This window comes from Trachinotus anak, unplaced genomic scaffold (genome assembly GCF_046630095.1).
Source record: "Trachinotus anak isolate AG129_WGS33_773 ecotype Australia unplaced genomic scaffold, CSIRO_AGI_Tana_v1 ptg000018l, whole genome shotgun sequence".
In the NCBI taxonomy this organism is placed as follows: Eukaryota; Metazoa; Chordata; class Actinopteri; order Carangiformes; family Carangidae; genus Trachinotus; species Trachinotus anak.
Genome location: NW_027273869.1, coordinates 12,820,153 through 13,368,535, shown reverse-complemented (window position 1 = coordinate 13,368,535; position 548,383 = coordinate 12,820,153). Strand labels below are relative to the sequence as shown.

The following is a 548,383-nucleotide window of genomic DNA, read 5'->3' as shown; positions in this document are numbered from 1 at the left end:
CACTCTTTGCTAAGCTAACCTCCTGGCTATAGCTTCACATCTAAGAGACCGACATGAGAGAGGTGCAAATCTTATCATCTAACACTCAACTGGAACGTCAATAAGAGTATTTTCCAAAATGTCAAACTATTCTTTAATACTGTAGCAGGGGGAAATGCTCATATCGGGGGGAAGACACTGTTGACCTTGGTGGTTGTTGCACCCACAGGGTTCATGCGCCAGCTGTAGCTCTTGCCTCACTGGAGCCTTGACTGATTCCTTTCATGCCATTATCCCACCCAACTTTGTCTGCACATCTATAATAATATTTTCTCATCTCATTGGCTTTCCTGTGTGTAAAAAATGCCTTTTTAAAATAGCTTTCTCTTTCCTTGGCTGTTTTCCTTTTCTGATTCCAATGTCTCCTCCTTCTGACCTTAGTGTATGTATATGTGCCTGTATAGGCAGAGGTCAGTTTTGGTTTCTGTCTTAAGTGATAAATGATGGTAGTATAGCGATTGCTCCGCTCCTCCCCTTCTTCCCACTGATCACTGAGGCATGGCCTGATTGTCTCTACGCTGTGAAGCGGAAGCAGCTCGTACATGCATGCGCTCTCTCTCTCTCTCTCTCTCTCTCGCTCTTTATCTCACCCACATAGTCATATAAACACACTGACTAAAGCATCCAGTCATGCAGAGCAAACATATTCGCCCAGACGGACAGACAGACAGTCATACAAACACACACAGGTGTAAATGCGCAATATCAAACACAGGCCTGGGGACAAGCACTCTCTGAAGCATGTGCAAACCCAGAAATTTACAAGCAAGCAAACACACACACACACACACACACACACACACACACCTGCATACAGTCTACACAAGTACTGAGTCATTTAAGCATATTTCTGTTTGTAAAAGAGTTATGATATTACAGGCAAAAGACCTGTAGTAACTGGATGTACAGAGGTATTATCTGCAAAATGTACTTGTTCCCAAAATAGGGGTCAGGACCCCTCCAAAGAGTCACAAGATAATTCTGTGGAGTAGGAAAGAAGAAAAAACAACGTTCTGCTATACAAATGTTTATTCATTTTTTGAACCTTGCTCTGAACTCTGCTTTTTTTGTTAAAATACTGAAGAGTTTTACCTCTTTGGGGATTTGATAAGATTTAAATGAGTTATTTAAATGAAACCTCTGAAAGGTTCAGAGGAGACATCAGCTAAATATAAAGTTAATTGGGGATAGGGGTGGGGTTAGGAGCATATAATGGGAATACTCAACTAAAATAGAAGTACCTTAAAATGACATTTAATTACATGACTTTTACTTATTTTCTACCACTGAATTCATATTTTTGATCAACTCCTCTTCTGGACATTTACAGTGCGTGTTTGCGTTGTACAGCCTCGCCAATGTAACTTGAGTCTTGTAACCAGATAACACACACGGTGCTATGTTCATTAAATTTGAATACTCAGTTGGGGTATGAGTGCAAAGACACTAACAAGGGCTATTTCTTATGCTCTAGAGATCAGTGGCACTGCAAAAACTCAAGTTGAAGGCACTAACAACAGCTTCCAAACACAACAAGTTGCAGGTCTACCTTATAAGACAATTCACCAAAGACACCCCTATAGATGTAAGATACCTTTGAGACTGTAGCTTTGTTTCCTCAGTGGTATGGTTGTGTAAACAAACTACTAGAAACTACCCTAGAGAGCTTTAACTCCATAATCCCATCCTCTTTCCAGAGAGAAGTGCAAAGAGCAAACAAGAGTCACATACCTTGACTTTAGTAGATCGTATGTGTGCAGGAGTGTGTATCTGGTGATCTCAGTGTGTGATGAGGTGCTACGGCTCCCAAGTGGTGGTGTACTTCCAAGTGACGTTTAATTTCTGGTATATCAGGACAGGACTGAGCCTTTCTCATCCTTATTAGCAACCTTGCACGCGCCTAATTCCACCCTCAACGCCAATTTCTCCTCACCAGCGAGATACCGTCAACTAAAAATACCTTTAAAGTCACAGAGGCTCCCTTCCTTTCCTCACTCAATCTTACTATCAGGTAATCACACATGCACACGCACAGAGTTGCGGGTAGGTGTGCACCTGCTGCCAACACACATACACAGCGTTAACACAGACAAAGACACACTCATGCACAGACGTAAGAGGTCCCTCTAATCCTCTTTTCTTCTGAGAGATGGGCCAATCACACACTGCTCTGTGCTGTAAGCTGTTTTCTTGTACACACAGTGCATGAAGTCCTGCTGTAACTCTCTGCCATAGCTGAGGGTCAAGTTAACTTACTGGCAATCAACTGCAGCAGCAAAACAAACAAGCAGAAAAAAGGCTCCGAAATCAATTATTCATCCCTCACCAAACTACATTTCACCTTCACCCTCAGAAATCTTTTCTTTCCCTCGCAGCAGCCACAAATGCCTCCACAGCTGTGCTTAGAAGCCACGACGTGACCATCTGTTGAGTCCAGTAAACACAAACAAGGGAAGTGGGTGATATAACTGCAACATTAACAGAAAACATATATGATTGCTCTGCATTATTTGAGAAATAGGCCATATTTCTTTCTCGCAGCACACAGAGGCAGTTTCCTCCCAGCCAAATTCTCTGTGAATAATGTTCCTTGCTCCCTGAAGACACACAAAGGCGCCTGATTCAGAGACTCAACGCGGTGTCAGAGTTACATAAGTCGCTTTGTTTCATACGAATACACAGCAGCACAAATACAAAGGCACGAGTATAAAGAGTCCAGAGGATGTGCATGTGTTAAAAACTAAATTAAACTAAACTAATTAATGTCTGTCTTTGGGATTTTATGACATGACAAATGTGTAAAACACAACCAACATATGATGAAAGCTAAATCATGATTTATATGCTTCAGTTGTCTGGAGGCTTAACAGTCACCTGCCCTCGTCTTCAGCTCCTCATCATGACTAAAGTGGATTTAAAAGGTGCGAGGAGTCACTGAGAGATCCCAGTGCTAACTTTCCTTTCTCCTGAGGGTCTGTCCTCACATTTCACTGATCAAGATTATACAAGACAGAAATCTGAAATCAGTGTCTGTGGGGTTTATTTCCAGGAGGTTGTCATGGTGCTTGGGTGAAGGGCGTGGGAAGGAAACCTCAACTGCTAACAGGACTGTTAATAGGATTTACTGATCATTGTCTGGAGGCCAGTCTCCAAAGCCACTATTCCAGTGGCTGCTTGCTGTAACAGCAACATGACCTTTTTGCCTTTCCAGTGAAAGGTACAAGGAGAACTTTGGAGATTAACCAAAAAAAAAAAACTCACTGAGTTGGCTCTTGGCACTCATTTTTTTCATGTTTTTGCTGTGCACACTCAGACAATGTGACAGCACTCTGATGTCTTGTTCCTTGGAAGTTTGAATTCCTGTGAGTATACTGCTCATTTTCTTTGCCTATCCAATGGCGGCTGCTCAGGCTAATTAGCTAGTTTTTTATGACGCATTCCCCACAAGCTGCTGTCAGCGCAGCTGTCTGTCAACACGCCACTGGAGAACCTAAAACTGGGTTTTAAAACAACAGAAAGCTTTTGTGAATTGACAATGTAAATTTACAGATTACAAACTTAGAGGAGTAGAAATACATTTGTTCTGACTTTCCTGCCAGGATAGCACTGTCATGTCTGTCTGTTAAATAATGTAGAGTGGAAACAAAGGGAAACAGCTGGCCTGGCTGTGTCCCAAGTTAACAAAATCTGCCTTCTAGCACTTCTAAACTATAGTCAGATCATTTTACTATATTTCTCACGAAGGTACAATAACCGCCTCAACATAACCCCACTTAAAACCATTACACTGTTTTTCCTGTCTCTGCAGCTCATTTTTACAGTGTTAAAGTTTGTTCAATCTATACAAAAGTTTTTTAAAGTGCTTCTGTGATGGACTATTTCTTGCCAGTGGAGTCTCCAAGACCTCACTGCTCCAAGAAATAGTTACATTCACACCTCCCTGTGGACCTGAAATTTGTCTTTTTTTACCAGATTTAACAAACAACATCTAGTGAGCTGTAGAAGTGCTGGTGAGTGGACTTTCCGGCCGTCAGATGGAGCTGAGTTAACCATTTTTCTCATTTACAGTCTTTGTGCTAAGCTAAGCTATCTTGGAAAGACAGCAAATAAACATATTTCCCAAAATGTCTATGAATTCCTTTAATGTTAAATCAATGAAAATAATCTCATATTGTTTTTTAAACCAGGAAATATACTGAACAGAAACTAAACACTGTATGTTGCCCTCACAAGCATGGTCCACCAGTATAGTGGATATGTTGTTCTCCTCATCCCCCACTCTCACTCCGCGCTCCACTTTCATTTTATCTTCGTGAATTGACAGCAGCTGACATCTTAACTGATGCTGCTCCCGGATCTAATGGGCTGAGGTCCAGGATGGAAAAAAAAAACAGTCATTTTAGAAAGAAAGGGATGAGAGATAATGTCAAAGTAATGTGGGTGTCAGGGCCAATTAAGTCATACACACCCCCGCACTTCATAAATCATTAACACACACCTGTTGTCAAGGTAGTGCGTCACAGCCGGTGACGTCACCACTTTGCAACAAGGGGGTAAGTCCCTTGTGTTTAGCTTGACTGAACATAGATGAGTCATACTGAAGGCAAATTTAAATGTGTATCTATATACAAATACACAAAGACATCACTTTATGGAGCTAACAATGTTGTGGGGTTAAAATATTCCAAAGCCAAAGATCTCTTTGAGCCCTGGGAAAATGTCTTTTTCCTTGTCTTGTCCGTAATGTGTCTGAGGTGATGTTTGGACCAGAAGGCTGTAGCAGTCCTTGTTCATTTACAGAGTCCTTGAACATAACCCTGCAGCCCACTGTGAATCACAATTCTCTCCAGAGACGGACAGGAATAGGTCATTGATCACCTCATCAATCCCAAGCAATCAGTGAATGGAGCGTGTATGAGGTCAAACTGGTGTGTGTGAGTGAGTTCATATCTCTCCCCGCACACACGCCTGGCTGTGCAGCTGTTGTAAGGTGTCTCTGTTTATGATTTCCCAACCTCATAGCTCAGTGTTGAGGAGGCGGGATCACAGCCATAAATCATGGCTTCTTAACAACAGACATGAAAACAGCACTCCCACAGGGCACAGCATATACAGTGAAACCCTGAGGAATATATGTGCAGAGAGACGATGCTTGTTGTAAACATGGCTGAGCAGCTTTTAATTTAGTCTAAATAAATGTGTGTTGAAATATAATGGATCTGCCAGTTATTTCCTTGATTAATCAGTTAATTATTTGGTAACATAGTCATAATAGTCCAAATGCTCATCTCAAGTCCCTAAAGTCCAGTGTGATGTCATCAGAATATTCAAAGATATTGAATGGGACAAGGGAACATTTGGCATTTTTGCTTGAAAAAAACAACTAAAATGATTCAATTATCAAAATAGTTGCCTTTTATTTTTCCGTCAGTCAACTAATCAGTTAATCAACTAATCATTTTAGCTCTAGCTAATATTTCATGTAGACCTTCCCCTTATTTTGAAAAAAATGCAACAGTCTCAGCCCCTTTAGCTCAGAATGGAGCCCCCCCCCCCCCCCATGATTTTACAAATGAAGTTCAGTTTATTTGTCATGGGAATTACATAACATATACTGACGTATAATGCGACTCTGGCAGAGCTTTCTAAACTCTGAGGAAATGACCCTGATGACATCATCAGATGACATCACCAGGGTTATTTCAGCTTGGACCTGGAGACTACAATTTTTATGTGAAAGAAAAGGTTAGACTGTTTAGCACTGGGTTTATCAGAGACACAAGGTTTAGATTCCAGTCAGGAAGAAAATTCACTAGAAGCAACACGTCTTCATACCAGCTGAATGAGGACAGGCAGAGGGGTAGGGAGACATGAGATAACTGCAGGTTTTCATGTGTGTTTGCTCATGAGCATGTGAAGAGAGATGCGTTTGCAAGGTGTGAGTGCTTTGAGATGTATGCTCAGGATTTGTGTGAGTGAGTTAACAGTGAATGGTTTTGTGACTAATTTGGTTACTTAAACTAGTTATCTTAAACTAGCATTTGCATGTGTGCTTTGATTGTATGTTCTTATTTAATGTTTTATTGCAATGTTTGGATTTTCTCCTGTGGAAGACGATAAAAAATGTTAAACAGAAAAAAAAAGAATATTTTTCTCAAGAAAAACCTACTAAAATGAGGAGGGGGCAGCAGATCCGACTGAAGGTTGTGTCTCTGATGAATACTGAGAGTGTGCAGTTTGAAAGAAGTGGGCAATTACCAGGCAAAGGAAGTCATTATGGGAAATGTAGTTGTCAATTCAGTGTTTTGGGGCTTGGCTTATACTAGGGGCCAAAAGTGAAGATATTTTGGGCTGTGCTTCTTCTTTTTAATGTGGCTCTTGCAAATCTTTCAACCTTGTATAGGTGCAATACAAAATATGTTAAAATTACTATGCCAACATATAAAGCACTTCTGACTCCAGTAATTGCCATCAGTGAGGAGGTAAGAAAAGAAAGCTGCACCTGGAGACCACACTGGGATTCAGTCTTGATGGAAAATGTCATCTATCATCCAGGAGAGCTGCTCTGTATCGGATCCCTCCCCGGTTGCCATGGTTTCTGCGGCAGCTGCCACTCACCTGCAGGGTTCCTAATTATGGGATCACTTGAAGATTAGTGCAATGCACAGTACAGTTCACTGCAGTTCACTGTAGCACATCTACGAAGCCTGTATCTGAACACGTGCGATACAGAATGTGTGACAGCTTCTCAAAGCGGTCCACACTGCTGAAGTGCAGGAGAATGCATCAGAGTTCAGAGCTTTACAGATGTTTCAACATCAGCCAGAGGGAGAGAGATGAGCAGGTGCTGGCGGGGGGAAACAAGAGAAGCCTGCTGGTGTGCTGTCCTGCCACTGACCTAAATCTTCCCCCTCCTTGCCCACAGACTTTGTTTCCCACAATCCCTCGGGTTTGCTCCTGGGCAAGAAAGAATGAGTCACAGCTTCTGAATTCTGAAGAGGCTACTTTCAAGAGTCATGAGAAGCCTTGGATATGCATACACACTTATTGCGTGCATACACACACATATTCAAATGATGTATGTTTAGCCTAAGGCAACATGAAAATATATTAGATATCAAGATAAAAAAAATGTTGGACTGATGTCCTCTGATCAGGTTTGAAATGTGAACTGGCTTCCTCCAAATGTAGTTAAAACAATGTCTTCAGCTTCATTAAAAATGCATCAGAGCTTTACAGTTGAAGTACAGTGAAAACTGAATATTTCCTTTCCTTTTTTTTCATAGTCATGGTTTTTCAACCAAGAAAATTAGAAATGAAACTGGATTTTGGAAACTCTACATCATGCACCGATACATATTACACTGCAAATTGCACATACTTGTCACTGCAACACCCACTGTCTAGTCATGTATGTCCACAAAAAAAACTGAGATTTAAGAATCAAGTCTAAAAAGTAAAAAAAAAAAAAAAAAAAAAAAAGTTATAAATTTTACAAACAAAAAATATGAGAAATACAACATTATGAGAACAGTTTTGGGATATTCTCCTAATATTCTTGTGTTAAAACTGTGTCCTCATTTCTCTGTAAATATTACAACACAAAAGAGAAATCCAATGAGAACATGAATAAATAATGACAATAAATTTCATAGGGCTCGCTTGAATACTGTTTACTGTGATCGATAGAGTCTTAATGAATGTTGCTTCTATTCTGTAGCAGCTAATGGCTGGTTGCTGAGATGAGTCTGCTAGAGGAGACAAAATGTTGCTCCAACCAGAAATGTAGCTCTGAGGAGACACGAAGAGGAGAGCACTTCAGACAGCGGAGAAGCTCGCCTGAAGCAAAGCACACAGTAATAAAACCCTCCAACATAATGGTCAAGACATCTGCTTTCTACAGCTGAGAATGTGTATTTCTAAGACTCGGACACACAGACACACAGGACATTCAAGGACAGTCGCCATGGTAACAGAACTAGCCAGGAAACAAGGCCGTGTTGCTTTAAGAGGTGATTGTGTCTGACTGTGAAGGTAAGGGGTTTCTGTGAAAATATTGCGACGTGTCTTGAGGTCACAGCACCCACTGGGACCTCACTCCGAGGCCTCAGACTGGCTTTGACAAGCAGGCTGCAAAGGCAGCGATGCAACAGCACCCTCTAGTGGTTTGTCATTAGAATCACCACATTCTCTGTAGACATGATCCCACTTTTTGTTTGGGGTTTAAGGTGCTTTTTTTTTCAAAACTGAAGAGATATTGACATGTCGCAGTAGGAAAGGCCTGCATAGATAATAAAAATCAACAATAGCTAAATTCCTTTTCATTGTGATACTCAAACTACAACCGAGTTATTGTTAGTGTTAGTATTAACACTTATGCTCTTCCTGCTCAAACAGGTCAAAATGTCTGCTGCGAAGAAAAAAAACCTGTTGTGAATTATATTGAATGTTTATGAGCAGCAGCGGAGAGCTGCCAGTACATTTCAACAGTTACTTCTTCGTTTATTCTAAGGGGTGTAGTGGTTTGCTCGCTGTGAATCATCATCATTTATTTACTTATTTTTAATAAAAAAAAGTCCAGAGAGAAAAACAGGAATCTCACTTACCTCTAATTTCCCCAGGTTTCGAAATATCCATATCTGGGGTTTCTGTCTCCATTGCAACACAATGGTCATGAAATTAACCTTGCAGTACTATAAAAATTAATGATCTCGAGTCCTTCCAGCTTTCCAGAACACACCTCTTTCATGGCAGACATTTTGACTTGTCAGAGCAGGAAAAGCACAGATGAAACTAGTTTTGTTAACGATGGCCGAGTCACATCAAGCGTGGCGCTAAGCTGTGACAGTGGGTGCACAGTAACAGGAGCCTGAAACATTCATTTTACAGTCACAGGCGGTGTTTTCTTTTATTGCAGACTGTCTCCTCTGTGTGGCTGTGTTCTGCTATTGAACTCGCCAACACAGGTAGGTAGAACAGAATGAGGCTGAGTACATCATGTGCAGAAATGAGAACAAAGAAACTTTTTTTTTTTTTTTTGTAACGGAGATGTTTATTTAGACAACTGAATGCATGCCAGAAAGAACTGTGTTACAGCGGGGGTAACTTTCAGCTCTCTCGCTTTTCTAACTCTGAGGGAGAGACCCAAATTAGGGACACACCAAACTTTTTGAAGTGTTGGTACAGGACACTATCTGCTCTAATTTATTGCAATGACACATTACTCTTGTCATGTATTAAGGGGACAGGGAAGACAGGGGGTACCATTGTTGAACCAGAGATTAAGGAGCTTGGATCTCAAACAGCTTTGGCCAGAGTATCATGAGTTGTTAATATCACTGTTTTGGCAAAAGGACAAAAAGTAATTCACACCTTGGTTTAAGGGAACTTTACCTCTCACACAAAACACATAAAGAGACAATAAAAAAGATGCACTTACTGTAGGTAGCATTCACATGCAGTATAACGTGTCTTCTCCTCAGACTAGATTTAACATTTTTCTTACAGAGATTCACAGCTAAGGTTTTTCAGTTGGGGGAATTATCTTACACATAATGGCTACTCGATGAATAAAAGACATGTTGGATGGATCTGGGAGAAAGGAAAACGTAATAAAATGATCGGTCATGAAAGGCAAAAGAGACAAAATTGTGCTTATCGTTGGTGGGATCTCTGTCAAAAATTTGATTAATGACACAAACCCCTGTACTTAATTCACTTTCAAACCTTAAATCCCCAAAAAGCGACTCCATGATACAATTTCAGTCAGTTGGTCCATCAAAGTTTTCTTAGTTGCTGTTGCCATTGTTTCTCCAATATATTGATGAGCCAAAAATACCATAATATCAAAAATAAATGCAACCCTTTCACAAAACAATGAGCAATAAATAATAATCAAGTGGTGTTCTTGTACTGTATATGTACTGTATATACACAGAGAGTTAAGTTTGTTGTATATATGTACACAAAACAACTGGCAGTCTATTTCAGACTGGGTTTTTAGTATAGTCTACAACTGGAATTCGTGCCCAGATTCTATAAATCCCAGAAAAAGCAACAACATAATAACTTACACAGAATCCTCGGGAGCAGAAGGGATAATGCACAATCAGACTACGATGTTGCTTGTAATTTTTGCCCCAAAAATAGAACCACTGGTTTGGAAAGAAAATATAAAAGAAATATGTAACATTTTTTTTAGGTAGGGTGTAAAAAAAAAAAAAAAAAAAAAAAGCCTGTAGAATTCCATAAAAATAACTAGCTTATTAAAACATTGATTGACAACAACATGCACAATGCTTTCCCAGCCTCAGGGTTGCGATGAAGCACTTTCTCAGCATGACTTTGCAGTTTTTGCATGTAATAATGCTTCTATTTGTTTTTAAACAACGTGAGGGCCACTGGTGCAAGCTGTGCACGCCTTGAGGTGAATTGCGACCCCTCCCTTTCCTCCTTACAGGGTGCTATTGTTTGTATTGACTTGAAAGACTAGATGGAGGGTTCTGTTGTCCTCAACCAGTTCTTCAAAATAAGAGTTTTTTTTTTGTTTGTAATCTATTTCCATGTACACTATCTTGCAGTTCACATGCTCAGGTCAAAGAGGGCAGCAGGTTGCAATGAATGCATAATTTCTGCGTCCATAAATGTCCGTGTATCTATTAATGTCTCCACAACTGTCCTGTCAGTATATTAAGTCCATCTGCTTACCAACGAACAACTCACTCAATGTTTTTGTCCCAGTCTTATTCTAGTAGCTTATGTACAGGAGGTTGAAGTGTCTGCCAGGCAGTATCCCAGGCAACCAGCCATATCCTCACACATTTACAGTATGCTTTCCAGTTTGTCTGTCCTCTGTTTGTCCTCTTCACAGGTTATGTGCATTTGTGTATGAGTCTTTGAATGAGAGCTTTATTGTTGTTACATGTGTGCAGTTCATGTACTTCTACCTAAAAAGTGTTGATGTTTTTATTATTTTATTTTTTTTGTTCTGGCTGCTGTTACGAAGAGGTCACTGAATCATACATTGGATACACAATCTATAGAATGTGTTTGTGTGTATACAGTATGTGTGGATGCATGGGTTTGTGCTTGTGTGTAGATCTGGTTGCATGTGTGCATCTCTGTGCTTCTTTTCAAACACTGCGTGGAGGTCTTTGAAGCTCATGGGTCCTCCTGTTACGTCCCTTCTTATTTTCCTGCATCCGTCTCCACTTGGCTGTGTGCTGGCTGCTTGCCCGAGATCCCCCCACAGCTTGAGAACCAGCCAGGCTGCCCTGCCCCTTCTGGCTGTTTTGCGTCTTCGGGTTGTTGTTAGGTGCCTGGCCACTCAACATACCCATATTTGATTGCCCTCTCTGTGTGTTCTGGCTCCGCGCTGCCCCTTCCACTGTTGGAGCTCCAGCCTGGAGCCATGACCTGCTCTGGGGTGGACTGGCTTGCTGCTTCTGAGCATTGGGAGCCAAAGCTTTAGGCCGTAATGCCGGGTTGGAACCGCCAGTGCTTTCAGTTTTACCCTGACCATTGCCATTGGGTGTCTTCACCCTCTTCTGTTTGCGCTCTTTCTTCCAAACTCGATCACAAAACTCCTCCACACTGTTGAGGTCCGGGTGGTCCAACAGAGACAGGAAATCTCGGTACCACAGCCTGTGCTTGGCAGAGTGACCTACACCGCCTCCTGCACCAGGAATTCCTGGAAGGATGTCACCTAGTCTCTGCGTGGGGATGACCTGGAGGTTGAGGCGCAGAAGGGGCTGAATAAAGCCATGCTCAACAGCCTGGCAGTGGTAGATACCCGTGTCAGACTGTGTTAGACTGCGTATGAGCAGACCCTGGTCCGTACGAAGCACTCTGTCATCTAGTTTGATCTGAAAAAGAAACACAACAAAATAAAAAATTAGAACAATTAGAAAAAGGCTAGCAGACAAGTTGGCCTTACAGACAAATGGACATGTTCTGTGACTGCAGTTTATTTTTTTAACCGTCCAGTTGTATAGCTCATCACTTAAAGGTACTTTGAGGTTTTGACTTAGTGGTGCTATGGTACAATGTTTCTGTAAATGTGCACACAAGCAAAAAAGCAAACCAATCTGCCAAGAGAGGCAGGGAAGAAGACTACAAGCTGGTAAACATTCAATGATTTTTAAAAAATGGCTGTTTCCTCAGCTGTTTCACGAGGAAAGAAACGCATTGAACGTGTTTTTTCAGGTCTCAAGGATATACACGATGTGTTATGGTGAGAAACACTGAATGTAAAAATAATTCTCTTAGTTTAAGAAAAACTCCAGAGGGCATCTTTAAGTTTCCGTTGACCCAGCCCACAAATCTAGAGGGTTGAAATTTCCTACCCTGTAATATTATAAACTGCTCTGCAGAGTTGTGGAGTTTTGGTGTTGGATAAACTTTCAAACTCATGGATCCATTCTCAAACTTGTATTTCTTCTCCCCTTTACTTAAACCAACACCTTTTGAACACCCAGTTATAAATAGAGCTGCAGGACAGCCTTGGGCAAAAATACTCTTACATCATAGGGTCAAAAGTCAATCTAAACATCCACAACCCAAGGTTTACACCCTGTCTAAGTCACAAAGGTTAAAGGTCAATACGGTCATGGGTTATAACATGATAACCAAGCAGGAAAGGCATAGCCCTTAGCAGAAAGATTTATGTTTTGTCTACAGAATTGTAATTAGTGTAAGATAGACAGATATTATAGTTTAAATTGGGCTATGTGAGTTTTATGCACATTTTCTAACATTTTCTAACATGTTGCCTGCTTTTAAGAAGCAAGTCAGGAGTAACAACCTCATGTTTTCGATCGTCGTTGGGCTTCTGCAGCTGCCAGTAGATGAGTGCCCTCTGAGACTTGGGGCTGCACTCCAGAAACATGCTGCTGTTCTCCACACCGAACACACTCCTGTCCTCCACGCTGCTGCCTAAGCCGTCCATGTCGTCTACTCAAACCGAAACACACAGAAGGAGATTTAGATGTCTGTGAAAGAAGAGGCGAGAGTGCTCGTGTGTTGTGTGAAGTCATTAAGGTACCATGATGCTGAAGGTCTGAGCACTGGGACAGAGGGTCTCCGTTTCTGATGTCCTGTCGCCTGGTTCGCCTGGGAAGAAATGTTGAAACTAAATTTAACCACACACACTTAGATGTACTAGCAATTTAAACAACTCATGTTCTACAAATATAGAACAGAAGTGATCACTGATCACGTCCTGTTCTCTGTACTGTTTAATTTCAACCACTAGGGGGCAATGTAACCCAATGCTATTCCACATTTAGCTTTACTAACATTTAAGGACTAGAAAATCTGTATTTATTCAACCTTCACTCTAGTGTTAAATCACATGTGGAAAAAAACTAAACCCTGGCACAATGTAAGAAACATAAACCTGCCGAGCAATGAAACAGTGTGCTTCATTTCCTTCTGATGAGCCGTTTTTATGAAACACATACAGTATTGTTTTGCCCTTGAAATGCCTTGCAAAAGCGGGCCCACTCTTTGTCCTCTCAATGTGTAAGTCCACTATGTCATTCAGCTTTTTTACTGCGGATGTGAGGAGTTTCCACAGCCTGGCTTCACTGGCTAACTGCGAATGTGTCTCCCCTGTTCCTAGTTGTCATGGTTTAAAATCTCTCACGGACGCTGTAAAAATCAAGCAGGAAGAGGTGGGGTAAGCCAAAGGTGAGGAAAGAAATAAAGTATGTAGAGGAAAAAAGTGGAACCATTATAGAAAAAAAAAAAAGAAAAAAAAAAGAAAGGATGAAGTGAAATTCTGCAGGCACAATATGGCTACTTCTATCCTCCCTTCCTTACTTATATATGCCATAGATATTTAGACACTCATCTCTCTGTCTGTTTCTCACACATGTCTCTGTGCATTCTTGTCTTTTTGGTCGTCTGAGCACGTGCAGGGCCTGGTGTCTGGTTCCCTTTCTGGGAGAGGGAAAATATTTGCAGTGTAAAGGAGAGCAGAGAGGAGCCGGTCCTGGCCTTAACCACGGGGTGTGCCACCTCGTCTGCAGCCCTGCCAAGCTGGAGTATACCCACTGGCCTACTTCTGCTGGTGTGAGAAGTTCTGGATGAATGAGATGCAGGGGTGTAGTGCCGTGTGTGTGTGTGTGTGTGTGTGTGTGTGTGTGTGTGTGTGTGTGTGTGTGTGTGTGTGTGTATGTGTAAATGCGTGTGTGAAGGCTGTAGTGGTCAGCTTAATCCCGCTGGATACAGCAGAGGGTAATTTGAGGGTGTGTATGTTCATACCTCCTGGCTGCAGGGTGAAGCGGTCAGACAGCTCCTGTTGACTATAATTTAGTATGTATGTGTGCTTGTGTTCAAGCTGTATGTCTCTCTCAGAACAACTGTTACTGGCAGGAGTTATGACCCAGGTTGTTGGATTGTACCTCTTGGAGCCTCTTGCATACTTAGCCTGTGCGTATTTAATGACTGTATTTTGTGCCTGTGTAATATTCCTACTCCAGATTACTTCCATGTTTAGATGTTTTGGCTTGTACCGTTTATTCATGTACATTTTTTCGACTGGCTGCCCAAGCTAATAGGCCAGTGGAGGTCTGAGGTTGGATTAACAAGGTTGCATGATGAAAAGCCCTTGAGCAAAGTCTTTAAAGCCAGTTTCGACAGCAGAGCGCAGGTGTACTGATAACTCCCAGGTGTGACTGCATGTGACGACATTGATACAAAGCCAGAATGTTGCTGAGAAGAGTCATACAAGCTTAGCTAACCCTAAATAAACCCAGAAAAACAGGTTACAGAACAGTGTTCAATGTGTGTCAGCTCCTACCTCTTGGCAGTAGGAAAGTATCTTGAGCATTCGGTGCCGTCCCAGGCGCAATAAGGGTCTCTGGCCAGGCAGCACTCAGCGCAAGCTTTCCCATACACCTCACAACGGTGTAAAGACATCTGTGATACACCAAGGGCCGAGCCAAGGTACAGCTGTTGCTGTGGGAGCCAAAGAAACAGCAAGGACTTAAAAACTGAAGAGTCCTGTGTGGTTCAGTTAGAAAGGTTGTGAAAAGACGGTGGTTGTGGGTTTGGTTCTCAGTAGGCACATTAGATATCTTTGATTTTTATGTTACCCTTGGACTTGTAGCCTTGTCAACAACTTTTGGATGAATTATTACGTGTGAAAACAAGTTTTTACCTGCTTGGTTGAGAGCTCCATAGCAGTAATGGGAGTGGGCTCCTGTACAAAACACATACAGCCTGTTTAACACCACATCTATAGACACCATGCTATTTTTATAATGTATATTGGATGTCAGCATCATAAATAGATGTTAACACTCAATTTTCAAAGGCATACCCTGAAGACAGTCATCTCTTCCAGTACCACCTCTTCCAGGTCATGCCAGCTCTCTCTGGGGATTGTCACCACCTTCAGCACTGTTCCCATATCTGAAAGACAACACACACACAGGAAATGTATATATGAGCCTATTTTCATAACATATGAACACAGTTGTTTCTTAGTGATGCCATTCCCCCAATCTGTCCAAATCTGTGGCTGCTGCCCTCTCTTGAAATATATATATATGTGTATATTGTTAGAGCTTTTCGCTATCTAGATCCTACAGTAAAAGTTGTTGTTTGCCATTGTTTATAAAATTGAATTAGAAAATATTCCATAAAATAAAGGAAAATTGTAATAAATCTGTGCTTATTTTTTAAAAGAAAAAAAAGGTGAAAATGAGATTTTGAAAAAAAGAAATAATAGTTTCTAGTGAATTATCAAATCAAATTTTCTCTCTGTTTTTCTCTTTCTGAACTGCTCTCATATAAAGAGAATCTCATTTACTGTTAAGTATGGTGACAACAGAAAACAGCTACTTTTGCATGGGAACATAAGATCCTGATTAAAGCTACTTTAAACTGACTATATTTGACAAAAAATTGCTAAGCATTTAAATACCTTGCACGTGTGACTGATCTCAGTAATTTGTCAGAAATGTTATTCCAAGAAAGAAAGAAAACCAGCCTGATTGAAACACAAAGCTAACGACAAACTCTGTTAAGTTGTGTACCTGTGCCGATGAACATGACATCATACTGTCCGTCTTCTGCCTCCACTCTGTCCACCACTAGCTGGGAGAACTGGTAGTCAACATCTGTCCTCACCATAATGGGACGCCCCCCTATCGGGTGCACTGGGTTGTACATGGCCGGGTGCCCTCTAGCGAAAGTGATGACATCATCAGGAAGGTCCTTGGTTGAGTCAAAACCTCCAAATGTCTTACTGGGACACTGAGAATGACACCAAAATGACAGACAGGTGAGATTTAGAAAAGCTGCACAAATGTGAACCTGTGTTATGCGTATTTGGCATTATGGAGATGTGCACTGGTTGTATATTTACTGGTTTTGTAGAAAACGATTTATCTGAAAACTCACAGTGCCAGGGCGGGGGTAGGGCACCCTCCCTTGGAAGGGCACCCACTGGTAGTTGGGTCCATCTCTGTGGGCGTAGGGACCCAGGAAAACTCTCCTGATGTCAGCCATGTTGTACATACACACCGCTGAGCCTTTAAAGATGTTACTGTGGAGGAAAAGAGAAATAGAGAAGGGGTGAGATACAAGAAGAGTTTAAGTAAAAAGAGAGGGAGGGAGAGGGAAGGCAGTGAAATAAAGAATGAAGGGATTTATTAATGATCAGCCACAAGACAGGGATTAGGAGCTTGTGAAATGCTGAAGAAAGACAACAAAATGACCTCTCATCGTAAAAAGACAGAGGGGAGCTAGGTTGTCATTACCTAAGTACAGGAATGACAGATTGGAACTCCTCTCTGATTGCTTCCAGCCTCTTGAGAACAGACAGGAATTTGGGCAAAGCACCAACAAAACAGGAGACCTGGTTCAGAGCATATTTGAAATCTCCTCCAATATTTTGTGAGCGTTTGCTCCAGCCAGATGGGTGGGTTTTGCTTTCACTAGCCAGACAAGGTCCAACTCAGGGCAAGGTGAATCAATCATGCAAAAATAAGGAAAATGATGTGGATTTTATTTCAATTCATGCTCTGTCCTGGGTCGTCCAAAAGACAGCAGTTTGAGCTATGACTCATTTCGGTGGAGAATCTGGGTGTTCCACGTAAATAATCCAAGATATATATTCCGCAAGAGTTATTGAAATATTCATGTGGAGATTAGGACAAAGTAAGATAGCCATTTGCTCTGAATAAAATCCTGTATCGTTATGCCCTGAGAAGATTTAATAGATTAGATTGATTATAGATGTTCAAAACTAATCACAACTTCAGTCACTTTCCAAGTGTCACATTTTACAGATGGCAGATTTTCATTTGGACAGCAAATCTCTTGCATTTGCACGAACCAAATGCTTTACTAAGATTGGGGACGTCCTTTGTCTCCATGACTGCAATGGGAAGTTGTATCAGACTAATTAGGGATGTGGCTGGCATACACACAGCCGACAGTACTCACCAAAGCATGGAAGATGAATGGATTAGCATTTGAAAATGTTAATTACAGAGAAATTCAATTAACTCCCGGGGCAAAAAAACACACTCCTATATCTGTGCTTATGAAGAAGGGTGAACATGTGTTTGTGCAGATTTCACACAATTTGAGAGAGAGCATGGCACGCAAATTCAGTCAACCCCGCAAAAATGCACATACATACACACGCACACACAACACACACAAACAGGGGCACAATCAAACATTGATCTGTCAGTGGCAGCTTCTTTGTGCCTCATTAAGCAGTGATATTAAAAGCTGGTCCCTCTGAATCTCTGCTCTATTCATCTCTGGAAACCGACCACTTAGAAAACCAATTAAACCACTCTAATTCCTCAATGCCCTATAATTGAATTTTAAAGCATGTATGTGCGTGTGTGTCTGAGTGTGTGTGTGTGTGTGTGTGTGTGGGTACATAGGTGTACGCCTACAACTGTGCACCGACCTCTTGGTTTGAATACGCTCCGGAGAGCTGAGAGAGGCCATACGGGTCTGGTGATGCGAGGCGCCCGTCAGTACGCGTTAGGTTGCGCCGCCGGTCTATTCAGCCTGTCTTATCATTAGCGGTGATTGATGGTGCTTGTCCTCCTTTCAAAGGCGGTTGAGAGACACCACTGGACACAAAATACCCCCCTCCTCCTTCCCAAATGCAAATTCATCATCATCACGATAAGTGCCACCATCTGTGCCATTTCAACTCACTTATCTGCCTTGGCCCGCTCCTTCACCTCTCCGCATGCTTCAATAGAGCCACACCCGGCTTCTGAAAACCCCATTCAGTGCTGGGGCAGCGGCAAGGGGAGAGACGCGCGTCTTGCTGAGAGAATATCGTGTTTCTCTCGCTCCCTCTTGCTCCATAATCTGATTTCCCTACAAGCCTCGGCCAGGGTTTCAATGAAAAAAGGGGGACAGGTAGGGAGGGGATGGGGAATTGGCTAAAAAGCAATCTCCAACCTGAGTGGAGTGGAGGGGAGCCATATGAAGGAAAAAAGCAACCATAAGACACCTGTAAGTGGATTATGGGACTGTCTGGGAATTTGGCAGGGGCCACGCTTGGTTGCTTGCATTTTGCCATGTCATTTTAAATGGTAAGGAAATTACAGATAAAGGGATGGAAGGAAAGATGTGAAAGGGAGGAATTCTTGAAAGGAAATTTGAAGCGTGTGTGTTTTTCAAATACAGAGGAAATAACTTGTGCGGGGCGGTTGCCCATTGAATATATATCAGCTCCTTCTAGTCTCCTAGCAACAAATCAACAAAACAAACATGATACTACCAGTGTCTGTCGAGCTACTTGAGAATATGAGCCCCTGCACACACATTTTGAAGGTCATCGTGAAAAGATCTGTATGAGATTGTACCTGGATGTGGTGAATACAGCGTAGATAACTGGATTCTTTGGGTCCTTGGAGCTCATGAGAAACACATCCTCTGAAAATACAGAACAGGAGTGGGTGAAGGTGAAGCTTTGGAACAGCATTTTGAAGAGGCGCTGAGTGTGTGAGGTTATCTTTTCCCCGCACACAAATAAGGAATACACACTCACGTAGTTCGTCAAAGTGTGTATCAATGCCGTTGACCCCTGGGACTGAACACATTAGCCGGGCCTTGAGGAAAGTGGTCCACTTGTTCACCAGACTCCTGTGACCTCCCATATCATTCTGTAAAAACATCAACACATTTCTGTGAGCTTTTACATCAATATCTTTCTGACAGAGAAAGTTCATAGATAAGAAATTAAGAGTCTATAAATTGCTTAAGAGTAACTTTGTTGTGTGTGTGTTGTTACCTTACACAGTTGTCCAATCCTGGCGATGGTAGCCTTCCCAGTGTGCTCTCCATCCATGGCATTCTCTTTGAAAAACAGGAAGATCTTGTCGTCTTCAGGGTTGTCACTCTCTGGGATCAAGTGCACACCGACGAACCTGGGGTCTAAAGGGGAAAAAAAGGAAATAAATAAAGCAGAATAACTTTTGTACACAGTAAGTACAGTGAATCACACACACACTTCTATACAAACATAATTTTACGATCCAACCTCTGTCCCAATGACAAGCCTTTCACCCCTATTTTACAGCTCCGAAACCAATCCCCCATCATATTCTCCAGTCACGGCTCAGTAATAACAGCCATTCACTTTACACCCTGGTGTTATAATATCTGACTTTACCCCAAGCGAGCGCTCCAAGTCCAAATCCCACATAACCCCCTTCTCTAGACCACATCCTCACAAACACACATGGCTCTGATTGTCCCCGGTAACACATGAATAAATTTATCTTGACTTTAAGCGTGAGAGGAAATCAAAGCTAAACGGGCAGGCCGAGGCCTTAAGGCTGAGATATCTCTTGACTGGAAGGGGCACAAGGACCAGGGAAAAGTGGCCGCGGTCACTGAGGCGTCGCCATGCGTAAAACGAGCCTGTGTCTGAAAGCTCGGGGGTTAGCTGGAGAGAAACAAGCAGTGCCATGTTACGCCTCTGTGACTGTTTAGGATATAGAGTAGCTGTGAAAAGGGAGAGTGTGGCCAAAGTGGGAAGCAGATTTATAAGCGCTGTGTGGGTGCGAGACCTCTGGCATGAATCATGTACCCCACACATGCTTCGTACCTTTATTGTGAATACGCTCCATTAAATCTATACGTGAATAAATCCAACTGTGCACACATTGTAAATTCTACTCTTATTTTACCCTAAGTCTATTTATGTTACTGTTTGCACCAACCACCAGCACAAATTCCTTGTATGTGGAAACATACTTGGTAATAAAACTGATTCTGATTCTGATTCACATTCAAAACGGGCGGCCGCCAGTATTGCCAACCACTGAGGTCACACAATTCATTACATTTAATTCCCAACAAAAGGCCACTTTATTCAGAGGAGGCTTAATCCAACCTCCATGAGAGTGAGAGGGCATTAAAGGTGAAGAGATGCGTAAATAAAATGCATGAATCTGGGCTAGCAAAGCCATTTAACCCGAAATCCCTTTAGAATCAGCCGCTATTAAGTATTCATTCCCAAGTTTCTTTCTTTTTACATTTGAGTACCATGTAACCTTGTTGATAAAGGCTCAACAGAATATCCCCATCCCAGTAATCCATGCAATTACAATCCCCCTTTTGTGGAGAAGGAGTTGGATTTTGCCGAATGGATACAATCCCCAGGGTATTTGTTTGAACAAGGTGAAAGATCGATGGGGATTAATGCAGTAACAATGACTTCTCCCATTTACATCGCTCTTTATTAATATGTCACAGTAATCAGCGCTGCAGAGACCAGTGTTTGTGATTTTTGATGGTGCTTAGGGAGGAGGAGGAGGGGATGGTGGTTGAGGGGAACTAAGGGAAATTTGACTCCACTACAGGAAAACAGCTGAGAGCGGATTAGTTCTGTGGGAAAGAGGGGGAAAAAGGGATGGCACAGCTTGAGGGAAAGGTTCAAACTGACCTTTGGTGGCTCCCTAAGTCCTCGGCGGTGCCGAAAGATAGCCAGACAGACTGAATAGTCAATAACCCTCACTGCCGCTCTAATCTTACTAGCACAGGCAAATCCAGTGACTTTGTGAATGGGCTCTGATATCTGATGTCTGCACATGAATGGAAATGATTGGAGACTTGAGGCTTGTGATAGAATTTAATGCTTCAAAGTCTCACTGATGACAAAGGTTTACTTCCACCTTGCACTGAATAGTTTAGGTATATTGTATGGAGGCCACAATCATCCAATTTTACTTCAATGGTGAAGTTTTTTGTAAAGTTTGAAAATGTCTGTTATCTACTTCCTGCTGTCTGAACGCTATTAGCTTCCAGAGTTAGATTGGAGATGCAAATAGCCTCTTAAAAACTCAGGAAAGGCAACATATTTGAGACTCCAGCAACAACACCCAGTCATTTACTAATACCAAATTAAACATGAAACTAGATTATACAAAACGTAGATAAACGTTCACTAGAAATTTGAATTCTTCCAGAGTAAAATCCAGCTTTTTTGGGGTTTTTTTTTACCATTCAGCCATCTTGAATCATGCTGTTCTGTTCTGATTGGATGATGATCTCCCAGGGTACGGAAAATAGCAAAGTCCCTTCCCATGAAATCAGCAGATGTGCCAGAGTACAGTTCTCCATCTGCCAGTGAGAAAATACAGTTAGGAACAAATGACCAGTTCTAAAGTGAAAGCACATTTCCTGGAACCAATCGAGGCAGAGATCAAACTCACCGATCAGGAGTGAGGCTGAGAGCATTTTGGGGTCATAGGGGCTTTTCCCGCGGCCATTCTCGAAATGTGAGGCCAGTCGAAAGATGTTGTCCTGTGGTGGAATGGGTCAGAGTTCAAAATGAGGCCAGTGAAAGCCACATTAAGCCTTGCTAAAGGTACATTTATAGACTGCGTTTCAAATTACAACATATTCTAGCTATAGCATGCTACTTTTGGAATGGGATGCACCACAGCTTCAGCTTGATATGACCAATAAAATTTTGATTACAGAACAATAACAGAGTCTGCAACTGTGCAACTAACGGAAACAAAAGGGAAAAAGTAGCATCAAGCAGCAAAAGTATAAATCACCCTCAGATTCTTTAAATAAATTAAAAGAAACGTTACAGCAGAGAGATCTAAAAACTCACTCACTTTTCTTTAAATCAGTGACTGACAACACTAGTTTAAACTCAAGAGAATGCCTGCAGGGTCGTCTGTACTAAAAACATGCATGGTGCAAACACTCAGACTCCTCCCCATTGTCGCGCTGCTGAGCCCATGCTGGTACATTGATTAACCTGTAGACCTTTATCAGGATGACTGATTAAACTTTTATGTAGGGGAGAGGTTGTTTAATTTCCATTGGCTTAAGTCCAACCATGTAGAGACCATTTTTTTGCACAAAGGAAAACACTGATGAGAAGATAGTCAATGAAGGGGACAAATTCTGCTATGCTTGACAGAAAAATGTGTGCGTGTGTGTGTGAGAAAGAGAGAGAGAGAGAGAGAGAGAGAGAGAGAGAGAGAGAGAGAGTGATTATACTCAATGCAGCTAGTGCAGTTGAAGTGTACAAATTCTTTTAAGGTGAAACAATATTACATTTTCTCTCTCATTAGTTTACAACAGCACTGCAGTCACATTTCATGACTTCTTAATGCATGCTCCATTGAAATCTAAATTGCCTTTTGCATATATATAACTGATTAAAACCCCACAACATTTGATTAACTAACATTAATGCACCAAGTGCATTACCTCCGCCCTCTTGCCCATTTCCAGATAAGCACAGATGGGGTGGAAGGCTCCTGTGCCGCAGATGTACAGGTGGGTCTGGTTGTACGACTGGAGGACCCGGATGAAGTTAGAACACTCTTTCTGAAAAAGAAATGAGACAAGGAACATTAAAAACCCCAACTTCTGGATAATTTTATACAGTCACACACACAGCTGGTAGAGACATTTACATACATTTTGTGTGTGTGATACCCGTCCCTACCTGTCACAGTATATTACATTGTCTTGCAAAGCATATGAAACTTCTATGAAAGAATGTGCATATGTTAGCAGGAGTCTCCACACTGCCAATTCTCTCCATATCATAAAATTTAAATTAAGTTTTATTAAAATAAAGCAGACCATTATAATAGAGAAAAGCGCTGATGTGATTCAATTCAAAATAGAGACTAATAGAAAGCAGAGAATAATCGTGAATAGAGAAAAGCTTTGTTGGAATTGCATTTAAAGCAGGGACTTTCCCGTTGGTTTGGAAAAAAACGTATGAAACCGAGCCTCCTTCAAGGAAATCCCACCTGTAAGTCAAATCAGGCAAATCAACCTCACATCTTTAATGATCCATATGTTTGAATTTACTGAGGTTATTTGGGTTGGCTCTCCAGCACATGTTGATAGTCCCAGTGGTGTGAGACTGTTTATTAGAGTGCTAATCAAGGGGATTGGTTAATGTGGGAGGGTTATTAGCAGCCTCGAGGAGTTGATTTGGGCACATGTGTTTAAGAGATTAGGCTGGGGTTTGCCTAATTATAAATACATGCTGAATATCTACCTAACAAATAAGTACACATTGGCTTGGGGACTTGGAAAGGCAGCACACACATCACATCACATGCAGACAGCCAAATTATCCTCTTTTCTTCCTCCCTTGAACACATGTATCTCTTCAGGCTTCTAAACCTCACAGACGCTTCAGTTTGATGGTTTAATGATGTCCCTCAAATGAGACATCAATGCATACAAGGCTTCAAGTTGGAGTGATGACATTTTACGGTGCAATACCAAATTAGCTCTGGGATCAGACACTGAGAACTTTTTCCAAAAAACAGAATTTCCTGCTATTATGCAAAAAGGTAGAAACTCTTGTTTCAGGGCTGACTGTTTTTCATCCACGGTAATCTGAAAGTTGCGCAATTTGGAAATTACACTCATTTGCTCTGAGAATAAGGCATGAAAATGGATACCGCTCAGTAGACTCAATTTGAACTTCAGCCATTTTAGCTAGTTAGCTTGTTAGCTGAGGGTTTGATCCAGACATAAAACAAAATGTAAAAATGAGAATTTGTCGTTTTCTTAGCTGGGCAAAGGAAGTGTCCCCCACACTGTAAAACCACAAACTGTTTTTGCCTTTTGTACAGATTAAACAAATAAGATACAACATGGTAATTAGCAAGCTGTAGAAGTCCTAGCAGACAGATTTGTGTTTTTGTTTTTTTAACTTTTGAGAGAACCAGGTTAGCTGTTTTCTCTCTCCCCAGCCTTTGTGCAAAGGTAAACTAACTTACTGCTGGAGGTAGATTCATATCTACTCTACAGACACAAGATTGGTATCATTTTCTTCCTCTAACTCTCATTTAGAAAGTGAATAAGCATATTTTTTTGTTTTAATACACATCATGTTTAGGATGTGTGTAGTTTCTCTCTGACTGGGTTCAATGAAGAATTTAACACCTGTCATCTGCACACTTGCACACACTGCTTTAGCTGAATTCACAGAAAACTAAACTTGTATGATGTCTGGTGGCTGACCTCAGCCCTGCACGTCTTTGAGTCTATGTGACTGTGCAACTTAATGACTTTACCCCCTGTGTTTCCTACTGTCAAACAGCAGGAGCACATGTCCTCCACCACATCATTCTCACGGCCTTATTATAAGCGTTTCACAAGCTCTTGTAACCCCACTATGTCAGCTCTGTTTAGGATTTTACATGGCTGTCTTCAAGTTAGACTCATTAGCTATGTGGGAGGTAGGTTGTACCTAAACACTGACAGACTGTTAGTTATGCAAGTCACTCAAACATGCAGCTCTGTCCTGCCCACAGGTGAAAAATAGTTTCCCTGTTCACAAACCATGTCATTATGTGAAAACCACAACACCCACAGAGGATAAATGAGTCATTATTGGATAAAATTAACAACTCTCATTGCACTGAGTATTGATGATGACTTTCCATGGGAGAGATGAGTGGACGGGTTTGTATATATTTGGATGAGTTGAGTTGAGTGAATTTTGAGATTATGCTGAGGCCTCTAATTGAATATGGAAAACGAATAGGAAGTGTAGGATAAGTTAAGACCATTATTGTTTTTCTTTAATATCTGTAAAAGCTGAGTGAATAATCGGAAATGACATCAGGCAGTTTTATGAAATTGTGAAGCCACGCTCCAGTATCTGAACCTTTTGTTCACTGAATCAAATGCAACAAAACCTGGGCCATGTTACACACTCATCCTGCCAAGGAGAATGATACAGCCATCAGGCATTTTGGAGGGGGGCAGCTGTTACATTTGTTCTGCGGCTGTAAATTGTGGCTTGGAGAAATGCATCACTTTGGGAGCTCTGAATGCTTCAGTAATGTCCTAATCAAGGCCTCCCTGTGCTGTACTCCGTCTCTGCTCTTGCCGCCTCATTTTCAAGGGTAAACATTTTCACAGCACGCAAATACCTCATCATTGTGTTCTGGCCGATTTTGTGCTGCCAGAGCACACACTCTTTTTTTCCACTGTTTGAAGGAGTGAAGGTGTAGTGTTGCTTGTGCGGCTGTGACTTTGTGTTTGTGTGTGAAACCTAAAAAACTGGTGGTGAGTTAGATGCAAGTGGAACCTCTGTGATTTAAAAGGACTATGTAATTCTGGATAATCCTAAAACTCTGCAGCCACTGCTCTCGAGACCCATCCAGCCATGAAATTAAGATCAGATACTACACAGTGAGGGCCTATCCAAACAGCAACACAAAGATAATGCGCACTAACACCGTCGTGCACACAAACAAAGCTGGCAGCATATAGTATGAGTTCAGCAAACTTGCGCAGAATTGCACATGTGAGCTAACACATCATGCCAGATAACGGGAACTCAAACAATACACTCCCACATAAGTATGCACACGTGCACACACTCTCAGGCACATACATAAACATACTCCCAACATTAAACAGTACATCACAGAAGCAAATAACCTCTGAGGTAATGCGTCACAGTGCCATCGAGACACTGTGTACACTTGACTGTGACTGAACATCTGTTGTACAGTGTTTCTGTGTGTTCAATTGAGGGTGCCTGTGGGGGAAGGTCTGTAGAGAGTACACTGTGCCAGAGGTGAGATGGGACACGGCCAATATCACTTTTATCTGATGTAATTTCCTACTTCTCTACATTGCTCTTTGGTGCTGGATCCAGACAGTTACTTCTAAGATGTATTATTTGCATATTTAATGTGAGATGTCAGGTGACCAAAACACAAATCCCAGAGAAATTTGAAGAATTACATGGAAGCACAAAGAACCGCCACACAAATTGGGCAACAACAGAGGCATAAATTCTAGGGAAGAGCTCAAATCATGATGCTACCATGAGTGTGGACTTACCCCAAGGTCTTTCCCTGCCCACTTGCATTCATCCCTCTTAGAGGGGGTGGCAGGCCACGCAATCTGTGCAAAAATGAGAAAAAGACAAAGTCACATTGAGCTGGAGGTGGAGAGGAGAGAATCACATGTTGTTTCATGAAACAGGAAGGCAGTGAGTCAATGCAGTGAATCAGAAGAAACCAGGACATTTGTGTAATTCCAGGAGAATGACTTCTGATTTGTCATGTTTCATACTGACAAGGTCCGGTTTACTCACTTCTTTATTTCAGTATTGCATGTACATATAATAAATAAGCCATGGCCTTTTAAATGATAAAATAACAGACTGCTTCAAAGTGGTGAAGAAAATGAGTTTAGGTGATAGACCAATGAAAATGAATAGAGATAAGCTGAGTTAAATAAAATGTAACATATTTGTGTGAAACAAAAAATATGCAGGAATATTACACTCTATATGGCACAAATTTATATTTGTCTAATTATTGGTTCTGGCTCAAATTATGGGATTTAAAAAGTTAAAGTCCTTTCAACAGTTCAAACCCTGAGCATATGGTTGTAGTTTTCACTTCAAATATGAAGAGAAAGCAAGCTTTTGATACTTTGTTATGGAAGAGATAGGACTCATCGTCAAATAAGTAATAGCTTTGTACTGTCCTTACAGCAAATCCATCTGTGGCCCCTAGTGTCACATGAATTATAAACACACATGGAGCATGAGTGTGCATGTGTGAGCAGTAATGAGTAAGGGAATGATTATATACTCAAAAACTGGGTGCAATTGGGCTGACATTTTTTACTGGTGGCCACACAGATGTGGAAAAAGCAATGTAAATGTATGCCCGTGCATGTGTATGCATTATTATGTCCATACAATACACATACACGCACACATTCCTCATTCTGTTCTTAAACTTTATCTCCTCTCTAGATCAGCTGAGGCTTCCACTCTTGGGAAGCTGCGTTGCACATTTCAGGGCAATTACATTAGATTTGCTTAATCACTGCTTTTTGGCCTTTATCTTCTAATGATGCAAAGATCAGAACAAAAGAGCGAAAAGGAAAAGAAAAAATACACATCCGAGCCAAGGGCAAAAAGATTTCAGAGACACACTCTCCCTCTCTGCATTGACTATGTATTTTTCAGCTCTTTAATTCCCCTGCTCAGCTCTATGCAGCCTGCAGGCAACTCTGTGTCAGTCTTGTGCATCTATGATAGCTGCCTGAATCAGATAAAAAGACTGTTAACCTAGTCCAGGTGGAGTAATGGAATTATGGACAGCCCTGTCTGGACCGAGACAGAAGGGAGCGGAGAAAGACATGAGAGTAATGGACTCCAGAGAGAGGGGAGGGGAGAGGAGGGGAGGCGAGGAGAGGAGAGGAGAGGAGAGGAGAGGAGAGGAGAGGAGAGGAGAGGAGAGGAGAGAACAGAAGATCTTTCAACCTGGACCAAAAGACATGACTGCATTCAACTCTCACACAAACCTATTAAAAACAAACAAAATAAAATTCACCAAAATAAAGTTGAGCACATTTGAATCTTACCTGTTTGTGGTCTCTGTTGATGTTGATGAGGTCGAAGGAGAAGATGTGGTCCTCAGCTCCAACCAGTAGTCTCCCTCGCTCCTCATCCAATAGGAAAGTGTCGTAGCTGGAGCTGTTGGCTAAGCCATTGAAGGTGACGAGGTTACTGGACTCTAACATCTCTGAAAGAGAACGAGAAGAAAGAGTTGGTGTTGATAAATGAGTGTATGGAGCACAAAACAGTTACTACAATAGTTACTAAACCAAAAGTGTGGACTTAACACTTATGTTCCACTCTTTCTGACAGCAAACAATTCTCAATGGCTTTGCATTAAAAAAGAGAATCAATAGTTGAAAAGAATCAATAATTGATGATATGAGTGTAGAAAAATTGCGTTTGTCTTTGACTCTAAGAAAAACTATGAGTGCCTCTCCAGTCGAGATGCCCTGCTGTATGAAATGAGTTACTGACTTTCTTTTTTCCATGCGTCCTTAATTGCTTTTCCACACACATGCACATACGACACATGTCAGTCAGGTATAGCGTGAGACATTTAAAGTGAACACAGCATGTCCCAATCAGGGACACAGTTCAGACTGTTCAGCCGTGTGATTGGTTGAATAATTCATAGTGAGTCAGGGCCAGGGGAGACGCTGTGTGTAGGTAAGTATGTGTGGGTGTGTGTGGCATGTATCTGTAATTGGGTTATTATGTAAATTAAAATTAAAGCGATTCTGGCTGCTCATGTACTTCTACACTGTGTTCCACTCAGGTGTACAAAGTCCTGAAGTATTAATACCAAAAACATGCGGCTACGCTAAATGAAAACAGCACAAGACTTTAGATATGGGCTAAAGTCTAGCCAGACTGCTGAGAGTCAGTTAACGTTTAATTACCAAAGAGAAACTCCACCGACTCTGAAGAGTCAGCTTCACGAAGCGGCTACAGTGTTATATTAACAAACAACACTCCCTTCCTGAGAGCAAGTTAACCTAAGATTATACGTCCTGTAAATGCTAAGATGAACATCTTTTGTGTCATTAAATCACATATGCTGTAACTCAACAGAATATTGTTCGTTTTTACGTGTATGTTCAGTGTTCAAGGTAATAATCTGCGAAATCTTTGCAGTATTTTACAGACTAAGAAATGAATGAAAAATAACCCACAGATTAAACTATAATCAAAATTGTTTGTTGTAGCCCTAATTAAAAGTGTAATAAAATCAGTACAACACACTTTTTTTTTTTACACTTTTTATAGGTACTTTAACTTCCCTTCACATCATTAAATTGAATAGATGTGTATTATGATTTGGTGCTATATGAATAAAACGGAACTGAATTGAATTGAATTGAATAGATTATGAGAGACCAAGCTAAACAAATATATATATATATATATATATATATATATATACACACACACACACACACACACACACACACACGCACACACACATATATGTGTCTGTCTTGAATTATAATTAAGAGTAAAATAATGTTGGCAAATTGCATAGCATCTCACACAACAAAAATAATGTGCAGTATGTCAATCGGCAGTAGCCCATATTTGCTCGCACAGTATTGGCTGCTCTAAAATACAATAATTATAATAACAGCAGTAACATGATTTACAATTAAATAACATGAAATTGAATTAATCCATGAAACATATGCTTCTTGTTGGTCTACTGGACATGGAACATGTGGTCTATATATTTGCACCACAGGTACAGTCTTGTGATGCATCAGCCTCAGTCTGTCATCCATCATCATCAGTGTCACCACATAGCATGGACCCACACAGGAACACAATACAGAAACCAGCACAAGAACACACACACACACACACACACACACACAGACACACACATGAGCGTGCAGTCCAGTGGATTGTGATCTCCCTGCTCTCCCCACAAAGCTCTGATTGACGGGTTGCTATAGGAGCCATCTGCGCCCACTCACACTGTGTAAGATCTTGGACATCTGTGTCTACATAAAAGAAGGATCTGATGGAAGGGGAGATGGAGGAAGTGGTGTGTCAACCATCTCTGTGTATCGAGTACCGGTGGGGTGGATGAGGACCGTGAGAGGGAGTGGTCGTCACCTAATAAAGACGGTTGCAGCTCATCTGCGTCACTTGGATTTTGGTTTGAGGCGAGGTTTGAGGCTAAGGAAATGGAGTGGGTGGGTGTGGGCATGAATGGAGGTCTGTGGATGTGTGTCTGTGTGAGAATTTGTACTGTACCACAGATGGGTTGAGCGTATGTGTGTGGGTTTCAGTGTGTGTAGGTATTTTTTTTTTTCCTGCACTGGCCATGCAAACCAGCATCCTGGCATTCACATTTATACACACAAAAGAGAAAACAGCGCTGCAGTGATCAGATTAAGATGACAAGAAATTAAATAGAAGTTAAGAAGTGTCTTCAGAGCAATGCTGTGATCATGTGGTAGCCAATCAGATAGCCCTTTTTTACTCAGTTTACCAATCAGACATGACATCGCAGGGTCAGAAAATGAGATAGAGGAGGGATGTAAGGAAATGCGATTTCCAGTCAACAGACTGCCAGAGGAAGTCTTATGTTTCAACTATGAAGTCATGGAAAAGAGAATAGGATGTGGCAGAAAGCCAAGGTAGACATAAAAATGGGAATGAAATGGAAAAATAAATAGTTTAAGCTCTTGAAAGACCAGAGAAAATAAAAATGGAAGAAAAGAGATGATATCGTGGCACAAGGACAAACAGTGAATAGCAAATGAACAAGCCAGAGGACAAATAATATCCTCTATCTTCTCCCTGTTTCCACTTAGGGGAGATTTTTCTCAACTCGTCTTCAGTGCCATCTTGGCTCCACATGAGACGACCTGTATCAGCTGAAAGCGAGACTCTGGAGCTGAGCAGGAGCCAGGACTGCGCTCCAAAATGGCAGCGTCCGAGGGCCGTCACGAAAGGTTTCCCCCAGATGGGCCAAAGTAAAAAAACACACACGCATATTTCAACACATGGCGATCTCTGACAAAGACATGGTGGCCTGCGCACACAAAAACACACAAAGAGGCTTTATCTGCGCTGGGATCTACTGTGGTTTGGAGAATTGGAGGAACTGGGGCGTGAGCACCTAAGGACCTCCAACCTAAACACAGACACGCTCGTTTGGAACTGGGAGAGCGCACAGCACAGCTCATACAAAATATAGTAACTAGGCACAGGACAAGCACACACACAATCAGTGAACATACACGTAGAATAACACACACACACACACACACACACACACACACACACACACACACACACACACACACACACACACACACACACACACACACACACACACACACACACACACACACACACACAAAACAGGTTCAACATTAATTCAGTATGCTCTACTTTTAGAATGCAAACACCAACCACACCCTTAAACTGACATGCATATATTAATATTGACCTAAATGTTTACACTGCATTAATTCCCTGTGAACACACATATGAACACACACACGCGCGCACATACTTCCTCCCAGACTAAGTTGTAATCCAATAAGTATTTCTGCTTAGGCAGCATGAACTTGTGGAACAGGGAGCGCACTCAGCAGCTTCCACCTCTAACACACTCCCTGGCCCCGGACCCCCTCCCACCAATACAAACGCATACACAGACACACTTGAACACACCGCCTCTAATGTATGTGTGTGCATACACACGCCACGTGCCCCCTCCCCTCCTCACCACCCACAGTCTGCTTACACTAGCCACTAGAACACAGAGACATTTAAACACATATACTCATGTGTGCATATGCATTCCAGTCACTTCACACAGACACACGACTACACACACACACACACACACACACACACACACACACACACACACACACACACACACACACACACTCTCCGTTCGGTCTCTGCTGCCCAACTCCATCCCACTTTCTCTTGTTACACACAGCCTCTGTCTGCTCTCTTTCACTCACACATTCTGTCTTTCACACATAAAAACACGCACACCCAGTGGCCTATGCTAACGGCCACAGACATACATGCAAACACACACACACACAAACAGATGCAAATTTGTAGACACACCTGTGTACATGTAAGATTTTGCACAACCAGTGTGTTGGCCCAATTTGTAGTCTTTTGTTAATACATGACTGAAGTGTGCTGTTTTATCATATGTTGCAAGCTTATCTATATATTTACATAAGTACAGACTCAAGTTATATGTTTTCTTTTTCATATTCATTCCATGCACACACGCTGTATATTGAAGGACGTCTCTTGAAACTGGCAAATACAAGCAATTCATTCAAATAAATTATCATTTGTCCCTCTGTCATAATCCATTATGGAAAATAACCTGGCTCTTGTCTTAAAAAGCCCCAGAAAAAAAAAAAAAAGAGCTACATTCAAAATTCAAGTGCAATTGTCTGTGGAGTACTCTTCACTCCCCCATTCTCCAAACAGCCAGGCATTTTAGACGCCTACATGCCACGCAATAGCGGAATAATGAAACGGTATGAAAGAAAAGGCGACAGAGCATTAAATTATGTTTATCTGGATGTGTGTACGCGCGGCTGTGTGAGTGTGTGTTTGAGTGACATGAAACATAAAAGCCTGACAGAGGAAAACACTTGACTGAGATTCAACAGATGGTAATATTCCATTAAAATAATGTTGTTCATATATACGGTGCCTGCTCAACAAGGGGAGAGGAGTCTTCAGTATGTAAAAAGCTGCTCAAATGACACATTTTACTTGTTCATTTCCTGCTCATTGACATTGTTCTTTTTCTCCTGCAGTTGGCAGAGGGTGTGTGTCTTAGATACTGGACGTGTGGTTTGTTAAAGTGTGTAAGTCTATGTGTGTGTGTGTGTGTGTGTGTGTGTGTGTACTATGAAGGAGCTACTCCATTGACTTCTTCGTGGACAAAAAAAAAAAAAAAAAAAAAAACAGTCTGAAAATAAAATGGCAGCTCAAAAGGAATCGGAGCAGTGAATTACACATGTTTGTCTTTCAAATACAAGGCTAGCTTCAAGCAAAGACACACAGTACTGTAATATCTCCAGCGGTTTGGTTTGGCATGTCAATCTCTACTTCTGAATGCCTTCTTTTTTCTCTGTGTGTGGTGCGGTGTATGTTTCGCTGTTCTCATGATGGCCTCAGCCACAAAACACAGGTGTCGGAGAAAAAAAAGAAAAGAAAAAAAAAGACGAGACGGCCGCCCCATGGAAATTTGCTGAGAGCTTTGCTTAACAAAGTGTTCAAATATTATCCTGAGCTCAAGGATATCCACACATGCCTCAAAAGTTCACCTCCCCTCTCTGTCTTTCTCCCTCCCTTTTCTCTCTCTTTCTAAGCACAGTAGCAGGTGTGGGTTGGTTTCCATGGTGACCATCTGTATAATACAACCTGGGCCATTGGATTTCTCATTCAGGTGCAGCTGAGTGACTGCACTGACAGGAAATGTGCCACTTTACACACAGTGCCGTGAACTCTAAGATTAGAGAATGTGTGTATGAACCAAGTGTGTGTTGTTGATTAATCATTACAACCACACTGATTACCTCAGAAGTTTGCTAATGCAGAAAGAATGAGTGAGTGTTCTTTGTTTCCAGTTCTGAAAAAAAAACAGATTTAGTCAAAATAGTTCAACTTAATTTTCTATTTTTCAACCAAAGTGACTCATAGCTATAATTCATAGTCATTCATAGTCAAGAACTGTATCCTATGGGACGATTTAATACCATATTCTGTTCTGTGAATATGACTCAGAGTACCATAGGATATGTATCAGAGGGACTAACAAGGCAAACGTGACCACATCCCAAACCTCAGAGAATCTATATGGGTAGTCTAAGTATGTGTTGATTTCACCATGCAGCACCATTCATCTCTCTCAACCCAAATGCTAGACTTCCTCGTCACCGCACGGCATTCCTGTTCTCCCTCGAGAGAGAAAGACAGAGAGTGAGGAGCGATGCAGAATTACAAGAGCAGTGAATACTAGAAGAGTTGACAGGAGAAGAAAAGCAGAGAAAGCAACAGACTGAATGATAGACACACACAATAAAAAAAAAATCCAGCATAACGACAGTAAACTAAAGAAACATGAGCGCAGATGAAAAAAAATGCACACATACAACAAAAGTGGTTGAATATGGAACCATTTCATTAGTGTGTGTCTCCTCCTGTCATTGCATGGCTGGACCACAGAGAGCGGTTTTCCACCAGCACTGTGACCACAGACGGCAAGAGGCCTGGCCATGCCCGCCACAGAAAGCCCACTCACACACCACTAACTGCTCATGGTATAACCAGGCTGCTCAGTCGCTCTGGTTCATATTCATTTTTAAGGAAAACAAACAGAGACACAGACACACTTGCAAATACACGCTCACTTTCGCATGCAAATACAGCCACGAATGCAAACTTGTTTTTTGTGGACACACACACACACACAAAATCACAAATCACAAAATCGCTCCTTGGCAAAGCTGTGCAGAGAGAGGGAGATAGTGCTATCTATCGCGAGGCAGTTTGATGGATGGACGTTGAGAGGAACCAGGCTGTGGTTAGCGTGGTCATGTCTGGAGCCACTGCCTGTTAGTGCAGCCTGTCAGCTGCACAGTGGAGCTGAATGTCAGCTCTGCCATTTTATCAGAAATTAATGAGGCGAGGCTACGGATCTGAATGTGTCCCAGGCTAACTTGTGACAGTAAACACATCGATGCGACCGAGATGCTGGAGCACAAATCCTCATGCACAGATGCACATCTCAGCACTGTACAGTATTACAAAGTGAGGTTTCGTGCAATAGATGAGTAGTGTCTGCATTTCTTGAAATGGCTTTACACTGGAAAAATTATAATCAATAAAATCCCTGAGTTCTGCAATGTCCAATGTGGTGTTTTCAAAACCTTCCTCATTATATCTCATGCTGCTTGTGTTAGTCTGAAGGAAAGAAAGTCTTAAATTACTTAGATTTTAAAAGACTGTTTTTTTTTTTTACAGTTGACCTTGAAGTGTGACATTAAAAACAACAGCGCGTTAGATTTGGATTAAAACCACTAACAGTGTCTATAATTATTATACATCACTGTGCATCAATAGTAACATCAATCTGTGGAAAAAATCATTTCACACTCTGCTTTCTTTTCTTCTTCCCTTTCTTTGTTTGTGAGTCTGTCTGTTGTCTATCGGTCCTTCAGTCTGTCTTTCCACAGAGATGTCCCCCTCATTTGTAACTCGACTCTGTTCAGATTGAATGGTGCGCCCTCTTTCCATCTGACTGACAAGACTTAGCAGGTGGCGGGAACCATTCATACCCTCAGTTCAGCAATCTGCACTGCGCTGTAACCCAAGCCTATATCCCAAACACAGATGCAAAGACACTGGATATTTTTCCTGTGTGCATGTCCATACAGTGCTTATGTACACACAGACAAGAATGTACACCCAGCGTACACAATTGCTGTGTGCACACACATTAAGCTTTGAGCAAACACACACTGCGCTGACACTATCTCCTATCGTGTCCTCGGAGCACACATCCAGACCATTTTTAGTCATCAATTTCCTTTAAATAGAATTTTCTAAAGCAAATAGTCGTGTAATAACACAGCTATTTGCAACAGAGCATTTTATGAACACTGGGGAAATGCATCACAATCCAAAACACACACAAACTTGGAAAGTAAAGACACATGCGAATGAAAGGTCATAAAACTCACAAATTATACCTGCCTATATTTCAGCAGGGGGTAATGATAATACAATTTAATCACTCCTCCCGCATTAGTTTAAATCACATAAAATGGATCCAGTATGAAGCAATACATGACAAGGAACAAAGCTGACCTCTCCCTGTTTAAATATGCAAATGTGAAACTGCAACAAAAACAAGTGACATATTTTCCAGTGACTTGATGAATGGCTTTTTGTTTTGCAAGTGTGGTTGTGTCATTGCACAATTATCTGTGGGGCAATGAGTGTCAGTGCAAACACACACTTACGCACTCTATTATACCATCTTTCAGCTTGTGGATGAGGGTGGTGGGAGCTTACTAAACACTGCGGTCAGGTGAGTGAGTCAGCGTAAGGAAACTGAGGGTATTCGGATGTAACATAGGGGCATAGCTGACAAGCAAGCCACTTCAAAATATTGGTTTATACTATTGGAATGTGGCTGAGAGCAAAGTGTGTGTGTGTGTGTGTGTGTGTGTGTGTGTGTGTGTGTGTGTGTGTGTATCCAAATACAGTTGTAAGGAGGGATAGCCAAAGGATATGTATCAAGTGAGCTGCAATCAAAGAGACAGCAAGAGGCAACAAGTTTAAAAAATTACAAACAAACACACACACACACACACACACACACACTCACATACACACACAGCCTACTTGAAGATTGTACTTAGGGTCTGCGGTGCTGTGGTTCCTTGAGGAGGGACTGAGCCACAGGAGAGGGAGGAGGGGGTGGCAAGAAAAGAACGATGAGAGAGAGAGAGGGAGAAAGAGCGAGAGAGAGAGAGAGAGAGGGCGAGGGAGGCAGACATCTCCAAAGTTGGCGCGTTGGGAGCACACCTTATAATTATCTACATCCGCTCTGTCAGCCCCAGCCCACAGGATGGACAGATACAACAGAGTAGAGAAAGAGTGCGGCTCAGTCACATGCTCTTTCACATACAACAGAATGAATAGACAAAACACTCTGATAAACCAGCACACACGCAAACACCCACAAACGTATATACACACGGTACATATTTTCATAGGCAGGCACGCCCACACACAAACACACATGGACACGCTTGTACAGACGAGGCTTATTATGGGGCTGCGTCCAGACTGCGTTGAGTGCGGTTCCACACCAAGTGTCTATTTTGAAGGCAGTTCCAGATTCCCTGTCTCTTGCTCTATCTTTCCTCCACCCTTTCAGCCAGCGTGGGGCGGCTGCGGTGGCATTAAGAGGTCATACAGTAGGCTCCATAATTAGCCCCAGAGCTGAGGGTAATTATCAGGTTGTTTAACGAGGCCTTTTGGCTTTGAAGTGCCGCTCGCTGGCTCCTTTTTAGGGATCACAATAGGGTCAACTTTTGCAGTTCCACGGATCTGCCCTCCCCGTGAATTGACTCCATGCTGTATGTGCATCGATTGACCTTCAGGGGTCAGTGTTCCTCCTGATGGCTACCTACAGTGTGGGAGAGCTGTACACGGATTATGCTTAGGAATGCGATTGTGTGCAGGTATGTGTTGATCCACGGGAGTGTATCATTGTTACATACAGTACATATGGATGCTGTGTTGCAGCAGAGCCACAGCAGCACTGAAAAGTCTCAGCTATTAAAGATTAAAGCCCTACAATCTAAGATGATGATTATTGGTTATTCTAGGTGATGTTCGCTCACTTTTACTTGGAAATCCAGTTGCCATTTGATTCCCTCCAGTTACTACACAACATTGATGTCATATCAACATGTGCAATATCTCCGCTGAGCAAGATTATTTTAACTTGGACTTGAGTTTCACCTCATGTCTCCCTCTCCTTATGTTACTAGTGAAGGCGAGGAAAGTAAGAGCTATTTTAGTATCAAGGAGAGGAGAAAATCATTAACTCTTGTGATCATCGTTCTGTCCCCATGAAGCCAGATCCTCTTTGCTGAACGTCTAACTGACCCCACTGGGAAATCATTTACTCCACACTTGCTGCGCCAGCTGTCCCACGAGAGGTCATTTTATCTACCTGCCTCCATTGCTCAGACGTTCTGCCTCTCAAACTGCTCACTCTGCAGTCACTTGGCTGTCCTTTCCAGAGGAAGAAAATCACTCACTTCTGTCTGACTATCTGTCCCTGGAGGCCTGTCATCAACGCTCATTTGAGAGGGATTTCATGGGACCCTGCTCACGTGCTCGGTGTTTATTTGACCGCCTCAAATCACAGGCTGTGCTTGTTCCTGCGACCGTCCTACTTCTGGGCCTCTGTCTCTCTCCCACTCTGTGCTTGTGTGATCGTCCCACTCGAGGGCCTAGCCCACTCTTTTGCTCTGCGCTTCTTTGACTGTCCTTCCCAGGAGGATTCCTCCTTGTCGTTTATTTGACTTAATTACTATGCCGGCTTCATGGAGGGAGGGGGGGAGGATGAGTGACACTTCACTTAACGACCAGCCTCCCTTCCTTATGCGTTGTCTACTGTATGTCTGCCAGCTTTTCCTTCATTAAAAGCAAATCTCCTCCCCTCCACCCTCACTTCCACCATCCTCCCCTTCCTCCCCCCATCCACCACAGTGTGGGTGTTAACTGAGAAGCGTCCCCTGACAGGCATCAGGAGAGCCATCAAACACCTGTGGGCCCGAGACACAAGCGCAGACACCGGCGAGCGGTGACACACAAAGACGACGGCACATGATACGCTCTCATGCCTTTACACACCATATTCACTCACACAGTGACATGCATTTATACACAAACACACACACACACACACACACAAAACAGTGCAAGCCAGCAGCAGTTTGCAATCACACGCAATTACAGAAACAGGGATTCAACAGCACAATAAAAAAAAATACCAATTTGTGAGCTCATGCAGTCGTGCACGGTCACAAGCACAAAACCAGGTGTCTAATTATATGAGTGCACGCCAGACCTGACACTTTTTTTTGTCTCGCTAAAACACACACAAACTCACACACCGACACACCGCTTACAGTCTAAGAGGAGGAAATCACAAGAGAGGGTGTTGAGTCCTCACACCAAGACGTGGCAAGAACATTCACACACACACACACACACACACACACACACACACACACACACACACATAAACAATGAGGCTTTGATGTACTTTTAGTTAATATCTTTGCACATCCACAAAAGTACATCTATCATGACAGGCCACTCTTTCCCAGCAGACCTGCTCTCTCGGTTTGAAGATACACATCCATCACTCGCACAGTCACTCAAAGCACACTATGATGCTTGATGACATATCTCTTGTCTAGTATTGTTGTCAGCAACATGTTCACTTGTCAGACCGAACAGTGGAGAGGATCACAAAAAGGGGCAGGAGGGAACTGTATTCACATTCTTTTCTTTTAACAGATGACTGTGGAAAGAAGGGATGACATTTTCCCATCAGGCTCGGCTTCGTGTGAACTGACATAATGGAGCCCAGGGGATATACAGCTTGAACCAGGTAACTTTGTCTGTGATTCTTTCCAGATTTATTCTGTTCACACGGTAAATGCACGTCATCACCCTTAAAAATCTTTTATCATGACGGCAACCACAAAAAACCAGCGTCATCAGGAGACACGAGAAAAGTGTATTAAATGTTGAAGTAAAAAAGTCACGTGCATTTGGACTCGACTCAACAATAACCATACACAATTGGAGGCTGAAAGGGTGATAAAGGAAAATATACTATCCCAAAATTACAACTTGCACTCCCATCTAGAGAATAAAGCATGTCATATAGTAGGCCTCTAAACATAAGTTATACCAAACGTCTTGGCTAAAGATAGAAAATGAATTAGAGTGACAAACATTATATTCACCCTCTTCAAGACTGAAATTTGATTTTCCCTCAACATGGACTGAAATTATCGGAGGAACCAAAGCTTTGAGTGACAGTCAAACACACAGGGGGACTTTTAACCACACACTCATGTTTTCAGCTGCAAAATGATGGCAAATCAGCCTCGTTCATAAATTTTCAGAGGGCATGCTTTATGAGGGTAACGGGACTAAAATAAAGAATCGAGAGACCACACTCCCAGCTCTATACTTTCGGTCATGTTTTAGGACAAAGAACCACAATAGCCTCCCGCACTGACATTAAAAAGAAGAAGAAGAAGAAAAAAAACTTCCAAAAATATGCCAAAAATGTTGAAAGTTATTTCTAGCTTGAGATGAAAAGTCTGCTATTACAAAGAGCCTGATTTAGTGTAGGGTGTGAGAGAGGAGACGAGACGGAGAGAGAGAGAGAAAGAGAGAGAGAGAGAGAGAGAGAGAGAGAGAGAGGGAGGAGGAGAGGAAGAACCGGCGCTCCGCAGTCTCCCCTCAAAATAACACAGAAGGAGAGAGAATAACATGTTTGAAGTATACGTCAAAAAACTTACACGTGCACGATATAAAAAGACACAAAACGCCCTCTCATTCTCGAGCAATACATTCTGTTGCAGATATTTGATTTAATTCATAAGCATTAAATCAACATGTAAATGTAGTTTTCTATTTAAACGAAACTCAGCAACTCTTGGATCCATTTAGGATAGAGTGACAACAAGTCAGGAAACCTGCGTGGCCCCTTAAAGAAAAGCTCTGTGTCATGACTGAAGCAGAGTTTTTGGGACAGAAGCCATTGAAACAGAGGCTCTACTGCCTTTTTCAGAGCACTTAACAGGGCTGTACAGTACTAGCAGAAGGGGACAGCACAAGGGGAAAACTGGTACAGGGGCCAATATATACATTTAAGTTCAGGCGAGAGCCCTTCCTCAGCATATGGAACCAATCTGACTATTTGTAAGGAGAATAGTGGATTCTGAGAGACAAGCAGTGCGAGTAAGAAGGAAGGAGTGAGTTAATGGGAGACAGGAATACAGAAGCTTGAGCAGATAGTTAGATGCTGACCAAGAGGGAGAAAGAGTGAATGAGACAAACACAGAGGCAGAGTCACAGTAATAGAGTAGGAAAAAGGGATAGTCAACATAAAAAGAATGGATGAAAAGAAAAGCATGAAAGAGCACCCACAGGAAAAAAAAAAGAAAGAAAAAAAAAAACACATCAGACAAGCTTGTCTACGTTAAAAGCACCGGCAACCGCCGCGGCCCCATATATCCTGGAGTCAGGAGAGAAACGAGAATGGGCTTACCCTTGTATGACAGCTTTAGCCTGGGTACGTTGTGCTTGGGCTCAACTCCTCTCCCCAGCTGCACCGCCCCACACAGCAGCACTACAATCCCAAACAGGTAATCCATGGTGCTGGAGTGCTGCTGGCTGGCCTCCAGACCAGGGGGCACTCACACCCCGACCAGTTCCCCCGAGATGAGTGTCTCTCGCTTGGGAACGTGGAGCTTGGAGAGTCCCTCCACGCAAGCCCTGAAAGTGGAGGTTCCAGGGACGGGGGGTGGAAAAAAAAAAATCCTGGCTGTGCTCCCCAGCTCAGAGTGCAGACTGTGGGGGGACTTCTGTAGTGTGAAGTGGGTGGAGGGGTGCCGCTCACATGGCTCCCCGTGTGGAGGTCCAGGATATATAGTCCCTTGGTTTATCTGTCCTCCTCCAGGTGAAGGCTCAGCAAGGCTTCAGCTTGGCTTGAGTGAGGTGATAGATAGAGTAAAGGTAAACCAGATGACTTATCCACAGTAGTGAGGCTATCCTTTTCTAGAGATTTTTTTTTTTTTTATCTCTTTCTGTCTTCTGGCTTCTTCTCTTTGAGCAGACACTCACAGCAACCCTCTAATCCTTGTGTGCGGCTCCACCAGACTGCGAGAGAGAGAGAAAGAGAAAGAGAGCTTCACCATCCACGGGAAGAGAGGGGAGGGGAGGGAGAGCAGCTGAGAGAGAGAGAAGGGGAGTGCTGGTGAGAGAGAGAGGGAGAGGAGGAGGGAGGGCTGGATGACTTGAGAGCAACGATGAAACCAGTACAGTGGATAGGAAGTATAGTGGATTTAGGTTTTTATAGTGTTGTCTCTTCCCTCCCTGTTTCCTTTTTTGTTAGTCATCAATTCTCCATTTCCTACATTCTAATATCTTACACAAAAACTCTTTGCCCCCCTTTGTCAGTTCTTTTACCTTCCTCTCTCTTTTTCTGGTCAGGTTATTCTGAGTTGCATCTCTGAGTACATCTATCACCTTTTCCACCAGTTGATGGAAAAACATGCAGGCACTGGTGTTTAAAACTCTGCTGCATTTCAGGAATTAATGATTCAAATGATTATAAAAAAATAAATCTAATGGAAGAGCTTCCAATCAACTAACACAGGCACCAATAATGATGACACAGTGGTTTGTAGCTTTAAAAAGCCCCAAACAAAGCGTCCTCTGGGTTTAATGCCCCTGTTAGTGTATTTGTCTCTCTGTTGCTCCTTTGTTGCTCTTCCTGAGGCTTCTTCCATTTTTTCCTCATTTCACCCATTAAGGGTTTTGTCTGCTGTACAAACTCTAAAGCACCTTGAGGTAAATTAAGGTAAAAATTGAATTGTTAGATTTTGTTTAAGAGACGGCTTCTGAACAAATGTCTGGTCAGTAAAACAGCCTTTAGAGGCTGAAATCGTACGTCAGTTTTTTTACATTGTGTTATAGCTTTTTCATCATGTAACAGTCACTTTATATGTTGCAGCTGTTTCAGCACGGGGTCATGATGTATGATAATATGCTTCACAATATTTCAGGAAATATACTGTTTTTACAATCAAGAGTTAGATCACTACAGATGAGACAGATTGTCCATAGTATCTCTTTAAAGTTTAAATGCATTCTGGATCTCATTTATAGCTTTTGGGGTCTTTGTGTTAAAACTTGGGATTGAAGTGGGTTTGGGAGTTAGTAAGGATCAGACTGGATGACATGGATAAAGAAAAACAGTCACAGCCCTGGGAAAAGCTGAGAGAAATAAATCAGGTCCAGGCAAGGCAGACCAACAGTGTCTAATTTCTATAATGGCCATATCATGTACACTCTAAGCCCCGCCTTCTACAAAGTAGATTGTAAGATAAGGAAGGTCTTTATTTTTTAAAAATGGCTCTCAAATTAATTTCTAACATTTGTTTTCTTTTGAGTTTTTATTTATTTATTTACATTTTTCGGAGAGTTATGAGTGGTCACAGTCGCAGCGTTCCCACGGACAACAGTTTATATATTTGCCGTATCCAGATGAACCCTGTGGTTAAGGGAAACACATGCTGGTAGTTAACCTGTATAGTCTGAGACAGATCCTGTCTCTGGTAAAGTCATTCACATCAGCGAGGCAGGTCAAAACCCCCCCCCCCCCCCCCCCCCCCCCCCCCCCAACCCCTGCTAGCCCCTGCAGGTGTTTGTCTATGTGTGTGTGTGTGTGTGTGTGTGTGTGTGTGAGTGGGCACCTCCTGCTTCCTCTCAGGGGGTGACATAGCAATGGTGAGGTGATAAAAGCTTTGATAAACAGGGGTGCTGATGTGTCAACTCACACACCTTAAGACACTAAAAGAAAACATTGAGAAATGAGCTGCTGTAGTGAGCGTAGTGAGTGCGTGCTTGTGATATAAGGGCACCCTCATATCCCAGCAGTACCAGTACGGCTTTGTTTTGAAGCTATTGCTGCATTGTAAAGCGTATCTGATCTGGCATTTTGTGCATGTTTGTGTTTTATATGAATTGCAGCTTTTTTTTTTTTTGCCCTACAACATTTTTAGTATTCTACATAATTTCTGGATAAATCACAAGAAAAGTAAAGCATGTGGGACATCTGTCACCTTAAAGAAACATTGTCCTTAAAGCCTAATTGCAGTTTATTACAACTTGGATCTTATTTTTGTAGTTTTAGCCATCGTTCCTATTGGTAAAAACAACACTTTATTCTCCAAGTTAACTGCTGAGTTCTGGAAACACAGCGTCATTGCTGTAAAAATCAGACAGGGTAAGAAACCCCTGCTAAAGTCCTGGTTTAGCCAAAGTTATCAGGAAGAGAAAATTGAAGGCAAACATTAAAATTATAATCCAAACTGTCCATTAGAAATATCTATCACGGTTTAGGCGGCGATTTTCTTGTTTTGACTTTGACCACCAGTATCCTGTTTAATGAAGGATTATTGCCAACATTTCAGGTGTGTTTACTTTCAGTTTTACCTCCAAATAATCTGACTTGATGGTTGATTTGTTTACCTCCTGTCTGATCAGCTGAGTGCTCACATTTCCTGCCTCATCAAACATCTTTTCAGCCATGGCCTTGAGTTCATGGATCTCAGCAATTGACTCGGTACAATAATATAATAATATATAATACAACCATGGCTGGGAGTTATGGAAGTAAGACCTAAGTTGTTATATGTGTTTATGTGCATTCCTTTAAGTGATTTGACTCTGTGATTTCAATAGGATTGATTATTGGATTTAAATTTAAAATGATTTATTATTTGTGTGTTAGTAACTAAGTCCTTGCATCTGTTTAAAAAGGTCAGTCTGACTGAATCTTGTGCATCTCATGTCCTCCATTGTGTCTCCACTTCCACAACCATGACGTCCACCATCCTCGTATCTCATCACTCCTTGAGTCTAAACAGCCTTTTTAGCTGTTTACCCAAAACAAAAAGAGGTGTGGACAGACACATGAAAGTACCCTCTTCTGTCACTCAGCCTCGCTCCATCGACCTCTGCCTCTTTCCTCTGCCCTCATCAGCCACTTTCCATCCATTTATCTGTATTAGCCAAACTAATAGCAGCCTGGCTACCTGTATCGATCCCCACCGGTGGAGTGAGATGTGCTGGAACATGCCTTTATGGGTTGCCCTTTAGGGAGTGCAGCAACAGTCTGGGCCTATCCTTGCCGATCTATTTCAGACACCCCCCAGCACCACAGCACCCTGAGTAATGACGACTTAATAAATGGTGACACGCCGTTGGCGGTGGAATGAGATGCCCATTGACAAGGAGCTTCCAGAGGCTTTCAGCGCCTGCCGGTAAAAATAGAAGAGGACATGAGACGCCCTGCTTATGAGGACACAGTGGATCGGGGCTTGGCGTCAGACAGGTCTGTGTGTGTGGCGAGTGTCAATGTGCTGTTACTGATATGATGGTGTATCTTCATCTGGTGGTTATGGGAAGCGCTGTTAATGTTCTGTGTGTGCGTTAGAGAAAATGATTATGGTAAAATGACCTCAGATGTCTGTTTTACAGAGAACATCGGAAATGTCCCACCCTGTACTTCGCACACATTGCCCTTTGACCCAACCCCCCCTTCTTAAGCACACACCTACAAACCATGCTGCTCATATCCTAACAGACCTCATGTTCTGGAGGCCATTGCCACTGCTACAGTGGAATAACTAATTGCCGTTTCGATAAATGACATGTGAAGTTCAAGGTACGAACAACCATCACTTCCTAAATGTGACGGGAGTTCCTCCTTCTATTCACTTCCTTTTCACAAACACCGCCACACCACTCCATGATACAGGAGGTCACGCAGCAACCCCTTACTCAGCAAATGACACGTCCAGGAAATGTGGATGAGGAAAAGGTGGGAGATGGTCAGGAAAGATTGGAGGAGGGGCAGAGGAAGAACGGTAGCAACTAGTGGGTGTCATGACAAAGCAGTATTTCCGTTTGTGTGGTGGTGAACTGCTCGCCAAGGCCTCGAAGCTGCTTATTTAACAGGCTACGGCAAAGAGATTAGGGTGAGTGTGGTGCAGTTGTCATGTGCGAAGATATGCACATGCAGGCTGGGGGGTACCCACGATCATATGACGTCGTAAAAGGAGCAGTAACAAAAGACAAGTGAGGACAGTGAAACTGTAAAGCATCAGCACATGGGTGAGTTATACTGACAACGTTTATTGCAAAAGGGAGGCTAAGAGGTGCATTAAGTTAAGGAGATATCTGGGCAACTCTGGACTTTTTCATCACACACACTGGGCTGTAAAAAGGGAAGATCACCTAATATATCAGCCAGTTGCGCAAGCGGTATGTTGCGATTAAACATTTACCTGAATGTGTAGGCATGGAAAAAAGAAAAAAAAAAACCCAGCTGTGTAGGGAATCATTATTGTTACTCTGTAAACCCGTCTGTCTCTGTCAGAGCTATACAAGCAGCTATATATCACAGTATATGAAGCCTGAAAGTACGTCTCTGTTACCATGTGAAAGTGTCAACTCAGGGTTTCTAATATTTCTAAATCCATGTGAAGAGATCATTTTAACAGAGAAGACATCTGGAGTTTCACAGAAAGAAGGTCTGGAAGTTACATGATTAAAATCACACACTTTGACCTCATTCTAGTCAAGTCATTACAAACATTAAAAATCTAAAATCATCCCCCTATGCTATCATCGGCCCAGTCAAGTTCTGACACCTGTTTCTTTTTGCCTTTCTCTCTCTCTTCAAACAAAGCGGTGGTTTCATTAAAAATCCATTCTAGTGCTCATTAACAATGCTTCCCCTACATCAGAAGAGTCTCCAAACCCCGGCAGAGGGAAATGGGAGGTTTCCCTCCATTTCATTGCTTCTCAAAAGGTCAGAGGTCAGGCTCCAGGTTTACAATGGGGTCACGCAACCCCATCGTGTGCATGACGGAACTTGGGTAATCTCTTTTAGCTGGGCCATCCACCTACACATACATACACACTTCTATGCGTGCACATCCAGCTTCCGCATCCACTCAAGACAAGTACAGGAATGAGTGCATAAATAAACAAAAGTGGAACCACATTGCACCATGGGAGGGAAAACACTACCGAGCTGTAACATCTGTTGCAATGAGGGAGGGATGAAGGGAAGTTGTTGGGTGTATTTATTCATCGCTGATACATTTCCATCCATCTTCTGGTGACTGAAGTCTCCCGTGGAGCTTTTGCCTCACACAGATGTGTCCGCTCTGCACAGATGATGACGGTGGTACAAGGCAGATCAGGAACCGTTTACAGGAAGCGAGGAAATTTGACTGAAACGTAACACTGATTCATAAAATCGGATCATTTCCTGGCGACACTCGCTGCTGACGTTTGCGTGGAGGAGGAGGACGGGGGAGTTGTTTTTGTCTGACATCAGCTGGCCTGCACTTGTTGAGTAACAACCTAACCATGTCCAGAGCAGAGGTGTAATCTCTTCGTCTGAAGTGAATTACCATAACATACACTACATGTAAACCAACAGGGTTTGTAAATCAGAGCAGCTGAGCTACAAGTACCATGTTACAAATGAATGACTGAGTGACTTCCAATTCTCAGATGAAAGATTCCCGAGTCATTTGGGTCAATGAAAGCTCACCATGAAGCATCACTGATGCGGAAAGGACCAAGAAAAATCTTGTAGTGAGGGGGGCGTGGACTAATCCATGAGCTGAGGGATTTCTTTAAAGCGTATGTATATGTAAATGCAAAACACACCATTTGTGAATGGAGGTTTGTTGGGGGAGAACTTAAGCCTGGGGATGGGCTGAGACAACAGTGGAGAAGCTCATTATTCCGTCTATATGGCTGAATCAGGGAGCTTACAGGCCTCTGAGAAATCTGCTCTCCCTCACCCCTGCCTCCCATCTACACCCACAGTCGACGTGAATAGGGCCTGTGACAGATCTCTCAAAGAGCATTAGCTTCTGTGCCAGGTCGCTGGAATTAAAGTGTAACCTAATTGAGTGGCAAGGTTTGGTGGGATTGGTTAAGGTGAGGGTGTAATAATGAGACTGAAAGCATTACGGTGGGACCCAGCTTCGCCATGTCCATTCTGATCCCGATTAAGTTGGATAATGGCAATTAAGTTTCACTTTTTCAGAATGTTTTTTTTTTATTTGTCTACACTAAAATGTCAAAGCAGGAGTAAAAATACATTTAAATCTAATTTATTATATATATATATAATATACATAATCATTACAGCCCCCGTCAGTCCACGAGTATAGATGGATGGGCCTGACCCTTTTTATCTTTTTTTTGAGAATGCAGGTATTAATTTCGTAATAGCTTTCTGTTTCTAAAACCCACACTTATTCTTTCCTTTGGCACCAACTGAGGAAATACGAGTGCAGTACTAGTAATCAATTTCCCATCACTGCTAAAATACAAAATTTATCCACTTTAGAGCGACAACTGATGATTATTTTCAATATCGTTTTTTTTTTTTTAAGTTTTGTTGTATTGTTCATTATTTTCTTTATTTTTATTTAATTGCAATTACAGCAGGAAAATACGTCAAGAAATACCGACAATATTTCCATTATTTCCCATTATTCATTTAATGATTAATTAATGCAAAAAATAAATTAATTAATCAAAAGAATGAAATAATGAAGAGAGAAAGCAGAGACTCTCCCCTGGAAGGCAAATGTCTGTCTAAGAGTCCTCTGGTTACAGGGCTGGGAGCAACATGCAGCCTGAAATGCAATGTTTTGACCAAGCAAATTAATATTGGTCCATTCACCACAAGTTCCACAGGAAAATTTGACGTCAGTGTTTGTTAATACAGCTTTGATTATTTATTTTAGTCTTGCACAAATACTCAGCTGATTGGGATCTCAAGCTCATCATCTAAATAAGGAACTGAAATGTGTGCGAGGCTTGTGGGTTTCAAAAATGTGAATGGAAAATGCTGGGAGACCAGAAAATGTGACCTCCCACCAGCCTGCGTATGCAGCATATGGGTGTATGCAGCAACAAAATACCAAACACACATCCCAAGTTTGGAATGCTGTTAGTCGCCATCATATTTCATATATATCTGGCTAGGTATCAACATCTATACCAACTAACATCTTCTGCAACCATAAACAGCTTGTATATCCATGTCTGTGTCACAGGATCCGGGAATCTGACTGTGACGGCTAAGAATTAGACTTGTGTATGAATCTTCTATCTGCTCCATAAATTTCTCCTGTCAGGAAGAAATTCTCTTAGTATTTCTCCCTGTATGTGGGTATGGCTGACAGGGCAGGAACAGTGACACAGCACTCCAGCCCGCTCTTCTATTAAATATTTACACGCTTGTGAAACATATAAAACTAACCGCCGGCGCTCGCATTACCGCTCAGCAGAGGAGTCAGATTTAATATGGCTCACATTCGCTTCCAAGAATATGTGTGTTAAATAAGGCGAGCTGGAGAGAGACAGACAGATAGACAGATAGAGACACCAACCGCATTCATACTGCTGAATAAGTGTGTAATGGTCAATTGGGGGCTCTTTTTTTTTTGTTGTTTTTTGAGTCAAACCGAAGCCTAAAATCCCACATGAGGAAGCTGCACTTCCATCTTTCTGTAAAGCGTCTCAAATCAATTGTATTCAATACATATCTCACTGGTTTCACAGATTATATGCAGAAAAGTTAGCTTAGGGACCCCAGCTGCCAGTGTTTCCGCTATACAAGTGCTTTTTTAAATTTTTAAACAGAACCACTATTCAAAATGCAGGAGTGTGACTCAGTGGATGTAACGTCAGTCATGTCATCTTTTAGGGCTGGGAGATAAAGTATTACTCAATAATCTAATTACATCTCACTGGGATGAGCAGTTTGACAAATGACTATTTCATTTCCAGCAATAATATTATACTTACAAAGTTTCTTTTAGTTAGGTTAGTCTAACAGTTTTTAAGATAAATCGATGCATATGAATTATGCAAAAAGAGAGGTGACCCTCATTTTTTAGGAGTAGGGGAAGAAGCACTTGCCAATTTGGCATGTAGAAATATAAAAGGTGTGTAAAAAAGCACAATAAATCACTGCTTCCAGGGAATAATATGTAAAGTGATAATTTTCCTTCTGAAATGACGAAGGAGAACAATATCTTTTCTGAGAGGCGAGCCCATGCAGCGTTGATCACTACCATATGATTTCAGAGAAAGTTATCTGAAAGTAAAATTATGTATTTTAGCTTGGTTGCTGAATGTCTCCTTTTAATATAGTTGATGCGTTGTGGCATGTTGGTGACTCAGCTGTCACATATTTCTCCACGGTGATTTGCCCCAGCTGTGTGAACAGGCAAACACTTCCACACCAAGGGAAAACATTTCTGTGTTTTATCAGGAGAAGAAAACTCATCGCAGATACACGGCCGTCCCGGCTCGACTGGCACCAAACTTCATCACCTTTCATTACTTAAGCCTGTTTTTCCTACAGATAAAAGACCCTACTCCTTAACTGAGATATGGCCCCCATTTTTAACAACATAATTATCCTTTATTTATTGTCCTAGCCCGCTCTAAAAGCCATTAGCACAATATTATCAGTTCAACTTCATCAGGGCTCATAATGCAACTTTGGGGAACTTCACAACCTTTGAGCCCTGGTCTGTCTGGGGTTAGTGGCTCATGTCTGTCGCCTTTAACTTTTTTATAAGACCCCATGTCATGTAACCCTGAGAACAAAACTCTCATGTACTCTCTATTCATTACTCTATGTAGACAAAGTCCACATCGTCAGCTAGCTTTACAGCATTCATATAGGGCCTCGGGTGAATACAAACCATCTGTGTAAACACAGACTTCTGACAGGCCTGTATGGTGAGCGATGAGTCCCACCTGTACAAAAGCACAATACCTCGACAAAAGTCTCCTGGGAATCTGAGGTGGTTATGTACCTTCTTTTACAAGTCACACAAGCTCATGCACACTTATGTAGACTATAAGCATATACCTGGGAGAGACTGTTCCTCATAAGAGTAATGACTGAAATGACTCACTCCAATTCGACAAGGGATAATTGAAGGACATCCTGCCATGGTAATGCATGATATATTCTGCCATCTCCTCTCTCTCTAGTGCAATCACCCACTCACAAATTGATGCTTCACATTCGCTGTCCCTTAGACACCTTGTAAATCAAGTATAATTGACAGACAGAAGTGATGAAATGCAAAGCGGTGCAACTAAATGACTCCATCAAAGCAGCTCCATTAAAACCTCCTAGGTGACCAATTATCTTTCACACTTGCTTGGCAAATAACACAGGCAAGGCCGACAGTAAACAGCAAACTCTTAGCTGCACGCTATAATGCAAGGCAAGTTTTAAATGCAGCTATAAAAGTTCTGTTCGAGAAAGAGTAGATAATAAACAGCTACTAAATTAATGTGAGTTTTTGGGATCTAGCCAACATTGCTCTCACTATATTAACAGTCCCTTTGAGAAGTCTGTGTTCACCCTTCCTCTTCATTCATGTCGAGGAAATTCTTAATCCTTAAAGTTCTTCTCACACCAGAGTCCACGACAGAACTTGATGACGTGGGGACCTAGAGCTAGTTGGTCATTATAGCTTTTCAGGCTTCTTCCTATTTTGTCTACTGGTCCATTTACCTCAATATTTTGTTTTCAGGACTGTACACCATTTTATTCAATAAAGAGCACTGGAATGGGAAAAGAAACTCTTTGAGCTAGAGAGCTCTCTAAGTGTGACAACTCTCCATTAACAAACCGGTTTGCTCAGTTGCTAATGGGACAATAAGCACATAGTTTAATGAAAAATCATGAACCATCATCTCCTCTCTCCTGCAAACCACTCCACTTTTGCAGCAGGTTATACTCAACGCAAGAGAGTTAAATAAAAGTAAATGGTACAACACAGTTAATAAGCTATAATAGCTTCCTCCTTTTTTGATTCTCTAGCTCTTTGTTCCCTCAAAGCTCTGTCAAGCTTGCTATTGGTCAATGGTGCAAATTTGCAGGTCAAGGTTCACCAAAATTGAACTCTACACAAAAAAACAAAACATTTGACGAGTGAATCAGCTGATGATTCCATTTGAATGGACGGATTTCGTTGTAAAATGTTGCTGTTTTAAATTCTGATGCGAATTGGGCTTAAAACCATATACTGGACAGGGTTCACCAGCATCTGTTAGAATTCATCTAACAGAGGGGGGGGGTTGGACTTCCAACTACTCATCTCATCATCATCCATACACTTCAGTCCTTTAAGATGTAAAGGAATCCCTTCCTTCAACTACTCTCCCCGACAGCCTGCCGACTGAGAGCCACTCTGTTCCACGGCTCAACTTGGACTATTAAACCACTGGACAGATGGATTCAAAGCACTGTCCAAAGGGTGATTTGGTTTCATTATGGCAAATGAAACACCCCATTACTCTTTACTGCATTATAATAAATGTCTTTAAAGAATGTCTTCTTGAGTTAGAAAAAAAAGACTGTCCAGAGATCAGGACGATTCAGGCTGTGATGCTGACTTCTGAGGCCTCTTCTTTCGACCATGAGAGAACAAGAGACACAGAGCAGATGAGGGAGTGAGGAGGAAAAAAGGGATTTAATGGAATATAAATGTCAGCAGTTTGTGTCCATACAACAGGCCTAGTTAAAATAAATAAGTCAGTGTGTCATTTGTACGCTGTGTTCGACCGGCACGACACAGTCCATGTGGGGCCTGATGGCAAATATCACAAGCTCAAGCTTAAAGATGCAGCTTCAGCAGCCTCACATCTGGAGAATTAGGACAGAAGATAGAAACACAATCAATTTACAGGACAAAGATCGAGCTGTGGTTTGTTCCACTACTCAACGTCAGTGTCATTGTCTGTTGAAATGCTGACAATGAAGAGACAACCGATACCCATCTAATGGAGTAATCCCAATTTGCGCCATATCCAAAACTCAACACACAGTGCCCATTGCAACACAGGGCAGTCTGTTTGGACAGTTCCCCGGAAATTCTGTTATCGCTGCGTGTCCAGAAATGAATGTAGGGAGGGTGGACAGTGGGTGGAGGGTTTATGGAGGGTTTGTGGGGGCGGGGACTTGTTGGAAACATCAAGTGGATGGTGGCCCCCAGCTGAGGCTGTCTGGCAAAGGATCAGTCTCATTCCTCTTCAGTCGGAGGCTCCTTTTCTCTGACCCGTCAGTCCCGACGTCTCCGAGAACTGACGCAAGAGATGCAGCTTTAAAAAAAGCCTCTGGTCCTGCTGGTGAGAACTGGGCAAAGCTCGCTGAACACATTCTCAAACACACAATCACATCACGCAATGGCATACAGGCTCACTGTACTCTAGCCATCTTGCATTTCAATAGGGAGCGCCAACAAGATACTGTATGTTTGCGGGGGGCCTGTGTGTGGTTTATGATGAAAAGATAAAGATGATACCAATGTATTAAGTGTCTCAAACAGCTAAGCTGCATATGTTCTGACAACGAATCATGCCTTTGAACTACAGCCTTTGTGACGACTGTAAAATAAGTACTGACAGTGTAAGAAACCACATCAGTCACCTGCGCAGTGAATGGTGCATAAATGGTGTCCTGTTCAAATTAGCACTGAATTTTCTTCAGCTACAGTCAAAGAGTAAAAATGCCCTGAAGCCGTAAGTCTATTCAGAGCCTCATATCAATGCCCATAATTGATAAAGCTGCGCTTTGGCCAACTTTCCTACACGCTTGTCTGCTTCCAAATGCAGCAAAAGACAAAAAAATGTGAGCTTGAATAAGTGGAGCAACTGTTTGCTCCAATAAAATCAAAAGTTTCCCGGCTGGTGGCACAGTGGTTCACCAGTCACCTCAGGCATAGAAACTCATCACATCCTGTTTTTCCTGTGCCAGCGAGGTTGGACAATAGCAGCGCATCTCATCCCTGTGTTTTTCTTCGGGGTGGATTCTTGTTGGATGATGGATGAAGCACTGTCCTCCTGTTTCCCTCTGATGTTTGGGCTCTGCATTATCCCTCAGCTCAGTGTGGTTGTTTTGGGTGGATTCTGCTCTAATCTCATGTGCTTCTGTCTCACACTGTGATGAAAGACAGCCTGTTGGTATTGGCTCAATACTGAGTCTGACACACAGGTGTACCATGAGAGAGGAGAGGTCGCACTACGAGCTAAGCCTGGCAGTGCATTTGCATCTTCAACAAAATTCATCAGAAATGCACACAACACAAAATATGGTTTTCATCCAAGGAGCATTCCCAAAACAATTGAAACAAATTAGCTGACTAATTGGGATTTCTATCAATGAACATTTCATTCACTCTACAGCAGTTAACCACACTGGTTTGAACTTGTAAAACCTGAATTTAAAATGACTAACCTAGCAATTTACAGAATTCTTTTTCCTCCGCTAATCCTTTAAAAAGGGTGGAGGTTTTTAAAACAAGCCACTCACTGTGTTCTTTGTTGCAGGATTTTGCAGACTTGACAAGTTTAGCCTGCGAAGCTAAGCTATTTGTGATTAACATGTCTTCATCTTCTATATACAGGATTAACTTAAAGCAACAGTTGTCAGGGGAAATATGTAGGCAAAACCTACATCACAAAACACAGCATGTTCTTTAGCAAAATACCAACCTTTTGAATCATCTATTATTATCTGCACCAACACTGTATAATCACACTGTATATAGTCTACAGCAAGGACATGTCTACTTAAACTTGCATGTCACAGGTGTGTTTGAGTGCTTTACTGACATTTATATTCAGTCATTTACTAATTTCATTTGACAGAAATGTAACAGACATGCAGATTTTGTCCTAAATGCCAACCTGCTTGAGCAATTGAAGTTTGAAATAGGAAGAGTTTGCAGGTCTGCACTGATTTTATTTTTTTGAATGTAGGACCACTGTTCAGCGTTGCAAGTTTTTCCGTGGGTGTGCGAATTGATGTTTTGTTGCCATTGTCCTTTTTTTTCAGTTAAAATGGTTGAGATTGGCAGTTGGTTGATTATATAAATGAGACTGTGCTGGGTGCAACAAACAAAATCCCAGCGGACTAGGTGGGTTTCACAACCTGTTGCAACACAGCATGAAACCTCTAATCCTGCCCGACAACTCCTATACTCTGCGCTTCAGCAGGGTACAACACATTTTGATTACAGCCACTGACCACAACTCCTCAGTGTGGGGGTGTCTTTTTCTTTGGCCTTCTACCTGCCAGGGTGTAATAGGTAAACAGAGGCTCTGATGGCGGTTGGTGGTCTACAGTGTTCAGTGGTTTACTGGGGGATTTGCTCCACTGGGGAGCACTCCTGAAGAGGAGAGGATTACCTCAATCCTCTCTGCCTGCTTCACCCCTTCCAACTCGACACTTCAGATTCAAACAAAAGCTCAGGGACTGTGGGCCTCAGGCCCCTGGTGCACTGCTAATCCCATTCCAGCTGGACAACAATCCGTCTGGCCGGTGGGCCCTGCGGGGCTGTAAACCCCCGGTAAGAGGCTTGGAGGAGAAGTCAGACAGCTCGTCAAGGATGAGGACTTAATTAGCCATGCAAAGTCAACCTGGCTAATTGAAAAGATTCAACCTGAGTGCCGCCACAGGAGCAGAAGAGTGGAAGAGAGCATTTTTTGCGTTTTTTCCTGCATTGTTCAAGGTGTTCTGTTGCCAAGCAAAGAAAAATGCCAGGGATGAGGTACCCCTGCTGCTTCAGAGTTGGCATCGTGAAAAAAGGCCTGCTTGTAAGGTTAATTGGCCTGGACACAGTGCCAAGATTAAGTATGGGGGGACATGTCTTGAAGTGTTTTGCTGGATCTGATCTTAATCTTTCATGACAGGTTTTATCGGTGGGGCAGGAGTGTAGATCTGGGAGTGATTCTACAAGCTGGTTTTATTAGACGCCTCAAGTTAAAAAAAACAAAAAACAAAACAAATCAAATCAATAAAGACTGTGTGTACTTGTCAATTTGTGTCCATATCTATGTGCATGTATGTGCATATCTGAGTGAATGAGTGTGCCAATAAGCCCTCAAGTGTGTTTTAGGTGAGACAAATCACTCTGATAAGTTTGTGTACTCGTGTTGAGCTGATGTCAAAACTCAGTCAGCACTCAGTGGGAAGACAAAGCACACACACCCCGCCAAAATAAAACAGAAACTCTCTTGACCCCCTCTCTCTCTCCACTCTCCATCAACACTCTGTTTAAGCATGCCATCGCTGCTCCAGCATAATGTGTTTAGAAATGTTGCACTCCCTCAACCTCTCTGACTCTGTAATGCATTTTGCTACACGAACCCCATCTCTCTTATCCATAATGTGTTTAGATACGCCACCTCTCCCTAAACACAGTGTGTTTAAAGACTGCCACACTCTACCTCTCAAGCTCAATCACTGTAACGTGTCTGAGAGCACAGGCTGCCTCTTTCTTTGTGTAATTTGTTTGACGATGCTAGCCTCTCCGACGCCACTTACACCTAATGCGTTTGAGCATTCACAGAATCATATACACAGTAACACACATTCATTCATGCAGAGACAATTTTTACTTTGTGCAACTGATTAAAGTGAATGCAGAGAACATAACTGATTCCTGAGGTGAGGCAGCAGCCAATTGTGCCAGTAATGACAACCTTAATCATTATGACAACATGTAAATACTCAGGCCTCAATAGGAAATAAATATAAATAATTAACATTTAAAAGGCACTCGACACCGTTGTTACTTTTGGGCTGTTTCTTAATGTATCTAAGAGGTCTATCGGCTGGTCCACAACTTTGGTCCAGCCTGAAAAATCTCAACAGCTGCTGAATGGATTGCCATGCAGTTTTATACAAACCGTCATGGTTTAACCGTCATGCGATAAAGCTTTCTGACTGTGGTGACTTCTTCCTCTTACGTCACCATGAGGCTCATTTAGTTCTCAGATGCATTTTGTGTTTAGTGCTAATTAGCAAATGATAGGAAGCTAACTCACTGAACTAAGATGGTGAACATGGTAAACATTATACCTGCCAAACATCAGCATGTTAGCATTGTCACTGTAAGCATGTTGCAAGTGTAGCATTTAGCTCAAATGCTAAATGCCTACATGAAGCTGCACAGCCACAGTAGTGCATTCTTAAAGCAGTAGATCATGTTTTTATCGTATGTTCTTTCAGTAGTGATGAATTGGGATGCAGCATGGGAGATTTCAGTGATTAGCAAACCTTAAATCAGAGAGGAGAAACTAATTGGTGAATTAGTGACATCACCTGTCAGCGTTTTGTAGGTTGGTAGGTTCTGTCACAACATTTTTCCACCTTGTCAAGTTAAATGTTTCTTTCAGTTAATCCCCCTCTGTCTCTGTCTGTCTTCTTTCTTCTCCTCTCAAATCCTTACTTTGATCCACATCTTTCTTTCTTCCTGGCTCCTACAACCTCAAAGTAAACTCAGCGCTGACCCAGAGCTGTAGAAACCAATCATCCACAGCTATGATGCTAATGGTCTTCATGGGGTGACGATACTGTGCACAGTGTGGTCATAAGGGATTAGGTCGGCTCTCTGCACATGGACCCATCACTCATGGGTGAGGACAGCTGAGAGTAAAGGCAGATTCAACTGAAAATGATTTAACAACTTTAGAGCTGCTTAGAATTCTCTCTCTCTCTCTCTCTGTGAGTGTATGAGGTTTTACAGTACTGTAGCTGGCATATTACAAAAAAAAGGAACAAAACTAGAGGTTAAATGTATATTTTTATTTTTACTCTTTAGTAAAAGTCTCACAGTTATCACTGTAACATATCCCAAGAAAGAGAGCATATCCCGTTCACATGTGCAAATAATCCATTGGCACACAGTTTGTTATCGTCACAGTAATCTCTAGTCTGTTTAATATCAAATGCAGCGCTTCTGGAATCAGCTGAAATAACACCGCTGGTGTTTCAAGCAATTAACCTTTTCCACTGTGTAAATGGCTCAGGGGGAGAAAGAGGAACTCAAGTGGGAATGAATGTCTGCCTGTGCGCTTCATCCACTCTGGGAGAATACATGGCACGTTTCAGGGAGGCCCCAGCTGAGGCAGGTCGAGTAAGAACCTTGCACAGTGTGTGTGTGTTTGTGTGTGTGTGTGTGTGTTTTGAAGGGTGGGAGACAAATGCAATAGAAGTCAGTGTGGTTTCCAAAGCAACGTTTGGAGTTAATATAATGGGGGAAGGGGAGTGATGTGTGGATGGTAGTGGGGGAGTAGAGGAGGTAAGATATTAATAAAAACCAAATCAGTCAGGCTTGACATAAACACCCCTTTGTTCTTTGATGTGATGGCAGCGGCCACACAGTCAGCGACGTGATACATCATGCACAGGATCGCTCGAGGAACCCCCCCCAACACACACACACACCTTCACCACCCCTTCTCTATTGCTTCATCAAGACCACATATACTCATGTTCTCTTTGGCTGTCTCCAACTCTCTCTCTCACACACACATACACACACTTTGAGGCTTAATATCCCCTCCACCTCCATCCCCTACCTAGGAGCCTAATACCCAGGGCTTGATAATAGAGCACTGTGTCTGATTCGTGTCTGCAGGAAGGAGCCATGAAATTACCTTCCTATGCATCAAGGGCTATAGCATAAAGCCGCACCTCAATCACCAAGAGAATAAGGCCTATTGTTACAAGCTGGAGCTTTTAAGAAAGTAAGCGATCCTACTTAGGAAAAAAAAAGAAGATGATAAGACTTGATATCTCTGAATAGTACTACTGTCGCCCAGAGTTAGAGCTTTACAAAAATCCAGGTCAGGCTCCCTCTGTGTCTTTGAGATCTTGGAAGAAACTCTTGAGTGCATGATTATATATTAACCCCCAAGTGCAGGAGAAGCTCTGTCCTTATGCTGGGAGATGTTTAAAGGAGGGTGAGTGTTCATTTGGTTTCAGTTATCTTGCTTTTGTCTTCTTGGATGCCATAGTTTAAGTTGGGTTGAGGCTACGAAACTTGGCAACAGCAAACTGCCATTATCCTCCTTTCAAACCATATAATGGCATGTTGCATTGAAACAGTGGCGTTCGATGACCTCGAGCACTACAGGTAAAAAGGGTCACAGCTTTCTTTTTGCTTGAAAGGTCTCTAATGGCCAGAGGTCAGCGTGTCATGTTTGTCCTGCCTGGAGTGAATAACAATAGAGCGGGGTGGCGATGGACAGAGGCAGGCAGGTAGACAGATAATTAGATGGATGAGAAGACACAGAGCTGAATCTTATCAGCAAGAAACAACAGGGAGGCAGACAATACTGGCTGTCCTAGTCTCTTTGTTGGATCCACAGAGGCACGTGTTCATTAAAAGTTGTGTCCTACATTCACTCTAAACTGAATCTGGTATTTGAAAGGCTGCAAAAACAAATGTTTTATGTGCGCAAAATTAGTTTGGGATCGTTTTTGAAGTGTCATTGGAATCAATAGTTGAGTTAACCAAAGACACAGATTCTTATACTACTGTGCACACAAGTACACACAAATATATATAATATATACCAAATAGAAACAAACATACTTAAGGATTTAGGTATGATGATTTTTAGTTTTGTCTGATTTAATCCATAGAATTTTTCTTCTGCTTGTGAACCATCAAGACTGGCTCTGGTTCTTGATGAACATGATAATCTAGTCCAGAGAGGGCTGGGATGATTTTTTGATAAGATGAAATTCATTAATAGGGACAGTCCATCATTTATTTAATTTAAAGGAAGAGGATGAATGAAGAGAGTGACTCAGGGCCTCTGAGCAGAGGCTATTCTTGGTTCTGTAGAAAAAATAAAAATGTGTTCATTTTCAAAAATGCAAGTCCAGAACGCAACAGATCTAATTAAGGCATAAAGATTTGTTTTACTACAATAAATGTATAATAATTGGTCTTCAATCTCAAATGGAAATAATGATTTACAGATTTTAAGTGGTGAAGCTAAAACAAGTAATTTGAAAATCATAAATCAGTCATGCATCAATGGTGAAAAATGCTATTGCTATATAAATATGCTGCATGAATGCTAATGCTATACAGTTATACAGGCCTGACTCTAGCAAGAAATGGAATATCCATATGAACTGCTAGTCTGTCAGCAGTTTTAGTTATTTATCTTTGTCTTGATTAGGTCATACACAATTATGTCAGACTGTTAAAGATGTTTTTGAACCTCTGTGCTGAAAAACAAAACCACCAAAATGTGTTTATAGCATGGAAAAAGCTGGAGAGCAAAATTTATAATAGAATTAAGGCTCAGATATTCATCCTTGGATCGAAGCCTAGTGGAAAGAAAAGCTCAGACAAATGTTTACTTAATTACCAGAGCAACAACAATAACTCCATCAATGGCTGTTGTCGGTGGGTGACTTCGGCTGGGTTGATGAGTTCTGCTGTAATGACAGGATTGCACACACAGATCGATCAGGGACTTTCATTAACAATGACTGACGGGCGCCCAACATGGGTCGATCCCGAACCAGGACTGACATTGACCCAGTTCCCTCCCTGCATGAGTCCTGTGTCTACCCAAGTCCATCATGACTGTTATCAATAGCCAAAGCCCCTGAGGGCAGAATGTGTGTGAATTGATTGTGGAAAGCACATGCAGAGTATTACTTGTGGAGGCACTGGACCTCAGCCAAAAACCCACATCCATCACTGTGTTGCCTCTGTCATCAATTCCCCATTATGGTTAAATTAAAGCTCAGCAGATTTGCACTCAAACATTTCGCCTCATTAGTTACGTGGTTGTTCTGTGATTTGAGCAAAAACATGCTGAACTTTTATGTTACATAAAAGTGTGAACAGACTGACAGAAAAGTGGAAGCGCTTGTTGCTGTGTGAGTAAAAGTAAGGCGTCTCGGATGTTCGGATTGGACCTAGGGTGCTAATATCCTGCTTTCGTTTCCCTGTCTCAGCCTTTTCTATTTACTTATAGGCCTTGCCTGTCATCTACAAATGAAGTTAACATACAACTAATTTGCAACAGCAAATATGTTTTGATAGAAACTTAATGTCGCCCAGTTGTTTTTTTTTTTTTGTTGTTTTTTTACCATTTCAAGTAAAGTTTTTCAAGTTTTCAGAGCAATGGAAGAAATACTGTTCTCCTTGTTTAACAGGTGGTGTTTAAGAGGTTGAACCAATTCGCTTAAACTGTGAGATTTACTTTACTGAAACACTTATTTTTGCCAACTGAAAAAGGCAAACAAAAGAAGAGAATAGGCTGTTCTCCTATTGTGCAGACAGTTTCATTATGTGTATGAGAATGAGCTCCAAGTGTGGAAGCAGATCGTTTTCCCATGAATATCACATTTTTAGGTGCAGCCCACAATTTCTGCCACACATATTTTATATCTGTTTAACCTTTTACTCATTCTATCATCATTGCAAATATTTTTGCCTGTCAAATCAACATGGTTCACTGTTCCCACCATTTCTAGCTCACACAGTGTAATGTAACAATCTGTGCAGAGTTTACCTTCCTCTTTTTCTCTCAGCAACAGCCTCCACCGCCTCTCCCTCCTCCCAGGGGAGTCACTCCAACAGACAGGACCAATTTTCTGCTAATTGGGCCTCAGGAAATTGCTCCTCGTTTTAATTTACTGTTGGACAGCCATGAAGACATGTGATCTACCGCTGCTTCTATCCCTCCCTCCCTCCTGTTCCTCTCCATGGTGGGTGCAGGTGTGAGGATGAGAGAGGTGCACTACACTGCAGTTTCTCCCTCTCTCTCTTTGGAAAATGAAATAGTATGCAAAAGCGGGGAGACTGGAGACGAGTTAAAAGGTTAACGCACCGTGGCACCCAGGTGCATTGAATATGACACGGTCCTGGTTTGTAGGTCAAATACACACACACAGTGGGGACGTGACTTGAAGGAATTTAAAGTTTTCTAAGACAAAAGTGAGCTTGAAGAGAAAAATAAAGCAAAGCAGGATCAGACATTTCAACAAACACAGACTGTCATAACATTATCCATAATGCCAGTTCATGTTGTACATATCCAAACAGGATCTGTATTCACTGGAAAGAGTATTAACCTTTGCTATCAGGCACTGACAGCCCGGACTGTGAGATCACCAGGATCAAATGACGATATCCAGCAGAGCTGCGTCGTCTAGAGGATTGTCTAGATAAGATTAACTGCCATATAGTGACAAAACTAACACAATAACCGTAACATTAATGACAAAGATTACTCTGTTAGCAATTACTGAACAAATATCAAGGGGAAATCTACACCACACTCAAGATTTTCAAACCTTGATAGTGATGGATGGGTGAGGCAGGTGTTCCCTCCTATACCCCATTACATGGTTATAGCATTACATTCAAAACTGTTCATACTACACTAAATACAGACAATTCTGCACTGGTAAAGACATTTCAGTTTGGAGAGAAATCAGTCCCAGTAGTGATGACAAATGCATTTTATCTAGTTCACATTTGTGGTTTTGAAAATGTACTTGTGAACACCAAAAGTTACTCACAAATCACTGTGGACATTTGTAAATGATTTTTTTTGTTTTTGTTTTTTTTGTGTGGATAATGAAAAACATGCTTTTGGCACTGGATTTGAGGCTAATTATTCTTATATACCAGCAGTGAATTGTATATATCTTAATGCAATGCATTGACTTCAGTTTGACACATTTGTCTGTAGCAACAAGAGACATGTTCCTGAGCTAAACATACAACTATTTATTTTACCAAATGAAAGTGTCAACCCTCCTGCTGATAGAAGGCATGCCCATTTCAGCTTGAAGTAGTCATGAATCAGGGAACAATCCAAAGTGTCTGCAGAGGTGAAGGAGAAATGTCTCCACTCTCAACAGCACTTAATGGAAAATTCCCCTCTGGTCTTGTTTTTCCCCTCTTTTATTTAGTTTCTCTAACAGCACCTATCATTGCCAGTTCTATCTCCTGTTTTAAAGTGTTTTGCCAACATAAGCAAAGTCAGAAACGCTGGTTTGAAATTTGTGAAGCTTAGCACTCTACCGACAATTTATAAACTATGAGAATAATGCAACTTTACATGGATTTTAGTGGTTGAATTTAGATCAGATTTGAAATACAGTGAATTTCCTTCTGAAAAAATCCCTCCACAAATCCGTCTTGGTGTGGCTACATGACATAGCACTGAAAGCCATGCAATAACATTTCTTGCATTATGTTTACTGCACAAATTTGACACCATGACACAAAATGCAGTAGAAATGTTTTAGGAAATTGGTCAATTCTGTGCACAGCAGAAACACTTCAATATAAAGCATTTCAGTGTTTACAAGATGCAAAGACACACACCTAAGGGGCTAAACTCGACTCGAACAGCCTCCAGCAAATCCTAAAAACACGTGTTGCAGAGTCACTCGATCCAACCTTGGTTGACATTCACACCAACACATCCAACAGCCCCGGAGGGCCTGCTTTGACCCTGGCAACGGGTTCATCTGCATCAACTAATCAATACACACGCATGTTTTAGCACAGAATCCTTCCATCCCTGCCTATCAATACTGACATGTAACCCAGGCCAAACATCCATCAGGCAGCCTGACGTGTTCTGAGCCAAGCACCACCATCCATCAGTGCTGGACTTTTATAAACCTAATGACCGAATATGAATCAATAAATCATGTTTTCAAACATCCTCTGGTGTCAATATGCAAAGCAGAGCTCCAGCACTAACAGTGACCTCCATTCAAGGACCTCAAAAACGATCACAACAAAGAGCCACCTCTACAGAAAGATGGCCTTTCTGTTATTGATGTACTATGCAGTAGGCCACTGTAAACAAGCAGGAAATTCACCTCAGCGTGACTTGTAATAGTGTTCATTGATCCTGTATTTGCAGGGATTAGTGAGCTAACAAAGGCCCAGTAAAGTGGTCGGTCTTGATAAATCTGTAGTGTTTGTTAAGCTATTTTCTTCTCTTTTCATTAAAGTGGGTGTCAGAGTGAACTGTGCGACCATGTGTGTTTGTGTTAGGGACAGAGACGGAAAAAAAAAGAGGAAGGAAAAGAAATGACCACTCTGTAACACACACATACAAGCAAACACACACAATGAAAAATACCCCTTTCTTTCTTTCTCTCTCAAAACCACTCATAGAAACGCACACACACGCACACACACACTCTGAGCTCATTACATCCACCCTGCTGCCTGATGGCTGGTTGACAACTTAGCACCTTCAACTTACTTTCACACTTTCCAAACTTCCTAACTGCTCGGCCTCGGTGCACAGTGGAGCTCATTCATTCGAATCCTCAGCGGACGGAGAGGAAACAAATAACCCAGCGAAAACTGTCTTCCCCCGAATCTACAATATCTTATCGGCTCGATCTCCTGACTTTACACCCGCACTTTAATTGTTCACATACTGGCCGAATACTGCTGCTCAGGAATACTCCTCGGTAAAAGTGAAAAACTTTTTTTTTTTCCCCCCTAAAGCAACCAGGGGTTCTGTTGTGACTAAAAATCTCTATCCATCATGAAGATAGGTATGTGTCCCTTGAGGGGAATCCAGCACTTTGCCTGTTGTAATAAAGCGTGGCTATCAGTCAGGATAGAGTAGACTTATTACTGTGTATGTGGCCTCCTAATGCTTTACACTCTCTGTAAACCTCCTTGCTGCTCCTGCTCACTGTGCAATAACACCGCTGCTTAAAACATGGATTTAGAAACAGTGGGAGGGAAACCCCAGGGTTATAGCACAGAGTAGAGGTAAAGCATACGTATGGTTTATAAATGATTATAGTCAGTGGTGACAAATTTAATATTGCACTCAACAACAAACATTATCAAGAAAAGAGTCTCAGTATCACATTTAATATTTATAGGCATTAATAATGTAAATAATAATGAATTCCATGAAGCGCCTTTAAACTCAGGCAGTTTTTCACTTTGTTCTCATTTTGTTTTTATGTCAGAGGATTAATTAACTGAAGGACAATGGCCAAACACATTCTGCAACCAAAGGAAAACAAAACAATGTGCTGCACTGCGGTCACCACAGAAAGACAGTGGCTGCAGCAACAACGCAAGGACACTTACCAAGGATGAAGCAGCACTGCAAGGACGACTGCGACTTTTTTTTTTCTCCCACAAACACCCACACACCGCCACCACCTCCAACACCACTACCACCAAAACCATGGTCTCAGCACACCATGAATTGTTACATCCAAGCTACAGTGCAGTGAGACACTTTTCATATTAAGCCTTGGTTTCTGCTCTGCAGAGATGCGTCTATCTTTCAAATAATTCACAAGCGAGCCAAAGGTTAAGTCTTGGCAAATAACTGAATCATTTGAATGACACACTTAACGCCCCAAAAGCCAAACGCACCAGGACAGGCTACAGTAAATCATGGCGGGCACTTTCAAACAGCGCACCTGAACGTGGTGTTTGAAGGCTTGGTGAGTTTTATGGTGTGGCAGGTCATCTGCACTATGTTCAAACACCCCTGGGGCAAAGGAGAGTGAGAGCATTCATTCAAAGACCTCCAGTATGTACAGCTATATATTCCACATGGGTGGCGAGTAGTAAAGATACAGTGGGAAGGAATGTTCTGGATTTGTGCATGTCAGGTATCACCTGTCAAAAAGTGGTTGGAAGATATACAGGCTGAGATCCAAAATGAAGAGGCCAGGACTTGTAAATGAGGTTTCCACGTTTGTGGGTTATGGCTCTTTTTTCCACTTTGTCACACCTGTTTTTTCTCTTCCTCTATCAATGTCTCTGCTCAGGTCTTAAGAGGTGAGATGTTTCTATGAACCTTGTGACTCAGAGTTCACAAGTAAAATGTCTTATAATATTCTTTACACTTTTGTCTGAGACTCTCTTAATGCTATGTACTTCATTTACTTTGTAATGTTGTAATTCCATGGGATTCAATGGGATCAGACCAGCTGCAACATCCGCCAACATGCTGAACCCATGAGTACTCAGTACTTATTACTACATTATTACGTGAGAACTCAGAGTCATGGGTCAGATCAGACCCATCTTCAAACTCGGCCGTCATTTTGATCTCAACTACAGACCTGTAAAGATTCATGACAGCATCTTGCACAGTAGCTATCTTGCAGTTGTGACTCTATCATGTTGTCAAAACCGCCTCTGTGGTGGTTCCCACTACAGTAGATGTCTCCAGGACCACATTTTGCCATTAGGGCACAGACACACAGACACACAGACACACACAGACTCACAAGGTGAAAACAATACCAGCCCTGCTGTCACGGCTGGTAACTAGGCACAGCAGGCACTCTAGCTTTGCATTTTTCCAAATGCCGAGGTGGTGTGCCAAAGTCTGAAGTAAGAGTGAAACTATGTACATAAAGAGTTTGAAGCTTGATGTCTTTTTTTAAACCTTTCCAAAACTAAAATCACAAGACCAGAAGAGCAAGGAACAGATTAAACATTGTATTATCTGCTCTAACTTAAGCTGGAACAATAGCTCCAGCTAACTCCAGTTAACTATCTTACTTCTTACAGAGGTAATGCTAATGTTACTTAGCACTCAATACTTCATACATATAAATACATATAAAATTAACTTCACATGAATTTTTGGTGGTATCATTTTTATATGTTGAAATAAACTGTAAATGCTCTCTAAGTTCATCAAAAGAAGAGGAGAGGCTGTGCTGAGGCTGTAGCTGCTGGAGTAAGCCATTATCTCCCTTGTCCCCTGGGCCTCTCCAGTCCAGGCAGGGAACATGCTGCAATTCCAACCCCAGCCCGAAGCAAGTATTTCAGGTCATCTTTTGGAGGACGGCCCCTTTCCCCTTGCATCATCAAATACAGCCAGCCCTCTCTTACCTGAGAGCTTTGGGAGAGCAGAGCACCAGGGTTCAAGAAAACGCAACAGCTCCATCTTGATACCCATCACCTGTCATTATGTGACCCAGGTAATGCACTTAAGATGGCCTGCGGAGCCTTGAGGGTATTTCTTTGTTTTAAGTATCCACAATCAAAACTCCTTAAAATATCACCGTGTTCCCCTGAGGCTGGATGCACCGGTAGCCTTTGACCTAAAAGGTCAGGTGACTAATTAGCCAACACCTCTGTGGAACGCTGGAATGCTCTGTGCCGAGGGCGGGAAAAGCAGAAGTGGGATCTGTCAATTCCCTTCGCTGGGACTATAAACACACGCAGGAAGATACTTGGAAACAGGTGATTATTATGTGTGTACAGTCGCTCCTTCTGTGTACAATACGTCAAGGGGAGAATGACAGACAAGAACGAGGAGATGGTTTGGGAAGAGCTTGTTGTGGTTATGTTGGTCGCTGGCAAAGGTAAAAGTTATGTGTGTTTCTTTCCCTGCCTGAATGTGATGTCATTTGTTAACTTTACCCTTATTTTACATTTCATTCACTATGTTAGTTGCTAAAAGGGGTACAGTATAATTTAATGTGTTTAGATGGAGGGTAAGAGCTGAGTTCTAATGACATATAATGGTCTGTGTCCTACAGCAGTTTATTGGCTTCTCAAGGACGTAATGATAGTCAATGGCCATGCATTACATTTCAGACCATGGCCCCCATTAGGTCCAATAGGATCTTTCATCTTTTACCTTCCTGCTTGTAACCAGTAGAGGATCCTATGTCATTGTCAGAACGCTCTCCCCACGGTACAGGAATCAACTCCAGGCCACCTTGACACAGAATTCAACATGATTGATGGTAATTGCCTTTTGTGAAAATGCCACAGCCACTGAAGACTCTTTATTTTCCTCCCTGCCTTTCCTAAAGAGCAACTAAAATACTTCACCTGATCTATATGAGGAAATTGTAGGCATCCTATGAAATGCATGACACATTCAGCTCTCTGTGCTAAATGGCTTAATTATGCTGATGACATGTTGCGATTCATTGGCCCATTTGGACGCGGTGGCTGTGGTCGAGCATGGCCAGATTTAGAAGGGATAAAAAGACTATTGTGTGTGTGAGGATGAACGGGGAGAATATATAAGGAAAGGCATTTGAAACTGAAACCAGATGTGTGCGTGAGTGTGTTCCTGTGTGTGTGTGTGCGCAAATGCAGTGCTTGTTTCAAGTATGCCGGCCATGCCATTGCTTGGCCAGTGATTTTCTTTAAGAGGTTGTGGTGTGCAAAGAACTATGGCTGGAACAATTAAAGGAAAGAATAAAATGGGTGACACGGTGGGGTAAGGAACTTGTACGAAACTGCTTAAGGGTTTTGGGAACAGTGAAGGGACGAGGATAATGGGGACACAATATATCCAGAAATGCTCTCCTGACTCAGCAAAACAGGCCACATCGGAGGAAGAGACTATGTCAAACCCTGACATCCTGGATACACATCTCTGTAACAAAGGACGGGCAAATCATCTCACCCAGGGATGACCTGCATGAAACTGTCATCTTACATAAAAGACTGCCCCCAAAAAGAAATTTCTCCTATAGCAGCTAAACAATGTTCAGAGCTGCTCGCCCTGTCAGTGCAGCAACCAAACCGAGCGGCAGAAAATAATTTCTGTTTGGAGAAGTAATGAAAAAAGTGGTCTGGCATAGCTCAAGACAACATAAGCCAAGAGACTCATTCCACCACGGTTCCACAAATGTCCCCTTTCCTTATACCTTGAATATTTCCAGCCGAGCCAAATAAAATTGTTCCAGGTGCGCCAATGAAAAGGACGTGCCCGTTCTCCTAAAAGCGGGGCCAAGGGCTGTTAAAGCGAAGAGCAGTGAATTCAGGCAGGCTTTGTAATGGCTGAACTGAAGTAGTGGCCATCGGCCCCGGGAAGGCTGAGTGCCCTCTCGCACAATGGTGAGTGGTGTTTTACTGACAGGTGCCTGCTAACCATTATAACACATGGCAGATTAATTCAGTCTCATAACATTTGACCGAAATAAGGATACAGAGCCGAGGGTGGGTTTTTTTTCCATAAAAGATACTGTTATAATGTAAAAACAGATTTAATGATGTGATATTTGGTGGGGTTTTCAATTCATTTTAATTTCTACATCACCTTGGAAAAATATAACAGGCTTTCTTGACTTTTGTTTTATTTTGTTTTTCTTTTCTTTTTTTTTTTTTAGTTTTTTTCGACATATGAGCAAAACCATGAATTTACTAATCGAGAAAAGATGCCATACAGTTCAGAACTAATTTAATTTTACAAATGTAGTAACTCTTGAATGTAGTTACTAAAAAGTTTAGACTTCAAAGTATGTATGTTTTTGCATTTATGTGAACCATAAAGTAGACTAGTATCTGAGACTACAGAGAAGTCAGTGAGTAGAGCAGGCCAAGATTCATTACTTACTAACAGATCGCAACAACTTTCAACAGCTCCTACTTCTATCTTTGATTTTATTTCTAAGGCCCTAACAATCTCCAGGTCTAAAAGAGCGGAGTTTTCTGTTCGAGTTTCATCAGTGCCAGTAAGCTGAAACCTGAGCAGAGGAAAAAGGGCACCTCTACGTATGGAAAGGCTTAGGTGAGTAGTAAACTCCCTCTTACGGAACTGATGAGAAACACCTGGGTGTCTGAGCAGCAACATCAGCCAGACGAATCAAAGACAGAATAGATGATTGAGAGCGAGGCGGCACAAATCAAAACCTCTGATCACACAGTCAAGAGCTAAGAAAACGCACAGGAATGGCTGACCCTATAAGACTGGAATGAAACCTGAAACGGCCCTTCAAAGACACAACACAAACAAAATATGAAGACTGAACAGAAAACTGAACACATTAATCAAATACTCAGTCGTAAACATTCAACAAACTGCGGTCTGCATAAATAACCAAGATCCAAGTTATAAACCGCGAAGAACTTCACAATAACAAGCGCAACTGTACGCAACACACTGGGAGGTATTAAAAGAGGCCTGAGCAAAAACAAAATCAAGCCACTTTGAAAAGAAATACACAAACTGTTTGCACCATTTAATCTATGTGTGAGGCTCCAAGTGACAGTCTCTTCCCACTTTCTGTCTCTTAATTGATCCACAAATGATTAAAATGGGGCGCTGGGCTTATTCTGTGTTCTGGCGGTATAATATATGGTTGAAGTCATTAGAGGGACGCCTGCTGAAAACAATCAAATGAGGGCAGAGGAAACGCAAAAGAGCTGGAACTTGTCTAATTCTTGGCCAGTGCTGCCAAACACTTCTCCCTCAATGTGAAAAGAAGTGAGTTGGATAAAACCAAAGTAAGTGCCCGGGGCAATTTCAGCCCTAACTGCCCTGAGTTGCAAGCTCTTTTTGGATGGTGTAACCAGATATTTCTTAATTTAAACTCTCTTCATGAAACGCAATTACACCTCAACCAAGAGTGACCATGCTCTATGCTGTACATCAATTGGAAATAATTATATTTTGGATAATCGCAGGGGTTTGATGTTTCAATTTCCCCTTTCCTGGGAAGTGGTGGCCATTGGCAAATAGTACATGAACGGAAATGAAACACAAATGTCTCTAAATCTGTGGTCCAAGGTTTGTGATGGGTTCATGGAGGCAGTATATGAAATGTGCCCTTCGCTGCCCACTGGTGATGTGTGCACTACACCAACTTTGTGTATGTGTGCGTTAAGAGGAGAGGACACTTGTCAAAGTCTTTGCCTTTCCTTTTTTTTCAAAGCATGACGCCCCCCTACTGTACTCTATGTTTATACTGTTGTCTGTCTGCTGTTTTTGTGCCGTGTGTTGGCGTCAGTACTAATAGGTCTGTCAGATGAGATGCTGCTGAGAGCAGTTGTCATAGCCCCGATGTCCAACCTGGCAGCATTCACTTTCCACTTCCAGTCCCGGGAGACAGTTTGACCTGAGTGGAGTTACCACAATGCGCCTTCATGCTGCCCAGTCGGTCATCTAACCCTACATGTACACACACGCCCCCCCCCCCCCCCCCCCCCGACACACACACACACACACATTCACAGCTAATGTAACCAGCTGCTTTAAGAGTCCTGAGACCTTATTCATTATTCTGTATTAAACTGTTGTGATCAGTCATATAAACAGCTCAGTCACAATTTATGACTAAATGATCTGTTAAAATACATACAAGAAAGCCAAGTTTTCAGTGTGTGTGTGACATCAACATACATACAGTGGATGGTTTTGATGACATCATGCATTAACAAGGGTTTCACAAGTACATAGGCACATGTTCATTTTCAAGGACATGGCACATTTTCAAATGGTGAGGAAGCAGAGTAGATGTAGTAGTTTCTGGCACAACTTCACCTACTTCCAACTCTCTGCCTTGTCCTGCTTGGGTAAGGGAAAAAAAGTCTAAAGGGGTCAAAACTCGAGTAACACTTGCAGAATACAGAACAACTTTATTGTTAGACCAACGCGTTTCAGCTTGAGGCCTTCAGCAGGGTCGTAACATTTACAGATAACAGGCACAAAACACTGTACAGGCAAGTTTTAAATATAAGCATGTCCACAAAGTCATCTTCCCTCTCATTAATAATGTAGGAGCTAACAAAAATATCTCTTTGCAGCAACCGTACTGGCAGATAATGTCATTTAAAAGATAGAGTCAGATGGATTATTTGAACCAGACATAACTGATAAAAAGGCTCTGGATTTCTTCCCTTTTTAATTATAACTAAAACCTAAAGAAAAATTCAGCACACAAACCAACTCCTCAACATACCATTATTTTCATACAAAAAATGTCTAATGGTGAAGATATGCACCTCATTCACCAACAAAAACTTCCTCCACCAACTTTTAATGCTTTTGCCATATCCTGCTAGGAGATCAAATCACGTATCAAGACCAAAATCTATATAAACAGCTGAAATGAAAGTCGAAAGAATCAGCTGGTAACCTTAGATTTCTTTGTGTCAAAGTGTCAAGGGTGAGGGAAATGTCATTCTGGTTAAAATTAGTGTCAGACTCTTGGTAGGTTATCTCACTTCAAACTTTCTCTCATAAATTCCAATTTCCGCAGAAAATGTCAAAACAACAATGGTTCTTCCTGCACAGGGTCAGGTTTTGGCCTGCAACGCAACACAAATATGTAATTCTCCTTGCGCATGCAAATTTTTAAGGTCAGGCACTTGTGCACACACACGGAATCTCTGCAGCGCACACGCAGCTCATGAAAAACACCCACTGTGCCCACAGATGAGGCTGAGTACACAATGGAGCCAGAGGACACAGACCTCAACTGAGATTTAACAGGAAAACAGCATGGCAGCACGTTGGCCAGCCAGTAGCCATCTCAGAAAGAAAACAGCCCTGTATTATTCCAGCCAGAGGGGCCCGTATTGGCCATTTTGCCTGTTCTACAGTGAGACCTGTGCAGCCTTTGACTGATTTTACAGTAACTACTACTGTCTGTGGTCTACAATAACCACACCACCCATGCTTTCATTGGAAGTGAATGAAAGTAGTGACCTCACTGCATTCGACTGGACCACCCTAAAGTGAAAGCTCCCAGAGAAAATCAAAGTGTCGCAGTTTGGGGCCTTATATGAAACAAATCTCCCAGCCAGGCGCCTATGTTACATTTTCCATACAGCACTGAAACATCGCGTTTGCATCGAGGCAGGGAGGCGCAGCTGCAGAACATCCATGTGCTGATGTTTATATGTGAACCTGGAAATCCAGCTCTGACAACGCTTTTAACAAGCCTCTGTGGAATGCGGCGCAAATGCAAACACAAACACACACAGCAACACGCAAGTAGCATACAAACAAACACACATGCACACAACTGTTCCCACATGCGCACGCACTTAGGACAGAAATTACGACCTCGCACAACAGTTCAAATGACCTCAACCTGCAAATACCTCCATGTTTTTCTCCTTTACCAGCACTTCTATGAACACATATATATTTATGACAAAAAAGTATTTTCTTTTCCTGCTGTAGCAATTTTTCCTTTCAAATAAACTGCACTGAAATCAAAATGGAACTCATTCATCTCTGTCGCCGTGGCTCTTATTAATAAATACAGCCAGGCCATGTGAAGAAAGAGGAGTGTGTGCTGGCATTAGGGCATATGTGCGTGATGGAGATTAACTGTGGGAGAACTGCAATGCATGTAGTGCTGCTTGTAATGCTTGTCGCTCTGTTGTGTTTGCACGAGAGTGTTTGCTGCCCAGAGGACAAGTAGAAGGCACCAAGATCCAAATGACTCTCTCCCTGTGCATTGGTGCTGGCTCAGCAGGCTTTGAGCCCGCTTCATTCAGCTCACTGATTGCATTGGCCTTCTGTCCACCTAGCCATTGATTCCCATGCTCCCAGCCAAGCAGTTTTCAGTTTGCCTTGCCTTCAATAACTACAACCAAAGCTGCCTCAATACTGGTTTTACCACAGTGTTACCTGTATTAGTGCCGAGGTCAACGGGTTTGAGAGGGGACGGTTCGTGTGTACAGGAAGATGCATGGACCCCGGCTTAGGGAACCTGACATCATGACTTACACCCTGCTGCACTGGTAAAACAGAGAATGGCTTGAACAATCACAAAGGTCAGGAGGTGCTGTTTCATCATTCCGCTTAAGAGGTCTATCACTTTGACTTAAGTTCAATTATTGGTATTTGAAGTCCTGTGAGGAAACACTTCACAAAAGGTTACAGGGGTTAGAGGCAAAGTGCATAAAAGCCTTTATCCTTTAGCTCAAAACATCCTATCCAGGATGAAATCTTAGTTCCTGAACTATCTCTTTCACCAAAAAAAACATATATTCACAACCTTCAACTGCAACTGTCCCTTTAGCACTGGATCATAATCACACAAAGTGAACCTTGTGTGAAAATAACATTGCCCTTACAGGGGAGCTTTTCATGTTGTCGAAAACACAGAGGGCACATTGTATTTATTTATAATAGTGCTCTATCTTATGAGCATGTCTTTGATAATAATCTGTCCAATTGTACAATGAAGATATTGCAAGACTGTAATGTGTCTGTCTATGACATGGTGAGATTTGATCTGACTTGTCCACCTGAGTTCCAGTATGAGTAACTTTGCATTAGTTCCCGTCATTCATGCTCAGTTCCAATGGACGTTTCATAATGGATGGTAATATGAAACCGGACGCAGAGGTGGGAACCTTGGCAGACACAAAATATTCCCAAAAAAACACAAAGGCATGCAAGTCAAGCCTTTGAAGATTAGGAACCTAAGCAGCCAGTCTGATAACGTTCTCTGACAGGAGAGTTTTACAAAGAGGGGTTCTCTCAGAGGAGCACACTACTTTCACTCATATGGTTCTATTGTTTGTAGAGCACTGGCTATGGAAGTAAAAAAAAGCCATAATCATTAAAATTTTAGAGACAACTGAATTCCTAATGGTAAATTTAACCACTATATTTAATGGTGAAATTTAAATGTTACTGAAATTATAGCAATGAAATAAACCCATTAATATGAATTAGTTTTATTTGTATCCCCTTTTTTAAATTTCTGGTTTTAAATTCAAATTTTGCAATAAAATAAAATATGAGTGACAAATCATAACCTGTTAGGACAGAAGTTGACAGTTAAGTTTTTCATCTTGAATTTAGTCTGAATTTACCAATACACTTTGTGCAACCTGATTTTTTGACTTGACTTAATTTTATAGACCAGAATATGATCATTTCATCCATTTGAATATAGGTTGGGTGTTTTTGTTTTGAAAGGAAAGGAATTTCAAAAATATTGCTTTTAGAGTAAAATGTTTCAATGCTAGAAATTCAGTAGTATTTAAATTTCTAAATTAAGTTTACAGGAGTGATTGAATTTCACAATTAGTCATTCAGTTGCTTCCATTCAAATCCATTTGGCATTTATTTGCATCCATTGCGGAACTTTAAACCATGACAAAGGTACCATGAGAGAAACGGTCACAAATGCGAACAGAGACTGTGAGGACAGAAAGTGTAGACAGACTGACCTAAAGAATTCCTCTTAATGAATTCACTCTTACATGCGTCCAGGCACTTTAATGAAAATCAATAGTGTAATTTTCTACTTAGATAACCCAATCCCTCGAAACTGATTCCCTCATTTCCTCTTGGTGCATCTTCGATTATTCAATCAAGGAGACGACCCCAACAGCACTTTGGTACGAAGGTTATTGTTTTAAAGTCAGTCAACTTAAGCTCATGGCGCTTTCACCCGCCCACTACAAACACTCAAATTCAGTACCTGTTTGTTGTATAATCCCTCTTACTAAGACATGTTCCTTATTTATGACTTAATCAATGTAGACCCGTAGACCTGGAGGCCAATCGATGTGATTATAGGGCTGTTAAAAATCTGTCAAGACTTGCCAAGTCTTTGTTCAGTTGTGCTGATTGGGCACTTTCAGAAGGTGCCTATAGGTTATCGGTCATTGAAGTCTCACTCAACAGACGTCCAGGGATTTTGCAGAGTGCTAATCAGGGGGAACTTTTCATGTAAGTGCAAGTTAAACCACAATCACAAAATTTGTCTTATTGAGCTCCTTCCCATTCAAGCCTGACTCCCTGCTCTAAGTCTGCTCATGTTTTCCCCAGGGACATTTAAAGACCTTTAGCACTAAGCAACGCTGGGCCTACGGAGCACCTTCTGTCACATTGTTAAACTATTTAAATTTGGGTGGGCCTAGTTGTTCTGAGCTGATTTCATTGTGCTACACTGTTGAGTTGGCATTTTAACTCATGTTTTCCTGCCAGGAAAATGCTAATGCAAGTTGTAAATGGAAGGTACTGCAAACAATTATAAATGTGTCTAGACACATAAACTGTGTTGGTAAGGGTGAAACTGATAAGTGGTGGAAATAGTCAGTGTGAATTTAAACCTGATACATACATGAAAGCTGTTATGTTTTATTTAATGTCAAATCAATAGCAGCAGACACGATTTGTGTGTTTTAATAAGGATTAAATATCGTAAAAAGTAAATATATTTTTCTTCAAAAAATGTAGTACAACAGGCATGTCGTTACACGGTCTGTGTTACATGTAGATTTGATGGTGAGGAAAGACAATTAACAGACCAAATAATTCCTCATGATATTTTCTGAAATCAACCCAGGATTTGCATTTCACAAACTGTACCTGTCGAAGTTAATAAATCAACTTTTATCATGTGCTGGAACTTCATAAATCTCAATATGCACATGAAAGAGGGGCCTCTGCTGATGCCGTGCCAAAAGCAATTCAGAATCTCATGAAAAGGAATCAGCATCCAGATGCAGTTAGCATGGGGTTTCTGTTTTTTATTTAATCTGTGGTCCGATCTGGGACTGAGGTAAGTGTGAGCTGATCGCTACAAACAGCTGGTATGTGCTCATTTCCATTGTCTGGATCATCTTTCTCTTGTGGACATGCAGAAAAACGGGCCTTCATAAGGTGGACATGTAAAGTTTCTCATTGGGAGAAGACAGAAAGACAGAAGGTAGAACAGAAAAGTGTAGCAGGAGAGGAAAGTAAGAGGGAGAGAAGTGAAAGTGTGAGAAACAAAGAGTTATAAAGGCAGACAGAGACAGGTCTGGCCTTATGGTACCTGATCAAACAACTTGACAGTGTGTCAACACACATCTGGACGAGATATGCTGCCTCCTTCCCGTTATGAAACTAACTCCTCCCCTCCTCCACATTCCCTTGATGCATAGTGATCCTATTAAAATAAGAAAACACATTTGATATCAGCGTGGTCATACCTCATTACAATAAATACTGATCAAGAAGACGACTGACCAGGAAGACAGAAATAAAGCTATAATATGTTAATTACATCAGAATTTCACTCCTCAAACGACTCGTCACAGTCTGAGTACTTGGCACAGATTCCACTCCTTTCATTCCCTTGTTTGCTTTTGGCAGCCTCCTCTTGTTTTTATGAACTGGCCCTTTAATCCTATCCAACCACAATTGAGGCAAACAACACAGGGCATTGGAGTATATACCAAGCAATTGCACAAACACAAACATGTCCTAACATTTGCAGCAATGATTGAAGTCAAGGCCTGAAACCTTGAAAGAATGAGCCCATTTCCCAGGGGCAGACAGAGTGCATATGCACAGGGCTGAACAGTGACCATGCGTGATTCAAGACATGTTCTGAGCATTATTCTTGGGGTGTGGACACATGCATCTGATATTACTTCCGTACTGTAATAATAAACCGCTTCATTTCTTCGGAAAGGATGGATAGAGTGTTCTGGACGGCACGGCCCTTCCTGAAATTACATCCCAGATGCTGAGGGCATCTCTCCTGCCTGATATGTATGGAAATAAAAGCTTGAAGTAATGAAAGTGTGGCTGCAAATGCCTTCAGTAGCCCCCCTCACTCCTGTGGATACACTTCTTCAAAATGGTCTCAAAGGAGAATTGACATATAAAAGAGGAGGAAAAACAAATAAATCAAAAGAGTCATCAAAGAGAATGAAAATGCAGACAGTGGAGTAAATACCGTTTGCAGATTTAGTAACACACATGGTATGAACATTCAAAAAAAGAGAAACAGATATGATTATTCTATTGTACACATATATCCACATGTAAATAAACACACACAAACAAGCTGTCCTGAAAGCCTTGGTGACATAATCGTGTGTGTGTGGGTGTGTGTGTGTGCGCGCGTTCCTTATCATTAAGTGACTGTGGCAGGTTGTTTTTGCCCAGGTTGCCCTCTCTGCATCTGTTCCCTATAGTGCCTCATTAGTGAAATTCCTCTGGGAGCTGATGGGCAGGTCAGGAAGACGGTCGCAGACCTCTGCTGTCTGTGAAGCTGACAGAACTGATAATGTTGAGGTCTGGATGGAATTTGGGGGTCCACGGGGAGCGGGAGGCGAGGCTGGGTCTTGTGCCCATGATCTGATGAGAAGGTGAAGCTGAGGAGGCGTGTGAATAAGGCATCCCAGCATGAAACCTCAGCTCCTTGTTGCTTCTCATCAAAGGATTGCTGCTGTGCTCGAACCTATAGTTAATGCGGGCACACATGGCTGAACCAAGGTCAATTCACCCAAATAGCAAAAAGATTTGATTTGATTATAAGTCTGTTGGTTGAAGGTGTGGTGTCTACCACAAACTGATTACTTTGGGTTAAAGATAGAAAAAGATACTTTGGGTTTTCTGTGGAGACTTCGAGGTATCTGTCTCAGACATTTTTGTTACAAACCATAGACTGTAAACAAAGATTGAAGTAGCCTCTGTGACATCACCCACAGGTTTCTGTAGAGCAGATTTGAAGCTCAGAGTGGGCTGCTCCACCATCCCAATCTTGGCAGTGCCTGACTCCACCTAACTACTAGCTAATCCGAAAATGTGTGGAGCTGAGTCTGAGATGCATACCGGGTTTGTGACTCGGTGCAATCGCGCCCTCAATTATGCATAACTTTAAGCCTCAATAAAATTTGAACTGGTGATGTAAAAATTCACCCCCGGTACAGTTGTCATGAAGGGCAAATTAGCTATTGAGACCAAAACCTTTTGTTTTGTACCAGGCTGTCAAGTAGGGCATTTTAACATGGGAGTCTAAGGGGATTGACTCACTTTTGGAGACAGCCTCAAGTGGCCATTCAAGGAAGAGCAGTTTTTGGCACTAAAGTGTTGTCTTCATTTTTCATCCCCGGACATTGCTGCTTGATACAAATCCAATACGAAGGTGGTGAAAGGAATGTTTTGTACTTTATTGGTCATTCAAGAATAAAAATATTTTAGTTTTGATGGAGAGTCTACAGTCCACACTGTCAGCAGTTTTTACTGGATGAACTGTAAATCCTTTCAGCTCCACAAACACAATTCCATTGACTACCATTGTATTTGGGTTGTGACAGAAATCCCAGTGATGGATATCTTAAAATCTCAGCAGATAAGACAAGAACTATACAGATAATTTGGGTGAACTGACCCTTTAAGGTCTATCATCTCTCTCATCTGTCAAACTTATTCCTCCCCCGCATTCTCTGCTCCTCAAATTCCTTTTCCCTCACTGTTTGTTTCACCAAATCTTTCCCATCAAATATTTTTCTGTCACTGATGCGTTCTCCAACACTGCTCACCATTCCTTGATAGACTTGATACAATCAGTGCGAGTCACAGATAAATATCAGTAAACAGTGAGTGATGTCTCCCAGCTGGTTTTGATTTCTCTGCTGTCTTAGCAGGTCAGTCAGCGTCTTACACCGGATCAGAAAACCTGAACATGATACGTTGCAAATCCCAGTAGACCACTGGGGTTTGACCACTGCTGTCCCTGAATTATTCACATGCATGAGGGCACAACTATGCACACAAAAAAAACACACACAGATTCATGGTCAATACCAAAGTGAAACTAATGGTACGCATGTGTACTGAGACACATGCAGACTAAAACGCCCCCAGAGCAATCACAAACCATTTTTGAGAGACAGCCTCTGTGAATATATACATTTCTTATTCTTTGCTCAGCACTCAGTGTTACAGGACATGACAGGTGTCCGCATGTTTTTTTTTTTCACCATATGAGAGTGTATTATTTTCACCTTAAGTCAATACCTCTATTTGAAGTCAGTTGAAGTTGCATTCTTTAGCTCTCTGGTCCGAGGGTGAGAGGAAGTTCACAGCCCATCAATGCAAATGAACAGCTTTCACAAGCAATTTAACTCTGCCTGTGTGTGACGCGAACTGAGCAGCCATCAGCTTCTGTGAGACCTGGAGTCAAAGTAACTTGGCACCGAATTCAGTTTGACCTATTGGGAGCAGAAAAATAACCAGTTAATGAGATAATTCCAAATAAGTCTGACTGAGAATCAAGCCTGATTTACAATGAGGCAGGTCTTCAAAGAAAAATAGAGATGGGAAGTAAAGCAATGATGATATATTTGTAAAACAAAGTTAATTTAGTGAGATACTAGTAAGATTATCCTTTAGATCCTATTAAAATAGTGAGTCAGACTTCGGTATGCATTCCCATCAAATTTCAGACTTATGATAACTTTAACGAAGGCTCTGAGAGTGATAACTTCCAATGAGTGAAATTTAAATGAATATTATGTGTGTTGGTTTTACTCTAATACATGTTCCTTTTGTCCTTTTTTTGTACGCGTAAAATTACAGTTAAATTAGTAGCAATATATTCACCTTTTTCCTTAAAGTTCACATTGAAAACAGCCATTCATATGTTTGTATTTATACTTCATTAAGTTCAGTGAATGATATTTTGTAACTGACACAAACTCGTGCAAAGTATAAAATTTTATGAGAGTCTGTAAACCAGGATACAAGTAACCACTAACTTCATGGTGAATGGAGTGTTTCAGATTTTTAATGGTGAACACATTCCCATTTCTCAGCTCAGTGTTCCAACTATTGATCAAATGTGAAGCTAACAGCCTAATAGGTCGCGGCTGGCCTTGCAGTGACGTCAAGTGCAAAGCCTTCACTAAGGATCATACACTGCTTTTCTTGTAGCTGAGCCACAGTACTTTATAGAAAACTAGTCAACCTTCTCACGTTATTCTTTTTCTGTCATACATTTGGTGCCACATTTTCCTTGTCCTGTGCACGGTGTGTTTGCCCATTGCATCACTCACAAAGAGTATAGTTAACTATTGGCAGGTACTCCAAAATCTGGTTGGATTTAATCAAATGTGACTGCCCATTTTAAACAGGCCTAAAATTTGAAACTGCGCTCTCTCCGCCTAATCCCACAAGGCTACGAATATCCATATAAATGTGTCACATTTGTCTAAATCCACGGATTTGACAGGCTACAGTAAAAGCAGTCATTTAAGGCTGACAGACACCATGGTGCACTGAAAAAATAAATAAAGAAAGACTATAAAACAGCAGTCCCATTTTATAATTTCATCTTCCTTCCATTTTGGTTATATTAAAATCTCCCAGCTTCCCTGGGCCTGAGGAATTTCAGTAGGATTTTTCAGCGTCAGCTTCAAGTGGAATTACATCCAGATGTGGCCTGAGCCCAGCTCACGGTCAGTCAGGGGTGGAGATGCAGAATAGGTGAATGGGGTAAGGGGGACAAAGAGAAACCATGTGATTTCCGGCACACTCCAAGATGCACTGAATAAACATGACCCTGCTGTGACCCTTACTAGCCGGCCTCGCCCTCAGGGGGCTCCTGCAGGTCCATTAGACCTGTTCAGATACCTCAGGCTGACCTGCCCTATTTCAAACTCAATCAGTGTCCCAGAGGAGATCTGTTATATTGCTGTGCGACTACAACACAGCCACTTCACAACAGCAAGAGCCTCTATTACAAAAGAGAGTGAACCCATATACCTACAGGAGAGACCCTGGCTCTGCTGAAGGAAAACATTTCAAGCACTAAATTGGGTTTTGATTCCTTTTCTTAACAATATCCAGCACACACACAATGGAGGCGTGGAGTGGGTCCCAGAGGAAAACACGCATGGCTTCTAAAAGGTTATTTTTCATCTATGCATTGTAGAGCCATGTCTAAAATCGGCGTCTCCTTCTCTGTAATGGATTCCTGTGGCTGCACTTGGCCGTCATGCTCAAGTTGGTTGGGTTGCATCATGAGAACACTTGGAGGAATCAGACATGGGGTTAGCCGACGTCCTCTCATTCCGTCAAGTGTAAAACAAAACAGATACATGGCATTGATGTTGAGCAGCCTGATCACAAAATGGCCAATAACTGCATTCTTTAATACCACCCGTGGTTAGTTACACATGGGGGATTTTTGATGACTAATGGCACTTTGTTCAGTTCTGCCTCATCCCTCACCTTCGAATCACCCTTTCTGGAGGATGGAGAAACAAGGATGCACCAATTTTCCATTCAACCAAAGAGGAAACAGAAAAAAGCTTTCACTAACTTGGGCCAAAAGTGGATAAAACAAACAATTCTCTCTTGCATTTTAACCCCAGCACTTCAGAGTAAAATAAAAATGTGAACTTGAGACATGAAAAACAAGCTCTCAAAATAAAAGTGACTGAAGCAGCAGCAGAGCAGGAAAATTAATGAGTACAATTAAAACATTGTCTAAGTGTTACTTTCACTCCATAATGTGGTAAAATACAGTACCGTCACCTCAGCAGCTCTTCCTCACATTTTCAGTCTGTAACCTACTTTTGTGTCAGAGCTAGCGGTGACTCTGCAGGCATTATCAGCTCCTTTTAACACCAACACTCGCAGCACTAGAATCAGTACTGCAGGCACTTATTTTCACATGCTGGAGAGTAATTACCGAATGCTTGCAACTCATTGGCGTTCTCCCTGTGCCATAGTGACTGTAATTATCTATTCATGCATCACATTCCTTGGAAAAGTGTATCGATTCCAGCTGTGATGGGGGCTCTCTGCTGCTCAAAGCAATGAAGAACCAGCAGAAGAAAACATGTTTTTATATTTGATTAACAGAATCATCATCAACCATTAAACTCACAAAACAAATCCAGCTAAAGCATAGTGTCTTAAATCTGAATCAAACAGCAGCAGGTTTGCAGTCTGACAGTGTTCCTCTGATGTTGTTTAACACTTTCATATTCTGTGTTGGTTCATACAACTGATCATTTCTAGGTAATAATAAAAGCTCTCTTCATATTTTCCAGTTAAATATAGCAACAAGATGAACATGTTAAAGTTTAATTTTTCATCTAATTTTTCATGGAGCATAAATTAATCATAATGTCAAAATAATTTGCGCTTGGAATTGAATTAAAAACAACCTGACAGAGGGAAACCATCTGAAGGTTTGGCTCTTAGAAGTTACATTGCTGTATAGAAGAAAGTGTTTACTTTTCCCATGGCTCATCACTGACAGTGATTGGTTAATCACATGAGGGGCAAGAAATCAACCACTGGACGTCTCTGCTTCTACATACCAGATTTCACCAGGCAGACAAGTTATTCTGAGGTTGCCACAAGATTATTTGGATTCGTGTCAAGGCTTTAAATTGAAAGCCACAAGCATCCAGAGCACTTAACCCAAACCCTTGACTAATCAGAGCTAAGACTTAGGAGTACAGTGAGTGGTTTTCTCACAGGTAATGGAGCATCAGTGAACCCCCCCAAAACTGGGTTTGACTCATTCACAAGTGGCCCTTTGCTACAAAATCAGGGCATCTGCCAAGAAGTATTCCAGTCACTGGCTTTCTGATTTTTCCCATACCATTCTGTGCTGAAAATGAAGCCTTTATGTTCATTGTGGATGTGCTGCAAGTTTATACTGACCACTATGTGACTGCTGAACTATGTTGAGAGAGTGATAAAAAAGAACTGGCTGACTTTTCAAGAGCAGCTCTGCCCATACATAAAAACGTCCACAAAAATGTTATGAGGTTATTGGGTAGATAGATATCACAATAGCCTAGAAAAGACTATAGACTATGTATAAGAGCATATTATCATCTCTTCTGTTGCATCCTCAGATGCTCATAAAAACTAACCAATAACTTTCTGAAGGCAAACTATGTACATGTAATCCACCCTGCAGGATTGTTTGGTTTGGTTTATGCGTTTTAAGGAAGAAATATTTTACTTAAGCCAGCAAAAAGAAGCATCGTACTGAGAGATTATTTGTGAAAACCTTTAGTTTCAATATTTGCAACACCATCCAGTAAACATTCATCATATCCACAAATATGGTGGAACCACACAGACACAACAACAAAAGTGTAAACAGATTCTGGATATACACCGAAACATTTAATTGACTGAGCATTTGTGAAAATTTGCATTATCTAATTCATCTTTAATTATGGACTAAACAAAACTTAATAACACGTTAACCTTTTTGTGCTGTTTTACATATCTGCTTCAAAATTTTTCAATAATATACCTCTTTTTCTTCTTTAACTATATTCCAGTTTACAAGTAGATCATAAACTACTTTTTTTCTTGGTTTTCTTATAACTGAAATGTTAGAATGAGTAAAGACAGAGAGGTTCTCTATGCTCTTGACATGTAAGAACTGAATGGGCATTCTTGCATAATAACCATTGTCCCAAAAGGAAAGAGAGATTCACTGGGCCTCTCTTTACAAAATCTGGCGACATTACTAAAAAACAACATTAAACTCTCAAGCAACAGAAACTGGAAATCATAATGATAATATTTTCTACTCTCCATTTTTGGAAGAGATGAGACTAATCCTGTCTAAACAGGATCAGTGCATTGCTATACAGCCATATCAATTACTGGTTATTCAAGGGTCCTTGGTGGGATTGTTTTCCACATTTCAATTTCAACCCAAGTGCCTACTGCCCTTTATCATTTACGTTCTGTTTGAGTTGATTAAGGTACCCTTTAAGGAGTTCACATATGTTCCCAAAAGGGTGAGAAGTCCACATACAAAACCCACCATCGAAGATTACAACTGGAAAAACTAAACAGCATCTGCACAAGTGATTGATGCATGAACTCTGAGTTCTCAGTTGACTTCAGCTTCTCTGTTTCGGCTATTTGAGCAGGAGATTTTCATGGCATACAGCCTGCACATAGCCCGCTGGACACACTGTGTCTCTTCATAAAGTACAGTGAAAATAAGCACTAATTACATTTTAAAATGCGTCTTCATCTTTCACTGGTTATCTTGTATCTTCATAGATGTAGAAACATGAAGCAGATTATTGTGCTCTCCTAACTAACACTGATCCCCTGTCCCATCAGCCAAAACCACTAATTGGGCTACCACAGACACTCATGCCAGCTTCTCCAAAACTAGCAACAAGCTGAAACCCTGAGAGCCATTCTGCCAAACAAGCACTACAGTGAACAATGTGTAGTTGCTGTCAGAGGTCATTGAAATTATCTGTCTACAAATTACTTTGTGGGCTCATGGTAATGTGAGGCCTCAAGCAGAGGGGGTGGGGAGCGGCAAATTCAAGTCTCATGGATAATGTAGAGTTGGTCGAGGCCCAGGAAAGCATCATCACAGTTCAGATGATCTCTCTGCGATCCTAACCGCTGACATAGAGGAAAGACGCATCACTGCAAAACACCGGATACACAGCCACAGCTCTCATATCAGATTCCTTACATAGTTTGTGTTATTGAAACACGGCCAGATGGAAATGATACAGCTGGTCCTTTGTCATATGTTGTCATTTAGGATGGATTTACACAGAATTTCTGATTTATTTTCAGGCTGTGAACATACAGCAAGTATTGACATTAACATTTAATAGTCCTCCTACTGACAGAATTTTATCCTTGCAGGTCTGTTAAACTGACATAGTAAAATCTATCTGGACTAAATCTAAATCCAAAGCTATAGGCAAGTATTAATATAGAAATCTACACTGTGACATGTTTGCAGATATGTCAACACCTGTGTCATTGGCAAGTCGGCAGGTGTTTTCCCTGTCTGTTCTGAACTAAACTAGACCAGCACTATTCTCCCACCAAAGACACTGACCTACAGTGAAAGTTCAAACATCCTCTGCCCTTAAGGCAGTTAGGGTCATACAAGTGGAGCACAAGTGGCAAAGCAATCACTATAAAGTGAAGATGGAGTCAGAGCTTGGGGGAGGCAGACTCAAGAGAAGGAGAGCTGGTTTCTCCCCAGACAAACAGGGTCATTAGCACTTTCAGGGGGAGTCCCAGCAGGGGGTCGGGACTTTGGGAGTTTGATCTCAGTGAGAGTGTCTGAAGCCATGAAATGTGGGGGCAAACCTAAACCATGGGGAAGGGCACAAATGGTAGAGCGATCACAGGGCTGCAAGCGGAGTTCCGCTTTAAAAGAGGTCAGGTGGCTTTTTCATCTCCGCTAAAGGCGCTCGGCAAAAGTGACGTGATGCACAAAGGACAGGCACTGTGTTGATTGACAGACACTAGAGGACGGGGTTAACGCTATTCTGCATACATCCATACAGCCCAAACAAAAGGACAACAAAGCAGGAATAACAAGAGAAAGTCGAGCAGCCGGACTAGTCTCTGAGTTCTCCCTGAGACAGGAGGTTGAGAAATTGGACACATTAAGTGATGGATGCTAAACTGTCAGTTCTAATAGGCAGCAAGGCAGTAGCACTGTACTGCTGCTTCAGGAGTCCAGGAGAGAACAGTCCAATGATCAACACAAGGGAGCCAATTAAAAACCAGACTTTGGCAGCCAACTGCATTACACTGACCCTGATGTGACGCTGGAAATACATCAGAATCCATGGAGAGGGATTTTTTTTCCATTTTATTTTTATTTTCTGCAAAACCCTACCCAGCATTTTCAGTCTTCACACTACAGACTATTATCGATTTGTGGTCTCCTGTTAAATCACTGAGCCTCCGCTTTAATTATTTCTAACTGACTGGCTGCAGGAGAGTCTGGTTTCACCCCTTGTTATGGTGAAAAGGAATGAGCGCTGACATCATTCTCTCCTCTGATAAGATGGAGAGCCTAATGACAAGGTCATTTAGGTGGAGGAGGTGATGCTTCAGTCTATTCTGAAGATAACACGTTTCAGCGAAGGTTTCTGTATCCTGTTGCCTGCAGAGATCAAACACCGAGGCTGCCTTTTTTCACTCTGTGATTGAATTTGTCTCAGTTCTCTGAGTTAGGTTGTTTTTCTCTCACTAATTGGAGAGAAGACTCACAGACGGATGCAGGAGATAGCTGGAACTCAGGAAGGTCACTGATACGAAGTTCCTCTTCTTCTTTCAAATGCTTTCAAATAGTTTCAAAAGCTTTGTTTTGTTTAAATAAAAATCCCACGAGACAGCAAGGCATTATTGAACTAGAAGAAATCAGCCAGGTGACCATACGTAAGCAGTACATATGTTGGCAAAAGAGATGTGTTTGAAATACAGTGGAGTAATTTCTGTATGGGAACTTCAGCATTGACACTGAAGAGTAATTATGCAGCAGCTAATTGCATGTTGTGCAATCAATCTTCAGTCAATCAAAGCTAAATAAAAGCACACAAACAGAGCTTCTACAGAGCAAAGAGAGTTAATAAAATTCAAACAATTCAAAGCCTTCATTAATTTATGAGAGGATACCACACATGGAAAACACATCAGAGACAATCCAAAACATATGGAGGGCCCTTGCAAGAAAGTGCTTGTTGAACCTCAACAATCTACAAAGCTCCTCTGAAATAAACCCAAACGCTGTGTGAACAAAATCAAAAAATTCCTGAGATTGCAACTGGACTACATTGTAATGTCTCTAAATCCTTTCAGAAACATTAGCGGACTTGGTGACAGAGATAGTGAGTGCAGAGTGTCAAAGATGTTTGAGGGAGTCCATCCGACCCTGCGTCGTAACTGCCAGGGAAGGTGCGGCTGTCTGGAAATAGCATTTCCCAACAAGCCTTTGGTGTCTCCTCATTTTACACTCATATGACCAACGGTTCCACCTGACTGACATTCACAGAGTGTTAATATACACTCACTGAAAACAAATAAAAGCTCAGCGAGATATTCACTGTGGTACTTGTGTTTTTTACCCAAATGACTCGGTCAGTCATCCTTGTGTTCTAGTAGAGGTGATTCTCTACGTTACTGTGGTCCATCAGCCGGGGAATGCTGCCGGTTCATCTATCATCATCCTTCCCCAAGAGACTTCCACTGTCATGCTGTAACATCTGTCGAGCACCATGCCAGATATCCCAAAAAATGATAGTATGTCACATCTGCAGTGTTCACAATAACTATAACTCAGCCGTTTGAAGATCAGGATATGAAACACATGTCTGTCATTCATCCCTTAGAAACAAGGAGAGTTACAATCTGCTGCTGAGGAGCTAGGATAAGATATGCTAGGATGCTGCTTCAATGAATACTTCCTGCAACCAACACAAAAATACCTATGGGTCTCCTAAAAAGAGGGGGGGGGGGGGGGGGGGGGTGGCAATGCTACTAAACCTAGTGATATGGGAGAAGAAGGTCAGGGTTCAAAAGGTGAAAAGGCCACTGTCAATCGACACATCTGTCAGGAAATATTTTCTGTCTTTACATCTTCATCTGGTGTTTTGAGTTACAGGGGTTTCTGGTACAGTGGATATACAAATACAGCTCACATGCAACTCATTGGAATCCAAACAAAGATTTAACAGGTCGTCACACCATCAAAGAGCCTCTCAATCACCACTAATACAGATCAAATATTTGGAGAGGTTGATGTTTAGTAAACATACGTAAAATCTGCCCAACAGACCGTTTCAATTGCTGACCACAATGGAGTGAAATGTTGACCTAGTCTGAACTGAATTCCAACCATCCAGTGAAGCTAAATTAAAAACTGATATGAAGTCTTCCGGTTGGTGGACTTTCGCTTTTGGTCAAAATATAAGGACATTGTTTTAATCATGTAGATTAATTTAAGTCTAGTTAGGATTGGAGAATTATGGTCTGTGGGTGGCGGGAAACTTCTCACCATGCACTATTTTGGGATTGGTCTGAGACACTGTGCAGACAGAGTCATCTTTCCAGTTGGGGGAATGTCAGGCTGCCTGGGTGAATTCCTTTCCCCTAGTTTGGGGTTTGACCCCCATGGCCTTTGCCACAAATCTTCAGGTCCACAGGTCTTTTACTGTTGGTGTCCAAGATGTTCGTCCATAGGCGTCATGGCCTGTTTGAAGAGACGAAAGGGAGGCCTTCGTTCCCTCAATCACGTTCATGAGTGATTCTTTCAATCTTTCAACAGGAACCTGTTATGCTGCCAATGGGAGGACTGTTATATTGCCCCCTGCTGTTGGCATTTGAAACTGTCCACCACAATGAATTACAGGTTTTTTACATTTCAAATTTCACAACATGACAGAGCAAGCATCACCTACATTTTTTTTGAGAAACTAAGAGTCATCTTCAAAACTATAGACTGCATATAGCATATGTTTTCCAAAACCTACTCTAAAGCGAGCTCAACCAACTCAAGGTATTTCTCAAGCTGCTAACATTCTATTAGCTTTCTTCCCTTTGTGTCCTTCACATATGTCTAATATTTATATCAAATACATGGAAATAGCATTGCAACTAATTATAATTTTTGTAATTGCTTAATCAGTTATTTTCCTGATTTATCAGTTAACTGTTTAGTCTATAAAAAGTCAGAAAGTGCCCAGAGAAAGGTGAAATCATTTCGTACAACCAATGGTCCAAAGAAGCTGAAACCAGCAAATGTTTGGCACCTTTGGCATGACTGATTAACCTTCCGATGATCAAAAAAATGAACTGACCATTTCAGCCACTATGTAGAAGAAATATATCACATAATGGTGATATATTTCCCTCCCTCACTATATATATATATATATATTTCTCCTCTCACTATTGTATATGTACATTTATCAGCACACAATCTTTTGCTTTTTGCCTATAGCTCTCAATCAGATTAACTCCTCCCACTCCCACTCACTCATTCTATCACCTCTCACACAGTCCCTCACAGGCTGCTGCAGTCAAGAGGATGAAATCACTCCATCAGTGAGCGGTGCCTTTACTGTCACTGGCATCAGACAGCTCCAGAGAAGGCCATAATTAAACAACTCAAGCTCTGGTAATTACCCTACAGTGGCCCTAATTACCCCATTCTCAGGGTGATTACAGCCTATAGGGGGAGGGGACCAACTACAAAAAGCCCTCCCTGCCTGGGTAAATCGGGGTGGCAATGATAGAAGCGGGGAAATCGTGGGGCTTTAATCCAGTGTCACTGTGGAAATGGAGGAAATGAGCAGGTACACTGAGACAAAAGGGCTATCTTGTTCTCGAATGGGCTGAGGTGACAGAACAGTATGTGTCCAGGAAAAGAAGCTGTGATTCACCATGGAGAACAGGTAGTGTTAAAATAAGCCACAGAATCCTTCAGTGAGTAAAAAGGGCAGTAGGATGTAGCTGTTTGGACTGTCAGAATAAAGGCTTTGTGCCCTCCATACAAAGATTACATCTGCAACAAGAACCACAACAAGATGGAAAGATGTTCACACTGATGTATCTAAACACCTTGAAACTTTGCCAAAAGGTTACAGTTTATCGCATCTATCATGCAGTGTTCAAGAGTGTATCTTACACAGATCAGCGCATCTCCTCTCTGTCTCAGCATTTTTAGTACAAGGGGGGCTATGCTGCTCTAAGCATATCACTCTGTTCCCTCTCTCCTTCCCCCCCTGAGGATGTGCTGACTGGGGGAGGGATCGATGCTCCGCTCCAACAGTCACTGGTGTGTCGATTCAGCACCTGGCCAGAGGGACAAGGTAAAAGGGAAAGAATAAAGTGACATCTCTGCTAACTCTGAAGAACTTATGGCATCCTTTGTGAAGGTGAGTCCTTCAATTGCTTTGAGGGACCCTTGAGACCAACACAGACTGGGCCAGTCCTTTGAAGGAACAATGCAGTACGGTGAGCCACGGCAGGATACATGCTGCAACACAGAGACATGACCAGACCAGGAATGTAGATGATTATTATGTTTGTTCTTTACTATAAGCTATTTTGAAATAACTGGCAATAGTGATAATAACATATATATATATATTAAAAATTATTACCCAATAACTCCCGTCAGGAATTAGATAACATGAGTTGCACATTCTGATTTATCATAAGAGCTGTAATAACGCATGCTGCTGTTAAAAGGGGCCCCTGTGGAGATTCTGACCGGTAATAGCAGCATGGAGCAATGTTTCGGTGAGTGGGTCCCCATTTTGTTTGTATCACACTGGAATATTCCTGCCAATGGTTTCACATGATTCCAGTGATCTCCAGGTGGTGGTAATGTGCCAAGAAACCTAGCAATGTGCCAAAAAAGGCAGGGAAGAAAAAGACTGCAAGCTAGTTAACATGGATGTAAACAAAGCAGGTTTTCAAAACTTTGCAAATGTTTTGTGAAGAGGGAAATGCTATCTACACGTTAGTTTGACCTAGAGGATACACACAATGCATTTAGGTGAGTAACACTGAATGTGAACAGAAACTTTGTTTACAAGAAAACTACACAGGGCACCTTTAAGTTACTGTTAATACAAACACTTCCCGCTATTGCTTCTTATTAAAAGCCTTTCGCAGCCACACCACCAATGAAGATCTTTTCAGCAATTTTATGTGGGCATTTAAGATTTGAATACTGTAAGGGACCAATGGTAAATGGGGGGGGTCAAAGATCCCCACAGAAACACTGCACTGCACTGTGTTTCATGGTTGCCATCTTAAACACCAGGCCACCAAAGTTTAGGCTAACCTTTAACGTGTCATGCTATTCCCCTTGGTGAAAAACCATACGCAGTGGTCCCATATCACCCATATCTGACCATGGTTGTTCACGATACAGTTAGGTACAGGTAGCCCTGCCATACTCTGAACTCCTATTTACTGTAATAAAACATTTGACCTGTCACCAATATGACAAGGCCAATATGGCCCATTAAGATCAGAAATAGCTGTCAACTGCAGTCCAGCAGAGAGATTTATTGCAACAGGACGAATATTAAAAACTGTATAGGAAACACTGAAGTGTCATTAAACAGCACTGAACAGGATGCAAGAACACGCCCAACACCTTGCAGCCATTTGTAGCCATAATGGGGATTTGTTTTGCCAAAGCAACAGAACAACGTCATTAGCATGCATTTGGCATTATTTATATGTGTGCTGGAGGATCTGAGTGGGACATCTGCTATGTGTTGAGTGAGTGAGGAGGGCCATTTGAGTGAGTGTGCTGAGGACCCTGATTGATGTCGCACACAGCAGAAAGTCCCGGCGGTCCCATTAGCAGCTACAGTCTGCATTACTGTCACACCCGTCAGCCATGATGGAGGACTGCTCTGCCGCCACAGCCATCAGTAACCTGCCCTGTCTATGAAACGACACACAGGGACAAATGAATTGAATGCAACACTTCCCAAATGAACACTGGTGGAAACCAGAGACACACTGTGCTTTAATGCAGCCCTCAGCCCTTGTGAAATTGCTCCCATTTCCAGCAGCGTGCATTTGGCATTCATCAAAATCGATATCACCTTTCACGCTCATTGTTGCCTCTGTGGTTTGTTCTCAGTCATAACTCAGTCATAAATCCCTTGGGATGAATAAAAGAGGGATACTGTCGAATTACTTGAAAATATTTACATGACAACACAGGATGATATTATGTATGTGCTGCAGGATCAGTGCTTTGTTTTGGTGTGTCCAGATGTAGGATTTCATTACTTCCTTTTTCCCTCGGGTGAGTAATGATATTGGCCTTATTCACAGGTGCAGTACGGATAAGATATGAATCACCACACAAGTGGTGCTTCAAAGGTCACTCTCTTACATATATGTCTACTGCACAAGAGTGAAAAAAGAAAAAAGTTTAACAGAGAAAAGATATGTCAGTGTTGGACATTCCAAATTGGCAATTCCCATAGCCTCTGGCATGTCTGAATTACCCACAAAGCTCTAAGGACCATGCCATATGTCATTCTAGTGCTCTTAAACTCAAATCAAATGTCTCTGGTTGTTTAAACAGCTCCAAGTTGGACTACACAAGACAACACTGTAAAACAAAAGGCTTCTTGTACCCAAGTAGTAAGTCTCTTGCCCCCAAAACAATTAGCTCCGTACATGACAACAGCATTCAGATGTGTTTGTAGAAAAATAATTTACCCTTTCAATCTAATTACCCTGATCCCTCTTGCCCTCAAAGGCTTCCAACTCACAATGGAGCTGTTTGTAGAAAGCTGAGTGGGGATTTTCATTGACATAATTGAGATGAATATGTAACTCAACCAAGACAAACAAGCATGGATATTTAGAATTCTACAATAATTGAATTAAGACATGACAAGATGTATCTTGTGCTCTGGCATGTTCCCTCACAGAAGCTCCACTTATTAAGAATCAAAAGAGCAGCGTATGGAAGTGTGAGTACACGTGCACACGTGTGTGCAAACACTAGTGTCTTGTCTGCATTTGAACATCTGCAGGCTTAAGTGTTTGTATAACACACTGTATGTGCTCACTGTACAAAGCCCTTTGTGTTGTGAATGTATATTATTTCATTGCTGTTCTGTGCAGTTGTTTGTGCGTAGACACAAATGAAGAAATGTGTGTGCATGCATGCATGTGTACATCATAAGCAATTACTCACTATGTGACACAGATGACTTCGTGAAATGAAGGGAAACAGAATTTAATCAGTGGGACTCTGCTTACTTCAGACAGCTTCAAAGCAGAAGAAGGAATGTTTGTTATAGAAGGGCTGATGATAATCTGAACTCCACAGGACTTCACTGGGGAAGCACAAAAGGCCACTGAAGTCATGTCATTCATGCTCCTTGCATGTTTTGGATGGAATTGCATGCCCTCTCTTTCGTGCCTGCTCTAGTTTTCCAGCACGAAACAGTGTTGCAGACACTGTGCAACAGTAACACAAAGACTTTCAAAGATTTCAGATTATGAATATATACACAGCACTTAAGGATAGTACTTTGTGAAAATTATATATTTTGAAATGTATACATAAAGTGAATTTGTCCAAATTCTAGTGCAGCAAAAAGGAATCTAACCGATACTAAGTAAAAACAGCGAGACCACAGCAAATATAAGCAGGCAGGTTCATCACCACTTGCTGAAGACACATCGTAAGTTCAGCCAAAGGCCGCACACTAAAACCACAAATTCCATTGCATAGAACATGGCAACTTAAAACCTGCCACCATCACTACTGCAAATCCATTCTGACAATGCCTCCAACATTCATCCGACGCAGACAGTGTCTCAGCCTCTGGCGGACAACAAGGAGAAAGCAGCAACAGCAGCAGACAGCAGCATAAGTAATGAGAATGGATAGCAGCTTGGCTCCAGTGTCTCAGCCCCATTGATCACATGGCTATGAAGAGTGATGGCGCTTGGTGCAGGGAGAGAGCAGTGTGCATGTTCTAATTCTTCACAGATCCATTCTAATTTGGCTTTATATTGATAACTTCTTCCCTCGAACCCTTTGTAGCAAAGTGTAGCACATGTTAGAGGGCAGAAGAAAATATATTGCCTTTTGTAGCCATTGAGCAATATTCACCATTCTGAGAAAGGCCAATATAATTGGAGACATTTGGATGAATTCATGACTGCTGTGTGTGCATGTATGTTCGATTGCAGTGACCACTTCTAACTGAAGGCTATTTCGATACGTGTATTAATGTTTACTCTGGGCAAAGGGCTGAGAAATGAATTATTTGACTGAGTTACTTTAACACTTGGCTGGCTTCTGAATTTGTCACCATCAGTCAGTGACCACTAGCATGTCACTGAATGATGCTGAGGCGGCAAACACAAGGATGGCTCATCATGATGGTGGCTATAGCTTGGGGGAGGAGGACTTCATTTGATGCATAGATGAGGCCTCTTTCTCTCTTTTTCAGTCCTAACTGTGTCTCTCAAAACGTTTCCCTCTGAACTGGTGGTGTGCGTCCACAAAGGGTCACATCTGATCCAACACTGTTACCTTGTACTATTTCCCTTTCTTCTATCCTTTACTGTAGTCCATGCCTCATAAATGTCATCCCCGTCTGTCTAAGCATTAATCTCTATGAGGCTGGGGCCCAATGACCCTCCAAAACAAACCAGTCTTGTTGAACTGCTCCCCTGCTGAATAGTTGAAGCTTGGCAGAGCTAGAGGAAACAGAAGTATGGATTGGAGGGAGGGAGATGCAGGGGCGAGAAGCAGCAGCAGCAACAGTGGGGTCTCCAGTGGGAAAAATATGAGCAGCATTATGGAGTGGAGTTGAGCCTGCCATCACTTTCAATGAGAGGAAGAGGCCTGTCAGAGCACACAAAGGAGAAAAAAGACACAATACTAGACAAAGAATAACGTGAGGGACGGAGGGAAGGAGAGAGGAACAGAGGGAGAGAGGGAAACAACACATGAGGATGTAAGAGACAGACAAAGAGAGGGATTAAAAAGCATTCCAATTAGAAATGGAGGAGACAGTGCAGGAAGGCGCTAAAGAGCACTGATGAGAGACTTAGATAAACCCCCACAAACACACTTGCAAATTGAAAGAGATGGAGAAAAGATAGCAGGCTGGAAAGAGAAAGACAAAGAGAGAAAGACAAAGAATAAGCAAGAGTGAGCAAAAAAAAAAAAAAAAGGCACAGGCCAAAGAGAAATTAATTAATGACTCTGAGAAGAATGAGGCAAAGAGGAACAAAAGGGAAAAAATAGACAATAGGAGACAAAATTAGATGAAAGGGAGAAAAACGTCCTGTCACAATGGCACATCAGAGCCTGCATGTGGCACCACTTGATAAGACACGTCTTTGCCACCTTCCATGCTGGCACCCAAGTCCCCCCTCCTCTCCGTTCCCCAACCATCTGTGCCATACAAACACACCAAGCTGTCCGTCAGCGGCTGTAGCTCACGACAACGCCAGTTTTGTGACATCAGCCACGGAGACCGGCTCCCGCCGACAACGAGGGGCCCCCGGATCGGTGACATCACCAACCCACGAGTAGAAGGTGCCAAACAGTTAGCTCCCACAGAGGAGGATTTGAGTCATGTGAGCTGGGATTCCAACCACAGCAGCCAAATGGTTATTCTGGACAGGGCACAGAGGGGAAACAGAAAGACGGAGAGAGAGTTTACTGGAGCTTTTGAGAAGCTCATCAACTTCACGACCCTCAAATTCCGCTCTCCTCTGTCTTTCCTCTCCGCTTTCCCTACATCTTTCCATCTAAAATGGCTGTGACCAGCTGTGGGTATCCGAGTTTGGCTTACACACCACTCAGCAGGATAGCACCCGCTGGCCAGGAATGACTGACATCTGACAAAGAGCAGATAGGCGTGGAAGCCAGTGTGGCAAAGTTCAACACAAGGATGAATGATGAGTAGAAATCCACTCACCAAGAATAGAAACTTGGGACCTCAGTGTTACCTCAGTGTCACCTCATGACGCCCTCAACGAAAATGCTTGAAATTCTATTAAAGAACAGAATTGTGTTACATTCGTTCTGTCCAGTAATGTCATCTTGAACTGCAACTGACAATTATTTTCATTATCGGTTTTTGTTTTTTGTTGTTTTTGATTAACTGATCTTTCATTTAGTCTAGTTCAATCTAGTCTTTTCCACCACTCAACCATAAGACAAGAATGTTGCTGTTTTGTCTAACCAACAGTCAAAAACACAAAAATATTCAATTTGAAATCATATGAAACAGAGAAAAGCAGCAGATCAGCACATTTAATTATTATTTTTGCTGTTGTTAGCATTAGCCAGCATTAACTGTTTACTTACCAGTCTAAAAGAAACGTTAAAAGTTCAGCATCAAAGTTCAGTCCTTTACTCGCCAAGAGCTGTCTCCAGCAGTGAAAAGCAACGCCAATGTTGACTTGTTTTGCTTCAATTTGTATCACTTCTTTCTCCTGCTGAAGTTAGCTTGTTAACCAGCTCGCCTTGGACCAGCTGGATGGTCTCATTACTTTCCAATAGCGAGTCAATGTAGCATCCAGTCTGCCCTGAAGAAGTATTACCTTCTCTTGGCAAGTGACCATCACCACCACCGGCTCCAAGTTTGGCAGCAGAGAAAACTTACATATATCACTTTTAAGAATCAGTTCAATCTAAGGTCCATTTTTAATAAATCCATTATTTTAAGTATTTCTATTGTGAAGAAAAGTCTTGAAATAATAATTTAGCATAAATGGGGGACTACCAGGAATTCAGAGGGTAGCATCAAACATGTTATCTATGCTCTTCTTCTTTACCACCTCAGGTTGCAAAAGAAAAGACTTAATACTTCCACTCAATCAAATGTGAAATAACTTCTCCATCTCCCCTTCTGTTAATGAGTTATGTTAATGTGTTGAATAATGGCTAGAAAAGTGTTCTTGCAGAACATTATGATTTCACAGTGAAGTTGACCTTTGACCTTTTGGATACAAAATATCACCTCTTTATTTTATCCTGTTAGACATTTGTGTAAAATTTTGTTATAATTACCATATGAATTCTTGAGTTACGGACAAAAACATATTTTGTGAGGTCAAAACCAGCTTGACCTTTCACCAGCAAAATCTAGTCAATTCGTCTTTGAGTCCAAGTTCACGTTTCTGCCAAATTTGAAGAAATTCCCTCAAGGTGTTGCTGAGATATCGCATTCACAAGAATGGGGCGGACAGACGGATGGATCGACGGATGACCTGAAAACATACAGCATACAGCCAGAGCTTTCACAGAGGTATAAAAACACAGACTCAAGAAGTAAGAGGGGACAAAAAGAAACATCATGTCCATGGCAACAAATCAATTATCACAGACGAAGAGTGAAAGAGGTGAGAAGTAATAGAAAAAGATTAAACGTCTACAAGGTATCCTCAAATGGTCAGAGTTTTAAAAAAACAGCCTCACTTTGTCTTTCTCTTGAACACACACACGTATTACATGACCTATCACAAACTTGATATCCGGTGAAGCAGAGAGAGTTCCTGCACTGCCTAGCAGTATATAGGAGAAGCTATAACAGTTCTTCCTAAGCCTGGGCAGGTATCCAAACAGCCTCTGCAGGCTTTGATGAAGTGTCCTGTCATGATGTCAGCCTCCATTGGTCTCTAGCTCACCTGGGACCTCCCTCACTCTTAACAACTCCTGGCTGAGAGGAAAGAACAAAAAATAAGGAAGAAAAGGGGGGTGTAACTGGCCTCCTCATCTACAACCTTTGCTTCTCACTTCTTCACAGATCTTTTCCCAACTCTCCTCTATAGCCAAAAAAAAGAGAAAGAAAAAATGACAATAAAAACTCAGATGTGGATTCATTCTTATCTAATATCTCTCCACTGTTCTCTCCTTCATCTCTCTCTCCTTCCTCCTCCTCTCCTCCTCCTGCTTGCTGGCTGTCGGCAGGTTAAAAAATGGCTCTGTGCTAGCGAGGGAGAAACAATTACTCATGGCGCAGGCTGTATAGACATTAGAAGCTCTGTACTCCTCTGCGATCTCAGGGCCATGTGTTTCTAATTGAACGGTGCACTGGAGGAATTATCAAAGCTTAGGATTGCATAATGAGGACTGGCAGAAATCTGCAGCAGGCGGTGACACTCTTTGTCTCAAGAGGCACACAGTGGTTATACTGGATTAAAATGGAAGCATGTCAATAAGTGTCTGCGAGAAGCAATCATTTTTCTTGAAAGAGGATTTCCTGATTGTATCTTAGAAGCGTTTGTTACAGAATCATCACTTTGTGGAATCAATCCCTAACACTGCTCTGATGGTGGTCAAATACCAAGATTAAGGAATTCATTCAAATGAGCATTTGCAAGGCTGTTTCTATTCAAAAAGACAATTCTGCCTTCAGATCCCTTTTCTATGCTTGTGTGATGATCACTAACACCTACCCTGTTTTTCTCCACACCAGTGTTCTTCTAGCATCACACAACACCAGTTGGCCAGAGACGGACATGGCCGATTTAGCTCGCCAAATGGAGGCATGTTCATCCTTACACAGAGAGACACTTCTGTAATAGATGTCGGGCCAGCTTTTGTGAAACATCACACATGAGCCTGCGCACGCATGTGCTTACCACACATAGCACACGTGCACACACGAACACACTTAAATCCTGGTCTCCATGGTGATTATTTTAGTGGCTGTGTGAACTTGCCCCCTGCATCTGTTTCTGTGTTGTTCCTTGTGTAAAATGCCATAATTACTTATTCATAACCACATGACTATTTTCATTTTCTACACAGCATTCTCCAAGCACAATAAATGAGAACTATAAATACTCTGGCCAGAACACAACATTAAGAAATAAGCACAGAGAACAAACAGCTCCTAATTTCTTTAGGAGGCTCACAGTGTTTGGTTAAAGCCTGTTCTTGTTTTACTGAGGATTGTTGAAAGTATGATTCACATCTTTGCCATTGATGCACACCGTCATCACAGCCATCAGCACACAGTCCAAGTTGAAGGTTTACACCTCTTAGAAGGAGGGAGTCTAGAAAGGGATGCCTGCCTGATCAGTGCCAAAATGGCCATTTAGAGCACCGAGTCCATCTGGTGGAAAAACTGAGAATCACATGACAGTTACATTTGACTCTCCAGTGACATTTTACTTGACCTAATCCTGTTATTTTAATCTTTCATGCTGACTCTAAGCAGCACTTTAGTGTAAGTACAACTAAAGCAAATTCTCATGGGGTACATCTCTCATGCAAACATATGTAAATAGATAAGCCTGGAAACACACACATAAACGTATACAACTCACTATGAAAAGCAAAGAAGACGCCAGGAGTAATGCAAGGCATGTGTGTCAGAGACGGTCTATGTTATGTGTAACAAGGATCCTGTTCTGGCAGAGGAAAAGAAGTGTGTCTGTGTGTTTGAGTGTCTGTGTGATGGTATGCTAGAGTCATCCAAAGTTTCCCTTATACACAGACACAGACACACACACACACAGTTGTGGTCACAGTATTGGTGAAACTTTCCTTGCCACACAGAAGAAACAGCTTACCAATGTCTGCTGAACTGTCTGAACACCAAACCACACTCAAAGTTCAAACTGTCACCAATAAATCGTATGCCCAAATGGTCTAGAATTCAAGTCACCTGAGGGAGAAAACCAAAACGAAAAGTTCACTTTCAAATGTCTTTGCTTTCAAAGTTTTAAAGGTGAGAAGCATTAAGGCCCAAAACTTCAGATGATATTTTCATATTACAACGTTCACAAAAAAACTAAAACTACAGTGAGCTGTTTTATCTTATTTACAGTAATATAAAAAAAATAGCGGGGCACCCATGTGGCTTGACCATGAACCGCTACATCCCTGGTTGGAATCCAGCCAGGGACCTTTGTTGCATTTCTCTCGTCTTTGTTTCCTGTCATCTCTCTACTGACTGTAATAAAAGCATAAATATGCCAAAAATACTTCACTTCCTAGATCAGGTACATATTTTTCTTAAAGAAATTGAGACTCTTGGGACTATATGTGCACAGTAAGTACAGAGTTGATTTTCAGTGACTAAAGGCTCTGAGCTAGCTACTCCCCACAAACAGTTCAGTATTGCAGTGCAAGTGGAATGACAATAATAAACCTCTGGGAGCTTTTCATTCGTGGTTAGCAACTCTTGCACGGTTTATGCAAAGAGCTGCAAGCCCCTTTTTCACAGTTTGCTCTCCTGTAAGAGGGTCCTTCGGTATTTACAGTGGAGGTAAGTAAGCCTTTTCTTTGCCTCTGTCTTATATTTGTGTATTCTATGTACATTTTAAAAACTATCAAAAAAATGGAGAGTGAGGATTTAATGTTTTAAACTGAGGTGTTTTTAAATGACCAAACCAGCTTCGAGGCAATTTCTCAACAAAGAAACAGCTCTCTATATTTAATGCCAGAACAAAATCACTTGCAGGACAAATAATGTTGTTTTAGGATCACTAGCAGGGTGAGTGTAGATTTCACCCACATTTGCAAGATTTAATAGTGCATGCAATTGAAGGTAAGCTCACTTATTTTTTCTGGCCAAACTTCCAGGTGAGTAAACTCGAAGCTCTGCAGTTGTGCATCAGGGCTGAGTTTCTTCACACTGGTGTACTGGGAGGTTTTGTCCTACAGGAGAGCTCCTTTACATGACAAACCCTGACTCCATCTTTGTTTATAAATCACAGCTTGTATTCGTTTAATTTGCAGATATGTTTCACAGATGGGAAGCAGCAGCAACTACAACAATCAAAATCATGCTGACTGGATAAATCCTGATTTATTGAGACGTGCTTCATCCGAGGCCATGTTGAAAAGGATATCCAGATAGACTGTTAAGCTCCCACAGCTGCTACACCTTAAGGCCTGACATGCACCTTTCTGTCCACGAGAAAGAGAATTAAGGCTGACGCTTCAAGAGCTGCATGCATCAACAGTATCACACTCCCATGAAATACCATACACTGTTTATGTTTCCAAAACTGTATTACAGCTTCATAAATGTTAAAATTATATTCATATGAAGTTGAAGATTAAGATAAATACCTTCAATGCCCTGCTGCTGCAAGACTGCCATTTAGAATATTAGTTTTTGTAAACACATCATTTCCTGGTGAGCCACGGCACAAGGAAATTCATGTGCTTTGTGTTGTCTGTATCAGAGGTATTTAAGAGTTAAGGAAAAGCATGTAGCATACTTCAGGCAGTAAAGATTGATATGAGTGATAACAGATGTTGGAGAAGTAAGAGAAGAGAAATTAATTTGTTGGGAGGGATGTAACAACACTCTTGATTACTGTAATGCACATCTGAAATGGGGTTCACAATAGGGCTAAGAGTTTACATGTGAAACTAAGATGTGTCAGTAATTAAACCGGATGGATGGATGGATGATGGATGGATGGATGGATGGATGGATGGATGGATGGATGGATGGATGGATGGATGGGTGGACTGTGACTGTGTTTTGACATTTCAGGAAAAAAGTCTTGCCTCAGTAAAAAAGTTTTTAAGTGCTGTATACTTTGCAATGAAATCAGTAAACGGAGCAGGAATCTTGATTGTTTCACAAGTTGCCTACTGTTATGCAAAACTGCCATTAAATGCAAATGAGTCTGCTTTCTGAAACAAAGGATTGTGCATCACGCTATGATGCCTGTGCTCATTTCGCCTAAATTCCCTATTGAATTTTGTACATTTTCGAGGTCCAAATATCTTTCTTCTCCCTTTCAACCAATTTTCCATCTGTCTTTATTGCCTCCATCTTATCTCTCAAGGCTATGTTCTGTAATGGCACAGTGCCTCATATTCAAGTGTTTACTTCCTAAGGGGCACTCAAGAGCCTGTTTACTGATTACAAATTCTCCCTCTCTGTTTCTTTCTGTGAGCTCACGCCACTCTCATGACCAAGTCAAGGTCGCTCCCATGCTCTCCTCCATGCCATCACTCTCAGAAGGAAGTGCAGAATTTCCTCTCACGCTATTTTGTGTCTGTGCCCCCCCTCCCCACTCCTTTTTTGCAGATGATAAATGCACTCCCTCCAAATATCATATCCGCTTCTTCCTCTTCCATTCATCTTTGGAGCATAAACAAACACAGGTTGACAGACTAATCTGTTTTTATACAAAAGTCTTATCCTTTCCAGCTCACAGCTCCGTGTTTAAATCAACAGGGTTGCTCTTTATGTCGGAAAAACTGTTGGTCATGTTTTTCATTGACCAAATGGGTAGATATTATTGATATCACCTGGAAATCTCACAAAACCACATACATGCGTCACTTGTGCACATGCATGACCACAAACTAGAATTCCCACCTTGCAGTTGGATGTCTCTGCCAACCAGTCAAACTGCAGTTTACATCCATGTCTGTCCAGACTGTAACATGTGTAGTGAAGACTTATCATAATTAGTGTAGAGCTTCTTGAGTGACCTTGACTTTTGACTGTCAAAATCTAATCATTTCATCCGTGTCCAAGTCAATGTTTGTGTTGTGCCAAATTTGAAGAAATTCCCTCCCTTCCTGAGATATCGTGTTTACGAGAATGGGATGTATGGACAGACGGGCGGACAGACAACCTGAAAACAATGCCTCTAGCCATGGCTATCACCAGGATGGAGGCATAAAAACTGCAGATAACACATATATAGCTTGCATAGACACAAAATACTGTTTGTTTGTTTGTTTTGTTGTTTTTTGTTTTTGTAATAAGAGCATTACAAAAAAATATGCAGTTTATTCTGCATACTTGTAGCTTTTGCCTTCTTGTAGAATTTCCTTCTGCACAGAACATTACAAAGCTGAATATGTAGTTTTTGTTTGTGCACGCTAACCAACTGGGAGAAAAATCCATAGGGTGTAGACAGGCTACAGCCGGCTTGTAAAAGTTTACAGACTCCAACCCACTCACTTTAAACAGAAACACCACTCAGCCCATATAAATTACACTGTATAGACACCATCAGTGAATGCCAAAGAAGGCATGTTGAAGTGCAGCACCCCTGACATACTCGAAGCATGAAATTCCATCTTGTTGGGCCGCTTTACCACATATAAGCGACACAACATCCATCACTTTGAAACCCATTCTTTTGACCCAACAGACATGTCTCTTTGGCTGATGCTGGGAAACTAGTCTGTCAAGTACGAGCGTAATGTAAGCAAATCTGATCACATACCACAAATCACAACAATCTGTTCAATACAAAGAATGGGTGTTACACAAACACACTGATATACAAACCTAGATCATGTAAGCATGCTAATTTAACTGTCAGTATTTATCAAAATGGTTGATGCTGGTTAAGTATACAACGCAACATTTCTCTTACTCCAGTCTTCTATTTCCATTTCTAAAGAAGCTCCTGCTTCATCATTGTTTTACCAGGTGCCACTGTGGTACCTGTGCTGGGACCACAATACATCGCAATGTAGTTGTGAGACCTTGCTACCACCCCACAATCTGTTTGGCATCAATCAACGCCCCCATCAACATGACACTCATCATCATTATCAGACAGCAGGCTTTTGAAACGGCGTCTTGAAACACTTTCTGAGGTTTGTTTCCATCTAAACTCATTCTCCCATGGACAAAGACCCTCCCACACACACTGTGAAACACATACACACCTCAAAAACCACAGCTTTCTCAACTGTGGGGGTACTGGGAAGCAAGTGAGAAACATTAAGGGGTCTGGGGCATGAACTCATAGCCCCCATTTTAAATTAGCATGTGACATGTTATAGTTGCATGTAAATACTACTACATCATGTCTGTGATCCAGATTGGTAAAATGGTTTTAAACTGAATGTGAAAGTTGATAGACTGATTAAATGTCAGTGCATCAATTGTTATTGAAGAATGAGATCATTTTTCCTTTTTTTGCACATTTTTGTAAATAGTTTGCTTTACACTAGGCACTATCTTTGTCATTTACAACTACAAAATCCAAGTCTGGGCAACAAAGGCAGAGCTGAGATGAGCTGAGCACACCGCAGTCATCATAACCGAGAGTAAAAAGCATGGTTGCCATTCAGGGCAAACACATGCCAAAATATAGTCTGCCTCGAGACAGTGGTTCCCAAACATTTTGGCTTGTGTGAGAAATTAACCACTGAAACCTTAATGTATTGTGGAAAAGTAGTGCTGAGTTTGTATTTCCAGGGATTTGTATGAGGGATTTCCTATTGATTTAGTGCATTATGAGCTTGCTAAGGCCTTTTGAGGAAATGCAGCCTAAAGCACCTCTACAAAGAAAGCACATACATTCCTGAAAGTGGCGTACAGTACCTCTATGTTGGCACCTACGCTCATTTCTAAATGCCAAATGCAAGTATTTTTGACTCAATATGGACATTAGATTTCAATTTTTAATGCCATGCCTTTGGCTTCTAAGTCTTGACGTCCAGTGCTGAAGTTATCTTAACACGCCATCTCCTTCTCTATGGCTTTGATCCCTTCAGAAATCTGTCAAACACATTCATAGTCACAGCTAATGTGTTGCAGGCCAGGCGCAAACTCGTTCGGAGATGAGTATGAAGATCAATGTGGATCTAGAGACCAGATCTGAGACAGAACTGGTTCTGCTATGGACCAAACCAAGTCTGGACTTTTCATATTATAAACTCAATTAATCACAAATGTAGCTACTCTGGTGGATCTACTAGACAGTGAGGAGCTGAATACAGGTAATGCTGGACAGGTGCTTTGATAGCACTGGGGAGGAATTTGAAAAAAAAAATTTCTGTTGAGTTAGATTTTTATGCTGATTAAAACTAAAATTGGCATGCTGATTCCAAAATTGCAGTCAGTTTTTTTCTAGCACATCAAGTTTTTTCTCCACAGCTTACCCTTCAGATAAGCAAAATTCCACTGATTAGCTGTAGTAAGACTTGCCAGCTGATTACAATTGGACTCATCAACAGCTACGTGGCAACTTGTTTGTGCAGTCACAATTGAGACAGTGCAGCTCCCAATAGGTCAGTACTATCAATATCTGCAAACAGAAAGCTAGCATAGTAGGAATTAAGAGGATTTGTGCTGGCTTTTCTCTTAACCTTGTAACCATGGGCATACCGTTGTAAGTTCTATTTCGTTTTTATGCTGTTTTTTTAGTTTTCAAAGGTTGTAACTTTTCCATCTTAGTACAGTATTTTTCATATTTTTTAAGAAAACGGGGATCTTATAGTTAAAAAACTTGACGTGATAGAGAAAAACTGAGATCAGTTTTGGATTCCGCACCCAAAAATTAGTTTAAAACAGCTGTCAGACCTAACTCAACAAAAATTGTGTTCCCCAGCGTAGTGTATCAAGTAAATTCATATTCAACTGCTGCATAATCCAGCAATTGTGTTTTATTTTTGGTGGATGCACCTGTAGTTTGTTTACAGACGATTTAACCTCTTTGGAGCATGGTTGATTGTCACATTGCTTTGAAGTCCATTTGCAGACCCCCTTTAATAGCTGACAAATGCTAACTGACATTCAGCCTAATCTGACCCACCTTTGTAGCAGTGCCTGTAATTGTGATGGACTTAACTTCAAAGTCTTTTTCAATGAGCTGTTTACATTGTTTTGTCTGTATGTTGACATGGCTTCAGGCAGCTGTACTGAGCTACAAAAGCCAAACAAAGACCCAGTCCTTGGATAATGATGTAATCTTAATTTTGAGGACAAGACCCTTATTGTCTTCCTGATCTTAAGGCAGACAGAGGCAAATTTGAGAACCATGCTAGCACAATGAATCCTTAACCAGACTTTCCCCCTCAGGCGTGTTACATTTGACACAATGTGTTACTGAAGACTTTTCCCACACATCTATTATTCTAAAGGCACAGCAGCATTTGATCACAACTGAGGCCTAAAGTTTTACTGCACATATTGAACACAGGTGCACTTAGTGAAACAATAGTTGTGTTGTGCCAGAATATGTTTTATGAGATCAACAAACGCCTTATAGACATAAAAAAAAACCCATAACTCAAGCATGGGATCATGTGCTGACATGCAAGGAGACATATACAGAACTACATAAAATTAAATGCACTCATTTATAATTTAGAAATGACATCAGTTCATTTTGTTTTTGTTCATTGCTGGGATGCTTTGCTCTGCTTCAAGTAAATCTGCAGGTATTCATGTGTGTCACCTGTGCACATGCAAACACACGTTCATAGTCAACAGATAAATGATCCTACAACATATGTTCTCAGGTAACTTCTTGAGAGGTCCCATTGAAATATCATCCCTACGGCAACAATGTGATGAGGATGGAGGGTGTAAGTAGTGTCTTTTTGTGTGTGTGTTGCAAAGAGGCCTCGACACGTGGGAGTGGTGCATCTCCAGCTGCTCCCAATTCTCCCTCATGGGTTTCCTCTGGCAAAGGGTGTAGACCACATGCTAATGTGTACAGCTTCTAAGTTGTATGTTTTTATCTTGTCAGAATCAGTGTACCCTCACTCTGCATCACTGTGTGTGTGTGTGCGCGTGTGTGTGTGTGTGTGCGCGCGTGTGTGCGCGCGCACGACATCTGCAGGAAATGAGAGCCATCCTCCTATAGCTGATGAAGACAAAGGGACTGACAGACTCCATAGGCCAAATGAAGCCAAAATGTTGGAGAACATCCAAAATCTTAAAACTTTGTGCCCTTTTTCCTAAATGGGTGACAATGATAGATCGCTCTGAACTGACACAGTATCTTGTAAGTAATCTAGAGCTGAGGGAAAACAAAGAGAAAGGGAAAAGTCATGCTTCAAAGACAAATAGTTAGGTCATGTGGCAACAATAAAGCACAAACAGTAACGGGCAAACAATCTATGTGCATGGCAGTGTTTAATATATGGAGACTTCACCTCAACAAGATCCTGAAACCACACAGAACTGCACTAACAACGAATTCGGAATCAATGTGGTTTGAGCTGGAAACCCTACAAGATTTTCCAAAGCAGATTTGTGGGAGACCCCACACGTAACAAGTGTTTTCGCAATGTTCTCTTACCAAAGCCCACACATTACATGTTAAAGTGAACAACCTCGACCTGAGCTCTCACTCCAGCTCACATTATCTGGAAAGATTTATACAAGCTGCTTTTTCAGTGTACACAGAGGAACTACAACAAGACAGATTTAAAATGCTCTATGTCAAAGTGAGGAAGAGTGTAGTTTGGAACATTTCAAAGTGGACATGAAGTTTGTTTAGATACGCAGGCACGGTTCATGAAAAATAGACAAGTGACTCAGACAACATAAATCAAAGATCAGTGTTCGTTTTTTTTTTTTTTTTTTTTTTTTTTAAATTGCACTTCTCCAGCTTGTCTATTGCAGTAAGATTTGGTCCTATCCCATCCAGTCATAACTCTTAACACACAAGAATAAACATGCTGATTACTTCAAACATGCTGAGTTGAGCAAACAGTATTACATTAAAAAATAGTCCGGTAAGTGTTTCCTCCATCATTTGAGAAAACTACTGGAGTGGTGGGTGAGACCAAACTGGCCCAGTGGGGTCACCTTTATCAAAGTACCTCACATGATTAACTGGATAGAATGTGCCTCTGCAAAAGGAAAACCTTTGTCTCCCTCTAGTGGTTGATTACTCCAGCTGACATTGAGTTTAAACACTAAATGCATCTATAGAGAGATGTCATATGATGAACAGACTGTATATAGGCCTCTAGGACAAAGTTGTCACTCTGGCCTATGTAGATGAACCAACTCAACTTGATATGACATCATGATCATAATCTCATCAACTAGAGAGCAGAGGCAATGATGGGATTATAGATGTCTGTCTAAAACAACTCAAAATATTTCTTTCATTTACACAATGCAATTTCTTAATGCAACAATATTCAAACGTTTATTTATGAGGTTCATATCAATATTTTGAATAGCACAATCAGTAGTTGGAGCACGTGCCAGTGTTATATCATTATCTCATCATCAACCATCTGCATACATTAACAACCTTCATTTAGATGTCAATCAGGAAAAAACAAATCATACAAGGTCCTTTACAAAGAACTGAGTCATGGCAATTGCAACGAATTCTTGCAAGGGATCAAAATTAAAAAATGTCAAACAGATATTTCCCTTTTGATCTATGACACAGAAACAACTATATCCAGAGAGTACATATTACGACTTTATATTCCACAACAGCCAATCCAAGACCTTTCACTTCTTCAGTATAGTGGCAACACGGCTACTCATTGTTCCATATGTTGTAGTTATGGCAAAAGTAATAGAGGGAGAGATTAGGCAGTGAAAACAACATAGCCCTTGCTGTCTTTGGCTCACAGAAAGGTCAGCTTCTTCAGTGCAGGGAATGAAACCTGTGTGTTGAGGAAAGTGTGGAAATAGACCTTTGGTTCAGACAGTGAAATGTGTTTATGTTTAAAGTACTATCTGAAATGCATACAGTGGCATCTTGATAATATATTTCATAATATGGTAACAGAACTATGTGCAGTATATTATAATAATATAGCACTTAATTGAGTATGGGCTCATTGATGACCACTAGGTGGAGTTACAAATTCAGGAATCTAGAAACCAAAGTGACTTTCATTTTTTGTCAGTGAACTGTCTGAACATGTTCTAATGTTCATAACCATAAACTTAAGTATTAATTCTATTGCTCAGTTAATCTTAATAACCATGACACAATTCAAAATATAGAGCTTTTGTGAATAATACAGACATAACTACAAAAATAAAGATAGTAAACTATATTTCATTTGTTGTTTATCACAGTGGATTACCAACTCCCTTTAAAGATTTCAGGTACAGAATTAATACATTATCATTTATCAGCAGAACTGTTAAAGAGGCACATTGTGTTTACAAAATATAAAACTAAGTTATCCATCATCATTCAACAGTGACACCAGTGTACATGGTGTTCTCACTCAGCTTACCTATCCACTGGGATGGCCAGAAAACCCTATTAGGTAATTCTGCACAGTGAAAACATGATAAATCAATTTGCATCATTAGTTGAGGAGAATGCAATTTGAGTAAGGATTGGCCTTTCTTCAGTCCTGCTCAAACAAAAGCATGCATCCAAGCCAAGGCAATAATGCAACCAGACATGATGCTCGAGGAAGCCTACATCTCAGTCAGGTATCAGGAATGTATGAACCTGGATTGAAGTAAATTGTGACTTAAGTACAATGCTGTACAAAAGAAACCAAAGATCACCCTGGCTGCTCAGTGGCACAACTTGTTTCTGACTACAATGTAGGTGACCTGAAACATGTCTGAGCATTTGGCTTAAATCACCAGGTCACAGTTCAAAATACAGAGTTTGAAGTTAGGTTTGAGTAGGTCATTGCTCCAACTGCCTGTTGAAGGTGGTGTGTTGGGAGCCTGGTCTGCTCAGTAAGGGTCCATGTTGATCCTCCTGTACAAACAGCAGGTGAACACCATCCCACAGATCTGAAAACAGGAAGTGTTAAGTCAGGAGTGCTGCTCAGTCACCATGGAGGACTGCAGGAAGCTTGAATTGATAGAGAGGGGTTAAAGGTGATGGGGTTACAGACCTCTGGAAAGTATGTAGGTGGTTACTATGGGGATGTCAAGAGTCAAGCAGCCATTATTGCAGCAACACATGTGTGCACAAGCTTGTCCAAGCAAATTCAAAAATAAAGCACTTTGGATGGGGTCAAAAAGCAGATTCATGTATAAACATTCATTTCAGTATTCCGTTTCCCAAAACTAAATCCAAATAATCTGGTGACAATACTGTAATGTACATGAATGCTATTTCAATTAGAGATAAGAGTAAACATCATTCCAAGAAATATAAAGTAACGTTTTGGCAAAAAAAAGGAATTAATCCAATAATTTTCCAATTCCAATTTTGAAAAAGCAGAATTGCTGGACTGTGGATTCAACAAAGTTTCCAACCATGTAACTCAATGCTTCAGTTGGTGTTGCTGAAACAAAGTAGATTCTAAAAAATTAAAAGAAAAAAGACGTTTATCACCTCAATGGGATTCCAACACAAAGTCCTATTAAACAAAACTGTAGGGCACCAAGATTAGCACATGGATGCATGTAAAACCTTACAGAATTCATTAAACACAATTTACAGAAGCACTAAACTATTCACTACTATAGAGGAGGTTCAAAAATATAAGAGCAGCAGGAACAAATTTTGACTTAAGCCACTGGACCTGCCGAGCTTGACAGATAAATAGTCAAGTGCCCAGATTCAGTCTCTTAAAGCCCTCTGAGAAAGCCTTATCGAACGAGTCAGCGTTGTATATTGACTCATCACAATCTCTCTTCAGGCAAGTTTTTCTTGCCTTATCCACCAGTGATAGACACGTAGAAGAACAGAGTAAACTGACATTTTGGCTCTGAGGATGCTGGCATGAGAGCAAAATGTGAGAAAAACAGCCTCTCTGCTTTTTGTTTTTTTGAAGCCTTAACTGAGACTGAGGTAACTGATACTTGAGCAACTGTATATCTGGGTAGTCTATATTTAGATTGAAGATAACTATAGCAACAACACCAATGCTTTATCTGCATGATAATGTACTAGGAGATACCAAAATACGAAAAAAAAATGGTGCATAGAGGTAGGATAATTACTGCTGCTATCAAATGACACCAAATATCGGAATAAAAACAAAACTGTCTAAAAACTGCTTTCCATATTCATCTCGATCTCTATGCCTAGTTACCACCTTACTACAAAAATATGAAACCCAATGATAAGGTTTGAATTTAAAGTCAAATTCCCATTAGGAATATACCACAAAACCTTGGTATATACTGTAAATACACGTCACCATGTTTTTCTTTTCTTGTTGGCTCAGGTACTTTATAGAATGAGGTACTATTGTATAAATATACATAATATTAGCCTTGCTAACCACATCATTGAGCAGATGCAGTTAAGTTTTGATTAATCAAGACATTTTCATAATGCTTGTTGTTGACGTTTGACCTTTCTTAAGTAATTATGTACTTATCAGCCAAAACAGCTCATCATCACAACATGCAGAGCAACAATCTTCAATATACAGCCAAAGCCAGGCAGCTGCATGCTTCACAGTCAGGAAAGATCATCAAAGAAAATAAGTATGTTCATTTAGTGTACATGTAGCCCACAGATTTCACATTTAACACACAAACACAGCAAACAGTCACACAAGGACAAACATGCTGAAAGATATAAAATTTCCACAATGCCCTCCAACCTTGTCTTTCCAGTTGATTAAACCACAAACGATGCTCTAGAGCTAAATCACAATGTACCGAAGTCCTCTTCCTCTTCTTTATAGAGCAGATAGATAAAGCAGGCTGTCAGGGCTGCCCCAGCAAGCTACAGTGACAATAAGTACACATATATACACACACACACACACACACACACACACACACACACACAAAAAGACATACAGTACAACACACCTAAGGTTAATGTGGTACAAAAGACATACATGTAAGACAGATGAAAACCTCAGCTAGTCTGATTTAACATGAATCACAACAAATCAACATTGTTTCAGTGAGGGGAAAAGACAGCAAAGTATACCGACATTAAGACAGACTGGTTTAGTTGACAAAGACAAGACATACAGTAAGCCTGCGGTACAAAAGGAAAACAAACATATGATTGGACTGAAAAGTGTGAAATTACACTTAATCATACTCAGGTAAAATTCTGGATTTTATATGCATTTCTCCAGGTATGGTCTATATATTCAGAACCTCCTTTATATGTTTACCATTATCCCTTTAGGGGATAAGAAAACAATATTCACTGCAATACATAATGGAAAGCTATATTCCTAAGTTCCCTTGTCAACAATCTTAAGCATCACAGATATATGTTTTGTTATTGCAAGCCTTGGTTATTACGGCAGAGAAATTCTGGCCATGTTGGCAGGACATCTGGCATTAGTCTCATTTCCCTTGTATCTGGGTGCAAAATGGTGGGCATAAAGAACATATCAGTCTTATAAATACCACTGGAAAGAATCAAAACACAGGTTTGTTTGGTCTCAGGTTTCCCTCAAGTTAATTTACAAAGAGGTGGTGCACAGCTGTAAGAGGGCTGTCAGGCAGCATAAAATTGTAAAAAAGCACCCCTGTATGCCTCCTTAGGCTTAAAAGCTCAAGTCCATATCAATCTGGGACAAATCAAATAACAAGCATTAATAAAATCATATAATGGTGACTAAGAGACTAGGCTGAGATAAAAGAAATGACCATTTAGCTGTTGTTGACCTGCGATGGTAGATTTTCAGTAAAGGAAAGACAGAAACCCATCTGTCTGTTGAATATAACCTAACAAAACCCAAAGAGCAGAATTTCATTCAAAGGGTAAAGGCAGTGTCGCATTTTTAATAAAATAATAATTGGGCTTGATGAAAAACAGCAGAATTGTATTCAGCTTCTTCAAACACCGTCTGCATATATCATACTTCACTTACCTGCAGACACGCTACTCCTATTCCTACAGCACCAATGACCAACAGGTGGTCTGCCAGAAACTGCTCCAGCTTAGTGATGCATCCACCCTGCAGGATGAAAGATAAAAATAATTAGAGACAATACATATAACTGAATTGACACTAAACATACTCTTGAGCGATCAAGAACACATGGGTTGATAAAAGCAGCTTATTTATCTGGAGTACATTTTTTCATGCCAAATCTATGATACAAATACTATAAGGTTATGTGTGTTAGGTGTGATATCATGCTTTTATTTAATTCTGAGGGTTCAAATTTACACCCTAGCACATGATGCATGTTCTGTACTGTAAGCGATAAAAAGGAGGAACTGACTGGTTTGACAAGGTGGAAAGATTTCACCTGTACAGCATGGGTAAGCATTAAAACCGTTTGGTCCACTGACCTCCACCTTGTAGATGTTAGAGGGGTGGTCTCTCTTGCCACACTGCGGGGTGATGGTCTTACAGCAGCTATCAGGCACAACTCTGTCTTCTGCCTGCTTTGATGAAATGTACGCACTCACCATCCAGTCATGGGAGTTGTTGCTGCCACAGCACTTGAACTGCAGAAGAAGAGAGTGAAGAATTTGGTTTCATTATCTCACAGTGACAGAAAAGCATTCCCTTCTTTTTTCATTTAATCAGACAAATTTATTTGGCTCAGACCCCTTCTTCAAATCAGTATTCTGTAAACTCCATGCAACTGAAGAAAATGATGCCACCTTCCTTACAGGGACTTGGACAAAGTTACTGTAGCACTGGCTATTTCACTAGTCATTTCGAGAACAATACTTTATACAAACCTTGATGGATAACACAGAGCTATTAGCAATTCCTTCTACTGAGTATAAACATACTTTCAAATTACTTCACATATGGTATCTGCCAAATGAGTCATGGAAAATAGATTTATAACAAAGCATGAATATACCTGACAATGCTTGCTGAAGGAAAGTGCAGCATATAATCTTACATAAACTAAACAAAACCTCAGAGGCTTTTGTAAAAATAGTCCATACATCCTGTTGTAGTCTGTCCACAGCTAATGTAATGGCCTCCTTCCCTGGCTGGGCATAGTTCTCTGTCATAGTCTGGTTGAGATGCTGCTTCAGCTCCTCACTCAGCTGAAAATGAGCAAGACAGAGAGAGACAGAATAAAAGTAAGAAACAGTGTGCGTGAAGCCTCAATCATACCCCCCTGAGGATGCGCACATGGACGCATAATTGTTATTATACTTCTTTCTAGTCCGCACATGCGCAGTTGGTGCCCTTGCAGTAGTGGCCACACAGACAGTCTGGGCAGTCACACCAAACTGAGTACATGGACATTCGCACAGAGCCTCGTGTACATCTGAAGACAAAATTTACATCACGCAGACCCTAGTGGAGCCTCGCACACTTGCAGATGCGTTAATTGCAACACTACCTTGAGACAGAGAATGTGGGGGGGCAAATACTCAAGTCAAATATGTGGGAGCAATGACTAAGGTGTGAGAATGCTGAAGTGAGAAGCTTGACAAAAGTTTTAGAGTGGGAGGATAGGGCAAGATAGGCAGGTAACAACTCCCAGGCATCTACAAGTGCTGTTACTGAAAAAAAAAAACAGATGAGCAACACAATGCAAAAATAGACTTTAAATACAACCTTTGATGTGTGTATATGTTGATGTGCATCCACAGACACACACACACACACACACACACACACACACACACACACACACACACGAGAGCCAAGAAGAAACAGAGTATGAGAGCTCTTATCTTTAAAGTGATTCTACCCTGTGCTGAACCTTTTCCATTATAATAAATCTCTGAGCTGGCCCGTAGATAGCATGGTGCTCTTTGCAGTCCTAGGTGACTGACAGGCAGCTGTTCATAGGATAACAAGATCCAGAGACCTGTGTGTCAGATAAACTCCAGTCGCTGAAGATAACACTCAGATCAGGTGGCAAGCAGTGACAACCCACAGACACATAAAAGGGCAGCCAAAAAGCAAAGCTTAAAGATCTACTGTAGATTCTCCATGACTCATCATCACCCATGTCCTATGAGACAGAACAAAGACCTCTGGGAAACCATTTAAAAACAAGATAAAATGACAAAAAAGAGAAATAAAGCCAGATCATTGCACTAATTCACTAATATTCACTTAAGATAAGAAAAGAAACAGTGTTCATAAACATGATGATATGATATGATATCATGATCATATCACATGTTGCCCTTAGAGGTTCAAACTAAATGCAAGAGTTGGCTGCAGCACCAGACAATTATTCTTACTCAAATACTCAATCTTGAAAATTAAGTATGTTCAAAACTCAGTGCACAGCTTTAGCTGTTTTGCAGAAAGTGCTGCTTTTCTTCACACAGAGAGCCAACACAATCTGTTACACTCAAACCCAAAAAGCAATTAAAACATTGTCTCAGCAAATCACCCTCACTGCTACCTGTCTACATCCTTCATTCTGTCTGCAACCTCAAGTATAAAAATATTTTAGTATAAGACACATAACAGACTGGGCTGATGGAGGTCATCTAGACCAACAATCTTTCTTGTAATGGAAGAAAGAGTAAAAGTGAGAGAAAGAGTCTTTAACTCTTCCTTCCAATTAAGCGTGAATACAGCACAAGGCTAGCAGCCAGCACAGTAACTACTGAATTTGCTTTGGCAATATGGCTCTTCATTGTAGAGCACCATTTAACTACAAGTAAATGATAAGCAGTAATCACTTACCCTCTGGTAGTATACATAAGCCAGTACTCCAGCCACCAGTTCAATCAAGAAGATGAACAGCAGGCAGAAGAAATACTGTGGTAGAAAAAATGGACAGAGAGATAAAGGAAAAGAGTAATTCAATAAATTAGACACAAGACTTCAATTCATCAGACATTTCAGACATCAGCACAGTCGTCGCCTGTGCCAACTCATCTGAGGAAGTTGCTCACACTTGTGACGGCTCAATAAAAACTTCTATCAACTGTCATTGTGCTGCATCTGTCACTTCTAACACAGATGGCAATGCTGCACAAAAAGAGACAACCAGAAAGCAATCTGACAGACTGTAGAATCAGTTTTAATCTTTTAAGGAGCTCTCCATACTGCATGAAACCAGTTTCATTATGTACTGCAAAATGACATCTTGGCAAAAACTAAATTAAGGTGATTTAAAAATTAACCATCAACACAGCCCAAGTATTAATTTGTATTCCTCATGAATATAACAATTAACTAAACCTAAAAATCAAAACCTCAGCAGATAAGCACTGGTGGTTGTAATTGTGAGCTTCATCCTCAATGATAAGCACTATTGTACGTAGGGAAATGCAGAGCATAGTCATGTCAAGTATGTATCGAAGGGATCGCCCACACATTTAGAGTGCTCTGACAGACTGTTCCAGAATAGTGAGATCAAAACTACAGCTTTCCCGGACGCTAATAAAGCAGGCATAAACTTTTCATTGTTGGTCCATACAGTACTCTACACAAACATAATGTGGCATGGCCCACCTGACAGGCCCACCTGTCGCAAAGTAGGACACAACAGTTTGACAGCAGGACCAGCACTATTTCAATCAAGGCCATTACAGAGAGGCAGATGCTACTACATACCCAATAAAGCATACTACTAGTCAAGCAAACAGCTGCAGGGGAGAAATCATCACACTGAATTAATACTGAAGACACTTAAGCAAATGCTCTCTTCTGTTTTGCCGTTATCACAGTTATGTCACGCAGAAACACAGCCTGCTCTGTATCTCTTGGTTACGAGATTTCAAAAAACACTCTGTGTCTGCTGCCCACACAGAATGCTAACTTTACTCCTTCTACACACACATGCTGGCATCACTCATTAATCTCCCAAAACTAATCTATAAATAGCACATCAATAGCTGGTATCCAACCAAAATGCACCACAGACTCCAGATCCACTTCTTAACTCCTGCAAGACCCTTTCTCTCTCCTATTGCTCTATCCATCAACAGTAGATAGATAGACCTATAAATAGTCCTGCGGCAGTGAAAGTTCACCTCCGCCTGCTTCTCTCCCATTGGGGCCTGTCTCTGTAAAATAATGAGGACAGTACGGGCCCTGTCAGAGTCATTTGTCAGCATCCAGTGATAAACGTTAGACCTAGGAGAGCATGGATGATTTGCATATGATGTCGCTGCATAGTTGTTATGTAGTTGAGCAGAGAATACAAACCTTTGAATACATATGGGAAAGCATCTGACTTCTCAACGTAGACATGACAATCTGGAACCACTAACCGGTAGTCTGCATGATCATTCAAATTACATAACTTATGACAAAAAAAAAAAACACTGCACAATATCTCCAACATTGCACCTTGAGTTAAAAGCTTCTAACTTTGGAGAACAATGAAACAACAAACAAATGACATTTGTTTGTTTGTTGACCTTATTCCATTCAATATAATAATTCTATCCTGATTTGACTGACAGAGCATTTAGTATGTTCACACCAAAAAAGTGACAAAACTCTGGTCCACTGGTGCACATCTTGTATCATTTCTTGTTAGTACAAAACAGTAGATTCATTTTTTACCTTCTGGACCAAGGTATATGTCAACAATCCATTGATCATTACAGATAAAAGATAATGATAGATAGAATTTATATCATGACATATTATCTAAGTCATATTACCAAATGACAGGCTGGTATGATAATTCAGTCCCCAGCCTAAAACGCTCTAAACCAGGGCACAGTTGAGTTGATTTAGTTTCACTCAAACACTCACATCATCTGTTACCTGTTTAACAATCAAATTTGTGTGCAATCCAGATTTTTGTAAGGGACACTTGAAGATTTTTAATAAGCACTCTTGTGTAACATTTTGTCCTTCATCAGATACATACTATACCATATGCCCACATGTGTACAACTAGAAACCCACTCTGTGGGTCTCCCGTCTCACCGTGGACAGACAGCTTCTCTGCTCCCTGATGACAGCACAACAGCCCAAGAAGCCTGTAACCACCACCAGGCTGCCGGCCAGTATGAGGATGTATGCTGAGACAGCAAAAGTGCTGGAGGCCAGCAGACTTAAGTAGTCACTCTTCTCCACCAGTGTCCAGACTCCAACACCCAAAACAGCAGCTCCACCCACCTGGAAGAGAAGTGGAGAAGGGGTGAGGAGATGGTGGGGTTTGAAAGAAATTTGAATATAAAAAGGTAAAGAAAGAAATACTATAAAACTGATATTGGTGTAGCAAAAGGTTTCAGAGAAGAAAACGAGATGAGAAGACATAATAAAAGCATAGTGAAAAGCTATGAATCACAAAATAGGGAAAGAGGCGATATGGATGACTTGAACAGAGAAAGAAAATACTGTGAAAACACTGAGCATGCCATGTCAATTCAGTCTTAAAGAAAGACAAAAGACCAAAAAGTATAGTACTTTACAGGCCAGGAAGTAACAAATGGGAAGAGAGCTGATTGCCATTATGCAAGTCACAGATATGAAAAACTAACAACATGAGAGGACAGCGAAAGGGAGTGGAAAGGGGTATAAAAGAGGGTTGAAAGAAAAGAGAGGAAATACAAAGAGAAACAGAGAGAAGCAGCCAGGCATAAAGAATAACAGTCATAGGAGCAGTGGGACTTCAGAGGTCGAGCCAGGGCATAATGACCACTTCCTGACAAACAATCCTGGATAACAAACCCAGGGTGGCGTCCAGATCTGTTCCTCTCATCTCATCAGGTTCACAGGCGGGCGGATAGGAAATGCCTCAGAGAGTCTCTCCTCTTCATCCTCCCACAACTTTCCATCAAAAGCAAGATCCCCTTATTCAAAATAACACATGTCCAACCAGGGAGGCACCAATGGATACATACAGGGTCCGGTGGGAGATGACGCTTCCCAAACTATAGCACATTCAGGACTTTCCTTTTATGTTTAACCATTAAGATAAGTAAGTCCCACTGAATTATAATAAACTGATAATAAATTGGCTGGGACCTTTGTTGCTTGTCATTCCCCATTTCTCTCTACCAAAGCTTTCTGTAATGTCTCTAATAATGATATAAAACGACCCATCCATTCAGTCACAGCAGGCTCCTGACTCCGTCTTTAGTGACATGTTAGCTTATATAAAAATGTTGGACATCGCAGAATTGGTAGTTGGAGAAAAAAAATTAAGAGGTTTAAGAATTTTAGGTAAAAAAATAAGTCATAGTTATATTTAAGAACTACAACTCAAGCACTGACATTTAGCAAGTTGACTACTTAAATGTTATCAATATTGCACTTTGTTAAATAGAAATAAAGGAGAAGAAAGAAAACATTAAACTCTGACCTTATCATAGTAAGGGTCAAAGCCAGTATGCACTGACAAAATATGCCATGCTCCCAAGAGTGATGCATGTTATGATGGTGCAGTGGTGGACAAAAAAAAGAAGTCTAAAAAAGTGATGAGGAAAAATGTTGATGAGAGCCTGCCGTCAAATGAGGAGAGGGACACTATACGTTTCCTCAAGAGATGAGTTTTAAGTTGGTGACAGAGCATTAACCCTATCCTGAAGATAAAGCTTGATCCTTTTTCTTTCTTGAACCTCACCCCCACACAGATCTGTCTCTCTGCTCACAATCTTCTCTTTAACTCTGCCTCAGACTTTGAAAATGTTTGAAAGTGACCCCAGACACTCTGCGCAGTAGTTCTAAGAGTGTACCATTTTAGAAGCAAACTGCAGTATCATAAAGTGCGGTGCCAGGAGCAGGTTTGATACACTGTTCCCCATTGTACACTGACAAGCCCTAAATAATCTATGACTCACTTTGGGCCAAGTCCATAACTCAGCCTTTTCAGACTCAGAACTCTCCTTAATCCTCTCCCTGTTTCTGCATGGCTCCTTCTTGCTAATGTCTCTCTGCCTGCAGTTTTAAAAGGAGCATTAAAGTATTTTTACTCTGTGTCTTTAAGTACAAAATTATCATTTCCCATTCACTAAGCAGCTCAAATTACGCTCTCTGTACTTATCTCTGTTTTAAAAATGGAGATAAATACAGTAAATATATATGTCAGTGTTATCTCAATGGACAGGTTGTCAAAAGAGGTTGCATTGAAATCCTATTTAATGCTGTTTGAGCAGCAGATTGCAAGTAAATACAAGTGCATATATGACAAAGTGAAATCACTGTAAGGGTTTTTCCTGTAGGGCTTTTGTGAGTGCAGGTATCTTAAAAAGATGTTAACCTCTTTACTGCCACTTACCCAGAAGAGAAAGTTGAAAACAAAGAGCAGGTACTTGAGACACACTGTCAACCAGTCCTCCTGGTCATCTTTATAAACTGCTGACATCTTCCTTCCTCCAGTTCTCTTCTGTAAATACACATTTTTTTTCTCAATACAAAAAAGAGGATGATGGGAAATATATATTTTGCAGCAATATATGGGGTTTCAAGTTTAAAATGCTGCTACAATTAAGAAACTTAACTCTAAATAGTGCTCAATAAAAACACAGATAACATTTACTGAAAAATATAATCAAATTCAACTGTGGATGAATGACAAGCATCACACTTCCCTGACTTCCTAAGTTACCCCTTGATACCAAAATGTCATGACACCAGCAGCACAAAAAAGTAAATACATTGCAAAGGAAACTGTGGATCGCATACAAAAACTGGCTGGATACAAAGTAATCTAATAATCTAAAAAAGAGTGTGAAAAAATAAATGACAACTCTGTACTGCTCATCTGAGCCCAAATTAAAAGTTAGTATATATTTTAATTATTTTCCTTCTGAAACCCTCTGTACAACTGCAAATACCATTGTCTTTATCTGAGGAAGAGGAAAATGAAATGGAATAAAATAATCTCACAGATACTAGCAGGTATCTGAAGCTGTCCAAAATTAGTCTGGCAAAATAAACTCATTCATGTCCAAGCTCAACTGACATTTGACAGCTCTGCATAAAATGTGTGCCACAATAAACGAGACTGATACTGTTTACCAAAGGGATATAGCTGCCTATCAAATGTCACAACAAAAGCAACATCTCAGCAGCAACAGTAAGTCATTTTTGAGCATTTATAGTTTGCATCCTTTACCAAGTAAGCTATGAAATAAAATGGCACATTTTTCTTACATCTTTACTCCCAGCTGCACACAACTCCTAACTGATCACACAGTTGTGTCAAGTTGCATTCTCAAAAGGCCTTTTGGTATTACTGAGAAAACCTGACTCATCAACAATTAAAACTTAATGTCACATTTCTGTCACTACAGTGCAACTTCAAACACTATTGATTTACACTATTTTCTAACTGAATCTCCTTCTGCTGTACTTTTATTATCAAGGTCTCCACCGGGGTTCATCTTACTAGTTGTTTATTGATGCAGCATCCAAGTTCACAATATTATCTCCTCTTGTTATATCCACAAACCACATTTTAAATTATTCATAGCACTGAACAGACCATAAACCTCTGAGTCATTAATTGAGCTTGCAGTTTCAGTTCTGTAAATAAAAGGCCATGGGGTGAGAGGCACTTAGACCCATGACATTGATCTACACAGGATCCTTCAGTGGATAGCACCAGAGGAAACAGTGGAGGCACTGTAGCCAGGAAGTCATACACATGGCTATAACAGTAAGAACAGATAGCTTTTGTGAAAGTGTTGGTTTAAACATTTGTTTGGGAATAAAAGTTTTGATTGACATTACCACACTTTAAACAAGTTAGTCGGTTTGTTAGAAGGAATTTCTTCACTTGGTTCTAGTGGCCTCTTTTCATAAATTAACAATTTTCATTTTCCAAGTTTATAGATATTCTGTCTGTATGTGCCTTTATCTAGGTATAGTGGAAGTTAATGGAGTTTCATTTGCATCAGCATTAAGTCAAAAACAAATCAACAATGTTGTATCTTTCCATAAAGTATCCCTATTGCTCTAAACCCACAGGTACACTGTATATTCAAGATAAAGTAGTTCCTATTTTACTATTCTTTTCACTGAGCAAGATTATTTAGATTATTTTATTATGCTGTAGCATTGTACCTGGGTGAAAGCAGAAATCTTCATGGCTAAGCAGAACTACTTAGGTTTGTTTGTTTGTTTGTTGTGTATTGGCTGCACCATCCCTTTAAAGTCAGGACTTCGCACTAAGACATTATGGAGGTGTACATGTGAGAGCTACAGGGAAGTTCCCGCCCTGGCCTCAACTGATTAAAATCACCTGTGACAGCACTCCACGCCATTTAAAATATTAATGCGCCAAACTAAAGGTTTATCTTTCACTTAGACAGCAAACACGATTTACAACGAGCTCTCATCCGGACCGAGAAATGTCCTGCTGCTGTAAAAAATATAAGTATAGTTGTTTTAACACAATGGTCAACCTGGTTATTTACCTTAAAGCACCTGAGCAAGCGGTTTACTTTTCGTAACAAGGCCTCAAACTCTTCCTTTATGACCGTTTCCCGTCCGGATGCGGTGACTGGCGTGAGTTACCTGCTATCACCTGGTTTCTTCTACCAGTGACAGGACCTGCTTCGGATATTTTGGACTTTGACCACTGCAGGTTTCTTCAGCGTCACAAGAAACCCATAAATCAAGGGAGTATATGCCCCTTACGTTTAAAGACAAACTTTCTTGCGTCCTTTTTTCAGGACGGGGTGTGCTCTAGCATCCTGGAAAAAAAAAAAAAAAAATAAAAAAAAAAAATAAATATATATATATATATCCCTCCACCTGCGTCGTTGATGCGCAGGACAAAGTTTAACCTAATTACCTCAGCGTTACATCGATAAACTAACGTTTTCGTCTCATAGCTGAGGACGTACTCACCAGACCGGCGTTTCGTGAGGATAAAGCGCCTCGTTTTGTCGCTGTTCCCGTCAGAGTGCAGACTGCAGGGCGCTGCAGCAGAGGAGCGTCTGGTCCGGTCAAGCTTGTTGCTTTCAGGGTGTCCGACAGCACGTTTCTGCGGATGCTGCCTTTGCGTGAGGCTCGTATTTTCGAACTTAATAATAGGACCTTTACACTCAAGAAATAGTCTAACAGAAAGGGATCAAGTCATTGGACACAAGCAGTATTTTGTGGCTGTTTGTATTATTATTTTTTATTAGTTGTATTTGCCAGGGAGTAAGTAGGCTACAAATGAATCTCAAACAAAGAGATGAGGTGTTTTCTACCAGCTAACATTTCCATCTGCAATCCCCAGACGGGTAGATATAAATACTTCAAATTCCAATTAAATATTATCAGCAAAATACAATAAGTCTCATTTCAATCATTCACCAAAACAATACGCAACTGAAATATTCTGACGGCCATTGAAGGTAGCACCAGCGTGAACTTGGGAAAGAGTCACAATAGGGAGTGACAGAGAAGGAAGTGGAGCTGCAACCCTGCTCCACCACCACAGGCTGAATACCACCCTGCTGCTGACTCCTCAGCCTTGGTTACAATGTAACCACATACCCCCTGAAGAATTTTACGCCGAGGTGTGCATGAATAAACAGAGATAAAAGACAGAAAAAGAGCACAGACTGCAGTGGACATAGCCTCAAACTTACTGTGTAGACTTTTTTTGCAAGGCTGCAGTTTGTACATAAATGAATGTCTATTTATAAATGTAGTAGAGCCTTTATCGTTGACTTGGACACATCTCATTATGAATTCCAGTCAAGCCAGTAAGGCTAACAATTAATTTTCAAATTGCTCTTCATTATGTAAAATAGACTACAAAATGAATAAGCAGAGAGTGTGTGTGACCCCAGAGGGAGAGATGGTAATTTGGTATTCCAGCACCGAGCTGATGAACATTGATTTGATTGTCTAGACTTGTTTTTTTTTTTTTTTTTATTCAAGACCCATTTACTCATCAAGGAAATGTGATCATACACAAAACCAACAAACTTTATACAAGAAATGTGTAAAAGATAAGTTTAAAAAACAGCGAAGGGAACAAAGTACACCAAACTAATAAAACATAATTGTATTTCTTGTGGTATCTGTGTATAACCATGTTCACGCCATTAATATCTTCTAAATAAAGTAAAACAAAGGCCCTCACTGTGCTCAGTGATTTTTTTATGACATTTTTTTTATCACAGCAAGATGTCTTCCTTGAACAATACAGACTCTCCACTATGTATTTGCCTCTTTTTCCACTGTAGTAATTCAATAAGCAAGCAAGCCATTAGGAGTAGATGATGGCTGCTGGGGGAGGAACTCTACAGTGGTCACCTGCACTGACGACAGTCAGTCTACCAAAACAACATTACTTAGCAGAGGATGTCATCCATCGGGTCAAGTTTTCCTCAAATCAAATCCAACCAGAACATAAAAAAAAAAAATAGGAAAAAAGAAATGATCATTCTATGGTTAGGAATTTGGAGCATGTATGTTTTCCATTTCCCCATATTTGCATAAGTGACACAGGGTGGAACAAACAGAAATGTGGTTTACCCTATAGCCAGCTCATTTACCTTACTGGCGCTTATGTGCAAAGTCTCATTCTGCCAGTTATCATATCGCCTCTCATGCTTTGTGGCCCGCTAAGCCCTCTAATGCTTTCCCCCACTAGGGGATAGGAATAGGGCATGACTGAGCATGCATGTCAAATAAAAACTGGTTAAGGAGAAAGCAAATATGTGTATAACAAGTGTGGTTATATGAGTGACAAAGTGAAAAGAGTTCTGTGTATTAAAATAGTGACAAAAAAAACAAAGACTTCAAGAAATTGCACACTTCAGAGATTCAAATCAGCGATTTTTTCCTTTAAATGGAGACTGAGACTGAACTACACAGGGAAATAATACCGTTTTGTTTCCATAACAAAACCAGTAGTTTGGTACAAACCACAAGTTCAGCTCCCAGTAAAAGACTCAGCTCCTGCTTGTTGTGCCTGACCTCTTGTGGTCAGACACACCTGGAAGTTTCATGACACAATGGCCTATTCAAAGACTGCACATTGCTAGTCTGACACAGTTAAGCAGAGATGACATTACAGTAGCATAATTCAGGCGGGGGGCAGGGTGATAGGTGCAAAATCTCAAAAGAGATAACAAAAATTATAAAAATCTTATCAAGTTCTGATGGAAAATGGAGTCTGACTTTTGTGACCTAAGACTCAAACAGGTTTTTTCACACTAGCTTTGTGTTTTGGTGCTAATTAGTGAAAAAGCTACGATAGTGTATAGTAAGATAGAATATGTGGTAAACATTATATCTGCTAAACATAAGCATTAACTTTTTCATTGTGAAAACTGATGATGATGAACTGATGTTTGCATTTAGCTCAAAGCATGGCTGTGACTCACAGAGCTGGCTGCTAGAAACTTTTCGTCAAACTCCTCCTTCCATCTTATGAAATAACATGAATGTTGAGAGAAAATAGTCCTTTTGGATAAGCTACAGCTTCAAAGAGTGTAACTTTAATTTTACAAGTACTTTTGTCAAATGTGCAACCCTACAGTGTCCATCATTAAATGAATAAAAAAAGACATTATAAAAATAAATTATCATAAAAATGTATTGTTTTTGTGAAAATTTTGAAGAAATTATAACAACATAACTCAATTCCTGAGAAATGGTATCATCATTCATTTTCATAGTAACTAAATTTGATTGGATTTTTATTCCAAAATTTCTTTTTTTTTTTTGAAAGTCGTATGAAATAAAAACAATTAAAAACTCCAATAATTATGAAAATAAGAAGGATTAAATATCATTTCATAATTATGAAAAAAAAATCATAAACAGATATTTCATTCAATATATTTTACAAAATCATTATTTGTTTCATATTGAGCTCATTGGTGATACAGAGTGGGCGGAGTCTAAAGGGTTAAAATTTTACCCGAAGTGTATGATAAGAGAGTGGTGGGGGCGGGGCCTCAGTGACGTCAACGTGCGGAAACGAAACCTAATGTAGAAACTTAGGAACGATTTGCTTGTCTCTGTGTTACGCAGGTGCTTTTAAAATTTACAGGTAAATTAAATTCTTCTATGTGTTAAATAAAGTAAAAATATAACAGATTTTTTTTCCAATTCATTGAGTTCAATCATATGAGTTAATCTAATTGCACTTTTGCTTGGTTCCTGTGAAGAAATGGCAGCTGCCAGCAGCCTGTTGTCAGAGGAGAGGTTCCTGTGTTCTGTCTGTCTGGACGTCTTTACCGAGCCAGTCTCAACGCCATGTGGACACAACTTCTGCAGTGCATGTATCCACAAGTACTGGGACAGCAGTGACACTTGCCAGTGTCCATTTTGCAAAAGGACATTTAGCACAAGACCTGAACTCCAAGTCAACACAATCATGTCTGAGTTAGCAGGTGAGTTTAAGAAGTTAGCTCAAGTCAAAGCCTCAACTCCAGGCCCACAACTGGCAGCAGACGTTCCTTGTGACATCTGCTCTGAGATAAAGGAGAAGGCTGTTAAATCTTGCCTGATGTGTCTAACTTCTTTCTGCGAAGTGCACCTTGAGCCACATCAGAGAGTTGCTGGTCTCAAGAGCCACACGTTGTTAGACCCTGTGAAGAATCTTGACGACAAGATGTGCAAGACACACAACAAGGTAACAGAGCTGTACTGTAGGACTGACCAGGCCTGTGTTTGTGTCTTGTGTTTAAAGACTGATCACAAGAGTCACGATGTTGTCTCACTGGAAGAAGAATATGAAACGGTGATGGAAAAGAAAGATGAGGCGATGGCAAATATCCAAAAGCTGGTCCAATCAAGGTCAGAGAAGATAGCCGAGATTGAAAAGTCACTTGATGTCTGCCAGATAGAATCTGAGAAGGAGAAAGAAGCCAGCACGCAGGTGTTCACTGATGTGATCCGCTGCATTCAGAGAAGCCAGGCCGAGCTCATTGAGTTGATTGAGGAGAGGCACAGAGCAACGAAGCAAAAGGCGGAAGGTTTTCTCAAAGTACTGAGGATGGAAATTACTGAGCTTGAAAGCAGAAGCAGCCAGCTGGAGATGCTGTCACAGTCTGAGGATCACCATCATTTTCTCCAGAGCTTCCCAACCTTGAACTCACCTTTAAACAAGGACTGCACCATCACTGATGTTCACTGTGACCTGTCTTTTGAGGCAGTGAGAGGAGCTGTGACTCTGCTGAAACGAAAAGTGGATGACATAATGGAAGAGCTTCCTGAGATCAAAATGAAAAGGATGAGAGAACATGCAGTGGACCTGACTTTTGACCCTGACACAGCACATTGCTCACTTGTCATAAGTCAAGATGGAAAACAAGTCACAGCTGGAGACACCGAACAGGAACTTCCCAACAATCCAAAGAGATTTGAAAGGTTTACAAAGGTTTTAGCAAAGGAAGGATTCACAACAGGGAAGTTTTACTACGAGGTGCAAGTGGAAGGGAAGACTAGATGGGCTGTTGGAGTGGCCAGGGAGTCTGTTGAGAGAAAGGGAGACACAAAACTGTCAATTACAGCTGGTTTTTGGACCTTGGACTTTGGGTTCAAGGAGGGCGAATATGGAACATCTGAAGGCTGTCCTGCAATTACACTGGAAGAAAAGCTTCAGAAGGTGGGCGTCTTTGTAGACTATAATGAGGGAGTGGTGTCTTTCTATGATGTGGATTCAAAATCACATGTCTTTTCCTTCACTCGCTGCCATTTTACAGAGAAACTTTATCCATACTTCTACCCTCATTTTAATGAAAATGGACAAAACTCTGCCCCTCTCATCCTTACACCTGTACCTCAACCAGAGTAGATTTGTTCTTTTTTGGGTCCTCCTTTAGGGATCACAGGGAAATTAAAATTGGTCTGTTAGCCTGTTTAATATGGAAGCAAAATAGAATTAACCACTTCGTGGTTACTCAGACTAGTTTAAGGTTACATCCTTGTTTATTCAGAATCATATAGAATATTAACCGTTTGTGTGAATTGTTGTCATAATTGCTTTGTGAAGTCTTGAGTTATAGCTAAAAAGTGTTTTGTACTGTCACAGTGACCTTTGAACTTTGATGACCAAAATCCAATTCATCCTTGAGTACCAGTGGACATTTGTGCCAAATGTGAAGAGTTCCCAAGTTATTGCGTTCACAAGACCAAAACCATATTTTGTGATGTCACCATCACATTGACCTTTGACCTTTAACCACCCAAATCTAATTAGTTTTTCCTTAAGCCCCAGTGAACATTTGGACCAAATTTGAAGAACAACGGACAACCTGAAAACATAATGCCTCTGGCCCTGGCTGTCGCTGGTGCAGTGGCATACATATTGTCAAATGTATGCATGGATATTCAAAAGAAGTATGATATTACATCATCAATGGCATTCTGTTAAGTTACCTGATGTAAAATAAAGATGCTAATGTTGCACAATAATACTGTTAATCCTGTTAAATTATGATGGATAGATAGATAATATTGTTCTAATTTGTCAAGGTATTTTGTTTCCCTTTTTTATTTTTTATTTTAATTGTTGAAATATTTACTTGTAATTCATTGTGGTGTGAAATGAAGAGCAGTTGTGCTTTTGATAAGTGGGGCTGAATAAACTGCTCGTCTAGACTGATTTAGTTGTTTCATTCTTACCTGTCACACAATATTAACTTCATAGCATTTGAAAAAATCTTTATTATAAAATGTGGTTATAATTCACACAGATGTGATTTGGAAGAGAATTGGAAGATTCAGTCTTTTGCATAGAGACATAAATGTTGAGGGTCTTGAAATATATCTAAATATGAGGCCCCCATAGAAATCTGTCTCTGTGAGTCCTGGCTCCTTGAAGTTTTTAGCAATTGAAATTTTCAGTAGAATTAAACAGAGCTGTTTCTCATGTCTTTGTCATGGTATTAGCGACGTCAGTCAATAGTAGTCTGCCCACTTCTTTTACTTCTGACTCCTGCCTATGTGCTCCTGCCCCCACACTGATTTCTGTGTGCGTGCACGATAGAGCGGATGCACACATTATCCTTGGATGTGATGCGTGGGCTGACGATCTTAAGCACCACTATTGGAGCTCATCCATAACTGACTAAAACCTATATGTTTCATTATGTTTTGTCTTTCATTAATGGGACATGTGCCCATATTTTTCTTTAGTGACAAATATCTTGTGGTATTTGATACAGTGTGAAATAAGTGATTGTGTCACTAATGAAAGAGGTGCAGATGCAGACATCAACAGTACACTGTTAAGTATGGAAATCAGACATCCTGAAGTAGGAGATATTTTGACATATTTTCCAGGAAGGCAAGATGCAGTGCAGATATAAATGTGTTCTATAGTGGTGAATTTAAACTGAATTAATATATGTCTGAAAAGTGTTCCTCAATTAGACAAGTGCATCCCAGCAAAAATCTTCCATTGGGTCTTAGATGGAAGGTGGAAATAGAATGATTTCAGAGTTGGATGGATGAATGATGGATGTGCTCTGCAGCAGAAATGAAACGGAGAATCCGTGGCATGAAGGAACACCAGGAGAGGACAGTGAATGTTGGAATGAAAAGTGTGAAAGGGCCAATCATGCTGCCCTCTGTAGATTCAAAGTGCAAGTGTGTTGTGGTTGGAGCCACACCACAACCGGTGATGACCCTGCACCATCTGCCTTAAGCGGCCAATGAAAGCACCTGTTGACTGGAAAGAAGTAAGAGGGCAACATCCTGGAAAGTTTCACCCATAGACAACAATTTAAACCACAACCTAAATTGTTCTTTCATTATTGTGGAAATGTAGTCACGCTAAAGCTATTTTGTGAAACTGTTGGGGAGGTCAAGTTTATTTTTTTTCCTAGAAGGTTACATTAAGTGCATTGTTACAAGTAACAAGGACATTTACATAAAGTCATATATTGCAAAATTTACCAATGTGAATAAACAATAACAGAATGTAGGCCTATTTAAAGTGTCATAGGTAAAACACATTATGTAGACTATATCCCCCTTGTGAGTGTCATTATATTATTGGATCGTTTATTTTCATTGAACCAATGAACTTAAAGCAACAGGAGTTTGCTCTGTTTTTTGATTAGCCTATTGGGCTTATAACAGTGGACGATAGTCGTGGTTATATCGTCGCCTCAGTCCTGGATTAAAAAAAAAAAAACATTCTAAAATATTATATTATTATATATATTATTATATTCTGAAATAGCTATGGTACAAGCCAAACTAAAAGCTGTACATGTGTGCCTGCGCTGTGGTTCAGGAAAGTGTACCACCAGATGGATGAAGTATCATAGCCTTGTTTTTTTGTTCTGTGTTATTTTCACCTGCGTTATATAAGCGAGCGGCTGAGCAGCTCCGTGGCTGCCGGGGAGCCTGGGCTTCTGCTTCTGTGGGGACGCGTGGTGTGGGAGGCATCTTTCTTCTGCGGGGAACGGAGATTTCTTTTTTTTTAATGAATTTTTTTTTTTTTTTTTTTTTTTTTTGGTCACTATTTCGTGTGTAACTGCGGTGCATGCTCACAGTTTGAACCCCCCCCCCCCTCCCCCCTTTCAACTTTCTCGGTGGGGAAACCCCGTCGGGATTACGCGAAGGACTTTCCACGGCGCGCACGAAGCCGGGAGTCGCTCCAGTGTTCCCAGTGCTGAGCGACGTCAGGTGTTTCTGAACGCTGCGGTAGGCGAGAAGAAGAAGAGGTGGACTTTTGTTTCCAGCGCGCAACTGGGGGCCCTTTATTTTTTATTTTATTGATTGATTTTTTATTTTTGGCACTTCATGGTTTTCTTTAAGCCCAGAGATTTAAAATGTGCGGGCAGGTCGGGGCTGTTCATGGATGGATGGACTGACTCCTGCTGGGATCAAACCCGCGACCTTTCAGTGGCTGCACGGCCTCCCCAGCCAATAGACTGCTCTGCCTCCCACTGAAACAACCTGTATCACATCGGATGTGTGTTGTATGGATCACCGGACGTTTCGCCTGGCGCAAATCAATTTCACAACTTTTCTGAGGGGACGAATTGGATTCGATCGAAACTGTGAAACCTGCACGCGTTTCTTATTATGACTTTCCTCTCTACACGTATTCAAGCCATAAGTCCGGTGGCTTAGTGTATATATATATATATATTTTTTTTTTTTTGACACGTTTCTGTAAAGAATCCAGACCCCTCCGCACACTTGGAAGAGTTGTAGCCTAAATCTCGTCGGCTCTCATGGGACTGAGGCATTCGTCGCGTTGTTTGCTGCTACGGCGGAAGATGGCGGAGGCGGACAGCTCGGAGGTAGGGACCTTGTGGTGTCCTGCACCCGGTAACAGCGGGACCGGGACACTGCCAGTCTGCTTCTTTTTACGTTTGACAACACATTTGACTTGAATAGCATTGATATGTACGTTATCGCGATGCCAGCCACATGTAGGATCAACCTTGCACGGATGGCGTGCACACAAAGGAGAGCGCTTGTCCCGGTGTCCTGCAGATGTTGCGGGGGATCTGAGCAGACTCGTGTAACTGCAGTAATAGAGATGATGCATGCGAAAGATGTGCTGTGAGGTCAAATGACCGGTTTATGATGCATGGACGCATTGAAGGCAGCCGCGTCCGCTGTCCCTGGTGCTGAAACGGACCCGCACCTTTTGCCCGGCTTCCTGGAGTAGCCAACACTGTAGTAACACTGTAGCAAGTCTCCCGTCTGTGTAATTAAAAAAAAGACTGTGCTTTTATGGATTATTGACTGCTTCACTGTATGGTTCCCTTTACACTTGCATTTCATTCAGCCTCTGTAACGTAAACGAGGTTTACTCACTCAAAATAACCCCTGCAGTTCCGCAGCTTAATTTCCTCCCATGAAACCCAGTCTTTCCTAACTAATTCTCTTTGGAAGTCATTGTTGTGTGTAATTTCTTAATCCTGCTACAAACTCTTCCCTTATTCTGTCGTTTTCTTCCCAACAGCGGCAACAGCCTGTCACATCCCCCCTCTCTCAGTCTGCCCAGCCCTCCCCACTGCCGAAACCAGTGCCTACTACCCACCATGTGCCCTGCGTCCCTCATACGCCTCATGTAGCAGCCTTGTCCACCTGTCCTGGTCGAGGCAAGATTGCCAAGTTCCTCAGCCCGGAGGAAATGACATCACGGGACTACTACTTCGACTCTTATGCCCACTTTGGCATCCATGAGGTATGCATACCAGGCTGACAGGCAGCAGCTTGGTATGATTAGAGTAAAAATATGACACCAGATGCTTCCTGTTCTGTTTAACTTGATGTTCCTTAACTTTGCCAGGGTCTGGCTTTCTGTCAACAGGAGATGTGAAAAACTTCAGCTCATTTAACACGCACAGATTTCCCACAAACAGACAGGTTGTGATTTTGGTAGCGATCCAAATCTTCTATCTGGCAGAGATGATTTTTTTACCCTTAGCTGAGAAGTGAATGCACGCAGATACTTGATTCCAAATCCTCAGTTCGCTAGATCTGAAAATCGGTTCGTAAAGTAAGAGTACACAAGCCAAGTTAAATCCCAAACAAGTGCAGAAAAACAACGAAACAATCATCCAGGAGAAGCAAAAAAAAAAAAAAAAAATACAAGCTATGAGGAGTTGTCAGTCCTCCAGTGTTTTCAAATCTCCTGTCCAAACACGAGTTTTAACAAAGCATGAAATCAAACACCTTCAAAAACATAACTCAAACATCTCCCAGAAGTTTAAAGTTGTTTATAGTATCTCTCATTTTATTTAAACCTAACTAAAAAAAATCTGACTAAATTATTCCCTCAAATTAAAATCAGCCCCAAACATAAACCACAGAATGCTGCTGCCTGCTTAAGAACAACCAAACATCAAGTTTTAGGATTGATATCTTGTGAGGGAACATAAAGCTGCTGATGGAGAGGGTCTCCCAGCTGACAAACGAGGAGGCTTACTCATTACCAACTAGCACTACGGACATCAGATGTACTGTGGCAGTCCTCACAACGCTCCATAAATGAAAGTAATCTGCGTCTGTCTTTTACAGTCGTTTACAGTCAGCCGCTCAATAAGATTGTAGCGCTATAACCCAGCTAATGACCTTGATCTGCGAAAGGGTGGTGGTGGAAAAGTTTGGGGACGTATAGACCTTTTTAAGTAGAGTCCATATTTAGCATGTGGGTCAGGTTTTTGTCTGCTTGCAGACAAAGAGAGTGCCCTGATTAGAGGAGTGCAACGCAAGAAAGACGTGAAAGTGGGATGTGTGAAAGGGCTCGGGGAGATGGATATCAGGCGGTCCCCAAAGGCTTCAAAGGCTTTGCGTTGTACTCCTGTCTATTTCAAGAAGCTCTGTCACTGTCACACAGGCTTTTGGCCTAAATACTGCCTTTGCTACCTCACTATGCATGACAAAAATGTGTTTACATACTGAGGGAACTTTACAACTGCCCACTTTTTTGCATAATATATACAGATTTGTATGTTCGTTGTGTAACATTTTGTGTATTATATATTCCTTTGAGCATTTTTATGAGTCAGACTTTTCTTTGGGTAGTCTATACCAGTTCAGTATAGAATCTATAGAAGTTTGCATGTGAAAAATCGATGCATCATAATGCATCACAGTTGTGATATCTCAATTCTGCCTCCATTTTTGAACAGGAGATGCTGAAAGACGAGGTGCGGACGCTGACCTACCGGAATGCGATGTACCACAACAAGCATGTGTTCAAGGATAAAATTGTCCTGGACGTTGGGAGTGGAACGGGGATCCTGTCTATGTTTGCGGCCAATGCTGGCGCCAAACACGTGTACGGGGTGAGACAGAAAAATGCAGCCTTTTGACAGAAACAAATACTTCACCTTAATCATCTGTCAGTCTCTGCTTTTCTTTGAGTCATTATAAGAGCAAAAAGCCGCACACCCATTCAGTCTCCAATGATAATATCATATCTCTGTTGTCAGCGGCCTTTCCTTCCCTATGTCAGACACAAACTATGTTTTTTAAAATTTCTCCTAAGGGCCAATCACTAGTCTAGTCCAGAAATTGGTAATCTCTCTCAGACAATCTTAGACACAGAGGCAATAAGAGACATCTGGCTCCCCTTAGAGCAGGGCTGCAAGTCACAGGTTTTACATTACTGGCAGTGTCCCCCCCAGTTATGTATGATTCATATACTGTATTACACTTATGCATGGGAGAGCAAGATGATTTATTAGTTTTTATCTGGCACAGGGTGTGCAATGGGCGACCAGGGACATAAATGTTTAGATGGATTATCAGGGTTTGATTAAATTTTGTCCTCCAGTACCCTAAAGGTGAACCGATATATATATATATATATATATATATATATATATATATATATATATATACAGGGGGAGGGAGTATGGTAGATAACATCCTGCTGGTCACCCCTGTTGACAAGGAAATTTCTTTTTTTTTTTTCGCCTACAGATAGAATGTTCAAGTATATCTGAATACTCAGAGAAGATTATCAAGTCGAACCACCTACACAATGGTAAGTTTAAATGGTTTTCCATTACTACAATATATCTTATATCCATCTGTCTGAACGCCAAGCAGTGCAATGGCATCTGGATTAGAAGCAGCATGAAAAATCAGCATATTTCCATCATTACCGTCACACCCGACAACATTAGTCGCAGTTCTGATGGTTAACTGGCAGCTCGATGTCAAATAAGCATAATCTCTGCCATCAGTCAGAATCCCCCTCAGTGGGGCTGATTACCATTGTAAAATGCCACCCTGAACTTCACAGATGGAGGACTTGCAACAGATGGTTGGTTTCATAACCTGCAAATTTGCCATTAGACAGGTTTTTGTTTGATCATTTAAATTTTCAATTCAGGCATTTAGCTAATGAGCTCAGAAATACATACAAGAATTAAAACTCAAATGCCAAATCAGACCATGATTTATGCAATTATGACTGCAAATTATAATCAGCCATTGAAAATCCAAGCAAATTAGATGCAGTACTTGTTATTAATTAGCGATAAAGAAGTGAAAAACATGGTGATCTTTAAGTTGTTGAAGGTTGAGAATGAGCCAGTTTACAACAAACATGACTGCAAAATGTTCGCATGGGTTTTTCTTCCACATGGTGGTAAAACTGTGTGGCCACCTGTGCAGAGACAGTGTTTTTTAACTGCCTTAATATTAGCATCAAAGCTTATCAAATATATAATTCTTCAGTATGTATACATACATTTTTCACAAATAACATAACAGAAACCTGCAGAGCATATTAATGTGGAATGCAGTAGTTCCACAAATTCAGTGTGTTACATCTGTTTATTTCGACAGCCCTCCTTGTGTCTCCAGCTCATGGGTAAAAGAGACAAAACAGCAAACAAGACAAAGAAAATGCATACATAAATAAAACACTTAGACACAAGATAAGCGCAGTAATTGAGCTGTGCGAATTTACAGAAATCTCAAGGCACAAAAACACTGTGATCTGTGAATAGAGTCATTGTCCGGTCTCCATTAATGCGATGAAGATGCCGTGAAGTCATTTTTTGCGCTTGCTGTTTTGTGGCTCTCCACATTGCAGTCATTACCATCTTCAAGGGCAAGGTGGAGGAGGTGGAGCTTCCCGTGGAGAAGGTGGACATTATCATCTCAGAGTGGATGGGTTACTGCCTCTTCTACGAGTCCATGCTCAACACCGTCATTTTTGCCAGGGACAAATGGCTGGTATGATATTCCTGCTGGAGGCTTGGGGAGGGTGCTGGGCTCGGTGTGTATGTGTGTGTGTGTGTGTTCAGCTGGCTGGACAAATAAGGCTTTTGACACATAAACACACCAGACAGTGATCAAGTAGAGGATTTACTGTACTGCCTGCCTGCATGTGTCTGCTGCCCAGATGCTGAGGTCATACATGAATGATCTGGTTTCTGAGCCCAGTAGCTGCCTGCAGGCTTTAAACTCAGCACATGTGATCTTATATTACTCTCCAGGTGTGTGAACAGTAAAGATGATGGATGGCTTTTGTATAGTGTGGCATTGATATCTGAAACTTCTCTTGTGTTCAGAAACCTGGAGGCCTGATGTTCCCTGACAGGGCTGCTCTGTATGTTGTAGCCATTGAAGACAGGCAGTACAAGGACTTCAAGATTCATTGTGAGTGGTTATTGTAGATTTGTGGCTGTTTGCTTTCAGGTTTTTTGCAAAGTCATTGCCTTCCTCTGTCTCTGTCTCACTCTGTCCCCTCTTAGCTGTGGATAATTAATGATCATTGTGCGGATGAAGTGAAATCAACATACAGAGAAGAATGGCTCCACTTACTGATAAGTCATTCCTTATTAAGGGTTATATACACTGTAAGGAATAGATTTATTAAGGTTAACATATTTTAATTGGTTGATATCACTTTATAAAGTTGATATGGCAGATTTGCAGCAGACAGCATTTATTTTAAGTCGTGTTTCTGTCCACCTGATGAATCTAAGTCCAATATTCACTCTTCTATTAGCTCTATTTTGCTCTCCAACAACTGGGTAACCATTAATAAAGCCATTAATTCCAATATAAGCCCAGTGTAAAACATACCCTTGAGAAAGTAGCACAAAATGTGTTTAAACCAGTGGGGCGAGTTTATTCAACAGTACATTCTTTTCCTTAAACTCGCTCCATGTGTTCAAATAACTATCACGGCAGGAGCGCTGAGCTTAACCTTGCGATCCAGATCCAACCACCAAAATTAAAGGTGCGTGGACAGAGTATCTGGGTCAACAACTTCTACTGAGTTTCCTTTCACTGCACAGGTGGCCCTCCCCGTTCCATTACATCTAGACGTTCACACAAAGGTATATACTTTCACACCAATCCCAAACCCTCGCGCTCTTATTTTTAGTTTCTCTCTGCGTTGGTGGCATTTTCCACCTTCTCATCATAGGGACTTAGTGTTTGGCCCCCTGACAAAGCAAGGTGGAGTGGAGGGACAGAGGGAATGGGGGAGGGAAGGCTTGCTTGGTGTGTTTTCAGCCCAAATTATGATAAAAAAAAAAAAAGCCTGCCAGACATGGTGGAGGAGGTGGAGGAGGCCAGAGTCTATTTTCAGCAGGGCTTGTCTTTCTCCACGCAGGGCCTGGATAGACAGAAAGACAGCATGAGTGCGGGACTGCTCTTCTTGGCGGGGGTTAAGCGTTCTGTTTTATGTTCTCTGCTACCTTTTTTTGTGCTGACAGCTTGGCAGGAACAGAGAGAACAGAGCTTTGCAAATAAAAAAAGAAAAAAAAGAAAAATCAAAAAGAAAAAACCCCATAAAACCCATTCTGTTTGTATGTGTATTCTCATGAGTAGCTGTACTTCAGATGTTTTTGATTGTGTGTGTGTGTGTGTGTGTGTGTGTGTGTGTGCGCGCGCAGGGTGGGAGAACGTGTACGGCTTTGACATGAGCTGCATTCGCAACGTGGCCATCAAAGAGCCTCTGGTGGATGTGGTAGATCCCAAGCAGGTGGTGACCAACGCCTGCCTCCTAAAGGTCAGTCTGTGTGTACACGCATGATGGAGCAGATACAGTATACCTCAAGTATTTGTCTTTCGTGCCATCTGGTTTTAAACCTTGAAAAAAAAACAACATGCTAGAGGCACACATCCAAACAAGCAAAGTTTCTCATCTGTTGTGTTCTTCCACCAAGTACAAACCCCCCCCCCTTCAAAATAAAGTCAGAGACAGCTATCAATCCCCAAGCATCTGAGCATTCCCCATCTGCTGAGACTATTTCCTAGTACATAATAGAGGTCTCTGGAGAGCTGTAATAGTCTGTGGCTCTCCTTCCTTGCTTGAAGATACGACAGTGGCTTGTCTTTTATCTCCCAAATGAACAGAGGATAAGAGCATTCAGGGAGGTGATAGCTTTTTTGTTTGTCCCTTCCACCTTTTACCTCTCTTTTCATTGCTTTTCCTCCCCCACTGCTCCTTCCCTCTGCTTTATGCTTCATGCTGTCCTATTTCGAGGATCCGTTATCTTCATTTCCCCTTCTTCCTATTTCTTTCTCGCGTCATTTTGTCATCTCAGTTCTCACCATTTCCTTCTTAATCACTCACTTCTTCTTACCCTTCATCTTCTGTCACATTCTCTGATTTGAGCGATGTCATGCCTCACTGGTCCGCGCAGACGGGGAGGTCTCACTCTGTGTCTCCCTCCGCGCGATGTGATGGTGAAATGTCACGGGAGAGCAGGCGTTGAGTCACCAGCGAGAATGAAATGGGCTCTCCATCACTCGGATAAGCAGGAGGGTTCCTTTTGTGTTCAAAAAGGTGACTTATTTGCCAGGTCGCAGGGCGGGTTCCTTCTGAGTTAGTGACACGCACCGTCTGAAAATTAATTCTTGCTGCCTCCATTTCTTTCACATGCATGTATTCAGGGCTTATTTACCCTTTCCCCTCGCTGCCAGCCACTTCACCCCATCTTAAATCAAACTGCCACTCATTCCTATCACACTAAAATTACAAAGTCACTCCCAGGGACTTTTTTTTTCCTCCCCTCCCACAATTTGCTGTGTATGATGCTGGCCTGGTATCATTGGAAAGGACAGAGGTGTTAAATCACAATCTGTCATGCTGACGCCACATGGCCAAGCGATCCGCAGACCGATAGGCAAGGCATGATGAACAGGTTGCAGTAACAAGCCCCCCCACCCCCACCCCTCACATCTTCTTAAATACAACATCATCTACATGCAGAGCAGAGACACATCTGCTCCTCTCCTATTTGTACCCAGTGTGATGTTTGGCAGGTAACAAAATGTGATATTTAAATTCGTGGCCATAATCATGATGTAGACACGAGCAAATACACAGACGCTGTTCACTCACTCACTCACTCTCACACACACACACACACACACACACACACACACACAAAACCTCCCTCCCTTGTAGGCTTGAGGGAGGACACCCACACAGCATGTGTACTGTGAGCAGGCTTCATTTGCCAGCCGTGATTCAACCTGTGGGCTTTCACACACACACACACACACACACACACACATAGAATAATCATGATGAATAATCAAGAAGGACTGACATATACATGTACTGCCTGTGTGTGAGAGCTGGCAAATGGGGGTGACAACTTGTGTGTGTGTGTGGTTTTATGTTACATTGTTACTCCCACAGGGTTAATTAATGATTCTTTGTGAAATAAAATAACATAGCATTTTCTTCCCAGGAAGTGGACATCTACACTGTGAAGCCAGAGGACCTGTCCTTCACCTCAGCCTTCTGTCTGCAGATTCAACGCAACGATTATGTCCATGCCCTGGTCACCTATTTCAACATCGAGTTCACCAAGTGTCACAAGAAGACTGGCTTTTCCACTGGTGAGGCTAGACCACAGCCATAACTTCATTATATACCCACTGTTTCCTCAGCCACTCTTAAAGGTTTGGTTCACGCAAATTATAACAAAAACTTTTTTTTTTCACTAATCCCCACATGTAGTAAAAGTCACAGACTTTCTCACGTTCTGTCTCTGATATTTCTGTCACCACCCTCACACAATGGAGGTCTAACTTTGCATTGTACTATATAATGGACTAGGATCACACTTCCCAGGCTTGTCTTTCAGGACTTTACAGCAACAGCATAACCTCCTTGCAATTGTAGAGAAACACAACCACATTCACAGGGTCACTCTTACATAAATACTCTCTGTGCCCTCCCGGGAAAATGTCCAGAATGAAAAGAGGAAGCAAAGCAGAAGCAAAAGTTCAACACAGTCAGTTTAAATCTAAATGGAAAACACTGAAAAACACTGGACATTTCTTTTCATAGGAGAACATAAAACATCTACTGCCACAGTAACAATATATATATATATATATATATATATATATATATATATATATATATATATATATATATATATATATATATATACTGTGTATATTAATGATATTTTTATGAAATGTGGAAAAACAGAAAGTATAACACTGAAAACATGTAACTTTCAAAATAAGATAATTTTGATCGGAACTACTTTCTGTTCAATGAAACAGAAATATCAAAACCTGAGCAAATAAAACAAAAATACCTTCATGGCTGCCACTAAAGTAAGTGAGAAAATAGAATAAAATGTCTTTATTACTTCGGTTAACACTAAGCTTTGATGAGAGAAGACATAAGTAAATGCAGGCATTTATATAACACTACAGAAAAGTGCATGAAGGGAGCAACTGGTAAATTTAGTTTTCACATTCTGGCCCACTCTCATGTCCAGCAAGCTTCCAAATTTCTTGAGCACAAGTATTCTGAGCAGTAAATCAGCGTCTATGGAAAGGAGGTGCCTGCACTTCATTCTAGCTCTTGGCTACACTCTGCTGGTGTTACATGAGCCATCCCTGTGTTTGCACCGACGGAATCACCAAGCACTCCTGGTAACAAGGCGTCGAGGACGCCTATAATAGAGAAAGTAGCAAAGCTGTTATGTAAGCTTATGTTAATACATTCATACATCCAGTGCTTACATAATACAGTGTAGGGGAGGTTCTATGTTTGGCTGAGTCTGTTGGGCCTGAGGCTGAGCATCACTGAAGGAGTACTGTCCTGTAAGCCTGTGTTTCTCCCACTGGCTGAGTAAATTTCAGTTGCTTTGTTGTGAAATTTATTCCACGTTAACATGCCCACGGCACTTTAGTGCCTATCAGAACTGTTTTGTAAATCTTTCCCCCTTAATGCCTCTTTCCTACCTCTTTCCCCATTTCTGCACCTCTCTGCTTTACCTCTTTCCTGTTTAAACACCTTTCACCTTCTCTCCTCTCTATATCGTCATCTTTGTTATTCCTTTTCCTGTTTCTTTCTTCTTCCTGCACATACATTCCTCCTTTTTGCTTCTCTTCTTCTTCCTTCCACTATTTCCAACCTATCCTTAGCTCCAGACGCTCCCAGCACACACTGGAAGCAGACAGTGTTTTACTTAGAGGACTACTTAACTGTCAAGAAAGGAGAGGAGATCTTTGGCAGTATTACTGTCAGGCCCAATGAGAAGAATGTGGTAAGAATCACCAAAGACCGGCACAAAATTCTCAATGGTTTAGATTTAAATAATGTTATAGAAAGTACTCAGATATACTTAAATAAAAGTAGAAATACCACAATGTAGAAATGGAAATTACCTTTGGAAAGAGACAGGCTAGCTGTTTCCCTCTGTTTCCAGCCTTTGTGCTAAGCTAAGATAACTGACTGCTGGCTGTAGCCTTTTATTAAACAGAGATGAGAGTGGTATCAATCTAACTCTCTGCCTTAAAGAGAGTAAGTGTCAGTCAAAGTAGCATGAGCAAAAAGGGCTTTTTTATTTAAATGTTTCAAAATTAAAAGTACTCATGCAGGAAGTGGCTTCTAAAAGTATTATACTATTCTACATTATGTTACCAGATTATTATTACAGATACATTAATCTGTAAATAGCATTTTAGCTGTCAGTTGTTTTGTACCACTGCGGTATTGTATGTCTGTATGTTATCTTATGTCATGTTACGTTATGTCTCATGACATTATCATGTTACTTTATGTTACATTATTACATTATGTTATATTATTATATTACATTAAATTATTATATTATTATGTTACGTTACGTTATTATGTGATGTTACATTATTATGTTATGTTATGTAATATCACTCTTATTGTCTTTGTCTTGCTTCACCAAAAGAAAAATAGCATTTTAATTTTGCATTGAGTCGAATTGGGGCTAATTTTAACTATTTTTCATACTTGAGTTAAAAAGCATCATGTTTCATAAACTTATCATATGTTTTGCATGTTGAATCTTAATCTGCAGGGTAACTAGTAACTACAGGACTCAGATAAATGTAGTGGAGTACAATAATTGCCTCGGAAAATAAGTGGAGTAGAAGTATAAAGTAGTGGAGAAGAAGTACCTTATATTTATCTTAAAGTACAGTACTTGAGTGGATGTATTTAGTTACTTTCCTCCACTGGATTTAAATACCTTTGAAGTGCATCTGTAGTTGTGTGTGAAGGTGAATATTTCTGCCGTTCATTTCTTGGCCATTGTTTTATCTTTTGTAGCGTGACCTGGAGTTCACCCTGGAGCTCGACTTTAAAGGACAACTATGTGAGGCCGCAATTTCCCACGACTATAAAATGCGTTAGGAACAACAACAACAACAGCAGCGCCCTGGTGCGGACCTTCCCTCAGCCCCTCTGGACACATCCTAGAGAGGGGGGAGGGCACAGGCTCTCCAACAAGCATTCCAGTGGGCCAGCGAGGGCAACCCGACGCATCTGATTGGATGCCATTAAGCCAGCACCTGAGTGATGTCATCAGAGTAGGCAAGTATCTGTCAGCAATAGTGCCATCACGTGTACCAACTTGATCGACTCGGGCACATCGTTGAATGTAACCTCCTAAATGAACTTGATTTTTTTTCTCTCACTAGTTTCTGGGAATTTAATTATTTTGAGTATAAAATGGAAAGCATTTACCAGTCTTTATATTGTTAGTGCAGCTAATGGGGAAGCATTGATCTGTGTGATGTTGAGAGGGTTACAGCACAGTCATTAACTGTTTTTCCTTTAGTCATTTGTTAAGATTTATGATTTATGTACTGTATAATTGTATTGAAGGTACAGTAATCGATTGTGTTTTATTCCATTATTTATTTGCATGTGAATTTTTTTTTTTTTGCTTCATTGATTGCAGAAAGATGAAATGTAATTAATTTATTTCTTTAATTGAGGATAATTCAGAACAACTGTACTTTGGTGCCAGAGTAAAAACAGAACAATGCCTCAGAACAGTAACAAACACAGATGCAATATGTCATGAAATACTTTGTTTTCAGGACCAGACAAAGAATATGAAAAAAAGAACGTGATGATGAATAAAATGTCAGAGAATCAAGTTGGATTTGTTGTTACATGATTGTCATTTAAAACTACTATTTCAATGAATTCCAAATAATTTATTTTAGTGTAGTTCAACAAAAGGTAACTACATAACATACTCTACACCAGATACAGAGAAATTAAGACTTTAAAGCTAACATTCACTTATGAAAAGCCTGTAGCACATTTATGATTTTTCTCATGGGTGAAGGTTGTTATTGAAATATTTTGACTATAAATCTTTAAGACAGCACTACTGTGATTTGGCAACACAGCATTACTCACAGGAAATTGTCACGCACCGTATTTCCACTTTAGATAAGCTCGTCCTCTGAGCTTCATCATTTAAGCTTGACAGCAGTTTGTTCACATGCGCAGCACCAACCCTTCATGTCCACTTCAACGTGCACAGCATCTCCGGGCTTTGGTGCAGACTCGGTTTCAATACTGATTTCACTGTTGTCTTCAAACACTGCAAACCCACTGTCCAGGAGTCATCCAGAGTAGATTTCTTTCAAAGTTTTTAGCTTTTTCTCATTAGTCAGTGTGTCTTCACTTGCAGCAGGCTTTCTTCTTCACGGGCTGAGCGCTGAGGATGACTGTTGTTTCTCTCACCGTGTCTTCCTGCTCCATTAACACTCTGAGTAAAGACAGAGAAAGAGAGAGAGAGAGAGGACACTGCGTGAGCCAGCGGTGTTACCACCATATCTCAGTTTCCTGACAGAAGGTTGTAAATTCAAAAGACCATCTACCCCTCAGTAGTTTTATCATGTATTTGATGATCGTCTGAATGGTTTGTTTCTTGACATCTACTGTTATAATAGGCACTGACTGTGATCTTACCTGGCCAGGTGCGTCAGGGACTCTATCACATTCTTGCCTGTGTAGGCACTGACCTCAAAGAACATCACCTTGTTTTCCTGCACAGGATATGTAGACAAAGACCAGATAGAGCTGTCAATAATTACATCTTTGTGTTAGGATTACAAAAGAATTTGACAGGATGTCCTGAATCAACAACATAAGCGATGTCAGTGGTGTTGCAGTCATTTTCTCTTAGACTCAACAAGGTGGCGGTACTCCACTGCACTTGAAAGGATTTTATGTGAAAGCAGAAAGCAATAAAAATGCAGAAAAATCATTATAGGTCAATCATCCATGAGCTTTGAGGTAAACTCACATAAGCCAGTTGCTCAGCTTCTTTAAATGACACCTCTCTGTCTCCATCCATGTCCATTTTGTTGCCCAGAAGGAGGATGGGGATCCCTTCTCCTGCAGCTTCCTGAAAGAGCCATGTCCAAAATCACTGGATCCTACACTTCCCACAATACAACTCAGCAGCATGGCTTTGTCATGTAAACTCAGTGAAGTGCTCCTTTAAGATTTTGGTAAGAATTTGAACCTTTGTTGGCTCTATGGATAATTAAAATGTTCGATTAATGTTCAGCACTACAAGTTAAAAGTAAAATTAAAAACAGGTCCATGTTTGATAAATAAACCACAACAATCTCCCAGCTTGGGTCAAAGGTCAGACCTGAACATTGGTGAGCCAGGGTCGCACGGCCCCGAAGCTCTCCTCCACGGTGACGTCGTACATCACCACCACACCGTCTGCTTTGCGAAAGAACTGCTTGGTTATGCTGCGGTACCTGCATCAACGACAGGGTTCAAACATCAGCACCCGGAACGACTGGATACACAAACATTAAAAATACACTTAAAGTTCTGTCACCCATCGGTATACTGTACCTACACAATAGCAATTATACACTTAAAAGTAGTACAGTGAAAAATGTAAGTATAGTTAAAATATATAAGTCTATTTTTGAGGTACAGGATATTATGTTATTCATACTCTGTGTCCTTGTAGCAATTTTAACAATAGTTAAGGAGAATTTTAATGATTATTTTGAGTTTATTTTCTCAGTGAACTGTTGGGTTAAAAGGTCCAGTTGTTCTCCATCTAAAGAATAAGACACAACTCACCTCTCTTGACCTGCTGTGTCCCAAAGCTGCATGGCTACCTGCATATTGTCCAGGGTTAATGTCTTCACACTGTAGTCAATACCTGATCAAGACACAACAAAGATCATCATACCGCTGATAAAACCAGGCTTAATTGGTCATTTTTGAGTAGAGGGTTTTTTTTAAATATATGTGGCTACATTTCCTGTATTCAACTTAAATTTGATTACAGTAATTGTTTTTGACAGAGCAACCAAGACAAAAAATGTCCACAAGGGGCCCCAGCGAGGTGTGATACTGACTGGGCCCCATTTCAGATGAGAAAGGTTGAACAACGTGGAGATAACAAGGCGCGAGTGCGGCTTGGGAAAGATGAAAGCGAGGGGAAAAATTCATCAGAAGTGACATAAGCTGCTGTACAATGTGTGCCAGGGCTCTTAGACAAGGCATTGTGACTTTACAAGCCCTTTCATGTGATACTAAGTCGCCCTCTCCTGTGTTAGCTTCCACAAACACACACAGACAGACACACACACACACACATGGCATTCACATTTGTTCAAAACAGCCTCTGACACGTTCCTGTACAATGCAAAAATTACAGTGTCTTTCTTCTCACCCACAGTAGCAGTGGTGGAAGGGAGGAAACGGCCCTCACAGAAGGAGCGCAGCAGGGATGTCTTCCCCACGCTGGAGTTGCCCACCAGGACCACCTTAAACAGACGGTCCGGGGCAAACAGAGCTGCTTCTTTTGTCTTCTGATGATGATAAAACACAGGCGAGGGAGAGAGATCAACATTTTTGTTCAGATCACACTCTGTAAATGAATTGCTCTTTATCTGTACTCATAAATTCAAGATTGTTTTGTGTCACTTGAAAGCACCAAAGCTGTGGACCAACTTGCTGAGTCTCCTTCCCCAGAGGCTGTCCTCTTGGGGATGTGGGCGTCTTTTTTGCTCGGGCATGGTGGGATTTCCTCGCCGGAGATGCTTCCGCCAACACTGAAACATGACTGTAAGTTGGGGTGGCAGAGAGGTCTGCTGCCATGACAACACTAGATTCAACGTCGCTCTTTGCTTCTTCTTCCTCCTCATCGTCCTCCTCGTCTTCCTCCTCACTGAGTTGGTGCATTAAGGGCTGGGGCCCGCCTTGGAGAAGGTGAGGTAGGTGATCCTCCTCGATGGAGATGACTCGACGAAGGGGCCACCCATCTGGAGGGGCGTCCAACACCTCATCTTCTACCGCCGTCTTCTTCCCAATTTCCACTTTCTTCCCTCTTTCTCTGCCCGTCACTCTCTTGGCGGGAGCCATCTTGCTGGGTGACTTTTTGGCTCTTGCCTTCACATCGTGCGCTTTGGGAGCAGAGCTAGTGTAGCCGTTGGCTAAGCCGGAGTTCTTCTTTGCTGCAGGGCGTTGTTGACATGCAGGGGCGCTAACAGGGGTGGTGGTGGTGGTGGTGGAGGAGGGGGTAGTGTTGGTGGTGGTGTCATCCTCACTACAGGAGGAGGAAGCAACAAACACGATTTGAAGGTGCTCTATAGGCAAGGCCTCCAGAGACTGGTAGGACCCATCCACCAACAGTGGGGCTCTTTGGAAACAGGGGAGAAACAGAGGATATACTGGATCAATTCACTTCATCTGGAGGCTTAAGCGCTCAAATGTTTCCGATTTTAGTGTTATCTAAGCTATTGTGTTAATTTAGTAGATCTTTGGAAGTGTATAAAATCAGATATCCTCTGTTTTTCCTCCTTTGATACATAATTTTCACATCACACCGAAGAGGAAATTCTTCTTTGACACACAGGAAACAATGTGACAGGGCTGATTTGGGTTAAAAAGAGTGCAGGGATGATGAATGAGTCACCTTTTTGCCGGCTGGCTGGTGTCATCAAATATGTTGGAGAGGCCCGCTCTCTGCTTCTGCTTCTTTCTGAGTGATGTTCGAGGCTTGTTTAAACAAAAGGGGATGTGTTACACAGCTTTTTTTTTTTTTTAAATCAGTCATGTAATGCCATAATAGATAACCACTGTTACATAAAACAGCATCGACTTACCACACCGCAGCATATGTCCCGCTCATCTTTTAAATGTTTGTTCATCTCTCTGAAATAAAAGAGGGGAGAAGAAAGTTGGAATCTTTTTAATGAAAACACACACTGAGAAGGGTAAAAGGTGTCTTATACCTGCCCCACCTGAGTCTCTGAAAATCCTTTAACTTACTTTGGAATCTGATTTGTGAAGTTTGCCAATTAGAGACTCAACCAGACGCTAAAAAGACAGGCGCTCGCGGAATGACCTCATCATACCTGAGGAGATCAAGTTGCTTCATGAGACTCTGCTTTTCTCTCTGCAGTCCCTCAGTTACTCTGTACATTTCCCTGAAACCAGACAGAAACACCCAATTCTCAGTACGAATACAAGTGAGTGTGTGTTTCAGTGTTGAAAACCTGGTGGTCCCTTCTTTAAGGGTTTATTTAAAGTTAAAGCTTGGTGTAGGGTTACGGATAGGATTAGACGTAGTCAGGAATTAACTGCGGTGAGGAAACACTCTTAGATTAACGTTAATACAAACAATACTGGAGATAGATATGTGAAGTGAGTGTGTGTATACCCACATCTCTTTCTCCTGGTGCAGCCGGGCGGCCTGCTCCTGCAGCATGGTCAGCTGCTCCTGGGCCAGTGACAGCTCCTGGCTGGTGCTCTCCAGCGCCCGGGACAGCTCGTCGTTGGTCATCTTCAGCTTGACGTTCTCCACATGGCTCTCCTGCTTCTCGCTGCTCAGCTCGTGGCACTGGAGCTCTAACTGGAGAGGGGTGAAAATGCACTAAAGCTGAGTGAGTGTACTTAAGAGTCTGTCAGGAGAAAAGGAGCAGTTTCAATCCCGTCCCCACCACACATGATGAGGAGGTAAAGATTAATACCACAAATGTGGACTTTTTTTTATCGTAATGGATCTATCTGATCTTTCGAGCCATTTTCCAATTGAATATAGAATCTAAATCTTGTGTGAATGGATGTTGTTGTAATGGAACGTGAGTCAGGACGTGTTGCGCATGTCCACTCACCCTTTTCTGTTTCTGGAAAAGCTGCTCCAGCTCTCTCTCCTTTGAAAACAGCTGGTGCTCCAGGTCCTGGCTGCGCAGCTGAAGACGCTCAGAGTCCTGCATGACCCGGAGGTGAAGAGGTTAAAGATCACAAGGTTCAAAGAGCAGCTCGTGATCAGGGCTCAACATCTCGCCAAAACAGTGCAAACATCAAACAGGAAATGATTTGGCTTTGTTTTGAGTACCTGAAATAGCAGCCGGTCTTTCTCATTTTTAATCTGTGCCTCCATCTCTTCATATAAATGACGGATCTCACTGTCATGTGTTGCAGCCTTCCTGCAATTAGGGACCGTACTAGACATTAAGGATGTAACAAGTAGTAAACCACAGTGTGACATAATATCCTAACATGTAGGAACAGAATGGCATTGTTGTCTAGGCTGAGCTTACACCCTCTGACAAGGGTGTATTATTCCCTCTGTAACTGTAATTACAGGTAAATACTTTAACATGCACACACACACACACACACACACACACACACACACACACACACACACACACAGAGCTTCATTTTTTTTAAAAGAATACTGAGTGGTATTTACATTCCCTCTGACAATTGTTAAGACCCAAATCAGCCAATTAGTAGAGCCTAGAGGAATAACAAGCCGTTACACAGTACCACGCAGTGCCATGGGAAAACTACCATATGCATATTTTACATTACATTAACACATCCCGTGTACACACACAAACAAACACACACACACATCTGCAATCTGACACCATCTCAGTAATCATAAAGCACGTTGCTCTGCATATTATGGAAGTAAAGCTGTGAATATACAGTACAGAAGATATATCGGTGTGTTACTGGATGTATTACTGGGTTTCCACACCAGCAGAGGGTGGTCAGACGTCGAGAGTGTGCCTCCAGATTAGTGGTCATTTGACACGGACAAAAGAGTTGTTCTATAGAGAATTACAGGGAAATCCATGCAAACACTCCCAGGCTGCAGACCCGGCATGGAGCAGTAATATGAACACAAACACACACACAAAGCCACCATTAAGTCACTCGTTCTTTAGGTGGCTAATGAGAGAGAGGTTTTGCATTATATTACATAAAGTACAGCACTTTAGGAACCAATTGAGTAATCTGACCTTTTGTCACTGTGGCCGCAGTAAATAAACACCCAGTTCCTTTAATCCTTGCATTTCTATTTAATTCTCCCTCCTGTACACCATAGGTTAATGTTTTCTTTTGCTTATTCATTCCTTCTCTTCCTCTTGTCCCCCTGCGTGCACACGAGTGCATGTGTGTTCTGTCTAACTACCTCTGGAGGGCGCTCTCCATCTCCTTCTTCTCCTGGTGGGCCTCTTTTATTTGGTGGGTGACCCTGGCCAGGAACTCCTCGAAATTGGACAGGAGGTGCGGCTCATCTCGCCTGAGCTGGGCCCAAAGACTGCGCACCTCGCCTGGACTGAAGAACAGGAAGAGCAGAAACCCCAATGAGGGAGATTAAATGAGCCAGGTTAAATGACATCTCAGGTTTCCCCTTGTCACATTTGGATCACAGGAGTTACGCAGCATGTAATAGAAAATACAATAAATATACACTCAATAAGGGCTTGTAGTGATCACACTCACTCCTCAAACACATTACTGGCCCCCAGGCTCTCCAGCAGCATACAGAAGTGCCTCTCCTCCTCGTCCTCAACTCCTGACAGCTTGGCTTCCCATTGGCTCTGATAAAGGGCTTCCTTCGCTCTAAAGATGGGGCTGGGGGCCTGATTTTGGTCGTCAGTGACAGAGATCCTCCGGCCGTGCAGGAACTGACCTGAGGGAGACCAGCATGGGGAGGGAGACCAGCATGGGGAGGCAGAAACAACATTTTTAGAGAAACACACGTGTATAATTTCCCATGAAATTGCCTAATACACCATATCTGAATGTTGCTTGTTCCAGCTTTGATAGACATGCTGTTTGAAGTGTAGACCAAAATAAGCCGTATGAAGCCAGCTAAAGACCTTGGACAGCAGGAAACCTACTGAATCCAGAGGAGAATGCCTCCAGTGTGAGGTAACCAGTGCGATCTGTATCCAGAGAGTCAAACACATCCTCCAGCTCCTCTGCAGACAGAGGCAGCTCTCTGTGCAGCCTCTGCCAGGAAAACATAAACACACAGGATCTTTAAATGCTGTTGCACTGAGCTGACCTGCACACAAATGATCAGCAGCACAAAAAAAAAAGATACATAGTTGATCGACATGTTTCTCTGTGTGGTTATAACTCAAGCGCACCGTCCATAGAATAAACAGTAGCACAAAGTGGCTGTTTCATGTGTCTGTACAGAGCTTTTTTTTTTTTTGGAAGCCTTCAACACAAACAACAGCAACAAAAGGCACGAAGCTCAAAAGAGCCCTGTCCTCATTAACTGACAACACAGCTCGGACGTTGTTAGTGCTTTGAAGAGGGTCTGTGTGCATTGTTCCTGTTTGTGTTCCTCATTTCAGCCAGTGAAATGATATGTGTGAGAGTGGGCTGCACCTATACTCGTAAACATTTCCATCAATGGCGCTACTGTTTCAGTGCATGTGAGTGGGTGAAGTGCTTCTCCTACAACGGTGGCATAACATGAAAAAAAAACTCAGAATTGAAAGACAACCATGACACTAAGTGTCTCCTACTTGCCATTCATCGTCATTACAGCGCCACAGGTAAATGCACGTCCTCTTGACCTATTGTTCTTAGTGGAGGCTTAATGAATTCAAAGAGCATCCATGCATTTTTTTTCAGAGAAATAATGAGACATTAAAGAATGAGTTTGTCTACAAAGCTAAAAAAAAAAAAAGAAAATGTCTTATGCTTTTAAAAGAAATATATCATTTGGAGCTGAAACAATAAGTTGATATATATTCAACTATATATATATATATATATATATATATATATATATATATATATATATGTGTGTGTGTGTGTGTGTGTGTGTGTGTGTGTGTGTGTGTGTGTACACCTTACATATCTTTGCCGTCAGAGCTTGTTTGGACAAAATGAGCATTATGAAGACATAGCTTTGAGCTATCTGACCTTGTGACTGGCATTTCTTTTATGATCATCTATAAGCTTCATCTACAACCCAATGATCAATTGACAGCAGATTAAAGGGGAGATCAAACTCTTTTTTAGAGGTTAAATGTGTATGTAGCCTTCTGTGGCTCACATGAGCAGTGCAATATTACAATAAACTGCCTCAGGTGATGTCATTTGAGTCAGCATTGGTTGGGGCTCAGGGCTACAAGTTTGCAAATGACATAATAGATCCTTAGTTGCAGCCTTAAAATCAAACCATCAATAAGTCCCTCCTAATAAACTGGACAGCAGGAGCTTCAACAGTGCGCAGATTTTACATATGTCCTCTTAACCTTCGTCTCTCCATCCCCTCTCAAACCCAGGACACACACACTCCTTTTCTAACCCTCATATCAGTGCGGCTAATGAAGCCTTTGCCCTCCACGTCGCAGGTCTGGAAGAACTCCTTGGTCTTATCCAGCAGGGCGATGTGACCCCAGTCTGAACCCCTCCTCTCTGGGTTAAGTCCGAAGCCATTCACCCTGCTCTCCTCCTCCATGTCTGCGGCTCTTCTTTTTTTTTAAAGGACACCTGAGTGTGTAAGTCTCATGTACTTCAGTGGCAGTCAGGAGTGGAAACAGACATCAGGCCTCCTCACTGGCCCTGTATCCTGTGCTCCGAGGCTCTCAAAGTCGCCATGACAACAGAGACAAGAAGTAGCATCAGATGATGAGATCACTGATAATGTAAATACTCTTGAAACAGGTCGCAGGCCCCTGTGAAACAGAGAGAAATATAACAAAAACTTCAAACTTCTTACTGCAGCAGTGGGAAGGTTGAGAAAACTGGTGAGTTAACCACACAATGAGAACATGAGTGCAACAGTACCACACTTGTTAAAACTATACAGTACTTCCCTTTTCTAATAAGCCTGGAACAAGCAACTCACAAAGGTATGTAAACACAGTGTAAAAGATTATCTTAATACCCCGCCATACAGAACACATGATGGCATAATGCCTGCAAGACTGCAGGAGCTGAATTCCAGACTGTACAATGCATCTCCCTTTGTGCTTCTGCAGCGGCTCTTAGTTTCCATCACGACTGCATGACTCAAACAAGGTTTCTGAAGTACTTGTTTTGTTTGTTCTGTTCAGAGCTGGGGTGCAGTCTGTCTTGTCAGAGATTCTAAATATGTAGCAAACACTGCAGTCAGTGACTGACTGCAGTGACTGACTGCAGTGTCAATCATCTGAGAGGCAGATGAGTGATTTTCAACTAAACTCTTGAAATGGAAAAGTTTGTTTTAGTGGTGAGTGAGAGACTGGATGTCACAATTCAAACAAAAACTATTAAGAAATGACTATGGTTAAAAACACTCATATCTGTTTCCTCATGGGGCTTTTTTTTCTTTTTGAGTGCACATAAAATCCCTTTAGTATTATCACGTGTATTTGACCCTGTGCAGTAAAACACACTGTTCTCAATAAACAGTATGACAAATATGAAAAGTTTTGGCCCTTGCTTTATAACATGTAAAAGAAACTCATGGCTAATTCTTTCTTCTAGCAGAGTCAGCTCCTTTTAGCTTTAACATAAACCACATCTTTAAAGAAACCACAAACTGGAGGAAAGGTCTTACCTTTTCCAAATGATACGCCCCAGAAAGTAAAGCCTTTTTCCGCCCTCAGTATCAACACAGCAGTGACCGTGCTCTGTGTTTAGGAAGTCTTGCTTCACAGATGAATGTCAAGACAAGTCATTCTGCAACCATGTGATGTCATGAGGAAGCGGCCTGAGGCTTTTAAGCCTGGGTCCGCACACTGCTCCCACAGAGAGAGAGAGAGAGAGAGAGAGGGCTGCAGAGTGAGCTCTCTTTATGTGGGCTACATGTAAGCAACATGTTTACATCATCTGTAACTATGACGACAATGGGCTCAAAACCAGAGAGTCTTGAATGTTAATGTGTTATTGACAAAGGTTTCATTAAGATCTAAAGGAAAACTACAGCAATTTTTTTTTTTTTTACCAAAACTAAAACACTGATTAGTAAAGGATTTTTTTTCTGTTGTGGCAATTTACTGAAGCAGTATTTATTTCCCATTTCAAAATAATTTACAGGAAACTCAAACATTTATCGAGTAATAAATCTCCTACATGAGCACATTTTCCCACCTCTTCATGTGTTACAATGCCATCTGGTGGTCTGAGACTAACATGATCTGCAGCTTTTGCTTTTCTGGAACAAAATACTGCAAAAATCACAATATAAAAGTAAAAGCACTGATAAAATTAAACAACCACAAGCTTTCACTCTGAGTGTAGAGACAAACCGGTCTCACATAACATCTTTACATTTATCAGAACTGAAAAGACTGAGTGATCCCAATGCACCTCATCAGGTTTTGATAACATAGTGAAAAACAGGGAGGGTCCATTCTTTTGTTCATTCAGTCCACAGGATCAGCTGTGACCCTGCGTCATTTCTCAGTTCCTTGGATCTTCTGAAGCAAATACTCCATCTGGAGGTTCAGATTGGGCTGTCCTTTCTTGGTCTTTTTGCTCAGCATCTGGAACGTCTCCATCTTTTTCTGTTTGTACCTCTGAATGGCTTCTTCTCTCTGCTGCTTGTTCTTCAGGTACTCCTGAGGAAAAACAACACGACAACCTGTCAGTAGAACGAAAATCTGCAATTTGATTTTGAAAACAAGTAAAATAAACCAAACATTTTTGACAAAAACAGAGGCACCTTTATTTTTTCCCACTGGTATTAGTTAATAAATAACAGGCGAAACAGCTCACCTCTTTCTTTTTTCTTCGTTTTTCTGTGACACTCTCAAATTCCTCTTTTGTCCTCTGGAACGACGTCTTCTTCAGCATTTTTTTCCTCATGCGGTTGCTCATAGGAAGACTGGAAGGGAATGTCAGAAAGGCAATATTACTTTGTGTTTCCTAGTCAGCTTGAAAATGAACAGCTGAAGAAAAAACATGAATAATAGAACCAAACTCCAATTTAGGCAATTTTCATATTTCCACTTTAACAGAAGGAATTCTGAGTCTGTCTACAAATTGCAAACATTTCTGGAGTTCTTAGAGAATAATATTAGATGAGCTTTGTTCTGTGGGCCCTGACAAACTTTACATTTTGGATTTGAATTGTTTTTCCCTATAACAAATAATAAGCATCTAGCACTTCAACAATATATACAAAGCAGTAATCATTTGATAAATGCAGTGACTCTGATTTTGTAATGGTAGTCTTTTTTTTAAATTGATTTTAAAATAACTATCTTAAAATAACTTTTCTTTTAATGTAAGTCAGTGGACACTTCAAACACCTTACTTTTAGGTGGGTAGGTTTTCTCTATTTCTTTACATAGTAGTCTCACAAGTTTAGGAAAAAAGACCTCACAGTAATGGAAACAGTGCTTGTGTATCATTTTTTGAACTTCTGCTCTCACCTTTCTCTGCCTGAGGCTGCAGTCGGGTCAGGGTTTCCAGTCACAGAATCTGTCAGTTCAGATCCGCCAGTGACGTCTGGATCTGGATCAGCAGCCTCAGTCTGTTCAGCTGCAGCATCATTTTCAGCCGTCTCCTCTCCGATCTCCTTCCCTTTCCTTCTCAGCTTACTCCTATTCACTCTGTTCGTCCAGGCCTGTTGTTGCAGTTGTTCTGCCTCAGCCATGTATAGGTGCTTGAGGTGTTCTGGATACTCCTCCTTGTATAGCGCTTTGGACTCAGGATTCCTCCTCTTCTCCTTCCGCAGCAACTTGTTGTACTCATGTCTGACTTTCTGCTTCCTCTTGAAAGCAAACCCCTGACCTGGAGAGTAAAAATGCATACCACAATTTCAGTTTGATACTCTATTTAAATAGAGGCGAAATCACTGGTTGATAAAAAAATATATATATATGCCGAATTTACTAGAAGATCCAGATGTTTAAATAAATATGTTTTAAAACGTTTTAGAGGGTATCAAATGTTGACACGTAAAAAGGCTAAATTAAATTACGAGATTTCTTAGTTGAGTTTGGCGAAATGCGTATGTAGAGGTTAAATTACATACAAGTGTAGATAGGTTGTGCCTCACTGTTGGGCATCTGTCTTTAAATACAGCTGTGATTTTACAATCCTCTCATTTAGTATCTAACTACTTTAACGGAGAAGCTGTTGGCTGAGTTTAGAAAAAGCCAAACCTTACCTTCTTCAACGCTGCCTTCGAATACTTTCTGCTCCGGGGTCCACTTCCTCTTCTTCTTGACACCCTGCGCGTTGTTTTTTGAGATCTTCCAGTTGCCATCTTTCGCTGTAAACTTCTTACTCTTCATTTTCCGATCTGTCGGTGCCATTTGAGTTTGAGTTTCCCCAAGAAACGTGAAATGTTTACATGCGGTGCTCGGCCGACGCGGAGAGATGACGGAAAACAGCAGGCGCGACCAATCGATCACAGATCACCTGCTTCTTCTGATGCTGTTTTCATATGAAAGGTTGGACAACAGCTTTGCATTACCGCCGCCTTCTGAAAGGGAGGCCATAAATAAATATATAAATAAATAATGGATATATATATCACACTGAAATGTACACAACTTAAATGTTATGGGTAGATAAGTCAGCAATATGAATTTGATACATTTGTGATTTTCCCTTCCTATTAGACATTCCCAGCTGTCATAATAATGTGAGAACAATGCAAGGAGATTAAAAGGACAACAAAGGTGAAATGATGGAGGGATGCAGCTCAACTGAAGGGCACAGAATACAGAGCACTCAAGGCACCTGTATGAGCTGCTCAGTTAGCACACCTGTGCTCTTCAGACCAGAGGTCATGTGACCCCACTTCCCACAGTGTGCCTTATTTAAGTAAATATCAAAAAGAAAATGCAGAGATCTAATTTGCAGTTTCACAGTCATGTGGGCGTTCTGTCCCTGCATTAAAATGAAAATTGAAAAGCTTCTGACAATTGATTTTTAAAGACTTCACCTGTTCTTCAATGAACAATGTTCAGACACGATAAGCAAACAGCGCCCTAAATCCAGTCATTTAGGATTACATGTCAAATTTTCCGCATTGACTGACCTACATGTCTTAAAGTAATGATTCTGTTGTTTCTCTTTGCTTGGTTGAGCAGTTGTTGACATAATGTGGATTAGTAGTCATATTAAAATCCATTTTAATATGATATAGAATTTTTGAACTTGAGAAGAACATATAGTGGGATTGTGTTTGCAGCAATCCCACCTAATAATAAACTCCCACAGGAGCCTTTTTTATTTACTTTAGGTATGTACATTCTGCTTACACTAATTCTGTACTTTTTAAAAAGATTTTGAATGTAGGACTTCTGCTTGTAAACTACTTTTTTTTTTTTACATTATTGTACAGAAACATTTACTTCCAGTGTACCAGTGTAATTAAAGTGCTTTTAAGTGAGATATATGATCATGCTAGTAGGAGAATCAAAATCAATGGACCACTAAAATATGCACACAAATAAAGTAGGTCAGTCTGTCAAGTGAGGTAGTTTATTCTGAATAAAAGAAAAAAAATATGTTAAATCTAATCGTGCTGCAAATAATCGAACCAAAAAATAGATAAAATTAAATAAAATAAAGAACTTGAAAAGTAGCTGCCCCATTTTTAAGGAATAGGTTTCTCTCTCCGCGTATAGAACATTTTAAAATTGAAATGAATTAAAGGAGAGGACGACAAAGAGGTACAGGGGGCTCAGCAATGTGCTGTGGTGTAGGGTCTTACAAAGCGGAACCATTGGTCTTAGAGTTTATTTTCCGGGGGACGTCAGAGCCGATCATGGCGACTCTCAGCGGCAGTCGTGGGGATCGTCTCGGCAACTCTAATCAACAAAAGTCTTCTCTTGCTTCTCCGGAGAAAGTTCGTGAAATTCTCAATGAGGGAGTGTCATCGGCAAACATCGGACCCGTCAGGTGCAGTTTCCGAACAATCGTGCGCCAATTGTTTGATTTAAAGCGCAAGTTGACATTAGCTAGTTTGGTTAGCCGCTTAGCCTGGCAGCGCCGCTACTTTAGCCGCCTTCACTCAGTGCAGAAGGAGGAGGGACAAGCCTCCACAAATTCAGAGGCATGCAGGCCAGGAATGGGAGCTTGCACACTACTCTATTTATTTTTAATTTTTCTTTTTCATGGCGCTTGTCATTTTGTCCATTTTCCGCACAACTCTGCCGTGGTAGTCGTTGTATAATCGCTCCTGTGCACGGCCACAGATAAGGGGGGGTGGGGACCGAAAGTTGGGCTGGAACATGACATTGTATTAGTTTGCTGTTAATTTCTGGGGTATTGTTCACTTGTCGCACAGCCGTCACTGCCGGTTAAATAAATGGTGGTGGACTTTCTCCTGTGCATCAATCCGACAGGCAGACCTTGCTGCGGTCCATTTTCTCCCTGTTGTTACGCAAGTAATCACTGAGGTGACGCGTTGTACAGTTATATGTAACCGTGTTATAGTTTCCAGTTTGTTCTCTTAAAACTTCTCTTGTTCCATTAAGTTTTGGTAGCCCTGCACCATCCATTCCTGTCAAGCTGTGAAAGTTTATTAGGAGAAATTAGGAATCTTACAATGTAGGGTGCACATAAATTCATGGATTATTATATCATTCAAATAATGAGCAAGTGTGTGGAAACTAAAGATCTGTCCTGTGTATCTTACCTTCAGTGGACTAGGAGATTTGAATGTTCTGGAGGTAAAGAGCGACACCCAAGCACCCTGCGAGGCAACGAACAAAGAGGCATTTTTCTCAAGAGTGGAGTCCTATTCAATATCCTTTATTCACTTTGAACTTTTGAGCCAGTGTGAGGCATCTGTTTTTGTTTTTTCTCTGAATACACAACCATGTGATCACGAATAAGAAAAGCATTTGTTGATCTGTAATTTCGATATGTTTTTAGTATTTTAAAATTAAATTCATGTGGGAATTGCATGGGTGTCGACTTTGATTCAAAGTAATAATGAATGTGACAATATTTGGTTTCTGTCTGAGTGGATTGTCCTTAGCTGAGCACTGTTTGAAATGGGCAGGCAAACCCCGCACACTGTCCCCTCTGATGTGCGCCCGCTATGGCTGGATCAACGTCGGCTGCGATATGCTCAAGTGCTCCAGCTGCCAGGCTTTCCTTTGTGCATCACTACAACCAACTTTAGACTTTGAAAAATGTAAGTAAAACCTTTAAGCAACAGAAATAGACAGTGTCAGATTTATTTTGGCAAGGTAAGGCTGATGTCTGCCAGAAATGAAAGGTCAAGTAACTCTCTTCATTTGAATAGATGAATCCCGCATTGCAGAGATATCGAGGCAGCTTCAGACGCAGCATGAGAAGTTTTGCACTTGGCCTGACTTTCCTTGTCCAGGTAAGAGCAACCATATTTTTGCAGCATGTATATAATAACAAAAATAATCTTTAACATGACCGTGGCGTTGTTGCTGGGTTAAGCCTGAGTCTTTCACTTGTTGGTCATTGTGCATGTTGTTTTTATTTCAGAGAGGTTCTGGCTGGTTCCAGCCTGTGAACCATCGACACTTCTCTCTGCCTTCTTAGAGCGCTTCCAGAGCGCCTGTCTCCTCGCACAGCAGTTACCGGCCATGAAGCCAGAGCAGCTGAAATCTATGGTGAGGCAGGAGTCTTAGCCTTTTTCTATAGTGACCATTATGAACATTGTTTATATTTCAGAAAGCACTGATCCGATTATGGAAATGATGGTCAGATTATTGCAGAAAAATGTGAACTTTATTTGTAAATGTATTTAGCCGTCAGAAAGCAAATGGGTTTTGATCACATGTAATTAATGTCCACTGTTTCCTTGCAGTCTTTGACAGAGGATGTTATCAGTGTTATACTGCAGCTGATCGAGGAAGAACAAAAAAGAAAGGGAGGGACTCCATGTTCTGAACCATTGGCTGTCCAAGTGGCCGCATGCATTGTTTCTCTCTGTGGCTGGGCGGCAAGGTGAGATGAAACTCCAGACTCCTGCTACGCACAAAGTGATATTGCCGTAAACTTGAATAAGCATAGGAGCTAATTTCTTTAAAAAACATATCTTTAGAAAGAAAATACAAGGACAGGACAGGGGAGGCAGTATGTGGAGCTGAGAGAAACATGGCACAAAATTTGTTGGCACTCCTTCACCCGATAAAGATGTCTGAGCCGTGACTTTGTCTATCTTAGCCCAGCTCTGCACGCCATGAACCTGCCCATCCTCACCTGCTCCTACTGTATGCGCAAGGTGGGCTTGTGGAACTTCCACCAGATGGATGGTATGGGGGGTGATGGAGATGTCTCAATGAACACTGTGGGCCCTTCTGCACAAGCAGCAGGTCCTGTCTCAGCGGCCGCGCACGAGAGTCAGGGGGACCGTTCTACGTCTGCCTCACCCACCCCTCCTACTACTCCATGTCGCATGAAGCTACGGAGCCAGGACTCCACCCGCTCAGACCAGGCAAGTTTTACACAGAAGATGTTTGACCAGCTAAAAAAAGCTTGGAAATGCTGGTTCCACGAGCACTGATGGCAAATGAAATCTTCAAAACGTGCCTGGCTGCTTTTTCGCCATGTTCTGATATATGTTACAGGGTGAGGGAATCTCCTCCCCCGCAGCCTTGCGGGCCCGAAGCAGAGACTCACCAAGCCCCAGTGAAGAGCTACCAAGTCCCCTGACCAGGGGCAAGAGGCCTGCAACTCGCAGCAGGGGACAGGGGGACAACTCAGGGGCTGATGGCGCTCCCGGCCTGCACCATCCTCCCAAACGGCTGTGCCTCTCATCATTTGGCGGTCCTGTAAGAACTCCCATTACTGCTGATTTCATAGCTTGGTTTTTGCTATTTTATTGTGGCACAGGCTCCATGTGAGGAAGTGCCACCTGTTCATTAAGGCAGCTTTGTTAGAGTAATATATAACATTTTAACTCTTGCATTTCAGATGGAGCCACACAATTACAATTTCAGTTTGTACCTTTAAGCAATCTGTATTGCATGAGAGATTTTGCCATATTGTACATCTTCATCAAAATATTGCATCCCTGAAAACCTTGAGAGAAAATTGTAATCTCAATCAATTTTGAGTGACAGGAAAAATTACACTTCTTGGTATTTTATCCTTTGCCTAATTAAAGACAAGACAGCGAAACCTAGATACTAATCCGAATTTAATTTGAAAAGAGGCTTTTTCATTACTTGTTTTGGTTTCGCTATTGCAAACCACTTTTTTTCACCTACTTCCCTGTTATTTCAGGATGGGCTCCTGCACAGGAATGCATTCGACCCTCTCGCTCAGCACAGAGACTGGTGTCCCTGGATCTCTGCGGGAAAGGAGAATGTGGATCCGCGAGCCATCCCTGCTGTGGAGGGAGGCCCCACCTCTCATCAGCAGGGCTGGAAGGTCGCTCTCGACCTCCTCCTGCCCATGAAGAAGAGCTCCGATGCAGCGGGAGGCAGTCCAGCACAGGCAAGTCAGAGCTTCTGGTGCTTATATTTCACAATGAAGATTCATCACACATGAAAAATCACATTGTATCTTTCTAACTTAAAAATGCTGTGAACCAAATACATAATTCTAGCTTGTGTATTTAGACCTATTTAAAAACACTGATCCTCATCCTGCTTTCAGTTTTGTTGGCCTTACAGCTTTGCTTCAAATCTTCAAAAATAAACAATATCTGGCATTTCTCTTTTCTCTCAGGGCCCTCGCGACAAGTCCAAAAGGGTGTTTGCTATTTTCCGTCAGTGGCAGGTATCCTCCTCTCCATCTCAGCAGACTGTTTCCAACCAAACGACACTGCAGCACTGAAGCGATGAACTGACCTGCCCTCTTTTTGCGGTACAGAATCGGTAGTACCAGTGGCCGCAGTGTCATGTCACGTCAGCGTATGCCATCCCATAAAGTCGTGTTTACAGTCAAAGTGATACTGGGGGGAAAGAAAGTTGATTGTGTCTTTAGGCAAATGAATAAGTGTCTTCTCTGTGAACAGTAATATATGTGAAGGATGCCTATGTGTGGCTTTAAAAACATCTGAATTCTGCTACATAAAAATTGGGATGTGCAACGACTGAGGCTTGTGTAGGCCTTTCATCATGTCTATACAGAAGTAGTAATAGTAATAGAACATGTCTCAGTATGTAAATTGGCCACAAGCAAGGCATTGACAATTAACCTCACATGAAGTCTGCTTCATGGCATTGTGATGGTGTGGATTTCTGTGGAACCCTCATGAGAGAGGGCCAAATGGCTCGACACTGGAAGGGTAATGTTTACCTTCACTGTATGTTGGGTCGTTTATGTGAGCAGTAAACATTAACCTCAGATTAACAAAAAAAAAAAACTAAAACTGTGAGGAAGTCAGTTTTGTGTGTGTACTGTTTTGCTTGAAAAGCAATGTGGATATGAGTTCTCTTCGAAAAGAACAAAATCCTTTTTTTTTTGTGTGTGTGTGGTGAAATGTTTATTAGTCAATGATGAAATCCTGATTATTGCAGGCAGGTAGAACCACGTGCCATGAACATCAAACCTGTTTTAAAATAGATTCAGGATGCCTGTACTTTTTGCCTTCCTGTGACATCTCATTGCTAGTGCAGTTTTCACTATTCTGCATGTGCTTTTATCTTTGTAGAATTTCCTAAAAGGGTTTAATAAAAATGCTCTTCTGAAAGTTTGTATCACGTTGCATGCCGTTTCTCTGACGGAAAAAAACAAAACACAAAAAATAAAGCGTCATTAGCAATTCATTGAACTTTCACATTGTATATAGTATTTTAGTACCCACTGTTGCCTCTCAGTTTGTGACTAACCTCTGAAGGGTTTTTTTTCATTTTACATGAAAATGATTAGGAGTCGGCTCATATGTTCCATTTGCTGTGGTATGTTGTGTTTCAGCACTTACTGGCAGCCATTTTGTTGCTTGTGCACATCTGAACCTCTATGGCAGGTTTGACAGTTGAGCAAACAATGTAGAGTATGTTATAATTCTCTGTTTTATATAAATTATTATTACTGGTTGATATCATTGAAAGATAGCCTAATGACTTGATCATTTGTGAGGAGACAAGAAAAACCTTCCTGTTATCAAAGCAGGTATGAGGTGGTCCTTTGGGGGGCAATGGTGTATTTTTAGCCAAGGCTGTGCTCTTGAAAACAATCTCATGATTAGGTACCATTTGTATCCTGTGTAATTAAACCCAACTTCAGTCTTATTTGGCCTTTTAACAGGAATAAACTGAATAAGATGATTTTATGCTTGCCCCCACCCCCACAAAAGGGATATATGTTCAGCAAAACTCCCTGTACTGTTTGCCCAGCTGAGAGAATCTGTTCTTCAAAGGGTTGTAAGCTGATACCAGACATTTTGGGGTATATATCCTGACAATCAATATTAATATCACTTTTCTATACTGGAGAACATGGAAGACAAACAAAACCAAGACAGAGCCATTGCCACAGCAATGAGAGAGGCCTGAATTACAAAGACTGGCTTAATGTCAATGTCTCTTCTATGTTTTGATAATTCTTTATCATCTTAAAAAGCCTAAATGGAAAGCAACAACGTAAATGGTGTCACTGCACTTCAATGTGAAATCTAAGCTGGAAAGCCAAAGGTGTTCTGAACAAAACTACAAAGTTGACAGTTTGTGATGACGTGTCGTCGCACATGTATGCCGTTGTCCGCGGAGGGATCCCAGCTTGTCAGAACCATGGTCAGAACGCTGAGAGGCAGTGAACAGCAGAGGTCTAACGTTAGCTCAGCTACTCATTAGGACAGGGAGACATTGAACCGTGAAGACGTTTTGCTGTGAACATTTCTGAAAGCAAATGTTAACTTTCGGATAGTACCGTTTGCTAGGCTGTCTAGCGTTTCGGGGGGCTAGCGTTCAGTTTTCTCACTGGTGTTCTGCGGTGGAAATAGCAAAAATGTCGTCTCCAAGTCCGGGTAAAAGGCGAATGGATACCGATGTGGTGAAACTGTATCCTTTTCTGAACATAAACAACAGTCTCTCAGTCGCTGTCTATGTTCTGATGTATGCGGAAATATGATAGGAGCAAACCCTATTTATCGACGCTGCTTGTTTGTCTTGCTAACCCAAAGAAGATGGAGCTTTCATTGTGAATGACTGGTGTTTTTGTGTAAACAACATTTTGCTAGCAAAGCCAAGTGTTAGCTATTTCTGTCCTGCGAACCTCCAGTCGCTCATCGGGACAGCTGTATGAGCTAATCAGATCGGTCCAGTGTCCTTTCAGCATTTTTCCAGCGCAGTATTTCTGTAACATTAACGTTAGCTGTCTCTACTTGTTGTCTAAATTTGAAAACGACTGCAACAGCCGAACAGACGCTAACGTTGCTCTCCCTTTACAGGAATGTCTTTCATCTTGTTGCACCACCAGTAGATCTGGCAGCGGTAGACTATATAAAACACCTTGTGGCGATCTGGTTTCTTTGTCCAGCCTGTTGTTTGTCAGGGGGGAGAAGTAAAACTGCCCCCTTTACACGTTGACACAGGAGCTTGTTTACATAACGTAAGGCTACCGTCAAATGTAAATGCTGTTGTCTTTTGTTCTGCTCTCGTAAAAAAAAAAAAAAACAAACAAAACAAAAAACGTTGGCGTTATTTCTGCACGAATCGTTGTGGGTCTGATTGGCTTTGCTTTGTGAACCTAGCAAGGGTTTTGAAATTGTGTTGTTGCATCTGCCACTTGGAAATGTTACCTTGTAACGCTGCTGAGCTGCCTTGCTAGCCTGCTGGTTAATTTCAACATCAAAATGGCCACCTGATCTGTGCGTCTCACTGTACTTCAGTGTCTGCAGGCAAACATGTGGAAGGCTAACTTGTATGATTTTTTTTTTTTTTTTTTTTTTACAGTGGTTATAACTTGTTATTTTACAAACAGTGGAGTTGGAAGTGAGTGTGGCAGCTGTTTGTTAAGTGCTACAGCAGGTGTCAGGAGCCTGTGGTCGTTTTCACTGTGGAATGTTTGAACTTTTAGGCAAAATCCTGTGTGCTCTGATTTCCATTCGTTGTCAACATGTTTACTTTTATTCTGCTAATTTATATGTTCCGCCGACACGTTGGCTCTAAAAAATAAATCATAACAACACAGTCCTCGGGTCAAACGGTGTTCTAGAAAGAACAGTGTGAACAAGTAGTTTTGTTTTTGTCCCAGCACTGTGGAAACCAGCTTAATGATTGGGTAGGCTGTTACTAGCCGGAAACCACAAGAGGGAGGGACTTAGAACAGCTGATGGGATGGCAGTAAAGCTTAGTCAAATATGGGGCTAGAACTGGGCTGGTCAAAACAAACCAAATACAAGGGGAAGATGTCCCAGCAGTTTCAACATGATGGTTAAAAAGGGGAAAGTTTGAAAGTCTAGGTGGTTTGGTCTTTTTAAGTTTTTAATGAAATTGAAGAATTACTGTATTCAGGGTTATTTTTACTTATATAGACCTATCATATCTGGCTTATGCAATACTGATTCTGCATTTCATAATACATCCTGCCTCATACCACCTAATTAGAGTAAGAATGTCACTAGTCCATACATTTGAAACTGCATGTGGCCGCAATATGTGAATACACATCAACAAGGAGGCTTCAGCTCATTCTTTTCAAGCTACATTTGCCTTGTTATTTTGGCCCGTTGCCTAAGGCATTTTGTTACGTCTGCTAGCTAGCAACAGTGCTTGTTTGAGCAAGTTTCTGCCCCCCCCCGACTCGACTCCACTTATGTGTAGGCTATGAGGCATGAGTGTTGAGGCAGACAGAGCAAGAGTTTTTAAGCATTGCAGCACACACACACACCCAGCCTTGCAGTTGTAATACACCCCCCCTCCTCCTTCTCGAGCTACTTGACTGACAGGCAAGAGCAGGTTTGCTGTATGCCACCTGCTCAATTCCATACAATGACCTGTGTGTTTTAGGATAGCATGGGTGAGCAGTGGTCAGCAAGTGTTGAGGAGAACAGCCACGTGCGTTTAAAAGTAGGTCTACAGAACTGAGATTTACAGGGCTTACGTAGCACATAGGTTCACTGCTGACTAGGCCGTCTTGTTGAGCTGAAGCAGTGGAGGGCCCAGGTTACTGGTATGGGCGATATTTCCTTCCTTCTGTTTGTGTCCCCTGAGCAAAAACTACCAGCAACAACCTCCTCTCTGTGCTCCTTATCCCTGCGTCTCCCTCTGGTGTAACCAAAACCTGAAACTCACACTGCCTTTTAGACAGGAGCAACTTCTTTTTTATGCGCCGACACCGAGAGCCCTCACGCACTAATTTGCTGCGGCCACCGGAGAGCTGAGAATCTAGAGCGGAGGCCATTAGGGAATTCAGGAAAATGAATGTCAGAATGACCTCAGCATGTAGTATCACTGGGTTTAAGCTTTGTCCTAAGCCAGGCCGATGGATGGCAGCTTGCTTTTAGCGCCAAATGTACAGTCTTTGTGTTTGCGTGCCAGTGGCCTGAACTCTTTGTACTATTTAATGCAACTGTCATGGTGAAGGTACTAAGTGTTGGTTTACACTGACTTTGCACAGTATTTTTCTGTATTTCCTCTACTCCTCCACCCCCCCCACCCCCTACCCCCCTCTTTTGCAAACTTAATGCCTTAAGTGTGAACAGACAACTTGTTTATTGTCCAGTATTTGCCAGACTGTGTTCCTGAAACTTAAATTAGGGTTATTTTTTAATGACTTGCATAACTTCTGGCCACTGGCTATTCACTCTCCCTCCTGGACATGTTTTAGAACATGGTGCTCTTGAACAGGAGTCTTAGTAGAGTGTGTCATTTCAAAGAGCTTTACATTCAGCTTATTGTGTGGGGTTGACTGCACATACTGTGTAGGTAGATGTGCTGTTATTTGCATGTATTCATCATTGGTCTACTCGCTTTACAAATGCTTTCAAGCAGTAAGCTGCTGGAATTTGAGCACAGGTAGATTACAAAGGACTAAGCCTATTGTGAATGCCAACACAGGCTCTTGTGGTGTCTGGCCTATGGATTTTAATGCAGTGAACGGGACAAAGGAGGAAATGTGTAGGATAATTTGTACAAGAGTTTATATAAATCAAGAAGAACATGAGATGTGTTTTTACAGATGTGTATTTATATAATTTTTCCATATTCCATTGTGATCTTGAAATATTTGTCTTAACTGTGTTGTGTGCCTGAAGACTTGAGGTGTGTATTTATTCATAGGTGAAATCTTATTACGATAGACATTTTATGGAAACAAAAATGCATTTCAGCTGAACATGTCAACCTTTCAGTTGCTGCCGGAAGGTCTGAAAGTGATTGGATAGCAGTTCTGCGAAGCATGGCCACCAGTGAATTGTATTGGAGACTGGGGGGAGTTGTTGGGAGGGTCGCTGCATGCTTCATCGGCCCCAGTATCCATCATGATGCCTGGCGTTAATAGGACTGTGTATGGGTCTTTATCGTTTCTCCCAAAATCAGAGTTATCAAATGATGCGAGCATGTTACATGTCATGTTAGTGCTTCATCTTTCACCATTCAGAGTGAGCTTGCATTTTCTGTTTGTGTTTTTTTTTCCAGTGATCCCTTTTTACCTGAAGTGTCTGTTGAGGCAGTTGATTCATTTAGTTGTCCACAATCAGGATAGGCACGTAGGGGCAGTGTACACCTCTTCCCCCTTTTTATTTATTTATTTATTTAATGTCCTTCCCTGCCACATCCCTCCACCTTCCATGTGTGGAATACAAATCCTGAGCTTTTCCCCCCATTGTGCCCTTGTAACATGACATCCGGATGGCATCAGCAGCTGAGTCTTTTGTGTTTCCCGTTAACATGGAGCCCCTCTGACCTCCACCACCCGCTGCTGCTGTGTCAGACCATGTCACACAGTTACAGGCAGCTAATCTGTACCCAGCGCTATTATTGCGGGACTGAACCAACTAGGTGTGGTTTTCTGTGGGGAAGGAGCCAGCAGTTTTCTGCCTGTTCGTGACTGAGAGATTGATTGAATGAATAGGAGCATGATGAACCCATGACGAGAATGGGGAAAGCTCTGGTCGGGTGATGCAACTGCATAAACTAACAACATGCTTTGTTATAATTGTGTAATAGAGGTCACTATACAGCAGCACATAAAAAAAATCCAGAACAAGACATTAACAGAAAACTTGCAAGCCCCAGTGCCATTTTACGTCATACTGGCAGCAAACATATATTATAGGTTTAAATCCATATGGCCAACAAAAACACAAAACAGATGTTGTAATTTGAGTCAGTCAAATTATATGTTGTTTGGATGGGAGTCTACAGTATGTCTGGAAATGGGAGTTTACCTCTGCCATGTTCTCAAGTTTAATACTTAATCCATAGTAAGAAGCTCAAACACTGACTACGACAATGTAGGGAATGGCCCACCTACTATACTTACTAAACCACAGATGAAGCCTGAACTGAGATATGTGTGGTGTCTTTAGATCCTGGGAAAGCTGAACATACAATACCTAATTTTTGTTTTGTATTCAGTCGCATCCAGTGTATGTCTTAAGATTTACATGTTGTGGTTCTCGGGCTGTGCGCTTGTGGAAGGTATTCTTAGAAATGTGCTACATCATCCAGCCCCAAGGAACCCTTCTGCTCTTTTTCCTTTTTATTTCTTCATGATTGAACATGAGGTAACCTAGTAAATTGTGGATCATGCCCCTCCCAGTCGGGGGGGGAGGGCACCTTGATTGACAGTTGTGTTTTGGGGGTCCAGGAGCGAGGCATCTCTGACAGTAGGAGATTTTAGGGCCTCACTGTTAATCCCATAGTGCAAACAGTGAAGCTTCCTGCACGCATGGCTGGGTTCCCTTAGAAAAACAGATGGACTGAAGTTCCTCTCTTTGTTTCACATGATTTTTTTTTTTCTGGCAATGGGGAGCTCAGCCTGCTTCTGCCGCTCACGTCCACCACTGCTTTAATGTGGAAAATCAAAAGAGTGACGATAGCATGTTTGGTCAGATGAACCTTTGACACTGAATCCAGCTGCCTAAAGATATTTACTTTAAAATTGTATTATCCTTTTGTTTAGGTTGAAATAGCTTATTTATGAAGCAAATAAGCCTTATCAAAAAAGTGCAACCTACACTATCCACACCCTTTACTCGACTCTATCTGCCTCTGCGTGCCTCCCGTCTGTATCAAGTTGATAAAATTAGGTTTGTGTCTGCCCCTCACTGTGCTGAAATTCAGGTTTGTTAGCTGTTTCCTCAACATGTCACTGTTGAAATTCAGGTTTTTGGGTTTTTTTTTCTTCTTTACAACAGACAGCATATCTTGTCTGTTAGATTTGCTCATTAGACAGTTGCCTCAGATTCAGGTCATTGTCTCTCCTGCCCTGGCTCAGTTTTGCGATCATTAATGGCCATTTCGTTTGTGTGTATGTGCGCACAGCTCAGGCGCGTGCATACACACAGAGACTCGGTGCTCCTGCTGTAAATAGACTGTTGATTTAGTGAAGGGCTGAGAAGAGGAGCAGCTGAAGGATTCACATTTGATTGCAGTGGGTGGGCTCTCATCCCTCACCAGAGAAGACAAAGAACTTAGCCTGTGCAGTACAGTCCTGCCCCAGCTCTTGCACAGGGAGGTAGCCTTTAGCTAGCTTAGTGTACTGAGGCCTGTATATAATGGGAACCGAATCTGCATTGCACTGCATTGATTATGTTATTTTGAACTATTGGGCATTGAGATGGGTATTTTTTTCTCTTTTTTCAAGTAGGCCTTTATGTTGTTTTACTGCATATGCATTATGCAAAATGAAAATTGTGGTTTGGAAAGACAGCTTTTAGATTTATGCTAATTTTCAAAACTGCTGTTGTAATGCTGATTTAAAAGGTTCATCCGGTATGAGAGAAGAGGTAAAATCTACACAGGTTCAACATATTGGACTACCCCAAAAGTTTTACGCTGGCTTTTTTGTGTATTGTAAAAATAACTGTAGTAATTACAGTTGGAGATGTAATCCTTTGTCACAACATATATTAAATGTGTTAAAATTGCAGATGTCAACCTTTTAATTTTCACAGCAGAAATGAAACCAAGGTAGAAGTTCATTTACTTCCCATCCATCATCCTGTGAGTGTAACTCTTAACAGCTACCAGACATTTACATGTGGATTTCAGTGAGTCAGGCCTTTGGGGCCATATGTCCATTGATATGTAAAACCTGCTTGGAGTTTCTCTTTCGCACAGACCGCACACGCTGGCACCAAGTGCTCCATCAGTATTCAAACCCTTAACGTGTCAGAAGGAGCTGGATGCTTTCAGAACAGACAGTCTAAGCCCAGCTTGTGCGCGATAACGCCGCTCTTGAGATGTTGAAAGCATAGTTGGTTATTTAGATTCAACATTTTGGAGTAGATGTCAGCACAGTGAAGTATGCTGCTTTGTTTTTCTGAACCACAACCAAACCTGTGGCCTGTCCAAAGTACAGCCTGTTAACATTAAGCACACTGCATTCTTTTGCATGTTTTGGTCTTCGAACTTGAATGAATGTTTGGGAAAAACAGCAGATAAGCAGATGTGATAATAGCAGGAAACTAACCAGCTAGATTCCACAGTTGCTAGTAGTTACCTAAATGTAATCACAACCAAACAGACTGCAACCTGTCAAAGTGGCGAGTAGTGAGAAAAATGCATCATCACCAACCCAGTACCACAGCCTAAATATTTTTAAACTATAGCACAGGTTTCATTACGATTGTCCCTAACTGAGTCTTAGGTTTTATGACTGTGATCATAAGAATTTCTGACCCATCTGAGGATAATATGGGTTGTTTTTTTCAGGGGTAAAGTTTGTCAGACTTGTAAAGAATTTTCTGTCAGGGATCAGTAACGCTTATGTTGTGTTTTTAGTGATAAGCAGAGGTTAATGTAAGTTAATGTGTCCCATGTCATGTTTTTATCTTGACCTAAAGAGAGCTGCATATCCCAAAACCACCTGATCTCCTTATAAGCTTGCTTGTGGACAACTTTGTAGACATCAACAATGTAGTTTTATAATAATGTGTTCTATGTAGTTCTGCTTAAGTCTCAGTAAATGTGAGCTTTATCATGACTATTCTGTATTAGTCTTTTAAAAGTTAGATAATTGATTGTGGCTAATTTTTTTGTTTTTGTTCCAGCAATCACATTTGCTTAAGTATGTTGGAGTACAGGTTATTAGGACCCCCTGTCTTGTATCTCTTGTGAGATGTGGACAGGGAAAAAGGGGAAGTGAGAGCAGCCGGCATGACCGCAGGGCTGTTACTATCATGCTAGTACACCTCTTTTCACTTATCAGAGCCAGCCAGGACCCCATTGCCTCATAGGAGAGCTGAGAACAACCATACATTGACAGTCAGGGAACTGGGCTGAGGAGCGGTGGCTGTTACAGAGTGTGTCTAAATCAGATTTGGGACCATGAATAACTGGCAGTATGCATAGCATTAGCCTCCATGAGTGCAGTGCAGGGGACCGCGTCACCATCTCCAAATCAGTCAAGCAAACATACAGACACATTTAAACACCCTATTTGTGTTGTACTTCTGTTCCACCATTGACCAACACCTATATGTAAAGAACACTAAATACTGTTTGTGACATGTCTGATTGGTCACACTGGCCTGGTGATTAGCTACTCTGCAGCTGGAAATGTATCAAGACTTCCTCTTTATAAACTTTGGGAAAATGAGTAGCAAGGCTGCCATTGCTATAATTGCTATATTGCAGCTAAGTAAATCTAAAAGAAAATCTAAAAATCAGATTGGTAAAGGTACACACTGTACTTGCTGTCGTATTATCAATATTGTAAATGAAGAAAGCTGGATTGAGCCACATGTAGCCTGGATGAATGGGAGCTGTTGGCTTCTTGCCACTTCATTCTCATTTTCATCTCCCTTTAGCTCACCATGTAGTCACAGGATCCTCTGTGTGTGAGCTGGGGTTTTTAGGGGTTTTTTTTCTAAAGGTTGAAATGGTTCAGTCAGGCTCTAAATCTGCATTAAAATTATGTGGTGAGAGTCCGACTTAATGAGCAATAAAAGAAAGTAAACAGATGGGGGGAAAATGTTGGCCTCAGCAAGAGAGGGAGAGAGCCGAGGAGTGGGTCAGTGGGGTTGGCTGGTGACGGCTGCAGGGGAGAACGGTGTTTGTTTGGCGGTGAGCTGATTAAATCACACTCGCACAGCAACACCCTGCCTATCACTGGCTATGCCTGCTGTGGCAGGATGGTTGCTGTGCTACACTAGCTGCCTCTGTTTTCAGGCCGCAGAGAGTATTGGAGGTCACACAGTAATCCTGCTTGGCTCAGTGCAGTGCACTAATACATAGAGAGTTGAATACAAAAAACACAGGCACATTTACAAACGGGCAAGATAAAGGTGTGTTCTGGCAGAGACTGCAAATGAGCAAACCCTCTTACACCTGTGGTCACACACTTAAGCATGCAAAATTCATTTTGCTCTGGCTCTCTTTCTTAAGGCCCCATATTAGAAAGTGGGCACTGAGCCCATGTTGGGAAGAAGAAGGAGGAACAGCTTTGTTGTTGGTGTAATGTTGGTAGCGACGTTGTTGTTTGTTTTGTTACTGTTTTTCTGCTGTTCATGGCTCAATTCTTTGTACAAAATATAGCTTGCTGTCTAAGAAAATAATAAACATTCTTTCTCCATCTTTTGCGGGTCATGAATATTAGCCTGTGTGTTGCATTTGTTAGTCTATAGTTGGGTCTCTTTCGGTGGAGGAAGCCTACCCATTGCTTACACCCTGAGGACAGCTGCTATATTTCCTGCCTTTCATCTGCAAGGCCTTTGATTGTATATTGCCGTTACAATCTGTGTGTGAGGGCGAGAAAGCGAAAGAAAGGTTGCTGCTTCAGAGTTCCTCATCTTTGAACAAGGATGTGCTCTTAAACAAGTTACTCTGTGTGAAGAATATGGAGCTTATTCAGCCATTTAAAACAAATAAATGGACAAATTAACATAGTCAACTCTCTATGTACGTTATCTCTCAGCTGAAGCACTCATAACTTTCCCTGGGCAAATACAGAGTATTTGCTGTCAGTATGAAGTTCACCAAATGTGGGTATGCAGCAAGACGTATCACCTCCCTGAGACAGAGCTCAGAATGTGTTCACCAAAGGAAGGATATGACATAAGAATTTGGTTCATCTGTCTTTGTCACTTCAGTCCATTGACTATAATTAGTATATTTATAATGAGGGGGTTACTACATGTCAACATACACACCACACAGTCCAGCCTTTAGTAGGCTAAGCTATGTTGTCTTCTAGACTGCTTAACTGATGATATACCTTTTCTAGAAGAAACACCGTGATACAAACCTGTTTCCTTTCCTTGTCACAATCCCTTGTGCAGGTAACCTCATGTTGTTGGGTGCAGCCCAATATGTCAAAACCTCCATGAAAATTGTAAGTTGCAGTTTTGTAGCAAAGGTGTTCTCTGCTCTCTTCAGTAATATCCCTAGAGTATTTCTGTTGCATTGATGCATTTTTATACAGTTTTATGTTACTACTCTCAGTCTTATTTTATTACCATGTTCCAAACTAAATTGCAACATCAATCATCTGGATCGACTCTTAACTATTATCGTCGAATCCAGACATTGGTTTAGTCCGTTTATTTGTCTTTACTGTATACACCGGCAGTATCGTCATCATTTGCCTGCAGTCCACAGCAATGATGTCATCCACGTCCACAGATCTGCCCGCAAGGCTAGATCAGCAGTCACCCTTTCCTTTCATTATCTCTGCATCACTTTCTCTCTGCCCCTCCGGCATCACTCTGTCCATGTGTCTTTCACTTTATTCTTCACCAGCTCTCTCTGTCATCTTCTCATGCTCTTTCCTCCCCTGATGCAGCCCTGTGTTTGGTTGGCTGACCTTCTTCTGCCCTCTCGTTTCGTGTTCCTCTTCCCTGCTGTGTTTTGGGGGGATATGGACTATTAGCTTCTTTCAGGCAGACGTCTTAGTTTTGCTATCTCAGCCTGAAACACAAACACTGCTTCTTATGTCCAGTCAGAAGGAGTCTTCTTCACTGGTCGGTGCCATCAATGACTGGGAATTCTGCATTTTGTCCCTTCTGTTATTCAGAAACCGAGCTCTCTCCTCATGTCTGTGGGATTATTTGATTTGCTGCCTGTCTTGTTATTTCAGCCTAGTCTGTCCAGAAGATGTGTAACTTCCTTTTAAAAGGATTACTTGAATCTGGAGATGTCAGCAGATGGTCAGAGTATTGTATGCTAAGATGTAAATAGTCCAAACTGGCCTTCGGAGTCAGTTTTGGTCTTTCTAAATATGATTGTAAAAGCCAAAGACATTCAGGTGTACAATATTTGAAGATTTTTTGGTTCTGATATTCATATTGTTAAGCATGTTGGCTGTTCTTGATTTAAATTTTTTTTTATTTATTTATTACATCACCCTGTTGATGAAAAGATAATGTGGGCTTTTCTTTTCCCTTTTCCTCTCGACGGGGACGTGCTTACAAACTAGCCAGCGCTTCCTTTTTACCAAATCAACAGCTTCTGTCTCCAAAGAGAGAAATGTTCAAGCATAGTTGACACCACACTGTTTGACAGAGTGCTGTTTATCATTCTCCATCATGTTTGTTTTCCGTACTTAGAGAGCAGTTGGTCAGGATGGGATATTTTTGATCCTGGGTCAGGCAGGGATAGTGGCCTGAATGGACCAGAATGAAAACAAGACATGTCTAGACCTCAACCGTAAATGCTATTTACTGCATATTTTGCACTTTAAATGTGTTTTATAAAGTTCAAAATCAGGATAAGGTTGACTTTGGTCCTTGGATAAACTTTGGAGCATTTTCAAAGAGGCTAATTGGTAGGTCGGTAGGAACTTTTTTTTTCTCCTATACAGTGTTTTCAAGTGTGAGCGATTGTTTTCAAGCCAATATGTCAATGTATGAGGAAAGTCTGACAGTCAAACAATATTATCACAGGAGATTTTGTCGCTGTTCCAGTTCAGGGCTTTCAGGGTTGTCTGAGATGCCACGAAGAGAGGATGTGTGTGTATGTTCTGACCTGATTGGGCTTTGTGTATCAGATTATATATGTGTGTGAAAGGATATTGACCTGTCCACAGATTATGACGTATCTATACTAATCCAAGGTAGGGGGATGGACGGATAGTTGGCATCAGTAACTGTGTGGCAATGAGTGACTTAAAATTAGATATCCTATAGCGATATATGTGGATTCATCTGTAACAACTGATAGTTTGTGGCTTACAGAGACAGGAAATGTTGATGTGATTTTTCCACAAACTGTAACTAAGATGCAGTGTTTACATGCCATAACACCGCAATTACAGCAGATAATATCAGCTTTTCAGCTTACTATATTTATATTTTTCTCATTGATGAAATTAATTCAGGTCATTATTAAGTGGTTTGTTTACAATTTTTTTTTTGTATGTTACTGACTTCACTTCACTGGAATATACATGACGGCACATAAACACAACACCTCAAAGGTAAATGTAATATTATACCCAATTGTTGTCTTCCTTTCATGTCAGCTATGAAGCTGAAACCAATATACCTTCCCTTTCTCGAATGCAATGTGTCATCTCAATTTCATTCAAAAAGCCCCAAACTAAGAGGCAGTGCAACTCGCAGTATGTAGGCCCACTGTATGTCCTGCCAGTCCAGTGATTTTGACCATCCACGAACCTCCCTCTCCCTGTTTGACTGGCTGAGTGGCTGTTTGTAAAGTACACGCGCAGTCCATCTTCCACTCCATCAAACAACTGGGAATTTACAAGCTCTACCAGGAACTGTTTTAACAGACCTGCCAAACGCCTTGGTAGTAAAAGGGAACTGATGTTGACAGTGACTTGTAGATATTTACTGGGTGGAAGGAACGAGTGCTTGGGGCCTTGGGCCTCTCTGTATGTAAGAAAGGAGCAATGGGTTAGGCCACTGTGTCATGATTACATGGAAGATGGCCAGAAGCCCATCGAAGTCAATTCATATTTTTGGAGTTGACCTCACTAAAAACACAGAGGAGAGCATGAGGTGAGAGTATTGAAGGTGACGTCAAAGCCAGAGATTGTTCCTCAAGATTAACATTATGAGTAATGTGTGTGTTTGTTGCTGCCATGGTTTTAAACCAGACAAATCATCAGACAATCACACCCATATTAATGTGAATAATAATCTGCAGGTTTTGTAAGGGGGGTCAGCATCGTTGAGTGATTATATTTGTGATGGAAGGTGCTCAGTATAGCCACAGAAAATGGATGTGGTTATTTGTGAGTCTTGACTGCACTTGAATTTGCTTACAAGTGATTTTTTTTTTTGCATCTTTATGTGTGTGTGTCAGTGTGTGTGTAACTTGTGTTCTCATCATTATCATGTGTGTGTAACAGTATGTGAGAAGTCAGTTGGTGCAATACGAGCTACTCCCTTTCCCTACCCTCTCTGTCTCACACGTGATCTCTATGGTTACACGAATATTCATAGGTCACTACGACCCCGGCCTTTTCTGCTTGCTTGTTGTTTTGATGTCTTGTTAACTGTAAACTGACCTCCTTCTGCTATCACTGTATCCTGTAAACCTTTCCTCCTGAATATCAATTGAATGCATAAAAGGTAAATGTGAAAATCTCATTTTGCACAGCCAGATCGGTCCTTCTCTGGCTTCTCAGTCAGTATGGCCAATGTCAATTAGCCCGCAGCATAATCAGTGTTGATTCAACCCCATTAATAGCTTATACTCTCTCTGCCACACTACTGTCCTCCATAACATAACACACTCAGTCCACACCATCCCCCTCCCTCACCCACACTGCCCCCACTCATGTGGTCATACACACATTAACCCACACACCAGTGGTTTCACCACTGGTCAGGTGCATTTATAGATGTCCTCGCACGAAGGGCAGAACTGGGTGAGCTGCAGAATGTAAACATAACGCGTGTAGTCTGACTTTAAGATCTGGCCTAGTTGTTGTTTTGCTAGCATGCTGTAGACAAGTGTTGCCTGGTGGTTGTTCATTCTGCCTTGGACTTTGTATCAAATGGCCTCAGAATGTCTCCTTGACTCCAGCACGAGTCAGAACACAGAGGTTCCTCTTCTGTCTGACAATGACACATTTCCTTGCTGAAGCCAGGGATTCAGTCCGTTCTTGTAGACTCAACCAGAGCTTAAAATAACCTCCAGTTTGAGTTAACCCTTTGGGGGTCAGTGCTACTGCTAATGGGATACACACTCAATCAGGATTGACAAGCCAGCTGCTACTGCGCGGCACGGAAAACTGATTTTTATCCCATCTCTTGTACCTTCTGTTTGTAATGTGGTCTGTCGGTCCCTCGCTCTCATTTTGACATAATTTTTCTCTTTCTTTTACACTTGTTCATTTTCTCCCCGAGTCTCTCTCTCTCTATCTCTCTGCTTCAATTTTTATTTCCTGTGTTTCTTCCCTCTGCTCACATGAAAGGGAAATCATTTTTCTGTGATCATTTTGTGTGAGAGAGTGGGGATCAAGAATGATCAGAGCGAGCGTACATCATATCCACATGACACTAAATAGAAATAAGCTAACATTCTGTGGGGTTTGTTATTATTGTAATTATGTCTGCAGAGGAAAACACTGGGTTATTATTTCCTCCGCTAACCGTAATAAACTTCTCCTGGGTAAATACAGGTTTTCTAAATCTCAGCCATTTAATATGTCTGGAGGTAAACCACACCGAGATAGATAAACAGCAAAGCAATCTGATGTTATAAACAGAGCCCTGAGATTATTACAAGCTATCTTCTGCAGCTTGTTGCATAGAGATGGTCGGATCCAACTAATTTTGGCATCGTATGCTGTTACCAATTATAGAGCGCAGGTACACATGTGTAGATTGATTTGGTGTTCAGGACATTGGGGAAATCTATGCACTTGCCCTTTAAGTTATTGGAAAAGAAGGTCTGTAGCACAGATTGGATCAGAAGCCAACTGGTTGAATCTCAGACCTTCCTTGTAAGGAGACGGCCCTCTTTGCTGCGTTTCTTGGAGGGGACTTGTGTTTTATGTCCATGGGGGCTTTTAGAGGCTGACAGGTGGAGGGAGGCCTGCGTGGTTCTGAAGGATGGCTGAATATGATCTACTGGTCTCTCTCTCTCTCTCTCTCTCTCTCTCTCTCTCTGTGTGTGTGTGTGTGTCTGTGATTTTTTTTTTTTTGTTTTGGAATTGCTGGCCCTCATACTTCACATTCAGTCTAGGGCATTAATTCAGCGTGCAGCATGACAAATTGGCACAAAGCTATCAATTGTCATTGACAGTGTGTCTCCAGGACTAGGGGTCAGAGCAGAATCTAAGTGTAATTTTCCTGCATTGATTTGTTTTCACTATCTGTCAAAAGCCATCATTTCTCTCTTTAGTCTTCATAACTCTGTGATATGAACAAATGATGTGTCGAAGAGAAGAAAAAGGTCAGACTCCGCTCATGTCTTTGCCTTTCTCGTAACAAAATATGTGATAACTGCAGCTGAATTACCATTCTAGCGGAGCCAAATTGGTAGTGACCCTGATTATTACTCAAGAACTGTTCATGGTTGAAGTCACTCAGGTTGTATTTGTTTATTTGCATGCAGTCAAATGAAGCTGTTGTCCTTAACAGCCTTTACAGCATCGAGAGCAAGCATGAAGTCACCATCCTCAGCGGACTCAATGAATTTGTAGTGAAGTTTTTCGGACCACAAGGAAGTAAGTGTTTCTCTACTTTAAGATTGAAAAAATTTCCCTGATTCACTGCTGAATCCCCCCTCGGGATAGTGATTGTGTCCCAGAAATCTATTGCCTTGAATATGTTTTCATCCACGTTCCAAGAAATGTCAAATGAATCGTGAAACATTTGTTTGTGTGTCCTCCACTTGGATTCTTGAATGTTCTTCAGTTACCCCTCCCATCTCTCTCTCTCTCTCTCTCGCCAAACATGTAACATGTTCAGTCATTTCTCTGCTTGGAACATAGCGAGAGGTTCGTCACAGGCCAGGACTGAAGCCAGGCCTGAGGCCACAGAGTGTAAAACTTAAAAAAAAAAAAAAAGAGGAGCCAGGCTTGAGAGGGAGAGAGTGGCCTCACCAGCAGGAAACGCGTCTTTCGTATGCTGTTCGCAACATCTGTCACACTAAAACCGCTGCCACTTGCACATCAATAAAGAAAGGAAGTGGGTGTTTGACCCTGTTTATCATTCCTCAGAACTGTGCCAAATAAGGATACTGGTGTGTGTATACATATGATCACTGCCATTCATCCCCAGCAAGTGTGTTTTCACTCATCTATGTGCTGTTGAGTTTCAGCAGGGCACATGAGGGTGCTGTTACACACAGCTTTTCAGGGAGAGCATCACACACTCACAGTCTCATTCTCTTCCTCTTTGATGTCAGTGTATTTTGTGAAGTGATTTGCGAGTGAAGAATTCTCCCGGGCCGAAATACATTACCGCATAAAATAAAATGAAGTGGCAGAGAGAGGCGGAACGCGCGCCTCATTTCTCAAGTGGTGCCCTCTCTGCTGTGTTTCTGGGCAGGGGAGGAAGGAGTGCAGAAAATTGATATAACCCTGCAGTGGCTAAGTCTGTTGGAGCGCATGAAGGATGGAATATGATGTTCAGTGGAGTGTGAGTCTCGCCTCCTTCCTCAACAGTGTTCTCTCTCTCTTTTTTTGTGTGTGTGTGTCCTCTCTTCATGTACAGCGCCGTACGAGGGAGGTGTGTGGAAGGTGCGAGTAGATCTTCCTGACAAATACCCTTTTAAATCGCCATCAATAGGTAGGAACTCTAGTGTCGTATAAAGTGTTGTAAGATCCCATTTTTTAGGTTCCACTTCACTTTTTCATACTGTTCTCATTTCTATTGTATTTTTGTTTTTTTTGTTTTGTTTTGTTTTTTTTTTTTTTTTCAGGATTCATGAACAAGATTTTTCATCCCAACATTGACGAAGCGTAAGTTGATTATTGTCATGTATCTGAAGTGTCAGTATTTTCATAGGTGTCTGTTACTTTGAGACTATTGGGTTGTGAATTCTTTGTGTATTAAACCACATCAAAATGACATGTGCTTGTTGTAAACAGCCGGCCTCTCATTGTAAACTAAAAACACTTGAATTTACTAATATTTAATATAATTAATGTTTTATATATTGTGTTTTCAAGTTTAAGGCTATGAAAATGTTAAAAAAGTTGAACTTATATTGTGAGCTATACTTTTAATTTCATGAGCCACTAATTGTGGCACAGCGAGCAGCAAAACACACAAATATTCAACACGCCTGAACTCTTTGTGTCTCTGGGCAAATTAATCCACTACCTAGTGCTCAGATCCTCTGAAGGACACAGTCCATGAAGGTGGGTCCCTGGGAGGACCTGACTGACAGGCTGAACCTGTGCCTCCTCCCCAGATGAGACAGCATAGCCTCACAAATGCTAAAAAGAAATTCTCATCTGAAAGTATTGTATTTATTACCAGGAACTGACTGACAAAATGTAAATACCTGTAGTAAAGTAGAGCAAGTTCTGTGATGCTCATGTTTACAGTTTAACATTTCAGTTCAAAACAGATAGGACGACTATCTATAGTGTAAAAAGAGCATAGTAAATTTATGAATAAAGCTTCTGTTTCTCTGTAAAGATGTGGTCAAGATGTCAAGTGTCAGGCTTCTATTATTGAAGCTATGTGGTGACTTTTTTCATTGGTCGACTTAAAGTTATGTAATTAAAAGTGACTAATAACCACTTGAACCTAAATACCTGGTCACATGATATTTCACAACTGTCTAAGTTGACAAGAATTGTACATTTGACTGCCACACACTTTATTGTGGGGTACTGAGAGCAGGAAGGACTGAACCGGTTTTGTCTTCTAATTTCAAACACGTTCGAAATGGGACCGGCCTTATTAGACAGTTTATATATTCAGTTCAGAAAAATGGATGTTAGCGGATCCAGCCTCTGAGCAGGGACACAGCAACACAGAGCTTCCCTCTCACCTCCCTCTGGCCTTGCCCCTCTAATCCTGTTTTCTTCTTGTTTTCCCAGGTCAGGGACGGTGTGCTTAGATGTCATCAACCAGACATGGACAGCCCTTTATGGTGAGTGGCCCTGCTGCTTATGTGTTCATATTAGGTTTCCTCACTGGGGTCTGTGTGATTATGCGCGGAGAACTTGACCCAGTGCCACCAGCACCAAAAAGGTGCCTGCCAACCCCCTTGCTAGCAAGTGGCCCTAGTCTACTCACTGAGAGGAGAAGTGAACGCTAATGAGGTAATACCCTCACCCAACAAGGTCATAAAACATTCACCTTTGACAGGAATGATTTACTGTGGTGTCAGCTGTGAGCGACATGCTCACATACTCTTGGTGGCAGTGATTGTTTACTGTTTCTCACCCAGTTGCTCTTCTCACTGTCACTGTGTCTCTCTGCTACTCTCCATGTCCCTGTGCCCTTCTCCCTATATATTTCCCCATTCATTTCTCATTACAGTCAGTCCACAGGGATTAGATAGCTGTTGAGCAATATCATTGACTTTATAGTAATATCCCTAACAGATGTTTGAGCATCCTTCCCTGTTTGTTCTGGATATAAACAGAAAGTCAAAGGTCAATATGTTATTTAAGTAACTTGATTTAAAATGAATTAAGGTTCAAGAGGTGAGATATGAAAGAGAATAGTTTTAATAAGTCTAGATTATTAATGTTGAAAGGTCAGGTACTGTGCTCTGTTCTCCTTTTCTTTAAATTAAGTCTTTTTAAAGAATCACAATTTGGGACACAGATATGTTTTCCTTCTTTGAACAGATTTTGTTGTGTGGAGTGTTTAAAAAATGAAATCAGATTAGACAAACATGGAAAGAATAGGCCAATCAACCGAAGCATTGTGTGGATTGAGTCTCTGCAAAAAGAGAGGGAACAAAAGCAACTGATTGAATTGTCTAAACGTGATAACACTGTACAATAGACTATGGGGAAGTATTTGTTTTCCCAGCTTGAATGGACCCATCAGTGACACCTAGCAGATGAGACAGGGATTGCAGGTTTTCTGCCAGGCCTGAGAGAAAATTGAGGCCTGTGTGGAGAGAGCTACTGAAAGGGATTAGTCTTGTTCTAGCCTCTGATGATTTTATATTTGTGGTCTGCTAGCTAGTATATACACCATACACCTATGATCCTTTATTGTACGATCATCATACCTTCCTGCTGTTAATAAAAGAGGCAACAGTGTTCTTTTTTTTTTTTGGACATATTAACGGCTCCATAATGTTCCTTCAGATTAACAGTTAGAGTTGGGAGAAGTCTGATGGTATCCACTGGTAAAAATTCACTAGATTATAGACTGTCACTGTATGATCACTTATTTCTGTCAGTGGGTTAAATGACACTCTGCTCTCTCCTTCCCCAGATCTGACCAACATCTTTGAGTCGTTCCTGCCCCAGCTGCTGGCTTACCCAAACCCCATCGACCCCCTGAATGGAGATGCAGCTGCCATGTACCTTCACCGGCCAGAGGAGTACAAGCAGAAAATCAAAGGTTCAGCCTAATAAAGATCCACAGATTGTAGATTTTAGATGCCTTTAGATTCTTAGATTATGGCACACTTGTAAAAAGTTATTTTTTTCAACTTTGATATCCAACAAAATATTATAATTTCCAATAACTGTTGCTCAACTAAGAGCTATGGCTCACAGTTTTTTCTGTCTGACCATGTTCTCTTTCTGTCTCTTCTTTCCCTCCATAGAGTACATCCAGAAATATGCAACAGAGGAGGCTCTGAAGGAGCAAGAAGAGGGGGCAGGCGACTCTTCATCTGAAAGCTCCATGTCCGATTTCTCAGAAGACGAGGCCCAGGACATGGAGTTGTAGTGATAGGAGGGCTCCCCCATCCCGCCCCCTCCTTTAACCCCCACAGAGACTATATTTGATTTCCTAACCATGAGAAAGCAGACTTATAATATTCATATTTAAACAAGTTGATTTTTTTATTATTATTACTACTAAACAAGGATTTTTATGGATATCTAGCCTTTGGTGTGTTTGACAGACACCCTCCCATTCTGTAGCTGTTTCTCCCTACGCAGATGTCGCAAATGCTTTCCACATTCTCCCCCTGTCATCTCCACATTTTTAAGGTGTGTTATGTAGTCGTAGGCAGGAAGTCCCCCCGTGAACATCTCATTTCTGTACTCAAATTTCACTTTTTTAAATAGAACTTTCCAGATTGACCTGAATCCTAATTTCCTCTCTTTTTTTCCCCACAATGCTAATTGATTCTGACCAACATTTCTTTAGTTGCTCCACTACAGAGCTATGTAGGTCTTGCCTGCCTGGGTGTGCAGCACAACAATATTAACCTGTAGTCAAGGCAGTATTTTTAAAGCGCACAATCACACACCAGGTGTCTTGGTACACCTTCCGTAAAAGATGTGTAGTGCCAATAGTATAGACACTCACAAGTCAACCCTAAAGGCTGCCTAAGCATATCTTTTTCAACATATTGTTTGAGACATGTCGGTAGAATAAGATGCCTTTCTTTATCGTTCAGTTGGGATGCTACCTTGGCTGTTACTTCATTTTTGTTACTCTTTGTTGATCTGCTGCAGCTGCCTGTCTACATGTGCCGCTGTGCAGTGCAAAATAAATGCTTAACAAGGTCAGGTCTTGGAAAGCAAATTAATTAAATACATGTCTCATCACATTGTGAGTGACGACGTGGTGACAAAGACATGTGGCAGGTGCTTTTAGCGTTGACTGATGGGACGCACACTAGCTGCATAAACTGTTTGGAAGATTGGTGCACAAAGGCAATAAATATAGAAGTGTCTCTTCTCTGGTCAGACTCACTTTGCATTATGGGAACTGAAAGAAGACCAGAGCTACCCTTTAACCATCTGACCATATGAATTTTATATTTCCTGCAGATCCTACTTGTTTTCTGTTAAGAGGCACCTCAAACACACAAGCACCAAACATTCTCTTTGTGAAGGATACATCTGTCTGACAGTCACTTGTACTCCTGCTTTTAAAACAAATTTCTATTAGCATTATCGGTCAAGAGCAACTTTTCAGACAGAGAAAGAATGTAATTAGCACCTTTTCTGGTGAATTTAGAAAACCAGCACCAAAGTCAGTTTTAATTTAAGCGAAAAGCAACAAAAGTGGTCACATGGTTACTGAGCGGATCTGAGCAAAAATGAAGAGTGATTTATTGAAGATTCAGGTTCGTGTAGTATCGGTCCTCCTCACATTCCACTGTTACCTGGAGCTTGCTTCCATGCATGCCCTTTACATTGGTCTGACCTGTGGTATGTACCCTGACTGCATCGAATGGACTCCCACATTTTACGTCAGCCTGCCAGGATCTCTGTTTGGATCTCTAGTTTGAAGAAGATTACAAGATAATGACATTTAGGCTTGTGGCAGTTTCTGTTTAGGGGAATTAATTTAAGGTTAATTTCATATGTACAGATTTGATTTCTTATTTGGAAAAAAAAAAAATGTCATGTCATACATTCATGGTTGATTCATTGTGGCGGGTCGAGATGTAATCCATGATGTGTGGAAAGATATTGCAATCGCAGCTCTGAGTTTTGACTGTTTTTCTCCTACTTTCTTCCTACATTTTTCACCCAATGAAGGGGGGGGTCAACACGTTTAGATTTGTTTTTGTTGTTTTTTTCTTTCTTTTTTTTTTTTTTTGTGTACAGCATCTACCTTGTACAGTGATAAGACACCTCTCTGTAGCCTCATGAAAACTCAATGTTGAGCCCGAAACACTGACTGAGTGTTGCTTGTCGCGGCTAACATGGCAGTCAAACTACCTAGAAAACCTTGAAATGTATTCACTTCATAACTTGCAGTAAGAATCACTGGCTGCTTGGTGGCAGATTGTGGATCCCGAGTGGGAGATTCAAGGCTGAGTCATACTCCGGAGGTCACCTTATTACCTCTGATCTCAACTCCCTCTTCTGTGCCTCTCCTGTAACCTTGTGAAGAAGTCCCCAAAACAATGTTTCCAAAAAGCCATGAAGGTTAAAAAAAAAAAAAAAAAGAAAAGAAAAAAACAAAACTAGAGAAGCACATTGTTTTTATTCATCCCACTTTTCTTCTCGTCCTCCTGCAATCTGTCCTCTGCAAATTGTGATTTGACATCAAAATTTTCACTTTTTTGCAGATTAGGGGAATTGCCCAGGGCTGAGCGGCATTGGGTGTATTTGAGCTAATGTAGGCTTGTTAGACTTTTATGGCTCAGGTTTGAAATACAGTTTGGTTGTATCTTGCATAGTGATTAACATTTTTCACCCATAAGGTATTGAAAGGATGGAAATCATGCTAATATTTGTTGAACTGTGTTTTTAACATGTCAGGATAGTTAGTTTTGCTGGGTGGTGACTTCAACTAAACAACATATGCTATATGGTTGTATTACAGATAGAGTTAGCTAGTTTGGTACGCTTACCTGATAAAGCATTCATTGCTCATCTGACCTTTAGTTAGTGTCTGTTGTGTGGTTATATGTAAGATACTCCATAGACGTGCCTGCTTGTCGTCTTCTTGCAGATTCAGAGTTGTACAGATGAGTGTGAGTGTGATTTCAAACTCGGGTGACATTGAACCTGTAGTGAGCCTGATAGATCTAACTGTACAGAAATCAAAAGCGTGGTTCAGCCCCTTTTCGAGATATTAGATTTTCTCCAAAAACACGATTTAAAAACACAGTTCTGTGCCCAAAGTGATCACCGCATTTGAATGCACGTCTAGAACAGACATGCTTCCTTAGTGTCTTTTTAATTTCCAATATTTATCAGAAGAGTTTGACTGGTTGAAGTTATAGGATAATCATTTCTCTCATCCATCCTTGGGAAGTTTTGGATGTTAGCTCCACGTTAGCTTCCAGGAGGATGCAGCCATTTTAACCTTTGCAGGGCTGACTTTTCTTTTTCTTTTTTTTTTCTTTCTTTCTTTTATTTTTGGTTACATTCAACATGTTTCAAGGCAGTATAAAGCTATGTGAATGTTTTACATGTGCTGAGAGTGTTTGTGGTGAGGTTTGGGATCCACATCCACTCACACAGAACAAACCTTCAAAGCAGATTCACAGTTGGACAATTGGCTCGGATTTCCTGTCTAAGCTGCCTATAAATGTGTATTTATTCATTCAAGAGACCTCCTTTTTTTGTTTTTAATCTTGATCATTAAGTGCCACTGTTGTAAGTTATGGTTCAGTATAAATATCACACTGATGAGAACTTGAAATTTGAGTTTTTTGTTTTAAGTAATTCAGATTGGATTTCTTGTTTTACTTTACATTTGTGCAGTATTCTACTTGAGTGCTGAAAATACAGTGTATCCAAGTTGAGAATTGTAATAAAATAGCACATTATTATGCAGTGGTGCAACAGGGAACTAATGATATTTTGTCTTTTTCAGAAACAAGATTCTTGTGTTGGGGTAAAATCATAGGTTTGGATTTTCAGCATTATGGGCAATAAATTGATGATATACTCAGCTGTGGCCTGGTGTTGCTGTCGTAAACATGACAACCATCTGGTCTCTTCAGTGGCCTCCCTGGTCCCTTGTTTTAATCCCTACACTTTTACCCAGTGTCCAGAAATATTTACTGCCTTTGTGTTTCAGGTTGTCTTTAACTCAAGAACTAAAGACAATGTCCTCAAACCAGTGAATCAGTATGCTTCCCATTGCAACCTGAATTCTAACTTAATTTTGAAAACACATGGGAAAACATGTTTATTGTGCTTTTATTTTAATTTCCTTTTGGCTTTCTCCTCTCCACCTCTTCTGCTCTAAGAGCGCAGGCTTACATGTAACAATTTCATAACTACCCACAGTTTTAAACAGTGACTCCAGACAACTAGATTTCACATGGTGAGATTGATGGGGCCTCAAAATTCTAGCTGCAGAGCTGCAGAGAAATTCCAGTATAGAGCCATAGTCCTACAACCTTACTCACAGACTCCCCCACACCCTGCCAGATACAATATGGATGAAGGGCCTAAGCTTACTGAATGGACCGGTCTATCATTAATCCATAGACAGGACATCCAGGGCCCATTCTCCATTTTATCAGCACAGCTGCAGAGAGCCAGCACCCTGATCCTGTAATATCACCTCCCCCTGTGTGTTGATGGTCTCCTCGTGCACTTGCATGCTTCTGGTGTGGAGGCGAGGCTCGCTTTGGTGCACACCTCCCATTCTGTCTTGTGCTTGTGTGGATTTGTGCCCTGTGCTGGCCTACTGCTGCCATCAGGGGATTTAGCAGGCACAAACAGCATGGAAAATGGCAGATTTTTTATAAAAACTCTGTATTTGGTACCTAGTGTGTGATATTTGAGGGTTAAAAAGTAAAAAAGGTTTGTTTTTTTTTGTTTTAAGAAGTCCATCCTTGGTCTTATTTTTATCACCCTCTTTGCCCTCCTTCTCTTGTTTTTTTTTTTCTTTGCATTGTGAAGTGGGCATGCTTGTCAAAAAGACAAATGCTCTCTATTAATAGGCTTATAACCTCATAAATAGTTGTGTATAAAATAAACTGTTATAACTTCTTTTTTAATAAAACATTCAATGTGTATAAATGGTGTGTCCATGACTGATGATTCTCATCTATTTGTAGCCAAACCCTGTGTGCTTTAACCTCCTCGAATACTGTATCTGTATCTGTTCTTAAATGTTGTTGACAGATATTACATGAGTTCCACATGTATTCCTTGCCTTCCTTATTATTAAGGAAGAGAGTGTCTTCCTACATGATCTCCCTTCTGGTTTCTGTGGAGAATTTTCTCTCTCAGTTACTGAGCAGGTTAGCAGGTCCAAGAGTGGTGAGATAAATGATAAGCAAATTGTGAGGGATGCGTGCAAAGACACATTCAATTCTGTAAAATCTGTAAACACACTGTTGCTCGTGCTGGGTCAAAGGCTTCATTCGCACCCGGCCAGCTGCTCGTTCATTCATTTTCACACTCGGCCATTGGCGGGCAGGATTTTATGGCAGGTTAAAATTAAGTGACAGTAACATTAGCTGCTAACTCCTGCCATCATAAATTTAAAATTGACATGAAAGTAAACAGTGACAGTTTCATGACTTGCCAGGGGTGCCTACTGCAAAGACAGTAGTAAGATAAAAAGAGCTTTAGCTAATGGTAACTTTAGCTTCTCAATTGTCCATTAACTATAACATCTGCTTAAAATATATTTTTACTAACATGCTAACTGTGGACACCAGCAATCTAACGTTAAGATAAAGTAGAAAAATGTTATCACTATTAGCTGTTAATTTGGGGATCAAAGATCTAATTGGAAGATTGAAATGAAATAGTCAGTTTTACATTAGCTGCTAAGTTTGGCCATTAAACATCCATTTCCTATTTAAGTTTTCAATAACTGTCTGGTTGGAATGGAAAAGGAAAAAGTGACATAATTACCATAATTACCGATGTTGGTAATTGACAGCCAGTTGCTTGGAAAAATATCACAATATTTATGCAACATTGATTATTAAATTCTTGTACATCACTTTCCACACATTGAATCTAAATAAAAACATGTTGGCTCCTTAAAAAAAAAAAAAAAAAAAAAAAATCCTGTGACAGCAGCACTTCCACAAGGTGTCAGTATGTCTCTACACACTGTGTCATGTCTTCTCGCGGTCCCAGTCAGTTTGCACAATATGGGCTTCTGTCTGGCATGATCCCTGTGAGTGCTGCGAAACCTGAGATTCAGACTGGTACCCCAGACCTTTAATGCTGAAACGGTGGCGATGAGTGACTGCGGCCATCCAAAGACACAGTGACAACTAAAGCTTTTGGTGGCTTATAAATGCTGTTCATGGCAAAGAGTCTGTCAGTTGAGTAACTATGGAATCGGCCCCTGTTACATGCAGCGAGCGGTGCCTCAGTCCTTCATCACCACAGTGATGTGTGCCAAATCTGTTCAACATCTGAGTTATACTGACTGGGGTTTTATTTTAGGGGGACATTGGACTGTGTGAGATTAACCTTGCTGTGAGGGCAGCTTCCACATGTAAAGATGGCTGCAGTTTGGCAAAAGGGCCAGATGAGGGCGCCGCCTCATCCATCCTGCTCTATCCTAAGCTGAAACCTCCTCTGTATAATCACAGCAGGGGGAAATAAATGCTGTGACATAAGGCTGTTTAATCCTCTCTCCTCTGAAAAATGTATTCTGTCACGCAGCAATCTGCTCTCTCTGCCTGCCAGTCCTTATTTCTGTAGCAGTGCTGAGATATGAAATTACTCTCCGGTCTGATATTTGTAAAATGTGTGGGTGAACGATCACTGTGCTCACGGTACGTTTCGTTGCTTTTTGTTTTGTTGTATAATGATGAGCCATGAACACCCTCAAATATAATGCAATCACTACAGCAGCTCTAGATATAAAACAAACTTTGTGACTTGTGTTTAATCTTTCTCAACCGTGTCACCGAGGTATTGATTTAACTCCGTGGTCATTTTTTAGGCTGTGGTAACAAGTTCGATTCGATTGCCTTACAGTATATTATTACCCTGTTCTCTTCCTGTATTCACACCTCATTCTCTTTACTATAAATCCTGTGCAGGGCCACAAGCTCCAGCCTGTCCAGACCAGAGCCCTAGAGGGTCTTCATCCAGGCCAGGAATGTGATCGACATGTATTTGTGTGCCAACAAAAGGCCTGCGAAACAAGAAAATGATTCTGCAGAGAAGAAGGTGCCTGTTATGAGGGCAGATATGTTCAGAACTGCTGCATTGCCTCATACTGAACATACTGTGGGTGCACATTAAAGGAGCACTCCAGCAATTTAATATAGCACTTGCATAAAGTTATGAAATCTAAGGAAGACATAGACAGCTTTTTCGCAAGCCGTAGTACCAACCACGACAGGTAGACTGACTTTTTGTGTGAAAATTGGTCTGGTTCCCCTTTAACTGAGTATATGAGGGGTACAAATGCTTCTTGTGAGACCAGCTCTTATTAAACAGAAGCTTTGCATCCCTTATGCTGCATGTTCAGTTTAATAAATAGAATTTTAGGAGATACAATTCAATGATCGAGAACTATTGTTCATAATCAACTCTTTAAAAAGCCCAACCCTTTTATTTTCACCCTATCACCCCTCCTCCTGCCTCAGAGGAAGAGGATGGAGGGAAGAAAGGACGAGTCTCTGTGTCTCTCCCCAGTCCTGACCTCCAGAAGTCCAGCAACCTGAGATCCTCAATGAAATATTTAAAGCGTCTGTTTTATCCGCAGTGCGTTGGTCAAGACAAACTGCGGGCCTCCATGACGTAATGCCAGACCCATACGCCTGCTGTCTGATTGGTCCACGCAGAGCAGGGTGGTCAGGTGACCTGTGCCATTGTGGCCTTTTGAGGCATTACGATGCCCTGAGGCTCCACATTAGGCTCATGGACTGTCTGCTGCAAGTTATGATCAATCACTGTTGGCTGCGTTGTTTTCCGTAGCAAAGCTTTTAGCAGCAGATCCACCATATGCATACATTTATTTAATGAAAGCTCCAGTCTCACAGGTTATACTCTATATAAATCTGTGTTTATAGAAGTGTTGACATTTTCCATCATGCCTTGTTTTCTATCGCCTCTACAGATCTACAGAAAGTCCCTTTTTGGGTAACTCTGTTCATCAACTTAAAGGTGCAATCATATAAAATTTTTAAAAAGTATGCTAGGTTCTATATATGAAAAAGGACACCTGAAATATCCGATTCTTTTTTTTTTTCTGCTAATTCCCTTCTTTTCTAAGCTGACAGCCTGTCAAACAATTTGGGTGAACCATCACCAACACGCAGGCTGTGTGTTGGGTTTCTCAGGCTGGGGGCCGGGTGGCAGGCAGTGGGCTCTCTCAGGTTACAAGCTCTGTTTCAGTGGCACAGTGGGGGGGTGGATGAAGGGGTGGTGGTAGTGGTGGTGCAACTGCAACAGCAACAGCAATACAATGATCCCTGGTTCTTTACTAATAGATGACCCGCTGATTAACATGGCCCCCACCCACCACATCCACCAGAGGCCCAGAGCGGGAGTCGTAGGAGACACTGCAGAAAGGTTTCCTACGTGAATACTGGCCTGTTTTTGTTCAGGCTGCATTTGACCACTTCTGCTTTTTCTGCTCCTGGTCAGATGTGTATTATTTTTGGCCTTCTTTCATGACCTTATTTTTTTACTGTCATCTTTACAGTGCTTTATTTTCCTGAGTAATGATGCTGCATGTGCCGCAGCCAGTGAATAATCCCTTGTTCAGTAATCCTCTGCAGAACTAAGGAGCTAAAATGTAATTTCATATCAGGGGAGTTTTGAATTAGTATTTCCCCCATGGAAATGAGTGGCCACTGCTCTTATCCTGTTTGATTTAATATTGTTGAAAATGTCTTATTCTACAGTCTTGTCCTTTTAAAAAAAATATCTATAATCAATATTTAGAACAATAATAATTTTAATTACTGTATCAGATGTGAATGTATTTGAAGAGCTTTGATGAAACTATATCATCCAGGACCTAAATTATGTGCCTATAAAGTTCTGTGTTTTTTTTTTTTTTCCAGCCCTTTTTTTGAGCATTCATGATTAATGCTCTCTCCTTCATTCGCTCAGGAGCATTGCCTTTCATCCTCTCTGTTATTTCCATTTAGCTTTTTCTTTTGGAGCAGCAGACTAAATCTCGCCGCATTGTTATTTCATCACACCCAGCGTCCTAATCGTGTGGCCCGGATCCCTCCGCGGGAGACGGGTGGCGGCATCAGCGCACAGCGTCCACCTGATCTCTCCGCTGGCACCTGTCTCATCTGGCCCCGGCAAGATAACGCAGAACCAAATGAGTGTTTTAAATATTCATCGAGGGCTCCTCGTCTCCTGTCACACAGATGATCCCCGGCTCCGGTTTCAGCTTTTCCAGGTGGGGACCACGTCGAGGCCTGGAGAGCTTCGGCCTCCGGCTCCTCAACGCCGGGCGGCGGCGACGAGTCACCTCGGATCGATTTCACTGTCGCTATTCACTCTGAGTGTAACCGAACCCGGATCCACCGGCTCTAAATATTAGACGAGTTTGGTCCGACTAGTTATCTGCCTAATTATCAACAGCAGGTAAATGGACTCTGGCTGGTCATCGAAGAGGAGCATGGGTAGACCTCGGCCTCATATATTAGGCGTCCAAAAGTGACCTAGGGACATAGCTCCCTTGAGCTGGGGCCACTCTGGTGGTGCACGACCCTGCTTAGGGCCTGGGGAGACAATGAGAGCATGGAGGGCCACTCTGATCCAACCCTGGGGCCCGGGAAGATGCTGCAGCGGCCTGTCTGGGCGAGCCACATGCACCAGGCCTCCATCAGGCCCACACCAGGTTGTATGATTTGGATTTTTTATTGTGGAGTAATCAGCCAGGAATAAGAAACCAGCAAGGTGGGGACGGAATCAGAAAAGCTGTCTTATATCTGGCAGGCCTGCATTCAGGCCTCTATAGCAAAGGTATTTTTTTCCTGCTCTCCACGCACAGGAAATGTTATGCAATCTGGGCAGAGCAACTACTTGTGCAGGCTTTAAATGCAGTATTTGATAATCATTAGCCATCTGGACGTGGTCATTTGATCCTGCAGCATCTCGACCCAAGAACTGCAGCCTCAACAGCATCAGCCGACTCAAACTAATCCCGGGGTGGGGGCTGGGAAGATGAGGCCAGATAGTCTGATGTAGCCTGTGCTGGTTTAGTGTCTGAAGATACAGTGCGGGCTATGGCGTGTAGTTATACGGTCGTCTGTTTAATGGCCCAGCATGTTTGTGCTCATTGGCATCATAAAAGTGTGAAACAGGAAAATGACAGGCTCTCTCTCTCTGTCTCTCTCTCTCTCTGCAGGTGATGCAGGTGGGCTGCACTGTAAACCTCTACATACACCACAGGCCTGCGGGCCTCTCTCTTCCTGTAAAGGCCTTCCAGAAAAACCAGGCACCAGGCCTGTGAGGGACATTGTCATTTATAAATTTTCAAATTACATAAAGTAAAACTGAGATCACTGAAGTCCACCCAGCGTTGAATGTGTGTTTCAGCAGTGGCAGCATGAAATAACCCAGCTCTAAAAGATATCATTTAAAGGCGCAGTGCATCTTTTCTTGTTTAATGGGCCAAAAATAGATTTTATGTGAAAAATCGAAGTATATATAAAAATGAAGTTTAAAAAAAAAAATCCGTTTAGAAGCGCGTCTGTCTTTTCTCGGGTTAGGACGGTCTCAAAGAGGGGGTTGGTCCAAATTATTAGTCGGGAAATCGTTTAATCCGGAGAGACAAAACCAGCCCTCATCCGCTCAGACTGCAGCAGTCCCGGGGTTAGGGCTAAAAACAGCACCACTTTTAAGGTCTCCTCGCCTCCTTTTCCGAGAGATCCACCTTAAAGAGCCTAGACCCAGGTAGGCCACTAGAGGCCATGAACGCAGCGGGGCGGGAGAGACTCAGAGCGCTTGGATTACTGGTTTGATGCGCGGCAGAGCCCTGGACTGGCAGCCCGAGGCAGGCGGAGGGAGACTGGATGGCAGCTGCCTGACTCCCGCTTCTGCACGGCCGGAAAAACGCCCACTGTTAAGAACACAGGTACTCAGCAGGTGTGTTCAGTAGGATACCTCACTGAGGCTGCTTTTCAAAGAGAAACCTGTGACTGAGAGGCCGGCCTAGGCCTGCTATGCGTTTCTCATTGAAAAGGATAAATAATCCATTCATAGGCTTCTGGGCCTCATCTAAAAAAAAAATAAAAAATACACAGGCTTAGTTAAATCTATGGCCTTCCAATTTAAAACCAATTTTTTTTTTTTTTTTTTTTTGAAAGGTTAAATGCAGAGTATCTCAGATCGTGCACAGTTGTGAGGGGCTGTTTTCGCCGCACTGTGCTCCTCAGTGTGTCTGCGCCTTTAAAAAGGTGCCCGGAGCACCTTTCCCTCTGTCAGTGTGCAGCCGGGACGCGCAGGTAAGAGGGAGGAGGTTGAGTTTGGAGAGAGAGAGAGAGAGAGAGAGAGAGAGGGAACCGGCGGGAGAGAGGGGAGAGGAGAGGAGAGGAGAGGAGAGGAGCGCAGGGCTGAAATTGACATTTGATACTCAGGAAGTTCAGGACGCCGCTTGGATTTCTTTTGTTTCATTGTAATTCTGCAGTCCGGCCGCGGGCAACACGGAGCGGAGGCTTGTGTTGCTTCGACTTTAACAGTGGGAAACCCTTAAAATGATAATGGTAGGTTCAAATGCCCGATGGGTCCGACTTCAGTGCAGTTTGTAGCCTCAGATGTGACGCACAACGATGGACTCGGAGGAAGGTATGAGCCACATTTTACATGATGCAGTTTTACCTCAGTTAGACTGTTAATTATAATGTTTTATAGCTTATTTATAAAAAAAACAAAAAACAAAAGTGTTTGGAAGTCAGGGAAAGGGACGCATAAAAATGAGGAAAGGGCGATTACATTTCATAAAAAGAGGCCATGTTAGTCACCAAAATGAGGAGATGTTGATGTGATTAATACTCGATGCATTAAATGTCGATTTAAAATCAGAAAACACATTTAAGTGCAATTCAGCGAATAAAATCCAATGCGATGTTGCACTTTTTTTTTTTTTAAACCATCCTCTTGACTCATAAATAGTCCGAACGGGTTGAATGTGGTCGAAATAAAAAAAATAAATAAAAAGAATTAGTACAACAATTAGTACAAAGTTATTATTTAAATCAATGACCTGTTGTGGTGGCTATTTTGATAGATCCAGATAATGCTGGAGGTTTGAGGTGTGCAAGCTTGATCACGTTGCACCTGCTTTTATTTTGTACTTTACCAGCCTAATCCGGTGGATTAAAGCCGATGCATTTTTTATTTAGCCTACGTTAACAGAAGAAGTCACCAGACTTTACATTGGGAGGCGATAACTGACACAAAACCTCTTAAAATAAAGATATTACCATAGCCTACCTGAATTATAAACTCTGTAAATGCGCAGAGGAATAATATGGGAATAATGTTTTTTTTTTTAAATTCGCTGCTTTTAAAGGCCTCTTTCTCTATAAAGCGGCCACACAGTCACATATTTCAGGTTGCATGACTGATGGTGACTGGATCTCGCTGCGGGACTTAAAGGAGCGATAAATCCTCCTGCAATAACCGTGAAGTTGAGGACTTGTAGACTCCCTATTCAGACAAATGCGATTAACTGAAGGGACTTTGGAGCTGCTCTGAGGTTAAATTAACGACAGCAGCCACTAAAGGAAACCCGGGCCATGCAATGTCGCCATTCCTGTAGAATAAAGCGAGTTAGTAAATTCGCATGCAGCTTAATGATGGGGGGTAATAATTAGTACTTCCCTTCAGACCTGTGATATGTTTGCTGTAGTCAGTATATTAGCCTATCACTCAGTCTTTTATAATTTTACCGGTATATTTGCACAGAATCCTTTTAAAACCATAATGTTACTATTATTTAGCGAGGAGTAAAGTAGGAAATCAGGAGAAGCTACGTGATTACTGAAAGTATCCAGACCTAAAAAAAAAAAAAAGAAGCAATTTTCACGTAAATTAAATCAGTTTCTAAACGATCATCATGAAAAAAAGGGTGGTTCCTGTTTATACAGGATGATGCAGAGGCTTGGCCTTGATGACACATCAAAACAAGATGATTTTGTATGTCATACTGACCAGATGACTGAATAAACTAAATTCATATTTACAGAAGAATTAGTGAATAAACATGGTTTGACATAATATTAATATAATCTCTTAGGATAATTTAATAACAAAAACCTGTGAAGTAAGATGTTCCTGTGGTGTGCTACAAATTTTCATTCAGACATAATGCAGTTGTTTTTGCTCTGTGCTGCTGTCATGGGTCTTAGACCCTCATATGCAATTATATATTACAAAAATCTCATGAACCTCTACTCTTAACTAATTAAGGTATGGAAAAACAAGACACAGGCAAGCCTTTAAAGGACACAGGTTCTCTTCGACTTGGCTTTTTAGTGGTATTGATTTCCCCAGGAAATGGCAATGGGAGTCTTGCTCAGGGAGCCATTTGGGCGTCTGAGGAATCACTTAGTACATGGTTTTGATCGCTGGAATCAATGGGAGCTCCGTGCACTGCAGGGCCCAGGATGAGGGAGCTAATGGCTGAACCAAGGGTGGGGCGGCTGAGCCCTGGCAGGACAGAGCCGAGGACGTTAGCCTCTCCAGTTCAGATTATCTACAGCGCAAAGATGCTGTTGACAACACATCCAAGGTCAGGAGGAGCACCGAAGGTTATCCCCGAACTGCAGTGTTATGTCACAATTTCTGTGGACTTTTTATTCACATTGAGCCATTAATGTTGAGCCGAACTGAGACAGAACATGCTGGAATTATATTATTTATAGCTTTTGTCTGAAAGGCCTTCCTTGCTCATTAGAAAGGCATTTTGCAACAGTAGTCAAGTTGCAACAACGTCCACATCTGAGTCTGAGGGCAGCCATTTTCTGGGATTTGTGATTTAGATGAGTTTGAAATACCTGTGAACTTCAGGCTTGCAACCAGTCCAGAGACATCGTGCCAAATTTGAACCCACCTTCAAGTGAATATCTTGTGAATCAAACCGCAAAAATCTGCAACCTGGCGGCTGAATTTACTCGTGTAGAGGGACATTTAGCTGAAAAGCTAAATGTCAGCACGTCTCTGTCATGCAGCCATGAAGAACACTGACGGGTCAACGTAACAACGCTAATCTATGGAGTAACTTAAGAGGTCAAGTCTAGGGTGTCACCACTTTGGGCAAGTTTTCTTGGGTGCAGGCGGGGAGAGCAGAGCCAGGATTTAAAGAGATTACCTGTGAGAGCCACACTGGTAGGTTTAATAATTTAGCATGAAAGTTCAGTTGAATAATGTTCGTTTCCTCAGTGCATCTTCACGAAGTATCTCCACTTACATGTATTCTACGATTTGCATTTAGTGTTTGCCCAATGGAATCCATTTTAAACTACTATATATGAATGGAAATTGCATAATGGATTTATTCCTGTTATATTGTGTTTTACTGTGGACAGTTGTTTGTTCTTCCTGACTTATTTGTAATGCAAAGAGGACAAAGGAGCAGCCGTGTTATTTAAATCACCAAAATCTAAAAGATAGCTAAAATTTGCACAGTTCGCACAATAATTTTGTAAAATACCCCCTTGCTTGTGTCTTAAGATTTTCAAATGAAGCAAAAATATTCAATTGGGAGACTGGGTGCGTGGGCCAAAAAATAAAAACAATATTGCTGCATAACCTCCAATAATTGAACATTCATAACCATATCACATGCTCATTTACATGTAATCGCAGAACCTGCGATTACAGCTTTGTAGCTTCATCAGCTGTGCACCTTGACTTGCCTCTCCAAGAAATCTAAAGACGGCAGTGTGGGTGATTAGCAGTGAACAATTAGATGCGGATGTTTGTTCACTCATAGGATTGACTGGACCTATATTTACTTGCCCACATTTAGACACACTAGCCTTTGACCTGTTGCTCAGTGCATGGATCGCTCCACTGCAGTGCAGTGCATCTTGAGCTAAGCTGCGTCACTGCAACACTGTGGACATATTGAAGGCTGTTGATGCTTCTCTCACTGTTTCACATCATTTATTCACTTGCTGTCGTATCTCTGTCCCTCCTTCTCTCTTTCTCTCTCCAGGCTGTTCTTTCTGCTCTCCTCATGAGGGTCGCTGGTCTAGTTTGCATAGTTTTGCTTCTCTGGGCTGACTGTCCTCACAAGGCTGACTAGTTGGCCTAGGCGTTGGGGTGATAATGACTCCTGTTCTGTGTATGGCACTGGTAGAATTCACTGTGAGAGCTCACTATCAGTGAATTACCATAGGGCCATAAACAGAGCAGAGAAAGAACCACTTGATGATGCCCGTCCACAGCGGCTAACGCTCTGTGGCTGTCCTCTTCTGTGCTTGTGGGTGGAGTTAATGTGATGTAATGACTCTGGTGCGGTTGCATGAGCTGAGCTGTGCACGTCTCGCTGGGTGCTTCGACATCTCTCCGTGCTGATGTGTCTCTATAACAACAGCTGCTTGCGTTCGGATGACCCAGCCGCTCCTCTTCTTTGCCCATTTTGGCACTAGCACATTTTTGCTTCTGTATATATACTTTGAGCAATTATGTGTAGTGCCAATATAGGACAAGATAGACTTCCATCATTTTTGCATAATTGGGGATGGTAATCTTCTCTGTATTCGTATATGTTTTGGTATCTCTCAGTTAGAACCTGCTCATGATCGACCCCTGAATTGTCCTCACTGTCTCCTGTAAGTAATATTCTCCTCCCGTTTGTCCTTTCATGTAATTTGGTCTTCATTACCTGACTGTACAAGAACTTTGGACTCTTATGGTGTAACACCTTATATGCCAGACATCCCATTTTACTTTCTCTCCTTTTATTAAAGATAACTCCTCTTACTAAGCTGTTCTAATTAAGATTCATTCATACCATCTCATCTTCATCGGGTTCCTCGTATCGATCTCGATCACTCCACATCCCGAGAAAACATGTTCATGGCTCACGGGGGTCTGCGGAGGCCCAGCAGCTCCCTGGTGGTGTTTGGCAATGGTAGAACTCACACTGGTGAGGTAGATGGATCCGGTGGTTCTAGACTTGCCAACTACTGCTTGAGAGTGTCGACCAGCTAAAACTGATGCAGACGACAAAACCAGCCCCCGAGTCCCAAGTGGAGACACATCTTAAGGACATTTTAGTCAGTGAGTGAGTGGCTGATGGTGATGAAGGGTGGGGTGAGACTCTGTTCCTCCCCTGCGCACTCCAGCCTCAAAGCTCCAGTGACTCTTTGAGGGACTATTCAACAGTCAGACTGTAGACTGCACAGGACCTGGGACAAACACTGTTTTGAAATTTTGGGATATAAAGACGGACGCTGATGAGGGGAATCCATATTAAAGCTGCAAAGGAGGAGAGGTAGATGTTTTGGATGCAGAGTGGTTTTACCTGTGTAACAATTGTTGGAAAAAATGTGGAAAAGGGTCTGTAACTCAATTCCAAGGATATGTCTCCATTGGTATATATCAGGTGTCTGTTTGTAACATATTTAAAAACACCTATAGGATGTGGGGGATGGGTAACGTTCCCACAGATGAGAGCACAAAAATGAAATTTGGATCCAAAAATCAATACTCGTGTTTCTTGTTTCCAGTGCAATCAATGCAAAACAGTCTGTCAGCGCCTCCTAAAACACTTAGCCTGTACATCACTCGCTCAGACAATAGCGCTTGTTGACCATCTTGATTCTGTCCCCAACTAAGACAACTGAACCTGTTAACCTTCGATCTGGACTGATAATAGATAATTGATTAATTGCTTGTTCTTTATTGAGCAGAAATGCAGAACATTTGCTCTTTGCGGGTTCCCAAGTGTGGAGATTTGCTTTTGGAAAAACAAGCAATTTGAAGACGTCACCTTGGGCTTTAGGAACTTGTGATTGGCATTTTTCTGTAATGTCCTGGTGTAGACTTGGAAAATTAATGTTTTATTTGAAAAAATATATATCAACTATATCATCAATCAATAATAAAGATAATCATTGCTTGCATCCCTACATGCATTCAATCTGGTGGCCCTCAGTTTCGTCTGTGCTGATCCTCTGTTGACCAGTCAGTCTTCAAGTTTGACCAGCACTGTTGGATCATGTGAGTGCAGCTCTGCTGCATGAGCGAGTCTATGGTTGACTTCATGTACATAGGCTCAGCTATTCAGCCGTCAGCCAACCATCCGGGGGTTCCTCTGTTGGATCCGTGGCATAATTGGCAAACTGCGCGGTGTCATCTTACCCTTCTCTTTCAATGCAGCCTTTTTCCCTCCTCCCCTCCCTAAATAAAAAAGGGCGGAGAGCGAGATGTTGGTTTGGTTTGCTCTAACAGTCCATTGACAGTGTGGCTCAAAAAGCTGCTACAGACTGAGCTTCATATATCTGGGTCAGGGTCTGCTAATGTAGGTGACAGGGGGATCTGGGGATTTAAACCTCTTTATCTGCCTTTGTATAAATCCTGCTTTTAGCCTACACTTCAGCTTTAGCTAATATGATTTGTATTGTTACCCGTTTGCCTGCAGGCAAGCTATATTTGATCTACATGGACGTCGTCATCGGATCTATGTAGCGGCTCCTTTGCTTTTGTGCGGGTCGGCCATTAAAACAGGAAAAGGGGAGGTAAGTGCTGAGGTTGTGGCGATACGCAGACTAGTTGACATAAAAGAGCACAACTCAAGCTGTTATTCACTGGACAACTGATTCAGGTTAACTGTGGCTGTGTCTCATGTTACAGAGCATATCCCGCACTTATGACATAGTATAGTGTGTACATGTAACCACGCCGTCTGTGCTCGGATAATTCCCACATGAATGTAACAAGTGACTGCTGCCTTTTATCTCTCAAATGACATATTGTTTTTTTAATCATACAAATTCCCTAATCTGTGATGCAAATAAATACTTTCAAAAGACCGACCCATTGTGTCAAACTCCCTCTAACGATCTTCTCTGCAGCAAAGTGCATTGTGGGATAACCCTTGTCGGCGCGAGGCCTTCTCCAGATGGGCCGAGCAGCTCAGGTTACACCGCATTTTTCAGTTCCCCCTCTATCCCACAGCCCCCCTGGCCCCTTTCTCTCTCTCTCTCTCTCTCTCTCTCTCTCTCTCTCTCTCTCTCTCTCTCTCTCTCTCTCTCTCACACACACACATACACACACAATTTCCTGGGTGGGTAGAGTCAGGCTGAGACAGTGCTTTGCCTGTGTTCTAATGCAGGCCGCAGAGCATTAGTGAAATGAGATTATCATCGTTCTTACGCAGTGTCTGGGCCTCGAGGTGGACAGAGGTGTGAGTGGGGAAGGTGAGGATGCCATTATTAGACTATTAGACTACATGATGGGGGAAGACGCTCCATCAGCAGCATGTCTGCTGATGCTCAGGCTTCATGGGTAATTCCAGAAGCCCAGATGTAAAGTGAGACTGATTTTTATTTTAAGAAAGTGTTAATGTTGCAGTATATTCCTGCATTTCCACAGATGAGCGAACTGTCTCCATCTGAGGCAAGCGGGGCACACATGACTCAAAAGCAGTGGGAATTTATTTTTTTGAATACAGTATCAAAGAACATCATTTCGATTTGTTAGGTTGTTAGGAATCCATTTCCTTATACCGGAGGGATGGTTTCTCAAGTTTTGGTCCAACCCTGAGCTCAGGCTGAGGGGTAGGAGATTATCTCCTGTTACAGCAAGCAGGGTTCTGGACAGCAAGCAGTTTGTGCATATGTGTGCATGCCCATGTGGGTGTGTATGTGTGTGTGTATGTGTGTGTGTGTGTGCATGCGTGCGGGGGTGCAGGGCGTGGGATGCACGTATTAAGAAACGATTAGTGGAGATTAAAGCTCTGCTCTAGAGTCTGCCTGCACGACTCCAGGCAACAAGAATGACCCACCCCTCCCTGCTCACCCTGCAGTGCCCCCTGTGGAGAGAGGCCACTGAAGCCCTGGCTGCTGCCTCGTCCACCGGCTGCGGAGGATCAATAGCGCTGCCTCTCCTCTGCCCAGTGATCTTCCACCACTAAACCTATTGCCCCCGGCACGGAGTACAAGCACTCACTTTGTAGCCTGACTGCCTAGATTGGATGGTTTTAATGACATCCAATCAGGTTCAAAGTCAGCTGATGGATGTGATGATTGGAAGAGTGCACTGCGGTGAGGTGCACGATGATGTAACTTATAGCAGTGTCACATGCAATGCAGCACTGGCTCCTTCCTTGTAAAAGTGTGGCTCTGAGGCCTCGACAGGGGCCGATACAAGTGAAGTAATCACTTAACAAATATCTATTAAACAAAATCCTTCTATTTGTTTTATATGAAAGTCCTAAGCAATGTATTATAAAAGAGAAAATCTACAGTATATTCAGCAATTAAGCAATGATAAGAATGACCTTGATGAAGGTCATTTATGGTATGATGAGAATTTAAGTTGAAGTAATTTCAATATTAGTTGTGGATTTGGCCAAACTAAAGCAACTTTTATTCGGATAAAGACATTTGGGCTGAGATGTCCAGCACTGATAACAAGGCTGAGGGTGTCTGCAGAGCCATGTCAGTCATTTTTCTGATGTTGGATCTTTTAAAGATGTAGGAAATAGGTTCTACTGCACTTCAGTTTAATCTTGAACTGCTAAGAAAAAAGGAATGAGCCATCTGTCAGTGGCTCATTGTCAACCATGGAATTCTCTTTATTTTACCATTTTGCAAATGAGTCCACACTGTTATTGTGAAACTAAATTGAGTTTAATGTCTCAGTAGAAAAAAATGCACAATTTTATCACAAAAATTCAAATGAAAACATCAAACTGTAGAATTTAAGTTGACTTAAATTTAGCACGTTTAACTGAAGGGCTGGCATTTTGCAAGGAGACAGCAACTTCGCTTCTAGACCAGCTCTGTCCTTTTTTTGAACAAGTCGGGTTCAGATTTAAGGTCCGAGCACAGACAAGAGTCAGAGATAGAGGAGAGAGAGAGAGAGGCTTAGGTAGCATGAGGTGTAGGCCTTTTTCCAAGAAAGCACACTCTCTGTTGCCTACACAGACCGTCACCATGCATGGGGTCCAATCTAAAAATGACGAGGGAGAACAGGACATACACCAAGGAGGAAAAGGGGACTTTTTAAAATTTTTTTTTATCTGTGTGAATGCAACCTGGTTCAGCGTTAATCTGGAGGAAGAGCGGGATATACACTGACGCCTGATAGATTAAGGCCTGAACGCTTCTCTCGCTGTCCCTACTCTGCAACAGAAGGGCCCTGCTAGCAAATCCCAGGCTTTAAAGCAGAGGAGGTTCGGGCAGCTTATGATGTAATCATGGCCTTGTCTGTCACGGCAGGGAACGTGGGGGAGCTGCAGAGGAGAGTGTGGGGCTTATTGGATTCTGTGGCGACTCCATCACTGGAAAATGCAGAGAAGTGTAGCATTTCCCAAAAAAGGGGGAGAAAACATTGTTAAGATGTAGGAAGTTTAATTTCGGTAACAGAAAACATAAAGCTGTGTGTGTGTGTGTTGGTGTGTTTCCTTTACTGTAATGGAGGAGGGAAAAGGTCACAGGTAAGAGTTAAGTCAAGACTGACACATCATAAAGCCTGACGACTGAACACCATGTGCTCAAACTAAACTTTGATGCCACTAATATTTTTGACAACATAATATATACAATAATAAATTCATAGTTCAAATATTGGGCCCTGATGAATCCTTAGCAATTTTGACATATTAATGTGAACTGAAATGACATGGTGTGTGTCTTGCAACAATGCTGCAGTGTTATCTGCAGTGTTATCCCCTTCAAGTGCAAGGGAGCTAGTTAAAAGGAGGCGTTATTCAAGGGTTCACGTTAGCAAAGATACTTGACATTAACATCTGTGCAACATTAACTTGGTTACAATTGGAAGATGTTGCATCTTTTTGACTCCATCAGTTTGGTTTTACATAGATGTTATTGATGTTGATATATTGCAGCATAATTCATGATATTTATGCTTGGAGAGGGTATCTAGTCATTCAGATCAGAGGGCTCAAGTGCAAGTAAAGTCGAGGTGTTTTTGACTTTGTCATGCTTTTGTCATTATGAGAAATGTAAGCCCTAGATTCACTGTTGTTACTCGGTTTTGATCTCTACCAATGAGTAAAATTAGCTTTTTTGCTGTATAATAGGGGTTGATAAGAATTGGGGAGACCAAGCCATAAATTAAACATGCAGAGTTTGACACTAAAATTCACTAACATTCACTAAAAAACAATTCACACGCTCCTTGATGTTTAAGATTTCAGATCAAAAATGCTAAAAAACGAGAGAGAAACATGATGAATTGTGAAGAACGGCCAGTCTATTGGACTTTATTTTTTTAAATACACGTCTTGTGAGAGTTGAACCAACTGTAACAGCTGCACTGAACTCAGATGATTCTTGGCAAGCGATGTTTTTTTTTTGTTTTCAAGAAATGCTTTTTTTCTCTTTCTTTATTTGCATCCCAAATAATGCAGGTCCTGTCCAAGTATGACCAACTTCCTGTGATATACAAAGTGATGCAGACCACCAAATCCTAAGTGACATACAAAGGAGTTCATGTTAAAAAATAATATACCAAGGGGTGCTCCTGTCCATGCACTGTAAATAAATGGATTTGGTAGACAAAATGGCCGCTTCAGGAAGTCAGCTCAGCAATCCAGCAGTAAAAAACACCGTGATGTATATCCTGAGTCTTCACAAATCTTGGCATGTGCATGGGCAACAGTAAAACAGCACAGGGAAAAGCACACGACAAGACAGTATTTCAACATAATAATTCATCATCTACGTGAGAAAAATGTCAGGGAGTGTCCGCAGCTCAGACGTTTAGGTGAGCTGAGGTTGGAAACAGTGAAATTTTTAGAATGGTGATGGAGGATATGGGAAACACAGAGGAGTGGTTTCTGACTATGGCACCGGATCGTAAATGTATCCTAAAAATATAACAGTCAAGCACATAGACGATGCAGAAAAAATCCAAAACTGTGACAGTTAACACACTCTGGGTGAAGCAGTGGTGGCTTTTCCTTCCTGCGCTTTTTGGTTCATCTTTGTTTTAAGGTTAATTGTAAAGAAATAAATACTATACTCAACAACACCAAGCTAAAAAAAACAAACAAAAAAAAAAAACACAAGCTAAATGGGAAAAAAAATTACACCAACAAAAGCAATATTTTTACATAGTAAACACAATGCATTGATAACCCACTTTTACCTCCCCTGCAGATGTACATTTAAAAATATATTTGACATTGTACACAGCGTGATGTCTTGGAAAACAGTAGGATAGACAAATCTCCAAGGTGGCCATTCAGTGCCTTCTACTCCTTCCACGGTCCTAAGTGTCACTGCTCCAGGGTCACGACCTCCACCGCCTGGCCGTCCAGAGTGACAGTGTTGTCTATGCGCGTGGCGACAGGTGCCATGGCAACCTGGACGGGCCGGTTGCCTTGTGCGAGGCTGGTCACTACAGTCTGGTACATGCTGACCGGGATCTGGACCAGACCTGAGGAATAGAAGTGGGACATATGGGATTGAGACACAGCACCGGCGCCATTAATAAAGCCAAGCAAGGATCAATGTCACTGAACTTCTTTCTATTTTACCCATTTTTAGCTTTAATGGCTTTAATGGTGATTTTCTGTCAGATTAGACATGTTGAAAATTAATCGACTAAAACAACCTGTAGTTACAGTCCAAATTATGAGATTGTAATATATTATATATTCTATATTATATAGTCATGTCCAAAATCTGAGACCACTTTCCCATTCAAGTGACAATATTGACAATTTTTTGTGGAAATCTTATTGTCTGATTTAAATCCTATGGGCTGACCATGCAGACAAACTGTTGATAGGATCTGTTATTAATTAGAATTATTGACAGGCCACTGACAGAAAATTAATCGCCAACAATTCTGTTAATCATTGGGGTCATTAATCAGGGAGAAATGCAAAGCTTGGGTTTTGGATGATGGACAAAAAAAAAAAAAAAAGCATTCTGAAAACATCACCATAAGGGGGGAAATTTTAAGCAGCCTTCTTTGCTATTTGATCACAATTGATCAATTAAAAGAAAAAGTAATCAACGCATTAATCGATAATAAACCCTAGTACTAACAAACACTGCTCATTCTGTCTTTGGCCAGAGGACATCTCTGAAGTCAGTCCAGTCCAGGTAGCTGCCTGTGACAGGAGGCAGCCATGTTACAGAGATGGCATTTCTGAACAATGGTCCGATTGAGCGTCCTCAGCTTGCTCCCCCCATGCCCAGCTGTGAGTGCGTCTCTGCCTGTAGGGATTACTGCTGCAGTCACGTGGGCCTCTGCCCCACCCTGCAAGCTGTCACAGTGTCACACGCAGGCAAGAAGGTCAGTGGAGGGGATGGCGGTGGCTCGTGCCCGCTCCCATTACTGTGAGCTAAGAAGCTGGACATTGAACGCACCGGATACACATCACACGTGAATCCTTTCTGATTCACACGCGAGATGACGAGGGTCCTGCTTTCACATGTATTTCAGTCCCTATAATATTCTTTTAAGAGCCAAAAAAACAAAAAACCAAAAAACAAACTGTGCATCATTGTTATTGTTCATCTCAAGTTTCCCCAAAATAAAATAAGACCTCTTTTGTCAGGTTGGCAATTGTTGGTCCTCTAATGTGGGCTCTTGCTAAGCCCACTCACCGGTGATTTGTGACAGAGTTAAGTTGTGCCGATGCAGGTAATTGTGCTGGCAGTGATTACGGAGGAGAGCTTAGGGAGCGGGGCACTGGCCTGGCACTGTGACGTACGGACGCAGCACAGTTACTGAGTGAAGTGCCTCCCTCGGCCACTCGAACGTGGTTACTAAGACGTTGAAGGGCTGTGCCTGGTGTTGCCATGTGTATGTATTTGTATTTGTGTGTGTGTGTGCGCGCGCCTGCATGCCTGTGTCAGTGAAGGGTCGCTACACAAGCCAATCAGCGGCGTCTGGGCCAGTGCACTTCAAACGGTGCACTCCACTCCTGTGTAGCACTACTCTGATTAGCTGAGGTCAATAGTCGGGAGAAGGACTGGCTTTGGCAGCTCCATTAGTTGTTTAAGTGAGCTATTGCAGCCAAATGACCCCAAGATGTCGAGCAAGAAAGGCTGCAGATGTTAGGTTCAAATAACTTGTGCAAATATCCACTGTGCGTACGTTTTGCATGTGCTTTCTGTTATGACTTTATTTTGTTTTTTTTAAACATGGAGGTTTCCATCTTTTATTTGAGTATTTTATGACACATTCTATGAAGAAATCTAATTTCACTTGGACTTACCTGATTTTAAAGGAAAATTTTTCCATCAGCAGGAACGCACAAGGAGCTGGAGTCAATTTTTGGCCATCTTCACACTCTATTTGGCTTCTGTTCTTGCTATATTCTAACTATAACTATACTATAACTATAATATAACGATAATATACTACTACAGCATTTGAAACAAACAAAAAGCCAATTTGTTTTATTAAAACCATTAGGAAGAAGCTGCTTTGGCGGTAATGCAGGGTATGGACAGTAAGAGGAGGAGATGTATATATTGTCTGATTTTAGAGAAGGCTAACATTCATGTATATAGTGACAGTGTATGTGTGTGTGTGTGTGTGTGTGTGCGTGTGTGTGTGTGTGCGTGTGTGTGTGTGTGCGTGTGCATGTATGTATATGGACGAACGAGAGAACCAGGGGTTGTGTGCTGACAGCTGGCCCAGTGATTAGACCATGGACTGATAATAGAGTGGATCAAAGCTCTTTAGAAGGGCCCCTGAGGGACCTGCTGATGCCCCTGGAGCAGTGTCCTTTTGTACAAGTGTGTGTGTATTTATCCCACTGATGAATACTGATGGCAAGATTGACAGCTTGACAAGACGCGTGTGTAGCTAAACCTTTGAATTTGGATATTAGAATTAATTTATCGTATCATTGCACTGATTAGAAATAACCGTGACACAAAGCATCGGTTAAATTGATTTGGATTCAGCAACAAATCAAAATGAAAGGATTGAATTTAATTGCTATTAAGACAGCAATTGATACAACTAATTACGAAGGCATTAAGTCTGTCGACAATGAGAAAGCCAAGGGTAGAAAAGGATTCAACATGCAACGTGTGTCGTGCTTCGTTTCACCTTGTGTATCTGCATTCATGTGCAATGGGGCAGTGACATTTACAACGTCATCATCATTAGATCAGCACGGTGTCCCCCGAAGTTACTCATTGACAAGCAGTAGCTCTGCATCCCACCCTGAGGACACCGGCTGAACATATGCTTGAAAAGGTTGCTAATGCTCAGTGTGTGTGTGTGTGTGTGTGTGTGTGTGTGTGTGTGTGTGTGGCGGTCACTATTAACCGGTCCAGTCCCAGCCGACACACACTGCGCCAAGTATGCATGTGAGTGGGTTTACAACAGGGTCATTAAAAGAAAAGGAGCGCTCCTACAAGATGCACACACAAAAAACACACACAATCTGTCACATCAGCACCGGGTAGATTAGAGTGTAGGAGTTTGGAGGCCTCACCGCAGTGCTGCTGCAGGAAAGCTTACACGTAGGTGGACTAATTAGAAATGCCACTGGCTGGGGAACACACACAAGCACCAATCAGAAGAGATGTGATGCCGTGAATATGTTGTATTTGTAGCCTAAAATTTGAAGAAATAAATATTTGTCTTGAGGTTTGCGGCTGTGATTCTTTTGCCATTTTCATATTTATCAGCTGGCTAATTTCTACATGAGTTAAAAACCAGATATCATGAAGAAACTGAATGAATTTGAAGAGATTCCCAAGCTTTTTAATTGTCAAAAACTTCCACAGACCCCAATTAACTGATCATCTCACGCCACGGGGAACAAAACAAAACCGACCTCATACTGTGTATGACGCTACAGTGTGTAAATACTGTCACCGGAGGTGTGTTTTGCATGTTGTCTCAGTGTTTGCCGTCGTGCTGATGGTAACATTACGGATGAACATGTACCTGTGGCATCCTGGACCCCGGCTAGTGCCCCGACAGCAGCTGCTGTCTCCGCCAGGACAATCTGCCCTCCGCCTTGTAGAGTGGCCTCGGCCAACGTCGCGACTGCGTGGGCTGCTGCCTCACTGCAACACACACACAGAGACACACAATGATCAGATATAGTGTACAGTGTGTCAAAATATCACACACAAGGTGGATGTACTGTATACATTAGGCTCCCAGATACATTCCTTGGTACAAAGCTTTAAGGCTCGCACACACACACACACACACACACACACACACACACACACACACACACAGTCTTCTCACAAAGGCAAGGGTTATTAGAGTGATGTGGGGTGAAGAGGTAGGAGTGTATGAGCTCTAAGAGGCTTTTCTAGTCTGGACTTATGGAGAATCTGTCACATCTCCCTAAACGCCAGGTGCTGCAGGCCTAACAAAGCAGTTTTATTAACCAGATCCATCCAGTGGATTTACCACGAGCCTATTAACACACCAGCTTCGTTATGAACTAATGGAACTGTTCACAGCTTGGTTCATAATCACATCTGAGATACAAATGCAGACGGGCGGATAAGGAGAAGGAGGAGCTGAGGGAGCACAGACGGAGACAGTAGACAGTGATGTTGCATCCACACTGTGGCTGTTTGCGGATGACACCCAAGTGGATGCTGTTCAGTAAGACGGGCAACGTTGTCTTGATGACATGTACTGAATTTTGATTGCGTTTAGTGGAGAAAACATTTCAGCTTGATAATTTCTGCAAAATAAAACCTGTTCTGAAACGCAACTTTTATTAAATCGATGCATATTTGATAATCAGAGCAGCGGGATGGGAATGGAAGAGCAGCCTGATTAATTTTGTCACGCTGCATGGTTTCATTTTGGGTCCCAGTGTCAGTGCAGCAGAAAAGACAGCAAGAAAAAGAGGCTCTGGTCTCCCTGTGGAGCTGGAAAGCAGAGACAAAATGTTCCAGAGCCTGTGGAGCAGAGAGCCCAGAGTAGCTCAGCACAGGTAAACAGCAGGAGGGGAGGGGAGGGGAGAGGAGGGGGAGGGAAGAAGAAGGAGGACTCAGGTGGGTGCAGGTAACAAGCCCCAATGGGACATACCCATACACATCTGAAATTATTGCCTTGGCAGTACTGCAGGGAAAAAAAACAGCTCACATCTCAGTGAGTGATTCTGACTGATGATTTCAGCAAATTAAAAGATCCTCCGCCTGAAAATCATGGAAGTGAAAACTGCAGGTGGAGAAGTGCCCGTGACTGACCACATGTCTGCAGCCAGCCCGTCACATGAATACACAGCGATTTCATACATTCACTGAGATGTTTCAAGCTGCCGTATTCTCATGTTGTAATCAGATCCTGCAGACACTCGGCCCTCCATGGGACATATTTTAAGATCCTGTTGTAGGTCCCATCTGAATACAAGTGTGTGTGTGTGTGTGTGTGTGTGTGGCTGAATTCCCTTCAGGAAAACAGCCCAACAACAACCCCTGCACATGGTTCATTACAGTCCATGGCTAAGATATTCATGACAGACAGAGTCTACTGAAGCGTGGACTGTTTACTGTACAGTGCTCACACTATTTCATGACAAGTTATGAGTGATTGTATTTCAAACCATTACTGACTTTACTACCACCACTAACCAATAACCTATTTATCACCTCCTCTCATGTTCTTTAATAAACAAAATCATACCGAGTCATTAGCACATGGAAATATGTGGCTAACACCCAATTTAATGGCTGTGCACCTTGCTGCTGTAAAAGCTACAGGCTCATTAATTAGCTGCTGAACCGGGATCGGAGGTAGTTGACTCTTATCTCCAGGGGACACCAGTGACCTGCCCTGACAGTTGTCCCGTCCTCGTCCAGTTGTTAGAGCTGCCTGTGCAATTATGGACTCTCCTTAGACTCTGCAGTGTTAGCTACCTCCACCACCACCACCACCATCACCAGTGACTGAACACCCATGAGGGTTGTGTCAGTGAAAGCTAAACACAAACTCCTACCCTATATTTACGTATTTAAAAAAAAAAAAAAAAAAAAAAGTGGTGAAAGTTGCTGCCATCTCTGCTTTTCTGTTGCTGACAATCCCACGTCTGTGTCCACTGACACATCTTGAAGTGTGAAGTGGGTGACATTAATGACCTGAGGACAGCAGCCATAGATTTTAAGTAAGATCTGCTATAGGATTGATGTAGGTCCACTTTAATAAGGACTAGGATTCTTAAAATGAGAACAAACACTGAGTTCCTGAATATGAATATGATGAATATGAATTACTCTAAAAAGGTTTACCAATTATAGACCTACATTTGTCTCTAGAGGTCTCTTCTCTACCAAATCCCCCATGTAAGCTTGCCCTTCTGTTTGAACCCAGTGGCGTGCGGTGGCTTTTACAGAGCCGAATAACCAACAAAATACCTTTTCATGACAGTAGTAGTAGTAAATCTCTCTTACATTCAAGGCCTGTTCTGCCTGCCTGACTTTGTTGTGCTGAGAGTCTCTCTCCTGCATCTTGCTGCACTCAGCCTGGACATCTACAGTTTCCACATGCATCTGTGCATGTGTATAATAATGTGTGCAATATCAGAACTGAGTAAGGGGCAGCATGACAATCACATTTCTCTGTAGCTAGCTATAGCTAGTTATCCATCAAAGATCCCCGCATTATCCACAATACACATGTGCAAACATGCATAAAATGCTGCTCCCTCCTCTTTTTGGAAAGCCCCAGCCTTTGCCAATGGGACACGGCCATATGCACAATGATAACACAAATGATAGATGCAACAGCTGGCACACAAAAGACAATAGCTTGTCCTGACGCCACTGCTTTAACCCCCCCCCACCTGTTGAGAGCCATTGTGACGGTGGCTCCGGGTTGGATCTCCTGACTGGCAGCGACCGCAGCTTCAGCCAGAGATGCCACTGCCTGCGTGGCCTCTGACGCTTGAGTGGTTTGGATTGTCATCTCCCCGCCCTGGAGGGTGGCCCAGTTCTGCTCCACCTGGAGAGAAATAATACAGAGTCACGCAAAAAATATCTGAGCATCGGCGACAAGGACTGATAAGAACAAAATTACTATTATTTGATTGTTGGTCTTTAGACTTGAGTTTTGATTTTGTGGTGCTGAATGGACAGCTCCCATAAAATGCACTTCATCTCATTTGCTGCAGTATTTTTAGTTTTTATCATCGAGGCATTTGTGGAAACTTTCTTCTCGTTGATTTGGAGTTCATCACGACAATCAGGAGGTGAACACTCTGCAACATATTCATACCGTAGTTATGTATTAAAAAAGTGGGTGTTACCTCTCCATCAGTCACAGTGGAGTAGTTAACCTGTGCCACCGTCACACCGGGCAGCTCTGAGGCATCTGCCAGAGTGGCAACTGTGTGCCCTGTGCCAACCTGAGAGAGACAAAACAGCAAAGGAAGTGCATAAAACTTTAATAAAGTGCTACTCAACAGTATAAAGAACAACCATAAAAAAAAAAAAAAAAAGTACCTGAATGAGCGAGACTGTTCCATCAGGGTTGTTGATGGTCTGTACCACAGTTTGTGAGGGCACAAGGTGAGCGATGCTCTGCGCTGTGGCCAGGTGGTGCTGGGTGGTCGTTGCCGTGGTTACCTGCTGATCCTCAAAAGCATACAACAGATCCTCACGGCCATGCTGCTTGTAGCAGTTCTTCACGATGGTCCGCAGCGCCTGCGTCCAAGACACCTGGGGAATTCAAAAATATGGGTTCATGTGTTTAATTCTACAGATTATTTTTAACCCAGCTGACAATGAATACCACATTATAGATTTTTCTACTGTCCCACTGCCACCTTGGGACCTAATCTACAAAAAAAAAAAAACACAAAAAAAACATGGTACCTCTTGGAAAATGCTTAATAACTATTTTACCACAACTGTATAGTGTAGAAATTGTAGAAATTGAGACTTAACAAGAGTAAATGTCACTTGAGGCAGGACGTAAGAGAAATACAGTATTTCCCTGCAGGGACCAACAAAGTAAGACATCATTACAAAAGTTTTTTTCTCACCCTCTGTTTCTGCTCCTCTGTGCGGACGTCACTGCGGACGTTGGCCCAAGGGATGTCCTCAGGCCACCACACTGGCTTGCAGCTCTCCTTACCCCAGCCAGGCTTCCCTCGGCCTGTTGAGTACTTCAGCATCTCTGGGATGAACGCTCGCAGCTGGGCCTGAAGCAAAGGACAAAAGCACAGAGAAAAGACATGATACAGACACCGAAACTCCAGAGCGGAGCGCTGCAGTGTCCCACCCACCCACCCACACACCCACACACACACACACACACACACACACACGCCCTTGAGCAGGCAGCAGGAGGCGGGTATTGATCGGGTACCTGCTGCCGGGTGCTGAGGTGGTCATGGCTTGCAAATAGAAACAGGCGTTCTAAAAGGAGAACGATGCGCTCATGTTTATTAACAGACCAATCTATGGCTGTGGCTCCAGCCTGATGTGTCAGTCAGACACCATGAGAACCATCAGGGGTGAGCCAACACAGTTCAGCAGTCGACCTGTCCCAGCAAAGACTCCAGTCCACTCAGCACAGGTATTAATAAGTGGCAGCGGGTCAATATTGTTGAGAAGAAAATCAATGTCAAACAAAAACCTTATTATTAGATTACCTTTGATCACTTATTACGTGTGCTATTTTATGGACTTGTGCAGAGACTTGTGTTATTATTTCATTACTGTGGCTGCATCTGACTCTGTCAGTGAGTGCTTGTCCATTACATTTGAGTGTACCATTCACAAACAGTGAACTAAGGGAGCCAAGCCTCTTTAGCGCAGTGCGTTGGAACTAGAAAAGGTCCTCTAATTGTGGGCTGATTGCTTTGTCCAGGAGTTATGAAACCAGCACTCAAACAATATGCATCACAACCTGTCTTTATATTGCAGAGGTACAGTGGGGCTGTTATTTTCACTTATTGTAAAATAGGAAATTAATCAGTGGAGCTTGACTGATACTGGACTTTTAAGGCCATTTCCTAACAAAGATAGGTACAGGTACTTTATTTCTAATTTACCACAGTGAATTTAAGGTATTTCTCTGCTGCAGTTTCTTGTTACTTATCAAGACTAATATGCTAATATGTTATATAGGTGAAAAAAGACCAACATATTGGGCTTTCCAATTTATTCATATGACTCTATTAATCATTGTCTTGACTGTTTTCAATATTAATAACTGATGAGGAGAAAACAATAACACAAAGATTTGGGTGAAATTCTTATCTTTTAAATTTCTCCCCTGGGTCTCTTATCACGTTTTAAATATGTATTCATGTGCAAACGCCACCTCTTTCATGTCACCTCAGTGGATCCAAGAGCGCTGAGGTTACATTTCGGTTGCCAGTTTATTAGGAAAAGGAAAAGCAAAGTGATGATTCACCTTCGTGGTGTTTCTGGAGGTTGTAGTTGTAGTTCTGATGTATGGGGTCCTAATATTTAGTCTGTCCTCACAGAAGCAATTTTAGCCGAGTGTAGCTGATACAGTAGCGACTGAACGAAGGTTTAATGAAGCCAGATGACCCAAAGAGAGGCGACCATACACCTGAGATCTCCGTCATTACTTCTGGCTCCTCGTGTCATGTGTGGTCTTGAGCTAATCTAATTTGCTCCCTATTGATCAACCACCAGCATACATGCTTTAGGTGCACCAGCGAGTAGCATACATATCCACCCACCATCACATCAACACTTCCAGAAAAGACATACACTCACACTCACTGTCAGGCTGGGGTGGGGCTTAGTGCCAATGTCCTCAGTGTCCTGGTAATATGCAGGCATCACCGAGGGATTATATTGCACAATGAGGCACTGCAGCGTCTGCCTGCCTTGACATCACGGGCTAAATTTGGTTCCGGAGGAAATAAATCCCTCCCCCCTCCCCCTTTAGACCCCCCGTTCTAACTCGCGAACCACCAATACATAGCTCCTCGGTGCAACAGACAGTGCAACAGATATGACAAAATGGGTCTTGAAAGAAAATGGATGGTCAATATTTTATCAGAACAGCTTTGGAAAAACAAGGGCTGCATCCAGTTGCTGCGATAAAGGGGCAACACTGGGCTGCCAGCTTGGGTCGGCCCAGGACTTGGTCGCCAAAAGATTTTTTTGCATTTCCACCTGTGGCTGGTGTGGATGTATGTGGATGCATGTTTGCAAGGCCAGATGGCCTAATTACAGTGACTAGTGAGTTAAGTGGCATGTTGTCCTGGCACCCACCACCCCACCCCCAAGTCCTAATCCTCCAAGCAATGGTCCAATCAGCATTGAGGAAGGTGGCTAGGTTGTCGGGTCCCTGGCCCTAACAGGGCTAGGGGGTAATTATGGGCTCAGGCTAGTCCCAGGATCACCTGCTACAGATGCTCCATATATTGGACTGGCCTGGGCCCCTGCCTGCGTCACTAAACCTCACTTGGGATTTCTTCAGCTGCATAAAACCTACTGCAGATGTCTACATAGAAGACAATAGGGCCTTCCCGAAATGGATCAGGAAAACTGAGTTTGCATTAGCTCCCTTTCATCGCAGAACTCTCATATGCACGCTTTCCATTTCCAAGGTTCATCAACTTTTCCCAGAGGGACCGGACAACATCCTGTCTCCAACACATGGCACACATATACCTCTGAAAACACCCGCCCACACTGTTCCACCTGGCTTGGCCAGGCTGAGTGAGGCAACAGGTTACTCATGATAATCTCATCCTACAACCTCCAGAAAAACAAGCGCCAACTAACACCTGCTCTCTAAGGACTCATCTGGCCCTGGGATTGGCTGTGATTGGCTCCCAGGGTTGAGGACCGTCTCTGAGGGCCACTGTCATGCTGGCTACTCTGACAATGATCCAGAGAATGCGTCAGCAGCACTGGGATGGCAGAGTAAACAAGCTGGGATCCCTCGGGTGAAGAGAGGACTCAGGCTGCGAGTGGTGCTAATGTTGCAGTGAAAGGCCTACCAGGAGTAATCTACTCTCACTGCTCACTGGTACCACAGTCTACAAAGAGAGGAGGCTTTGTTTGTCTGCATCAGGTGAACTGTCTGACTGAATTACAATGCATGATTCAAACTCATCCGATGGACCAGGGAAAACAACTAGAAATGATCCTCTCGCCTTGATGCATATAGCTAGCTAAGTTCTTGAACAGGACAGACATAAAACCAACAGCCTGTGATTGTGATTTGTTGCCAACTGCTGCCCCCTGCTGGTAAACACTGACACTGCACCTATGTCTCACCCACCAAGAGAGAATTATATGAGGCTGTTTTGCTCACGAGGGTTGAACCATAACGGAGAGAGTACTGAGCCTGACCTGGGTCATCTTATCCACAGAGACAGGGATGCCATCAATGGTGAGGGGGGGCAGCTCTGAGGCCAGCTCTCCACCTGCAGGGGCATGTTCAGCCAGGGCGTTCTCCAGGTCCTCCAACATCATGCTCTTGTACTTCCTCACCTGGAGCATGGGAAGGGTTTCAGTTAAGTGCTGGAACTATTTGCGAATTATCAGTTCAATCAACATGATCATTTAATCATTTGAGTGGGTAACAACAAAGTAAAAGTCCTGCCTTTCACCGTTTTATATCATTAAAAGGTCAAATATATTGTTTCTTTTATGCCGTGGGTCAAACTTAGAAGGCAGTTTTAAGATCTCATTTTGGATTTGGCCATTTGTGACAGATGTCTGTCATCACATTCAGAGGAAATGATGTCGCACTCACCACATTCTCCAGAGGAGCAGCACCAAACACCTTGAACACTGGGTTGGGTTTGGAGGGAGAAATACACAGCACTATGGCCTGCTGGCCCACTCTGGTGGTGTACTCATCCAATGTGGCTCTTAGTTTCCTGTAGGCATACACTGACATTTATTTTCTGCTTCAGAATAAAAACATCGAAGCACAGCGCCAACTCTGTCTGAGAGGAACGGACGCTACGCGGCAGAGGGATTAGGAAGAAGTGGTTTTCTTGGTGTTGAAAGCTCACCTGAGCAGACGGGTCTGCTGCCTCTTGCGGATGGAGGGGTTGGATTCAAAGATGTGAGGCCGCTTTCTTTTCTTACCAGTTGCCACGGCAGCAGCGGCCGCCATTCCTACTGGCCCTGAGAAGAGAAGAAAGAACGAGCTTGTGTACTGGTAAAACAGACTGGTCATCAGAATGAACACCGTACTGTATGCTGTGTATGACTGTAGCTGTGCAACAATTTTCTTAAACGTATGGCTTATCTGGTTGTTATTCTTCTCCTCTTTTGTTTGATTTTGACGTTTGCTTTAAAAAGGATTATAACGAGCTTTAAACGGGAGCTGGGTTGCAACTGCAAGTAAAAGGCACCATTTAGTATCTCGTTGACTCAAAAAGGCAAAAGCCAAACAAGTTCTGTCAGGAGCTTGACTGGAGGCAACGTATTAAAGCGCACTGCCTGCACACAACAGTGCACTGGCACCACCTGTTGTTCAAATCAAAACATTACAGGATGCAATGTATGTTTTACTGAACTAGTCAATTTTATCACAGATGCAAGGCATGAACATCTGTGAAAAAAACAACAATAAAATAACAATAAAATCAAAGAAAAAAAAACAAACATAAGGTCTGGTTTGTTTTGAGTAGATAAGCGTCTTTGTCCTGTTTCTCCCTGCTGCACATGAGTCTGGACTTACCTGCAGCAGCCAGGTGGGCGGTGACTTCATCCGTACCAGCCGAGTTGAGGATGTCTGTGTCGTCATAAGGATCATCGTCTGGCGAGGACGTTGAGTCTTCCTCAGCACTCATCATGGATGTTTCCGTGTAGGTGGCCACATGTACCTATAGTGAAGTGAAGAACCAGATAAAATGGGCTAAAAATGAAAAAAAAAAATAAAAAAACTCCATGGTATTCATATCTGATTGAGGTGTTAGGGTTTCTGGTTCAGCCTGATGATCTGTGTGTCTGGTAAAATAGCTCAAACATCTGAACTTGTGATAAGAAGGACGATTGCCCCTCTGGTATCCACTATTTCATTATGTGTGTGTGAGTGCACCTGCTGGACCTGTTGGCTGACGGCGCTGGCCTCGATGGTGGTCATGTGTTCTGTCTGGTGAACTGCGTGGTCCTCCATTACCGGCCAGCTGGTCTACACAGCTAGATCAATGGTACAATGACTAAGTAGAGAAAAAGGAAAAAGAAAGAAGCAGCATAAGACAATGATAGGAACTATTTAACGCCCATATGGAGTAAACTCCATCTATCTTTTATAACGGCACAGAACTTGTATGGTAATAACTCTTGCTCTATTGACTATTAATACACAGCTTAGCAGATACATATTATTGCATACACACTAATATAACTACCCAGCTGTCCCACTGTGGTTTATCTTGCAAGATATTCTTATAATCATATGAAAGCATAACTATACTGATCACCAACGAACGGAGGCTAGTGATTAAAACAAAGTATCTAGTTTGACGTAATTGGAATGGAAGCCAATACAAAATAATCAAAAATAGTGCCTGGTCTGACAACACAATGTATGCAAGCAACGTGAGGTAAAACTGTCACCATTGTCATTTATTTGTGCACTGGTTAAGAATTGTGGATATCAATAACGTAGAACTAAGCCTGCAGCTCTCTTTGTGCCTCTGGTGTGGGTGCACTGATTGCACCACTGCTGCTCTGCCTCTAGAGGGCCTCACACTGTATCAACCATAACATCCTCCTTTGGACAGACATTACTGGAATCAAAGCAAGAAAGTAACGTTTTATTGTGCTGTTTATTGTATGTTACATAATATGTCTTCCAACAGATGAATCTGCAAGACATGCATAAATGCATCCATATATACAGCATTACGCACTATATTATAATTTAATGAAACTCATCAATATGTTTTTTTTATCAAGCACTATTCACATCCATACCATAGTTTGAAATCCAGCTGACTGAAAGGGAGTTTGTAGACAGAGTCTCATGGTGTGAGACTCTGTCTACAAACTCATTGGTCAATTGCACCTGTGTGTGGACTGCAGTGATATTACAGTCTGATTGAGGGTTGAAAATCACTCATACAATAGGGTTCAACTAAATACTTAAAAACTTTAGACAATTTATTTTATTCACTTAGAGATCCATGACTCAGTTGATATATGGTCACTGAGGACGAGCTTTTTGAATGAAATGAACCACTGAGGCAGTTTAATGGGGATAACTTCTTCACTTATCTCATAATGGGCAGCTGATTTATGGAAATATGGCTTTAAGCAGGTGTGTTCGGTGCACTGTTGCTTTCTCTTAAACAGGAACATTGATATGCACAGACAAAACATAAGAAGTCCAAATTCTGTCATTAACATGTTTATTTATCTAACATCCCCTGTATGAACTGCAGTACATGGACTGTAGCTGCTGATAGGATCAATGGGCAGATGCACGAATGGGTGCACGACTAAACAATAACGTTGGTAAAATAATAATATAATCTGATCTATGGCTAGAAATAAGGGCTATTTCTCCTCAGCACCGTGTAAGTAATCACAAATGCCTGTGTTAAACAGGCACTGTTAATGCGCTACAGTTCTCTCATGTTAGCCGACATGCCGGTTGGTTGACAACGACTGCTCAACCGAGCTAAGATAGCGATGTCCTACATTTGGCTAATTAGCTAGCTGGCTAACCATTTGGCGGTGTAGTTTCGATCATATGAATGAACATTAACTGCGATCGAGAGGAAGAGACATTTTTTTTTAATCGTCGGACACCGAGCTAGAATTAACTCAGTGTGCAGTGAAAGGCAAACGTTAGGAGCGCAGCAGCCAGCACGAAACCCGCGCAATATGAAACAAAACACAGCGCTACAACAGGCCCAGCGGCCTGCGTCCCATCCACAGCTACTCTACTCTCTCTGAGCTTGTTGTCGATACGCGCCTACAACATGATTCCCCACAAAAAAGCCACATATGCATCGCAATCCTGCTCCAGTCAACATCTAAACAATCTGCATCTTTCACCCCAACGCTGCCGGGTTCGATGATGCGGCTGCGCCGGGGCTGAAATAGATGGAGATTGCGCGGTAGGGCACTAACCTCAGAGCGGCTGCGCTACTTCGGGCCTGCGCCGTACAGCGGGGATGGAGCCGAGCTCTAATGGAGGACAGAGGGGAGCCAGCAGCAAACACAACGATCAGACCGCACACAACTCTGATCTGCACTGGTGATGCCTTCAGGTGCCCCTCCCGAGTTTTTCACTGCCATGGTCACAGCCACGCAGTCGATCGTGCATTTTGAGCCTCTTTTAATCAAAACTACAACACTAAGACAGGCTTTTTATTTATTTTATTTTTCTTTTTGTGGCCACTGTTTCATTTGTTTATATTCATTCAAAGGACACAGTTGATAATGGGATGGTGACACATCGCAGCACGTCGTGCTGGTGGTGCCAGACTGTCCAAAATAGAAAAGTAAACTATAGCCTAAAAAAAAAAGTAAAGATAACATATTTTATTCTTAGTCTTTTAGAGCAGCAAATCAATTCAAATGTCTTTAATCGTCCCCCAAGAGCTAATTAAATTTGCAAAAACAAACACACAATTAGTAATATTAATAATAATCAAATAAAATAAAAAATGTAAAGCAAAGTGATTTGTGTAATGCATTAAAACATTAAAAAATGCTACATAACACTAATTAAATACATTACGCTGCCAGAAATTACTGACATAGTTTCCCTGTTTTCAGTAACTTCATTCATACATTCAGGTTATCATAAATTTCCCCTTTCAAATCACCGCCTTTTTATTGAATCCGGACCGGTTTAATCATACGTCGCGAATGGCTGGTAATAATTCCAACAGTCATTGAACGCCACATAAGACCTGAGAAACCACGCCCCCCCCCCATCACTCACAGCTGGACCGGCGTTGTGATGAAGTTAACAGCATGCTGGGCGACAAACACCAAACTAGACAGAAGAAAGTACTCGGCATTTGTGAAGGTTAATTATAAAATGGAAAAAAAAACTCGCTGCTACAAACAACTGACCGAGCTCAACAACTCCAATTAGCCCAGCGTGGGTTGTTCAGCCGCACTGAACTTCCATCCACATGGACCTGATGATTTTCCTGAGGGGTGGGTAGACTGCTTTTTGTTTAGAGACTTAGAGATTTTGTTCAAAACATTGTTCAAACATTTAGTAGAGTCCAAGCCACCTTTTATTATAAGGATCAACTCTGTACCTCAATTTCTCTTACAGCTTATTTTGAGACCATCATGTCCTGATAAGGAATGCCATGAAAAGAGGTAGAGGTCAAATTAAAAGGCTTCTCTATCATTTTCAGTAACATTTAAGAACATTTATAATGACTGCCTCTCCTAAGTTATTAGATTGACCTTTTGTCTGGTTTGGTGGCAGATAATAGGCCTATCTATCTGGGCTTCTCTGATGCTGTCAGCCTCACCTAGTTTGTTCTCCAAACAGGTGTGAAGGCCCCAAGCTGTGGTTCACAACTTCTGGTGATCTGATTAGATGACAAGCTTCCATGAGAAAGCCGACTGAGAAGATAACAAGGTAAGTGTCTGATGATTGCGTAGGCAACCGCCTTTAAAGTGAGAAATATACTATATTCCTGCATTTAATGCTCCGATAACACATCACAGAAAACATATCGATAAAAGCAAGAAAATACAAAATTATGAACATGGAAATGGATTAAAAGGTTAGTGAGCCAATGAACAAAAAGCTCTGTCACTTTTTTTTAGTTTTTGTCGTGACCGTGGGACGTACAAGAGAGATGGGCTTTTAGAGCTGAGAGATCCAGGAGCTGAGAGCCAGTGAAGAAGGTCTGTGATATAGGGTGAGGCCTGGCCATCTAGAGTCTTAAAAGTAATCAGCAAGGTGTTAAATTGAATTCTGTGGTGAATAGGGAGCCAGTGAAGAGAGGCTAAGACTGGGGTGATGTGCTCATGCTTTTTCGTGCCAGTCAACATCCTTGCAGCTGTGCTCTGAACAAACTGCGATTGAGATAATGATGACTGGGGAAGGCCTAAATACAAGGAATTACAGTCGTCAGTCAAGTTATAATAAAGTCATGGATTACTTTCTTCCTATCATGGAAGGACAGAATCTGCTTACATTTGGAAATGGTTCTTAACTGTTTTTTTTTTTTTACAAAAAACTAAAGCTTATTTGCAAGGAGGTTTCTGGACTTAAAGGAACCTGTTTAATATCCACGAAACAGTCCAGGAGAGGTTGAAGGGGATCCCTAGATTTTAGTGGGAGGTACAGCTGTGAATTGTCAGAACAGAAGTGACAGGAGATATTATCTCGGGATGTCTCCAAGAGGGAGCATGTACAGGTTGGACAGAACCCTGACGGATCCCATAGGTGACAGGGGCAGAGAGGAAGGAAGGAAAACTGACCTATAGCCACCGAAAATGTCCCGTGTTTGAGATTTTAGGGCAGTACCGTTAATACCAATCCACTGTTGGAGACGTGACAACGGGATATCACGGTGGACAGTACTGAAGGCAGCACTGCGATCTAGTAAACACTAGGATGGTATTTTCCCCCGTGTCAACACAAGCATGTTGTTTATAGTTTACACATATTGTATGATGTGAGTTCTGAATTTCCAGCTTCACTTTTTAAAACAGGTGCAACCATTTAGAGCCTTGTGCTAACTTCTCTGTCGTTTGTAAGTGTTTCTGTGTTAGGGTTCCTAGCTAATCTCTAGTTCAATACCAACTTAATGTTTTTTTTTTTTACCACCTTCAGTCACTTTTTAAACAGTTTTTACCGACTAGAAAATCACATTGCCACTTTATTATGCATGCTGTGTTTGCCTCATATTACAACCATGTTATTGTATTGCTGGCTGCTAAGGGGTTACATTGCAGCAGTTGCTGGCACCTCAATAGTAGTTGTGCGTGCAGTTTATTCATTCACTTGCCTAAACCATTTCAGCTACGTTCAACACACCTCAAGGGGGCAGCATTGCATAACAAATCACTCTTGGAGCTCAGCCTCTCAAGTTTGTTGTAACAGGAGATGGCAGTGAGGCCTCATTGATGCGTCTCTCTGCAGGTGCCCTGGCCTGTATTCAAGATGATGGATGTTTTACATTAGTGTGTGGTGACAGCAGCTTATGTTTGTGTCTCACTAAATGTCAGCAAGAATCATATTCAAAAATCTGGCAGGAGAGCTGCGGAGTGTGACTCCACATTTTACAGCTTCCGTACTGTGTGACTGACCTTCAGACCACTCTGTCTCCCTGTCACCCCTCTGTCTTTGTGTCTTTGCCTTCAACATCTGCGCACAGGATGCATTATTATTAATGTAGTGGCTACTAATGCGACACTGTGGGCCAACTATGGTCAGAAACTTTATTCTCTTATTTATAGAACCTGCGGAGGGTTTAAGAGGAATTTGCTGAGCTTCCTTTGTAGTTTTTGAAGATTTTTTTTCTACCTGGCTTTGTGACTCTGATTATCATTAAATATGAAGGTAATAAACTTGCACTCTGCTCTGTAGATCATGTTAGTAGAGTAAAAGCTATGTTGTGCATTTGTTTAATTTGTTTCTCAAGGGCACTGCAGTGTAAGAAAAAAATCAGTTAGTTAGGTGATGGTGTGATGATGGAGAGAAAAGCTGGAGAGTGTTAATGAACCAAGGTCCTATTATTTGGTCCTTTTCTGCTTTATCTTCTGTGGGCTGTGGTTGGGCATAGATAAGGCTTAAAGCCTGGGGGTCTGGAATCAATAATGGATGTAATTGGTGAGGTGGAAGTGAGGATAATTGAAGGTAATTGTGTGGACGTCACGAGCACTGGAGAGAGGTGAAGACACTGGAGAGAAGTAGATATCGGTGGAGATGGGGACGAAAATGATTCTTACTGTACGCTAGTCCTCCTATACCTCCTGTATCGAACATTTCCATGGTGTCAGCCTCTTTCTCTTATTTACTCGTTGCCCTTAAAAGTTGCAAAATACAAGATTACTCAGTCTAAATTCAGAGCACAGCTCCAATAGTCCAGTTCATCTTCCTATAGACACCATAAATGTATTGTGTTTGTACAGATGAATATCTGGTCTAGTGATGGAGATGATAAATATAAAGTAAGAAGATCTTTTTCCCTTTCTGTCCCATCAGTATCAAGCAGTGTAGACTAGCTGGGCTGCCTGTGCCGCTTAATACTAAACTGCTGTACACAAGCATGTTATGTGCAGTGTACAGATACTCCAATTGCACTACATGAGTTTTCAAGTTCACTCTTTGAAATAGTTACTACCATTTAGAGCTGCAGGTGTTGCCTTGTGCTAACTGCTCTGTGGTTTGTAATTCCGTCTGTATTAAGTCTCTTAAGTTCCCAGTTAACACCAACTTCTTAATATTTTTCTTATCACCTTCAGTCACTTTTTGCCTGCTAGAAAATCACAGTGCCATTCCAATTATGCATGCTGTCTTTTTCTCCCCTCATAGTACAACCATGTTATTGTGCTAGAGGGTTACATTGTAGTTGCAGTTGTTGGGTGCGTGTCTTGCTGGAGGGCACCTCAACGGTAGTACATGCGGTAGTGTCCAGTTCTATTTATTCACTTGTTTGCTTAAATCCTCTCAGCCAGGCAACATCAAAGCAGCAACTGTTTTAAAAACTTAATCTTAAATCTATAGTCCCAGGGTGCAACAGCTTGAAGTCAAGGTGTGCTGCACTGTAGATTGGTCAGTAAGCGGTAAACTCAGCATTGGCTCGGTAGTGTGCATTTGTTTTTAGATCAGTGCTACTAGGAGTGTGCTGGGAGAACACAAAGAATACTGATGAGCAAATGCCTCAGTTTTTCCAGCACCATACTTTTTTTTTTTCCATCCACAGTTGTACTTTCCAGGAGCAGGTAGGCCAGACTGTAAATGGTGAAATATTCTCATGTGTCAGCAGGGGGCACTGCACTACCATGCATGAAGCTAAAACTCAACTGCTATACAAACTTTCAAGCTGCTCTGCAGAGTCATGCCCGCTGAATGATATGACACATTCATTCATATTTCACTCTGAGAACATTCAGAGATTACTTCCATCTAGTACCCTGGGGCAAAATTAATCCAAGATCTATGCTGTGTTATCTTTCTGTGGATTATGTGGAATGTAGGTGTATATTTTGCAGTTGAATTCTGTTGCAGAAAATAGATATATTTTGTGTTAGCCTTAGAGAGGTGATAAATGACAGGATGTATCTAGTGTAACCTTGAAAATACATTGTGCTATTGTATGTAAGAGCAACAGGAAGAGAAAATCTTTCTTTGACTACGCACTGCTCACTGTGGACATTCATTACCAATAAAGGTGTTTTGCTTTACTTGCTGAGCACTTTGACATTTTCATGTAACAGCCGGGTCAATGCTGAGTTTTATCTGCTGCACAAACCCTGTAGTGATGACATTGTTTTAGTACCTGGCGTACTTCCTTAAGCAAAAGGCTGTTAATGCAGTTTTTCATTTAAATTTTTGCACATGGTCCAGTATACAGTCGCTGATAGTAATATAGCAGTCTTGATGTCTTTACCAAACATCACATAGCCAATAAATAAAGAACATGTAAAGAACGTAACCCGAGCAGTAGCTAGAATGGCAAGCCAAAGTGTGAGAAATTTCAGGTGAGTAGGTGCAAATGCATTGATGTGACATCAATCACCTGCTTTGATGTCGCAGCCAAGGGTTTCCAGGTGATCACACAACTTCACAGCTCTCCTGTCACTGGCTGGCTCAGAGGTAGCCGTTCCAGCTTCCCTCCTTGCAGATCCCTCTCCCCGGGGGATTCGGTGAAGGATGTTGTCAGTGATGAATGCTCTTTGTAATCTAACGGGATATTTGATTGGAAGTGCTCCTGTTATTCCTGTGTAACTTACCATTCAGCTGGAAGAGAATGTGAATAGATGGAGAATATTTGGAGTAATCTTAAATACTTTGTGCAGTTTGTATCGACTCCATACTTTGGCCCCAGTCTTCTGTGTTTACCTGCTGCAAGACACATGTTTCTTCACGTTTCAGTCTCACGCCAACCATCTGCTCTTCCTCAACCCTCCACACACTCTCTGTCTTTTCCTGTATTATCTGTCGTATCTGACTAAATACGAGATGGGTACAATGAGTCAGAACAGAGTAAATGCAAGAATGTGAGAGAGAGCGAGCCTGCTACGGTATATGAGTTGGGAAGAGAGGAATGAGAATAGTGTTTTCATTAGACATAATCAAGTCAAGGCTTTGCTGTTATTCTTCAAGCGCAGCCTGTTGTCAATAGAAACAGGAGTGTAGAGAGGGTGATAATAAAGGGCAAGAAAAATAGGATAAAGGAAAAAACAGGCTGAAAATGTAAAGGGAAGAAACACCTATCGGTGAGCTGTCTCTCTGTGAACTAGCTCTCTTTCCTCCTTCATGATGTGCTCCCGTGCCTAATTGGAAATGTAGTGTAGGTAATGAACCTGTTTATAGACTCATTATTACAATATTCAGCATTAGCAAAGGGCATTGTGCAGACGTCCAGGACAAGAGCTATGGAGAGGAGAGAGGAGAATAAAAGGAAATGAAGAAGGACAGTCGAGATTCATAGAGGGGGGTGGGGTGGGGGGTGGTGTTGTCACGAATCTGCATACTTTGATATAAAAAGATATGCTGCAGGTGTACTTTGATGTCTCTTCACACATGCTGATTGTTGTGACCAAGATAATTGGGCCCCTGTCGGCTTGTGTTGTGCCATGAATGCTTTTTTTAACGGCTGCCAAACAGGGGAGGACTGCCTTGTAAAGCCAGGCTACTGTTACAAGCTCAGTTTTTCATTCAGTTGTGCGCTAGTGTTGCTTGGCTAAGTCGACCAGGATGACTTGTAAAAGCAACTCCTAGTGCTCGAGAAAGGTGACACTTCGACTCCAAGGACAGACGACAAGAGGATGCTGCTTTATCATCACCCACCAGTCTCTGCTGTGCTGGGTGTACTATATGCTTAGTTACAAGGTCAGATTGTCATGATGATGATTTATCATGATTATTACTAATTGATTTGGACCTTGACTAGCCAGAGACATTTGTGGGAAGCAAAGGAAAGGAGGCGCAGGAACGATCTGCTTCCAACTTAAAAAAAAAAAAAAAAAAAAAAGGTTCAGGTTTGTGTCTTTATCCATATTTGTTGCCTAGCATTACATCTACATCAACACCAGAGCGTCCTAAGCTCCAGCAGTACGTTTTGCAACCCAGCCAGTTGGATCCTTTACTTGCAGCAGTCTGGTAAGCCTAGTTGAAATTCCATTTACACAATAAATACTCAGCATGAAATTCTGTTAGCTACAAACTGTGCACTAACTCCATGACCTTAATTCTTGTCAAGCTGTAATACAAAACATGGTAATTCATCTGCCGTCTCCTATTTTAACTCGAATAAGCCACGGTTAAATGCTTGGGAGAAGTGCATATTTTGACACCACTCACTTACTCTGTCATACTTAATAATACAATATTTTCTCTTTGATTTAATGAGCGTCATTAAGTTCTCTCTCACTACCCTTCTGAGTTTTGGGTTGTTTTTTTTTACCCACTGGTAATTCAGGATCAGGAACAGCTATTCTCATGCTCGGTGCTTAGAGTAGAACAGTTCCCAAAAGCATTGTTCGAGTTTCCATTTTCCTTCATTCATCATGTTTTTTTTTGCCACCGATACTAATCGCCTAATTGTGAGATCGGGTGATCCGCGGCCAATCATTTTTTGTGTTTTGTTATAGCAGCTGCTTTAACGGTTGGTCAGTCTGCTTGGCTCTGTAGTGTACTGGGACCTCCAACAGGTGGCAGCGTAACCTGATAAAACAACCACACCCTCATTCAGTAAACAACATGTTTTAACTTTGTTTAACAGAGCAGAAGAAAAAAACTCCCAAGGAGCAATGCAATAAGTATCCTACAGTAAGAAAAACTGAATTACACAATGTAATAATGAATTAATTATGTGTTAATGTGTGAGTTAACACACTTAACAGATTGAAAAAAAATATTAAGCCTATTCAATAAGCTAAACAGTGCAAATGAATAATAAATAAAAGGTAATTTGTCTCTGAGCATTAATTTAGTTGTATTATGGAAACTAAGGAATAACAGGATTTCAAATCAGATACAGGCTGAATTCAAACTGTAAAAAGTGGAACAAATAAAATACATATGCTTCAGAACGTGGCTTGCAGTCCTGTGTGTATTTGATCTTTCCCCCCACAAGATATTTCATCAGGGCATGCATTGCAGATGTTCTATCAGTCTCACACTTTGTAAAAGTTCCACGTGGCAGGAAGGCAGGACTATACTAGACAGCACACAGAGCTTCTTTCAGCTGCAGACACCGGAGTATTAACCGCAGGTGATCGGTTTGAAGATGATCAGTGACTAGAGGCATTAATTCTGATCTACTACATTTTTTTAAAATTGAAAATCGGCCTATCAACCGGGGCATCCCTAATTGTAAAGACTGGTTTTCTTGTCATATCTCGCTGGAAGGGTCACAGTGCATTGCAGCACTTAAGTAACAAAATAACTTTTGCCATCAAAATGATCTTTCTTGTAAATGCAGGATCACACCCAAACCAACGGCATTATCTCAGCCAAGATTCCCTGATGCTGATCCATTTAAAGAGCTGACGAGAGGCAAAAAGTAACTGTTTTTAAAGGCCAGCCACTTTCACTGTGTGTATATCTGTATGTGTGTGAGTGTGTGTGTGCTCTTGTGCTGTCCTCTCTCTAATTGACCAGCTGTGGCTACGTGTTCTGCCTCCTTAAAACCCCCATTGATCCCATGGCTGTTTCACAACAGGCCTTACTGCTTTGCTCGTAGCCTCCGTTCCAGCCGTCCGTAACACTGAACACTGAAGAGGAGCGAAGGAAATGGTGGTGACTGTGATTGCACAGTGAGGGAGGGTAGAAGAATTGCAGTGAGGGAGGGGAGCAAAAGAGAATGGATGGAGAAAAAGGAAGCATCGAAGGAAGCAGAAAGTCCGTGACTGAATAGATGATCAGGAGGGACAAGATGTGAATGAATCCCAGTCCTAATGAAAACAATTAATATTTTTTTCAGGTTAAAGATTAAATGTGACATTATATAGACAGGATCCTGCTTCAGGATTGACTTGATACAGTTTGCAGGAATCAATAAATCAATACCTCCACAAATGAATTGCTAAAGATTTCCCACGATAAAAGCAGCGAGCAGAAAAATGTCCCACAGTTTGTTGTTTCTAAAATGTAAATGCTCCCTCATTTCTTGAATGTCAAATTCAGTGACAATAATGCAGACTAAGTGGAGCACATTAATGTGTTCTCATCTCAAATATATAATTGTTGGGCTACCTGTGGTGTCAAGTGGTCTGAAAGGCATGCAGCATAACCTCATAGTCTGGGTTTGAATCTGGCCATGGACCTTTCGTCACCCCTCTTGCTCTCAATGTCTTTGTGCCTTATAAAAGCAAAAGCTTTAAAAACAAATAGACTTGTAATTGTCTTTAGCTGCGGGCTAAGGTCACACAAGAGAGTACTTTCAGACTTGGCTGGCTTTGAGTGCAAGCTCAAGCACATTTTCAAGGGGAGAAACTTGGGAAAGTCTTTGTTTACAAAATTCCATATTTTTTTATAGGCGACGCAAAGATGGAGCCCTGCCAAAACATCCTACACTTCTGGGTTCCTCTCACTCTACAATACCGTGTGAGCTTTAACCTTTCTTCCGCCAGGACTCTTCCTCGGGGTTGTGGTGCAGGGTCAAGGCCATTAAACCTGGCTTAATAAGATGCTGAGGCCCTCTTTTCCCACCCCTCGCAGCTCCGAAGGTACAGAGTCAGCAAAGTTGGAGTCTGGTCCTGTCAGCAACCTTCAGAGAAGGTTTGAAGAGTGTGTCTCTCTAGCGCCTTTAGCTTCATCAAGAATGATACTTGCTGAGCCCCATTAATGTGTAGTCATACTTTGGACATATTTGTGTTAATCCTTTGAATGTTCTTATTTGAAAAAGGGTACGTTTGGGCAAGTTCAGGAAGTTTTTCTTGCTGGCAGTTTCGTAGCAACAGCCACTGATATGTGAAGACAGTACAGAAAGTTGAAGGAAATGATGCTGAATGTGTAAGAAAAGGGTATTGCTCCTGAGGAACCACAAATACAAGCATGTTGGACAGTGTCTGTGCTTATCACCACACATGTATCCATAATTTCATATGGTGTATACACACTGGGATTGTACTTTCTCTGATGACACAAGAGATTAGTTGTGTTTCTCATCTTGGTTTGCACTGCTGAGGGTATACTTTGCAGATCTAGGATATCAAAACATTTCTGCGTAATTTGACCTTAATATGTCGTTAAAATGGGAGTTCGGTATCATTGCTGTGTTCATGGTTTTTGGTTTCTGCTAGTTTTTGGTTCTCTCCTCTCTGTTCCAGTCACGCCACTTTGTGTTTTTCAGCCGCTGCAGCCAGATTGGCAGCATTGCACAAACTGCCGGCTTATTGGCTGCATTATGTAAACCAGCCACCAAAAAATAAATCAAATACAACCTTCTAACAGTACCTCAGCATCAGTGAGAAAAGGTTGTACTGCAGATAGGCATAAGTGATGCGCCATTTGTACAACTACCTGCAAAACTGTCTGGCTTGCTACCATAGTTCTCTTTGTAATTTAGATTCATGCTGTAATCTGACAATAATTTATGATACATTGTAAACATTGTGGTCACCTGCATTCTGAAAGCACCTGATCAAAATTACAAATGCAAATGACAAAAAACTGGAACGCATTGATCCCCTTCCTACATGTTTAGCACCGCAGTTTGTTCTACAGTGTCTTACTCTTGTGAGTCAATGCATTTTTAATGTGGACTTATTTTCAGCTGAATAATTTAGTGCATGGTCAGCAGCAGGGGTGATCCAGAATCCATCTGATGGGCAGAAAGGAGCACAGGGGGTATATCCAGCTCAGGAAGTTTGAATGGCCATGAAAATGCACATTGTAGCAGTATGTGTGCTATGGATTGAGCCTATAGGGATTACTGCAGTACTGTATGTCCTGATACACATTTCTGTCTAAGGCTATAATATGAAGACTGATCATGTCCTGTCAATATCAAAGGCTCTTCAGGTTAACTTTGTTTCAGCATCACGGGAATGGGATCAACTGGAGTTTTAGGGATTTCTAGGATTTAAACCTCATGTTCAAATACCTGTGCTCAAAACTGTCTTCACCTGGCCTGTGTCATGTGATGGATGATGTGGCATAGGCGTTCTGTTGTAGGTTCTGGCCTTTTAAAGGCTTGTAGGACTACATCAGAAGGTTGGGATGGATAGGATGAGAATATTTAGCCAGAGTTAACTGAATCGTATACTGGGATTATTAGGTAACAATAGGGATTTATTCATCTTAATCTTGTGTCCAAGTCTCATAAGATATATCCAAGGAGTTGACCTGTGTCAGAGCTTAGCTAAGTTATATCTGAATTATGTAGTCTTAAGGCAGACACTGAATATGCAGCCTTGATATACAAATAGTGTGGGCTGCTTTATTTTCTCTGACCTAGCTCTCCCTCCCAGTGCACAGACAGGACCATATTCATTTGTTTTATTGCATTAGAGCATTATGTAAATATGTACATTGTCAGTCTCTGGAGGGAAAGTGCACCAATGGCGCTGAATAGAGCACGCGAAGAGGGCAATTTAACAGCTAGCGATGAATGCCCTGTAACATATGTCAGCTTGTCACACACACAAATGGACATCAACATCATCATGCAGGAAAGGAGGTAGACCCATCTGCGCCAGGGGTAGGCCCGGGCATCCGGGGGCCTCAGTCCCTTTCATTTACCATGGCTGGGCACCGAGCATGAACATGAGATTTGTGAATGGCCTGTTATTAATGAGGCCTCATTCGACGCAAGCGAGCACCCAGGGCTGCTGCTTAGTGGCGTGCCCTCAGCCGACGTGAATAACAAAAGGCAGAGTGGGATCATTAGGCCCCTGGACGCCCGAGGGGTCCACCATTTTAATCACGTTTGTGTAATGAATGCAGCTGCTGTGAATCACTGCTTATTCATAATGTCTCCAAAATGCAGTTGTAATGTGATATTAATGTTTCTCCCGCCCAGCCAGAGGTGGTGTGTCACTGTGTGTATGTAATTGAAGAAATTGAGATGGTGTCAGCTTTACTACTCATAGACAGTGGCCTCAGTTGTGGCTGGATACTGTGACAATGTTATGACAAGGCCTACGGTCGTGTTAGATTGATCATCACCCTGGGATTTCCTCATTTTGCCCTTGTGAGTGTGAGATGAAAATTTACAAACTCCTGAGCATCTGCGATAGTAAAATGTTGGAATAGACTGTGACATATTAGCATATGGCTAGAGGGTCACAGCATTAGATATAATAATTAAGTGATATGGCTCCAGTTTGTGTAAAAAGATATAACAGACTGTTACTAGTAGCTTTGGACTTGAATCTTATTCTCAGTCTTGTGGGATTTTGCTTATTTTGCTTATTCCCACAGTCATTTCCTATTCCAGACATGGCCTTAAAGTTCTCATGCTTTCTGCTGAAGGGGCAAAGTCTGTTTGAATGAATCCTGCCACTTCAAAGTGTGATGAATTGTACAGGACTCCAACAGACTGATGAGTAGAGAGTTGCGTTTGCTTAGGTCCACTAAGCAAAAAAATGAATGGGTGTTTCTGAGAGCACCTCCCTGGTCCTTGTTTTGACACCACTTCACCTCCTGTCAAATGTTAAGACTTGCATCCTAAATAATAGAATTGATAACCGCGTTTGTCCGCTTTCATGTAAAGCAAGTGTGATCAGTTGCCAAATGAACGACCTTTTCCCATTTGTGTTCCTCAGAGGGGGCTGTACCAGCTCAAAGCGTTTTCCCCAGCTGTTGGGCTTAATAAAGCGCCGCTGGCAAACAGCATGTCACTCTCGCATCTTTTTGATCTTCTCACTATGCCTTTGTACGAGTCAGAGCGACAGTGGGCGTCTCTACATGGCTACAAGTCTCGAATAATCTAAATTAAAATGGCTAATCTTGTTATTAGGCCAGCCCTGTTGGGTCACATGCACTTCAATGCGTGTATCTCTCAGACTCTCCTATTCTTTCTTTTTATGGTTATCAGTGGAGCCAAATGGTACCAGAGGGATTTGGAGCAATTCTGTGCTGCCCTTCAACAGTATACATTAGTTTTATAGAGTATAGTGTTGATGACTGTCTCCTTTGAGGCCATTGTAAATCTGCTTTCGGTCTGTGCCAATGCATCTGCCTTCTTACTATTGCAAGTTGGAATTAATCCCCAGAAGGAGGCTCAGTCCTAAATAAATCTCAGTTTTGTTTGGTTTGGGTCCTCAAGTACATCTGCGCCATCTAAAGGACAGAGAGCAAAGGCCACTGTCCCAAATCCCACCTTTTGTAAACCCCACTTCTGTTTCACACAGACACAGGATGCAAGTGTACAGATGCCTGCTGCTTTTTTTCCCTGTCTAGATTTCTGTCTATTTGCATATGCATAGGATGAATCATTGTTGTCATTTTAATGATGGGGAAAACTCCCTCACAGGCAAATACCACAAAAAGAGCCCATTTTGATGGCAGCAGACGTGCCTTCATGATCAGCTTTAATAGGCTATTTTACTGGGGAGCTGCATAGGAGAGGAGCGCATTAAGAAAGTGGCGCATAAACTGCTTGGATTCCCCAACGCTCATCACCATCATCATCATCCTAGACAGACAAAAAGCATTCCAATTTTGAGGTTTTTTTTTTTTTTTTTTTTTTGCTTTCATCGTCTCCCCTGCTCACCCAGTCATCTCAGATTTCTGAAGCCAGGTCTGATGCTGACCTGGTTAGTGTGCTAACTGATCATGTTTTGCTTTATGGAAAGGTGTCCTTGGGAAACTAACTAGGAAGAAGTGCTCTGTCTTTGCTAGACTCTGAACAGTGTGACTCATTCTCAGTGTTATCCTGCCCAGCTCTCCTTATTAATGTAAATCTGCACCACAGAAACAATGAAGCCTTGTTTTTATTCTAGACTCCTTACTTCGGTCCCAAGGTCCTCTAAACCTCACTGAGCAACTTGTAACCATGCCTTTACAAAAGGTTTATTTTATAGTGTTTTGCTAGAACAGTGAAACTTTGTTGTCATCAAACATTTTCAGAGTTGTAGGTCTCCACTTTGCAGCATGTAGAGCTTTTCAGATTATGTGCTCAAAAGGAATACAATTCGACTATATCTTTCCCTACCTGAAAATGGCTGGCTTTTAACAGCCTGTAGTAAAATATTGGAAAAGCACAGTGGAAACAACCTGATAAAGGCTTCCAATGCCAACAGTGCGACACCTTTCTATGCCAGCCCACTTTATCATTGACTGCTTTCCACGTAGCGCAGGTTCAACAAACGTCCTTCGGTCCTTTACTATGCAGAGACATTTCTGTTTGTGCTGTCCTCTACAATCTGTCCTCAGCTTATTTAGAAGCAAAAAAGAAGCAATTTGAATGATACCATTTGTCATGTCAGAGGTGGGAGAAAGCTGAGACGTAGCTCCTTGGCTGCACTAATGGAACAGATTTAGTTTTAAGACAAGTCTGACCATGGGGGTGGGAGGGGTGCAATGAGGGGCTTCCACTGAGGCCACTAAAGTAGCTTGGTATACCATGGGCATTGCCAGTGGCTAAAACCTTCATCTATTCTCTTGAAAGTGGCATCATTTGACAGTGGACGCCAAGAACCAAAAGTTATTTTTTAATTGCAATGTTTCACTTACAAACTATTGAATATTGAAGACAAAATGTGCATGGATTTTTTTCTTTTGGTGCATTTTGCCTGCTGATTGTGAGCTCCACATCCCTTTGCTTTACACTTGCTGCCCTGGCATTGCACTGTTGGACACATTCAGTGTGTTTGCAGACCCATGAATAACGGGGCCACATCTCGGATTTTTGCAGCAGTTCAAATGAGTAACTTTTTTTAAATGAATAATAAAACAAAACAAAATGGAAGCAAAATTATTGAAACAAAGAAGAAGCAAGCTGTTACCACTGCAAATTTTTTTTGCTGGTTTAACAAGTTCTCTGGTCAATGCTTTGCTTACTGGTGGGTGAATGACGGCACTTTTTGTGTATATTGCAGGTTTAGTGTGATTCAGGTCTGATTTAGTTGGCAAATGAATGAGGTTTTGAAATGACTGTCAGAAAAGGTCAATAACACATGAATGGCAAGCAGTACACGTTTGTTCACAGAGCATGGTGGTGTGTTCTTTGATGTAGTGCATCTTATTTAATTTGACTGATTAAATCCTTTTTTGATGGATACAGGTGTGTATTTGCACAAGGAATCTGATTTGAATGTTTTTTGAAGGACAAACTGCATCAATTTCATATGGGCCACCAAAATTAAAGGTGATTGGGGTCTCCACTGTATACAAGTCAACAAGCCTCTTTGTTCTTAATCTGTGGTTGATGGCAACGCCGCCTACACTCATGTATAGTTGTGTGTTGTGTGTGTGTGTGTGTGTGTGTGTGTGTGTGTGAAAGCAGGGTTTTCTGATTTTTATATTGCTGAAGAATTACCCCTATTTCTTGCTGTCACATGGTTAAAGGAGCCTATTGTGCTTTTATTTATTTTCCGTCATGTACATAATGTTACAGTGGTGGATTAAACATGGCCAAAGGAGGAGCTCACAAGCACTGGGTGTGCTCTGCAAGTTTGGCCAACTAGAAGAAGGTGGGCTTTTAAGGAGGCCTCTTAAGGAGGCCAGAGCCGATATTGCCCGTTGCAGTTGAGGCTGAACTGAGGGCTGCATAACAGGCAGTTTGGGATAAATAAGTCCTTTATTTTTAAAAACTGCGAATTATGCAAACCTACACTAGTGAAATCCCACAATAAGATGAAAATAAGCATAATAGGTCCCCTTTGACTACTTACAGTATATATATTTCAAGGGTAGACTATGGCTATTTAGGGTATGTGAGCATTGTTTTCTTGAGGAGCTTCATTATTTTTAGTTGGAGCTCGGTACCTAGTCTAGTGTTGGAGCATCTTTAAAAATACAAAGGGAAAACAAAAACAGAGACAGTAGGCCTTGGGAAATTCAATTAATTGTGTGCCTCAGGAATAAATAGAGTATGCACAACCCAATGTTTACAAATCTGTACAAATGGGACGATTTTAGTTTAAAGCAGCTTCACATATTCTGCCATCCAACATTTGGGTCATAAGGAGCCTGTGAGTCTATGATCTGGGATTGTTTTCTGTAAAGAATAACCATTCAGATGGCCACATCTGTTTTCTCTGATTAAAAACCATGCACAGTTTAAAGGGAAATCATGTCCTTTATTGCACTTACAATTAGCCATCACAGAGAAATGATGGTCAGATGATGAAAATATTACAAGTCTGAATGTAACCATGCACTTGATGTTTCAGCCAGGCTTCGCGCTTTAGTGCAGACATTAACTGATGTATTTACCAACTCAGATTATCAGCCATTGTTCTAGGCCTGCTGGTATGAAAGTTGTGAGCTGCAGAGTTTAAAAAGTCAATCCTGTAATGTTCCTCAACGCATTTGCATGTTCATTTGCATTTTGTAGATACTACATTTTCATTTACACCCATTGCTTAGAAGTTAATCTCCACAGAGCTGGGAAAGAGATAGAGACACCAGGCCCGCTTCAAAGATGGCCCCATGTAAGAACGACTACCTGAATGAAGCAAGACGCAGGTTAAAAGAATGCAAGTTGAAAGAGAGGCTAAACAAACATGCATCATTGTAAAGGGCGTCTCATTATGCCATATCCAAAGCTTTAATGTTGTAATTTGGTTATCAACAGAAATCACCTTCGTGTGCCAGGCATAATGCTAATACTATCTGTCTGTATGATATGATATGCAGCTTGTGCAAAGGAAATGATAATCAGAAAGAGGCAATTACACATTATTCAATCATCTCCTCTAAAAATAGACCATACCATCTGCTGGGCCCTCCTCACGGACAGTATTTTGTTTATAAATATCATCAGCCTGGAGACGGTGCTTTGTTCATTTTCTAATCCAAGTCTTGTTAATTGGTAACCAAATGAGAGAGCCTGACCTTTGTTTAAACCTGTGTGTTAGTACATTACCTGGATGCATGCTGGTGTGTGTATATGAGAGCGAGAGTGCGCAAAGAAGGGAATGAGACGTGAGAAAATGAATGATGCCAAGGTATAGAAGAGGCTGAGATGAGGAGAAATGGAGGGAGAGGGCAACTTTTCACTTGGTCCCTATCCAGCCAGAATATCAGCTGTCTGTTGAGCTTTTTCAAAGGCAATTTATTTTTAGATATTTCAAAAACTCATTTGAAGGCGATTTTCACTGTACGGCTGCAGCCCTCTCCTTCAGCCTCATCCCTCTGCGCCAGTGTTACCCCCCTCTCATGTGGCACTTGATGTGTCGCAGAGCCTATTTCTTGGCAGTCAGCACAGTTTTGATTTAATTCTGAGGGCCATCTGTAATCCCCTGCAGGACACAGAGGCTCGTAGTCCCACACACCACACCTCTATAACTAACTCTCTATCTGCCTTTCTTTTCCTCTGCCCTCTCAGGACCTCACCTTTTCTTTCTTCTTCACTATCAGCATCCACTTACGCCCGGCTCTGTTGCTTGACTGTGGAACTTTCAACACGTCTCATACATGCAGGGATAATGGGATTGCAGGGCCCCAAAGACTTAGTGCAGATATTCACTGAGCAGATATGAGGGAGAAGCATTACAACAACTAGACTGCTCTGATGTTCAGCATTGTAGTTTGTATTTAGGTAAGGTGTTTCATTGAATACTTGCAGGAGTCATCAGCCCTTTACACAAATGCACATCATCGTTTAGACTTATTATCATTGAGGAGCCTATTAAAGGTACTGTTTCCCAAATTTTTAATTATTATTCTTTAAATTTCCAAGATTTTTCTAATTGTGTGATTGCAGACTGATTGAAAAGCCTTCAAGAATGAGGACAGATGACTTTCCTATTTAGGTTTAATTCAAGAAACCCTAAAGCACATGAACAGTTACATCAACAAAAGTAACTCTATAACATGTTGTATTCCTGTGCTCAAAATATGGGGTGATGGGGCCACACTTGTACCCTTAACATGCCTTTACCTCTTTGGGGTTCTATAGCAAGTCAATAAAGGCATTTTTCATGTTAAACACTGTAATTGGTCTTTCTTTTATTGAATATGTGGATGCGTAAGCATATCTAACCAGATAATCCATGTCCGAGAACCGAGAACAGGAGTGCTAGTGGAGGAGCTTTTCCTTTTAGCTGGTGAACCCTCATTGGCTCAGACCCATCGTCCACCCTCAAAGACTTAGTTTGATGCACATTCCTGATGAGTCTACGAACAGTCATGGCTGTGCCACTGTGAAATCATTCTCAGGTACTTTCGATGAGTCCACGATGCTGCAGACTTAGCTTGAGAGAACTACCTGCAATTCAAATAAGACATTTTTGACAGTGCTGACAAATACACCTACATGAAAGCAAACACTTTGTCTAGTTCAGTTTTTTGGATCAAACACCATCGTGGAAACCATCATTGTACCTATATAACACGAGCCTGACCACACAGTTTAAGGGTGAGTGGGGAGCTCCAAAAGCTGGTCCTAGAGCGACATCTGTGTGATCCATCTGTCATCTCTCGGCCTTCTTGCACCATTGGTACCTTGAGAAAATGTTGAAATAGGAGAAAAGTTAGGGTAGCTGCTTGGTGGAAATATCTTTCCTGGACATTGCTCTTCACAGGCTGATTGGAACTTACCCTGTGAGTGTCTTGCTGTCGGGGTAAAGCAGTTTGGCGGTCGGTTGACTCTGTAAGCTCTGGTCAGAGATAAGCACCTGGCTGGAGAGCTTTTCCATTTCCTCCCAAAGCACCCAATCAAGTAGTGGCTGCAACTCAGCACTAAGGAGACCTAAATACTCCTCACTCATCCTGTCTCGCTCTCCCCTGTGGAAGTCTTCCTGACTCTTGCCTTCTGTCTGTCTTTACAGTACTTTCAATCTCTCTTCAAACTCTTCCCCAAAATATCTCTCGCTCTGTCTCTCCGTTCCGCCCAAAGAGTTTCAGTTAGCCTAATTCCATCCAGTGCCTTTAGAGGTCACATTGTCACTGTCAAATATTTCATCTTTTCACCAATACTCAACTTTCCAGTACCCTTTAGTGGTCAGGAAATATTGAGTTTATGACAAGGCAGACTTATTTAATCCCACTTGTGGAGATTGTGGATATCTGCCCAGCTTTGGCTGATTGTTGAAGTGGTAGCTAGGGGTTGTGAGACTGCTGTGAGTGTTAATTAGAATGATCAAGGGGCCACAGTGCCTGTAATCCTCCATACACTGATACCCTCTGGCAGAAATGTCTTCCTTATTCTTTTGAGTTTGAGCCCTTATCGGTTCCTGCAGAATGACAGTTTTTTTTTTTTTGGGGGGGGGGTATGCTTGTCTTTTCGGTTAATAAATGGGAAGTCAAGTTTGTCACATGCAACTTCACCAATAATGATGCACCGGTCTTTAAGAGTTACCAATTGCAATTTCTCTTGACGAAAAGTGGATGAGTTGAGAGGAGGATTTTGAGGCCTTGAGAGAATTGAGATATGGATTATGCAGAAGCTGCTCCAGCTCAATATCAGCCTGTGATTTTTGTAAATTGAGTGTGAAATGCCATCTGATTGATTTTAAGATATATTTGGCCTTTATAGGTAATTGTTCTGGATGAACTGATGAATGGAAAGGAGTCCTTGGAGGAGTTTTGCCCCAGATCTTCTGTCTTTTCATTTTTAATTATTTATCCACCCACTAAGACAAGATGCTTACTCGACCAAAAAAAGACTCATAGGTTATTGTCAAGATGTTTGATTTTTGTTGTAATGTTAGATTTTTTTTTTTTTTTTTTTTCTGGGTTGTAGTTGATAGGACATGTCCAGTTTGAGCTCAAATTGTTGAGATGACATTGGAAAAAAATGGAGTGTAACTTTGACTATAACACGCAAATAAATAAAAATAGAGTCCCGTGACATTTATTATATTAGATAAATCTGTTGCTGTCGGTCTTGACTTCTATTTACCTGAGAAAGTTTTGAGCATTGCCCTTTTTATATCCTTTACCTGCACACTCCTCTATCTTGTCATCACTGTGTCTCCAACTTTCCTCTCTTTTTTTGTCACTTTCTTTTCTCGCCATCGGCAGGTGCTGAATCAGCACTGCCAATGAGAGGCTGGCAAATACTGTGTCTTGCCTGTGACCTTCACCGCTCCTCTCATGTCCATAACAAATTGCCCGAGGGTATCAGCATGATCATGCAGTGGCAACACAGCGCGGGAGTAACGACAAGCTTAACAAAGCGGAAATTGCGTGTGTGGAGGTGCACTTCTATCTTTGCGAGGACCAGTTTGAGTCACAGAGGCTTATGTAGTGAGGACATATTGGCTGCTCCTCAACTTCAAAGAGCTGTTTGAGGGTTAGAATAAGGTTCGGGTTAGGTTTTAGGGGTCTACAAATACCAACAGGCATTTGGAAAGCTCTGGTTAAATAAGGTTTTAGGCATTTAGTTGTAATGGTCAAAGTTAGGATGAGAGGCTAGGGAAGGCATTATATCAGTGTGAGTGTTTGTTACTGAAGTTACAAACCTTTTAATTACAGTCCTGACTAGAAAATCAACATTGTCCTGCACATTTAAATTCATGCTCGTGAGACACAATAGACTGATACAAAACAACTTGTGTGTGTGTGTGTGTGTGTGTGTGTGCGTGTGTGTGCGTGTGTGCGCGTGTGTGCGCGTGTGTGCGTGTAAATGTTGTGCCAAATACCAATTAATAATTACTGGAAAGCCTACAAAAGCTTACATTTTTGCGTTTTTGTGGCTGCGGGCACAATTTCAAATTACAGGTGTGGACACATTCATGATTGCCTGTCTGTTCACCTATTGTTGTTCCTCCTTGTACAGTAGCCAGTGGCCTAAGTTATTAATATGTTTAAATATGTGATTCATTGAGTGCAAATGGGCTGTTGGTCAAGTCATAAGTGGCTGTGTCATCCATGAGTGCTGCAGGGGGTGCAATTCCCTCTCTGTTATATACACACTCTCCCTTGATGAACAAGCTGGATTGTGTGTGTATGTGTATGTACATGTGTGAGAGCAGATGTAATTAGTAGTTAAGACAAATGTGTGCATGGGACTGTGCATCCAAACATCATTGATGGAATCTCTCTCTGTGTTTTGAATCATTAACCCACCATTTAAATTTGGTTACACAGGCAGCAGTGAGGCACTCAAACACTGCTACTCCGTCTATCCAGACTTGATGGGCTTTTTCATAGTCAGGGTCACTCACATGGACCTGTGAGGCCCCATCACACCCTGAGCCCCGCATGATAGATGAGGGCTCTTATTGTTGAGCCAAGCTAGCTACCACCCTCTGCATCTACCCCCACCCCCACCCCCTCCAAAATCTAAGCCACACATACACTGTGGTGCTGTCGCAGCATTGGATTGGCACACACACTCATAAAGTTCCAAGGGCATCGATCCAACTCTGCTTCATTAATATGTATTGGAAATTATTTTCCACTTTGTTAAGGCAAGTCTTGCTACTCTGAAGGTTAGGTCCAGTGGGAGTGTGTGTTGGTGCACGTGTGTGTGTGTGTGTGTGTGTGTGTGTGTTTGTTTGTGTGTGTGCATAGTTTGAGCTACATACGTTAGATTTGCAGTAATCAATGTACCATGGGTGTTCAGTTCTGCTCAGCAGAAAAGGATAATGAACTTAACGTTTTTCTACTCAATAGTGTGTTGTTCTGCTTGTGTTCTCTATTATTAGGGACCCAAAAAAAGTTTTGTAATTACATTAGCATTCCCTTTAAAGGCTGATATTTCATGAGAAGCTGGTAGCTCATAAATGATGACTTCATTGCCAGTGAAACCTCAATGAAGACTAAAGATTAGCTCTCAGAAATGTATTCACAGCTGTTGAATGAAATCATGCATTAAAACCATACTGTTGTTGACATCGATGTCCCAGTCCGATTTTTTGACTCTTTTCCTGACCGGAGTCTATAATACTCACTCTTTGCTGATAACAACTCTGGCAAATGTCATTAATTGAAACTGCTGGTTGCTTTGTGTGTGCTGTGCAGCTCACTCGCTCGCAACACTGTGTGTTAGGAGACCTTCCAGAGTTTTAACAAAGCTCCAAGGGGCATTTTTGACAGCTGGTGTACCCGCAAGCAAATAAACAAAGGGTTGGAAATGGATGGTGCTTTATATGGCCAATATTGAGCCATCAGAAATTGCTTGGATCATTCCCAGTCTCCGTCCTCTGGATTGGCTCAGAACACCCTTAGTTTCTGATATTTCTCCTAAAGGAGTAAAACTGTTTTCGAAAGCTGCTCTCTAGCTAATTATTGTGTTGTTAAGGTTTCTAGTGCTTTACTACCACCGCTGCAGTGGCGTAATAGCACGTTCATTAAACTTTTATCTTGTAGCTTAACGTTTGCTTTCTTTCCCACAGAATGTGCGAGCCACCCCGTGTATTTAATGTGACATATTGTATGTGTTTAATGTGACATATTCTGTGTCTGATACCATCAGTCACTTTGCCTCTGTTCTAGTAATACTCCTATGATGTAGACCCTAGGCACCCCTGTACTCTTAATTCTTTCACTGATTAGTGCTAATTTGTGTGTGCGTGTGTGTGAGTGTGTATGCTGGGCATTGTTTCTTAATGGGGCATAATATTGGCAGCCCCGGCTCAAGGCTGGTCTCGTTGGGGAGCTGGTGACGTCGGTTGATTAGATTAAAGCCAGCAGATCTCTTTCTAAGGCTGCTCATTACCACTCAACCAGGGACTCAATGACAAGCCCACTTAGCATTTTTAATAGCCAGGTAGTTTGAGATGTAGGTAAAAATTAATCAGGGGGAGGGGTGCACTGAAAAGTTGCGATAAAAACTTTCTTCTAAAATATTCTCATCAGGCGATTGAGCTCATGTTGAAGACGTAGCATCTATTAATGTAATTTTTCATCGTTACATATAGTTCACCCTAAAGGTACTGTAGACCTCTTGTTGATGAAATGTCAAGTGTAATTTCAATGTGGCCCATGCTTAAAATATGGGCCTTGGATAGATTGATAGAGACCCACCTCCAAATCACAGTGTTCACTCCCGGGAGCAAATGAAAACACAGCAACCTGCATTAGTATTATGAATATACACTCCAAGATGTCGAAAATTAATCCACAGAAAACGCCACTTAATTTTTCAAAGGAGCAGTAGATCTTGGTCTCTCTTTAAATTGAAAATATCATAATGAGCGATTTTTACTGCGAAAGGCATCACACACGCAGTCTCATACACAGAGAAGACGATTCTCCCTCCACTTCCTTTTAGAAAAAAATACATTTAAATGGAGGTGTCAGCACTTGGAAGATGGATAGATCTCAGTTAATGTGTTTTTTTTTCTTCTACTTTTTTTCGCACTTGGTAGGAATTAACTCCTCTTCTCAACTCTGGCTCACCAGGGATCGGCAGAGTAATGAACCCTAAAAGCAAAGTGCTGAGCGTGTTTATCTTTTTTTTTTTTTTTCCAGCGTCTCTGCTGCCACAAACCCGAATACCTTGACTCGACCCGTGACGTATTGAGGGGCTCAAAGCCAAACTCGCAAGCATGTCCTCCATCTCCTATTTACTTCTAGGTGTGTGCAGTGAAGGGAGAAAGAGGACTTTAGCGTATATGGGTTAAGATTTGTGTATAGTGTGTGCATGATTGTGCAGCAGTGCTGTGAGGGTGTGTATATATATACAGTATGTGCACCTGGGGACCTTTACTCCCCCTGCATTATACAGGGGGGAAAAAAATCAAGTGTATTTTCTTAGGATTTAATCTTTTGTTCCTTTTTCCACCAGTCTGTAGAGCAGGGAGATGTGGTTAGAAAAATCTTTCCCTTCTTAAGGATGATGCACAGCGTTAACCAACTCTCTACACAAATTCAAGTAGACATCCAATAAACACAATCTGAAGCATTTCTCTTTCAAGTCATATACATCTGCAAAACAGCAATGATGCTGGCTATCTCATACAGCTGTGGGGTATCACAATCAGATGCTTCACCAAAGCAGAGACCACACATCTGCTTTCATAATTAGTTTCAGCACAGACAAAGCAGAAACTGGACGTCAGCTCACTAACTCATCGGCTCCTGCTGTTTGTTATTTTTCAGACACGACATCAGCTAGAAACCTCCACACGGCTGACTGGTTTATGGTAGATACTGTGCACAGTGAGGACAGACAGAGCAGAGCGGTGTCTGTGCGTCATTTTGTCCACCTCTCAGAACCAGAGATGTGTGCAGATGCCGTTGCATGATTTACTGGAAGATAGCTATCTTTAGTCTTCACAGGGCTGTAAACCGAGACATTATTGTATCTGTGCGCATTAGAGTTTACAGGACAGTCTTGACTGTGGACAACTAATGCAGCAAAGGAACAACTATGTTTATTTCTGGCCTTTTTATGCATTTATTTGCAATTATTACAATTTACACACCTAGTTTACCACTCTGTGTTTGAAAAGCAGGGATTCTCTGTGCTAGCATATCTGGTTCCATGCACATACCATTTCTGAAACCCAGAGGCCCATGAGACCCACCTCCTGTTCTCTGGATTAGAGGCCCCACTTTAGTCAACACAACCCCACAAGGCAGCGCCTGACTGGGCTTTTGTCCTCTTTGTCCTGCCTGGGTATGGTCCTCTGCTTCCCTGCTTTTGCTCTCTCTTAGCTTGACACCCTTGACAATTACTTTAGGCCTCAGGGAGAGGATGCAAAGGACACTTGCAAGGGCACAAATGAGGTTGAGAATATATACAGAATGTCAGAATGTACAGTACATGGACAGATATAGCGATTCCAAAAGTTTGAGTCCTCTGCAAAGACCTCTTTTATTAATCATTTATCGAACTATGACACACACTTCTAGTCAAATTATGACAGATTTGCTTAAATATTCACATTAGAATCAGTAATTTTGTCATTATTTATTGAAAGTAAAAATCTCCCACTATGATTTAAAATTCATGTTACATTCATTTGGTGTATCCACAGTCTCTTAAGATTTTAGGATATTTTGCATCTTTTTTCTTCTTCTTCTTCTTCTTCTCCCATTTCAAATATTCTGAAATAAATAAATAAATCCCTTTCCACACAATTGCAAAGTAGAGAGAGTGGAGCAGGTGTCAACTGGAACTGAACATCTCCCCCACCCCTTCCCTTTCCTCTGTCAGCACACAATCCCACACCTTTCCCCTGTTTGCAGACACATCAGATGGCTATTGATGTTAATTAGGCAGCTCCTAGCTAACAGTGCTCAGCATTATCTAACCATCCATTAAAAGTGTGTAATGTGCCCATTGAATAAATTTTTCCCCTAACAAGATAACCATCCATCAATCTGAGTCAGATATTGAGATGTGGGTAATGGATGGCTTCTACAGGTGACCATAAATAATGCAACACACCTTATCAAGGCGCTGAACTCATTCAGACTGCCTGCTGTGCAACCGCACTGATTGATCCACTGCTGAGATCCTCAGCATGTCTGTCCAATGTTTAGCTGAAGCATGTTGCTCAGCTCTGTCATAGTTGGCAGACAGTACAGTACATTCTTTTGTGTGTGTGTGTGTGTGTGTGTGTGTGTGTGTGTGTGTGTGTGTGTGTTTGTACAACAATGCAAGCTACAGATAATTCATTTTTAAAGCATTCTTTATTTGTCCAAAGAAAATCAATCCGGCATTATAGATTTCTTGCAGCAAAGTATTGCTTTCGCACTGTTTACAGTAAATAACTAGACAACTTCTCCCCCTCGTGTCATTGTGTGTTTTTGGTCACAAACCTTCTCATCTAACCGCCATCACCTTTGCCTCCCGTCAACTGTGATTAGTGGAAGTTGTGATTCTCGGACAGCTGTTCGCCTGTATTCCCTTTTTTCCCCCTTAAAATATTTTGTAAATTGCACAAAAGCCGTCCTAAAAAGTAAAATGTTCACCCCCCCCCAAAAAAACAAACAAAAAAAACATTTTCATATTGGGGATATTGTTCTTTCATTGCACTCCTGTGGTCTGTAGACGTGCCACAGTTAATTCCACAGGATGATAGCCAGACTCTGAGCCTCTATTTGATTATAATCCATCTCCCTCATCGAAGATCAGCCCATCTGATTGCTTTGTGCTGTGTTTGACAAGATTAAGCCCCTTTTTTCCATTGTTAGACATGAAGATTGTGTTAGATATGCTGCTTCCTACTGGAGATTTAATTGGAACTGCTGCACTGCTAGCCACTGTGATCTGGACAAATAAAGTCATGCCGGGCCTAATGTATTTCTGTGTCATACATTTTGACTGCATTTAAAGGCAGTGGCTGTTGTTCCCCTTAAGCAAAAGTCAGTTTGCTTCAGTTATATTGCATTATGCTCTATTTGTGCAAACATTGTACATCTGGTTTTGGTATAATGTAGTGAATGATTGTTGCACGTCGGAGCAAACTGGTGATCCCAGAAAGAGGCAGTAGTTTGACTATGAAAGTCCCCAAAATGGCAGCGAGCAACCTCTCTTATAAAAGATTCCATTTGCCCGAATCTGCTGCAACACCTCTAACTCCATATGTTTACAGTTACCCGAGGTTGCTTCACATGATTAAAGTCCTCTAACAGCTGCCACATGAGGCACTGCCAACTCATTAAAGCCTTTAACTCATGAACTCAATTAAACCAAAAACTGGTGAATCAGCTTATTCGCTTCGGACACTGCGAGTTAGTTGAGCCCAAACAGATACTTTGCAGTCCAATCAGCAAACTGTGGAGAGTGACTGATGATAACATGGCTCGCCAGTTCTCAAAATTCCCTAATGTTGTTCACATCTACTTTGAACATGTTTTAGATTAAAGTAAAGCATAATTAGACAACTGCATGGCTTATCTCTCTTTGCATGTTTCCAGAAACTAATTTTTGTCAATAATTTGGGAGAAATTTAAATCTGACAACCAGTTTAAAAAATCTGAGTCAGTAGCCAGTGACAGTACTTCAGTGATGCATTCATCCACTCAGATAGTAAAGGTTCATGTTGATGTCTGAGTGGAGGAGAGCACTGACATGAAACGATGACTGCCTCACGCGAGCTCGTCTATGGCCTCCAGCTGCTATTGTAAGGCTATACTTCAGTTATTCAGTGTTTAACAAATACAACTGCTGTTGACAGCCAAGGAATTACATCATCTCCCGCACAGTTATTGTTTGTAATGAAGAAAAACGGTTTATTTTATCGTTTATTTTTTTGGGCCGGTGGGATGAAATGTGTTGTTACACTTGTTACTCGCTCCCAGCACAGTCAATGTAATCATTGAATTAATGGTATTGAACAACAACCCAATCAACTTCCTTGTTTATTGCCAGTTTCTCCTATGAAACAGCAAAGATTTGCGGCCTCACATTTATGTGGCTGTGTAACGCTTCATATTAAAGGACCAGTGTGTGTAGGATTTAGTGGCATCTAGCATGTGGTTGCAGAGTTCCATTAACTGAGTACCCCTCCCCTCTTCCCACCCTCTCTAATTACACACAACAACCTACAGTGGCCTAAGTGTCATGTAAAGATGAAAGGCCTTCTCTGGAGTGTTTGGTTTGTCCATTCTGGGCTACTGTAGAAACATGACTATGCAACATGGCCGGCTGTGTAGATATGAAGGTCTCATTCCAAGCTAATGAATTATGAAAATGCAACTGAAATGCAATTTGAAAACAATTTTACAATTTTAATGTCTGCCCATTGATCCCCCTAAATCCTACACACTGGTCCCTTAACAAAGACTCTCATGTAGAGGCTATTGAAAGCAGGAAGTTTTTACAGAGGAGTAAACATCCAGGCAGATATGAAAAAAGTATTAGCTTGGCATGCAGCGCCCGGAGGTTGAACTTCTGTCCTTCAAGCTCTAACAGGATAACAATTTTGTTGTAATTTGCATAGCAGCTGACCTGCATTATGTATGTGTTCACAAATGCAACCAAGTGCATTCATGGGAAAATAGCTGTGTGTGTGTGTGTGTGTGTGTGTGTGTGTGTGTGTGTGTGTGTGTGTGTGTGTGTGTTATGTAGGTTACACCTCTACTTGCACATGTACAATAAGAATATTTGACCCTGCATTTTAATGGGACACTAGGATGCATTGCCTCCCTGTCTGCAATGTCATTTCTGCATAAACAAACAAACAAACAAACAAACAAACAAACAATTGATCCGGAAGTTAAACTTCACACTCTGAGTCAACGATAGTCTTTTGAAGTTCACTTTTGCCGTATAGTAATTCTTTTCTAGTGCATAAAAGTAACAAGTGGATATGCACTCTGAGGAAGGCATTAGCCAAAACATTTGTGTAAGTTACTCCTGTGCAAAAGAATAAAGACTGACACTGAGTGCAAACCGTTTTACCTCCAGTTAACCACGAGCGGATGCCTTCCTCATATATTAATTTTGGTCTGTGAAATTGCGAATGTGACCCTGTTCCAGTGCACCCTTCATTTCATTCCCTGCTTTCACTCTTTTATTCTAATCAGGCGAAGCATCATATTGGATTTTTGACCACGACAGGAACTTCACACATCTGCTGCATTTTCTGTGTGTTTGCCAAATAGCTTGGGCCACAGTGAGGGACACAAAGCGTGTGAAAGCAAACAAAGTGAAGTCTCTTCTGTGAAAACTTTACCACGCATCAGCTGGCTGTTAAGTAAAATCCACAACATTATGTTTTGCAGTTTCCTTTGCTGTTCATAAATTCTCAGATGTGAGACAGCACAATATTAAATCATGTAAACAAAAAATAAAAAAGTTCTCTTTACATGGTGGGAATACAAACAAGTCTGTTGTTTTATAGTTAGGTGAACTTTGTTATGATCAACTTGAATTGACACAGTAAAGCTGTAGTTTTCAGGGGTTTACACAGCATCTTTGTAGCTACAGGCCATGGCTGCAGTTGCCCGGTGACTTTCTCCTCGTACCACTCCCCTCGTCTCTGACCCAGAGGCCCCAGCAGTCACACAAAAGGATTGGCTGAGATTACTGTGCTCCACTGCATCAAAAACAACCTGCCCAGGGGCAAATTTGATTGGTTAAAACATGGCATCCATGGCTATTTTCCATGTGGAAGAATGGCAGCCCTCAGCAATGTACCAGCAGAGCAGGCTCATAATACATATTTATACCTGCAGTCTGTGGAACATTTATACCTTTACACTTTTCATTTATGTGTTGCTTCTTATCTTACTCACCCCTGGCTGTGTTTTTCATTTATTTGGGCAGATTTGCCTTTTGTGTATTTTTACTATTATCATATTCATTTTCTGCTGCTCACCTTGTGGAGAAAAGCTCCAGGAAATGAATGATGGATTGCATTGCAGTCTGTTGTGTTGACAAACCTCACAAAGATGAGATAAGTTGAACATCGCCAGCTATTTAAACAGCACTTTACTGAAGTTCAGTTGATATTGCTCGCTTCATACATTCATCATCTTCATTACTATTACATCTTTTGATTCTTCATTCTTGAACACATATAGCTTGTGCTTCTATGACAAGTACCCGGATCATCTCACCTCATGAGAAACGTGCCCTGTGGACTATTTAACAACATGATTATGAGTTAAAGGTGAAGTGGAGCCTCTTCACTGAGATATGCTACCACAACACAGATCAAGGGATAAGCTCAACATTTTCTCCCATCTTGAATAAAGCAGCTGTGAAAGACAAGGGTTATTAAGGGCCCCTTTTTTTGAATGAATTGCAATCATGCAGTGATAAGAACACTGCAATTTCCTGTTGGTTCACGACCTTTGAAACAATCCCTCTCTGGGTGTAATTTCATTGCTAATTGTCCAGAGTTGAGGCAAGAACAATTTATGAACTGCGCAATTATTGGTCAAATTGGATATAGTGTAGAGCAATAATGCATCTTTTTTGTTGCCAAGAGAACCTCGAAGGCACAGGCGGAGTGATTTGCTATAGCTTTTTGGACTGACATCAAATGCTACAATGGAGAACAATGCTGTAATGGCAATGGAAATCTTTGCAGATACAATTGCTTGCTGCCATTATGCACCAGGGCCTCTTTTGCTTTTGTGGAGACGACATAAAATTGCTATGCTATTATCTCGCCATTCTCCTCCTTGTCTCATCATCTCTTCTTGAATAAAGTTGCCCTGATCTTTTATACCTTGACAAACCTGTGTTGTTTGTCAGGAGTGACAGGAAGTGAAAGCGTGTGTGTGTGTGTGTGTGTGTGTGTGTGTGTGTGTGTGTGTGTTGTCTATCAGAACAAGGAAAGATAGAGAAATATATTTGGGCTGGTTTTTGAACCAGTGATCCAATGGAGATTGAGGGGATTTCCTGTTCTGTGTGTCGCCTACACAGTAAACCCCCCCTCTACCATCTCTGCTGTCATTTACCTTTGTACTTGACCCTGAGTCTATCCAAATCCTCTCCCACTCCTCTCACCATTTTCAGTCTCTTACCCTCCCACACCATCGCTATTTTCTCCATCTATTATTCCCTCCCATCATCCGTCTGTCTGCTTTCCTGACTCCTCAAATCTCCTGCTGTTTTTCTAGTCTTTACTCCCTTGATTTCACTTGTCTGTTTCCTCCTTCCAATCATCTCATCTCCTTCTCTTCATCCCTTCTTCTTTTCTTTTTTCAGTCCCACTATCCGCTCCCCAAGGGAGAAGTGTGGGACTGATGAACATGGAGAGCCCAGAACAAATCAGTCTATTGATCTGTCGATGTATCCCTTGCTCTACCCCTCTGATCGTCAGCAGAAAACAAAGTGTTTATTAAGCGAAACCTTCCCAATCTCCTTCTAACCCCACACCACCCCTCTCCACTCCACTAGCCCCCTCACTTGGGAATGGAGAGGCTGTTTCTGGGACCTATCCACTCAGCTGAGACTTGTTGTGTCTTCCAATTACATTTTTTTAAGTCCTACCTGTCAGGACTGACTGACTGACTTCTGCATTTCTTCACCCCGTTCGTTACCCTGTCCACCTCTACCGCCAATTTAAAGTTGTACTGTTCCCAAAGAGAGAGCACAGAGCTACTCTCTTATTTATGATGACGAACTGCAGCAAAGTAGAGCCACAAGGAGACGAGTGACGTGTGGTGGAGTGGAGTGTTTATCAGTCATCTGCAGTCTATAGGGCTTAAATTGGGCCTGAATTTCGTATGGAATGATTGTATTATGGGTTGTTCCAAAAGGCCCGAATTTGATTGAAATGGAAAGCAGTGCCTTCTTGCTCTGAAAATACATCACTGCTGATTAGATTATGAAGAACTGCAGGGGTGGAGGGGAGGGTGTTCGGAGTGGTGGCAGATATGAGGATGAAATGCAAGCAAAACTCACTTAGCTAACAGTCAAGCGGGATAAGAAAGGAAGAGGCAGGGATGAATAACTGTGGTGGCAAACAGACAGACAGCAAACAAAAGAAATTCCTGGATCTCTTGATCTTTCTCTCTGGTCGAAGTAGCCTCATATTGATAAGGTATTAGCTGGAGTCAGAGGTTCTGCAGTGGAACAGCCCGCCTTTACTTTGACAGACAGACAGAATGGATCCATGCCATTCCTAGCCGCGGGGCTCCCAGGCCTTGCATAATCAATCAGCCATTAATGGAGTAAGTGGCTGTGGAAGGATATTAAATGTTAATTGCTGTAAGGTATTGATAACACCCATTGATCTCCTAGATAATTGCAATCAGTGAAAACAAAGATACATTATATGAGCCTAAGCCCCTTTTACCAGAAGCCAGGGCTAAACAATGATGAATGGACATATGGATGAGATGTGCTTTTGCTGTTGCATATCTGGATTGTGCGTCCTTTGGGGAATGTTTTACAGCAACTCCAACTTTCTACCATTCACCTGCAAGGTTTAGCTATCTGGTATTATCTCGTAAATTTAGACTGACAAGCTTTTTATTAATTTTTTTCCCCCCATCAATCTGGTTCCTTTAATTTAATTTTCTCCTGACTGAGTCCTGTTTGACAAGTGCAAGATTTTCATGATTGTCTTTGCCTTTTATAGCTGTAAAGAAAGATACAGTAACTGCTCTCTTAATTATTCACAGTCAAGCCTCCCATGCTACAGTCAGGAGCAACGGAGTAGGAAACACTTGCCAGTCTTTGTATAGGTATCATCAGAATTCCAGCATGCAGCAGACCACAGTAGAATCTTGAGCTGCAAAATGCTTTTTGTGCCTTAAGTCTGAATTTATTAATGTTTGTGATCATGCTGTCTGACGTGCAGCAATCTGAAAATGTATGCAGTTAATGAATCCCTCAGCAATGCTCGGTGAGTGAAATTCTACCGGTGTTTTATTGCATATTTATGTCTGCATCATGAAAACATGAAAAAAAAAACAAGAACAGACTATAGCAGAATATAATTCAAGGTTTAATTAAAAAAAATATCAAGATCATTTATATAGCTGGTAAATGTACATTATAAGGAACTAAGGTGCTCAGTACTTTACCAGTCACTTGATGGATGCTAAACTTCAATGTCTCTTGTGGTTAGGGATGGGTTCTGCTGGATCCATCCTTTACAATTTGGTAAAAAACCCAGATTTGTTGAGCTCCATAGCAAATGAATCCCTTATCAAATCTATCATTCATAAGTTCTCTAGTCTCTTTTTTCTACTGAAGGTGCCCACAAAGAAATGATGTACATAAACGAGTGCTAACTCAGTAAAGCAAGTGTTACCTCTGAGACTGACTGCTGTGCAACAATGATTTTACCTTCACTTAGCGTTAAGTGCATCATGCACACAGAAAAATCAGTATTTTGATATGTTTGGTATTTGCTGAGTGATTGGGTAGAATGAATATTATTTCCACTGTGTGGCATTTTTACTTTAGCTTCCTACTGCAATTGTAGCACAACCTCCAGTGATGTTTTCTCTTCTCGAAATCCCTACATCCTTAAAGCACAGTTAAATGGGTTAGGTACATTGCTGAGTGGGGGTAAAAATTAAACCATGTTTTTTTGGGTTTTTTTTTTTTTACAAAAATGTCTTCATTCCCCACCAAACTTGGAAATACAGCAGGTGGACATGTTGAATGTCAAACATCATGACAGGCTAACAAAGTGGTTGGAACATTTTGATTCAAAGATAAAAACCTTTCTAACTTGAATGTCAATATTCAAGTTGAGGACGAGCTTTCTCTCTAACGTTCTCTTTTGGGTCTCACGTTCTTTCGCCTTCATCTCCTCTCGTCCGCTGCAGGGTCTCTATTCTCAGATCACGTCTGCAGTGTGTTTGCCAGGAAAGGTTGATATCTATAAGTGACTTGTTGGGAACAGAAGCAGCATCAGTCAGTTCATTATAGATTAACCCCTCAGTGGAGCGTGAAGTCGATCACAGAGCAAAACTATCTACAACCTCCAGTCAGAGGGGAAGAGTCAGGGCTTGGTGTTTGGTCTGTGTGGGTGTGTGCGCGCTCATGTGCGTGTATTGTGTATGTTGTTGCTTTCACATGAGGAGTGCTTATGTGCGTGTGTGTGATGAGGTAGAGGTAGGGTGGGATGGATAGCGAGTTGCAGCTTCTCCCAGGCCACCTGAGAGGATTTGGCAGACCCAGGCCGGGCCTCTTGTCAGAAGGCCTGTTGAATAATGCACAGCCTCTGAGCAGTTGGGCTCTCTAATACCACATGACTCTGAGACACCCCTCCTAAGATCAATAACACTTAGAAGCTGCTTTATAATGAAGGAGACACTAAAATTCCATCATCAGGCAATTAGTTGAACTCTGCCTCTCATTCCTCACCCCTCCTCTCCCATTTCTCTCTGGCCGCGGCACAACATCAGGCACATCATTTGTTAAGAGTGAGTAATGTGGGGACAGGTTCGCCTTTGATGGAGTGTTTCTCTGGTTTTTATGAGGGAATTTGTCAAAGCAGTTTGCTGTGTTTGAATGCCAGAATTTAAGAGTGAGAGTCAGATTCCTCTCTGGTTTTTTTTCCCCTTTTTTTCTTGGATTTCTCTTCCTGACGTTTCTCTCTCTCCTTTGACATTTCCTTTCCTCTTTTCCCTGCCCCTCTAAAGCCTGGGGCACATGTATTGCGGCTTTCCTCTAAACTCTGGCTACATATCAAAAACATAACACTTAGCTATGAATGCAGGCCCTTATAACAGCGTAGAGGCCAGTAGGTCAACACTGAGAGCGAGTCCGGCAGTTAGAGGCAGGGCTGGGAGTATGTATTGGTCATTCGCACACACACTTGCACACACTCCATTATGTATATATTACCTCCTCTTCTAGAGCCATGCCATGCAGTCTTTGTGAATGCATATATAATGACTGAATGAGTTCTGCAGACAGGAGCGCTCTCCACTCTATTCCACTGGGAGGCTAAGGGTCAGGAAGCGATAATGCAGTGTAAATGTACTGGCATGGGATTTGGAGTTCATTAGAGGTCCATTATAGCGTTTGAGTGACATCACTCTCTCTGGGAGTAGGAAGTGAAGAGGTTCATCATGAATAGCCTGTGGTGTCTTTGGTATTGTGATTTATGATGGATGATCTAGGGTCAAGGGTATGCTGTTTAAAAAGAAAAAAAAACCCATGATGTTTTATTCTAATATTTGAGTGAGCAGCTTTAAATACATCTGTTAAGAGTGCGATGAATCTGTCTTGAGTTTACATCTGTGTGTGATCACAAAGCAAGTAAAGTTTTAGTGCCAGTTCTTTATACTGCAAGGCCAGGACTTTTCTTGCCTAAGACTTTAGACGAAGCTATAAACCTCCTCTGTGCCACCTCTACAACCTCCTCAACCCCAGCTTCATTCATATTCACAATCAGCGTCTGCAAAACCCACTGCTGTCATCTGCAAGTAACCAAATTTATTAGGTGAGAGCAAGGAGGGGAGATTACCAGTGTGGACAGTCTCCCCGCTCAATTTGGACTTGGGCCAACATCTCATTATTCATCTTCTTCACTGTTTATTGGTGAGAGGTAGGGGAAGAGGTGAAGAGGGAGCAGCCAGGGAGTCATGGAGTCATCCAGGGCTGCGTGGTTCTACAGGAGATCTCCTCTCTCTTCACTCTCTAGGTCCTGGAGGTCAATCTGAGCTCCGGCCCCCCTCTGTCAGTCTGGAATAATAGAATAATGGCATAATTAACTGGCAAGAAGATTTTGCCCTGGGGATGTGCTCTGCTGCTCCATTAGAAGAAGCGAAGCTGAAGCCTTGGTCCTGGCTGTAATTAGGTCTCCATGGGTTCTAATTGTCCTGCTAAATAGTCGCAGTCTGGTAGAATGGGATCTGTAGCGAGGAAAGCAGAACTCTCAAGCAGACACACAGACGCGAGATGTTCTCTTCAGTTCACCAGATCTAATTAAGGCTGTTGTTGATGAGAGGTACATCAGGCCAAATGTTATTGGAGCAAATCTGATGCACGTGGATTTGACAGTGAGTGAAAGCCATGTACAGCATGTCACATGTTTAGTAAGGACAGAGTAACCTGACGTTTCTCTGGATTGATGCAAAAATTATTATTTATTTATTAATCGATTAGTTGATCGATCAACAGAAAATTATTAATTGTTTAATAGGTAACTAAATTACCTGGTTCCAGCTTCTCAAATGTGAGATTTTGCTGCTTTTTTCTGTTTTATGTCACTGTAAAGTGATCAGTCTTGCACTGTTCATCGGAAAATACAAATAACCTTTAGATGTAATCTGGGGCTTGTGTATATATAGTAAAGCTTCATATGCACTGCATGGGACAATGCAGCCCCCATCCTTCCTCCAGTGTCAGTGTTGCATTAGCATAGCAGGGGTGCTGACACAAAGTGCTCCAGCAAAAAAATAAATAAATAAATAAAAAGAAATGCAGGGTCACCTGGCAAAAAAGTTGAACATAGCTCAACTTAAGCGCCACGTAATGCTCTGTCATCCGACAAGCAAACATTTACTGTGGAGTGTTTGAGTTTCAGCTGAGCCTTCAGACTCATCTATCACTCAACCACGCCTTCCTGAATTTTACTTTATAGTCTCACAGGAATAATTCATTTAAAGAAAAAGAGTTACAATAATCAATAGTGGCGTTGTGGATGTTGGTGTCTGGATGCCGTGTATGTTGTTTTGTTGACACATGCTTGCATGCTGCATTCTATGATAAACACTTTTGATGGATCTGAACCTTCCAGTGGCTGAACAGAAGCTCCCCTGCAGCCTGGTTACCTCCCCATTATCTGGTTCTTGCAGCGTCACACTCTTAACACAACCAAAGAATATGTCTGCGTAATAGTCTATTGACTGTCTGTTTCTTTAACAATGCCATAGCCAGCTAGCTTTAGCTCCTCCACCTCACACATGGCTCTAACTGATCTCCCATTGAAAGAGATAGCAGTACATATTGGTTTTTCATGCAGCTGCATGTACTGTGTTCCACTGGATACGGAGGAGTGCTCTGCTTCATTCCTGCTTCTGATTTATTTGAATTTTCATCACCTCAATTGATCGAGGCCCTTTACTCAAGGGACAAAGATACAGACTAAATGGCTATTGACTGCCAAGTGTTTGAAAAATGCATTTGTCAGACCACCAGTGCTATTGATGAGGGTGTATTAAAAAATGTATCTGAAGAATCGATGACGAGAAAGGAGAAAGTCCGCAGCAGAACACTCCTTGCAAGTGTTTTGCTCTCTTATTTGTGCTCTCACTTGTTGTAGCTCTAACTATATTCCTCTTTTTCTTTCTGTCTTTCCTTTGTCTCCTAGTGCTTATGTGCTAACCACTGCTGGTGCATTGCAGTAAACTAGGGGAGGTAGAGTAGTAGGGTGTGTGTGTGTGTGTGTGTGTGTGTGTGTGTGTGTGTGTGTGTGTGTGTGTGTGTGTGTGTGTGTGTGTGTGTGTGTGTGTGTGAGGAGTTGCAGCAGAGGCATCGACAAGCATCCGTGGGTTTACCGTCTCCATAAATCCCACTTACCCTCTGCACATGTGCACACATGCACACACTCCACATCCAAAGATACTGACCTTTTCTCACAAGTTCTCCTTTTTTTTATCTCAGTAGAAAGCGGCGAAGATGAATCACATTGGAATGTAAATGTCATATTCATTCCTTTGGGTTATTAATGAAGTTTGGGATAACAGAACATTAACAGAAAGCTTTAAATGAAACACTGAGGAACTTTCTTGTTATTTGAGGGTGTGTGTCTTTCTGTGCACTTACGACACCACCTCCTTGCTGAAGCAGGAGAACTAATATACTTAAATACTTAAAAGATGAAAAGAGAAAGGACGTGGATTCTCTGTCCTCAGACAAAATCAATCTTTTAAAGGGCAGTGTCTAATATTCTGATGCAGCCTGAACACTTGGTGCGAGTGAGGAATCCTTTCCCTTTGCATCACAGGTAGCTCAGACCTTCCATATTTGCATCACAGTCATAACAGGATTTGCACAAGCATTCCTCCTCACAACCTTTTTTTTTTCCTATGGCAACCTTGTTGCATTATCTTCATTTTTGTAATATTTTCATTTGCAAATCTTGTTTGAATTGTGGATCAATCAGAACTGCAGTCATCCGTACAGAAATGTTAGCTGTCTGGGAGCTAGCTGTACAGTTTGATGGTTGTGTTTGCTGTAGGATTTTAACATCCTCATTTCATGACTGGCTGGACTTTATAGAGGAGATGATGAAAGGTGCAACAGTCCACACCATCTCGTATATCATGTTCTCTTTACACGCACTCCTTCATTCTCCGTCTATCTCTCCCCCTCTCTCTATTTTATCTCTCACTATAAGCTGGCATACCTTCCAACTAATGCTCCGTCAAGATCATTAGTGAGTGATGGACAGCTTTTGATGTATGTCATCATTCACTGGTAGAATGTGTGTATGTTTATGGGCTGAAGCGAGTCCCAGTCAAATTGGAGCAGCTCTGTAAAGGTGCAGAGTGACCTTTGGCGTTTGAAAGCTGAAAACGCAGGCGGCTGGAATGATGATGGGCCTAGATGAGAGGAAATAACTTTGGGATGGGTTTGATTTTGTTTGGCCCTTATTGTGAAGGAGAGAAATGATGGAAAAGAAATGATGGTGGTGGGAATATGTTTGTAGTGCTTTGAAGTAATATTGATAGTGTTGCTTATGAGTGAAAAGCCCATTAGATGAACTGTGTTGCTAGAACTGAAGAACTGAAACACCCATTTATGTCAGCATTAGTAATGTGTGCCTGTTAAATTATTATTTATTTTTCAATTCAAGGGGTCTTGTATCTAAATTTCTATTATTTTAGATTAATGGTTTTTGAGTTGTGGTGCAAAAATTAATTCCTCTTAGGAGCTGTGTTCTGCCATATAGGCCCCTGTTTTAATTCCTTGTTTGAGCAGGGTATAATGTTGAAGGGTTGCAAGTGTAAAATCCAGATCAAGGGGACTTCTGGGAGTTAATTAGGGGACAAAGAGAGGACTTGAACCTGAGCCTGCTCAACTCAAGTATGGGTAGGTGAGCATTTGGAGGTTGAAAGGTCAAGATGCACCACTTCCTTGCAGGGAAGGGCGCGATTGTGTACGCACACGTTTGCATGTGCATGGACACCTGCTTATGTGCGTGCAACTGTTTGTGACACCCAGTCAGCAAACAAAAGTTGTCTCAGTGATGAATGGCATTGTAAATGTTGAGCTGGGCCAAAACAGTCCCCTGGAGACCGTCCATGTTTGTGTGAGATCAGCAGAAAAAGCCCTTATCTGGCCTATTACGGGCCTTCCTCTCAGCAAGAGAATGGTATGTGCTTTGCATCCTAATGTCCTAATCTATTCTTCATTAAAGCTTAACACAGCAGTTAACGCGCCCTCTGATAGCATCACACTGTGCCCTCGCAGCAGCACAGACGAGGTCTGCGTGCCACTGATAAAGTTTCAAAACGCAATAGAGATGGCTGAAATATGGCTCAGAGAACACCACTTCAGGATGCCGGCAGAGGCGACCGCCACAGCCTCGGCAGATACCCGATTTCATTAACGACAGCGAAGTGTTAATTTTAAGGGAGAGAGTTCCAGATTTCAGACGCTTCCATAACTCAGAGAGGAAGCTGACGTTTGGAGGGCTCTGTCATGAGGTGCCATGTGTTCCCTGGTGGATGATGCCATCTGGCCTGGTTTGCAGCGGGCTGCTAAGGCCGCAGCGAGGGCTCAAACAGCTGATGTTTAACTGGCACTGACTTGAACCCTAAACCAGGCGGAGTGTGTGTGTGGGCAGGAGCACTCCCACACCTACAGTCTGTTAAGTTGTACTGCCCCACTATGACAGATGTGGCAGTGTGAGTGCCAGCACTTGCTAGAATATACACGACTACAAGGGACATATTCACGAACAGCGTGCCAAACACGAAGTCTCAAGTCTGCAGTAAAACTAAATAAATAAAAATAGAACATTTAATTGGAAATGTTCATCAATCTGTCACTTATCTCAAGTGAGAGAGCTTTTGAAAAAAAAAAAAAAAAGTGGTACACTAAGAGGAGTGTGATGTAAAATCTCAGTAAGAATGAATAATGGATGGATGGAGGATGGAGTGGAAGAAAAAGATAAAGGGGGTGGGGGGGCACTTGACAGTGACAAGTAAGATAATAGGGAGAGCTCTTCTGCATTCAAGCAACAAGCCGATTATGAACAAACCAACCTTCCGATGATGATGGGGCTTTTGATCGCCTGCAGGTCTCGCAGTATTTCTGTCTGCACAATAACACCTCGAGGAGCTTGATGACCATGTTTTTTGTTGGAACTGGGAATGGGTTTTACATCTGCTATTATTATTATTATTTTTTTTTTCATTTTGTACGCTCCTTCTGATGCTTACTTCATTTGAAAACTCATCCAGCTTTCAAAAATACGCGGCTGTCAGAACAAATACTTGACTCAAGTCAGTCTAATTTGTCTCTTACTGTCTGTCTGTGAATGAGCTGCCTCTCCTCTGCTTTTTGTTCCTCAAAAACATTCAGAGTGGTGACTCAATGTGTGATTGATGCCACCTCCACAATAATGAGCATTACTGGAGCCTTAAACTCAAATACTTGTCTCTCTCAAAACCACTTTTTCTCAAACTGCATCTTTAAATCTGATTTCTCAGTCTTAAAAAATAAAAGTGTACTGAGTGAATGAAACACTCACAGGTGGTGGTGAGCTTGAAAGAGAAACCACAAAACAAACAGTGGTTATTTGATACTTTCTATGAACCTATATGTGGGAATACTTCTTAAAATTCTCTTTGAGCTTGTTCTTCACATTGAGGTCAGAGGTCAGGGTCAGAGCAGCATAGTACTGGACCTGTTTGGGCTTCACTTCTTCTCACACAGTGAGAATTAAAAGGAAAATTCATATGGCTCAGTCAGGGGTTAGGCACTTACTGTAACCTGTCGGCTCTCTTGGTGTGAGTCCAGCTCCAGAGAGTTCACTCACTGCTGGTTACAAACAGCTCTGTGCTTCACTTGAGAGGTTTGCACTTGTCAGACCTTCCTGTTTATACCACTGCTACTACTAATCTGTTTTCAAAGAAAAATAAAAATGTAATCCCTGCCTTTTTTAATGTATAAAAATAAAGGATTTTATGAAGAACATATACAAAATGTTCATACTGAACATTCACTGATGATGTATTTGTTTTTCCTACAATAGCCACTCCTTGTAATTACAGCATTTTAAGGGTCTGTTTAGGAAACACAAAGCATTTGGTTAAGGATTGGGAAAAAATGGCGTCTGGATGTGTCTGTATTTTGTCTTTATTTTCAAAATAAGCATAACTTTTAGGAAAAAGTGTTGTTAGAAGTGTCGGTCCATTCCCAACAACACATTTTTTTTTTTTTTGGAGGGGGGGGGGGGCAGTTTTGGCTTCAATTCAAAAAGAAAAAAAGGTATAAATCACATTAGATGTAAATATTTGTTTTTATGTCCACCCGGCCAGTCATGGATATCTATATTTATGCTGTGTTTTGACACCATTTTTAGTCTGTTTGTGTGACTCATAATATTATTTGTTTGAAGCAGAAGCTGAATAATCTCACTCTTTTCCTGTTTATCACCGAACACTGTCAGTAGAGTGGCTTGGATTTGAAGTGCCTTGCTCAAGTGCACCTTGATAGACGTTGTGGAGAGTGTTAATCATCCTCACTCTGCGATCAGATTTACTCTATATCAAACTCTCCTAACTTTATCAGCTTGGGGGGGGGGGGATCCATCACGGTGTTGTGTTCCCATTCAGGCTCAGTATCATTGATTAATGTAATCAGAGCTGCGACATCTCGCCCCTAAATGAGTTTGAGATTGACACTCGAGTTTATGAGGCTCCATGCTGCAAACTGTGTGAGAGTGTAATTAAAGCCCTCACCCTGGCAGCCGTCATGATGCAAGCGAGCACCCTGTTGTTGTGCTGATCGCAGCATTACGTTTCACACGCCTTCATGTACGTGCACACACAGACGCTTTGTTTTCTGACGGTGTAATTTGGGCTACTTCATCACAGATGTGTAATTTAGTCAGTGGCACCACAACTTCAGACTGTTTGATGCAATTTTAGATGTGGTCCAAATTCTCTCTCTGCGGGTCAAGTCCTGTGGCTCCTTTGTTTCAAAAAGATTTTATTTCTTTGAAAATGGCTAAAGATCTTGACCTCGATAACCATATATTTCCCTGAGGGACTCAAACATATCTTTTGAGTTTGTAACGCCCTGATTTCCTCTCAACTCTCTTGAGAGAAAATAGCATAATGAAATGCGATTTGTAAAACTTGTATGAAACATGATGCAGACAGATGAAAAAGGTCAGGGTTATCAGGATAGAAGGGGAAGATCGTCAGCATTTTTTGGGCCATTTTTACATTACACACTACACAGTGCTGGCATTTTCTCCTGCATCATGATTTATGTTTAAAACTGTTTAACAGCGAACAGAACATAAACTTATATGTTAAGAGGAAGAATAATTGCACTTTTTTTTTTAGCACAACTAGAAAGTTGCAAAAGAAAATACAAAAAAGTGATGCACGCACTAGAGGCAGACATTGTGGTGGATGAATTGATGAAAATAGGGAAAAACAGACGACAAACTAACCGAGACATAAAAGGGAACATAATACACAATAATAGAAAAGTTGATTGGAAACGAAAAGTGCAGTTGGTAGGAGGTGTGCACGGAACCCCTTCATCTTTGTCTTTCCCTGTGTGCTGTGGCACCAGCTCTCTAACTGTTGTATTCCTCGTGTGTTGTGTTCAGACGGAGCTGCAGGTAACACCTGTTGCTGCCTGGCTAATCATCGTCATTTTGCGAGCTGCCTCCCTGGCTCTGCTCCAGGACCTCACAGCTAATATAACATTCACTGTATGCATAAGATATAATGACTGAACACTGAGCTTGATTGAAGTGAATAGAGTCAACAATTTGGTGGCACAGCACTTCTCACGAAACTCCTTATCTCTGAATGAACGAGCCCTGAACTACCATTTTATGTTCAATTACCCCTGTCCTAAGTGGCTGTTATGACATGCTGTTGAGCACCTGTGGATTTTCCGCCTCTGAGCTTTGAGCTTTTGAGCCTTGACTCTAAATCACATTTCTACAGTGACAGGTAATCTGGTGCAGCCATTAGCAATCGGATCAGATATTGAAAGGGAAACGTGAAGGTGTTGTGAAATTTTTTGTCCCCGAAAAGTCACCAACCTCATTTTCTTCTCCCTTATTCTTCTAAAAACCCAAAGCATTTCACATGAGATTACTTGACTGGAAATAGTGGGATGTATGTGTACTGCTAGAGTCAAACAGTTTCACAATAATACAGTACTTAGATTTGATACCTTTAGTAGGGGATGCCTGTAATAATGGTTCAAGGCTCTTTGTGCTTGAAAGTTGATTTCACAGTTAGTTGTTAAATTTCATCACAGCTCTCCCAGCTGAGAATTTCTCGAGGCAAAGGACCCAGTGCCCTTATCCCCCTGCTTCACATCCCATCTTCCTGTACTGAACCTCAGTCTTTCCAACTTTGTAAAGAACTTGGTCGTCTCACTCTTGTTTTGTCTCTGAGATGTGATAAATCACTGGTGGCCTATCTAAAGATTTATGACCTTCTCTCTTGCCGTATGGCTCTATGAAGTTGCGGTGAGTGACACAATCTAATATTCTATACTTAAATGATGAATAATGTCACACACCTCCCCCACACAGCCCATAGGTATCAAAGCAGTGGAATATTATAAATGCCCAAACTCAATTTGAATCCCTGCGATGGGAAAATGGCATTTCTAATGGAGGGGGGTGGCCGTCAGGTCTGAGCGTGAGAGCGGGCTGATCCGAGCTGTGTTTCTGTGCCACTGCCGGCGCTATCAATTTGAGGTGGTGGTTTGGATGGCAACGGGCTGGCTTCGACAGGTAATCTGGTACAGGCATTAGTGTCTGTTAAGTGGCTGGATCTCAGTGTCGCACCTTGTCCATCAGTCTCTATTTGGTGAAACATGCACTTTCCATTTCAGAGGGACCTTCCCCCCCAAGTCCAGCAGACCCCCTCAGACCCTCTCATTCATGCAGGTAACCACACGGTGATTGTCTGGCAGAAGTGCTGACACGTCCGCTCGACAACACAGACTAATGTAGTGTAAATGGATGAACTGACCTGCCACATCGACCACCATCAACCCCCAGCCCCCTGTGAAGCCACCCCCCCCTTCAATCCCTCCATCTAACCACTCAACCTCAGTGATAAGGGGCCATGACCCTGCAAGGGCCCATGATTGCAAGACGTAATTAATGCTAACAGGGACAAGTTCATAAAAGGGGAGGAATAACAGAGGGCTTTAATATCCTCGTCAGATAGGAGCAGATTAACGTCTGCGCCAGGATAGACTGATAGCTCCCACACAGACGCACTCAAAGCCAGCCTGTCATGAGTGGGACACACAAATAGCATAGGCAAACAAAGGAAAATGTGTTGTGGCTAAATAACTAAGAAATTTGCCCTGCAATTAGTTTTATTTACCTGGGCATTTGGAACACTGAAGAGTAGCAGTAACGATTATTTTCATTGTTGAGTAATGTGCCAGTTATTGTCCCAATTAATCAATGAATTGTTTTATCTATAGAGCCAGGGAACAATGAAATATTTCTATTATATAATATAAATGTTGAACAGAATATAACTTATTATTTTCCAGTGGGTTCAACAAAGACAACAATACCAAAAACTTTTCTGTTAACTCTCATTTTTATGATCGAAAATGATTGATTAGTCTGTTATTCTTTTTTCCCGTGGATTGACTAAGTGATTAATCAATTGATAGTTTCCAGCCCTAAACTGACGACTGTTTCCATTTCATACGGTTTTACTCTGTGTTTGAAAGTCAGTCTTACATGTGTAGCACTGCTCTTTTAAGTTGTCTTGTGAAATGTGTCACCTGTCATTTGCAAACCTGCAAAGGAAAATAGAGTTTCGAAGTTAAAGCTGTACTTTGTATAGTTACAGCCTTCAGCTGCAGTTGTCTTCTTTACTGTGATCATGGTGTGTTTAGAGCCCTTAATAAGACATTAAAAATATCTAATCCAAATCAGAGCACTGGGAAACTTTCCATGATGGTGTTAAGGAATGGCAGGAATGCCTAAAATCTTCCATCACACTGGAAGCAACCTTTTAAAAGGTCAAAATATTGGAAGGTAAAAAAAAAAATTAATGATAATAAAGCCATTTCACTTTGTGCTGCATTCTGTTGAAATTGTGCTTGCAATAAAAATCTTTGTCAGCTGGAAGTGATATTTCCATTTCTTGGTAATGCAAGAACAAACGGGAAAAGCCTACCAGTGTGTGGATGGTTGACAAGTTTGTTGGCGCAGAAGAGTTGGCCATGTCTGAACATTTTGCTGTCACTGGCTGACAACAAAGACTCCAGATTTTTGTAGTTCTGCTTCTCTGTGTGAGATCATTTTATTAACAACAGTGCTCACTTATAACCATTTGAAGTTTCCTGATAACTGACAAATTCACTTGAAAGACAACAGAAATAAATTTCAGAAGAATTTTGTTTCAAGAGCAGTTGTAGGTTGTAGGTAGGCCTTAATCGAAATATTATCGAAATCACATTGTGGTCAAGGTGAATATCCAAATGGCAAGAGCTGCAATTTTTTCATAAAGCTAATTTGTGTCACAACATACTTTAAATGAAGCATTGCGGTTTTACAGAGATGCCCCGGCCCACAAATCATATTCTCCAGATGTGCAGGAACATGCTTGTTTGGTAAAAGACCCAACAAAAATCACATTTCATATTTTAGTGGAAATGAAATGCAAAAGTGATCATTCCGACTGAAATCGTGACTCCTATCTGCCAAAATAATGGCAATGACAATAATAACAATAATGACTTTTTTTTTTTTGATGAAGTTCTTCATGTTTCTCTATTATTTTTCCAGACTTATAATATATTTTCATGAGCAGGTATTTGTTCCACATTAGTGAAAAATTCAAGCTGAATACTGTCTGAGTGCTACAGCTCAGCTAGCTCAGATATTTGGAGTGTGGAGTACCTGCCATAGGCCTGATGTACTGGGCTTCTTGTCTTCTGATGATCATGATAAAAGGCTGAGTTGTATCAGCTATTCAGACTGCAGCCATGAAGTTAAATGAGAGACAGATGTTAAAAGGTGCAAAGGCTTTGTTCGTGTAGAATAAGGGAAGTGATGGCAATCACACCCTTGACGAAACAATTACCCCTCCTCTCCGTCTGCTGCCACAGCTAACACTCTGAGGCCGTGATGGGAGTCTGCACCCCACTGTTCAAGTCTCTCTCCACCTCCATTTTTCTCCTGTCCTCACCTCCCTCCCTCATTTTTTGTCCTCTTTCCCACCTCGCCATCACTGTAATTAGTATGTCTGTCATTTGCTCTGACACGGGTGCGCACATGTTAGTGTGTGCATGTGTATGTTTGAAAGTGAGAGGCTCATACAGGACAACTGTGTGTATATGTGTGTGTTGGCCTTGGAGAGTGTGTGCTTGTGTGATGTTGGGGGGGGGGGGAGTAGCAATAGGTCCGCTCCAAGAGCGATCGATTCTCAATCGCCGTAGAAGCACTTTCCTCCTGTTTTTTTGCCAATTCAACACATGATTAAAGCCGGCGGGGCAATTACCATTCATCTGGAAGGAGACAGGAAGAACAGGCCCTCAAAGAAATGTGAGAATCAATCCATTATGAGCAGCTCTCCTCCTCCTTCTCTCTCTCTCTCTCTCTCTCTCTCTCTCTCTCTCTCTCTCTCTCTCCCTCACCTCCCCACTTTCTGCTTCTTCTTCTTCTTCTTATTCTCTCCTTCTGTCTCTACCCATATTCCTCACCTCCTCACTGCTGTGTTTCTTCCCCCATGGTATTCTAATTTATATCTCTCTGTCTCCCCTCTCCCTCACCATCCTTCCTCATTGCTCTGTCTTGTGCTCTCCCTACCCTTGGTCACCATCATCTTTGCTCTCATTATTCTCATTACAATATCAGCTTCACTTCCTCTTGCTTTGTTTTTATCAGCCTCTTATCCACCAAAAGAGACTATTGATCCTGTGATTTGACATCCTAGGATAGAAACATGTTCATCTGGAATAACAACTTTTTTTTTTTCCAAAGAGGACAGTAGTCTGGGGAAGGCACATCACGTTAATCATATATTAGTAGGCTTAGAGGATACAATCTCAGTCCACATACATTTAATGTAGATAGTTTTGTGCTACAAAATAGGGCAAGATTAACTTATGTGGCACAAAATATTCAGTGAAATGAGAATTTATAGCATCAAACGCGAGGGTCCAGGTTTTCACGTTTTAAGGCGGCATAAATCATATTCTCCTTGACGTCTACAGAAATAGATGTAGCAGCGGTTGAGCTGATGTCAGGCGCTTGAAGTTCCATCTATGAGTGAATCTCACACTTGACATCAGGCTCTTGAATTGTGAATCTGAATCCATCCTTCTGTTATAACAGCAGCGGAGAACAAATTATTATTTTAAAGCTCAAACCATGTGACATGAGGTTGAGATCTGAGCAGCGTAACATATTAAATGTTTCATTCATGTCCTGGTAAAACAGGTCACTTAAAAACGTTTACATCACTTGGATGCACCCTGTGGAGTTTTTGACCGCTAGTAGTAGTTTGAGCAATATTTTTACGAGTGGCTCTCCCTTTTGTTTCTATCCCACGTTTATGTGGTTGATGTGATTCACACACGGGAAGTAACACTGAATGGTAACATAAATGTCTCAGTTTACATGAGAGCTCCATAGGGTGCCTTTAGGTTTTAAAGATAATGTTCTCAAGCAGAACAAAAATAACAAAAAATAATTTTGGAGCATAAGAAATGATGAAAATTAAAAAAAAAAATCTTAAATTTCAATGTATGCAAGTAAGTTGTGCAGCTACACTGCACATCATGTGGCTATGTCAACTCGTCTGCTTGTCCTCACGTGCAGTGGCACAGCCTGATCTGTGGAATTGGTTTATTTTCTTTGCAGCCTCTCAGTACTGTACATCCATTCATTGTAGATGCTTGCTTCATTAAAAGCTCTTTGCTCAGATAGAGAAAAAGAGTAGAGTGTAATGTAGGAAATGAGGATGCATACAGTCTTTGTAATTGCTTCTTTTTTTTTTTGTAAGTTGGACTGTCCCAAGTCTGGCTCATTTACAGAGAGAGCCTGGGTCTCAGGTCATTAAATCTAGCAAATCATGTGGGTGAATTCTTTAAGGTCTGATGGTTGCTGGAAGCACAGTGGGTTGAGAATAGACAGAGATAAGGGAAGGTCTGGGTAATTGGAGCTCTTTAGACTCCAAGGCCTCACCTATAGTTGCAGCAAATAGAATATAAAATTATCTAGAGCTGACACACGTGACGTACCAATTCAAAAAGGTGTGCTGCAAACACACACATGCAAATCAGTTGAGTGTTAGGAAATTATGTTATGAGTGGTACAGCCACAAAAATCATCTCATTTGCATGTATGATAATATAAAAACATTTCATTTGCCTCCATTCCTCCTGAGAAGTGACAAGCAGTGTTCCTGTGTGTACATCACCTCTGATGGAAAGGTGACAGCTGGATACAATTCAAGGCGCAAGAACTTGGCTCTTTGCTCCCAAGTCACACAACCAACCCCCCCCCCCCCCCCCCCCCCCCCACTTGGACACAGCAGGAAAGCGTGACTGATTGAAGTTGATTTCCCCTCGCAGAGCTTTGCATTGCAGCAGAATGGCGAAACATGCAAAGAAGGTCGAGTAGGCAGACGTGGACGGGCCATTAAGCAGCAACTGAACCCCCACCCTCCACCTCTGGACAAGATCAGGTCCAGAAAGACTGTTGGGTTGTGATTATACTGTATGCTCGTGTGGGGGTGAGTGAGTGGTCAACTGTAGAGTGGTGTGTGTATGTGTGTGTGTTTGAGTTGAGTGTGGTAGCAGAACTGGGGGAAACCTAAACATCAGATCCTGACCTCACATCAGATTGAGATGGTAATATTTTGAGATAATGATCACTACTGGATACTAGTGCTGACACACACACACACCACACACGAGAGAGAGAGAGAGAGAGAGAGAGAGAGAGAGAGAGAGAGAGAGAGAGAGAGAGAGAGAGAGAGAGAGAGAGAGAGAGAGAGAGAGAGAGAGAGAGAGAGAGAGAGAGAGAGAGAGAGAGAGAGAGAGAGAGAGAGAGAGAGAGAGAGAGAGAGAGAGAGAGAGAGAGAGAGAGAGAGAGAGAGAGAGAAGCAGTTTTACTACTTTCATCACCACTGTGACACATTACTCAATCCTGATGAGTTAATTAAGCTTTAATTTCAAAGCCAGCCAGCCACCATAACCATGAATGTTAAACCAAATATATTTTCCACACTGCAGCCGTCTATGAATGGAGTATATGTTTAATGTTTGAGTGTTGTCCTGTGCCTTTTAAATTACTGTTTCCTGGGATTTTATCACTGGTGTCGTCTTAATTATAGCAATGGCTTGTTGTTGTATATTATATGCTGTGTATACACTGATTTGTTGGTTTGTTTGGCAAACCCAGCTGAAACTAGTGCAGTCTATTACAAGAGGTGCACTAAAACAGTTACTGATACAGGCGTTACTGAAATATTGCATCCCGGAGAATAAGATGGATGGACATAGTACTTACAGACGGACAACCTGAAAACAATATACCTCCTGGCTGTCACCGGCATGGAGGCAAAATTATACATAAAAATTTACATCATAACTTTAATGAAGGTTGGATTTATTGGCCTGTTGTATTAGACTGCATTCGTTTTAGCTGGGTGTGCCTAATGAACTGGCAACTGTTCAATTGCAATAATTCTTTCAGTTTTCCCAATTTGATAAGAATTAAGATGATACTCTCTTTTTTTGCCACATCTTGTTACCAGTTGTAAAGTATCTGAGCAGCCCTGTACGAAGGTATACGCACCTCTCTGAGGTAATTACTGTTTGCAGTGATTCGGATGAAGAATCTGCCAATTTTGCAGCATGGATTTTATCCTGTTGTTTGGGTGATTTAGTTATAGCATCGCAGTTTTTTCTAAGGCTCTTCTTCAGTTTATGTTCTGTGTTTAATGCCCCTCTGCATTCATCAGTTCACTTGTTGTCATGTGGGTGGATTGTAAGCTTCCATTTTAGCATGAAATGTTACTGGAAAAACAGCAGCAGGCTGAAAAGTTAAGACAATTTTCTGCATTTCAGACTTTCACTTCAGTATTTATGAAAGTTGTGGTAACATTAATACTTAAAGACACTATGTGCAGAGCTTCTCTGCTCTACATGTGCACTTTTTCTACCAGACACTGATACTACGGAATAAAACATGGAAAGAAAAATATTGTCTGGATGTGAGGCCATTAACATTTTCTATTTTTCCACGTCTCTTTAATTTCTCTCTAAATGCTATTCCACGTTGCTTTGGGGGCCTAACAGTAGCTCCACATGATTCCTTTTGTCCATCAACAAAATTGCAAATAAGCACATATCACCATAAAACAGTACATTGCCTCCATGCCCCAAAGGCCAGAAAGCAATGAAATTGATTGATAACCAGCGAATAGGATCACAGCAAATATGATCTCTGGAAATTAACGAGGCTATCGTATCAACACATTTTCTTTTCATTAGAGTCCAGAGTACCCTTTATACTAATGAATGGCCAAAAGTAAAGAGTACCTTTTAGGTGGCAGACCTAGGTGGGTTGTTAATCATATAAATGGCACAGTACCAATTATGCCCCACAGTGTGGGGCGTTAAGGATTTTAACTGGCCCCAGATTACTCAGGACCACTACACTAAGAACCTTTTAATTACCATCCTTGGCCTGAGTCAATGAATACATCAATGTGTGGATAAATTCATGGAGGAGGCTACTTGTGTCTAATTGCCATGATTGACTTAGGGGAGGGTTATTACTTGAGAGAATATATTTGAGATTGTATTTACAGGAGTGAGAATATTAAAGTGCGGGTACAGATGTGTTTACACTGGAGCTGGAGCAGAAAAAAAAAAAAAACAGAATGTGGTTCGGCAGGGGTTCAAGGTCAAGAAAAAGTTTGGGACTTGTCAGTGAACCTTTGTTGCACTAGTGATTGGCATCAACAGTTCCAGCTCAACTAAATGTGAGCAATTAAAAGAGGTGTTGTTTGAAATGAATTACAAAAAAAGCTGTGGGGTTGTACAGCAAGCCATGCTAATCGCTCTTTGTGTATATCTCATTAGACCAGACGGAACTAAAGCAAACCACCGTCCAGAAACAATCACATTATATGCATGCAAAGTGAAATCATTTGTCAATTATGTTATCTTGTAATTTCATCCAACAAGGTTTGGATTCTTTCTCATTGTGTTTCTCTGTTGGTATGTCTGCCTGTGCCTGTCATACTTCTGACGATGACTTGACACAAGACGAAGCTTCGCCTCTTGTGGAGCACAAGATATGTCATTAATTAAAGAGAAGAAAAAGACCCTGACAAGGAAATTGAATTAATTATATGTTTAGGATCTCCGAAAGTAGCAAAATGTGGTAAATTTCTCTTGAGGCTGAAGATATGACCAGCTATCATAAGGGAGAAAATTTAATTCAGCATAAGGAGCTGCTATAAAATCACATGATTTATTTTCAGGAAATATGCTGCTGAAATAAAAGTTTGGGTTTTTTTTTTTTTTTTGATAGACTGCTTTTGTTGGATGAAATCTTTTCATTGTGAGGAAAAGTGGCTGACTTTCCCCTGGATACGCATGCTGATTTGAACTTGCAGAGTTTATTTTAATTGGGCTTCAGGACCTGATAACGCAGCTCGCCATGTGGAAAGACAAGTCGGGTGATTTTTGCATGCTGGAATATTCTCTGTACTGTCTATGTTCTACATCAGGGGTGTCGCAGACATTGTGAGGGGTAGCAACCCACTTAGAAAAATCACATTTAACAACATGAAGCACCCAGTATGAAGCTTATTTTAAAAGGCTAGACAATGATTTGCCCATTGCAGGGATCAGCAACTGTAGTCCAAGATATCTGCTCTGCAGGGTTAATGAGTGAGTGTTAATATTTTAAAGAAATAATAGAAGCACTGAAGGTTTCCCCAAATGTTGATGCACATTAGAGTTTCAAGATAATCCATTACATCCACACATGGAAACTATGATACAGTTTACACACAAAAAAGTGGACAAGGACAAATGCAGTTCCTTAGCAGCAGCAGCGTCATCGATAATAAACATATAGTATATACTGTGTATAATATATATAATTTGTTTGATCCATAGGGGCACTTGAGCCAAAGATAGCAAAAGTGCAGGGGCTTGAGCCACTGCAGCGACTACATTTTACATCCTGTTTTGCACAATATAAGGTAAACTACAATCCACACTTGCACTGAGAGTTAAGTGGCTCATCCTCTGGCACACAAAGCATGTTCATAAGCCTGCATCTCATGAGGTGAGTTTGTTTTTTTATTGGCTGTGAAAGTTCCCCTTTTTGCCTGTTGCAGCAAAACCATGTAATGCTATTAGTCAGTTTTTGCATTTAAACACTAAGAGAGTGTTTCAGAATTCTTCTCATGATGTTTTTCTTTCTCCTTGAGCTCATCGTCAAGCGGCTCTGGCAGCAGCTTAATTTTCACTATCAGCAGAGCCACGGCCCCTTCGTATTTGTTGTTAACCGATACACTGTTCCGTCCCAAATGTGTTATTTTAAAAAGAATTTGAGCAAAGTGTCTGAGGAGCGACGGCACAGTTGAGCTATTTCACAGCCCATTTTCTAATTGCCATCTTCAGCTCAATCAGCCGTGTGCTCCACCGCTCTGCTTGTTGTTTCTGATTCTGTCACTAACAACAAATGCTCTGCTCACTGTGCTTCTGTGTCTGTCTATCTTCTCACTGTCCTGTCATTTATGCACACACACAAACACACACACACACACACACAAACACCAGCACACAACACATGCATGCACAGACATACCTTACATAAACCCACAAAGTCCAGCTGCCTGTCAGATTGAAACAGCTGGAATAAACACATAAAAAACAGCACGCTAAGAGGCTGCAATCAAATTCTGAGCACCACCAACACAGTCGAGGAAAGGATCTGATGAACAGATGGAAAGTCAGGCAGCTGACGGCATGCTACTTGGTATGAGCCAGACTTCGGGCTCCCCAGTTTTATAATATAGGATTAGTCACGATGGAAATTGCCATGAATGTTAAGTAGCCAGCAGTGGTGGAAGAATAATTCATATCCTGAAGTAAGAGTAGCAAAACCACAGTGTAGAAATATCCCATTACAAGTAAAAGTCCTGAATTCAAAGTTTTACTGAAGTAAAAGTATGTAAACATATTCAGAGAAAAGTACTAGAGTAGGCAGAGTGATCCCTGTCATTGTTTTATAATTATGTGTCAAACTATTACTAATGATACATTAACATGCAAGCAATGTTTTAAATGTGTAGTGGGTTCAGAGTGAGCAAATTTAAACTTGCTGTTGGGTAATTTAATCTGCAGTGTCATGCAACAGACATTTAAACACGTATGTTTGCTTAATAAAATCTGGATTTGCAAATAACAAATTGCTATCAAGCAAAGGTACAGTAAAGAGTGGAGTATTTTCCTCTGAAATGTAGCAAGTAGCATGAAATGAAAATACTTAACATACAAATACCTGCACAAATCACACACATGGCAACATACATACACAGCTACATGTACAGACACACATTTGCCAAGTGACCAATCGCATGATTGAATGGACACTGCCCTGTAATTACACACTCAGACAATATGTCTGCTGCCCTGTGTTCATCAGGCCCCCTCACAGTCAGTCTCCCCCCATACGTCCCCAAAGCCACTGACCCGTTGGGTTCTATGTAATGACCACTGAAACGGGTCATTCTGTCTTCTTGACACAGCCTGGACATTATGGCGTGTCAGTGTTGGGGGCTCACGGTTCCAGCAGTAATGACTGCCGTTGTGGATCACAATCCCAGTTAATGACCTCTGCTACGGGTTGAGGAAAGTGTCTGCCTTGCTGCCTGTGTCACTCTGTCCATCTGTCTGTCAGCAAAACTCTGGAGGTCACAGCCTGCTCTCAGAGACCCTCTGACGGTAACAGTGCTGGCGGCTATGAATGCATTCATTCATCCATACATGAAGAAATCCAGACACACACCACCCGAGTCGCGGGCCCCATGTCCATTAGAGAGACATGGTTGTTGACCCACCCCTTCTCACACCCTTCAGCAATCCCATATTTGACGACTGGATCACAGCCCCTGGACTCAGTGATTCACCATGTGACAGATGGAGGGGACACAGGATTACCACACACACTCATGCACACACACAGGCTCAAAAAAGGGATGCCTGTAAAGTGTTCTCGTTAACAAGCTGCAAAGAAAGATGGAAAATTTGTAAAATACCTTAGATTCATGACAATACAATATTACTATGAGGATGGACGAACAGCATTAGGTGTTAGGTCACTTGAAATACCTCTTAATACTGAATTATTTTACCTCTTACGTGGACTGCGGTCAGTCCAGATAAGGATGGTGTAGTCACTTTGCCTCACCCCAAGACAACGACATTGTGAACAGTTTTATTGAGAAATATTCTGTGGAGAAAAACAGCCCTTGTTAGCAGTAGCAGTCAGCTATATGCAAATTCCACGACACAGGAATTTAGGATCAATTTTGCCGCATTATGAGCGAAACGACTCTTTAAAATTAGCCAAATCTTCCTTTGATTGTAGAAAAACCTGCTGTCCTCTTAACAGCTTGCCGAAGGAATGTTTGTTGATCAGCCTTTCAGGGACCAGAATGATTGGAAGCATGTTTGCAGCATGTTCAATATTATGAATATAAAATGCAATGCTCTTTTAGTATATATTCCATTTCACTGGAATGAGTGGCCTCTATCCCTGAGGGGTTTGAATTAGAAATGCTCTTTGGGACCCAGAAACAAGGTTGCCACTTAAAGGTAGCATCTCTGAAAATGCCTGCATAGGTCCAGTGGGACCAGAATTTAGATGAGGCTGCAGCACGAGCATAATCTCCTCAATTTCATTGTTTTCCCATTTCTGCATTATTTCCATGAAACACATGCATCTTGAGGCCCTGCTCAGAGATTGAATGTGGCGAATGTAATTCTGTCTGTGCCCCCTTGGGCGTTGCATAGGTGTTAGGTGACTTGACTGACTTTAGCCTGGTTGCCTGAGGCCTTGATGGGATCTGTGCCACCTATGTACCTCATAATCTCGCTGGAACAACACTGTCCCCCAGCACAAAGTCCATACGTGGCCACAGGAAAGGTTGTGTGTGTGTGTGTGTGTTTGTGTGTGTGTCCTCTGCATTTGCATGTATTTGTCTAGCTGTCTGCCTCAGTTTTTGTCTAATGCTCTCTGCCTTGTTGTATGACTGACTTTTGTCTATCTCCAATTCCCTGTTCTCTCTCACTCCCATAAGAAGATTGGATCGGTCAGTGTTTACATATGAAGTCTATCACCATGGCAACAAAAGCAGCTTCTAAGCATCTCCACACCCAATTATCTCCCTTCCTCAGGCATCTCGGACTCTCTGCGCCTCCTCCTGTGCCCAGATATTCTTATTCAGTTTTACACTTGCACACACACGCATGCACACACACAGATGCACACACAAAACTGAACTAAGTTCGTCTGCTCTAACCTTTTATAAAGTATTGTTTTCCAGTGTTTTATTGTATTAAGTTGTTTGAAAAGACAAATTAGTGGCAGGATAAATTACTGGAATCAGTCTAAAGTTAGAAAGTTCTTCACCCCGTCAGTGATTTCATATTGTTAAAATGACAGTGATGTGAGTATTTTATACACGCACTTGAATAACAGTATAATGAGCACAGTGGGTTGTTTGCCAAAAACAGTGTGTAGTACAGTGAGTGGGATGTAATTGAATGAAACTGGAAGGAAAAGATTAACAAATTATGAATGAATCAGAGATTTAGATGACTGCAGCAGCAGGTTATAGAAATTGAAGAAGTTGTGAAAAATGAATCAAAAAAATAAGAATAGAAGATAAAAACAACTCGTTTCTATCTCTTACACTTTTCTATTGTAGTCAATTTTGCCTTAAAAACAACATTGGCATAAAACCTGTTTGTTTCCCCATGTTGTGTGAGGCTGACATTTTGGCGTTGGACGATACAGGTGTTGGCAGAGGTCGCCGCTCTGAAAGCGAGCCAGGTCACTGGTCCTGGCGGAGACAGAGCAGGTCTCTCCTGGCTCTGAGGCTGGTCCCCCCACTGGGCCATCGATGTTGGGCCTTCATCAAATTTGGCTAATCTTTCAGACTGCAGTCATGCTGATTAAACAGACTTTTGTCATTTACAGAGGCTGCACGTTTGTGGGGTTTTTCTCTTTGACGGTTTGCCTAGCCAAAGTCTTTCTTAAGCAGAGGGCCGAAGGCTGAGCAGATGTAGTTCTCAGGCAACAGAGGAGTAATACGCTGAACACACTTGTGTGTTTTGCATGTGTTTTTTCTTCATTAAGAATCTCTGCTCCTCTGATACTATTCATATTCTAAATATTTTTTTTATTGCTTAATTGTTAATAGACCGTTGAGACTGCTGCGCTCCCAAAATGCAGCGTTCTTCCTTTCCTCTCACTGAGGTTTACGCAAGCTCAGTTACCCCAAAGGGAGAAAGTACAAGGTTTTATCTGGTGTTTAACTCTGAAGTTTTGTGTCTACTTCATGAACTGTGAAATGTTCTGTTGTTGTGGAGGTGAAGTAGCAAGGTCAGGTGGAAGATGAGGCATTAAGGTGGAGGATAGCAGAGAGGCTCACCGGGCAATTATAACAAGATTAAGAGGAGATTTGAGATGTGAGAGATATTGTACTCGGATGCTCATGCACATAGGCAGACCAATCTGGCCCTCTCCCACTCGCTTTCCCACACGCAAACGCAAAGCCCTATAATTTACTTTGACATACAGAAAAGACAGAGCGGGGCTGGTTGTCTGTACAGACGGGCAGCAGCCCAGAAGCCAGACGCACTGTAAAAAATACAGATGTTCTGACAGTCGTGGCAGGTGAAGAAATATCCGAGCCCCTCCTCCATACACTGTGTCCTGTTCACTACAAACCTGTGCGTATTTGTTTGAGTTTGGGTTTTTGATCTTAAGTGTCAGGTCAACGGCTGCTTACTGACCAGTCTAGAAGAAACATTGCAAGTTCAGTATCAAACTTAATTCCTTTACTGTCTCCAGTGGTTGAAAGCCACCTTCTCATTTTGCTTCTCTTTCTATAGACAGCTGCTAATGCTAACATTGGCTATCTAGCAATAGCAAAACTTACAACTGACTCCTTTAAAGGGCCAAGACTCAAGTCAGTAATGTGAATTAAGTCTGTCTCAAGTCTCAGATCCACAGGTCTGGCAAGCACTGTTACATTTTATTGTAAAGATGCACCGATGTGACTTTTTTCTCACAATAGGATTTTGACACCTCAAGTATCTGCCAGTATCTGGTAACAGTGCTGTCTTTTGACCAAATTTAACATCTGTACACCTCCAATACATGCCATTTATTAGGATATTTTTGATAGAAAATAAAATGAAGGATTTTTGTGTTCCTAAAAATTGAGCTGGTGGCCCACTGTGACTAAATATTACGATCACATTGAGGAAAAATTCATGATTAATTTAATGTGGACTTGATGTGTGTAGCTAATACTAGATCCGCTTAATCAGGTCAAATTGGTACTGATCAGATACCAGAGATGATTAAACTCATTATAAGTCAAATTATGACAATGATCGTTTTTGGAGACCTGCCAGGATGCAAGTTATATTTCTAATTTCATTAACTGACTGTAAAATAGAAAGAATAACCGTGATAAAGAGATAAAAGAAACAGCATTAGTCTGTCAGTTGTACCCTGCAAGAGTCTGGATGGCTTGTGTTTGAGTGTAATCGCAGACAAATCAAAACTTCTCCTGCACTGAAGTGTCTCGGTTTGACCTTTTCACCTGAGGTCCATTTGTCAGTGCTCATCACTTTTACAGGCCATCACTGAAGCATAGTGTGCACACACTGCCAACATTTGCATTGAGAAATGGCCACATTAGCTCATATCTGCAGCCTCACCAGCCATTAGTCAATTAAAGGGTTAATGACATGTCACAAAAGAAGGTTCAGTCTTCGTTGGCACAGACGACTGCCAGCCGACCAACCTTTAATCTAACCCACTTAAATATGCATGAGCCCTCCCAGTGGGGCTTTAATGGCCCTTAGTCCCCACCACCACCACCACCACCAGCGTCTAAACCCCCACCCCCACCCCCATATGACAAATGAGATAGTGCACCTTGAGTTACCAAGACAACACTTTGCTCAAGGTTCTGTGAAATAGACCATTGAGGTACTTGTTACTTACTACTTGTCAAAAACGTATCTTGGCTGCTGTGCGACGTCTCTCCTGACCTCATGTTCATAATGATAGTAGACTGTCGGCCCCTGTGTTGCCACTATGTAAATATCAAACACACTCCTACTATTTAAATTGATAGCCACTATAATGAGAAACCATGTCTTATCTCGTATTACCTGACGGGTGCAATTTGGCTTCCCGGTATAAACTGACAGTCCAGCTAGATGCCCTCACCCCATATTCATCAGCCAGTGCAAATACAGTATGTATTACTGGCAAACATGATAGGTGTTATATACTAATATGGGATCTTTAATATTTTAGAAGTCAACAATAAGCTTAATATCAGTGATGACAGTAGGTATATCTACCAAATGACTCACAACACTGTCTTCTGCTCCCATAGTAGCAAGACCTAGTTGCATGTACGCCATGTTTCCACAGGCTTCCTCACACTTTCTCATTTTTGGTTCTTCTCCAGTCATAGCTGAGACTTCTGCTGGAAGCAATCATAAAATAATATAATCATACAGCTCTTCTAGACTTTACTTTTCTTCTTTGATAATTATATAGACTATATGTATATTTAATATCACCTTTAAATATAAATTTAAAGGTGATGAAATGTCAGTGTTCACAACTTGTTAGATCAGTTAAATATATATATAAGTGCAGCGTTATAAATATTACATGTGCTTTTAATTTCTCTTTGCATATCTGCCAACATTCATATATAATATCTGGCACCTGTCGATACAGGGTTGGGTATTTTCATCCTCATCAGCGATTCATGTTTTCAAAGTAAAGACTTGTCGAACCTGACGTTGCTGTGGTGCTGAGTTTGTAACCTTGCCTTGATTGGCAGACATTTGTCTAGACAGGGAAATGCTTTTAAAGTGAAATCCCAGCCTCCTCTCTGACTGAAAGTAGGAAGTTATTATTTGAAATGCTTGTCAACTCATTTCTTGTGCCTTGATTAAATACCCATGGTCTGTACTGATTTAAATCCTAAAACTTCCTCCAGTGTGCCTCACCCCTCCCTTCCTTACTTCTGTAACCCTCCTATTACCTCTCTCTCTCGCTCTCTCTCTCTCTCTTTTTCTCACTCATGTCCCCAGTGACCTGAGAGCATATTGTTGTCCAAAGGCATTTCTCTGATTATTTCCGGATCAATCACGAACATATGGATATCCTGGGAATGACAGATGCATGGCCACTCAGTTATTGTAAACACGCCAATAATATCAATGATGGGAGGCTAAACAGCAGAGGTCATCTGGATTGGCTCTAAACATGTCAATAATGTTTGTTTAAGAAACTGAACTGCTCAGCGCACAGCCGAGTGTTTGTCCATAGATCCATTTCAATGCATAGATGGAATCAATGTGCAAGTGAGCTTATGTAATTTGAGCATGAAGTGAGCGGTTTGCCCTTGCTTTTTCAATTTTCGCACTGACCTCACACAGATCCCCACTAGAATTATAATGGCAAAAGTCGGATAGTAACCGTGCAACACTGCCGGGGACGAGTCTCATTGCACTTGGGAAACGAGGTCATCCTCTAACCTTCTGCCTCCAGCCACAAAGCAAATACTCAAAGGGACAGACTGCCATTACCGGCTCCCCAAAGGGGGTATCAAGTCAATTCCCACTGCACACACATGCAAACACACACATATACACACACAAGAAGCCCACAGACAGAGGAGTTAGAGCTTCCCTCTCTGACACACATACAGTCACTGACATGTCCACACTCCCCTCAATCCCTCTGACCTCACCTCAATTAGCAGGAGACATCTTTGTTTGGGTTGCCATGCTTAATTAGCATGGTTCACCACAGAGCAAGTGCTCGGTTAAATTCATTTATCAAAGGGGCCTGGGACAATGTTTCATGTCACACCATTAGGATTGCAATCTCTCTCATCATCTCCCCAGCTCGTTTCATGAAGCCATTTGACAGTTTGTGAGCAAGGGAGGAAGGAGGGGGAGGGGGGAAGGGGGGAAGGAGGGGGCATTACGGAGCAATGGATGGAAGGTAACAGCATGTAAAACAGAATGCTAGAGAGAGGGTACGTGTGGATACTGAGCGACACAGACAAATCATGTTAGCAGGAGACGCAAGGAAGGGAGCAGCAAGAAGAGAGGAAAAATGAGCGACAGCGTTTTAGAGAGTGGCAGGTGAAAAAAAGCTTCTGTGAAACAAACAAATGAGCAAGAAAGGAAGGACAAATGAAAGATGAGGTCTCAGTGGTATTCATGTTGATGCCAGTCTGTGTCAGTATGGACAGATGTGTATATAGATACATATATATACATATATATAGACAGTGTTGGCGGCCTGAATCTCTCCCTATCACACCCTCCCCATGAGAACGCAGCTTAATGGGTCTTTGTATACACACACTGCCTATAGAGGCCACTGCAGCCTTCAACATGCATCAAATATTCAAAGCATCTTCTGTTCTCAAGACAGACACAGACACACACACACACACACACACACACACACACACACACACACACACACACACACACACACACACACACAAAGGCACCCTCATGCACATTCTCTCGCAGCCTCTAAGCCATAAACGTCAATATAGAAGGCAGCGCGGGCAGATCTCCGCCACCTCCCTCTCTGTTGCCGTCTGTCTCTGTTTTGCTCCCTCCTTTTAGTAAAGGGGAATTGTTTATCTAAATTGCTCGAGGATATTGTGAATCATTTTTCAAATACGTTTTCATTTGTTACTTTTCACATGGTGTGCAAATTGATGCATGGGTAAGAGAGGGGATAGTGGGCAGGGACGCAGGGAGATGACCATCAGACCATCAATCACCGCAAAGCAGCCTGCAATGACAAGTAGAAGGTCTCTGACATCTTTGACTGACTTGATTGATGTGTTTTTGAAGTGCGGCAGGAGACGGTGTCAAACTTCCTTTCTGGCATAGGGCGGATAGATCACACATCACACTGCAGCACTGGGATCAGCGATGTACTTTTTAAACAGTGTGACTGGCCAGGTGTCTCCCAGTGAAATGTGAGTGTGAGTAATGACAGTTTCTAGTCATGTTTGTCATTGATTGGGCGTGACTTTGTGTTATTTGATCAACTTTATGACCTGAAGTTGAGTTCACTGAGTTGTGTGAATGACTTGAGATTCAGTGTCTAATCCGACCACCAAATAGTGGAGTTCAGTTATTTAAGTGTGCTGTTGCGGCTGAAAATGTAGAGTAGTGTGAGGTTTCTCAGTTTCCCAGTTGAGCCATAATGTAAGGTGTTCTCTCAGTAATGTGTTGCACTCTACCGTAGCACAGAGTCTTTATCGTGGCACAGATGTGAGGTTCAGCATGTACACTCCTGTGGTTAGAGTTTGAAAGCTGGTAGCCTCAGCTGTACCTTGAAGGTCAGTTGCATCTTCACACTGTGAAATATATTTATCCTTTCTACACCAAGTCCATGCTGAGGGGAGATTTTTCTTTCTTTTTAAAATACAACAGAACTGTTTTATGTGGGTGAGTGGGTATGTTTAAATATGAGAGAGAGCGAGAGAGAGAGAGAGAGAGAGAGAGAGGGATAGAAAAAGTAGAGGGAATAAACTACATGAATAAATTGGGAAATTGGCCTGTAAAAGGTGCAGGGATTGAGGCTAGTGAAAGTCTGTCGTCCATAATCTTCAGTTGGTTAACCCTACAACAGTAGCAGAATCCTCATGAAAAACAAATTAAAACAAATTAAAAACAGCTTTTTCTTTTAAATGTGTGCATAACTTCATGTGAAATCTCTAAACACAGGTCTTGAAGCTTGAAAAATAAGTCAGGAACAAAAGACAGGAATGAGCTCAAGAGCTTGTGGAGGATAAGTAACTGTCAATTCAAGCTGCATAAACAAAGAATCACAAACTACTCTTATTACACAGCAGAGTCACACTGCAGTGACAACAGCAAAGCAAACTTGAAAATGTCCATCACCCTCATTGAACAAGTGTGTTGGCGGTTTGTAGAGCCTGGCCTGGGTGGAGGGAGGGGTTAGGACTGAGGAGGCTCACAGGAGTATAGTCAGATATACTGCACAGTTAGAGACTTACACCTTTTATTTTGGGAGGTTTTATGTGTTTGTATTCGGCAAAAAAAAGCTCAGCTCTTAGGGGAGTTTCCTAAAGAGTGAATTGTTTCAGTGGGAATGCAGTAAACAAAAAAAAAAAAGCATTTCATCTAACTGGCCAAAATTGTCTCTCATTAGAGACATATTTGTCCTGCTTTGCTGAAGGCTGCCGGATGACAGGGAAATGTGTTAGCACAGCTTTCTACCAGTGAACAAAGTGAAGCCAATTGTAACAAAGATTTTGAAAACTGTGTTTCACCCTTTTGCTATTTCAGTCTTGCTTATAAAAGCCCTAAAAATGTAGTGTTTTGGTACTAAAATATTAGAGAATGGTACAGTCCTGATATTGAATACCAGTATCTAAAACCCCGGCAAGTCCCCCAGTTACTAAACTGTCTGTCTCCATGCCTTGTGTTCAGATATGGTTTAGATTTAACCAAAAGGGATAATGACTTCTTCATGGTTTCCCAGGAAACAATGGTTTGGTGATGTTAAAACTGAGCTGGTTGAAAAGGTGAAGTTTTTTGAATGTCTCCATGAAATGTGCACATTGTGTCAGTATCTCATGTTGACATGTTTAAGTGCTGTTCAAACAGTTATCTCATGAGTGCACCTGATGAGAAAGTAAGTGTCCCTTATAATGTGCACATTCACTGTTTTGGACATTAAGCGTGATAAAAGAATGAGGGAAAAAACGGGCGTTCTGCGATTTCAAGTGAGAGTCTGTAGTTGAAGCCCAGCATACCAGAGAATTAGAGTTTCCTCATCCACTCGTGCCAAAATGAGAAGACTCATGTTCTCTCTTCTCTCCTCCAGCTACTTTCTCTGGGTGCTCTGTTTCACACCACTCTCTCCCTCAGCGTAAAGGGTGGCAAGGCAAGGTGACATTTGAAAAGTGCATTTCCCTCTCCGCTCCGTCAATCTGTTCTTTTTCCTTACAGACAGCCCCCTCCATCTCCACACTGACACGGCACGCACACGTAAACTCCACACAAACACACACACACACACACACACACACACACACACACACACACACACACACACACACACACACACACACACACCGCTCCTCCCTGCCCACTGACAATGATGTCCCTGGTTCCCACCCGCGCTGTGTGTGTCTGGTAGCCCAGACTGTGACCTCTGGACCTCTAAATGACACTATGGCTGCCTGTGGTGTGACCCGAGGGCCCATTAAGAGTCAAACTCAACACCAGATCTGTCATATATACTCCTGTGACGAGCTGTTGGACATAACACCGTCACCTCCCGATGACAGGTTGTCAGCACCTGTGTCGAGATGATCGATTAGCAGATTGAACCCCAAAACCTCGTCCCGGTGCTCGCTCTCCCCTCCTTAGCCTGATTAAAACGGGGCTGCAGTCATTTATACTTCCCTGTGCACAGACAGCAGGTCTGTTTATCTCCCCGGTGACAAAGTTTTGCTGCACGTTTGGAAGTTAATTGCTTGACTCATTAGCTGTGCGTGTGTTTCTGTCTCGGAGCAGCGGGGGATTAGATATTATCTTGTTATGGTGAGATATTTAACAGTGAGAGTAGTGATCTCCCAACCTGGGGCATGAAATGGCCTGAGTGCTTTGGAAAGCCCTGTGTGATCTGCTCATTCCCCTCATTCATTTTTAATGGCCTTTGAAGAGAACGCTTGTTTTCCATCACCACCACCTTTCTGGCAGCGAGGTAAACAGATGGATACTGACAGTGAGTGAGCATCTCACAACAAGCGTCTTGCTCTGCCATATCTCTTCCTTGTCAGAGTACAGCAAGCCTTCACCCAGTGTTTTTCTTTTTTTTTTTTTTAATTATTATTCTTCCTGCGGGTAGCCAGTAAAATAAACGCCAGACTTTATAGGGATTTATGTTGCCCAGAAATAGGAGGAAATACCAGTATGAAGTTGTCAGCTTTCCGACCGCAGTCACAAATAATGGGGGTATGAGTATGAGCTAGTTGCAGTCGGTGGTTCAGACAGCTCAGGCTAATACCGCCGCTGCTGCCTTTTTGGTTTCAATCTTAAATGTTTAATAACTTCAGAAGAAACAACCTCCCTTCACCGTCTCTGTCTCTCCCTCTCCCTCTGTTCCCTCTCTGCTTTACATTCCTTCCTCACATTCGTACTCCCATTCATTCCCAAAAATTCTGACTGATTCGCCTGTCATTTAGGTGACATTTGGTGGTAGTGACAGCCAGACACAACGCAGCTTCTTTTCATCCTGTCAAACGCAAGTGTAACAATCGCTGCAGCGACAAAGCTGTTGACAAAGTTACGATTTGAAATGCACACAGACAAACAGACCAATTGGTTAATCACTTTCTGCTGATGGCTTTTGATCGGCGGAGGGAGATTGCGCTCAAGGACTCGTTGAAGGTCGCCGCGTGTGGATCTGTGATTGCTGCGCGAATCGATTATAGCAACACCTCCCTCCAAGGATGCTGTCAGAGTGGCAGGCAGCTCCAAGCACAGCTTCAGAGCCGAGGGCTGTGTTTAAGAGGGGAGATTGGATATGGAACTTTGCATACATCACAGACAAGCACACTATACAATAATTTACACGCGGCACATGTATGCAACACACGCTCATGTGTTTTCACAGGCCTGCTGTCTCTCACCTACATGCATGCAAGTCTGTTTACCCATGAGAATGTGGCACGGTCAGGTCAAACAGATTCTGATGCACTTCAGAGTGAAATATGTTGGAATAAAATCTGTCCAGCCCATAATAATGGTAAGAATGGTTGGTGTTTAATAATCAGTGAAATATTTACATTAAACCAATAGGTGTCAGTCCTAGTGCCTGCAGCTCACTGAGCTTTTTAGCCTCTTTTACATGATTGTTTTGGTTGGAGGGCCCACGTACAGTAGAGAGGTGGAGGCTCAAATGCACACATGAATATAAATATGACTCCGTGTGTGATTGATGGTGGGAGGAGGTGTTTGTTTTTCAATCGTCCTGACTGCCGCTGTACTTTCCACCTGTTGATGAGTGTGGGGCAGACACAGATGTGTTCTCGGCCAGAGAAGCGGGGACGCTGACGGATCACTGATGCCCCGTCACCTGCGGGCGGACATTTGGACAGATATGAAGAGGACGGTGAAAGGGTGAGGGATGTTGACGGGTGCATGGATTGTGAGGGTAGAAAATGAGGGGAGCAGCTTGAAAGAGAGCAGTGTTTAGAGGGATAACAAGAGCGACGGGTACAAAGGGAGGAAGAGAAGGAGAGCAGAGCCGGGTGAAGTTATGTTCCGTCTTCTGAGGAGGGATGTGGCTGTTTTGTCAGCTCCTACAGACTGAGGGTTATCTGTCTCCTCCAGCTGTGCCACCCAGCTGTCACACGCTGCTATGCTCCACTCTGTCCTGGCATCCGACTCCCTCTGCCCACCATTATCTGCCCGTGTGTGTACTCCACATTTTACACTTGCAGATTATTAGCATGGAAATGAGCAGGTTCAGGTTATTTAAGCAGCATGAAGCAATATGAGAGTCTCTCCATGCTCTTTCCCCCCGTCTTCAACACAGCTGACTATCGCTCTAGCTAGCTACCAAGCTACTGTCCCTCCATGTTCCTCTGTCTTTAATTAGCCAAGTCTGTCTCTACATGAAGAAAGTTTTCTTTTCAAAGCAGTCTTGGAATCTCACTTCCGTCATTTCCCAGTGGAAGCCATGTGCCTTCTCTAGACACCAGACCAATCTGCAGTCCCCACCGCCGCTCTCTCCACCCCAACTCCACCGGGTAAGAGCCTCAATCACCCAGAGTCTATCACTGCAAACAGCCACTTTGCAGCCAACCACCTGTGACTCAGACCGAGGGGGAGCTTTGGCTGCAGCGTGGCTGTGTGGGGGGAAAACGGCCAACGCCTTGGGCTGGCCAGCCAACCATTGATTAAGGAAATCAGTATTGATTAAGGGAGCAGGGGACATCTGGAATGGACCAATTTATGTCCCCACATCAATTATTCAAATGGCTGCCACCGAATTGGATTAGAGGACGATGTCCCTGCCATCATTTCCACCCCTCTACAATCTGTACCCCCCCAGCAAGCTGTTGTCACAAGTCTCCTGACAAGTTGGACTCTTGAAATGCAAACTTAGACTTTTCATGTATACACAACTGGTGCAAGTCACTGTGCTCCGTTCAGCTTTCTTCTGCTAAATAAAGCCGATAACGGATTGCAGGCCCGCAGTGTGTCGTCAGATTTGTTTCTCAGTTTGCCCTTCTGTCTCTGCGTTGACATCTTGAGGGCTTGAACGCAGCACAGAATGGCACAGCATGCTAAAGCCCGGGCCAGAGGGTTATTCATATTCATAGTGTTGGTGCTGGAGAAGCTGTGAAAACGTGCACAGCTTTGTTCATGTATGGCGTGTTGTGTTTTTTTTGTTTTTTTTTTTGGATGGGGGTGCAGGGTGTTTGTGTTAATCTGTGTGTGAGTGTGCCCAGCTGGATTCTCCTTTGTGTGTCATGCAGCAGTCGGCCCACAGAGACGGGCCAGCACTGAGCCCAGCTGATGGGCTCCTGTCCATTATAGACAGGCTAACATGGTGGGAATGACTAGTGTGACTGAGCCAGGGACAAAAGCCCACAGGTGGCTGACTATGATAGAGGGGGCTGCCCTTTGTCTGCTGCCCCACCGGAGCAGCTCACAGAAACACTGATTCCTTGATTTTTTTTAATTAATTAATTAATTTTCTCAGCTATGATCATGGACAGTGTTTAACTCCAAACACCAGAATATTAGTCATTTTATTTTTTCTTATATTTTCTTTATATTTTATTACTATTATTATTATTATTATTTTATCATACAGCCTGCTGCCTCAGAGCTTTCTGTTCTGTTCCTCTGTGAATAATGGGAGAAACCTGATTGCATTCATGTCTAAGTATCTGGAATACTGCACTTGTAGAAAAAGTACATTTTGGTTGTAGCTTCGTGTCCATGTCAACTAAGAAGAGGATTAGCATGAAAGAAAATGAAGGGTCCAGATGTAATAAATGTAATTAATTAATATTACTGGCATTTGTTTCACTCGTTGTTACTGACAAACACAAAAGAAGTCTAAAAAACCATTTATAAAACTTGAAGTGGTTGAATGTGACATGAGGGGCAGTGAGGTGTTCATCTGTCACAATGTTGAGCCAAATCATTTGCAGTCTAACAACCACTTCCTCTTCCTGTACCTTATTATACATATTTCCATGTTTATGCAGTAAAGGGATTTTTGGATTTGTACCTGTTTGTTGCTGTGATCAACAGGAGGAACGTGTTGGACATGTAAGCAAACAATAAAGTAATAATAAATTCAATGTACTTCTCAACCAGATAATCAATTCATTGTGCTGTACAGGCTCAAACCGCTCTGGTAATTTGTGTTTCGGTGAGGACATATGATGCTGCAGCCCGGGAAGCAAATGTGCAGTTCAGAAGGAATCGCATGGTTGTTATTGATTAGGAGCTGGAATGGGGGAGAAGATTTGTGGAGCCCATAAAGGAGAGACTAGAGTATGTGTGTGCGTGTGTGTGTGGGAAGAGGCAGGGTTGTGTAAGATCAGAGGCATGTTTAGTATAAGAGGATGTGTCTAGACTGTGCACCGAGCTGATTTATCCCGTGGTGGTGGTCAGGACGGCTGCAGTTGGAGGTTTGCGAGATGTAATGTAGTTTGGTTCGATTACATCTTAAAAACACTGAGAGTAAAATGGTACAAGCAGTTTTGATCTTATATTAGCTCGCCATGCAGTAGGCATGGGGAGCCATCAAACAGCACCTAGATCCAAGCCTCTGCCCCGAAGAATTATCACACGCTTGTTTATACTCATCGATTTGACTCCAGCAGACTTACACACCTCGTCTCAGCTTGGAGGTTTCTTCAGTGTTCAAGTCTTTGTTCTGACTCAGACTTGTATCTCCATTCTCCATCTGTAGTGTTTCTGGCGGTAACGTTGGGTCCGTCTGATTTCCTTCCCGCTCTATCCCCGCCGCCACCAGCAACACAAATGTTTACCAAGACAGCGCAGACGGACGATGGACTAATATCAGTAATTGCTTCCATCTGCTCTCATGCAGTTGTCAATATCTCTGAGTCCGCTGCTGAAATTAGACCCGTCAACCAGTGTTCAAGCCGCGTTCCTATCATCACTCTATCCATCCTGGTAGTCAGACAGTCGACACAACCTTACGATAAAAACTCTAAATCACAGACAACAAACTGATGTTTTTGGAGAGGACACAGATCATCCAGGATTATCATTACATATTATCTCTGGCAGGATTTTATTCCAAAAACCAAAACATTATAACTCACTTTAACACACGTTATAAAAATATTGAAGTGAAGAGGATAAGATGAGTGAACTTTAAGATGCTGCAAAGTTTTGAAAAATGAAAAAGCAACGACAAAAAAATAAAGAAATTAAAGAAATAAGAAATAAAGATGAAGCTCTTTATGTTCCAAAGCCAGGGAGCGTTAGAGATACATCAGGAACATGAGACAGGCTGGCTCCATTAGCCAGGCCGAACCATCACTAAGCTTGAAGTGTTTTTATACTCCGAGATAACTGAGCTGTGTGTGCACTCATTGGAAATGATGGACATGTAATGTTTCCATATGTCAGTGGGCCATAATGTGCACCGTACGTCTCCAACATTTGTTTCTTCCTGTTTTTCTTCAGCTTTACTTTCCTTCCTGGACCTGCTCCTCAGACGTGTCGTTCTTTGTCAGAGTAGTCTGACACTGCCGCTGATAGATTGATATTAATCTTTTTAAATTGCTCTGTTGACAGTGAATTTAATAGTTTCTTGTCCTGGAGATAAGTCTTTTGAGCCGAGGTGGCCAGGGGATGAATATGGGTTCAAATACCTAAAGCAGCAGGTTCAGTCTTATTGATCATCCAGTCCCACAACCCCACATGCCCTCTCACACCGACCGTCTCAGCTGCACCAAACTGGCCTCTTCTCCGCATCTGTTCATCGCTCTATCCTCATGTGGACACACAACTTCTAGTCTTTTTTTTTTTCCATGGCCACATCACATCACTGTGTGTAAATGCAACGGCAGGGTGGGGGTTTGGGGTGACAGGGCTGCGGTGATCATGGGAGTGTGGAAAACCACCCCTGGTGCGAAGCAATCATAGCCGGCTCTCTATCATCCTGCCCCCTTCACTAAGTCCATCCAACCTCTCTCAACCCATCACCCGGCAGAGTTGCTCCCCCCCCCCTTCCATTATTCCCAGCTCACTAGTCAGAAAATTAGGGTGAAACTTGGCAGCCCTCCCTCCTTCTCGCTGCCTCTCCCCCTCTCTCCCCTCCACCTTCCCTCCTTCTATTTCTCACCCATTACTCCCAGTTCAGTGGTTGGTATATGGAGGGTGACACTAGGCCAATTCAATCTCACGTCCCCATCAGCCGCTCAGTCTGCCTGAGTGCTGCAGCCTCCCATCTCTGGACATACCCCTCCTACACTTCACACCTCCCCTGCCCTCCTTTGCTACACACAACTTTCTATTTCCTCATCTGTCGCTCCTGTTTTCCATTTACTTGTCTTTTTTTCGGCTTACCTTTGACTTTTAAAGTCCCATGTGTCTCAGGGAAGGTGTCCTCAAGATGGCTGTTGTTCTGGGGCAGTGATATGTTTTATTGTGCAGCTGCACCAGTTGTAAGTGGATGTTACGAGGAGTCCTTGGTGTAAGCGGTGTGTTTTGTGAGATAACAAAGCTGATGAGCTGTTAGAAAAAGTCTGAAAAACTAGAACATTAGAATGTGTGTTTCCACTGCCTTTGATGTGTGATGTTGAATAATGCAGATTGTAGAGTAAAATAAACCAGTTGTGTTTACTGCAGAACTACAGCTAAGCTTTGTAGACTGACATGCGCTCAGAGGCTGGGATTTCCCTCTTTGATTTTCCTGAATGGCTTCAGGTCTTCTAGATTGGCTCAAAGTGCAAGAAGCTTACAGGTTCAGCTAATCTTTACCAATGCAGCTGTTTCCTAATTATTTTGGCAGTGGATATTTGCTTTGCCTGGGTTCCATCATGTCAGGAAACACCTCTCATTAAAGGAGAGAAGCTTTTGTAACCAGCCTCTTGATAATATAAATAAGATCCATGGATTTACCCCATGGAGCTTATTTTACTGCAACTCAGATTAGGAGCTAAGAAGCATTTGCATCACTTGGACTAGTAATAGGCTGAGTTAGAGCCAAACACAATGAGAGAGGTCCAGGCCCAGTGAGCCAGCCTTTCTCATTAATTAGAAAAATCACTCTCCACCAGTTTCTAACTACCAACTTGGAAGACGGACTGGAACTGTTGTCAAAGTTGAGAATACGTATGTAAATTTACATCTGTACGAATCCTGGGATGAAACTTTTTAAACAACTTATGCTGGAAAAATAGTAGTTGAGGAATATAATGTACAAGGATCCCGACAGCACACCTTCACGCCTACATAACATAAAACCTGGCTCCAATAATATATTGAATATCTACTCCTACTATCTGCTGCTTCTAACACAACCACCCCGGTCTTCATGTGATCTGTGGGCTTTTTAATTCTATTCCCAGCTGGCAGGGCTGTTTGTTTTTGTCCTACCCAATATGAGACGGCTTTGTCATTGGGTAGGGAAGCCGCTTTGTAAGCCAAAATCAAACACTATGATGACGACGGTTTTGACTGAATTGGATGTAATCACTGTGTGCTAAGCTTCTGTTCCTGTTCTTAGAAAAGCAGGCTAACAGATTGATTGTTGGATGCTAATTTACATACTGTTTAGAGATTTACTCTTTGAGCTACTGGTATTCACATTTGACCATTCAGCGTGTGTACATTCAGAGCCCGACTTCCCCTGTGCAAGGATTTTTTTTCCAAAACTTGCTTTCTTTATTATCCCCAATGGTACGGTGGAAAATCAGGCCATAGGCTTTGAATTAATTGGATAAAACCATAATTTGAATCATTTGGATACTTAAAGTCTAAAATGATTTGGGCAATTATGCATCTTTCTGAAAATCACAGAGGGTTTTCTTTTCATGGGAGTGGTCTTGTCCTGCTACTATATACAGTGGAGTATTTGTTCTTCTGTATCCTGACGTGCATTCAGTTGACAGCACAAAGAATAATTAGAAATCTTAGAGTACAATGGAATTGGCTCCTTGTTATGCACCTTTGTGCATCTGTTCTTTGTTGCTCTGTCTGGCACCAGACAGTGGGGGACCTGAGATGGCCTCAACATCCCTGAACACCCAGTCTGGCTGACATAGCACCTGTCTCTAGGATGGAAAGGAAAATTAGAGCCATTTGGCGAGACACAGTGTAGTCTGTGTGTGCAAGCGCATTACAAGGATTCAGAGCGATTATGCTGTTTTATTTGTCACCGGTTATTGCTTCAAGTTTTATATAACCCAGTGCATAAATGGTGTGTAGGCAGCATAAGGCAGGAAGGCAGAAAATATGGCCGCACCATTTTGTTTAAAGCCCTCGTAATGCCTGCTACACCCACACAGGTGTCTCCAGACTGTGTCTGATTTCAGGACTGTGTGGCCGAGCGCTTGACACGTTGGTTTTGTTAGGGCACAGTTTCTGATTGGATTTTGGAGACTTGAGCAAACTGTTGGCTTAGCTGCACCGACAGTTTGCCTGTATCTTTCAATATTCATCATCATGTGTGCATCTGGCAGGAGGCCATGTGTTTACTAGTGGAGTAAGGGTCATAGTCTAAATCTGATCCCGGATTCAGATTCAGTGTTTTTTTCTTAATTTGAACTTTTATTTTTTTGTGTCACTTCAAATGTAGCTGTTGAAACAGGCAAAAGAGCAAGAACAATCATGAAATGCTTGGTTTCATAATAAAGTTTATTCTATATTACAAATAGTATTTTGTTCTTGACTGCAAAATAGGAATGCATTATATTTACATACACAGGTATACAATTAATTATAACAAAGTTAGAGAAGCTCGCCTTATATCCCCCAGGTTTCGTTTTTCTCTCTCGATAAGATACTCTTTATCTTTCAAATATGGTCTAGTAAAAGTCTTTTCTAGCATGTTTCTGTAACACCTGCTATAACACTGAGCTAGGAGGACATTTTTAGTTCCTACAAAACGTTTGAAGGTGGAAACTTTATCTGTGCTCTTGGCAACACAAGGTAGCTACTAGCAGACAACCTTTTGTTGCAGGGGGAGGGATGGGGCAGGGAGAAATGAAAGACAGGATGTTTCACTGGGGGGCAGATTCACAACGACAGTCCAGGACTCTCACCTCGTGTTATTTATGACCACACGGCTGTGAGGGGAAACTTTGGGTATCTAGACACAGTATACAATGGCTACATGAATTAAAGAGGTTCTTTGAAATTGTCTAAAGGTGTTTCATTAGTAAGTTTCTAACAATACTAATGCCAGTCTTACATGAATTAATCATCCAGTTGCTAAATCAGTCCTTATCCCTCTCGTTTTCCAATAACAGATATTTGATATGTTTACTACACAACATGTCCAGCAAACACCTTGTGAATGTACCCCTCCAAGTTGAAACAACAGACATTCATCATAGCTGCAGACGGTAATAATGGACAATGAGTTGGATATCTCACATACATTTGACACAAGGGCTAAAAACAGTCACTTGCCAAACTCAGTCTTTAACATAAGTCTACTATCAAGCCTGACGTGCCTCTCCTGTTAGAAAGTTGTGTTGATCTGTTTGATAAATCACAAGTATACATAGTTTCTGCGAGGTGTTCTTTTTCTGTTTTTTTTTTTTGTTTTTTTTTGTTTTTGTTTTTTTTTAATTTAAAGGAATTGTAATGTTTGGATTTAGTGACAAACATGTTCACAAACTGATGCAGTTTTTTGTTGCTTTTTGTGAAATGGACCCAGGCATCCATCATTTGGACTTCATCACTTTTCTATTCTGGGCTCAACTGATGGAGAAAACAAAGCAGTTATAATGCATTAATCATTGCATGCAGTAGACAACTCTAAAAACAAGATGTAATAGCAGCAAAGAAAGAGCAAGACTCAACTTGCATCTTCTACCAGAACTAAAGCCACAGAGGAGACACAGCTGTAACAAAGAATGGATGGACTGTAATGGAAGACAGTTAAAGGGACAAGAGAGATGGTCCTACTGTAGAATTTACAAATAGGGTTTGTGTTGTCTTGTGAGACACATAATCTTAAAATGAGCAGTTGGCTTGTAAATGACTTTAAAGTCCCTAGTAGTAGTAGAAGTATATAAATATCTTTGAGCAAGGCAGTTCCATTTCATACCATCCAAACAGGTCAACATGCAAGGGTATATAATATTTAGCATCTAACACTTCACAAAAACCATGGGCATGAGGTTCTGCAGTAGGGTTGAACTGGATAAAGGTTCCACCTTAAACGCAAGTTATAGTTTTTATTACATGAACAATCCACTTTTCCATCTCGATTCTTCCAAGCAAAAGAAAGATAAAAGAACACATCCACATCATCATTGCAAGGCGTAATTTTCTTATTTTTCTTTTTTTTTTTTTAAATAAGTTTCTTAAATTGTTTACGTTTTACATGCGCTTAAAAAGCCAATAAAGGACCCAAGGTGGACCTAGGGCGGTCTTCACACATTCACATCACCACATGGGGCACGTTGTCAAGGCAAAAGAAAGGGCAGAGGTCAAAAGGTACGGAGGGCGCCTCCATCATCTCTCTTTCAATCGCTCTCTCCCACAGTGGGGGTTTACATCCAACAAGTCTTACCTACTTTTAATGTCTATCATTTTCTATTTATCCTGCTGTGATGCTCACTTCTTGTTCTGTTCCTGCTCTGCTTTATCAATTTTTTTCCTTTTTTTTTTTTCCTTTTTTTTTTTTTTTTTTCTCAAGGCTTGGAGAAGGCTGCCCCCTGCCGCCACTGAGGACAACTACACTAATACAGACAAGAGCGCCTCAACAGTTACACACTCAAGAGTTGGGGTTTTGCCGTATGCAACTAGCTACCATCTCCAACGCTTGTGCAAAACAGATAAGAAAACTGGTAAGTCAGGAGCCGGACACAAGGGTGAACGGTGTGCCGAGAGCCGGAGAGACCCGGGACGATGGAAAGAGAAAGGAGGATCAGATCACCTCGCCCACAGAGCCTCTCACCTCGACACACTGAGGTCAGAAAAATCACACAGGTTTCTTTAAGTTCCAGTCACAATATTTTTTTTTTTTTGTCCTAGACGTGGTTGTCTTTTACAGAGTCCTTTTTCTGTCAGTTCCTCAGTGGCACTTTACAAATACATTTTTGACCGTTTTGAAAATTTCAAGCTCCTTTGGTTTTTGGCTGACCGTCGAAATCCATCTTGGTTGATTTCTCCACACAAAAGTCTTTAAATAAGAACATCCTGGGAAAGAAGTGCTACTCTCTCAACAGAGCCCCTTTAGGTAGCAGTCAGCAGTCTCTGACTACACTGTATTGAATCATTCTTCTTCTTCTTATTTTTCATGATCAAGCAGTTTCTTACCCAGTACATTTCAGTCAGCTCTTCCCTTTACCTCCTCCAGAGTTGGAGTAAATATGTGGGCAGTCGGGATCTTGGGCAGCTGCTGATTGTGTGTGTATCTGTGCATGTGTGTGTGTGCTTTGATAGACCGTCGCAGTTGCGACACAAGATTGGAAGTGGCAAGAGCCAAAGACTGCTCCTGGTGTTTGGATTAGCAGTCAAAACACTGTCTTCCAGAGTTGGTAGTGTGCTTCTTACAGAGGATCCAACTTGGGTCAGGGCCTCCAGGGTTTTATCTAATAGGTTAATTTTGCAGTAGCCACATAAGCCAGATGGAAGCAGAAATCATGAGCATTTTCTTTGAAGTAAATGTATGCTGGGCAGGGAAAAATGTGCGAATGTTGCAAAGGGATACAGGTTGGAAATGCTCTGGTTTGTAAAGTTTTAGTGTCAGTCACATTTCAATAAAGGAAAAGTTCAGAGAAGCACTACTTCTTCCCTATCCCCCATCAGTCTCACTCTTAAATACAACTCCAGCTACATTGAAAGAACACAAGAACATTCTAGGTTTGCCTGGACTCGCCCCAAATTTCACAGATATGTATGCTTTGCTTGTAGGTACAGTGTAAACTTGGCAAACCATCCTTGCATTAATTTTCTTCAGAGGTGTTCATTTGGCTTGCAGTCATCATTTTTGATGTTTCCTCTTGATTCCCTATGTTGAATATAGAACTACAATAAACTGGACTCTAGAGATGGTTTTATTTTAACTATCCTATTTTGAAAAAAGTTCTCAACAAAATGGACACCCAACATTGTGGTTTTTAAAGAATTACCTATCATTGTAAATTCTTGAAGGCAACATAAAAATGTTTTTTCCCCTCTTTTCTTCCAGCAGGGGGACTGAAGCATGCCAATATGGCCAGCTTTCAAGCAATCACCCCTTGAAGCGCTCCCTGTGGTGAAGCTGAGGGGTCCCCCCCCATTGCACTCTGGGAGATGCCAACCTCAGCCCCAAACCACCCTTCAAATATATTCAGGTAAACTAGTCTATGCAGCAGAGTGGATGAGGAAAACTAAATATTTCTTGGGGAAGAGGAAGCAGAAAAAAGATCAAGGAAGAAGTCATCTTTGAAAGGCGGAGGGAGGAAGTCACATGATGAAAAAGATGGGGACAGGTCTTCGCTCAGGCACGGCTCGGTTTCTGATGGGGTCTCTTCCCAGTGCGCCCTGGGAAGTGCGGTCCTCAGCTCTCCAGACTCATGAAGGCCACCACCTGCTCCAGCTTGAAGGCCAGCCTCTGTTTCCTGGCTGCATCATCCTGCTCCAGTGAACACACAATCTGCCAGCACAACAGTGAGGTAAGCACAGACACACAAAGACGTTACTGGAAATGCTCAGAATAACAAAACTGCAGTCAATGATGTCAAACCTGATAACAAATCTAAGGTAATACGAAGCTCCAGTGCATTTGTAGTTACTTATTTAAATATTACAGTAAAAACATGTACTGTAGTAGGAATACAAGGAGTATTACACTGTCTTTTGAATGTCAAATACTTCATGTAAGCTTCAAAGGTGGCTATGAAAAGGTGATTACAGTGGAAACACCAAGTCACAGAAAAAAAAAAAAGTATCAAAACATCCATAGTCTTTTCAAACCACTCCTGCAAAATTATCCCCTTCTCTACTGGGTTCTCCACAACAAAGCTGTTGGCATATTTGAAGGGCTGAATCATGACAGGAAAAAAGACATCAATAAAGTTATTGATGAGGTAACAATTGGAAAATGCATATACCATTTTGATGCCCTTTTTTGCAGTCTGGGTGGGTGTTAGAATTCATCAGAACTGCTGTGTATCCAAGCTGACTACAGCTGCAGCACTTTGCAGACACACACCTTTGAAGCTTCCAGCAGGTGGGTATTTCATTAGTGTAATTTCCACTGGGTATGGACAGAACATGTCTGCCTAACTTTTCAGAGAGTTGATGATGAAGACATTGATACAGGCCTCTTGGCAACCTTCAGTAATAACTTTTACCAGTAGCAGCTATGAATGTGTGAATTTTTTGCTCCGGGCTTTGTCTCTCAGGCAACATACAGGTTAACCCTGTGATTGATGGAGGGTGTTAGGTCAGCACGCTGCCTGAGGGGATGGTTTTAGACACTACTCAGGACAGAATAAAAAAAAAAAAAAAAAGACTGCAACCGCCTCTGCATATTTTTCAGGAGAAAAAAATTATAATTTACTTTAATACTCTCCGGCATCACGTCTCTATCAATGAGACCAAACACTAAATGCCACTGTAGAGTCAGGGAATGATTATTACAGCAAGAAAGCACAACCAATTTGTTTTCTAGATTAATACTAATGCAGATGATATAAAACCAATTATTAGTGGATTGTTCTTTTTAAATTCACTTACTAAAAATCAGTCACATCAAATGCACTCAATCTTCATCAATAATGCTACTGATGTGTTGTTTAGTAGTATAGTAACTAAGTCACAGTATTACATACCTCCTCAGTGTATTTGCCCACATAGGAGTAAATCTCACTGAGAGAGCTCATGGTGTTGAACTCATTCATGTGCATCCGTGACTGTTCTGCCAAGTAGGCATTCATGTCCTGGTCGCTGATTGCTGGCATCTTGCTAATGTCTGAGTAGTACCTATTAAGAGAGAGAGGGAGGAATAAAACAAAGCATAAACACTTGTTAGGAGTATGTTTACTGTAGAGAACATTGTTAGAAACACTGCTAAACGATTTGGGAAACAGAATACACCCAGTGCTGTGTTTTAATGCAGATAGTGCTGCTGTTTTCCTTGGAGCTCATTACTCATTGTGGTTACAGTGGTTTACAGCAGGTCTTTGAAGATATTTAACTAATGCGTGTAGCACAGAGGCAACAAGTGTGTTGCAAAGTAACATAACTGGAATGGAGTCATAATAGACACTGACAGGCCTTAGATTTCAACTTTGAACACCACAACAGAACACACACACACTTGCAATGAGGTAAAGGCAATCAGTCACTGTCGGCAGCAGCTGTGTTGCCCCTATCAACTATGTTAATTAAAGCTGCTTATTTACATATTAAATTCTTGTAGCTGCAGCCGCTTGAGGACAAGCCCGTTGTTTGGCTGGATAATTCTGGGCGAGAGAGACGATATTTGCCAGGAAACAAGTCTTCAGAGCAAACTGAGCAAAGGAAAAGGCAGGTGGGTGTTGCTCATAGCTGTTGCACAGAGGTCACACACACATCAACACCTGTTCAGTGCTGGAGGGCAGTTGTAGGGAGCTCCTAGTAGGGGATTGTTAGTGTAGAGACCAGGTGTGCTTGTTTTAGGAAAAAAAACTTTTTACAAACAAAACTAAAATCCTTGGTGTGGAAAAACTGTTGTGGGCCTATTGACTTCTATTTTTGACCATTAGAGCTCTGTGTTTTTGACATGTGTCTGTCATGTCTGACATTACTTCTGTTTGTGAAAGCATCTCTGGAAAGAGTGGAGCACATGTGTATAGTCTTACTATGTTTTTTTTTTACAGAATAATAATGTTAAGTTACTTCAACTTTCAACCATTTCACCCAAAATTTTACAACTGACAAAAAAGCTGCAGCCAAATAATATTCTTGGACAAGCAGCCTTTGGAAAATCTTCATCTTCACTGCATAGTTGCAGTATGAGCTGTATTGTGAAAAAATGAAAAGGGACTGTTCAGTGATTTGTGACTCTAGAAGAACAGCTTTGTTGTGTTGTATTTGCAGTGCGTGTGTTGTCAAATTGATGAAGATGTTTACTGAATTGGTTTGTGTTTTCTTAAGTTGCAGAGTGTTGAGCTCTCAGGGCCACCGTACACTATTCCTCTACCAAATCACACCTTCTAATCACATAGAAGGTGTGGTTTATATACACTATAGGACAGTGACAGCAATCACCACCAACAGCATTTCCTGAAAATCTGGAGTATGCATGTTTGGCCTTTAGAAATCTCTCTGCTTGAACTATGTGCATGAATGCTTTATAAAAAAATATGGACAAAATTTTCAGCTGATGCTGCCATCTACAGTAGGAACTGCTGTATTCTCTGTCCACATGATCAGTTTTTTGCTTACAGTATCCAGATGTATGAATCAGCACGGGACCTTCACAATTTCCCCACACTCATTTGTGTTTATGAGAGACCACATACAGAGACACACAGGACTAATGAGTACGGTCCTGAGCCTGAAGCTCCTCATTTGGTTCTACCCATTCAAGCGGTGCACATATATTCTCATCCTGGGGCTTGCCATGTGACGAAGCTACAGACACAAATACTCTGAACCGCTTCACAGTACCCCATCTTTTATTCAGGACTTCTTCGCCTTCCCTGCTGACAAATAAATTTAATAAAATTCTCATTTTAACAAATTACCGGCTTCTGCTGCCTGCTACTCTCAAAAAATGCTCTCTCTCTCTCTCTCTCTCTCTTCTTTCCCCACACATACTTCTGCACCCTCCCATCACACCAACGCCCTGTACTGTAGATCTCATGCCCTGGGCGCTCCCATCCATTCCCACTGTGTTGTAATTTGGATTGTGTTTCATGGCCCATAGATCACAGTGCTACAGTCATATTGTGTGTGTGTTGGAATGAAACATGGCTAATGCGGGTTTTCTGATGTTTTCAGTCACATAAGAGCCCTCCCCCACACACATTTCCTCTTTTCCTCCATCCAGTGTTTGGTGTTTACACGTGGACTTCTATCAACAGCTTACCTCTCCACCCAGCTCTTGTAGCTGGGGATGTCCTTGGCATAAAGCAGCTTGTTGGAGGGTGAGTCCTTCCCAAGGCGGTGTTCTGAGGTGGAGCAGGAGTCCATGAAGGTCTGGGCCACCACAGACAGACAGGCGTCTGTGATGCTGCTCTTATGGATGTCAAACACAAACTGGGGGTTCTTGATCACATTCACCCAGAAACGCAGAGGTAGGCTGCAGAAGGGTGGAGACAGAGAACAAAGTAATGTCAAACTACCTGTGATTATACAAGTTTTGTACTTCATTTCATTATTGTTAAATTATGGTATGTTGGAGTGTATTCGTATTCCTAAAATAAGACATGCTAATATTTAGGGATGTTTTACCATAACTGAACTTGTACTGCAATGCAACCTGTAAACAAAATGTTATCTGTTATCAAAAAAACAAAAAAACTAAGAGCTAATGAGACTGAATTACCTATGACAGTTCCATGCACCATGCATATTAATGTATTCTGCTGTGTTGGCACTCCTTATTAAAAATTACTTTTGCGTTGATTGTTCAATTCCATCTCAGTGACAGAATGCTCAAATAGCCATTCAAACAGAGAAACAAAGAGTGTAAAGTAAAATAAAAGTCTGTGTCCAGCTGAATTGCTCTGAGATTAAGTCTCTAAATGCCATTTTTATATTTGCTACAGCGAGCCAGGCAATGGACATGAACATATTATGCGCCAGAAGGGGGACGAGGATGCATTCACTTTGCAAAGCTAGTGCACAGGCCCCGCTGTTGCCGATGTGCTCTATTTGATGTGTGTGCTCAATTCAATAAAGCCTTTATCTTTAAAACCAGGTGGTGGCTGGCTCTCATTTTTTCCAGCAGTGTCCAGGGGTCCTCACAGGGGGCCCACAGTGACACAGTTCATATTGCCTTGTTTGTGCAAGTGGGTCCTATTTTGTGCCTGTCTAGAATAATAAAAATATACAAGTCTGTTTATTTGCTGGGCTTGTTCCTACCAAAATGAATAGATATAGGGCCAGCTTTATCTGTGTGTTGCAGTGAAAGGGCTCAGGTGGTATTAAGAAAGAGCTGAGTGTTACTTGGATCTCTATATCTTTACTATTCTCTGGGCTATGTGGTTTTAGCTGACATGGCAAAAATATAACCGGAAAAGACTGCAGTCTAGCCTGCATATGAGTTTCTCTGTCTGGCGCAATATCAAAGGATGAGGGGGGGAAAAAAAACAATAAAAACTGAAATGCATCATTTAAATACCACCGGTGCTCCCCTGCCATCCCACTAAGCATTTATCCTAGCACAACCACCCACATCCCATTCACATGTACATTCTTACAAAAGAGGATTTGGGTTCAGAGGAAAAACTCTGCATTATGACTTCAAAATTAATCTGGGCAAAGAATCTAGTAGGATTAGGTGCAGGGATCAAAGGGATATTAACACCACCGCTGTGCTGCCTTGATTGTCAACAATCTGCCCCAGCTGCCCTGGGCTTTGAGGTACATGGCAGTGGATGTTAAAATTATGAGGTTCCATGCATAATTTTGTGTGTCCAAAATGACCACCATATTAACATTTATATTTATCCATTGTGTTGAAAATAGGCAAAGCTATTTTTTCTGCAGTTAACTCATGCTGTGTAGTTTTAGGAACCTGAAGAATGACTGTGATCGGTCCTTTTGGTCAGGGATTAGGTTAAATATCAGCTGCCAAGATCAAGGGCATCTCTTATCCAAGAGGAATTACGCCTGCGGAGTAAAAAAAGATCCTTTGTATTAAAAGAGTTTTCCTCTGTCCATCGATTTAAGACTTCACAGTGCAGTCAATTTGAACTGATAAAAGAAGAGTGAAAAAGTAGCTTGTTTACCCTCAAATCTAATAGGAAGCACTTGTGAATACAAGCAACACTTCGCACAATAGCTTTATTAACTTTGTTACATAGTGTTTGGGACACTTAATGGCTCAGTTTAGACTGTCCGTTTCAAAGGAGTGATGTATAATGCAGTACTACAGAGAGGAAGCTGGTTTGAAATCAACTCTGCTAATCCTCGTCTCTCCCACGAGGAAAGATTACCAAACAGTATTTACAAAACTGCACAACTGTCAAGCAGCCAAACAACCACCCTAATGTAAGCTCTGTTTACTGGGTCAGGTTCTAAATATTTTGACAGGTACTGTACGCCAAATGCAAACAACAAAAGTTACACAAATGTACAACCACAAAAACTAACTCTCCCTGCAGTCCCTCAGCAGCATGTCTAGCTGCCTCTTTCAGTTTGTGGCTCCCACACAGAGCCACAACCCCTGAATCTGCAGTTGAAGGATGCTGTCCCATTTCTGCAGAAGGGCCTGATGAAGCTGCTTGCCATTGGCAGGCAAAGGGTCACAGATGTGATCCTGGGCATCCCATTCATGGCATTACAGCACACACAGCGAACTGACTGGGCCTGACCTTTTTCATCCAGCGACCTAAGACTTGAATAAACAGCTTTATAAAGGTGACCTGAGTGGGCATTGTTCCAGCTGGACCGCACAAGGCAAAACTGCACAACCTTTCATGTGAATGGCAAGTCGCAGTCCCTTACTGGGTAAGCTGTACATCTGGACAAAGGGCTTAAAACAAATGGAAAACTTGTATATTACTCCACATACAACTTAGTGATTCCAGAAAATCAGCTCATAGTGATTCTGTTTACAATCTGTGTGGGACAGAACTGCGGCATGACAGCAGATAGGTGGTGATCGGCATGCAGAAAAGAGGAGTGCATGTGCCAGTTTTCCACAATAATTAAGATTCTGTCTGTTGCATCCCGACATGACAAACATGCAGTGCAGACAGACAGACACACACACACACACCAGAATCAGAAAAGTGAAGATGAGAGGAGACGATGACACACTGCTGCTAATCCAAAAGATACCATCTGGAGATGCTCTAGGAGCCAGTGACTCACGCATGCACACATTTACTGTACACGATTACAAATACACATTACAACTCTGCCACATGAAGCCGAAACAACTTTAGCCGATTTAAACCTGGCACAATCTAAATGTACAGACACGATTTGCTTCAAAAACCTTCACTGCACACAGGTAGGCTGATGAAATGGGGACATAGGCAGACATTGTGTTAGAACTGTTGCTATGCAGTGACAGATGACCTTGGATTGTAAGGGGTCACAGATAAATTCTTGGGATACAATAAATCCTGGATGCCATCTCTGGGTCTCTTTCAGGTCTTAAGACTGCAGATGTTCAGAATCAATGGAAATCTGAAATGTACCATACAGCTCTGACTTTTTCCTGTTATAGAAAGGTCATACATTTCCACACCATGATCAGACATTAAAGAAAAAAAAAACGTTCCCAGTCCAATGTCAGTGTGGGTTAGGCAAATCAAACCTTTTTTTCATAAAGCTTCTGATAATATATATATAAAACACAAATCATTGGTCTAACAATAATATCAGAAGCAAACTTGTAACAAGATAAGCCCTAAAGCACTATAGACCACGGGATCATCTAACATAAGGGCTACATCAACGGATATATAGTGGAGCTCTGGCGATGGGGAAACCCTGAAGGGAGGAGGTGGGGGTAGCAGTAGGGTGTAGGGGCTCTGGCTGGTGTGATGGGTTTAAGTTAATGGTGTGTATGATGACGATGGGCCTGGCAGGTTTAATGGGACAGGGGCCCAGAATGGGAGGGGCACTTGCCTTATTATTCTCTACCATCAGACAAAATGAAGGCGAAGGCGATTAAAGATTATAGGTAAGCACGCTGGTGAGAGGTGAAAACACACAGGCATATGCACGTCTCATACAGAGAAGATATCAGTGGTGGCATCAGCACAAACTGTTGTGTGCAGTCTAAGTGGCCTTTTTTGATGGTGTGTTATGATAAATTGCTATTCATCCACAGTCCTCTAGTGAGAGCCCGTTCCATTAAAAGTCTAATGTGAGAGCCTGTTGCGCTCTCAGAAAACACTTAACATACACTGCAAATGGCCCAAGAACACAGACACAGGAAAGGATGAAAATTAGGACCATAGTATAAAGTAAATAATATGTCTCCCCCTTCTTTAGCCCCCTACCCACTCCTCCTCTCTATTTGTCCCTTGATGCACATCAATTTTATGCTCCCATCTCCATGGTTCTCCTGGGCCTTGGGCTGTGTGATGCATGCTGGGATCTTGGCAGAGGCCGGGAGGCTAATGAGATATTAGTGTGCGTTTAACTCCCACTGAGTTCACTTCCCTTTCTTCACCTTTTCATTTCTCTCCTCGCTGCATTCTGGTGCACTGTTGGTTATTTAACCCCTACCAACCTCTTCAGGTGGGCTCACAGAGGTCAGGATGGTCTAAATTAATCAAGGGATATTAATTTAGAGGCGTACTTCCTGCACCTGGGAGCGTACATTTGTCACTATGGCGATTTCCACAGTGACAGGCATTTTTTGGCCCAGTTATCAATGATAATAGATGGAGAGTCTTGGCAGCCAATTGGATTAGCCCCTTGTGGTTGGCTTTAATGAAGATTACATGCCCCTGTGGTTAATGGATATTAGGAAGGGAAAAGGCGTGTGGTGAAGCTTGGCACTGACACTGGGCAATATGAGGGCAATGTTAGGTGAAATGTGCCAAAATGTACTAATTGTGTCTGCAGTGCATTAAACAACGGTGCAGAAAGAAGAGGCTGTACAAATGATGGACTAAACGTAAGATCCAAGTAACTGCCTCGCCAGTTTCTTCAGCTTCCATGAACAGAACCCACTGTGTCTTTGTGTGTATGCACATTTCTGTGTTTGCAGGTGTGTGCAGACACAGGCCTGAACTCACCAGTTGCTCTTCCATGTGTGTCGAACATGTGGGTCATGGATGTTGTGTTTGTCTGCCTGCTCGTCCAGGAAGTCAAACATATATTTGATGGCCAGTGGCAGGGCACTGCCTCGATGGGCTGTGCTGAAGATGGTCTCGAACAGGTCGTCCACAAACTTCTGTAATGTACCCTGTGGAGCAAAGAGAGGAGAGATAGGAAACACACCATTTAAAAGGCCTAAACCAGGATGTTTGTTAATTAAATTATCTGACAGTTGATTATCACTAGTTGATACAGGCCCCAGTCTTTCCATTTTAGTTTCCACTGCCACACAGGATGAAACAAAAAACTGTAATAAATCTTATATGGAATATATGTACAGAACTAAAAGTCTACAATTTCAATGCAATGAGCCTCTATGTCTATTAAACGGGACACACAGAGATTGTCACTGTCTCATACATTTAGCAACATACCAGTGCCTAATGTTGACAGAAAGATTTTCATAAACTTGTGAAGTGCATGTCACTTTGTCCCCTAGCTGCGATGTTTATGTGTCTGACTCCTATCTCACAGACCCGGCCCCTAAATCCGCTTGCAGCTTTGATGGGGGAAATTGTTATTTCACAGCTGACTTTTAATAATATCTGGGAACAGGAGGCGCATCTCCTAAGCCTCTTTGTGCTGCCGGATTAGCTCCCACACTGCACCATTGACCCTAATTTGATTTAATGTTGGCGACTTTAAAAAGGAGGAGGAGAAGAGAGAGGAGAGACAGAGAGTGAGAGAATCTAATCCTCTTGTAAAGAATGAAGCTGATGGGATGCACGGGAAAAGGAGAGAGTGAGGGATGGAAATGAAACGACAGAGGTTTCCTATCAGGGAAAGATTGCCATTAAGTGTGGCAGATGAGGTGTGTACGGGCACTGGCAAATAAAAATCCAATTTGGGTTGGAGCGGGTGACTGAATCACAGAGTCAAGAGAGGTAGAGGAGAGTGGGAGGAGAGAATCCTGTTAGTCCAACAATCACGGCTATAAGTCTAATGTGGCCCACATTCCCGACAGCTTATCGTTTTTCTATGAAGATGGAATCAAATATCTCTATATCAAGCCCATGTGCTTTCCAAGTGACAGTCTGCATTAGCTGGCAAGGGAAGACCTGACATTTTGTGTGTGCATGCATAAATGTGTGTGTAGCCTAAAACCTGTGTGTATGCCTACAAGTGCTGAGGCGGTGACATTTTATGTCATCCTCTATCTCAAGAGGGGACTTCTGCATCAACGCCGTCATCATCACAGGGTTGTCTTGTTCCCCGCTGGAGCTGAAGCTACCAACACTGCCAACACCCCTCCCCCATCTTCTCGACCATCCACCCTGTCATTAGACCACACTCTAAACACAATGTGTCATGTGGATGTTTTGATGCCTTGTGCCTCCGCATTGACATGAGAGGAAAGCAAACAATCAGACCTTTGGTGATGGCGCCGAAACAGAAGTAGAGAGACAAAGAAGGAGATGTGGCGAGGTGGAGATGAACACACACACTCAAGTGTATGAGTGAGGAGGGAAAATTTAATCTTTCCCCGTGCCCCTTCACTCTCCACACACATGAACACGACCTGTACCCACACTCAGTCAGAGTGACACTGATGGAGCTAATATGAGAGACGTCAGCGGCGTTGCCAGGGAGAGGTATTTATTGGCATGGTGAAAGCCAAACGCAGTCAATTACACTGCCTGTCTGCCCAGTCATTTCTCACCAAGAGAGATGGCCGGCCAAGATAAACTGGTTATTTCACAAAAACAATCCATCTGGAAAGATGATGTGCTGTCTACAGTCAGGAGCCACCTTGCTGCACTCTGGAATGGGATAATGGCAGGGAAATAGAGCGGCTCAAAGAGGCCAAGAGGTGACTGCACCTGTGTGTAGGTGTGTGGACGGGTATACAGAATGTGTCATGGTGACGGCACTGCCATTCCCCCTCCCACCTGTTATTCTACAGGCTCCACTTTGTTTGTTTATTAGTTGATTTCATATGTTCCTTGTCATGTCTTGTTTCACTGATATTAATCTCATACCTCTCTTTCTGTTGTTGTCAGTGAGTTATCTGCTTTAATTTAACACCTGATTTTACTCATCTATCCAAACACCTGCTGTGGCTGAGGAAACAAAATGCACTTTCCTTCTTTACAATCAGGGAGTCCAGTATAACCATTTGCTTTTGGAGGCTTTTCCAGTTGTATTACAGTTACACTATGTTTTAGCATTACATAACGACTGAGTGATGAAGAGAAACAAATGAAAAAAATCAAGACAATTTTGCAAATCATCTGTCTGTAGAACTCCCTCCTGCTACTTTGTGTTTAGTTTACGTATATGGAAGTGAGCTGATGTTTTCTCTGTGAACTGCCAAACAAAGGCGGACACTGGATCAAAAAAAAAACAAACTGAAATGTTACCGAATCAAAAAGTTCTCAGCTTGTAGCCTCCCTTTTTCTTTTTACCTTGCCTGTGTGTCTCTGTCTGCGTCTGATAGAATGGATGTCTTGATGAAAAAAGAAGGAGAAGATGCTTTAGGAGTGGATTGGTAATTTGCATTCAGCTGTTGGATCAAAGTCACTTTTCTCTCCAAACCAAATTAACTGTTTTTTTCATCCTGGGGGCCATTGTTTCAAGGCACATTCAAAGAGACTTTATAACCATTTCTATTTTTGCATGATCGTTTTTTTCGTTACAGAAACACCTTCACTATCTTCATGGGTCTTTTTATCTTTACCCTTTTTGATATGCTGCTGCGTCAACGCAACAGTAATGAAAAGAGAAAACAAACAGAAATATCTATTCGCTCTTTCTCACCTACGGGGATGGAAGAATACATTTGAATAATCTTTTCCACCGAGATGACTCATTCAAAGTAAACATGAATATTTAAATAAAAGGAGAGTATTCTGAGTCATGGTAACACAGGGTGAAGGTTGTGACCTTTTAGCCTTTCACCTGGTGAACTGCTCCAAAAAAATACAGTTTCCCAGGTAAAGTAGTTAAAAATGAAATTGATGGGATAGCAAAAAAGGTATGCCCTGCAAAATGCCACAGATCCAAATAAAGAATGAATTTATCATGAGAAATGAATTACAACAAGATGACCCTCTACCAACGAATAAACAAATCATCACGTGTGAAGTTTCCTTTCACAGATGGCTCACCTTGGTAGCCAGAAGTCGCGTCAGGTAGATCTCAGAGACCATCTTGCTGCCGCGGTCGCCCTCCTTCTGGTCTCCATGCTCATGGTTCTTCACCAGGTGCCAAACCTTGACCCCGCTCTCCAGGTCAGGAGTGATCATAGGAGTGCGGGAACGCAGGCTGTCAGGGCTTCCAGTGTACTTGATCATGTTCTCTGTGAAGAACAACAGGTATCAGGTCATGTAGTACTGATATAACCTTACACCAGTGTCACTCAGTATTACTGTTTTCTTTTCTTCTCACATCACTTCCATTTGTATGTAAATTTTCACTATGATATATCACATGGATTTATCTGATTAACATTAACGAGCACTTCATATGAAGATCTGTAAACGGTACGCTGAAAATATATAAGGCAATTTCGCTGGGTTATTTTTCCTGCCTACATCAGAAAGAGAAAACTATCAGCGGGGACACTGAGATCAAACAAAACACATCACATTAAACACACAAACGTAATCAGAGCAAATCTTGAGGTGAACAAGAAGAAAAGAAAGCTAACAAAAAAAGGGCAACAGTCAGACTTAGCACAAATAAACAAACAAGAAAATAATGAAAAGACAAAGCTGTTGCTTCACCAGAGAAGCAGGGAAAGCCATAACCTGCATGTCACCACCTGAATACACTTTTTTGGCTTGTGGCTTCCAATTTACAGTTCTGGGAGATTGGATATGAAACTTTTAGAAAGTGTGCATGGTTAATTTTTCATGGTTTCTTCTCTGATGGAAAAGACATGGCATCACTGGTTGACACAAAATCGAACAGGTGTCAGATGAGATGAAATATGTATGGCCCACCCAATGGCCGGAGTGGCGATGACATTTCCAAACACATGGCTCAATGAATGTTTACATAGTGTGAAAAAAATTGATTAGTGGGTGCGGTTTGGAGAGAGGAGTGGAAAAAAAAAAGAGTGTTTTTCACCGTGACAGAAATCAATCTGTTCAGAGAGAAAAGCGGGAGGAGTGTACGGAGGAGAGAGTTCAGGGGAGAGAGACAGCTGGAGACATCAGATACAGAGAATGTGTGTGTGTGTGGGTGTGTGTGTGTGTGTATCGACTGCTCAAATTTGATTACAGTGAGATCAACTGAAAATGCTTGTCTCTCCTATAGGGCACCTCAGTGGTTTGTTGTCAGACCTGTGTCAAGTATTCTCTACAGGGCCGTCAATTTGGTATTACTTTTATTTTTCACGTACACTGGACTGAAGTGTGACTAATTGAGCTGCTCTTGGGGTTGCGTGGTTGCAAGATGAAGTGAGGTGAGTCTTTTTTTTTTTTAAAGGGAGAGTGAGCAGTACATTCATTTTGTGTTAATTAATTATTCCAAGAAGTTAGAGAGCCGAGGGTGACACAGAGTTAGGGATACACAGGAGAGGGATTTCTGGTTGGATTCTATTCTGATCCAGCTCCACACACAGGAGTTGTTATTTTTCTGTTGCATTTTTTTTTCTTCTTCTGGTTTTTGATGGAAACTTTACATCAAAGATCAAACACAAAGGTTTTTCCTTTCATTCTCTGACTCAACGTGTTACACAGTGTTTGTACTTTTTCCACAACTTTCTCTACTGCTCCTCTCTCCCTCCCCCTCCTCAGCAGCTGTATTAAATTCGGCCTTGTCTCCGTCTTCACCATTTGACCATTGTACTCAGGGAGAGTTCAAAGTCACTCAAGCACCACACCAGTTGTGAAGTGGATGACACATGTGTTTGAAGTCAATCGCTTAAAAAAATTTTGAGGGGAGATATTCCTGGAATCCTCCGTCCCTTTTCTGTTGCGCCACTCACCTTGTCCTATCTGGTCTCATTTGGAGCCAGAGAGACGAGGCGAGACCGTATGGAGATGAGGCGATGCTAATAATGTGGCACCACATTTGATGTGTCTGAAGTGTTTGTGGGCAGCGAGTCTGGCCCTTTGATCAGCAACTAACTTGATGGTTTCACAGGTTCAAGGAGACGTGGAGCAGACGGACTGGCAACGCTGGCACACTGAAGGATGAGGGGACACACTTTGGAGTCTCAAGAGGCCAGAACAACAAAAGAAAGAGTCTATTTGGTCTCTTGTTGTGTTTTAGAAATCCTTTCAGCTACTCTAAATTGTGTCTTGTCTGTCACTGTTGTCATGCAGGATCTTGTGGATGCTTGTCATTTTCAGATTGAAGCATCCACTGCTGCAGGATCTGTTTTCTACCTGTGTATTTTTTACTCCATTTTCTATAATAAAATAGTATTTTATAAACATATTTTCGATATTTTTTTGTTGTTATGTCTGTGATTTGGTTGACTCAAATGATTCTTCAAATTATTTTTAAGTGTATTTTGGGTCGGGTTTGCATGACCTGGCACCTGGATGACAGAACCCACTTCAATGAGCCAAATACATTTAAAATTACTTTAATTTACTTAAACCTTCTGTACCTGACAAGAGGGCCAGTTGTTCTTTCTTAATATTTATTTAATTGATATGAAATAATAATAGTATTTGAAATATACATGCAGATACAGTAGAATTTGATTATGATTGATTATGGACAGAAGTAGACTTACCATATTTACTTGCAGAAGTTCGAGACACAGTGGAATTGTTCACTGAATTATAGGCTGTAACTTGCTTGGGAACCAAGGCCATTACTGCATTATCAGGAACCTGAAAAACAGAGGCACACATGTTATGCAAATGATGTGTTAAAATGTTCAAAGGAGAAGAACCAGAAATGGTTTTTGCAGAGATTTTGTTTTTTCTTTTTTGCATATTTCTAATACAACCAATCAAAAAATCCATACATCATTGTAGTGGTGTCATGTTCTATATTTCCCTCCATCTATTCTATTTTCATGTTGGAAGGCAATACTTTAGAATATAGAATATCTTATTACCCTTATGCGCTCTATTCAGGCCACACATATATATTATGACTGACAGGGGGAGGGAGAGTTTAGCAAAGCAGCGTACAGGCCTGTGTGAGAGGGGACGTCCCACAGTCTCTATTCAATAATACCTTTCCTCTAGGGTTGTGTGTGTGTATGAAGGTGTGAAGACTCAGTGTGTGTGTCTGTGTTGGTCTATGTGTAAATAAGTGTGTGTAAATGAACGAACGAGTCAATTGTACACTCCTCCTTCCCCAGTCAGCCAAACTGGATTCAATTAACACAACTGGGATGGAGTCTGTCCCAGCTGTGCACCACCCCCCACCCCATCCTACACACACACACACACACACACACACACACACACACACACACACACACACACACGCACACACACACACAGTCTACCCCTATTCTGCATAATCTGGCTGCCTGTGCTGCAGGGTAAGGCAGGGTTAATTGAAGTGATCTCTATCATAGTGTGGGTGGATGGGACAGGGAATAAGGACCAGGGGCCTTTTGTACATATATGTGTGGGTGTGAATGTGTGTCTGAGGCAGGGCCTTATTAAGATTGTATCATTATTTCACCCAGTCACTCAATCTGCTCCTTATGCATAATATGTTTATATCATTGTAAGCAGGGGGCCCACAGGGCAGATCTTGTTATTCCTTTGTGGGGAGCCCCCCCAACTCTCCAGCACCCTTAAGCATGCGCCCTGATCAGTGCTCTTATATGTTGAATGGATATAAAAGGAGCAAAGCACAATGTAACATAATGAAATGAGAAAAGGAGGAGTGGCATTTGGGGAAATAACATTTGGAGGAGAGGATAAAGGCAGAAAGTGGCGGAAAGCACGGCTTCCTGAAAGAAAGGAGGAGGAGAGAAATGTCTCTCATTATGGGACAGAAAGATCTGATATGGCAAATGCCACATTTTTGCTTGTAGCTACCATGTAATGTTTTCCTGAACAAGAAATCTAACTTTTCACTCAGTTTGTGATGCAAAGGCAGAGTGAGTGGGTGAGTTTGGCTAGTGGGAGATCAAACCAGATTAGTTTAATAAAGCAAAGCACATTTAACACAATTACTCTACTTCTTATTATTCTGCTCTTAATCTAATGAGACACACAGACTTAGATGACATCCCTGGACTGAATGTAGCAGCACAAGATCTTCAAGAAAATTATGTATAGATTTAACTCTTTGAAAGTCAAACCACATCATTCAGTGAAATAACGTCATAACTACAATGACCACCTTGTGGTTGTATGCCTCCGCCACTCAGACTAGTTTCAGGTTACATCCCTGTTCATCTAGAATCATATAAAATATTAACCATTTATATTACATTTTGTCATAATTGCTGTGGGAAGTTTTGAGTTATGGCTAAAAAGTGTTCTGTGCGGTCACAGTGACCTTTGACCACAAAAATCTAATCAGTTCGTATTTTGTGAGGTCACTGTGACCATTGAAGTCCAAAATGTTTGTGCCAAATTTGAATAAATTCCTTTAAGGCGTTACTGAGATATCACGTTCACAAGAATGTGATGGACGGACAAACATAACATAAAACATAAACACAATGCCTCCTGCCCTGGCTGTCGGTGGTGCAGAGGCATTAAAACAAGAGTGGAAAAGCTCATTGTGTAACTGCAGATGCCCTTGAATGAAGCCTGAATGTGTTCGTCCGTCCCCCCCTTCCTCACTCTTTGCTTGGCCTCCTGACAAATTTTGAGTGGATGGAAGTGTTTTGTTTTTTCTTTTCTTTTTTTTTTTTTTTTTTTGGTCTGTCAAAGATAAGGCGCCCTTATTACTCGGCCTGAAAAAATGAATTAACTTCTGTCTTCATTATCTTATCTCTGATTCGAATCAGCTCCCTAATCCATTCCACCAGCGCCTCGTACTCCAAGCCTGTTGACACTTGCTGCCGCTGACATTTAATTTAGGCACCACGCACTTTCGTTGGAGGGAACAGTGGCTGCTTGCTTAGCTGCTGGACTTATTAACACAATGTTGACAAAGCAGGCATGTTTTTCCAAAGACTCATTCTGGTTGGCTGGATGGACAGTCTCTCCTAATGATGCACAAAATACCTCTGATATGTGTTTGTCTGCCATTCTGCATAAATGCAATTGTGTATTTAATGAGTGAGAAATATTTTGTGCATTCATCCTTATTTGACTACCTATTAATAAATGTGTATATTCAGAGCTTTTCTGGTGCTATTAAGTCTACAAACAGTATGTGTGTGAGCATATGGTACCCCATGTGTCTCTATTGTACATTTTGAACACTAATGCACTGAAGAAAGAAGACATGAGCATCAGAGACATCTACATATACATAGAGGGACAATGGGTGGTAAAGAAGAGAGAGGCTGATATGAATCATCAGGCCTTTGTGCTTCGTATCAAATACTGTCTTAATGTGTCACGGATATGTTTTGGCATCGTGTTTGTGTACTTATGCCGTGGAAATGGGATGAAAACGACTGTACCTTTATAGAAATGTGAATCTCTGCAAATAAAAGATATAATCTATCAATTACAAGCTCCAGAAAGATGTCTCTGGAGATAGCAATCTTTTTTAAAATAGTTATTTCTTTCTCTCTGAGATCTAAAACTTTGAAAACCCTTTGGACTTCTAAAACTTCTAACTTTGAAATTTTATTAAAATCTCCAACTTTAACACACATTTCTGTCGATGTTAACTGAAAGATTTTTAGAAACTTGCAGACACATGGTTGCATGGCTCACAGACAAACACAGACCCCCAAGGAAAATATACTTTGGAGTTTAACAGAAGCAGCTATTTGCTATTGGATTAAAACTGAAGATCAGTTTAATGCAGGTTGTAGTTGTGCACAGTTTAAAACATATAGTCACAGCCGTACCTGATAATGAGCCAGCATGTTCAGTCTCTTCCAGTCACCTTCAATCTTAGTAGTGACATCTTCATCCTGCAGGATCATGCGCTGTCCTCTACCCTGGCGCCACTCTACAGAAAAAAAAATCAGAATGATCAGGATATTTCTCCCATATTCACATAGCACTACTCCTTTGACAAAACTTTCCTTCTTCTCTTATTTGTTTCATCTGCCAAGGAGATTGTTGTCACTCTTTTCTGTGCATCTCTCATATCTCTAAATCTTTCCATCTTTGGTGCTCTGACGTGCTTTTGGGAAAGAAGAAGTGGATTTTGGTGGTTGTCCTAAAGTTGGGTGTTCACTTTTAGTAGACTCTTGTTTTTTAGCATCAACAACACATCAGCAACAGTTAAGATGGATATAGAGTTGGTTACAAATCCTGCAAAGCAATACATTTAAGTTATAATGTAAAAGAAATGATGTTGTGTTACCGGCCTAACCTTAGTTTGTCATTCTTAGATGAAAACATAAACAATATCAACAACAGAAAACAAAGAGCTGAATCATCAGTTTGCCAGATAACTAGTTCACTATCTCCATCTTCACCTATTGAGGTTTTTCTTTGTTTTCTTCAAAACAATCATTTCACATTGGAAAAGAGATGTAGAAGCGAGACAGAAATTGCACACATGAGAGACAGTAACAAGAGGCAAGTTAAATTAATCACCCACTTTACTTTTTTTCTTTTTTTTTTAGAATGTAGCCCCCCCCGCCCCCCCGCTCCTTTCAATCTCTTCCACTAGTGCGATCGATGGGTGCGATTACAGCTGTATGCTCAAGGCTTGTGCACTTCCTTTTCCATCAGCAGCACCGGCCCTTATGCTCTGCTCTCTGAAGACACTATTGGTCTCTGCTCTCCTCTTGTCAAAGCCCCATCCACTGCTCTAAGACCCCTGCCTAGCTGCTCTTATTGTTATTGCTGGGAGCTTTGGTAGAAACACTAAATGGAGAAACTAGTAAGCTGCAAACATAAAATAACAGCTCTATTCCAAGACTGTAGATCACCTAATTTCCATACGTTTCAACAAGCAACTTCCACTGCCCATGACAGTGTCTTTCATTTCAGCAAGAGGAGGACATTTACATGACCTTACAACCAAATTACATCTACACTACAGATACACCAGGCTTCCCACATCAGCACAAAACAAACCAAAGACTTTGATATAAACATCTCACAATACCCCAGCAACATTATCATAAGTGAAAGAGGAAAGCCATCTCAAGAACAAGCAAGCACATGATTCCTCCTTTCTTTTCGTTGATATCATGGGCTTTATGAATATGTTATTGTGTCGGTGCTCCTAGCTGTGTTTCCCACTTGCGTCGGCCACTGTCATCTCCTATCCTGATCACAAACAGGAAAACAAAGCAGCAATCACTGTGGTGTATGATGAGGCCTGTCTTTGGAGGATCGACCAGAATTGTGTTAGCATCTGAAAAATCTGCAGGAAATAAAGATCCTCCTGTTGTTTTTGTCTATACAGTACATCTTCCCATAAAGATGCAAATGAGCACCCGTCTCCAGTTGAGGCTCAGTAAACAGATGAAAAAATGAAGAGAAAAAGGAATAAATAAAAGAATAAACTTGGTGCAAACTGAGATTACTCTGATTCCCAAATCTGGTAGTCTCTACTCAATAGGAAGACAACAGCAGGTGTGTGTGTGTGTGAGTGTGTTTGTGTGTGTGGACTTGCACTTGCTTTGTGGACTCTAACACAGCAAAGGAGATAAGGGCTTTGGGGAGTGTATGGAAGCTCATGGTGAAGAGGAAGGCTGAAGGTGACTGTTGTACTCCACAGAGATGCATGACAGACATTTGCTACTGGCGACACGCACACGGTGACACAAAGACATAAACACAGGGCCTAGCTTCTTTGTTCTCAGGCCCTATCTCCTGTGGTGCCCTGCGGAGGGCTGTGAATTGCAGCGGAGGGGAATTAAAAACAATACCTGGGATAACAACACTCCTGGCCAATCTGTCTCAGGACAGGCCTGCCACAATCCCATTATTCTTATCAGCCACTGCAATCAGTCGGTGTATATGTGTTTGTATGTGTGGGGGTGTGTGTCAGAAATCAGTCCCTGGTATTACCTGTGAATGTAGAGCACCTCTCTTCAAATTAAAGTGTGTCAAAATAACAAAACAGTGGAATGGAAGACCTGTTTCTACTGAAACATTATCATCAACATGAACTGCACACGACCAAGAAATACAGAAAAAAAACAAAAAAAAAAACATACTCTCACATACTCTCAGTGTGTTCATACAAAACATTCTTCTAATCTGTGCAGAAACATACTGTAAATATAGCACAGGGAAAAAAATGAATTTCAGGCACATGTTTTCTTGTGAGCTTGCATTTACTTATTTTCTCTTTCATACTCACAATCACATAAGGAGTGAATGGCCAGCTACCTCTGACAATTTTCAGTTCCCTTTTGTAATAAAACAATAATAGAACGACACATCCTGCCCAAAGGGGGGCCATAAAACAATTTTATCCAGGAGTGTCGTCAAAAGGCTAAACCAATCTCTTCACTTAGCTATCACAGTCAGATTCCCTACGGTATGCACTCAGCCCGTCTTAGATGTGGGGTTGGTTATAAATATGCTATTCCGAACACACAACAGGGGCTTGGAAAATCCATCTGGCAATATTAAACCATAAAAAGCACGGTGCACGGTGAAGGGACAGCCTGTAGGTATTGGCAGACAAACAATCATGGATAACACTGTTATGCTCACATACATGCATGTCTGTGCACATGTACTATACACACACACACACACACACACACACACACACACACACACACGGTATGCTAAACCCCTTGATCACTAGATATCTTGCAGTGAAGGTATATCAATGCACCTTAAAGTAATTTGCAAATATATTAGATCCAAGTTGAAATACAATTATACAACCCAGGGAAAATAACTACATACTGTAGCTGCCCACAGATGTCATGAATGCAAACAAGGGCCTGCGTTCATATAGAGAGCCAAGTCAAGTCCTTCCTACACATCCTCTCCTACTCAGAAAGAAAGAAAGAAAGAAAGAAAGAAAGAAAGAAAGAAAGGATGAAAGGAAGTAAGACAGAAGGAAAGAAAGAGAAAGAAAAAGACACAACAAGAAAGAAAGAAAGAAAGAAAGAAAGAGAGAGAGAGAGAGAGAGAGAGAGAGAGAGAGAGAGAGAGAGAAAGAAAGAAAGATAAGGATTGTGTAGGGAAGACATCACTGAGTGTCTCAATTGATTAGCTGATCAATCATCTGACTCAGACACCAGTCAACAAGAGAGTGGATCGATGGGAAGTTTGGGGAGGGGAGAGACCAGACTCAAACATCTGAGCCAACAGAGCCAGGAAGTCAAGTCTCTCGTGGTTGAAAAGAAAGCTACCCCTCTATATCTAAGAAGACTTGTACTTTTTAAGAAGGGCTGGGTGGGGAAGCCTTTGTAAAAATCAATGGGCGTCTGAGTTCAGCCTGCTTTTCTCTAGACACATGGGTAGGAAACACTGCATGGATAGAAATCTTTTGACAAGCTGTACAAGATGTATTGAAGAGTAAAAGCTCATGAACTACAACCCTAAAAAGTGGAATTAAAAATGTCCTATTATCAGCTTTAAAATATATGAAGAAGGGCAGAACTTCTCAACAGCCAGTCATAAAAGCATTACATGGAAGGACTTCTTTCATTTAACTTACCCTGCTCTCAAAGATGACTGTTTGCCTGCTTTTTTCACATTATTTATATATAACAAGATGAAAATTCATACCCAGGTCCATGTCAGAGGCTTTTAGGCGGTGTGAGTGAGGGACGTTCTTGTAGATGGCATCCAGGATCTTCTCCTTCACCTGGCTGATGGTGTCACAGTTCAGCACTTTGACCTGGATCTCTGGGCTCTTCTCGTTCTCTGGATGGATGCAGTTCACCACCTGTAGCAGAAGTACGCACAAGGTTGCCACTGAGAGGGGGAACTAGCTTCAAGCTATGAGTTGACTTTTGTTATTTTTAAAGACAGCCTCTTTCTGGTTATCTACAGGCAATATGTCTTGCAATATTTGCAACTGTAACAGAAAAGAAAAGTTACATCCTTGGACTAAAAATGTGCTATATCTAATGCATGTTGGTCGAGGTTTGTGTGTTTTATATTAATAAGGTTGATTGCACTGCAGATTGGTATTCAGTGGAGCTGCAATGATTTTCTGCTTGCCAAAGGGTCTGAGATTTGCAGCAAAAGAAAAGATCATTCACCAGGGCTCAGAGCTTGAAGACAGACAGCATGTGCTATCTGAATTGATGAGCAGTAAACCAACTAATGATAATATTATTATTATATTCATCAGCTCTGTCAGTATTGCCTTCTCATGTTGGTGGAAATACCTGAATTACAAGATATGCAGTGTACATAAAATTCAAGCTTCTCTTTAAATATTTTAAGTGTAGTCACATGTCTATATTGTGGGAAATGTGGTAGTGAGTGAAGTACTGGATGTTTTTCCCTATCACAGTTTGCTGTGGACATTTGACAGAGTACAGAGTGTCCAAATCAATGTTCCCAGGATGTAGAGTACAAATGGATGTGACAGTAGAAAAGAAAAGATGGAACGACTACACAACATCTGAGTTTCCCCTGCTGAAACTGAGGCATCACAGTGGAGAGAGGACAAAAACAGACAGACTCGGGGAATAAATGAGAGGTTCCAAAGGGAGGGAGTTTTATCATTTTTCTGCTTGTGCAGACACATACACATGCATAATCTCTTTCCTTCCTCCTCATCCCTATGCTCTGCTCTTTTCTTTGACAGCTCGAGTCTCAACAGGAAGTGAGGTCGCCACTCCTGTGCCCCCTGCATGTCAAGCGTAACAGCGACAACTTTATGTCCCGTTGCACATCTCATGACCGACAACCCATAACCACCCTTTTTCTCTCCTCTTGTCCCTGAAAGCATATTAAGTGTCCCCTTTTAGCCCTTTTAGTCCTTGGACCCCTGGGCAGGTGAACCCCTTACCAGCGTCTTGTAGTCAATCTGTTGTCTGATGAGCTTGTCCTCACTGAGTGAGTAGCGGGCCTCTCCTGTGATGGAGTCAATGGGGCCTTTCTCCATCTGCTGCTTGATGGCACAGAAAAGGGAGAAGAGAGGCTCGCCTGCACACTCCTGAAAAGAGATTTGAAGGGAGAGGAACAGGGACAAAAGTTTAGAGGGAGTAAGAAAACTTTGAATCCATTTCTGCAGTCAACTCACTGACAGCATAGTTTAATAATGTCTGAGAAAATATCTATCTAGGATGTTGTAGTTGCTTTTTCGAATGTTTTTCTTCCAGACTGCTTTGCCTCTAAGGTTGCTGAGCAAGACTTATTTCACACTATATCCCAAACTCTATCGTTCCCCTAAATTACAGAAAATTGTACCACCTATCAACACATAAACTTTGCTGAAATGAAGTTGGGGTTTGGGAAAGGTTTGATGGATAAACTGTGAAAACTGCCATAAAAGCCACCCCTGTCTTCCTGCCCAAAAAACATCGCTGTTTATCAAACTGAAAAGATTGGCCTTCTATCATTTTTTATTCTCCTCCCAGCTGCAGTGAAGGGATGGGTTGAGGGATGGAGGAGAAAAACAGGATGATGGTGACACTTTCTTGACTCAGAGCTAAAGAGGACTGGTGGTTTTGCTTTTAGAGAATATTGGTAACCTATGAAGTAAAAAAAAAAAAAAACTTGTATGACAACTAATTCTCTAACAAATGATTAATCGTAAGAGCTAGTTAAGGAAGGATGACTCTTTTTAATCAAGACCACCAGTTGCAAAAAACATTTTGAATGTTATGAATATTTTCTGACTGTAAGTCCAAACCACTCATCACTTACAGGCCATGTCATCTACTTACTTTCACATACCTAAAACACAGGTCTGCTGTGATTCAAAGTCTGCATTACTGCAATTAAGAAAACCTTTCTAGAATACAAAATGCATGTACAACAAATGGCTGTCTGACAGGTTCTTGTATCCAATCAGTTTACAGATGGCTTAAAGACAGTTAAGACATTAAGCCAGCAGTGAGATGACAGTGATTTCATCATGAGATCTCTACTGAAATTATAAACTTAACTGGGGCTAGAACTAGAAAAACAAAACTTGTAGATATTGTTCCCAGAAGTTTAAAATGTTCAGGATAATTAAAAAAATCTTTAAGGAGTTACCTTCAGAAACTTGTAGAGGAGGAAAGTAAACCAGTTGGTCAGCATTTTCTCTGCGACAGACTCAGTCCTGCAAACAGACAGACAGCACGTAATGAACATATGATCCCCCACACTCTTATTACCATCACAAATATTCCCCACTATCATCAAATATTCTGCTGAAATTGGTGACCGCTACTAATGAATATGCTTTCGTTACACAAACATAATTGCCAAGACATGAATTGAGAGAGCCTTTGCACATGCTATATGATGGCCTTTCAGACAATCTTTCAGCTGGCTTTTATGCTCAGGCACGCCAAGGGCAGCTTGCCTATGGTGGCGGGGATTTTAATATGAGGCAAAGCAATTAAAAGCCTTTATTTGATCCCCATGGATTGATGTCGTTAGGGGTTGGAGCGGCTCTGTAATAACACTGGCCTCATTATCAAGCGCTCCCTAGCCTATTCACTGGACTAACACTCGATCCGTGCACAATAGAAAGTGAATGAATACATCTCCCTCTCTTTCTCCGCCTGGCATCCATGCTCCACTGGTGTGGCAAAATGGTGTGTGTCTGCATTTGTGTGTGTGTGTGCCTGTGTGTATGTATTGACCTGGGCCAACAGTGTGAATGATCCCGTGTGAATGACTAATATGCATACATAATAACAACAGCGGTGGTGGCGAGGGGAAAAGGAGGAGAGGCGAGGATCGGATATCCTTTGACAGCAACCTTCTTGGCCAGCAGCAGGGGTGTGTGGGTAATCTGTCAGAACACCTCAAACACACACACACCCCTCCCTCTGCTTTCAATGTGCAACTACCATAAGCATCAATATTTCAGGATTAGTGTCTGTTGTGCCTGTGTGTGTGTATGTGTGTGTGTGTGTGTGTGTGTGTGTGTGTGTGTGTGCGTGCGCGCACATAGGTTTTGTCTCGAGTGTTTTCGGCTGCCACCTGCAGCCCTCCCACCCCTTACTATTCAGACAGCCTCTTTAAGGGGCTCCACACTGAGGTCGGGGGGGGCTCGATGTCTGCTGTGCCAGTGGGCTGGCCTGGCACCCCCTGCCAACACTGGCACAACACCTGGGGGGGATTAACTTCCTGCCTCACACAGTGTGCCCACACTTTTATTTTGCGGCCCCTCCTCCGTCCACAGATCCAAGGGTCAACAAGGTCACTTTTCATCTTTTCTTTCAAGTGTCCTTGCTGTCTTCCTCCCTCCCTCTGCCTGCCCCATTCTGGATCTTGTCATCATACACACTTCCAAATTCTCTCCATTTCCACAAATGTAGCCCATCTATCAAAGGGATGAAAGGAGCATGGAGAAAAAAGGGGTATACTGGGAAGGAAGGAGGGATCAGTGAAAAAGGGTAATGAAAAAAGAACAAGAAAAAATGGTTGACTGAGTCTGGCCTTCCCTTTTTTCTTCTTAAACCTCCCTTTTCCTACTCGCTTCCAATAGAGTGTGTTTTTGTGTGTGTTTGTGTAACTGGACAAGTGTGAGGCTATTTTAAGGCTAGCATGCAAAAAGCACAAATTAATCCCACTGTGTATGTGTTCAAAAATTAATATGTGTGCTGACTCGTGTTTATTGTGTGTGCGTGTGTGTGTGTGTATGCTCCTGGCAGTGGGTGCCAGCCCTGCAGTAATAAGAAGTCTTGGCACAGGCCAGTCTAAGGGGAACAAGGATAAAAATAGCAATGTGATCGAGCTTTAAGATCTAACGTTAGCATTTGGTTTTACAACTTTCAAACATTCTTCTCCCAGCCTCTCCTCGGCTGCTATTCAAAACACAAAACAGCCTATGTTTGGGTTAATGCAATGAAATGTGCTGTGACGTGTTGGCATGGTCAGGCTCGCCTATTTGGCAGCCAGTCAGAGGGGCAGTGGGCACTGAGATGATCGAGAGCAGAGGGAACCTGGCAGTGCTTATTTTCCCATGATTACTGAGGTAGGGAATCCATGTTTCATCGCATATTTACCATAGGTGCCAGTCACATGTATTTGTACCTGTATGAAATGGGCATGTAAGACTTTCTGGAAAGCTGATGTGAACTGAACATAAAATCTAAATAAAGAAAGCCATAACGAAATTCTATGTAATCCTGCTCTTCTGTCCATCTAATCTAATCAAACAGCCTTTCTTTCCTTTGCTGCTCTTTCTTTGGTTTTGAATGATCCCTCACTGCATCAGGGTGCAGCAACTAATTTTCAATTATTTGCAGATATTTTGCAGCTTAATCGTAAATGTCAGAAAACAGCGACAAACTCCCATCACAAATAAGGTAGCAGCATAAATTGCTTGTTTTGTCTAACCAACAATTTCACACATTTAAAAAGCTGGAACCAGAGAATGTTTAGCTGTTTTGTTCGACAAATAACTGAGACAGTCAATCAATTGTCAACATTCTTGGCCATGATTTAATCAATTGGCAACGTAGTGGCTTTAATGGGCACAGAGGCCCTTTCATTGTGTCTTTGAGATCAATCATAAACATCACATTATATTCACAAACATAAAATCAGACCAATTAAAGGAAAAAATAACTGAAGGTTCCTTCCTTGCAAAAGGGAGCGATGGTGATTGTGTTAATCAAACATCCAGCTGGCTCTGAGTGTCTCACCTGGTTTCAATCACGTGTTAAAACAGTACAGCTTGAAGTCAAATCATTTCCATTTCACACTCTGGCTCCTAGTGACAGAGTGTCACTGTGACGGCCAGCTGCTGACACCGCCATTTATTCTATCTATTGCTCACACACAAACACAAATCTTTCTTTCAACAGTGATTATCCTCATAGTTAAACAGCGGGATGTGTAGCTCTGTGTGGTGATTGTGTGTCCGTGCTGGTGCCAAAGCAAGGTCGTGATCAACACGAGAACATATTGTGCTTTCATCTTTTCACTGATATCAAAACAGTTATTTTGACGCATCAGCTAAAGCCAAATGAAATTTAAGGCACTGGAAAGGCTGTTTTAACTCTGCATGATGGGTAGAGGGATGGTGGTGAGGGAAGGCGAGTGAGAGATGGAGGAATGGAGGGATGAGGGGAGTTAAAGGAGGAGAATGCAGCGAGGAATGTGACAGATGGTTGCGGAAGGCTCTCGTTAGTTAGCTTGCCTGGTGGTAGTGCTCCAGCACAGGTTGAGATGGGACAGATGGAAGGATGTGTGTTTGTGTGTGGAGAGAGAGGAAACAGACACACACATGTCCACACACATACACAGATTTCTTGGAAGAGGAGGCAGTGGGTCGCCAGAGGCACCCTGCTCATGCACTTTAAGCATTGATTTGGCAATCAAGAAAACAGGGGATCTGGATGGTACGAAGAGCTTGGAGTATAGATTGAGAGAGAAAGCAGAAGAGAGACACAGACAGAAAAAGATAGTGGCAACGTGACACAAGCGGCAGCAGCTACAGAACTGAGAGCAAACAGAGGATGAGTGCAGTGGAGAATAACACTTAAAATGAGCAAACATTGTAAAAGAAAGAGAGAGGAGAAAGACAGAATTAAAGAGAGAAGACAGGGAGGGGTGCTATCTTTTCTAGACCAGATTAAACTTCATCTTCACAGCCTTGCTCCTGTGTATCTGGGCTATTTTCAGCTGCTATCCAAGGACACGCCAGTCAGCCCACACTGTGGGGTGGCGTAGCTTGCTCACACTGCCTCATCACATCTGAAATGCATGCTGGGATGCTGAAAGACTAATAAGCACATCCGAGGAGGAAGAATGAGATGAAGACAGTCTGATCTGTGCCCATCGCAACCGTGTGTATGACAAATGGGCAATCAAACTGGGCACGCATTGGTTGTAAACATGTGCTCTGCCTCCAGTGCTGGCTGACTGAGATGGCACTTTCCCCAGGTTTTCTTTCGCTCTCTCCCTTGATGACAAGGAAGAGGCAGAAGAAGAGAAGGAATGTGGGGGGAAAAAGTGTGATAGAAGAGGGTGTGTTGTGTTTGGACTGTGCTTAAAGAATGTTTGTTCCTCAGTCCCCTGCAGCAGTTCATCTTTTTCCTTGAGAATTTCATCCTAAATTCACAATCAAATCACAGTTTGACACGAGATAAGTCAACGCTATCTGTGTGTTGCACATACAAGGCTCTGGTGACATGTACGATCAGTGATCAAAGAGCTGATGTCACTACTAGTCTCAATGTCCCAGTAGTCAGCTTTTCTCACTGGGTGACACAGCTAGCTTTGAGTGTCTCCACTGTCCTTGACTACCTCTCCCTGTCTCTGCTGCATGCGCCATCTCTTATGTTGTATCTACTGCCAGGATCAGCGGTTACTCCATTGTTTAGTGGCTGCACCATGCTCAGTGAGCTCTGGCTGCAATTAATCATGCCTCCTGCCCGGACAGCATTAATCTCTCTCTCTGCATCGCCAAGTAGAGTCTAAACAGGTTTTCATGAGGTGAATATGTGCACTGTCTTCTGGACGCTATGATGAACAGCCTTCATTTCAGTCCTCTCTGCATATGCTTATCGTGCTTATGTGTGTCTCTTTACTGGCAGTGATGTTTTTGTTTTTTGTTGTTTTTAGCTGCAGGGAGAATCGGAATTTCAATCGAAATGAGACAGACAAATTAATTTGTAACATGCCTCTCAAATCATCTGGGGGTTTTTCAAGACTTGACTGACAACATGCAATGCAATGTGCGTACATGTATAGACATGCATGCACACAACAGCTGCAAGGAAGCAGAATTTATTCAAGTAACTATTATCATCACATTTACCAAACATTGTGGGCAGGAAGCATAATCACATACAGTGCTGTGTTCAAGTGCATGTCATTAAAGCTTTGACTACAAATCCAAGGGAGGATTGTGATTGTGCCAGAGTGCGAGCTTTTCACAGTTTCACTCTCTCCCTTTTCTCATAAATGAGTATTTTTTTTCCTCTTGAGCTATTTGAAATTGGATTCCCTGCTAATTAATCATAATTATTTTGCTAATGATGTGCATGGCAATGCACTCTGGTGTCTCTGAGACAGAGCCAGCAATTCAAGGTCACGCAAGTTAATCCAAACATGTCACAGATTGGGAACACTGAGTAGCATATCCAGTCCTTGATAGTAAAGGGTTTACACAAGCAGTACAAACCTTTTATATCTACCCAACGCCAAGCACAATACATCCCTACATTCTGAATTAGCTGAATGTTTGTTTAAGCTGGTCAGTGCTTGAATATTTAGCGTAGGGGCTCTGACTTTATATTACAAAGATAAACAGATAGGAAAATGGGTTGCAGCTGCTTTTTAGTTTAGATTATGCAGCAAAGCAACTACATCAAAAACTGTCACGATCAACTACTTGTTAGACAGTGACAGGAACCTTTGTACTTATTTTCTGTGCCTGCTTCCTACCTGCGGAGCAGCAGTTTGGGGTGGTTCTTGCTCTCAAGGTTGCGGTCTATGAGGTCAGACAGGAGGTGCTTTAGGACATCAGTGGCATACTCCAGCTTGCTCTGCAACACTGTCATTATAAGTGAGGCCACGTTGCCCCGGTCCCTCATGGAGAAACCACGCTGGGCCTCCAGAGTGCGAATAAAACACAGCAGGAAGACCTTGTTGTTAATGAGCTGGCCGAAGAGCTTCAGTCCCTTCTCTACTTGCTCTTGGCGGTAGCCGGGCACCTATGAGGAAACAGAAGAAATGTTCACTTGACTGATTCACATTAAAAATAACAAGGGGAGGAAAAAGTACAGATTCTGTGCCATTATATGAATGTCATTCCCAACAATGCCATGTAATCCCAATTAGTCATAGGTTCATTTTAATGAAATATTAGCTCTCTGCTCTCTAATTTATTTATGATACAGTAACATCAGGATAATGGTGTAGACAAAGTTTTAGATTACTATACAATATAATAAATATTAGATTTAAAATCAGGTTTATAGATTTATTATCAAGAGCTTTAACACATGAAGATCCCTGTGGTAACAAATCAGTTATTACATCTGCCATCATAAATAAAAAGAAATAGAAAGAGAGAAAGAAAAAGGAAGAATCTGCAGCGATGAGGAGTTTAACATCTTCAAGCCTTTGTTACGTTTAGTCTGAAGGTTGAGAGTAAAGGCAGGAAAACACTAAGCCTCTGGAGGGAATGTTTATTACTTTGATGGTGCTGTGTTCCACACTAATGCAAGTTGAAAGGGAGTGCAGTGATGTGAATTCCCCTCGTCTGAGCCCAGATTGTCCCTGCACCATTTATACTAGGCACTTGCTGCACATGCTTCTCTTCCTTTTTTCATCCATAGCACCTATGGAGATTATGTTTTGTGTTTTTTTTTTAATCTGTCAAGAGCACTCGTGCTAAGACAGCATCTCTTTGTGCCCAATGCAGCTGTCAACCAGCATATGTTCTGTCTCTTTACCTTTCCTGGAGGAACCCCTTGTAATCTTCCGGGAGCTATTGTTAAGCTATTGTTAAGCGCTATTATTGTTAGCGCTATTATTGTTGACGGCGTCGTCTACAGAGCCAACAGGTCTGTAGACGACGCCGTCAACATGGCTCTCCACTTCATCCTCCAGCACCTGGACTCCTCAGGGACCTATGCCAGGATCCTGTTTGTGGACTTCAGCTCTGCCTTCAACACCATCATCCCGGCTCTGCTGCAGGACAAGCTCTCCCAGCTGAGCGTGCCTGACTCCACCTGCAGGTGGATCACCGACTTCCTGTCTGACAGGAGGCAGCACGTGAAGCTAGGAAAGCACGTGTCTGACTCCCAGACCATCAGCACTGGATCCCCGCAAGGCTGCGTTCTTTCTCCTCTGCTCTTCTCCCTGTACACCAACACCTGCACCTCCAGCCATCAGTCTGTCAAGCTCCTGAAGTTTGCAGACGACACCACTCTCATTGGACTCATCTCTGATGGCGATGAGTCTGCCTACAGGTGGGAGACTGAGCGTCTGGTGACCTGGTGCAGGCAGAACAACCTAGAGCTAAACGCTCTGAAGACAGTGGAAATGATAGTGGACTTCAGGAAGAGCCCAGCCCCACCCACCCCCATCACCCTGTGTGACTCCCCCGTGGCTACCGTGGAGCATTTTCGCTTCTTGGGAACCACCATCACACAGGATCTCAAATGGGAGCTGAACATCAGCTCCCTCATCAAAAAAGCTCAGCAGAGGATGTATTTCCTGAGGCAATTGAAGAAGTTCAACCTGCCAAGGACTATGATGGTGAACTTCTACACCTCCATCATTGAGTCCATCCTCACCTCCTCCATCACCATCTGGTACGCTGCTGCCACGGAGAGGGACAATAACAGACTGCAGCGTATCATCCACTCTGCTGAGAAGGTGATTGGCTGCAATCTTCCGTCCCTCCAGGACCTGTACGCCTCAAGGACTCTGAGGCGTGCAGGGAAGATTGTAGCTGACTCCTCCCACCCTGGACACAAACTCTTTGAGACACTCCCCTCTGGCAGGAGGCTGCGGTCCTTCAGGACCAAAACCTCTCGCCACAAAAATAGCTTCTTCCCATCTGCTATTAGCCTCATCAACAAGGCTAGAGAGCCCCACTGTTGCTGATCAATTGCACCAATCACCAGAAAAAATTCCTTGTATGTGAAAACATACTTGGCAATAAAACTGATTCTGATTCTGATTCTGATTCTGATTCTGATTCTGATTAAGTTGCAAGTCTAATTTCATACCACTTGACAAGATGTGTATAGTGTTGCGTGTGCATGTGCTTTAGCACTTGCCTTCTTTGTGCATATAAAGTATGTGAGCGTATGAAAACAGGCGCACATGGAAATCTGGGAAAACTGTGAACCATGTGTGAACGTGCATGTTTTCAGTCGTCTTTTGTATCAACCACAATGTACTGTGAACATTTCATAGATTTAGAACTCAACAAATATATTTTGTAGTACAATAACACAGTATGGTTTAACTTGTCTCTTAGGACTATGGAGAGACTGTGCATAAAAGCAGAAAAATGACCCGACCTACACACAATCTCCATTGGAACCCTTTAATATTTGAGTTGACAGGTGGAGCAGTAAAATGACAAGGACTGCTGAAACTGAATTGTTTCCTTAAAGATCAAGAGGGAAGTGGGAAATATAATGGCAGGAAAAAAAAAAATCATAGAATAGCAAAAAGGCGAAATGGGATTCTTTGTAAAGTGAAATCGTTGGGAAAATAGAGGAGAAGGAAGTGATTTTGACTGCTGAGAATAAACTTCAACGCTTACAAGGAACAAATAAAATGTCAAGAAGCAAGCTCTAGTGAGCTGACACATGCCAGACTATATTTTAATATCTTTCTGTATGTAATTCTCCCTTTAACTGAGTGCCTGGAATGTTAAATATTTCATTACTGAGTAAACTTCCCTCAGATTCAGTAAACCTAGACAGATTTTCCATCACCTGTGCTATTTCTAACCATCTACAGCTCACAGTCAGAAACTTGACTTTAAATTCTCCGACACATCAATAACAATTAGGCAGCTATCAACCGCCTAAGACAAGCCTGCTGCTTTCTTCATTAGGCTCCTATTCCACATTATACTCCTCATACAGTTCGACATTTATACCAATTAAAACATAATTAATATTGCTTATTACTGGCAAATTTTCATCAGGGATAGAGTGGCCAACCCTGAGGGCAGTGAAATGGGGGTCCATCATTCTCTTAATGGAACAAGACGACCTGCTCAATTACGGCTGTCTATCAATGTCACCACTGGGGATAAATGACTTGATTTTTTTTCCTTTGCTTTTCTCCCTCTGATTGACTTTTAATTTGTTTTTGAGGTGGAGAGAGAAAACTGTGCAGCGTCTCCTATCGTTAGAGTTATTAATGAGAGTGCGCTCCTGATTTGAGGGCTGCCTTGTTTGTTTTTGAAAAAGTGTGGTGGTCTCCCGTCAAAAGGATTTTGTTTACCAGACAGCAACACAAACAACATCAGTGTCAATTTCACCTACCGTGACCCACCACAATGTTAATTTGCTTGCTCATTTTGCATTTCTTTCAAACAAGGCTAATTGCATTGCAATTGTTATTTGATAAAGACTGAAGAACAGGTACACACACTGGTGTTATTCATCTCTTCAATAACACAAATAGTAGTAGGGAACGCAACTGGCTGAGAAATTGGTTACAACTTCTTATATCTACAGCTGTTCACACACAACCTGATGGACTTCCTGAATTTAAATCCTCATGTGCAAAGACGTGTATACGTTTTCCCCGTATCACAAATAAAAATCTCCACAATCTTACACCTGCAGAATTTAAAACCATTTTAACAGAGCCCTGTTTTCTCTAATCTCAAGATATCCCTTCACTTAAAAAAGAATTGGGTACTTCCTTTGTGATAAAATCTGACTATCTGCGAAATGCTCTACCATACCTCCAGGTCTCTCAGTACAGGATGTTCCTCGATGCCTGGGAAGAGGACCCTCATCGTGTAGGTCCTGTAGTCCAAGAAGGGGATTCCTGCACCATCCAGATCACTGGTCAGCTCATGGATGTCTGTCTGAAGCTCTGCAAAAGCTGATGGATAAACCAGATACACCAAATACTTACTTTTTTATATCAAAACAATTATCTTATGATAGTATTGTTATGACACCTATAATCTCAGATAGTAAAATTAACCTACCTCAGTTAATCATTTGTCTCTTGTTATATGTAAATATAAAAAGTAAAAAGCGGCAGCAATGGATGCTGGCAAAACTAAATAACATAAAACTATTGGTCACATGAACTTATTCATCATCCACTTTTATTTTTGTCATACCTGAGTGGCTTCACACAAACATAATCAACTCAAAATCTACATACTTCCTACTGTACATCAGCACCAGCCTCTTACCCTCTTTGCACTCTAGAGCCACACGCGACTCCAGGTTGTCCATCTGCATCTGCAGCCTCTTCAAGGTCAGGTCACTCTCACGAGACTTGCGCTTGTAGGCAATGAGCACTACCACAATGAAGAGGATGAGCAGGGCTCCGGCTGCAGCAATGCCAATGATTGCAGTGCTGCTGAGTGGGCTGTCAGATGTGATGTGGACCACACCTGGGGAAAACTCGATACCACCCACACGTGCCTTGTGATAATGAAAGATAAAGAGGCAGGTTATAATTACAGCATGCATGTACTATACATAAATGCACAATTTACTTCCTTGAAAGGTTTTCATAGAGAGGGGCCATATGGTAGTATCTCATGTGGATACTTAAAAGATGAGACAAGTGGTTGAGTGTACCAGAGCTATAATCAGAGAGCAGCTTCACTCAAATATCACTTCAGCAATAACACTTGGGAAAGGTTCATTAATTTGACTCCTGGAGAGGGAGAACTAAGTAGCGATCAAACACGCAAGGAAGTAAGGCATTCTTTAAGGAAAAACATATCACAAATACATATTTTTAACATAATATTTTGTCAGTGAATCCCTTTCAAAATCAATATCAAAGCTCAGGCAGACAGACATATCGATTTGCCATTTCAATGTGTAAACACTGAAATGGCAAATCACTGTTTATTTGTGCATCTACTAATTGTTTTACAGTAATGTGTCCATGACGCTGCATCCAGGTGGTAACATCAGGAAGCGCTTTATTCCAAGTGGTCTCTCTTAAAACCACAAATGGAATCTTTATTGAATTTGCTGGGGCCCTAATCCCTCTTATTGAAGGCTTATTTGTTTGTCTTTTGTCTGCTTGTGGGCAGTAACAGGAACCACACAGCTGATTGGATTAGAGCTCTAGTCTGTCTGGAAGTGGACAAGCAGATAGATAGAAAACAACAGAAGGAATGTTCGTCTGTCTGTCAAACTGCCAGTCAATTTGTAGGTCTGCCTGCCTTCTCAACCATAGCCTGCCTGTCTGTCTTGTGTGTGTGTGTGTGTGTGTGTGTGTGTCTGTGTGTGTGTGTGTGTGTGTGTGTATGTCCCGTCTTTGTGGATCACATGCTGTCTCACTCACCAGGACCTTGTGTCGACCCGTCAGGTTGGGGGACTCGCAGAGCAGCTGGGTCTCTGACACTGTTAACATGCACGGCTTCTCTCCAATCAGAACGGTGTAGTTCAACTTTCCATTTCCACTATTGGTTGGTGGAAGGAAGTTCCGCCCCTGTAGGTGAGAAGTCATGCATGATTAGTGTTTGTAGTGTTAAAGGGAGGAGTTAAAGATCATACTGCAGAATTACAATGAAATATGGGTAATGATCTACAATTGCTAGTGATAGATATAATAGTGGTATCAGTATGATTTACATAGGCAGAGTGCACAATATAAATCACATAGTATCATCATGATACAATTCCACGGAAATCCACAAACGATAATATTAGATTGTAATTAAATATGGATGGATGATATCAATCCCCCTACCTTCAGTATGATGGGTGATCCAGGTTTAAGCTCCAGCACCCCTGACACACTGAGTGGTTCAAATTCAGGATTAGGGTAGTAGATAAAATTGGTATTGTTGAGTGCCATCAGGGCCTGCACGTCATCCAGTTTGAAGCCAAACTCATTGGGTCGTTCAGGCACCTCTTGCTGTCTGGCCAGGCTGATGGGCAGCTCTGGGGCTTGACACAGCATGGATGTAGGGCTGAGCACCTGACACAGCTGAGAGAGGAAATATTCACGAATGAGCATAACTTCTGCAAATAAAATGAAATGTTCAGCAGAAGCAAGGAAACAAATATTACATTTATAGAGAAACATACATCATTCACATAATTCTTCCTAGATGGATCTCAATATACTTTCCCAAACTTATGACCAAGTTCCCCATTACCTCATTCGCCTCCTTGTAAGTCGACCTCTATCACACTGGCACTTGATAATGCACCAGCTTCACCACATGCCAAGCCAACCCATCAACAGTCATTAGTGTGAATCTTTTAAGTCACAGATTTCCATTTCAGTAAGCCCATCGGAGACTCAATTCAAACCAGGAGCTCCTCTATTTCAGAAAGTGCAAAGAGAACCTGTTGGAGTATTTTCCTCAAAGAAAGTCCCAAAATGAGGTGCAGTTAGAGAGCCGGCGCAGTCTCACCACAATCAGGCTTTGATGAGTGAAGATTCAGGAGTGATAACTAGGTCTTAGCCTTCCTTCCTTCCTTCATCATTTACTTTCCAGAAAGACACCACCACCCTCTCATCACTTCTTTATCCTGTGCTCCGGTATTCCTCCCTGCGATCTTTTCTTCTGTCTTTGACACACTCATTCACTCACTCATCTTTCTCCATACCACTCTCCCACTCAATTACAGTGTCTCACACATTTTTTGTGTCTCACTTTTGTTTTTTTTTTAATTCTTTGTCCTTTGTGTGGTCTCTCATTTGACACGTGATGTGATTTAAATTCTTTATTTGTTCTTTATTCACATCTCAAAGCAAGTTTTGTAAACAAGGACAGATTGTCCAATTGGTCACTGTCATGTCACACGCCCTTCAATATCCCTCTAACGTCTCCAATCCTATCTGTCTGTCAGGACATTGACAAATTCAGAGACATTTCCATCTCATTCATGGACATTTCACATTTCCACTGTAACCTCTGCCATGCAGCCACTCAAACTATTGCCTGTCACCCTAATTGGCTCCTTGAACATCAAACTTGACAAATCCTGCAAGGCAATCAGGACATCAGTGACATGTATCCTGTACAGCTGCTGCAAGAAGCAAAGTGATTATGAAAAATAACAAACAACAAAAAAAACCTTCCTGTCTGTGCACAAATGTTGTTTGAAATTGCTCTGGATTTTTATTTCTGTTTTCTCTCATTTCCCCTCTCATTCAGTGTAAAAGCAGAGCAACATAAGTAAGAGGTGAGGCAAATTATCTGTCGGCACATTTTATTTATGTTGGTTCAAAGTACAGTAGTTTGCAACACAAAGCCCATTAAAGGGATGTGAGCACAGATGTTAAATGTGGTGCAAGCTCATGCTCAAATGGACCATGAAGATAGCATTACTACCTTTTGTTACTCCCTCTTCTTTCAATCAGATCACAGAGATCCTTGTATGGCTTTATCTACCCTCCCCTGGGTAAAAGGGTGAATAAAGGATAAAAGAATTTGATAAGGGACAATCACTGCGGTTTTTAGTTCAGTGCCAAAACTTCCCTGTTGATACAAAGGTGCAGAGAGGAATTACATCATTCTCTTTTAATTCAACAGCAACCTGTTGATTTAGGCTATGCCCTCTCTGTGTTCTGAGTTTTTTCCTTGACCCATTTACCCAGAAGTGGCATTGAGGAATTTAGTTATGCTCTGGAAAAAAATTACTGACATTTACAATGGCTGACTTCCCTTGCTACCAAGGGAAATTAGGTACTTAGAAACACCGGTGATGGTGCAGATAGTTCATTTTGTTCATTTAATTCAGTCAGATTATTTATGACTGCTGCACCAAAGCACAACACGTATTGAACAAAATACAATTCCAGATATTGAAAACAAAACAAAGTCAACCACAATGCAGTTGGTTTCACCACCACATTGTTTGTGTTTGAAATTACTTACATTGAGTGTCTCATGGCCATTGTATTTGGCTCTGATCAGTGGGGTCTGAATAATGTCCAGATTAGTTCCTGTCACTGTCACTGGGGTGTGTCCACTGTAAGAAAAACGATTGACAACAAGGTTAAAGGGATAGTTCAGACTACTTAGCTCAGGCTGATTCAACATTATGATGTCATGGGCTATATATTATCTGATTTTGGATGGTGAAAATATTTTATTTTTGTTTAGATTTATTGTTATCTGAGTTTATTTACTGATCATTTTTGTTGCTGTCAAAAAAAGTTAACTAACTCAAATTTGCCCTTCTACCGTACCTGTAGATGCTCCACTCAGGCTCTATCTTAGTGATAGTGGGATCCTCCACATACTCAAAGCGCAGGTCTCTCTGGAGATGAGCCCTGTCTATGCTCACAGACACAGACACATTTCCGTAGCCGTGCAGGGAGGCATGGGTTCGGCAGGTGAGCCACTGGCCACCCCTCCTAAAGTGATGATAGGATGAAACATTAGTTGTGTGTCACTCAGATGTCAGTGTTATTCTGTATGACCCCCCCAAATGGAAAAAAAAGAGGACAGAGGGCAGACAGTGCAATTAGCTAACATAGGTTTTTATTGAACAATATATTACGTTGCGTATTCACTTACCTCTCTCTCGGCACAGACTACTAAACGATTCAAAAACCAATAACACTAATATTTTAGATGGTTGAATGGTTGTTTAAGTGGACATGGATAGAGAGTTTATTGACTGAACTCTGAAGTGCACATTGATCAGTGTCAAATGGTGGATTACAGTAATACTACTTTTCTAATAATTTATACTATAAGAAAATGTAGATTGTTGTGATACTTTCCAAGCAAAAAACAGATTCAAACTTCATAATTACAAAACTATGCAACCCCCCCCCACCAGGAAATTTAATCAATGTTTCAGTTTATGTGGGGGAAAAAATGATTTGGGGAAGATGAGAACAGTCAGAGGGGTTTACTCTCTATAGTTTGACTAAAACTGCCTTTGGCTGAGCTGTTAATGGACTGTTTAAGTGAGACTGGCAGGGTCAGATCTGGCGTGCTCCCCACTAACCTGAGATAAGTGCATGGCTGGTCCTTAAACATGATTGACACATTGCTCCCAGCATCAAGGTGGCTGCCAGTGATGTTGACAATGGTTCCTCCAGAGACTGGCCCTCGGCTGGGCTTGAGGTTGATAATCCTTGGGATCTGGAGAAAAGGCAGGGTCAAAAGTCAAAATGAATCAAAGTAGCAAAATAAATGATGCATAACAGTGAGATGTTTAGATGCCCAATAGACCGATCACTCATCAAGATAAACCACAATATACCATCAATGAATCATACCTCCTTGTTAAACATAAACACCCTTTCTATCATAGTAATGGGGAAAGGATTTCTAAAATCAGAGGCTGAGACACAAATGAGTGAACCTACTCCCATATGATTAGACTACTGGTTTGTTTTCATAAAATGTGGGCTCCAGAAAAAAAAACAAAAAACAAATCTGCAGAAGGAGCATTCTCAGCTAAAAAGGCGTCTGGGTACTGATGTAAACGTGAACTGACTAATCCCACTTACATACACTATACTGTGGTGGAAATCTTTCAAATTAAATTGACACAGCAGCAGCTAATGTAGTCCACTGGAAGCTGAAGCTAAAGTAAATCCGCCTCCAGTTCATTTGGTCTTCTTATAATCTCATCTCCAGCCTACTGTGTAGTGTGACATCTTGACCTAACATCATATAATCCTCTACAAGGACCCCATTGAGAAATAAACCTCGGCCAGCACCCATTAATGGGTGGCAGTAAAATTGATAACACTGCATAAAACGAGTACATAATGGCAACAACTGCAAATTTATATCAGACTATGAGTGTGTATGTGTGTGTGTGTGTGTGAGTAATGCTGATTAATTGTGTGTAGAGGGAGAATTGAAAGAGCCCGAACAAATGTGTTGAGATTTTGTTTTTATTTGTTCGTGGCAGAAAAATGTTTTTATAACCATTAGTGTTTCTTCCTCATTCTGGGCTCATTAGTGACTGCCAGTCATGTCTCACCGCTGACACATGTATGAGGGAAGTGCTGAGAGGGAAGTGCATCCTTGGTGAGAACCACACCATGTTAGATCACAGCCAAGAATACAGTACAAGGAAACTGACATGTACATACAGTATTAACACAGTAGGTGAGAACACAGACCAACAAGCAGCAAGGTGCTAACATGGCAATGGCTGACATATGTTGTGTGGCTGCCTTCCTGCTCATGGAGGCAAAGCACTTTGTCTGTAATAATTCCATCATTTCTTTTTTCTTTTTAGCCATCAAAACCTTTTTAAGTTCAAAAATTCTACACGTTCACACAAAAAATAAGAGTTGGAAATAGAGACTCACCACAAAGTAGTAGTACTTGGAGGAATTTGCTGTGAATTCTGCTATGCATTCTCCAACTCCCACACAGACCTGCACATGCCCAGTATACTGGCTCTTCTCTGCTCTACCCATCTCGCACACAATCCTGGAAACACACATTAGCATTATTGTAGGATATGTAAGAAAAAACACATGGAAAGTGATAGAGGCATATGTAGACAGACCCAAATGTATATGCCACACATAAAAATGCATATGCAACAATATCTGGAAAACCTGCTGCAGTTGGCCTTGTCAGTGAGTGCAGAGCAGATGATGTAATAAGAATGGATCCAAACCTATGTTAAAACCTCAATAAAATAATGTATTATTTGGCAGCAGCTTCACCCCCCTTGCTGTGCCAGCTTGTGGGAGAAAAGGAAGAAGTCTCTATCCTTTTACATATGACCTCAAATACATCTACCTCTTCTGCTGGGTCAGCGTTTACTTTGAAAGTGCTGGCACACAACTTACTTTCTTAGCAGAAGCAGGGCTGGGTCTGTTGATAAGCCAACTTTAAACTAGTTTAGAATAATTTGATAAAAGCCACCTGTAAGGAACCAAAGCGCTGGATTAAACTCAAATGTCAACTAAATGTAACCTCCCAAACTTTCTAGAATGATTATGGGACTGTGTGTGCTTGTGTGCATGAATGTGCTGCTTTGAAATATGGAGGCTTGACTTATTCTCTATCGCCCTCAGCAGTACACATACAAGTCTATTGTAGTGTATATGCACGTTAAATCAAATTTTCTGCATGTCTAGGGATCAGTCCAATTTAGCATTCATTTAGTGGCTATGTTATAATCTTTCTCTTATTCACTTTCTCTCTTGCTGCCTTATGCCCACAGACACACGTGCACATCAACACCTTGAGGTGAGTACTCTGACTCATGATCAGTTGGTCTGGTTGACTTGTTAAATCTCTGTCATGTGGTGAATTCATCATTTACTTTTGCTGCTGTTTTAAAATGCAGTTTGACTTCTCCCTGTGGTTCTAGTGCAGCAGGGAAATACTATATTACTCACAGATAATGTGTAGATATTGGTTCTTGGAATGGCAAATTATTGTGTAGCAAAGATCATCACACTTTGTAATTATCACTATATGTGTTATTTATAGCTACTATAAACTGGCTGCAGCTGCTTACTGCTCTGCAGGAATGTAAGTTAATTACAACAAGGTGAGAACGTGCTATTTACTCCTTAGAGCTGCCAGTGTTTCAGAATCAGTCATCAGTGTAAAATGTGACTTACTGTTCAGCAGGGATGTAGCCCTCACGTATAGGGGTGCAATCCACTCCAGCCACCTTCACGTTATCCTGAATCTCTCGGAACTCCAGTCCCAGGTTCTCACCACGGATGGTCACGAGCGTGCCGCCCTCCCTGGGACCCCGGAGAGGGGTGATCTGTTGGAATTCAAATCTAGACTGATGATTTTGGAGACGTGGTTTTGTTTGCTTTCCTAAACAACATGAGCAGTAGAACACTGTGCAACATGTTTTGCTGACAATATGAGGTGTGACGAGGCAGGAGAAGACGAGTGCCCAAATCTGTACATTTTCGATGTGTAAACTGTAGACGAGTAAAAGTAATAAAAGTAATGGTATATTGTAAATGAAATTTCCTAATTTGTTTTGCTCTCTTTGCCTTTTGTGTCTTCATGTTTATTTTATGAAATTTGCCAAAATTGTTTTCTTTTGTTCTCTGTTGATATCTCCAATGTGTCTCTTACCCCTTGGTCATTACTGGATGTAGATTTCAGTTTTTAGCTTTATAGGCCATTATTCAAAATGACAACTTTGTTTGATTTATTTGTAAATGAATATATAAGAATGTCAGGAGAGCAAGAGAGACCCACAGCAGTGCCAGTTTATTGATGTTATACAGTAGTGTTATCATGAGAGTAGTGGTTAAGTAGGAATATGACTGTTTAGTGGTGTCTCATTATAAACTCCTACTCAAGCATATTCTAGCCAAAATGACAACTTCCCAAATGGTGTGAGATAAAGGGTGTTAGTGGCCAGCCAGTCAGACTGCAATATTCTACTTTTAGTGTTTTGGTTCTTGTGTAACCACTGTATTGACAAGGCTGTCCTCAAAAACAATACTCAGGTGTGGAAGGACATAAGGGTGAAGAACGATAGCTATTTATTATGATTCATTTTTTCCAAACACTTTCAGGATGAGTGTTTCCGTTCACATGTTATGTAACTCTCAGAGAAGGGTGGAGGATGGGAGAGACAGCTGCAGAATAGAGACCATAAACGACAAAATAATAGCTACAGTGACAGGTAAGGGGTCAAAACTCAGGGTCAAGGGACTGTCATTTCTCAATCCTGCATTCAATGAAATCCACAGCAATCTATTACATAAGATTAACTTAAAACCTGGCATTAGGTGACATCTTTGCAGTAATCAGTGTCCTTTGATTTATCAGCAACATTTCTCATTGTTGATGAGGACGTTCAAACATCCATCAACACTTTACTCACACAATTACTTTTTGGCCACTGAGTGTGTGCGTACACATCATCAGGCCAGCCCAGATGGATGGATGTTGGAAACGGACACAGAATAGTCTGTCCCTATCTGTCTCTGCCAAATAGAAGTCCTCCATGCTGCAGGCAGGAACCCAGCTTTTATGGTGCTGTGTCACCATTCCCCTGAAAAATAGCAATCCCAAGGATTTTCACTGAGGCTGAGACTCTCATTGTTTTTGTTCTAGGCTGTGTGACCCCCTGTGGTGTTCTCGGGTAGAGTGCCGAGTGAGTGTGTGTGTGTGTGTGTGTGTGTGTGTGTGTGTGTGTGTGTGTGTGGGGTGGGGGGTGGGGGTGGGGGGGGGGCTTATCTCATGGCTTAAAGCTCTTGTATTCTGTAGTGTGATAATCTTTATGTTATGTGCATCAAAAGATTTTAATTTGACTATTTGATTATTTTTCAAGGAAGTGAATTGAAACACATGAAGTAGTTGGGCTTGAAAGGAACTGGCCGATCGAATGACAGAAGCAAGCTCAAGCTAGGTCATGCACGACACAGGTCCTGTGGCTGTCATGTGGGAGATATCGTTATCGTACGGTTCAATGTCTGATTAATAAGGCTCCCCGCTGATGTCTTAATGAAAAAAAAGAGCCTTCTGGGAATGGGGCTACAATACATGCAATTAAAAAGATTGTGCACAATGCATTGTGGCTCTCCATTTATGAGCAAATATGGAGGATGGAGAGGGAGAAAGACTTAAAAGGAGAAATACTGAAGGAGAAGGAACGGGTAAAAAAATGAAAGCGAGAGAGGGAGAGACGCAATGAGGCGTTGATTAGATTTGTGACTTTGACAAGATAATTGACGGTTGGGTAGAGGCAAACACTTAATCACTTCTCCCTCTCTCGCCCTTTCTTTTTCCATCTTTCTATGTGAGTCTCTCCCCCTCATATTGTTGATGGGAGATGTCATTATAATGAAGCGTATTAGAATGCATTAGGGCCCCGGTCGTCTTGGAAAAGTCCTCACTCCTCACCCGCTGACAGTTTTTATGGGGGACGTGAGAAGGCTGCAATATGTCCCTGCTGCAGCCTCAGGCATGTAAGGAGAAATACAGGGCCCATCTCCAGGAATAAATCCACTGTTCAGGGAGAAGACAAACACTAGAGTGGAGGAATAATAGAGTGCAACTGACTGATCCAGACTCTTTAGTAAGTGGAATGAGGGACAAAATTTAATCACCTTCCTCAAGAGTTGATTTGATTATGCCTGGATAAAGATAATCACAATGGTTTGGGTTATCAATGAGAAGAAGAGAAGGTCAGGTAACTAAGTCCACTGTTTTGGAGATGTCTTTGTCCTTGAACTCCAGACTTCTGTCTTCTTTTCCTGTCTGAAACCCTTGTTTTCCTCACTTAAAATGATCATGTTCATGGTGTAAGGTCATAGATTTATAGTGTTGCTTTCGCCAAATCTCCACCAAGGTCAACCACATATCTGTATGCTGGTGTGTCTAGGATGCCATAGGGAGTGGAAACCAGAGAAGGGATTACTCTTTCATTCCTGTATCCCTCCTTCCTCTCTCTGTCCAAACCCATCATTCCCCAGGACACCGAAGGGGATTCCCTTCTCTTTTTTTATTCACGCTTTGCTTCATCCCTTCAGCTCTCGTCAGTCACAATCTGCTTCTAACGCTCCTCAGAAAGAGATGCAGAGGGGACCCGAACATCCATCATGGGGAAAAGGGGAGGGGGTAAGTTGGGGGTCTTCTTCCACCCCTTCAGCCTTTTGTGACTCTACTCGGGCTCAGTCTACCCATATGTCAGCACACCTCTCCTTCATGGGAACCCAATCCATCCTCCTCTCTCTTCATCTGGGCATCTTTTCCATCCATCTTTCCTTTGTATCATCTTATCCTTCATCTCACCTTACCCCTCCCCCTATTGTTCCTTTTATATGTCTTGCACAAGTCAAGTCTATTTGCCTCACACCATGTTCATGGTTTTCAGGAGCACGCTGGGTTAAGTGGGGGTTTCTGTGAACATCTGTGCAGAGTTGATTGATAACTAACAAGAGTGAGGATGATTTGTCTCCGTCTAAGCCTTACATGGACTATCTGAGTGTGAAAGTAAGAGTGGAGTTCATTTCCATCCACTTACGGTTTTGAGAAAAGACATCTGAAATGCCTATTCACATGATTGCTGTTATTGTGATTCTAGTACATCATTATCGGTTAAACTTTTTGATGAGTGAGATGTGTAACTGCACTGTGAAAAGGTGTAAAATATATTGTTCTTGCTGTCAGGCAGAATCGCTGGTGGTAACTCAGCCTCTACCATTATGTTGAAATGATCAATGGCCACATCGTCTGAGCTTTGCTAAGTAGGCTATAAGTATGTTCCCATCAGTGGACTGTAATTAAGGTTTACATGCATGGCCTTTGAGTAAAAAAGTACTTACATCAGTGCTGGCATTGCTTGGCCCATGTTAGCGTTACCGTGTAAAGTATGTGCTGTATTTGTGAACATATGCTGACAGTGACACTTGTGTCTCCCGGTGTGTGTGTCTCACCTGTGTGATCCGTGGGTGGGTGCACTTGCTGTTGATGCCATTGTGCTCCAGCCACTGGTTCTCAGGGTGGGGGCAGTGTTGCTTAAGGGTGCAGCGGTTCTCTCCTTTGCACCAGACACACCCGAACAGTGGGTCTGCCTTCAGACACAAACCACAGCTTCCACGCTGGGCGTCACATTTGTACAGATGGACTGTGCAGGAGGGAGGAAAGAGAGGGACGGATGACAGAAGAAGGTAATGGCAGAGGGAGAAAGAGTAGAAGACAAGTGAATAAGTGAACAACCTTTGCACAAATGTTTGCACAAATGATTACGGAACTGCGAATGCATGTGAATTTATCTTGGACAAAAGCCTCCAAAATGATGGACAAACACTTCAAAACACACAACAAATTACAATTTCGCTCAATGTCTGTCAGCCGCTGTTTGGATATGCAAACAACAAACTCGACACTCTAAAAGAGACATTTGCTGATATCTTTGTCTCATTATCTCTCCATCTATCATGCTCTCGGTACACTCTCTCTCTCTGAGGCTCCTACACTGCTGCCTCTCGCCTCGGCTCACCCACCACACATTTAACATATCATCTCCATGGCAACGGGCCAACCATTTTCTTTTTAATTGTGATTAGAGGCATGTGTGATCTGCCCATCAAGTGACGCCTTAGGAGCTGCTTCCTCCACAGGCAAACAAAGGTAGGAGGAGGATAGCGGAGGACTCTAGTTTAAGTAACCCCCTGTCTTTCTCTAACTTTTGCTGCTTCTTCGGTTCTACACTTATGCTTGAGGATATGTTTTGTATACTGTATCTGACTCAGACACACGTGCACACCAACTGCAAACACACACAAACACTGTACAAACTTTGCCTTACAGCCCAGTGTCATGTTGGCATATCATCCACATTTTAACAATTTGCTTCTTATGCCTGACTCCACTGCCTTTGGTTAAAATGAGTTGTTTTCCTGTCAGAGAACTACAACCCCTAGCATGCTGCTGTTTTCCTATCCCAGCATGGTACACTCATGGTGCTGGATTGCCAGTGGCCAAACTGAATCAAGCTCAGCAGCTGAATGCTGAGTGCTTAAAAATTTAGCATCAAGCTGTCGTTCCACATGTACGGTGAGTAGATGGAGAGTTAGACAGAAAAAAAGGAAGGCAGAGAAATATATCTTATAGCTATAACTGTTACCTTGCAAGGTATAAGAAAAGATTCATATTTTAAATTTTAGCTTTCATTATATATTGATTATTTATTCTTCTGAAATGTATGCAAGCACAATGGATTGCTGAGATGAGAAAAATGAAATGAATGGAGGAGAGAGGCAGTGGTGAAAGAGATTGATAGATTGCCAAACTCCCAGAGCAGTGTTGACAGAGCAAATAAGAGAAACAGCTGAAAAGAAATAATACTTGAGAGGACACAAGAAAATGGAAATCAGAGTTGGGAAGAGACAGACAGACAACAGTGAAGTGATGGACAGATGAAAACAGAGAGAGACGGGGAGACGAAAGAGAGACCTACACAAGTAAAGCATAACAGAGGATGCGTTAAAGTTAACCACTCTACACACCAACATCAGAGGATGGATGCTGCACCTCAGCACACCGCCCGCCTGTTGCCATGGAGACCGGCTCCAAGGGCAACAATGGGGAGGCAGCAGCTTTACTGTGTGTGTGTGTGTGTGTGTGTGTGTGTGTGTCTGTGTCTGTGTGCCTAAGTGTGAGTGTGTAAGTGAGAGTTTATCAGACTATGTCGACTGTATTTGTGTGTGGTTTTTATGATACTGTGTGAACTATGCCAAAAGTTGGTGTGTGTGTGTGTGTGTGTGTGTGTGTGTTTACATGTCTTTCTATTGTTGTATGGACAAATTTTGAAACCATCATTGTGGCTGGTTCTCACAACTTCAAAGGGCTGTTTGCGGGTAAAGACTTGGTTTTAGGATTAGAATTAGTTTCAGGTTTGGATTCGGGGTTCGGCATTCAGCTGTGATGGTTAAGGTCAGGGTAAGGGGCTAGAGAATGCTTTATCTTAATGAGTGTCCACACAACAAAGGTAAGATGTGTGTGTTTGTGTGTGTGTGTGTGTGTGTGTGTGTGTGTGTGTGTGTGTGTGTGTGTGTGTGTGTGTGTGTATGCATATATGTGCATGTGCGTGAGTATACACATGCCTCTGTGCATACTCACCTTTGTTGTGGGCGGGGTTGTCAATGCTGAAATCTCCGTTCCAGATGACGGTCAGCTCCACGGGAAGGCTGCTCATCTCCATCCCATCGTAGAAATACTGTCACCATAGCAACCACAGGGGGAGGGAGAGATGGGGAAGCGAGTGTAAGAGAGAGCGTAAGAGAGAAGCTGTTAAGCTACTTTAAACTGTCTATTATCTCCAACTCCAAAATGCTATGGTATCACAATACTCCTTTGAATGTGAAACACATCATCAACAGGTGGCTTTACACACAATGAGTACACACGTCAACTCACACACATGCATGCTGAATTCACAACAACACACTACACAGAGCGGAGAGCTTTCAAAGAGAAGATTATTTTTCATTTGCTTCTGTAACACCAGCAGCATGGAGGGCTGATGCTAGAATCATAATTTTCCGCTAAATTACAGTTTCCCTCCTTCACTGCTCAATCAAAGTACAATATTTGGATTGTACTCTGATTATGCACACAGATCCCACAGACATTTCTACACACAGACACTGACTCACACACACATGCTCAGAGTGATGAAGATAGACAGGAAGATGAGATGTTATTGTATCAACAGACGATTAGCATCAAGACTAGCATAAAGCCTTTTTCATGCTATTCTTTCATTGCTGTCAATGCGTTACTCAGTCAGTGAATGGAACCCGATCGCAGGCATGGTTGTGTAGGTGAGACAAAGTCAGGCTCTTGTCTCATCTACCCACTGTCTCGCCAGAAGAGCAAAAATCCCTGAGCTGGAATGAGTGTGTGTACCTGTGTGTGTAGCTGAATGTGTGTGACAGAGATCGAAAAAGTATTATGGTCTCTTTTATGGGAAACCTTTATAGAAATGGGGCGTCTTTATAGAGATTGTGTTGGTTTGTGGGAGGGTGGTGGTCAATGATGATATGTCGCAGAAGTTGACACACAAAAACACACACATGCACATACGCACACTCCTTACCGATGTGTTTTGACACTGCACTGAGGAGCTGTTGAAGCGCAGGGCAGGGACTCGGTGCTCGTTTCCCTGGATGGTCAGCAGACACTCGTACCCCCTCTGACCAGACTGGGGCTGGGGGAGGTTCTTTGCCCGTAGTGTGATGGGCTTTACCACGTTCACGGGAACCAAGATCCTCTCTGCAGGCAGCAACTGGGGACACCCCTGGAGGGGAGACAAAGAGGCGAGGAATGATAGTGACTAACTGCAGGTGTTCTCAGTGGGTCTAATGCATAATTTCAACGAGATTGATGTTACTCAGGGAAATCCTGCATTATCATTTTTGAGCTTTAGATTAACTGAGCCTTTTGGAACTCCATTCAGATGCATTCTGCACCTGAGTGTTATTACAAGTGCAGTTCGCCTGTCACCTTTCTCATGCATTTTAATGGGAGAGCAGTGAAACATTAGGAAGACAACAAATTCTATTTGAGATCCACTTTCACAATGTAAATCTGGCTCTTCCTATCCCATACTTCATATGCAAAAGACCATTTGGACAGAATAGACAGTTAGGTTCAAATTATTTAAGCCTCATGTTGTAAAACATCATGACATAATTTCAATTATCCAAAAACTGATCTTATCTGTGATGCCAATTTTGGCACCTCAGATAAGTTAATTTCTATCAGATTGCTGATCTATTCCAGATGCTCTTGTCGCAGAGGAGCTCATCTGGTGCTGAATTTTTGGATTACTCACAAAAACACAATCTCACCCCATAAAATTTTGAGCGCTGATTTTTTTTAATTTTTTTTTTTTTTACTGTTAGTGATAATATAGTAAAGAACATACACAAATGATCAACATCAACATTTTTCATCAGTTAAATCTGTTTGGAGACACTGAGGATGGTGCTAATTGCACCAGGAGTATTTCCTAAAACCTGTCAGTGTTCTGTTAACTCAGAGCCATCAACACTTTCATCATTTATCTCATCAGCTAGTAGACACCAACAACAAACAGTACTTCACCAACATTAATTTAATTTAACGACAAAGCCACTTGTTTTAGGGCTTTTATTTGTGATAGTTCCTGTTAGGTTGAGCTCAGCACAGTCTCTCAGTTACACAGTCCTAGGATCTGCTCAGTGACTGTGAATGAAGGGCCAGCTCAGTTGGTACTCCACTGTTATTACCCACAGGAGGGGAACATTAATGATACAATGAAACAGACTGTTATAGAGAAATATGAGCTCTCAGTTTGTTTGGTCGTTCATCACTGACGGATCAAAATTAGGAAAGAATGAATGAGAGAGAGAGTAAGAGAGTGAGTGAGAGAGAGAGAGAGAGAGACAGAGAGACGTCACTTAGCAATTGGAGGTCTAAAATTAACAGCCAATCAATTCAGGTGTAAGTAGATGGCTAAATATAGAGCACCTACGACTTGCCTGAAAGATGAAGAGGAGAGGAGTGGAAAGAGGAGGAGGACAGGTAAGGAGAGGAGAAGAGATGGACAGAGAAGAAAAAAGAAAAGGCAAACAGCGGAGGACACAGAGGACAAGTGAGAAAAAAAACAGTGGCAAGAGGAGGAAAGTGACTGACAAGCAGAAGTGAAAGGTGAGGAGGGAGCTAAAAGAGTGTAAAGATAGTAAATAGAGAACATCACTTTCCTAAGTACTTTGCAAACTTTCATGTTTTCGCTGAAGAGCGGTGGATAGAGAGAGAGCAAAGTAGGCAAAATGAGAGAGAGGAACAACAAAAGAACAGAGCGACTGAAAAAGGCAAAAAATACCATTAAGCGTATGCGACAGGAGGAGCCTTAGCATGTCAAAGAGGCAGAGGGAAAGAGGGTGAAAAGAAGGAGAGCAGATAAGGTGAACCCCTGCATGGATGGAGCTGGGGGGGAGTGAAGCATAGCGCACGTTGAACTGGGTGATAACACTTGTTTGAAGTTCATTAAAAGCCACTTGATTGGGTTAGGCTGAGTGACTGACTGGATGGCTGCGCGGTGAGAGAGAGGGGGGACGCTCTGTGACACTATTCACAAAGTCATTATAGATAAATGACACACAGGGTGAGTGAGTTCAGTGGTGGAGGAGAGGAAGGAAGAGGTGGTGCATGCGTGTTTGCTCTTCCAAATCTCATTTTCCTAAGAACGAAGGGTCGTATTTGGAGAACGAAAATGAGTGGGAGAGCAAAGAGAGATGCAATCCATTTTTAATCACATCTCTTCCAGTTAATACACTTGAACAATAGGGACAATAAATTTGATCTGGTTTGGGGAAATGAGGAGGTACCACAGGAGGCACTGGAGGATGACTTAACATGGTGACTTAAGCTGAATCTCAAAGACACAGATCTGCACTGATAGTGGCATATGGTGATGAGGTGATAGGACTGCATGCGCGCAGAGACACACACACACACACACACACACACACACACACACACACACGCACACAGGGCATCACAGCTAAAATGCATTGAAGTGTCTGAGAAACTAAACTCAAGCCAAAATGACAGTTCCTTGTACATCTAAGTAGATCCAAGGTTAACACACTGACATGTGAGTGTATGCTCTCAGACACACACACACACATAAACACATACAGAAACTACAGCCTTGGAATCCCATTACAGTAAAAGATTAACGCCACAAGTCAAAGCCAGACAGCATCTCTTGTATCATCTTGCCTTTCTGACAACATGGAAAGGGGATGGAAAACTTCTAAATGCAAATTCCAACAGCAGCTGACTACACACATACGCACACACATCCACACTATTTCAACATTTCATTAACACCTTCCACAATTCTCTTTACAACACTAACATCAGTGTCGTTTTCATTTTACAGCTATGCTCCAAATAATCATCTATGTGGGCTCAGGTAAATAATCTTACATGGTCAGACATAAACACACTGATTCACACAAGTACACCCAGGCCTGCACGCACAAGTTTATTTAAACCCATAAACCAGTCATCTGCCCTGTAATTCTGATGCAGGGTTCCCCCAGCACTGCAGATTGTACACACACACACACACACACACACACAAAACAGCACATCATCAACCTTGCTAGCAGTACAGCCTGTCATTCTCCTTGTGTGTTTGAAATCAGTAAAATCTTAATTAATCTTAATTCTCACTGTTTTTATTCAGAGAGGAAACAAAAATATAAAACATACAAGCTCAGAATAAATGCCTTATTTACTTCAAAAACTATGAAAAATTCATGATGTGGAAACAATCTACAAGCAAGCATGTATGCTGTTGACACCCTGTGTTTTTCCTCGCACTTACCTCTGTTTTTACTGTTTGTATGTATACATGTACACTCAGACACACTCCCGTACACAGCATGATCGTTGCCAGCAGTCCCTGAGGCCAAGTGGGCTCTCAGTGGTTTGGACAAACATGTGTACATCCTAGTTGGCTACTGATACTGGTGATGTTGGCAGTTATGCTTGCTGTTAAGATTTACGTCAATGTTAAGTTGATTTGATGTCAGTGTGTTTACTGCTGCTCCCCACCCTCTCAACCCCCAATGACTGAGGTGCGATAAATCACAGAGGAACAAATGCAAATCACCTCACAGATCCATGTACACAAGCTGCATGCTACATAAACACACACACACACACAACCCCAGAAATATGCACGAACTCTAGCTGTGTGCCATCACACAGACATAAAAAATTAAATTCACAACTCTTGACGCTGTCCACTCCACCTGACTGTCGACTGTCGACTGCCTGACTCCAACCAAGAGAAGGAGGATGAGGAGCAGTGAAATATGGTAGGATTTTGCATTGTTTTAGAAGGCTAAAGAGTTTAAAGAGTCACTGCACCAACGTTACAAGATAAAATAAAAAAATTATAATAACATTTTGTCACTTAGATCTAGTCATGCAGTTAGTTATTTTCCTGTTTTTTAAAGCTATTTGTCTGATATTTCTACAGCAATCCTCAATAGAAGTGAATTTCATATGTGTCGTAAATATCATTTACAAATTACATTAAAAGTCTTTCCAGAAACAGTCATGATCACTCGCAATAATCTACAGACCAAACTGTGAACATTTTTCATTCACACTTCTAGTTTTTCCAGTTGAAAACTACTGACGGCATGTTAAATGGATCATTTAGAGTAACATGGGACCTACTTCTAAAACCAAATGCTGTTGTTGATTTGGTGGATATATAAAAACCTGGAGAAATTTAACCAAAACTATCCGCACGGGTAGACACCAGTAGAGTCAGGGAACTTTCTTTTGTATCTTGGGTGAAATAACACTTGAAGATTTTCTCCTGGCTGAAGGAAGAGACAACTAGTTGGTGAGAGAGACTGAAAATATATCTTAAATGTGAGGGAGGGAGCTGTGTGTGAAGATGTGAACATCTGCGACAGTCCTGCAGTCATGTAATCAAGGACTCACATTAAAGCACTAGAAAGAGAAAAGTACCTGTCAACGGCATGACTCATCATAAACACATAATATGCACTGACTTCTGAAAACCAAGTTGGTACCTCTTTTATCTCACTACATAATTATCTTTCATTTCTTCCTCTTGCCATCACTGACTCATTGTTTTGTCTGACCCCAGCTCTGATTCTCCTTCGTGCTCGTGCTTTATTCCTCCTTCATTTCTCTCTCTCTAAACCAAGCCTCTGTTTTTTGTCCTATCTAGCTCACTGACCCTTGTCATTCTCTTATCAACTAACACTGATTCTCTCTCCCCCTCTCTTTCCGGACTTCTTTTCTTCTCAGGGACCTACTTAGATCTGATAATTAGAGGCTGGTGGGAGGTGTGAAGGGTGGAGATAGGGAGAGTGACAGAAAGTAGGAAGCAGAGTGGGAACTGTGAATGTAAAAGCCCTTGGCATAGTTTGAAGCAAGGGAGGGCGAGAGCGAAAGAGAGAGAGAAGTCCGTAATTATAGCAGCGTAGGGTGTGAAGATGAAGAGGATCTTAAGTTTTCATACACGTACACACACACACCTTGTGGTTACCAAGAGCTCCACTTAACTGGCCTCTGTTTTATCATTTCCTACAGAGCCTCGGGCAAAGACACTCTCCTGCTCTCTGTTCACCCTCCCTCCTTTCCTGCTACTCCTCACCTTTTTCCTACTCCACCGTTCCTTCCTCACCTTAATTTTTTTCCCCAAATACCTCCTCCCTGGTTACTTTTTTCTCCTGTCATTTTTGGCCTCATGCTGCCTCTTTGTCCTTTCTCTTATTATGATCTATTACGACTTTGGTTTGGTTATGATAACATCCTACTAACTAAACTAACTGCTGAGATCTGAGGAGACTGCGATGTTGCTGCAATTAAGTTTGATGGGGTGATAAACAAAACCACTGAGCCACTTTCGCAGTTTAAGTGGCATTATGAGCCCTTTCTCTTTTAGTATCTTCATTTTATTTCAATCCCACTTGTTTCATTTCCTTTCATTCTAAATTTTGAGATATCCCTTTCCTCTTCACTCTGCTAATACTCAACTGACTCCTCAGCAGTCAGTGCCTGTGTATGACATTGATTTGAGTCGGACCAAAGCACCTTTTTCCACCATGCTGTCTAATATTGGCAACTAACAGCTATTACTACTGGCATTTAGCTTCTTTAATAAAATTAAATTGATCTCTTGATCAATAAGTTCCTGGTAAATAAACTCCCAGGCATTGATCACCACAACACAGACAAGAAGTAACTAATGCACATATATATGTGCTAGGGGATAGTGATAGAATTCAGTAACATTAATATTTTCATATGTTTGGTATCTTCCTATGAGCTGAATATGTTAGGGAAAGGCTTGGCAGCAGATCAGGATATGAGAATGCTGTGTTATAGACAGAAGAGCAAGAAGGAGAAATATTCTCCTGTGGTTTTTATCAGACAAAGAGAACAGGAAGTGTCCTGAGTTTCATAAGTTGGTTTAGGTTTTGACAGTTGTGTGCAATTTTAATGAGGGGGTCGTGGTCTGAAAAAGTGCTAAATATGCAGGTAAACAAACACTGTTTAACAAACACAGCCTATTCCTAGCTTAATGGAACAGCAGTGGTCAGGAATCACTCTTGGCTATTTATTCAGTGGAACCAAATGGAACCGCATGCATGTTCTTTGTCAGTGAGGCTCATCAGAATGGCTAAGTCCTTGAGATGTGTGGAGGGCAAACAGGGACGTGGCCTTGGTTAATGTGCCAAGAGGCACACGTCTGATCCGGATGCCCATATCACTGCTGGCATGAATAGAAAGGCACCCACTGTACGCCCAGGCCTGGCTTTAACTCTGTCCTGCCATGCATACTAACAACAAGCTCAACCAGTAGGGAGATTTGCCTGGCGTCAATCATTAGCATAGCGTTGAGGGATTATTCAGATCACTGCCTGAAATCCCTTAATTGTAATAGTACACAAAAATTCATCTCCAGCAGAAAGAGGCCACCCCATTTCATGGGGAAAAGTTGACTTGTTTCCTTTCATCAAATTTGGGAATGATTCTATTGGATGGTCATGTGTGTGTGTGTGTGTGTGTGTGTGTGTGTGTGTGTGTGTCTAAATTATTAATTCAAAACAGCAACCAAAAATCTGGCAGCAAATACATGACCTTGGATTTGAGGGGTTAATTAAAAGCAAATTAAAAGTCATTAAGCCTGCAAAACACCTGCTTTTTCTGAAACAACATGTCAAAAACAGGGACATCATTAATGTGCTAATACCAAATCCCCCTCACTTTATTTATGGTTTTCTTTTAGTCATCAACACAATAGGAGAGGATTCACACATTATTATCCTCAGTCAATATTGACCACTAGTGCCTGAGTTAATTGGAAAAGTAAACCTGCAAAGACTCAGGATTGGGCTTGACTAAGCAGAAGGTTCAAAAGGATAATGGAAACCGCAGAAAAAGAAAATAATATCATCTGTGCAGGTTGAATGGCTTGGGGGAAACATGGGTGGAATAACACAATTGAGAGCAGACTGCTCATCAAAGGAAGCAATCTGGCTAAGCTTGTCCCTGCCCGTCGTGCAGTGCCTGCCAACCCAGACATGAGCAGTAGTGATCTTCATCACAGCTCACCTCAGGCTAGGATTAACAGGCCACTAACTCCCTGTAAGACCCTCCCTGGAAAAGTACCATAAATTGGCAGGGCACAGGCAGGCAAAAACTGTAAACACACACATTCGCACAAACATAGAAATACAAAGAATGCATGCAGATACACAGACATAGTTTACCCACAGGCCAACACCAGACGTTACAGACAAGCACAGGAACATACCCAAACCTTTCTTAACCTCCTTCCTCTACTCTGAAGGCCGCCACTGTGGCAGTGACTCTAAGTCAGAGAGAGACCCCTCTCAGAGGAAGGGAAGTGGGCAGGTTGGGGGCATTCACTGAATGTACCCCATCCAGTGAGTAGCATGTCCTCTGCAGCAGAGCAGCCTAATTACAGTGGGCTCTGCTTCGACGGGAATAGAAGTGGCTGCCAATATTATTGATAATTCACACAGACTAAGCTGTCGCTGGGAATAGGGATGGGCGAGAGGAAATGGCTCTGTTTTATTAGCTTCCACTGCCCTTTGATGTGCAGTCAACAGCAAGACATGCCAAGAGACTCATGCCAGATGGAAGCGCTACAGCTGAAAGGTGTCTCAATCCTTTTAACATAACTCTTTTTGCATGTGAAACCTAGAATGACAGCTATTAGCCTCACGTAGCCAAACATTTCCCCTCAATTTATTTCACTGTGTTTTATTACTTAGCTGGCCCACTACGAAAAGGCTGTCTGGAGCTGGTCAGAATTAAAACTATGGGGATTCTTGGACATTCTCTTAATGGGCCACAGTCTGACTGTCTTTGAACCTAGAGGTGCTGCTGGAAATCTTGGGCCTCCTGGACACAGCTCATGTGACATGAGTTCATGTCAAAGCAAGAAAACAGTAAACCTATTAAAACACTTTTATTAGGGCTCACCTCAGGCTTCTTGACACGTCCCTCCTGGAAGGAACATGTGCGAGGGTCGTGGGTACAGTCATGTCTGTATTTACACCAGTGGCACTGGTAGGGACTACTCACACATGACAGACACCTGAATGGAGAGCAGAGGAGAGGGAAGACAGTGTTGTGAATTAGTATTTAACTGCAGCAAAAACACTTCAGAACAAAAACTCAATATGCCTACTTACTCATTTATACAATACAATTTCCAACATTTAAGAATCAGCTTCAGTTTTTTCATCGATATGAAGGGATAAGGAATTACCTGCTGGAGTACTCAAACTTGAAATGTTTAACTGACTACAACTGTTGCATGCTTTGACCCATCTGGTTAAATTCTTACTTCTCTGTAATTAAAAAATGAGTACATGAAAAACAGAAATGACACAGCTGAAAGCAACTTGGAAAGCTTTAAGCAGACAGACTTACGACTTGTGCACGCTGCAGTTGTAGAAAACAAAACTGGTATTGGCAAAAGCCAGGCCTGTCTCCTTGGATTTGAGATAGAGCTGCACGATCTGGTGGTCACCTAGAGGCAATAGGTCAAAGTCAAAATTAATATAGCGCTTAAAAAAGGCTCAGTAAGGGGGAAAAAAAACTAACAGCAGTGAAATAAATGGGAAAAATGTAACAGCATAATAATGATAACGGTAGCACGTCACAGCTGCCTGTACGATAACATTTTTATTCACTTGTTCACATATCCTTTTTCAGTGTCTAGTTGTATTAGATTTTCCCATGAAGACAATATGACTGCACTGCTTTGAGCCACAGGTGCTCAGCCTGTTGCAGTGGTAAAGGTAGATTCTTAAGAGAGAGAGAGTAGAAGGGTTTTGTTGGGTTAAGTCTCCCTGTGCCTTCCACCTTACAAGAGACAATACAAGTTGGTGCACACACATTTCCCTTGGGATGCAAAGTATTCCCCTGGAAAAGTCTTTGAGTGTCTTTGACAAGGTAAAGGGGGAGGAAGATGAAACAAAAACCATGTGTGTGTGTGTGTGTGTTTCTGTGTGCAAGTGTGTGTATGTAAGCTTGCGCCTCATCTGTATTTGGTGTGTCCTTTTGTCTGGCCCTAATGAAGGAGTTCATGTTTAATTCAACAGCACATCCACACATCTAACTGCTCTCTCTACTCTACCTCTGTACCTCTCTCTCTCATCCCCACTCTATCTCCACACACAGGTCTCTTCGCTTCCTTCCACACTGCGACTCTTTCTTCTCCCCCGTGTCTCTCCCCATCTCTCTAACAAAGAAGGAATCATTCATCAATCACAGTAAAGCGCCGCTGACAACGGATCTGTCCTAATTAGGCCACCTAAATGTTACCTTGAAGCCTGCTAACAAAATCTATCCCTTCCTCTCTCTTCACTCCATCTACCTCTCTTCCTTCTTTTCTCTCTTTTCAACCAAGCTTAGACTAATGGGTACTAAAAAAAAATGGAAGATGAAACATTCAAATATAGGAAAAACTGTGGAATGTTTTTCTCCTCCTGACATAAGAAAAGGATATAAGCATGAGTGTTTGTGGGTGTGGGCGAAAGACGAAGCAAAGGATTCATGTTAGCGTCTCAGAGTACATGTTTACACATCTATGTTTGCATAACTGCAGCATCACCAGTGTTACATGTGACTGACATGGCAAACATTGAACAAATGCTTTTAATTCCCCAAAGCACCCTTGGGCTTCCTGTCAGCCGTACAGCTGCGTGATGTCTGTCTGTGGATCATTTTATTGCAGTGTGTTTTATTGTGTGTGTGATGCTTCTATTAATGCGGGTGCGCTGAATGAATAAGGGAACATGTGAATATTTGTGCATGTGTACAGCTGACCCTTAAAAAGGTCTCACCAGCACTGTAATAAACGCTGGTCTTCTCGCTCCCTATCTCTGCATTTTAGTCTACACTTACCTCATGCCTGGCTGTTGAAACAAATGTCTAAACAATACATAGATAACATTTTTGAAAATGATAACAAGCATTTTCTTCAGAGCTCTTACATTGTCTAAAAATCATCAGGGAACATTCCTTTGTATGTAAATTTTTACCATTATTGATGGATCACCATCTTTTTCTTTTCTGTCTATTTTCTCTTTTCATTTATTATTCATTCTTTCTTTTCATGGAACTATGGAAGGATGGCATCTTCATTATCGCAACATGAGGACACATTGAGGGTTGGTAATGAAGGATTACCTGCCTGGGGACAGGCCTTCCCAGATGGGAGCTTGGTTCAATTAGACCGGGCTTAGCCGACCACGGAGAGGGGAGGTGAAGAGGAAAAGAATAAAGAAGAGAAATAATATTTTCCCTCCTTTGCTTGTGGAAAAAATAAATGTTTTAGCCTCTTGAAAGTAATAGAAACAGTGACATTGTCTGAGGGGACTGTGTATTCTCCAGGCTCTGAATTAGCTATAGTAAGAACACTTGGCTGTGCAGCTTGATTTTCTCCTCTGTGCACTGGGGTTAACTGGGGTCCCATCACTCCCTCTGGAATGTATCCACTTTGAGGGAAAATGGGTAAATAAATCCCACAGCAGACTAATAACTAATGTTCACTCAATTACTAAACATGTCCTTAGGCAGTGCTCCAAGGCTCGCTGACTTACTGATGGCAATGAGAAAAACAAAAACTCATAGAACACTTATAGCCCTAGGTCTAGCATGGTTCTGATTGAAGGGAGAACATCCAGATGAATGTGTGCTTCCCTGGCATGTATTCAACAGGTGCTCTAAAGCAGATCAATTGTTGAAACTCAAACAGTGAGTTTCTGTACATGCTCACAATGCAATGCAATGCAATCCCCTCACCTTTGTCAACAATAATACGTGGCATCTCCTTCTCAGCAGGTGAGAAGCACTTGATTCGGTTTCCCTCCACTAAGCCGTTCATCTCAGCCAGGTCTTCGAAGGTGCAGTTGACTCCAGCAGAAAGTTCTGGGACATTATGGGCTTCCAACACCAACTGGAGAAAGGGAAAAACAGAAAAGAGAGTTAACAGCTGTCAGTATTCTGTGCAATATTACACAAAATATTCACTTTACAGCAACTGAATGAACTGATATAAAAATAATGAAATGAGCTCTTGAAAGTCATGAACAAGCACCAGCTACAGATAACAAAAATAGGGAGGATTCAGTTACTCATTGTTTTTGAGTGATTTCACATCAACAAAGTCACTCAAATATAATTATTTATTTTTTTTGTTTTTATTTTTTAAACAAATTGCCAGTTTAAAATACTATTGATGAAGGATGACAAAGTTCATTTCATAATTGCATCCATGGTCAGAGATAAACAAGTTCTGTGTCCCTAACTGTTATTATATGAATGAGACTCCTGCATCTGTGAGCTCTTCAGATCAGTTTTGGAGCCAGTATGTTCTTCAAATATGACTGTAACATAATATTACTCGTGAGAGGCACAGCTGCAAGTTCTGTGCAGAATAAAGATCCATCTGCAGGGTGGTCAGTGGCCAGAGGAGCCACCAGGGGACTCTTGAATGAGGCATCAGATGCAGCAAATAACATCAAAACACTCTGATGCAGAAAGGCATAGACTGACTTAAAACTGAAATCAGTGTCATCTTAATAGCCCGTATCTGACAGCCACAAGCGCTGCTACTTTTCTGACCACCTCCCATAACGCCTCATGGCATCAACGAGCTGAATGGATTTCACATTCCATCTTAATGTCCTGACGCTCTGGCTCAGTGAGAAAAAAGGGTGTTTTGATGGCAGACAGTGAAAGAAATGGTAACTACAGAGAGTTGAGGTAAGTGGAAGGATGAGGAGTTAGAAGAGATGGAACAAGCCTATTGAATGTAGAAGGCCGAAGCAAGTGCAGGATGAAAAGAGACTGAGGTAAAGAGGAAGAGAGAACTAACAGGAAGACTGAGGTGAACAAATGAGGCAGTGAAGAATGGAGGAGAAAAGGGCAGGCTTACAAGCTGCCGGACAGGGAGGGAAAAGAGGACTCTATGGGAAATATAGAATGCAAATTTTCACACTTCATTTGAAAACGCTGTGTAAGCTCTCGGCACCTCTGCATAAACTGGCTTCAGGTAGAGCAGGAGTGGAAAAAAACTGTCCTTGAATAAGTAGAAAAAAAAAAAAGAGGGTCGGGAAGGCAGTTGGAGTGGGGTCAAGACCAAAATATACATATTGATGGAAAAGCGTGTCTGCACTGGGCCTTGGTCTAGGCATTGATTTGAGGTGCAGTCTATAGTATACTTGTGATGTGATGCTGAGAGCTGCCTCAGCGGCAGAGAAGGGCTGACCTGAGCTGTTTTTATATTGCTGTTTAATGAAAAGACGGCAGCATGCGTGTGAACAGATACACAGCTTCCCACATAAGATGGAGACTGCATGACCGGGCTTCTATCTCTTACACATCCTCTCTCTCTCGTTTGTTGCTCACTCTACTGCTCACCTTCTTCCTCTCCCACTTTAATTTATTTTTCTTTTTAAGGAGGGAATACAGCCAGACCTTGAGTTTCCTCAATTACATTTAGAGTAGTCACGGCCAAGCCTGGCCACAGCAGGGCTGAATAAATATGAAAATAACCCACTCATGTTAACAGAAATATTCGCCACACATACTCACTCGCACACACAAATGCCCTCCTGTGGTTTATAACACACCATGTCTAATGCTGAGGATATATGATGATGGGCTGTCCATGTTGCCATGGTAAAGAAAAATGTCTTAGCTGTAGAGAGAATTTATTCAAAAGCAGTTAGATGTCACAAAAGAGACAGGAGAGAAAAAATATTCCGACTTTAACTTGATATCCCATTGTATAAATTATTAAAAAGTAAGTCACAAAATTTGCCTACAAATGTCATTGCTCATATTCCTCTAACTTAACTTTGACATCATTTATTGTAATGTATAAAACCATACTGTGCATGTGCTGATCAATGTCAATGTTTCAGCTATTTAAAAAGCGATAAGTAATTCAGTCTGTTTGTGTGCTTTGTGTAGCTTTTGGCATGGCTACTTTAATGAACAACAACAATATATGTATACATATAGAGACAACAGTAGACACATTTCATAACCAAAGAAAGGATTAAAATCAAAGATGGATAATTCTCTTAGAAAAGGTCTGATTTGAGCAGTGAATTGTCTCAGTTACTCTCAAGAATGCCTTGGCGTATCCTTCCAAACAAATATTTAATAACACAAAGGTCAAGGAGGAGCCCCTGTCTGTCTGGCAGAAGTCTCTGCCCTGCAATCAGTTGGACGGAAGATCTGTGGCATAGCCTTTGGGTAAAGCCTTCTTGCTGGGAAAAGGTTAAACACTCTCTAAAGGCCCAGGCTTGAGCAACATCATGCACACACAGACACACTCACCCCATGAATATCATTAGAGAGATGCAGAGGTGTACCGCAGAAAATCAACACCTCGTGTGACCCTCAGAGAAACACGGATGGAAAATAGTCATCCAGGCTTGACCTTAGAAAAGCACATTGGATATTGATGCACTTTGTTTCTTGGATTTAAAACCATTTCCAAGGTGCCATTAAATAGGAAATGGGAAATGAAATGTGACATCACTTAAGGTAGTTAAGGTCAGTGGGATTTTCATAACATTCAGTGTTACAACCTTTAAAATAGGTTATCTTTCAACACTCTGAACTCTGCCTCAGCCTGGGAAGACATTAAACAGCATGATGTGTTCAGGCACCGTCAATCTTCTCCTGGACATGCAGTAAAATCACACACACCTAAAGGGATACACACGTGTGGGCACACACGTACACAGCCACTTAAATACATTAGATGCAGCCTGTTCCCGTCCAAATTACTGTCAAATCACAATGAGCCTTTTGTGCAGGTGAAATCTGGTGCAGTGCAGGGGGATGAAGTGAGGAAACAGCCACAGGTCTGTGTTTGATTCATTTCACTCTAATGCAACACAAGCTAAATAAGCTAACAATTAAGAGTCTATAACCAGAATTCAGTATCATGGTGCAAGTGACATTGCATCTGTGTTGTATCACATTCTCTCCTAACAGATATGAGTGAAAACAACTACTTGACAAGAGCTTACATTTCTCCACTTCCTGCAGAGAGATTTTTATTTATATATTTTTTTGCATTGGATTGCAGGACCTTACACACTAATCAATACCCTTAAACAATCATAAACAATTCAAACCCTTTAAATCTGGCAGCTGTTTTAGAATGAAATGTCCAGGGGAAAAAAGTGGCGCATTTAGCTGCCAACAGTCCTGACAAACACAGCTGAGCTAAACTGTGTGCTGTTAATGATTGTTGACATTTGTTGGGAAAGTATTTCACTGGACAGGACTGGAAGTTGTGAGGTCAGGATTTGAAGGATGCATGTTGGCAGGCGGTAAAATAATGTAAAGCAGGATTACACAGTTAACACTGGCTACTAATCAGAATCTAGAGCATAATTACAACGCATTATAAATTATGCTTGAGTGTATTATACTGTCAATCTGCCAGGCTAGATTTTCTCACTAGCAACACATTCAGCAATCCGCACTGTTTACTGCAATATGCCAACACTAAAATAAAGGCTTGTTGGAAGTGTTTCTTCCTTACCGACAGAAAAATATATTCAGTCGCTTCTAATTCAAATTTGACCACATATTATTCTATAAATCACACAAGCAAGAAGCATAGTAATAAAACAATAAGGTAAACAGCAACTAGTACGAAAAATATTTAACTGAATAAAGTAAAATTTTTTTAGCAGACACTGTTTATCTTCTCACATCTTTAGATCCTAATATGAGGACATAGGTCATATGTAGGTATATATGAGTAGTGTGTTTCTCTCCACTCACCGTGACACTAAACTGGGACACTGAGATGTTGTTTGGGTGGACACTGAGACGCACACACTGCTTGATGTCTGATGCAAAGCGCCGCGGCTCTGATGAGCGCTCACATTTCTCCTTTCTGGCGCACCTGGAAAAGACACAAGAAAGGGGGTTTTATTTGCGGATTACAAATTCATGCACACACGTGCACGCGCACACATGCATGCACATAGTAACCTGACCAGGGTTTACCCCCTTCCCACCTGCTGGCACCTGGGAAAAAGAGAATGTCCCAGTGCTCCCTGACAAACAGAGTTAGACACATTTATCATATTTCCTCTCTGGCAGCAGACAAGCTACAGTGCCCAGTGAATTGAAACCTGGTCTCCAGGGGGTGGGAGCAGTTGCATTTAAAACAATGGTTGCTCTATATGTGGAAGTGGAACCGGTCCGTTGGGAGACAGGTAGGCCTCTGCTTTGTAAAGCCGTCTTAATGACTGGCATTCATGGGCAATGCCAAGTGCAGGTGGAGGTGTGGATGTTAGTGGAGGCCAGGGATGGATTCTTCTCCCTCTTAATACCAAACCAGGTCTAATCCAGTGCCTCACAGTGGTTTGGGGTTGGCGGACTGGCCCCTTTGTGTTGTAAGAGGAACTTACTGGCTCCTGTTCCATACACTATCCCTTGATATACTGCAGGTTGATCCCCGATAGTCTTAACATCTCAATGGGCTTATAAGAGAAGTGGCTATGAGAGCTGCAATTCATCCCCACCGAAGTCTTGCAGTGGAAAGTTTATAAGTCAAATTTCACAGCCAATGTGGCTGCCATAACACTGATGAAACTCTAAGTTGTTGATAAATATGTGTCCTGTGAGAAATTCTGTGAGAAATATACCAGCCTAAACTGTGATATAACCTCAACCTTCAATTCTTCTCGAAACACCCACACACTGTTGTTCTCATCTAATTCCCTCATAAACTTTTTCAGGTTTAATCCCCTATTGATTTAGACAAAAACCTGCAGTGCAATTAAAAGCCTGGCGAATCCAGAGAGTGCCCTCAAACTCCTTTGGAGAAATAAAAGAATGAAAAGAAAGGAAGAGGTCGTAATGAACAAGTGAAAGAAAGACTTTCGAGGCGTTTGACAACTGAGATACAGTAATACCTTATGCAGCAAGGAGCTTTTTATCCTGAATTGGAAAGACTGAGGGAGGGTGGGTTTTGACCTGACATGAGTATTGTAAAGTTAAGCGGCCTAACATGCTGCGAAGAAGACAGACGTAAAGAAAAAGAAAAGAAATAATCTGTTTCAGAGAGGGAGAGAACAGGAGGAGAGGTACAGAGTGCAAGAGAGAGAGAGTGTAAAGGAAAGCAAAAGAGAAGCAAGATTTAAAGGAAGGCAACCATTGTTGGCTTTCTGTGAAGCTTTCGCTGCTAAGCTGGTTTGAGTAGGGCTTTAATCGCTTTGGGTTCCTTTGTGCTTCTCTATCACTCCTGTCTGTTCCTCCTTTTCCAGCCCTGATTTAATAAGAGCGCAACATATAAATACCCCCAAGCAAACAACCCACACAGAAAACACACCATTGCACAATTTAATATACAAATATACATATAATAAACCTATAAACTTGGTTTACTTCCCTACATACCAGCATGACTGTTGTTTAAAAGTAGGGAGAAGTAACACTGTAAAAGGGTGCTCTGCAGGACATTTTGTTTAAGTGCTTGCCTTTTGTGTGTGAGTGTTTCTATAATGATGTTTCTCATCGTGTTTGTTCCTCGACAGTGTCACTGTATATTGTGATTTGGCGGAAAAACCTCAAATTTCATGCCAAAAAGACGAGCAGAATTGCATTGTTAGCATTTATTGGCAGAGTTTCTGTGAGTGAATCATCATTATGAGTGACTGAATCATTACAAGCAAATAAATAAATGGGTGGTTTTTGCCACTCCGTCAATTTATAAATCTCTCTCTTTCACACACACACACAAATACACAGTAAATATACATTTAAACGTCATTGCATTCAATATCTTTAGACAGTTATATTACATTTTATTGATTCCTGAGGGACACTGAGAGCAATATAATAGGATATATTAACAGAGAAAATAAAAGGGACAAAATAACAGATACTGACAACAAAAAATGAATATTTAACACATAATAAATAAGTGAGGCATGCAGCTGCCCTTAGATTAGCTTCACTAAAATGCCGTCATGCAGCAAGACCAGAGGGAAATGTATTTCAAAGAAAAGCCCTCAGTCATGACCATCATCATTTCGCAACACCTTGTTAATAAAATGCTATTAATTCTAATTCACTGCTAATTTTTCTAGTTTCGTGTTGTTTATTACACAAGTACACAACTTCAACTTAGCCACCACCGCTCAGTTTTGCCATGTTTGACATCAGGTGACACAGACCACCCTGCCTGAAATTCAATCCTAGATCACATTGAATATTCTTAACAGCAATAACACTGCTAAAAGAAAATAGATTGTCAGACCTCTTACAGCTGGCCCATACCTCAAGCTGAACTGACAGACTTACATACGTACCGTAATTGTATTTTTGTTACATCAGAATTTGATGATTTAAAAAAATGTTTAACTTTTATAAAATTATAATATTTTGATTTATGAGAGAGCATAAATGCTTCTGTTATGCCCCTGTATGGCCCAGGTTTATGACATCATCTCTGTGAGACACCAGATGCAGTAAATAACAATGAGAAAAGTGAGGAATGGAAAGATGGTGATACAGGGACACGGCGTGACAGAGAGAATCGGAGTGAACAAGACACGCTGCAAAGTCTTGTTCATGTCTGTCTCACAGCAAATAACATTTTTAGGCCGGTTTTTTATGCATGTGAGTCATAATGTACAATGTTTATGAGCAATAATTATGTCTGCGAAGATTTGCAGTCTACAAGTTTTATCGTCTGGAGACTTTTATAATGTATCTTAATACAATTACAAGCCAACAAGACATAATGAGGCAGCATGAGTTGATGAGAGCAAAAACTGAACCTGGCATAACTGGACTGGGGCCTGTTAATACATTATTATTAGAGAGTGTATATCAGTCTGTGCTAAAAAGAGGACAGGGGCCAATTTGTTTCACTTGTTATGCAAATGTGCAGTAAACATGAAAATGTTCTTGACAAACAAACACACACCCTGAAGAAAAGGACAACAATCTCAGGAAAACTCAGTCTGTCATGGATTACTTTCCTACTTCCACTGATCTTTGCCAAGATTCTATACAAAAAGTAAATGAATTAACACGTGAAAACTAAGCAACTAAAAGTGGATCTCATGTTGTTCCTCATTTACCTGTTAATTCTTGAGATTACCATATAAAATATACCATGTTTGATTTTGCTAGTACTTTATACCAATAGCCAACTGGATGTATTAACATTATTGTAATTGTTCATTTCATTTGGTGTGGGCAGGTCCATCAGTCCCTGTGCGTATGTAATCAATGTCAAATACCATTACCTTCTAATAATGACTTCCTGTAGACTTCCTTTAAAACCTACTCACTTTCAGTGAACCAAATCTGATTATCAGCAGAGATTATGTATTTTGCCTTCTGTCCCATCATGATATTTGCAAAGGCAGCTATATAATTTACTTTTCTGCACAGACTTCACCAACTCTGAAATGTCATACTGGTCATAAATAGAGGTGGTAGTGCAAGCAACCGAACTGTACTGCAAGTATCTGGATGGCCTCTGTTTGTCTATGGAGATGTCATGTAGCCCTGCAGGAACTGCAAGTTTCATCTCGTTCTCAGAGTCACAGGGTCACAGACTTGCTGGGCAGGATGAAATAGCCAACAGGTCGAATGATTAGCTTCCACATCCCAGACATGGACCATGCAGGGAGGCTTTTTCTCTTCTTTTCATCTCTCTGCCTCCCTAAGGGATGGGCAACAGCACAACGTCTCAATTCAATGAGACTACTGCAATGGCGCAGTGAAGAGTCCCATCACAGAGGGCTACACCAACAAAACACAGTGTATCCCAGTGAAAAAACGATCCCGGATTAATGTTTTCTACAGCTCAATGTCATCTGCCAACTGTGTACCTCACAAGCAAACATCAAGACAGGAGAAACCTACTGCTGCCAGACACAGCTGGTGGAGGAGGATGGAGTACTGTGTGGTGTTTTGGCATGTGATCACTTTTCAGTCTTTCGTGTTCTACTCTTATGTTCATGTCCATTCTGCTGTATATACCAACAGAAAACCCTACTGAGATGCTGGTAGGTGACTCCAGCTAACAGATCTGCCTTTTTCTTTAAGAACTAGTTTTGCATCCTGAGTGAATGTCTCACCAATGTGTAGGACATCCACACATATTGATTTGGATTAACTTAAACACTAAAGGGGAATATATGTGGCTGCTCTGGCTGATTTGGGGCTTTAGTGAAAGGATATTGAAGATAATGCCGTACATGGTTTAGCTGATGTAAGAGGTGGGCATTATCAGAGCCAAGCACTGGATAATTGTTTTCAATTACTATCCAGACAGACCTTGAAAGAAAAAAAGATTGCATCGTTTGTAACAATATGAAACAATCCCACCCTTTGTAAACATTGAAGAATAGACCATTTAGAGAACCCTAGAAATAAAAGCAATTTAGATTTCAAATAACAGTCATAAAAATTCTGACTGGGGCTATCTTTTCTGTGGAGAATTAGATGTCCAACATGTCTTCATTTGGTTAGTAAACACTGCTGTTGTGCAGAGCTGTTTGACTGACTGGCAGTGACACATTATGAGAGAGAGAGCTGAAAGGGTTAGATTGGCCCTGAATGGAAACTAATCTGCACTCTTGTTTGTCCCAGCCTTTGATAAGGTGAAACAATTATAGTCAGACTGAGGAGAGGGCAGAGAAGGATTTCTAGCCTCTGCAATTGTTGTTGATGAGGCTGTCACAGCCATTCCAAGCTAGATGGTCCTGTAGATAACATATTTCATCACACAATATTTATCATTTAGCCCTTTTGATGGTTCTATTGACTAAGCCTATAATGTTTAGAATTATCCTCTATTATTCTCTGCAGTATGTGGACACAAAACAAAAATATCCATAATCAGCACAATGATGGTTTGATGAAATCAAATAGGTCTAATTCACTGCAGACTGTGTAACATACTATCTTCAAAAGTGACTTAATTTACCACCAGTCATTCTTTGATTCATAGTTTGTGCACCAGTATAATGAGACATATCCTGTAAATGACTGAAAACGCGATTAAAAGGGAGGACAAAGAGAAAAAGAACAGGTGTTTGGGAAAAACCGAACAACAGCAAAACAGAAATTTCAGAAAGAATTACAAAGTTCACCATTCAATGCAATGTAGTGTCATGTCAACAAAAATACAATGGCCAAAGTCAGTATTAAACACACAGTGTTCTTTGGTATTTTGAAGGCATAGGAACAAAATGTACAGTGCATTCAGAAAGTGTTCAGACCCCTTCAACTTTATGCTTAAACTTTAAAATCTTTTTCTTTCAATTATGGAGGCCACTGTGCTCCTGGGAACCTTCAGTGGAGCAGTTTTTTTCTAGCTTTTCCCACATCTGTGGCTCGACACAGTCCTGTCCCTGAGCTCCACAGGCAGTTCCTTCCTCCTCATGGCTTGGTTTTTGCTCTGATATGCACTGTCAGACTGTATATAGACAAGTGTGTGCCTTTCCTAATTATGTCCAATCAACTGAATTTACCCCAGGTGGACCCCAGGTGAAACATCCCAAAGTTGATGAAGAGAAATGGGAGGCACCTGAGCTGACCTGAGCTTTCAAGTGTCATAACAAAGGGTCTGAATAGTTATGTCAGTGTGATATTTCAGTTTCTCCTTTTTAATAAATTTTGAAAAAAAATCTAAAAGTCTGTATTATATCATATCAATGTTTTTTAAATTTTTTATTTTATTTTACTATCAGGCTGCATCAGAACAAAATGTGAAGAAGCTGAAGAGGTCTGAACACTTTCTGAATGCACTGTAATTCCAGGCTTGATCCCTTGTGGTTGAAACGAGTTGAGTATCAGTGAGGCACAGGTTGCAGGGCTCAGGGGAGCATAGAGAGAATATACTAAAGAGAGGGTGCAGGTGTATCTGGCCATGTGAGACTTCAGGTGTAATGCATATCTAATGTGAGGCAAGGAGAGGGTCAAGCAGGCTGGGAAATGAAAGCTATTAAATTCTCACAAAGCTGAGGTCCAGCCATCCTCAGCTCAATCAAATGCTCATGTTGCTGGAAGAAAACAAGCACACACGCGAACATACATACACACACACACACACACACACACACACACACACACACACACACACACACACACACACACACACACACACACACACATTAAGTATACACAAGCATCAGACACATGTTTGCATATTCAACAAACAATAAAACCTCCTGCAGTGAAAACACCAGAGTTTTTAAAGTATTTGTGGTATTCTACACAACTGGGTTTCTGGCTTTACACTGCTGTTTGTGGTAAATCAATACACAACAAACAGGCACTCTGTAGTCCAACTGAAACCCAATTACCATACTAGCCATGCGTCATCAGACACTATATGGAATCCTATACATACTAATAGCCTCAGGCTGTATAAGTTACTGTAAAGCAGGAGCTGTGTCAGATCCAGTCAAATGACACAAATCTACATTCACCCAGGCTACATCTCTCACTCGTAAATGTAATCACACACACAAACACACACAAACATACACACAACAGTCAGTGTGCCTCCCTGTACTATCATTAAGAGTGGTGGTCCACAGAGCAGAAATCCGCATGGAGGAACCGGTGGGGGAGTCATTACCTGGCCCAATGGCCATGACCCTGTTACTCCCGTTTGTGGAGACACACACAGACACAGACACACACACACAGACACACACACACACACACACACACACACACACACACAACATCAGTGTCTCTCATATAAGCCCATACCCAAAGACATAGAAATTGCAGAGTGGCTGCCCCCAGGTCTAGAAATCTCTGAGCCGTCCCCTTTACGTACTTCCAATGCAAGAACACCAGCTGAGCGGAAAATTACACAGTAACACTGCTGCTGAGAGTTTGCACAGGTATAAAGCCATATGAGATAAAACAATCTCTTAAAACAAATACATAAAAAAAGAGTGAGGGCAGGGAGGGAACCTGATTTTGTCAATAAATGTTCCATAAACGTTTTAACAAAATGAGTGCTATTAGCATTTATTATTTCCAACAACCTCCATAAATTCCATATTTCCCTCTCATGCTCACAAACACACTAAAATAGATGGTGATCGGCAGCACCAATCTGGCCCTCAGGGCAAACAAGCAGCAGCTGTTTCTCTCTGCCATGATCTTTGGTGCCTAACACTCCACCACTCAATTTTAGCAGCTGTCAAAAGCCACGGCACCAACTTCCTTCATCTCTCTCTCTCTCTCTCTCACTCACACACACACACAAACGAACAAACAACCCCCTGGCAGAGCTATCTAATGGTGTGGTGGTGTGGCAGCCTTATTAGGTTGTTTATCTAGCATATGTGATGCCACTGCTGCCCCTGAAGATGCCATTAGGCCAGGTTCTCTAGATTAAACAGCTTTATCTGTCTGGCTCAGAGGTATGTTGGCGTATGCGTTTCTGAGGGGCAGGAAGGTTAAAGAGGGTGACGACAGATGTCATTTACAGAATTAGCTTACTGAATACTTTACCTGAATTATTGACTAATTTTAAAATATTTCTGAAAACACAAATTAGACAATGAAGGAGAACTGTACTGACACAAAAGAGGGCTGAAGGGGTACTTTTATTATAGATATTGTACTTTATAATCATGCAGAAAGCTTATCTAAATATTCTATTAAATAAACATACAGTAGTTTTACTTAAAGATGACAATATCGGACTAACGTGATACTTTAGATGGGACAAGACAGCAATAAGACCTAAAAGCTAATATTGGAACATTTCGAAACAGCTCATATATCATCATCCCATTTATTACTCTATCAAAAGTAATAAATGGGACCTCACATTCATAAAATAAAAGCACAGACACTGACAAGGGAAAACATCAGTTTATCACTGCTCTGAATCAACAGTGTTTCCCACGGTATTTGTGTATTGAAGTCCCGTTTGATGATGTTTTCATAACTGCCCCTGAAGATGACAATGCAGGGCACTGGAGGGCTGTTTCAATGGGGACTCAACACTGCTTTTGGCTTTTATCTTCCATATGTTGTGTTATGATCCTACATGTGTGTGGCTGCGGACGGCAACATTTGATACAATTGATCCGGGCAGTCAATATCCAGCCTGTAGCGTTTAAGTGTGTTTATTTATAGCCACCAGGCAGTGTCTAACTCTGAATGAGAAGATACATCTGTGTGAAGTGTGTGAATGCATCTGTCTCATAGGCCTCATACAGATGCATCTTATAGTTTCTGTCTTACCTCATTTGCTCTGTGTTTCTAACATGAAAATATAAAAATAGTACAATACATTTCTGCCCAAAACCTGCAGTTGTACCAGAATTGTGAAGATTCTTAAAATAGCCTCTGACATTTTAGAATTAACACATCTCAGACAGGGTGCTTTTAAAAACATCTTGCTAAATACATATTCATCACATTATGTGTAATACACATAAACATACGTGTATAAAATACATATGAACACTATGTTTCCAATATCTCCTCAGTCTGAAGATTTCTATTTCTTGTCTATACATGCGTGTTCATCTCAGAAATGCGTTTACTAGGCCCTAAGGATACACATGATGCATATTGTAAGAAACAGAGAATGTAAACAAAACTGTATGGGCACAATGAACCCGGCAGAGGACACCCTGTGTGTGCAGCGGCTGGAGCGCTGCTTGGGTCCTGAGAATTAGTGACACTTCTGTCTCTGCATGTGTGAGTTATGTTGGTGACAACACTATCTGACATTAATACAGAAAAATCAGTGGGGATTACTCTTGGATTATATAACATGGCTGTTATATTCTTACTACGTTGCCGTTGGCATAGCAATAGCTATGTCATGTGACATGAGGTGACCTGCGTGGGTACCCTCTCCCAGAGGTGCTCTCCATCATAGTCAAGATGAACTGTATGCGTGCGTGTGCGTAAATGTTTTTACCCTCATATCCTCAATGAGAGTATCTCCTCCAGTTTAATTTACGTTCTTTCCTGGGAGATTTCTCATCCCCACTCTCTTTCTCTCTCATCACACTCGCCCCTTTCATCACCATATAGCTTCACTTCACTTCACCTTTGACTGTCACCACATCTCTCATTCATCCTCCCTGTCTCATGTCACTCCCTGTGACTGCTTCTTGCTCTGGTGGACAAAAGCAAGACACCTTCCCCTCTGTGAGAGTGTGTTTATGTGTGTGTGTGTGTGTGTGTGTGTGTGTGTGTGTGTGTGTTTGTTTGTGTGTGTGTGTGTGTGTGTGTGTGTGTGTGTTTGTGTGTGTGTGTGTGTGTGTGTGTGTGTGTATCTCTATTTCTCAGTGTTTCCCTGTGTGTGGTGGGGTGACAATAGGTGACAGTGAGCAATGGTCCTGACTTAAAAGTTAGTGCAGCTATTGTCTAAGTGCTTGCGTGTGTGTGTTGGGGCTAGGTAGATTGGTTTGTGTGTGTGTGCGCGCATGTGTATTCTCACACTATGATAGTGACAGTTGAGAGGGAACTGGGAGGTGCAACACTCCGTTCCATCCTGATGCCCCTGTCACTTCTTGGCCTTGTTCCCTTCCCTCAACTTCCCTTAGCATCCAGCGAGAGGTGGAGGGTGGGGGTAAGAGGGGGTGAAACCAGTCACCCATACTCAGGGGATGGTCATCCTCCCCTGGGCACAAACATCAGAGCAAGCGCCATGGATGCAAGATCTCAAGATCAAAGAAATAACTTTGAATATATTTAACTTTCAGAGTTGACCAACTCATTTCAGCACTGTTTAAAACTAAATCCAACTCTTCTTCTAGGGAATATTAGGCTGAGCGGTGTGTTACTAATTTAAAGTAGCTTACGTTGTGATACAAGGGCTTTAAAATCATAAAAGTCTCTGATAATTTAGAAAGCCTTTTAAGTCCTTTGCACTGCATAAACTCATTATGTGGAACTGGATATGCTGATGTAGCCCAGCTGGTAGCACATAATAAATAAAAAATAAGATAAAATAAAATGAAATAAAAACATACTGTAGTTTGTTAAGATACTAGCATTGTGTTTTTATTGGTAAAAACACAATGCTAGTAAAAACTGTATTTATTATCTAGTTATTTCAGTCAGTCTAACATTTCCATCCAATCACAAAATAACAGCGGCAGTAGTTAAAACATGGTAGTTGCCAAGTTAACATGTACACAGCACAAAAGCAAGCCCTCTTATGGTTGTGCATTTAAAACAGGCTACAAATAAACCACTCATTAATTACACTACATACGTCACAAATGTCAGTCTTCTCACTTCGTAGCTTGGCCTTTTTTATCAGGTAATGTTCCTACTTCATGTGGCTGCTCCAATGTTAGATCTCACTCTTACTGGCAGTGGAAAAACTCTTTTGGTGTAAACAATGCATGTCCCTGCCAACAATATGTCTGGAAGCTCTTATGGCTATCTCCCGGGGGAGGCTCGTGGTCGCCGCAACCAAACACAATGCGTCCTAGGTAGCATGCTAATTGTGGCGCTGCAGTTCAATTAGAATTAGTGTGCCATACCACAGTAATGAGCACACTGAGGTAACGGATGACTGTGAACACAGCGACAGGTAGCGGCGGTGCAGAATGAATATGAGAGAGAGAAAGAAAAACCATTCAGTGGATCTGCCAATTAGCTTTTTCCTCCGAAAGGTTATTCATTTGACAGCACTAGAGATGTCCTTGGAATACAAAGGATTTAGAAGACAAGAGGCTTTGCAGCATGACTTGCAAGTTTCATCAGCCATTTTGTGTGTTTATTTATGACTTCTTGAACTATGTTGTATCAACCTAATAAGCTTGTACATGTGTTTGACAACTGTTTATTACGGTTTGATTGTGTGACTGCAACACACAACTTCATAGCAGCATTCAGATTTATCTTATCTGTTCCTACTGATAAAGCCCAGACTTATTCAGATTCAAACACATCATATTTGAAAGTACACAGTGGTTGTCTGGGTCGACTGATTCATGAGGACTCCCCTGTATATCACAGTTTACCTCTGGAGATTTACTATTGATTGTATAGACAGAACTCCTCTAATGAACTAGGAGAAAGTATTTGCCTGTGGTCAGTGGCACAGATGATTCTACTGTCCCCATTCCACCTTAGGGACTAGGGATCGATGTTTGTGTGTGTTTGGAGACAGAGAGGAAATGAGTTAGAAGAACTGGGAAGAACAAAACACGCCTCTGAACGCAAAACATAAATGGGACCTGACACACACAGATCATGTGCGCACATGCATGCACAAGCAAAAAATGTCAAATGGGGTAAGACGCACCAAAACACACACTGAAAACGACAGATAAATAAATAAATACAGACTATGAGGGGTTGGATGGAAGCACAGACACACAAACATGCTCACACAAACTCAAGAAAATAGTGTATGATAAGTCTGCTGGATATGAAGTGTGATCTGAATGATAGTGAATAGAGGAAGAGAGCAAGAGGAGAAAAAGAAAATGAAAAAGGAAGAAAAGGGGAGAATGGGAAAATGATTTCAGCGCTCTGGGAATATTACCACTATCTCAGCCAAAAGCAGAGATTGAGATATGTCAAACCAATTATTAATGTGAAGATACTGCAACATTAGCACCACTTGTTCCAAATTGACACCGATATCACAGAGTAATGTGAGATATTCTCAACATCCGTGCCAAATATGATGTCATTCATTTTGACAATGCTACTTCCCCAAATATGGTTTCCAATCTGCCCGGCTGTCACACGTGACAGGCACGGTGACAGCCCACTTAACCACTTACAAAACTGACAGCTGACAGACCGGCATTAGAAGAGGTAACGTATCCATAACGTAGCTTCAACGCTTCTGACATACTCGCTCATTGCAGAAGTGCCTCTGCCTTGGAGGGACTGAAGTGTGGATAGAAACCACACAGAAAGTTTTGCTGAACGGAGGAAGTAATTAGCAAATTAGTGAAGTTTTGACAATCACAGAAAAGTGATTTAAAATGGCTTTAGAATAATGGAGTGTGATTTAAAAATACCATTCTTACCAGGTCATATATCACATAACTAGGATTTTATATTGAATTTTGCAGAATACAAGGAAGTAAATAGCTTTTTCCATAAACAATAAAACAAAATATTGTTTAAATGGATAGAGATGGGATAATGAATATGCATCTAAGAAGCATTTAGCATTTATGGATGCCACTCTACATATCCCTGCACTATGTCTCTTCCATACTCCCTCAGAGGTAATCTTCTGTAAGAGTCCTCCTTGAGGCTATGATTGACAGAGTATGACATCCAATGTCAGTGGTAAAAGAGTGGAAAGAAGGGGAACGATGAAAAGGAGGGGCTGATATGAGTGGAGACTTTCCTTTCGCCTAGACAGGCATTAGCATAAGTCATGCATCTCAGCAGAAGAGAGCGAGAGTCTTGAGCTTGATAGGCCAAGACAGTTTGGTTGACAGGTGAGGCTTCAGGTTTACTCCAACTGTGGCAGGGCTCACTGCAGGGGAGGGGAGAAATCTGATGTAAAGTTTCCTAGTGGGCTCCAAAAACATACACGAGGGGCATTTCTGATGTACAGCTGATATGGTAAATAGAAGCATTTGACGATACGCAGCACACAAACACATTCAAAGTCAAACTTGTGAGTGATTATTGAAGACGTTTGCCTTTATAAATAAATGGCCAGTGTTTGTCAAGGACAGTGGCTGCTATCACACACACACACACACACACGCACACACACACACACACAAAGGTGCACTATCCACCCCTGTTGATTTCCTCCCCTGTACTATTGATTGCCTTTCTCCTCTTTCCCTGGTGTTCTCTCTAACAGCTCTTCTCACCGATCTATAGAGTAAATAAAGGCAATGCTGATAGAGAAGGAGAGTGAGAGAGCGAGCGAGCGAAAGAGAGAGAGAGAGAGAGAGAGAGAGAGAGAGAGAGAGAGAGAGAGAGAGAGAGAGAGAGAGAGAGAGAAAAAGAAAGAGAGAGAGAGAGAGAGCTTGCTTGCAATTCTGTTTGCTCTCAGACCAGTGAGGTGATTTCAAGGTTGATTGGGAACAACAAACTATCTGGAAGAACACTTTGAAGAGGAACTGCATGCTATCATTCCCCTCAACCCCCCTCCTTCCAGCACAAAGTAAGAGTTGGTGAGAGAGAGTTTGTGAATTCTAAGAGTTTCTTGAGTTTTGGCCTTTTTGCTTTAGGTTATTAAAGATGTATTGTTTAGGCCTTTGGTGTGTAATCAGTAAACTAGGCAGGGCGCCTGTTTTTATCCTTTTTAGAAATATCTTTAACCTTGGCCTGGCCAGGAAAACATTTCACATGATTGTATTGCACTGAATATGAACACAAAAAAATCCTACCTTATAATATATATTTATAAATATACAGCAGTGCTTATCTGTTGTGACTTTTCTCTACAGCACCGCACACTGACCCTATGGGCTTCCAGCATCAAACTGCTGTCATTCACTTATGGATGCTCATTCATTGGTTTTACTTTTGCGATTCTTTTTCTATTTCTATATTTTGTCCAACCAATGCAAATCAATGAGGGCAGGCTAAATAACAGGCAGACCTCTTTGTATAATGCAATACAGTTCAACAGCACCACGAAATGCTGCCTCCAAAATGACTGAGTTTAACACAGTTTCAGCAAACACTCAACAATGAAAACTTCACAAAGGCAGCATTCATTGCAGGACTGTGGCATTAGATTGTATTAGTTTCAGTTAGGTGTACCTAATAAACTGACATCTGAGTGGATCTGGATTTATTCTTTTCAGATGCCAATATTTCTTTTTTATTTTAAGTCACTTTTTGGAGTGATAATAAAATGTTATTCTGCCAAGACACTCGAGTGGAGGTGAGAGTAGACTGAAGGACAAATGATAAATATTTCTATCATCTGAATATCAAATAGCTCAGCTCACACTGGATATGTTGTATTTGTTATGGCTGAGATGCCTCATGAGAAGGGCTTTGGGTCAGGTATGTGTGTGCCCCTGTTTCTGTGTGTGTGTGTGTGTGTGTGTCAGACCACTCACCAAGGACAGACTTAATGCATTGTTAATCCAGTCACATCTTCCTCGCAAGACAGCACTTTCTTTATATTTCAGCTCATTTATATCGTATACAGCAATTTCTCCGCAAATATGATGAAAAAAGAGAGAGATGACAAAAGGCACATTTCAAACTACATTGATAACCAGTACACTGAATGTACTGGCCATTTGTCTGCATGGACATTTTTTCTCTTTGGATGTTATCAACATCAACTAAGATGTCTTCTAGTGTTTTAATGGTCTTGCACCACTACTGACCTCACAGTGCACATCCAGCATACCATTCATTAAGTAGACTACTGTCTTCAAGAATTAGCTACATTTGCCACACTCAGCCTGTCCCATTGAATTTCATCAGTCCATCAATATTCAATCACATTTATAAGCGAGAGGATGAAAGTCAAAAGACAAAGAAAAAGCTTATTTTTGTTTGCAATCTTTTGAGCAAAAAAAAGGTTCTGCATTTGACATTTTAGTCTAACACAGGATGCTGGGTTTAAGAAAAACACTGTAACCTTCAGAAGACTCTGGCAACTGTGGTCAGTTCAAGGAACTATTCAGTGTGTTTTCATGTAGGCTGGGAACCATGATGCAATATGCTTGTAGTAAGTGACCATAGAGTGTGTTGAATCACTTTAGTAAACAGAACGAACAGAGTAAATATGACAGGTGGCTAATAGAACAGAATGACAGATAGCAGGTAAACAGGGGTAATTACAGAAGGGGCATAAAGCCCTGGCTGCCCTGTGGTGAGGTGGCGCCCAGGGGGGGTTCAGTTACACCAAGACCCTGTTAAGAATTCACAAGCTGGGGGTTAGAGAGGGGTGAGGAGGGGGGCTTTGGGAAAGGTAAACCTGTGGTTGATCAGTCACATTGGATCTTGCAATTTAAATGTGTTTGTGTGCTAGGAGGGCGAAGGAGGGTGTGTGTCCAACTGACAGGACATGTGAGTGCACGCACACACACACATCACAACTGTAATCTCCCTCCCTGCCCCTGTGATGGTCCAACACCTAGACACCTGAGATCAACTAAAGTGGCATTTTGGTTATTTTCTCTCTCTCTCTGGGCTTGATTCTCATTTTGGTGACTTGACACTAATTCTCCAGCAAGAGGGGTTTGTTTGTGTCTTTGTGTGTGTGTGTGTGTGTGTGTGTGTGTGTGTATGCCTGCCCTAGTGTGCATTTGTGTAAAGAGACGTTTGAGCTGAGGTGAGCCGATTCTATCAGGCTAAGTGTGACAGGCCAATCTGTGGCCACCCATTTGCTCTGACTGGGAGGATGTACAGGGTGTTAATGGGTTTGTACACACACAGAGAGAAAGAGAAAGAGAGAACCACACATGCACTCACATGTGTACCATATTCACATACAGTCCCACACTTCAGATTTCATTTAAATTGCAAGCAAATATCTACATGATGAATACTCACAGGTGTCACATGATTTTTTTATGTTTTTTACACAGACACTTCTACTTCTTTTTAAATTCACTGATCTGCTAGAGTAAGGTTGGTTCATGTTTGGTTGGTTGGTGTTGAGAGAGGGAGTTTTATACAAGAGACTGGGATGAACATAAAACTTCTGGACGGATGAATTATGTATTCATGCATTGATGTGTGTGTGTGACTTTGCCTCCAACCTCTAGTTTGTGACCCATAACCCATCAGAGTGTGTCCTCTGTCGGTTAATGTACTTTCTACCCTGGAGACCTTAAACACATACATCCTCTATTTCTCCTTCCTTCACTCTGTTGCACACAAACTTACTGTTTTTTCACCCTTTGTACATCTCCGTCGATTTCCCACCTCTCTTTTCACAGAACTTCTCTCTTTGAAGTTTGTATCCATTGTCAGAATTGACAAATCTCTATTGTCTCTAATCTGCTTCCCTAACTCTCTACCCTTGTCATCTTGCCATTCATCTCTTATTTTCTACATCTATATGTCCCACTGTCTCCTTCTCTCTCCACCTTCCTTCCTTTTTGGATTTGAGTGTGTATGCTCCTCTCACACTCACACTGCTTCTCTGCCCTCACCATGTCCTCTCAGAGCCAGAAGGGATGAAGGTGCTAAATGTACTCAGTCTCACTCTCACACTCTCTCTCACACACACGCGCACACGTGCGCGCGCGCACACACACACACACACCCAAGGGCTTGCACCAACACAAGAAACCAATTTTCAATTTACAGTGGAGTGGGAAATCCTGCCCCTGGCAAGCACTATCTCCCACTTCAATCTTGAGGGACAAGGGTTTGACAGCGGCTGGGATGTGTGAGAATTTGTGTGTGTGCATGTGTGTGTGTGTGTGTGTGTGTGTGTCAAAGAGAGAATGAAAGACAGACAGACAAGCTTTTAGGTAGAGCAAGAAGAAAGAGAACAGGTAAGGAAGGTATAGAGGGAGGCAACTGTGCTTAATGAGGTAATTGCTGAGATCTCATTCAGCAGTTTCCTACAATAACAGAAGCTATCACTCTCCTCGTGTCAACGCCTGAAGTTTGGAGTGGTGCCCATTAGAGCCCAGGCAGTGCCCGCCAGTGTCTGTGCTCTCACCAGGCTCTGGTTTCAGGGCTGGTAAACAATGCCAGTGGTTAGGTTTGGTAATGGATCTAAGGGGGATGCTGGAACAAGGCCGAGCCCCAGGAAAGCAATCTGAGACTTGGCCTGGGTTGATTAGAGGAGCCCTGAATGCTCAAGGGCTGCAAGGGATGGAGTGCTGGGCATGGGCCCAGGCGTCATGGAGGTAGGGGAAGCTAACAACCCAAACACAGCCAACCCCCAAAAACTGTCTGGTGAGTATTTTGTGGGCTCAGAATGAATGGAAAGCAATTGAGAAAATGTACTATTTGTACGTCTGAAGAAGAAAACAGAAGAGAAATAAGATTGTGTGTGTATGTGTTTGTATATGTGTGAGTGTAGGGCAGTAGCACTTACATGTTGTGCAGGACACACCAGCCACAGTGGGGATCTCCAGATCCAAGACATTCACTGCAGGTTGAGTACTGACCGCAAACCTCCACTGGCACCCTTGACAGCTGCAGAGAGATATAAAACAACGATTAAAAACGGTGGAAGACATTCATTTCCATTTTTTCTATTTATGAATGGAGAGAGGATGAGCAAACATTTAAAGCAAAACATTACCACAAGACAGAGAATGTGAAATGCCAGAGAAATGTCATGTTGAAAGAAATCCAGTGTTTATGTCTGTCATGGGAGGAACTTGAATGTGATGAAGAATATATCTGCATGCTTTCTTCAGATTTGTGTGCTTTTGGGAGAGAGAGGAAAAAAAAAGATGAATCAATGATAATAAATAAATGGATAAGGGGCCTAAAAACACTGTTTTCAAATACTTGCAAGCTTACAAAACCCTCCTCAGGTTAGACAAGCATAATGAATTTCTACTCCAACCTCGATAGCAAAGGCCTGAACTTGTTCCAAACAGATACTATAAGGTAAAAGCATGTGTAAGTGGATAGGTGAACAGTGATAGTTGCACCCTTTATTCAAAACGCAACACATCTTATTGCTCCATTATTGTGTGCGACTGAATGACCAAAACCACATTTTTGCCATCAGTGTTTAAGAAGGCAGTAAACCGTCATCACTGAAGCAGTGATGGGAGATTCCTAAATTTACTACATTTTGTAAGAACAGTAAGAAAAAATTCAGGCCTTCTGCCAATGATTTATCCAGACAACAACATAAATCCAGCAAAAAGCAATCTATTGGTTCGACCACTTTTACAGCAAAACCAGACCAACCAACCAAACTAATATGTAAAATGGGAACGCAAACTATTTTGTATCAGCACAGATTTTCATAAAAATGTTACTGCTTGACAGTTTCCATCTTTCTCCACTGGCTCCATATGGGAAACGTGGCCACTCGGGACAGCAGTCCATCTATTATGATATATAGGCCTGCCAATTCAAACTGGCATTGACTGGCACTGATCGGCATGGGCGTTGAGTGACCGAGCACAAGGGGCAAAGCTGAGGTAGATCTCAGCCATCCCCTCCTCATGTCACCATGGTAACAGCATGGTGCAAAAATAGGTGTTGCTGGCACTTTTGATTAATGTGCCGTCATTGGTGGATGACCGCTGTCACTCAGGCTGCTCACTGATGACAGCCAGGAAAGAGAGACGACATCATCAGTGTGGGACTGATATTGGGCTACGATGAGGGTGAAGTTCAGTGTGTGTGTTTGTATGTGTACTGGAATTTTAGTCTTGAAATATAAGTTTTAAGATAGGGCTGAGCGGGTTTTTATTATCAAACTTAAAATAAAAAACACCAAAAGTTACACTGTCTCTGTAACAATACATATTAACTGATCATAGCGCTACTTACATAAAATTCTAATGAAGGCTAATCAAATACAAGAATTTACTAGCTGATTATCACAGAGCAGTTCATAACTTTTTCAGAGACAGCAGTTACTTCTTATGGAATTGAATAAAAGTAATTCCTGCAGCAAAATGCTAAAATTGTGTTAAATGCCTCCATCATCTTGTTGAATTCAAGCCATGAAGAGCGAGCAAAGGAATGTCCTACTCAGTATTAGTATGATGTTCCTGATAAAGTGGTCGCTCAGTGTACATACAGAACCTTAGTCAGAGGTCAGAGCATGGGATCAGCACCACTAAAGCTTGATGGAGATGGTTGGATAATCGGCACTGAGGTAAGGTCACCCCACAATGCACCACCTCCAACAGGTTGTGAGGATCAAATTATTTTGCATACTGGTCTCTTTTTATACCCACAGACGTAAGTGATGCAATTATTCGTCTCTTTGCAGCATATTTTACGGACTAAATTCCACATTTAAGGGTATGAAAAGGACCGTAATTAAACCATCCAATGTAGGGCATGACTGATGTAACAAGAGATCAGAAATGCCTATGCGCAGTGGTATCTCTAAAGCACAGCCTGGCACTGACGGCACTTCTCTCTGTTGGACACTATCACACAGCACATCTCTGCCTGACAGCCTCTCTCGTGCTCTCTCTCTCTCTCTCTCTCTCTCTCTCTTTCTCTTTCTCAAATAAAAACACACCAAGTCAATGCTACAATTTTGCACACGCTCATTGTAGAAGTCATATTTCAACATGTGTGAACACAGCTGCACAAAACCCAGAAAGATGCACATATTGTCACTGAAGTCAGACACTGACACAATAGAGACACTCTGAGAACACGCCACTACATCATTCTCTCTCTTGCTCTCTACATTTATGTCTCTTGTGTGACTCTCTCGTAGTACTATAAATAGCATACTCAAGCAGTCATGTGCGCATGCACACACACACTGACACAGATTCACACACAGCTGAATGAATTCAGCTGAAGTGCATCTCCTGGCCGAAGTCAGGGGGATTCGTGCATGCTATTACAGATTAGAAACAATGTAAGTGTATCTTTGTGTGTTAAGCATGTGTGTGTGCTTTGTGGAAAAAAAATCTACTGGTATGTTTTGCCCTCCCTACTGTGCGGGCGTATTTGCATTAGGTAGATAAAGGGAATGAGTTTGAGATGGAATCACACAGATAGTGGTGCGAGTGTGTGAGCACATGATCAAACTCAATGCTGATCCTCATTGCATCTCATGTGACAGATTCCCTCCCTTCCTGTAACTCTCCGCTGAGCCTGCTCCTCCTCCCAAGATCCACCGCTGCCTCAGCCCACTGCTGGCTAAACAACCTATTAGTCACTGAAGAGAAAGGCCATTGTATTAGCCTATGGAGGGATTTCAGCTGCCAAAGTCTTATCATGAGAGTCTATGAAACTACAATCTCCCTGTGTGCACATGTGTGTGTGTTTATGTAATCTACGTAACCATGTCACCACATTGAGTACTTTGTCACCTTGTGATCTGCCATAAAAGCTAAGCACCCAGACAGAACTGTAGCAAACAATGCCACCATATCTGAAAGCTTTATAATTTAACACTTCATTGGTGGCAGATATGCCAATACACACACCACCCACATGTACACACATACTATATACAAAAACACACTCGGATTTAGACTTTGTAGAATGGAAGGGACCTCCTGATGCCTATCGAGGACTCAGATGCCTGCATCTGGGGAAATGGTTTTCTCAACAGATAAAACGCACACACAGAAAGACAAACACACACCACATTCAGAGCCTTGCAGGAGCGATGGTTACCAATGTGAGTCCTCTGTTCCAGAGTCTGCATCCTGATATCATTCATTCTCCCTCTGTCTCTGTCTGTCTGTCTTTCTCTGTCACTCAGATGCTCTGAGGTGTATAAGATCATACATTCATCATCTCCACATCCTCTGTTCTCTATCTCGTGCTCTCTCACTCTCTCTCTCTCTCACACACACACACATACACTCAAGCAGACAACACTTTTGTCCCCTCTTTTATCAAAAAATTGAGGGATTTGGTGGCTAAACGACCCAATGCACCCCTTGTCTCTCTCATCTCGATATCACATTCATTTCATGCTATCTTCTTTGTGGGCTTTGCCAGAGAAGCAACCATTACGCCTCACTGTCTCTTCACTATGGCTGCGCTATCATATCAGCAGGGATAAATACAAAGGATGGGGTGCATGGCATTTCTAATTCCCTCCTGTTTCAGGTGAGCAAATGACAGCCATTACACCCTGCACTCTCCCTCTTTTCACAATAGGGAGAGAGGGAAGCTGCTGAATATAATCATGCTTTTAAAAAAGGCAGAGATCACAGGGGTACTTGATGCCTTAATGTGTGGGGAGAGAGATGAAGACGTACTTGATCATTTACTGCAATGGCACAATGGCATTCAATTATATATACAGTATATATACAGTAATTGTCTGTGTGTGTGTGTGTCTATTGTATCTGTAGGTGATGAGTGTCAAAGGGAGAGAGGGAGGATGAGTCTTCTCTTTAAGTGTATTCATTATTTCCTCTTCAAGATATTCATTGCTACACTGAGATAGTTTATGAAGCTTGACTTTGTTTTTCTTCCTCTTTCCTTCTTTTCTCTGCCTCCCCTCCTCCTTACATAACGCCAGGGGCCTTTGAGTCAACCTGCAGTGGGAAAGTGATCATTTATTAAATCTGCACAGACTTTTATTATCAACTAATTCTTCTGCCTCATCTCTATTCCCCTCTTTATCCTACTCTTTTCCTGCCCCCTCCACTTGTAATTAAACAGGGATTCCACCTGCAGCCAAACTTCACCACTCCAAATGAACAGAGAGAAGGAAATTAAAGTGATAGTCCAATCCTGCTTCACAGCCTGTAGGGCACACTGAACTTCTCTTATCTTTCCTCTTCTTCCCCGAGGCTAGCTTTGTCTTTTTCTCCTTCTCTGGTGCACTGCTGGCAGTGTCTCATCACTACTAGCAGGAAAGCAGACATTAATGTGAAATGATTTGATTAAGTGTATTTAATCTAATGTTATTTGGTCATTTTAATAACACATTTTAAGTTAGCAATATTGTGCATGTGTTAAAGATATAGTATAATGCTGCTTACAATGGTAGTTATCTCCAATTACATAGCCTCAGGTTTCACTGATGACTCCAAGCAAGTCAGCTACAATCATTAAATCTGATAAAATGAAATAATTATTCACATGCATGACAATGGATACAAATAACAATTTCTGACCTGTTGCCATCACGACAGCATGGCCTGATGACCTCAACCAATCACCAACCATACAGTGGCAAGAAAAAATAAGTGAACCCTCTGACATATTATATTGATGCATAAATCTTTCTTCATCTCATACAACAATAAAAAACACAATCTATTTGAACTAACAGTACAGAAATCATTGTATTGTTCTTCTCCATACTGAATACATTATTGAAATATTCACAGTGTGGGCTGGAAAAAGTATGTGAACCTCTATCCTAATGACATGAACAAAAGCTGACTGGAGTCTGGAGTCCAATCAGTGAAACCAGATTGGAGGCGTGCGTTAGAGCAACTAACAACTACTAGCAACTACTCTTCCTGGGGTCCACACTGTTCACAAGAAGCATCTGCTGATGCGAAATATGCCATGCAAAAGACAGATTTTAGAAGACTTACAATCAAGAATTGTTGACTTGCATAAAGCTGAAAGTCATTACAAGGGATTTTCAAAGAGTTTTATCAGGCCACAGACAGACAAACTGTCTATAAATGGAGATGATTTAATTCTGTGGTTAGACATGGATGTTCACATGACCCCAAAGACACAACTGCAAACTGTACAACAGCGTCTAGTCACACCTTACGTCACCTTATATACAAGGAGGCTCCATGGAAGAAAACCTCAGTGGATCTCACTTTTGAAAGAGAGACATAAAAAAGCCCAACTAGAGTTTGCTGATATTGGAAGTTGACAAGCCACATGCTTTGGCAAGTCACATCAGCTCTATGTTCACAGAAGAAAACACAAAAGAAAAGAACACCATTCACACTGTGAAATATTGAGGGGACTTAATTATGTTACGGAGTTGCTTGGCTGAGTCTGGCACAGGGTGCCCTGATTCTGTGCAGGGCACAATTAAACCAGAAGATTATCAAAGCTTTCTGAAGTGAAACACACAGCCCAGTGTCAGAGACCTCTGATTCAGTGGCAGGTCAATGACCCAAAACATACATCTGAAAGCATCTGAGAATGACTAACAAGAGAACAATGCAGTGTTCTGAAGTGGCTGCTGTGAGTCTTCATCTTAATCCAACTGAACATCTACAGAAAGAGCTAAAACCAGAGCAATGCCTGTGTTCAGTTATTACAAATGGTAAAACAATCTGTTTCTTCTTAACTTCACCTCATAAATTCTGGTCAGTCTCTTATCCTCTTCTCTATCTGACACCGGATATTCATTCAATCTTTCATTTATTCCCTCCTTTGCTGGTGTCTCTCTCTCCCTCTTGTCCTCACGTGTCCCACCCCTCTCCTATCCAGCTGGATGGAGGAGAGATTGACGTGGGAGTCAGATGAAGCGAGGGACACATCAACAGCCCACTGCCTCGTCACAGCTGACGCACCACTCAATCCGTCAACCACCAACCAACAGTATTATATCATAAACTCAGTTAGCAGAGGGGGCTGGTGGCTGCAAGTGCAATATTGTTTTCATTTGATGTTTGCAGAGGTCAAATGAGAAAGCCATCCATTGCGCTGTCAGGATTGTCAGTGCATGACAAACGAGTTGGATATAATCAATCATTTTCACTTATCTTTCTATTCCAAAGAGGGTAAGGCCCCCCATACACCAAAAAAAAAAAAAAAAGTTAAACAAGCATGAGACAGTTTACTGATAGTTTGCAAATTAGAATTTCCTGCATGAGGCATCCTCTGCTATGGTTTTACCATCTGTCACCTTTGATATTCATATGCTCACCAAATAAGCAGCCAAAAGCAGAAGCATGCTAAGCTCAACAACAATGAATTCACACTTGCGTTAGCATCAAGCTAATGCTGTCTCACCACACTGTCATGCTTACGACATGATGGACACTTATGTAAAGTGCATTTAAGGTGTGGGGTGAGGTTTGACCCCTGCGTGCACAAACAAGATTTGAATTTAATCCATTTCTCCCATTGGCAGATGCAGAAAGTGTGGCTGCGCGCACGCATGCACACACACACACACACACAGGTTGAATCATCTTGTCCTGGGGCATAGCCTGGGTAAAAATAAGGCCTGTATTATGCAGACGGAGGGCACAGCTTGTACTGTTTCTACCAGCCAAAACAGTAACAGAAGATGCTGCTGATGGCTCACATTAATAACAAATTTTATAAAGCATCATAGCGTAATGGGTTTGCAGATTCACAACTATCTGCACCAGGGAGAGAGACAGGAATACAAGATTGAGAAATATAATGAGAAACAGAGTGAGAGAACGAGGAAGAGAAAAAGAGAGAGAAGACAAAGGTAACATTTCAAAAGGGACTTTGAGTGAGCCAAGAGTTCACTCCAACCTTGTCTGCCCCACTTCGTTGACATTTTTCAGAAGTGTGTCAGGCAACAATGGCTGCAACATATCAGCTCTGTTCATGTGCCTTGTTAGACCACAGAAGCCTGCAGCGAAACTGGGACGCAACACAATATGCACATCTAAACACCTTTATAACTCACAGCCACACACTAGAGGGGTGAAGAAGCCACACTGTAAAGGATCTGGTAAAAAGTTTCCCGCTGATAGAAATTAAAGGATGCTGGTATTAAACATCTTTGATGAGATGCGAAGACGCGATACTTCCACAAATTGGCTTGTCGGATTTCCCTTGGGGGGTTCAAAACAGAAAAAAAGCATTTGACTTTGAACGATCTCACCCCACTATAGTACACATTTTCAATAATTCACACTTACAGATCTGCATTTGCTACGCTGAATATAAATTATTTAGCACCACAAGTGTGTCAGTTGCAGCACTTTCCAGCAACAGTTTAATGGCTGAATGTAAAAGTAACTGTTTAATATATATGTATATCAGTGTATAAAAAATACTTTTGTAGGAAAACCCATGCAGGAACCTACCTGATTAAATCTAACCACTGACTAACTGAACAGCTGCTAATATGTTTCCTGGGTTGCTGCAGGGTAATGGTATGACCGTGGAACCCTGCAGGATGGATTGAATGACTAAGACACAACAAAAACAGCTTGAACTGCTTTCAAATGCCCTGGAACCTATGTCAAGTCTCAGCACAGCCAGCCGCTGAGTAATGTACTGTCAAACTAATCTTCACACAGCACAAACACAAGTTGTTTTTATCCTCTTTCACCGAGAGAATTTTTAATAGAAAGTTACGCAAAATATGTGGTATTTGGGATTCCAGCATATACATTCATTAATGCAAAGTCACAGTAAAATATCTAAAATATCTTTAGCTGATTTAGCAATTGTTTTTCTTTCCTCTTGATGCATAACACATTATATAACTGAAATAAGTAATCTTAAAGTTGGTTACACAATAGTAATCCGATTGTGACTTATTTCACGTTCTAGTTAAAGTCTATTTGACACTCCACCACACATGAATTCACACATATAGTTGAATGAAACGTCATCTCCACAGGGTCAAGTGCAAGTCAATGTACATTAGACATATAGGCAAGACACAATAAGGCAAGGTGCTCAGCTTTGTGTAGGGTGCAGGGTGTGTGTATGTGTGTGTTAATGCATGTGTGTGTTAGCCAAGATGTGTCAGAGACAGGGTACTGAGCAGTCTCACAGCTCGTGGATAAGAAATATTGCACATGCTGGTACTGCTGGCTTTGATACTGTGGTATGGTTTACCAGATGGGTTAGGGTTAGGGGGGTGGGGGGGTGGGGGGGGGGGGCCCGAAGAGGATGTGAGAGTGACAGGAGGAGTCTTTGAAAATGCTGAGAGCTTTGTGGGGGTGTCTTGGAGGAGTGGAAGGGAAAGGCAGTATCTTCAAGGGCTTTTTATATATTCATGTTTCCTGTTTTGGAATGGCTTTATTAGTTACATTGACGAGGAAGAACCTTTACACTAAAACAGCACCGTAAGTTATTAATCTTCTCCACCTCATGCAATAACCTTTGTGCTAACTTCAATAACTGCTCCTCACTTCCAGGAGGTGTTTTTTTTTCCCACTGCAACTGGTTCGTAGTACTTATTAAATCTGAACCCTCAGTTAGTGTGTGATTTGTACTTTTAATTTACGTACTGAACAAATGCTGAAATGACCCCCCTGCAGCCTCCACTGACACCATCTCATTCACTCTGGCCACGTGTCCTCATTGTAGTTGACAGATGGACCAGTGTTAACAGGATAGTAACATACTAGTGAGCTACAGTAGCAGCTCATATTAGTGGAATTGACCTGTCCCTGTCACTCAAACCGCAACCCTTGCATCCATAATCACAGGCCATTCTATAATCTGACTGTCCTCTTTATACCAGAACATCTATTAAACCCACTAATAAGATGACTCCTGCGTGTGTGTGTGTGTGAGAGACAGTGTTTGTACAAGTGAGAGAGAGATACAGAGAGAGAGAGAGAGAGAAGGATCCAATTAGAGGACAACCAATCACTGGATTAATGAGAGGGTAGGGATGACAGATTACTCTGGTATGGAGGAATGGTTAGAAAAAAATGAAGGAACAGAAAAATGGGGGATGGCATGGGGTAAAAATGACAATGGGTAGTAAGAGAGGGTTGGAAATGAAATAAAGATAGAGAGAAAGGAGATGAGGAAAGAAGAGTAAGAGACACAAAAGGCTGAATCCTCATTTGCTTTACAAATCCCCTTAGAAATGAATACGGGTTGCGGGAGCAAAAATCTATAATCCTGAAAGAAAAACAAACCAAACAAAGACGACTCAGTCACAGGATAGAGGAGAAAAAGAAAAAAAGCAGTTACAAGGAATGAAGGAAAATGAAATAAAGGATGAGAAAATGTATTAGCACAAAATACAATACATATGCTAGACAATCTCTAGCATATTTGTTACAGAATACAATTCTGCATGGGTGTGTGTGTGTGTGTTTGGCTAGCTTCCTTCTCTAATGAGTGTATAATGTGACAGAGACAAGCAGGGTACAGTGTGACTCTGCATGAAGCTGGATACATACTACACTGTCAAGGTGTTCCAGTAGTTGTGCAACATTGTAAATGATTTATTATTGATTATAGCTGATATTCATAGATCCAACGCAACACTAGAAGAATGTGTCGAACATTATCACACTGCGCCGACATTATAGACTCTTTTACTTTGTGATGCAAGGTGAGGATACCAAAATTTGCACTGAAAATTACTTTGCTGTTTGGATGGCAGAATACATATTTGTCCATTGATACGAAAAACATGACTGAGCCAGGTAATTATTATATAGCTCAAATAATCATGTTTACTTTCTTTCATTGACTTTGCGATAACAAGGGATAATTGCAGTGAGAACAAGGTTTGCATTTGTTTAGTGTTAATGAAAAGGAGGAGGTTACGGAGACTTTGTTCAAGATATCTTCACTAGTAAGTCCTGGGATTAGAAATATGACCAACCAACACTTATATTGGGCTCCACGTGGTCTCTGTAGTCTCTATAGTCCAAACATGTAGTTAACACTTGCAGAGCTTCAAAGTCCTGCCTGTGCTCTTTGTATGGTAACGGAATTAGATGAAGTATGAACACTTATAAAACCATCTTTCTGTATACAAACAAAAACACAGAATGCAAAATGCAGCACAAATCTGTGTGATTTATAATGAAAACATAATTACCCTGGTTTTTCCTTTTGTCTTTTCTCTCTCCCTTGAGCATACTGTTTCTCTTCAACCATCAAAGCCTGACTCTCACTGTCCTGTACTGGACTCTCAGACTGAACTGAAGAAGACCTTCATTCCAGCTAGGCAGGATCCAGAGGTGGTCCTTCTATTGGTTCACCCCTGGCCTGGCATCAGCAGTCTGCAGGAGAGACTCTGTTCTCAGCCTCCTGTTGCGGGCCCCTTGCTCTTCTCTCTCTCTCTCCATCCTGCGTTTGCTCTCTCTGTATTTTCCCCTCGTTCCATCTATCACACTCTCTCTCTGAGTGTCTGGGTCCCAGACCCCAGAAAACAGCAGGTGGCCCTCTGCTATCGACCAGCTCGGGCTGCTTTAATAGCATTTGCCACCGCTGGGAATTGGGAATGTGTGTATGTGCAAGCTGTTATTCTAAAGCACTGCAGTGAACCAGCAGGCAGGACTGCACGGTGTTTCAAAAACTCCTGCATGTAAGAGTGACCACAGCCTGACCTTTGAACTTGGCGGTTTGTATGAAGTTAACAAAAAGCATTCACAAGAAAGTGAAGATGACTTTGGACTTCTAGAATATTCTGTGGCCCTCTTTGATATTTAATAAAATCTGTTTTGACTTATTTAAATCAGGACAGGGCAGTTTTTCAGCTGTTTGCATCTGCATGAAGAGCTGACACAAAGACACATGATGGTATCACAGTGAAATTAGGAAAATAACATCAGTCAAATTAACTGTGGAAATAAATATGTATCACTTATAAGTCTTTCAATACCAAGAAGAAATGTTTTGATTACTAAATACACAATGAAATTATAAAGGGTTTTAATGGATTGGTGTTTTATTAATTCACTACATTTATCTTGTTTTTTAAACCATTTAGCACTAAATGAATGAGTTTGTGTGTGTGTGTCTGTGTGTGTGTGTGTGTGTGCGCACACACTCAAATTTAGAACATGTTTCTGTGTGTGTATGTTTTGTGTTCATTAAATGCTTTCTATACTTGTGTGAATGGTAATTCCCAGATGTTCCTCAACAGTTAGTGGAGGTCAGCTCTCTAACTAGGCTAATAGACTAATTACTACGAACGCCTCACTCACACAGTGGGGGAAAATGGAAACTGAGTGTTCCTAATAATTAATTTGTTATTCTGTTATATCTTTTGTAAACCCAATTACACACATTCCAATACAAAGGAGAAAAAAAAACTAAATTATCATATTGCTGGTTAACAGATTTGCACAAAAGAGTGGTAACTAGATGCTGTGACAAAACGGCATCCTGAATATCTTTCTTCTCATCACTTGTGTCGTTTCCTTTCTCCCTCTGCAGATGGACTGACTGAGACCTCAGGAGAGGCAGTGAGAGCTGTGTTTGAAAGGGCACCTTCAACTCACTGTCTGTCTGATATTTAAAGTGTTATCAGGATAATCTGGCCACTTAAAATGGGCACACATTTACACACACAAACAAACTGCACTACACATTAGTAAATACCAACACTCTGATGGTGCCAGAGAGGTCTATAATCCTCTGGAAGCTGCAGACAATGTACAGGGGTAACTAGGCTATCACTGCCAACAAAACAGCAGTGGCCTTCTGTGATTACGGGTGGCAGGAGATAAATAGAGGGAGAGAGGGAATGATATGCATATTATCTGTTCTTCAGAGCTTTTGCAACATTATATCTAACATTGGCATTAATAATGGACAATGAACAGAGTTAAAGTGAAGTGAAAAAAGAAAGAGATGCACCATGGGGTCTGATTTGGCCTCAGAGTTCCACAGTGCCGCCCAATGCAGTGCAGTTTCAGGATCAGGATTCACTTTGATTAAGTTCTCTGTCAGCACAATAAGCAAGTGAAAACTGTTTTTCAAGAAAAATGAACTAGACTTTCATCACTCATCTCATGGTGACTCAAGTGATCAGTCCACCACATATATGACTTCCAATTGTACATGTTTAAAAATGTAATGTAAATACAGACATGTGATCGGTGTGTTTTTTCGTGGAATACAAAGTGAATACTTATCAATACCTAACACAGTGAGTCATAGGAGTGTGTGTGTGCATGCATGTGAGGACAGCATGTGTGTTATGGGACTTTCCATGGTGCTATTTTAGCAAGGTTTTGCCTCTGATAGAGGTGTTCACAGTCTCTCTCTGTCTGTGTCCATTACACAGAGTGCTGCTATTTCGCGCCACATTCCATGTCATCAAAGGTACAAAGAGAGATTGTGTGTATGTGTGTGTGTGTATCTGTCTGTGAGCAGACATACGCAGACACACACTAAGACCACTCTCCTCTCTCCCTATAATTCAACACATTTATTCACTCCAGCTCTACCCTCACAGTGTGTTTCTAAAAAAAGACATGGTCATAGCATCCAACAGTCCATCCAGTCCTTTTCTCTCCTCCAGCCAGGCTGTAATGAAATCCTCTATGCTACACCAAGGGTTATTCTACCCTCTGACATAAGAAAATGATAAATGTCTGTGGTAATGATATTGGGGGGGGGGTTCTGAAGTGTATGCTTGTGTTTGTGTGTCTGACCTGGGTCTCAGACATGACATAGAGGTAGTGGTGGTCAAAGGAGAAGGCCATGTCTCTCAGGATGGGTCCATTCTCCACCGACTGCACCGTCTCATACTGCAGAGCACGAGAGGAGCCGTCTACCCGGATCTGGAAAAGCAGAGAAGCACATTAACAATTATTTAAATATACGCAACACCAAAGTTATTATTGATTTAGCAAAGGCTGCCTGAGAATGGAAAGTACCTGTCTCCTATAATACCTAACATCTGATACGGTGGGGGTGAAGTGCCTTGGTCAGGATCAGTGACATTTTCACATTTGGTTTTTGAATTCAACAACCTTCAAGCACACACTGTCACCAGACGTAGTGAAGAGTATAGAACAGCCAGTAACACCTACTTTATCACAATTTTCTTTCACAGTATCTTTAAAGTAAATATTATTATTATTCATTCACAAGTTGTACTGTGTAAATAAAATGGATTGTGTAAACTTAAGGGCTGAAAATATAAGATGTAAATAAAGAACAGCTGAGATTTAAAAAAAAAAGAAACTGTGAGAAAGAGTAATATTGCCTTTCTCAAGGAAGGACTCGACAGTGGAACAAAGGGAGTGTGTAGCACAACAAAGTGTCCAATTAGGAACCAAGGTATCATTAAAAAGGTACTTTCGGGGATTATTATTGGCAAAATTGCCCATTTACTACATTCTGCCTGAGGATTTTCCCATACGTCATGAATTTGAGTGCTGAATGGCAGAAGCTCATCTTTCTCTATCACAGTTTCAGCCATTCAAAAGTGATTATAGTCATTAGGCATCTGGGCAAGAGGTGTGCTCTGTGGGCTCCTAGGTGTGTTTACTCAGCAGAAAGTGCACAGAAGTGGCCCCGCACACACTCTGTGGTGTGAAAGAAATGTTCTGAGTTGTGCCTGAACATCTGCTTACATTGTCTCTCTCTCTCTCTCTCTCACATGCATGATGTGCACGCACGCACACACACACATACATACACACACACACACACACACAAATTAGGGTGTGTTCCAAATGATCCTCTCTAAATCTGGTCTTCTGGCTTTAACACACAGGTTTGACACCTACCTACCTACCCAAGCAACTTTCAGCACCCAGTAGAATACACACTGCCACATTCACATACACACACAGGCCTGTGTGGGCTTGCAGACAGGTGTGAAGCAAGTCTTGTTAAAGTTGTGATGACTCTTGGTGGTTTTTTGTGCTCTTCAGCATGTAAGGGTTCACAAGGAAAAGGCACAAACAGGAGATAATTGGACAGGAAGCAGATGGCTGTGCAGACAGGTGAGTCACTTCATGATTAATTATAATACACTGATGACAACATACACTGCTGGCCCGCCTAAAGCTAAAGACTCTTTAAGGTCAAGAAGCCTTGGCTGTCCTAAGAAGGTAAACTGAACCCTTTGGTAAAATGGTGCTGCCCCCCCTGAAAACAGAATTTGTTATCTTTGTTAGGGACTGGGTGAAAATTACAGGAGAGGATTTATGTTATTTCTGCCTCACCTTGTAAGATTTATTGTTAAAAGAGACCATGCTGTATCAAATCAAAATGATAATAGAAAAGACAGCTTTTGCGTGTGCTGTGGGGGGTGAAGTTTCACTCTCTTTCACTCAAGGTTTTATTTGGGATGGCAGTCAGGTTTAAGAAACAGCACCGAAACTGTTTGCATGTTCTTGAGAGTAAGTTAATGACATTCATTCACTTCCACCTTCACTTGATTCAGCATCATAACAGAAACCACAGAATCAACTGCTCTATGTACTCCAACTTTTCTTTGTCTTTGCTTTGACAATAAACTATTGTATACTGAAGAAAGAAACCTAAGTACACCGAGTGCAGTTTAAGTCCTGCCCTCCACCTGCTGTTTCTACTGATATCCACTTTCACAACATGACATTTTTTTAAGCAGGCACCATCTTTCACCCTGATTTCACCCTACTCTCCCTCCTCTTTTGTTTCTCACTCATTCTTCCTCTCTCGCTCTGCCTCCTGCTTGGCTTGTATAGTGATCTTGATCTCAAAGGACCTTGAGTTCTGTGTATCAAAGCCTCACACACTTTCACTGGGAACTATTGTATGCACTAGGGTCAGCTGCAAAGAAAAGAACAGAAGGCAAATAGGAGATAGAGTAAGAAGAGAGGGAGGTAGGAGGAAAGAATCCTCCACACGAGCCAGGGCCAGATTCAGCAGGTGGGGTTATCTAATCTGCCCAATTGGGTGAGTTAATTCGAGGTGCTGCGCATATGTGCACAGTACACAGCATGTCTGTGTATGTGCGTGTATGTGAAGATGTGTGTGTATCAGCTTACACCCGCTACATATGAGAGAAGTGTGGGGCCAATTGCTGAGCAAAGTTAAAGGGCAGACAGTCTATGGCAGTGGCTGAATATAGAGTTTTATTGTGTTGGGACAGATCCACAATCACCAGGGAGTAGAGGGGCTTCAAGGGGAAGCTCCTGTATATTATCCCTCAATCTGACCACCAACAAAACAAATGAGCCACCAGGGAACACACAGCATGTCCGCAAGCATGCAGCGCTGGCTGGTTTAGTCACACTGGGACTGGAGGGGAACACACAAGGGAGAAAGACTAATTTAAATCAAAGGCCAGTGGAATTCTTTTTACAATAATTGGCACATATGAAGTATTTGATAATGAATTTATCCTACAATTTTTTGTTTTGTCAACACAGCAGGTTCACCCTGGGCTTATAGATTTTAAACAGTTACAGCAGATTCCATTTCGCCTAATATGAAACTGCACTTTAGGAATACTACTCTAAAATGTGCACTTACAGTGTGTAAATTACTCTACAATCAAATGAAAATAAACATCTTGTGCATGATTTTTATTACTACAAAAACACACACCATCCACAAACAAGTCGCTTACTCAGCATTGACTGAATACCTTAATTCCCTTGCTGAAAAGCCAAAGCTAATGATTCTGGTTTGTTATGAAACGACTAATCCTAGTTTCGTTGTCGGCAACGGTAATTATTAATATATCTTAAAGTAATAGTTTCATCAGCTGAAAATCATTAAGGCAGCTACAGTGGTGCTAGCCAATATTATCTGATTTCTTTTCAACAGTAATACAGTGGATTAGCTGCTCTATGCTAAATGGATTACAATGCTAATCTCTGCTATCACATTAGCACTACACAATAGACATTCACTGCCAGACAGACTTCATTCTGCCTCCGACTAGTAGGAAGGTGAGAGATGCATTGGGCCCACACATAAATGCACACATACTAATATGTGTGTTCACACAAGCACTTCCATATATAGAAAACATTGGCATTTCACTCTCTCTTTCTTTCACACGCTAACACACACGCAAGCAGAGGCTGTCTGGCTGAGGCGACTCATATGGTAATGAGGGACACTCTGGGGAGAGTGGGGAGAGTTACTGGCACTTTTGACTCACAGAGCACACTTCCTCAGCCCTGCAAAATGTGTGTAGTAAATATTTCTTCAACAGCTCTGTGTGTGTCAGGATCCGTATGCGTGTTCATCTGTAGGAGAGGTCCACGCTTTGTCGTAAATTAGGTAGAGAAAATCCCAGTCCTCCAGAAAGCGACCACCCTGGTCAAAAACTGTATCCCCCTAGTGGCTGTGACGGATAACTACACCAGTGCTATCAGTGAATACAGAGATGAAGACAGTGGCTTCTGCAGTAAATACAGTGTAGATGCGCCTCAAGTATTCTTTACTCTCACTAAAACACAAACATTCAGACATTCAGAGCAAATAAAATACTCATGGAGCATTTTTAAACCTATTCAGACCCTCAAAGATCAGTGACCGACTATCCTTTGTTTTCTTGACATCTATCATTAAAGTATAACAGAATGGGTTATAGTGACATACTGAAATACTGATAACTGTCGATGCACTTATGAAACAGTTGTGGTGTTACAGTGAAAAAGAAATCACACCTCATAGGCAGATGGTATTTTCTGCTTTGAATCTGTCAATGAAATATAATGTGCCCAAAGTGACTTTCTTTCTCTCTCCATGGGGCCAACAGCTAGCAGGAGGTGTGATACAGACGGGGAAACCATTCTGGTGTGAAAACCGCAGGAGTACCCTCACTCAGTTTCCTTGTATTGACAATGTACACCACAAAAGCAAGCAGAAGATACAGCACTTCCTCTGACTCTGCATGGAGTCCAGTTTGTGGCAGGTAAAAATGTGATCCTGGAGTATTCGTCTTCATGTAAATACGCTGTTTTGTGTTATCTTGTACAATAAAATCAAATGGTTGTACACTGAAAAAGATGCAGAAATGTATCAAGCTACATACCAATCCAGGAAAAATATTCTAGTATCAAATTACTCTAATGTGAAAACATGGACTGTTATTTTGTCAATGGTTGAGTCTAAAAGACATCTAGGTCAATAATGTTGTTGCCCCTCTGGAACCTTCTTCCAGTGAAAAGTGCCTTTTGAAATTCAGTACTCCTGGTTGCACATCTGAGCACTTCTATTGATTTTGGATGATCCCAGTGAACTGTTGTGGCATTATGCAGAAGCTACTTTACATCAAGTGGTGAGATGGATTGTCCACATTTTAGGAGGAGTCCAGTCAATCCTCAGGAGGCATAGAATACTGCTGTAGTAGTATTAGTGCAGACGACAGTTGTGGCTAAGTGCAGGATATACACAACCATAACTACCCCCTCTGGACAACACATTGAGGAAACTACATACTGAACGTGTACTCTCAATAACTGAAGTAGGGGAAGCATGTGTGTGGTTCTGAGTGTGGACTGTGAGAGTGACTGGAGAATTGTGTCCTTGCCTGCTATGGCATAGATTTTGGGGTGGCAAAAGGAAGGCTGGTCACACAGAGTTGCAGTCTGTTAAGCATGGCACACACACTAACACACCATGGCTGGAACACACACCATGACCAACATGCTGCTGGTGGAAGCCAGAATAAGCTGCTGACTAAAGTATCGCTATGCTCAGACATGAGCCATGCAACCACGGTGAGGTGAGTGGGCTGGAGCAGAATGTCATCCAAAGTCACACAGCATGCTGGGAAACTTAAATCACCACAATATTTGTGTGAGGAATTCCACCAATTCTTGAGCAAATCGAAGCCAGTGCCAGCATTTCTGTAGCCAGCAAGGGTCATGAACCTTTGTCTGCTGGGTATCAACATATGTCTTGTGCTGTAAATATTAATAAGCCTGGTTCGAAAATGTACCTCAAATGCAAAAAGCTTTTACTCAAATAGCTTCACATCCCTTATTCTCAGAAAGTAAAATTTTTAACCATTGAAAACAAAAAAAAAACAGGACTATCATAAAAAAAAAATCTTCAAAAATTCCTCTTTATACAGTCATAAAAAGAGGAAATATGCACATGGTGGTCTTCTGGGGTCTCCTACTTAACCCCCTGGGTCCCTACCCAGTTCAAGATATCAGTTATAAACATTTTGAAGCTGCAACAGCACAGAAACGTGCCAAATGCCACTGTAACCCACCCTGCCAAACGTTGGTCAGGATTCAGCCCTCTTTCTCAAACCCCAGTGTGTGTGGGGTATTTAACCACACGAGGCAGGACAGGCAGTAAGAGCCCAGAGAGAGAGACAGCCAGACAGACTGAGACAACTGAGGGAGCATCAACTGTGAAAGAGACAGGGAGAAAAGAAACAACGTATCGTCACTACATAATGGCAATGTGTCTCTCCACGCATTCTATTCATACCGACAGCAATACAATGGTGGCTGTCTGATTGCCCAAATCTGTCCAGCTCACTGAAACATACGGCAGACAGAGAGAAAAGAGGAGGTGAGGGGGGGTAGAGAGAATAACAGAAGGAAAGGGGGCTTGGAGGTGGACTGGATCCATCTCTGAGTGTCAATCAATGCTGGAACAAACCCTCCACTTCCACATTCATTGCCTCAATATATAGCTTCAGGCAAGATGGACTGGTGCAAGACTAGTGGGGGAGTGTGGATGATTTGACATTAATCTGAGGGTATTAATGAGGATGTGGCACACTAACTGTGGAATGCTTGGCTGGTTGTGAAGCATCACATATGATTCGCTGTTCATCGCCAACAGGAGTTAGAGACAATAAAAGACTGACACGTGTTTTTATTCTATCTGAGAGGAAGACTGGACAAAAAGGAAAGCACTGCAGATGTAGTGCGTAGACAAGTAGAGCAAGTGACACAAGACTGACTAACGCCATGGTAATTCTACATCCAGTGTCTTTTGGCACAGTATTTTATGTTTTATGACAAGCTATTATGGAGACATCTTGCAGTTATCCAGAAGGTACAACAAAGGCTCAATGCTTTACTGCCTTTCTTTATGGAAGTAAAATATTTATTCACTTCAGTGAAGACACTTTTAAAGTCCCCCCTTCTTCCCTTTCTTCCCTCTTTTCCTTCCGGCTTGAGTCCTTTCTCTATAGGAGGATGAGTGGGCAAAAAAACCCCACAGAGTGGAACTGAACTCATTCTGTGCTTTAATTCACTACTCTCTGTTTTATGTTTGCGATTCTGCATATCTGCTACACAGCAGGATTTTAATTAATGCCTTTCCTGCTAATGCCTGCGCCATGAAGGAAGGTGCTTTGTGGGTGCAAATCAGGGAAATGTCATTGTTAGCAGGGAAGTAACTACAGAGACCTGCGTTGGCAGAGTCAAAGCTATGCCGAATATGACCTCTACAGTGGCCCTCCTGTTGATTTTGTTTTTATTGAGGTTAATCCTCAATAAGGCAGGTTGTTTAGGAATAGACGGCAACAAGAAACTTCTGGAAAACTTCCATGACTTGGTGCTCTGAGATAAAAAGTGGTATAAGAGTGTATTAGTGGGTGGCCTGAGTATGGCTGTGTCACAGCAGCGGCAATAAAAAGTCACTAAAGAGGAAGACAAACGTTACGGAAATACAGAGAAAATTCTGTGAGTGAGCAAGGAGATCTGCACTTATTTTTGTTTCTATTAGTGCCACTCCAGTCTCCACCACCTCACACCTGGGATCTGACACTGAGGCAGACAGAGCTGCAGGGGGAACCCCTGGCTCGGTGACTGACCGTTGTGGCATTAAAGGTGTGGTACCTGTTAGCCTGCAGGTCCATGTGGCCTACTAATCTAACCTTATCCCCCTGCTGAGAGACAGACAGAAAAAGCAAGGAGAGAGGCAAAAAGAAGGACAAGAATGTTATTGTGAGGGATGATGGTGTTGGACGTGAAAGGGGACAAGTGTCTGGAGGCTTCCTAACTCATTTCTCGCCCTGCTCTCCTCTCCTCCCTCAATCTCCCCCATGGCTTCAAAGGGTGAGTGACAGGTCTCCCCTGCTATCATTGCTTTCACTGCTGAGCTGCCTTAGAGCTCTGTGACCAGACAGGGGGCTCACAGCTCAGCTTTTGTTACTCATTTTCCTCCTATTCCTCCTGCTATTTTCTCTCTCTCTCTCTCTGCCTCTGTCTCTCTCTCTCTCTCTACCTCTCTCTGTCCCTCTACCTCTCTCTCCGTCTGTCTCAATCTGTAAGTCATGAAGTTGTCTAAAATACCTGCAGGCTCAATCTTGACAACACTTGTGACCTCTTGACTTCTCACAACTCAGTATGTCTCATTTACTTTTTTTCCATCTGTGTTTTTCAAAATTTCACTCCCTCTTCCCTGGCTTGTTTGTTGCAGACTCTATTCCTCTGCTGCAGTGTTTTGTATGTCTCCCAATCGTCCACCCTCTTTTGATTGTGCTTGCATACAGTGGGGTCTAAAAGTCTGAGAGAGAAAGTGGTCTCAGATTTTTGGACCCCCCTGTATGTTTAGACTGAAAACCCTTCGCTCTCTCCACTGTCAGATGTGACTGGAAACAAGAGGCTCTTCTATACAAAACACACAAAAATAAATTTAATGTACCCAGTGGTGAGCAAAAATGCATTGCTTCTTCTGGGCAACTGTCCCTTTCCTATTCCTTATTCATCAGCTGCTCCATCTCTGATGCCTTTTTCCTCTCAGTTGCCTCTTTCTGTTCTCATAGTCTTACTTCATTTCTTTGTCCATTGATTTTTCGGTTTTGTCGTTTTCTCCTTGCAATATGCATCATTCCATCACTTTTACTGTGCAGAGAAGATGTCCCTCTCTCTCTGTACAACCCCTCTATTCTTTCCCTTTCCCCATCCAATTCCTCTTTCACTGTCTCATTAGAGCCGCAGCAGGGTGTTGGAGGCGACAGGTAGAGATCTCCTGACAGACCTCATCTAGTGCAGACAAATACCTGGCCTGGCTGAGAAAAACCCACCTACACATTTCTCTTTCAAACCAATTATTTCCTCTACTGTTTTCCTTTCTTACCCTGTTATTCTGCAGTGATAAGAGCTGCTTTCCGCACCACTTTTGCTGCAGGTACTGGCTGGGCCTCAAGGACCGCACAGAGGCAATGGTATAATTCTAGCGCACATCACCACCTGTGTCTCTATTAGTGGTGCAACCCAGCAGCTGTGCGACAGAGTGGTGTGCACCCCATTATATTTTGCGACCAGAGGCCACCGTGTGAGAGCTAAAAGGCTTTGGGAGCCATTAATGAAGTCAACATGTTCCCTGGAGCAGCGAGGGCATCAAATCAGCCTATTGTGTCGAATCAAGACTCGGCCTTTCAGGCGACACAGCAGTCCACAAAGTCAGAGCTATGGTAGCCGTTCATTTGGAGGAGTGAGGCTGGCAAACTGTTTCAGCAGGTTGAGTAAAATACAGCCCACTGAGTATAATCACGTTGAGATGATACTCAGTGGGCTGCCTTTTGTGTATTTGTGTGTACATGACAGGGAGTGTGTTGTCCACACCTCTGAGAACTGCAGCACGCAGGAAGCCGGACATATGGCAGAGCAAGAGGCAGCTAGCTTTGATGTTAGAGAAACAGAGGGAAGAAGAAAAAGAGGAGGAGGTTGAGGAGGAAGAAATCTTCATCATCCTCTTTCTTCCAGTAAATGAAACACATTTAACTTGAGGATCTATTTACTGTGCGTCTTCACTACAGTATATTAATAGTATGTTCATGGTCTTTCTAGTTTCTATCATGATTTTCTTGAATTAGTGACCACCAATTTGAGCATTACGTTTATCCACCTGTATATTTATCACAACACTGCTCCCTCACTTCCCTTCCCCCTTTCCTCCTCCTACGACTGGCATGCAGCCTTCAGATAGAGGAACTTTCTGGCCAAAATCTCTGCCAAAAGCGCAGAGAGCATATGTGCATAGAAGCTTGTTTGGGAAGTTGCTTTAGTTCAGACTGAAGACTGAAAAAGCAAAAGACCCACAAAAAAAAAAAAAAAATCACACATATATATATGTAACAACTGAAGGACAAGATGGCCCATTCTTCTATTGAGTCAGATAAGTAAACCCAGTGGCACTTTTATCAGCTCACCACATTCCACTTCTTTAAATGTCAATCACCAATTTGTCCAGCCTTTAAAGATAATGAGTAGAGGATCTGTTTGTCTTTTCAGCAAAAGAGACAGAGAATCACTGGCCTATGATAATCTAAGGTCATGATTAATAGGACAGGAACATCAGTATTGGGGAAACCTTAGACCAACCTTACACAGAACAGGTATATAGCCCACTTCAGGAACCTCAAATGAATAAGAGCTCTTTAGATAATTGTCTGGTGACAGACTTTGATCAACATTCACAGGGTCACTTCACAAACACCCCCACCGTGACCCTTATCTATCTCCGTGTAAGGTTGTATTACACAAAACAAGACCGGGGATTCATTCTTTCATCTGAACAGGGTTAACTCAATAGGCTTTTCTTGATTGGACCATGCTATGCTTCTATAAATGTCAATCAGCAGCCTATCCTACCAGGGTGGTGGAGAAGGGCCAGGTCCCCAAAGAGATGTCTCGGTCTGATAATGACCTACTGACAGAATCAGATCAACTTTAGTCAAGGTGAAGGCATGACTTTGAGAACTCTTTAGTCCCTCTTTTTTTAACCAGACTGTGCTTTGTTTTAGCGGATGTCTATTTCTTTCTTTTCCTGCTTATCAGTCTGCCCTCTTCTCACTGGTCAATACTAATTTTCAGCTTGTTTACCGGGGCGAACAGAGCAGTTCATTGACTTCAGAAGTGTGATTGGTTTCCTGGGAGATAAGCACAAATACATAAATACACAAAGAGACATACTGATACACAAACTTACACTCACACTCATACATACACAAAGACATTGCCAACAAAAAGTCAACAAACTTCTAGCTGTTTGGCCACAAATGTGGGAAAGAGAGTGCAGTAAAGAGGAACATGTGAGGGAAGAAGGTAATGTGTGAGTGTGTGTGTGTGAGTGAGTGTGTGTGTGTGTATATCCAGGTGTGTGAATAATAGATGGGGTGCTGAGAGCCAGATTCTGTCTGAGAGCAGACATCACCCTGGATCACGTTACCACACACTGCCATCAGAAGAACTCTGGAGACACAAGCATACTCTTGCGCGCACGCGCGCACGCACGCACACACACACGCGCACACACACACGCACACACACACACACACACACACACACCTAGAGCTCAATCATTAACACACATGCACATGGCTATCTGTCTGCATGTGCACACACAATCACATATACACGGTGACCTTTCTGCACCCCTGTTCTCTGGTTCTTAACACAACACTCTGTTCTGAGTCTTTTTTTAGGAGGAATCACTGAGTTGAGTCATTTTATTTTAAATTGGGAATTACACATACTTTAAAAGGTAAAGTTGAAGTAAACATTTTCAAAGCAATTGTCCTAAAAGAACAGGTGTTCTAGTGGTGTATAACACGAGACACACATATTAAAGCTGATGTTGATGTTAACCAGCTAGCTCTGTCCCGTCTTGTAATACCGCTTTGTACCTCACTGTAGCATCTGGTCTGCAGTCCAACATGAGAGGGTGAAGAAGAAGCATTGCACAGAGGGCATATTCTAACCTTTTGTCTTGTAATTAGAACAATTCTTCTAGCCTGGTAAGTAATTTTGGCTATGTCGCAATAGCAAAAACTTACATATAGCACCTTTAAATCTATGGGTCACTGACTGGAGCTGAAGATTACACATACTCACGAATTCATGAATTATCAATGGCTTTACCTTTCGGACTTGTGCAGGTTTGTATGTGTATATGTGTGTGCATTACTGTGTGTATGGGAAGCATTCATTGCCTACCCTTCAGTTTTATGTTGTGGTGATTTATGAGGTTCCTACCAAAGTTTCTAATTAAATAGGGAAGCACCTCACAACCAATTCCTCAGAGATAAGCTGGTGTGAATTTCTGTGTTCCCTCCCTATTGTCTGTGCAAGTTGTTTGTGTGTATGTGTGCATATGCGTGCAAGTGTCTGTGTGGATATTCCCTTGTTTGCAGCCCTGAGGGTGCTTCCTTTTTCTTTCTCATCTCTCCTCTCTGCCTTTATTCCTTATTAAACAGACTGCCACACTCCCTCTATTATACCTGTTTTCCCAGTGAAGTGAAAAATTGTAGCAGGGGGCAGAGAGAGGGAGACAAAGAGAGAGGCACAGAGTGCAAAAATGAAAAACAAGGAGAGTGAGGAGGACAGGGAGAGCGAGGAATAACACTGCACTAAACCCTCGAGGCATGTGTTGATTCACCAACTGCTATAATAATGGAAATCATTGGAGGAAAGAAGGTGAGAGAACTGGGAAAGAGCAAAAAGACTAAAGGCCAGTGTCCACTGGAAATGGCTTGGATGCATTACATGAAGCTTATGTGAGACAGAACAAATAGAAAAGTGGTTTAATGGATTGAACTTCCACTGGCTGCAGGAGTCGTGTGAATTTTTGCTATTTTTTTAACTTCATGCATTTAACCTAGCATATTTTTGATGACCCTGCTTTCCAGATCGAAGCATAAAATATACTTTATCTGTCAAAGTGCTACGTAACAACAAAACCAAAGTAAGTTATTGTGTGTGTTTTTTTGTTTTTTTAATTGCCAGTTATTTGTTCTCACTTCAAACATCCACCAGAGGCAAAGACATTAATCACAACACAAGTTCATTTCTATATGTCCCTGTATGAGGTATAATACCTCTGTTTTGCTTTTATGTCAAAGAGTCAAGAAAATGATTCTGGACCTGGTCATAAACTCAGTGGTTATCATTATTAGCATTATTATTATTATCATAATAATAATAATAACACAACATGCCCTCTCTTATACCAATAAAGACATCACAAGTATAAGCCGTCCTTTGACTGACTCCATGGGAGGTTTTTCTAAAATTAGCGCTTCTTTATCAAGGGAGCACATTAGAGTTTCACGCCCATGCATTATGCTGCAGCACAAAAGCAATGTCTTGTGCATGATAATGGAGGCTTCACAGTGGGGGTCAGATAGCTTCACCCCATAAATAAATGAACGTGTTGTTTCAGGATGGTTGCTTATCTAATAACAAAGATAAGGAAACAAATAAAGGGAGCATGCAATCAAGTTCAAATGAAAACAATACCTTTACAGCTTGGTCTCTATGTGTAAGCACATATATATGTGTGAGTCTGTGTGTAATTACGCAGACTCACAGCATGGAAACAAACACATTAGCTGCTGAAGTGTAAAATATAATGAACATTAATACACGGTGGATTGTCTTAAATCTGTCAAAACACAAACCCATAAGCTGAATATTGTTCTCTATGTTTCTCTGCTGAGAGGTGATTTTCAAAGTATGTAGAGAACTTGGCTGATGTAGCAGTCTAAGAGCATCTAATAACCACAGTCATTCTCTGTCTAACTTGTAACTCCCACTCTGCTTCATCTCCTGTGCACTCTGTCTCTTTACAATCACCTCTCTTCCCCTCCATCCTCCATCTCAGTCTTATTATTACATTCATTCCTTCCCTGTCTACCTATTCTGTCCTTTTATGATGTGACATATCAAAGTGCGACGAGCAAACAGGCAAACCAAGTGGCCCTGTCGGAGCAGAGCAAGCCTGAATGACACAGAGAAGAAGAGACAAAGAGGAGAGATTGAGAGCAACTGAGACAGATCACCTGCAGAACGTTAGAAAGATATGGGTGTAAGCTGCATTAAAACTTGAAGACAGATAAAAGTTAATTCTTTCTCAGGGAGACAGAGAGAGAGAGAGAAAGAGAGAGGAGTCTAAGAGGATATCTGGTGAATGGGGCCTGTCAGCTCACGTTGTGCAGAAATCCTCTTATACCTCAAAATTTCAATTAGGTGGGGAAGCGTTTCGGTGTGGTGCGCTTTTCTCATTCTGCACAGGAAGTACAAGGTGCATGAGGTGGGATTTGTCACAGCAGCGACAGGCCTGCTCCACCTACATTATGATTCAAAGAAAACACATACACACATACACACACATAAAAACTCACAAAGAGCGCTCCCCCTTCCAACTGCCAAAGCCATTTCGAGTGACAACAGTGGTACACTTGATGCTACTTCAGTGTTCAGTGAGCAGTGTTGCAATTGAGTTTGTTCCACTGAAGAGGATCTGAAATTTAAACTCCACAGGTTTGTGTTGGGCTGCTGTCATCTGTATGACAGCTACAATTACACTATGTGTCAACCTTTCCAAATGACACAACTTACTGTAATTACAATGCCAAATGTAGCAGCACATTTTCATGCTCTGTTTTCATTTAATTTTCACCTTAGTGTCTCGCTTTCATTTTACCTTGTCTATCACCCTCTTCCTTAAAGTCATGCATAGCCCTAAAAAGAACCACAATATCCAATTTTAGCTCTAAAACTGATGAAGGTAAAATTAAGGTTGTCAGTGTCTACTATGTAAAAAGTACTTTATCAAACATGATAGAGGCCCCCATGAAATGAGAATCAAGGGTATTGTTAAATAACTGTGGGAGGAAAAATAAGTTTGTAAGTTTATTGAAACTAGAGTCAAAGTCTTGAAGTGTTGGCCATCATTTCTGTGGGTTGTGATAACACTTGTATTCATCAAGCTCTAGAAACGTGGAGACTGTTTCAATAATGTCTGATGGGGCAAAAAACCTGTGCAGTTAGAAGATCAGAGAGTACCAAGACTGTGAATGACTTTTATTGGAGGGAAATATGAAAATAAGTCACGTGAAATGTTGGCAGTAATACCAATAAGACCTGAAGTGTCCTAGAGAGAAATGAACTTGGTGTGTACAAGTTTACCATAATCGGTTGGAATGAAACTTATGAAAGTAGGAGCAAAGTTGACCAGAATAAACCAGAATGATCCTTTAGGATAAAGCCAAATATCTTATCATGGCTGTCTGACAACACAAACAACCTACTCGCTTACGGCAACATGATATTTATATTCCCCTTTCTAACTTTTTCCCTCCTTTCCCCTCCCTATTTGTCCCATTTCCGAGTGAGTTTAGGTCTTTTTTCCCCTCTCACTATCCCATCACTCTCCTACAAGCGTTTTACCTATTTTTTTTTTATCTAACCCCTCAGCGTTCTTTACAAACTATCCATCTGTTGTTACCTCTGCCTCCCATGTCTCCCCACAAACCCTCTCTCAGTCCCTCTTTTACCCTCTCTTTCTCTGCCTATCTAGCCCTTCTGCTCCTTTCTTTCCCAAAACTCAATCCTGTCGTTTTCTTCCTCTCACCTTTTTCCCCCCTCGCTCTATTCCCTGCTTCCCAGCTGGCTTTCATCTTCCCCAGGTTAGATTACTGTAAAGCACTGCCTGTCTGCCAGCATTCCTGAAAGCTTTTCATCTCTGCTGCGATTCATCTGGGGAGACAGAGAGCGAGGGAGAGTGAGGAGAGAGGGTGAAAGAAAGAGAGGGAGAGAAAAAGAGAGGAATGCAGATGATGCTAGGAGAGAGACAGAGATAGAGATAGAGAGAGAGAGAGAGAGAGGACAAAAAAAAAAAAAAAAAACGGCTTTGTTGCTGCGGTTATGGATTTCAGAGCCTTCAGTGGTTAACCTGCACTGCACACTGCACCATGGACTGATGGGAAATTTCCCCGCTGGTCTCTTGGCTGTCTGTGAAACGCCCACTCAGAGCTGAGAGCACACCTCGCTGGGGACAGACAAATGGGCGCACACATACACGCGCACGCTGGCTGAAACAACACACAAACAACATACACAAAATCATGTTTACACACACATCACAGACGTGTAAGAAAACACCACAACAAAACACACAGCACCAGAGTTAAAATAAAACCAAGATTTTGCTCAAAAGATGAAAGAAAGGAAAGATGAGACAGTAAAAAAAAAGATGACTTTGAGATACAGTATTTGTTGATTCTTGCACAAAAGCTCACACACACAGACACACACACACTTTTCCACCAAGCATCAAGTAGATCAACATGTCTACAATCTACCAAATGAACTCCTGTTATGTTTTTGTATTAGATCTGACTTGAACTGCTCCACACCTGCACAGAAATCAGCCTTAAGAAAAAAGAATGCATGAGATGTAAATGCAACAGAAAATGTGTCTAAGTGTGTGTGTGTGTGTGTGTGTGTGTGTGTGTGTGTGTGTGTGTGTATATGTGTGTGTTTCTGCCCACTTACATGCATTGACAGCTTACAAACAGCAGTACAGGTTTAATTACAGAAGCCCCTCCAGCTGTTTATCGCTCTAATTCAGAGCATCACTGGAACTAGGGAAGCAGTTCATGTTTATTTTAATTTGTTGATTATTTTGTTGTGATCAATTAATCGTTACTTCTTTGAAATGTGACAATGGAAAACAGTGGAAAATGTCCATCACAAGACCTGTTTTCTACCCAAACAATATGTATTTCATTTACAATATTTGGGAATGTTTTGAGATTTCCATATTATAAATGAATGATTAAAAACATCTGTGGTCAGTTATTGTTGTTGTCAATCTACTAATCAGTTAATCGAGTAATTGATTTGGCACCAGCTGGAACTGTCCAAAAATACATCCACTTCCTTCTGGGTAATTTTGTAAATTGGCTTTTATATCATGCAGTATACCCTCACCAAGTACTTCATTAGAAACACCTGTACACCTGCTTATTCATGCAATTATCCAGCCAATCATGTGCCAGCAGCAAACATCGGAATGGGGTAAAAGTGAGTATTTTTGGAAACTGCAGATCTCCTGTGATTTCTCTAGAGGTTACTCAGAATGGTGCCAGAAACAATACACATTCTGTGAGCAGCGATTCTGCCGACAGAAACACCTTGTTGATGAGAGAGGTCAGAGCAGAAAGGCCAGACTGGTTTTAGCTGACAGAAAGGCTATGGTAACTCAGATAACCACACTCTGTGGTGAGCAGAAAGATTTCTCAGAATGCAAAACGTGTCCAGCCCCGAGGTGGATGAGAGGCAACAACAGAAGACCATTTTGGATTACTCTCCTGTGGAACCCAACATGGTCTTCTCCGTGGTTCTGTCAGCCAAGAACAGAAATCTGAGGCTGCAGTGGGCACAAGCTCACCAAAACTGGACAGCTGAAGACTGGAAAAATGTAGCCTTGTCTGATAAATCTGGGTTGCTGCTGAGGCACGCAGATGGTAGGGTCAGAATATGGCATCAATGGCATGAATCCATGGACCCAACCTGCCTTGTGTCAACAGTCCAGGCTAATGCTAATGGTGTAGGGAACGTTTTCTTAGCACACTATGGGACCCTTAATACCAATCAATCATCATTTACATACCACAGCTTATTGGGTATTATGCATTCCACAATTTACTATACTCTAATGCCTACTTCCAACTTGACAATGCACCATGTCACAAAGCAAAAGTCATCTCAAACTGGTTTCACTCCTGAGTCCAATAGAACACCTTTAGGGTGTGGTAGGATGGGAGATGCAGACCACAATATCAAAATAATGTTTCCCCATCTTGTGGATTCTATGCCAAGAAGAGCCGAGGCTGTATTGAGAGCAAAGGGAGGCCGAGCCCAGTACTACTATGGTGTTCCTAATAAAATGCTTGGTGAGTGACAGAGTATTTCCACCATGCCTTCAGTCTAACTTTGCATTCTCCTTCACTCACACTGTCACATCATCACCAGATCTGTCCTCTGTGATGCAACTGTGTGATGATATGGTGCTCTGAAGTATTAGGGGGCATCCCTGCATGTGATATTTATGGACCTGCCTGTCTTTTCGGCCCTACTCACAACTCCCACACCCTTTAATCTCACTGCTGTCATCTACTGTCACTGCCTTATGACTATGGCCTTGGCTAACTGCCAGCTGACACATAGACACCGTGTGTGTCTGTGTGTGCGCTTCAGAGTCTGAATGTGAGACTATTGAGATAGAAAACAAATGTGTAGTACAGTAGAATACAGTATGTCAGTCTAATGTAGGGCAGAAGTGATAGACAGAAGGGAGGGGTTCTCAGTAATGACGCTAGTTACAAACTCACATCCCTCTCAGCTCCAAAAAATAAATGTGTTTTTATGCCCACACAAACAAAAAATAAATGCAAAATCACAGTCTTCACTCCCAAAACAATCCCAGTATATAAGGGGCATCAAACTAATTTGGCAAGAAAATAAGGAGCGAAAGGAAAAGACTTGAGAGAAAAAAAGGGAGGGGTGGGAAGGAGAACAAAACTGTCCTCCAAGCAGTGCTTTTACATTCACACACTGAACTGAATTAGCACTTTCTGAAAATAATGATTCTTTAGTCTTTAGCAGAAACAACCGCCCCCACACAGAAAAATGGAAATTACACATAATGAATACATTTACATGTATGTCATGATCATTTCTATAATCAAAGCCAACAGTATGTGGTGCTTATTGCCCTGAATTATCTACACTTTTCTCAATGGGCCCTCAGGGGCTGTTTGGTTGCTGTACACATCTTCAGAAATCACTTGAGACAGATGCGCGGGCTTAAAGAATGAATGAATGAATGAGTGAGGGAATGAATGAATGAATGAAGTGATCAACAGTCTGGCAAATGGCCTCTTACAGCATTTGAAAAAGAAGGCACACACACAGACAAAGACAAGAGCTGAGTCTTACCCTGTTATGATAAGCATTTATCACTGAAGCCTTTCACAAAACAGCTAATTCGTCAGGCTCTGTGGGAAGCTCATTGTTCCCGAAGAGGTGATGTGAAATTGCTGTGATCAGCCAAGTAAGTAATTATAAAATGAAACATCCACTATAATGTGCAAAGTTGGAAAGTAGACCTCTGCAAATTCTCAATAATAGAGTAAGAACATAACGTGAAGCTACAGAAACAATTACCGCTTTCTACTGCTTGTGCATCATGTAATGAACTTTGCCGATATACAGTAAATTTGAGTAAATGTCAATGTGAAGAATTGCCTCAAGTAGAGGATATCAGCTGCCAGGGCACAGAGTTGAGGCTAAATCCCCCTAAACCCGGCATACTCCTTCATGCCACGATATGTATAAATATCATTTCTGCCAATAGTACTTTTATTAACATGGTTTACCTGAGTGCTTCTTTTTGGTTTCATTATTTGATGGGAAATCTTGAGTAACTGCGTACAACTAAGACTAATATATGCATAGTGTATCTCCTCCTGCTGTCTGATGCCAAACACATTAACATAGTCCAAACAGGCCGTCATGTTCTCCCTCCCAGAGAAGCAGCTGCAGGGCTGAATGTTCCTCCCTCTCTCCAACCTCCAAAGCGGGTTAATTGTACAGTCTGGAAGGCAGTGCTGCATTAGTGCTCAGCATCATTATCTGTTGGGAAGTCTCAAGGTGGACCTGCTGAGTAAGCACATTGACCAACCTCATCCATTTTCCCTGTACATCTTTCCCATTATTCTGGGTGTGTAGAGTTACTGGAACTAATACTGCCTAAATGGTAATCCCAGTACATGTCACACTAATTCTGTATTCAATCAATTGCTGCATTATTAAGTTGCTGGCACTGTAGTGTTTAAAGCGCAATCAATAAATGCAATTAATACCACAAAATATACAGCAGCATTTTTTTTGCTAGCTGTCACTGTGTGGTAAATGTAAAAGGGATTATTGTTGTCACTACTCAGCTGGCCTGTGTAACATCAGTCTTTGGGGAAATTAACAACATTTCCCTGTTTTCCTTCTGCTTTGCAAGCCCTGCAACTGAGTGAATGAATGATTGATGCAGTGTGGCCCCACTTGCTCTGGAGCCGAGTTTTACTTTTGGGAAAAATAAATAAAAGGAAATAATCAAATTATTTCTGGTAAAAAAAATCCTGAGACATAGTGTTTGCAAAATTCGTTATTGCTTTAACCTCGTTAGTATTATGTGCTTTGGTGTGATTGATTTTTCATTCAGTAATATGAAAATGACCATCTGATAAGCTACCAAATTTGCTGCTGAAATTATTTGACCTACTAGGGTCACATTGCTGAGTTTTATGCTCTTATGTCAAAGATCTAATTACTGTGGAAATCTTTCAGCATCCAATATTGTTCAACTGTCTGTACCTAAATAGAAAATTGCTCTAACACCATGAGACATGATTTAATGTTGACAAATCTAGGATCACACTGTCAAGGCTGTGTATCGCTTGAGCGCCAATGCACTTCAAATCAATAAAACAAAAAAAATAAAAGTCAGCTTTTTTGCTCCCCCACCCTCATTTTCTTCACCCCTAGCCCCTAAACTGCCCCATTTGAGCCCTATCATTTCCATCTCCCAGAGGCTATGTATTTTACCAAGCCCAGTCACAGCCCCTCAGCTTCTCATGATCTAGAAGTGTGTGCCTCTCTCTCTCGGGGTCTCAGGCCAGGAGATGAGGGCTCTAGTAGGGGACGGGTAGAAGGATTAGCCTTCCTATCCTTCTCCAGCTCTTTACCATTTTAATGAGGCAGGGCCAGAGGGTCTTTCTTCTACCCCAGCCAACTGTGTCATAGTCTGGGCCTGGGGACAAAATGTGGCTGCAGGGGTTCAGGGACAGTTCTAATACAGCACAGCCATTGTACGGGGAAATGGAGTGAGATATGGCCCTGATGAGGGGGGGAATGAGGAGAGGTGTGTGTATGAGAGACGAACCAGACAGAGACAGAAATATGTGGGTGTCGTATAGGAGTGTGTATGCACAAACCTCTATGTGTGTCTTCTCCCAGAATAAAAGAGTAATTTAGGGTTTTCTATGGGCCTACCTCCAAAGCTCCCCTGGTATGCACCCCGATAACACAGAGAGGGCACATGTGGATTAACTCTCTATTGAAGGAACTGTAATTACCTGCTGATATGAATATTATTATTACTACCACCAGGCAAAAACCTGACAATTTCCCTTTCAAAAATCCTCAAAACCAGCCAAGTGAATGGCAAGGGTTAACTGAGAAGGAAAAAGAAATTGGGTGGTAATGCTTCACTTAGTGTTTGCAACATCATCTTCACAAAAGACAAGAAAAATCAGGCTGTGTGGGGATGTATTGTGTTGAGATTAAACAAATACTTAAATGTGTCCGAGGTAATTTTTTTCGCTTTAAATTAAAGTTGATATCTACACATTGTGCAGTGGACACATTCAGCCATACAATCAAGACTAGATGAGTCATGGCATTACAATCAACAGGACATATGGGTGCTACTGTATTCAGTAGTAGTAAATTGGCTCTGACATACACTTCCAAAGCCACCTGGGGTTAATGAAGGCAGATGTCTACTAGATGCTTTAAAGGAGGACAAAGCTACTGTCACTGAAGTGAGAGAATGGATTAAAAAAAAAAAACATACGCCTGCCACAGTGTTTGACAGCAATGGACAGTGGGAGAGGAAAAGGGGCTAGGGGCTCTAGTGGTGTGTATAAAGATCAAAGGTGTGTGTGAGTGTCTACGTCTCTAGCGTGCACATGGATGTGCGTGTGCTTGTCCGTGCTTTCATGGGAGCAAGCATCCAATGACACCTCAAAAGAATCTAAACTGAGACAATTTTTCAGAATCTACAAAACCCTTTGGCAAAACAAAACTAGAGCCGCAGCAGGGGGTCTGAGTGCGTCCTCTCTATTGGACAAAAGGCTTGTCAATCATCACAGGGGGTCAGGAGGGTGGTCAAAACTCAAGTAAGGGTACAATGGCTCTTTGGGATTTCTCACACACACACGCACACACTCACACAGACAAACACGCACACACACTCAGCAAGAATGCATGGCTAATCAACCTTGGGGAAAACACACAAATAACCTTGAACTGATGTTCTGTGTGTCAGTGATAAAGGGTTTCATAAAAAGAAGGAACTAGACCAGCCAAAGAATGCTACTGATGTGAATGCGTGCAGCCATGGCCATTGAATTGGTTATAATGGAGAAGTCCATGAAGAGGAGTCATTGATACAGGCTGAAGTCCACTTCACGGTGGTTTTGGCATTAAGTGGGTGAGACTGAGAACCATTTCACAGCCAAAGACACTTGGCCTTGGGGCAGAAATGCCTATGGAGTAGGGCTAGGCTCAATGCTATGACCCAAGGGTGTCAAGGGGCATAGAACACAATCATTACTGTCACTAAACCTGACAATGACTTAGGCTTTGTCTGTCTGTTTCAATCTTTCTCACGCATACAATGAATGACCTAAGACACAAGTGGCAAGCACCCATGCCAGTCAACCAAGCCCTCTGTAGTCACATCCTGAACAAATGACACAGCCAAGACACTCACCCCTTTTTTCTGCAATCTTCTCCTTTTTTTTTTCCATACGCACTCTTCTGATTTTCTTTTACCTCCCAAATAACCTCTTCTCCTAATGCCCCTCCTTTACCTCTCCCCTCCACCACTACTCATTTCACACTCTCCAGTATTGCCTGCTATCTTCTGCCACACCATTACCTCTTTTTTTAAACTCACATTCATTCTCCCTTTCTCTCCTCAACGAGGCTGTTCCCTATGTTCAAGCCCTACAGTCCCAGGGCAGCCTAAACCACAGCCAGCCACAGGCACTAAACAAGAACAAACGCCTCTGCTTTACCTGGACAGTCTCCCCGAGGGGACGCAGAGAGACGGGAAGACAGCATTCTCTTCATTTCTGTCTGTAAACCCCCTCCCCAGCTGCCTTCACTCTCTGCACCATGTGTAATTGAAAAACACAAGGTCCAAAGGCCTTTACTTTCTTCACTAAAGAAATAGGGTGAATGCCTCATAGGGAGAGGAGGAAAAAGGGAGGGTGCAGGGAGACACAGAAGGAGTGCAATGTGGAGGAGTGGGAGAAGTGACTTAGCTGGACACAAAGGTAGCCACTGAGGCTGGCATGTGTTGTACCTGAGCTCTGGAATCTGTACGCACACAGTGACGGATTGTTTTTAAGAGGAGAGAGGGCAGTAGGTGAGAAAATAAAAGAGCAGGAGGGAAAACATTGTATGAATCACATGAATATATAATTAAAGACCTAAAGATGATAAAGTTGCACAACATAAAAACTGTGTTGCACTCTGTGAATGTGCAGAGTGAAGTGGAAACAGAAGAGAGGGAGAAAGTAACAGCAACAGCTGAAGTTTGAGGTAAGATAAGTTAGAGTCTGAGCGGTACACACACACACACACACACACACACACACACATACACATACACACGCACACACACACACACACACACACAGTAAGCGCACATTGCTTGCGAACCACAGATGTACTAGAAAAACAGCATCATTTGACTAACAAAGTTAAAGATTGATGATATTACTCCACGAGATTTATCTATCCAACATGTTGTCCAACTCGTTTTTGATTCAAAAAGCTTGTGGAAAATGTGTGTGTGTAAGGAATAAAATAGAGCGTGTGCAGGGGGCTGCTTGAAGGATCCTCCATCCTGTTAAGTTGTTTGATTTCGAACAGCAGGTGTGTATTAATCCCCTTACTGATAGGACACAAGCTCGGGGGCTCTCTCATCACTCTGTTTACACACATACACCCACGCACACAATAATCAAAGGAAAATTCACCTGTCTCTTCAACAGTGTCCACACAGGGACATACACAATATGCTGAACATGCACAACTCCCTTGTGCAGCTTTAAGTCACAGATCAACATCAGTGGAATCACAAACGTCCAGCATGTTTGTCTTAAGAAATTACCCCAAGACCCGGATGTGCACGAGCATACATATGATGCCAGTGTGTGACTAATTATTAATTTCTTCTTTGTGTATTAGTGTGTGTCACTGCTCCTGCATGACTACTTTGCATTCTCATCTCTCCCTCTCACGTCGTGCACACAGATGAAAGCGGGACTTGTGTGTAATTAATTGAATATGTTTGTAATTAGGGGGCGAGAGAGGGAGAGATGCATGCAAGCCTCCCTTTGTTTTGTCTGTTGCGCCTAACAACAGCACAGGAAAATAAAAACTGATTACACAGAACACTAATTACGGTGGAATTATCCCCCTCACTTCACAGGGTTAATTCTTATTCCATGTGTGTATGTATTTGTGTGTGCACTCACTGTGCATGAGTACACATTCAATTTGTGTACCTTCAATCTACATGGATATGGACACACACTTTGGTGTTACAATCAGTTTGTTATTGACCACCAGCCTGATCACAGAGAAGCATAAACTCGGGATGGAAAGGTAATGAAATATTTACCTAACAAGGGAGCAGCCTGCTTAATTGTTGGTAAAACAATGTGACATTTGGTGTCAGGGACAACATGAATGTAACTGATGATTTTCTTTTAGGCAGCATGAGCTCCATGGACTTGACTTTGTATGACCTTGTTTATAAATCAAGTATTTATTTAAAATATCTGATTTGATCAAAATTTTAACCTTGCCAAGAGTAAAAGGTGAAAAGAAAACATCAATGAACTGAGAGAAAATAATGCTTGAGACACCGGTGAGAAGGGGCCTGGGAGAGAAGAACAGGGACAAGGACCCTGGTCAGTCCCAACATGTGCTGTGCCAAACCCAAAGACAAGGTATGTCCCGCATCAGTTGAGGGACAAACACCCCTACTCACACATAAACACACTAGACTTTTACGTGTGGCTAAATAAAATCTCTTCAGAATACTGCAGTGAATGAACAGGGGACTGTGAAGTCAGGATCTATTCACAAATAAGGCCAGACAGCTATTAAAAATGGTTCAATAAAGTGCCCTAATTGTACTTATGTTGGTCTCAAAAGTCAAGCTCTGCTGCTGAATAAGCACAGCAGTGCTTTCACGCCGGCCTGCTTTCCTGTTATCTTTGCCTTTTGCTAAGCAGGAAGAGTTAGGAATGACTTGGTTGGTTGTTTTGGATTGTTGTGTTTATTCGTGTGTGTGTGTGTGTGTGTATGTGTGTGTTTATGTCTGTTTATTTGAAAGTATATATACCCAAAAACTGGTAGGCACACACATCAGTTCCAACTGTGCCTAAAATGCCATCTGATTAACAGCCCCATTTTTGCTTGGTGGCGTTAATAAGCTTATCCTCAGGCAGCTTTTAGACAAACAAACACAGATGCACAATCGACACCTAGAGACTAACTATAAAAGCATTTGAGGCTTTTAGAGTGAGCCTTTATTGGCATGGGGCAGTAAAGAGGTCTATATACACACAACCATGCACCACATCAAGCAACAAACTATAATTTGCACAAAGCAACACACAAACTATAGCAGAGTAAACAGACCATCTGGTGTTAGAATGGTGAAGTTGTTTATCCTTATTGTCGGTGGTACATAGTTCATATTTATCAAAAAGGTAATGAAGACAAATATATTAGTCATTGCCCTTATTCCTACAGAGGGAAAAACAGGCAAGAATGTGACAATTTGAGAACTATGCAGTGTACTGAATGTAGATAATTGAGTGTTTACATCCATTACAGCAAGGAGGCTTGAAAAATGTCTACCAGATCTTTATCCACCTTGACCAGGCTGGTTTTATTGAGCACAGACAAATGCAGGATATTATTACAAATACACCATCACATGTAATATGAAATGTCACAGAGAACAAGATACAATTTGCCCCGATTAGTTTAAATGCCCAAAAGGCGTTTGATGCAGTTAGCTGGAAATTTTTATAGAATTTGGATTTCATGAGGACTTTATGAAAATGATTCAAACATTATATGACAAACCAATGGCTAGAATTTAACAGGGACCTTACTACCTCTTTTACTCTACAGCAGGGATACAAACAAGGGTCTCTCTTTGCCTGTTCCCCATAAATCTGGTATGATTTGGAGATGATATTTTGATATATTTCCAACAACCCACCAATCTCTACCAAAACTGATATGCTGCTATAAAATGAATGTATCAAAGACACAAGTTCTTGCTTTCAATCACAAACCCACAAGTGATAATATCCAAAAATATCAGCTAAAATGGGATGCTGACTCAATAAAATATTTGGGTGTGTATTTACCAAAAGACCTGATTAGCTTTGTCCAACAACATCAATTTTGGACCTTTCGACTCCAAACTAAAGGTGGATGTAGGAAGATGGCATCTTATCTCATCTCTTCCCTAAATTTAAGTACATTAGTTAAATCAGTCAAAATGAATATTCTAACATTACTGCATCTTTTTGAAAACCATGGGGGAATGGGGCTCCCATGCTTGTTAGAGTACTATTATGCAGTCCAGCTGAGGCCTCTCACATGTTGGTGCAACACTGGCTATTTTGGTGGTGGAAGGAGCTAGAGTTGGCGCTGGCTGATAGAATCCCACTTCAAGCAACTGTGTCTGATGAAACACTAATCAAACATCTTTTGGATAGAGCAAATCCATTCATTAACTCGTCCCTGAAGATTTGGAAGGAAATTCAAAAACTGTGCAATACACAGAGAATAGTAAAACTATTACGGTGGTTTGTCTTTAACAGTGATGTTTTTTCCCCCAGTTTGAGTGACAAAAGATTTAGTCTATAGGCAGGGAAAATTTTGAACAGCAAGATTTGTACAGATTCCTCTAAATATGACATTATTTGAATAGAATAATGAAAATCTTTATTTTTGGCTTCAACTCTGAATACAACACCAAAATTATTTCCAGGATATACTCCTTCCTTTTGAAAGGAAATTTAGTTGGAGGAATTTAGTTAGATTTTTCATTACCCCACAGCAGAAGTGACAAATAACTATTAACTCAGACTGTTGGAGGCAATGACAGGCCAAAAATGTGAATCATTATCATATCACTTTGGTCTTGCCCTGCCCTGACCACCTAGAGGAGGAATATCCACCAAACTTTACAGGAAATATTCATAACCTCTACCTCTTTCAGATTCAATGTTCTGTATCTATGTAACATCCCAAAGAGACTGACTACTGGCTCCATGATAGACATATAAACATAGTTTACCAGTAGTTGAGTACACCAAGATTAATTTACCAATATATGGTCATGGTGGATTGGTTATATCAGACAAGACTTTAAGTAGGACATATGGGTATAACCTGAGTGTTACCATTCCTCCCAGATGTTTTGTGTTACATAGTTCTGTTTTTTTGGGACCAGAAGTAGATGCCTGTGGAATATTGCACATTTACTGTGGTGATAGCTTTAGATGACATTAACACTGGCAGTTAAAAGCACCACTCACCACCACTCTGGACACAGATTTGTGATCGATATACACAGGTTTGAAGGTCTCTTCTCTGTATACTCCTCCTAATTCCTTTCTTGTATGCAAGCCAAACTAAGCAGTTAAGCCTCAACAACCATGCAAATAAAATTCAGGATAAAAATGCAAAAACCAAGCCAGACAGACAGATGAGAGCAAGTGCATCCAAAGAATGTGCTTTCTGAAAGAAAACATATCACTTGAATCTATTTTTCCACTGAGGTGGACCTGAGGGAGACACTCTCTTCCCTGTAGATTACAGAAATGGAAGAGTGGATCCCTCTGGACCTTTCAGTCTCTCTCTCTCTCTCCGTTTTCCTACATCCCTCTGTTGCATGGTTCCGCTCGTCCTGTGTTACCATGGCAACAGGGACTGGTGCAGCATGGCTAGGAGTAAGGAGGGAGAAAGGAGAAGGAGAGAGGGAAGGAAGAGTCCACCTGCAGTCTCCTACCAGCAGCAGAAACCCTGAGGGGAATCTAGAGGGAAAGACGAAGAGACAAGAGTTCATCCCCAACTTCTTTTTTCACACTAACGTATTTGTCCTTCAGCATCAACACTGACTTGTCCTTCTGTCTCTTCCTCTCTTATCTCCATCCTCGGCCCCTTTATCATGCCCTTGTCTTCTCTCTTTTCTCCCCCAACTCTCTACTTCCCTCAGTCTTTGTCCAACCTTTTCTTCCTCTTCTTTTTTCCCTTCCCTTCTCTCCTCTTCTTTTTTTTTTGCGTCTGTCCCTCTCCCCTCCTCAACGCCCCGGAATGAATTAGTAATGACAGTGGTTTGGTCCACAGTGGTGAAGTAGAATTGTAATTATAAAAATGTCACTCCTGGTTATGCCAAGAGACAGAGAGAGGCAGCCACTACTGTCTGTGACATCTGCACTTTGTTGGAAAGATGGAAGAAAGAATTCTGATTTATTTTATTTACAGGACCATAATCAGTCTTATATGTAACTAGAGAGCTTAGAAAAAGAAAGAAAAGGAATAGAGGTTTTATTAACTGTCACATCAAAACATTCATTTTCGAAATGTCACCTTATGAAAAAAGGTGGTATATAAAATTGATGGTTAGACCTCTCTTGCCTCTATTTATTCTCACATAACAGTTATATATTTGGATATTCATAACTTAAAAAATGAATAAAATGTCCTGGATATCTTGGCCTGCCCTCAAATATTTGAAGAGATTCTACAAGACAGATACTCATTTTATCTTAAGAGAGTGGGTTTAGTTTTAACTAGACAGGCACAATCTTGTGTGAAGTCAGGATTCAGGCGCAGTGCAAAAGAACACTGCCCTTCAACCAGAAACACAAAGATCAAGCTCCTTCATTGGCAAACATCCACCATGCTGGACTTTCTTTGAGAATGACTCTGAATAGCTATCAGCTCTGGAGCTGCTGTTGTGCTGCTGATCTGGTTTGACAGAAGAAAAAGCCAGATATACTGCATTTATCATCACCAGTATATCAAAAAGTTAAGTTTCTCACCAATACTCCCTATATACCAAAACATGATTTCATGTTTTAATAGTGATACAACATATAACTTTATCATGACCCTCTCTATATTGTTATAATATGAGAAGTTTATGTGGCTTTGGAGGCAGTGAAGAGTAATAAAATCTATCTATATCTTTGTCTTTTAGAGTCATGAGTAAAGGCAGAGCTGTCACACTGATGTAACAATCTGACCTGAACAGGGCTAGGGTGTCGAGACTCCCATCAGACTGATAAAGATGTTCATAAAAGGATTTATATTGCCTGTCACAGAGTGTATAGATTCTTATCAGGCACATATAGATGCAACATCCATACACATGCACAACTACCCTCACAGATACAGATGGAGGGAGAGACAGACCTACCACACACACACACACACACACACACACACACACACAAGCTCCCGCCCCATTCATCTTCACTATTTATGCTACCATACCAACTGTGATCTGGGTGATCTCACCAACTGATTCTGGTTCAGATTTGAGGTATTGGATGACGAGAGGAAATCACATAGAACCCAGATATGATCAGATTCAGGGACATCCGCTGCCTTGCACCGAAATACAACTGGATCACGTTTTGACACATAACACAGGCATCCTGCTTATCCCATCATTACTGCAGCTCACATTCCCTTTGAAAGACAACATAACCTAATTACCAGCATCCTGTTTTAGACAAGGACAATACATGGGTGTGTGTGACAGTGTGTGTTTTTGTGTGTACATGCGTGTATATCAACACATTTTGTGTGTGTGTTGAATGTCTTGATTTTTCAGATATGTATTATTACGGTGGGGTGGATCCTACTGAAGGTCACACAACTACATCTTGCCATACAACACATCTTGGGTCTTTATCCCTACAGCCTTAGAGACTTTTAGACTAATACTGTCTGATGTCACATTTAATAAAAATCATCGATCATGGATTTGTAGTCGTAGAGGAATATAAATGTAGTTTCTGATTTGATAAACCCTCTGCCATTATCACCTGTCGCTGTTTGCAGCTGCATTTGCTGCCACAGAATTCAGTGGTGATCTAACATAGTGTCAAGACTAGCACTGCCATGTCTCCTATCAGTGTGCTGATGAAGGCCACAGTCACCACTCCTGTTGGCTGCTGACCGTATAGCACTGTAAATCATGCTGTCCATTATAATAAAAATCACATTTTAGTCGAGATATAGACTTCTGATGGCATTAGACATTTCTTTGTTGAGCAAGAGGTTGAATGAAGACATCTAGATCTCAGTCTGATTCTAATGAATCATGACAAGAGTATTTGGGAAACTACATCTTTGAAAATTTACTTGAGGAATTTCAAGGAAAAGTAATAAAGGAGGAAGAGGAGAAAGATGATGAAATCCGAAACCCCATCACTGTCCTTGTCAGAGTTATATAATAAAATGCAATAATAAGCTAGTTGATTAGAATAAATGCAGTGTGCTGGAGAAGCTTTTTATGACTGATATTGCCTCTGTATACACATAATGAAGAGAGCAAGGAGGGAAAGATGGAGGGATGGAGAGGCGTTATGGTGCAAGACCCATTCATTAACAGAATCCATTAGTGCATAAATAAACAGTGGAAATAAAACAAACAGGAAAGAATAATTACAATGTACTGACTTGATACAACACATGTCTGTGTCTGTCCAGTGGTAATGTTTAGATTAATAGGGGTGTGCACCCTCTGCCATGTGTGTTACTGAGGCTTACAAAAGTCATAAACATGACTTCTGACTGTTATCGGGCCTTTCTCAAGGTTACCATGAGCTGCTTTAATTAACACACACTGCCAGAGGGAGGCTCCACGGATACAACAGCAATACACCAAATTCTCTATCAGTGTCTCTGCAACATTGCTGCAGGCAGGTAGCATTTGTTGTTCACAGCAAGAAGAACCAGCAATAAATCAAACTGAAAGAAAATCCAGGCATTCTCGCACCTCATGTGGAGGCACGCTGATGAGAGAATTCATAAATGTGTTGTGTTTAACATAAAAACACAGATCATGAAGAGGGAGTGCCAGCGTGTAATCCTTCCAACACGAAAAGGAAACATTTAAAAGCACTTAACACGCACACACATGTCTACACTTTTTGTCGTTTGAAAATAAAAAATAACTGTAAGCTTTCTGTTTCTTTTGAAAATGTGTTGTGTGTGTGTGTGTGTGTGTGTGAGTAGAGAGCGTGTTCAAACAGATGTCTGAATCATGTCCTTGAGCAAATCAGTGTGGAAAGAACAGTCGACAAGACAGTAAGTTTACAGTAATATACAGACACACTGCCAGACCTCTCTCCCTCTCTCTCACACACATCCACGCACAATAGTCTTGATATGGTCCACTACTGCTACAGACACGGTACCAACACGGCACTGATCACAAACACTGTCCTGCTGTGCTCACCTCTGGGTGAACATTGAAATACAACGAGTGCCAACAAGTACAATCTCTCTACAAGAATATACACTCACAAAAATACCCATAAAAACATATGCATGTACATTTACACAGATATCCACATCTATATTGCAGGTTTTTGTTTTGCTCTATTCCAGCTGTCAATCCATTATCTCTCTTGAGTGTCTCATATTGCACAGAAATACATAACACATTCCATTTTTATAATATAGTCCTCAGACAAAGACACATAAACAAATATAGAAAATGCATAGCAGAATGTAAACATCTGTAAATATAGATTAATAGCATTTAAAATTGATGCGTTATAAAGAGTCCCCCAACACAGAAGCAAATTCTTCCTCAATTAATCTTCCCTATATCCTTTTTAAGTTTGCCTCTGACCCAATGCTGCCTCTCTTTTCTTTCTCCCACTCTCCCCATCAAGCCCTCTTCTCCCTGATGGCCACTCTTTGTTCTGTTCTCTGACATGCAAGAGGAAGAAGAGAAAAGGAGTAGAACATGAAGAGAGTGAGAAAAAAGTAAACAGAAAGACAAGGCCAGAGAGTGAAGGAGCTCCTCCACCACTAAAGAGTTCAGAGAAACAATTGAGAAGGAAAAAAGGAAGGAGGAAAGAGGTGAAGAGAAGGGAAGGGAGCAGAACACAGGCTGTCAGAAGCACAGGCCAAAACTAATTGACTATCTATGATACTAACCTACAGCAAGAACCTACTATACCTAATACAAATGATCGGAACAATTAACCCACTGGAAAGCTTTGTCAAAAACATTTGTTCATGAAACAGACAAGTGATTAAAGCATGTCGTGTTGGATTAATGGAGCGAGACTGACAGAGAGAAAGATAAAAACAAATGATAAGCTTGATGAAAAGTTAAAGTAAGCAACAAAGTTAAGAGAAGAAATGTAATTAATTGGGCCCTGAACAGATTAAAAAGACAAATCCATGGGGAAAAAAATGAACAAAAGAGAATATGAAGCAGAGATGCAGATTGAATGGAGCAAGTGCAACATACAATTCTATGAACCAGTTCATAAATAGAAAAAAGGATGGAACAAAGGAAGGAGATAGCAGGAAGAAAAAAGAGAAGAGAATAGAGAAGAGCATGGTTCCTCTAGTGCTGAGTCCCCATGTGTCTGACAGTCCAATGGATGATTTATGGCGAGCATTGTCTAGCGGTGTAATTGGCCGCCATGTTGGTCTCTTGTGTGGGAATGAGTGCATGAGAGAAGCAGAGATATTTCAGGAATTGTGTGGACTATGTCCAAATAACAGCAATCTATTGAGAGAGGTGTAAGGTAAAGGGGTGGAGAGGCTGAAAGGAAACAAGACTAGGTCAGAAACTGGTATACGGCTGGCCACACCATAGGCTATTTGCATTCTGCCTATTGTCAGCTGGTTTCAGCCCTTTATCTGTTTGCTTCGCTCCTACTCTCCTTGCTCTCATATACAGTATTTCAATACAGCCCAATTCCCAATAAAGCTGTTCTCATTTAAATGTTCTTTCATTTCTGTTGTAAGACAACTGAAAACAAACAAAAGTGACTAAAGCCAAGCCCATTAAGACTACATGCTAACCAGCAGTCACTTCCAAGTCATTTCCAAGTTGCTGCTCTGCACTGCTAAAATCCTGTTTTATAGCCGTGACGTCGTCTGACAAAATCACCAAACACATAGGTTACAGACAGAGACTGTGCTTTTGCATATATTTAATTGTTGCGTCAATTCATTGTAAAACACAATGGACAATTGGGAAATTCAGTCATGCGGCATTTGGCTGACCAATGAATGATGATCAGTCAGTCAGTCATTCAAGGACATTCGCTATTATAAGGCTTGTACCTTTCTTTTGGTCCAGCCAAAAAAAGTATCAGTATCAAGCTAGGAAAACAAACATGACCACACCTTCACATACACTCTGAATTGCTCCATTCCATACAAACAGATACACATATATAAAATAGATAATGAAATAAATATATCAAACATGTTTATCCCAATAATTAGTTTCATACCTTAAGTCTTTTGCTCCTTGTTTATTCAAACTAATGGTTGGGAACAAATGTCAGCTGATGATCTAGTGATCTCACTCACAGGTGAGTAACACCTAATCAACATGCCATCACTGCCCAGTGACTTAGTTGCACCCACGTCTCAATTTAGATGTTTATTGATATGTGTGTTCAGCAGTGAGATCACTGCTGCCACGTCAAGATGAGGTCATACTGGTGATCAGTGATTTAAAATGAAGTGCACAGGATGCCCTGGTAGCCATGGTTACAGCTATTATGCTCAACTTCTGGTCCAGGAGGCCTTTGTTGCATGTCATGTCATAACCCCAGTGTCTTGACCATGTGTTACACACATTAAAAAAATGTCTCTCTGAATTAGTTCACAATAAGAAAAATAAAGATTAATATATAAAAAACATGGGTCTTATCAAGACTTTGGTTTCATTCATGTAAGTAAGTATCCACACAGAGCTGAAGAAAAACTCCTGTGTATGTCCAGGCCCAGCAAGCAGGAAGGGATCAGAAAGCATGAAGATCATTTTTCAACTGCGTGCTGGGTCAATAGCTTTAATTAGAATCAAAGGGCCACAATACTTAAATACATTATCCAGTGTTGAGTACATGTAGAGATTACAGACTAATACAACTTAATGGCAGCATCAATGTAACTAAAGAGTTTGATTCTATTTCGATTATAGAAAGTATATTTACATATATTTAACTGTAATGAAAGCAATAATCTTCTCAAAGTAGGTCTCCCATTTGATCTAATTTTGTAATTAGATTCTTCATACACAGATAAATGATTGAGGATATTCAGCCATCTACTTGTCCAAGTGGGCAGCCATGTTTGAAGTCAGTGTGCGCTGTTACATTGCTCTGATGTGTAAATAACTGTGGAAAAGTTGAGTGCTATTTGGTTTGGTGTTTAACTGATATGGTCTCTGAGAAAGACATCAAAGGGTCCACTGTGTCTTTTATCTTCCCATCCTGGAACTGGCTTAATGCATACACACATGCATGCACGCACACGCACGTGCATGCGCGCGCGCACACGCACACACACACACACACACACACACACACACACACACACACACACACACACACACACCACCATCCACCCATCTCTCGACATGCACACACAGAAAAAGAGAGGCAGAGGAAGAGAAAGACAACTGCACTGTCATCCGGAGACTCAAGCCACATTTACTTCTCCCTCTGATGTACCTCCATCACTCCATCCTTACTTGTTCCCTCCCTTCTCTTTTTGTCTCCTCTTTTCCCACCAGTGTTGGCACTCAGAAGAGAGAAGTTGTTCTCGCCATTTTCTCTGTGCGAGTGGACCAGGCAAATAACTTCTCTCTTTAATGAGCATGTCGTGTTCCCCTGCTCTGCTCATTCCCCAAACACACCCTTTTTCAACACTGGCAGCTTTCTGGGAAGGGGGTGGTTAGTGTGTCTGTGTCTGTGTGTGCGTATGTGCGCGTGTAAGGGAAAGGAAAAGGAAGAGAGAGATATTGTTGCTGTGTGACTGGAGCGGGCCAATAACTCCTCTCTTTAATGAGTGAGTGTCATATTCCCTTGTTCTCTCAATTCTCCTAACACAGCCTCTCAAACAGTGATAGCTTTCTGAGGGATGGAGGGATGGAGAGAAGAAGGATTACAAGGAGGAAAGTGAGGGCAGATGGTGATAAAAATCAAGCGAGAGACGAAGGACGACGAAAAATACGGCTAGAAAAGCAGAGAGAGAATGAAAGAAAAAAAAAGAAGACAGACAGGCGGAACTAAACCAAACATCTTCAAATAAGCTGTAAACTAAAGCAGTGAAAGGTTTGGCAGAAACAGCCTCAGACACAGACACACTATGCAGAAATGCCAGCATCTGTGCGTGTGCACACACACATGCACCCATAGCCTGAGGCTACACCGTCAATCCGCAAAACCCTTCTCACCAAACTGTAATCCCCTCAACCTTCCTTTCTCTAGCCTACAGTGATTTCCAAGCCATCCGGTGATGTTGCATCACTGCTTTTTGATGACATCACAGACTTTCCTTGAGGTATAGATCAGTGAACATTGTACACCAGACAGCACATATACCACCAAAGCTCCTTACAGCCCAGAGCTGGTGAGAAAGAGCCGATTTGCATAATGGCTTTGCTATTAGCAGGTAAAACAAATCAGCCTGTCACCATTTAGTAACCCTTGCTATTTCATAGGCAATAGAAATACAATATGTAAACTCCCACCAGGAGAATAAAAGCATAATGTTCCCACAGGGTCAAAATATCAACCAATTATAGTTAATACATTTTTATGTGGCAAAAGATATCACTTTAGTGTGGAGGTAGAATATAGACAAAAAAGGATATAGAAATAATGATAGTTAAGGTCTATTGTATGAAGTGAGAGCAGCCGAGTGGCAAACATACACACTCACATGCAACACTCACAATGAGTCACACACACTAACACCCAATAGACAAAAGAGCTCAGATCCAAACTTCTGTCTAAGCAGCAATGAAACCTGCTAGAAACTTTCTGCCGGAAGCAGGTGTGGATGAATATTCATGAATGGTTGCCTTTCCAACCACTATTGTGTGAGCGAGGGTAACAGAGTGTGTGTGCTTTTGTGTGTGTTTAGTGTCTGTGTGTGGTAGGCGTGCTTCTGTATATGCGTGTCCTCGTGTAGGTGGAAAAATGGCCATTGCTCGGAGAGACAACTGAAGAAAGATAGGGGGGTGAAAACAGAAAGCAGACCACCTGCTGCTCTGAATATTCATAAGGCACAGTGTGACTCAGCAAATCAGCAGGAAGGGTACAGGTGGGGGGGTTGTTCCACTAATTCCTGGTCGATTGAGTTTGATATAAGCTTGCAACAATATTACACAAGATGTTCAGTAGTTATTTTTTTACATATAGCTGAGAGCTTCAAAGCACTGACTTTAAAGGTTTTTTTTTAAGCTGTGACAGGCGCTATGCATTTTACTCATCATCACTTTAATGACGGTGACCAGAGAAGTTCAGTTGGCTAGAAAAGTGACATGTTGACAACATTAGGCCTTTTACAGAATATGAAAAATCAAGTGCAGTGGTAAAAATGAAACATCAAGAGATGCAGGAATACAGCAGAATGAATGGTCTTGTTTTTGTTGTAAATTCTACTGGTTGTGATACCAATTTACTCGCAAAAGCAATTTCTGTGATTTGGGCTCACAATGACATTGTGACAGGGCAAGAAACACAGGTGTTCAGACAATCAGACGAGCTGCGCATGAGCCAACATTTTATTCACATTATCTAAACCACTTTATTTGCTGGCAAAACTTGAAGTGAGTGCACCCAAAATATCCTCGTCCCTCGCTGCACAGAAAAACTATGTGTAGACAGATATGGTTTCAAACCTGTATGATACGTCTCTTGCCCCTACACACTTCCTTTTATCATGAATCTATTTAAAGCAAATTACACACCAGTGCTATCACTAAAAGAAAAGATAGCCACAACTAAGACCAACGTTGTAATAAACCTAAGTTTCTTTTAAAGGAACTATTAGCAAGTAAGTATCAGATATTACACTGTGCTGTCTGTCGCTCTTGCTCTTCCTCGCTTCCTCTCTCTCTCTTGCTCTCCGAGAGACACACACACACACACACAAATCTGCTTCAAATCCGTTTTCTACTGAATGGGTAGCTTTATCAAAACCTGGCCTCTGAAAATGTGAGGGACATGTTGCCAAAGGGCATACACACATACACACATACACACACACATATGCTGACAGACATGCATGCTATCACACTAAAATGCTGTCACGCCACAGTAAAAAGAGGAAAAGCACATTTTCGCTGATCATAGTACATTACCATGGAAACGCAGTTTAACAGCTGGTTTGCATGCTAGAACTACGCTGGTATTCATCCTACATAATTCAAGCCCCATTTAGATGAGCTTTGTCCACTTAGTGATGTAGTGGGACCAATGGCAGCCATACATATTTTAAAAGCAGTCGAGGGAAATGGACTGAGATGCGATACAAAACGTATGGTAGTCAAGTAAATTGGGAGGGTACTGGAAACATCCAAATTTCCTCGTAGCACAAGGTGCAAATAGGTCAAGATGGTAGGAAAAGTGTAACATGATGAGAAAGTAAAGATTGGAGAGGAAGAGGGAAAAAAAATCATAATATTTCACCCACAGAGAGAAAATGATAAATTATTTATGTACTCCTCTGTTTCCCCCCCAATCAGTTAGGACTGTACACTTGTTCCAGTGAGTGGGGAGAGAACAAGAAGAAGAGAGACAGAGGGAGGGATACAAGAATGAAAAGGAGAGAAAATCTGAGAAACGAGAGGGAACGTGAGTGCTGAGTACTTGACGTGATTGGCATTTTTATGTGATACAGAGATAGCTGCGAGACCAGCAGCTCACTATGGTTTCAATAATAACAATAATGATAGTAATAACAATGGCTTAACAGTTAGGACCCACATGGATGAGGCACAGCACTGTGGTGGAATCCACTGAAGCTATTTATTTCCTTCCTTGCTTCAATTCATTCCCTTCTTCCCTTCAGCTCAAACAGTTGCCAGAGTTTAGAGTCCAGTGTTGCACGGGGAAGGAAATAAGCTATTACAGGAACTGAAGAGATATTTTTCACCTCTTATCTCATTGTGTTTATGTGTCGCGGTGAATAAACAATATCTGTGGGATACCTTTGAGCTCATTCAGATGTAGTAAGTAATAAAAAGCCAGTACCTTGGCTGTATTATGTGTTTCTGTGGTGAAGATGGGGGCACAATGGTATACCTGGCACAATGGCAGGTAACCTATGGAGTATTATAGGCAATCGCTAATCTAATATCTCTGAAATTAATAAAAAGTCACATTCAGGTTGACATAATTACAATATCTAAACTTTAATAACTTCAGGTGATTTATTCTTTGCAGTAAAACATGCTACAGGTGCCAGTGACGTATAAATCAATAAACCTATGACAGCTGACTCCGCAGGCACAGCTACCTCAAGGTCTGTGTATGTCTGTGTGTGTGTGTGTGTAAGTGTATGACCTCGGCGTGTCATATCTTGTCAGTCAGTATAGTATGTCAGTGGAGAGAGAGACAAGCAATGAGTCAGCAAACACTCTCAATGAATGCCAATCAGGCCAGATGGGCCGCTGCTGTGTCATGAGAAATATCCAGACCTGCATTCACCATGTGGCAGCCACACACTTGCTGCAGACAACAGGGAAAGACTCAGCAATGTCATGTTATACAGAGATGTAGGTCATGTATTTGTCTTAAACTATCAGGTTTTTAATGACAGAGCTGCAAGTACACATGGTCTGATGTGACTGTGCTGCTGTACATTAGCATATTTTATATATTAGATACATTTCATCAGATGAAATGGTTGATATCATAGCAGGTGCTAAGTCTTTATCTTGTCAGTTATTAATTACTATTTCTACTGAAATCAGTATTTCAAAACTCTAAAGTGCATGCATGTTGTTGAATGTATGTTGTTATTTGTAAGATATTTCTTACACTTTATATATTATATCAATTACATGTGATATTAGGTCACCTAGATGGCATTTGGTACAACATTATGCCCTGTTTTCTCAGAGATAACTGTGAAACCAAGAATGACTGTATATTCTGACATGTTCCTGTTCCTGTTTTTACGTCTACCTCTAATCACACTTTTTTTACCCCCTCCGCTGGCTGCCCAGCCTGCTGCTCCGCTGCATCTCCTCCAGGTGAGGAGCGATCACACCAGCCCATGACACCATGCTGGGACATGTGGCACTTCTGCTGCTACACATCTCATCTGCCTAAATTAGCATGCATTACACTATCACATGTGCAGTTAAATTGTGTGCGAGGATGACAGTGTATACTAGGTGGGAGACAAATAGACAAAGATGCAAAGAGAGAGAGAGTGGCTCCATGTGGCAGGTGTTGCCAGGTTGAACTGGAAGGGCTTTTGATGAGGGCGCAGCAGGGGTAAGAGCAGTTGCAGGATGTTAGGCAGGCAGAGAAAGCAAAAAAAAGAGTGGTGGAGAATTTTAGAAAAATATATAATTGTGACTGAGGGAGAGAGGAATACAGAAAGAGGGTATATCCAGGCTAAGTTAACAATAAATTAAAAAAAAAAAAAAAAAAAAAAAAAAGACTGTCCTGCTCACCCACTTTTTCTCTCTTGACACCATCACAGCCCTCTGACATCACCTGACAGATTAAGTGCTTTTCATCTTGTGGCAGGGTTTTTCATCCAGAGACAGCAATTGAAAATCGAGCTAAAAAGTCCTGTTAAGAGCTTAACAGCCTCCTTTGTGATAGGGGAAGGAAAAGTGCTGGCTAAAAGGTCAATAGGCTTCCACTTAAGATTTTGATGATAAGTGTAAGAATGACAGCACACGGAGGCATGGTAATTCCTATGGTGATGTATATTACTGTATTTTCCTAAAAAACTACACTGCTGTTAAAATCACATTTGCAAGTGCTAGAAGACGCTGACAGAATGCAGTGATATATACTGCAGTATGTCCAGTATGGAGGAAAAGAACAGCTGAGAAAGTCGTTTAAACATTTAGTACGTCAGCACAGGACATTTTCAAAAGATTACCTCAAATAAAGACACACAAAGGAAATCTGTCAATAATGTTCAACAGAACGCCACTATCAGTAACATGATACGTAACAGTTTCTTAGTTTGGATTCAGTTTTGACGTGTGTTGTCAGCTGAATGTCAAAATAAATTTGGGGGAAACTGTAAAACTGGGGAAACTTTGATATAGTATGATATAATCTGCAATTCTCACATTTCTGCTGCCTGCCATGTAGGGCAACGCAACAAGCGCCAAATGTTTCAAAAATCACAGCAGAGTATGGAAGCTGTTTTTTTTTTTTTTTCCCCAGTCTGTGATTGACAACTTTTCTTATACTATGTGAACTGATATGCAGCTAAACTGACACTCCGGGTAAAGTAAGAAGGTTATAAATAACACTGGGAATTCTTTGCACCTGCTGTTTGACCCAGATAATCAATATTAGAGAAATAGTTTTCAAGCTTTCTATGAACCCAGATACAGATGTTTTCTCTAGATCTGATCCCTTATATTTGAAATAAAAATTGATGCTGTTTAGAGGACTAAACTATCTGTATCTGGGACAAAGTCAGTCAAAGGCAACATTGTGGAAGACAGAAAATAAAGTGTTGTGTTTACAACATAATAACTGCATGTACTCTGTGTATGTGTTGTTAACCAGTGCAGCTGAGATATTAAGACGGCTGCTGTTGTTCCACCTACAGCACTGCGTATTTGAGAAAAAATAGGCTGATGATGATCGTTATGTGACACCAACATTCACTGCACCATGGGGAACTACAGTTTGTCTGAATACTGGATAAATGGAGCAAATAACCAGAAAGTTCAGGAAGATAGAGGGAATAAAGAGAGCATTATTACCTTATTATTTTTTCCCACTGACTGTAAAGAAAGGTTACCATGGACAACAGCACAGCGACCAACATCTTTGGCGCAGCGAGGCATGATAGGATCATCATCACCACAAGCAATATGTGAAATGATTGTGAGCATCCCTTGAAGTGTTAGCGTTTTTGTCTGAGTGTCTCCATCTAGGTCAGTGTGAGATCACATGAGTGGCTACTTACATAACTGAGTTGGTTTAATGTTTTGTTTAGACTGCACAGGCAGATTATGAAAATTTCACCTTTGCTTGACATAAGAGATTGTGACACAACTGACTGGGAAACATCAAACACCAATCAGTGTGTGACACTACCAGAGAGAACTACTAAACCTACCATTAGTGTTAAGGAGTGGAGAGTTATGAAGGAGGCTGTGAAAGTGGTATAAGAAGTGGTAGACTTTTTAACTGTACCTGCTTGTGTAAGACAGAGTGTCTGTGTGTGTCTGTGGGTAAGAATGGAAAGAAGGAAATGGAGATAAGCACAGACGTGCAACTAACTTGATATGGATTTTCGTGTCTGTCCACACAAACACCAGTAAACAGCCAGTAAATTGCTTTCTAATGCAGAAAAACATGATATACATGTAGGTTTTTTGAAAGCAATCTCTCTAAACATAAAAACATTTGCATGTGCATATGTGCTCACAAACACACAGTGGCACTGCCACTCAGAGTCGCAAAGTCATTATAAGGCCATCTGTGGACCTAATGTGAGGTAGTAAATAATGCTGACAATGCACAGCAATATTTGCCCAAGCCATGATATTATGATGGCGTGTGTGGCATAGCATTATCATTGTGAAGCAGACCCTGGATCAGTATAATCAAACATTGTTACTGACTAAATACTCACATTAATTTTTCAACATACTGAGAACCGAGAAATCTTTGGAGCAACTTTTAGCTACACCCACGCCAGAGCTGTCATTTAGCTAATGTAAAAGAAGCGAGTAAAGGAGAGAGACTGGTCCTTAGCTAGTCTGCTCGTACCTCTGTACCACTGCTTCATATGCAGCAAAAGAATAACAGGACAGAAGCTACAAGCACATACCAGATGCTAAGCTAGTGGTGTGGTGCCTGCTGTGCCAGCTGCAAACTGACTGGGGGCCTCTGGCCAGGAGCAACAGCCCAAACAGGATGGACATGCAGGTCACACAGGGGACACACACACACACACACACACACAAACACACCTGTGCAAGATCATATGACTTTGCATTCAGTTTTCTCTCTAATGCTCAGTCAACACTCAAAACCTTGGCTGGCAAAAAAAAAACAAAAACACAAGATTACCAATTTGAACTCCAAGACAGACTGGAAAAGTCTGGGCACAGGCAGTAAGTGTGTGACACTGTTATGATCCAGTTGTTCAGCTAACATAACAGCGACATAATACAACAGAAAAAAATACAGAAATTATATTGGCTATGAGAAGTTGTTGCTGTTGATATCAGAGACTGACATAATATGCAGCAAGGTAGAGCTGAAAATCGGCTAATAAAAAAATAAATCAATCGCATCATGACAAAACTGAGGACTGATTTTAAATACATCATTAACTATAATGACTAGCATTTATTTTAGATTTGTGGTATCAATCATTCTGTAAAGTAGTTGACACCTTGCTGTGAGACTCTGAGCTCTGATTCACTGTCATCATATAAAATGAAACTGCTCATACTTTATACAGCTGCATGGTGGTATATAACTGCCTGTCCATACAGTGGTACAGTGTGGGTGTCTTAAAAGTGTTCACATACCTGTAATACGGAGGGGGGAATTTCAAAGGTGCAGCATCACAGGAATATGGAAGAAAGAGAGAAAAGGAAAAAAATATATTAATGAAGTATTGACTGGGCATAGAAATAAGGACACATAATAATCCAACTTCAGCAAAAAATGATCAAGAGTGGTGCAACAAAACAACTGAAAAATGAAATGCTCAATTTACACAACACAATAACCACATATGTCAAACTAATTCAACAACATTCCGCAGGGGGTTGTTTGTGTGAAGCGAAAAACACCCACAGGCTGAAATGATCAAATTTGTCAGGCAGTTTCCGCTCATACCCGGAATCTAATTTTCTTCTCCTCGCACTAACTCTCAGCCCCTGTTAGCAGTGACAGCACCTACACCCTGTGCCATGTTGTGCAAGTGAGGCAGCCTGGCACGGGGCTGACTGGCGCTCTGCAGTGCTGTGAAAGTGCAGCGGCACAGTAGCAGCCTCAGGTTAGAAAGATGTGATTCATTAATCAACACTCCCCGCAGGGAATAATGCTGCCTGCTGGCACAGCCTTTCTTTCCATTCTCCTCCACTCCCTTCTGACTATCCACTGGACAAACAGCACAATAGTATGGCGTATACATAAGGGTATGCATGTATAAACACACCGGTATGCATCCCACTTGTAATTAAACACACTTACCCACACACACTCACGTATCAACATAAATATTCATACTTGTTTTGCCTGAGCTTTGTCTCCTGAGGCTTATCTGTGATAGAATGGGCTTGGTTTGGGGACTGACGAGGCTAGGAGAATAATTAGTTGAAAGCAGGGTGGGAAATTTTATCTGAAAGCTCCAGATTTCTCTTGCAGTCCTGGCCTCTTTGGTCAACCTTTTACATTCACTTCCCATTTTCATTTATGTAGCAACAGTGGTTTTATTAATCACTGTCAGCCATAATAGGGTCTGAAGTGGCTGGTAATTGCTGTTTGTAGTGTTATGTGAGACATTATACAGGTCCCCTGTGTTGCTCTGTAAAGGTGAGAGGACCTTTAGGGGGTGTATGCTTTTTTTCTTTGATGTTCTTTCCTTGATAAGAAAAACGTTTCCTTTACTAAATCTTCCTTCGGATAACGGTAAATGAAAACTGTTTTTGTTATTTACACCTTCCACTCTGGTTAACTGAATCCTTTGAGCAAACTGTAAATTGAGTGCCACGTGAGCTAGGCCACTCTGTGGATGCGGTGCCTCCCATTAATACACAGAGGATGAGTGTCTGGCTCTAAAAAATTTGCACATGCCATTGAATGCCCTAAGGTTCCCAAGCTCTTGTTAAGTGCTGGTTTAACATCTTGAGTAACCATGCAGTCTGCCCCATGGAGTCCTCAGATAGACATTTTAAGAGGACAGCCTTGCTGGGATTAGAGATAAAAGGTCATAACTGTGCAGCCAAAACACAGTTTGATGCAGTGTGTGTCTAGTGTGTGCGACCTATAGCAAGCAGCCTTAATGGATAAGCTTTAGTAAGAGACAGAGCTGAAAAATGGCAATAGTTCCCTCTGCAGGTTGGAAAAGAGTCGCAGAGGATACACAACTCCTGAGATTTTGAATTTTTTGAGAGTCAAGGAGAAAAACAGAACATGAGAGCAGCTCGCTGACAGCATTCACTCAGTTTGAAGACACTAGCACACAGGACTTGACTGCAAGTATATTTGGTATTGTGTTTAAAGGACAGAAAGCTGAACAGAGGTGAAATGTAAACATTGGTCAGCCTCACTCCAAACAGTCTTTAGTCTCTGGTTGACAGGAAGTAGTAACTCTTCCCAGCTAAGAGCTGGGTCTGTGTGCTGAATGGAATTTGTGTGGATGCTGGCTCATGTTTACGTCCCATTGGGCTGAAGACAGATGGGTCTTGTTGCTTAGGTACCACTGACTTTGATGTTTGGGTGAGTGTCCCGTCTAATACCAGTATTAGTAATACCACAATATTTATGTGGAATAGAAATGTTGCAGAGTGTGAAATTAACTTCTGGCTACAGTCTTTTGTAAATAGCTTTGCAAATTATTTTTTCTTTAGTCTAAATGAATGACCTTAACAATAACAACCAATAGTTTAAATCTACATTCACATTTCTCTACCACTAAAAGGCACAAACAATATATGTTAACCAACTATTAGCCATGTGATTTGCCTGACTGCACCACCTATTGAGGTGTAGAAGTGCTGTTCACAAAAGCAGGGGTATTATCGACTGTCCAGCTGGCCATGAACAAATAAAAAGGGGCAGACTAATTCTGCTGAAACAACACACCACTTGTCTGTACTGTCAGCCACCAAAGGATGTGACTAGATGTCAACTGATTAGTGAGACCCACCACTTACTTCAGATTAGACCTGCTATACAGGGAAATATTGAAGACCCAAAGGATGAGGTCATCACAGCAGGACACAGTGCAAAGCAACTGGACACACAGCAACTCCACCACTCTCTGTATGTCCTCTATCTATCACAACAGTGCTCTCATAGGTCAAGACCCTTTTCATAGTGGGGACAAGCCTGTTCTACTGGGAGCCACTTATTTCATTATCATATTTCAAATTTACATTTACACCACATACTATGTGGCTACCCTGAGAATACCCTGTTTTTATGAATTAGCATTTAAACTCTGCAAATGAGATAGGAGGCGGACAGGAGAGAGATGAAGGGAAAAGGGGAGTGAGGAAACATAATAATGCATGAAGAAAATTATGGAAATTTTGATTAAGGTTCAACAGATGGGCGTCAGATGAGCCACAGCTGACATTTCTGAGCCAGGGGATATGGGTACTGAGACTGCTTCTCCTGGAATAAGGCAACACTAAGTAAACACTTGGAGGCGAGGAGGACTGTAGTATGTGTGGTTGTGCGTGTGAGTTTGAGCATGTCAGAATAAGTGCACGCCTGCACTCCACATACTTCAGGGAGCAGCAGAGGGGGCTTAAGCACTTCCTGTTTTTGTCTGCACACTGCATTCACACACTTGACTGTGGCTCAAACTAATTACCTGCAGAATTCACAACATTATTTCCCAGAAACTAATCACTGCTCTTAATATGCCATCCATAGGATATAATTGACAGTAGCAGCAGCAAGCCTGAGCCTGAGGAAAAGAGGGAGGGTGCAGGGAAATTAGTGGCCATAACATCAAGAGTTTTACAACTGGCTGACATAGAAAGTATTGATAGCATTAAACTCTGGACAGTATGGTTTTATTTTCACTTTTTGTCTTGGTTGTCAGTTGCAGTGATTGTGAAGTGTCCCAGTTCTGAGGAATGTTACTTTACAAGACTATCTTGCATTGCCCTCTCTCATCTGTTATAACTACACAGGAGACCCCCACTACACCATTTTATCCTCTTATTTTATGTAGTTTGTAATTGTCTTCAATTGGTGCAAAGTCTTATTCTGTTATTCCTTTCCTATTACATATCGTTCTCATTGCTCTTTACACCTTCATCTCTCTGCCATTGTTGATCTCTTCCTTAGCCCATTTCTCCTCATCTTTCTGTCTCTCCAGAAAGACAGCTCCTACAGCTTCTCTTTGCAATGCAGCAAGCACGCTTTTCACTCCTTGCTTTCTCTTCCCTCCTTTACAGTCTGTTAGCCACACACTCTCACCGCCTCATCCCATTATTTATTGATCGGGGAACGGGGGGCCAGAGGAGGGGCTGTGTATGGGGTCTGATAGGAGGCTGAGGAGTATTTTCCATAAAGGATATTTAAGGCCATTGCCTCTCAGTTCCTCATCCACCATCCCTGGAAGACATACTGTGGGGTCATAGGGCATGATGAAAGGGCAACCCACTCATGAAATATGGACAGCTTATGAGAGTGGCAATAAGGGGACATAGGGTGATGGGGGTTATTAGGGGCTTTGCTGAGGATTTTAAGGCTGGGATTTGGGGGTTACGCTGTAAATTTAACAGTAAGAAAGACATCAGGATTTTATATGCATTCACATCTAAGTAGTGGAATGCACTCTTTCCTCGCTCACTGACTCGTTCCCTCACTCACTGACAGTTAGACCAGTTTAAGGGCCACTCAAGCCCCCCTTTCTCCTTTGAATAAAGGACAAATGGTGCACCTGGGTAGCCGGGGCCGGGAAGCGCTAAAATTGAAGCGACACTGTATGTCATTAAATTCCTCCACACCACCCCGGACTGTGCTGATTCAAAGGCACAGCCAGTAATAGGAATGGGTTGTGTGTGCTCTTAGAACCCTGTAAAAGGTCAGAGATGGTACTGCAGTCTCTTGTCAGCATTTGTGGTGAACGGTGTGCCAGAAGAGAGAAAAGGTTAGTAGTATCTTTTCATTTGAGTTTCCCTGAGAAATAACTGGGGAAACGAGGCTCAGTTTCACGGCTGTCTTCACAGCACTGCATACAGGGAAAGGAGAGAGAGAAAGACAGGCAGTAGAAAGAAGAAGAGAACGTGCAGGGGGATGCTGAGAGATGCAGGGGAGACTGTTGACGTCTGATGGAACGAGCCCAAGGTGTGAGTGCGGTTTGGTGAGGGGAATGTGTGAGTCTTTGTGTCTTGCCAAGGACAAAGCATAACCTCAGCGACTGACACTAGCCACTGCAACATGACACAGATGCCAGGAAGCAGACAGACATGCTGAACAGGGGAACTACAGGGACTCTGGATCATGACCAGAGAGCGACTAAGTTTGACTAATTCACAGAAACACTAAGCGAGGAAGCAGTCAGCCATAAACACAATACAATCTAGCAGTGACTAGAGAGTGGACAGGGACTAAACACACATGGGCTAATGAGGCCATGGGCTGGAGATGAGATGGGTGAAAACAGAATCGCACGTAGGGAAAACAATACAGACATAGGAACTAGGCAGTCAGGCGCTCACTGAACTTGAAGGATAAATACAGAGAAGGACCACTGTGGTGAATCAGACGAGGAGAGATAGATGCAGCCAAGGCAGCAACATGCTCACTCACTCTCCCCACTGGTTTCTGTAAGGTCTTCCTCTCTAGTTGCAATATAAATGATCTATTGGCCATCATTTAGCGAGGCTGCATGTTAATCATTCATCACAGTAACCATTCAGTATGTAGGAGGCTGTTAGCTGGCTAGCCAACCTATGTGAGACAGAGAGCAGAGGGCTCCCTGTGGGACTCACAGGAATGGAGAACAGCGATGGATCATCCCATGAACATTAATCATACTAACCTAGTTCCTCACGTAAAGTATGAATATGAGGGGAGTTAAGGTGCAATGTGTTCAGAAGAACTGTATATATGTGTGTTAAGAGTATAAAGGGAAGAAGAGGGCATAAACATGTATTATTCTAATTACATTCAAGTTTCAAATCAATACAATTCCTCCCACACAGGGACCCCAAAACAAAGATGATGCTCAGATTAACAACACGCAGCAACACACAAATGCATTCAACATGTTACGATCACAGACAGCCTTTTATACCAAACTGTACACTGAGCTAACATAACAATACATACATTATTACTATTACTATTTCATTAATATTATATTTATTTACTAATTCATTTATCTATTTATATGTAACCAATGCATGCAGCTGCTGACAACCTCAACAGGTGTGTGCATGAAGATAACAAGGAAAGCAGGGTATTAGTGTATTATTTAGTCTGGAACAAAAGAAGCACAGTGAACAGCGAGGAAGCGGATATAATGGTGTAAGAGCAGTAGTTACGATAAAAGGATATTTTGATATATTTTTCCCAATATAATAACAGCCTGTGTTCAATGCAAAAAAAAGAAACTTTAAAAGCAATCTCTTGAGGCTATGCCGAATGAGCGTCTGATGTTGAAAAGATATATTTGTGGTGGAGTATTGCGCCTGAGTTCATAATTGTGCTACCTTCAGTTAAAAATCTTATAGTGCAACATGACAGTAATGCAAAATTGTTGAAAAGCTAGAACTTGCCACTACTGTAAATATCAGGCTGTCTGAATTTGCAGAAAGCTGGGCACCATCCCAATCATGCAACTGTGTGTGTGCCATATAGCGCTGACGCTGACTGAGAGCAGACGGTGAACACAACAGCACTAACTGCAAGCAGGGGACCTGTCACCTGAAGACAAGGGATGGAGGGGAGGAAAACAAGGGAAAAAAAAAAAAAGATAACAAAAAAAAAAAAACCAAAATGGCAGAAGAGAGTCATGGGAGAAAAATACAGATATGGAGAAACACTAAGAGGGAGATGAGGATTAAGACAAGAGCAGGCCATCTGGTGTGTGCAGTGTCTGAGTGTGTGTATGGACATGCTGAGTGACCGGGTTTGTTTGTTAGCTGTATGTATATGAGCATTTATGGTCCCTCATTCAACTAGGACACACACACGCACACGCACACGCACACGCACACGCACACGCACACGCACACGCACACACACACACACACACACACACACACACACACACACACAGAGTTCAAACAAGTACACACTGCTGATGTTCCCTTGGGCCCCTCAAACAAATGGTTGACCTGTGTGTGTGTGTGTGTGTGTGTGTGTTTCAGACGTTTATCTTCACAATGTCTAGGTAATAAACAGTAACAGCTGCAGTCAGTCCTAATTAAATACCTGTGCATCTGCTCCTGGATCTGTCTTGCTTCCTGAGTGTCTGCTGTGTTTGGTGAGTGGGTGGCTTTGTATTTCTCTGTGTGTGTGCGTGCATCAGTTTTAAATGCAAACTTTTACTTCTTTATAAACAGTCTCACGAAATATTATTTTACAATTTCATCCTTTGAACTGATATATCAATGTGTAATTAGTCTACGCTCTGCTTGATTGCATACTTTTAATGTGGCATCATAAAAGATATGGGCCCCAATTGGTATGACCTTGACTTTCAACCAATATAGAGCCATTACTGTCATTATTGCCATCTATAACAGTGTGAAAGGAAAAAGTAAGGGAGGATATAAAGACACAGAGGAAGAGAAGAAGGCAGAAGGTCAGAACATTAATCACTTTTGGAACTAGATAAGAGAAGAGCTTGATGAAAGAAAAGCGGATGCTTCTGTTGCAATGATGAAGAAGACGATGATAAAAGACTGTGCAGACAAAGACAGAGCTCTTTGTGTGTCATCAATAGCCACCAATGTCCAGTTTCTAACCATGTCACTGTGTCTGTCTCCATTCATCCCATCACCTTCCCTCAGGCCACATCTGGCTCTAAATTGAGGTCAGATGTCACCAATGAGTGTGTGTTTGTGTTAGTGCCTACATCCGCATGGGGATAGTCATCAAAAACGTAAGCTTGGGTCACTACATCCTACGCAAACATGCGCAAAGACCACAGGAAACCGCACAAACATCCCCAGCTCATCATGCCTGGGGGGGACAGCGATCCTTGCCCCTGTTAAATATTTCTGGCACTGCTGTCATCAAGTGTCTCGCACACTAAACTGCTGTTCATAATAACCTACTGCCTGTCTATCCTCTATCATCTTGCACAGTAATGCAAAAAGACAAACACGTTGCTCTTCTCTGTTCACTCTTTACGTCCCCTCATCTAATGGTTCCTGTATTTTTAAACACAAGGCACCTTGACCCTTGTCACCAAGCCTGTCCAAATACAGACCTAATGAAGATGTCTCAAGTATAACAGCTGATATTAGAGTCACAGGACCAGAGCAACCACTCAATTACTCAGCTGACACACTCCATTGTTTGGATAATGGTAGAGACAAGTCATGCATGCATAAAGGCAAAAGTCCTGTGTGTGTGTGTGTGTGTGTGTGTGTGTGTGTGTGTGTGTGTGTGTGTGTAAGTCAGCCATTGCCCCAGGGGTGACACTTGGGGCAATCATTCTCTCCACTGCATTGTGCTTAACCCCTGACCTTTCAGAGCGATACAGTGTCAGGGTGCTGAATATGTCTAGACCACTTACTGCTCGCTGGGGTCAGAGGAAGAGTCGACCTCAGGACATCATTGACTGAGATTTATGAATGAAAGAGGAGACTGAAAAGGATGTTTTGGATATTGGGAGAGGAGACTCCTGAAGCTGTTGTTGCACTTCTGGTCTGGGAGGAAAGATTACCTGTGAGAGTTTGTGTCCATGTGTGAATGTTCATTTTAATGACATTAAAACAGTAATTTGCAGAAATGTTGTGTTTATTCCTTAATAAAGTAATTAATTCAGAGTCAGAAAATGATGATGAATTAAATGAAGCATATCAGCATATGTGCAAATCAGCTTTAAGCCAAATCAATTTAACACCATTTAAAAAACAACTCTTCTTGTTCAATCTGAAAAGAGAAATTTTAATCAGCAAATGATGAGACATTGATCAAATACAAATTTAGAAAAAAGTTCCACTATGTTGGCTTTAAGTGCTGGCTGCAAATGAGGTGGACTAAGTCCAGAAATATCTATCAAACTCTGGCAAACACAAGAAGTGAAACAGAAAATAATCAAACTTCTATAGTTGGATAAGAAGATGGGCTGCAACCCACCTGCTGTGTACTTGGTTCATTTTTATGATTGAGTATGTGCTGTGGGGAGGAAATCTACATAATGTAATAACAACTGACAAAAGGGCTCCTAAAACATGAAACCGAATCTCTGATAATCCCCCCCTCTGTGTTTAGGTCATCTGTATTGTGTCAACACAAATTTAATGTGTGTGTGTGTGTATGGTGTGCAGGGGGAGGACTCTGAATCAATAGTGTCACGTGCTTAGACATATGCTAGGCTAGTTATTGGCTGGTATCATTAATCAAAAAGCATTTGACTCCATGAGTTTCTGCAAGCCATAAAATTAGAGTGCTGTCTCGCAAACCTCTTGCCATAACCCTGTGTGTGTGTGTGTGTGTGTGTGTGTCTGGTGTGAGTATCTGTGTATTGTGTATGACTTTGTGTGTACTCAGGAAACATAGGTCATCCTTTGGTATTTCACATTATTCCTGTAACAGAAGATAAAGGGCGCAGATGAATCAAAGAAAGGACTCTAAGAAGGTCCCACTATTTCAAAAACACAACAGCTGGGCTCAAGGGACAAGCACTTTGCCCTGTGAAGCACCTCTCCCTCAAGTACTGAGGTCTTGAGAGTCTGCTGGGGGAGGAGGTGGGAATAAGGGAGTATGAAATATGGCGGGTGCTAGTTAGGTGGTTTGCCTTAGGGATGCTCTCGACGGCTCTTATTCCATCCTCCACTCCACTGTGGGATGTTGTGTATCCTAGACCAGTCAATACCGCCACCCCCCTCTCCGGAGGTGAGCCCATCTAAAACATGCATGAGTTTATGAGCTGGGAATGTGCCACTGGAGGCCTTTAGGGTTTTTCAAGGTGGTGGAATATCTAAAAGCTAAGTGAGACAATCTTTCCAGGATTAGGTTTGAGGGCTTTCAAGCTTCCCTCTGATACTCTCTTACTGATAGCACTCTCATCCTTTTCTTCCTTTGACTCTTTGTTTCCTTGCTTCCTCCCAGACAGACATATGGCATCTATACATATAAATCAGTCCAAGCTTCAGCTGCTGATATACCCACAGATTCATCCAGTTTAGTGTAAGGACACACAAGTCCCAAGCTCATTGTACAAAGCTTAGATTTTAGTCACCCCATCAGGAACTGTACAACCTCACCGTGTACTGTTGTACAAAACCTATTTGTGCAAGAAGCCTGGGTCTCATTCCTCTTTATCTACTTTTTAACAGCTTTATGAGGCTTATTAGATTTAAATTTAAAATATACAGTAATCTGGGAAGGCTATTTGAAAAGAAGATGAGGGAAATAAGAGGGCGGGTAGGTGGAAGGAGAAGCGGGGAGATTTGGGTCAATGAATGTTTGATGAGCCCAAATGGTCTGTTGTGTGACCCAGCTGTTGAGGGCCAGGTGGGCTTTTAGTTGAGGGGAAAATGCAGCTGAACAGTTGAGGAGCGACAGGACACACAAAAGGAAGATAAACATTGGGGGAAAGTTTGCCAACAGGATATAAAATATAGTTTTGTTTTTTGTTTTTATAAAGTTAGGATAAATTTATTCTGTTCCTCATCTAAATTCTTCAAGGAATACTTTGTTTACTTCCTATGATGTACTCATCCCCCTTCCACTCAGAAAAAGTTGAGGATCAATGTCTTGTCATGCCTAATGTGCACTGTCTGCAATCCTTCATATTCAAAAGTGGGTCTCCATATCAGAGCATAGCTGACACAAATCACCGCTCAACGGCAAATGTGGAATAAAGAATCGGAAGAGAGAGGGATAGATGGATGGATGGAGAGAGGGAGGACAGCCACAGCTGATGGAGGAGAGGACCCCCTGCTTACCAGTGCATTAATCATTCACATACAAAAAAAAGCAGGAACGAAGGCAGACAGGATGACGCTGAAGCCACAACTACGCTCTACACACAGCTGCCGATCAGAAGCACGATCAGCACCACAGAAGGGCAAAGAGAGGTTTTTCTTTCTATAAGATATGGGTAGAAGTTGCACTTTTCTTTTCAACTACCTCTCACTTCATCTCATCAAAACCAACCCTCCTACTTCTTTTCCACCGCAGCTTCAAATCTTATTTCCACACGTCTCTTTCACACATTTTACCTTAACCTCACACTCATTGTTTGTTGCTACTTAATCTTCTCCTGCTCTGCATTCCTCTATCCACCTCTCCCTCCTTCCTCCTCCATCATGGACAATGATGCTTAGTGAATATTACACTCATCCATTCGTCTTTTAAGTGCCGCCATTATGGTTACCAGATGCACTTATGGCTTTTCAGGCCCATTGATTGGCACAATCAATACGTCATCTTAGGAAAGTTTGGAGAAACTACATTAGAGCTCCCAGATGCTCTTAGAGCTTTAAGCAGTAATTTGTATGGAGATGGTGCTAGTTCATTATCTTAATGGTCAACAGCAGGTGGGTTGGGGTGGGATCTGAACGCCTTATGTTATGGCTGCTTCCGGTACGCTGAGAATTTTTTTCCATAGGTTTAACTGCGGTCAGCGCACTAAACATTATTTTCTCTTTTCAGGCCTTGTCAGCACCATTAATGTCATAAATGCCCTTGCAATCATCTTGTCATAACTGTCATCAACTGTATTATAACATTCATAATGGGAAACCACAACATAGTGGCAAGCGGCCAAGATATTTGCTTCCATAATTGCATTAACAAGTGCAACAAAACATTGAGGAATGCATCTTGTGCACAGCTCTGTGAAGTTCATTCAGGGTTTATAAGTTGATACTCAAGGGTGATTTTGTTTTCCAGGCAGGAGATGTGACATTCAGAGAAAACAACATAACATACATCACAAAAATATAAAAGAAATGACAAAAATCAAATTTTAGCTTAGAATACAGCTCATATTGAGTTCCTCTCATTCATCTTGTTTAGCAGTGCAGCCAAAAGTAATAAGCTGGACTTCACTCTGAAAGGAATGTGATCAGGCCTGAAGAACTACACTGGCATTACACTGAAGCTGTGGTGAATAGAGAAATTATTCAGTTGTTTCAGTTAAAACTCAGCTGTCAGCCAACTAAGCAACACTTAATAATTGTCTAAGGCAGTTCTTGTTTTTCTTAGAGACAGTGTTGTCTCACAGTTCTGACACAACGGTTTCATTTTTCTTAGATGTTTCTTGAAGTGTATTAGCACAGGAAGTATAGCATCCTAAATTTGACTCTCAAAAACGAGTTGTCAACCTCGCCCTGCTGAATAGGTAAATGACTTTAAGTTGGCATCTCAATCCCTAAATGTCTGTTGAGTCACAGCTGTCAAAACATTAGTAGATTTTATTGCTATATCTTGATTTGAAAGAATTGTTTACATCAGACTCTCAGTGATCATTAGCATCATCATCACTATAGTCTTCACCACAGTGACTATGAACTGTCTGCACAATGAAACCATACACATCATTTTTCAATCCACAAATTTGAAAAAAGATCCTGTATCCTCATAATGCCAGTCTCTGCTGTCGAGCACTCACACTATGCTACGGCACAAATAAGCTCCGATTGTTTTGCTATCTTCCGAATGGCCGCCAAGATAATCTGGCATGTCGGGCCCATAATCAGGCCGAAGCAGGTGACATGTGACTGAATGGCTGAACAATGGGACGGAGCTTGGGTCTCAGATAAGAGAATTAATATTGATTGCACATACATGTCAGACAGATTGTGTCCATTAGGAGTTACCTAGCTCTGCTCAGTCACACTGATAGCATGCCTTGGCTGAGGGCTGAATGAAAAAGGACGAAAGATCAAAAAGTTCATATATTCAATCTGTCAATAATTCAAAATCAATCATCCTTGTCCATTCAAATTTAACTGTCATTGTTTGAAGTGATTTTTATGAAGTGTCTACTTTTAGGGTAATTTTGGGGCCATATTTTAAAAAAATGGCGTGTTACTGTGATACCTGTTATGGTAATTTCATGGTTTGTAGTGTACGGTCTCACTTCTAATCCAAAGTTCACCCTTTTATTTGCCATCAAAGTCATTCTCTCCTTATTCATTGCAATTAATTTATTTTCTGTGGTCTGCAAATGGGCTGCTGATGCTGTGAAATAAAAGTCGAATAGGAAAAGTATTCAGCCATTTGCTGACTCATTTGCTTCACAGAAAACAAGGTTACATAAAATGTTCCATCCATTTTCCCAGCAGCCAGGTTTGCACAGTTCAAATAAAGCTGCTGATGTCCCCACACAGTCAGTCACCTATTCGCAGATAAGGCATAAATAAAAGCACTCACACACTCAGTCTGGATAGTGTAAGTAACACCCAAATATAGATCTGTGTGCATGAGCGTGTATGTTGATGTGTGTGTGGGTGAGAGTGAGACAGACAGACAGAGAGAGCGCTAAGAGCTATAACTGTGGGAGTGTTTTACAAGCTCAAAGCCCTGTGCCTGCTCCTCTAATTCAGCACACACATTGCACTTTCAGCAGATCAATGATCCCCCTGTGCCTCACACACACACACACACACACACACACACACACACACACACACACACACACTCACAATCTCTTCTCACACCCACACCTTTGCGCATATACCCTCCACAGTCCGCAAACTCATGCGCACACACCAGCACACATACGTTCAATCCTCCTCATCCTCCCTTCACTTCTGCTCTGTTTCTCGTATATATGTGCTCTCATATAGCCCCCTCTCTCTTCTTCTTTCCATCCCTCCTTCTCTCTGAAGCCCTGAGCAATTACTCAACAAGACTCTAGAGAAGACTGGAAGAGAGCAGGGTGGGAGTGACTGAGGAGTAAGAGAGAAGGATGGAGGGATGAAAAGAGAAGAAATAGATGTAGAGCAAGGGAGAATGAAAATTGCCTGTCACTGACTGCAAGAGTCTTTAAACAGGAGCGCCTCAAAACATCTGCTCTTCAATGACCAGGGTCAAGGTGTCAAGCAAGAGTGTGTCGGTCTCATCTGTGCAAGAGAGCGTGTGCATGCATGCGTGTGTGTGCATGTGTGTGCGCCAGAGTGTGCAGTGTGGGGTTAAGGGGAGTGTGTGTCTGTTAGGGGAGTGGGTCACAGCAGTATGACACAACATCATTTATTCATTGGGGAGGGTAATGTGTGCGTTACAGCTGGGGTGCACATGCTCTCAGCACAACAACATACACACACACACAGGGCACTTCTGGAGGACAGACCCAGTTCTATCGACCAGCTGCTTTCTTACTGCAAGATAACACACACACACACACACACACACACACACACACACAATAAAAACAGTGGTGAAATACAGTAATATAGAATAATAGCCACAATATACTGGAGAGAAGTTGTAACTGTGTGTGTATGTGAGTGTGTGTGTGTCTCTTTACAGTGTCCCCGGTCTTCACTAAGCTCTCAGGTTGATCCATTTAAAACACAATGGAGGATTACATTCTCATCTGGCCACTGGCTTCAGCCTGCACAGGAAAACACTAAAGCTCTAATACTACCTTGGCACATAGTGTGTCTGTGTCTAAGGGACTGTGTGTTTTCATATTTTATGCAAACAACACAAGTTGCAGCAGACAACTGTGTGTCTGTCAGTATGTGTATGTGTGTGTCTGTGTGTGCAGGAGGCTCAGGCCTGTCATCGCAAGGACAGGTTGGAGGGATAAGACCCCTCTCCAGTGTGGAGTGGTTGTGAATTGGTTTTGGCTCCGGGCTAAATCTCCTCACAGACACCTCTTCGTTTTCTCCACAAGACCAGAAAAGAGACTGCTTTCACTCAAGCCTCACACAACGCATCCAATTCACTGTGATTTGAGCCAGTCCTTGGCCAAAATGCAGGTGTGACTATGTGCACACACACAACCCTACACAATCTCTCTCTCTCTCTCTCTCTCTCTCTCTCTCTCTCTCTGTGCATTTCTCTCCCACTATCTCACTGCAACAACCACTGAATTATTTTCAAAACAATAATGAACCCCCTTCACAATAACCCCCTCCCCCATCTATTCAAGGCTGCAATTCATTCTTCCACAACCAAACAACAGCTTAACCATAAACACCTGCTCACACAGAGCACACTCACACACGCACACACACACACACACACACAAACAGTTACCATTCCTACATACCCAAGCCCCCCACAAAGAAGACGACAGTTGCAGTCTGTCTATCCGGCAGTATTCAGGCCCCTGATTAAACCAGTGCTTATTGGTAATTAAACACTGGGCTTTGTGGCAGTATCCAGAATGCTGTAAAGCACTCCACCTCCCCACCACATACACACCCTCCCCACCTCCACTGGCACAGTGCCGTCCCCTCCTCTCCTCTTTTTCTGCCTTTCAGGGGGCCGCAGGTGGCACAATTGGCAGTAATGTGTTCTAATTGTTGGCAGCGCTGCTCGGGTAAAGATACGTAGTGGGGAGCGGGAGCTTGGCTGGTGTACAGCAGGAGACAGGAGGGGAGGGAGGGAGGAAGGGAGGGAGAGAACGTGAAGCAGGGAGGGTAAGGTAAAAATGGAAGGAGGGGGGGGGGATTGAAGAGATATGGAAAAGGATGAAAGGAAGGATGAATTGGATTAAAGGAGTGAGAAGTTACAAACACAGAATATGAGGGGAAAAGGTAAGGAGGTGGTATGAATAATGCCAAAAGAAGGAAGAGCAGAAGTGGGAATTGTTAAGGGGAACCAACAGAGGATGCTGTTCCTGATGTGTCCAAATGTTTCCTTCGCTGTTGTTGTTTTTCAGGCAGCTTGGAAAGAGGCTCCCCAGGGTTGAGGCTTAGCTGTAACTGCAGCAGAGATAGACACAGTGTGAGCTGCTGGCCTCATGTAGTAACAGAGAGGTTAGACACAGACCTAAGTTGCTGAACTCCAAACCACATAAACCTGTGGGGTTTGCCAATTCACTCTACAGATAGAAATGTTGACGAGAGAGTGGAGAGGGGTATAGTGAGCTTAATGTGAGGCCACTGAGTTCATACTGTTGTGTAAATAATTCATGGAAATTCTTCATATGAACACCATAGTATTTCAGCCTATAGGCACACTGTATTTACATATTTTCCACAGACCTAGTGGTTCCAAGAAGAGTCAGCACCTAGTCACCCAGCTCAGTAGTAAGTCTGCATTTTCAGTCTTCATTTCAAAGTAGCACCATCAAAAATTATGTCCAAACACGTCAATGCCATGACACTGCCATAAAATGAAATGAGTCATGGTTCATTGAGATTATTTCCAAGAGGCTTCCATTGTGTGTGTGTGTGTGTGTGTGTGTGTGCAAGCGTGTGAGAGTGACTCAGCAGCTCTCCCATGGTGCGACAGCACCTGTTCCTCATTTCTCATTGACAGGTGTTGCCATCCCCCCTGAATGTTGTTAACGTGGACTAAATCAGATGGAAAGGCAGAGTGACAGCCACCGAACACGCATACATTCGCCACCAGACACTGAGAGCCAGAACACCAGAAATAGTCTGTTTAGGCAATTGTGCAAAGATCTAGAGATGTCACGATGGTGGCAGATATACTGTACAATGTTTTGACTTCTGCTTTCAAATTTTAAAACCTGCCACTGAGATTGGTCTATATAATTATTATTCTGTGTTGTCAAAGCTTCATTGAACAGTATGCTCTTGAGAGTAACAGGAAAAATAGGAGCCTGAAAAAGGTCATGAACGAGATTAAAACACATTGTGAGTACATGGTATGGCTCTTAGCCCCTTCTGGCACCATGTTGGCCAGAAATAAGGCTGTTGTACTGTTGTTCCCACCCAGCGAAAACACACATCTAGTGATCAAACTTTAAATTGTGTGCACATGCCTTATGTGTGGCTGTGTGTGTTGGTCTTATCTCTAAAGGCAGACAGGCAAGGGAGAGGGGCTGCTTCACATGACGCCACTTTGACAGTCACACACCCAATCACTGTTATCTCTCCGGCTACACACACACACACACACACACACACACACACAAACACACACACACACACACACACACAAACAGGCCCTAACACACAACCAATGTTAGCTACCATATTGTGCACATGCATCCATACAGATTTACGTGCACACACAAACACAGTGCTCTCTCCCTTTCTCTCTCCCTCTCGCTCTCTCTCTGCAGTAGCTGCACAAGCTGTTCGGTCATCTTCATGCAAATGGAAACTTAAAATCCACTGGAATGAAAACTGCAGTGAGCTTTTGAGAAAACACACTACACTGCAAGGCGCTGCTGCTGCATTGCCATGGTAACGGTGAAGAGAGCATGAAGTGTTGGAGTCAGAGTCTCAAGGTTACTCAATCTATTCATGTTTTAATAATACCACTCCCTTATGAAAGGAATATTACATCCCTTGTAAGAATGATGAAAATACATATCAGATCTTTCCAGCCAGTGTATTTGTTCAATGAACATGGAGAGCCTGCCATCAAGGTTAAGACAAGGAAATGAACTGCACATATCTTGGTTTCATTAACCAAGACTTGAGTTGACGAGGCCTGATTTCAGAGTATTACATGGGCATACTATTTCTGGCTTGGCCTATTTAAATGGGACAAGATTGGTCAAAACCACCGGTGTGTTTTCTCCTTGGAATAGACAGAGCGGGGGAGAGACAGAGAGAAAGAGAGCAAAGTGGACGAGAGTATCTTACATCACCAGAAACAGATGAAGTGAGTTTGAGGAGGAGGTAAACAGGGATGGCGGTGTTTACATGAGAACAGGGAAGAGAGGAAACACAATTCATCAAAGCAGTAACAACCCTCTTTGGTTTCCCTGTGCCCCATCTTTCTTCCAGGTGTTTGTGTCAGAGGTGAAGCAGCAGGTGAACCACTGGCACTGTACCTGATGTCTGTCACGGTGGGGTCAACAAAGCATGCTGGGATTACAGTTTTCCACCTGATCCATCTCTGGACACACATGTGGCCCACTGAAGATGGTGACAGTGGAGCTGACAAATAGCATTCTGCATAGAGTTAATGAGGGAAAAGCAGGTGTATGCTGCCCCTCTGGAGATGTTCTGTGTGCAAGAGTGTTTGCCTCAGATAAAATTGATTGTGTACATGTAATAAATGCAGGCTCATCCAATGCCCTAAATAATTAATCGGCAATAAATTTTATGCTTGAGAAACATGAAAACAGAGCATGAAAAACATATTATAATACCAAGATTTATTTGCTGTTTTTAAGGCAGGAAGGCAAGGGCTACATAAGGAGACAGATACCAAAGTAAGAAAGGGTGAAATTAGTTTTTCTTTGCTGTCTCAGTTATTACAGCTCACCTTTCTTTCTCCACTCAGTGATATGTTGTCAGTGTTTTTCTGCCCACCTTTTTCCTGACTACATGTGTTATTCCTTTCATCAACCTGTCTATCTCCCCCTGTCTCTTCCATTTGGATTGCAGTTAAGGCTACACAATCATGAGTTGTATGTGTATGACTCTGCTCTATAGTCTCCAGGCTGCTCTACAGTTTGCTCTACGGCAGCCACTACCTCTGCAGTGCTACAGCATTCACTGACCCTTGACAGAACCACTGCAGTGCTAGCAAAACCCTCTCTGCAATAAATTCATGTCATTAAAGTAACCCAACAGGAATAAAACAAGAGTAAACAGACTCTGCTGTAATACATTTAGACCTTCTGGACAAATAATTGTGGCAAATTCAATTACGTTTTCAGAGCTGGAGGGGCTGTGAGCATTTCATTTATTTTGACAAAGGCTAAATCAAGCTTACAGTTGGAGCCTTACACAAGGACTGGAAAAATCTGCACAATTATTTTGAATAAATCCATGAAGTGATAACATGTTCAATGTAGCAAAAATGTGACCCCATCTCCTGTGACCATTATCACGACTGCTGGCCATGGTGCTGCTGATGCCAATCAAAGGGGCTTCCCTGGTCTCTGTCCATGGTACTGATCTCACTCAGACAGGACACTGACAGCACCTTTGTCATCTAGTGATACAGCCATTGAATTATTTGTCACATGTCAGAATATACCTCGTTTGTTCAACAATAATACATATTTTCCCAATATAAGCTGCGTGTATTGGTCTGCTGGTTGCTGACTCTCAACATAACCTTTGGTTATAGAGCAGTTTTCATGAGAAATGGCAATATTCGTAATAATCATCACTAATTAGCAATAAAAACTGATCACTGCACTCAAGAGCATCACCCTTTTGGGTTGCTTCCTCAATCCATCAGTCAAACCATCAGCTGTTACCAGGCCCAGTTGTAAAACACAGCACATCCTCCAGATGGGTATTAGGATATTAGTGGGCTTTTAGACTCTTTGTTTTCCCCCTTTTTGTGACAAAAATCTTCTTCACAAAAGAACTGATTTAGTACACCATATGTCCAGACACATTCTCTTATGAAGCCATATAAATATTAAAAAAAACATCATTTTGAACCACTGAAAACACAAACAAAAACGTTTTTGGTAGAAAAATATTTAAAGATATTTTTAGCCTAATTAAGCAAACGTCGGCAGCGCATCAGAGCATGAACCAATAAGACAGGCAATTTCACTGCTCTCTCCTCTCTTCTATAAACTATTAATTGATCTCCAGAGAGTCTTGCTGTTTAAACTGTTCAGAAATATAGAGACGACTGTACCACAACCTTTAACAAAGAATGGGAGACACCCCCATGGGTAAAGAGCTGCTAGTGTGGACAGTGTCTGTGAAACCTCAACTTTGTCTCAGCAGTGCTTAATGAAGTCATTATCACATTTGTGGATCTAACTCTAAAGCTGTCAAAGGATGTTGAATTTCTATGATCTCTTCAGACTTAAGAGGGTGGCACTATAATTGAGAGAAAAACATATTTTAAAAAAGATCAAAACTGAAAGATTCTGACAAGTTAAAACCCTTCTCACATGATTTAGTAAATTAAAAATATAGTTACAAAAACAAACCAGCCACTTACTATTTTGACCAATTTGACTGATGATTCTAATCATTTAAAATTCAGATGTCTCTCTAGTTATGTTTTATAAATAAGGGCTGGGAGGTTATCATCAGTGCTGTGCTGGTCCCTGTGTGTCCATGAATGTGTGTTACATTATTAATGATGTTACACTATGCCATCTTGTAGTCATCATCTATAACCTAGAGGGGACCAGCATTTTATCAGTAAAAGAGTGAACACAAACCTCTTTAATGTTGACAGATGAGAGATTTGTTTGTGTGCATGTGTGAAATAATAATAATTTATAATCTAGCTGTGCTCAAGCACCTACATTGTACATATTGGTGGAGGTGCATGTGTGTCTAACCCCTCACTGGCAACATCAGCAGCAGAGGTGGGAGGTAAACCAATTCCATCTGCTAAGAGATGCTCATGATGTGTGACGATGGCAGGGACCAGAGGTCCACAAATCAGCCACCCACCGTTACTCGCCTGTCACACGTAACAGAAAAGTGACACGAGACATCACAAACACAAACTCACACATACTATTTTTTTTTCGTCAGTTCATGTGCTTGGCTTGCCAAAAGATATGAACGTGTGAAAAAAACAAAGCCTCAAATTTTGTCTCTCTCTCTCTATTTCTGAGGCCCCGTTTCCAGCACGGTGGCAAAAACAGACAAATCAGATCTAATGATGGGGTAGAGAGGTGAAAGATGCTATGATGTAACAAACTGTAAACAACCACAGTGGAACAAACCATTGTTTGTAACAAGACAACGGAAAGTACACAGAGTTGGAGACCACAGGAGAGGGTGCAACTTTCCATCAAACAGTGTGAGAGAGGGAGAGTGTGTGAGTTACATCCGCTGTAAAGCCGAGTAAGAAAGAGACAGTGAGTGAGCAAACTTGAGAAATTGAAGGAGATATCTGGCAGAAATGTTGACTGAGTGCAAAATACTTGAGGGGATGGGTCAAGAGAGGGTATTTTCATCTGTACCAGGGGTGAAGGACAAAGTGAGGACTGAACAAAGAGACATAGCTGAGCCAGAGAGAGGTGAAAGGGCAGAGACAAACTCCTGTGCCCCATGATGAGTCACTCCCACATACAAGCTACTCCTCATTTCCTCAAACCAAAACACAACTGCTGCACAAGAGTGGAAGTAACCAACACACAAAAGGCACAAAAGTGCATACATACTGCTCAGTTAGCATCATGGAATAGTGGGTGTTGTCTTTGTTAAAAGGGTGCTGCTCCTAAATGGTACATGATCAGGCAAGTCTATGATTCATCATAATCTACCATGGGAGACATACAAACACACCACAGCAATAAACAACGGAAGAAGAGTCCCCATAGATCACAAAGGGGAATCTCGCCTGTGTTTGTGTGTGTGTAAGCTTGTGCACATGTGTTACTATACCTCATTGTCATGGACATCCATCACAACAAGCAGCTGAATAATTCAACACTACAAAATAAAGGAATATCCTCGTGCATGCTGAAGAATAAATGGCCTTATAAATGATGAAGGAGAGGATGACAAACCATAAGGGCTACTATAGTGTAAGCAACTCTCATTCATTTTCTCATGTGAAAATGTGTCTGTGTCCTTGTGCCTGCATGTTTGAATGTGGATCTTTCATACCGCTCCGTATATGGAGAAAAACTATAAATCAAATGGTACACAAATGTTCACATGAGATATTATACAAGTTACAGCAGAGAGCAGCTGGGAGTTGGGCCAAACTATTTTTTTAACACAACAATAGCAGTGATGATACTTCAATGTAGAGAAGCATTGCTTATTTAGAAAATATCCACAGATAGAGAGAGTTATGACAGAATCAGAGAGGACAACAGAGGAAAAAGAGGGAGGGAAAGCAATCAAGAGGAGACTGGAAATGAAAAGACAAAGGCAATAAGGCAAAAACAAACACTGGGGCTTATTGAAAGTGCCAAAGTACACACACATATACACACACACACTCACACACACGGATGGAGATGTAGCATATGTCTCCAGCAGTGCCAGCTGGAGACATCTGGTGCCAAAACTCCACAGGTCAAACCAAGTGACATGCTCCCTGAGGCGTGGATGGGAGTGTGTGTACATGTCTGTCTGTATATAGTATGTAGTATTCACATTAAAGCACACAGAAAACACACACACACACACACACACGCACACACACACACACACACACACACACACACACACACACACACACACACGCCGTCATCCAAGCAACGGATGTGAATTCAAAGTGCAATGTGAACAAAGAATGAGCAAGACAAAGTGCATGTGTTTAGTTGTGTGTGTTGTGCATGATGGAACACAGATGTCCACTAGAGGGGTGAGAAGAGAGGCAAGAGAGATGTGGCTGATGGAGGAAGTGAGATGAATGACAAAAGTCTGAACTCTCTGACCAGATGCCTGGCAGCTTCAAAAGGAAATTCACAATAAGACAAAACTGCAAGCCTGAAAAAATGTCTGGCACAAACAAAAAAAAACAGCATTTTGCAATTTTATGGCCCATCCTGAACACTGTTCTTCTGACCAGACAACACAGCCAGTCTCAGGATACTGTATATACACAGTGATATAGTGATAAATCAAAAGCCAACTAAACTATGACTCACAGTCGGAGGTCATCATTAAGCAGCAAGTGATATGAATAAACATAGTCAGAATAATCTTTGTTGGCAGTGCTCACTGTGATTTTCAGTGTACTGTTAACTGGTGATATAAAAAGTTAACTAAGCCTGTAAACCACAGGAAACTTCTTTATAGGCTTGCTGAAAAAACAAAACAAAAACAAAACAAAAAAAAAAATTGTTGATCTGTTAGAAATATGCTGTTATAAATATCCAGATACTGTGTCTGCTACAAGACAGTGACCAGTCTGTTGAAATTAATTTCATTCGCAAACAAACACATAATTACAACAATCTTATCATTGTATCTATTTGGTAAAATGTACCTTGTTGAGATTTTTCCCTCTCTTGACTGAAGACACAGAGTAGATGTCAGGAGAGTATCAAACTGCAGCTACGTCTTCAAGTTGAATAATTTCAGTTGCTACCTTTCACTCTGAATCTGCTTGGCTCCCTGAATACGCGCCCAAGCACACACAAATCTGCAGACCGATCATAAGCTTACTATGGGTCATTTTGGGACAAAATACTCAAGTAGTTGCACAATATATGGAGGAATTATGCCAAACACTCTCTCACAAACATACATGCTGTCCAACCAGTAAAAATTGCCCAATTCCTGCAGAAATCTGGATTTCATCATTCATTCCAAGTGGCAGTGACTCTTATCCTTCACTTTTACAACAACAAACTAAGAAAGCACAGCTGTTTTCATATTGTTAAACCACTCCACCCATATCCCACGCCAGCCTCCCCTAGACCGTTCTTTTTCTGATTGTATTCCTTTTCTGAGAGGCTTATTATGCCAAATAACAGTTACAAAACAACTGACCAATAGGCTCTAAGATGTATATCACTCTTCACTGTGGTTGTGTTGCAGAGGAGTGCTGAAGTAAAACAGTACTCATCAAGCCATAGAGAGTTTACTGTAGAATTAGCTTTGGCTCAGAGCTTCCCGTGCAAACAGACAAACACAGAAACAGAGATATGATTGTTATACTGGTTGTCCAGCATTGCTCATTAGGCTGACGAGAGATATATTGGCAGGGCCCAATCAAGCTGAGAGTGTGTGTGTGTGTGTGTGTGTGTGTGTGTGTGTGTGTGTGTGTGTGTATGTGTTTCTGGCCAGTGGCTCTTGTTCTCTCCACAGGCAGTCTAATGAGCACACACACACACACACCTACCTACACACCCACACCCACATCCACACACACACACACACACACACACACACACACACACACACACACACACACACACACACACGAGAGACACACAGTTGAGACTGCAATTAGACCAAAACACTAGTAAAGTGATCTAAACTACACTCAACAATGTGATCAAGAGTACAAATTAGGAGGATGATAGGAGGTTACTGAAGTCAGCGTATTGCAATGTCCCATTTGAAATAGTGTTAAACATCTAAGAAAAACAAAACAGAAAATAAAACGAAAACTTACGCCAAATATTAGTGTAACTGCAGAAAGCCACAGAGTCTGACAGGCAAGATCACCTAAACCCTCTATTACCTTTTCTTAGACATTTACATCATGGCCTTCATATAAGTCATTTAGATAAAACAAATTACACACACACACACACACACACACAGTCAAATTGAATTTATCATTCAACACCATGGACCCTGCCCTTTGGCTCACTGCTCACACAAACACACAGCTATACAAACACAGGAGAGAAAAGGGCAACGTCCATCTCTTGTCCGCACCATCATGACCAAAGCACTCAGCAGCCATGCCTGATTTCTCATTACTGCTCAAAACAGAATGTCTGCTTCAGAAAGAGAAGGGAAATAAACAGAGAAAGACAGAGAGTGCCAGACGAGAGTCTGAGACGATCTTTTACATATCACCTCCTGCCAGTCAAGCTGTTTTCCGAACCAAAGACAAAGTCATGCATTTTTGATACCGGTCCTGATTTTCATCTCTTCACTGACTCTGGGATTTGGGTTTATGGGTTGTTGTTTTTTTAATTAAATAGTACACCTAGTAAAGAGCCTGACAAAGTGTACGGGACAGGACTGTCACACACAAATTGCAGTGTTGGGACATGTGAATCAAGGAGAAAGGTTGTATAACATTTGAGTCACCAAACTGCAGGTCACCCTGAGGTGAAACCAGCCGCAGTGCAGTGTTGTTATGCTCAAAGTGTGGGGTTTAATCTTATACAGACTTCCAGATGAGGATATTACAATGTCATCGACTCTCATGGATTAAATGATGCATGCATGAGAGACACTGAATAAATATAATTTTAATTAGAATGTGCAAGTTCATTATTTTTTCCTGAGTTCAATGGTCTTAAGTAGAAAACAAATATATTCTGGAAGAAGTAGAATACCATATTGCAATGAATTCTTAATTATGTGGTCTAAATCCTCCTCAAGCAAAGTTATTTTTTAAGCTGCTATATTTACCTCCCACACTGAGGATCTCAAAGCCACAATTTTAGCCGAGGATAGTGTTGAAATGTAGTACCTACCACCAAGATGAATGACCATATAACACACCTTCACAGGAAATTAAAATTTGATTTCATTCATTGGAATGATTTTGAGAAATTTGTGAAAATAAAAAAAAAAAGAAAATCTCTCGTCAGAACTGCTCCAACTTAGTTACGATTCCCAATGAGACTATTTAGCTGTATTAGTATTCAATCAGCTAAAAAGTGGATAATGCTCAGCGTTTATTGGTTTTAGTATTGTGCTTCAAATTTATGATGATTAGATTAAATAATCTTTAATTATGTGCCCAACAGGATAAGTACAGTGGGGGACATGTTAATGATATGGTGAACAGACGGCTGCATTGTCATTTCTGTCACTGGAAGAAAGAGAGAAAGGAGAAAGAAAGACAGAGAGGGGAGAAAGAATGTGTGTGTGTGCCCATGTTCACCCACACACACATATATGGGTTTGGGGCAGGAAGCACATTTGCTGAACCCATCATTAAGTTCTCTTCCCTTGTGGTTGGTGTCAGGGTCCAGACAGGGAGACAAAGCATGGGACTTTCCTCCACATGGTACCCAGGGGAGAGGGCAGAGGCCTAGGGGAGAGATCTGGGGTGGGACAGCACATCCAGGGTGACAGACAGGCAGCAGGAAGAGAGGGAGGAAGCCAGGAGATGGAAATGAGAAGGGGGGGGGGGGGGGGGGGGGGGGGGGGGGATTATGAACGTATGGGGACTGAGAAGAAACTACAGTATCTTAGCAGAAAAGGAGGAAGGGGTGCACACTTGGCAAGCTGGTGTTAGGGGGGTAATTAGTGAGACACACACACGTGTCCCTCATTGAGGGAAATCCCCTGGGTGTGGAACAGCTCAATCAGTAGCCAGCTGCAGGTAGACGAGCTGTGTGTGCTCGCGTGTGTGTGAGTGGAGTGCAGGTGCCAGTGTACAGCTGCACTTTTACCCTTTGCACTCTGCATCATTAATTCTTATGCTACATTAAAGGGTTTACTAACACAAATACAAAGAAACACACAAATCTCTATTGAATACCTGCTGCCCTAATTGTGTTGCTTGCTTGCTGAACATCACACTCAACATAGACATATTTGAATACGACTGTATTATGTGTGTGTATGTATATGTTTAAAGGGAGGAGATATAGACTACAAAATATTCATATGCTACCAATGCTTGCTTAGCTCAATATGTTTAGGAGTAATTGTGATCACTGTCTAAATTACATTCACAGGGATCATTTTTTCAAACGCACAGTGAGAAACTTGTGTCAGGGTGAACACACTTGATCAAGGTTATGACTTTGATCAGTATTGAAAAAATGAATATGTTCTGTCGCTTCAAGTCAGCATCACGTTTTTCATCATTTAACCAAGACCACTGTCTTTCCCTGACCTTAGCTGAGTGTTTTCAGCTGCCCCAACATTGCCATAAATGTTTATCATGCTTTACTTGCAGGTAGGGAAAAATGAAATACAGTGACAATGCTGGGATACATTCATTGAAAACTATTTGCATTGCTAGTTTGCAGATACTTTCATTTACATTCATTTCTTTGTTATGTAGATTAAAAACACAACCCTAAACACATTTAGTAATGTAAATTAGTTGTATATGAACACAATGTTTTGGAGACAGGGTGGATACGCAGGTTGGTAATAATGGGTCTCTAGTGGATCCGGGTTGGCTCGTGCTGTGCTCTGACAGGGAAAACAGACAGGCACCCGAAAAGGAAGGAAGGAAAAGAAAGAAGGTAGGAAGAGAGCTGGGGGAAGGGGAGATGCTTGGTTGAACAACAGCTGTTGGGATTACTGTTTAATAAAAACCGTCATACGCATGCACTCCCTCATGCCCCCCTACAGAGCAGACCAAAAGGCATTGCTGTGCGGAGCCCAATAACCTGACATAACAGTCAGCCTGCCCCCCTCCCCTTGGGGACCCGACGCCAGGCACCTCATACCATGATGCCAGGCCCCCAGATCTCCCACCAGGCCTGTCATGCCTCCAGGCACACCGTATGTGTGTGTGTGTGGGTGTCTTACTTATTATCTGCCTATGCATATGTTTATATGGTGCATACATCTAAAAGAGTGTGTACATGTGCAGAATTGGCCTTTTTTTAGCCAATCCTGTAAAAATGTATGCTAGCAAGACATATGTATGTACAAGTGTGTATGTGTGTGTGTGTCTCTCTGTCTGAAGAGGGAGAGGGGGAATTCATCAGATAAGCTACCTCATTTGGGCCGCTTCAGGAGGAGTGAAAGGAGCTGTGGGGAGGCTTTCATCTCTGAGATGGAAAAAAGACACAGAATCAAGATGGAGTGAGTGTGAAAGAGGATGAGAAGGCGGGAGAGAGGGGGAAGAAAGGGGGGGTGAAAGGAGGAAGAGTGTAAGATAAAGAATGAAAGAGATAATCCAAGAGGATGTTTACCTTGGTCATGCTGGCAGAGGACAAAAGAGGCCACTAATATGTACTGCCCCCTATAGGGCCACAGGATATTGAGTAGTGAAAGGAAAAGTTTATTGAAGAAAACACACATTGAGGTAACAGTGTGTTCGGCCCATCACTCACTCTCTCACAGACAAACTGCTTAATTAAACATGAGCTACGCGAGTGCTGGCTGTCTGCCTCTGCGTGTCTGGATACATGAGTGTGTGTGTCGACTGTGCATTCATCTCGTCTTCATAGAAAGCACAAGGAGGCCATTTGCAAGTCAAATTCAGCATTTAATGACACGGGAAATCATCTGAATTTATTGAAAGCCAGCATGGAGAGGAAAGGAGCTTGTTCAAGTTTCAGATCAAAAATGCATAAAATTGCCACCCCTCTTTGGCTGCAAATAGAGCCTTGAGTGCTTCTGATTTTAAATGATGGGATATGTCAAGGTGAATGTGTGGCAGACTGATAGCTTGGGGCTCCCTGGGTGCAATGTCAGACTCTATATATGATACGGATTACAGAGTTGAAATAATTCAACTCTGTAAATTATTGGAAAACTACTGCATGGGCTAAACTGGAACTGGAAGCTACAATGGGCTAAAAATGCATGAGAGTAATACAAAGCAAATCCTTTTAAATCACTGCTAGTGTCCTAAGAAACTGGGAATTCAGGAAAAAAAAATCACGAGTTAACACAGAGCAGACCCAGCTCAAACAGGTTAAGGACAATGAACATCCAATTAATAAGTAAAACAGGGCAGCTCCAACCACGGTTGTTAAAATGCTCCTCCATGGCAACACTCAGGTAAAAGCGTGCTGTTGCCATGCAAGTGCCATCCAAAACATACTGTGTTTAAATGAAAGAAAGGAGGAGAGAAAGAGATATGAGGTGGGAGAGGGGGAAGAAAGAAGAGGACGGCAGTATGTTTGTTATGGTCTGCATCCATCATGCTAATTGGAAATAAACACAAGCTCATTGTTTGGAGAGCATTAAATCAACCTCTAATCAAGTCTCACATAGAATGGTAAAGCTTCGCTGCAGAGGACATTTCCTACAGAGAGAACCTTAATGGCTTTAAATGACGATGCCTGTGTGTGTGTGTGTGTGTGTGTGTGTGTGTGTGTGTGTATGTCTGATAACCTTTTGTATTAGCACAAAGGGGGCTAATTGTAAATGAGCTCACTGTTGAGTAATCAGACAGCACTCTCTCCTACAGACACACGTATATCTATAGTATATAGTACAACTGAACTCCCATTTACTCATTGATGGCCTTTACTGCCTTCTGCAGTGAGCCCAAATTAGCAAGAAACAAATATTTCACATATACTGTCTGATTGAGGCGGAGACAGAAAACTTTGACAATGAGGAAAGGAATCTGCAAAACAGACATCAAGACAGATACAGACTGGAACGGCTTTGAAGATAGGAATGCAGTTTTATTCAGAGTTATGTTCGGCCTGATATATTTGTATTTATTGCATTATCTCAATGTTATTATTTCCTAACTGTGTATTTAATCATTAAAAAGGACAGAATAGATGTTAAAATTGAAGGGCAGAAGTGCATGGAGAGCCAGGCAGCGAGACAGAAGCTGATGCATACAAACAAAAGAGCGGCAAAGAGAGATGCTCAGAGTTGTTGATCTCGTTAAGATTAATACAGTCAGACAGGAAAGCAACCACAGAGAAAGGGAGGAACAGAAACACTGAGGTGTAGCTTTAATGGGATCAATAGATTGGGCATCAGTGTGGGGTCAGTTGCCGTGTCCATGGTGACCCATCTCTCACTGCCTAGATGACTCACATCAGGAGTCCTTTGTCCATGCCTATCTCCCTCCCTCCCTCCCTCCCTCACTCACTCACTCACTCACTCACTCACATGTCTCTTATTTCCTCCTTACTCATCACCCCCTTCCTCAGTTCATCCAGTTTTTTATGACTGTTTCTTACATTTAGTCCCTATAATTCACCTTGATTTCCTATTTAGTCTCATTCTCCCTCCGCTCTCCTCCTGCTGTCCTTCCTCTGTCCCACTGACTCATCTCATCTCCCTAAGCATGCTTTTCTTCCCACTATCTTCCACCTCCATTCCTGGTGAAAAAAAGAGCTCTGACTGAGTATTTTGTATCCGACTGCTTAAAACAGCACGTAAGATAACCCACCGTTTGGCAGCTTCTTTAATGGAGCATTGCACTGACACAAGACAACGAATTCAAAGGTGTACTAAATTATCACATCATGTCACATAACAGCCCACTGTGACTTAGAATAGTAAAAAAAACAGAATTTAGTATAGCAGATGCTTAACTTGGGTAGGTGGCATAATTACAGCATATGCTATATTTTTGCTTTATGTTGATTTTCTTTTCTAAGAAAGCTAAATCTGCAGGCACACCTGACTCTCCTGCTTCTCGTTTCCTATCAACACATACTGCTGAGCTGATCCCTCACTTTCTCCTTTGTACATACAGCATTTTGTAACTTGCAATTCCAGTTGACATAGGAGTGTAGCCTCACGTCCTGTTGACTGAATTATTCACCGCATCTCAGTAGGGCACACTGCACACTGTTACCTAACCCTGCCAGAGATGCTGTCACAGCACTGAGAGAAAGGAACAACATGTGTGAGGGTGGATAGGAAGGGTAGGGACATCAAGCTGCACACAGAGGGAGGTGGCGAGAGTAAAGAGATGAATGGGTTGTAGAGGAAAAACAGATGAATGAAAAATGAGCAGAGCATGGAAATGGAATGGACTGAAGAGGAAAAGCAGATGAATGAGAACTAAGACCTGAAAAGTGTGAGAAACAAAGGAGATGCACTGTTTGATGGGCATTATGGAAGACTGGTAAATAAATAAAAGTGAGGCAGATATGTAAAAGCAAGGGAAATAAGATTGTTAAAAGGAACCTCACATAGAGAGAAAAGGACTAGGGATTGTAATGATGTGAGAGCAGGACCAAAGTCTCACTGAAAATTATGTCAAAACTGTTAAAAAGGCAGTGGAGGGAGAGAAACAGAAGTCCCTTCCCTTCATCTCCAATAATAGTCTCTCACTTGTGTATTGCCCTCACTATACTGAAGCTGCCAGTTCCCCTTCCCAAAACAAAGCCCCAAAATATCACTGCCAACGTGTGGCACATGTATTTAAGAAGCTGTGTGTGTGTGTGCGTGCATGTGTGTGTGTGTGTGATAGCGTCTATTGCTGTGGGGAGTGAGGAGTTCAGCATGAATAATTGAACATTGGGGGGGGAAGCCTGCCATCCAAAAAGCAAAATGCCAACTGCCAGGCTCGTTTTATTTTAGAAGAAGGGGGAGCCATAGGTGGAGTAAAGGGATGAATAAAAGGGGGGATAAATAAAAATAAAAGAAGATACCAAAGAGCCAAAAGACACAAGCTCAGACTTGTAAAGCCTGAGCAGCCCATTAAAACAACTAGCAACAGCTGCGCTTCCCTGCTCAGTCTTTTTTGCCTTCCTCATTGGACAAACAATGATGTTATAGACAACACAGGGGTCATGGGTCAGGGGTCAAGGTTCGGGAGGTTAAGGTGAGGGTTAAGGTCAGAGCCATTTTGAAAAGCTCAACAATAGACTGATACTATATGACCTTGGCTGGATAAACACATGCTCATCATAATTGATCTTAACGCAGAAGGGAACCAATGTGAATGAATAAAGATAATGTTATTATGCAAGAGTAGTGTCACTGGTCCACTGCCTTTTCAAGTCTGCAGTCATGAGCCATTGTCATTGCTGAGTAAATTGATGATAGAATTAAGTTATTTGGGACTGAATCATTCAATCACATTTTAGGGATAAAAGTGAAGAAGAAGAAACGCAAGCCAAAGGCTTAGAAATGAAATTACACAAGAAAAGAAAAGGGTGGCTACAAAAAATAAAAGCCATTAGGGAGGGGGTAAAGAGCAAAGGAGTCAGAGTTGGCAAGCCATGTTTTTTTAAATGACAATCCTTTTTCACCCCTGCTGGGAGATCACAGATGTCCTACTATTTTATCGTCATGATCAGGCTGTTGTATTTCTGCAGAGGTATCAACAACCATATTCAGTACAATATGGGCAGATTTCTCTCTCTCCGTGCTGGCTTTGGTGGTGGTCAGCTTCAAACTCATTAGTCCGTTTTGATAGATAAGAGGCTTGCAGCTGGAAAGCCACAGCAGTGGGTTTTGTGGGTTACAAAAGCAATGTAATCGGGTTTTGGCAATAGAAATCTAAGGAGTTTAGGAAGGGGAATACTCACTGATTTATGGATTTGAATTGGATTGAGACTTGTTTAGAACCAGATCTAATGTGGCAAATGGCTGTAATCTGAGGAGAGCTGTGTATGAGAAAATAGAAAGGGAATAAAGACAGCCAAAAGTGACACGTGATATAACACTGGAAAAATATCTGAAGTTCACCATGAATCACCACTCTTTCTCCTTTTCTGTCTGCCTCTGATTATCTCTGTTTCCCTTCTCTTGCCCTGCCATCATGCTCTCATCTTATTTCTCTATGCTCATCTACCCAATTCCTTCATCCAACCCCCATTTTTTCCCTAACAGTAATCCTCTCCTCCCGTCCCTCCTCCTTTTACTCTTGCTGTCAGATCTCCCTATCCACTCCAGGCAAATTACACTTTTCAGATTACACCCCAATTAAAGGCCCCGTTGGTACTCTGTTTGCATGCTACAGCTCGTCTCTGGAAACAGAAAAATGAATTGTGCCTGTGCATGCATGTGTGTGTGTGCATGCACAGCAAAATGAGCTATTTAGAATACTAGCGGCTGGAAAAAAGCATATGTACGTGTTTGCGTGTGTCTAATCGCAGATGGCAGACCCCTGCTAAATCCCTGTTAATGATCCTATTTACACTTGTTGCCAGATTGATCAAAGTTTAGCAGTTGTGTGATCTGCGGCCTTTTTATCTCAGCTGGTTGGGGGGGGGGGGGGGGGGGTTGCCTGTGTGTGTGTGTGTGTGTGTGTGTAGAGGGTTGCAGGGAGGTTGTTAGTTGGCACAGTATGGGGTAGTTGGCACAAACAAGGGCGAGACACCATGATATAAAGGCAGGAAACTGGGTGGTGTTGAGGGTGTTTATGTAGCATCTATGTAGTGTATGTGTGGGGTGCTGGCTGCTGACTGAGATCTGAGGGTTAAAGAAAAACTGCCATAATGGTCCAGGCTAACAGGTGCTGTGGAACAAAATCATATACAGTAGTGTATGTGGGTGGAGACTCTCATTAAAATGTTCCTTAACACAAAAACAGTGGAGTGTCTTGAATTGTTATAGGTCTATGAATTGCCCTTAGTTTATCATACTGTCTTCATTTTTGAGGAATTGTATTTTTCCTGTTTGTATAGAAGAGGGCTCTAATTACTGCAATACCCATGAGCATCAGCCGCCATTGTGAAGAAGAAGCCAGTCAGAGAGCATGAAGCAGAACAGCAGCAAAGTCAAAACATTTTGTTCTAGCAAACTGAAGGGAAACAACTGTATAGCTGCCAAATTCCACCAAAACTGACCCTAAATCAAAAGGCAAGGTTTCTACATGGTGTTACCCTCATTAGCTTCTGTGTGCCATTAATGATTTTTAAAAATATTCCTTACCAAAATGCTCCTCGGCTCCTCTTTGACTTCTCTCCTTATTTTTATGTTAAGGCTTATACATTTTTCTTTTCAACAAAAACGACATTATTTCTAACGTCGTTACTCATCTTTTGTTTTGTGCATCAGTTGTCAAGTTTCATTAATTCCACAAGCAGTAGAAGCACGATCCACCTGCAAGTCACTTAACATTGTTTATCAGTGTTTATCACTTCACAGTCTATATCAAAGCCTCATTTTCTCCCTATTTACTGTCCAATCCCTCTATCCCTTCATTCATTCATCCTTTCCCTACTGATCTCCTCTTTATGTGTCTCATTCTCTCCCATACAAAGCCTCACTAGCTCAGGCCTGTTTTTTTAAACATATTCCTCCTGTATGTCTTTCACCAAATATGCTTCCCCTCCTCCTCCATTTCTCTTTTCCTAACTTGTCTCTCCTTGCAATTGTCCCCTCAGGTTTTTGCCTTGTTAATTGTTCCAAACAGAGGGAAACTTTGAAGTCACTGTCCCGTAAAATAATATTGCACTCATTTATTTGCTGCCAGAGCTCTGGCCTGAAGCAGCACAGACAGCGTAGAGGTTTGTGAGGAAAGAGAGATAGATGACATGGAGAAATACAGACAAAACAGAGGTGGGAGGTAAAGGAGAGAGAAAATGAAGGGGATTTTAGCTGGGGAAAAAAGAGTGACGATGAAAAGATGGAGGATGATAGAAAGGGGGCTGGAGTGGTTTATAGACACTGTCCTCTACTCAGCCACCTGGCTCATTCATCACCTGGACAGAGGCCCTAACAACACACACATAGATGCACGATCTCCTCAATTGTCTTTATGGTTGCTCATCTTCTGTAAAAGCACTTCACTTACTATGTGTGATTCACCACATCCACAAGCAAACGTAAGCTTGTGTAAACATATCAGTGTCATAAGCAATAGGCTAGTTTCACAAGACAAGCTAAGATTTATGGCTTACCGCTTTCACTGCAACTACAGACGGTAGACAAATTAAAGGAAAAACATGAAAAATGGGCAGAGAAACAAGATGACAATGCCCTCATCCATGGGGCACGAGGGGTCACAGCCTGGTTTGAGGAGTCTTAGATAGTGCTCTCTACCACCATCATCAAATTCCAAATGAGGGAATATCTTTTGGAAGAATGGTGTTCACTCTAGTCGAATTACAGAGACTTGTAGAATCAATGAAAAGGAGCACTGAATCTTCTCTGGTGGCACATGTGGCCCAATGCCTTACAAAGACAATTCATGCTGGTCTTTTCAACTTGTCATCCGTCTGTAGACGGAAGTCCTGAGAAAATGTTTAACTTTTACCAACTCTCTCAGAGGAATCGATGTTTGCCTGCTTTTTTAAATTTGCAAAAGACATGGAAAGCATCACCATTATACCGTATATCCAAGTCATGCAAATATTCTAACTCACAATATGAAAATTTTATACAGTCAGTGTCTCGTACCTCAAAAAGAGGAGGAGAAAAGATTTTCTTTAGCCTGCAAAGAAATTAACCATTCACTCCATCACTGCTCATTCACAGTTCTATTGGCATGCAAATTTTCTACTGATGGGCATCAATCATCTCCTTTCCCTGTCCAACTGTGAGCCCACACTGCTGGAGTTGACATTGAGCGTGCTCACTTCCATGATACAAATGTGGTGTGTGTGTTTTCATGGCATCTGTGTGCAGGTAGTCCTGTAGCGTGTGTTAGATTAGATTGAATAGCAATATTTTTAATGGATGGGCTGCGAAGGTCAGAGACTCACCTTTGAAGGGACAGAGAAGGAGCCAAACGATTGATTTCCAAGTGACAGGTAGAGGAATAGAGAGGGAGTGCGTGCATGTGTCTGTATGTGTGTGGACAGGACAGGTCGACAGATACAGTAGAAGCCACCCTTGTATAAATAGCAGTGCTCTCAATTAGCACCTGGCCTTCCCCTTCACCCTTACCAGCCTCCCCTACCTCTACACTGACAACAGCAAACAAAACCTCTGTCAGTGTTTCGGACTGCTGGAGACAAAGAGAGCATACTGTGTACACCTGAATGATTTATGATCCTGCCTTGTATGTTTTGTTTTTGTTTTTCAGTCTTGTACTGTATATTTATGCATGAATATGTTGTGGGTGGCAGCTGACTTGCAGCTGTTGTTTACCTCCACTGCAGCACAATGTTCACACTTGCAACTTGAATATGCATAATGTGACATCACATGGTGTACAAAACAGAAGGCCAAATTGTCCGTGCTAACTTCCCCAATGAGCTCCCACCAATCCCATAATAGTAGATAAATAGTTGCCTAGCAACAGAGCTTAGCAACAGCAGCAGTCTAGATATGCTATCACTGTAAAGGAAACTCGGGGGGAGAAATGCCTCCACTTTCAGCAAAGCAGGGATTTATTAGAGGTACCAGGGAAAACATCAAACTCTACTGAAATGGATCTGCCATATCAACTGTAATGTAGACACAGATCATTTTCCTGCTGTATGCCAACACAATGAATCGCCTTTGATGAGTTAGTGTTCAGTGCTGGCTCAGGTTTCTGTTCACACACACACACACACACACAAGCACACTCATCCAGCTACAAGGGGAAATATCTAACTGAGACAGAAAAAAGGAGAGTGCGGTTTGTGAGTATGAGGCAAGTTGGGGACAATTTCATAGCTTGAGATCACTATTTTCTGAAGTACACCAAGTTGAGCAACAAACACAGAAGAGAGTCTGTGAAAAGAGTTTATAAAGTGTATATTCTGTCTGCTTCGCCAAGGGCGTGCTTGCCAATAAGAAGAAAGAGACTAAAGCTGTTTACAGTGAAACAGTCTCTTGACCCTTTAAAACGCAACACAATGAAGCAATGATACTAGTAACAGTTGATTACACTGGCCTCAAGATCCAATGTCTTAGATGATTACAATTTCTAAGTAATGCCATTTGCTTTAAAGTTTAGCATTTGTTCCCATGTTTCGAATCAAAGTTTTGGACATAAAAGATTTAACAGAATTAACACACGCTGTATAGATGGCCTTAAGCACAAGTACATCTCCTCTATTAACTCGGAATATAGTTTGGCTCGCTCCAGCCGGAAGACAAAATGCCTCTTTCTCTCAACTGATGAGTAATTTCACTCCTCATCCATAAATCAATTATGTATAATCCCCTGATACAGAGAATTAGTGGCCATTTAACATGAGGAAGCTAAGTGTTTCAGTGTTTCAGTGTGTGCACATCCAATGTGTGTTTATGTGGGAGATGTCTGAGTGGTGATTTGCTTAAACAGAAAGAGTTATAGTGATGTAAACATGCTTTCTTTCTGACTGAGTACAAAGTGCTGCATGAGAGAACAAGCTTGGATTCTCCACAAAGAGCAGCACAGGGACCATGGACATACTGAGTAACTGTTCCCACAGTTATTTGCCGCTTATTTGGTGATGTGGTAAAAGCATCAAAAGTGCAGTTCAGTCTAGGCTGAGCCACTTTTATCCGTCGGGGTGTTAACAAATCTTCTCATGAACTACAGCCTTCTGACTAAATCATTCTCAGCATCTATCCACTTAAGAGAGGTGAGAAATGTATTATTAGGAGCATTTAATATGTAGCTTCACACTTGAGCTGTGAATTCAGATAAAACACCCGTTTTGTTACAGATTTCCAGTTTTAGAAAACCATTCTTTTAGCATATTGATAGAAGACTAACAATAATTGCCAATTATGGGACTAAAACTGTGTGTATTTAGTTTGCTCCTGAATGGGGAGAAGTAAACAGGAACATTAGAGTTAATGATCAATGAAGGAAGGTAAATGAAATATAAGACAAAGGAGGAGGGACTCAGATTTTTTCTTTAATATCACTTAACATATTCATAAGCAAAAGGAATAACTGATCTTTTAATGAGTCAGAGTTCTGGAGAGCTCTAGCACTTTTGCTGGCATTCTTCTGGGACAAATGAAGGCTAAATAATGTTTTCCTAAGAGATGAGAATGCGCCCTCCATTCCTCCTCCTCATTTGTTCGTTTTGTTCATTTTGCATATCATCCAACATGCACTACCCCCACCCACCATCCCTCCACCCACAAAAACTACACTGTTCCCAAATTGGCATCACGAGCTCATTATTCAGCTACTGGTAGACATGATAGCCCTATGTGCAAAGCAGAAACGAGTAGCTTATCCAGCAGCTGCTTGCTGGCCCGATGATCTCCAGCGAGGCTGGAGTGTGGAGTCAGAAATCTCCACTGAGGAGCGGCATTAACACAGAGAGGGCAGAGCGTGGCGCAATATCAGCTCACTTGGAAGGTATTTGACGATTAGAGAGACTGAAAAACAGATCATGCAATCATGTAGAGAAAGGTTCAAAACAAGGGGCAACAGCTCTCTCTCCATATTGTGGCATCCACTGCTGCCTCCCCATTTTCCTAAATCTCCATCCGTCTGGATAGAAGTGTGCGGGACTGATGTTTCTATTTCGGAACGTGTCTCCCTTGGTGTGTCTTCGTCGGCCAAGTCTGTAGCCCACACTGTGTGAATCAGGGCGCCTGCCAACACATTCTAACACACAGTTACATCTGTAGTGCGCTAAGCCGCTAGGGAATCAGAGCCTAAACTGTAGGGCATTGTATCACAACACAAGGTACTTGTGAGAATAAATAGAGCTAAACTACCATCCACCTTTAAGTCAAGTCATGTCAATTTTATTCATATCGTGCCACAACATAAGTTATCTCAGGGCACTTTTCATATGAGCAAGTGTAGTCGTAGTCTTTACAATATTATTCACAGAGACCCAACACTCCCCCATGAGCAAGAACTTTGTGACAATGGTGCAGAAAAAACCCTTTTAACAGGGAGACACTAGAACCAGGCACTGGGGGGGTGTATGTAGATTCAACAAGACTAGGTTAAAAGCCTAGTATATGGCTGGACAGTGTATGGTCACGGTGTAAAACTGAATGGAAAGCAGCTGTCAGCCGATTTCAGACCTTTATCTGTTGGCTTCTCTCCTACTCTCTCTAAAGTTTATGGAGTGTTTACTAATAATAAATGATAAATAATGATAAAATAAGTAATAACAACAACATAAAAGGAAGTGAAATGAGGTTAATAAAATCGATCCAAGTAGAGAACTCTGTGTCTGACTTTTGCATGCTTGGAGGATTCACCATTAACATGTACAAACTGGAAGTGATCTGCTAAATAAGACTGATACCAGCTTAGTGCAGCTCCTTTAATGCCAATTAAATGTTCCTGTCTCTGCAATAGGATGTGATGGTCGGTGCTCAAATGCAGCACTAAGATCTAACAAGACAAGTACAGAGACAAGTCCTTTGTCCGATGCAATTAGGAGGTCATTTGTAACTTTCACCAGTGCTGTCTCTATGTCACGATGCAGTCTAAATCCTGACTGAAAATCCTCAAGCAAACTATTGTTCTGTAGAAAGTCAGACAACTGATTGAGATCCTTGAGAAAGCAGTTGCCAAAGAGAAGGGAAGGTTAGATACAGATTTATAATTGCCTAAACCACTTGGATCACTGTGGTACATAGCCTGTTAATAAAGGCATATTGATCATATCTAGTAGGGGCACTAACTAAAACATTCTTAAGCAGAATAGGTAGCACGGCGTCTGAGAGAGAGGCTGATGGTTTAAATGAAGAAATCATTAAACTTCAATGAAGGTCGATTGGAGAAAAACAGTCTAAATATATATCAGGTTTCACAGGTCCCTGTGTTTGAAGATAAATCTTGCTGGTTGAGGGCAGGAGGTGATGAATTTCATCTCTAACAGTTAGAATTTGATTATTAAGAAGCTCATGAAGGCGTTACTACTGAGAGCTACAGGAATACATAGATCAACAGAGCTTTGACTCTTTGTCAACCTGACCAAAGGGTTGAAAAGAAACGTTTTTGTTTACCTCTATTAATGAGTAACAGGCTGCTCTGGTATTATAGAGGGCTTTTCCTATATGCTTTAAGACTATCTTGAAAGACTAAGAGGGATTCTTCTCATTTGGTGGAATGCCATTTCCTGTCATGTTTTCATGATGTTTGCTTTAGTTTGTGGGTTTGGGAGTAAAACAATGGAGCTGACCACCTTTTTTTTTATTATCTTCTTTTTTAGAGAAGAAACAGAGTTGAGTGTCATTCACAGTCAGCCTGTAGCACCATCAACAAATTGATTAATTTTGGAGGGACTAAAGTTAGGATAGGATTCCTCTATTATATTGAGACATGGCATTGAATTAAATGCTGATTTAATCACTTCCTTAAATTTAGCTACAGCACTATCAGATAGACATCTAGTGAAGACAGTTTTGCCTAATGGCATATAATCTAGTAATGAATTCAAAGTTATTAAATAATGGTCTGAAAAAAGAGGAGTCTGTAGAAAGACTATGAAATGTTCAGTTTCAATGCCAGAACAAGGTTGAGGGTGTGGTTGAAACAGTGAGTGGGTTTATTTAGACCCTCAGTGCTTTCAATGTCGACATCCCCAAAAATGTTCAAATCACCTAATATAATTACTTTATCTGTACTAGTGCAGTAAACTATGACAAATTGAACTGCTTGTAACGTTCTCAGGTTGGATATGAAAAACTAAGAACAAGGCTTAGTTATGATTGAGTTTAGGACTCGGCTTGATTAATAGACTTGAGTCAAAAATGGCTGCAACTCCATCTCTTCGGACGCTGCCTCGAGGAATGTGAGTATTAATATAACTGGGTGGAGTGGATTCATTTAGCCTAACATATTCTTCATGACAAACGTTTCTCAAGATAGAGCTACCAATAATCAGAGCTGGTCTCTCAGCAGGTGTGTTGCTGAGTAGGGAGAACCTGTTTTATACATGCACTGGTTGGTGGTGAGAAGTGGGCTTCTGCTGAAGGCTATGCTTCGTTATGGCAGTCACCCAGCTGCCTGTGTTCCCGGCTGCTCCGGAGCTGCCATGAGGAGAGTAGAGCTTCACTGGGTCGGCTTGCGCTGGCCATGGGTGCTGGCTAACTACAGAAGCTAACAATTGGGTTTTACGTTTCTGAGAATGACAGCAATTTTTATGTGGCTGCAAAGCTTATTGGACTAGACTTGGAGCTGACAGTTAAGCTGCTACTGCGGACCAGAGCCAAGCAATGATGGTGGCGGCAGAAGGAGAGGAGGACAGTGGTTTGGTTGGTTTGCCAGTTGTAGGAGCGGGCAGCTGAGACTAAACGGCAGTAATGGCCTAACAAGGAGAGATCTGGAGAGCCAAACCAGATGGAACGGCCACAGCCACGTGCCTGCCTGGCTCTCTTGTGGCTTTGCTAGCCAAACACAGACACAGACAGAGATTTACTCAAAGATGAAGACAAAAAGATGGGGGGAATCTGAAAATGAGACTGAAGGATGTTGTCTTCTTGACATCTCAATTCTCTTTTTTCTTATCATTTTTGAGTGAGTACATATTTAACGCATATATCTTCTAGTCTTGACTCTCTACCTCTTTGTGCCCTTCACCTTTTCTTATCTCCTCTCTGCATCCTCTCCCTCTACCCAAACTCCTTCTCTGATTGATATTCAGAACATTCAGTGACTAAGCTTTTTCCCCATCTTCTATGTGCTAAGGGCTTAACTTTAATGAAAGGGGAGAAGTTGATTACATATGGGGAGCAAAAACTAGGCCTCCATCTCAAGGGAGGAGCGTAGTAGACGAGATGCCATGCTGAGTTTTAGTCAACAATGAAAGCAGGCAGAGAATAAAGGAATTGGGGTTGTTGAGTGTGCACATCAGAGTGTCCTTGGAAGTCAAATTTCCCAGGATGCTCAAGTGTCAGGAATCAAGGACATGGAGAAAAGGATAAAAAATATCCATGGTGCAGGCTTTTTAGAGGATTCAGGCAGGTACAACCAACACAAGGACACACTAAGACGTGCATGCACACACACACCTCTATCAGTATACACAGCTCTAGTTTGTGGGACTGCAGTGCAACTGTTATGGCTAACGTAAATCCATCTTTGACCGTTACAGCTGTGAGCAGTGGTAGTTGGACTGGTAGGACTGGTAGTTGTGCTGGCTGATGTCATGCTGGCAGACAACATTTCAACAGATAGTCGAGGAACAAATGGTATTCCAAATACTTTTTATCCCTTGCACACAAAAGATCATTGTACTGTAAAAAAAAAAAAAAAGGATCATCCATCTCTCGCAACCTATAGCATCCCTCCCTAAACTCATCTGACAACTTCTCTCATATCCTGCTGGGTGCCTCTGCACTTACAGTCCTTATTTATTGTATTGCAGTGATGAATGTTTTAAGAACTCCATACCCTCCAACACACACATACTGTGTAGCTCTGTTATGTTATCCATGTTAAACATACAGTCCAGTCCTCACAGCAGGGATGAATACCACGCAGGAAGAAGCTGGCACTTGGTGAGAGTAAGTGTTGCATAGGCTCACTCCCTGTATTTTAATTGGCAGGAGATGATGAGGAAGGATGGTTGTGGGGTGGGGGTAGAGGTAAAAGGACTTGTTGTGCCCCATAACACCATACTTGGGACACAGCAGTTAATAGCTATATAATTCTCATCAGATAGAATAGGAAGGAGGTATGACCTAAGTGTCAAGTGTGCAGTGTTAGGGCAGAAACAGCAACCGTTTGTGTGTAACTGCATGTATGTGCATGAAGAATACGTTTTCTAAACATCATGCATGGCTGAACTTGGGCGCCACACCTTTCGTCCCATCCTGTGGGAAGGCGGGATTTAGAGAAAAAGGAGAGAGAGAAGAAAAATGGAGGCTGCACCTTTAGCTGACACAGTCCACTGATAATGTGTCTTAGTCTAGACAGTGATGAGACCCTGTGTGAACTCTTCAGCTACACACATATTAGAGAGGTGTGATGGCAGCGCAGTTGAAGATAATATACAAGACCGCACACACAAACCCACAATCAACATTTTAACAAGCTGCGTTTTTTCACCATTTCTGCCTTATTCCCTAAAAACAAGGAGTGTCTCTAACTGCAGATTGGCAATTACCATTCTGTGTGCAGCAGGGGGAAAAAAAATCCCATAATCCTTTGGGAGCGCTGGTGTAGCAGAGATAAAAATCCACTTATTAAGGTCTGCATTGAGGATGGGAAAAGAAAGGGCGAGGAGAGGAGGTAAGAGGAAAAGAGAGAACTGTGAGGATAGGTGTGCAAGATTACAGATGTTAATTTCTTTTTTTCCTTTAACTTGCCTCTGCCGTCTTTTTCATATCTATCCCAGCATTTCTCTTTCAGTCTCTCTCCCTCCCTCCACCTCATTTATTTACTCTCTCAATCTCTCTTACTTTCCAGCTCTCCTGTCATTGTGTCTATGAAGCAGCTTCGGAACCTGAGGCACACTTCAAAGTCTTGATGTCAGACAGACAGACCCAGGGACCCTTTTAAAGATGTTTATGCTGGCATCTGTTTAATGGGTAAATCAGAGTAATCTAAACTGCAACACACTGACACCACTGCAGCTACATTAGTGTGTGTGTGTGTTTATGTGCATGTGTGTCTGTGAAATGAGTAGGAGGAAAAGCTGAGCAATATAAGAATGTGCAAATAAACAAAAAACAAACAAACAGGTGCTGGCAGATGCAGCTGATGTTTGCAAGAGACTTAATACGTGTGGTGGTTAACAGACGCTTCCAAACACATACAGAATATACCAACGAACAAACATAAACACATGGAAAAGAAATGCCTCATTCATATACGCCTCTTATTCACACACATTTTGCCACCTCAGCCTACATGGCCTCTCAACAGGTTTGAATAGACGTACCATGTGCAAGCAAAAGCAACCCCCTTGACAGTACACTCATGCATCTGCAGTCCCAGAGGTCTCCCTTGCAGCTGAGACTAGCTGCAGAGTGCAGCCTAGCTCAGCCTCACCTCCCTGACTGGCTGGCTGCTAGCATTTACTGCAGGGAGCGAGGATGACCCAGTTGTGAGGCAAACTGTTCTCTGCAGAGACAGGAAGAAACAGAGACAGAGAAAGAGAGAAGGGAGAGGTAGAGGAAAAGGAAAAGGTGTGTTGGGGCACTAGTCACCCCAAGAGACCTACGGTGCACAATGATTGGCTACAGGCATGCAGGGAAGGAGGTAGTGAGAGAAAGGGGGGGGGAGAGGGCACACCTGCAGTGGTGTGTCCTCTATAGCTGCACAGACTCAGCCATAAATCACAGAGAATGGGAGAGGGGAGGGATGTCAGAAAGAAAAGGATGGAGATAGCAGATAGAAAGATGTAAAGAACAAGAAAAGGGGGATTTGTAACTTCTAGGAATCCAGAGAATGAGAATAAGTGTTGCTGTAGTAATATGGTGATACATGAACTACTACTTATACAAAATGGGGAGAAAATGGATCTGCTTCAAGTAGTCGTCCATCAATGATTTTGCGACAATCCCATATATAGAATGTGATGAAAGTTTGTGTAAGGTGGAATGACAGAAAAGGAGACATTGTCTACTTGTCAAGGATTACTTTGCTTCTAAAAAAAACTGGTGCTGGGATGAAGAAAATTTTAATTTTCAATTATCACTCATCATCATAACCTTTAGTTATGGCTGGTTATGGCTGGAAAACTGAATAGTGAAAGGTGGGGCTAAATGCTGTATTTTTCGTACTCTACCCTTCATATGCTTTAAACGCTCTTCTTGAGTACAACAGTATAAATTTGTGGTATGGGAGGCACTGATGGGAAATTACACTCTGGCCCTGGCAGGGTTACTGCTAGCCATCCATCCACTGAACTATACAGGAACACACTGTGAGATTAGTTGCTAGACGCTGTATTGATTTTCCACTGCTGGAACACAAATGAACAATTGCCATGCAATGATTTGCTCCTAGCACACAGGAAAATGCCAACACATGAAACAAAACTAAAATGATAATTAACACACTGTAATTTTGTTGAGGTGCAGCTACTATACATTTTTTCTATACCATTAATTAATGATAAATCACCTTTAGTAATTGTTAATTAAGTGTTGGAGAGCCCATGTTGTCACAGTCTGCTACACAAGCGTAATTAATGCCAATTCAAGCGCTTCTTCCAATGCACTGAGAAAAAAAAAAAAAAAGAAAAGCAGTAGCGTCTTCCTTCAGCAGCAGCCACAGAGGATGATTCTTAACTGTTCAGCCACCTTTGACATGAGTAGAAGTCTGTGTAAATGTGTAAGTGTGTGCGTATGCGTGTGAGAGACAACTATGTCTGGAGTGTTTCTATGTGGTTACCTATTCAAAGATCCATCAACAGAAGAGAGAGAAGCACAGAGAGAAAGGTTGGACATAATTACATTCCCATTTGCTGGCTTGACACGGACTTGATATGGCCGAAGAATGTTAATAGTGATGCTAATTAACTGACTGAGTAGATCGAGGCTTTAAGAGTGAGCTTGACAGGCAAGGTTCAGAGAAAAACTGAGATATGTTATGAGAATGAACGTTTGAAAGGGTTAAGTTAGGAATTACCTTGTGTCATCTGGTACAGTGAGAGAGAGACAGGAAAGTTGGGGGAGAGAGAGGGGATGACATGCAGCAAAGGGCCGCCGGTCGGTTTCCAACCCCAGGCAGGACAAAGCCTTAATAGTATGCGCTCTACCAGGTGAGCCAACGAGGTGCCCCCACCTGTGCATATTTGTACCTTTGTGTGTTTGTGTGGTGTTGACAGCAGAGCTTTGGAGGCAACAGCAATCAACACAAAGTCACAGTGAGTGAGGTTGCTAAATTTGAGTTTCATTTGGGCTTTATAATATCACAAAGCTGGAACACTTTTAAAAACCAGTGTTAGTGAAGACTGGTAACTCAAAGACAGTCTGACTAAGTCTAACTTGTTTTGCGTTACAAGCCCCATGCCCGCCTGGCAAAGCTACCCTCAGTGAGCAGCTTGTAAACACACACAAGCTGCCAGCTTTTCTCAGTGGACAGCCATACAACAACATGTTAATTAGAAAAGAGAGAAAGGGAAGGAGGGAGGGAAGGAAGGAAGGACAGATAAAGAAAAACATAGGAAGGGAAGAGGGAGAGAGTAAGATAGTGTGAAGCCAGAGTGAGGTAGAGCAGTACAAGAAGAAATGAGACAAAAATAAATTACAAGGGTAGCAGTGAAAAAGGAGAGCATCTTCTGCAGGTTTGTCGTTACACCTTGTACTTCACCTCATCAGATCACCTTCCCTGTATTTGCTGTTTCTTAACACAGTTTCTGTATCTTAACATAGCTGAAACTACTACTACTGTCTGAGACACTGATGAAAAGCTATTTGGATATTTAACTAAATGAGCCACAAATTACACATCTCCTTGCTTCACAAAGCCAATACACAATTTTCACTTTGGTCTGGCAATGCTCAGTTGGCATTTGCTCAGATTACAGGCATTGTCAGTGTGCACAGACCAAAATTACTTTGTAAGCAACTGAAGCAGTCTCATTAAAAACCCAACATCATAAACTAAAAAATGTAGGAGGACAAAGGTTTATGGGTTAATGTCAGGTTAACGCAGTAGATTTTAACATATTCTGATCAGTCAAAACATGACAAGATTGCTGCAGTCTTTCAATCCAGACATGGCAATATATATACAAACACACACAGACTAATACACAAAATACTGCTCATCCCCAAAGCCTAAGAATTCTGAGAGTTTCTGCTGAAGTACTAGACGAGCCATCCAATGAAAAGGGGTAAAAAAACGACAGGCAAATTATACTTATGATCAAAGCACAGATTCCAGATCTCATGTCAGCCCTTTGATTTGTTTATGTCCCCAGACCTTGACTCATCTTTCCAGGCAGTCAACCTTGTCTTAACCCTGAGTCGGCAACACGTCAGAGTCAACTACAGTTCAAACTGCCAGGAAACAGAAAGAACAGACTGAAGTTAGTCATTTTCTCTCTCCAACTTCTCCGCTGGGTCAAGCCTTTCAATTCCACATACACACTGCAGAGAATAGCCACTCAAATCACTCACAGCTCAATAGGCTGCCACATACTGGTACTCTTCTCAATAGGTGCAGACTCACGAGAGTGAAATGAACATCAAAATCTATTTCACCACTCTCACCCTCTCCTCCCATCAGACTGTCTACCTTTACCCTTTCTCGACATTCTCTCCATCGCTGTAGCTTTCACCCATCATGCTTGCCAATTTTGCCCTCTTCACTCTTTCTCTGCCGTGCCCTCTTTTCTGTAGCTGTTCACCCACTCTCTTCCTGTTTCCCAATTCAGAAAAGATCTGTATAAAAAAAAAAAATTAAAAAAAAAGATTTCTGCAAGCCTAATGTCTGAATACTAATTAAATTTCAGAAGAAGGTTAGAAAAATATTAAAAATATCCAGCAGCATAACATCGAGTTGACATTTCGAGGTAGTTTAATTTCACCCTGACTAAAAGCTGTTGCAGCTAATCAGCAAGTCAGAGCAATATAAACAGCATTTAGGCTGTAACACTACATGGACCATGATTCATTGCTGGAGGCTCACCTCTGCGACAAGCTGCAGCAATACATGAGCTTAAAGCACTCAAGTGCTTCTGACTTGGTGTGCTTGTGTTTGCAAACATGGTGTCAACCTGCAGTGAAGCAGCTGGTTACCAAGGTTGGTTGTGTGTGAGAGTGTGCATGTGCTATTGCCCTGCTCAGCCCCTGGCAGCTCATCAATTATAAAGGAGCTCTGGAAGGGAAGGATAAAGCCAAGCTACAGCAATGGTATCTATAAATACACACCTGACACGCTTAAGGTGAACAGCTATTTTTGCATACGACCAAGTACGCACACATGTGAACATGCTGAACGCACAGGCAATGTCATCCACCATATCAGGGCACTTTGTGTATCTGTCGAATCAGGAAGTCAGAGTGTGCACTGGCTGCTCTTTGCTAACCCGAGCACCATGTGATACTCTGTCTAAATCAGAGGGGAGATTGCTTTCCTTCTCTTCCCTCGTGTCTTTCATCAACTAAACACTGTCTCACTGAATGGCCAAATGGAAAAGTTGAGGTGTGTGTGTCTGTGTGTGTACATGCAGAAGTGTGGATAAAATTTGTAATGGTCTGGATGACATGCTCTATCACTCCCCACTCGTCTTCTATCTCACTCTACCTTTTCATTTTTTTCTTTTTGATTACGAAGCCCTCCGTTTATCTCTGCATCCATCCATCTCTACTTTCTCTCTCTCACCATGTGTTGCACATTCAATCTACCAACAGTATATCCCTCTCCACATCTCTCCATCTGTCTTTCCTGTTTCTCCATCATGCATCCATCCATCTAATCATCTCTCTCTTCATCTCCTCCTTGTCTTTTTTCAACTCACACATCAATTGTATCCTCCAAACCCCCAAACTGTGCCCAGTTTCCCAGCATTTCTCTTTCTCTCCACCCCATCTTCCAATACTCATCTTCTCTCTCCTTCCGTTTCTCCCTCCAACTATACTCCATATCCTTCTACAAGTTAACGATAAGGCTTCCTCACTGAATACAACATGAGCTCTGCCTGCTGCCCAGTCAGACTGCCTGGCTGCTGGATGAGGTTTTTTGTGTTGGCAGCAGGCATGGCAAGTATTGTGGAGATTGTGAGCACTACCTTCTGATTCTCTTCCCAAGCCATTACAGGACTTCACTTCTCATTAACTCCCATGATTTTCTGCACAGAAGTGACTAATATATACACACACATACACAGACTAATGAGCATGTACGAAACACACACGGACTATCAACCAACTCCTAAATCGAGAGAAGGAACTGGAATTTGGAGACCCTGAGCAAACATTGTGCACCAACTAAGCAATTACCAAAAAAAAAAAACATGTATTGAAAAACAACTGGCTCGGAACGAGAAAAGAGCTGAGAAAAGAAACATAAGGTGAAGGGGAGGGGAGTGGGGGCTGCCGGGGGGTTCCCACTGACTGATTCCCCTTGACATGCCTTTATATCTCCACAACAAATAGCAGAGCAAAGCTGGGTAACAGACAGCAGTTAATACAGCGAGACGAAAACACCAACACACTAATATCGTGTGTTCAATCAGCCTTTGCCCTGTGAGGTGGACAGCACCTGTCATCGAATACCAGCCCACTATCATCAGATCACCCTAAGGTGCTCTCAGTCCACTGTATCAGCATAATGTCTACACTGTGTGTGTACTACTGTTGGCTTCCCTGGGAATGAAATACAGTGTATCAGAAATATACTCTCAGATGTGTGTGTGTGTGTGTGTGTGTGTGTGTGTGTGTGTGTGTGTGTGTGTGTGTGTGTGTGTGTGCTTCCCTGCGTTGATGCCTTCTATACATTCTATCCTATGCGAGAGGAGCAGGCTGTGCTACCATGGCAACTTACGACTGAGCATGCTTTAGTGTGCGCTGCTGCACGAGCTGGTGTGGGAGCAGCAAAACAGACACACATACACACACACACAGTGCCAAGGCAACTAGGAAGACTGGTGAGGAATACTCAATAGTATAGGAACATTGACATTCTGGGGTACTGGTTGAATACAGCAGCAGTTTAGGGAATGAAAGGACCACTGGGTGGGGTTGTAATGGCTACTGGTCAGGATGATAGTAACAGTGTGTGTGAGTGTGTGCACCTGTGCAGATCGTTGTGTTCTAAATCGTAAGCCAATGTCCACACACACAGCACACACGCACACGATGCCTGTCTGTCCTAAAGCATATTTCATCATTAGCTCTAAGCAGTTAATCCTCTGCTCCACTGACCACAGCTCAGCTCAGTCCATTTCAATAATCTGCATCTGGAGCTAACCAACCCATCATACAGAGACAAGCACACATACACACACACACACACAACAAGGACACAATCAACCCACAAAACATATGGGATTGGTCCAAAGCAATAAATATCTCAAGTAAAAGCTTTCACACCCTCAAACACGTAAATGTATCCATCCATAATCTACTGTGCTGACAGAGCAGCCAGTTAGTGGGAGAGTCTCTGTTCATGTATTGAACAGCGACTGCCATAGAAACAACATTAATTGTGATTGTAAAAAGTGCAAAATATTTGGACGTATATTTCCATCACTGTGGCTCTACAATTTAAGCCATTGTTTCCTGATGAGACTGCAAGATTTAAACAGTTGCTGAGCAAACTCATAAACCCAGTGGAATTTTTTTAGTGAGCTCTCAACACCACAGTTTTTGAGTACCTCATAGGAACCAGCATCCTCATACATCTTCACAGCAAGGTGATACAGAAGAAAATGTAAACTTCTTATTGAAACACATGCTCAAAAACCCGAAACGACATATATTTAATACAGGCTTTTAATGGCTACTTGATAAGAGTCATGGTAGAGGGACTGGAACAATTAAATGACAGAAAAATAGCAAGTTTGTGATGAGGAGAGCAGCAGACAGGGAGTAAAAGGGAAAACGATTACTGTAGCTGGGGAGAGGGGTAATGAGAGAGTCAGGGAAGTGTGGACCATACATGTATGAAACAGAGAAACTGATAGAGGTTGAGACAAAAGTCAGAGTTTGACCTTTCCCTACCCAACAACAAACATTAACCATTCAGCGTTGGAATTGACCTGTTTCTCACAAATGCCATTTCCCCTGACAACCTTAAATGACAGGTCTCCCTCTCTTTCTCTACATTGCTCCCGCAGAATTTTCTCACCTTCTTCAAGAAGCTATAGCTTTGGAATCCACCATTCATTTACCTTCCTGTCTCGCTCTCCATCTTTCATCTTTCTTTCTGTGCATTTACTTCTTCTCGCCTCTTCTCTGTCTGACAGGGACAGATTGAAAAATAGCAGCACTGCTTAAGAAGTGAATGAATTGTCACATCCCAACGCCCTGCTCTTTGCCTTTGGCCAAATACTGACAAATGCTCTGTGGAAAAGATGTTTTTTTTCCCCTCTTTATTTCCCCTCTGTGCCATCACTCCAACAAGCATGCACTTGTCTGATTTTTCAAACACTACCTTTGGCAGTTCTTCGGTAATATCCAGGACACAGGAAAACACGCCCATTTATCCTCTGCTTCTTCAACCTCACTACCTTTGCATGCCATGCCTTGCTCATTTTTGTGCCTCTGTCTATGTCAAGTTCAAGGTTAGTTGCTCATTGTATTGAGTGCCAATGCTCCCCCATCGGGATGAACAGAGGGGAGATGCATTAGCACCTCGGCAGGTGGCCCTCAATCTCATCTCTTCCCTCTCTTTTCTCTCCACTACTTCCCTCCACACCACCCTTTTGTGTCCCAGTCCACCTCTCTATCCACAGCCCCATGGAGGTACCTGGCCAGCCTTTGTCCAGCAGTGTGTACATGGGCTGGTGTGTTCACTGATGCGTGCTTGTGTGCTTATCTCAATACGTGCAATTATGTGCAGTGAGTATCATGTATGTGCCAGCACAGACGTGTACCTCTCATGCTAATGTGTAGCATGACCAGATGACCATAAACTAAACCAAAGCCTGCAGGGGGTTACGGCTTTCCCCTTGACCTACAGAGGTGCACTGACCTGCAGTAAATGGGTTTAAACCCTACCCAGGCACAGCCTTTTATCTCCGTCACATCTCCATCTCCTCTGTAAGCCACAGACCAACGCACACACAAACTGACCAACAGACAGCCTGACAGAAGCCATATGGTCCATTCACTTCCAGTGGCAGGAGGTAGCCATCAAAGAGCTCTCACAGCAACTCCACTCAGCCAGAGACAGATAGACCAAGGGAGGGAGAGACATGAAGGGAAAAGGAAGAGGGGAAATTATGAGAAGAGGGCAAATAGAGGTGGAGAACGGGAGGGGAAGCAGAGAAATAAGAGGAGAAAGAGGTGGGAAGAGGGAGAGACATTCTAGCAATTCAGAGCCAGAAGTGAGGTGGAAATGGAACGAGATGGGAAAAGACATGAAGGTGTACAGATCTGTACAGACCTGTGGGAGACAGTAAAGGCCAAACGTGGCTGTAGCTGTGAGCATGTGCAGAATTCTCCTGATTTGACAGCACTGCCTGCTTTATGCTGACAGGAGGGTGTTACGAAACTCAGCTTAGACTGTGTCAATACACAGCTCAGCTCAGCCACTCAGCACCAGACATCTGAGGCAAGAGTTGGTTGCTGTGTTTGTGTTTCACTCTGTGCATGTGGTATTGTACAACTAACTTTGTGAGGGTGATCCTTACTTCTTCTAAAACTGTCGAAGAGTGAAGACTTGCTTTTGCAGTTAACTCTGGTCAAAGTTCAACGTAAAAGATATTTTCTCTCACAGTTTGCCTTCTTCTTCTATTGTTGATTTTTTTGCCGTTTCTTTTCAATCCAGCCTTACGTTCCAGACTCTCTGACACTTCTGCTTTCCCTTGCCCTCACAATCATCTTTCTGCTCATCCTTCAAAATGACTACACAACCCTATACATTGTCCCGACCACGATGATCCTATCTTCTTTATTCTTGGGCCAACATTACGTGAAGGCACATAATGATAATGGTCGCCCTGATCGCCCAAGTCTTTGTCTTTTGCCATTTCAGACAGTGTTATACGTCTCCAACTGATCTCCAGTTTAGGTTGAAGTTAAGGTAAGGGCTGGGGTTAAGTATGCAGTTATATTAGTTAAGGAGAGGTTTAAGGGCTAGAGAATACATTATGTTAATGATGGTCCATGAGTACAGAGCCATGTCTGTACTCTGATCCACAGGCCTCACGTTGTACTAGTGAAATTTTACTCTAACTGCCACTACATAAAACTATTTCACAAGCAAATTGAATTTAATTCACTCAGCTTCCTGCCCAACTCAACTTCATGATGTCATAAATGTAAGCCTGTAAACAATAACATTCAGCTCACCCGAACACCAATGCATTTAAGTCCATCCGCCCTCTTTTACCGTAATGCTTATATTTATTCAGGATGGTGTGTTAGTCACAGGACGATAAATAACACTGAAAAAAAACAGAGAGTGAAAGCAAGTGTGTGAGAGTAGATCTGAGAGAAAGGAGGAGGAGGGGGTTGAGGGATGGAACAAGTAAGGTGGAGGAGTGTATATAAATCAACATCCATTAGCTGAGGGGTTATAAAGTCACTGATGAAGGAGGTGGACTAAAGCTCAGACCTTTTATTGTCTTGTTGTTGTCTTTTATTGCCTGTGATGTCATCTAATGGTATACAGTTAACGACAGGGGAGGAGAAGTATGTACATGGGAGGGGAGGATGGGGCTGTAATGGGACTGTGTGCAAGTGTGCACGCCTGTGTTGACACAGGATATTGATCACCTTTTGTCAAAGATGGCGTGTGTCTGTGGGTTTTCTTTGTCTGAAAATACCATATGTGCACAATCTGATCTTGATTCATGTCGAGTTTGAATATGAATAATGCCAAAATCCTGCAGACGTGAATCTCTCATGTGCCAATATGTGGTTTTGAGAGGGATGTCTGGAGAGAGGCCAAGGGAAAGAAGAAGAAAAGCATGACGATAACCAGGAACAGAATTTGTTTCTAACATCCTGAAGCAAAAGCAATATTCAGAAAACATTGCAAACCACTTGCAATATTTAAGCACTCAATGCCACTAAATTTTCCTACCTAACTCGTTCTCGTCATCACAGATAAGCAGTAGGCATTAAATATGATTACATATTTCCCCCTGCCTACATGTTGGTTATTGTCGCACAACATGCAAAACCACTGCCTCAACCACTCTGCTCCTGTGCAGAACAAAAACAGCAACAACAAGCACAGGCAGGGGCCAGTAATCAACAAAAACAAACAACGTAAAAAGACTGCCTCTGTATTGGTAGAAAAATACCTGACAACACTGGTTGCTTGTTCTGGCCTTTGTGACATCTTTTTTCAACTTTCTCAACAATCTTCCTTTAAAATTCAACTCTCCTCTGCTTCCCTCAGTCACTTCATCCTTCTCTATTTCCTCCTCTCTGTGCAAAGCTGTTTTCCCAGAGCCTGAGAGGCTCAATGGCCTAGCCACCCCAGAATTAGTCTCAGTCATGGCCCTACGATATATGTGTGTATCAGTGTGAAGAAGGGAGGGGGGTAAAAGCACAGGAGCTACCACCCTTCTATCACACCTAGTAGCAGTGCATCATCCCATTAGCCCAGAAAAGGGTTGCCACATGGGGGGAGGGCACGGGGGCATGAGGGGGAATCTAAGGTGGAAGCCACAACACACCAAAACCCAGCTTATCCAGTGCTGTTTAACTGTGAGGGGACAAATCTTGTTTAGCCAAGAGCTTTACTGTCACATAGTGTGTGACATGTTTTTCAAGGGAGAGACAGTTATGGTCAGAGATGTTCACAAATGCTGCAGCTAACACAATTCCACAGGAGCTTCAAAGCCAGAATAGCCCAGTTTGTTTCCTATAATGACTAAAAATGTGATAATATTCCAGTTTAGTGTACAAGGTTAGTAAACAGAAATAGCAAACAAATGTGACTGAACACCTTTTGAAGTGACACCGTACATAATGTTGTTACATAAATCACCTAATAAATGATGTAGTTCATTCATTCTGATCCTTCAATTTGCCTCAAGAAACAGATAAGAAACTTTGTCTAATCGATTCTGCAACATGCTGATCTGTGCTGTCTAGCAAGTTCTGCAACATGCTGATGTGTGCTACAATCTGCCCCCAGGGCTCTGGATTTTATACAAGTCCAAAGTGGAAGAAAAGTACAGCGGATACTCCTGATACTGGGTTTATACGAGTGTATGTGTGATATATGGTGCAGTGGATGAGGAGGATGTTCAGAGATACCAGATAGGCTTGGCTCTAGGAATAAAACCCCCTCAGGGGCTCTCCTGATCCCCCTTTCTCAAGCACACACACACACACACACACACACACACACACACACACACACACACACACACACACACACACACACACAATTTCTCTCCACAGTGAAGTACACACACTTCCTCATTTCACTCTCCCTCTCTTTCGTGCACACATACACCTCTGCCTCTTGCAAATACAGTCGACTCAGCTGATTTGCCTGAAAGTCAATCTGCCTCACTACTACCATCCTTCCTCCAATCCAGCAGTCCCCAATTCCCAGGCCTTACTCCACATTCTAACAGGGAGAAACCAAATCTCTGCTAGCCTTCATCCTATATTCCTCCTCCTTACCTTCTTGACTCGGCCATTTTTTGTGCCCACGAAGACAAGCGAGTGGTTCTTGTAGACGTAGGCAATGACGGAGGTCATTTTGTCAACGGCGTCGGAGAAGAGAGGCTTGCCATGCACCATCTCAGATACGCCCAGCGGTGCATTCATGTCGAGGCCACAAAAGTCATCATCGATGGTCAAGAGCTGCAGTGCAGAAGAGGAAAAGGGATTAGTTCGACACAAATATGATTCACTTTTCCTCATGAGTACTAGGCTTAAAAATGGTTTCAACTCCAAGTTCAAGGTGAAATGTACTGTTTGGGAAAACACTTGTTGTCAGTTTTTGAAAAGCACTGTAAGCCACCAAGGGAGAAAGGTTGAGGGTGTCTTGCAGCACTGAGCATGCTTTTCAAAATAAAACTACAACTGAGCTCAAGATTAATAAAAACAGTAATCAATACCTCGTCTCTGGCTGTGCGCGTGTTTCCACAAGGGACACATATGGATAGGGGAGAACAAAGGGGAAGCATTTTGTATGTGAGTGAGAGAATGTGTTAGCATTTGTATGCGTGTGTGCTTCTGCTGGTCCACATGCAAGAAAATGTGGAAACAAGTAAGAGATGAAGATGGAAGAAGACTGCAGTCAGGCTCTAACTCTGTAATAGCGCCAGAGGCTGCTCTGTCAGGCACAATTCCCCACTGTCCACCCAATGCAACGGCAACTGCAGAAATGCCTGTGCCGCAAGATATTCACTGTGCAATGATTCAAAGTGAACTAGGTGAATAAAGAACAGTGCTACACCATCACACAGCTCTGAGGCAAATCACATTATGCATCTAAATATATAAGTATTAAAAAACAGACTGAGAATAAGGAGAATTAGAAGTCTTGATGGAGGTTCATCTGTTATGCTTTCTATGAGGACACGCTGCTGTGATTTTGTGATTATATACCGATGGGTGTGTTTCATGTTTTGTGCCTCTCTACATTTTGTGTTTTGCATGCATGTGTTTTATCCTGCCGGGGGGATATTCATACCAGTCTCTATGGGCAGAATGACTTATGGGTTTTGATAAGAGAATAATGGTGCTGGGGATTGGTCATTATTCTGTGTGTATGGATGGATTTGAAACACTGGGTTTAGGACTGAAGCAGGCACTGCTTGATTAATGGCTTCGCAATGTGGTGGGATGCTGTGAGGAAAAAATGCCTTGGCAGTTGACACGAAGCTTTTTCAAAATACACAGCAAATATCAGTAGTTAGATGAAATGGTGGGTGCGAGGTATGAAATCCACATGCTACTGTGATGACTTGATGAAAAGCGATTCGATGTGGACTGATCTGAATGTTGAATGTTTGAAATGAAGCCCTTGTAATACATCATGAACAGCAGTGTTTCCCTTATAAACCTTTTGCAGGGACAGCAGATACACAAAAAATTATTGCCGCAGCTGCAATGTCATGAAGTCGCAATTACACGACTCTGCAGAAGGCTTTTAATTTGAAACAACGGATAAAATAGAGACACAGGATAAGACCCAGCCAAGGTGAGAGGGGGAGAGAGAAAGACGAGAAACAGAAAGAAGAAATAAGATGTAACTAACTAACTAACTAACTAACTAACTAACTAACTAACAATGAGTTAGATTGATTTTTATTACCACTGGTGTACTACATGCACCACCCAGTCAGTGGACTGTCCATAAATCCACAAGGTTTTTACCAGCCCTGTTGTGTCAGCACACTGGAACAACGCACCATCACTTTTTTTCTCTTCAAGGGAAGAAACGGAATATTTGCAGTTCTCGTAATGCGATTGAAATTCATATACAGTTTTTTAATTGCTTGACAATCCAATCATTAAAACATTAAACATTAAAGGTGCACTGATTGACTCACAATGTCAACTCATGCATTGAGTGACATGCAAGGAAATATTCCACCTTAAAAAGTTGCTGGTAGCCAGCACAGTGAATTTATTTTTTCTACCTAGCTATGGTTAATTAGTAAAAGATGAAATGGCAGCAAAACATCCTTTCATTCATCATTCACCGTTGTAATGGTTTCTTTATTTGTGATGCGCTTGAAAAGAAACATGACAAAGGCAGCTTATTCAACCTGCACAGCTTGTGCTGCATCCACAGAGCCTGCTGGAAACGAGAGCGAGTTTGTAATATTCTCAGCATAATGAAACTATTCATGAATTCAGTCTAACATTTCATCTTGTAGTCAGTTATAATTGACTAATGTATGTAAACTTGCCACCATAGACACAAGACTGGCTCTGGTACTTAAGAAAATGCTTAAATCCAACCAAAAACTCAGCTTCAGAAGGAAAAGATGAACAAACCATTTCATGTCAACAGCTGCTTAGTGGTTTGAGCAGTCAGAAGTGGGATGTTCTGGTGGGCAGAGGGTCTTTTAGTTTATGTCTTATTTCCCATTTTTACTCCTCAAAGTGTACCCCCTGGACTCTTGATCAATCTCGCAAGCACCAAATGTCTCCCCACAACCTTTCACTACAGGCCATCATCATCATCAGAAGCCTCTAACTGAGCCACAGAAGAAATATGGGGTCTGCTTTCATTAGACAAATGGAACATGGCTGGTCTAGGCTACAATGAGCTTTAGGCTATAACACAGGGTTATATGAAGGGGTATGAATGATCAATAAAGATGACTTCAATTTGGGTCAAGATCATGTCATGTGGTTAAAGGATTGAGATGAGGACAAAAATGGACAGCAACATATAGATTAAGAAGAGAGAGCGTAAACAACGGTGAATAATGGTGCACAACAAAAACATTTACACGGACAATGTTTCCTCTTTTTTCTTTACCCTCTCCTTGCCTTCTGACCTTTTCAGAATGAGCGGCTGTCAAGAATGCACTCTCTGTCCTACAAGTCGTGTGGTGGCTCGCTGCTAGACTGATGGAGCTCTCATGAGAACCAGGGTCACTCCGTAAAAATCACAGTGAAATATCACTCTGATCTTCAGGGTCACTCTTCATGCTAACATTCCCCTCTTCTCTAATGCAACGATTAATAATCAAGACAATTCCTCAAGCCACCACTTATCTCCACTAGCGTCCGCTCGCTGTATATTCTTTCCAATCACCGGTAAAGCTGTTTTTCTACACATTCATTCATATGCTTTGCTTTTGTGACAGAAAGAAACACCCTCTCCATGTCGCCATCAGTTATAAAGGAGCTTCATTGTCCCAGGGTTCAAAGGTTAACAGGGTCTATCAGAAGCAAAATGGAGTACTTTGTAGTATTTGGGGTCTACATGATTGAATGCTTCCTCGAAAGATAATAAAAGGTGCAGCCACTTCACCCAAGATTGATTATTAAAGCAAAAGAGGTTTTTGCTATTAAAAAAAAAAAAGAAAAATTACATCATGTGGTTTCTGTCAACACAATGTAGTGTGCCTGCACAAGTAAGGGGTGATGCATGTGGAGAGGAGGATGAGAATCTTTTTTATATGTGTGAAAATGAGAGTATGTGTGTGTTTTCATCTCTTGTCACTGACACATGCTGGGTTTTTTTTCTGCTGGTTGCCAATCACAGCCGCCATCTCTGTCCCACATATTGCAATCTAATGAAATATACTTTCTGTCTGTCAGCCCTTTCAGGAAGCAGACACGTTTTCATTATACCACCACCAAAACATGACATTTGTAGTTGTGATGCCAAAGACGTCTCTAGTCAGAATACCAAATAATATCAGTGTTGCCCTTGACATTGTCTACAAATAAGACAATGCTGTCACTGCTTCGATCATGTTTTCTGCCCCTTTTCATTCTCTCAACCCATCACCTGAACGCATTGTCAAACTCAGAGGGTTACAATTTTTCACTACTTTTTCCCTCAACCACTTCTTAACGTCTGATAGCCAGGGCTATACAAGTTGTCCAAGCATTGACTGACAACATGAAGACCAAGAGGATGATTTTTCATCTTCCATTCTCTCTGTCTGTAACAAGGACCTCCCTCATGAGATGACTGAATGTACAGATTTGATTTCACTAACTTCTGAAGAGACACAAATTATGAATTGTTGCAGGACTCAACAAAATGTTCCAAGATGTTTGCAAGTACGGAAACAAAATTACACTTGGTACAAACCACTCATACAGATTCAAATTACAGAATGTAACTTCTGTCTAATCTTTTTTAGATAAAATATGCTCAAAAACATGTTTGAATGTGGAGAGGTGCTCTCAAAGGCTTCAGACTCAAGCAAGTCTCACTCTTCTAATCAACCAGAGGAGGCCAGAGTCAGGAGAGGAAGCGCGTGGCTGTCAATACATGAACTTCCTTCTGGTCTTCTATTCCTGTGATCCGGCTCAGTGCCTTCAAACTCTTCCATGGGTACTGAAGATATATAACTTAAACAAATTATTATTGCTACAGATACCATTAGCTGTACACATCTGAGTTGGTGTCAAAAAGTTGGGCTGTTGACCCACGTCAAGATGTATCCCAGTTTACACTGGTTAGATGATCAAAGTAAATCTGAAAAGGCATCCAGACATTCATGAACTTATCCTTGTTACCCTTAGAAACTCAATTCTAGCTCAGGCCTGATAGGTATTTCAGCCCGAGTCCCAAAGCGTAGCAACGCAGGAGAAAGACAGAGGGTTCCTCCCTAAAGACAGAGGGACAGGAGAGCAGACTCTCTGTGTTTGGACAGAGGCCAAGCAGTGAGGCAGAATCAGGTCACTCTTAGCCATATCCATCTCTCTGCTTCTGTCTGCCTGCCAGCACCAGCACAAAGAGAGCTCTCTTCTGGACTGTGCAGAGGGATCAGCAGATACAGAGTGGAGAGAAAGAGAGGGGGCAGTGGGCGCGCGTGTAAGAGAGAGAGTTGCTCAATGCGATTAGTGGGGACTGAAAGAGATACGCTCTCCAACGCTCTCTGATGTATGGCCTAATCTGGGCTCGCACTGTTGTGAGGGCCTGTTCCATTGGCTACAAGTTCAAAAAGTTAATGACACACATTAAACCACGGAGACATTTCGCTTCATGTCGCTGCTCAACCGTTGGAGGCTCCAAGGAGTCCGTTTTCTTGCACCTCTAGCTATTCCTTTTTATTGCAGTTATTATGATTATACTGCATTTGGCAGTTTCAATGACTTTCTCCCCCAATCCACTTCAGTATGCTGATTCTGCACTTTGTTTATTAAAAACAACTTGTTTTACCATGGAGTTATTGATGACTAAATGGGGAAACTTCCCTTACAAAGAAACAGTGGAGGAGTAAAATGAAAAAATGTACCCCAGTGGTGGCTCTTTGTATAATTAGCCACTTAGATATCCAGTATTTTGCTCTAGCCCCACTGTGCTTAATGACTGACCTGCCAGGATGATTGGCAGCACTCGAGAATTATGTCATGACTAAGTGGGTTTTGCAGTGTTCATTCTAAGATATAATGTCAACATTCAATTTCACTATAAAAAACATTGACTGTATGAGTCCTACAGAAACAGTGAGTAAAGCATCTGCTAAACGGTATTGATTACTTTAGCTATATATCAAGATATATATCACAATGATTTGAAGGCATCTTAAGCATGTAAGATCTAATCCTCTCAGGGAATCATTTGCTTTTCATTTCATATGCATAGAATATTTAACTCAAGACATTATTCTCATTTTACTAGTATAAGGCAATAGATGAATTAGACCATTTGAACAAAGCAGTTTTATGGTACTTTATGCAGTAGGTGTTTATGTCTTCCCAGACACAATTAGCAAAAATGTTTAGCAAAGACTTTGACCACAAATGAGAGACCAAAACACACACTCTCACTCATTTGTCAACCAATAAGTAATTGCTTATTGCTCTCGAATCCCTTTGTGCTCAGCTGGAGGTGTGCGGCATGAACTGTGACTTTACTGCAGCTGAAGTCACAGCAGTCCTAGAATAATCACGTTTATGCAAAATAAAATATTAAGTTGCTGTCATTCAGCAGCAGCATCAACCAGTTCATTTATCGATGTACAAATGCATAACATGTCAAAATAGTTTTTAGTTAAATATTAGCAAAAAAAATATTTTTGTATGGCTGAAGTAGTCACAGTGAGACTGCTGCAAACACCGGGCGGATGGAAAATACTCAACTAAACCTGCATCCTGATTTCCATCCAATTCGGTGTTGAATTTATAATTTATTAAACTGACCAGTTTTTTTAATAGCCACTTATATAATGAACCCGCTGTGGTCAGCTGTGTTAACTGAACATGACTTCTCTATGTCTCATTATCTGTGACCTGCCTACACTAGTAGAAAGCTGAACAATCACCCCGGTGCCATTTTTTAGTCTGCTAAAAGCTTCGCATCTGCAAATTTAAATGAAGCTCCAGCCTTCATTTGGTTGTGTGCCTGTGAGTTAGAGAGTTTGTGTACCAATGTGTGTTTGTGTGTGTGTGTGTGTGTGTGTGGTGTGTGGCTACTGTGCCAAGACATAGTCTGTCTGACTAGTGATCCATGGTGCCTTCCATCACACTCGCAACGCGTGACAGGACACACCATCACACACACCATGAAGTAAACACACACACACACACACACAGTGAGATGTGCGAGGTGCAATTCCACTCCCACTTCACTAAAAATACTCTGCCAACCATGTTTGCACTCTTCTTTATGCCGTTTTTTTCTTTTGTTATTCAGTCCTAACAGCATCTCATCACAACCTTCTAGCTGTTGTGTCCTGTCTCCATAGATGATTTTCCTATTTCCCTCCTCACAAAAACACAGTCTATTTTGGAAACTGTCCAATCTTATACCCAATTGAGCCATCTGAGAGCTCTTCTCCTTTTAGATGCCCATTTCAGGCAGAAACAGAATGAGCATAGAAACAGAATGCCAAACGAGAGAATCCTCAGCATCAAAGCCCTGCTGGTCAAATATTCTTACAAACACACAATTACTTCTGATTGCACATGTATAAACATATTGCAAAGAGCTCAAACCATTTCTGGGTTGAAGTTTATGGTGTGTCCAGAGATTAGGTCAAGGGAAAATAATGTTGCACAAAGTCAATGCAGCATTTCGATGAATGAAATTCATCCAATATGTGGATGCAAAAAGTGGCATTTATCACGTGCAAAAAAAAAAAAAAAAAACCCGACATGTTTTATGAGATGGGAACATGCATACACAACACATTCCACAATAAACAGAGATACTAATCTTCTCAAAAGTGGCTAAACTGAAGAGATAGATCTTCTTCCTAAGATCAAATGTGCAGTTCACTGTCTTAGTAAGAGCAGGAGTCATTGGGAGTCTGTTTCTGATGGCTCGGGTTCACTGCTCTTTGCCACTTTGTTAACACATCTGCAGGGCATTCCAAAAGAGAGAGCATTTTTTGCGACACTCTGACTGAATCACGCTCAATATTCAGTTTGAATGCAAGAGTGTCGACATGGACTACAAGAGCTGTCACCAAGTAGATTTAACTTCCCCCTTTTATGGCGCCCTCGGGACTGTTTTCGAAAACCAGTCACAATGATTAGGACTGAAGAAAGAGTGAATATATATGTGGGCACGCACACTGGGCTGGTTCAATGCCTGACAGTGAGGTCATCTCAGGAAAGGTGTGCCGTCAATTGTGATACATCAGTGCATGCACGGAATGCAATATGGAGGATGACAGTGCGAATTAGTGCACATTCATATTAAATGAAGCTGGAAAATGCAGCAAATTTAGGTACATTGGAGTGTGCGTGGGTACACTAAACTGTGCACACACTTCTCAGGGTGTGCCTGAAACAAAGTTGATTTATTTGCACGTTCTGTTGGCAGGTTTCGATGTGAGGAGGCAGGCTTTGATAAGCCTGTGATACTGTGTAAATCCATGTTTGTGGCTGCTCGCACCTGCCAAACGTTAGCTGAGCATCTATAACAGATAATAAATATTGGTTAGGGAAAACAATCAAATCAAAATGAAACAGCATGATGATTTTGGAATGAAACTGAGACATTACTAAAGCAGAGCCAGGAGACAGAGGGTAGGAGAACGTCAGAGGCAAGACGGCAGTGTAAAAGATGCAGAGATAAGGGGGGGAAGTAAATTCAAAAATCCAACTAGGAACTGAAAGAAAGAACTCAATATCATTAAGAGAAAGAGGTTTCCGATAACTTTCTAACCCATATTTTCCGCTTCACTGTGCACTGGCAAATCTTTCATTACTTCTTTTTGGAATCATCACTAGGCATTAGCATCTTATTTTTCAACCACAACTGTTTTTATTCAAGTGATTAAAGTTTGCTGAAGAAAAATAAGTCTGCATGTATTACCAACTTCACAGAAATGACAGTATATTAGGTATAATTAGCTACAGCCCTTGCAATCCAACAACTATCAAATTGTCTTTTTGTTTAAGCTGTGTCAGAAAGGTGTCCATTCAACTCAGTGGTTATATATCAGGCTGCAGTCAGTGATGGAATTGTACTGCATTTGACTACATTGAAAGGTAAATCGTTTGTGTCAGTGGACAGAAATATGCAACCATAATCAATGATTTTGAATGAATGTCTTTTACTGGTAATGGAGTATTTCTTCCATTGTTGTATTGCAAATAATCAGAATACCACATTCCACCACTGACTTCTTCAGTACAGCAATTAGCCTAAAGACAGTCACATTTTATTGTTAGGCAACCTCTTGTGGCTGTAGTAATTATGATGCGAACAAAGTATGAAGGATAGGGTTGGGTGATCTGACGATCTTATATCATGGACGATCTTACATAGGCATATGATCTACTTTTCACGTGAATCGTACAGATCACATCATTAAAAAATGCCATATTTAGATATCTACTGTAAAAGTTCTATCGCTGCCGACCCCTAGTGTAGTATATAGAGCCACACAGTATGCATTAGGAGGAAGTTAGGGTGGAAGGATGAGTCTAAAAAAAAAAAAAAACTACACAACATAATCTTTCCCTAAACCCAACCATGTTGTTTTTGTGCTAAACCAAACCAAACAGTAACCATTTGACCACGTGTTCATTATCATGAACATGATGACGAAGACCAGCCGCCATAGGGGGCATCATTTCAGGATACTCTATTATAGGTCATATCAGAGGACTTGTTGCAACAAAAATTATGATTTTGATTATTGGGAAAGACAGACCACACAAGAGAGTATTTAGGAGCCAGACAAGAAGATAAGAAGCATCAGGGGAATTAAATGATGGCCCCCAAATCAGTCAGTCCTTTCAGGCAGAGGCCAGTCAGCAGAGCATGGTGAAGGAAGCAGGAGACTTGTTTAATCACAGAATAATGATATTGTGATGGATTCTGACCTTTAGCAAGTGGTATCATGTATGGAGATTTAATTAGCGAGCCAGCCAGCAAGCTGGATAGCGGATATGTGGATGGAGTGGGGTGAAGTTGGGAGGGGGGGGCAGTCTGGATGTTCTTAATGAATCCACTAGCCTTTCCCTTCCTGAGGATGTGGCCGAGACTGACTCATCAGCAGCAGCAACAGCCAACCACTGATTAAGCTCGGCAATCAGGAGGAGGAGGGATGGAGATGGCACAGCACAGGAGACAACACTGTTCAAAGGTTAAGTTCAAACAAAGAACAAAATAGAAGAGAGAAAAGAGTAAATAAGGTGAAAAATGAGAATGGGGGGAAGACAGAGGATGTCATATTGGAAGAGTTCTTTCAAGTGAAGGATGAAACAAGGGAGGGATGATCATGTGTGTTGGAGGGACTGTGAGAGAAATCAAGGAAAAGACTCAAAGAAACAGCAGCAGCCGAGTAGAATAATCTAATTAATTGGAATGAATTCAGAATGTGAAGTCGATAGCACATGACAAATGTGGAAGAATAGCCCATGGCATGTTAGTTAATGACATGTAATTAATGATCATTAGCAGAAGGGATGAGGGGATGGCTGTGGCCCGTCAGGGACTTATAGGCGACCTTGTAATTTTTCCCCAATGTTTAGGGGGGTGAGAAACAGAACTTCACTCTATACTACTGGAAAGCACTGTAAGGGGAAATAAAGGGGAGAGAGGGAGAGAAGAACATACATATTGAGGGGGGATACAACCGAATGAAAAGATTGGTTGGTAGCAAACACTTCATAAGAACATGAAGAGAAGGACAGGCCAAAGGAGAAAAGAGCGGCATAGGCAGTGAACAATGAATCAAGGATGAGAGAGAAGAGGGCAGAGTGGGAATTTATTGCGATCCTGCTGTTTTGTTGCTCTGTTTTTTTTCTGCTGACACAGTGAACATGGAGGGAACAGGCAGCGCTTTTTTTATAGGTCACATGCCACTTCACAATGATCTATGGATGCAGGCCCTTTGCAGACTTATACTGTTGAGCACGCATTATGTGGCTCAGCCAACCGTGGCCATTTGGGGGAGGCATCCCCCCTTTATTCTCTCACTTCCCATCTATCCTCTCTCCTGGTCTCTCACCCGTCATGCCACTCTGTGCAGGTTCCTCTTTCCATCTCTCCCACTCCAACTGAAAGCCTCTTAAAGATGGTGTAAAGCAACAAACGTCAAGTGTCAGGAATGAGTGTTTATGTGTTACTGCCCAGGCCTGAGTCCTGCAAATGTACTTGTGACCTTGCACATATTTATACATACTGTGATGACATGATTATTTCTTATTCCAAAACATTTGCACCACAAAATATAAATATTTCATTCTCTGATAACCCCCAGTGCCTAGAAAATTATTCATCACATAGGATAAATGACTTCACTGTTAATCTAATAGCACTTCCTCTAAAACCTAGTTTTTCAAGTTTGTGTATGGTCTTTTTTTGTGAAACACTTTGTGAATTCCATTTCTGTAAAAAGGTGCTATACCAAATAAAATCATTATTATTATTATTTACTATTATTATCCAATCACTGAAAGCCTTAATAACTCTCATCACTAACTTGAGTACCTAGAGATTATTCCCAGTTCTACACTAAATATAGATTATTATGGGGTTTTAGGTATATAGCACGCTGAAAAAAGTAAAGTACACTCAAAGATGCTGCAACACATGCTAAATTTGCCAGAATTTTGATGGAACACTAACATTTCAAAATGAAATGCATATTAAAAAATAGCAGGATAAAAAAAAGAAAAAAGTATGTAATTATATGAATATTTCAATGTTACTTAAAACTGAAAATTACAATACATGATGCATAAAATGTAATGGAAGTTGTTACTATACAAAAAAAGTAGCGGCTATTTTAGTGAGGGGGTATTGCGGTCATGGCTGTCATGCATCTATTCTAGCAGAGAAACAACTACTACCTACATTGGGTCTGAATGTGTTTTATCCACATCAGAAATGTGTGTGCCTATGTATGTGTGTGTGTTCATGTTGGTCCATTCAGAAAGACTGCTCTAATGAGCCTGGGAGCTGTTCACCCTCTCCCTAATTGGAGGAAAAACACATCATGTTCGAAATAAGACAGAGAAAGAGTCGGAGAAAAAGAGAAAGCGAGAAACAGGGAGGATAGTGTAAGGGAGAGGAAGACACTAAGCGAGGAAGAGGGCAAGATAAAGGGGCATACCCTTAATACAATGCTCCCTCTCATCTAAGCTCCCTCTACACTAACAACCAACAGAGTGACATGCAGCCCACCATTTAAAAAAATTTAATGGTCTGTTATTGTGTCCATGTCATTTTTGTTTTACTACAGTTTCAGGGAAAGGGGGATTTTTTTATCACAATGATTTGTTTAGAATGTTCTGTTGACTCTATAGAAAGTGATTTTTTTCTACCAAACATGTATTTATTATAAAGGAGGACATTGTTTAAATTGATTTTTATTATATAGACGTGACCAAAAATTGTTGTTTCCTGCTCCAAGCAAACACTGACTAAGGCAATTTATAATAAACAAGATCCTCTTAAAAATCCCTTAAAAAAGCTCAGACAGTGCCTCCAGTAATAGAAAAAGGAAAGAAATATGGGGAGAAAATGCAAATAAGGTGTAAATCTGAACAGTTAAACAGTGCTTTTCATTAGACATGGAATTTTAAAATTAGATTTTGAACTCAACTTCACTTCATATTTATATAGATTACATTAAGTATTATTGTACCTGAAAAGCTACCTCCACACATTGTCCACATACATTATACGGTGCTTCCCATACATTCACTTTTTTTGTGGCAGCATGGCACAATATTGTCATTGACCACCAAATATTAAATTTGTTAATTTTTTTTTTACTATTTCAAATAGGTAAAATCTTATTTCGTCCAAGAGATGTCTGCAGTGCATATATTCACTCAGACTCTATTTGACCCCCTCTCTCTCTCTCTCTCTCTCTCTCTCTCTCTCTCTCTCACAAACACTCGTCTGTCATATATGGACTGGCCATCGGGAGCAACGCATCGGTGGGTCAGTGGACCATGAAAAAATCCATTAAGTTTTTACCGTCCCTGTCAGTCTCTTCATTGGCCCTCTCTGTGTGCCTGTCATTTGGGGTGCGTGTGAGAGCCTGCTGTGTGCACGTGCCGAGACTCGGCTCACTGGTCAGTCACAATATGTAATCACGGTGAGGGCTGTCATTAGTTTGACACAACCTGAAGCAATGGAGCTGTATATATTGTTCAGTTATTTGTTGGTCAGAAAGTACCCAGCAATTAAGATCTTTGCAGAAGAGCACCCTATACATGGTGTTCTTTAATAATTAAGAAAGCTACCACCAGAAATGGAGTATATAAATTAGACATCATAGTTTTACACAGCAACCTCTGAATAAAGTCTTCATCAGTCTGGATTTCATATCTTATCCAAAAACTACAAAAGTGTCTTTATCTTTTTTTTTTTTCCCACGAAAAAATAACAGTGCATTAGCTTGTGTGAGAAATGTCTTAGAGTTATAAGACAGTGAGTAAGACCCTTATTTCATATTTATGTGGTTTTTTTGGGACTCCACAATTAGCGTCTCTTGTGAGTGAAGCAGCAGTCTGCCTTCCACAATTCAAGTAACCTTGTTTGGTGTATTCAAGAGTGTGTGTGTGTCTGTGTCTTTTCCAGTAGAGAGGATGTAAACGATGACTTTAGACGGTATTTCAGATGATATGGGAGATGTTGTGCTCCCAGTCATGCATCATTTAAAGTAGCAAAGGAATTAATCAGAGACTAACAACCAACGATTCATAAAAATCAAACATTGAATACTAGAGAGACACACACACCGTTATGTTTCCCCACAACTCTCTCTCTTAACATTTAACATGCTCTCATTGGGGAAAAAAGTCACAGGAAATATATCTGGCCTATATTTATGTCTATTAATTTACTAATGCTCAAGCCATAGGCCTTCAACTTTTGATTTATGTGTATTGCGTGTCCACATTTTTATGGCTTAAGCGTCAACTCCACTCTGAAGCAGCCTAGAATTATCTGATCTGCATTTAATAAATCACTTAATAAGCGTGCATAAGTTATTTTTTCCATTATTCTACTTTATTAAAAAAGCCTTTAAAAGCCACCATCTCCATCTCCGCAGAAGCCATACTTACAAGTGTCGAGGCATGTATGTATGTGTGTGCGTGTGTGTGTGTGTCAGAACTCATCTATCTCCTGCAGAGTCCACCGTCACTTGTTCAGCAGGGTCTAATTTATGCGGTGGTGGTGGCGATACTGTGGCGCATGCTGAAATGGCATCATTCCTCAGCACTAACCCTAGTGTGCTCCCTCACACTTCCTCTCCCTGCTGACAGTTCACCCCAGGCATGATTTATCAGGCCCTCAAGCAGCAGACAAAGGCGCCCCGGCACGTGCACCATGCCAGAGGTGGATTAATAGATAAACACAGTGATTCCAGAACCAAACACAGGAGAGGGTCAGTTTCACAATGTCTTGAGATTGAGTGCATTGCTAAGGTCAGAACAATATGGACTAGGCAATGAGAGGATCAAATTTATGCTTCTGAAATATGACCAAGTGATCAAAACCTTGTTATTAGTATTTGTAGCTGTATGAATTCTTCTTTGAAGCTCTTGTGGATAATACGGATTACTGGTCTGAGTGAGGAACAGACTATTTGTCATCCAATGATTAGATTTCTGGGTAAAATATTTTAATCTTTGGCCACCAGTGCATTCATTCACTTCTCCATTTCCACAATGCTTATGGAGGTTGAATGTAAGTTTTGCCTTAATATAATAAAGTATAGAAATACTGTACATGTAGTTTTACAGATTATCTATAAATTCAATGTATCAAAACCATCCAGCTGCAACAATAGAACTTTAACTGGCCTACACTCTGAAAAAAAAAAAAGACTCTTCAGTGAGGTCTTTTTTTAACCCATTATCTACACCTCTCTGAACTCAAATTGGCAAGTGAGCCCATGGTTCATTTAACCATGCTTTCTATGTAGAGCAACAGGATAACTAACAATTCACTCTGATCGAGGTAAACATTTGTGTTAAGAATCCCATTTTCAAATTAATTTTCCATTTCTTAGGGTTGGCAGCTTTTATTAATGATGTAATATGAGATCAAGAAATTCATGAAACAGCTGTGGCTGCTTGTGAAGGTGGTCTAAACATGCACCACCCAATTTAACCCTTTTTTTTTTTGCGCGCACAAAGTGAGAAATCAAATGAACTGAATCACTGAATTTGTAATGCTGTTATAGAGAATAGAATTATGGTAATTTGGCTGAGCATTCAGCTGCATTGTTTAAAGGGTGAGCGGATTAAAAGAGGCAGTGGATGGTTAACATCTCATCATTATAGGATGGAGCGTGAACCCACCCAAGAACACAGTGTTCACGAAGGCTTCCCACAGTGCACCCAAGCTCATTATAGTAAGATGGCATAGAGCCTTCACAACTGATTTTCCTCCAGAGATTCTCTCTTGTAGTGTCCCTCAATTAGAAATTATTGAAACAATAAGAAATCATTGGTGATTTGTTTTCCTTAATACAGTCTTACAAATAACCTTTTCCTAAATGGGTGTGTTTGTTCAATTCCACTTTACACAGAAATGCTAGACACCTGCTGTTCTGGATGTAGTAGCACATAATGTGTGCAATTGTGCATGCACAGTATGTGGGAAATAAATAGGATCTACAAATACAGTCCTGTTATTCTAAACTGCCATGTAAACATCTGTTGCACTTCTTCAAAATCTGTAATTTGTTTCACTTCCCCAATGTCATTACATGCGTTTACTTTTAAAGAAATTGTGTGTGTGTGCATTATAGTGGTACTCACCGCACTGCTGCAGGGGATATCTTTGACTTTGAGCCAAGCCAGGTCCAGCGTGCCCTCACCCTTGTAGCAGGACTGCAGCCTCTCCTTAATTTTCTCGTTGATCTTCCGCAGAGAGAAAACGCACAGTGCAGAGTCCTGGGAGGCCTGACGAGGACGTCTCTTCTGGCCTTTCGAGAAGATAGCAAACAATACGTCGTCATCCGGTGCCACATCTAGTGAGCGTGCCAGGATAGCACCAGCTTTGGACAGGTAGGCCGCCTCGAGCAATCGGTACTCCACGTTCCCACTAATGCATCCAATGGGCACCTCCACATAGGAGTTGAAGGCGGTGTCTGCCTTACAAAGGCGGACGATCTTGGAAGTGTAGACCTGTTCTCGCCCAGCAGAGGAGGATCCAGTAGTTGGGCCACCCCCCATTTCAGGTTGTAAAGTCAAAAAGTACACAAAGTTCCCACTAGCAAAGCCATAAATGTAATATATGTCAAAGTCTGGGATGACAGTGAAAGTGTCTGAAGGGATCTTAATCATAGAGGCCACAAACTCATCATGGAAGACATAGGCAAACATGCCATCCTCCTCTGAGTTTCTGGCCAACTTGCGGCTGGAGATGGTGGGGAAGTACTCTGGCTTGCCATCCACTGCTGTGGCTACAAACAGCATGTCCGGAGAGGCATTGCCGTATGAAACAATGACGCCAAACACAGAGCCACTCTCATTGACACCAGAGAGGTAGTGCTCCTTCTTGTGAAAGGGCTCTCCTAGTTTGAAGAGGTCATCTAGACGGAGGAGTTTGCAGATGCCCTGGTAGAGGCTGCCACATGCCAGCAGCCGGTTCTCCCGATAGTCCATCAGAAGCATCTTGTTGACATTGTTGGTGAGTGTCAGTGGCTCACTGCATGGCTGGACAATACGTGGTGGGTAGCACTTGCGGTTGTCTTCATCTGGGCCAGTCTCATGAGATACCTGCACCTCCAAGCCCGGAGACAATTTGTATATGCGATTGACGGCTCCCAAATAAACATTGCCATTGCGATAGTCCACAGCCAAATGGTTGAATGTCCACTCAGGGTTCTCAGCACGAAAAGATGCATACTCCTCCTCCTGAAGGGACACTGTGATCACCTGGGAGCTGGCACTGTGAGCCTGTGGGGCTTGCACCACTGTTTGTGATGTCACAGGAAGTGCCAGACTAGACAGGAAGCAGCATACAAAAAAGCAGGTCCATGTCCTGGTGAGGGATGTCATGGCTGTGCTGACGGTGGGAGCGGTGAGGAAAGGGAAGGAGGCACAGACCAGTACTGTCGGCCAATCAGGATCAAGCCTCTCTTGAGATAGAGGACATTATGTGCCTGAAGAGGAAAGAGAGAAACCTCTGTGACAACCAATTAATTACATTCAAGGCAACTGTCATGTGGTATTGATAGCTGTACATTATGCATATGAAAACATTATCATTGCTTTAGTCCTATCTGGCACAGATTAGAGCAGACCATCATTACAAAGAACAATGAGGAAAACCGGTGAAGGGGCCAAACACATGAGACTCAAAATCTATAATTGGAGAAGAAATGGGCTGGAAAAAAAAAAAGAATGAGGGGAGAGCAAAGTACAGATTTAACAGCCTGAGAAGAGAGCTTCAGCCAGTGGGATCAGTTCATGGATTGAGGGAAGGGACAGAAGAGGAGTAATGCATTGTCTCAGAGGAGGTGATCAGCATGGCTCTGCACCATCTCTCTGCATGGACCCCTGCCCCTCTCCGCCCCTCCTTGCCTTTCTGCTCTGGCTGCTATGCACCTAATTGATTCTCCCCTCGGAGTAGCAATTTGCATGCTTTGGCGATTTCTCTCTTTTCTCCCAACAGGGCTGCTCACCTGCTGACACTGCTAGCAGAGAGAAAAGGACCTTCTTTCTCTCTTTAAACATACCTACACAGACACACACACTCACAAAGTAGGAGGGTTATGGGCAGAAGAGGAACAATTAGGGAAGAAATGCAAGTGGTTGCAGAAATACATTTCCCTATAGTCCTTGGGTCATTTGCAAAGTCTCAGCAACACACATACAGCCATAACAGGCAGGCACACACACAAACACACACAAAGATAATGCCACTTAAATGGAAATTTTGCATGCAGTGGGCAAAGCTGTTATATCTATACTTTCAAAGCACCTCACACACAGTACGAGACACATGCAAACAGGGATTATCAAGAGGAAATGACAGCATTTCCTGTAAACATGGCGGTCCCCTGTGTGTGTGTCACCTGCTCATTAGATCTCTCCAGTGGCAAGCTGGGTATCATGAGGAGGGTGTTAACGCAGGTAGTATCAGGGTATTAGTTTTACAGACACAAACATAAGAATAAAAGTTCTGCAACACTAATCCAAATCATATCTTGCACTTAAACGCCACACTGTTATTCTGGTGTAGTGATCCCACATTAGACAGAAACCAAAATATCATTATGTGATATGAAAATACTTGAAATACTGACAATAATATACTAGAAATACTTGTATTCTTACATGTACCAAAAATAACTGTGAACAAGGTATTAACTTATAATAAGTGTATAGTGTGTAGTGCTTACAGTATGATCTAGCAATATGTAAAATATAGCACATATAATATCAACATCATTGCTAATTCAGTTTATAATAATCTGTGTGTTGTTGTGTGAGAGGTACAGGGTGAAGACAGAAAAACTTCAAAGTGTCACATAGTAAAGCTTTGGGAGAGCTTGTCTGTCACACTTAATTTAAATCTCCATCAGCAAAATAGACAGTTTTATTTAACCGTGCCATGGTGTGTTTTAGCTAAACTGTCACTGCAAAAAATAAAAACAAATGAAATACAAAAAATCCCATACTTTCATTTCATAGCCAAAAACCTTTTCTTGTCGTAGCTTAAAAATGAAAAATAAATTACTTTCTTCCCATCTTTTCACTTGATTCATTTTGGCGTAATATTCCCATTTCAAGTTTGTAGACTCGAAAAATAAGTCTTTTTCTAGTATTTTTTTACTACGATTACTGTGAACGCTTGCACCTATAAATGGTGGCGCTACCTGACATTATCCTGCCACAGATCTCTCCTCAGGTTCATATCCAAGCAATCACAAGTTATGGTGGTGTCAAACGCAACCTCACTGCAATCTTACCAATCTCCCCGCCATCTCCTGGCAGGCAGAGAAAGAGAGAAAGAACAGAGCAGACAGCCTCTCAGCACATGATAAGAGGACCAGAGAGGATAATGAGAGGGATAAAAACTGATAGAGATAGAAAAGGTGACGTGTCCTCAGATGTGTGTGTTTGTGCAAGGACGAGTGTGAGTCAAAAAGTAATCATTATCACAGCTATAGCGAAGGCATAAGGTGGGAGGGTAAAGGGAGAGTCAGGAATAGGGAAATACAGGCTGTGGACAAAGTAAAAGAAACAACTATTATATCACAAAATAACCCTGCAGTAAATATGAATTCAGTGACACTTAAGAGATGTCAGAATAAGTAAATACACCCCAAAAATACTGTTGCAAAAAAAAAAACACACACACACACACACACACACACACACACACACACACACAAATGACATACTGAAAAATGTTTCTTTTATTGTGTCCAGCCTCTAAAGAGTGGGCATGTGTGAAAGAGAGCGGGAGAGGTTTCAATAAAGGAGCCAGTGGAAGCTGCTTCTGCTGCTACTTGAGGAATAATGACAGGACAGTGAGCCTATAATGTTCCTCTAAAAATAAAAGGGGAGCTGCATATTAATCTCACACAGGGAACAGCACTGGAGCTCCCACCTCTCATTTACCTAGCAGGAGGGACAGCCATAACAAAGTGTTCCTCTGAAATTCCCAGACAACTTTATTCAGCAGTTATTATTAATAGAAAAAGAGACAGAGAGGAAGGAGGTAAGACGAAAGGAGACTAAGAGGGAAAAGAAGGGCGTGAGACATAGTGAGAGACAGGGGGTGCAGCCGTTATACCACCTTCACATTCCCCCATCCTCATGAGTATGAACGCCACCACACTCACACACAGCTGACATACAAAAAACAAAACAAAAAACATGAGAGGGGAAAGGCTCCCAAAAGTGTCCCTTGAGAAATATATGGGAGTTTTACAAACATGAAACACCCTAGCACTGAAAAAGAAAAAATACCATCCTCATCAGTGGTACCCTGCCATGGCAGTGTGTCTGCCACATGAATCTGTTGGTGAAACGCAATTATCCTCCCTGACGGGGGGGCAAGCTTGTTTAGTTTCTGTTTGCCTTTGCCTGCTGATCATCAAGCGCCATTAATTAAAGCTTGCTATGGTTCTGAGGATTTATACATCAGGCACAAACTCTCTCTCACACACACACACACACACACACACAAGGGGACTGATTATTCTAACACATAGTTTATCTTCATCCTGTTGTGTGCCATTAGTACATGCCTTTTCCCTCGGCTGCTCTTATACATGCATATTAAAATGAGGTTCTATTAGCTGGTAAAAAGAATAGAAGGTGATGATGTTTGAGAAGAAGAGGAAATTACAACATGACAGTAAAATAACTTAATTACACCGACAAAATTGTTTATTCACCTCATAAAAATAATTATTCATACTTGCTTTGACTGACAGTTTTGATAAAAAGTTGACAGACTAGCGAAAGTTTGTGAAAATGTGTAATACCAACAAACTAGCAAGCAAATATGGGATGAAAAAGGTAGAGGGAGCTTTAAGTTCTGTGTAGCTGGCTGCTCTGGGCTGGCTGACGCAAACACATACACAATCACACATTCACAGCCCCATAGACATCAAAGAGTGCTAATGAATTCCCAATGATTAACACCACACTCTTTCCCTAACACACATTTCCAGTATCGCTGGAACTGTGGGCAAAAACAACAGGGTGTGTGCATTATCTCCATCTGTGAGACTCAAAACTGAGTATGAGCTCAGAGTTTAGAAAGTAATTGGGATGTTTTTGTTTTCCTGTTTCATTTTATTTGTCCTTAAAGGCTGTCAGCTGCCAGCCAGGAGGCTGAAACTGTGAAACTGCTTTTACATTTATAAATGTGTGAGAAGAGAAGAGAAGAGAAGAGAAGAGAAGAGAAGAGAAGAGAAGAGATTTGGAAATATTGATTAGTTCCTCTACATGTGCCTGACATAGCAACACACCAGAAATGTGTTAACACATGGATAAAATGCATCTCCCCACCCTAAAGCAGATGACAGTTTTTCTGTCCTGTCTCTCACACATGCAGTACATTCAGTCTGGCTGTCAGAAATATTGCTCAAAACACCAGACAAGACACAAACAACCAGTTCAGTTCAAAGATCAACTGCTCCAAATTGCCCTGTTTCAGCTAAAGTATTTTGATGCTGCAAAGCTAATTTCAGGGACAACAGTATTAGGCAAAGCTATTATGGATATGTCAGGAGCCATTTTGCTTGGGCAATGATTGTGTAATGGAGAGCCAAGGCCAGACATGACAATTGGAGAAGACACAACAAAAAGCAAGCCTCGACAAAATAATCTCCTGCTATTTATGGTGGTGGTGGTGGTGGGGGGCGTTTATGTTGAAGAAATGACTTGGAAATGAAGAAATTGTCAAAGTCTTTGGTAAACAGCTTAACTTCTCACAGTGTAAAAATGTTCAAAAATAACTATCACATTCATAAAACACACTATGAGTCAAATGGGATTAGGAGATTATGAGTGAGCAAGAACTAGAGTAATTACACATAATCCTTTGTATTCATAAAGAAAAAAAATACAGCTTTTTGCACACTTATCTAGGGTAATCTGTCACGCGGTGAGAGGAGGTGAATAAATGACAGTCACCAGCACATACATAGACAACAATTAAGACAACTGCATAACACTCGAATGTGGCACAGAGGCACAATGGTGGCAAAGGTTTAAGAGACAGAACAGCAGAATGTGGAGAAAAGTCTGGGATCTAGTCATGCAAAATGAAAAGGAAGAAAGGTCAGTGAGGTTTGAAAGAAGTCACAGAGATGTTAAGAGCATGTCTTGCTCCAGATACAAGAAGTTGCACTCAGTGCTGAGTCCATTTGTTTAGGGCAGGGAGACAGAAGAGATGATAGATCGATGTGAGATAGTCAAAGAAAAAAACTGTTTGTAGGGAATGTTGTAGCTGGGATCTCCACTGAGATCAAATGTAGAGCTCACCACTTGCATCTAGCTATGTTTGCAATTTATTTTCAGAATTTGACTGTAGTTAAAGAACTCCATGGACTAGCCCATACCTAAGCAGTCAGCAGAGCGAATGTAGAAGGTAAATAGTAGCCTGACCTTTTAACCCTCAACTAACCTTATCAGAGCCTTAGAGATGCCCAGCAAAGCCCGGCTTGTATTTCCAAACTTAAAGCAAAAGTTTGTTCACCTTTGGTCATTGATTTAAGAGCCCCTAAACTCTAGATAATTTACTTGAGCAAACCAACAATCTGTTTTGTCATTTGAAACCATTATGATTCATTTTAACATTAATTTATTCATTTATCTTAAGAATAATAAGAGCAGTAGAGATGAATTTTACGCTTATTTTCTGTAAATGAATCCTTGACAGTGTACTTTTTTCAGTTTTCTTTTATTATTGGTTATTCTGCAGCTTTGGCCCCTTTGGGAAAAGTGTTGTCAGCCACCACTCTGTCCATTTGTGCTCATTCGTTCTTTTTGTATTGGTTGGGCACCTTTCTGGTTGATCTGATATCAGCTGGCAGGGTCAGGATGGTAGATTGCTGTTGTAGTACTGCTCTAGGTTATGTAATTACTCTTATGTGATGAACTGTTACTATGTGGTCTGTTTGGGAGCTTTGTTACATCTCTCGTGACCCACTGCTTGTCAGCTCACTAGGCAGTGGGAGTCCCAGTTATAATAATGGGATATGAATGAGTCCTGAATGCTTTGGATGAAACTGTTTGGGTCGGGACATGATATACTATAGTAGCATTATGAGAATGAGTAGTAGCAGTGGTGGTTGTAATATAAGTAGTAGTAGTAGTGTTAGTAGCAGTATTATTAGTGGTAGTTGCAGAAGCAGTGGTTGTAGTAGTACAGAGAGAGAGAGAGAGAGAGAGAGAGAGAGAGAGAGAGAGAGAGAGAGAGAGAGAGAGAGAGAGAGAGAGAGAGAGAGAGAGAAAACAAGCAGACAGAGATGTGTGCCCCAGATCAGTGGATGTACTCACTGGAGTGATGAAGCCACCCCCCCCCCCCCCCCCCCCCCCCCCTCCAAAAATCCTCCATCCACCTCCCTCTCCTGCTGAGCTCTGGCACTGATCAGAGGAATAAGCGTCACTCTGCATTGCAGCCACACACTGGGACTGGAGGAAAACAGTGTCCCTGCACTCATCCACTATAATCACAATCACAAACGCAAGTGTGCGCACCCGCACACACACACACACACACACACAAACAATGCAGACCACAACACAACAAGACACACACTCTAACTTCACACTTCTGCATAAACCACACACAAACACCACAAGCATACAAAGCAGGAATGCCCCTCAGCACACACACGAACTGGCATTATACCTTGGCACCAACAACAGTACATAATGCCCCACCTCGCGACAACACTGGCAAAAACCAAGTTAAACTAGAGCAAAGTAAACTAAAGCTTTTGCAGCTTGCTATGGGCTAGGGGGGGAAATGCACAGGCCTCTGCTATGCACAAATGCAACTGAGGAGAAGCTGTAGTTAAGCGAGAACCCAAACAACAACACATACAAGACACCTTGCCTGCCTGCAGTAATAAGAGAATTAGCAAGGGACAGAGCACAGGAGGATTTCTGACTCATTATTACCAGTCTGACAACCTGAGCATACACACAATCTCTCTCGCTCACACACACAAATCCAATTATATACTACTTGAAAGTGTAGACAAAATGTACATACAAATGAGTATAAGTCTCCATATGAATGCAGACACATTAAAGCATGAATTCAATGCAATGCAACCATGCATGTCCTTATGTGGATTTAGCACCTTTAAGCCTAAAATGATGCTCTTCTTCTATCTTGAAACTATGCTATTGCACTTCTGTTCCTTCACATTCACTCACTGAGTACACTTGTTTATACATGCAATTATCCAATCAGCCGATCCTGTGGCAACAGTATAATGCATAAAATCATACAGACACAGGTCAGTAAATGTTCATATGCAACATCAAAATGGGGAAAAATGTGATCTCAGTGACTTTGAGATCTTTCTGACACAGACAGTCTAGTTTGAGTACTTTCTAAAACAGCTGATCTCTTGGGATTTTCACTCACAACAGTCTCTAGAGTTTTTTCTCAGACTGGTGCCAAAAACAGAAAACATCCAGTAGGCAGCAGCTCCAGACAGAAACACCTTGTTGATGAGAGAGGTCAGTGGCAATTGGCCAAATCGTTTGGAGCTGACAGAAAGGCCACAGTAACTCAGATAACCACTCTTTACGACTGCGGTGAGCAGAAAAGCATCTCAGAATACACAACATGTTGAACCAATGTTGTTCACACTCAGAATTTCTGTCCCAAAAAATTAACTAGTTCACATTCTGGTTTTTTTTTTTTTTTGTGTTTTTTTTTTTGTTTTTTAATTAGCTGCTGTGGACTATTCTTTTTCAGTAGAACATCCTCCTACTCATCCATTCCCAGGCCCTCATCATTGTCATTTCCCAAACTAAATGAATTACTGTATACTACTCCCAAGTCACAGACAGATTGCTTTCAAAAAGCCAAGAAAAAACAATTTACAGAACGTGTCAGAAAGGACAACTCGTTATGCTGCTTTATGACATATTGTTAGAGATAAGTTAGAGATGTTCTGATACCATACAACCCAAATGAGTATTGTTTCTGACAATGTGCATCCTCTTTATGGCCACAATTGACCAATTTCTAATGGCTACTTCCAGCTTGATAATGCACCATGTCACACAGCATCTCAAATATAATCTCAAACTGGTTTCATGAACATGAGTTCAGTGTACTTCAATTACCTTCAGAATTGAATCCAATAGAACACCTTTGGTAGAAAATAGTGGTGGTAGTAGAAAGCAGATATTATATGATGCAAAGGAATGTTTCCAATGTCTTGTGGGATCCATGCAACAAAGAATTCAGGTTAGTTTAGATTAGTTTTTAGTGCCCAGTATTAGTTTGACATTCCTAATAAAGCGCTCAGTGAGAGCATGTTTTCTATTTTTCAATAGCAGCTGCTAACAGTTGTTTTCATTCTTATGCAATAATTAAAACTACTACTTCTGGGGGCAGATACAACCCTTTTCTGGGAAATGACAAACACTGACAAACGTATCACTTAAGCTGAACACACACAAACTCACCCACCCACTCACACACAAACACACACGCACCTGTGCACAAACAAACAGACAAAAACTTAAATAATGATGGAGTGATCAGGTCTAACATACCTATCAGGCTAAGCCGACCCATGCTGGTACACAAAACAGATGGCACACTCATCTCTCTCAGGAAGGCAGCAGTAGAAGAGAAAAAAAGAAGGACAGAGAGGATAGAGAGAAAAGGCGGGGTGTCCTTGGTGTTTACATCAAGTCGTGGATTAGCAGCATGGATTACTGTCACCAGATACCCTGTCTAGATCGGGGGTTAGAGGGTCTAATCCACCACAGAGCTGTTGATATTACAAAGAAAGCCTTAGGATTGCACTGTCAACTGGGTACATATCATATGAATGACACAAAACTGACTGAGAGCCTCAGACATTATGTACTACAGATGTAGTCATCAACCCAGTGCTTACAAGCATCAACACGCTGTAAGTAATATGTTATTTTTAATTATTAAAGCAAGTATTGAGTTTTAACATCTGCACATACAATTTCCAAGGGAAATTAGTTTATACCAAACACATTTTGAGGAAGAAAAGTGCCTAACCATATGTGCTAATGAAACTATGCCTGGATTGCATATCTAACCAGAGTTTGGTTCATGGTACGCTACTAAGTTACATCCAAAAAATGGCTTTCAAATGGAAGCAATGTAAGCCCCAGGTCACTTTAAATGGTGTGGTCAAGGTATGGTTGTTTTTACAGTAAAAGAAAGATGAAGGTCAAACTGCTTTTAGCTTGTCCAGGTACCCGCCAAACACGATACCTGAGAGGAATGGGGTGTGATGGTGAGTGGGATAGCATGTATGTTTGCGTGTGTCACACCCCCCCTTACCTCTGCGTAAAAGGTAACTTCATGTGTAGCAAAAGTAAAATGCTTGCCCACGCAATCCCAAAACACCAGTGGGAGTTAGCAGTAGAAAAGGGGCAAATTGACGAAAGAGTATATGTCCTGAAAAGATACTGTATGAAAGAAGCATTGCCAAGCATAGTGAACTGATCCAATATAAGTGTGTCAAGCATAAACCCAATTTCTGTGTCACATATTTTCTCACTTTCTTGCTAGCTTGCTGTCTATCTTTCTGTCTCCTGGAGTGAGTCAGAGCATTTCAAAGAAGGGGTCTAGGCAATGATCCAACTGGACAACCCCTCTGGATTTTAGAGAAATAGCTGACATCTGCCCATCCCCGCTCCTCGCTCAATCTCTTTCATTTTTTGCCACTCCCCCTCTTTTCCTCTTTCACATCTGAGATTTACTAATCCTCCTTAGTAGAATAGGGTTCAAACACACTCATTTTTCTAAACACACAGTCAGAATCAGGCCCCTCCAGAATGTTTTCTATACAGAAACAATCTCTGCATTGCGTCTTTGGTTACAATATCACTAGTGGGGTTACTCCACTGCAACAAGAGTGGGAATGACAGAGTCCTTGAGGGAGAACGGCACTCAAACAGTCCTTGGTTCCCAAGTAAGGTCACTCAAATACACACACTGACAAACTCCACACACGCACACACACATTCTTGGCTCAGGCTGGCCCTTTGTGTAGTGGGTGCTGATGCAGGCTGAGATAGGTGGAGTGCGTTATTATCAGTGCAGATCAAGGGGCTCTAATGTCATTAGGAGGACTGTTGAAGAACCCACTGGCCTGCCGTCAGCGCTTTACTCTGATTGGGTTAGACGCTGTCTAACTTCCTGAAGGGGAGGAGCCATTGGTTTTGACACAGACCGTGTAGCAGTGACTGGAGAGGACCATTTACAGGGTGAACTTAATGAAGATCTGGATTCAATTAGGACGGCTGAGTCCTGACAAAGACGCACAAACTACTCATCAGTGAGCATCAGGGACTGTCACAGCACAAATGATATTACGAAGATGATTATGATTGAAGAGCTTCATCCACATGTATTAATTAACTGAGTAAGATGCAAAATAAAATAAATGAAGTATGAATACAGGTTATGGTAAATTTTGAAACCTTTTCGCAAGTAATACTATTAATAAATCACTTTCTGTTATGTGTTATGTGTTTTCAATTGTGCAAAAATTCAAATGTGTTGATGAAAAGAGTGGAGCAGAGCTTTAATATTTCCCTTTAATATATGTTTAACAGGATGCACACACAACATACTTTGTGTTAACAAAGACGATATCCTCCCAATCATTCCACAAACTGCCCCCTAGTTATAGCCACGTTGTGCCATATAAGCTCATTTGGAATGAAAAGGCAGAGATATTTTGCTGTAATTACTATAAATGCAGCCAAGAATGCTTCTTAAATGGTGTTGCTAGGCACTGTATGACAGCTGCTTTCATAGAACAAATTCAAAGCCTCTAGCTCCCTCTCCTTTTCCATCCCTCTCTCTCACTCTCTCCCAATTCCCTTATTCCCCAAGCTAACGGGCAGACAGGAATGCAGGGCCGTGTAGACAAATCAGCTCTCGCTTCCATCGGCTGCCGTCTGGCACCATCTTAAGTCCTAACACGTCCTCCCTCTTTTTCTCCATCCATCCATCCATCCATCCATCCATTCTTCCTTTCCTGTACCTCTTCTCCTTCCAGTAAAATTTCTGCCCTCCCCGCCCCCCCATCCCCTCCCTATCTTTATTTTTCTTTTGCCTCCCTTGCCCTCTCTTTCAGTCTATTCTCTGGTTTCCAGTATCCCCTTTTTCCTCTTGACACAGTAATTAATTATGAGTTATACTTTGCTTGAAGCTGAAATGACTTTGAATGTTTTGCTGCAGTAGGAAAAACACTGACACACGACACATCGGTTTAGTGTGCTTTGTGTGTGTGTCTGTGTTTTGGTTAAAGAGACTGAAATGACTTTGTTGTCTGTCACCTTCAAGGCAGGATTTTGCTGTGGTGCTGCAAAAGATTCATAAGTGAAGCACTTGCATCTATCTGAATAAGAGCCTGAGAGTCAGCAAGGCCAATATTGCCAACCAAGTGCAGCTCACCATAGATACATCACTATGAGCATATTCTGAATATTTGCTAATAAGGACAACATATTTGCAGTACAGAAATGCCAAAGATATGTTTGACGTAATTAAAAAAAATTGTGTTTCCCTTACATTGTATTTTTTTAATATATTGTGGTCACAACTCTTCAATCAAATTTAAGGGATACCTATCAAGTATGTTCATGTTAAGTAGTAACATCAGCCAATGAATTTTTGGCTGCTCCAACACAGGGCTAGTGCTACATCCATGAATGCCTATGAGTGACTCTGAGTGATAAAGTTACACCCATGTGGCGGCCCATCTGGATATTTCTCAGTGCTCCCTATAGCCAGTCCGACTATGGAGCAGTCTATAGTCCAAACAACAATAAAATCAGAAGTTATTTATGGTCCAGCCACATACTTCATTTACCTAGTCTTGTTTTTAGATTTTGCTCAACACTGATAACTATCCACACACACACCAATGTCACCAATAAACCCCTCCAAGCAGGCATCCACACACATACACAGGCATGGTGTGACCTCTGAGGTTTTAATCATCATGTAGGCAGGCTCACTGGATTGTGCTAAGACTTGATTTCCAGCAAAGGTGACATCCTTAAAGCTCTTCTTTCATATTAGCTTTTCACTCTTCGTCTCTCTTCCCTGTCGCTCTCCCCTTTTCCCTGCCTCTCTTGCTCAGCAATATCCAAGAATGTCAGTGCCACTGAAGCAGGTAATAAATCAGGAATTATAACACTTCATTTTGCACACAGCACACTTTAGGCCTCCAATCATAATGAATCGGCTTAAGACTGTACAGTGGAGGTAATGTGAGTCGGGGGAGTGAGATAGTGAAGTCTACTGAAAACATTGATCAAGGATTGGGAGATTGGGAGGAAAAAAGAGGGTGTATGATCAATGTAGAATCTAAATCTCTGTCGTAAATCCTCCCTTGGAGCTTTCCCTCATTTCAGAGTCTCCCTTAAGGTTGCCCTCTAAACACAGAGCTAAAATAGGTAAAGGTAAAATAGCTACACTATGCAATGGGCCGGTTGATCATCAGGGCCTACAGTAGAACAGGAACCTCAAATGCAGATCAACAACTTGTCTTGTCACAATATTTACTAAGCTATTTGCTAGGTGCGATGGGTAGCCCTTGTTGCCACGTAAGGTGGTGAAAAACTTGTGGTTGGAGAGGGGATACTGGGATACTAATATCTTTCACAATTAACACATGGGTTGAAGGCAAAGGGGAAAAGAGGGGAGAGTCAGACAAAGAAGGACCAAATACATATATCAAAGCCCACATTTTGACATGTCATAGCAGGAAAAGCACAGATAACTAAACAATAATGACTTTGTTCCATTTAAGTGTTTCAGTTAGCCATGCCAGTGAGCCAGTCTGAACAATACCAGAGCTGTGGAACTGGAACACATGAATGCAATTCAGCTGTTATTAATGTAATTAATTTTTTCCTGCTACGACATGCCAAAATGTAGAGCACAGACACTGACAGATATGCAACCCTCCCATGCACATACACACACACACACACACACACACACACACACACACACACACACACACACACACACAAGCTCAGAGGTCAAAGAAAGGGTGTACAAGAGCTGGATAGCTGTGATCCAGGTTGAGACAAGCCCAGAGAGCAGTGGTGCCTTTGGGGAAAGCACATGTAAATTGTAACTGAAGCATTTGAACAACCTCAGATCTAAACCATTGGCACGTGGAAATACAAATATGAAAAACAAATGTGTATGGACTTAATTTAAATGTGGCCACACAGACAGAACAAAGGAGCCCACAGAACTGTCAAATACCCACCACATCAGTGTCACAGTCTAGCACAACAGATTTCTATTGTCTAACCAACCACTGACAACTTACATTGACAATATTTCAGAACAGCTGTAGTCACAATGGCATTGACTTGACATTTCCTCAAAATAATCCCTTTTGAAATACTTGATATAACTTTTTCCACCCTTTAAATCTGCAATATGTGAACTGATCATTGTACAAGCTTCTATGAGTCACACTCAGTTTTTCACCAAATAACCCTGACTGGTCAATAAGATCCAGTAAAAATGTATCATTTACTCTACTGATAAACATGAAGACACCGATAATACTGTCAGAATGGTGTTTACTTCAAACTGGTTACAGCTTGTGTGGCGCCAGAGGGGAAAAAAATAACATTATCTCTACATGCCAAAATAACTGCTTCTGAACTCACCCTTGGCTAAATCAGGTTTTCTGGCTGAGTCGCCGTAAACAGGCTCAGACCTGCCCCAGTTCAGATGCTTTGTCTTGACAAATGAAGCAAGTGATCACTGATCACTGACCACACAGGCAGTTTAAGTTTTTTTTTATTTACTCTTTATGTCTATCCATATATGTCTGCTTCTTCATCTTCCTTTTTCCAGTGACCTGTCTGTATCCACTGCTTTTCCTGTCTTCCTCTCTTGCTGTTGGTGAACAGAGCTAAAGCAGACTTGACCTCTGAGATTAACTTCTTAGACATGAAAGCTCGATAATTTAGAAGGCTTTGTGGTGATTATAATAAAATGTTAAACTGCTGCTTTTTCTCTGATCCCTCTTCTACAGTGTGTTTGTTTTTTTTTTCTTTTTAGGTGTCTGAGATACACACCAAGGTGTGCAGATGTGCTCAGTATATGAGGTGTTTGTTGATGTGTGTGATCAAATGTGTGTGGCGATGTGTGTGCATGAATGCTGTGCTGAGCTCAGTACAAAAGACAAGGAAAAAACTATTGGACAAAAACAGTCCTGTTAATCCATCCTATTTCATCCCATTCCATCACAAACACACAGAAGAAGAGTACCATGCACATCTGTGAGCCTCATCAGTGCAGTGGTTGATTTGGTTTGCTCAAAGCACATGGATTACAGCTTCCCCTTATAATCCATAGTGGTGATGAAGAGTCTTAAAGATCTCAGCTCCTGGTTTACTACGCACAGCTGGAATGAGGTCAGTCATCTGGCTTGTAGTGACCTTTTAAATTGCTATTTCCTTTGTTTCTGTACTTCACAATTAATTGCCAACTAAACTCTACTAATCTACTGAACCCAGAAAAAAATCACTAGTATTACATCTTAACAATTACAAAAGCACATTACATTCAGGGGAAAACTTTATTGCTTCATCAAGGCATGAAAATTCATTTACTCAAGTTAACCAACGGTATATATAATTCATGCTTTGTGGTCTTCTAGATAATTGAGCAGGGTGGACAAAATAACAAGGACACCCTTAAAACAATGCCACCCAACAAACTACAGACTCACAAATTACTACTGAATTAAATCAACACATTATCTGACAGTGTGAACAGGAAACTGAACACTGCATTTAGATTTTACATCTACTGGGTGTGAACTTGACCATATACACATATAGTTGCGTGTTCACACCCAGTAGACGCAGATACTATGTTCAGTCACAGTGCTTGTCTAGCAGGGACGTTGATGCATGATGTCATATACAACACAAGCATGTGTCATTTCTCACGCACTTCTGACTCTTAAGTTTGTGGCTGCCTCAATTAGAAAGAAAAATATGACCTCACTTCCAACTCTTCTTTTCAAAAAAGTATATGACATACTTCGTCTTTATGCTCATACCCATCCAGTGTAAATTGCCATGTTAGTCCATGTGGGATAGATACTAGTGAAGACAGAATGTCTACACCTGCAGAGACTTGCAGCCCTGCGGTAATGGTCTCAGACAACTGAAAAATGATCAGTCTGACATGATGTGTCAAAAGTGCCCTTCCAGCGGCTGAGATATCCCATTTTTAAACACATTCAGCAAATGCTGCTGTATTATAAGTACCATCTGTTAGAGAGCAGAGACAGAGAGAGGGAAGAAGAAACAGCTGGCATGATAAATAAGCAGAAGTGGAGAAGTGGATGTGTCATTTCCCCAAAAGGTCAAAGTAAAAAAAGAGAAAGTCAATAGTCAGTGACTTGACATAGTACTGAAAGATTAAAATAACACTACAGTCATTACAATAAAAATGTTGGTGATTAAATACCGTGATATTTAGACCGCTCTCCAAACTTAACAAGTCCACAATCTATTCCAATCATCCCTGAACACAGATATAAGATGCAAAAACACTTCTCCCCTTTTGTGTCATTCTTCCACTGTCTAATGAGAAAAGAATGTATCTATCTCAACTACTGAAACTAATGTTGTTGGCATGATGCCATAATAGGTAATTGCCAGTAATTGCCAATAATTGTCAATAATTACAGTACAGAGTCTCCTGTGGGCTTGTTGTGAAAATGTTGACAATGTTAATATTAACTGATTAGTCAAACAAGACAACAGGGGAGACATTCAGGTCACAGATGCATGTCAAACTCATGTCCATTAAGGTGAATTGAAAGTAAATGCACAAAACTCTCATAAACATTCTGCAGCCTACACAGTAAAACGAAGGGGGTGTTGCTAAGGGTAATGCACACACTAACTCACAACCTATAAAAGAACCTATATATTTCTCCTGCACCCCTTGCTGTGCTTGACTTTCAAAGGGAAAGGTCAGGGCTCAAATGCTACTAAATCAAAGACTGTAAACTGGCAGGTCAATGGTCAAAGCAGCACATAAATACAGAAGCACAACCTGAAAAACATGATGTAATGCTAGAGGAATTATTGCATGATTCTCAAACATCTTTAAAAAAAAAATATGTGTTGTGTATTGCAACAGAGCACTAGGTATGTCAATTCTTCCACTTGAGAAAGTTTTAGGTTTGTTCTTTGCACCTGTTTTCATCTAATAATCATTAGCTGTCAGCTGGAGAAGTATTTTACAGAGCAGATTCATTCTTTTGCCAGAAGTTTTGCTGCCAAAGGAGAAGATAAACTGAGCTTAGGTCTTTCGGTTCAAGGCTGAGTTCATCTACACAGCCTTCTTACTAATTCAGCAGCCAGTGTAAATGTGGTTATGTCCACATGTGGCCACTGGTCCTGAGATCCCCTTGACTGATCATAAGACTGTAAACATTGCCATCACTTAGGATGCACAGCTGCTGTAACAACAGTTAACTTTTCAAAACAAAGGTAGTTTAAAGAAATGTAGATGAAACATACAAGTGTGTGGGTACTTCAGTCACACAGGCGGAAATACTGCAGCAAAGAGAGATGGCAGGTGGTTAATTAGGGTGTGTCTGAGAATGTTCTCTTGTAACGGTGATGACTTTATACAGACAGACTGAAAGCCATCATTACAATTTCAAGAGTATACTTAATTGGAAATTGAATTTGCTTAAAAATAATCACGCAACTGACAGCTTGACATCAAGCAATACACTCTGAATTTACATGAAAGCATCCTTGAAAATCAACTGGAAATATGTGTGCGAGCCATTTCACAAACAGAGCTGGGTAAACTGAGTTCATGTAGGTTTACACTCCATTACATGCCTTTTCACAGCCCCTCCCTCCCAACACTTTGTCTCCGCTCAAACTTTCCCTCTCCCTTTAAGTCCAGCCTTCTAAAGCCTATGGCATAAACACATCAGACAAGCTTTCGAGCCAGCCGTCATTCACAGCGGCAAGTCAGAGGATGCAAATTGTTATACAGCATTTTACCCCTCTCCCTTCCTCTCCTCCCTCCCTGCTTTCGTCTCTTCATAGTTGGTCATAGCCATTTTTATACTTTGATTTTCTGTAAGCTTTACCTCATCGCATTGCTTTTCCCAGAGAAATGGAGAAAAACCTCTTACACACAGACTTACATGTGGACAGACAGAGACACACACACACAGCACATACCTATCTGGTTGCCAGATTTGCCGGTGGGCCCAGAACAACCCAATCAAAGCTCAGCTGAAGGACTGCCGTGACAATGCAGAACGGATGGACACAATGAAAGGGGAGGGTGGAGGGAAGGATGAAACCTTTCTCACAACTTGTGCTTTCTCCTCAGTCACATTTGTGGAGTCAGAGAGAAAGAGAGAGAGGGTGTCTTCTTTGTGAGCCAACACAGAAAAAAGTCAGAGTGACGATGCTTGATGCAATACAACAAAGTGCTTCACCTCTCCTCTTCTAGTCTGTCATCTGGGGACTGGAATAGTGCTGATGTAGATGTCTCTAGCAACTCCCAGTGCTCTGTGTGGGAGGTGGGAGAAGGTGGAGATGTGTGCTCAATACTGGAAGGCTTGCTAACAGCCAAAGTTTGGCCATATGGGCATCTGGTTGCTGCAAAGTTATTGATTTTAAAAACATTAAAATGCTCTCTCCACTCTCTGCTGTTGTCCTGTTTCCTCTGGTACATTAATGCTGATGTGATTGGTCAATGCATGAACTAACTGACTGACATAAAATTAAGCAACGATTTTGAAAATTAGATAAATAAGACATCTATCACCCAAAAATGCATTTGCTAGTTTCAGCTTCTTAGCCATACTGCACCAACAGTAATCAGTGCTGCGCGCCAACAAGTATCAGTGCTCCTCTTCCCACTGCAGATAAAAGTTAATCGTGAATCTCCTGAACAAAGTTATTGTCATGTGAAAGGTCAAAAGTCCATCACAGTATCAACCCATCACATCCCTTTAGTGCCTCCTGCTATTTTTTCTAGGGAAAAACAACTGAGGACAATTTCTGTGGAGGGGTTCTCAGTTGACAAACCATGTTGCCATAGGAACACAGTTAGTTGCGTAGGTGGCAGGTAAGGATGCTGTGTGTCACTATAGTGGAAAGATTTAATAGGTCCTCCCTATGCTGAGGTAAGCAGGGATGCAGTAAGCTTTCAGTGTACAGCTGAGCTGATTCTTAAACCTAACTATCATCACAACAGGGGAAGGAGTGAGAAAGGGTGATACAAATCAAACTTGTGTGTCAGACTTGAGGGATGATATCATGCATGAGTAAAGACGCACTGCACATTAAACCAGTTGATGAATCACCGGTTTGGGGAGAGAAAAAAAAAAGGTTTACTGGGGTTCATGGCAAAAAATTTCACACTCCAGTGAAGTCACCCCTTTCCTGGAAAGTTTAATCACAGCAATCAAAAATCAATACCCATCAGTGATGAAAGTCAGGGACTAAACCAGAATAATAAATGAAACATGTTTTATTCCAGGAGAGCAACAAACTTCTCACAAGCACTTGGCAAGAGTTGGGCCCTGGCTAAGAGTCGGGCCCTGGCTAAGAGTCAGTCACTGCATTCACACAGACACAAGCCATTCCAAATCCCATCAACAGAAGAAAAAAGTACTCAAGAAAGGCAAAATCCTAAACTCAAAAGGGAGTAGCACACAGAGAGAAGAATAACACGAAAACCCTGTGTAAGTCTTGTTAAATCTCTCTGTAACATCCCCAACATTATGCTGCTAGTCTATGATATATCCTGAGGGGAGGGGGGGCAGGAGAAGGTGGGATGATGGAGGCAGGGTATTACAGTAAAGCAGATCCTCCCCCCACCCCGCCGCCTTCTGGGTACAGCACAGTAGGGGTCCTCCCTGAGCCCGCTGTTTCACAATTACTGTAGTAACACTGCATACTGATGCCCCCTGACACCACTGACACTTGGAGCAGACAGGAAGTGAAAGACAGGAGACAAAAAGACTGATACAGCTGGGGGAGGAGGGGGTGAAAAGAGGGGGTGGCAAGACATATCATTATCTTTAAATCTTTAAATCCTCTGGTCATCCAAATGGAGGACCCCTCCTGCTAGGAAACAATATTATACTGTAAAAATATAGTTTGTGTCAGGCTCAAGTGTATTTTACCAGAAGTGCTGTTCAATAGGACCATTTCTACAGGGGCACGAAAACACTTGTCAATCATAGCACCACTACACTTGAGTGTATTAAGTACTAAACCAACTATTTTAAATAACAGTAATAACACAGTAATTCTGCATGGCAGTATTTAGTCTTTCTTCACAGTTTTTTAGACAGCCTAATAAAAGCTTTGTGCATGCCTCTACTAAAACCTTTTTAAGTGATACTAATGTTGTTTCCTGAGGAGAGATGGTGCTGTGAGTGCTCACTACCCAAAAGAAGACACTGGCCTCTTTCAGCATCTAACAAGGTAAGCACTGACCTTCTTTTCAAGCTGAAACAAGTTTAACTTCTTTGAAATACAGCACTCATCAATGTGACCCCAGGGCTCCTACGACCAATAAGGTTAAAGCAGGGCTGGGACCAGAGTGGAGTGAGCATACTGCTGTCAATGAACAAATATTAACCTCTACCCCTACATGTTAACAGCACTGCAAACCGTAATGCTCAAGAAGCTGACATGGGGGCTGACAGTCATAATAATTTTGAAGTTCAACGCATAACACACTTAAGCATATTAACAAAGCATGGTGAGCTCCTGCAGCCTCACTTGAAGAAACCCTTGCTATTGAAAAATGGAGTAATGAGAAAAAGAGCCCACACGTTATAAGTGTCTGCCTGAACACAGCAAGGGATGAATTAGGCTACATGATAAATACTGAGAGCTCTGAGGTATTGTCTGATATGGATTAATAAAATGTGTGTGCATGCATGCATGCATACTTCAGCATGCGTGCCCATGCTTCTTTGCGACAGGCAGGATGAAAACAGCATTAAGGGCCTAATCCTTGCGTGGACTTAAGGCGTCGGCCCGGGAGCAAATGAGAGCGAGTGAGAGGGGAAAAAATGCCCTAAGACTGTCTGCAATTTTCTCATCATTTCATGCATCTGAAACAAAACTAATTTACTGCTTGTCATGCTCGGCTTGGCACACACAAACATAAGAGCCAATGTGCCACAGCGTGTCATCTGCTGCTGCATCAAAGAGAGCTGTTTATATATCAGACTCACGGCTCCATATGAATCATGGAGACCTGGGAGAAACGTTTAACATGGTCTTATCAAAAGGAGCCGTCTGGCAAACCCACTGATACATTGGTGCCTTTCCACATCTCCCTGATTCCTATCGAAGACAGCAACATCCCATGTCTTCTTCTCACTTTATATTCTGCCTCACAGGTCATTCCAATGTCACAACAGTCGGGATTTTTTTGCCCAAACCCACACAAACACACACAGATAAAGTTATGTGCTTGGCATAAAGATATGGGAGGAGAGAGCTGGAGGCAGAAACAGTCAGAGAGAGAAGGATTGAGAAAAAAGATGAAAGGAAAGCATGAGAGAAGGCTGGAGGGAGAAAATAAAAGTGGCGCAACTATGATATACTAGCATGTACATGTACTGGGTTCCATTATAAGAGCGTGTGACAGCTTAATGGGACTCTGGCTGCCAACATGAACAAAGTTCTGAAAAGCAGGATATGTGCGTGCACACACACACACACACACACAAGATATGATTATATGTATCTTCTCTGTCAGCATCACACACATATGCTGAGTAAACTATTTAGAGGAGAACAAAGGTTCTCATTAAATTGGATGCCGTGACGCGTATTGATTTTTTCCCCACAGAATTTACAACGCCTATTGTTTGGAGATCCTCACTTCAGATCTCTGCTGTCATTGCTGTGGCAAACATCAATATGCAGCTCTATGGTGCATTACCAAAGGGTTAATTACATACTTGTAAGCAATTATTCTCTTAATGTAGCATAGAATACTCCCCCCAAATTGGAATTTAGATGAAAACCATCAAGCCCTCCGTCAGTGATACCATCTTTCTAATGAAGTGTCAACTAAAACATAATAGACTTTGAATCTTACATCACACACCAAGTTTGACGCCCAATCTGAGACAAGTCCACATAGACAAGATAACAAAGACAGTGGTTTTATTTGGCCAGGTCTAAGACAAGAGAAAATGAATGAATTTTGTTATACAATGAATTGTTGAAGCGCTCATCTTTTAATCACTTTCCAACCAAACCAACACACTCCCTCTACATTTAATTGTAGCAGCTAAAAAGAAAAAAGTGGCACCCTCAAAAATTGTACATTCAATCTTATATTATCCTTGCAGCCATTGTTAAAGAATGTGTCTGACTGTCCTAAAATACGGGAGACAGATTATAGCGGGACGAACAGTTGGTGACACGGAAATGCAATTTGCAATCTTCTCTGTGGTGTTTGGTGGCATGACAGAGGAGGGGGGTCTAATTGGACACTAGCCTGTGGCTGGTAGTCCTGTCACAGCCCAGAGGGGTGGGTGTGTGTGTGTGAGTGAGTGTGAGGGGGAGAGAAAGAGAGGGAGACATCAAGTGGGAAAGAGAGCAACAGAAAGAGAATGAGAACAAACAGAGAGCTCCATTCAGGTCCAACCCACAGACACATCATTCAGTCTGACATGACGATACGTCTCTGTGACCAGAGTATTCATATAGGGCCTCGCCAGGCCAGTCACAGATGCATCATTCACACCAACACGCAGACACACAAACACACTTCCGCCTGAGTCTTGCCTACACTGCTACCAGGCATTTATATCACCACAGAGAATCTTTCTAAGATTGCCCATTCATATTCATTCGCAGTTTCCTCCTTGACATGAACACATTGCATAGACTTTCCATGGAGCTTACTCTTGTAAGTGCACCACCCCCAAAATGTAATGAATGTCTTTACTGCCAAGGTTGGAGTGAGAGTTTATCCATTAGCAAGCCATAATATTGACAAGGCCATGCTCTCCGGGTCCAAACTCCAGCCTTGTAGCCGTAACATTGGCCAACAGACAGGGGGTAGTATGTCAATGTGAGGTGCTTACAGGCCGATAAAGGCTGCTGTTCCAATTCCTATAGGCAGGTCTTGATGGACAGCACACGGGGAGCGAGGGAAGAAGGGCGGGAGGGAGAATGAGTAGTGCCAAGTGCTCTTTCAGCCTTTAAGAGTTTAGGACTGAGCTGGAATTTTGTGACACGACAAGGAGGCAAGACATAGATGAGATAGGATTATCAAACTGCTCAAGGACTAAATGTTTTTCCCTTGAGACCTTGACAGCAGCAAAAGACACACACATATACACGCACTAGGAGGACAAATTTGAACATTCAGAAATGAGCTGACATACACATTGACACTGAAAAACAGGCACAAACACACAGGCTTGCCTGCCAACCACAGTCACACTGACACAGAAAAGCAGAGGAACTTTAGTCTGCACTAGAGACACTTTGCCCAGTAGGCAAGCTGCTTTCCTTTGCCTCACCGTCACAGGCAGTTAAACAGCAACTAATGGACCACACATCAGCCATCAGCATCTAATGTTTTTTTTGTTAAGGTTGTTTTCAGCTGCCCATTAAAGGATCATCAGACTTTGGTGCCAACTATAATGTTTTTTTCCATTCCACCCCACAGCACATCTAAACATATGTAAAAGCTATAAAACATCATCTGGAATAATGACTTTATAATTTCCAAAGTAAAATTTGAATTATGTACTAATAGAAATATGCATCTTATGACTAATTATCCAGCAAACAAAATCAAAATTGTCAAGGAAAGCCCAGTGCAGGGGATCCATCAATCTATCCACTGCACCAGCCTGTGAAGCCACACTGCCCCTCATGGATTTTCCAGCAAATAGCCTTGTCCATTCAGACACACTCTTTTGAGCATGGACAACAACTATTTAAGCCTGTTGGTGGGATCATTAAAAACACAACTAAGGACATATAATTGCAGTGCTTAAGAGATATTTGAGTAACATTAAGATAATACTGTTCATTAAGGTAACATTAAATAAAGGGATTGGAAGGGGGACAATGAATCGATGCATTGAGTCTGGAGTGCAGGTGGATAGAGGGAGGGAGAAACTGGCAGAGGGGCTCAGAGTACTCAGTGTGACTGCTGTACTAGGGATCTGCATTTTGCATAGGCTGGAGCAGCTGCTTTCTGTGTACGAGGTGCAAGAGAGGGTGGGAGCAGGGGAAGTGAGAAAGGAGGGAGTGATGGAGCAAGAGAGAGATGAGGGAGACAAAGTGCATGAGCCACATTTGGAGTCAGAGACGTATAGCACACTACATGGCTAGAGCAGAGCGACAGTACAAGCCTGCACTGTTATTGTCCTTGCATAAACGTATAGAACTAAGCTCAACCTCCAACAAACCTTCCCATTCAAATATAGACGACTCCGATGATGGGAAATGACCCACAGCTCCGCTCAGCCAGAGAGGATGATTAACCTTTTGTACAACTACAATGTAGGCAAAAAAACTGTGTTGATAAGTAAAATACTGTTAAAAACCAAGTGCATTTTAAGACACTGTTTACCATCTTAAACTTTAAATACTGAGTAAAAACTGCATGTTATTACTCATCGCCATGTCCCTTGGCTTACTCTATGTGGCATGACTCCACAGGAAAAGTGTGGCGCAATCAAGAGGACGGTGATCTACATGAGTGTTCGCTATCCAAATACCTCCAAATCATCTCAGTAAATTACAGTCATGAAGTTTGTTGAACCGAAATTTGGCAGTGGCCCTGTGAGCGAATCGTTTAAATTTGCTCTCAGTACTTCACTCAATATTCTGAAAACAGATCACCACAGATGGGTGTGTAATATACTCAACACAGAAAGACTTGAATGATATTTAAAATAGTTAAGTGTATGCAGGTGTCTCTTTACAATAATATCACAGCAAAAATCCCTCAGATAATCTTTTTCAATAATCTGTAAAATGATCTATTTTAACCTTAAATTACACCTGTCCTGTCACCCTACAGGAATATTAAATTTCATGGCTTTATATTAAAATTTTAGTCTACTGCATACAACAGAGACTAAGTCCTTATGCAGATATTACAATGTTTTCAGTTAACATGAGTGTCCCTTAAGTCAAGCCCTTCTTGAGGCGCTCTGTCTGAGCCTCACCGGTCAAGTTCAGAAGCTCTGGAAAGAGACTGGCATATCCCCGCGATCCTGGAAGCCACATGGGGAGAAATGTGATTCTGCATAACACAACATGCGATTTCCACGAATTTTGAGAAAGCCGATAAAAAACCACTGTTAAAATAAAATGTAACTGTGCAGTTACACAGTGAGTGCGAAAATTTTTTTGTCATGCACTGGCTACAAGGAGAGATTCTAAGTCAGATATACCAAGAAATCATTTGTAAGGATTCTGAAATCATTTGTAAGACTGATACTACAAAGAACCCGCTTAGAAAGGTCCTTCATAGCACCATGATCCAATAGTTTCGGGCTACATAAAATCCCTCCAACGTGGATCCCTAGAGATGCAGGATATGCTCCTGAACGGCGTGCATTGAACAACTTTTTTAAGAGACACCCGCTGTGTCCGTTATTGTAATTCACAATGTTTGTCGCGGGAACTGCAGTTGCTAAGCATCCCGACAAAACCATGTGTAGCAGAATATCAACTAGTTTTGACCATTTCCATGTGTTAAAGCCAAGCCACGACCTAAATCCCAACTGCAGCCCAAGGGACGACACGCCACTAAATGCTAGACCTGGGCACTGGGTTTATCCCCGAGGACACTGCATACATCCGTCACGGAGCCCACGACAAATCTTTCTGTTTTCAACCTTCAGAGTTTAACACTTGCAAGGGGAATACGCACATTGTGGGCATGCCGCTTTCTCTGGCTCACAGTGGACTGTGGGCATGAATGATGTGGAGTGCCAAACGGAGGGAATCCAGTCAATACAGGGTCCCAAGTTGAGAGAAATAGCAGGTCGTTAAATTTCCCCGCAATTCTCCCCGGGGTTAGTTATGCGGTCCAGATGGACAGGTCCGGAATGAAACCCGCCCCATCGCCGGAGTGCGCAGAGCAGGCATGGCGCAGCTAGAACAGGTGCAGCACGCCTCGAATCACCTGGCTGGTGCAGTGGCAACCTCACACCCAAAAACCTGGCTGTAATGGCACCAAAGCGCACTGAAAACAGCCCTGACTGTGGGGACTAACGCCGTGACAACCCTCCTTCCTTACCTGTAATCTATGCAGATATCACTTCACAGCCGCAGCCGCATCGACACTGCGGATAAGAGGCACGTCCAGAGCGATCACCAACTCCTTTTACTCCCCCCAAAAATGAGAAACGCTTAGAATAATGTTATATCCTGATCAAACGACTTGTCCACTTTAAATCCCCGGTAGGTTTGTAGTTGGAAGGCGATTCCTGCACGGGAAAAAGAAATAGCAGCAGACTTCCAGCAGCATTCCCCGATCAGCAGGACTCTACTACGCCGCTCTGAGTGCTCTGAGACCCGGGAGCTGCACCTCCCATTCCTCGGCGAGGACGCACTTGGTATGCCGTTGGAAAAGCCGCTGCGCCGTATGGGATACCGCAGGAGGCTGTGCTTGTGTGCGTGTCTGTGCGTGTATGTGTGTGTGTGTGTGTGTGTGTGTGTGTGTGGAGAGAGAGAGAGAGAGAGAGAGTGTGTGTATAGATGTGACTCAGTGCGGTGCTCCTGCTCAACTGAGGTGCTGAGGGTGCTGCAGCGAGTGCGAGAGAGAGAGAGAGAGAGAGGGAGTGCGGGAGGGACGGAGAGAGGGAGAGCGAGGAGCGAGGGCGAGAGAGAGAGGGAGAGAGAGAGAGAGGTGCGCTGCCTCGGAGTTTTCAGCTTCGCAGAGGATCTTGAGTCCGGGGGGGGGACTGAGTAGATGGCGCTTCGCCCGTTGCAAAAGACGACTGTTTTCACCAAGGATCCTGACTCACCCGCAATAACATCTCGGATCTGGAGGGGGCTGCACTTGGGTTACATTTTTAAGTCCCTGGCAACTGGCAACAACCCTAAAGAGGCTTAGTGCGCATTAATGAGCACTATACAAGACAATGTCCATCTCACCAAGCCATTAATTACTGGGCTATAATCATGTTTATGATCTAATATCCTTTAAGGACAGTTACAAGGTGGCAGCTGAGGTGAGATAATTCCACTATTGTCCCATGCAGGTTCACGTTGATTTTTTTTTTTTGTGTGTGTGTGTCAGCACCTTTACACAATCGCACAGACCGCGTTTAACAAGCACTCAAAAAGTTGATTTTCAAGCCTAACAGTTCCACCATTTAGTATTTTTCACCAATGAAAACAAAGATATAACAGAGGATACGAGATTAAATTAAACTTATACTTTGTTTAAAATACAGGTTTATGCAGTGAGGTATGGGTCCCGCAGCCAGACGAAGGTTTATGTATTCATCCCGTCGAGAATGGAATTTACACAAATACGATACAATACCGGGGTGAAATGATCAGATCATCGGATTTGGATATCTAATCGCAGGATCATTTAAAGATAGAGATTAAGCAATACAGCAACATAATTACGACACTTGCATAGTTGTAGGGGATTAGAATCTGCATTTTTGTTCTTTGATGATCTTTCACCATGCTTCAGGAGTGTATCCCCCCCCCCCCCCCCCCCCCCCCCATAAATGTTAAGCAATTAATATTCTAAAAGCCTAATTATGTAATCATGTCTTTAACGAAATAAGCAGTATGGGGGTAGGGGGATAATGCCTTTTCTATAAAACAGGCTATTAAGCCCACTCCTTATCTTCACATAAAGACCATTAAAAATCCATCAACATCAACATTTTGCGCACAATATGTTGTCATGTTGAGGTTTTCTTTTCTTTTTCTTTTTTTTTTTTCTTATGTCCATAACTTCCAAAACGAGCCCCGTTGGTCTGCAATTTTAGTATTTCAAATAGTCAGGGAAAGGATGTAGACTTTGGAGACCTGACAATGAGCTCACTGGAAACAACTGAGAAAAACAACTTTGTGAAAAAAAAAAAAAAAAAAAAAAAATCATTCCAGTTAGAGTGGGAGCATGCGCGACCTGACCATTAAGACACACCACATACATGGTATGCACTTAGGATTGAGGGGGTGGGGGTGGGAGGGGGATCCTTTTGGGGAGGCGTCCGTGCCAGCTGCAACATCCTCTTTCTCCCTTGGTGCCTCCCTCCCTCCCTCCCTCTCTCCCTGCTGTCACTTCCAAGCCGGTGCCTGGGCTTTGAAACACTGCATCAGAGCCCCACCTACAGGCCAAAGAAACTCTACAGCCACTGACACTGACTAATACAAAACCAAGGCACAAGTGCACCACAGGCTCCGTGGCGCTCCGTGACGACTTCAATGACCACAATTCACTGCGAATGAGAGTTTAACAAAACGCCTTCCAGGACAACTGTAAACACCGTAATAAGATGCAGATATTTTACAAACATCACAGAAAAGTCAAGCCAGATAACTGCTACATTATAATATGCTGCCTCAGAAGGCAGTCGTGCTGGTGATGTGAGGTCTTTAAGAGAATAAAAGAAGCAGAGCCTTTGTCAGTTGTGAGCTATAATGTGTATTTCATTGTCTTTGGTCTCTTGAGTGGGGGAAGTGACCAAAAGCCAGAGGAACACATTTGCTGCCATTTCACATGTCAAAAATAACAGCTGAACAATAGCTAACACTGGCAGCAACACGGCTAATTTAGTTGGCAATTACTCAAACAGTGGCAAACATGGCGCTGAAGTAACTGTGCAAAAAGCAAATATTCTAAGAAACCAACATTTAAATTAAAAAAAAAAAAAAAAAAACTTACTTACCTCGAGTATTTCCCACAGCTGTCTGTGAAATGAGTAAACTCCGGCAATTCAAACCCAAGTTCATGTGCTGAAGTTAATATCAAGGTGTGAGAAACGTTATGATTGTAAACAAGGAAGCGGCGTCACACCACTGATTATGTCATGTGACCACAATCTCGCACACCTGTGTTTTCTTTTTTGCTTCAGTGACTAAAAGCATCTTTAGAAGGTATTGTAAAAAAAAAAAAAAAAAAAAAAAAAAAAAAATGTAAATTACAAAATGAACCACATTAACAGATATACTTTATAGCTTCAACTCACAGCCAGGTGATTTGTGGTGGAACATTTTATGCAAACAGGCTTGATAAAATGTATAAATGAGCCTGAAGACATATCTTTGAAGTTATGTGCACTGTATGTCGTAGCCTATCACATATTCTGTATCTTCTTGTCCCAACGCTTCACTGAAGGTGTGAGGCTGTTAATGGCTCCATCCTTACATCAAATGAGATTTTAAGCCTTGGTATCTTTGTATTCACGTTTCTGTAAAATGTAATGTTACATGTTTGGCATCTTTGGAAACTCCTGTAGAATTCAAAATGAGGCAGTGTGGGTGTGAAATGCTTGAACGGAGCAGTTATGTCTGTAAACACGGATCCACTGGTGGGACCAGAAGGGTATAAGTGGTTTTAAGACATTCTGCTCCTTGACAGGGTAATACTTTGTAGCTGTTTAAAAATCAATACAAAGAATGGGCCGAGATAGCTTTTTGTAAACAAATAAACACATGAAACCAAAGAGAGAGGTTTTTAGGTCCTAAAGCTCAATGTCACCTCTGAGGGAGACTGACCCCTAGTAAATCAATTCAACCAATAGGACGACAATAACTGTGTGTTTGGGGGTGGTCGCTATTTGCTCAAGTCTCTTTGACAGCCCCTTGTTGTCAGTATGTGTCAGACCTGTGCTCATTTATTATACTTTGGTCCTCGTGACAGACTCTGAGGGGATCTCTTGGAGTCATTTGAAGGATGAAACTGCACAGATATCAACAAACCTATTGGCTTCATTTAATTATTCAATACAAGCGCAGGGCTAAATCAACAGTATGTGGATCTCAATATCAGATAGCTTTCAAAGCACAGCAAATCAATAGCGCTGCAATCTACAGTGACAATAGTAATTCCGTGAAGGGTCAGGATCGCGTGACCTCATGAAATTAATGTTAAGGTCACTGGTCCATGTGTAGATCAAACATGCTTGGACCAAATGATAATGGGTCTGTATAATTATGTTTTATCATCTGAGTAACATCCTATCTGTGTGCTGCATGAGCATATATTAATTCAATCCAAGGACACGCAGGTTTGCCTTGAAAACTTAAACACACAAGGTTTTGTCTTTGAGATAAGTAGAAGATTTACATGCATGTCAGGCATTACAATAAATAGAATATATAATTTATCCTCTGTTCTCTCTCTGATCTTAAAACTAGCCTGCAAAAACAACTGTAATATATAATGGGATCGATTAGCATGTCAGCATTGCGTTGACAGCTGACTATGGCTGACACGCAAAAAGAGATATTCAACGATGCTCATACTTAATTGTTGCTTGGAGATGAACATATAAACAGCATTTGTTTTGAAATTTGCTTTCCTACATTTACCTGATACAATTTAGTGAGAGTTAACTTGAAGCAAGGATTGTAGCTGCAAAACAATCTCATTGAATTGTTCATCAGTGTTCAAATTTCCATTTTCTTTGTCCATGTGATCTTAAATGTCGAGATTAAAAAATCATTCTTGCAGTTATTCCTGGTATTTGGGGCATATTTTTTGGACAAAATGAAAGCCTAGTTTTAAACTTATTGTATATTAAGCCTGGAAATAGGTTTTGATTTTATGATTTTATGACACTGATACAAAATAAAATTTAAAAAAAATATATGTTTATTGCACTAAATTAGGGACAATTGCCAAGTGGTTAGGGCACATATCATACGGACGTAAAAAGCTCTGAGCTCCCAGCCGTTCATTTCCTGCCTGCTGCTGTCAAATAAAGTCATAAAATGCTAATAAATAAATATACCAAATTAGCTGTATAGTGACAAATGGCACAGGCCTTGCCAGGTTATAGTTATACAGGTGTGTAAATATGAATTTGATTGTGGGTTTATCAAGAGTTCAGCAGATCTGGTCCTGCCGTGTGAAAGCCTGCGTCTGCGAGGGCAGCGGAGGAGAGGACGTTGCTAGCTCAGTGCTTGGCTCTTTATTAAAATGCACTGACCAATTTGACTTTCCCATTTGTCTTGCAAATGAGATGATGACTTATGGAGGCATCCTGAATAGCTTTGATGAAGCCTCCTTTTTAATGCAGTCAAGTGGGTTGGAGGGAGGTGCGCATGTGTATCTGTGTGTCTGTGTGTGTCCTGCTGCCAGCTGGCACAGGGTTATTTCAGCAGCTCTCCTCATCTTGCTGAAAACTCTGTGTGTGTGTGTGTGTGTGTGTGTGTGTGTGCATGTGTGTGTCTACACATAAGCCTGCATTGCGTCCCTGTGTCCTTTTGAATTAACTCAGTGAACCCCTTTAAACACAGCTGTACATGGTTTATCGTAAGCCTGTGGGGATACAGGGATCACCCAACAGTGGTACACTGTTCCCGGGGGTCTTCCCCTTTCCCCCTGAAAACCCCAATACACACACCCTGCATACACACTGTATCATCCACATAATAGACATTCATCACACATCTGTTACAGTATATCCCTCAATGTTGCAGGCTGCTAAATCATGCTTACAAAGTGTGTATATATCCGCTTTATGGTCAATTTACAAGTCATTTCTATCTCAGGGATGATAATATTTATGAGCTGCCAATGGTGATGCCAGATTTAGTATGTCCGTCCTCATAAAAGTGTCTGCCCATCTCAAAGCCTTATTCCTTCCTGGTTTAAATTACACTCAAACACTGGATATGTCAGCCTCATCCATGATATCTCATTTTTGTAGAAAATCTATTAGCATGTCTCTGAACTAATGAAGTTTTATGTGTTGTATGGCCACAATGAATGGCACTCTGATATCTCATTGATTTGGATTGTAAATAGGTTTTCAATATTCTGTCTGTATCGTGAGCTACTGGATAGTAAATTATATTGAAGCTGACATTTCTGTATATCTTGTGTGTGTGTGTGTGTGCATGTGTGTGCGTGTTGTGTGTGGGGGTGGATGGACGGGTGTGTTGAATATGTCACTCAGTCATATAATTAGTTAGTTTGCATATTGATGACTTATTTTTTCTGTAAATGTGTGTCCATCATGTCATATGTGTGTTTATTCAGCCATGTATCATCTCCATCAGCCTCCCCATCAGGCTCGCAGCTGCCTGTCTGTCTGTCCATATCTGTGTGTGTGTGTGTCTGTACACCCTCCAGGGCCAGGTGAATAAATGTTTTGCCAGCCTTTTCTCCAGAGATCTAAGCTGATATCCATGGAGATCCAGACCAAGCCACCCCCCACTGTGCCTCTTTCTGTCCCCCCAGATTTCAACTCTTCCGTTGGGATGGACACTGCAGATGGTCAGGGGGCTGGAGACTAGGGACACAAAATATAAATGCAAAATAAAAAAGATAAGATACAGGGAATGCACTGTTTTCCTGTTAACATCACTGTCCACGACTAACCCAGTATTATATCCCTTTACCTTCACTACCAAGGTTCAACTTCAATACAATCAGTTGTGTGCCCTTTAAAGTGTTGGATGGGTGTGTAGCATATCTGACTTTAATGCAGAGTACGAGTTCTGCAATTAACATTCACTTTTTTTATTAACTATAACCATGATTTTCCCCAAACCTTTACCAAGCGTTTAAGTTGCCACACCCTAACCATATCCTAGCCATATTTCATTTGGCACGACTACAGTCTTTCCCTAACATTCATTATATTGTGGTAGACACTGTGGTAATACATTTGCAACCAGTGTCTTCATATCCTATGTATTTCTTTCTTCCTAGTTTCCTATCCTCCTATCTATCCTCTCTTTCTTCTGACAACCAAACCTTTCTCAACCTTTCTTACTAAAACTACAGAACCAACGGGCCATCATTGCAGTCCGGTACAGGCGCTCAATGATGGCCCGTTGGTTCTGACAGCCTACCATTTGGCTTGATATGTCATGGCCTCTTTGCCGCCAACAAAATGATAACAGTGTCTTCATCTTTCACAGGGCAAGGTAGACTGATAAGGACCAAGCCAGACCATCCAGTGTGAGAGAGTGCTTATATTTCACTCATCTGTCTTCTCTCTGTTTGACACACGCAAGCAAACACACACACACAGATGCACTGATGATGGTTCTGGGAATCCATTGCTGTGGTCTGTGAATATGATCTATCGACAGTATCTTTCACCAACTTGACCGGGAGCTTTCAGCACAATATCGACTGGCACCGTTGCATCACTATCTCTCCTTCCACTTCTCCTCTGGAATGCATCCATTGGCCAATTTTGTGTGTGTGTTTGTATCCTCTTTCTGTAATAGCTGTGTTTTCAAGGTTCGTGTCTTCAGATGTTCTTGTCCTCTGATGTTTATCTGTTCTGATATTCTTGTCTAAAATGTTTTCGTGCATGTATTGAATTTATTTTGGGTCCTGTGACCCACAGTAAAACCATCTTTAAAAAGCGGATATGGCCTTCTGTGCAAAGTACAGTCTCTATACACAAACACGTGTCACTTAAAATCATTCTGACGTGTGTCTGAATACATCATGTTAAATATTCAGGGACAGGAAAGTTTCCAAAGGAAACAACAGCACAAACAAATCACAGACCCAGAAACAGGCAAGTTTGCTGCATTAAACACATGGATGGAGTCACTGAATGATTAACCCTCCCTTCCTACACTTCCTCCTCCACTGGGCCTCCGTTCCACCTCCTCCACTTATCACCGTGCTGCTAGAAATGGCATGTATGTCAGGCAAACCTTCACTGAATATAGTTGAAAATATGTGCATTTTACTCCGTGCATGGCATTTAATCTTGATTCAGCCCATACATAATGATATATAATGAGCACCAGTAATAAGATGAGGAGGGAGCAATAGGAAGGGAAAACATTAAATTACCCACAAATGTTATTTTCACTGTTAATTGATTGAACACGGAGGGAACACATTTACATTTTAAATTGATCATTGTCTTCCAAGTCTGACGGAAGAGATGTAAATGGTGCAATTATGCATGCATGAATACATGTCATAAACACAGTGTCATCACACTCTGCCAGAGAGTACTGTGTGTGTGTGTGTGTTACCATAAACATTGAGTGACATACTATATCATATTCATTTTGCATGGAAGTTTTGACAGAGCGAGCGCTGTACTTTGTTAACGAACAATAAATGGGAATGATCTGGCGTGTAGACGAAGCACTGCAACGTTACCGTATCTGACAATATTTTGCACCAAAACTATGAATATATGGATAGAGACAAAACAAAACACCATGTTACTGTAATCTGTCAGCACTGCATAACAAGAACACAAACATACTATGCAGACAAATGACATCTTTGATTTACAAAAGCTGAGTGTGAGCACATAGAAAAATGTGCCAAAACAACACATCCAAGCCTGTATGACAAACAATATGCAGGAGAGTGTCTTTATTTAAAAATTTCAGTGGATGCTCAAGATGCAGCGCCTGTTGTTTGCACGTGCAGTCACAGTCACTGAGGAAATCCCTTTTAATATGTTCGTCCTGGATCTACCCTGACTTTTATAATCCTCCACTGAATCTTTTATACTGTAGTTGTAGTAATATTGTATAATCCCACTTTGCATTTATTGTGATGTTTCCACAATAAAAAAAAACAAAACAAAAAAACAAATACAATTAAATAAATGCAAGAAAAAGTACCAAGCATATAAACCAAACATGATTTATATGACATACTGTATATGCACAAGCTTCCATGTCAATTTCAAGGTCAGGGGGGAAATCCATTCTGATCATTCCACAAGACATTGCAGTAGGTACAAACAGCATTTTAAGCTTTCAGTGAATAATGTAGAAACAAATGAATATCTTGTGATGCATTGCCAAGCCATTCTTCTCAAGTGCAACTCAAGAGAAACCATAATTTGATTTTTTTTTAAAGCAGGTTTACTTGCATGTGGAGAAGAGGTGCAGCGGTTAAAGGTGAAACAAGGGGTTTTCATTGCAGAAGGAACGATGTAAACTACCGTGGACCTCATGGATCTCATTCACTGACACACCAACACAGACAAGAGACATGTATACAAACACATGTACACACACATAAATCCTTGTCCCAAATTGAAATGTAATCAATGCACATTGCAGAGCAGTCACTAATAAAAGCTGCAGTGCACGGCTGTAGTCAAGGGTGAATGCATCTAAACGCTGCCGAACCACCTTTAAATTTCTGAAACAGCGTTACCACAACACTGGATTAGTGTTTTAACTTAAAATTACACTTGTTGAAAACAGCTGTTTTGGGCCAATTTCTAGCTAGATTAATAATAAATGTGTGTTTTTAAAGGCAAAATTTGTTATCCAAATAGCATGGTCCCACCAACAAAATTCAAAACGTTAGACTTGCTGTCACTCTGAAAATGATTGGCAGATATTTTAATGTGGTGACTAACACTCACACACACTAACACTACTCAAGATTTATGTTTAAATTATTAATGGATTCTGATGCTGTTTACATCAGAAATGTTTGTAGTAAAATTAGCCGCAATTTCAGTTTATAATCTGTTAAGAAAATACTCAGTCAAGTTGTCCACTTATGGATTTGATTATACTTGACTGTATCTGGGCTTTAAGTTCAAGTTATTATTCTGTTACATTCAAAAGACTAATCTAGAATAAAAACCATATAAATCATGTCTGATTTGAGAATAATTTTGAGATAGAACCGTAAAGGCTGATATGTCCATCACAGCCCTCGCAGGCCAACAATAGGCTTGCTGAGATAAGGAAGGGTTTACAGTACAGCTATACTGCACTGGAAACATTCATAACTCCTCAGTATTGTTGCTCTTTCAATAGTTCAACACTCCACAGTGCACATACCAGTCCTGACATCTGGCAAAAAAAAAAAAAAGTGCACATTTTCTTGTGTGCACACTGACACAAAAGAAGAAGTGAAAGAAGGAGAAGACTTGAGCGAGCTGACAAGCAGAAGATTAATCCATCTTTCCCATCCAGTCACTCCCACTCCCTCCCTCCTCCTGTTTCTCCTTCCAGGCTCATTGTTTTCAATAAAGTGCCAAGACTGGCCATTTTATAATCACATTTGTGACTTGGGATCTGGGATTCAGATGCAATCAATGTCTATTAGAATCACAGGGTTATTGATTGAAAGAGGAGAGATGGTGTGAGCAATCTCTGCCATTTTCATCCTCGCGCTCTTCCTCACACGTATTTGTACACAGATTTACATACTGCCAAACCTGGGATCGGTACAATCCTGTCTACACGTTGCTGGTGCTTTACTGGTAGCAACTGGACAATGTTCAAGGAAGTGTTGATGTTATGGATGCTTGACAGGCAGAGCAAACCTGTGTGTTTGAACAACAACATGAAACCCAGACTGAAAAAAAGACTATAAAGTATTGATGAAGAGTAGCGAACTCCTGCTTTTTGTGCTCTTTCATGTATCCCTTATGGTACATAGCTCTAGACCCATACCGATCCTTCTCTCTGTGTGCATGTGCATTTATGCGTGCGTGTGTGTGTGTGTGTGTGTGTCTTTTTTGCATACAGCAGTGCCTGTCAGCCAGGGTCTGTGCAGCGTTTCCACAAGGTGACATTTAGGAGACAGTTTCACACACTGAGGATATGGCTCCTTTAACTGCTGTTTATCACCTGCTCCTGGAAGCGTCACCCAGGCTTACTATAGCTATATATCAGGATACATGCGTGCGTGTGTGTGTGTGACAGGGAAGATTCCCTATTCTATGTCCTAATTCTTTTGTATTATATATTTTTTCACATTATTAATGCTCTTGTCTCAGATAAATACACTTATTAGTCTGAAATGCTCTCAGGTACAAACTTCACTCAAACTTGGGAATGTTCAGTTTCTTTGTGAAATGTATGCATCATTCAAAGCTTTTATATGCATTTCTAGTATTTGAGAAAGCCATGTATATATGGGGGGGGGGGGGTGGGGGTGGGGGGTGGGGGGGGGGGGGGGGGTTTGTTTGTTTTTTGGGTGCAGATGGTCTGTGAGATGTCACGCCCTCAAACTTTCACAGGACCACCAGCTCACAGAGGTGTATGTTGTGTGAAAGACTTGGTTTCCCCTTACGAAAGTACTGTATGTGCTTGGGCAGATGTGGTCAGTAGTTAGCAATGTTCCCTCATAATGGAAAAAAGTCCCCGGTTCAATACCCTCTATTGTCTGCTGTCATGTGGGCTAATTTAAAATGCTCCTGAGGTTAACTGGAGTTAATTGGAAGAGTTTAAGGCTCCAGCTTTTCGCTAAAGAGAGCAGCATTAATGTCAGAGAAGCTTTTTCGATTTGAAAGAGAGAAAACTAGTTTTTATCAATAAAATAAATGAATAGTTTTTGTGTGTAGCAGCTCAACACAGACCTTTTCTCTTGTTCTCCTTTGGACAGGTCAAAGGTCGGGATACACTCAAAAGCAGTGCAGCTGCAGATTCAGTATATTTGCTTGAGGGCACTTCAGTCACTGACACATTGGACTGTAGAAGAGCTCATTTCACATGAACTTTACCGACATGGTTTTGATCACATGAGGATTCTACTCAAATGCCAGTTTGATTAAAATCTTATTATTAAAACACCAAACTGTCACATTTCTGTGAAAACATTAACATATAAAAACTCTATACCACACAGCTGCAGCGCACTCACTCAATCTCACCCAAAGGCGACTGTTAGCTTTAGAGCTCAAAAATAAAGACAATTTTGGAAAGAATGGCGAATCTGAAAAAGTCCCTGACTGACTGACTGAGTGATCATATTTCTATCACTGGTCAGCTGAGTGCCTCGTCACTGAGCTTCTGTGGCAAACAGGTTCAGGTGTTTAAAGCCTGCGACGTTGCCAACTTTGCACATTATCACTAAATTTAGAGACTTTTTTCAAACAAACCTGGTGCATGGCTGGACCGTGTCTGCATGCCAACTGGGGACTTAGGGCTACACCTCTTGGTATGGGTAGTCTTCCAAGCCACTCTGGTTTCCCAGCTGCAGGTGAAGCGGAGGAGCCCTTCCTATATACTGAGCCTCACCCCCATTACTGCAAATAAACTACTTTCATTACATGTATCATTATTACTAAAGGAGGCAGAGGAATCACTAAACAGAAGATACGCTGAGCAGAGAGAGCAGGAGAGAGGATGGGAGAGAGAGAGAGAGAAGCCTTTGGTAACTGCTAAAGAAACCAGCACATTTGAATGGCATGTAAACAACATAAACGCCAACAACCAGAAATGAGACACTAACATTTATTGTGGCACAGCAATAAAGGCCCTGTTAAAAAATTCAGAGTTTCTATCCACTGAAATGCTAGAGGGTTTTAAATTTGAAACGCTTACAGGAAGTATTGAGTTTGTATTAGCACATAATGCAGTAACTTTAGCACAACCAATGGGAGCAACAGGAAACGAGGCTTCATACTAAAACACTGTTGTTGTATATATCAAACAGAGGGAGTTCGAAATAAACACATCCCTCTAAGACCAGTCTGCATCAAATAAAAGTCTAACCAGATAATTTCACAGTTATGAAATTAGGATTTGACCATCGGTAGTCCAGCCATATACTGGGGTTTTCCCTAGTCTTGTTTGAAAGGGCTCTATGAGGGTTAAGACTCAGTTTTAGTGTTAAGGTCAGAGTCAAGTTCAGGTCAGGGTTAGGATGAGGGTTGAGGGTTATGAGTTAGTTGGGATAAGGTTGAAGTAAGAAGGCCAGGGAATGTGTTATGTCACCGACAGCTCCCAAGTATAGAGGTAGGAAAATATGTGTATGCGCGCTTCACTTTGGTGTGTGCTTCAACAGCTTCAAGTCCCAGGACAACTCATTAAGTGTGTAGCCCTTCTGCAGAAGAATAAGGAGAGCAGGACACTGTGCTGCAGTCTGCACTCAGCATGGCAGTCAAACACAGGAGCCAGTGTGTGTGTGTGTGTGTGTGTGTGTGTGTGTGTGAAAGAGAGAGAGAGAGAGAGAGAGGGAGACATATACATCCAAATCACACTTTCAAGAAAGCAAGGACTGTTTTTTTGTGTCTCACTCACATTCCCTCACACACCCAAAGGACACACAGTCACACCGACAGACACACAAATATACGCAAAACTTACAAAGGCTGACATGGATTTATGGCGCCCATGGCTCAAGGAGACAAGCCTCAGGAAAAGGCACAAATTCAGCCAAAGAATAGGAACACCCATTGTTCAGAAAAATGCAAACACACACATACACAACCACACATGATGCACACACTCAGAGATAAGAACACACACTTGCCCATAACAGGAAATGGCTTATAGATTGTGCTGTGTTTAAAGCAGTGTGTGTGTGTGTGAGAGGCTGCTGATTTCCAGCTGCGACAGCGTGTGGGTGGTATTGTTTTCACCTTGCGAGTCTGTGTGTGTCATCATGGTAAAACGTGGTCCTGGAGACACCTGCTGTGGCGGGAACTACCACAGAGGCAGTTTTGAGCACTTTGGCAGGTGTTTATGTCTGTGGACAGATTTGTGGACGGCGTCACAGCCGTGCAAAATACAGTCCCAAGACTTTACAGGAGTGGAGATGAGATCAAAATGAAGGCTGAGTTTGAAGATGGTTGTGGGATTGTTGACAGGCTGATGTGACCTCATCACAACATGGCCTCTGGTTCAGCCACTGTATGCGTACTGTACACTGTCTTTTTAATGGAATAATTGAGTCTAGGATTTCTATTGACATATGCAGACATTTAAAAAGAAACGCACACACACATGCTCACATCGATAAATGCTGATGGACAGAGAAGGCTGTGGACTACATTCACTGTGATTATTGATAAGAATCCCTTGGATTTTTGTTATTTGAATGGAAATGAACCATAAGATTATGTTTGGTTACTATCTTGGGGTGAAATGTGTGTGTTTCCATGAAATGGAATTTATGGAAGTGATTTGTGAGACAACTGAGGATGGCAAGGTATTAATGAATGCTTGTTTGATTTGGGAATTGGAAGCTTCAAGGTCTTTTCTTCATGCTGATTTGTTCAGTTTAATAATAATAAGGCAAATACAGTTTATGTGCATGTGTGTGTGTGTGTTTTTCCTTTCTTCTGTCCTTTTTTCTTTACTTCTTTTTGTTCCTTTGTCCTCCCTCCTGCCTTGTGTTGTTTTCTTTTGTCTTACCTTCATTTTTAATTCAATACTTCTAAACACAGAGAAGAAAATGAGATCCTAACAACACTGGAGACGGTGAAAGGGAGAGGGTAAATGAAGGAGAAATGACTTGAATCTTCTTCCTGGCTGTCTTTCTCCACCAATCTTCCTCTCAGTCGATGAACGAGAGGGTGGAGTAAAAAAAAAACACAAACAAAAGGGAAATAGGCTGTGTTCCTCCATCTTTCCTCAGCCTCCTGACAACTCCACAGCGATCGATAATCAATCCTTAATCTCTCTCATCTCTCTCACAGTCTCTCTCTCCCTCTTTTGCTCAGTCCGCTCTTTCCTTTCAAACTCTGCCATGTCACCAGCTAAGATAGTAAAACTGCTGCGAGGACACGGACAGGACCATGCAGATGCACACAAATGAAGTTTTAGGCACCAAATACTCACACACCTGCAAAAACACTAATTTTATCATCAAACCACACACAAACATAACATTTCGTGACTGAATTCTTCTGTAGAAACATACTGTACACTAATATTTCTCATGCACACTCACACAAGGGTGTAGGATTGTTGCTCAAGTGGAGGTGATACAGGGATACTTACAATCAGCAATTAGTGCAACACCTAGCATTGATTAATATATATTTATATATATATATATTTACATCTTTAAAGGGGCTATTTGTACGTTTCCTCTGCCACCAGATGCCGTTTCTTGCCAGGTGGAGCTGGTGGTGACTGTCGCTTGAAAAATAGCTTTGGCCATCTGAGCAGCACTACGTCTTTAGCACAGATTGGAGGCTGCAGTGAGTCACTATCGGAAAGCTGGTTAGCGTGCTAACTTCAGTAGAAGAAAAGACGTGGTAGAGACTAGAGTTAATATTGGTGTTGAACTATTGGTGTTATAATGAAAATAAAATATGACGAAAATATAGGACACAAAGATTACAAGACTGAAATATATTTTCCCTCCAAAAGACCTAGTGCTGTCATTTGATGCCCTAGATTTATTTATGTATGTAATTCAAGTGCCTCTTATGGAGGATACAATGGTATACTGTTATTATTAATAAATTAAAATATACATTTTTTAAATCTCAAGGAGCTATACATAGTGTCTGCAGAGTTTCCTGTAAAACAGCCCTAACAAACTCCACCAGTCATAGTCTGGCCTATATGCAGCCTGAGGGGGGAACTCTGGTCTAGTATTCAGAGGAAATGTGTTCATATTGGATAGTTTCACACCTTGTGCTTTAGGAAAAATGAAAAATAAAGGGCGCATGTCCTGCCAAGCCCTAGTGGAAATTATGCCCTATACAGAAAGAAGCACACACATACACGCACAGTCTTTCTATGGCCTATATGGCCTGTGTAGCGGCAGCTGCAGCTACAGAGTTTCTATGAGTTTCAGTGCCTCTCCCCAGGAGAAACTGCAGCCACACACACATACGGCCCATACAGGGAGCTTAAGGGTTTCATATGTAAAAGCAATGAATCTACCTCTCCTTTACCTTCATGTACCTTCACAGGTGGCTGTTGCTTTAGGAAATGTTAATCATGCCCACAGGGACGGGATAAAAGAGAGAAGAAAAATCTGGGAGATTAGTGGTTGAAGATAGTAGGGAAATGAAAGAACAAAATGAGAGACAAGAGAGGAGGGATTGCGGTTGCCAATGATCAACTAGCATTTAATCCACCTGCTTTTGCAGCCATATAGACCCCTGCCGGCCTGCGATCAAACCTCTCTCTCTTCTGTACCTGCGACCTGACTTTCCTGCATCTCATTTCATTTTCCATTTCATTGGAAAAGTCCTAAAAAATACATCACGGCATGAAGATCTATTCTTAAAGCTTGCTTTGCACTCTCTTTTATTTATTAATTTAGTTGCCCAGGATTTTGTCAAATTTGAAAGTATGGCAAGTCCTAAGTGTTTATGGCAAGTAATGTAGACAGGCACAACAAGTGGGACCCAACCTGAAAGCTGCAGGAATAAATCAGAACGAGTGCAGGCACAGGCAGTCAGTATCATCACTCCTAGATGAGTGTGGGGTATATGAAGATACTGTATAGGCAAAGGGTTTTATTACTGGGTTTAAATATGCATCTAATACACTGTCTCCCCAGAAACTGCATAAAGCACTACACAAGAAAACTTTTGTTTGTTTCTCTTGCCCTCTTGCTGACCCTTTTATTTGTTTTGCTGCAGCTGTTCTCTTTAAAAGTAGTTGTGTGGTCAATAAAATAAATTTCATTTAATCCTCAGTGACATTAAACACAGCCATCCCTCAAATAACCTGCTCTGTAAACAATGACACTAATTTTGTTATGAAATTTGACATTCCTGCATCTGGTCTTGGATCTGTTGCTATGGGGAAGGACATAAATGTAAATCAGATAAACAGAGCAAGTTCCATAATGTTTTTATCAACTTTTAGCTCTCGCTGCCTCAAGTTGAGGTTGTTTCTTTTTTGCTCATAAAGTTGTTTAATATCTCCAGCTCACATCTTCAAAAGGTGGCTTATTAAACAGCTGAATCTTTGGATTGCAAAAATCCACAATCTCTGTAGGATCAACTGGTTGGAAATCCTGCAGGAGCGGGTGGTTGTGGGATTGTGGTACCTCTGAAGCAATGACTAAAAGATCAAATAGACAACTTGAGATTGAAAATATGTTTGCACCTGCTCCTCTGTCTCACTCTTGAAGACAGACACAGTGAGCAATACACTGACGACAGCTTTTCAAATTCCACCTCCGCAAGTGGGATGGAGCATGAGGAGGGGTAGCAGGAGTCGCCACACACTCTATTTGGTCCTTTTTGGCTTTATTCCATGTTCCCACATCTCCACTCTTATTTTAAATTCCAAATGTAGGCACTTAAAACTGAAATCTTTTATTCATTGGTCTGATTGTAAAATACGGAGGTGGTTTGAAGTGCTTACGGTCACTTCCCAAACGGCATTTAGTGATTACAGAACAGGGAAGACAGAGCGGCTGTTTTCATTCTGGTATCATGGTTATTCAATAACTCTAGCTCTCTCTCACACACTCACACACACACACACACTAGCACAGTTACACACTAGCAACACGTATATTTAACGCTTGGATGACTATCTCCCATCCACAATAAACATATGCGCAAATCTTGTGCCCGGTAGGATGAAATTTTGTTCAACGTTGCATCTGCCTTTGCACACCCTCACATACATAAAAATATATTCCTCATGTTTTAATGCTAATTTGAAACCCCACACTCCTTGTTTTGTCCAGTCACACACGTTCACATACATTTGCTTTCATCTCTGTCACAAGCTCTCTCAGGCACATTCCTGCAGACATGAAAATGTGACGGAAATGGCCTCGCATTGTTGCATCAATTCCCTGCGCAGCCATGTTTAAAACTCAATGGATTTCTTCTTGATTAAATTCATAAACACACACACACACACTGTACATTCACAAAATATGGCACTCATCATCGTCAGTATTACATTACAGGCCATAAAAGGAAAATATGTAGCATTCATACTATATGTTGTCATGGTAACTTCCTCTAGGCTTTCTGTACTAACTCTGACAATATGTAGTTCAAATACAAACTATGTTTAAGTTACAGTTTTTATTTTCTATGCAAAGAAATGTGAAAAAAAAATGTGAAAAGGGTGAAAAGAAGCTTCGGGGGACAATCTATGAAATGAGTTTGTGTGTGGCTTTACACATATGTTGCAACACCATATTTAATCCTTCGCGAGGAAAGCGATTCTCACAAATAGATAGCTCACCAATGGAACATAAGAGGATCAAAGGTAGCAAGAATAGAAATGGAGTAGCTCGGTCAGAGAAGAGAAAATAACGCTTCAACACATTTTTTTTTCCAGAACCAATCCAAGGACTATGTGCCTCAGTAAGTGGTGCACCTGCATATGAAATGACCTATTCATGTCATTATTAGCATACCATACAATCACACTTGTGAATATGAGCATGACATACATTTTTATTTTATTTTCAAGAGCATGGAGCTCCCTCCATGCTCTTGAAAATATGGATTATGCAGAAATCCTGATATATTTTAAACACTTTAGTTTTTGTTATTAGGCCGACCACATGGAAATAATAAGTTTGCTACATTTTGCAGCAGGGTACTGTAAACATAATACTTTAGAATAATGTCTATAGTGCACAAGAGGTTATTCCTCTGCAAATGAAACAATTAGATCTGATGAAAACAGTGGAGTACCTTGGGCAGTGTACCAGTGCTGATGTAAATTGGGATTGAGGAGGCTGGGTGGTAATTTAAGTGGAACAAAAAGGGAAAAGAAAAAAGTCCATGCAGAAACTCACTCTCTGAACATATTAAATTGAGAGAATAACAATGAATGATTAATGGTTTTCATTAAAACGACACACCACAATAATTTTCCCTCAGAGCCAGAGATGTTTATTACCCCAAAGCACATGTCGTTAGTATAAGGTTCTGGTATCATAAAGAGACGAATTCATTTGGTGTTGCTGAACACCAATAGTAGTAAGGAGTTGTATCTGTGCTGCAGCTGATGCTACAGATAATGCTGGTGGACCTCTGGAAAGAAGGAGAAGCTGTTATCCTCTATGTCCTCTACAATTAACCCACAAGTGCTACAAGTGCTGTGCTTTCCACTGTATATCCTATAGTAATGAAACCTTTTGCCTCTGGCTCTGTGTGACTGCGGGGAAGTAACAATTTAAAATTATAGCCAGATTTGTGTGTGTGTGTGTGTGTGTGTGTGTGTGAGAGAGAGAGAGAAAGTGCTGACACAAGCCAAGAAACATCCTTTAGTATTTATGAAACTGTTTCAATTACCTTCACTGCCACTTAAACACAATGAGCTCCCTTCATTGATAAGATACCACCTCGGGCTGCCCAAACACACACACACACACACACACACACACACACACACACACACACACACACACACATACAAACACACGCCCAGGGTTAAAACACTGATAAGCCAATGTCATTCACACAAAGCGTTAACATAGCACAGTGTCTGCTCCATCAAAATCAATAATGGCCCTGGGGCGAGTGTCGTGGCCATGTTTAAGAGCTATAGCACAACACCGGCAACAATAATAACCATGTTAATGAGCTCTAGAGAAAGGTCAAGGCTAAACAAAAGAATTCCTCCTTATAAATATTTAAGTGTGATTAACATTAGCAGTCCTAATTAAGCCATCAGTCTTTGCCCTGTGAAAAGGGCCTTTGATTAGTCAACACTCAGGATGCCTCACTCCAACAAAGAGCAGCTCTGCAGGGCCTGATGGGAAAGCTGTTGAGTAGAGGGTGTGTGTGAGCTCGGGGGAAGAGAGGGTGATGGGGTTTTTTTGTTTGTTTGTTTGTTTGTTTTTCAAACTAATGGCTGACTAAATAAATGAATATCTCCTGTCTCCTTGCCAACAGCTTCATCTTAGTTAAGTACATATATTCTGCCAGAATACACATAAATATCACAGCACAAACATATTCAGGAACACTTTTTTCCATTAGTGGATATAATAGAATATATAATAAAACTGTGTGTGTAATCAACTGCCATTATAGAAATAAGTAGGAAAATAAGTTAACTTGAAGAAGAAAAACACATTATGTTGCTTTCTCAAATTAGAAATAAAAAAGCCAAATGTATCAAAAAATACAGCGTTCAATTAGGCACAGTGGAAGATCCAATTAAGAAAGAAATAAAAGAAGAAAAAGTTAATGAAAAGAGAAAAGTGAAGGTACTTTATAAATATATTGGGTCACAGTGGAAGTGGAAGCCACATCTACAATTGTAAACTCCATCAGCAACAATATGTAACGACAGGGGTTGAGTTTTAGGAGTCGGGTGACCCATTCGTGTTTAATGCAGTGGGGAAAATGTCACACCTCCAAACACCTGCCAAATTGCATTGTACAGTGAGCTGAGTCCATATTTACCATCATATTAACAGATGTTCGTCTGTGGACGCCACAGGGCTCAGTGGTTGACACTGTTAGCGCACAGCATGAAGGCCCGCAGATCAAATCTTGGCCTAAGACTGCTCTGTGTGAAATTTGTACTTTTACCGTCTTGGTTTCTCTCACAGCCCAAAGTCACGCAGGTAAGGTAAAGTGGAAACTCTGGGGTGGATATAGAGCAAAGCAATACGTGAGGCGAGAAGCAATCTTGAAAATATACAAGCACTACTAACTGAAACACATGCAGCAATGCGCAGGCAACAGAATGACAGTCAACACAGCACACACGGAGGCTCAATGCCAAAATGCAACACTCCAAGTCAACCAGTCGGACTGAGCGTTGTCCGTGCGTTAGTGTCCCCCGGGTGTTACAGACGATCGTATGTGCGATGATGATGTCTGTATGATGTCAGAGCCCCAGTCTGACCCAGTCACAGACACGGAACAGAGATAATCATATTTGAGTGTGTGTCTGTGTCGTGAATGCCTTGAAGCGTCTTACACAACCATTGGGGACAATAAGGTTAAAACATAATGCATGCTTTTTTCTCTTGTGTGTGTGTGTGTGTGTGTGTGTGTTTTAATGTGTAATATCTCCTGTCTGCCCTCCAGCCCTCTGCTTACAATATGAGAGTGTGCATGTGCATGAGCTACAGCCATATTGTAAATAATAAATATCGATGTGAGTCTCTGTGTTCCCCCTCTGCACTGTATCTGCGTGAACAGGTGTGTGCGTGTGTATATGAGTGTGTTTAACCACAACAGCATATGTTTATGTATTGAAGCATCTCATACGACAATACAAAGGTTACTACAAAGCACATTTCAGTGTGTGCGCGTGTCGTTCTTATCAGAGGGGACAATGTGAGCACACTGTATATAGATGGGCCCCCGTTTGTCCGAGTGCACTGGGTTTGTGGACGAAATTAACAGCAGAAACGCTTCAGGCACCAGCCGCACACCACAGCAGGAAAGCCACAGCACAAGTTGTAAGTGTAAAGTAATTTAAATCCTCTTCTGAAGGGTGAGAAAACATTTTTTACAGTTGTGGGGATTAGTCTAAACTGGCTTCTCGCAGGTCACGGATGAATAGGCTTATGCGGGGCCATGTAACAGGTTTAGTGGCCACTGGCTTGTGGCATAGTCATATGCTGTTCTAACATGGAGGGAGTATCTAACATTCACATGTTGGTAACTTATTGCCTCTAGACATCTTGGTTAGGTCTGTCACCTATTCAGTCTATTTCAGCTGATAAAGATTTCATGGATACATCTTATTGTCCAGGGAGTGTATGTGGTTTCTAAGGAATTACATGGTTTGGTCACTACTATGAGGTAGGGTTGGACAAGACAACAATATACACCATGAAGCGATAGATTTCACATGGTCAACCGGGAGATATTTTGTTTTCCCTTTGACATCTCTAGTGTGTGTCATGCTGCAAATTACTGAGCAAAACTGCTAAAATTTACCAAAATTTTATTTAAAGACAATTTATAGATAAAAATAATGGGTATAACTACTACTGACTCCAGTTACCTCAGGATATCAAAACATGAATCCAACTTGAAAATGTTCCGGAGTAAAACAAATTGAAAACTTCCTTGCAATAAAAACATGATGTGTCAAATAAAAAAAACAAACCCAAAGTTTTCATTGTCAGCCATGGAGTTTTTCCTCATTACTAAACTTCTGTCTCGCTGCTTTTCTGACTTCAGTCTCTCGACAAGCTGGTTCTTTAGTCATGCAGCCCCTAAAAGAGCAAGTCAAGGATTTGGTGGAATCTAGTGAGTATTGTCACTCTGAAGGAAGCAGACATACTTTAAACCCACAATCTGTTGCTTTGCTGACATTAAAACAGACACAGCAGAGCAGTTTTTTTAAATTTATTTTTTATTTTACTGTTTTGCACAATTTAAAATACACAGAAAGTGACGAGGAAAACAAATGACATATAGTGCAGAGAGAGGCAAAAAGCCCAAATGGGCTTATTTAAAGCCCCCACCTAAGTAATATTGAAATAATACTGAAATATAAGAATACAAAATGAGCATACAAGAACATAACATGACTATATCAAGATAATGAAAAAGTAATAGAATATAACAGATTATAACTGACAGTAATAGTCCTCTTTGTGCTGCTGTCTCTCTGTTCATGCAAAGAAATGACCTTTGACCTCTCAGGTAACTTGAACATTAATTATTGACTGTATTTGTAATGCAACACTTCCACAAGCCATGGAGTTCAAAATTAGTTAAATGGCCACTGTCTGATTCACAAACATAACATTTATTGTTGAAATGTTTTGTATCATTGTAGTTTTTTTGTAACAGAAGTAATTATTTACACTTAGCCTCATGTATGGTAGTAATACACACAAACTGTTGGCTCGCACATCTGCACTTTTATATAAGGAAATACTTTAATTGCTTTATGTTTTGGTGGGAGTGTGTGTGCGTGTGTGTGTGTGCGTGTGCCGTGGTCTTCAAGGTCATCCTCCTCCCCTGGCGGTCCTACTGTCTCCTCAGCACAGCAGCTCAGGGCCTCATTACTGCTCACTTTATCTCTGGAGGGAAACTGAGAGTCAAAGCCAAGCTCTCACTCACTGCCTCTGTCTCCACTTCATACATGAATACACACAGCCACAACACACACACACACACACACGCACACACACACACACACACGCCTGTCCATCCCACCATCGCTATGAATGATGTCAAATCTTTTACACACAGCTTTCATGATAGATAACAACCATGTATTTGTTACATTCTTTTTCTTCACTGTTTTTTTAATCTTCTTTTTCTTTTGCCTTCAGTCCATCACTTATTCAACAGATAGTTATTTATCTCTGTAGCTTTTCCACACCACAAAAGCAAGCTTGTCATTTATACATAATTAAAGCTCATCTAACTGACATGCTGTACTTCTTGTCCTCATAACAGAACTGTTACCAATTAAAAAAAAAAAAGCTGTTGCAGGGTCAAACTGAGCTCTGGCAAGTGAAGAGACACATTTAAACTTATGCAATCTGTTTTTTTCAGGGTTTTTTCATTTACATATTTGAATGTATCTGTTGGGCTGTTAGTTCAACAGATACTGTGAACTACAGGGTATAAAGGGGATGGGTAGCTTTAAAATTCCTTCTGTGTCTACTTTTTCATCCCAGATTTCGCAGTACTTACTCAGCACTAGCTCATGGATATCACGGTCAGGTTACCAAGCTCTTTGCTGACCCTCTATCCATAGCCTACATACATACTGTACATGTATATATCCCGCCCTCAAGCAGCAGCCAGTTGGTTCTGCTTAGCACTAAGACTGACAATGAGGGGACACAGCAAGCCTGACCCTGCCAAGCTCACAACTTCACACATAATACCAGAATTCTTCTCGTCACATTTAAGCTTCCATATCCACAAAACCATCTCAATGTAGCTTTACTTCTCCTCTTTCACGCGCCCGTCGAGCTCGGAGCCTCTCCTCTGATTGGCTGGCTTTAAGACGTCGCTGCTCATGGCCAAGGTACAGCTCAGCAGGGCTGCTGGGCAGAGGAAGACACCTGTTTCCAGACTTTATGCTAAGCTAGCTAAGCTAACCAGCTGCTGGCTGCAGATTTGTGTTTAGTGAACAGATGAAAGTGGTTCTCATCTAACTCTCAGTAAGAAAGTAATTAAGCATACTTCCCCAAATGTTGAATTCCTTGTTTTTTATTCCATGTTAGATTGCACTGCAGTAAACTGGCTCTGGCTCAAAAACTGTTAAAGTTTGATTCAGTCCAATGAGACTTTCCCTGCCACTGAGCGGCTCTGCAACCAAAAAGACTTTGCATGACCAAGACTTCAGTCTGCCAGAATAACAAAAAAAAAAAAAAAAAAGGAAGGTAGCAGCACTTTCTAACACTGAGCCAATAACTCACTCCCCCGGCAGCAGAAGTTCTAGCTGGAATGAAACGGCTGTTGATCGCGCCAAGCAGACAGACACCAGCACAGACTCAGAGAGAATAGGAGAAGAGGTGCAGACTAGAACAAAAAAGAACAAATAAATAAGAGTGGGAGAGAATAGCAGAGGGAAGTGTGAGGGAGAGAGAACTCTATAAATTGTAGCCCGGTGCAGGGCTGCAGGAAGGGCGTAGCAGCCTGATGAATAGAGCCATCAGCCTAAGCAGAGGCTACAGAGCAGCCTGCCATCTGCCTGCCCATTACTAGAATGGAGTGTATGACGGTCTCCTCTCATCTGCAGGCCCCACTGGCATCGCTGGCAACCATGACCAGTTCTTTGTGTGTGTGTGTGTGTGTGTGCGCGCATGTGTGTGATCACTCTCAAGTCCAGACAGGACAAGGTGTCATTGTCCAGACATATCCATAACCACATTTTTGTAGAGTCTTCTGTATTTTTAATTTGCATGGGTTAATGAATTTGCCAAGTGCTTGTATCTGTGTGAAGCATATTGTATGAAACCGTGTGTGTGTGTGGACGTGCATGAAGGCGAGGGTGGCCCTCAGAGAAGAGTAACAGCAGCGTGGCAGACGAATTCACACCTCATTGGCAAGCAAGGAGAGCCAATCACCGCCAGCAGATCCGCCCCTCAGGCTGCCGTCCTATTCTTTAGTATCCTGGATGAGTTAGAGACGGTGCGAGAAAGAAAGAAAGTGGGGAAAAAGTCAGGAAAAGAGCGGAGGGAGAGTGAGACAGAACAAAAGAACAAGGAAAGGGAGTAAATGCAAACAGAAGAAGAGGGACAGAGTGTGCAGAGAGACAGTGAAAGGCACAAAGAGACGCACAGGCGGATAAGAGCCAAAGAGGGAGAGTGGGGAAAACTTTAAAGAGAAAAGCTTTTTTTTTTTCTTCAGAGAAGGTCATTAAACCAAATGTGATTTGTCATCATGCTGGGGGACGTTGTCTTTTGTGCTGCAGAGTTGAGTGCATTCTGGCGTTTCTTTTTCAAGTCGGCTTCTTTAGAGAACAGAGGCAATATAGGACAGAAATATCATAAAAGCATCGAAATGAAATTGTAGCTTTATCCTAATCACTTTATACAGTCCAACACAGGAAACTGGTGCTGACAAAATTCCACTGTTCATACAGAGACAGATGGTGCAGAGCACTTAAAGACTGATATAAATAACAGTCGAAGTGGCACACAGCTCGGGTAGAAGTGCAGAGTGAAATGTCTCGGAGTGCATTAAGGGTACAATGTGAGGTAGTTAGAATGAATTGCATGAAATAATTATAAGCATCAGAGAACACTGACTACTACTTATTTCCACAGGCTTTAAAATGGATAGGGTGGAAAGTCTTAATTGACAAGTTGGTTCATATATATTTTGAAAACCATGCTAGAACATACTAAAACTGTGAGGCCAGCCAGTAAAGGAAAAAGGTGATTTGAAGCTTTGACCTCTAATTGGCCACGAAGGTGCAAGTATTCCTCGAGAACAACGCAACACAATCACACAAAGTCTGACTCCATGATGGCTCCAAATATCCAGGGTGGGGTGAAAGGTCATCGCGTTGTTCTCTCACTCACGTTTCCTTCCAGGTGCAAATGGGACTTGTCTTCACCAGCAGCCGCACAAGCAGAGCACCTTTGGCATCTGCTTCGCTGTGCTACTAAGTGTTTATGCATTTGTTTAATTTATGAATAACTAGGCACGGTTGAAGCTAAACTAACACTGTTGTGGTGGACAGCAGAGTCACAGGTAAGAGACATGAACGATGTTAGCAGCCTTCTCCAGTTCATGTTATCCAGCGAGATTGACACTGACACCATCCTGATAATGAGATTAGCTGTGTAACCACACTGCTCCTTCCGTTACGGGGAAGTGGTTTCATCATTGCTGATCTTCTCTTGGGATGGGGTGCATCTTGTTGCTCTATAATATATTTGGATGAAGATATTATAGATTGTTGTAAAAGAAAAAAAAAAATCCTGACTATGCTGTTGTTCACTTTTGTGCTGCGGCAGCAAGTTTGTAAAGTGTTACGTTGGTGGTGTATGTTCAGCAGACAAATGTACGTATGTTGTACAAAAACAGGGACTACGTGGAAAACATTTCCTTATCCTCGATGAAAATATGATCATTTATTATTAGTTCTGTATTT

The 548,383-nt window shown here is 41.7% G+C and overlaps 10 protein-coding genes and 3 long non-coding RNA genes across 29 annotated transcripts; 7 read left to right on the top strand and 6 right to left on the bottom strand.

Annotated features, from left to right (window-relative positions):
- Nucleotides 1-11,001: 11,001 nt before the first annotated feature.
- Nucleotides 11,002-41,569, bottom strand: sema3aa (sema domain, immunoglobulin domain (Ig), short basic domain, secreted, (semaphorin) 3Aa). Its single transcript, XM_071501704.1, has 17 exons — nt 40,794-41,569; nt 27,934-28,094; nt 26,392-26,454; nt 22,768-22,887; nt 21,750-21,840; nt 21,538-21,657; nt 19,322-19,464; nt 19,079-19,193; nt 18,894-18,963; nt 16,450-16,594; nt 16,083-16,302; nt 15,365-15,456; nt 15,203-15,244; nt 14,843-15,000; nt 13,082-13,149; nt 12,842-12,990; nt 11,002-11,903 (listed from the first exon to the last, which is right to left on the bottom strand). The coding sequence occupies exons 1-17, from the start codon at nt 40,897-40,899 to the stop codon at nt 11,172-11,174; spliced, it is 2,595 nt and encodes an 864-aa protein (XP_071357805.1). The 5' UTR covers nt 40,900-41,569; the 3' UTR covers nt 11,002-11,171.
- Nucleotides 41,570-78,760: 37,191 nt separating this feature from the next.
- tspan11 (tetraspanin 11) lies at nt 78,761-121,451 on the bottom strand. Of its 6 annotated transcripts, XM_071501706.1 has the most exons (9): nt 121,293-121,426; nt 118,714-118,821; nt 116,418-116,609; nt 114,213-114,287; nt 112,496-112,600; nt 111,881-112,039; nt 111,453-111,539; nt 110,214-110,338; nt 106,835-108,441 (listed from the first exon to the last, which is right to left on the bottom strand). In XM_071501706.1, exons 2-8 carry the CDS (start codon nt 118,798-118,800, stop codon nt 110,261-110,263), a joined length of 783 nt encoding a protein of 260 aa, XP_071357807.1. In that variant the 5' UTR covers nt 118,801-118,821; nt 121,293-121,426; the 3' UTR covers nt 106,835-108,441; nt 110,214-110,260. The 6 variants fall into 6 exon arrangements, with proteins under 6 accessions (XP_071357812.1, XP_071357813.1, XP_071357806.1 ...); XM_071501711.1 differs by lacking the exons at nt 106,835-108,441; nt 110,214-110,338 and adding an exon at nt 78,761-78,885; XM_071501712.1 differs by lacking the exons at nt 106,835-108,441; nt 110,214-110,338 and adding an exon at nt 89,162-89,293 and having other exon boundaries at nt 121,293-121,451.
- LOC139634935 (uncharacterized) lies at nt 103,967-105,677 on the top strand. The gene is made up of 3 exons (XR_011694100.1): nt 103,967-103,982; nt 105,216-105,281; nt 105,539-105,677. It is a non-coding gene; the product is annotated as an uncharacterized lncRNA (long non-coding RNA).
- A 2,887-nt stretch (nt 121,452-124,338) lies between the features above and the next one.
- On the top strand, nt 124,339-127,002 carry LOC139635395 (E3 ubiquitin-protein ligase TRIM21-like). The gene is made up of 2 exons (XM_071502680.1): nt 124,339-124,443; nt 124,562-127,002. Exon 2 carries the CDS (start codon nt 124,564-124,566, stop codon nt 126,190-126,192), a length of 1,629 nt encoding a protein of 542 aa, XP_071358781.1. The 5' UTR covers nt 124,339-124,443; nt 124,562-124,563; the 3' UTR covers nt 126,193-127,002.
- A 1,732-nt stretch (nt 127,003-128,734) lies between these two features.
- Nucleotides 128,735-141,253, top strand: LOC139635286 (protein arginine N-methyltransferase 8-B). The gene is made up of 10 exons (XM_071502451.1): nt 128,735-129,658; nt 130,330-130,554; nt 132,005-132,160; nt 132,801-132,864; nt 133,924-134,066; nt 134,405-134,492; nt 135,740-135,855; nt 137,549-137,699; nt 139,251-139,372; nt 140,413-141,253. The coding sequence occupies exons 1-10, from the start codon at nt 129,590-129,592 to the stop codon at nt 140,494-140,496; spliced, it is 1,218 nt and encodes a 405-aa protein (XP_071358552.1). The 5' UTR covers nt 128,735-129,589; the 3' UTR covers nt 140,497-141,253.
- cracr2ab (calcium release activated channel regulator 2Ab) lies at nt 141,057-151,234 on the bottom strand. Of its 4 annotated transcripts, none has more exons than XM_071502448.1 (18): nt 150,959-151,234; nt 149,723-150,092; nt 148,293-148,404; nt 147,892-148,081; nt 147,578-147,724; nt 146,486-146,576; nt 146,262-146,357; nt 145,812-145,999; nt 145,503-145,574; nt 145,251-145,299; nt 145,061-145,143; nt 144,097-144,784; nt 143,816-143,954; nt 143,218-143,299; nt 142,766-142,880; nt 142,412-142,513; nt 142,075-142,151; nt 141,057-141,871 (listed from the first exon to the last, which is right to left on the bottom strand). In XM_071502448.1, exons 2-18 carry the CDS (start codon nt 149,873-149,875, stop codon nt 141,784-141,786), a joined length of 2,472 nt encoding a protein of 823 aa, XP_071358549.1. In that variant the 5' UTR covers nt 149,876-150,092; nt 150,959-151,234; the 3' UTR covers nt 141,057-141,783. The 4 variants fall into 4 exon arrangements, 3 of the variants coding, with proteins under 3 accessions (XP_071358549.1, XP_071358550.1, XP_071358551.1); XM_071502449.1 differs by having other exon boundaries at nt 144,097-144,691; XM_071502450.1 differs by lacking the exons at nt 141,057-141,871; nt 142,075-142,151 and having other exon boundaries at nt 142,411-142,644.
- Nucleotides 151,235-151,373: 139 nt separating this feature from the next.
- ccdc59 (coiled-coil domain containing 59) lies at nt 151,374-153,750 on the bottom strand. Its single transcript, XM_071502452.1, has 4 exons — nt 153,518-153,750; nt 152,778-153,138; nt 152,119-152,227; nt 151,374-151,961 (listed from the first exon to the last, which is right to left on the bottom strand). Exons 1-4 carry the CDS (start codon nt 153,663-153,665, stop codon nt 151,797-151,799), a joined length of 783 nt encoding a protein of 260 aa, XP_071358553.1. The 5' UTR covers nt 153,666-153,750; the 3' UTR covers nt 151,374-151,796.
- Nucleotides 153,751-155,098: 1,348 nt separating this feature from the next.
- Nucleotides 155,099-159,991, top strand: zc3hc1 (zinc finger, C3HC-type containing 1). Its single transcript, XM_071502565.1, has 10 exons — nt 155,099-155,262; nt 156,008-156,110; nt 156,355-156,505; nt 156,617-156,700; nt 156,832-156,959; nt 157,157-157,296; nt 157,516-157,786; nt 157,920-158,123; nt 158,578-158,790; nt 159,025-159,991. Exons 1-10 carry the CDS (start codon nt 155,129-155,131, stop codon nt 159,130-159,132), a joined length of 1,536 nt encoding a protein of 511 aa, XP_071358666.1. The 5' UTR covers nt 155,099-155,128; the 3' UTR covers nt 159,133-159,991.
- Nucleotides 159,992-161,038: 1,047 nt separating this feature from the next.
- On the top strand, nt 161,039-182,405 carry ube2h (ubiquitin-conjugating enzyme E2H (UBC8 homolog, yeast)). Its single transcript, XM_071501928.1, has 7 exons — nt 161,039-161,300; nt 175,973-176,049; nt 177,041-177,115; nt 177,249-177,288; nt 178,381-178,433; nt 179,741-179,869; nt 180,078-182,405. Exons 1-7 carry the CDS (start codon nt 161,248-161,250, stop codon nt 180,200-180,202), a joined length of 552 nt encoding a protein of 183 aa, XP_071358029.1. The 5' UTR covers nt 161,039-161,247; the 3' UTR covers nt 180,203-182,405.
- A 6,490-nt stretch (nt 182,406-188,895) lies between these two features.
- LOC139635447 (uncharacterized) lies at nt 188,896-197,846 on the top strand. The gene is made up of 2 exons (XR_011694218.1): nt 188,896-189,694; nt 190,205-197,846. It is a non-coding gene; the product is annotated as an uncharacterized lncRNA (long non-coding RNA).
- A 3,386-nt stretch (nt 197,847-201,232) lies between these two features.
- On the bottom strand, nt 201,233-217,172 carry nrf1 (nuclear respiratory factor 1). 2 transcript variants are annotated; one of them, XM_071502443.1, is made up of 12 exons: nt 217,047-217,172; nt 215,014-215,125; nt 214,645-214,789; nt 213,971-214,085; nt 213,706-213,832; nt 213,300-213,440; nt 209,996-210,154; nt 209,454-209,669; nt 209,258-209,356; nt 208,796-208,953; nt 205,930-206,051; nt 201,233-202,440 (listed from the first exon to the last, which is right to left on the bottom strand). In XM_071502443.1, the coding sequence occupies exons 2-12, from the start codon at nt 215,080-215,082 to the stop codon at nt 202,280-202,282; spliced, it is 1,512 nt and encodes a 503-aa protein (XP_071358544.1). In that variant the 5' UTR covers nt 215,083-215,125; nt 217,047-217,172; the 3' UTR covers nt 201,233-202,279. The 2 variants fall into 2 exon arrangements, with proteins under 2 accessions (XP_071358544.1, XP_071358543.1); XM_071502442.1 differs by having other exon boundaries at nt 202,132-202,440; nt 215,005-215,125.
- Nucleotides 217,173-217,873: 701 nt separating this feature from the next.
- LOC139634949 (uncharacterized) lies at nt 217,874-297,155 on the top strand. 4 transcript variants are annotated; one of them, XR_011694104.1, is made up of 9 exons: nt 217,874-218,087; nt 218,212-218,258; nt 218,437-218,526; nt 290,961-291,235; nt 292,461-292,602; nt 292,787-292,923; nt 294,675-294,785; nt 296,289-296,535; nt 297,010-297,155. It is a non-coding gene; the product is annotated as an uncharacterized lncRNA (long non-coding RNA). The 4 variants fall into 4 exon arrangements; XR_011694103.1 differs by having other exon boundaries at nt 292,458-292,602; nt 296,323-296,535; XR_011694102.1 differs by having other exon boundaries at nt 292,458-292,602.
- plxna4 (plexin A4) lies at nt 289,835-525,052 on the bottom strand. Of its 5 annotated transcripts, none has more exons than XM_071501750.1 (32): nt 524,911-525,052; nt 496,037-497,385; nt 480,821-481,003; nt 385,429-385,557; nt 372,561-372,661; nt 355,349-355,472; nt 351,335-351,488; nt 348,956-349,055; nt 348,503-348,617; nt 340,539-340,739; nt 339,560-339,656; nt 337,372-337,562; nt 333,577-333,728; nt 332,302-332,425; nt 330,978-331,114; nt 330,208-330,375; nt 329,894-329,987; nt 327,751-327,990; nt 327,343-327,489; nt 326,228-326,462; nt 325,763-325,905; nt 321,760-322,028; nt 316,402-316,468; nt 315,209-315,355; nt 313,972-314,131; nt 310,158-310,261; nt 306,942-307,041; nt 304,357-304,547; nt 301,168-301,337; nt 296,328-296,540; nt 294,085-294,235; nt 289,835-292,904 (listed from the first exon to the last, which is right to left on the bottom strand). In XM_071501750.1, the coding sequence occupies exons 2-32, from the start codon at nt 497,279-497,281 to the stop codon at nt 292,809-292,811; spliced, it is 5,748 nt and encodes a 1,915-aa protein (XP_071357851.1). In that variant the 5' UTR covers nt 497,282-497,385; nt 524,911-525,052; the 3' UTR covers nt 289,835-292,808. The 5 variants fall into 5 exon arrangements, with proteins under 5 accessions (XP_071357851.1, XP_071357850.1, XP_071357852.1 ...); XM_071501749.1 differs by lacking the exon at nt 524,911-525,052 and adding an exon at nt 522,291-522,793; XM_071501751.1 differs by lacking the exons at nt 289,835-292,904; nt 294,085-294,235; nt 296,328-296,540; nt 524,911-525,052 and adding exons at nt 298,277-299,602; nt 522,291-522,794.
- Nucleotides 525,053-548,383: the final 23,331 nt, after the last annotated feature.

Excerpts from the sequence above, each read along its gene's own strand:
- sema3aa (XM_071501704.1), bottom strand. The coding sequence starts at position 40,899 with ATGGATTACCTGTTTGGGATTGTAGTGCTGCTGTGTGGGGCGGTGCAG. Across the intron at positions 21,658-21,749 it reads CTCAGCCTCACTCCTGATCG|ATGGAGAACTGTACTCTGGC; the intron begins GTGAGTTTGATC and ends TCTCACTGGCAG. Across the intron at positions 19,194-19,321 it reads GGATTGGACAACTGTGTAAG|AATGATATGGGAGGTCACAG; the intron begins GTAACAACACAC and ends ATGTTTTTACAG.
- tspan11 (XM_071501712.1), bottom strand. The coding sequence starts at position 118,800 with ATGTCAGCAGTTTATAAAGATGACCAGGAGGACTGGTTGACAGTGTGT. Across the intron at positions 112,040-112,495 it reads TGGACAGACTACAACAGGAT|TTCAAGTGCTGTGGCAGCAA; the intron begins GTATGGACTATT and ends CTTCTTCTGCAG. Across the intron at positions 111,540-111,880 it reads CTAACATCTACAAGGTGGAG|GGTGGATGCATCACTAAGCT; the intron begins GTCAGTGGACCA and ends TTCATCCTGCAG.
- LOC139635395 (XM_071502680.1), top strand. The coding sequence starts at position 124,564 with ATGGCAGCTGCCAGCAGCCTGTTGTCAGAGGAGAGGTTCCTGTGTTCT.
- LOC139635286 (XM_071502451.1), top strand. The coding sequence starts at position 129,590 with ATGGGACTGAGGCATTCGTCGCGTTGTTTGCTGCTACGGCGGAAGATG. Across the intron at positions 134,493-135,739 it reads CAAGGACTTCAAGATTCATT|GGTGGGAGAACGTGTACGGC; the intron begins GTGAGTGGTTAT and ends GTGCGCGCGCAG. Across the intron at positions 139,373-140,412 it reads GGCCCAATGAGAAGAATGTG|CGTGACCTGGAGTTCACCCT; the intron begins GTAAGAATCACC and ends TATCTTTTGTAG.
- cracr2ab (XM_071502448.1), bottom strand. The coding sequence starts at position 149,875 with ATGGAGGAGGAGAGCAGGGTGAATGGCTTCGGACTTAACCCAGAGAGG. Across the intron at positions 145,575-145,811 it reads CTGCACCAGGAGAAAGAGAT|GGAAATGTACAGAGTAACTG; the intron begins GTGGGTATACAC and ends GTCTGGTTTCAG. Across the intron at positions 141,872-142,074 it reads TCCCTGACGCACCTGGCCAG|AGTGTTAATGGAGCAGGAAG; the intron begins GTAAGATCACAG and ends GTCTTTACTCAG.
- ccdc59 (XM_071502452.1), bottom strand. The coding sequence starts at position 153,665 with ATGGCACCGACAGATCGGAAAATGAAGAGTAAGAAGTTTACAGCGAAA. Across the intron at positions 153,139-153,517 it reads CGAAGGCAGCGTTGAAGAAG|GTCAGGGGTTTGCTTTCAAG; the intron begins GTAAGGTTTGGC and ends TTTACTCTCCAG. Across the intron at positions 152,228-152,777 it reads GCAGCCTCAGGCAGAGAAAG|TCTTCCTATGAGCAACCGCA; the intron begins GTGAGAGCAGAA and ends ATTCCCTTCCAG.
- zc3hc1 (XM_071502565.1), top strand. The coding sequence starts at position 155,129 with ATGGCGACTCTCAGCGGCAGTCGTGGGGATCGTCTCGGCAACTCTAAT. Across the intron at positions 157,787-157,919 it reads ACTCCACCCGCTCAGACCAG|GGTGAGGGAATCTCCTCCCC; the intron begins GCAAGTTTTACA and ends TATATGTTACAG. Across the intron at positions 158,124-158,577 it reads TCTCATCATTTGGCGGTCCT|GATGGGCTCCTGCACAGGAA; the intron begins GTAAGAACTCCC and ends CTGTTATTTCAG.
- ube2h (XM_071501928.1), top strand. The coding sequence starts at position 161,248 with ATGTCGTCTCCAAGTCCGGGTAAAAGGCGAATGGATACCGATGTGGTG. Across the intron at positions 177,116-177,248 it reads TTTTAAATCGCCATCAATAG|GATTCATGAACAAGATTTTT; the intron begins GTAGGAACTCTA and ends TTTTTTTTTCAG. Across the intron at positions 179,870-180,077 it reads GTACAAGCAGAAAATCAAAG|AGTACATCCAGAAATATGCA; the intron begins GTTCAGCCTAAT and ends TTCCCTCCATAG.
- nrf1 (XM_071502442.1), bottom strand. The coding sequence starts at position 215,082 with ATGGAGGACCACGCAGTTCACCAGACAGAACACATGACCACCATCGAG. Across the intron at positions 213,833-213,970 it reads CAGCAGACCCGTCTGCTCAG|GAAACTAAGAGCCACATTGG; the intron begins GTGAGCTTTCAA and ends GTATGCCTACAG. Across the intron at positions 208,954-209,257 it reads CCACTGTGACTGATGGAGAG|GTGGAGCAGAACTGGGCCAC; the intron begins GTAACACCCACT and ends ATTTCTCTCCAG.
- plxna4 (XM_071501750.1), bottom strand. The coding sequence starts at position 497,281 with ATGACATCCCTCACCAGGACATGGACCTGCTTTTTTGTATGCTGCTTC. Across the intron at positions 333,729-337,371 it reads CCCACCCACGGATCACACAG|ATCACCCCTCTCCGGGGTCC; the intron begins GTGAGACACACA and ends GAATTCCAACAG. Across the intron at positions 327,991-329,893 it reads ATGGCCATGAGACACTCAAT|CTGTGTCAGGTGCTCAGCCC; the intron begins GTAAGTAATTTC and ends TTCCTCTCTCAG.